Source organism: Crotalus tigris, unplaced genomic scaffold (assembly GCF_016545835.1).
Source record: "Crotalus tigris isolate CLP2741 ecotype Arizona unplaced genomic scaffold, ASM1654583v1 scf7180000017753.6788120, whole genome shotgun sequence".
Classification (NCBI taxonomy): Eukaryota; Metazoa; Chordata; class Lepidosauria; order Squamata; family Viperidae; genus Crotalus; species Crotalus tigris.
Window position 1 is genome coordinate 1 of NW_024096615.1, and position 542,416 is coordinate 542,416.

The 542,416-nt window shown below is 39.6% G+C and overlaps 8 protein-coding genes across 16 annotated transcripts; 5 read left to right on the top strand and 3 right to left on the bottom strand.

The window, feature by feature from the left end:
- The first annotated feature begins 46,352 nt into the window (after window positions 1–46,352).
- Window positions 46,353–297,648, top strand: LOC120306773 (AF4/FMR2 family member 3-like). The gene is made up of 18 exons (XM_039340579.1): window positions 46,353–46,380; window positions 95,334–95,420; window positions 130,294–130,330; window positions 156,921–156,972; window positions 192,861–192,912; window positions 223,619–223,659; window positions 244,376–244,544; window positions 247,082–248,083; window positions 253,245–253,369; window positions 258,083–258,281; window positions 259,492–259,619; window positions 273,412–273,475; window positions 276,284–276,420; window positions 280,898–280,969; window positions 287,581–287,674; window positions 288,092–288,141; window positions 288,877–289,079; window positions 295,026–297,648. Exons 2-18 carry the CDS (start codon window positions 95,337–95,339, stop codon window positions 295,148–295,150), a joined length of 2,634 nt encoding a protein of 877 aa, XP_039196513.1. The 5' UTR covers window positions 46,353–46,380; window positions 95,334–95,336; the 3' UTR covers window positions 295,151–297,648.
- Window positions 297,649–321,099: 23,451 nt separating this feature from the next.
- On the top strand, window positions 321,100–400,496 carry REV1 (REV1 DNA directed polymerase). Of its 2 annotated transcripts, XM_039340580.1 has the most exons (23): window positions 321,100–322,132; window positions 329,319–329,385; window positions 336,045–336,177; window positions 337,389–337,557; window positions 339,284–339,433; window positions 347,635–348,317; window positions 348,652–348,759; window positions 358,417–358,533; window positions 369,375–369,495; window positions 369,717–369,845; window positions 370,925–371,079; window positions 374,448–374,567; window positions 375,455–375,675; window positions 378,062–378,234; window positions 382,892–382,994; window positions 389,695–389,869; window positions 390,070–390,260; window positions 395,171–395,404; window positions 395,602–395,716; window positions 395,860–396,059; window positions 396,219–396,375; window positions 396,888–396,990; window positions 399,852–400,496. In XM_039340580.1, the coding sequence occupies exons 2-23, from the start codon at window positions 329,329–329,331 to the stop codon at window positions 399,961–399,963; spliced, it is 3,726 nt and encodes a 1,241-aa protein (XP_039196514.1). In that variant the 5' UTR covers window positions 321,100–322,132; window positions 329,319–329,328; the 3' UTR covers window positions 399,964–400,496. The 2 variants fall into 2 exon arrangements, with proteins under 2 accessions (XP_039196514.1, XP_039196515.1); XM_039340581.1 differs by lacking the exons at window positions 321,100–322,132; window positions 329,319–329,385; window positions 336,045–336,177; ... (3 more) ...; window positions 348,652–348,759; window positions 358,417–358,533 and adding an exon at window positions 367,444–367,816.
- A 1,910-nt stretch (window positions 400,497–402,406) lies between these two features.
- On the bottom strand, window positions 402,407–458,472 carry EIF5B (eukaryotic translation initiation factor 5B). Its single transcript, XM_039340583.1, has 24 exons — window positions 458,287–458,472; window positions 430,060–430,185; window positions 429,169–429,253; window positions 419,227–419,866; window positions 418,425–418,651; window positions 417,026–417,176; window positions 416,265–416,360; window positions 415,155–415,241; window positions 414,851–414,934; window positions 413,842–414,128; window positions 413,435–413,542; window positions 413,204–413,314; window positions 412,741–412,808; window positions 412,336–412,477; window positions 411,128–411,259; window positions 409,802–409,984; window positions 409,546–409,707; window positions 408,503–408,634; window positions 407,331–407,462; window positions 407,156–407,232; window positions 406,911–407,075; window positions 404,425–404,563; window positions 403,774–403,935; window positions 402,407–403,458 (listed from the first exon to the last, which is right to left on the bottom strand). Exons 1-24 carry the CDS (start codon window positions 458,319–458,321, stop codon window positions 403,351–403,353), a joined length of 3,639 nt encoding a protein of 1,212 aa, XP_039196517.1. The 5' UTR covers window positions 458,322–458,472; the 3' UTR covers window positions 402,407–403,350.
- Window positions 458,473–458,571: 99 nt separating this feature from the next.
- TXNDC9 (thioredoxin domain containing 9) lies at window positions 458,572–498,430 on the top strand. Of its 3 annotated transcripts, none has more exons than XM_039340585.1 (5): window positions 458,572–458,832; window positions 465,371–465,592; window positions 490,560–490,678; window positions 492,006–492,260; window positions 496,268–498,430. In XM_039340585.1, the coding sequence occupies exons 2-5, from the start codon at window positions 465,404–465,406 to the stop codon at window positions 496,383–496,385; spliced, it is 681 nt and encodes a 226-aa protein (XP_039196519.1). In that variant the 5' UTR covers window positions 458,572–458,832; window positions 465,371–465,403; the 3' UTR covers window positions 496,386–498,430. The 3 variants fall into 3 exon arrangements, with proteins under 3 accessions (XP_039196519.1, XP_039196520.1, XP_039196518.1); XM_039340586.1 differs by having other exon boundaries at window positions 458,580–458,729; XM_039340584.1 differs by lacking the exon at window positions 458,572–458,832 and adding an exon at window positions 459,063–459,233.
- A 2,513-nt stretch (window positions 498,431–500,943) lies between these two features.
- Window positions 500,944–510,913, top strand: LYG2 (lysozyme g2). Of its 2 annotated transcripts, none has more exons than XM_039340593.1 (5): window positions 500,944–502,408; window positions 506,002–506,091; window positions 507,603–507,799; window positions 508,130–508,268; window positions 509,149–510,913. In XM_039340593.1, the coding sequence occupies exons 1-5, from the start codon at window positions 502,333–502,335 to the stop codon at window positions 509,280–509,282; spliced, it is 636 nt and encodes a 211-aa protein (XP_039196527.1). In that variant the 5' UTR covers window positions 500,944–502,332; the 3' UTR covers window positions 509,283–510,913. The 2 variants fall into 2 exon arrangements, with proteins under 2 accessions (XP_039196527.1, XP_039196528.1); XM_039340594.1 differs by having other exon boundaries at window positions 500,945–502,408; window positions 506,038–506,091.
- On the bottom strand, window positions 508,488–518,845 carry MRPL30 (mitochondrial ribosomal protein L30). Of its 3 annotated transcripts, XM_039340596.1 has the most exons (6): window positions 518,712–518,845; window positions 518,169–518,246; window positions 517,403–517,549; window positions 514,915–514,988; window positions 514,682–514,824; window positions 508,488–508,694 (listed from the first exon to the last, which is right to left on the bottom strand). In XM_039340596.1, exons 1-5 carry the CDS (start codon window positions 518,745–518,747, stop codon window positions 514,686–514,688), a joined length of 474 nt encoding a protein of 157 aa, XP_039196530.1. In that variant the 5' UTR covers window positions 518,748–518,845; the 3' UTR covers window positions 508,488–508,694; window positions 514,682–514,685. The 3 variants fall into 3 exon arrangements, with proteins under 3 accessions (XP_039196530.1, XP_039196529.1, XP_039196531.1); XM_039340595.1 differs by lacking the exon at window positions 508,488–508,694 and having other exon boundaries at window positions 514,643–514,824; XM_039340597.1 differs by lacking the exons at window positions 508,488–508,694; window positions 518,712–518,845 and adding an exon at window positions 518,505–518,572 and having other exon boundaries at window positions 514,643–514,824.
- A 195-nt stretch (window positions 518,846–519,040) lies between these two features.
- On the top strand, window positions 519,041–531,224 carry MITD1 (microtubule interacting and trafficking domain containing 1). Of its 2 annotated transcripts, none has more exons than XM_039340591.1 (7): window positions 519,041–519,196; window positions 524,636–524,737; window positions 524,825–524,961; window positions 525,042–525,128; window positions 527,481–527,596; window positions 528,493–528,553; window positions 531,089–531,224. In XM_039340591.1, the coding sequence occupies exons 1-7, from the start codon at window positions 519,076–519,078 to the stop codon at window positions 531,116–531,118; spliced, it is 654 nt and encodes a 217-aa protein (XP_039196525.1). In that variant the 5' UTR covers window positions 519,041–519,075; the 3' UTR covers window positions 531,119–531,224. The 2 variants fall into 2 exon arrangements, with proteins under 2 accessions (XP_039196525.1, XP_039196524.1); XM_039340590.1 differs by lacking the exon at window positions 531,089–531,224 and adding an exon at window positions 528,632–530,537.
- LIPT1 (lipoyltransferase 1) lies at window positions 530,687–533,739 on the bottom strand. 2 transcript variants are annotated; one of them, XM_039340589.1, is made up of 3 exons: window positions 533,721–533,739; window positions 533,090–533,194; window positions 530,687–532,083 (listed from the first exon to the last, which is right to left on the bottom strand). In XM_039340589.1, exon 3 carries the CDS (start codon window positions 531,855–531,857, stop codon window positions 530,739–530,741), a length of 1,119 nt encoding a protein of 372 aa, XP_039196523.1. In that variant the 5' UTR covers window positions 531,858–532,083; window positions 533,090–533,194; window positions 533,721–533,739; the 3' UTR covers window positions 530,687–530,738. The 2 variants fall into 2 exon arrangements, with proteins under 2 accessions (XP_039196523.1, XP_039196522.1); XM_039340588.1 differs by lacking the exon at window positions 533,721–533,739 and adding an exon at window positions 533,308–533,654.
- Between the last annotated feature and the right edge of the window lie 8,677 nt (window positions 533,740–542,416).

Below are 542,416 nucleotides of genomic sequence, written 5' to 3' on the forward strand. Positions count from 1 at the left end.
GGTAGTGACAGATTTTATTTTTCTGGGCTCCAAGATCACCTCAGATGGGGATGCAGCCAAGAAACTAAAAGATGCTTGCTCCTGGGGAGGAAAGCTATGGCAAATCTAGACAGCATATTAAAAAGCAGAGACATCACCCTGCCAACAAAAGTGCGTATAGTCCAGGCCATGGTTTTCCCAGTTGCAATGTATGGCTGTGAAAGTTGGACCATAAGAAAGGCTGAGCGCCAAAGAAGTGAGGCCTTTGAACTATGGTGCTGGAGAAGACTCCTGCGAGTCCCTTGGACTGCAAGGCGTTCAAACCGGTCAGTCCTAGAAGAGATCAACCCCGACTGCTCTTTAGAAGGCCAGATCCTGAAGTTGAAACTCAAGTCCTTTGGCCACCTAATGAGAAGGAAGGACTCACTGGAAAAGGGCCTAATGCTGGGAAAGATTGAGGGCACTAGAAGAAGGGGACGACAGAGAATGAGATGGCTGGATGGAGTCACTGAAGCAGTAGGTGAGAACTTAAATGGACTCCAGAAGATGGTAGAGGACAGGAAGACCTGGAGGAACGTTGTCCATGGGGTTGCGATGGGTCGGACACGACTTCGCAATTAACAACAACAACAATAGCTGGATAAGGCAGTTATCTGATCCTATCATGAACAGTTGAAGTCCAAAGATGTTCTTGGAAATATGAGGGCCTGGACTAATCAGAGAGAAAGAGATTTTAAGACAGAGCCTGGACCTGAAGCATGAGAGAAAACCTAGTATTGAGAATCAGTAGTGGAATTAATTATGAGAACTGTTTGTGCATCTTCCACTCAGTCCCTTGATAAGATTCTTCATCTTCATCTTCTTGAGAATGTTGGAATGATTGCGCAATATCTGGCTTTAAGGTGTTAATAAGTTGTCTTTAAGATGGAATAGCCGAATAACATGATATTTATTAAGAAAAAATGTCACTGTTTTCCTCATCTCTTGTTGAAATACCTTTTGTCATATATAACTAAAGAATTTTTGTTTTTAGTAAATTGTATATGTTTGGTATCTGTAGTTTCTTTTATCAGAACCTGGAACAGATTTGTGTGTATAAAGCATTCATTAAGTATATAAAGGCTTGAATGTTTGAGTTTTCTGAATGATCTATGAGTCTCAGTCTGACAGAAGTTGAATAAGCCTATATATGTGCATGTGCAGGAATAATGCTATGGAAACCCATCTAGGAAAAGTTTATTTTCTGAGAAATAAGTTCCGTAAGATGTGCTTCCATGTTACTATGGGCCAAAGCTCTATCATACCAAGCAGGAATTACTTCTGTGTAGATATATGTTAGATTCATAGTTATTAATTTTTTTCTTCTCGAAGGCAAACTGACCTAGCATATATAGAAATTGACAGATGAGCCTTATGGACCATACTAGAGTTGAAATCTTTTTTTATTCCAAGCATACTGCTATTCTGGCAGCTGGGTTGGGGCCAAACATATATGCATAGTTATCATCTGTAGATAAGATGACTCTTATCATATTCACGTACCATAGTTAGTGCTACTAGAGGAGGAGGTGAAGAGATTTAGTTTTTTCCCCATTTCTATTAACCCCACTTTTCACTGATGATGTTATTAAACTATAGACAATCACAGAGTTACTCAGACCCTAAAAGTATTGTTGGCTGTTCTGACAACTATTCTGAGATAATTTTTGATTGGTAGCAGTGGCGACAGCACTTAAACTTATATACCTCTTCACAGTGCTTTACAGCCCTCTCTAAGTGGTTTACAGAGTCAGCATATTGCCCCCAACAATCTGGGTACTCATTTTACTGACCTCAGAAGGATGGAAGACTGAGTCAACCTTGAGCCGCTCAGAATCAAACTCGTGGAGTGAGCAATGAGTTAGCCTGCAGTACTGCATTCTATCTTCCAATCAAAAAAATTAAGAGAATGATGTTTCAAAAAATATATTCAGTTCAGGTTTTATTTAAGTGATAAGTGTATATATGCTTCAGACAACTGAGGAAATTGGTCTATCTCTCTGCATACCAGAACAAACTGTCACCAAGTAGACTTAAGCCTCTTCGTAGTTTTCTTGTTCATTTATATATTGTTGATCTGCTGAGGCATGTTCAGATATTCTTTGCCATGCAAATACAATTTAGGGTGGGGAGAGAGCAGTCAGTTGCTGTATTCACACTATTAGCTGCTCCCTCCTTGATAGCTGCATATTTGCTATTAATGAGAAAGATCCCCATTCACAAGATTCTTTCTCTCATCCAGAAACCTGATCCAAGTGTATAGCCATGTCTTATTAATATTTTTTTTCACATTATTAGGGAGCTCATTAGGGAGATTGTTTTAATAGCTGGATCTTCTTGTTGATAGTTTTCCTAAGTTAGTATTTATTAGCCCTTAGATTCTCCTCTGAATCTTTCTGCCTACAAAAAGAGCACAAGTGAATAGAAATAAGGCATTATTTTTGTATATTAAATATTGTGTTTTCTAATGTATATATTACCAAGTAAATTATATACGGCGAACATTTGAAATTAAATATCTTTGTATTCATTTTCATTTTTGAACCTTTATTTCAAAATAAAATATAATTATTTCCATATTGAGGAAATGTCACATGCATTGTAGGTAAACACCAAACAAATTCAAGAGCCCTAAAAATAAAAGTGAAAGGGGCAGACTAGAAATAAAATAAGGTCACGCATGTCTATATATGCTGAATGTTTCATCTCAATGATTTTATCATGAACATATTATTAGTTTTTGAAAATGATCTTAAAGCAGAATATAATGTTAGATGTAGAAATAAAAATATCCTTGCAAAAGCTCCTGTTTTTCTCAGGCATTTTGGCACTAGTTAAATAATTACTATAGATTTCAGTACATTTTAATATTGTGAAAAACATTATGTTTAAACCACTTTCTTTTCAGAAGATTTGGTTGTTAACATTTAATGCCTTGATTAATCTAACTAATCTACAAGAGTGTTTTCCTATTGTATCTTGTCATTAAGGTTGCCAATGTGATAAGGTGTAAATTGATTATAGTGTGATAACTTATAGCTTAGAAAATATGCTGAAACTACAAAGCAAGGTGAAATGCCTGTATACTCTAATAATTTATATTCTAAATATACATCCTGTACCGATTAATATTAATGCACATTGATGTCAGTATTGTTTGAAAGGTCAGAATACAGAGATTCATAAAACAACCCCCCATATATCTTTAATAAAGAGATGCAAAATGTATTAAATTTAAAACTCTAACTGTAATGTATCTTAGTAGTTTTATGTTGGACATTAGAAAGAATCATATCTGACATTGGAAAGAATCATACATGACCTAGGTCAGGGGTATGCAACCCAAAACAATCAAAGAGCCACTTGGACCCGTTTCCCACCAAAAACAAAACACCGGGAGCCGCAAAACCCTTTTGATATCTAAAATGAAGATAATGAAGATATATACTGCATATATCCTTTTTTACCTTTATTATAGGTGTGTGTGTGTGTGTGTGTGTTTGTGTGTGTGTATGTATGTGTGTGTGTATATATATATATATATATATATATATATATATATATATATATATATGTGTGTGTGTGTGTGTGTCTGTGTGTGTGTGTATAAAAGACGATCACCAGGAAATAAAAGCAATCAAGTATTTAATAACTAAAAACCGAGCTTTCAATGGCTGTATTGCTGCCATCATCGTCAGGGTGTAAAAGCCAGAGGGTGGGGAAGGCTGCTTATGAGCGCAACTGCGCCCGCATTCGGCTCATGGACCTCGTCACGGGGCCTGGTTGGTTGATCCTTGCACCACTCATATCAGACGTACTTTCAAGTTCTAAGTTCCTACAGTTGATTACTTCTCTACTAGCCCGACTCCTAGGCTGGGGAGGGGATGTTCCATATCGTCTTGCATCGAAGCAACTCGTGTGACGCTAGAACGATCATCTAATGGAGTCCCAAGCCTCGCCACCTCTTTCCCCCGTGCTTGCCGCACTATTCTCCGGGGACACACAGCTATGTCCATATCTCTACCCACATCCCCCCCCCGCAGCCCCCAAAACGTCACACATCCGCGTGTGGGGTGAGCGATGACTTGTCTGTGCCGGCTCAGCATCTGAAGATCGTTCGACTCTCCCCCCCTTGGTATGCCCCGAGGAAGCATCGAGTCCGGTCTTCACGCCTGCGCTCTCCTGCCTCCGTCGTGCTGTCATACAGGACTGCGTAACCGCACCCTCAATGGGGCGGCTGCAGTTAGTATCTGCTCCGGGAGTTCCGACCGGGCCCCGTGACGAGGTCCATGAGCCGAATGCGGGCACGGTTGCGCTCATAAGTAGCCTTCCCCACCCTCTGGCTTTTACACCCTGACGATGATGGCAGCAATACAGCCATCGAAAGCTCGGTTTTTAGTTATTAAATACTTGATTGCTTTTATTTCCTGGTGATCGTCTTTTATCTTTTAAGTATGTATACACCCAGGAAACGACATTCCTCTGTTTTTAGTTTAATTCTTAATATATATATATATATATATATATATATATATATATATATATATATATATATATATATATATATATATATATATATATATATATATATATATGATATTCATACACACACCACACAACACGACACACACACACACACACACGTAAGAAAGGATATATGCAGTGTTATCTTCATTTTAGATGTCAAAAGGGTCTCTCTCTTTCTGTCTCTCTCTCTCCCTCCCTCTCTATCTGCCCTTGGTCTGCCACTCCTCTTCCCCCACTCTCTTTCTTTCTCTCTCTCTCTTTCCTCTCTCTCTCTCTCTCCCTCCCTCCCTCCCTCTCTCTCTCTCTTTCTCTCTCTCTCTTTCTCTCCCCCCCTCTCCTATCTGCTGCTCACCTGGCAAGCTTCAAACTCTTGTCCAACAAGCTCAGGAGTAGGCAACCGCATCTCTTTTATGACTCATGGACTTCAACTCCCAGAATTCCTGAGTCAGCCTAGCTGGGCTAGCTAGCTCTCTCCTGCCCTTCCTGCTTCCTGCAGAAACGCAGCAAAGGGAGGAGCTCCGCCCAGTAAGCTTTTCAGCTTCTCAGAGAACACTGTGAGTGCACTCTTTTTTACACATACACACACACAAAAACACAAACACACACACACACACAGAGAAAGAGAGAGAGAGGGGGGGGGGCAGGGAAGCGCAATTGCCTCTCTCTGTCTCTGTCTCTCTCTGCAAAGGCAGAGGAGGCTGGGAGCCACAGGGGAAGGCCCAAAGAGCCGCATGTGGCTCCGGAGCCACAGGTTGCCAACCTGTGACCTAGGTCCTAGGCCCTAGGACAGGTCTTTGCTACAATAACAAATGCAATCATTTGTATGATTGTAGTTCTTTTGCTGGTAATCTTCTCATGTTGCTACTAATGATATCATTTTGTATAATTCTTTTTATGGTATGCAGTGTTTCATCAAGTAAATTATTTCTCATAGTAGCTGTCATTTTTTATTATATTTTACTATTTTCATTTTGTTCATATAGAGTGAATTCATGCATATTTAAATATTCAAATTAGGATATGTGTATGTGTATTTAGGAGAGGGAAGAAGGGAGATTATCTAGGTAATTATCCAGACACAGCAACTGGTGGAATTTTTATTTATTTATTTATTTATTTATTTGAATCTTGTCTATTACTGTTACAAACAGTCATGATGGCGAACATATCCAATACACCTTCCTCCTCTATTTTTCCCACAACAACCCTGTGAGGTAGATGGGCTGAGAGAAAGTGACTGATTTAAAGTCACCCACCCAGCTGGTTTATAAGCATTGAGGATTAAGTATCACACCATCTATGTTATGCTATTTTTTTTTCTTTTCAATGCACTTTTTAAATGTCTTGATTGTTTTGTGAGGGGGTTTGTGGCTTTTGGGGTATTTTTTGGGTAGGGAGTTTTGTATTTTAACTTTCTTTTGAATAAAAATAGAAAAAAAATATATGTGTGAAGCAAAACCAATTCACATTTAGATAATAAATATTTTGTCCTTGTGGAATATGCGTCTGCAACAAAATTCTAGTCTGCTCTAATGCTAGACTGCATTGTTTTCAGTATGTAAATGTGAAAAAAAAAATAGAATTGGCATCTACTGCTTGTGAGCCAAAATGTTAAATGCAATCCTGAACAGCGACAGCCAGCCTTTATCAGCTTGATAATTTTTTTCTGCCTGTTTGGTATCATGGAAATGATGAAATTGTCCTTCTCCAGTGAACATAATTATTGGGCTGCATTCAAGTTGCTGTTGGACTGAAAAGGAATAGTAGTCAAATTAAAACACAAAAGGTAAATAAGGCAGAATTATATAACAAAGAGAATATATCATGTACATTTTCACTACTAATAATTCCAGTACCTGGTGTGTCCATTTAGCTTTGTTACTAACAAGTCAGAAATCCTGAAAATACTCACAGGAATTTTTGTTGAATGTGAGGAGGTTTTTTTTCTCCTTCTGTTCAATCATGTCTTCGAGTCTGCAGGAGAAGTCACTGCAGTTTTCTTCCCAGGTTTTTCAGAAATGGTTTGCCATTGCCTCCTTTCTAGAACCGGAAGAAAATGTCTAGCTCGAGGTCACCCAGCTGGGTTTGTTCCTAAAGCAGGACTAAGATTCACAATCTCTGAGTTTCTAGCCTGAATCCTTAATCACTGCACTATACTGGCTCTCTGGTGTGCAGTGAGTAGAAATAAATTCAAACGTCACGAGTTACTTTTAAGTGGGACAAACTCACAATGGAAAATCCCTTATACAAAATATGAAATATTCCAGATTATGTCTTTTAGAGCAGTGCCTCCCAACCTTTTGAGTGCCAGTGACCGGTTCTGTGGAGAGAAGTTTTCCGTGGATTGGAGGGGGCGCAGTTTCACATACTGCCTGCATGTGCGGGTGGGACTATGTTCACTTGGGCGGCCCAGTTTCTGGCCCTGGTTTTAGAAGGTTGTGGCTGCTTTTAAAACAAAGTTATCCAGATTTTTTATTCTTGGGGATATTAATGTTACTAATTATCAGAATTTGAATTTCTGTCCCATGACTTAAGTGTCTTTTGTTTATATCTTAGGTAATGGTGCTTGCATAGCCTCTAATTTTGTGTATTTTATGTATTTTATTGTAAGCTGCTTAGAGTCACATGAAAATGAGACTGGCGGCTATATAAATAGAATAAATAAATAAATACATTATCATAATTTGTGGAGATGGTTGAGGAAGGAAAATGGATTATATGATGGATTATAGTGTTTTATCATACTTAATAATAAAACTGGCTGTGATGGATAAAGCTCTTGTGTCTAGCAGTGAGAATATTGCCATCTCTTCTTTTTAAAAGAAATAAATGCTCTATCAAAACCCCTCCCACCTGCGCAGTCCAGGGAACCAATCCAGAGGTGCGAAGGTGTTACGAGAACTCTGAGCTGAGAAGGTGATAAGAATTTGTTCTCAGGCACTACGATCTTGTTTCCCTGGAGTTGAGACAAAACAGGCTCATCCCTTCCCCCTCCCATTCCCAGGAAGATACAGCAAAGCAAAACAGGAACAAAGTAAAAATGGATACATCACAGGAAGCCCCGAGGTTACCCCTCCCACCAGAATGGTAGCACCCTGATAGGAATCTATGGGGACCTGACAATATCTTTGCTCTGATGAATTAAGCGATGTCATTGATGTTTTGTCCTAATGCCTGGAGGCTGTGGAGATCTGGACAGAGTGGCTCTAGGTTTTAAGGCCTTTTGGATCTGGAAACTTACAATCCTTGGTACTGGATGGGGTTGCATTACCCAGTCCTCCTAAACTCTTAACTCCTCCTGAGTTGTGGCAGTTGTGGCTAAGAGGGCTTTTGCACAGCCTAGCATTGTGCACCAGTTACCCTTCTTCCTGGACCATGAGGCTCTACTCGCTGTCATTCATCCTCTGGTAACTCATAGAATGGATTTCTGGAATGCGCTCTACTTGGGGCTGCCCTTGAAGTGCATCCAGAAGCTTTAGCTAGTGCGGAATAAGGTTGCACAGACAATTATGTGTGCTTCCAGGACAGCACTCATTACACTGCATTGGTTGCCAATTTGCTTGATGTAATCAAATTGCTGTGTTTGACCCTTAAAGCCCTATATATCCCAGGTTCAGCAGAAGACGTATGCTCCAAGTCCCATCTGTGAAGGAGTTCCATCTGGCTGGACTCAGGATATGTGCCTTTCCTGCTATAGCCCATGCTTTCTGAAATATTGTGCCCCATCATGCCCCAGAGGTGAGGTTATCCCTATCTCTATTAGTCTTCTGGAAAATCTGGAAAACATGGTTCTTCCCGCAACCCTGGAGATCTTGTAGGTGGCAGCAGGAATTTGATTCTCTCAACAGCCAAACAGGAACTCAGATGGAGGCTTCAGGAGCAGGAAAAATAACTTTTTATTCAGCTGAACAAAACAGTTGGGTGATTAACCTCCTGGCACACAGGCAGCAGCGTGCAAGGGAAGAGCCACACTGAGGGGGGTTTGGCTGTGTATTTGTACAAAGTTCTGTCTAATCGCAACAGCATGAAATTCAAAAGGAGACATGGAGGTGCATTGATTGGGTTCAAAAGGTAAGACAGTCATCAGTTCACCTAAGCATCATCGCTTCATTTGCGTACAGGTACATGGCTCTCTTTGTTAAAGGTAAATGGTGTTTTTCCTGTGTAAGAGTGGCTCCTAAACGCGAGATGGCACTAGCCTGAAATTAGTTTAATTTTCCCTTCATTTCCTCCCTTTTTAAATTGTCAATATGCTTACTGCTATCTGGACATTAGAGGGGCATATTCCTTTGGGACTCTGGTAAGGATCGTTACTTTTGCCAGTTTCTCTTTGGTTGGGTTGGTGGGGGAGGCTATCACAGTAATCCCTAATAAGGTGGAAGTTATAAGCTTCTGGACCAGGGGAATGAGACAGGGGATTATTAGTAATCCTCCAAAAGCTAGCAGGACAAGGAACCCAATTCTCTTCCAATTGGTGAAAACCCCTGAGAACCAACTGGTGTCCATGACTCCAGTCCAAGTCTGGATGGGGACATGGACAATTTTTCTCATTTTAGTGGTGATTTCCTCAATAGTTTTACCTTGGCCATCTATGTGTAAACAGCAGTTCGTTAAATTAAATTTTCCACAGACACCACCTTCTTTTGTGAGCAAATAGTCCAGGGCGAGCCTATTTTGATAAATGGCCGTCCAGAGTTTTGTATTTTGTTGGGCAAGAAGGTTCAAGGCAAGGGCAGTTTCATTGATTATTATCTCTAGCACAGTTTGCAAATGAATTATTCTATTAAGCATATAGATGGGGGTACAATATCCCCAAGACCCATCCTCGGCCCAAGTTGCGGGACCATATACACGAATGATTCATTCTGGAGGCCATTCATAATCTTTCCAGGTTCCTATTTTCAAAAACCGCTTTGCCCGATAACCTATCTCCTCATAGATTGGATTCCCAGGCACTCCCTCTGGGAAGAAGGGGAAGGAAGAAGCTAAGTTTTATGGTCCCTAAAAGACAGACTTGAGCTTAAATGGACTCCAGAAGATGGTAGAAGACAGGAAAGCCTGGAGGAACATTGTCCATGGGGTTGTGATGGGTCAGACACAACTTCACAACAAAAACAGGTACCCACCCAATTCTGGGGAAAGGTTGCATAGGCATATCTCCCACAAATCCAATAAAATCCATCCAGAGCAAGCTAAGTATAGGAGAGATTATATGGTTGATCCCATAGGGCTTTGAGCTGGGCATAATTTCCAAAAGGATTGGGTGGTTTGGTTATATTTTCTCCACTCCACCAGGTGGAGCTTGTACCATTGGCCACAACCATACTTTCACATGATGACATTCCTACCTATAAGGAGAAAGTCTCAGATTCCTCTCGTGAAACAGAGCTGACCTATGATGGACATTTCAGTCACCCATCGGGGAGGACGGTCAAGAGCAGTCCACGTTAAGTTCAAAGACCCAAGACTGGATATGTTGAACTCCCTGGCTTCCCATGGCCATTGTTCTCCCAAGTTGGTCCCCCCACAAACATAGTAGTTGGTAACATTTAAAGAACCAGGGATTTGTTCCACTAGATCAATAAAAAGGTTCTTGGTAATAGGGGGAATTTCAATTTTTGTTCTCCAATTCCTCGTAGAAGGAATGGAACAATCTCCTTTCTATTGGGGTCAGATTATTTCTGGTCACATTGATGGTGATGCGGGTAGTTGGGTCCCTCCCCGTACCCTCAATTCCCAATCCGTACTCTTGTGATCCTTTTTCGGGATCCACAAAATGCAAGCATATAGGGGTACAGTGGTCTTCAGAACAATTGGATTGCCCGACATCCTTGGTTAGATTGAACCAACTGTTCTGCCCTGGCCAAACTCTGGGTGGGCCCCTACCATCTGCATACCAATAGGTTTGGGAGCACGAGAGCTTCCTCTCTGTTGTTGTAAACTGAAAACATATATCTTTTGTGTGAGGTAGCTTTGTTGCCAGCTCAGGTCCCAACAGGTAGTCCAAGGACTAAACTTCATGGCATAGCAGGCATCGAAGCAGATCTCACTTTTGTGATTAACAAAGGTGCTGGTGTTTTGTCCTAATAAGAGCCCCTGCCCCTTCCCGCTTTGAAATGCTAGAACCTAGATGGTTTTCTAGTATTTTACACTAGAGGGGTCAATGCATGTGATCTTTCCCATACCATTACAAAGGGAAAATCAGTGCTATAATGGACACATGTCCCAACAGCTTATCTGAGTATGGTATATCAGGGTCCTCGTAAGTTCATTCCCTGATCTGGTAGTAATGGTACAGGCAGAACAGTCAGATGGAGGGTTAGTAGATCCCACCATTTGGAGGGCCAAAAGCATTAAGACAAACAGTATAGCCATGCCAGAAATCAGATCCGGCCTTCCCCTTTCAAGGAAGGTGTGGGGGAAATGACAACGACACAAGGCAAAAAGGCCACAAAAGGAGCAACAAAATGGGCAGTTTATCTAAACGGAGTCCAGTTCATGGTTCGTGTAGTCATCTGGGTTGTCAGAAGATGGGAACAGGTCAGCTGGTGACACCAGAACCTTGCGGAGCTTCAGCTTCAGTTCATCTAGCTGTTGGACTTGCCATTGGGTAGATGGAGATGACACCTTCTTTATTCTAGATCCGTGGACCCACGCTTTTAACTCCTCAACCTTTACTGCTGTGGGGGTACTGAGCAGCACTTGTTGAGGCTCAGACCTCTTCGGATCAACAGAGGAAGTGACAGTTCTTTAACTCAGATCCGGTCTCCATGTTCAGCAAGCGGAGGGTTGTCCAAGACAGGTGGCAGGGCAGCTTGAGCCTGTTTAGAGATAGACAAGAATACTTGCACCAGAATATACAAATATTTAGTCACATTCTTTCCCCCAACATCACAGTTCATTTGGGAGGTGGCAGCTAAGGGCCTCTCATAAGGGGAAAGATCGAGTTTCCCTGAGGGCAAAGCCCTTATGTGAGTGAGGGAAACAGGTAAAATATTTGGCCAAGGTAAGCTGGTTTCTTGACAGGGGTTTAGCCACATAGTTTTTGAGGGTTCTATTCATGCGTTCAACCTGAGCTGAGGCCTGAGGCTGATAGGCCAAGTGGAGATGCCATAGGATGTTAAGGAACTTGCTGGCATCTTGGGTGATTTGAAGTGCTGGCCATCAGATTCCAGGCCTTTAGGCACTCCGAACCTGGATATTATAATTTCAATCACTGCACTACTTCCTCGGCCTTTTGGGTAGCTTCTGGGATGGCCTCTGGCCATCCTATGAAACGATCCACAAACACGAGCAGGTTGGACTTTGCTCCGTGCTTGGGCATTTCAGTAAAATCAACCTGCCAGGCTTCTCCTGGGTGTTTGGTGGTACGAATGTGGCCCGGTGAGACAGCTTTTCCCACTCTGGGATTGTTTCTTTGGAAAACCTCACACTGCTGTACAACTTCTCTACAGGCCTGCCAGATGTCTGAGTTACGGTAGCAGCAATTTAGCTACAAGCTCAAGGTACTGAATGGGAGACTTGGTGGCTTCTTGTGACAACCTTCCAGAATAGTGTATGGGGAAATTGCACTTGGCCATTCACAACCCACCACCCATTTTCTCACGCCCCTTCCGGGATCAATCTACCCCGTTGGTCATATAAACGAGGCATGTCTTGGGCAGGATCAGTGAGAACAAGGGGCAAAACATTTCTCGCCGGGTCTTGTTCTTCTAGCAGGGCTGCTTCCTTTGCTCAATAGTCAGTAGTTTCCTCGGGCAACCTCATTGGCATCTGATTGGTGACCCTTACAATGAATTATGGCCAGTTCCTTGGGTTTCATAAAAAGTAACAAGCTCTTCCAGGAGGGGCCTCATTTTCAATGTCTTTCCGTCTGTCCCGGAAAAACCCTGGGCCTTCCTAATGCAGTGTGGGTGTGAGCAGCAAGGAAGGCATAGCAGCTGTCCATATAAATGTTAACATGGTGTCCTTTCGACAGCTGGCAGGCCTCAATGATAGCCATTAATTCGGCAGCCTGGGCCGAATAATGGGACGGAAGTCACTGCATACTCAAGGGGCCATCTTCTGTCACCACTGCCAGGCCTGTGTACCTCCTCCCATCCTTCACGAACAACAAGCCATCTATCCAGAGTTGGCCATCTGGGTGTTGTAGGGGGTCGGCTTTGAGGTCGGGTCAAATTCCCGCAACCTCCTCCAGGACTTCAAGATAATCATGTGGGTTGGGGAGGAGTAGCAGTCAGGGTTGGGGAGGAGTAGCAGTAAAGTGGCAGGGTTCAACCGTTCACAGTGATATAGTCATATGTGCTCTTGCTCCAGTATAAGGCTAACATACTAGGAAACGCAGTTTGAGGTGACCCATGGAGGGAGCTTTTGCTCTAACAAGGTTTGTATTGAGTGAAGGGTGTAAATGTCTAGGGAAGCTCCAAGGATGATCTTTTGAGCTTCCTGGATCAAAATGGCAGTGGCAGCAACAACACGCAAACACACAGGCCACCCCTTCACACATTGTCCAGTCCTTTTGAGAGATAGGCAACTGGGACTCTCTCAGGGACTAATCTTTGAAGGAGAATGCCCAGGGCACACCCTTTCTGCTCTGTTAAAAATAATTCAAACCCACGGCTTTGATCAGGTAGGGCCAAGCTGGAGCCCATGGCCAGAGATTGTTTTAGAGTCTCCCAGGCCTGTTGGTGTTCACCGGTCCAGTTCCAGGCCATATCCTTTCAGTTAGTACAAAGACTTAGCGAGGATCCAGAGCCGAGCATAGCCCATGATCCCCAGGAACGTTCTTAACTGTTTCTGGTTCTTAAGCATTTGGAGAGAGACTATAGCCTGTAGGCGACTAATGTGGAGGAGTCTTTTGCCTTCTTTGAGAATGTAGCCTAGCTATTGAACTTCCTCAGCCATTGCACCTTTTGGGGGGCACTGTGTATCTTGTCTGGGCAAGGTGGTTCAGTAACATTACTGAGATCTCAGTGTGTTCTTGGTCATGGCCTGCGATGAGATTATCCACATATTGGAGAAGGGTAGTTTGTCCAGGAGAGAAGTCACACAGGTTCTGGGCAAGGGCAACAGCAAAGGTGGTGAGACTATTGCAGTAGCTTTGGGGAAGGCGAGTCCAGGTAAGTTGGCATTTGAAGTTAGTGTCTGGGTCTTCCCATTCAAAGGCAAAATAGGGTTGGCTTTGCTTTGCCAAGGGGATGTAAAAGAAGGCATCTTTAAGGTCAATCATGGTATACCACATCTGGTCACTGGAAAGTGTGGTCAGGAGGGTGTAACGGTTGGCCACACCAGGGTGCAAGAGTTGAATCTGAGCGCTTGATTCCCAGAGATTATGCACAAATCTCCAGGAGCCATCCAGCAGGAAGCCATCCAGCTCAGGGCTGGGAAAATTGGGGTGGACCAAGGCGATTGGATGGGGCAAAGGACATTGTTCCTAAGGAACAATTCAATCTGAGGTTTGATCCCCATTCTTACCTCCCATTTCGTCGGGTATTGGCAGATGGAAACCGGCTCGGCATTGGGTAGCAATTAGGCAAGATGTGGGATGGCAAAGATGCTAAACCAGGGGTCCCCTGGTACCAACCCTTCGGGTTGATATTCAAGTAATCAGGGGACCCTTTGTTTGGCAGACCCCGTAGGAAACAGACAAAGGCATGGTTTGGGGCAATGCTCAAGCTGACCCCCTTTAGGCAGCACTCAAGGGTGGCTCCCAGCTTCCCCAGCTGTTAAAGGCTGTTTGGATGAGGATTTTGAAGTTCTGCATGGTTGGGGCCGTAAACATCTGGAGTTTCCTCCTAATGTCATGGGCACTTTGCCCAACGAAGGACATTTTTAACATTACTTTGTTGGCAGGAGCATCAGGGTCCAAATCAGTAAACCTTCTGAACCCGTCCTTAGGCAGTTGAGAAAGTCCATAGGGGACTCTTCGGGCTCCTGAATAATTTGGTGGACCTGGTAAAAATTGACAGACTTAGGGACCCCAGTCTGGAGACCATGGATGAAGGCATCCTGAACATGGCGCAGCACCTCATGCCATGGTTGGTATTCGGATCTGTCTTGTAAATGGGGACAAGAATGACATCAGGGTCGGCTGGATCTCTTTCCTGCAGGCCTCAAGTTTGCGCAGCCTTGTAATGGGTGCTGACTGCCTTCAGGACTTGGCAGCAGTCCACTCCTCCGAGGAGGGTGGAAAAGAGGGTGAACATATCTGGAACAGTGAGTCAATGGGTGGTGACAATACATTGGACTAGGTCTACATACTTTTGGGGTGCCTCCCAATAGGGCGGCAGATCTTCCTTCTAATTGAACAGGTCACTGGTGGTGAAGGGTATATGGAAGAAGGCTAGTCTGTCACCCATGGGGACCTGTTGGAGAGGTGCCAAAAGAGATGGCTCTGGTTGTGGGTCCCTCTCCCCGTAGGGCTGTCGGCCGTCCGGGTGTGGGGGGACTAATGGGGCTGTTTTGGGCTGGTCAGGGAGCAGCGTAGGTGCTGGCTCAGACCCCTGGGGGACTGGTGATAATGGCAGTGGGGTTGGTGGCACTGCTGGTGGAGGTGGGGTGGTTGAATGTGGGGGGCAGAAACTTTTCCTCTTCTTCAGATTTGTATTTCCCATGCTGCCGGGAAACCAGCGGACACACTTTCTGAAGGTTATCATTTTTCAGTCTGCAAAAGTTTTGAATATCGGGACTCTGGGCCAGGTGTAAAAAGAAGCCCGCATAAAGTTCTTCTTCTGTTTTTCCCTGGGTGGCCAGAGAGTCTGTTAATGATCTCGAGGTCAATGGTGCCCTCTTGTGGCCAAGGCTTTTGGTGGTAGCCAAGGTAATAATTTGGCCAGACTACATTCCACATATTGCATAAGGTTTTTACTGCCACTTGGGGTTTTAATGTGCTCCAGTGAATCAACATGCAAGCCAGTGAAGTGCACAGCCTTAACTTCCTGCTTCCTGTTTCATTTGCTTCAAGCAAACTATTACAGTTTCCCACGATTCTTAGGAGATTTCTTGGACCTTTCCTTCAGTTCAGGGCAGGAATAGGGCTCTCCTACTCTATCCTCCTCCTATGTGAGAATCTCAAATGAGTGTCACCAAAAAAAGAAAAAAAGTCCCCTTTTTTCCAACTTTTTTTTCCAACTTTCACTCAGGGCTAGCCTCAGTTGCCTCCAGCTGCGTTCCTCGTGAAAGAGGAGATGCAGTACTGTGTTCAGCAGGTCAGCGGTTCAAATCTCACCGGCTCAAGGTTGACTCAGCCTTCCATCCTTCCAGCGTAGGTAAAATGAGGACCCAGATTGTTGGGGACAATGTAAATATATATATATACATTGCTTACTGGTGTACACCGCTTAGAGAGTGCTTGCACTTAAAGTGGTATATAAGTCTCACAAATAAATAAATAAATAAATAAATAGATGCAGGCCGAACCCCCTTGCTTTGCTGGCAGTTTTCCGCTTCTCAGACACAGACACATGCACACGCACGACACTCCCCGACCTCCCTTTTCCCTCAGAAGTTCCAATTTTTACTTACACAGGCTGGCAGGGTTCCTATGAGGAGGAGTTGAAGCCTCCTGCAGACGTTCAGTTCCGGACTGAAGGCAGGGTCTGCCGGTCATGAACCGGGCCAAAGTCACTGGGATGAAGAGGGTTCTGGAGCACCCTTGACATCATTCCCGGTGCAGATTGGCTTCTCCCGAAAGCCATGCCGAAGGTCTCCACAATGGGGCTTGCCCATGGGGAGCCGGGGTGGCTCCTTTGAAGGGACAGACCCTTTGAGAGGCCCCATGTTGGGTGCCAGAAAATGTAAGGTTTTTAGATGGCAGCAGGAATCTGAGTCTCTCAAATAGCCAAACAGGAACTCAGATGGAAGCTTCAGGAGTGGGGAAAACAACTTTTTATTTGGCCGAACAAAACAGCTGGGTGGTTAACCTCCCAGAACACGGGCAGCAGCATGCAAGGGAAGAGCCACACCTGAGGGGAGATTGGCTACATTTTTATACAAAGTTCTGTCCAACTGCAACAGCACGAAATTCAAAAGGAGACACGGAGGTGCATTGATTGACTTCAAAAAGTAAGACAGTCATCAATTCACCTAAGCATCATTGCTTCATTTGCGTAAAGGTACATGACTCTCTTTGTTAAAGGTAAATGGTGTTTTTCCTGTGTAAGAGTGGCTCCTAAATGCGAGATGGCACTAACCTGAAATTAGTTTAATTTTCCCTTCAATCCCATGATGAGTTTTCAAAGTAGTTGACTGAAACTAAATGATAGTTGTCCTCTCACCATCTTGGGGATTCTTTCATGTTTTATTCCTTTATGTTTTTTATGTTTTATTTTTGTGTTATTGACATTTGGTATTTTTATATTGTGATGGTTGATTATTTTGCTAGTAAGCTACGCAGAATCAAATAAATTAGTATTAAAATTAGAATAACAGAGTTGGAAGGGATCTTATAGGTCATCTAGTCCAACCCCCTGCCCAAGCAGGAGATCCTACATCATTTCTGACAGTTGCTGTCTATCCCACATTTTTTTAGGTTTTTTGAAATTGTGTATATACATACACAAAAATATCTTTTCATTTTATTTATTGTGGTCTACTAATAAATAAAGTGAAAAGATATGTTTGTGTATGTATATACAAATAGTCCTTGACTTACAACCATTCATTTAGTAACCATTCAAAGTTACAATGAAACTGAAAAAAGTGACTTAGGACCATTTTTCACACTTACAACCGTTGCAGCATCCCCATGGTCACATGATCAAAATTTTGACACTTGGCAACTTTATGACGGTTGCAGTGTCTTGGGGTCATGCATTCACCCATTACGACCTTCTGACCAGCAAAGTCAAGGGGGAAGACAGATTCACTTGAACAACTGTGTTATGAAGTTAACAAATGCAGTGACTCACTTAATAACTATGGAAAGAAAGGTTGTAAAATGGAGCCAAACTGACTTAATAACTCTCTCTCTTAGCAATGGAAATTTGGGGCTCAAGTTGTGGCAGCAAGTTGAGGACTACTTGTATATTAGGGCTGCACAAAAAGGGTTTTTAGAGCTTGTATGAACATGAACATTTGTCTGCAATATTCAAAGCTATTCCAGCATTTGTTCAGGAGATATTGCAAGTGTATGCAAGTCTATATGAATAATATAAATAAAGTAAAAAATTAATATAAATGGATAATAAATATTAATGTAATGGATGAAGTAAAAATAATTTGCATTAAAATTCATTCCCTAATAATTTAGAATTAAATATAAAGTACACTCAAGTCATACAACTGTTAGATTATTCTGCCAAAATTTTGAATAGGTTAATCTTTGTAATAAATGTTTCAATTATTTCTGACCTGCCTGCAGGTATCCAATTAAATCAGACGGGTTCTCCCTGTTGGATACCAGAAGACAAAAATTGTGAGCTTTATTTCTGGAGATTTTCTGCTTAAGGAACAGACGAGGAGCCTAGCTTTGACAACTGAGAATATGCATGCAGACAAAGAGAAATATGTTCACTATTAAAAAATTATATATCAAAATATAGAAATATATATATTGTTGTCTTATGATTTCTGCATAGCATCCATAGCTATTGTATGGTTTATGAACTAATTATGACAAAAATAATAATCACAAACACCCAAAAATATTTAGTTTTTTAAGAAAACAAAGGCAGAAGATTCAGATATATGCAATAATGGACTGAGATATATTTTTAAGGGTTGTGGAATTCTATGAAGATAAATCTGTGTATGTATTTGAGCTCTGTGAAATTTTGCTTCATACATAATATATACAAACTTGTAAAAAGGAATGGATCCAGTGTGGAGCCTCCATATTCAGAGAAATTATAAAAGTTAAAGTCACAAGAGAAATCTGCTTAAGGGCACTTGGAGATTTCAGGTTGGTTAAAATGGAAGGTATCTAGCAAGATCACATTGGCCAGTAAACAATTTATATAGGTACAGGTACAGATTTGCATCTATAGAAGGTTTACTGCTAGATTTTTTTTTAATGCAAATGAAGACAGATACTTTTATCTTAGACTTAGTAAGTTCTGCATTTTTATTTCTTAGTGAGATTTTATAATATATATTTTATCTGCATTTATATTGGCACATAATTACAATTATTTTTACAGGTTTTAATTTTTTGGGATGAAATAAACAATGGCATCATTAAATAAACAAATTATTTTTGTGTGTGATTGATTATATGGCATCAAGCTAATGTCAGCTCTTAGCAACCACATGGATAGATTTTTTTTCTGGAATTATCTGCTCCCACCTTTGAGGTCATTCAACAGTGTACTTATTGCCGTTGTAGTCAAATCTATCCATCTTGCAGCTGGTTATTCTCTTTTTCTGTTCCTTTTTATCTTTCTCAGCATTGAAGATTTTCAAGAGAGCTAACATGACTAACAATCAAGAAATGCATTGCAGATTAGCATTTCTCTGAGTAGAAATTAAAGCTTTGGCCAATATACTTGGATGCCTTACACTTTATATCTACAAAAATCAAAATCATGCAATTTTTTTTCCCCTGACACTCTATGGCAGCAACAGCAGGATAGAAATAGTATTGACATTTTAGTATCTTTAGCATTGGAGAAGACTCCTTAGAATATCATGCATAGAAAAAAAATCCTTGAACAATCAACCTAGAGGTCTCACTCAAGGCACAAATGAACAGAGACAAATTACGATACTTTGAACACGTAAGGCAAAGGCTGAACTCTCTATAAACTCAGTAGTCTATAATAGTGGGAAATAAATAAATAAAAAAGATACATGTTCAGTAGCAAGATAGATGAACTCAGTTATAGCAAAGGTGCACCACTGGAAGACCTGAGGACTTGGAGAAAATCTATCCATGTGGTTGTTCAGAGTTGATATTGACCTGATGGCACATAATCAATTAATCAAATTTAAGATAACAGATATTTAGAAATGTATATTTTAAATTATAAAGTGCAGGTTGAAAGCTAGCTATAGGAAGATTTATGCTGACTAAAAGTATAACAACAATAATAATAAAGTTGGAAGGGATCTTGGAGGTCATCTAGTCCAACCCCCTGATCAGGCAGGAAATCCTATAACATTTCAGACAAATAACCTAATAAAGAAAGGGGATAGATTTATAAATGAACATATATCATAAATGAACATATATCAGATGAACAAACATAGCCAGCTATGAAAATACATTTATTTTTCACCATGTGAAGGCCCCAGGAAAAACTGAAGAATAATAGCAATAACAATAACACTTAGACTTATATACCACTTCATAGTGCTTTACAGCCCTCTCTAAAGGGTTTACAAAGTCAGCATATCGCCCCCAACAATCTGAATCCTCAGTTTACCGACCTCGGAATAATGGAAGACTGAGTCAACCTTCTCATATTTGTGGTAGCCAGTTTTAAAATGTTGAAGTCCTTCATAAATATTGAGCTACAGATTGTTTTTGAAGTCAGGATTCCCCCCCCCCCAAAAATGCTAGAAGAGCTGTCCCTTTATATAAGACTTCAAGAGATTCCACTGATAAACAAGAAAGCTATAGCACAATTTAAAAGCTATTACAGAAAAAAATAGAACATAAATTCTGTAGGCAGTAATGATTATCTTGCACATGTTTGTATCTTTGAACTCACAGTAGTTCTTTTTTTTTATAAAGAAATTTTATTGGTTTTTTCATTTTTACATAAAAGTGCTTAAGAAACAACATGGTGATTGGGCTATCAATTATCCAAGAACAAAATCATACATATATCACACAGATTAATTCCTTAAAAGTTCCCTCTCTATTTCCCACATATTATTTTACCAATTAAAATTATTACATTTATAAAAAAAGCTCAATCAATCCAATCGGTCATCAATCACATTTCAATTATAAGAATCCAAGTCCTGTTTTTAAGCTTTACTATTTTAGAAATTACCATATTCCAATTAAGCTTATATAGACATATTAACACTTCGGGCATCCCTCGTTTCTCTTTTCCCTATCATGATGGTTCTATCTAAAATAAATATATTATCCCAAAAAGCAACATCCTTACATTTTTTTAAATATAGCCTATTGCTTAAACTAATACATCATTTATTAATACTATTATTTCTCTTATCACAAATACCTCCTCTTCTCCCTCTATTACAAAATAGTTATCTTGGTTAAAATAAAGATATCAGTCCAAAGAACTACATTTCTGTCTATTTTGAATATATATTCTATCAATCAATTAAGTAAAATTTACCCCTCCAACTACTTATCATCTCTAATACCAAGTATTGTTACAAAAAATATCCTTTTACAGAATCATCTATTTCATTTGTTATTAAAGCAATCCAAGTGTCAACAACCTTCTTAACCCATTCAGTGGAATTTTAAACCACATTTTTAAACCTAACTCTAGCTTTCTTTCTATGCCAAACCGGTTTCCAAGATAAAGCCTCAGCATCATCAAACCTCAACATTTGAGTAAAGCTATTTCTCAATACATCAAAATAGTCAAAGTTCTCTTCTCTTTCTTCCAATATCGTTTGAATAGTATAGTCAATTTTATTCCTTATTAAAGTTGCTAGTTGATTGTCCACATTGTCCCAATTTTCAATAACTTGTACCTGAATGTCAAGCTCTGTTATTTTGGGGAGATCAAATAATTCAGTTAATGGTATTCTTTGATCATCAATGTTCTCCATAGGTCGTAAGTAGGATTGAGTACAATTAATTTACTCAGTAGTTTCTACTGTAAGTTCATAATTGAATTGTAAGTGCTGAATGTGCTGCAATCTGGAAGCGGAAGTCTCAGTAGTTCTAATTAATATTATTGGTAATGGTATAGCATGGTATAGATCAGTGGTTCTCAACTTTTTTAATGCTGCGACTCCCAACCGGTCATAAGTCGAGGACTACCCAACTGGTCGTAAGTCGAGGACTACCTAACCGGTGGTAAGTCAAGGACTACCCAACCGGTCGTAAGTTGAGGACTTTCCCTGCCTGGGAGCGCCGCGCATGCATGGTGCCACCCCCTGTGCCGGCCAAGGCGTAGCTGGCAAGGGGCAGCGACGGTGCAAGGCAACCACCGGCTGGGCCACCAGCTGGCCCAGCCCAAGGGAGGTAAGGCACCCGCCGGGCCCCACGCACGCCAGCAACCCTCCCTGCACTTGCCGGCCTCCCACCCCTGGCCCTGTTTTATTTACATTTTTAGTAGGGAGTTGCTCAGCAGGGAGGGGTGGAAACTTCCAGACAGCTTCGCTGCAGACAACTTGCAGCACCGTTTGCAGACTGGGACTTTTGGTGGGTTCAACAGGGCAGAGACAGCCTGGCCAATTCCTATTGGCTTTTGAAAGCCAACAGAATTAGACTCTATTCAAGAGAGTCTATTCTATTGGCTTTCAAAAGCCAATAGAATAAAAGGGAGTAGCACAGCTAAGGAAAAGGGGAAAAAATGGTGGACTGCATTGTTTGGCGACCGCCCTGAAATGGTCGTTCGACCCCAAATGGGGTCGCGACCCACAGGTTGAGAACCACTGGTATAGATTATATCCAGCACATGAGACAACTGTAATTTTGCTTCATTATTTAATTTTTTTACTAATTTAAATTTAATATATTTTTTTAAATTATTGCTTTTCTTTGATTTTGTAAACTATTGCTTTCTTCAAAGCAAAGAATCTTCTCAACTCTAAGCTCAAGAAGTTATTTATTGTAGATAATGAACTCACAGTTGAGAAAGATCCTGGCTTTGAAGAAACAACTCATTATGAGTGTTATTTTAAGTTTAAATTAACAAAAAAGTTTTTAGATAATGACAGTTACATTTGTTGGAAAGAAACAACTAATGCAGGATTTTTAGTTATGTCAATAGTGTACCACGTTTGTTAATAATCTTACACTAATGCAAAATATAAAGTCACATTTATGAACTGCCTTTGGCATCCTACATAAAATTCCAATTAAGTACAGAGAGATCGATCAACTCTTTTTATGAGCCAATACTTTTCCACAGGTCAAACTGGCTTTGCCCTGGATCCTCAATAATGCAAGATTGTTAAAAAATGGAAGATTTTGAATTTTATAGACTAATCACTTGGCGTAATCAAAATTTATTCCACTTTAAAAGAATATTACATTTCCTGTCCCTTGCTATAAAAAGGACATTAAACTTCATCACTTCTATTAAGTTTTGAAATCTTACTAAATAGGATAGGGACAGTATTTCTCTAAAATCTAAGCAAATAAAACAGTATAGATATATATTTTTCTACATGTGTGAATGCATATATACATATACATCAGCATAGATACCACAAAAAATCTTGAATATACTATTGTTGGGCTATTGTGTACAATATGGTAGAATTTCAGTAAAGTTTTATTATTAGACATTTAGCACAACTAAAGAACAAGTTTGAAAATATAACTGAAATAAATAGGTAGTTTTTTTGAAAAATTCAGGATTGTATCAAAATATCGTTCACCAATAGATTGGCATCTACCAATAGAATTCAGAAGTGATTTAGATGGAATGCATGTAAGTTTTAATTAAGTATTTTTAATTAACCTTAAATGTTTAATATGTTTATATGATTATGTTACAGTATGTATGTTCTTTTTAGAAAAAGTAAGCTTTTATTTATGTTGCCATGATGAAATCAAGTTTGTTTGATAAAAAGATTGGTGGAACTTTTTCTAAGTTTGAGAACCACAGCCTTGAACACTTTTGTTTCTTCTTATCACTCTGAGCTTCTCTGTTCAGTAATGTTTATCTTATAGCTTTGTGGAGGACAGCGACATGATCCTTAAAAAAAAGATCCTGTTGCATTAAGGAGTTGTAGGAAGGATTTTATACTAGAGGTATCCTTTTGGAATTAAATCTGAAACACTAAATATTTTTTTGTTTTCATACCATATTTTCAGGATGCTTGAGAAAGTGAGCAGCAATTCTTGGAATTAATGTTTGACTCATAGTGAGATGTGGAATAATTGACATTTTGAGAATGAATGATGAGTTTTAATACACATTACAGAATCTTTGTACTATGGCTCCTGATAGTCACCAATCTTGGTTGCCATAATTTGATTCTAACTCAAGTTACTTGTAACTGCAATAAGATTAAGAAAGAGTCTAATGTGATTATTAAAACAAGTTATCAGTATTAGCTTGACTTGGTTTAATAGGGAAGGTCTTTTCACTAATTCAGAAAAATATTTTCTGAAAGTAAAGAATCTAAGTTGTAATCTAAAGTTTACAATCTTATATTCAGGTGGCACTATCTAACAAAGGCTAAAGGAGTGCTGTGTGGATTGCTTAATTTCATAACTTTTAATAAAAGTAATATTTCTGAATAATTTTCTAGAAAAATATATCATTGAAATTATCTTGAAAATTATGAGCAGAGCATGTATAATTATAATGATACAAGTTGAGATCTGCATATAGTTTTTTTAAAGAGTTGTGATTGATAAATATAATTAGTTTCAATTAAAGGACTTTTTTTCTCAAAGTGAAAGTTTAAAACACATCCCCATCATTCAGTGAAAAACATGTTTCAGGAAAAATTACAAACATGGTAGTATAAGATTTTAGTTGTATATTTTTAAAAGAAAGACCAGTTTAAGTTTTATATCTTATATGTATACATAATACATTTCAAATATTATTTATTAATAACATACAATAGTATATTTACTCAATGCCATGAAGCTGTTTTCAACCTTGATTTATGCAATCTACTAGAAATTTGATAAAGTTGTAAAAGCAAGGGTGATTGTGAAGGAATTATGAATAACAATAGCTTGTCATCCCATCAAATTTCAGTGACAAGCTTTTTGCAAACAGATAAAAGGAACCTGGGAGGAAAGCCTGAACCTTTGCTGCTTTTGCCCTGTTTCAGAAAACATTATTTAATAAATTCTTTAGTCTTGATGATCTGTGTTTTAGTTTTTAACAAGACCAGGAGCTGACTGTGGCTCAGATCATGAGCTTCTCATTCAAAATTTAGGCTTAAATTGAAGAAAGTAGGGAAAAACACTAGGCCACTCAGGCATGAACTAAATCATATCCCTGATGAATATACAGTAGAGATGACAAATAGATTTAACAAATTAGATCTGATAAACAGAGTGCCTGAAGAACTATGGACAGAGGTTCGCAACATTGTACAAGAGGTAGCAACTAAAACCATCCCAAAGAAAAAGAAATGCAAGAAAGCAAAATGGCTGTCTGAGGAAGCTTTGCAAATAGCTGAGGAAAAAAGGAAAGCAAAAGGCAAGGGAGAAAGAGAAAGATACACCCAACTGAATGCAGAATTCCAGAGAATAGCTAGAAGAGATAAGAATGCCTTCTTAAATGAAAGTGCAAAGAAATAGAGGAGAACAATAGCATAGGGAGAACCAGAGATCTCTTCAAGAAAATTGGAGATATGAAGGGAACATTTCATGCAAAGATGGGCATGATAAAGGACCAAAATGGCAGGGACCTAACAAAGGCAGAAGAAATTAAGAAGAAGTGGCAAAATTACACAGAAGAACTATACAAGAATGAGCTTAATGTCCCTGATAACCACGATGGGGTGGTCTCTGACCTCGAGCCAGACATCCTAGAATGTGAAGTGAAATGGGCCTTAGGAAAGCTGAGCAACAACAAAGCTAGTGGAGGTGACAGTATTCTAGCTGAGCTATTCAAAATCTTAAGAGACGATGCAGTAAAAGTGCTACACTCAATTTGCCAGCAAATTTGGAAAACTCAACAGTGGCCACAGGATTGGAAAAGGTCAGTTTACATTCCAATTCCAAAGAAAGGCAATGCCAAAAAATGTTCAAAATATCACACCATTGCACTCATTTCACATGCAAGTAAAGTTATGCTTAAAACCTACAAGCTAGACTCCAGCAGTATGTGGATCAAGAACTTCCAGAAGTACAGGCAGGATTTCGAAGAGGCAGAGGAACTAGAGATCAAATTGCCAACATACACTGGATCATGGAGAAAGCTAGGGAGTTCCAGAAAAACATCTACTTCTGCCTCATTGACTATGCAAAAGCCTTTGATTGTGTGGATCACAACAAATTGTGGCAAGTTCTTAAAGAGATGGGAGTACCAGACCATCTTACTTGTCTCTTGAGAAACCTATATGCGGGTCAAGAAGCAACAGTGAGAACTGGACACAGAACCACTGATTGGTTCAAAATTGGGAAAGGAGTCCAGCAAGTCTGTATTCTGTCGCCCTGCCTATTTAACTTATATGCAGAGCACATCATAAGAAAGGCAGGGCTAGGTGAATCAAAAGTTGGAATTAAGATTGCCGGGAGAAATATCAACAACCTAAGACAGTGGTGGTGAACCTATGGCATGTGTGCCAGAGGCGGCACTCAGAGCCTTCTCTGTGGGCATGCGCACCGCCGTGCTGCCAGCAGCTTGCGCAGGTCCATTAGGCTGCCGCCGCTACCTGGAGCAGCAGCCCCACCCAGCACAAAGGAGGCAAAGCAGCCAGCTAGCAAGCTAAAGTAGAGGTGGTAGAGCACGCCTATACCCAGCAAGCCAAAGGCCACCCCAAGCAGGAAAAGCCGGATCCCCAATGGCGCCATGGCCCCCCAGTCCCAGCTAGGATTGCGTACTCCCCGCCATCTATTTGGGCCTCCTGCTCACTGCCCCACCCACCAGAGAATGAGGTGGCTGGATGGAGTCACTGAAGCAGTAGGCGTGAGCTTAAAAGGACTCCAGAAGATGGCAGAGGACAGAAGGCCTGGAGGAATGTTGTCCATAGTGTTGCGATGGTTCGGACATGACTTCGCAACTATCAACAACAGTTGGGAGAAGAGCTTAAGCAGGAAATTACCCAGGACTTTTTACATAAACACAATAGAACAAGGTTTGGCCCATCCCCTTGAATGCGTTTGAACCTTATCTAGTTTTTCCCAGGTGAAAGTTGCCAGTCTGGGGAGATTTCTGTATTATACGCAGAGAACCATAAAATGGCTAGCTTGAATCTATCAATTAGAATAGAGCTGGAAGGGACCTTGGAGGTCTTCTAATCTAACCCCCTTCTCAAGTAGGAGATCCTTTACCATTTGAGACAAGTGGCTGTCCAGTCTCTTCTTTAAAACCTCCATTAATGAAGCACCCACAAGCTTGGAAGGCAAGTGTTCTCACTATTAGGAAGTTTCTCCTTAATTCCAGGTTGCTTCTCTCCTTTATTAGTTTCCATCCATTGTTTCTTATCTTGCCTTCAGGTGCTTTGGAAAATAAGTTGACCCCCTCTTATTTGTGGCAGCCCTTCAAATACTGGAATACTACTATCATGTCACCCCTAGCCCTTCTTTTCTCTAGAATAGCCATACCAGTTCTTGCAACCATTCTTCATATATTTTAGCCTCCAAGCCTTTATCAATCCTAGTTGCTATTTTCTGCACTTTTTCCAAAGTCTCAACGGTGTGTTCTTATTAAGGTTTTATAAAGTGGTACTAATACTTCATGTGATTTGTGATTCTGTGCCTCTGTTTATATAACGAAGGATTGTATCAGCTTTTTTTTTAATACACTGGTGGATCTGGTTGTTCGCACCTGATTTAAAAGTAAATGTGAATTTAATTCAATTTATAATTCTATACATATGGTCTTGTATCACATCCATAATTTATATTTCTCTTAACATAAAGTCTTACTATTCTAGTTCTAAGTGATTTGTTAAATCAGAACTTCGAGCAGCTTGGATAGAATTTACTGTAAAATGCAAAATGTGAACCATTAATACTGAATGTTGACACATGTTCATATTATGCATTGTTTGAATTTTAACAATGGCCTGTAGTTTTCAAAATGATATAATGTATTTAGTTATTTAAGACTAATTATAGAAATACTGAAAATTTAAACCTGTAATGTTATAAAATGCTTATTTATCACATTGTTTTATTTTTTCTCTTCTTTACTTTTTCTTTTTTAAATGATTAATAAAAATATAATTAAAGAGAAATTAAAGCTATGCATAATGCATGCTATTTTTGGTCAAACTTAGATCTGTGAGCAAATGCATTAAAAATCATATAATTTTAATTCAGTTTTCAAATTCTTTTTGTATATTTTGATTTGAAGAACTTGTAACTTAGGGAAAAAAACTTTACCAAAGCATCGTAAGTCAGGTAATGGAGCTATCCATTACTAGGGATAATATTTCAATTTTGAAATTCAGGGAATTAGGTAGTTTTAAATTATATTCCTTACATTCTAACATTTATCAGAATCTATGCTGCTTTGACTGCTCCTAAAATAACAATGAAGAAAAATGGATCAACTGACACCAAGAACAGTTTATTTATCTCTTTAGTCACACTTCACTAAAAAATCAATACCTTTCTAAAATATCTGATATTCCAGTGGTTCAAATAAATAGCTGACATCCTTGAATTGAGTACAAGAGAGAGCTTAGAGAATTATCAGCGTAGATATTTAGCATTTATATTGATTTTGCGTTGAATACCTGAAATTTTTATTTGAAGCTAAAATGAATGAGATTTTTGATAAAGAAAATACTCCCTATAACTGAAGTCATATAAAAGGAAAAGAAAACTGATTCTAGAATCCTCAGATTGTATGTTTATTTTAAAATTAAAGATTGTGCACTAGAGCGTGTTTTTTATTAAGCCCTTTTATTGGAAGAGCGTGCAATATTGTGTGATTTTTTAAAAAGAGATGATGACATTCACAATGTAAAGCTTTGGTTAGCGAATAGCTCACTATAAAGGTGAAATGAACAAGACAGTGTTATTACAGAAATGCAGAACATTGAAATGGGTAATAGCCCTGGAAGTTTATCCATGTTTCTTAATTGTACATAATGGAAGCAATGGCATTATATTTATGGCAAAGCAAAATCTTGAATCCATTAATTAAATGTTTCCATAGAAAGATAGAAAATAAAAGTAAAAATACAAAGAAAAGGGCATATTATGTTTTATAGAGGAGAATCTATAGTAAAAATTCAGGAATGAAAAATGAGAAAATAGTTTCTCTTGATATAATTATGAATGCTAATTTTTTCACTCCTGATTGTGTTACATACAATTATTCACATTTGCAAGTTTGAAAATATTCAGTGCTTCTGAAACTTCGCATTCATTCTCCTGCTTATCAAAAAGTCCTTGTTCACTGTTGAGTCCTTCGCGAAATGGCAAGACACAAGAAGCAGCTGTAGTTCTCAGGAAACTTCTTTATTCATGTGTTCAGCTTACAGTTAGAAGACGCCGACAACGCCCAAAACTCCTGGCCTCTTACCATCTCCGGGTAAATCTGCAACTTTTGCATGAGCACAAATACTGGCGACAGCCTGTCTGGTCCCGGGCAGCCTGCACCTGCCGGAACCGTTTGCAATGCCCCGAGCCTGCTTGCACAGGCTCAGGACATAACACCCCTTCCCCCCGGGCTAAAACTATTCCTTATACCATAATAACACATAACTAATTTCTGTAGTGTAGTGCCATGCTCCCCAATACCAGGTATTCCTGGTCTTCCATCAGCCTCAGTGCTCTACTTTTCTACTAGCTCTGTTTGGCCAAGAGGGTTACAAAATCCTCCAAATACTTAGGAGATTTCCTTGCTCTTTGTGACCTCCTAAATTCAGGGTGCTTGCCGAGTACCCTCTGATTGAGGGGTGATGCGTGCCTGTCCCCCTTGTTTTGCCTTGGTGATTCCCAAAGACTGTGCTCCAATGCCTGGCCTGCTTGCTTGCCCACCGGGCTCGTCAGGCCAGGGCTTCTTTCACTATGTGACCTGGTTGTCCCGCCTAGCTGTAGGCTCTCTGGCCCTTCTAAGTGACTGTCACTGTTGGGCGTTTCTGTAGAACCTCCTAGGTCTGTCCAAGACCTGTCAGGAGGCTGTCTGTCCCCTGAATCCCGTTCTGTGCCCGGGCTTGTGTGGGTTTCAGTACTGTCCCAAAACTCAGTTGTCCCCTGAGTGGAGTCAGAGGTGTTGTAGTCGGGATTTGGTTCCTCGACCACCTCCCTGTGTGTTTGCCCCCTTCTAGGGACAGGGGTAGTGTCGGGCCAACTCGAAGGAGTGTGTGCCAGCTCTCTTGCGGGGAATGGTTTATTGGGATGCTCCCGGGTATTCTCCCTGACTGGAGTACTGAGTGATGCGGGTGAGAAGTGATCATGCCCCCGGGGTGACTCCCTGGCTGGAGTAGGCGTTGATGCCTGTTATCTAGTTGGGCTCCTTGAATTCCTGTTTGGAGCACTCGCGGAATCTTGAGATGGGCTGATTGTGGCTTCCCCATTGATAATGGGCATCATTCCATGCCCCTCCCTTTGCCCAAAGGGCTCCCCCTCCCCCCTGGAAAAGGCCCAGGAGTCTCAGCAGGAAGGTCCCGTCTAGGGCGAAGTTGGTCAATGTGCCGACGCAGGACACGACCGTTGTCCAGGGATACCTCGTAGGATAGAGGACCTGTGACCCTGGATATAGATGCGGGGACCCATGAATGACCAGGCCCGTAATTACGAGTCCAAACCGGGGCACCCACAAGTAGTTGCCTCGGTGCCCTGGGGTGTGAGACAGAAGGAGGCAGTCTGTCCGGATGCAACCGGTCAAGCTTGGTAGTCAGTTTGCGCCCCCAATGAAGTTCAGCTGGGCTTCTCCCTGTAGAAGTGGACGGTGTGGTGCGATAAGAAAGGAGGAAGTCAGCCAACCTGTGATGCCAGTCTCGGTAGGTGAGTTTCTTCAAGGCGTCCTTGGTGATGCGCACCATGCGTTCAGCCATACCGTTGGTGGATGGGTGGAAGGGTGCAGAGGTGGCATGACGAATCATGTTAGCCTGTAAGAAAGCTTGGAATTCGGAGGAAGTGAATTGAGGGCCGTTGTCAGACACAATGACGTCTGGGAGCCCGTGTGCAGCAAAAATCCCCCTCAGTACCTGAATAGTCTTTGCAGCGGTGGTGGATGAGACAGGTACAACCTCAAGCCATTTCTAATGGCTGTCAATGAGAACCAAGAAGAATTGACCCTGAAAGGGCCCAGCGTAGTCAATGTGCACCCTAGACCATGGAGATTGTGTTTCCTCCCATCTATGCACAGGAGCTTGGGGCATTTCAGGGCGCGAGCGTTGACCAAGGTGGCATGCATGCACCTTAGCTTCAATGTCTTTGTCTAGGCCAGGCCACCACAAGTGGCTGCGCACAAGAGCCTTCATTCGTACAATGCCAGGATGACCCTCGTGGAGGGAACCTAAGACCCTAGTCCTCATTGAGGAGGGAATGACAACTCTGCTTCCCCAAAGCAGACAACCCTGAGAGGTGGACAACTCGTTCCTTTTAGAGCAGAAACCCTGAAACTCAGGACTAGGACAGTGCTCAGGCCATCCAGACAAAACCCAAGAAAGGACACGTGAAAGTGTGTGATCTGTGCCTGATTCAGCGGCTACATCCCTGGCATTCAGGGGAGACTCGGGCAAGGCTTGGATAGAGAGAATATTGATAGCTGGCGCAGGGTCAGCTTCTATTACCGGCAGGGGTAATCTACTGAGGCCATCAGCATGGCCCATTTCCTTCCCAGGCTTGTGAAGTAGGGAAAAATCAGATGCAGACAAAAAGATAGACCACCTGAGCATCCTGGGGGAGATGATTTGGGGGGGTTGTTTACATGTGGTAAACAGTCCCAGCAAAGGCTTATGGTCAGTGAAGACCGTGAAATTCCTACCATATAAAAAATCATGGAATTTTTTAATTCCAGCAACAACAGCTAAGGCCTCCCTGTCTATTTGAGCATAGTTGCGCTCAGCTGAAGACAATGTCCTGGAGTAATATGCAACAGGAACCTGAGTTCCATCAGACCTGAGGTGGCTCAGTACAGCTCCTACCCCATAAGGGGAAGCATCACAAGCAATGCACACAGGAAGGGACTCATTGAAGTGTGCAAGTACACTGTTAGAAGTGAGCAAGGCCTTGACCTCATTGAAACTTGCCTCATGTGTTTGTGACCACTGCCACACTGCCTGTTTATCTAATAGCCTGTGAAGAGGCTCAGCTGCACTAGCCTTATGTGGGAGAAAGGAATTGTAGAAATTCAGAAGGCCCAGGAAAGCCTGTAGTTCGGCCTTAGACATTGGCCTAGGGGCTTGCATAATGGCTTTTAGTTTGGATTCAGCAGGGTGAATCCCAGCAGCATCAATTTTGAACCCCAGAAACTCTGTGGAAGGCACCCCAATTTTACATTTGTCCTTCTTGAGTTTGAGTCCCGTTTTCCTGAACCTTAACAGGACAGCCCTTAGCCTTTCAGCTAGAATGTGTGTGGAGTCTCCTGCAATTAAGACATCATCAAAATAGGGGCAAACCCCTGGTATACCCCGTAGTGTGTTTTCCATTACGCTTTGGAAAATCTCAGGAGCGACATTTACTCCAAATTGAAGTCTCTTTACCTTGAAAGCTCCTCTGTGGGTCACAATTGTCTGAGCTATAGCAGCATCATCATCAACAGGCAGCTGTTGATATGCTTGAGCTAGGTCAAGCTTTGCAAAAACACGCCCCCCCTTGAGGGAGGCCAGAATATGACTGACCACAGGAACAGGATAGGCATGTTGCTGCAATGCCTTATTCAGAGTGCATTTGTAATCAGCACAGATGCGAATGTCCCCATTTGCCTTGAGAGGCATGACAATGGGGGTCTCCCAGGGACTGGAGTCAACAGGTTCCAGAATTCCTTGTTGGATCAGTTTATCCAACTCAGTGTCAATTTTACTCTTTAAAGCAAAAGGGACCCTTCTTGCTTTAATTCTAATGGGAGTGACAGTGGGGTCTAGCTTTAAGGACACAGGAGGTCCTTTGAATGTGCCCAGCTGGGGGCTGAAAACATCTGCAAATTCTTTGCAGACTTCCTGTAGGTCGAGTGTTTGTAGGCTGTTGAGCCCTGTGATGTGTATTCCCAAGGCCTCAAACCAATCGAGTCCTATGAGACTCGTTCGTTCACCCACTCTGGAGTTTTGAAAGTCTGTTAACACAATGTCAGAAGGCCTCAGCTTGGCCTGAGTTCCACTACCGGAACAAATCTTCCTAAACGTTTGCATGGAAATGATTGAAAGGGGAGACCCCGTATCCAGTTCCATAGCTAATGGAACCCCTTGTAGCTTCACCTTAAGTGACAGCTTTTTCTTAATTGACTTGTGTGTGCCTGTCCTATAGATGCTTCTTCGCGAAGCGCAAAACCCCACCCTATTCTGGATGGGGACCCTGGTACTTTTCAGGCGCAATTCTTCCTGAGGTTGTACCTTCAGACGGCCCAGGCACACAGCTGCAATGTGTCCTTGTTTTCCACACGTCCTGCAGATAGCGGAGCGGAACTTGCAGTCGGTTCTCCTGTGGCGACCTCCACAGCCGATGCACTTGGGGAGAGCTGAAGAGTTTCCTTTTTGTTTCTCTTCCTTTGTGGGGTGAAGACGGTCGACTTCCTCGTCCGGATCCTCCTCAGAGTTTCTTTGGACTTCTTCCTGGTGCACGGATGCAGCATCTGGACTGTTCCTGATCGGCCGCATGTTCTTGATGGCGCCGCCCGCTGCTTCCTCTGCGGTGACCTCTCTCAAGGCATCTTGGAAAGACAAGTCCTCCTTAGCAAAAAGTCTCTGTTGTAACTCACGATGCCTTAGCCCGCATACGAATCTGTCCCTCAGTCGTTCTTTGGGGTCCTTGAACTTGCAATGTTTGGCGGCTTTCCTTAATGCGGCGATGTACTCCTTGGCCGATTCTCCGGGTCGTTGATCCCTCTGCTCGAAGGTGTGGCGCCACACGATGACGGACATCTTAGGCTGGAAGTGCTCCTTCAGTAGCTTTTTTAGATCTGCGTAGCTGACAGAGTCTAAAGGAACAGGTGCTGCAAGGTTCTCAGCGATTTCGAATGCGTCTTGACCGCAAACGCACAGCAGGGTGGCAGCCTTCAAACTTTCTTCCCTCACTTGGTTCACTTTGAGGTAGTTTTCCACCCTGGCTGCGTAGGACTCCCACCTCTCTGGATGTGAGACGTCGAATTCCGAAAGCCTTCCAATCTTTGCCATTTTTGTATCAGGAAGGGTCTATCAGCCAGCCTACCCCCGAATGCACGCTGGATTGGCGGGTAGCTGCCGAGTCAACGCCGTTCCTGCCGCTCAGGACTCACTCGGGTAAGCTTACACCTTTTTGTTGATGTAAGGCAATCCCACCTCGTCGCCAGTGTTGCGTCCTTCGCGAAATGGCAAGACACGAGAAGCAGTTGTAGTTCTCAGGAAACTTCTTTATTCATGTGTTCAGCTTACAGTTAGAAGACGCCGACAACGCCCAAAACTCCTGGCCTCTTATATAGGCCATCCCCGGGTAAATCTGCAACTTTTGGCGCGCCAGCACTTGCGCATGCGCACAAGTACTGGCGACAGCCTGTCTGGTCCCGGGCAGCCTGCACCTGCCGGAACTGTTTGCAATGCCCCGAGCCTGCTTGCACAGGCTCAGGACATAACATTCACCATTTTCCAAAATCACTTATCAGAAAATCCTTTTTATCATTGTAGGTAAAACACTAACTATACAGAAAAAAAATGTGTGTCGTTACTGAAATAAAAACATTTTTGCACAATTTTGGTTAATTTAATCCAGATTTGGGAAGCACTGTATTAGTCATTTTCCAGATGTTTACACCTAACTAGTGCCATTAAAGTGAAGGATTTGTGGCTCAGTATCAACAATAACTGCGGCCACCATAATCTGGTGCTAGTAGTACCTTCTTGAGCAGTGAACATGTGAACAGTGTTGATTATCTCATTCCCTCTCTAAGGAAGTCATAGCTATGATACTCTATAATCAGCTGTGGTAGAAATAGGTAAGCAATAAAAGGCAACCCAGTACCCAAAAAATAGCAAAAAGTTTATTACATATTTGCAAACACGGGTGCCCCGGAGGTGGACCCTAAAGCCTGCAAAAGGTTTTTATATTCCTTTTCCTCAGGTTCAACATTTTTCTGGTTTTCCATTGGTTGGATACCAACAAGCTCACAACCTATCTATTTAATTGTCTTCCTTAAGTTTTATCAGTTCATCTGATTTCATTCCAAAGACTTGGGAAAGGAAATAACGATTTGTATACATTTTTAGTCTTTCCTCAAAGCCTATCATATGTTATCAGTGATACCATTTTGACTACATAAAAGTCTTAACCTCAACCTCTTGAAGACATGTGGACTTCAGAACGATGCTGACTAGAGAATTCTGGAAGTTGAAGTCCAAATGGCTAAGGGTGGGAAACACTGGTGTATGGGATAGGGTTCAGTTACCAACATAAAGATGGTTTTAGCTCCCTTTTTTCCAGATGAAGATCAGAAATAGTCTGTAGCACTTTTTAAGACCAAAAAAAAAGTGTTGTAAGACTCAAGTTTTTTCATGAGCTGCATGTAGAAGGGCTTAACTGAGGGGTCCTTGATGGTCTCTGAACTTGATTGTTTTCTTGCAGATGTTTCATTACCTATACAAGTTCAGCCACATGAAATATTTGGTGCAATTATGAGCCACATTCTGAGCATCAAGCCTATGTCAAAACTTTTTTGCATGCACACCATTGAAAACTTCCTTGAACATAATTATTTCAATTGAATTGGATCAATTTACAGTACATATCATGAATTTCTACTCATGTACATTGGTATCATGTAAAGTCCCAGAATGTATGGATAACTGGAGAAACTCACTGCATTAAACTTCATTTGTTTCAGAAAGTTTGGGTGGTTTTGTCTAAACTCCATAGTAAAAATGCAAGCAGTGTTTAAAGTCCTTTTCATGTATGGCTAAATAAGCAAAATGTGAATCTTAAATTGTATTGGATTTGATGTAAATTTGTCTTTATTTTTCTTTAATTTTTTTAAAATGATATGCTAAATGACAACTACCGTACAAGCTAAATGCTTATAAATTTTCCGGTTCTCTGGAAAAAATGTTATTATACGTGTTCTTTGTGCTATTTTCATTAAACTTAAATACGAAACTTGTTTTTATTTCTGCCCAGGAGAGCTAGGTAAAATTTGAAAATAAAATTAAAAAATGATGTGCTTTAATGAATACTAAATAAATGCTTATTTACTCCAAAGTACACAAACATACAATAAGACAGTGTGATTTTTCTACCGCCATGATTTTTCTGCAAAAATCATGAAATTACTTGACATGTCAGTTAATTGTACATATTTAACTATAAAATCATTGAAATTAATTTTTGGGGGAAAGGTACAAAAGGACAATGCATGCTTTTTTTAAAAAAAACACACACTTCTGTTTACAAGAAACACAAAAGATGTACATCTATCTGGAAATTTGGGTGATTCCAATATTAATTTGTGCACTGTAGTCCTAAATGAATTTTTTATAGTGAAAGCAAAACTGAATAAGGACTAATGACAAACATTTCCAGTGTATGAACTGAATCCTTAAATTATACAAATACTATGGAGTTATTCAGCTGTGAAAGGAATGAAATAAATGTTAAAAAATGACCTAACACAATACAAAGACATATTTGAATGAATCAAACTTTGATATTTAATTTACATATGGAGGGCTTGTTAGGATGATGAATGACACTGCTGAAGAACAAAACTTATTTCTGAAACAAAAGAAAATCTCTGTAGCCTAATAACATTTTATATCAGCACTTATATTTATCAGAAGTAGATGCTATTTATTGCTATGATTATTTAAAAATCATTTTTATTGTCCTTTGTTCTTCCCTCTTCTGGGAATTTTAATTCAGAGTTTTGACACTTGCTTATTAACTTGATTGAACTATGAAATACAAAAGCATCTTCTGTATAAAGAATTCTAACCAGCGTTTGTTTATATTACTGGCAGCTGTATACAAATTAGTTCAGTTTGGATTTATTTCTCTTCAGAATAGAAAGCATCTCAGGCAGGGTTGCCTCAGCTCACATATATATTATGATGATAACATTCTAAAAAATTGCCCAAGATTCAGAGCAGGTGCATCTACAATGATTTGTCAAAATCTGCAAGATGGCTAACAAGTTGTGACTGAAGCCCTACCCTGCTCACAAAAGGGTGGCACTTAAATTGTGATGATTGCCATCTTGCAGATTTTAATAGCCTGATTCAGGATTAGAATTAAGAATTAATAAAGATTATTCTTATGCAAATTTGTCTGATAAACTCACAAGATTCATTTTTCTCGCCATCCACATGTATACATAACCCAAACTAGACTGTTGTTTCTCTGTGTCATATATGTGGGTATATGCATAATTCTGTATTTATTTATTTTTGCCATATTTATATAGTATATATCAGAGGTGATGACCCTTTGAGAGCTATATGCAACGGAATTCCATTTTAATGTATGCCGATTAGTATACATTGAAAGGGACAATAGTTATTATTCTATTCTATTCCACTTGTTATTTTACAAATATGTCAAAAATTATTTAATTGTCATATCTGCCTACACAGTTAATCAAACTAAGCAATTTCAATAACTCGATCAGTGCATTTTATGTTTACATTATATTGCTATATTTATTTCATAATGTCTCCTTTTGTTATTGGGATTTCAATTCCCACATGCTAGAACTTGCTCACAAAGCTGTTTTTTGCACAATCCATACATTGTATTTGTTATGTCTTTTCTATTATCTTCTCTGGGTGTATGTGTTTATACAGTATTAAGGTGATTATTGAGCATTTGAAGGTTAAAAACAGATGAAATACATTTATGCAATTATATTATTATTGTTGTTGTTATTATTATTATCCAACCTAGATACTTATTCACAAGTAAGTAAGGCCTATTTAATTCAATATGACTGCTCATTGGTAAATGTGCATCAATTCACACACAGACATATACAGTATGTGTGGTTATAAGCAGAGCTAATCTGGATCTGGTGTTTTTCCATATAATTTGATCTTGTATGGTTCAGGGAACATGAAATGGAAGAAGGAACTTCAATATTTTTTGCCTACAAAAAGAAGCATACTACTGGTAAACAAGAAGATGACTTGGAGTGAACTCTTGCCCCTGAAGGAACTTCCTCGTCATGATACATTACAGTGACAGTTTTTATTTCTAGGATATAGAGATCCCATAATAGGAAGGGAAAATATGTGCATCTGGCATTTCCTTTCCATGAAATGTGAAGTGTTAATACTACTTTATAACTCCTTGGTAAGGCCACACTTGGAATACTGCATCCAGTTTTGGTCACCACGATATAAAAAAGATGTTGAGACTCTAGAAAGAGTACAGAGAAGAGCAACAAAGATGATTAGGGGACTGAAGGCTAAAACATATAAAGAATGGTTGCTGGAATTGGGTATGTCTAGTCTAACAAAGAGAAGGATGAGCAGTGACATGATACCTCAGGGGTTGCCACAATGAAGGAGTCAAGCTATTCTCCAAAGCGCCTGAAGGCAGGACAAGAAACAATGGATGGAAACTAATCAAAGAGAGAAGCAACCTAGAACTAAGGAGAAATTTCCTGACAGTTAGAACAGTGGTTCTCAACCTTCCTAATTCCGTGAACCTTTAATACAGTTCCTCATGTTGTGGTGACCCCCAACCATAAAATTATTTCCGTTGCTATTTCACAACTGTAATTTTGCTACTGTTATTAATCGTAATGTAAATATCTGATATGCAGGATGTATTTTCATTGTTACAAATTGAACATAATTAAAGCATAGTGATTAATCACAAAAACAATATTTAATTATATATTGTGAAATATTTATTTCTAATTACAAATAAATGAAATTTTGTCTTGAAGCATGGGTGCTCCACCTATGGCTCTGAAGGGAGACCTGACCTTTTCTCTTCTTTAAATGAGCCCTTGAAATTGCCTGATTAGGTTAAGCATGACCTGTGAAAAATTAATATGATTGTGTATGGGGGGGGAGTGCTTATGGGGTGGGAGAAAATAAGGATTAATTGAGGTGATACTCAAGGGGAGCTATACTTGTAGACATTTGTTGTCCATGTGTGTGATGTGGCCCACACAATTTGCCTCTTCAGCCTTAGCCACTGTCCATTTTTCTACCTCCAGCTGAAATTCACTGAGTGTGTGGAAGAGGACTCCTGTCCTTCCAGGACAATTGATCCTAATGACCTTCAGAGCTTCTCTCTCTGAAGAAGGCAGAAGGAAAACCTTGGCTCTTTTATGACTCATGGACTTCAACTCCCAGAATTCCTGAGCCAGCATAGCTCAATTCTGGAGCTGTGCTTGCCAGAATCTTAGAAATTTTTGGAAGGAGGTCTTGTCCACTGAGGAAGAGGCAGCAGAAGGGAAATCCATTCCTTCCTCCCACCCCTCTGCTGGTTCCACTGAGCAATAATCAACTGCTTTTTGTGCAGCAGCCAGGAAGAATGGGGAGCATTACTGCAACAACTGCAAGAAATGGCCCTTGGAGCTTCTTGATTCCACACTAGGAGCAGATTCATCCCCCCCCCCTTCCTGGCTTTCTAGAGGCACACTAGGAAACAGAGATAAGGCAGGCAGGAGGAGAAAGGGAAACACATGCTGCAGACCAAAACATCCACCCAAAGCAGCTTTCATCTCCAAAGCCCCCCCCTTGATCTCTTCCCTTTTCACTGCCTGGACCAGTTTTCCTTCTCCCACCTGTAGTGAAATGGCGCTCCCTTCCCCTGCATCCCACAAGTAGGAAACCATCAAAGGGGGGGAGGAGGAGGGATGAGCAGCAGGAATCAAAAAGTATGTGCTGTCTTAAGGAGGGCTGCAGGGATCTCAGAGAAGGGGGGAATCAGCTGCTATGGGAAAAGAGGAAAAAACTACTATACTTTTATGCCCACCACATAAGTAGGAACAAAGTTCCCATGTTTATCATTAGTGTGATCTATCACTGGGAATTTAGGGGATCTAATGCAAACTTCCAATTGTGTGAGGATGGGCTATCTGGGAGCTCAGTTAACTCCTGTGCAGCAACTGCCATCAACTTACTTCTCAGAGTTGTAATAAGAGTAATAAAAACAGCTACGCTCTTCATTAGGTTTTGCATTATCATGGGTGGACTGTTTTTGCATGGGGATTGTGTTTTGTTTTTTTCCTAATGTAAGACACCTTCAACATCATAGGAAAGCAAGGGCATTATCTTTTAGCAATGGAGATGGCCCGAGAAGCTTTTTCAGGGAAGCGAACAAACATACCACCATCCCTCCCCCACTCCAGAGCACGAGGAGGCTGCTTCTTCCTTTTATAAATCGCCCACCTCAACGTAAAGCTTGCCGGGCTTGTTGCAAGCTCAGTCGCGTCTGCGTGCCTGATCGCGAGATCTCGAAGCTTGGTTTTCTTCCTCCACAGCAGAAGAGTCGGGGAACTTTCCTAGCCGTCCAGCTATCCATCTGCCCACGGAGGAGCAGTGACTTTGTAGGCCCGCCCATCCCCCCTTTGAGCCAAGTGTCAGTTTTATAACCTGCCATTTGCCTCAAAGCACTTCTCCGTCGCGAGGAGGCACAGGTAGCAGCCTGCTGGGCGGATGCCTTCTTCTTCTTCTTCTTCTTCTTCTTCTTCTTCTTCTTCTTCTTCTTCTTCTTCTTCTTCTTCTTCTTCTTCTTCTTCTTCTTCTTCTTCTTCTTCTTATTCTTCTTCTTCTTCTTCTTCTTCTTCTTCTTCTTCTTCTTCTTCTTCTTCTTCTTCTTCTTCTTCTTCTCCTTCTCCTTCTCCTTCTCCTCCTCCTCCTTCTCCTTCTCCTTCTCCTTCTCCTTCTCCTTCTCCTTCTCCTTCTCCTTCTCCCTGAAACGACGAGAGTAGGACGCTGCTGGCTGGGTCACCCTGCAGGGGAAAGCAGGGCTCTTTCTCTGAAAGGCGCTTTAGCCAGCTGAGGCTCCCGACGGCAACACAGCAGACAACCTCTACCCCGAAGCACGCCTGAACGCGGCTCCGCCCTCGCTGGGCCAGGCTTTGTTCTGCTCTGTTCAGGCTTTTCTCCGCCTCCTGCTCCCCTCGCCTGGAGACGGATAGAGGAGCGGTGTCTCGGTTCCTAATACCATCAGAAATATGTGTTTTCCGATGGTCTTAGGCGACCCCTGTGAAACAGTCGTTCGACCCCAAATGGGGTCACGACCCACAGGTTGAGAACCGCTGAGTTAGAACAATTGACCAGTGAAACAACCTGGCTCCAGAAGTTGTGAATGCTCCAACAATGGAAGTTTTTAAGAAGTGACTGGACAACAATTCGTCTGAAATGATATAGGGATTCCTGCCTGAGCAGGAGGTTGTTTTTGGATTCATGCCGCCTGGCTCAGCCTCTCGGCACTATGAGGAGAGTGCCTTGCTGCCTGCCGAGATCAGGCAGGCTGGGGGCTGGGGGGGCATTGTGCAGGTAATGTTGATTCTCACACTGCTCATGGTATCCCCTCCCCCAGAGCCCACTAAGCCAGATATGTGAAGTAAGTGAGGGCCATGTGCTGGCCACTTCCAGGCGATGGTGCATTTCTTCATTCCTCACAAAGGGTGACACTTCCCCAGCTGCATTTTTTGCCTGTTTTTCTCCCTCCCTCATCTCAAGTATTATCTCACCACTCTGTACTTAGGAAGGAAGGAAGGAAAGAAAGAGAGGGAGGGTCTGAGGGAACTCCTGCCTTAATCCTGCCCTCCTGCCCTTTCACCATCCCCTTGCCCCCTCCTCCTGGTCTATCCTGGGGGACTCCCATCCTATTGCTAAGGAAGCTTTGGATACAAAGCCGGGTCTCTTCCCATGGAGAGGGAATGGGCCTCCCTCTGACTTTGCCCTTGTACCCATCATGAGCAACCTGGCTAAGGAGAGCAAGCATAGCAGCAGCAGCCTTGAGGAGGAGATAAATGCAGCTGGGTGCCCCCTTGGGGAAATGGGGCTGGGCTTGGTGCCACGGGTGCTCAAGGGCCAGGCTGGGTGTTTGACCTCTGCTGCCCAGGGCTCTGGGCAGCCCGCACCACTATCCAGCCCCCCCGCATGGCCTGAGAGGAACAGTGAGGCTCCCACTCCATCCACACGCACCCAGTAGGCTGCACCCACCCGGTCCCCCAAGTGCAACCGCAGTGCTGATGCAGCCCTCAATGAAATTGAGTTTTACACCCCTGTTCTATATTCTATATTCTATTCTATTCTATTCTATTCTATTCTATTCTATTCTATTCTATTCTATTCTATTCTATTCTATTCCCCCTTTACTACCTGTGGATTTCAACCCCCAGAATTCCTAGCTGGCTCAGAAATTCTGGGGGTTGAACTCCACAGATCATAAAGGATTAGATGTATGGAGGTCCAGTGTGTTTTATTGTTTTAGAATAGCTGTTTTTTCTTTTGGATACTTTTCTTTTAGATATTTTAGTATTGATTTTATTGTATGCCACCAAGAGTCACTGTAGAGATGGCTGGCTCTACAAATTTGACAAGGTAAAATATATCACATAAATGAAAGAAACCTATCATTTTGACGTTAAGGAGTACATTTAAGATATATGTTTTTATCTACTTTTGAAATAACGTTATTATTATAAAAATAGAAAAATATGTTTTCATATAATCTAGATTTAATAATAAGTTTAAAATACAATTTAGTAGTGCATTTGTTATTGTTATATTTTCTAATATTTCACAAATATATTTTATTTTTATAATATATATATAATTTATAAATTATATATAAATAATATAAAATTTTAAAAAACTGTTATATATTAGGATAACTGTTATATCCTAATATAAAACAGTGTGGATTAAACATAATGGCAACTTTACCATAATAAATTATCAACATTTTTCTCTCCTAAATATTAGTGACTATTATCCCTATATTAATGCTACGTGTTTTTACAGCACAGCTGAGTAATAAGTTTAATTATATTGCATGAATTTTAAAATATCCTAATATAAGTGAATTTCAGCCAGTTTGCACCAGTTCGGCAGAACCGCTAGCTAATTTCTTGTTGCCAAGGCCCAGAATGGACTTCCAGAAGCATCATCCACACAGAGAATCGGTTGTTCACATATTTGAATCCCACACTGCATACAGGCCTTGTTAAGAGGAGAATGTTGGGTTGTTTATTAAGCTTGCTAGTAGAGATCTTATTTTCTTTATTTTTTAATGCATCAAGGAGGTGTTGCTGGTTTGGAGGAACAAAATTGGGGGCAACGAAAGTACTGAAGCTACATACTACATTCTGCTCTTCATGGTTTCCATTCATTTAGAATTGGGAAAGGGGCAAATATGTTATGACTCCAAAGTACATATATGAAAAAGCACAAAATAGGGGAATGGTATTTCAAAAAATAGGGGCTGTGACAGAAAATCAGACTTCCTCCTCTCTGGTATCCCTGCTTAATGGAAGGGAATTGGAGCATACAATTCTGAGCAGTTGTTCTATCCAGGCAAAGAATATGGAAGACAGATGGTGCTTTAGATCAGGGATTCCCAACCCCTGATCAATGGACCAGTATTGGGCCGCAGCATGCTAACAACCAGTCTGCACAAACAAGCAAAGCCCCATCTGTGGGATACAGGCAGCAGACAAAACCACGCACCCTCCGGTCTGTGGAAAAACCTCTCTCCACAGAACTGGTCCCTGGTGCCCAAAAGGTTGGGGACCTCTGCTTTAGGTAACCAGTTCCTATGCTGTGCAGGGCTTTCCAGGTAATAACCAGCACCTCAAATTACACTCCAAAGCAGATGGTTGTATGATTCATTTCTGCCCAGCAGATGACAGGTCACTTTAAAAAAGGTCACTGAATGAATCTCTGGATGCAGTAACTGCAAAAAAAATAATGATGTTTTCCCACTTATTACTATTATGTAATTCCTATTATGTTCTCTTACTCATGCCTGTTTGGCTTAGTCTTCATGAATTCTGTTTGCTCAGCCCCAGGCTTGATAAAGCCAAAGCTCTTCATAAAAGGACAAATTCCAGATAATAGGAATATAACAACATTTAATTTAGATCTTTTCCCCACTTGCCAAATTGTGTTAATGCATACTGTAAATTAAAACCAAAATGGAGATGGTTGGATTACACCAAATCATATGAGTTAAAAAATCCTTCATGCTGTTTTTAGCTTCATATGCAGTTGAATTGTTGCTTTCATTTAAAAGCAGGATTCTGAGTATCTCCAATACTGTTTTGGTAGACTGTGTCAGTACATGAAAGTGTTATTTAACTTTAAACATCTCCTGTTTAATATCTATGACACTAAATTACACAGTAGTCATTTAATTTCAATGACTATTATTGCAAGAAAGTCCCCAATGGATTATGGCCATCCTGTGGTAGGACACTTTTAATTCAAATGATGTTTGGCAAAGAGCATATCATGATATTTCCAATGTTATACTTGATGAAAAAAGGTAACATTTAAAAAAATTCCTTGTCTTGGAAGGCTTGATGTCATAGCGATACAGACGTGGGGAAAGTGGAGCTCCTCGCCCCACAGCTGATTTCTTTCTGCCAGGGGGCTCTAAAGGGCCAAAAGTCACCCCAGAGAAGTGGCAACAAAGGAGGGAATTGTCATCGATCATGGGCAGATGGCAGTCAGCCCGTTTGATCCAAGGAAACCCCTCCAAACCGACAGAAGAAAGACAGACTGCATTTATGCAATCTGTCCAAGAGCTACTGACAGTTGAGAAGGGTGAAGATTAGCCCTGACGAGTGGATTAGTAACATCGTGTCTTGGAACTGGGTCTTCCTCTCTACTACTTTTTAACACTATTCCCTGGAACAGATAAATTCCCCAAAGGCAAGAATTCCCCAAGTGTGACTGGAGGAAGGGGATTCCCCCTCCCCGCCCTACCAGACAAACAAAAGCGGCAGGAAGAAAACCTTAAGAGTGACAGGAACAGAGAATACAGAATGATAAACCAGAATTAATATAAAGACATTGTTTGGGTAAAGTTGAAGAATTGTGAAAACCACTAAATTGTGCTTGGAAAAATAGCAGGATAAGACTAATCTTACGAATAACTTTCAGTTTAAATCTTTATTACTTGGGAAAGCATGACATCTAGTGGTGAAACGGAGAGAAAATTTTCCAGTATGCTATGTCTGGGATAGACTTGGCATAGAGCCCAGACATAGATAATCAGCCAGCTGGATGACCTTGAAAACTTTTAGAACTTTAATAAACAGCTTTCCCATAAATTTTGCCATTTTTCTAATTCTATATTATATCCAAAAATTTTTACCCATCTTATCATTGTTTCTTTCACTTGTTCACTTTCCATTTTCAAAGTTAATAGAAAATTTCTTAATTAGTTTCTCATCAGAAGTTAACAATATCTTATCAAACATAGTTTGTTCCTTGTAAAATCCATACAGTTTAACATCTTTATCATATCTAGCTTGCATTTGTAAACGTGCCCACCCTGATAGATTGATACCCTGATTTTCCATTTCTTGTTTAGATTTTAAATTCCCTTTAGAGTTTAGAATATCTCTATATGTCCAGATTTTTTCAAAGTTCACTAAATTTGGGTGTACAAATGCTTCCATTGTTGTCAACTACCCTGGAATTTTCAAATATATTTTCCATTTTATTTTTTTCCTATGTTGTTAATAATGCATTTCTTATATAATGATTTTGGAAATATTTATGAACTTTATTTTTCCTGTACCATAAAAAAGTATGCCACCCCAGTTGTAAATCATGCCCCTCCAGATATAACAGCCTTTTATTTCTAAGAGTTATCCATTCTTTTACCCATGTTAATACAGATGCTTGATAATATAAAACCCACTCCGGTAGACCAAGTCCTCCATTTTCCTTGGCATCTTGTAACATTTTCATCTTAATTCTAGCTTTCGTTCTTTGTCAAATAAATTTCAAAATTAGTGAATTTAAGTCTTCAAATAATTTTTTTCTCAAGTTTTATAGGTATTGTTTGAATAAGAATAAGATTTTTGGTAGTATGTTCATTTTCACTGTATCAATTTTTCCTAGTATTGACAATTGCAAGTTTTCCATTTTTCCAGATCCAGTTTTATTTGATTCAATAGTTTTGTGTAATTATTTTCTTTTATCGTTGAACATTTTGCTGTTAAATGTATTCCCAGATATTTGACCTTTTTAACTATCTGCAATTCTGTTTTTTCCGACATTTGTTTTTTTATTTATCTGTAAGGTTTTTAACTATTACTTTGGTTTTTTCTCTGTTTATGTTCAGTTCTGCCATTTCTCCCTATTATTCTATCTTTTCCAATAGTTTAGGAATCATCTCCAAAGGTTCTTCTAAAATAAATACCAAATCATCAGCAAATGCTTGTAATTTATATGTTTCACCTTTTATTCTAGCCTTTTAATTTCTATATCTTGTCTAATAATTCTATTTAAAATTTCCAGAGTAAAAATAAATAACAATGGAGATAAAGGACATCCTTGCCTCGTTCCTTTTCTTATCTCAAAGTTCTCAGTATAGTTTCCATTCACAATCACTTTCGCTTTTTGTTTATTGTATATTGTTTTTATCATGTTTGTAAGATTCTGTCCAAAGTCCATTATTTCTAACTGCTGAATCATAACACATTTTTCATTAAGCACTAAGAAATTGTAATGATAGAAAATTAATAAAACACTTTTTCAAAAAAATCTTCTTTTACAATTTTTGAAAAAAGGCATATTTAATAATTATATATTCATTTTCTCAGAATAATAAATATGCTGTTCTATTTTAAAACACATACAAGAAAAATGCCATGATTTCCAGATGTAAGAAATCCACTAGCATTACATACATGTTGGCATAAGGCATGTATTCATATGTGATGGTCATTAATTCTAACTTTATATCTATTTCCTCTTTGTTTACAGGACAGTGGGGTCGGTGATGATGACTGTGTTGAAGAAATTTTACAGGTAGGCCTAAAATAAATCCTTCAGTTATTTCATAGCTTAGAATGTGTCTTTTTTTATACTAGTTAGAAAAATGGTTTAGTTTCTGTTAAATAAATCTAAATTGCATTTTAATCTAATCTTTCCTAATTTACTGTTTGAAAATTAACATGTGAAGTAAAACAGATCTCTGTTTGATTAGGTTCTCCAGTCAAGTAATTTGTACACAGATCTATATCTTCACCTAAGCTATATATGTTAATAAAATATTCAGTGAGTAAAATTAACTGAAACTGTTGTACAAAAAAAGAGTATCAGGTTTGCAAAGTGGCCCTAGCCCTGCTCTCACAGCTGTTGGGGAAACTGATTTCCTGCATTGCCATAATGCCCTGGGCCAGACTCCATACGAGACAGCTCCAGCTACCAGAGGCAAGGCGTAGCCAGAGGCATACAGGTCGCAGCACAGACACTCACATCCCTTCTCAGGTGGCTATCCCCGGCCTTGTCCAAGGGATTCCTTTTCAGAGAACCAGTTCGGGTGACCTTGACCACAGACGCCAGTCTATTCAGGTGGGGGGCACACCTCCAACTTCAATTCGCCCAGGGCCGGTGGTTCCAGTGGGACTTTAAACAAAACACCAATTGGCTAGAACTCAGGGCTATACACCTGGCACTTCGCTCCTTCCACAAAACGATTGCGGGTTTCACGTGTTGGTCCTGATGGACAATGTGGCAGCAAAGGCCCATGTAAACAGACAGGGCGGAACTCGATCTCGGGCGGTGATGTCCAAGGCTCAGTTACTGGGATCATGAGTAGAGCGGAACCTTTTGTCCCTGAAGGCGAAGCACATTTCAGGGGAGGCGAATCAGCAGGCAGATTACCTGAGTCGCTCCACTGTAAATCATTCAGAGTGGAGCCTGCATCCCCGCCTCTTCTGGGAGATCACGCATCGGTTCGGTCTACCCCTGGTCGACCTCTTCGCTTCTCCAGCGAACGCCCAACTTCCCCGGTTTCTCTCTCGGTTTCCGTCTCAAGGGGCGGAAGGGACGAATGCCCTTCACAGTCCTTGGCCGGAGGGACTACTGTATGCTTTCCCACCTTTCCCGTTGATTCTGGCCATCATCAGAAAGCTGTTGTAGGAGCAAGCGGAGCTGATATTTGTGGCCCCTCACTGGCCGAGGCAACCATGGTTCGCGGATCTCGTGAACCTCACCATAGCTCCTCTGTGGAGAATTCCTCCAGAGCGGATAATCTTGACACAAGGAGCCATATGACATCCAGACCCGCAGTGGCTCCAATTAGCCGCCTGGCATCTGAACGCCAGTTCCTGACATGGGGATCTTACTCCCCCAGGGTAATATCAATGATTCAGGCTTCGAGATGGTCGGTGACAAATAGGATTTATGATGCCACCTGGAGAAACTTCTGCCACTGATGTGACCAAAAGAATTTGCCAACTTCTTCTGTCACTGTTCCGAGGATACTAGAGTATCTTATGGACGGCATGGATATGGGCTTAGCACCCAGCACTATCTGCAGGCAAGTGGCGGCAATCTCCACGGTGTTCACCTGTTCTGATTCTGTTCCATTGTCTCATCACCCTAGAGTCCGATCCTTTATCAAGGGGTTTGCAAACAGCAAGCCTCCTATGGTCCATCATTATCCCACCTGAGAGTTACCTCAGGTTTTACGGGCTCTTATAGGATCCCCCTTCGAACCCATAAGATCTTGTGATCTTCGTTTCTTGTCTAATAAGGTGGCCTTCTTGGTTGCAATCACATCGGCAAGGCATGTGTCGGAACTGACAGCTCTTTCCGTTAGGGAAGACTTGTGTACCTTTCACCATGATGGTGGTGCTCCGATTGGACCCCTTGTTCATCCCCAAGGTAAATACACTGTTTCATCGAGCACAAGAGATCATGTTGCCGGACTTTTGTCCAAAACCCTTGCACGTCCTGGAGCGGCGGTGGCGTTCCCTGGATGTGCGCTGGGCACTACGATTTTACCTTGAGAGGACTGCTTCTTTTTGTAGGTCTGAGACTCTTTTTGTCTACTTTCGTATGTGGTCCAAAGGTCAGAAGGTTTCTTCTTCTACTATTGCCCAGTATGCATTACAGAGGCGTACCGGGTTTGTTCCTTGCCAATTCCAGGCCGTCTGACGGCTCATTCCACACGCAGTGCTTCCATGTCTGCTGCGTGGCAAACTCAAGCTTCTATAGTTGACATCTGTAGGGCAGTGACGTGGTCATCGCCTTCCCCTTTCATCTGTCATTATAAGCTCAACAACTTTGCTTCTGCAGAGGCCTCTTTCGGCCGCCAGGTCTTATAATAGGTGATCCATTCCGGCGTCGACACTTGACCGGTCTGCGTCTCACCCATGGGGTCATATGGCTTTGGTATGTCCCATGCGTGGATTCTACATTCCTTCCAAGCTGGAGAAGGGGCGTTGTCTTACCTGAACACCTTTTCTCAGCATGAGGAATGTAGAATCCACTTCCTCCCTTTAAATTTCGCAGTCAGGTCAATATCAGCAGTCTGGGAGCCAACATGTCACACAATCATTGGCTTTGCCCTTTTCGAAACTGGGGCATGGTCCGGCCCAGCAGGGGCGTGGCAACTTTGATTCTTTGGTCTGATTGGGCTAGAGGACTTCTAATACCCATGCGTGGATTCTACATTCCTCATGCTGAGAAAAGGCATTCAGGTAAGACAACGCCCCTTCTAGGCCCTGTATTAACATTGGAAATTGATATACAAACAATATGAAAAGAATGAAATGAGAAACTATGCAAAATTAAAATTAAGACATTTACTCATTTCTACTGCCTGTTCAGTCTTTAATGAGTTACATTTAATAATAAAGTTTCATTCATTGTAGTCATCTCATATAATTTATAAATAAAGAAATGATCATTTGAACTACCAAAACTTTCCCAATACTAATTTCTTTCTTATATTTTAATAATTTTAAAATTGGAGAGATTATGGAGCTTGTTATTACATACCTTCAAACTTATCTAAAGTGGCAAACTCTTGAACAGAGTAGATTATCTGTTCTTTAAATAAAGTTATTATTGAATTTCCTGTCTGCTGGAACATGTACAACTTTATTAGCAATATTAGCATGATAGTGTGTATGGACTAAGCAGAAGGTTTGTGTTCCTAAAAAAAAATATTTGACTTAAATAGCAATAGCACTTCAATTTATATACCACTCCACAGTGCTTTACAGCACTAAGAATTTGGGAAGATCTGCTAGTTTCAAACTACATTCAAATTCAAATTAGAATGAATATGTTTCACTCTCACCATGATACGTATGGCCAGTTGAACCAGAACATGTACAACATTATGCACTTAAATAGGCATTTTTCAATAAAATTAGTGCAGTTTATCTCTGCATTCATCTGCAGTTTATCCCTAAAGTAAAAATAGACTACTTATATAATGCACAATTTATGTACGCACACAGTCTGTGAAGAAGTAAACCACAGATAAAAAACATTGTATATTTTAAAAAGACACATACATTCAGAAATGTAATGGGGAAAAAATGGTAGCAAAAGGAAAAACTTATAAAAGTAGAATCTTACAGGTTTGTTCTTCATTCATGATAAATTAATTCCAATTATAGAAAACCTTTATCAGTGAAAAAAAAAGTTGAAAAAAAGTTGAATTCGCACAATTCAAAGGCAGCAATATAATTTTGCTTCCTTTATTTTATTCTATTTTGCTCTCCAAAATTTCATTGGAATAAATATTAAAATATTCTGGATATGTCACTTTTATTTCAGAAAATTATAATCTTATAAAATATAAATAAATCTATCACAAGACTGAGAAAATTACAAATATGCCACTCAAGAGAGGATGTAGTGAACTGAAGTTTTTTTGCTACTGTCTGAAATGATTAGTAAGTTCAGTTAAAAGTTGTCTGACTTTTCAAAAGAAATGCATAGGAAGTTTAGTTCTGCTTCCTAGAGCAAGTAAATAGTATTTTTAAAACATAATAAATTATATCTCAACTCAAAAATAAACACGTCTATACATAACAATGTTACAATGAAAAAGGATTCTGATATGGAACAATGAATGTAAAATTCTTAGCTGCTTTATTGCTGTTTTAGTTAATCCAGTATTTTCAGAATATATTACAATACAAATCTTTTGTGATTTTGTGTATGAATAACTTGACAGCTCTTATCTTTCATAGAAAAAGTTTTATAAACATAGGAATTGACATATGCTGTATGTCGAGTAGTACTTTAATTTTCTAAGATGTTATAGAATATTGAGCACTTAAGAAAAATTTAAGCATCTGACTTCCGGTTCCGGTTCACGGCACTCCTAGTTGCACAGGGAGACTCATCTCGTCGGCTAGCTTTCCCTCCGCTGGTTGACCCTTATATGGGTTGAAAGTTGCCCTGGAGGGTGCAACTTCCGTCGTAGAGGCTTCAGCTCGGCTGTGGAGGAGCCAGCTGTCCAGGTGATCTCTGAGGGCCGACAGAGAAGAAAACCGGCCAGTAAAATGGCCAATCACCCTGCTGCTTCAAACCGCAAGTCAAAGAACATCTAAGCTGTAAGAACCCCCCGTGGTGAATCCGGATGAGACTTTTTCTTGTCACTTTCTGTATTTTATTTTGCTTTTGGAACCTGTAAGAGCCTTGTTAGAATTATTTCCCTGGCTTGAGAAGGCAGCTTTTACGTGTTTGGGAAAGAAGGCATTTTTTTTAAAGACTATATTTTATTTTCATACTTTTTGGGATACAGAAAATTCTCTCTCCTTTTTTCTAAGAATTGTACTATCATCTGGTGTTGGAAGATTATTTCTTCTTTCAGACTATACTTTTAAAGACTGGAAAAGACCTTTTTAAAAGCGTACTGAGGACATCTAGTAGCGAAAATTTAACATTGTAATTTCTGGTTATTGTTTGAAAAGTTTTGACCTTCAAATTATTCTTGAAAAAAGATAAGCTGTTGGGAACTGTTGGGGTGGACACTGACTAATCTTTATCAAATACAGTCCCCACAAAAAAGAAAAAGAGAAAAAGATTTTTTCTACTTACTATTAAAATGGAGGAATCGCATTCACAACTAAACTATAATCTTATACTGGAAAAAATATATGAGGCCACTGCAGAAATTTGTGCCATATTGAAAGAACCTATTACAGAACTAAAATCCAGAAATTTCACGTCAAACATTCAAACGGATGCTCAGACTACATCTGACTATTTGACAAATCAAAACACACCAGAAGAGGAATTAACAGAGATAAAAGAGGAACTCATCATACCTTACAAATCTCTCATTTGTAACTTTGAGGAACAGAAGAAGCAAAGACTGAGATTTGAAACTACAAAGCAACAATATTTTAAGGAGGAGAGACACCTGACACAGAGGATGGGACTCTTATTCTTTCAAAGCTTACTGCGAGCAACAAAAATAGATCTACCGGCTGAAAGGGAAGCATCTTTATGGAAACCTATCTGGCATAGGAAAAAAGCCAAAATTAGATTGAAAAGAGAAATTTAAAATGGTATAATGGAATAAAAAACAACGCTGGATTTACGGACTGTTTTAAGGATAAAGGCTGATAGATATTTTAAACAGATTAAGAATGTACTGGATTTGTGTATTCATGTACTGAATAATAGACTCAATTTGATGAAAATCATTATGTATTGGAATTGAAAAAATGATGACTATTTAGATTGGATGGTTTCAATAATCAATGGAGTGTTTTAAATTAATAAGATGACCTTTTTGTATGACAACAAAGACGTGATAAGACAGGATAAGTAATTGGAGAAAATTTGAATTCTGTTTAATGAACTTGAATGACTTAAGGTTTAATATTATTTTGTTATTTTAAAGAGATGAATTGATTGTGGGATTTTATATGTATATGGTTAATTAATACTTTATTGCTATTAGGATATTTACTGTGTTGTGGAAGAAGTAACAAATGAGATTGGTGATAAAATGAGGGTTGTGAGAGATTAAGAATTAGAATTGATAATTTGTTGTTTTAAAGCTAAACTATGGTAATTGTAAACTGATAAAGTTATAAAACAGGTTGAGTAATTATAGAAATTTAAATTAGAAATGAAATATTTTAAATGTATTATGTTATTCGAGGGAAATAGAGAGGGGATAGCAAAATGTATTGTGCTGAGCTGTTTATATATATCTTTACTTTTGAATGTTTGACCACCCAAACACCATGGTGGGTTTTGAGTACTTTTTCTTAAGAAATTAAAAAACTAATAAAATGTGTTAAAACAAAAAATTAAGCATCTAATATCTACCTTTCATTCCCTGATTACTTTTTGGGAGGTCAGGGCTTTCATTCTGACATTTAATGAATAAAATGTTTATGCTGCAGGAAATGAAATAATTAATTGTGAAAAGACATAATTACCAATGATTGAGTAAGAGAATCGAAATATAGAATCATCCAAGAATGTATTAATAATAACATGATTTTCTCACTTGCTAAAATACTGTATTAAAACATAAATATTTATCTATGTTTTTGAAGAAAAAATCAATACATGTTACAATTAAAGGTTCTTTTTAACTAACTAAATAAAATATGAAATCATATAGAAAGTATATTTAGATGTGAACCTGAAAGTAGGCTGATTATAATTCTTATTCCTATTAAAAAGAGCTTAAATGAATGCATGGATTGGGATTTGAGTTAAGCAATTAGGCTATATCACACTTCACTTGCCTTTATGCATTTACATATTTTTATATTTTTCAATACATAACAATGTATCTCATCTTTTATTTGTCTTTGTGTAACTAGCTGCCTAGGTTATTTCATCATTCTGTCTAATAAATAAATTACTGGCAATCTAAAACAATCGTTTTAAGAAGTAGTAACATTGAAAATGTCCCTATTTCATGTTATTTCTATTATCATATACAGATTTGTTAAACTGTTAATCTGTGAGGCTTCCCAGATAAACCAGACAGAAAACACATCTAAATTAGTTAAATTTATTTTATTTTAAAGCTACATTAATAGAATCGTACAAGCCTGAAAATGAAAAACTTTCCATTGCCACTTTTAACTGCTTGTTCCATTTTAAAATCCTTTCTAAGTTTCTTTTTCTACCTATAAACCACTGTGGGCTCCTGCTAATCTTTTCTGATTGTTTCCTAGACAGCACCTTTTTCTTCCTTTCCCCAAGGTCATTCCCACAATCCATTACAAATCACAACATGGATGAAGAGAACGTCCTTTCATAATTTTTGGAAATATTTTATTTTTATTCATTGATGAAGCAATGAATAATACAGTTGATCTTCATTTAACAACTGCTATTAATGTATTTGGCCCCGCCCTTGGGCTCAGCCTAGTCATCTCCTACACTGGTTCTAGTACTTTTGCTTGATTCACAGTTATGATGTCACAGCATCCCAGTCATGTGGTCATCATTTGCAGTGTTCTTTGTGGGCTTCCTACAAGCAAAGCAAAGAGGAAATCAGCAGAAGGTTGCAAATGCCAACCAAATGATATCCTTACTTAATGTCCCATGATGATTTGCTTAATGATGACAAGTGGAAATGCCAGAATTTGTCATGTGATGTCACACTTTCCAGTCCGAATTCTGGTCATTAACTGAGAACTACTTATAGTGCTTTTGCTATCCATTAGCCTAATATTTTTTATTGTCATAAAAACATTTTATAATGGGATATGTAAAATTATTTACTTGCCATCCTTAGCCAATTACAGTTTCTCTAGGAAATTATTTAACATGTCAGTACAATGTTAGTAACAATATTAGTGCTTTTTTGCATGTATGTGTGTGTGTATGTGTGTATGTATGTACGTATGTATGTATGTATGTATGTAATGTTCTTGAATAAGAAACAAATGTTCCAATGAACCTGAGTTAAAGAATGTACTATACACTTTAATAGTGCACTCCAATTTGCAGATAGTATTTTAAAAATACCTTTTAAAAAGTCTCCAGATAAGATAGCCAAATTGAGATAGTTAATGGGATTTTGCTCTTTAACATTGAGCTGATTCACATATATTACTAAGCCAAAATATAGGGTTTTTTTTACATTTTAGATTGGTGTGGTATATTAATCTAGCAATTATTCGTAAATCATGTTTTATTGTGTTATTTAAAACTAGGGCATTATGGCTTCATCTGTAAATATGAATTAAAACAAGTAATGGTTTAGTGCTAGTCATGAAGCTATGCGTCATATAATAATTGCCTCCTGGTACTGTTTAGAACAGTTTCTTAAAATGTGGTTCTAGAATCCCTGGGGTTTTCAAAAGACCTATTAAGGGTGCCTAAAACCAAAAATGTTTTCCAGCCTATGTTGAAAAATAATACAGTATTAAAATATTAATAAATATAACCCAAACAAAATCTCTCCATAACTTTTAAAAGTGAGAAGTGTTCCTGAGAGAAAAAAGTGTAAGAGCTGTAGAGTAAGGGTCTAGACACTTGGAGATCACTTTGTATAGAACGTGCATCAACTTGGAGTCTGCAAGAAGTACACCCTTAGACAAATAAGATTTAGTTTAGATTTTTTTTTCCTGGTTTCACTGGTTCTAAATACCCAACATGATTTTAGATTTTAATGGTTGGTTTTACCTTATTTATGTTTAATATAGATAGATAGATACAGATAGACAGATTTTTATGACTGCAAGCCATCCAGGGTTACCCTGTGGTAAGATCAGTGATGGGATTCAGCCGTTTGCACCACTTCGGCAGAACCGGTAGCTATTTAAAAAAAAAAAAAAAGTCCAGAATGGACTTCTGGAAGTGGCATCCATACAGAGAACCGGTTGTTCACATATTTGAATCCAACCACTGAGTAAGATGGATGATCAATAAAATAATAAAATAAAATAAAATGATTTCTTGATCTTTTGAACATCTCCTAGACTTGATATTTTGGCTGCAGAATATCTTTTCTAACTAAACTGGCAAAAAATTCTGCTACCTTTCTGTGCTGATTCTAATTGACAGCCATTCTAGATGGCTGTAACAACACCTTGATCTGCATTGAATATAATTTACTTTTCCCTGTTATAGAAAAAAACTCTCATGACAAAATAAGATTTATTCCCAAAGAGTAGCACTTTCCACTTCTGTATATTAGTTGCTTCTTAAAATTCTTTTCCTCTTTTTTTCTTTTCAGTCATTAGTTATTCTATACATATTTATCACTGGATCAAATTATATTTACCATTTATAAAAATGTTTTAATTAAGAAGCTTAATTCTTTATAAGATTTATTGGAAAAGTGGTTGGCACTTCATTTGTTGTTGCTGCCGTTGTTTCTACAGAATTCTTATTTAATGATTAAATAAATATCAGAGTTTTGCTCTATTAGTTAAAACAAAAACAAAACACATAATTGTTTAACAATCTGTATTATAAAAAATAGAAATTTAAGTAGTCTCTATGGATTTTTGTTCTGGAGGAATGCATTATAAATGCTTTGTAAGGTGCTCTTTTCATATATGGAAGAAATTACCACTGTTGCACATCTTTTTATATCTTGTTGCTTAGCAACGTATCGTGGAGTGGGTATTACAAGATGTCTGCTTTCTCATTAGAAATGTGCATGTTGCTCTTTAATCCTGTTAAATTAGTGCTGTTTATATTTTTCTGGCTCTTTTTGTATTTATTGATTGAGGTTTCAGCTACTAAATTTAGAAGAGATCTATCAGATTTTTGTGAATTTGATCTTGTATTTGTAATTTAGCCTGTGTGTATTCAAGTTAGTCTCTTATTTGCTAGTTAATCGTTCTTGTTTTTACACAGGGATTTGAATAGTTGTGTCCACAATCATAAAGATAATTGGAACGAGTCAGGCTTATCTCAATGTGTCAAAGCTCCTACTGCTTTTGGTCCCAGGAACTTTGAGTAGAAGAAATTAGCATTCTTTTTATTTTGTGAACATTTGAAGAAGCACTAACAGTTGCACTGTACCTTCATGGATCAGGAATTATAGAAAAGTATGAGAAAAAAATACAAATAGTTGTATGCTACAGAAAAAGAGAATCTTCAAAAAGCTGAATAACCTTGATAATCTTGGATAAATTTAAGAGAACTGAGTCACTAAGCAGAGAGATCTGAATGCACAAACCTATTTTGCAATGTGCAGATTTTTTTAGAAGCATGCATGCAATAACAAAACAAAACAAAACCAAAACTTATCCTAGTATTTCTAACAATATTGTAAATGTTCAGATGGACCAATTCAGAAAAAAAAAACAAAAAGAAAAAATAATCAAATTAAATTAAGTTAAAGCAAACCAATCAAGGATCCTCAGATTGCACACCAGATCTGTCTGGGGCAGAACCACCCCAACCAGTACCGAAGATGGTAACATCCTAGATCTAGAGTGCCCCCCAAACCGAGAGCCACTCAATCTTTTTAGGGTTCAGCTAAAACCTGCTGTTCCCAAACCAGATGCACACAGCCTCCAAGCACCAGGATAGTGAGGCTTGTGGTTTAGAGATTACTGTTAGATATCCTACAGAAAAAGGAGAAAAATTAACTTTTGAATTTGGGATTTGAGGATTAAATTTGTTAAACATATAGTTATGATTTTTATAGTTAATAGGTTATATGTTAGATTAAACTTCAAGTAAGAATATATGATTTTTTAATGTTGATTATTAACATTTTAAAGGCTGTTATGTATTAATGTTATTCATCTAAACCTAGAAAGAGGCTGTATTTTATTATTTTTCTGTACTGGAAAAGGTTGGAGATCATCTTTCTTATTTGTTTTGTGTATTTTTTGTCACTTTTTAATTTCACCTTTTTATCCTCTTCCCTTTTTTCCTATTATATGAGTTGTATGTTATCCTTTTTCTAATTTAGTAAAAATATTTAAAAAGAATTGGCAGATAAATTGTGTATAGAACCACAGGAAATTTTCCTTGTGCAATTGTATCTTTCATTGAGAAATCAAATTCTGTGCTAATTAAAATACATGGTAGATATATACAAGGCAGTTCCTCAAAACATTTTTGAGAAGAAAACACTAATGTAACCTTAACACAGAATTTTATTAAAATACAATTAAGATTCAAAATTTGCATTAATATTACTGAAGTTTATGGACAGGAATACAATTTGCAAAGTTCCATTAATAGCTCTTATATTTGAGTAGAAGAGTAGAATGAGAATATATATTGTAGGCACATATGGTTGCCACCAAGACCAAATTGATGGTTGATATTATTTAATCTTTTTAATTAAAATAGGATTTCAGAAAAGGTATTTGATAATCATCACAAAAGGTTGCTTTGTTGTTGTTGTTTTTATTGTTGTTATGGTTTGTCGCACAATCAGTCAGAAGTTTAGACTGGATTTGGCATTTTTATCCACCTATCGAGTCCTTCCCAAGGACCTGTGATGGGCAAAAGTAGATGAGTTAATGGTACTGTAGCAAGATGTAAGCTATTCCAAGTAAAGTTGCTTTTTGCAATTGACTGATAGGGATTTTTTTCACTGTGAATAGTGTTCAAGTGGTGCTCCATATATTTTGGGATTGTACCCAAAGCACCTATTATAATTGGTACTATCTTTGCTTGCTTTTGCCACAGTTGTACTTCTATTTGCTGTTCTTTGTATTTTCTCCAGGTCTTTCTCTCTGTTCTGCTGTCTCCAAGTACTCTTATACAGATGTTTTTGTCTTTCCTATCAATAATTGTTAAGTCTGGGTTGTTATTTTAATCCTTGCAAGTGCTTTATTCACAGCCTTCATTATAGGTGCCAGGTCTTTTTGGAGTATTACTTTCAATACTGGAAGTCTTTATCTTTCTACTTGTAATTGTTCATTTGCCATAATTTTGTCTTTTAATTCTTCTTGCTGGGGGGAGAGGTCAGTTTATAGGTTATTTCAGTGCTGGCTTATATTGTTATTACTATTTCTTCTAAGTTATCATTTCTATTATTTATATCAGTTTTTTTCTTTAAGAGATTTGCAATCTTTTTTGACCTATAAAAAATTAAAATAATAAATAAATGGAAAATAGTGCTGGGATATAGAAGGAATATTGCCAGATACATTTTGTCCCATTTTGGATAGTTTAAAGAAAATCAAGTTGTTTTAAGCTTATTTATGAAAAAATGCATAATTTGGTAAATACTTATTATTCTGACCCAAATTTAAAAGTGTTATATTTCAAATCCAGTCAGATAGTTAACTCAAAAGAAACGATCTTATAATAAACAAATATATTTTAATGAGAAAGATTACTTGCGTTCACGTTGAGATTGGTGCTGCTGGGAATACATGTTTGTTCATCTTTTAGATCTTTCCTTTAGGTAAGAAGATATTGCTCTTTATACCATCTTTATGTTTATAGGGAGATCTTCCATGGCCCATGCTTCTTACAGACAAAGAGATTCCCATGTGGCTTGTGTCCAGGAAGTCTCCCAAAGACCTTTGGAACTCCTCCCACTGACCCATCCACATACCTAGCGTTTAACCCAATAACTGCCAGACCTTCCAACATAGAGATGGGCCATAGAGCTATATGGGCCATAGAGCTATATGGGCCAGAACACTCCCCGCTTGGAAATTTATATTTCCACTACTAAAATAGTAAAAACATAGCATCAAGGCATGCAATACTCATTGTGGTTAACTTGTGACTAAATAGGTAAAAACTTGGTATCAAACATGCATAACTATAAGGTAAACATAAAACATGCACAATTATGAAAAAGGCAAGTGTTACATCAAACAATGCATAAGACAATACATAATTTGAGGTTTAATCTTCTGGTTCAGTCTTCATCAGCGATGGACCAAATCGGTGATCAGCCTGGTACAAGTGTCTTTGAGTCACAACCTGACTCACGTGGCTTCACGATCTGGATCTCAGCTGGGCAAACTAGTTCATCAAGTGGGTGGGCCCAGTGCGCAAGTCCCTTGGGCCAATAGTTCTGGTATGCAGTCTTGTCTCCCAGTGAGACAAGGTCTTCTTCTTCCTGTGAAGGAAGCTGGAACCAAATCTGGAAGAGAAAAAACTGGAACCCAAGCTTCTCAGGAATGAGGGGAACTGGATGCACAGGATACTCAGGAACTGAAAAACCTGGAAAGACATAAACAGCTGGATCTGGAAACTCAGGAACAGCTGGGGCTGAAGAATCAAGATCAGGAACATCAGGAAACTCAGGAACAGCTGGAGCTGGAAACTCAGGATTAGGAACATCTGGAAACTCAGGAACAGCCGGAGCTGGAAACTCAGGATCAGGAACATCTGGAAACTCAGGAACAGCCGGAGCTGAAGAATCAGGAACAACAGCTGGAACTGAAGGGTCAGGAACAGCAGCTTGAGCAGAAGACTCAGGATACTCAAGAACCGAAGGGTCTGGAGCCACCGGTGGAGTACTGAAGAGGGCTGCTACTGTTGTTGTCAGGGTGAGGACTTCATGTGTGGGTGTCAGTGTATTTAATGACATGGAGTCCATGAAAGGCAGTAAGTCTTTGCAGGCTTCTACAAGGCTAATTCTTGGGGTGCTGAGACAAGTGATCAAGATGATCAAAACTATGCCTAACTTCAGTTGTCTGCGCTTAGACAGGGTTTTGAAGCGGATTGGTTGACGTTTACCGGGTGTCTGAGGTTGAAGGTTGGCACTTTGATCTGAAGCTGGAAGTGCATAACGTTTTGGTCTATGTAGCATCTGTCTATTTGGACAGGCCAAGAGCTGAAGACTTTCTAGCCAGATCAGTTCTGTTATCTGCGTGGCAAGGTTGGGCCACTTTACTTGGTTAACAAAGTTCTTATTTGTTGGCACATGTTGCCATTGTTCAGGGTTTAAGGATGATTCAATCCTTTTCTCTCTGTTGCTTACATGGATGTAGAAGTGTCCACTTTGTTTGCAGATGTAGCTTGACATCACCTTGCTGTCTGCGTAGAAGGTGGTGGACTGTAGTTCAAGGCACAACGTCTTTGCTGTCAAGTTGGTCAGCTTTACAGCCAAAGTGGTGCCATATAGCTGTAACCTTGGTACGGTGTGGCCTTGTTGCATTGTTAGTCTTGCTTTTCCAAAGAAGACAGCAAGACTGCAGCACTCCCCGCTGTAGACTCTGATGCATCTTATGATCACAAACAAGATAACGTAAGTGTGGCTCTCCCCGCTGTAGAGTGAGACGTATCTTAAGGCTGCAGACACCTTCGTAGACACATCTAAGGAAGCGTACAACTCTTTCTTCTGCACTGGGGCAGGTGAGCTGGAGACATACGTGTGCTGCACTTGCATGCTTTGGAGACATTTTGGGAGTACGCTCCATGACTCCCAGTCTTGGGGGCGTTGTTTGTCTTGTTTGTCCTTTATGGACAAAGCTAAATTGTAGTAAGTCTTGCTTGTCTGGAACACGGTTGCTTCCAAAACAGGTTTGGTTGTTACAAACGTGCGATGCTCTAGGTGCGGTTGGAGCACTGTTGCTACCAAAACAGGTTTGGTTGTCACAAGCATGCAGTGTTGTTCTAGGCGCGGTTGAAACACTGTTGCTACCAAAACAGGTTTGGTTGTCACAAGCGTGCAGTGTTGTAGGTGTGGTTTTATGGGGTTCAATGGGGTAATAACAGTGGAAAGATCTTGTGGCACTCCCCGCTGTGCAGTTGTTGCCATTGCTGGTAATTCCATCAGGTTCAATGTGGCAGCAACGGCGGGAGGATCTCGTAACCTAGGTGTCGTGACATCAACTCTGAGGTTGACCAGCGAATCAGGTCGTTGAGATTCCTCTGTTCGTCTACTCGGTCTTGGGGGGCTTGTGGCTGGCTGTGGTGCTCTCATCTGTGCATTCTGGAATGCGCTTTGGTTGTCCACATAGGCCTGTACACGGCTGTGAGAATTTTCCCTTCCTAGACTTTCCAAATTGGGCGTTGACATGGCATCTTCTAACTCTCTCTGCAGGATCGCTTCTATTGCGGCTGCCTCTTTTGCTTTCTGTTGTCGCTGGAAAATCTCAAAGTTGGCCTGAGCTTTGGCCAAGTCTTCTCTATGTAGCTTGTCGTCTACTGCTACTTGTGCAGCAACGTTAGCCATTGCGGTATTGATCCGTGCTTCCCTGAGACGGGCGGCGATGCTCTCTGCTGCTGAGGCTCGAGATGCATGGCTCTGGCGAGAAGATGCCTTTGAATGGCGTGAGGGTCCTGTGACGTGCGGTTGTTGGGACATGCTGGAATGTGTCTTGGATATGTGGCGAAAAGATGAGGCTGTTTCAGACACGTGGGATGGATCTGTGTGCGACCATTGGGATGGTGCATATGAATAGCGGGAGACTTTGGACTCGGCCCTGTCGACCAGTCTGCTTTCCTGGCGAGGCTTGGGCTGTGGGGAACCCTGTGAGCTCTCTAGAAACTTCTTGCGTTCCTTGTTTAGTACCTTGAGGTTGTGCATCTTGCTATCGATTCTTGAGTCTCTTAATTGTTCTTGAATGTCCTTGAGTTGCCGTTCAGAGTCCATCCATTGGACGTAGGCGTCTTCCTTATATCCTTCCACTGCGTGTGCCCGTTCTGGGGAGAGTTCCTCCTTCTGTCCATGGTAGAGTTGGTATAATCTCTCCCAGCTTCGTTCATGGCGTCTGTGGATGATGTGCCATTTCTCCATCAGATGTGAATGCATGGCGTCTGTGGGCTGGTTGATGTATCTCAACTAGGCTGATAGGTTGAACCCCTTCTGCTAGACCAGTAGGATGCTGAGTTATGGCTAGGATAGGTTTAGTGTCCTTCTCAGCTATTTTGAAGAGAATTTGAAGAACTTCTCTCTTTGACCACTATGGGTCGCTACTTGTAGATCAGCTTCTGAGGTGCTGTCTGTGGATGGAGATGCCACTGGGTGTGTTCTCCTGTGTTTGTGGGTACTTCAGTGCAGTTCACCCCTTCACCACTAGGGGTCACTTGCTGTGGGTCAGCTACCAGGGTGCTCTGGCTTCGAGGTTCACCCTTTGTCCACTAGAGGGGCTTCTCTGGGTGCGGTTAAAGGCTTGTGTGTAGAGCTTCCTTTAACCACTAGGGGGCGTCTGGAGAAAGGCTAGCCAAATTCTTCCTATTGCCACGTTACTGCTAATGAGCCACTGAGAGAATGTAGAGGTACAAACTCCCACCTGGTCAGTTGCAGGCTGGAACTCCAGGTCATCAGCTGTGATAATAGGCGAAGGCAATTGGCTCTTGCTTCCTGTCTCTCAAGCTGGGATAGCTTAGCCTTCAGCTTGAGTGAGTGAGTGAGTACTTTTGGTAAGTTCACTCTGTGCCCTCTAGGGGGTGTTAAAAAGCTAGCCAAATTCTTCCTATTACCACGTTACTGCTAGTGAGCCACTGAGAGAATGTAGAGGTACAAACTCCCACCTGGTCAGTTGCAGGCTGGAACTCCGGGTCATCAGCTGTGATAATAAGCAAAGAGACTTGGCTTTGATTTCTTCTGCCTAAGTTCCCTCAAGCTGGAACAGCTTAGTGCTCAGCTTGGGTGAGTGAGTGAATGCTTCTGGTAAGATCACTCTGTGCCCTCTGGGGGGTGTTGGTAGCTTGGGATAACTTTAAGTAGCTTGCACTTTAACTAACAGATTTGCTCTGTTGTGTGCTGAATTAATTGTGGCTGTTGTGACTCAGCTAGAAAAAAAATTGCATGACCACCAGGGGGTGCTTCTGCGATGATTCCTCCTTATAACATTGGCTGAAATTCCGAGCATACCTAGGGCTGTCACTATGGCAACAGATGAGTTTATTGAAAGGCAATAAACCTTGCTTTTGTCTGAACTTTAGAGGCAGTCATTAAACAGTTCTTTGTTTCAGGCTGCGTGATTCACTGGCAAAGAGGGGAGGGGGAAAAGCCCAAGCTCCTTTTGGTGTTAGAATTCAAACTTTTCATGCAAGGAACAAAGTGTAGATTTTGTTTTTCTTTCTCCCCGCTATAAACATTAATTTGAGAACAGGTCCAAAGTAATTTTGAATCAGATACAAGGCACTTTCAACTTGGAGGTTAGCTAGCAAGCGAATTAGCATAACAAAACTTTTGAATCACTCCTTGAAAGCTGTCTTTTACACAGACACGCTGGCTTTGCTTTGCAGGCTTTTACAAGCATCAAGAGAATCTTTACTTCCTTGAAGGTTAATGTAGAGAAAGGGCTAACCAATTTGATTCTCTTTCTTCAAACTGTTGCAGCTTTGAGAGAAGAATTAATCTTTGCCAATTTACTATTTGCTTTCAAAAGATAGCACAAATTATGAGAATATCTTCTTCCTATTCTGACCCAAATTTAAAAGTGTTATATTTCAAATCCAGTCAGATAGTTAACTCAAAAGAAACGATCTTATAATAAACAAATATATTTTAATGAGAAAGATTACTTGCGTTCACGTTGAGATTGGTGCTGCTGGGAATACATGTTTGTTCATCTTTTAGATCTTTCCTTTAGGTAAGAAGATATTGCTCTTTATACCATCTTTATGTTTATAGGGAGACCTTCCATGGCCCATGCTTCTTATAGACAAAGAGATTCCCATGTGGCTTGTGTCCAGGAAGTCTCCCAAAGACCTTTGGAACTCCTCCCACTGACCCATCCACATACCTAGCGTTTAACCCAATAACTGCCAGACCTTCCAACATAGAGCTGGGCCATAGAGCTATATGGGCCAGAACACTTATAATATATGAACAATTTTTGCATATCTTTTCATTGCATATACTAAACATCTTTAGTCTCTCACAGTGCTCAGAAATCTTCACATGGTGATTTAAAGTTAAGCATGTCCAACAGATCCATGAGAAAGCCATATAATTTAAATAATGAGAATTTGGGAATAAAAGGAAATCTGTAAAATTAGATCATGAAAAAAGCATGGTTCCAGATTGTGGCGATCGCGGTCGTGTTTAGAGACTTGTCTCCACACCGGCCGTGTTTTCTTCGCCAGTAGACCCCTAGTGGGTCGAAAGTTGCCCTGGAGGGGTGACCACCGAGGACGAGGCTTGCTAGTGACTGCGGGAGGGTGGCAGCGTCTCCCGCGGCCCCAGCTATCTCCTTGGGACCGACAGAGCAAAGGTCATCCAGTAAGATGGCCGATTACCCTGCTGCACCAGCCGAAAGTCACAGGAACATCTAAGCATTAAAGACCCACTGTGGATGATCTGGGTGAAACCCCTCCTGCTTCTCTCTTCACCCTATTTTTGTCTTTTTTTCCCTGTAAAAGCTTTGTTGGAATTATTTCCCTGTCTTGGAAAAGCAGCTTTTGTTTGTGTGGGAACAAAGGCGTTGAACAAAAGGATAGTGAAACACTTCAAAGAAATTTCAGGCATGGTTTAACCTAAAAAAGCCTTTATTAGTGTAGAGACGTGTCAGCACGGCATGATGGATGCCAAGATCTGAATTTCCCTTCCCTTTGCACATAACATTCCAGGCATTTCCCCTCCCCTATTTTGGGGTCATGATTCACATCTTCCAATTAACTTGGAGGGCAAAGATTCACTTCTGTTCATTTTCTCGGGCTTTCCTTACTAATCTCCTCCCTTTTTTCTATTATCTGAATTAACTCTAAAAATACCAGACAGTTCTGCATATTTTGTCAAAGCAAGAATATTCAATATTAGCAGCATTGATAGAATAAATAATTTTAATGATCACATTTTATATTTTATCTACTTTGGGGTACAGAAAAAAATCTTGTTTAGAGCTGTACTATTATTTTATATTGAAAGATTATTTCTTTTTCCACCTTTTTCTTTAAAAGACAGAAAAAAGGAAAAAATGGTGTCTGGGAACGATTTTTTGAGGACATCTAGTGGCGAAAAATTAACATTGCAACTGCTGGTTATTGTTTGGAGATGAGGTAGATTTGACCTTCAAACTACTCTTGAAGATAAAAGATAAGCTGATGCAGCTGTGGGAATTGTGGGGGTGGATATTGCTTAACTTTTATTAAATATATCCTCCACTAAAAGAAAAAAGGGACTCTCTTCAATTACTATTAAAATGGAGAAATCTCATTCTCAATTAAACTGTAAACTTATATTGGAAAAGATTTATGAGGCTCTGAAGAAATATGCACTAAAATGAAAGAGAGTGTCTCGAGCACTTTGTTCTAAGAAATAAAAAACCAATACGATTTGTTTAAAAAAAAGCAAAGGATTTCCAATGAAAGAAGATGTCATGAAGAGCAAATGTAACCTATCAGTATTTCAGAATGAAATTAGTTATTTGTGGAAATGAAATAGACCATATAAGACCTATCTTGTATACTACCACTAATTGAGTTCATTTGTTGCAGTGTCAAACAATGATTTTTGTAGTCAAGAGTCTGTAAGTCATAGCATGTTTAGTACAACTAATGTTAATTTAGTATTTATCTTTTTCAAATTGTTTCAATTTAACTCCATATCCCTAGAAAACATTCTATAGAAACCTTAGTGCTGTTGCGGCTATGATTCTAAAAGGCTTTGAAAATATCAGATAAAAGAAGATAATTCTTTGTGTGAGTGCTAACTATTATTGTTTCAGAGTCCAAAGGAAAATAGAGGGAAGAGATTATTATCATCTGAATATTTTCTTGCCTAATAACCGCCTTCTAAGAAATGGTGTCCATTACCATTTTTATGAACATTTTTCTCAATGTATACATGATTTATGATAACCTGGCATATTGCATAAAAAGTTACATTTCATTTTATGCAATTAAATAGTACTGCAGAAAAAAAGCGATTACATTTCCAAGATATAATAAAACTTGGGGATATATTTTGGCATTGTTATTTCATAGAGCAAGATGCTTTAAAAATGGATTTGATTCTCTTAATGTAGAAAACATTTTCACTCCATAGGCAGCACAAGAGGCATATTTTTGTGTATGCATGACAATTATCTCTGCTATTTTAAAAAATATTTCTGGCCTTTAGACACATAGCACGAGGACACTGGTATGTTACAGAATAAAACAATAGCTTCCAGGATTTTCTTTATTTTCAAAAATTATTTTGGGTTCCATGATGTAGACATTTTTAGAAAACAAAATCTTCTGAGTGGCAAATAAAAGATGAAGTGGACAGTAAAGAGGAAATTACATAGAGTATTCTAATAAGATTACACTCTTGAAGATTGTGTTTTGAAATTGGTCACATGCATTGTGGCAGCCATTTTTTGAATGAATCTGATAGACTTTAACAAAAAAAATCTATTTTGATGAGAGAAACTGGAAAGAGTGATTTTTACTTTCAAACAGCAGAGGTTTCAAACAAATTCTAGCAGAAAGCGAGTGTAAGGTCCTGCCTCAGCTATCCCCTCAGGAAAGCACAACTCTTGAAACAAGCATCATTTCAAAAGGGTCTTTAACTGAGAGAAAGTGATTGCAGTGAAGTAAGGCAGAATCTGAAGTTCCCGCCCAAAAGCATTAAGCTAAAGCTCCCATTTCCCCAGCCCCACCGCAGTGCCTTGTGAGAACTTCAAGCCAAAAAGTGATAACCACCCTGTTCCCTGGCACCTCATCCTTGCTAGCCAGCAGGAGTCAAAGCAGATATCCCTGAGGGCTTTCTCCCCCCTCCCTATTTCTCATGCAGATACATCAAAGTGAAAGCAGAAACAATTTAGAAACATCCTCAATCCACAATAGCTCATGCTTCCCCTCCCCTTGGAATGGCAGTGTTCCAATAGGGACCTGACAGTGAGAGAAATTTTAGAAAAAAAATTGAAGAACTAGAACCAATACATTAATCACATCAATGGTTGGTAAAGATGATAGTACTTACTGTAGTGCTCAAACTGACTTGTTTGATTAAAGAAAAGACAATATCTGTTTATTTATTTACATCTACCTGTTATAGACTTCTTGCATAAAACAGAAAAAATGAACTTAAGGTCTTTTTAATGATTAGACAGGATGCTCAGGATGAGTTTGCATCTGGCATAGTTGATTTCAAGTCATTGGGAAGTAGAAAAAATCCTGAAGCTACTTTTGATTGTGAACTTTAATTCTGTTTTTTTCCTGCATCATTGACATTCCTCTCTCTCTATGTTTTTCCTTTTCTCATGCTGGCCGAATTGATTAAAGGACTTTATTGTAATAGCAGGAGAAAATAGTTTTAAGTTTTTCATGTTAGAGTTTGGAATTCTCTGCAGATGCTTCAATAAACTGTTCAGCTGATCTCTTAATACATCAAAACACAAAATTTGTGGGATGAAACCCACAAATGGAACACACAGCTAGAGGGATTTAAATTATTTAAAAGAAACAGACCAAATAAAAGAGGAGGTGGAGTTGCTCTCTATATAAGAAATAACTACATCTCTACAGAAATAGAGCACAACAATGATGACAACTGCCCTGAAGGCATATGGGTCAATATAAAAGGGGGGGGATGACATTGCCATACATAGGTGTATACTATAAGCCACCCAACCAAACACAGGAAATAGATGAACTTTTTGCTAGTCAGCTAACTAAGGTATGTAGGAAGCACATCACAATAGTAATGGGGGACCTTAACTACCCTGACATCAACTGGGAAACAAACTCTGCACCAAGTGGAAGATCAAACAGATTCCTGACAAACTTAGCAGACAACTTTGTCTCCCCAAAAGTAGAGAAGGGAACTAGGGGATTAGCCATTTCGGACCTAATTCTCACTAACAGAGATGAAAAGATAGAAGGTGTTGAAGCCATAGGAACCTTGGGAGGAAGTGATCATGCAATACTGGAATTCAACATTATGGAAGCACAAGCAATAGAACACAGTCAAACTAGAATCTTGGACTTCAAGAGAGCTAATTTCAATAAACTTAGAGAGGGTTTGGGAAGGATTCCATGGATGAGAATCCTCCAGGGGAAAACAACTCAAGAGGCTTGAGAAATTTTGAAAAGTGAGATAATAAAGGCCCAGTCTAGCACAATACCAACAAAGAGGAAAAATAACAGCTCTCAAAAGAAACCAGCATAAAGAACTCTCTGATCAATTGAAAGATAAAAAGGACAAGTATAGAAAGTGGAACGAGGGACACATAACTAAGTCAAAATATCAGCAAACAGCCCGAGCCTGCAAAGATGAAGTGAGGAAAGCTAAGGCTCAAAATGAACTAAGGCTTGCAACCAAAGTCAAAGATAACAAAAAAAGCTTCTTTAAACATGTAAAAAACAAGAAAAAAGTTAAGGAAATGATTGGTCCATTAGTGGGAGAAAGTGGCAAGAAGGTAACAAGCAACAGGAAGAAAGCAGAACTATTTAACTTGTTTTTTGCATCTGTCTTTACACATAGGGAAAAAAACAGTCCAATCTATAAAAAAACAGATTAAAAACACAAGTTAAGATAGGCAAGAAAATGGTAAGTGAGCACCTGGCAGACATGATCTCAGAACCACTGAACTATATCTTTCAAAGATCCTAGAGCACCGGGGAACTACCAGAGACAATTATGAGAAATTAATGGATCAGATTAAAACAGACTTGGACACCTGGACAAATCTCCAGCTTTCTTTCATGGGTAGAATTGCCGTAATTAAAATGAACATATTACCTAAAATATTATTTCTATTTCAATGTATACCAATTAGATTAGAAAAAGAATTCTTTCGAAATTTCAACTAAACCATACTTAAATTCATTTGGCAAGGGAAAAAACCAAGGATTAAATTAAAATTATTACAGGATGTTAAGGAAAGGGGGGGTTTTGGCCTCCCCGATCTGGAAAAATACTGTCAATCTACAATTCTACTGTGGGTGCAGGATTGGATTTGAGTGGAAAATCGGAGATTATTAAAACTGGAAGGTTATGACATGCAGACGGGATGGCATGCCATGTTATGGGATGAGAAGCAAAAAGTTCACCAGTACTTCCGGAGGCACTACATCAGACGGGCATTAACGGATCAACGGGCATTAACGGATCAAAATTCGACAACAGAACTACAGGCAGGTCCCTAATTGGATCTCAACATTAGAAATGTACGTACACCCAAGATTTATTCAGTTGGGGAAAGTAATAACCTATAAAAACATATTAGACGAGAGAGGAGAATTAAAATCAAGGAAGAATCTCCAAGATGCAGGGATAGAATTAGAATGGTGGGCATACCTCCAACTACAAGCAAGATATAGGCAAGATAAAAAAGAGTGGGGTATAAAGATAGAACCGACAGAACTAGATAAAATTTTATTAGGTCCCGAGGATAAAATGATTAAAAATATATATCATTTTCTTTTAGATTAGACAATGTATGAAGAACAGGTTAAAGAGACCATGTTAATTTGGAGTAGGGATTTTGGTTTTAGTATCGACCTACATATTTGGCAAGAACTGTGGGAAAGGAATAGGAAACTCAGTTTAGCTACCTCATATAAGGAAAATCTTTACAAGATGTTCTATAGATGGCATTTCCCACCCATAAGGTTAGCCAAAATGGGTTCAAACATTCCACCCCTATGCTGGAAATGTAAAATAGCATTAGGTTCATACTACCATATGTGGTGGGAATGCCCAAAGATCCGTGAGTATTGGAACAGGACACGAAACTGGTTGAGGGATATATTAACACTGGACTTAGAGTTAAAACCTGAATTCTTCTTGCTGGGAATAATGACAGAAAAATATGACAAGGGAACTATCTACCTGCTACACATCCTGACTGCAGCTAGGCTTGCTTTAACGCAAAAATGGAAGAGCAAGGAAATTCCCACAGAGGAAGAGTTAATACATAAAATATGAGCATGTGCGGAAATGGACAGGCTCACAATGATATTAAAAGATAAATGTGGATCAGTTTATTATGAAACCTGGGATAAATTTTACCGCTGGAGGAATTTGAAGAAGACAGTAGGGATTAAAGATGAATGTTAAGATAGAAATATATGTTATTTTAGAACAAGTATTGTATATAAAACTTAGATGTATATGTAGAGATGAATAATTGATTGTAAAAAGTGGAATAATCTGATAAGAATGTATATACTGGAATGTGACGTCAAATCCAATGTTTGTTTGTTTTTAATTGTATTATAAATAAAATTTGTATATATAAAAAACATGTAAAAAACAAGAAAAAAGTGAAGGAAATGATTGGTCCATTAGTGGGTGAAAGTGGCAAGAAGGTGACATGAACAGGGAGAAAGCAGAACTATTTAACTTGTTTTTTGCATCTTTCTTTACGCAAAGGGAAAAAACAGACCAACCTATCAAAAATAGTGCCATAAAAAACAAAATAGAAATACAAGTTAAGATAGGCAAGAAAATGGTAAGTGAACACCTGTCCAGCCTAGACAAGTTCAAATCACCAGGACCAGAAGGATTACAACCCAAGGTTCTCAAGGAACTGGCAGATGTGATCTCAGAACCACTGAACTATATTTTTCAAAGATCCTGGAGCACTGAGAACTACCAGAGGACTGGAAAAGAGCTGATGTAGTTCCCATATTCAAAAAAGGGGGGGGAAAAGGACCCAGGAAATTACAGACCTATCAGCCTGACCTCAATACCTGGGAAAATTCTGGAAAAGATAATCAAACAACGAATCAGCGAATACCTAGAGGCAAACAAAGTCATTACTAAAAGCCAACACGGGTTTGTCAAAAACAGATCATGCCAGACAAATCTTATTGCATTCTTTGACCAGGTGACAAAATTAGTGGACCAGAGGAATGCTGTGGATATAATTTACTTGGACTTCAGTAAGGCATTTGACAAAGTATATCACAACCTACTATTTGATAAGATAGAAAAATGCGGGTTAGACAGCATCACCACCAGATGGATCCATAGCTGGCTGACGGGCCGTACTCAGCATGTGGTCCTCAATGGAACCGTATCTACATGGAGGGAAGTGTGTAGTGGGGTACCCCAGAGCTCTGTTCTGGGCCCAGTGCTCTTCAACATCTTCATCAACAATCTGGACGAGGGGATAGATGGGGAACTCATCAAATTTGCAGACGACACCAAGCTGGCAGGAATAGCCAACACTCCAGAAGACAGGCTTAGGATACAGGAGGATCTGGACAGACTTGAACACTGGGTGCTATCTAACAAAATGAAATTCAGTGGTGAAAAAAGTAAGGTTCTACATTTAAGCAAGAAAACCAAATGTACAGATATAAGTATAGGGGGTACCTTGCTCAATAGTAGTAACTATGAGAGGGATCTCGTAGTCCTAGTGGACAATCATTTAAATATGAGCCAGCAGTGTGCTGCAGCTGCCAAAAAAGCCAACACAATGCTAGGCTGCATTAACAGAGGGATAGAATCAAGATCACGTGAAGTATTAATACCACTTTACAATGCCTTGGTAAGGCCACACTTGGAATACTGCATCCAGTTTTGGTCACCACAATGTAAAAAAGATGTTGAGACTCTAGAAAGAGTACAGAGAAGAGCAACAAAGATGATTAGGGGACTGGAGGCTAAAACATATAAGGAACGGTTGCTGGAATTGGGTATGTCTAGTTTAACGAAGAGAAGGACGAGGGGGGGACATGATAGCAGTGTTCCAATATCTCAGGGGCTGCCACAAAGAAGAGGGAGTCAAGCTATTTTCCAAAGCGCCTGAAGGCAGGACAAGAAGCAATGGATGGAAACTAATCAAGGAGAGAAGCAACCTAGAACTAAGGAGAAACTTCCTGACAGTTAGAACAATTAACCAGTGGAACAACCTGCCTCCAGAAGCAGTGAATGCTCCAACACTGGAAGTTTTTAAGAAGAGACTGGACAGCCATTTGTCCAAAATGGTATAGGGTTTCCTGCCTGAGCAGGGGGTTGGACTAGATGACCTCCAAGGTCCCTTCCAACTTTATTATTATTATTATTATGGATCATCGCACAGTCAGCCAGATGTTCAGACTGGATTTGGCATTTTGTCTACCTATCGAGTCCTTACCCAGGACCTGGGATAGGCAGATGTGGATGTTTGATGGTATTACAGATATCGTCGCAGGATGGAAGCAGTTCCTAGTAAGGCCGCCTTTTGCAATTGACTAATAGCAATTTGTCAATGCCAATGGTGTTCAAGTGGTGCTCCAGTTGTTGTTGTTGTTATTAGATTATTATTATTCTCAATCATCGCACAGTCAGCCAGATGTTCAGACTGGATTTGGCATTTTGTCTACCTATCGAGTCCTTACCCAGGACCTGGGATAGGCAGATGTGGATGTTTGATGGTATTACAGGTATCGTCGCAGGATGGAAGCAGTTCCTAATAAGGCCGCCTTTTGCAATTGACTAATAGCGAATTTGTCAATGCCAATGGTGTTCAAGTGGTGCTCCAGTTGTTTTGGGATTGCACCCAAGGAGCCTATGACTATTGGTACTACCCTTGCTTGCTTTTGCCACAGTCTTTCTATTTCTATTTGTAGGTCTTTGTATTTTGTTATCTTCTCCAGTTCTTTCTCTTCTATTCTGCTGTCTCCAGGCACTGCCACGTCCACTATCCAGACTTTTTTGTCTTTCTTATCGACAATTGTTAAGTCTGGGGTGTTATGTTGCAGGTGCTTGTCTGTTTGAATTCTGAAGTCCCAGAGCAGTTTAATTTTATCATTTTCTATGACTTTCTCTATTTTATGATCCCACCAGTTTTTGCTTACAGGCAAATGATATTTTTTGCAGATCTTCCAATGCACCATTGTTGCTACTTTGTCATGCCGCTGCTTGTAATCAGTCTGTGCAATCTTCTTGCAACAGCTTACCAAGTGGTCCACTGTTTCTTCAGCTTCTTTGCATAGGCGGCACTTACTGTCTGTTGCTGTCTTCTCAATTTTGACTTTGTATGCATTTGTCCTTAAGGTTTGGTCTTGTGCAGCCAGAATTAGTCCCTCGGTCTCTTTCTTCAATTTTCCTGCTCTTAGCCATTGCCAGGTTTTATTATTATCTGCTTTCCCAGCTATTTTTTTAATGTATTGGCCATGTAGTGCTTTGTCTTCCCATGCCTCTATTCTGTTCTTCATTTGGTCTTTCTTGTAGGCCAGTTTGGTCTCTCCAGTAGTTAGTAAGCCTTCCTGATATACTAATTTCAGTGCATCTTCATCATTGTTCTTCAGATATTCTTCCAAAGCCATTTTTTCTTCTTCAACCATCTGATGTACTTGTAGCATTCCACGCCCACCTATTTGCCTTGGTAGATAAAGTCTATCAATGTCACTGCGTGGATGAAGGGCATGATTCATTGTCATTATTTTTCTGGTCTGCCTATCCATTGCTTTTAGTTCTGCTTGAGTCCAGTCCACTATTCCAGCTGTGTACCTAATGACTGGGATTGCCCAGGTGTTGATTGCCTTTATGGTATTTCCTCCATTGAGTTTGGACTTTAAGATCTTCTTCACTCTCTTGATGTATTCACCTCTAATCTTTTTCTTGACTTCAGTGTGCTTGATGTTGTCAGCTTGAAGGATACCCAAGTATTTGTAGTATCTTCCTCATCCAGACTCTTAATGTTATTTTCGTGGGGCATCTTGATTCCTTCAGTTTTCACTATTTTTCCTTGTTTGATAGTAAGTGTGGCACATTTGTCCAAGCCAAACTCCATTACAATATCTTGGCTATATATACGGACAGTGTTGAGCAGCGATTCTATTTCAGATGATGTTTTTCCATACAGCTTCAGATCATCCATGTAAAGGAGGTGGGATAGTCTGGCAGATGTTTTTGATGTTTGATAGCCATGTCCTGAGTTATTCAGTATTGTTGACAGAGGAAACAGTGCAATAACAAATAGTAATGGTGATAATGAATCTCCTTGAAATATTCCTCTCTTGATATTAACCTCTCCCAGCCTCTCACCATTGATCTGCAACTGTGTCTTCCATTGTGCCATCGATCTTTGCACAAATTTTCTGATGTTTCTACTTACTCCTGTTATTTCTAGGCACTTTATTATCCAGTCATGTGGCAGAGAGTCAAATGCCTTTTTGTAGTCAATCCATGCCACATTCAGGTTGGTCTTCCTTCTCTTGCAGTTTTCCAAGATCATTTTGTCTATTAGGAGTTGATCTTTTGTTCCTCTGCTATTGGGGCGGTTTCCTTTCTGCTCAGGTGGAAAGAGATTGTTTTCTATTATTATTATTATTATTATTATTATTATTATTATTATTATTATAATGTAATAGTTATATTAAAACATTCTATTTTCCCTGTAAGTATTTTAAATCCCTGAAAAAAAAAATGAAAACTCCCTCTAAAGACTATAACGTCTCTATGAAGTTTAAATGTAGCTATATCAAAGCTATCATAACATAAAGCTGAAAGCAAAGAATAAGGGATAAATCTGAACTGTTTACTTTAAAAGTCTTTCATAGGTGTTTTACTACTGTAATTTGTAAAGAACAGCTGTAACCAGATGGGATATGTTTGAAATATATGATATCAGTATTGGCAGTTCCATTATTTTGTAAAAGTATGCTAATCGAGTTAATTTCATGTTGTTATTGCTTTTGTATGTTACTGATCCTCAAAAAGCTTCATCTCATTGATGAATAATATTCATAGGGGAATAGAATAGGGGCTCTTTTGATGATACCTATTGTACTAGTCCATGTCATTATACATTGGCATTGTATGGTGGTATCATAGCATCTGTGACAATCAGCTTAGCTGATGCTCTCATTTTCTTTTAGATGGAGTACCATTCCTGATCTTAATTATATTTGAAATAATTCCCTGATCTAACAGACTTGTTACATAGGAAATTTCCCAAACACTCCAGGCTATACATCTGTATTTCTTTTACAAACATTTTGCAAGGAATTGGATATGTGAGGATGCATTGACATAAGGGTGGGGAGAGGAGCTGTAAATGTATGTTTGTTGCAGGTATAACATATCGGTTGGCTTAGTGGGAAAGGGAAATGGAATGGGAAATAGAACTGAGCTTCAGTTTTAGCTCAGAAAAATGTGATGGTTCTATCTATTTATGAACCATGGCATGGTTATTGGCTGGCTTCCAGGTGTATTCAAGAAGCTGTCATCTTTAAAGTCTTCATGACCTGGATATCTGCAGAACCTCCTTGTGTCTGTTTGATGAGACACATAGGTTAGTCTCTCTCCACATTCTCTCACTCTTGTATTGCAGTCTACAGGGGGTGCAGCAGATTGCAGCAGCAGTGCATGAAATTTTATGAATTTAGACATTGTATTTTGTTTTTCTTTGAGCCTTAATTGCAGAGGAGGAATTATGAATTGGATGGATGGATGGATAAATATGGCTTCTGTCCCTTTCTTGCTGCCCCATATCCAAAACTGGTAGATTTTATAAAGAAAAAGAAATATCCCTGATGTCAATATCCTTCCTCTCATTTAGTTCATCCACCATTTTTTGTAATGCCAACTCTTATGATGATATCTAGCACTGTCACATATTAGCCTACTTATCTGTCCACATCCAAATTGGGCAATATTTACTTTCCCAGTGAGGAATTTTTACCCATGGAGCTGTATTATTCTGTACCAAGTTCCTCATTTCTGCAATATCTTTAGAGCAAACATGATGGGAGCCATTGTTGCTTAATTTAATTTTCCAGTATTGCATAAAGTTATACCTAGCTAATTTAGTATGTATATATCTCCCTGTTCCTCCAGCTCTGTCATTCATTCATTTAAGAGATTGAAACTTACTGTAGGTATCAAGAGTATACCCACGATCTGTGTTCACCAAGGAGACATGCTCATGATATTCAGGTCCCATCCAGTCTGACAATTTATAGTACCTTTATTAGTTTTGAGAGGTTTTAGTGAATTAATACATTGTAATGCTTCAGTCTTTGAAAATTCTTCTCATATTCATACTATCTTGTTATTCTACTTTTGGGTTTGCCATTATTGTAGAAGTTCCAGAGGTTTTATTTAAAGAGCTCAACTATTTTATTGCTCAAGCCTACAACATAGGAATGGTCTCAAACTGGGGTTTGCATCTGGATCAGACTATATATGGTTCAACGGCATTCATAGGGGGAGTCAGACTTCACCCTGTTATACCCATGTAGGGGTTTCAGACTAATTCTCCATTTGACTCCTCTCCCTGGCTTGGTCAGTCTCTGACATATTTTATAAAAGAAGTAAGTCCATCCTATTGCAGATGCTATAACTTATGAGACACTATCCAATCACATATCTGAATTATACATTCCTCTTCCCTGCTCTTTCTATATTCATCCCATAGATGACATCCTGAGTCTTGCTTCATTATCAGTAAAAAAAAGTAAAGATTTCCCCTTTCTGGTCAGGCCCAACTCTAAGGGGTGATGCTCATCTCTGTTTCCTAGCCAAGGGAGATATTGTTGTCCAAAGATGCCTCTGTGGTTTATACAAAATTGATAATAGGGGTATATACTAGAATTGAAAAAGCTTGTTAAGGTTGGAATAAAAAATGAGTGTCTCAAATTTAGCTAAAGCCAGCAAAAAACCATCCTGAGCTCCATCTTCCACTACCCCCAGCCCTGTCTAACAGAGATCAATTGATATAATACTACAGCAAGAATAAACCAATACCTTTCAGAAGGATATGCAAACCACAATACAATGCATTCAGGAGGCAATTACATCACTTAAAGAAGATATAAAGAGAAACCATGAAGAAATAAAAGATATCTTTGATAACCTGAAAGAAGAAATGCATGACTTGAAATCTCAAATGGAAAACTTCCATTAGAATATCTCAAAAAATGAGCAAAGGATCCAGACAATTGAAGACAAATCAGCAGAAACAGATCAAAAGATGGAAGAAACAAAAGATGAAAACCAAAGACTGATGTAGACAAATAGAGAACTAGAGGATTCATTAGTGGTTCTAGAAATGGAAAAAGCATCCTATTTCTTAAGATTCCAGAATATAATGGAAGACAAGATGGAAGACCTTGCTGACCTGATGATAGAACTGCTGGCTGGTGCACTGGAAGTGGGGAAGCAGGAAATGGAAGGAGAAATAGATTAAATATTTAGAGTTAACTTAAGCTACGCAAGAAGAAACAAAGTCCCCAGAGAGATTCATGTCAGATTTGTTAAAAGAACAATAAGAGATGAAATATTGAGAAGAGTGGGAGATGATCCATTGCAATATAAGGGAAAATAAATTGTGGTGCTGAAGCAGATACCTAGGAGGATAAGGAATTCATGAAGAGAATATCAATTTTTGACCAAAGAACTAATTAAGGAAGGAGTGACCTTTAGATGGCTGATGCCGGAAGGGATACTAATCAATTGGGATACAAAAAGATACAGATTGGATTCTATTTTCAAAGCAAGGGAATTTTATGACAGATATAGAACTTTTCTTTTTTCTTTTTTTTATTGAAAGTTTTTTAAATTTTACAAAACAAATCCCCTCCCCGATCCCCCCACCCTCCCATACTCTCCCCTAACTCCCCAAACCTCCCTAACCCTCCCCCAACCTTCCCAGAGTTGATTACAGGCTTATTTAAAATGTTTCGAAAAAAAGGGAAAAAAAACTTAAAACACATATAAATCCTAAACAAATCTAAATACCTTAAGTTAAATAGATTATCTTCTCTAAAAAAAAAATAATAATTGCAATCATTAAACACATTATAATATGCTCTAAACATTTTCTAATCATAAACATTACTTTCTTTGAACATCCATACCTACAGTGTAAAATCTAATATGAGTCATAAGCAAATCTGAATACATTTAGTTAAACAAATTATACTCCCTCCAAAACACAAATTTAAACATTACTTAAAGCTTAAAACATTAGAATCCCCTTATACGCATTTAAATCTTTACCAGTAACAAATTCCTCTTAAAAATATTATTATCCATCATTCTTTATAAACTCCCTCCAAAACACAAATTTAAACATTACTTAAAACTTAAAACATTAAAGTTCCCTTATACACATTTAAATCTTTATCAATAACAAATTCCATCCACAATAAACACATTAAACATTTAAATCTTTACAAATAACAAATTCCATCCACAAAAAAAACACAGTCCTTATCAGTCTCAATTGTCTATATATAATTTTCAATCTCCATCCTTATCTCTTATCCATCAAGCTCGAGAGAAATGCTTTGAGATCTGCCCTTAAGGATTGCTCCGAAGTTCCTGAGTTTCCCACCGACTCAGAAGCCAATACATGTGAGGATTCCTTAAACTCCTTCTTCTGTTGGTCTTTTTCTTTACAGTTATATGTTGCACGAGTTAACCTCTGCCCCTTCCTCTCAGCTTGTTGAAACTCCTCAAACTGAGATTTCCCATTTTCCATTTTTTCAGACAGCAATTCCACCCTTAAAGGTTGCTCCAAAAGCTTTATAAATCTTGCTTCTCCCGCAGGTTCAGAAACCACTAGATGTGAGGCTTCCTTAACCTTCTTCTGTTGCTGCTTTTCTTTACAGTTATATGTTGCACAAGCTATCTTCTGCTCCTCAATCTGAACTTGTTGAGGCCTCTCAAGCTGAGGTTCCCCAATTTTAGGCTCTTCAGACTGTAATTCTGCATTCTTTTCTTCCAAGACTTTAAACTTAATAAATTGCGATGAACATACCCCCAGGACCAAAGTATAAAAATCTTTTGCTTGAGAAACAGTATTAAGTCTATAACATATCCCCAGGTAATTCACCACCATTCCAATCAGAACATCCCATCTGAACGAGATTCGTCTCTTTTTAAGTTCATCTGCTAAAAAAGCAAACTCCTTTCTTCTTCTTAAAATTTTAGATGGGATCTCCTTTAAAATTATAACGTCTTGTGAAGCAATTTGAAATCTCTTCTTATAAAAAGCTTGTATAATTTCATTGCATAGAGATCTTTTCCCAAAGTAAATTACCACATCTCTTGGCAGGTTCTTTTGCACTGCCACCACGGAATTAGCTCTAAATAATTTTTCAATTTCACTAAGTATTTCCTCTTTTTCTTTATTCAAAATCACAGCAAAGTCCTTTGCAACCATCTCTTTCAGATCTCCTTGCAAGGACTCTCCCAAGCCTCTAATTCTTAAGGCTTGTCTTTGTCCATATTGAAGCATAAGAATCTCATTTTCCATTTCTTTTTCCATACTTTCAATTTTTCCCTCCATTAATTCCACTTTTTCTCCTACCTCTTCCACACGGGAATTCAACTTTTCAAGAACAGAGGCAACTCCTTTTAAAGCCAAAACTATATCTTGCCTCAAAATCTTATTATTTTCCTTTAAAATCTCTTTCATTTCTGCCCTAATTTGAGATATAGCATTTCCCATCATATCTTGCAGATCCTTCACAATTGTAGGCTGGACCGAAGAGGAGGGTGAGACTATTGGTTTAGGAACTGTAGGAATCCCTGGACGCTTTGGAGCCATCTTAAAAAAAAATCTTTACTCCTTCTTGAAAATTAAAAAAAGAAAAAGAAGAAAAATGGAATTAAATAAAAAAAATAATGCCTCTAGAATCCAAAAAGACCGATCTCCATCTCATTTTCCCTTTCAACAAAAAAGGAAAAATAAAACATCCATTCCAATCATTAAAAAGAAAAAGAAAGAGAAGGGGAAAAAAACACCAAAAAGCCTGCCTTTTAAAAGTACAAAAGACAAAGCGAAAAAATCAAACATAAACAATAATACTTAAACACCAAGAAACCTGCCTTTTAAAAATACAAAAGACAAAACTAAAAAGTTAAACAACAAAAATAATAATGCTCCAATCAAAAAAAAAAAAGAAAAGAGAAAGGGAAAGAAAGACACCTACCGATCGCCATTCTAACTCCCCTCCCCCCAAAAAAACACCGGAAAGTCTGCCGATCGCCATTTTACTTTCCCTTTCAGCAAAAAGTAAAAAGTAAAAGGAGAGAATATAAACGTAAAAATACATCTTTAAACTTAAAATGCATATAAAATCAAAGAAAGCAAAAGCCAAATCCTCTAATCAACTCTGTCCGCTTCTAAAAAAAAACTCACCAGATCCCTTTAAACGCGGAGGTGGTTGCAACGGCTTGTTTTTTCCCTAGGGACAAAAGCAGCTGGGAAGCGGAGACAGTCTGAACTCCGTGGGAGCACTCTGTCACCCCCCCCAAAAAAGAATTGGGGGTACATAAGAGGCTCTACCACTATTCAGACAAGCCTCTTCCCCCCCCCCCTTTACCCGGGAGGGAGATTTTGAACCGCTGAACAGCTGATGTCCGCTGTTCATAGCGATTCATTACACTTACCCAGGAGGACGGCTACAAAGTAGCCGCCATTGCCCGCGCAGATCCACCGGAAGTCCGAACAAGATGGAAGACCTTGCTGACCTGATGATAGAACTGCTGGCTGGTGCACTGGAAGTGGGGAAGCAGGAAATGGAAGGAGAAATAGATCAAATATTTAGAGTTAACTTAAGCTACGCAAGAAGAAACAAAGTCCCCAGAGAGATTCATGTCAGATTTGTTAAAAGAACAATAAGAGATGAAATATTGAGAAGAGTGGGAGATGATCCATTGCAATATAAGGGAAAATAAATTGTGGTGCTGAAGCAGATACCTAGGAGGATAAGGAATTCATGAAGAGAATATCAATTTTTGACCAAAGAACTAATTAAGAAAGGAGTGACCTTTAGATGGCTGATGCCGGAAGGTATACTAATCAATTGGGATACAAAAAGATACAGATTGGATTCTATTTTCAAAGCAAGGGAATTTTATGACAGATATAGAACTTTTCTTTAAGAAGGAAACTCAGAACTTCAGCCAGAAGGAGAATTTAGAAAATAGGAAGAGACAGCATTAGAAGGAGCAGCCAAACAAAGAGAAGTGGAAGAAACAGAAACCATAACCCAAGAAGAAGGGGCTAAAGGGAAAAAACAGAAAAACTAGAACAACTAGGAGAAATCCTAAATATAATTGAAGAAGATGGAAAAGGACAATGGGATACTCTCAATAAATATAAACAGATTAAATTCCCCCATAAAGAGGAAAAACCTCTTTACACAATTACAAAAAAGAAAAATGGATATAGTTTGCCTACAAGAAACACATATTAAAAGACAATATTATAAATCTCTGGAGTACCCAAAAATTGGGAAACTTTATTTCTCATTAGCATAACAAAAGAAAAGAGTAGCTTTATATATCAAAGAAACAATGAATCCTAAACAAATCTACTAGGACAAAGAAGGAAGAATACTAATGGTAGAAATAACAATAAATCAAAAACAGACATTGATGGTAGCAATTTACGCACCGAATAACAAACAAGAAGAATTATACAAGAAAGATTATACAAGAAAATACTGGAAATGGAGTATCAAAATATTTGTTTAGTAGGAGATTTTAACGCAATTGTAGATGGAAAGTTAGATTATAGGAATAGTAAAATAGGGAAAAAAGGAAGAAACATTTTGCCTAAGGCTTTTTTCAGAATGGCAGAAGAAATTTGTATACAGGATATATGTAGAGAAATAAATCCTAAGAAATCCCAATATACATTTTATTCAAACAGCCACAAATCATGGTCTAGAATTGACACGATATGGATATCCCCTGAAGTAAGGAGGAATATACAAGAAATTGAGATAGAGATTTCTGGTTCCAGACACGATGCCTTCAGACGTTGCAGGGGGAAGCTTCTCCCTGCCATCTGTTTTCCCTTTGCCGGAAGACCCTGGAAAGGGTCAAAAGTCACCCTGGAGGGGCGACTACTGTTGGGGAGGATCCTTGCAAGATCGTGGAAGAGCGGCAGCCCTTTCGTTTGATCCAAGGCAGGTCCCTAGGACTGACGAAGAAAAGATCGGCCATTAACATGGCCGATCACTTAGTCGCACCAGCCAAATTTCCCAATAACAGCTAAGCAGGAGTGGAGGATTTGGGTGAGATTCTTTTTTTAGCTTTCTTTTTCCCTAATTACCCTTCCTGTGAAAGCCTTTTGAAATTCGTTTCCCCGCTCTCAATTCAGCGGTGTTTGTATACGTGGGATTTTACAGCTTGGAAAGAAAATGAAAGAACTACTAACTTCAACAACTAAATAATTGGATCTTTGTTTTGTGGATACCTTGGGGGCCAAAAACTTTTTATTATAGAGACTTAGCATTTTTTTAACTTCTTTAACTATTAACTTTGCAAAATATCAGCTTTTCTGTGTGTTTTAACTGAATAAGAGGCTATTCGGCATGTGGGAAAAGATTTTGTGGTCTGTTGGGGGCATCTTGTGGCAAGCTTTGGCATAACAACTGGAATTTCTTTTTTCAATTGTGTTTGTTGATTACTTTGATTTGTCCTTCATGCTATCAAAAAAGATAAGACATAGAAACAGCTGTGGTGACAATAATTCCTACAAATTGTGGAGGTGGACAATAGCTGAGTCTTACTAAACATAGCCTCCACTAAAGGACTATCTTTAATCACCATGGAAATGGATGAATCCTATCCACAACTGAATTACAAACTTATCCTTGAAAAAATCCGTGAAGCATCAGAGCTAATCATCTCAGGAGTGAAAGCCAAAGACATTTTTACAAAACTACAAATTGAACTTTCAGACTCAAACTGATCAACCTATAACCCAAAAAATAACAGAAGGTGAATTAACTCCAAAAGCAGAGAACTTAGACATTTTAGATAACCAAACAACAACAACACTGGATATGACTCTCTATTTTACTCAGATGAAATCGCAAGAAGAAGAAGACCAGACTACTGAACCAACTATAAGTAATCTAAACCAAACATGGAGATTTGAATCATTAGGGCAACAACTTAACAATTACAAAGGGGCCTGTTCTTTTGAAAGACTGAATACTGAACGTTCTCCCTTGATTCAAACAACAGGTGTAAGAATGAAGGAAGATACATCCGAGGTTTTAGAGGCACTGGCATGGAAACCTACTTGGCATAAAAGGAAAGCCAGAGTTAGATTTAAAATGGGATTTAGAAATCTACTTAATGGGTAAAGCAGCTTTATAGAGATAATGTTTTTTTTAATATTTAGCACTTAGATTTATAATGGGAGTTAAAATTAACTGTTAGACTATAATTTTAATTGTTATATGGAAATAGATTTGTGATAATGAAAGATATTTTGTTATTAAAGGAGGAGTTATTAGAATGAGAATCAGAATATATTTGTCTATAAAGAAGGTAAATTTTGAAATAAAATGTGTATTTTAGTTATGTTAATTATATTATAATGAAATGAGGGAAATAAAGGTTATCCGAAGTTTAAACATTGGTTATAAAAGGCTAAATTGGAATATATAAATTGGAATTAAATAAAACCTCTAAACAGGACTTGGATATATATAAATAAAATACTATTGATAAATGTACTGATTGATTGAAACTACTTAGAAACTTATTAACATGAATATGATATAATATTTGTGGGAAACAGTGAGGGAATGTTATTGATGTAACCTGAGATATATATGAATGATTTTGTTATTGACTGATTTCCCTAGCACCACGCTGCTTCCTAAGTATCTGGATGTTAAAATTTGAAAAATTAATAAAACTTGTTTTAAAAAAAGAAAGAAATTGAGATAGAAACTAATGTATGGGTGGATCATAATCTGATAAAGATGAGCTGGAGAGGAACAAAGAAAAAAGCAAGATGGACTTTAAACCAAATCTTATTGAAAGAGAAAGAATGTATACAAAAAGCCATAAAGGAAATGTAATTTTTCTTCAAAGAAAATAAAGAAGATACATCACTTCAAAATGTCTGGGATACAGCTAAAGCATATTTTAGAGGAGTAAATAAAGTTTAAATAAGAACTTATAAAACTAGAACTATAAAGAGACCTACAAAAGAAAACTCTTAAAAAACAAATGGAGATAATAAAACACAAATTAAATCTAATAGAGCTGAAGAAATACCTCAACAAATCCAAAGAGCAAAGCAAAACTTTTTTGAAAATGCCAATAAGCCAGGGAGATGGTTGGCTTATAAACTGAAGAAAGAGAGAAGAAATTGATAAATAAACTGCAAGATGTGAGAGGCGATCTACAATGTCAAAATGATGCAATAAGAAAATAATTATAGAATTTTATAAAACACTTTATAATGCAGAAGAAATTCCTCAGGAAAAAATAAGGCAATATTTAGAAAATGCTAAGTTACCAAAAATCTCAAGAGAATTTAAAAAATATGCTAAATGGGAAAATAACAGTGATGGAGTTGACAGAAGCTATAAAAAGCCAAAAAACTGATAAGACATCAGGCCCAGATGAACTACCAGCAGAATTTTACAAATGTTTACAAGATACATTAATTTTACCAATGCAAGAAGTGTGCAATGAGGTAATACTAAAAGCCAAATTATCAGATACCCAAAGAAGACACAGACTTGACCTTGATAAAGAACGACAGACAATATCTTTACCAAATGCGGATTTTAAAATCTTTGCTTCAATAATAGCAGAAAGACTAAAGAGATTCTTGATTGTATTTATACATTCAGACCAAAATGGATTTTTACCAAAGAGACAAATAAAGAACAATTTAAGAATAATTCAATTTAAGACACATTGGAATATTACAAAATTGACCCAGGGAAACAAATGGCTTTGATTTATTTTAGAAGCCCAGAAAACTTTTGACAATGTCAATTGACAATTTATAGTTCAACAACTAAACCATATGGATTTTGGAGAAAATTTTATGAATATAATTCAACAATTTATCATAGACAAACAGCTAATATAATTGTGAATGGAAATTGCATGAAGAGTTTCCATATTAAAAAAAGCACAAGACAAGGATGTCCATGTCAAGACAAGGTCTTGACAGACTTGAACATTGGGGCGCTATCTAACAAAATGAAATTCAATGATGAAAAAAGTAAGGTTCTACATTTAGGCCACGAAAAATCAAACGCACAGGTATAAAATAGGTGGTACCTTGCTCAATAGTAGCAACTGTGAGAGGGATCTTGGAGTCCTAGTGGACAATCACTTAAATATGAGCCAGCAGTGTGCTGCAGCTGCCAAAAAAGCCAACACAGTGCTAGGCTGCATTAACAGAGGGATAGAATCAAGATCATGTGAAGAGTTAATACCACTTTACAATGCCTTGGTAAGGCCACACTTGGAATACTGCATCCAGTTTTGGTCACCACGATGTAAAAAAAATGTTGAGGCTCTATAAAGAATGGTTGCTGGAATTGGGTATGTCTAGTTTAATGAAGAGAAGGACGAGGGGGGACATGATAGCAGTATTCCAATATCTCAAGGGTTGCCACAAAGAAGAGGGAGTCAAGCTATTCTCCAAAGCACCTGAAGGCAGGACAAGAAGCAACGGATGGAAACTAACCAAAGAGAGAAGCAACCAAGAACTAAGGAGAAATTTCCTGACAGTTAGAACAATTAATCAGTGGAACAACCTGCCTCCAGAAGCTGTGAATGCTCCAACACTGGAAGTTTTTAAGAGACAGCCATTTGTCTGGAATGGTATAGGGTTTCCTGCCTGAGTAGGGGTTTGGATAGATAACCTTCCCTTCCAACTTTATTATTATTATTATTATTATTATTATTATTATTATTATTATTATTATGGATCATCGCACAGTCAGCCAGATGTTCAGACTGGATTTGGCATTTTGTCTACCTATCGAGTCCTTACCCAGGACCTGGGATAGGCAGATGTGGATGTTTGATGGTATTACAGATATCGTCGCAGGATGGAAGCAGTTCCTAGTAAGGCCGCCTTTTGCAATTGACTAATAGCGAATTTGTCAGTGCCAATGGTGTTCAAGTGGTGCTCCAGTTGTTTTGGGATTGCACCCAAGGAGCCTATGACTATTGGTACTACCCTTGTTTGCTTTTGCCACAGTCTTTCTATTTCTATTTGTAGGTCTTTGTATTTTGTTATCTTCTCCAGTTCTTTCTCCTTCTATTCTGCTGTCTCCAGGCACTGCCACGTCCACTATCCAGACTTTTTTGTCTTTCTTATCAACAATTGTTAAGTCTGGGGTGTTATGTTGCAGGTGCTTGTCTGTTTGAATTCTGAAGTCCCAGAGCAGTTTAATTTTATCATTTTCTATGACTTTCTCTATTTTATGATCCCACCAGTTTTTGCTTACAGGCAAATGATATTTTTTGCAGATCTTCCAATGCACCATTGTTGCTACTTTGTCATGCCGCTGCTTGTAGTCAGTCTGTGCAATCTTCTTGCAACAGCTTACCAAGTGGTCCACTGTTTCTTCAGCTTCTTTGCATAGGCGGCACTTACTGTCTGTTGCTGTCTTCTCAATTTTGACTTTGTATGCATTTGTCCTTAAGGCTTGGTCTTGTGCAGCCAGAATTAGTCCCTCGGTCTCTTTCTTCAATTTTCCTGCTCTTAGCCATTGCCAGGTTTTATTATTATCTGCTTTCCCAGCTATTTTTTTATGTATTGGCCATGTAGTGCTTTGTCTTCCCATGCCTCTATTCTGTTCTTCATTTGGTCTTTCTTGTAGGCCAGTTTGGTCTCTCCAGTAGTCAGTAAGCCTTCCTGATATACTAATTTCAGTGCATCTTCATCATTGTTCTTCAGATATTCTTCCAAAGCCATTTTTTCTTCTTCAACCATCTGATGTACTTGTAGCATTCCACGCCCACCTATTTGCCTTGGTAGATAAAGTCTGTCAATGTCACTGCGTGGATGAAGGGCATGATTCATTGTCATTATTTTTCTGGTCTGCCTATCCATTGCTTTTAGTTCTGCTTGAGTCCAGTCCACTATTCCAGCTGTGTACCTAATGACTGGGATTGCCCAGGTGTTGATTGCCTTTATGGTATTTCCTCCATTGAGTTTGGACTTTAAGATCTTCTTCACTCTCTTGATGTATTCACCTCTAACCTTTTTCTTGACTTCAGTGTGCTTGATGTTGTCAGCTTGAAGGATACCCAAGTATTTGTAGTACTCTTCCTCATCCAGACTCTTAATGTTATTTTCGTGGGGCATCTTGATTCCTTCAGTTTTCACTATTTTTCCTTGTTTGATAGTAAGTGTGGCACATTTGTCCAAGCCAAACTCCATTACAATATCTTGGCTATATATACGGACAGTGTTGAGCAGCGATTCTATTTCAGATGATGTTTTTCCATACAGCTTCAGATCATCCATGTAAAGGAGGTGGGATAGTCTGGCAGATGTTTTTGATGTTTGATAGCCATGTCCTGAGTTATTCAGTATTGTTGACAGAGGAAACAGTGCAATGACAAATAGTAATGGTGATAATGAATCTCCTTGAAATATTCCTCTCTTGATATTAACCTCTCCCAGCTCTCACCATTGATCTGCAACTGTGTCTTCCATTGTGCCATCGATCTTTGCACAAATTTTCTGATGTTTCTACTGACTCCTGTTATTTCTAGGCACTTGATTATCCAGTCATGTGGCAGAGAGTCAAATGCCTTTTTGTAGTCAATCCATACCACATTCAGGTTGGTCTTCCTTTTCTTGCAGTTTTCCAAGATCATTTTATCTATTAGGAGTTGATCTTTTGTTCCTCTGCTATTGGGGCGGTTTCCTTTCTGCTCAGGTGGAAAGAGATTGTTTTCAACTAGATGCTGTTGTACTGCATCAGCTACCACACCAGTTAGTAATTTGAAAGTTGTTGGTAAGCAGGTAATTGGCCTGTAGTTACCTGGTGTTGCCCCTTTTGCTGGATTTTTCATTATTAGGTAGGTTTTCCCAGTTGTTAGCCACTTTTCAATTTCTCCTCCTTGTAGTATATTGTTGAACTGCTTGGCAATGAGTGGGTGTATAACAGTTAGATGTTTCAACCAAAACCCATGCAGTTCATCTTTACCTGGTGCTGACCAATTTTTGATTTTCTTTGCTCTTTTTTCTACCATTTTTGTTGTTATTACTAGTTCTTTCATTTCAACCTCTGTTTTATTTGCATCCACCTCTTTTAACCAAGCCGCATCCTTGTTGTATTTCTTTGGGTTATCCCATATCTGCTTCCAGAACTGCACTGTTTCTTCCTTGTCAGGTACTGACTGATTCCTTGCAGTTTCTCCATTGATGGATTGGTAGAAACGTTTCTGATTGGATTGAAATTGGAGGTTCTGCCTATAGTTTGCAATTCGAGCTTCATATCTACTGATTTTCCTGGCTATAGCTGTTATTTGTTGCTTTATTATTTCCAGTGCTTCCTTGATCTTCCTTGTTTCTAAGTGGTATTTCTTGATTAGGTATTCTTTGGTCTTCTTGTTCTTCAGCTTCTTTTCTTTCATCTGTTCTAGCTTGCTTGCATGTGATCTTAACTTGCTGATCTTATTTTCTAGTCTAACCTTCCATTTTTCTGGTGCACTGTTTGTTTGTTTCTCTTCTTTGTTGATTTTGCATCCCAGGTATTCTGTTATAACTGCAGCTGTGCTGTACATTAGTTGGTTTGTTTCTTGCAGTGAATTGGTGCTTATACTTGATATTGCAGTATTTGCATCTTTTAATGCTTGTGCTAGCTGTTTCTTTGGAACAAGCTTCAATGCAGGTAGCCTTATTCTGTTGTTTTTGTGCTGTTCTAGATGCTCAGTTATTCTTTGTTTCAATTCTTTTATTTCTTTAGTTAGAGGGTTTTGTTCTTCCTGAGGTAGAGGTGCCTGGTTTCCAAATGAGAACAGTTGTATATCTCTGTTAAATTCCTTCACTGCCAACTCCCCCTGGTTTGCCTCTACATTCTGAATTACTTCTGGTAAGGCTTTGATTTCTTTGCCCTGGGTAAACCTTTGCAGTTCATCCAATTCTGTTTCTGTCAATACTTTATTTCGTGTTATAAATCGGCGTTGATCTGCTAGTCTCTGTTCTGTTATTTCTGATTCTGGATGTTGTTCTTTCCAGAACTGGTGCATTCGTTTTAGATATCCTCTTCTTGTTGGACTTGATCTGTAGTAACAGATCATTATTTCTTTGTTTTCCATCACTGTGTATCTGCGACGGGTAAACACCTTTTCTTCCAGTAGTTCTGCAGCTGCTGGCCCTGGTTGCTCAGCCAACAGTCCTGAGTCCTGTAACCCATTTTTCACCAGATATCCAGGAACTCCAATATCTAATGCGGACCTTGTTAACCCGGGCGATGTCCGAGCCGGTATGGCATTCTGAAATTTACGTCTCACCATATTTTTTATGGGAGAGACACTCTTTGTCTGACTCCTATGATGAGACCTGTCCAGTATGGTTGAACCTCTGGCATAGCTCTCATCTTCCTCAGAGTACACAAGCCCCACAACCACGTCAAGGTAGTGCCTCACTGGGGTTTATTATTATTATTATTAATCATCGCACAGTCAGCCAGATGTTCAGACTGGATTTGGCATTTTGTCTACCTATCAAGTCCTTACCCAGGACCTGGGATAGGCAGATGTGGATGTTTGATGGTATTACAGATCTTGTCGCAGGATGGAAACAGTTCCCAGTAAGGCCGCCTTTTGCAATTGACTAATAGCGAATTTGTCAATGCCAATGGTGTTCAAATGGTGCTCCAGTTGTTTTGGGATTGCAGCCAAGGCACCTATTACTATTGGTACTACCCTTGCTTGATTATTATTGTTGTTGTTGTTGTTGTTGTTGTTATTTATCTTAACTTTGGTATTATTGAATAGGAATGTTAGACAGGATCCAGAAATCAAAGAAATGGAAATAAAAGATGAAAAGTACAAACTACAAGCATTTGCAGATGACCTGGTATTTATATTGGATGATTTGTTAGAGACAAGTCTTAAATTATTAGCAAAGTTTGAAGAATTTGGAGAAGTAGCAGGAGTGAAAATTAATAGAGAAAAGACTAAAGTTAAAGTTAAAAACCTCACAGATAAATTAAAAAAACCAACTATCAGTAAAAACAGATCTTCAATTAGTTAAGAAAGTTAAATACGTAGGGATATATTTAACAGCAATATGTGCAACACAAATAAAACTAGATTTGGAAAAATGGAAAAATCTATACCTATCAATCCTGGGAAGAATAGCAATGGTGAAAATGAATATTTTACCAAAAATACTCTTTTTATTTCAAACAATACCAATAAAAATTGCCAAAAAAATTTTCGATGAATTAAATACATCAATATTGAAATTTATCTGTCAAGGGGAAAAAAAAGCTAGAATCAGACTGAAAATGTTATAAGAAGCAAAAGAAAATGGAGACTTTGGCCTACCAGACTGGGTCTTGTACTATCAAGCAGCTGCACTAACATGGTTAAAAGAATGGATAACTCTTAGAAATAAAAGACTATTATACCTAGAAGAGCATGACCTACAACTTGGATGGCATGGGAAGAACAAAATTCACAAATACTTTCAAAATGTACTGCTTTTGTCATGGGAAAAGGTAAAATTAAGAACTTACATGAAAATACCAAGATGGATTTCGACAATGGAGGCGTTTGTACACCCAAATTTAATTATGAGAAACTTGTGACTTTTAAAGATATTTTGAATACTGATGGGAAACCACAAACTAAACAAGAATTGGAATGAGAAGGCATTGAGTTATCATGGTGGCTACACCTGCAAATGCAAATGAGATATGAGAAAGACGCAAAAATATATGATTTTTACAAAGACCAAACAATGTTAGACCAGATACTATTGTCATTAGATGACAAATTGATTAAGGAACTGTACTGCTTTCTGTTAAATTTAAAGATGGAAGATGAACAAGTTAAAGAAACAATGATAACTTGGGCAAAAAACTTTGGGCACAATTTAGAGCTAGAAAAATGGCAAAACCTATGGGAAAGAAACTACAAAATAATGAGGGCAGCTACTTATAAAGACAATTTATATAAAATGTTCTACTGTGTTTCCCTGAAAGGAAGTCCCTGTCTTACTTTCTTTTGGGCTCTGAAGTAAGCAATAGGTTTTACTTTCGGGGAGGGCTTATCTTTTGCCCTTACTGGTAACAACAGGCTGCGAGTGCACGGGGATGGGACAGGGCCTGTGCATGGGGTGGAGAAGCAATGCGGCAATGAGAGCGTGGTGGTGGACCAGGTAGGGTACCAGTGTGGCTGTGCTGGATGGTGGCAGAAAGGGCACCGAGCCTGGCACGGGATGAGTTGGCCCAGATCCGGAGTGCCGCCCCACTGCCAGCCTGCCAGGGCCCTTTGCCAGTGGCCGCCAGTGGAACCACCCCTTTGGCTGCTTGAGTGCCACCCTGCACGACAACTCAGTGCTGCAGTTGCCGGGCTAAGGGCTGAACTTGGTGTTCTTTGGGCCCTGGCAGGTGCTGTAGCTCTCATGCCGGCTGGGCGCTTTTGGCCTCTACTGGCTGCTCCTGCTAGATCACCTTCTGCTTGGCTGGCTGCTGCTGCTGCCACCATGAGGTGAGGCAGGTGGCAGGGGGGTGGAGTTGCTTCCCTCTGCCTGCCAGACACCTGCCTAACCTGCGCAGGGTAAGGTTACCGCACCCACCACCGCCCAGATGCCCTCGCCTCTCCCAAGCGTTTTTTTTTTAACTGTACTAACCTGCCTTTCAACTGCATTGCATTTCTCCGTTTGCTTCTCAGCCTTCGCTGCGTGTTTGTGGGACAAAAAAAAGAGTTCAGTCAGACTTTCTAATTTCTCGCAAGATCTCAAGATCTCTCACTAGCTTTCTATTAGTATTTGCATGTCTTAAAATGTCTCCATTTCTTGTCTTTACTAAACGTTCTGCAAAAATACACTAAAAGCCATTGTCATATTGGATTAGGACCAGAGAGACCCAAGTTCAACTTTAACCTGAACCTGCAACCTGGATAACTGAGCCAGTAACTCTCTATCTGTCTTGAGTTCCTAGAGGAAAAATCACAGTATACTTTCTCTGGTATTTTCTCATTTATGTATAATTTTCAGTTTTCAGTCTATTTTCCATATGAAAAACTACTACCTTGATTTTTCAAGCATTAATTTTCAGAGCTATACTCCTTACTGCATCATTCTATTTAATATTCATTGCAAATTGTTCAGATTCTAAGCATGATCTGCATAAAAGTACATAGGCATTCACGCCTCTAACATTACCACAACCATTATAAAAAAAGACTCTCACAACGTGATCTTGTCCAATAGACTATTCAGGTACTGAAGCTGCTTGAAAAATGATTGACTTATGTCTCCTGCAGAGATGATATTCTGTAATTTTTGTGGCGTCCAATAAAATAAAAGACTGCATTTTAGTGGAAAATAAAACTGTGAAAGAAGGATTCAGTATGATGTATACTGTTTTGTCATTACCTATGTACTGAGTCAGCTATCTCATATTCAATAATAATAGAAGACATTAGTGAAAAACAAATGAAAAATGGCTCAAATGACTAGCTGCTGCAAAGGATACATTTATTTATTTATTATATTTACATCCAGCCTATCTATCACTTGATAATCAGGACAGCTTATAACAGTTCAAAGAATTCAAAATGTAAACAAAAACAAAAACATACCAAAAACATATGAAAGTAATCAAAAATCAATTCAGTTCAATTAAAGAATCAAATTAATTAAATTAACAGCTGGGGAATGAAAGGATTTATAATCCTTGCAGACAGCTGTTCATTTGCATTCTTTTAGCGAGTCGTTAGTGCTACCTGAAAGCTTTTCTGTGTCTTCAGAGTAGTGCAAATGGGTGTGGAGCCTTCTTTCAATAGTTCCAAGAAGGCTCCACACCCATTTGCACTACTCAGGTCACTCTGAAGACACAGATAAGCCTCCAGGTAGTACTAACAACTCGCTAAAAGAATGCAAATGAATAACTGTCTGCAAGGAATATAAATACTTTCATTCCCCATCATCCAGTCCAAGCTGAAGAAGCTTCTTGGATGAGAAGCGAAATCTTTTCAAAGAAAAATAAGAAAGTCCAGTTGCCTCATGAAAAAGCATCTTTGGATTCCTTTTGAATACATACATCACTGTTTCTCAATCATGACTACTCTAAGATATGTGGATTTTATCCTGGCTGGGGAATACTAGGAGTTGACGTCCATACATCTTAGAGTTATCAAGAGTAAAAAAACACTGACATACACAATTAATAAGCAGCAGGCAAGCTTTGGTGGCTGTGTGGTTGTGAAGCATGCTTTTGGGAAAGGTGTAAAGCAGGGGTGTCAAACTCAATTTCATTGAGGGCCGCATCAGCATTGCGGTTGCACTTGGGGGCTGGGTGGGTGTGGCCAGGGTGGGTGCGGCCTACTGGGTGGGCTGGATGGAGTGGTGTGGCCTACTGGGTGGGCGTGGCCAGCTCTACATCATTCGCGTCAAGGGTGCCTGTGGGGGCCTGGGCAGGAGTGGGACAGATCTGAGGGTCTCTGGCAGAAGGGGGTGGGACCAGGACAAGTGCCAAGGGATGGTCCACTGGATGAGCCTCACTGTTCCTCTCAGGCCATGCGGGGGGAGCTGGATGGTGGTGCGGGCTGCCCGGAGCCCTGGGCAGCAGAGGTCAAACACCCAGCCTGACGCTCGAGCACCTGCAGCACCAAGCCCAGCCCCACTTCCCCAAGGGAGCGCCCAGCTGCACTTATCTCCTCCTCAAGGCTGCTGCTGCTGTGCTTGCTCTCCTTAGCCAGGTTGCTCATGATGGGTACGAGGGCAAAGTCAGAGGGGGACCCATTCCCTCTCCATGGGAGGAGACCCGGCTTTGTATCCAAAGCTTCCTTAGCAATAGGATGGGAGACCCCCAGGATAGGCCAAGAGGAGGGGCAAGGGGATGGTGAAAGGGCAGCAGGGCAGGATTAAGGCAGAGGTACCCTGAGACCCTCCCTCTCCTTCTTTCTTTCTTTCCTTCCTTCCTAAGTACAGAGTAGTGAGAAAATATTTGAGATGAGGGAAGGAGAAAAACAGGCAAAAAATGCAGCTGGAGAGGTGTCACCCTTTGTGAGGAATGAAGAAATGCACCATCGCCTGGAAGTGGCCAGCACATGGCCCTTACCTACTTCATATATCTGGCTTAGTGGGCTTTGGGGGAGGGGATGCCATGAGCAGCGTGAAAGTCAACATTACCTGCACAATGCCCCCCAGCCCCCAGCCTGCCCGGTCTCAGCAGGCAGTGGGGCGCTCTCCTCACAGCGCCGAGAGGCTGAGCCAGGCGGCATGAATCCAAAAACAAGCATGAGGCTGCCCAGCCCCCATCCTGCCTGGTTTCGGCAGGCAGTGGGGCACTTTCCTCACAACGCCGAGAGGTTGAGCCGGGTGGTGCGAAGCTCATCAGCTTTGTACCTTGCTGCCTGCTGAAATTGGGCAGACTGGGAGCTGGAAGGCCTCGCGCTTCTCATCAGATTCATGCCACCCAGCTCAGCCTCTCAGCGCTGTCAGGAGAGCGCCCTGCTGCCTGCCGAAACCCCTCCCCTGGAGCCCATCAAGCCGGATATGTGAAGTAGGCGAGGGGCATTTGCTGGCCACTTCCAGGTGATGGTACATTTCTTCATTCCTCACAAAGGGTGACACCCCTCCGCAGCATGCACCCAGGGGGTGGGGCGACGCGGCAGGGGCTGGTTCCTCGCTGTTTCCAGGTGGCCTTATGGAGCTAAGACTGAGTGTGTTTCAGCATAGATGGCCACAAAATTGTACATTGGCTCCCAGCCGGCCTGAGCCAGGGCCAAGGCAGAGGGGGTCATTCCCTCACTGTTTCCAGGATGGCTTTGCGGGCCACATGAAACCACTTCGCGGGCTGCATCCGGCCCCAGGCCGTGTGTTTGACATGTCTGGTGTAAAGGAATGCATGGATGATCTTGGGGAATGAGAGGAAAGAGAGGAAGGAAACAAATAGGTAAGAGAAGCAGGAGCCCTCAGTGGCTTAACAATGAGAGAAATAATCTTAGGAAGGACCTACCCTATTGGATCAAGTAGTTAAAAATATGTATTTTGAGACTTGCAAGATTCTGTTACAATGAAGTAAAATCACTTCATCTAGTTATGTTTCCTGTCTGTTTTACCTGAGAGGGCTGACAGAGGGTGAGATAATGCAAAATGGGTGGAATCATTTTTTCATGCATATTGGTGTGGTTGGGTTTTTTGTTATTTAAAAAATGAATATATTGACAACAAAACTGCCACAAAATCCTTTGTTTTAGAATTTAGATTTTCAAGTTTAAAATATCTTAATGCCTTATATTTTTGAAATTTCTCTCATTTTTTCCTAAGGAAATGACTCACACTTGGCCTCCACCAATTTCTGCTGTCCACACACCTGGCAAAGTGGAAAAAAACAGGTTTCTGTTCACAAACAAGGTAAATTGCTTTAACCCAGTTATCATTTTCCTCTATTCTGACAAGGAGCACTTTGCTGTAATTTTTGGACAGGCAGTTTTGTCAAAAGTGTTTAAATAAAAACACATTTCCTTGTTTAATGACTATATTTTGTATTTGAATGTGAATATAAACAAATGGTTTGTGAAAGCAAAGAAATAAAATATATTATCAGAGGTTTTTATGAACTTTGCCATGATATGTGTGATAGCATTGAAGAAAATTTTGCTAGGATCCATTTTTTGGTAGTAAAACTCTGCACAGTTTCTAGATAAGAAATAAATAGCAGAAAGAACAGATAGTTTGAATATATGTTGCTCATGAAACATCTGCAAACTCAGAAACCACAAGGACTCCATATTTCTGAAAATTTTTATATAAATAGGAGCTTGGTTGCTCACAATTTTATTGATGAAGTTTTCCTGGAACCAGTTTGCTTCTGCTTCTTCCAGGATATATTTTACTTTCTAGCCAGCAGCTCTGAAAATCTCTAATGTTTCTTATCCAGTCTTAGCTTCCAAGACCTGCTGGATCAATGAGATATGTTTTTATATTTAGATAGATGAAGACAGAGGTAAAAATAGGAACAAAGATAAGGAATACTTCTGTTTTTAAAAGTATGTATTACAGATATTCTTAAAATAGAGGTTTAACCTCTGTTTTTTATGTTAAAAGCACAAATTGGAGAAACTTTTCTTCAGAAAAATAATTGAAACTGCATAAAAGAATAGAGAAAATAAGTCTATGTCAAAACTATTTCTATTAGAAGAAATTGTTTGTGAAACCTCTATATATTTGTAAGAGTTGCAAATTTTACCATTTTAAAATCTGATTCCAAGCCAGGAGAAAGACGCTGAAAAATAAAATGGAGGCTAGCTGCTTAGGAAAGAAGGTCTGTTTATTGATGAGCAGAACGAACAACAGCATGTGGTTCTGGGACAGTTGACAAAATGGAGTTGAGAGTAGGTTGGTTTTTATACATTCTTTGGGGCTTTGTGTTTAAGATGCCTGTTTGTTGTGAAATGTACTTTGTCCTGTAGCTTGAGTGTGCCCTTTTAGTATTCTTATTATTGTTGCCTGACTCCCATTGTGCCTGGGAGGTCATGCCTTGTCCTTGGAGCTGGGTGTGGAATGTAGATTTTAGGAGTCTTTGTTTTTCTAATGCCATCAGTTCCAATCTTCTGTGGAAGCTGTGGCTGAAGGCATTTTGTTTATGAATACGGTGGCCCAATCTTTCTGAATGGATTACAAAATCTCCATTCCTAAAGATTAGCTTCTTCAGGTTTCTGCTTGACACTGTTTTCCTATAGCAGGAAGACTTGGGCAGTTTTCTGCCTTTAAGAAGATATCTCTCCTTTTCTCCTTTAGGGGAAATGTAATGTTCTGCTTCTTTTAATAGTCCCCAAAATATTTCATTCTCTAGGAAAGGGAGGGGAGCTTCCCACATTGGTATTCTGACTACATTCTTTCTGAAAGATTTAACTCTCATTTTGTGTTCCGTAAAGAGAGCAAAACAATATTTAAAAAATGAAATGTTGAGTTTAAATACTTTCCTGTTTTTAACTGAGATGGCTTAAAAAGAACCTTTAATGGTTTCTTTTTTTTATTTTTACAAAGTATGGTTAGCTTTTGTTTATTGAATTATTTCACTTAAGAGAACTTTACATTTTTGAGAAAAGCATAATCAAAACTTTTAATCTCCTTAATGTTTTGAAAATTTGCCCAGTGATGGGCCATAATAATTATAACTATTCAGCTTGAAGTATCTTAGAGCAGAGGCCCTCAACCTTTTGGGCACCAGGGACTGGTTCTATGGAGAGAGGTTTTTCCATGGACCAAGGGGGCGTAGTTTCTTGTGCTTCCTGTATCCAGCAAATGGACTTTGCTTGTTTGCATGGACGGGCTTCTGGTATGCTGCGGAGCGGTGCCAATCCATGGACTGGGGGCTGGGGACTCCTGTCTTAGAGGACAAGCATCCTGCAAAATGGCCAGCACCTGGTCTGCTGGTGCCCTGTCCCTTTAAGACCTCTCTCTCTAGCCAGCTCTGCAACTGGTGGCTATAATAGCTAAGTAGAGAAGCAACTGGGGCAGACAATGTTGGAGTTGTGGTGCTCATTTGGGAACTAAAACAACCTGAAACAACCTAAGGAAAATATAGTTTGTGGTTACTATTCTCCAGAAATAGAGTTCACAAAGAGAAGTAGTAGTAAAGAAACAAGTTGTAAGGGGGAAAATGGCATAGTAAACTGTGAGTACCAGTACTTTTAGTACTTGTTGGTGTGTTGCCTAAAGGCCAAGTGTGCTTGTATTGGCTCTCTGAGGTTACTAAGCTGAGTACATGTAAAATAACCTGTGACAAAGTCTTTATATGGAATTCTGTGTTTTCTCTCTAGTAAATGTTTCTCTTGACTGAAAAAAATGCTTTTAAAAATGTCTGATTTACCTTGTTTGAAGCATTTGTATTTCAGTGTTGAATTAAATACTGTATTTGGAATATTGATACGTGAAAAGCCAGATCTGTTGTTTTGCTTTACATTTATTTTCATAAACTTAATTTTTCATTTGAATGCATGAAGGATGAAAAATATTTCAAAATATTTTCCTTATCAGTGATTAAATACCACAGTAGTTGGGCCTCATATTATTCACATTGCTGTTACAGTGTTCAGGCCCAAATCTGGCAACTAGGAAATCTGATTACTCAATTTATCTGCCTCCTTGCTGTACAATATATAAACCTAAAGGAGAAATTATGTGGAAAATCTGGCACACGATCCTTCCTTCCTTCCTTCCTTCCTTCCTTCCTTCCTTCCTTCCTTCCTTCCTTCCTTCCTTCCTTCCTTCCTTCCTTCCTTATGCAAATATTGTTGAAGGCATTCAAGTGAGATTTCTTATAATTTCACTTATTAAACATGGCAAAATGGGCTGTGCTTTTCCTGAAAGAGGGTATTTTGTTGGGGAGTTTCGATAGACTTGGCTGGATTGTACTTTGGTCTCAAAGTTGGAATTTCTTCCTGTTTGCCAACTGCATAAAGTCTTCCATGTATGTAAAAGCTAGAAGGGTCTTGGATTAATTAAGTTACCAGTGAGTAAGCAAATCTTCCTTCCGATGTAAGATTTATAAAGGAGAGATTTGCCAGGGAAAGTGGTGCAATAGTCATGCTGCATGTTACATTGTGAATTGGAGATGCTGTATGTGTATCAAGAAGGAAGAGCTGATGCCATTGCAGGCACTTTAGTTGAAGAAAAGATCCTCAGAGAAAGCAGACTGAGGTCTAATAGTTAAGCAAACTCAAGGGAGTTCTGCAGAGGAGACCTGCTGATGAAAGGACTAGAGCTGCACTGGAAAGACTGGCTAAGGGAAGTATGTCCAAGTTTCTCATTCCCAGGAGGCTCAGGAAAAAGAAAAAGTATTCCTCCTTTCCAGCTTCCTTTCTGGAGAAGGAAAGTACTGCCAAACTGACTGAAGTAGTTAACATAATAAGGGACTATATTTAGAAATGTGTAAGTTAAAAGGGACCAACTGAAACTGTTAAGCAACGACAAGAAGCTCTGTACGTAAACATATTTGTTAATCTGAGATCACTGTATATTAGAACATACAGGCACTCCTCGATTTACAACCACAATTGAGCCCAAAATTTCTGTTGCTGAGACATTTGTTAAGTGAATTTTGCCCCATTTTACGACTTTTCTTGCCAAATTTGTTGAGCGAATCATTGCAAGTGTTAAGTTGGTAATACAGTTGTTGAGTGAATCTGGCTTCCCAATTGACTTTGCTTGTCAGGAAGTTGCAAAAGAGGATCATCCAACCCCAGGACATTGCAACCATCATAAATATGAGTCAATTGCCAAACATCTGAATTTTGATCACATGACCATGGAGATGCCGCAATGGTTGTGTGAAAAACAGTCAGGTCACTTTTTTCAGTGCCATTGTAACTGAATGAACTGTTGTAAGTTGAGGACTACCTAAGTACAAAATGTGTGCCAATATAAAATAATTTTAGTTTGGAGAAGACTAGCTATCATATCTGAATTAGTTCCTGTACTTTTCCATCTCCCATCAGGGGAATTCAGTGTTTGTGGGTAAAATAAGGAGGGTCTTTTAAATGAAAACTCTGTAAATAGAGGATCTGGGTTGTCTGCTATCACCGATTATTTCTACTTACTCAGGATCTGATCTGAAAGATCCTTAGTTAGACTCATAATATGAGTACTTCAGCTTTGGCTCTCTCAGGAATTGTCGAATATGTGACATGCCATACAAATATTCATTTAATTCTCTGAATATTGTTGAGCCATTATTATTATGGATTGATTTATTTTATGCAGATGTTTCCTTTTTTCACTTGTCAAATGTAATGAACTGTGCCAGTAAAGTCATCTGATAAGGATGGTCAATTCCATCGCAGTCAATGGAGAATTTAGAGTACATAGCAATAAAGAGTGGGCGTTTTACATAAGTGAACTTAAATTCTTAGTCATGGGTTTTGTATCTGTCTCACGTAAGAGTAAATATTCAGTATAATATATTTCAGTGTCTAACCCTGATGGAGGCTCAGGTTTATATTATGAAACATTTTCCTTACAGAATAGCTATTTTAGATAGTTTGAGTAGTATGCATGTTGAAGGAGTGGATGATGAAGACTTAATTCAAGGAGATGGAAATATGAGGGCAATTTGGAAATAAACCTCTGTTTGGTTATCAATGACAGACACAGATACAGAACTTTTATTATACACATCAGAAAACTACAACATTAAATTACTTATTGATATAATTACCATTCAAACTGAGGCACTTGTCATAATGTCTTACAAGGTTTGAAATTCCTTAGTAGTAGACGCTTGGTGCCAAATCTGGGCTATTGGGGGAGGGTGATCAAAAACATCCCAATGGAACTGCTTCAAAAGTTCTTGGGTGTGTCTAGCGGGGTATGGATGAGCATTATTGTGAACCAACACACTGGAAGTGGTGCCATAGAAAATCCCGCCAAATGTGAAGATGCCAAAGGAATACTGCTAGTGAAGTTCATGGAGCATGGTTTGACCATCAATTCAGAAGTCTACTGTGAAATGTTACAAAAACTCAAGACGAGCCATCCATAACAAGTGTCAGGGCATGCTGACTTCCGGTGTGGTTTTGGTTCACGATAATGCTCGCCCACACACTGCTAGATGCACCCAAGAACTTTTGAAGCAGTTCCATTGGGATGTTTTTGATCCCCTCCCCTATAGCTCAGATTTGCTCCGAGCGATTACTACTAAGGAATTTCAAACCTTGTAAGACATTATGATATGTGCTTCAATTTGAATGGTGATTATGTCAAAAAGTAATGTAATGTTGTAGTTTTTTAATGCGTATAATAAAAGTTCTGTATCTGCAATTGTCTGTCATTGATAACCAAACAGAGGTTTATTTCCAAATTGCCCTTGTATTTACTTCCAGAAAGGTGTGTCAACAGTTCACAGCAGTACAGTTATAGTATATCTGGTCTATTCACTCATGCATCCATTTATTTAATGTTTTTATTTATTTAATATCTTTCAGCTCTCTTAATGACAAGTTTATATCAAGAGTACAAAATACAAAATAAACTGTAGTCTGTTGACTGTGTGGTTTTCTTCTTAGTTGACATTATTAGTTCTCCACGATCACTAAAATTAATCTCTTCTGTATTCCAGGCATATTTTCTCACATTATGTTCCGGACTTTCTCTTAACCTATGGCCTGGGAAATATGGTCTTTGCAAGCCTTCTATTAGACATGCTTGGCTGCAATGAGAAAAACAGCGAGTTACTGATCATACCCTGCAAAAATCCTTTATTAATAATTACCAGTGTTTCAGCTTTTCTTTCTTTGAAACAAGAATCTGGCTGTTTTATCATTTAGGATATAGATGACATCAGTTTCTGTATTTAATTTTCTAGTTGACAGGTTTTCCTGTTTCTCTTTACTTTTGGGAAAAGTGAAGGCTTCATTCAACTGTCTTTTCTGAGTATCATTCTGTCCCTTTACTGGAACCTTATGATTGTCTTGGCACAATTTTTTAATCCTATAACTTTCTTAATACTCTCATGGTCTGATATTAAAACATTTTTGTATTCTTCAATATATCCAAAAACTCTGTGTCCAAAAAGCTGATTCATGTTGCTTTACATGGTATATTTTTTATCTAGACATTTCTTAGGTTTTCTTCTTGTTTGAATAAGCATATTTTCTTTGTACTATCTTTCCATAACTGTCAATTCCATTGGAAGATTTCCTTCATTCAGGACCTTAAACATCAAATTCCTTCTGCAAACCACAGGCATATTTTCTATGATACCACTAGCCAAATTATTGTGTCCTAGATGGATTGGAGTCATTCCCCTAAAATAATTATTTCTGCAGGTTGTCTTCACTTTCATAACTTGTATTTTTTGTTGTTGTTATATGGCAACATATGTGACTGTGGCATTTCAAGGTCTTAGATACTGCTTTTGGAGGACTGCACTGCTAGTCTTTATTGTCTTAATATGTCTGCTTGCAGTGGGTAAATAAGAATTCACTCATATTTTTTCTGTCAGTGATTTTAATGTGTAAGGAGGACCTCTGGGATTTCTTGATGATTACACATTTCTATGGAGTGCTCTTTATTCCAGTGTTAGATTGGAATAAATTTTGTTAGTTGTGGGTTCAAATAAATCCAGGTCTGCTCCATCATACCTGTTAATCATACAATCATACATCAAAGTAGAGGTCCCATGTTACACTGGACTTCTCTGATTTATATATTACTGAATTGGATACACACAGAGAGAAATTTCTTTATAAATAAAATGTGTAATGAACAGAGATCATAAAAAGGGCAATCAGTGCTCAGCTTCATACTAGAGTTTAGAAGTAAATCACAGCTCTTCAGATACCTACTCCACACTTAGCCTCTTTGATAGAAGGCTCTCAGATATAAGCCATCTAGATAATAATTACTGTCATGAATGAAGTTTTAAATACAACAGCTGATCACCTACTGCAGCACAAAGGTAAGAGCCTTTATGTATGTCTATAAGAAGACATAGATGGGTCTATGACAATTTGCGGCGGCCAATTTGCGATGGCCAACTTGCCATAGCCAACATGCAGCAGCCAACTTGCCACAGGACAGCTCGCTGCAGGACATGAGTTACACTAATATCAAAGAAATAGTGGAATAGAATCATTGAAGAAAGGATGCAAAAGGAGGGACAGAATGAAATGTGAATGGCAAAAATTAAAATAATTGTTATTTATTTTAAATAATTAAATAAAATTATTAAATTGTCCCGCAATGAGTTGTCCCATGGCAGTTGGCTATGGTGAGTTGTCCTGCAGCAAGTTGGCTGTGGTGAGTTGGCTGTAGTGAGTTGGCTGTGGCAAGTTGTCCAATTCTAGACATAGACCAGGGGTAGGCAACCTTGGCTCTTTTATGACTCGTGGACTTCAACTCCCAGAATTCCTGAGCCAGCCATGCTGAGGAGAAAGGGAGAGGTTTCCAAGTTGAGCCATGCTGGGAGCTGAAGTCCACGAGTCATAAAAGAGCCAAGGTTGCCTACCCCTGACATAGACAGTACCTGCTCTTCTGAGTTGACAGAAGTATGTCTGATCTGTTGACGGCCTCTGATAACTAAGATATATTTACAAAATTATTCTCTCTACCTGAGAGATACTGGTACCTACCTTGCCAATCTCAGCCCTTTCAAGCAGTATACTTATCTATAATTATAAGATTTATAATCAATTTTAGTCACACACATACACAGCTTTAATCTTTTGACAGCTCCACTTTATACAAAATTTCAACAGATTATCTCTGTTCATTTGTGATATGAAGAACTAATCACATCTAGATAATTAGCTTTTTAAATTTGTGTTTAAACATATCTTGATCTATTCTTCAAGCATGCTGAAGCACTGCCAACCTGTATTTTATTTAGTTATTAGTGTCTGCTTAAAATTTACATTATGTATATTAGTAGGCAATTAGAATACTGTGGGCTTTCCTATCTGGAGACAACTTGTTCTGATGTACAGTAAGAAGGGACATAAAAATTAAATAGCTACATGTAGAATTTATTTTCATCATATTGTATATGTTTAAAACAAAAGTTTTTAATTGTTTCCTGGATATGTGTGTATTACTGATTTCATCTCCTAGCTCAGTGTTCATCTGTTGTTCTGCTGAATTAGTTTAAAAATGTATGTAGATAGTACAGGACTCTGAACAAGTAGACTGTGTGTAAACAATATTATGGAAGAAGTAGTCTGCCAGACAAAACTGAAATTTATTTAAATGTACAGTAGATTTAAAAATGAGAAACTTTTGGAATCATCTGGAAAAAGATGACAAACTGGATGTGCAAATGAAACCTGTTTAATAACCATATACTATATACTAATGATTAATGTCTTAATAATTAAAAGGGGCACCCAAGTAACAAACCAGAAAAGTAACTTGGATAATTTTCCTACATTGGATTTATAAAAGATATTTTATAAAGGCTAAGAACAAAGGAAAAGAAATCAAGTTCTAGGACATTATTTGAAGGGATTACAGGTAATCTGTAATTCCAGCCATCACAAAACAGTGCATTCTCCTTCAACAGTCATATGATCGCAATCTGGATGCTTGGCAACCTGTTCACGCTTACAGTTGGGTTGCCATGTGGCCCACAATTATTTGATCTCCATTTGACAAAACCTTAAAGTTTTGTTTATAAATGAGAGATGAGATATGGGAAGAAGAGATCATTTCTTGTATTTTAGAAGTTGATAAGTTAGTATAATTGTTTATATTTGTGATGAAGGGGAACGTTATTTATAGATTTTTTCTTTTTTTCTCTACTATATTCTTATTTTTCTTATTTTTCTATTTTTCTTCACAATCTTTTTTTTCCTGTATGTTTTCTTTTGGTTTTTATTTTTTTAGTTTGTATTCACTTTTATCTAACTGTAATGTTTAATAAAATTATTGAACAAAAGGTTCTTAAAATTATCACTTTTACTGTGAAAGACATTTACCTTATGTAACTCTTATTAATTTTAATTGTTTTTATATTTATCTTTTTGTTTGTAAGCCACCCAGAGTTGCCTTATCAGTGAGATTGGTGGCATATAAATTTACACACACACACATACACACACACACAAACATTAATTACCAGCTATTTGTTACCTTATACTTTACTGTATAGCAGGAGTGTCAAACTGCTGGCCCGTGGGCTGGTTTCATCATACTGGAGCTGTGCCCACCCCACTGCTGTCAATGGCAAAAAAGCTCCGATATGCTGCGCGATGTCACATGACATTGCGAGTTTGACATATCTGCTGTATAGGATAATAAATATTTTTCTTACTTTGCTTTCTATTTTCAGAGATATTTAAAAACAAATCTCAGGTAATGCAAATAACTCTGTGTGTTTGTGTGTGTGCGCGCGCACGTGCACTTGTGTGTGTAAAATAAAAATATTTATTTTATTTGTTTGCTGGCCATCTCACTGCAAGGTGAGTCTGGGTGACCTATAACATCAAAATAAAACCGTAAAAACACATGCCCCTGTATAAAATGAAAATACTGATTATAACTAAAACTAAAAGATGGGGAGAAAATTAACGGAATGTACAGGGAAGGAGGTGGGATCTGCTGTTAGCTGATCAACTACCTCCAGTTTGGTACTCTCTCATTAGGGCCCCAGGCCAACTGGCAGAGCCAGGTCTTCAGGCTCTTTTGGAAGGATAGGAGAGTGGGAGCCTCAGGGGGCAAGATGTTTCAAAGATCACAGCAGAGAAGGTTCTTCTCACCCCAACCCTGCCAACCTGATTTCCTTGCCTGACAGGATCTTCAGAATGTCTTGTCAGCCAGAGAATATGCACTTTTGTGTGAGAATGGGCACTGTTTTGGTGTCTGGGAACTATATTTAATAATGAAGTGAGCAACAGGAGGATGTAAAGTAGATGAAGCTGTGCTGGTGATTTTTAATAACCTGAGATTGGAAGGAAATGAGAAAAAAAAGATTCCATCTTTGGGAAAACCAGCTCCTTAAAATTTTTGAATTTCTCGTAGAAACTTTAAATATAAGTCCTTCCCAATTTATTTTATTTTGTTTTTGACTTAATAAAATAAAGCCATTTTAAAAATCAAATGTAATAATCTTTTATATAAAAAATAACAATCAATTAGTAAAGCCAATCTAGTTTAAAGTCTTCCATACAAACAATAGGTCTTAGTAAATTCTGTTGGATGAGAAAATTTCAAAGCCATATATACCTATTATATATTTCAATCTGTGTTCTTTTAGAGGAAGACCTGGGCATTTAAGCATCTAGATAAAGATCTATGGTTAAGACTGATACAGATAAAACAGAAACCATAAAATGAGTAGAAGAGAGGGCACTAAGATATGTAGGAAATGGCTCCTAACAATTGTATTAAGCATAAAGTAATATAATTGGAAATAATCAACCATAGAAATACTTAACGTTGGTTTAAATGCCCCAGAATTAAGTGCAAAATTACACATAAGAAATCTGTCCAAAAATGTTGAGGTTTTACCAGATGCCATCTGTAAAAAACATCTAAACAGATGGGTTACTACTAACCCATGTTGAAATGACCAGAAATGAAAAAGCTAGTAATATTTCAGTGATTGCCAACTCTATAACATCAAGTGTTCACTTACAACAAAACCCCAAATTATTGTGTATTTTTGGAAAACTGATAAACCTTTTGTAAAAGGAGTTCAAATGCCTCCTTGCACATAGACTGAGTAGGTGGCCTCAGTAAGTCACCATATCAGGCTTATTTTCCTATCTGTGAAGATTAACTACAATAAACAATGACTAACTGTGATAAATTCAAAACAGAATTCTTATTGCTCTGATGGAACAGACTATAATTCTAAACAAGTTAAATCTATCTTGCTCAAGGGAAGAGGAAGTTGGTTTTAATTTATCACCTTCGTTCTGTGACTCAGCCAGCTAAAAATGACAAGTTTATTTGAAATTGATCATAATTTTGGTTATATGCCATTTAGAAAGTTGTTAATCCTTATTCACTGTTAAAACCGTAAAATTTATGTTAATTAGCTTTATTGTTGCAGTTTGTTTTGTTTGAATTATTTCAGTGGAACAAAAAATGGCTTTTGAAAATGATATTTCATAGTATTTATGTTTAGCTGAAATGCCATTTCCACATATTGAAGGCAGACACTGAAGATCAGGAAACCATAAATAATATACAATAATGCATTCTCAGAATCAACGGCATTTGTAAATACAAAATATTACAGGTTTCTTTGTACATCTTTAAAAGTTCCATTATTGCATTGAATTATTCAAAACAAATTTGAGCTGACATACTTGGAAGACTTAGCACAATGACTGCCAAGATGATGAAGTTATTTCATAAAAACATCAAAACAGTTTCCAGTAGGCTGTGTCATTAAATTGGGTGAAAATTAATTTTTGCAATTTTTTTCAGTGAGGGTTCTAAACATATGTGTTTTTACATCAAGAATTCAAATCTGCTATTAGTTTTGTAGTTTTGCAATTGCATAATGTTTAGCTTGGTAAATCCACGTCTGATCATATACCCCACAAAAGCCTCTTGTAAACCAAATACTGTTAATGTTATCTTCTCAGAATTACACCTTGTGCTGCAAAAATTAGTTTTTTTCTGCATGAGTCTTAGCTAGCTAAGCAAAAAATAATCAGAAAGCAATTATCACACATCTCTCTATTGATTGGCCATGACAGGGTCACTGTGATACTTGCATTGATTCATCAATGAACTTTTTTATTTCCACTGTAGTCAGTTTGTACATCAAAGGTGGCTCATATACACTCTCAGACTGGTCAATCGGCTCCAAGAGTGGATGCTCTGGCGTTGATTAAAGGCGTTTTTCTTTCACAAACAGAAAAATCTCCCAGCCCATCATTTGTGGGGGGAAATGCACGCACAGCAAACTGCCATGCTTCCCCCCCCACAAACCTCATAACCTTTTGATACCCTTTGTCCCAATGAAGCAGCCAAAAGGTCATCCCCTTTTGACTTAATACCTCACCTACCTAAACATATAATATGCTTAAGTTACTTCCTATCTCTTCCTGCCTTTGTCAGTTCTTTCTCCTTTTGATCTATCTGTATTTGTTTTTACCTGGTCTCTGATCAGGTAATATGTTACTAGAAAATAGTTGCTTATATGAAGGAATTTTTCCAATGAAGAAACTTTATGTCAGCATCTAATGGTTAAACATATGAATGTAAAATGTCAGCATTTAATGGTAAAAGCCTATGTATGTAAAAAGTATATAAAAACCAATAAACACACAGAGACTTTCAAGCTGTCTCAAGCTGTGACAAGCAGCTCTGCAGCAGCTTCAAATCTCTGCTGAAGACATGCCTGAGTCTTTTTCTTAGCGTCTTTACATCTGGCGTCCTGAATTGGGACACCCCCTCCCGAGAGAAAGCAGCAACCAACATACTTACAGTCGTCTGGAATAGACCCCTTGGTGTACCTTCTCGTCTTCTCGTCCTGCGAGATTTCTCAAACTGTAAGTATGGGCTGAGATATATCTTACCATCAGCAAAAGCATGTAAGATAGTTAAAGTTTCTCTTACACAAATCAGGCATGACAATGCCTGAAAAGGAGCTTAGGAAGCTAGTGAGTGAGATAGGGAAAAACTGTCCTTGGTTTTGGGGAACACTCCAACTTAAGAATTGGGAAAGAATAGGTAACACCCTTCATCAGGAAGCCCGAGCCTCAATGGATGTTTTGCATTGTTGGCATCAATGTCGCCACGCAGTGGAAAAATATAGGGCTGATGCAGTACAGTTAAGTTCTACTCCCTCTCCAGGTTTTGATCATGAAAAGGTTTCAGTTCCATCAGCTCCTATATCTTCCACGATGGATGTGACACCTTCAGAGCAAAAGAATTCTAGATCTTATGTTTCCATTTGCCATGTATTAGAAAATCAAATGGCGAAAGGAGAGGGAGATATGCAGGAAATAGCAGATATGCTCTCAGTTTGTCCTGTACATTTGACTGGGCAGGTAGATCCGAATGGAGCCCCAGTGGTTGAGTATTGACCACTTTCTTATGCAATCTTAACAGAATTGCGTAAGGGTATAAGAGATACTGGGTTAGGAAGTTCTTATGTGCAAGTTATGTTAGAAGCAACAATGAGGAATCATGTTTTGGTACAGAAGATTGGAAAACAACAGTTCGTATGTTATTAACACCAGCTCAGTATGTGGTATGGGATAGTGAGTTTAGACATCAATGTGCATTAAGAGCTGGAACTTCTGGAGGTGCTTACCTCCCAGAGCAGTTATATGGCTCTGGTGATTACACTCCAGTGGATGCACAAATTGTTTTGCCTATAGCTACTCTTCAAATATCCTCTGAATGTGCTTACAAAGCTTTTGGAAAAGTTCCTATAACTGGGAAACCATCTCAAGCATTTTCAAATATTCGTCAAAAGGCAAATGAACTATATGCAGATTTTATTAACCGTCTGCAAGATGCCTTGAGACGACAAATTGATAATCCTGATGCCCAAGCTGAATTGCTTATGAAATTGGCTAAAGAAAATGCCACCACTGAATGTAAACGGGCCATCATTGGATTGGGAGCAAAACCAGATTTAGCAGAAATGATAAAAGCATGTCAGGATATAGGGACTGCTTCTTTTCAAACTAATCTCTTAGCTGCAGCTCTTACAAAAACTCAGAAACCTCAGGGGAAATGTTATAATTGTGGTAAAATTGGACACTTTAAACAGGAATGCAGAAATCCTGGGGGAGGAATGTATGCCTCCCGACCATTTAAAAATATTACTAGGAGGCATCCAAAAACAAAATGCCCTAAGTGTAATAAGGGATTTCATTGGGCTGATGAATGCCGGTCGGGAGACTTCAAAATGGGCCGGTCTCTGGCCCCGGTCCAAACAGAGACCCTTCAGTAATTCCATCAACAATTAATAATACCTCTGCAGCCACTAGAGGGAGTGCTGGGATATATTTAGTTCCTTCACAACTTTCTGGACCTCTGTCTTCTGGATATGTTGGATTAATTTTGCCTTGATCTAGCATGGGAAAAAAGGGAATTTTTGTAATACCTGGAGTAATTGATTCTGACTATACAGGTGTCATCTTTATTCAATTATGGACTAACATGCCTCAGACTTTGCCAAGCAATACTAGTCCTGCACAATTACTCCATTTGCCCTATTTTGTCCCTGCAGGGGGGGCGTGATAGGGATCAAGGGGATGGCGGGTTTGGTTCCACGGATCCCGTTGTAATTGCATTAACCACCCCAATCACCACCCAGCGACCCCGTCAGATAGTCTTTTTTCAGGGTAAGCCTTTTGAGGGCATAATTGATACAGGGGCTGATGTTTCAGTAATTTCAGCTAAAGATTGGCCTGCATCTTTGCCCACTGACCCATGCCCTAGTGTTTGGTGTGTAGGAGGGCGACAAGGTGCACGACAAAGTACATAATTTCTTTCTGCAAGTCTTCCCAATTCTACTGTAACTGTTCAACTTTGTCCTTTCATTCTTGACATTCATGTCAACTTATGGAACGAGACTTGCTTAGTAAATGGGGGGCTACCGTCACCTTCGATGAATAAAATGTCTGCCTTACCCTTAACTTCGTTAACTACTACACCTGTTTGGGTGGAACAATGGCCTCTTCCTCTGTACAAATTACAGGCTTTAAAAATTCTTGTTCAAGAACAATTACAAACCAAACACATTGCCCCTTCCACTAGTCCAATGGTTCTCAACCTTTTTAATGCCGCGCCCCCCAACTGGTTGTAAGTTGAGGACTACCCAACCGATCGTAAGTCAAGGACTACCCAACCAGTCGTAAGTTGAGGATTACCGAACCGGTCGTAAGTTGAGGACTTTCCCTGCCCAGGAGCACCACGCATGCGTGGTGCTGCCCCCTGCACCGGCTGAGGCATAGCTGGCAAGGGGCAGCAATGGTGCAGGGCGACCACCGGCTGGGCTACCAGCTGGCCCAGCCCAAGGGAGGTAAGGCACCCGCCGGGCCCCACGCGCGCCAGCAATCCTCCCTGCGCCTGCCGGCCTCCCACCTCCCACCCCTGGCCCTCTTTTACTTACATTTTTAGTAGTTGCTCAGCAGGGAGGGGTGGAAACTTCCAGACAGCTCGCCTTCGCTGCAGACAACCTGCAGCACCGTTTGCAGACTGGGACTTTTGGCGGGCTCAGCAGGACAGAGACAGCCTGGACAATTCCTATTGGCTTTTGAAAGCCAATAGAATTAGACTCTATTCAAGACAGTCTATTATATTGGCTTTCAAAAGCCAATAGAATAAAAGGGAGTCGCACAGCTAAGGAAAAGGGGAAAAAATGACGGACTGCATTGTTTGGCAACCCCCGTGAAATGGTCGTTCAACCTCAAATGGGGTCACGACCCACAGGTTGAGAACCGCTGCACTAGTCCATGGAACACTCCAGTTTTTGTTATCAAAAAGAAAAGTGGCAAATGGAGATTCCTACACGATCTCTATGCTATGGATGCATGTATTCAGCCTATGGGAGCTCTGCAATATGGCACCCCCAATCCAAATTTAATTCCACAGGATCATCAATTGATGATCATAGATCTGAAATACTGTTTTTTCTCCATACCTCTGTGCATGGCAGACAGAGAAAAATTTGCTTTTACAGTACGAACTATAAATCACACTGAACCCACTTGCCGTTATCATTGGACTGTATTACCACAAGGAATGTTGAACAGTCCCACTTTGTGTCAATATTTTGTAAATTTTCGTAAGCGTCATCCAACAGCATTAATATATCATTATATGGATGATATTCTTATAGGAGCCCCTTCCATCCCATCTTATTGGCTTTCTGAACTTCAACAGTGGATTACAGGACACTAACAGTGGATTACAGGACATAAACTTCTCCAAAGTTATTCAAGTCCTAATATTCCACAATTTTCTTTTCCTTCTATTTCGCTGGTTAAGCTACAACAAATTTTGGGCGCTATTAATTGGGTAAGACCTTATTTTTGCTTACCTACAGGTCTGTTAAGCCCCTTATTTGAGCTACTCACCCAGGGCAAATCCCCTGCAGATGTAATCTCCATTCCTTCAGCAGTGCAAGGTGTTATTAAACAAATTAATTCAATTATAAGAACTAAATTTGTTGACCATATTCCTGTTCTAAATTCTCCACTAACCTTATTAACCTTCCTCACTGAGAAATTACCTACAGCAGTCCTTTCTACTATAAAGAACAATCAAGTTTATTGTATTGAATGGCTCTACTTACCAAACACTCCTTCCCATAATGTTTTGTCCATTTTTCTTGCTATATGAGATTTAATAGTACAAGGCCGTTTGCGGGCTCTTCAACGCACTGGCACAGACTTGGTGGACATTTTTTTTAATAAATTTTTTTTATTTTCCATTTATCCAACATAGTTATACAACAAAATTCACTTTACAAAGTAAAATAAATTCATAATCATAACCATAATCATAACCATATGTGCCGCTTGCTTGTTCCCCCCAAGCTGTATCAACCCTCCCTAATACCTTCCTTACTTCCCTCCTCTTTCTCTCCTCCCCTCACTACTCTTTTCCCCTCCCCTTCTCCTCTTACCATCCTACTTCCTCCCTTCACCTTCCTCCCCTCTCATTTCTCTCGAATGCAGGAATACAGCGTAGGGGAAACGCCCAAGCAGCACCTCTCTCATAAATTACCATATCTATATTATCCTATTCTACCTATTTACCCACCCACCCACTCACCCACCCACCCACCCACCCACCCTCAACCCCCCCTCACTTCCCAGAGCAGAGTACAGGGTTATTAATAACAAAATTAACAATATACAATAAAAAAGAAAAGAGAAAAAAATCATACTTAGCCCTTAACTCCCCTTAAATTACATCATCATAAACAAATCTCTTATACAACATTTACTATAAAATTTACTCATAAAATAAATAAATAAATATAGTCCCATACTTCTTCTGAATATAATCTTTCCATCTTCTCCATACAATAATATATCTTTCTTGTGTATGATCCTTTAAATAAGCAGAAATTTTTGCCATTTCTGCTAAATTAGAAACTTTAAATATCCATTCTTCTAAAGTAGGCAACGAATCTTTCTTCCAATATGAACCTACTAGTAATCTTGCTGCAGTTAATAAATTCAACATTAAAATAGTTTCTTTATCATCTAAGTCCACAAAAATACCCAATAAAAATAATTGAGGAGTAAACTTTATCTTCCTTTTAAAAATCTTTTGAATGTTCCACCAAATCATAATCCAAAAAGCCTTTACCTTTTTACAATTCCACCAAATGTGAAAATAAGTTGCATCCGTATTACCACATCTCCAACATTTGGGTTGTAAATTAGAATACGTACAAGATAATTTTTTAGGATCTAAATGCCACCTATAAAACATTTTATAAAAATTTTCCCTCAAATTTTGAGCTTGTGTAAATTTGAGCTTGTGTAAATCTAATCCAAATTATCTCCCATAAATCCAATGGGATCGGTTTCTGGATATTCTGAGCCCATTTAATCATACAATCTTTAATCAATTCTGTTTCCGAATCTAATTCTATTAAAACATTATAAATTCTTTTTATGTGAGCCTGATTTTGATCTTTAATCTGAATTACCAAATTTTCATCTTCTAATGTTATTCCCTCTTTCTTAACTACAGTCCACCTGTCCACTATTTGTAAATATTAAAACCATGACTGTAGAATATTTTCTTGCCTTAATACATCTAAGGATTTTTAATGCCAGTCCGAACCTGACCAAATTAATAATTCTTTATACGAGATTTTATCAAAATTCATCCCCTTAGAAGTTCCCTCAGTTGCGTGTCCAGGAATCCCCCAGTAGGTGTTTTATAATTTAACCTACAATAATACTTTTTCCAAACTCAAAGTAAAGCATTCCTCAAAATATGTGTTTTAAAAGCCCGATCAACTTTCTTGTTAAAAATTAAATATGCATGCCAACCATACATTAAATCCCACCCTTCAAGAAAAAGAATATCCTTATTTATTAAATTAAGCCAATCACTTATCCACGTTGAGGTGGCTGCATCATAATATAATTTCACATTAGGTGCTTTAAGTCCTCCTCTTTCTCGGGCATCTTGCAAAATCTTAAACTTAACCCTTGGTTTCTTCCCAGCCCAAATGAATTTATTGATACCCTTCTGCCATTCCTCCAAATTTACATCTTTTTTTAAAATAGGTATCATCTGAAACAAGAAAAGAAACTTTGGTAGAACATTCATTTTTACAACTGAAATTCTCCCCAACAATGACAATTGCAATTTTTTTCCAATCATTTAAATCCTTTTGTACTTTTGCCCATAATAATTCACAATTATTTTTATACAATTTTCCATTTGAAGCCGTTAAATATACTCCCAAATATTTAACCTTTTTCACCATCTGAAAACCTGTAGATTTAACTAAAATTTCCTTATCCTTAATTGACATATTCTTAGATAATATTTTAGTCTTGTGATTATTAACTTTAAAACCAGAAACTTTCCCATACTGTGTTATAAGTTCTAATAGACAATCAACTGCTTGAGTCGGTTGTTTCAAAATTAAAACCAAATCATCCGCAAAAGCCCGCAATTTATACTCATTCTTTTTTATCTTTATATCCTTGAGTACCGTTGATTCTCGAATCTGAATCAACAAAATCTCCATTGTTAAAACAAATAACAATGGAGATAATGGACATCCTTGTCTTGTTCCCTTTTCAATATTAAAAGTCTCAGTCTGTCCCCCATTAACAACAATTTGAGCAGATTGTTGCTGATATATAGCTTTAAGCGCATATAAAAACTTATCCCCAAAATTCATTTTCTCTACCAATGAGAATAAAAATTGTCAATCTAATTGATCAAAAGCTTTCTCAGCATCAAAAAATATAAAAGCCACAGGAATCTGATTATTCTTATCCAAATACTCAATTAAATTAATAATTTGTCTTACATTGTATTTCATATATTGCCCTGTTATAAATCCTGATTGATCACTATGAATCAAATCCTTCAAAACCTGAATTAGTCTGTTTGCCAAAATTTTAGAGAAAATCTTATAATCTACATTTAACAAAGATACTGGCCTGTAATTCTTAGGCTCTGTAGGATCTTGTCCTCCTTTGGGATCAATGATATAAACGCTCTTTTCCAGGAAGGGGGGACTTGAGCTCCCAACAAAATATTATTAAACAGCTCCTTTAATGGCTCCATTATTTCTTCAGATAAAATTTTATAATACATTGACGTCAATCCATCTGTTCCTGGAGACTTTCCCACCTTTAACTGCTTAATGGCTAAACCAATTTCCTCCACAGTAATTGAACAATTCATCACATTTTGTTGTTGCTCAGAAAGTTTAGGAAAGTGTACTGATTGTAAATATTTATCTATATCCATTCCCTTTATATTATCACTTGAGTATAATTTTGTATAAAAGTCTAAAAAACTCTTTTTAATCAAATTATGCTGAAAAACCTCAGTACCTTTATATTTTACTTTCTCTATAATCCTAGCCTTCTGTTTCTTTCGTAATTGATAAGCCAACCACCTCCCAGGCTTGTTCGCATTACAAAAAGTATTATGTCTCATATAACGCAGATTAGTAGCCACCTGATCTGCCATCAACATATTAAATTGTTCCCTAAGCATTTTTATAGAAACCTTTAACTTATTATTAGTTGGATTAAGAACAACAGCTTCTTCTTTTGATTTAATCTTTTCTTCTATTTCTCTACGTCTTTGTAACATTTTACCCTTAGAAACTTTATTTAAATGAATCAAAATTCCCCTCATGTATGCCTTACTGGCATCCCAAACCATGGGCATCGAAGTACCCTTATTCATATTTAAAACAAAAAACTCCTTCAAATACTCTTTACATTTTTGTACAGACTCTTCCCGAGTAAACAAATTCTCATTCAGTCTCCAGGATCTTCTATTCCCATCTTCCAAATATAATTCCATCCACACCGGACTATGGTCAGACAACGTCCTAGGAAAAGTTTTTACCTTCTTAACCCTAGAAAGAAAATCATTAGTAATAAAAAAAAATCAATCCTTGAAAATGACTGGTGTCTGTCCGAGTAAAAAGTAAAGTCTCTATCACTTATATTCCTTTCTCGCCAAATGTCAATAAGTTCCAACTCTTCTTTCAAATCAAAAAAAGTTTTAGGTAATTTAGTTTGAGTAAAAGTTTTAGAAGAACTCTTTTTATCTCTCATTGAATCCAAAACTCCATTCCAATCTCCCATCAAAATTACAGATTTATAATCCAAATGAGATATTTTCCCATGCAAAAGCTTGTAAAATTGCTTCTGTTGTTGATTAGGGGCATATAGTCCAACAATAAGAACTTTCTTGCCTTGTAATAATAACTCCACAAAAACGTATCTTCCTTCCGAATCAGCCTCTATTAATTTAGCTGATAAGTTTTTCTTCATATAAATTACAACACCCCCTTTTTTCCCTGGAGCTGGAGCCATGAAATGTGATCCCAAACGAAAATTTATCAAATATTTTGAATCCTTTAAAGTTATATGAGTCTCTTGCAAACGTATTAAGTCATTATTATGTTGTTTCAGATAGTAGAAAACTTTTCTCCTTTTCTGTGGTGAGTTTAGACCATTAACATTCCACGTCAGGAACTTTGCCATTTCCACTGGCCTGAAGCCTCTGAAGCATGGCCTGAAGATCAATTGTCGAAGATCTTTTAGGTCTTGCCCCTCCCACGACATTTGTATCCTTGTTGCTAAATCTAATTTTGAATTTGCATTTCAGACATGTCAAGCTTTACAAATTGCTTTGATAGACTATGTAGGGAAAATTTCCTATCATTTACCTAAAGACCCTCGCTTTACATTCTTAATGACTTCCTCTTTTCGCATTTTCTCTATGCTTTCAAATCAGCCTTTATCTGATGCTATTACTGTATTTTTTGATGGCGGCAAGACTAGAGGAGCAATCACATATTGAGATCAATCAACAGCGAAATGGCATACTCCTTACACAGCTGTGCAACCCACACTGCAACGATCGGAACTTGCAGCGGCTATTCTTGCTTTTCACACTTTTGCTCAAAAACCATTTAATCTCATTTCCGACTCTCACTATGTCTGTCAACTTATTGTTAATTTACCTGGTGCTTATCTAACATCCAGACTAGATGCTAATTTATTATCTTTGTTTTTAACTTTGAAGCATTTATTACAGGATCTTACTCATCCATATTTTGTTTCACACATTCAAAGTCATTCCTCTTTACCTGGACCTCTCTCTGAAGATAATACTCAGGCGGATGCTGCTGTTCACATCTTACCCACTTAGTTTTCTGATACCTTTTATAGTCACTCTTTTTTCCATCAAAATGCTCGTGGCCTGGCACAATCCTGCCATATTCCTCTAAGCCAAGCGAAACAAATCATTTCTGCTTGTCCTCAATGTGCAGGTCTATCTATAGGAGACACAGGTGTGAACCCATGTGGTTTAGAAGCCAGTCAATTATGGCAAGTGGATGTTACTCATGTTCCATCTCTAGCACCTTGGAAATATCTCCATTTTCAATTGACACTTTTTTCGGTGCCATTTGGGCATCTCCCCAACGGGGAGAAACCTCTAATCACGTCATTTCCCATCTTATGGCTGCTATTACAGCTTTGGGAAAACTGGCTGTTATAAAAACAGATAATGGCCCAGCTTACACTTCCACTACCTTCCTACAGTTTTGCACTACATGGAATATTCTTCTTTGTCATGGTCTTCGTTATAATTCTACTGGCCAAACTATTGTGGAACAAGCCAATCATTCAATTAAAGAATGCTTACTTAAACAATTAAAAAAGGAGGGATCAAGGGTACCTAATTTGGCATGGATAACTCGTCAAGTCAATAAAGTCTTAATAACTTTAAACCAGCTAAATATTTCTTTTCAAAACACTACTGCCTACCATCATCACTTTCAGCAAAAAAATGTGCACCCTAATCCATTGGTATATTATCGGCATTTGCCTGATAAAACCTGGTTAGGTCCAGTTCCCTTACTAACATGGGGATGAGGCTATGCTGCTGTGCTTGCTCTTACAGGCCTTCTCTGGATTCCAGCCCGGTGTGTGCGACCAGCTAAAGATGTTGTGGCATCAAATCCAGAATCCAATACCAGAAATGAAGAAGGTGACTCTTCAGACAGCACAACGTCCCTTTTGCTCTCGCCATCACAGTTGGCCAATGACCTGGGGCAATGTGAAGAACCTAACATCCAAAGCGCAGGAGGTTCTACGGCAACAGGGAAAAGAACCTACACCAGAGAATTTATGTGCTGCCATATTTGCGGTTTTGACTGCAAATTCCTTAGTCATTCTTTGCCTCTCTTTCCTTCTTAATTGCTGTGTGGAGGCTCAAGCTCTCCCACCTCATCCTTTAGAATCACGAATGAAATATAATATTTGGGTGCAATTAGCTAATGTAACACAAGTGACAGACATTTGTATTTCTGAATCATATGACATGGAAAATCTGTTCTCTACCTGTCTTATACCTGTGTATATGTCCCAGGTTCAGTTTTATGTGTTGTTTCAATCTTTCTGATCAATCTGGTGTTAATGTTTTACATAACTTGACTTCTGATTTAAAAATTGATACCTTAGGAAATTGGTGGAGTGCTTTATGGTCATGAGTTCCCATTGGCCTTCTCGGAAAGATTGTTCAATATATCATTATAATAGTTGCTATCCTTATCAGCTGTTGTTGTTTATTTCAATGTCTTTTCTCTTTACTTAATAAGATGTCTTGCAATCTTCCATACTAAACTAAGAGTCACTAACTACTCCAGCTTAGGATAATGTCCTCACTAATAAAATAGAGAAAAGTGAGATGTGGGGGGAAATGCACGCGCAGCAAACTGCCATGCTTTCCGCCCCCCCACAAACCTCTTTTGATACCCTTTGGATAATCTTTTGATACCCTTTGTCCCAATGAAGCAGCCAAAAGGTCATCCCCTTTTGACTTAATACCTCACCTACCTAAATAGATAATATGCTTAAGTTACTTCCTATCTCTTCCTGCCTTTGTCAGTTCTTTCTCCTTTTGATCTATCTGTATTTGTTTTTACCTGGCCTCTGATCAGGTAATATGTTTCTAGAAAATAGTTGCTTATATGAAGGAATTTTCCAATGAAGAAACTTTATGTCAGCATCTAATGGTTAAACTTATGAATGTAATATGTCAGCATTTAATGGTAAAAGCCTGTGTATGTAAAAAGTATATAAAAACCAATAAACACACAGAGACTCTCAAGCTGTCTCAAGCTGTGACAAGCAGCTCTGCAGCAGCTTCAAATCTCTGCTCAAGACATGCCTGAGTCTTTTTCTTAGCATCTTTACAGTCATTGTCTGACTCCTCAAGTCAATGATGTTTTGCACACCAGCTCTTCTCTCTTGAATGTCATCTGAACATAAGAGTGTCTGGATTATCTGAAAGTGTACTATTCTGAGTGCTAAATGGTTGGCAAAACAACATGTACTACAGCCTTTTTTTGCAGTCTGACTTGCTGCAGCTGGAACAACACATGACATGGGCCTTCAATCCAGGAATGTTTTACTTTGATGTGGAACCAGCAAGGGTAGTACACACCAACAATGTATTCTGCTATCATTCTTAAGTTTTGGAGAGTTTTGTCTTTAAAGCTATGTTTTCAAATTCATATTCGACAAAGCTTATTTTCAATTGTCAACCAGCATGAATGGCTTACAGGGCCAATTTCCAGAAAAGCCAGATGTGTAGGAAGTTTTCCTGTCTTTATTGCCTGTGTGATCCTATATCCATACGCTTGATCAGTAGAGAGATTCTTTACAACACTGTCACTGAGTGAAATGAGAGGCTCACTAATTGAAACTCTGATGAATGAAGGATTATTGTCAAGTTCTGCTGCAGTGTCTAGCATGTTGCCAATTTTACCTGCCCATTTGTTGTTAGACAAGGTCTTCCTATCCAATTTTGTGATTAGGTGTCAAAGGGGGTAACTCCTTCATGTGGAGTGCACACACCAACCATATCAACTTCAGGTCAAACTTGACCTCTACCAATGCATGGCACCACCTTCACAGCTAGTATTAACATTTGTAGAATCTCCTCCAGCGACCTTCAAGCTTTTGTCATTTCACTCCAGAGAAAGGCTCAAAAACAGGAAAACCTGCTCAAATGATTGCAGATAATCTGATGTATTTCATGAAAAAGAAAGGCATTGACAAAAGCTTGAAGGTCACTGGAGGAGATTCTACAAATGTTAATACTGGCTGTGAAGGTGGTGCCATGCACTTGTAAAGGTCTAGTTTGACCAGATATCTTTCACCCTGCTCACTGCACACAGAATAATGTTCTTCTTTGATGGTACTAGGGAATTACTAGTCTGAATTGTTTGCTATGATGCCTGCTAGCTTCTATCTCTAATCCACTTGCCATAGAAAAGGGGGGTAGAAACCAAACGGAGGAAAGGGAATGCCAAGAAGCTGTTCACAAACTGTGAGAGCCTGAACAATGCCATGGTCACTACTGCAGGTGCTTGATGGAGAAGTGAATTGTTCCCGTAACAAAAAGAAGTATTACTATTGGACAATGTGAACACTCAGTGGGTGGGGGCCACAATGTCAGACTATGCACAGTCTTATTGCGCTGAGGTAGCCCAGGAGTAAATACAGTAAACAGTAGTTTGTATTAAATTGTGGTTTATATTACAATATCTACAAATATACTAGAAACAAAATACATACACGTGGTGATAATTCAGCAAAGTCCAATACACAGCAATTATAGCAGGAAATGGACAAGAGAGAGAACACAGTAGCAAAAGCCTTCCCTTTTATGCTCAGTCTCTTAAAGGGATACACACGCCTGCTGAGTCATTCCTATTATTGCATGATCCACCTTACATTGCATTACGTCATTACATAAGCTGTTTAGCCTTTAAATAATTGTCCTGACACTCCTCCCATTTAAAACTAAACAGCTGTTAAACCAAATGCTTTTGCATTGATGCCTGTTGCATTTAAACACTTAGTCAACATATCGGTTTGAACAATTGAACAATTTGTCTCTGTGTACATTCCTGCCTTATAGTGTAGTTCATTATTGTGTCCTTCCATTTATCCTTTTCTTAGGTAATGCTAATATTTCTTGATAATCACAGGGTTCATACCTTACACTATATGCTCTAACCCCACTTGCTGTGAACTGATCAGGGGGTATACCTTTATTACTATGTTCAGACCTTCTTGGGATCATCTGTTCCCGTGTTTCTGTTACTTCTCTTTTTATTTCAGGTCTATCCTCATCTATCCCTGTTATTTCTGACCTGCTATCCTGTTCTTCCTTCATTGTGTTCTGTGTAACCTCTCCTTCCTGAGAACTAATGCTACTTGTTGGCATGAGCACTTCAGTATTAGCATGCACCCTATCCCAATTATTTTGTTCTGCTAAACTGGCAGACCTTGATATCACAAACTTACTTGTTCCATCTGAAAATCTATATCCCTTGGAACCTGGCTCATATCCCACAAACCTAACCTTTTTCTGTCCTTTCCATAACTGGTGCCTTTGCGAATGTGCACCTAGGAATGTGCACCTAGGCCAAATGTCCTTAGGTGAGCTAATGAAGGTTTCCTTCCATACAACATGTAATATGGAGTTTCATTGATAGCAACACTCCATATCCTGTTCACTAAATAATTGACTGTTTTTATGGCTTCTCCCCAGTACGTGTTATTCATTCCTGCATCTGCCAAGAGTGAGTCCTTCATGGTCTGCATTATACCATTTCTCCTTTCAGCTACTCCATTTTCTGCTGGAATGTAAGGGTTTGTATGGCTATGCTTTATACCTACACTTATCAGCCACCTTTGGAAATTATCAGACATGAACTCTGATCCCCTGTCTGTTTGTAGCTGGCATACCTTATGGCCATACCTTTTCTCTATAAAGTTCACCCATTGCTTAAACTGTTGTAGAACTTCTGTTTTGCAATGTAATAAATAGCAGAATCCAAACCTGGTATAGTCATCTACTAAGATTAATACATACCTAGCTCTTCTAAGAGAGGGCACCATAGGACCAATTAAATCAGTGTGCACTAATTGCAAGTTAAATTATGGTCTAACTCTGGTATATATAACACATTAGCCAAAGTTTCCCCAATACCAGGTACATATATTTTACCTGTTTAACTAAGCAAGCTTTCACGTGGGAAACCTAGAGCAGATTTTGCTTCTTAAGTTCCAAGATGGTGTCTCCAATAAACTTTTACTTTTTAGAACTCAATTGCCTTGAGAAATTCTTTTTTTGGATTTGCTAGTCGGATTTTTGACAATAACTTTAGTTGCATCTATACACCTGTTAAAGAAGATGCATTCTTTTTTAAAAAAATATTTTATTAAGTTTATGTAAAAAAGGAAAAAATAGGAACAATACAGGTATGGGGGGGAAGGGGATGGGGGATTTAGGATGGAATAAGGATAGGTACATTAATCACATACTTTAACAAACAAGCTACCATCCGGATCATAATAATGAATATCATACTCAGCCATTTTAAGATAAGATTAACTATAACCATATTACTAACAATTAATAAACAAATAAATTCATCTATGTAAATAAACATGAATAATAAAATCTCAACTAATCATAATTATCAACATTAATGGTTAAAAATTACTAAATCACTAAAAATAAAGATGTTATCAACCTATAAATTATAACTCAGTTAAAACTCGATCATCTATTCTGAAATATTAAGTCCTTTTCAGATTCTAACGCTTCTCTAACCATTGATAAAATTTTTCCCACCTTTTAAAATAAATGACTCATCTTTTTCTTTCATCTCCAATGTTAATCTATCCATTTCTGCGCACTCTAACATTTTAGTAATTATAGCCTGGTCAGATGGTAGATTCTCATTTTTCCAAAATTGGGCAAATACTATCCTTGCAGCTGTTAAAATATGTAGTTTCAAGTAGTCATTCTCTTTACCATAATTAGGTCTTAATATTCCTAGCAAAAACAATTCCGGTTTAAATTCTATCTGTATTTTCAAAGAAGATGCACTCTATTTCGCCTTTCTTACAAAGCTCATCAAATTGTTGATCTAAGGACTTCATAATTTTTTCCTGGGCTCTCTTGACTTTATTGGGTCAACTGCAAGTCTCTTGTCTTCTTTGGTGATCAAGCCAGCATCTATAAAGGCAGCTGTGGTAATGGCAACAGTGGCATGTAGACCAACACCGTATCTTATGCTCTGCATAGCAACATTTGTTATTTCTAATCTATTGTATTCTGTCTTTTCTTTTGAAGTAGAGGGCACGTGTGTTTAGTCTAAGGCAGCAGTTCTCAACCTTTGTGTGACGGCGACCCTGTCACACAGATGCGCCGTGCATGCGCGGTGCAGCACGGCACGCATGCGTGGCACATGCGCGGCGGTGCCCCCTGAGGGGGAAAAATGGCAGATCGCGTTGTTTGGCGACCCCCGTAAAATGGTCGTTCGACCCCAAATGGGGTCGTGACCCATAGGTTGAGAACCGCTGGTCTAAGGCCTCTTCATAACTTCCATCACATTCCTCTTCATCATCAGTCGTCTGTCCTTCATTTTTATCATAAGAGATAATTGCTTCATTTGCCAGTATCAAAATGTCTGGAATACTTCTCTGCTTATATTTAGTGAGCCTTTGTCTCTCATCATCTTGCCACTTTTGCCTTTTGACTAGTTGTTTCTGCTCCGGCAGATCTGGCAAACCAATCTGGTGTTATCCAAAAGAACCAATCTTGTCGCTGACCTTTAACAAAAGCAAATTCCTTCAGTGGTATCTTGGTCTCCATAGGGCAGGTACAGTTAATGTGAGCTTCTTTTTTGCAGCCAGCAGAGCAGCCAAATGCAGCACACAGAACAATTTAACACTTGCAGTTGAGAATGTCAAACAGTTTGTCAAGTTTCACAGTGACATCTTTGACATCTAGCTTTCCTCTACCAAGAGATATATATTTTGGCTTGATCCCAGCTCTCTTGGATCTTGTTCAAGATTGTCACTCATGAATTTACAACAGTGATCACAAAAGAGTTGTTCGCTCATTCCCACTTTTCAAGCACTTTTGGATATATGTCTCTTGCAAGACTGGCTTCTGGATAGTTTCTAGCATCATCATACTTTGTTCTCTTAACAGTAGGCCATATCTGAGAATGTCTCGCAGTGTTGGGAGTTCAGTTGGGCAACAAGTTTCTGCCAGTCCCAATTAGGTTGCTCATAGAACAATTAACCAGTGGAACAACCTGCCTCCAGAAGCGATGAATGCTCCAACACTGGAAGTTTTTAAGAAGAGACTGGACAGCCATTTGTCCGAAATGGTATAGGGTTTCCTGCCTGAGCAGGAGGTTGGACTAGATGACCTCCAAAGTCCTTCCAACTTTTTTATTATTACTATTATTATTATTATTATTATTATTATTATTATTATTATTGTGAATGTTCTCAGTCTTGTTTTTTTAGAATTACAGATCAGTTATCACACTCACAGGAAATGAGGCCAGCAGTATTAACACTCTCAGACAAAATAAGTTATTTATCAAGTGCATCTAAATTATATTAAAGTAACCAAAATATTTTACAATCCCCGTGGCACGTCACAACCTTTGAGCACCCCTAATGTTTGAAAACTGAAAGTTGAAAAATTTGACACACCCTAGTGTGGCATAATTTCTATTTTTTTTTCTTCCCAAGTTTTTTTTATTAATTTTCCAATATTACATTTACATACTTGAAAAGTACGTAGCGGCTGAGCACAGTAATTCCATTACATTTGAATATGATCAGTACAAATCTCAAAAGTATTACAACTAATTCCCTCTTTTTCCCCCATAATATCTACTGTCTCATATTCGGACCAATACAGTTCTTATTCTATCAGTCAAACAAAAAATACCTTTCTAGTATTCATCAATAATCTTCAGTCTAGGTAATATATCAAAAACAAACGGCACAACTTATCGTTAATGGAGGTTTGTCAGAGGTTTTTACAATAGAGAAAGGTACTAGACAGGGCTGCCCATTATCACCGTTGCTGTTTGTCTTAACACTGGAAATACTGTTGATCAAAATTCGAGAGTCGCAGGAAATTAAAGGAATAGAAGTTAATAAAAAAGAGTATAAGTTAAGAGCTTTTGCGGATGACTTGGTCATCACTTTGTCGCAACCTACTTATTCTGTAGTAAAATTATTACAGCTGATTCATAATTATGGTTTGGTTTCGGGTTTTAAGATTAATGTTAATAAGACAAAAATTTTACCTAAAAATATGACTAGTCGGGAGAAGCAGACTTTGGTTAACTTGACGGGTTTTGAAATTGTTAATAAGGTAAAATATTTGGGGGTGATGCTATCTGTTTCTAATGCAAAATTATTTAAAAATAATTATGAAAGGTTGTGGGTTAGGGTACAGAGAGACTTGAAGAATTGGGAAAAGTTGCAATTATCCCTCATGGGAAGAATTGCAGTGATAAAAATGAATATTCTACCCAAGTTTCTCTTTTTGTTCCAAATGATACCGATTTTGAAGAATGAGATCAATTTAACTGAGTGGCAGAAAGGCCTTAATAAATTTATTTGGGCAGGGAAAAAGCCAAGGGTTAAATTTAAAATTATGCAAGATTTCCGTGAGAGGGGAGGACTCAAGGTGCCGAATTTGAAATTATATTATGATGCGGTGGTTTTAACATTAGTTAGTGACTGGGTAAATTTGACAAATTCTGATATACTTCACTTAGAGGGATGGAATTTACTTTTTGGGTGGCATGCCTATTTAATATTTAATAAAAAAATGGATTGGGCTTTTAAATCTCATATCTTAAGAATTTCTTTACTTAGGGTTTGGAGAAAATATTACAAAAGTGATTTTAAAGTACCATTATGGGCCGTACCTTGGCATGCAATAGAAGGAATAAAAAGAGGGGTTAAAATGGATATGGTGTCCTATAGACAGTTACTTAAATGGGATGGACAAAACTGGCAGTTAAAATTACGGGAAGAGTTAGCACAAGAAAATATTATTTATTCTTGGTTCCAATATAGGCAATTATTAGATAGATGGAAGATGGACTGTAAGGTGGGTTTTTACAGAAAAGATGAAAATCTTATTAAGCAAGTGAAGGATCAAAGACAAACCCACATTAAGAGGATCTATGGGGTTTTAGTTGAATTGGATTCAGAAACGGAACTAATTAAAGATTGTATGATTAGATGGGCGCAGAATTTTGGTGAGCCAGTTCCATTGGACACCTGGGAAATTATTTGGGTGAGAAATGTCAAATTTACACAAGCACAGAACTTAAGGGAGAATTTTTATAAAATGTTTTATAGATGGCACCTTGATCCACAAAAAATGTCTTTTATGTACCCTGACTTACAACCTAAATGTTGGAGATGTGGTTGTATGGATGCTACTTATTATCATATTTGGTGGTCGTGCAGAGAGATAAAAGCATTCTGGATTAAGATATGGTGGAATATCCAGAGAATTTTTAAAAGGAGGGTAAAATTTACTCCACAATTATTTTTGTTAGGTATAGTTACTGATTGTGACACAAAGGAGGTTATATTGATGTTAAACTTGATAACAGCTGCGAGGCTGTTAGTAGGACAATATTGGAAGAAGGAATCTTTGCCTACATTGCAGGAATGGTTTCTTAAAGTGTCTCATTTGGCGGAAATGGCAAAGATTTCGGCTTTCTTAAAGGGACAAACGCAAGAGAAATTTCTTGCTGTTTGGGATAAATGGATAAAATTCATACAATTTAAATTTGATATAAAAAAATATTATATAGTTTTTTCATAATTTTTAACTTTATATATATATATATATATTCTATTTTATATTCTTTTTTTATAATTTTTTTTAACTTTTTCTTTAATTAAGCCTATATTCTGCTCTGGGAGGTCCTGGGGGGGGAAGGGGGGGGTTGGGTAGGGGTGGGGGAAGGGGGGTTTTGTTGGGTAATGTTTGTTTTTTATTTGTATATGTTGTTTTTTGTTTTTGTATTGTTTCTTATTTTTTGTAAAATTTATAAAACTCTTTAATAAAAAAAAATAATCTTCAGTCTATACATATTTTAATTGAGTTGACATTCCATCTTTTAGACAATAACCTAGTAAGTTTTTCTTAACTTTAATTTCCCATTGATATTTAAATTTAACGTTTAATCTTTATCATTTCCAAATTTTAAATGACCCTAATTTCTAAGTCTCCTATCTTATATTTGGGGCTAATAATTTTTTTTCTTTTCTTCCTTCTACTTCCTTCCTTTCTTCCTTTCAAAAGAAAAAAGAAAAAACCAAAGCAAAACAACAAAAATAAACCATCAGCATTTGTACCATAAACCAATATACAAATTTAATTATTAATATTTACACTTCTAAGTTTTACTTAATCTTTGTCTCAACTCATAACGATATTTTAAATTCAAATCTTGAATTTAATTACCTGATAGTTAATTTTCCCTTAATATTTTAATTTAACGTTTAATATTTTTCTTCCAAATTTTTAATTAAGCACAATTCCTTTATCACAATTCCTTATACAATCTAATATTTAAAATACGCACCTTATATATAAATTCTACCATCTATCTTAACAAACTAATAAAACAATATAATATTCTTATTTTAATATTTATATTTCTAGATTTTATATAACCAAAATTTTCTGTATCTCAAATCATTACAATATTTTGTGTTCAGAATACATATTCTATCCATTTGGATATATTCTGTTTTAGATCTCATGTGTAAATCAAAACTCCATCCTTTTCAGTCTTATTCTAGCTTTTTTTTCTTTGCCAAATCATCTTTCATATCTTTGCTTTTAAATCATCAAAAATATTTCTTTGTATTGTTGTGGCTATTGTTTGATGTTGGTAAAAGCATCCAGTTGATGTTTTCTTAAGAGGATTAGTTGATTTAGCAGGTCATCTCTTTGTTTTTCCAATTCGATCCAGTTGTCTCGAAGTATTTAACTTCTCTTTCATCTGTTTTTCTTTTTTATCTTCAAATTCTTTCTGGTTTATAAGAAAAGTCCTTTCCTTGTTCTCTATTATCAGTTTCTTTTTTGTGTTTTCCATTGTCTGTATTTGTTGAGTATCTAAGTCATCTGTCATAGCATTTGGTTGTTTCACTTTCTCTATAGAATTCTGTATAGATGATTCTTTGGTTGAAGTCATAGTTGAGTTTGCATATCCAGACTTATACAGAGAGTTTGGATAATTGCTTTTAACATACAAATAATTTGTTCCTGTTCTTCCTCTACAGGAGAAATCTATTCCTGTTCTTCTTTCATTGTAGTATATTAAACTAAAAAAAAACTTACAGTCAGGAAGTCCACCAAGAGAGGAGCTGAGCTGAGTTTCTTGCAGTTAGTGCTTCAAGGTTACTTTATATTTTATCTATTTTCAAAGCTGTCAACAAGTCTCTCTTAAAGAATAGCAGGTTACAGTCTCAAATTTAGCCACCAGATGTCATCTCAGAGTTAGTTGGATCTTTTCAGTTTCCCCCCTCCATTTTAAGGGGGGAAACCCCCAAATCTTCAATAATAGTTAGAGTAAAAATCAGAGAAAAAATAGTAAAAAGTTACAAGTCTTATAATCCACCAATTTTAGGAAATAGAATTCCAATTAGGATCCCAGTATTTTTCCAACGTTTTAAACTCTTGAGTGGTTGATCGCTGCTGTTTCAGGAGGGAGAGCTAAAATTCCCCTTCCCTCACCATGGGGGGGGGAAAGTATTTTAGCAGCTTATGCAGGTAATTAAGTAATTAGGATATAAGAGAGGCAGATCTCACCCAGTCTCTTCCACACTGCTTTAAAGTTGCTAGATGGTAAATGCAACTTTGGCTGTTAGCAGCCTAGGGATGAGCCATATTTCTATGGATGGTCCTTTCGTCCGCCGGTTTGGAGGGATTGCCAGCTCTAATGGGAGAGTTGCTGCTCTCCCGTGATCCAGCGAAAGCTCCTCCTTGCTGGTCGCCTCTTTGAGGTGACTTTCGGGGGAGAGAGAGCAAAACTCCCATCTGTCCATGGCGGCCACGTGACAAACCGGAAGCCTAGTGTGGCATAATTTCTAATCATTGTTGCTAAATATTCAGGATTTGCATGTTATGCCTGCTCTGGATAGAACAGATTCTATCTGTTAGCATTCAGGCTCTGGCAGTGCTGTATTTGAGCTAGTATTGCTGGTGTGCTGAAATAAAACTGGCAATGGCTCTAAAACTATGCTGCTGGACCCCAAATCCTGCTAGGCTAGTTCTACCAGCCTTTGTTCTCCGGCACCATCATCCTGCCTTGCCTCATGCACAGGTGCTGCACTAGCATGTGATCACCAGGTAGGAATCTGGGGGAACATTAATGCTGCTATTTATCAATGACAATTGGTTCCAAGAGGGTACAGTGTGAGATGACTGGTGAGAGACTGCAATTATGCTGATACAATATTATACTTGTTTATACTAGGAATATATTTTACCTTTAATAGCCATCATTTTAGTTTAATTTTAATTATAAAAAATTAAAACATTAATTTTAAATGTTACTTTAATTTAATTTAATTTTAATAATTGTTGCATTTCATTTTTGCATATATATGTTTGTGATCTGTCATTTAATGCATTTTATGTGGCTTCTATATCCATTGATGAGATAATTTGTTTTAAAGGTTCTTCTAGGGGATCAACCCAGGAAATGAATAAGGAAGGAATAAATTCTGTGTTTTCTATTGTGGAGATTGCGTTGTAGGTCAGACCTATGGATCAATTACTAAGGCAGAAATTTGCAAAGAGTAGCATAAGGCAGAGATTCCCAAACTTGCTTCATGGTGCCCCATGCATTTCCCAAACCATGTGAACTCACTCACAGCTTAATTTATTAAGTTACAAAATAGCCTGAAGAGTTTATGTGAGTTGCTCAGTGTTCAGTTAAAGCTACTGTTGTCATGATCCAAGCTAAATGCTATTGTGCAGTCAGCAGTCACTTGCCTGTACAATTGTGACTAATTTAGCATTCCCATAATTCTGCTACATGATATTCAGGGAACTGGGTTCTTTCCACAGATGGTGCTCAGTTAGAACAATTTCATCTAGTATATAGTAATCCACCATGGTCAGGGGTAGGCAACCTTGGCTCTTTTATGGCTCGTAGACTTCAATTCCCAGAATTCCTGAGCGAGCATGGCTCAACTTAGACACCTCTCCCTGGCTCAGGAATTCCGGGAGTTGAAATTCATGAGTCATAAAAGAGGCAAGGTTGCCTACCCCTGACTATGGTTATAATTACTACTTGTATAACCTTGTATACTCTTACATATTTCTGGGAAAATACAATATACTCTGTATGTTATCATTTGGAGAAGAAATAAAGTGGCAGCTGGAGTGCTTGATTGTTTTGGAAGTTTTTTGGAGTTTTCCTCTTAGATGAGGACCTCTCTCACATATCAATTGTCTTCAGCAATGGATCAGAGGAGGAAAACCCTGATGTGTTTCTAGCATGGATGAAATTCTGCCTAAGAATATTCAAAGAGATTATCAAGATGTACATAGTCTCTTTGTTGCTAGAGATAAAAAAGAGTGGTCCAAATGCTCTGTACAGTAGAATTACTCTTTCTGTCACGTGTGTCAAACTATTGTTACTGTACCATTCCATGTTTTTAATTACCAATTCCATGTCTTTGTTCTTTAGGACTCCCAGCATGTTTCTACAAGACACAGCAATCAAAGTAAGAATAATTTTCACTTCACAGTTGCATTTGATGGAAATCATGATAGTTGAATATACTATAATATAAATTGGCAAGGGAGAAAACTGTTTGATATATTTTGAATGTGGCCATTACTGTTTTTTTTAACTGGAAATCCTTTTGATCCAACCTCTGCCAACTTTTAAATTGTCGTTCTGGTCTCTAAAAATTAAATTGGATATATGTATCTTAACTTGAGATAAATGCTCTGGCTTTTATGAGATATTTGAAGATTATTTTCTGAAACAATCGCAATACATCCTCTATATTCATTATATCTTCTATTCTCCTGCAGTGACATCTCCAAAATTCCTGTTATGCTTTACTCTACAGGGCACAGGGAAAGGCCTTGAAGGACAGGAGGGAGAACAGGTACTAAGGCAGTGGTCAGATAAGAGAGGCTTGAGCTAATCCAAAAAAATAACTTGAGAGACACTTCTCAGAGAAGCCCCTTCCTAATTTGCATGTATATAAAGGAGGGGAAACACACTCAGATTTGCAAAATTCTATTATTATAGCTATTATAATAAAAATAATTCTGACCTGGGCTTCTGGTTTTGCGCAGTAGTGTAGCAGCCGAGGGATTGCAGGGCTCTGCACCTTACGGTTGATTTCTGCCTGCCAGGGGACCCTAACTGGGCCTGAAGTCGCCCCATAGAGGCAACAAAGAAGGAACGAAGTCCCGCTGATTGTGGAGAGACGGCAGTCAATCCAACCGGTTTGGGAAAAGCCCTCCAAAAGCCAGCAGATGAAAGGCTAGCTTAACTTCAGAATCTAGCCTAAGCTACAAGCAGCCAAAGCCCAAAAGCACTACTTTAAGCTGACTGTAAACAATGTGTTTGGAACTGGGTAAGAACAGTGATTTTCTCTCTTCTACTTGAAAATTGATTTCCTGGAAGGGGGACCCCAAGAAGCAAAAAGCCTCTGAAAGTGAGAAAGGGAGAGGTTTAAATTTTTCAGGGGAAACAGAAATGTACTGAAATGAAATGAATATAAGACTTAATATGGATAAGTTTGAAATCGGTGGAATTTGTTAAGATTTTCCTTTTAAATCATGAAAATAGAAGTAAACAATTGTCTATTACTGACTGGTGCTGACATCTAGTGGTGGATGAAAATATACAACAACAGTTGCTTTATTACAGGGACTGGCAAAGCCCAGGAAAAGATAATTTGGTTTTGGTGATCTTCAGTGTCTTAATAACAGAGAATAGCTGTGATAAAAAAGAAGAAAACATTTTGGGCTGTCTACAAAGTGAGAATTATAAACTCTAAAAAAAAGAATTGACCTTTCTGAATTACAAATATCAACTCAACTGTGACTCTACAGCTGTTTGCAGAGAAAGGAAAACCCTGATTTTTAGCTATCATGGAAAACCAGAGATCTGCAGAAAAAATATACCAAGAAAAAACAAATGCTTTCCAGAAGGAGATCTATGCTATGTTGCAACTAATCCAAACAACAATGATCTCAAACAACAAGTAAATTAAAAATAACTTTGAAAATATAAATGAACACATCTCCAATTTAACTTTACAACACAAAAATTCTCAGAAAATAAAAACAGAGAGTGAGCAGAAAAAACAGACAACTGAATACGAGACAGAAGAAAGAGATTTCAAGATGGAACTTAACAATAGAAGAAAGTATGACTTAACTCAGATGGAAAAAACTGTATAGGAAATACTGGTAATGGATAACCAGTATGGTAACCTATACCTTAAGATTACAAAATAAGTTTGAGGAAAAAAGAAAAAAGATTTGACAAAATGCATTCTGCCAGGAGAACTATGAGAACTTGAGAGACAAAAAATGATAAATATAATCAAGAAAGAAAGAAAAGAAAAGATTCTCAATGAATACGAAGGGACGAAATCTTCCTATAAAAGCATCTTACCTGTTTGCCTTTTGTACCTGCAACAACAATTTTAAGATTATGGAAAGATTTTTTGATTCAGCGAAGCATATTGATCAGGAAAGATGTTTGGCAAAAAAAAAGAAGAGGCTAAAGTGAAAATTAAAAAATTAGATGATGGGATTTACCAGAGGGAATATTTAAAAATTAAACATCTGTTTGAATATGGTTAAAAACTAGAAAGATTTTGAATATAAATGAAGATTAGTTTAAGAGGGATGAACCCCCCAAGTAACATAGTCTTTTTTCTTACTTTTTTCCTTTGTGTTTTGTTTTTGATATGAGAAAAAGAAAAATGTTGGGATGGTTTATATAAAAGAAATGTTTTATCTGTTTTTTCCCCTTTTTTAAAGACATGAGAAATGTAAAATTATTGGGATGGCTTGTATGAGAAAAAAGACTTAAATACTTAAGTGTAACTAATTTCAAGAAAATCTTAACCAGTAAGAATGCTTTGAATATTGTGGGGAGGAAATTTAAATAAGAATTCTGTAAACAGGATCTATGATGCGGCATGAGAAAAATGTCTATATTTAATTAAAATAATAAGAACTGTGTTAATTTAAAGTTGGCAAAAGATAATTTTATTAGAAGAAGAGAAAATCAAGCAAAGCCATTATATGGACTATAGAATTATAGAAATTAATTAAATACTAACCCAGACAACACGCTGTTTACCAAATATTAAGGTGATTATGTTAAAAATCAATAAAACATATTTAAATAATAATAATTCTGACCCATATGGTATTAGCTTCTTAGTCTAATCTGCCTTGCTGTGCTGACATTCACCATTATGGGAATAAAAGATGTTAATAATATTATATTTCTTTAATCAATGTAGCTTCCTAACATAGAGAACTCGATCCTAAGATAATTTAATTTGAACAAGTTTACTGAAGCTTCCATCCCTGTCCTGGAGGTACTTAATGCTCTCCCCGCACACAGCTTGTCCAGATAATCATGGATCTTCTGGAGAATAGGAATATGGAAGGTTTATTGTATATGAACTATCCTGAGATCCAATTTGTATAATCTTCTATACTCCAAGCAATAGCTTTTTTCATATTGTTTAGGATAGCTTTGACTTTTATAGAAGTTTTATGGAGGCACAAGAGAGGAAGAAACAGATACAGTTTGTTCTGTGGGGTTAACTTACATTGGAATCCAACTTATTGTGTTGACATGAATGCACAAGGTTTATAAATTCTGTCTTTCTCATTTTCTCATAGGCATATCCATATAAACAACAGTAATTTAGGTCCATGTAGATGTTGTAAAACTATAGGGCCTCTCTGTTGCAAAGAATTCTTTTGTGAGACGGGCTCTGCTGAGCAAGCTAAGCATACATAAACATGTTAAGAGCCATTCTTTTTACTGTGGGTTAGCATATTTCTTTAAAATGGTTAGGGAAACAAAAACACTTGATAAAATGTAATGTGGTGCAGATCAGTTTAATTGCCAGTAAGCATTTAATATTGTTATGAAGAACACAAAGGAGAGAGAGGGAGGGAGGGAGAGAGAGACACACACACACAGAGAATAAGGAGGGACATAGTTACTCTGAATAGGGGAATTAAGCTTTTTGTGAATGATTTATGTTGAGTCCTTGGCGGGAAGCAGACACGAGAAGCAGTTGAAGTTCTCAGTTTTCTTTATTCTGTGTTCAGCTTACAAGTAGATGGCTTCAGCAGCTCCCAAAACCTCCCAGCTTCTTATATAGACATTTCCCGGGTAAATGCGATACTTTTCCCGCGCCAGCACCCGCGCATGCGCACGGCGCTGGCGACAGCCTGTCTGGTCCCGGGCAGCTTTGCACCTGCCCGGGACTGCCTGCAAACGCCCGAGCCGTTTGCAAGGCTCGGGACATAACACCCCTTTCCCCCGGGCTAAAACTACTACCAACATATAATCATTTATTTTATGCAGTGTTCTGCTTCTCAGTGCTCCTATCGTTACCTGGCTTTTGTTTAGCCAGCAATGTTATGTAATCCTCTAAGTATTTAGGAGACTTCTTTGCTCTCTGTGACCTTCTCAGCTCTGGGTTACTAGCATGAGTTCCCTGACTGGAGGGAGATGTGAGCCTGTTCTCCTTATTTTGCCTTGGTGCCTTCCAAGGACTGTGCCCTGCTGCCTGGCCTGCTTGCTCGCCCACCGGGCTCGTCAGGCCAGGGCTTCTGTCACTTTGTGACCTGGTTGACCTGCCTAGCTGTAGACCCTCGGGCCCCTTGAAGTGATAGCCACTGCTGGGCGTCACTGTTGAACCTCCTAGGTCCATCCAAGACCTGTCAGGAGGCTGTCCATTCCCTGAACCCCGTTCTGTGTCCGGGCTTGTGTGGGTTTCTGTACTTTCCCAAAACTCAGTTACTCCCTGATTTGGGCTAGAGGTGTTGTAGTCGGGACTTGGTTCCTCGACCACCTCCCTGTATGTTTGACCCCCTGTAGAATTTGGGGTAAGGTCAGGCCAACCTTGGGGATTGTGTGCCAGCTTTCTTGCGGGGAATGATTTGTTGGGATGCCCCCGGGTATCCTCCGTGACTGGAGTGCTGTGTGATGTGTGTGGAAAGTGAGTATGCCCCCGGGGTGACTCCCTGGCTGGAGTAGGCGTGGATGCCTGGTAATTAGGTAGGCTCATAGAATTCTTGTTCGGAGCTCTCGCAGAACCCTGGGATGGGCCGTTTGTGGCTCCATCAGTGGAGATGGGCAGCAGCTCGTGCCCTTCCCTTTGCTCCAAAGGGTCCCTCTCCCCCCCCTGGAAAAGACCCAGGAGTCTCATCTGAAAAGTCCCGCCGAGGGCGGAGTTGGTCGATGTGCCGACGCAGGACACGACCGTTGTCCAGGGCTACCTCGTAGGAGAGAGGACCTGTGACCCTGGAAATAGAAGCGGAGACCCATGTATGACCAGGCCCGTAATTGCGAGCCCAAACCGGGGCACCCACAAGTAGTTGTCTAGGTGCCCTAGGATGTGAGGTAGTATGAAGGCAGTCCAGGCCCGTAATTGCGAGCCCAAACCGGGGCACCCACAAGTAGTTGTCTAGGTGCCCTAGGATGTGAGGTAGATGAAGGCAGTCTGTCCGGATGCAACCGGTCAAGTTTAGTAGTAAGTTGACGCCCCCAATGAAGTTCAGCTGGGCTTCTCCCTGTAGAAGTGGACGGTGTGGTGCGATAAGAAAGGAGAAAGTCAGCCAACCTGTGATGCCAGTCCTCATAGGTGAGTCTTTTCAATGCGTCCTTTGTGATGCGCACCATATGTTCAGCCATACCGTTGGTGGACGGATGGAAGGGTGCAGACGTGGCATGACGAATCATGTTTGCCTGTAAGAAAGCTTGGAATTCGGAGGAAGTGAATTGAGGGCCGTTGTCGGACACAATGACATCTGGCAGCCCGTGTGCAGCAAAAATCCCCCTCAGTACCTGAATAGTCTTTGCAGTGGTGGTGGATGAGACAGGTACAACCTCAAGCCATTTCGAATGGCTGTCAACAAGGACCAAGAAGAACTGGCCCTGAAAGGGCCCAGCGTAGTCAATGTGCACCCTAGACCATGGGGACTGTGTTTCCTCCCATCTATGCACGGAGCTTGGGGCATCTCTGGGCGAGATCGTTGGCACAGGTGGCATGCGTGTACCTTAGCCTCAATATCTTTATCTAAACAGGCCACCACAAGTGGCTGCGTGCAAGAGCCTTCATACGAACAATGCCAGGATGACCCTCGTGGAGGGATTCTAAGACCCTAGTCCTCATTGAGGTGGGAATGACAACTCTGTTTCCCCAAAGCAGACAACCCTGAGAAAGGGACAGTTCGTTCCTTTTGGACCAGAAACTCTGAAACTCAGGACTAGGGCAGTGCTCAGGCCAACCAGACAAAACCCAGGAACGGACACGTGAAAGTGTGTGATCTGTACCTGTTTCAGCGGCAACATCCCTGGCACTAAGAGGGAGCTCAGGCAAGGCTTGGATTGATAGAATGTTGACAGCTGGCGCAGGGTCAGCTTCTACTACTGGCAGAGGCAATCTACTGAGGCCATCAGCATGGCCATTTCTTTTCCAGGCTTGTGGAGTAAGGAAAAATCATATGCAGACAAAAAATAGACCACCTAAGCATTCTAGGGGAAATGATTTGGGGAGTCTGCTTACGTGTGGTAAACAGTCCCAGCAGAGGCTTATGGTCAGTGAAGACCGTGAAGTGCCTGCCATATAGAAAGTCATGGAATTTTTTAATTCCAGCAACAACAGCCAGAGCCTCCCTGTCTATCTGAGCGTAGTTGAGCTCAGCAGAAGACAATGTTCTGGAGTAATATGCAACAGGAACCTGAGTTCCATCAGACCTGAGGTGGCTCAGGACAGCTCCAACCCCGTAAGGGGACGCATCAAAAGCGATGCACACAGGAAGGGACTCGTTGAAATGTGCAAGTACACTGTTAGAAGTGAGCAAAGCCTTGACTTTGTTAAAACAACCCTCATGCGTTTGTGACCACTGCCACACTGCTTGCTTGTCTAGTAGCCTGTGAAGAGGCTCAGCTACACTCGCTTTTTGTGGAAGAAAAGAATTGTAGAAATTCAGGAGGCCCAGGAAGGCCTGAAGTTCGGCCTTGGACTTTGGCCTAGGTGCTTCTAAAATAGCAGTCAGTTTGGATTCAGCAGGGTGAATCCCAGCAGCATCAATTTTGAACCCCAGAAATTCAGTAGAAGGCACCCCAATCATGCATTTGTCTTTTGTGAGCTTGAGGCCTGATTTCCTGAATCTTAACAGAACAGCTCTTAGCCTTTCAGCTAGAATGTGTGTGGAGTCTCCTGCAATTAAGGCATCATCAAAGTAGGGGCAAACCCCCGGTATGCCCCGCAGTGTGTTTTCCAGTGTGTTTTCCATTATGCTTTGGAAAATCCCAGGAGCGACATTCACTCCAAACTGTAGCCTTTTTACCTTAAAGGCTCCCCTGTGGGTCACAATAGTCTGAGCTATAGCAGCATCATCATCAACAGGCAGCTGTTGATATGCTTGAGCTAGGTCAAGCTTTGCAAAAACACGCCCCCCCTTGAGAGAGGCCAGGATGTGACTGACAACAGGAACAGGATAGGCATGTTGCTGCAATGCCTTATTCAGTGTGCATTTGTAGTCAGCACAAATGCGAATGTCCCCATTTGCCTTTAGAGGCGTGACACTGGGGGTCTCCCAAGGACTGGAATCAACAGGTTCTAGGATTCCCTGTTGGATTAGTTTGTCTAACTCAGTGTCAATTTTACTCTTTAAAGCAAAAGGGACCCTTCTTGCTTTAATTCTAATGGGAGTGACAGTGGGGTCTAGCTTTAAGGACACAGGGGGTCCTTTGAATGTGCCCAGCTGGGGGCTGAAAACATCTGCAAATTCTTTGCAGACTTCCTGTAGGTCGAGTGTTTGTAAGCTGTTGAGTCCTGTGACGTGTATCCCCAGGGCCTCAAACCAATCGAGTCCTATGAGACTCGTTCGTTCACCCCCTACTACTAATAAGTCTAGTGGACCTTCAAAACTCTTGTATTGCACGTTAAGGGTGGCCTCCCCCTTAACACACACTCTTGAATTTTGAAAATCTGTTAACACAATGTCAGAAGGCCTTAACTGGCCTGAGTTCCACTACCGGAACAAATCTTCCTAAATGTATGCAAGGAGATAATTGAAAAGGCAGACCCTGTGTCTAGTTCCATAGATAATGGAACCCCTTGTAGCTTCACCTTGACAGCTTTTTCTTAATGGGCTGGTGTGTGCCTGTCCTAAGGATGCTTCTTCGCGAAGCGCAAAACCCTACCCTATTCTGGCTGGGGAATCTGGTACCTTTCAGGCGCAGTTCTTCCTGAGGTTGTACCTTTCATCGGTCCAGACACACAGCTGCAATGTGTCCTTATTTGCCGCATGCCCGGCAGGTAGCGGAGCGGAACTTGCAGTCGGTTCTCCTGTGGCGACCTCCACAGCCGATGCACTTGAGCGGAGCTGAAGAGCTTCCCTTCTGTTTTTCTTCCGTCGTGGGGTGGAGACGGTCGACTTCCTCGTCCGGATCCTCCTCGGAGTTTCTTTGGACGTCTTCCTGGTGCACGGATGCAACCTCTGGACTGTTTCTGATCGGCCGCATGTTCTTGACAGCGCCGCCTGCTGCTTCTTCTGCGGTGACTTCCCTTAAGGCATCTTTGTAGGACAATTCTTCTTTAGCGAAAAGTCTCTGTTGTAGATCTCGATGCCTTAACCCGCACACGAATCGGTCCCTCAGTCGTTCTTCGAGGTCTTTGAACTCACAGTGCTTGGCGGCCTTCCGTAATGCAGCGATGAATTCTTTGGCCGACTCACCGGGCCGTTGATCCCTCTGCTCGAAGGTGTGGCGCCATGCAATGACGGACATCTTGGGGTGGAAGTGCTCCTTCAGTAGCTTCTTCAGATCTGCGTAGCTTACAGACTCGACTGGAACAGGTGCTGCAAGATTTTCTGCGATGTCGAAGGCGTCTTGGCCGCAAACACAAAGCAGGGTGGCAGCCTTCAAGCTCTCTTCCCTCACTTGGTTTGCCTTGAAGTAGTTCTCCACCCTGGCTACGTATGACTCCCACCGCTCTGGATGTGAGACGTCGAATTCCAAAAGCCTTCCGATTTTCGCCATCTTCAGATCTTCAGGAGACGGGTTTATCAGCCAGCCTACCCCCGAATGCGCACCGGATTGGTGGGCAGCTGCCGAGTCGACGCCGTTCCTTTCCGCCGCTCAGGACTCCTTGGGTAAGCTTACACTTCGTCCTTTCCAGGTAGTGCAAGGCATCCCACCTTCGTCGCCAGTGTTGAGTCCTTGGCGGGAAGCAGACACGAGAAGCAGTTGAAGTTCTCAGTTTCCTTTATTCAGCGTTCAGCTTACAAGTAGATGGCTTCAGCAGCTCCCAAAACCTCCCAGCTTCTTATATAGACGCTTCCCGGGTAAATGTGATACTTTTCCCGCACCAGCACCTGCGCATGCGCACGGCGCTGGCGACAGCCTGTCTGGTCCCGGGCAGCTTTGCACCTGCCCGGGACTGCCTGCAAACGCCCGAGCCGTTTGCAAGGCTCGGGACATAACAATTTACATGCAAAGAGATTTGTACCTGACTAATAATTTCCATTGATGATAAAGAAAAAAAAAACCATAGGATTCTGAGAAATGGCAATAGGGTGTTGCTACAGAGACTTTGTATTTTTCCCCTTCTCTTTTCAACCTATTATTACTCACAACCTCTAACAGATTTTAAATTGTGGTTCTGGTCTCCAAATTGCTTCACTTATCAACTTCCCAGAATTTATGAAATACTGTTTGAAATGATTCTCCTCCTTGTATATGAGGTCAAAGGTATTTCTGACACAGCAAGTTATGCACAAGGCCATTTAGCAAGTAACTTGAGCATGGATTACCTATTCTTGATTTTGGGATAATTTCTTTCATTTATACAGCATTTCAAGTATCAGGTGGCTGCTCAGTTCTGCACAGAAACATGGTGGAGAAATTCAGTATTGAATTACCTTGGAATGTGAGCTTTCTTTGATGAAAACTAAACAAATAATATAAAGAAAGAGAAAAATCTTCCTTTAGTTTGCAACAAATTAGGGGAAGAAATGAATAAGCACAACCTGGGCTACACTTAAACATAATGATAATTTTAGCTTTGCAAAAGTGAGCAACCTTTGGATTTCTACAGTCTCATGTTCTGACTAAAACAGTTGTGAAAAACATTGCAAAAACTTGTTTCAATTTTCAATTGACCAAACTTATTACAATATCTGAACCTTAAATTGCAAATATGATTTTAACAACTCATTATTCAAATAAGCTAGAACATACATTATTATTTCACAATCTATAGTTAACTTTTTGGTTCAGATGTAGATGTTTAGTTTAAAGAAATCAGCTAATGATTCTTATTTCTGTTCAACCATCCCAATGTAACAGAACCCCAGAAAAAGGATGCTAGTTTTCAAAACACAATACAGGTAGTCCTCAACTTAAGACCATAATTGAGCTCAAAACATAAGTTGCTAAATGAGAAATTTGTTAAGTGAGTTTTGCCCCATTTTATACCTTTTCTTGCCACATTTGTTCAGTGAATCACTGCAGTTGATAAATTAGTAACATGGTTGTTTAAGTAAATCTGGTTTTTCCATTGACTTTACTTGTCACAAGTTTGTAAAAGGTGATCACATGACCCCGGGACCCTGTAACCATCATAAATATGCAGTTAGGCATTGTGGCATAACAGGCACAGGAAGAGAGGGGCTCCATCTTCTGCATTCAATTTTGTCCAGCTATGGACCCTTAAAAGGGTCGAAAGTCGCCCTGGAGAGGTGACAAAGAAGGAGGGGACCCTCGTTGATCATGAAGGGGCAGCCAAACTGGTGGGGGAAAGACTGGCTACACTTCTGTGGCCAGTCAGAAGCTGCTGACAACTGAAGAAAATAAGCATTAAGAAGCAACTTTTGAGCAACGTGGATGACACTGGGTGAGACTATATCCTCTCTTTAGATTTTAAGATTTTTTTACTGGAAAAAACCGCCTAAAGCAAAGAATCCTCCCCGATGAGAGAGGATAGGGGAAATTCCACCCCATTCTCTCAGGAAAAGAAAAGCGGCAAACTAATTGCTTGGGGGGAAACAGAGAAAATTACAAGATTAATTTGGAAACAATACAGATATATCAGGGGTGTCAAACTCGCGACATCATGTGATGTCGCACAACGTATTGGGCCAGTTTTGCCATTGCCAGCAATGGGATGGGCATGGCTTCCACATGATGCGTCCGGCCCGTGGGCCGGCAGTTTGACACCCCTGACATATATAGCTTTGAAATTTGGGGACTAAAAGTATTTTTGAGACTTTTTTAGAAAAAAAAACTTGAAAAAGTTTGTAATATAAGTTTGGATTTAAAAAGCTGGAAGATGGCGTTAATGACATCTAGTGGAGAACTATGACACTACAATTTATTATTGAAGAAACTTGGCTTGAAGCCCAGACTTACATAAGACTTTAGTTTTCCTTAGAAACTTTTACTTTTTTTTTTGTAAAAAAATTTTATTTTCAATTTTACATTACATCATAAAAAATACTTCAGATAAAGAGTAAAATAAATTTATACACATAACTTTCGGTATTGCTCACCCATTTCCCCCCAAACCACATCTACCCTCTAACCTCTTCTCTCACTTCCCTCTTTCCCTCTTCTTCTTCACTCTCCCCCTCTCCTCCTTCTCCTCAACCTTCCTACTTACTTCTCCCCTTCCTCCTATCTTCTCATTCCGGATGTAGTCCAGGAGAAATGCCTGAGCAATTCCTCTCTCCAAAATAAAACATAATATTATAAACAATGAAACTATTTCTACTTATCTGAGCTATTTAACCTTCAACCCACCCCCCCACCCCCCTCCCCCACCCCGACTTCCCAGAGCCTAGTACAGGGTTATACAAACATATTAAACATAATCTATTTAAGTTTACTAATTATACAATAACCAAAATCATATTAACCCTTAACTCTGTTCAAACTTTAACATCATAATTTTATAAACAAATCTATTACTCATAAAATAAATGAAAATTGTAGTTCCATATTTCTTCTGAACATATTCTATCCATCTTCTCCATACAATAATATATCTCTCTTGTGAATGGTCCTTTAAGTAAGCAGAAATTTTAGCCATTTCTGCTAAATTAGAAATCTTAAATACCCACTCTTCTAAAGAAGGCAGAGAATCCTTCTTCCAATATTGACCCACCAATAATCTCGCTGCTGTTATTAAATTCAACATTAAAATAGTTTCTTTAGCATCAAAATCCACAAAAATACCCAAAAGAAATAACTGGGGAGTAAACTTAATCTTCCTTTTAAAAACCTTTTGAATGTTCCACCAAATCATAATCCAAAAAGCTTTAATATTTTTGCAAGTCCACCAAACATGAAAATAAGTTGCATCCAAGCAACCACATCTCCAACATTTAGGTTGCAGGTTCGGGTACATACAAAACAACTTTTTAGGATCCAGATGCCATCTATAAAACATTTTATAAAAATTTTCCCTCAAGTTTTGAGCCTGCGTAAATTTAACATTTCTAATCCAAATTACCTCCCATAAATCCAATGCAATCGGTTCCTGAATATTCTGAGCCCATTTAATCATACAATCTTTTACTAACTCTGCATTTCAGATGGCAACTAATTTGAGGTATATGAAACACAATACATTTTGTAATGCAAATAAACCTGGTAGATGGTTGGCTTATCAATTACGTAAGAAACAGAAATTGAGGACTATAGATAAAATAATTTATAAAGGTAAAGAAGTGTATCAACAAAAATTGATTAAAAAGTCCTTTTTAGATTTTTATTCAAAATTATATGCTAGTGAAACTATACAAATTTCAGACATAGAAAAATATTTACAGGAAGCACATTTTCCTAGACTTACGAGTGACCAATGTGACGGGATTAATGGTTTAATTACTTCTGAAGAGATTATTTCTGCAATTAAACAATTGAAGGTTGGCAAGACTCCAGGTACTGATGGACTAACAGCAATTTATTATAAGATGTTATCTGAAGAAATGATAGAACCAGTAAAGGAACTTTTTAATGACATTTTGTCAGGAGCAGAGCTACCTGCATCTTGGAAAAGGGCCTTCATATCATTGATTCCAAAGGAAGACCAGGATCTGTCCCAATCTAGAAATTATAGGCCTATATCTCTTTTGAATACAGATTATAAGATTTTTGCAAAGATACTGGCAAATAGATTAATGCAGGTTTTGAAACAATTGATTCATACCGACCAATCTGGATTTATAATGGGAATATATATGAAAAATAATGTAAGACAAATTGTTAATTTAATAGAGTATTTGGATAAGAACAACCAAATCCCTGCTGCTTTAATATTTATAGATGCTGAGAAAGCTTTTGATCAATTGGATTGGAAATTTTTATTGAAAGTCATAGAGGAAATGAACTTTGGAGATAAATTTTTGTGTGCTCTCAAGGCCATATATCAGCAACAATCGGCACAAATTATAATTAATGGGGGATTAACAGATGTATTTAAAATAGAAAAAGGTACGAGACAGTGTTGTCCCTTATCCCCCTTGCTATTTGTATTAACAATGGAGATTTTACTTATTAAAATTCGAGATTCATCTAGATTAAAAGGAATAAAAATAAGTAAGATTGATTATAGGCTGAGAGCTTTTGCTGATGATTTGGTTGTGACATTATCCTATCCAACAGATTCGGTCAGAGATTTGGTTGAAATTTTAGCACAGTATGGACTGGTCTCTGGTTTTAAGGTGAACAAGAATAAAACTAAAATATTATTGAAAAATATGTTTACGAAGGGAAAAGATATTATAGTTGAGGCAACAGGTTATGAAGTAGTTAATAAGGTTAAGTATTTGGGAATATATATTACAACATCTAATGGAAAATTGTATAAGAATAATTGTGATCGCTTATGGGTAAAAGTACAAAAAGATTTAAATGATTGGCAAAAATTACAACTGTCGTTACTGGGGAGAATCTCAGTAGTAAAGATGAATGTTCTACCAAAGTTTCTTTTTTTGTTTCAGATGATACCCATTTTTAAAAAGGATGCTAATTTGGATGAGTGGCAGAAGGGTATCAATAAATTTATTTGGGGTGGGAAGAAATTAAGGGTAAAGTTTAAGATTTTACAAGATGCTTGAGAAAGAGGTGGACTTAAAGCACCTAATTTGAAATTATATTATGATGCGGCCACTTTAACTTTAGTAAGTGACTGGCTTAATTTAACAAATAAAAATATTCTTGCTCTTGAAGGTTGGGATTTATTATATGGTTGGCATGCATATTTAATTTTTGATAAGAAAGTAGATTAGGTTTTTAAGTCACATATTTTAAGAAATGCTTTACTTCAAGTTTGGAAGAAGTATTATTGTAAGCTAAATTATAAAATACCTATTTGGGGGATTCCTGGACAAGCAATTCAGGGGGTTTCTAATGGGGTGAATTTTGATAATATTTCTTATAAAAAGTTACTTATTTGGTTGGGTACTGATTGGCAACTAAAGTCTTCAGATGTGTTAAGGCAAGAAAATATTTTACAATGATGGTTTCAATATTTGCAAATAGTGGAGAGGTGGACCTTAGATAAGAAAGTGGGAATTACATTAGCAGATGAAAATTTGGTAATTCAGATTAAAGATCAGAAATGTGCTCATATTAAAAGAATTTACAATGAATTAATAAAATTGGATTTGGAAACAGAGTTAGGAAACTTTTACTTTTGAATATTGTAGCTGGGAAAAAGAAAAAAACTCTTGCGCTGCTTATCTGTGTTGGGGATCCTATTGGACTATAAAGACTACATACAAAAACAAAATGAGTGTTTCATACTTAGCTTCAAATGGTAAAAAAATCATCTTTAACACCTGAATCCAAAGCTCCCAGCTTGATATATCAAAAAGAAAATGTTAATGAATCTCAGAAAGAAATTCTTTCCAGGTTGAAGTCAATCCAACAGACAATTGTTTTATTTCATGATGAGACTAAAAATAATGCAAATGAGATAAAAGAACAATTTTCTAATCTAAATTTAAAATCCAGACAATGACTACAAAGAAAGAACTAGTAACCTAGAAAACAGAAGGAAAATTAGAAGAAATGGATCTAAAGAGGAGGACCTAAAGGAAGGAATTACAGACAGATACAGACAAATGAAAAATTAGAAGATGCAGTGGTAACACCGGAAATAGAAAAGATATCTTACTTGTCAAGATCTCAGAACACATTCGAGAATAAGGCTGATCAAACAGATAGTAAAACTGTTAGGAGAAATGCTGAATATTGAAAAACAAGAAATGAAAAAAACTGAAGGAGAAAGATGGAGGCTGTTTAATGAATATAAATGGGTTGAACGTTCTTCCAAAAATATTTCAATTAAATTATTTTCCTCATTTCAAGCAATATATACAAAAACAGAGAAAGAATTACTTGATGATTCAAATGTACTGACTTGGAAAGTTATTTGGCAAAGGAAGAAAACTAGAGCAAGACTGAAGAAAATAGAGATGTTGACCTATTATATGGGATATTATACTATTAAACAGATGTTTGAATATGGTTAAGAAAATAGATAACTGTTATAAATAAAAGTATTATAATTAGAAGGATAGGATTTGTAACTAGAATATTATATTTTGTTATGAGATAGTGTAGCGAAGCTGTCTGAGAGTGTTTGCAGGAGCTTGGTTGGGAAGGGAGAGATTGGGACAGCTGCTGCTGGCTTTGGGTGTGGCCGGCATGGCTGGAGGAGAAGATAGAAAAGAGAACGAGAGGAGAGACGGAGGGGCCGGTTGCCATTCGTCAGGTGAAGGTAAAGGGACTGGAAGTTTTATTTGTTTTCTTCATAATGAGGATATTTTAAACAGAGGCTAGAGGGGGAGAGAGAGTGGAGTTTTTTTGCTTCCTTCGTGAGGAGGATATCTCAAACGGAGGCAAAAGAGAGATTGTGTGGAGAGGAGTTGGCAGAGACTCCTAGCCTCAGATTTTAACAATAAAGATAAAGGAGGGGAGAGGGTTTTGACGCTGAAACCTGACTGAAGGAGAAGTAAGAGAAAGAGAGGAGAGACTGGGGGTGGCTATTGCTGCTGTGGAGCCTGGAAACAATTTGGACTGTGACTATCACTGCTACTACAGGTTTTAAGACATTGTGGGGGAGTTGCCCGGGGGGGGGATGAGCTACTGCTACAGCACATCGACTGTTGTTGTTTCTACTACTGTCTGGAGCTGGGGGTTTTTCTCTATCCCACTTGACTCTGGATGATCACTGAGGAATCTTTTATTCCTGCTGCTATACCGGCCTTGGGCTGTTGGATATCATCATAACATTGACTATGGTTATTTTCGTTCCTGGAAGCCCCTCCTTGACGACAAGAGCCTGCTACCTACTAATTCTGCATGAGCTCTGGCTGGAAGATACATCTTATTAACCCGTAGAGAACACTACGGCAGGGCTTGACAAAGGGGGATGGGGCTGGGAGGGCCTGGGTTTTTGCAGCCTCTGAGGAGGTAACGCTACACGTGGGGGCTCGTCCGGGATTTCCTGCCTGGCCCCTCCCCTTAGTAAGGAAGGGTTAGTATTGTGTAGGGATATGAGCCAGGAGAGCAATATGGACTCTAATATGGCCACCAGGTGGTGTGAGGAGCAGAATAGTGAAGTGAAGACAAGTGTAGTAATGAAGGTCCCTGGTAATGTTTGGTCAGAGGAGCGAATTTTACAGACATTAAGGGGCTTTGTTCCAGACCAAAGGGTATATGTGATAGATATGAAGGTAAATGAGGATTCCCCCCATTTTTATGTACTGCTGGAATGGAAACAGAGTGTCCCAGAGTGTTTTCAGGCTCAAAGTCTGCAATTAACAGAAGATACCGGGTGATTTTTCCCATTGTATGAGGCATATTTTTGATCAAACCACTAGGCCAGAAGAAAGAGAAGTGTGTTTCCCTATCTAAGGGGGTAGCAGGAGTAGGGGCTACCCAAGTGCGGGGGAAATTTGGTTTCTGTCCAAAATCCGACTGGGGATTGCTGTACATGGGCCGGATATAGGAAATTACATACTTTTTCGGGGACGCAATCAGTACCAGAAGGAGAAGAGGAATACGAAGCCTGGATGGAGCAGGCAATACAAGCAGTTGAGGAGTGGGATATACTGGATACCCAGAAAAGACAGCGGGTTAGAGAGAGCTTAAAGGGCCCTGCTGCAGAGGCCATTAGAAGTTTAACATTGGGTCAGAGACAGTTTACTGTGCGTGACTACCTCTCTTTGTTGCATGATGAGTTTGGGTCAGTTGAGACGGTATCTAGTTTACTGTTCCAGTTGGAACATATGTATCAGAAGAGGGGTGAGAAGCTGTCTGAATATATAAGGCACCTGAATAGATTATTATATCAGGTAGTGGAGAAGGGGGGATTGGACCCGGCTGGGTGGAACAGACCAGGATAGAACAACTCTCCCGGGTTGCATTGGCTTTGGACCCTGTCTAGAGCCAAATAAAGGTTGAAGCTAGAGGGAATGTCTGGGGATATCACGAGCTTATAAGGAGGGTACGGGCAACTGAGGCTGTGGAGGAGGCTAAGGGGGTGACAGCTGAATTGCCGGTAGGACAGCCCTTAGGCCCAGGAGTGAGAGAGGTAAGGGAGGAGAATGACTGGATAACCACGATGCAAACCCAGATACAGGAGTTAACCAAGATGATAGCTTCTTGGTCAACAGTGGGTGGCCCACCCTTGCATGGAGGTCGGGTTGGAATAACCGATGGGATGATGGGCCCACCCGCCTGGGATAATAATCCAATGAGATCAGTGATCTGTTATAATTGTGGGGACATGGGGCATTATAAGCGCATATGTCCAAAATCGTATAGAAGATCAAGGAACTCAGTGCGTTTGGGAAATTGTCAAGGGCCCCGGGTGAAGGAGCTAGCTGGGCACCCGATATCAGTCAGCCCCGGTGAGAGAGGGTTTTCTTGGGAATCCTCAGCAGAAATGAGAGTAATGGGGGTATCCTCTCCGATAAGAAACCCCCATCCCCTTGAACTGGTAGAAGCTAAAGCCATGGCTCCTCAGCAGTTGGTGGGCCCCAGTTGGTGCCGGTGCAGGTGGAGGGTATTTATACTAAGGCGGTTTTGGATTCAGGTGCGCAGGTGACGTTATTATGTAGGGATTTTTATGATAAGTATTTGACGCATATACCCATACAGGAGTTGGGTGATTTGAAGATCTGTGGTATTGGTACTGAAAAATTCCCCTATGATGGATGTTTACCTATACAGCTGATGTTTGGACCCTCTGTTGCTGGGCATACAGAGACCTTGGATACCTTGGCTATCGTATGTGCTCACCCCCCGGGAGTTAGCCAGGGTTCATTGATTGTGGGGACTAATACTAATTTAGTTAGGCGGTTACTTAACCCAGTCATTCCATTAGGGAATGGCCTGATAGTGGGGAATGTTCATCTTGTCTGCAGACAGTATGTCAGGGTTTGGTGGGGGAGCAGCAGGCCCCTGCAGAAGGAGTGGGGCGGTTATGGAAATTGGATAAGAGAAAGAGGGTAATACAACCTGGGGAAGTGGTGTGCCTGAGGGCTTCTGTTAAGTTAGATTGGGAGCAGCCTGGGTCGTATCTCATTCTTGAGTCTGGCCCGAGGGGACAGAATGGCGGAGTGGAATTGATTCCAGAGGTAATCTCCACGCAGGTATTGAAGCAGGAAAAGGGGCGGATCTCAGTTGGAGTTCGGAATATCACAGGCCTCCCGATGCGGCTGAAGGATCGGATGTTGTTGGGGCAGGTGAGCCCAGCTACTCCAATTGAGTCTCTAGATGGTAAGGTAGAGATGGAAGGAGAGGTTTCGATGGATCAGTTTTATCCTAGGAATACCTAACTTCCTCCTGAGTGGCGAGAGAGAGCGAGGGATCAGCTTTGGAGGTGGAGGCATTTATTCTCGCGAGATGATTTTGATGTAGGCTGTGATAGGAGTGCCAAACATGAAATCCGACTGAGGGAGGATAAACCCTTTAGGGAAAGGTCCCGGCGGATCCCTTTGAATGACTTAGATGATGTTCAGGAGCACCTAGCAGAGTTAAAAAGGACTGGGGTCATTAGGGAGTCTCGAAGTCCTTATGCTTCCCCTATAGTAGTGTCCGAAAGAAGAACGGGACCCTAAGGATGTGTATAGATTATCGTACCCTTAACCGGAGGATCATCCCTGACCAGTATACAACTCCTCGGATAGAGGATGCTTTGCAGTGTTTGTCAGGGGCAAAGTGGTTCAGTGTGTTAGATTTAAAAAGTGGTTACCATCAGATCCCCATGCATCCAGAGGATAGGGAGAAAACTGCGTTCATCTGCCCATTGGGATTTTATGAATTCATTTGAATGCCACAAGGGTTGTCAGGGGCTCCAGTAACTTTTCAAAGGCTTATGGAACGGACAGTGGGGGACATGAACTTGATAGAGGTGTTTGTGTATTTAGATGACATCATTGTCTTTGGGGAGACACTTGAGCAGCATGAGGAGCATTTAGAGAAGGTATTGACAAGGCTCCAGGAGGAAATTATCGTTAGAAAAATGTCAAGTTTATCAGCCATCTTTCACCTATTTAGGGCATGTCGTTTTGGCCAAGGGAGTGGCAATGGACCCCGCTAAACTTGAGGCCATGATTTCTTGGTCTAGGCCCCATAGTGTCGCTGAATTGCGGTCATTTCTGGGGTTTTGTTCATACTATCGGAGATTTGTGGAAGGGTTTGCTAAGATAGCTTGCCCGCTTAATGAGTTGTTAAAAAATGAGGAGGTAGATAACACAGTGGGTCATTCTAATCAAATCCATAACACTAGGGGGCCCAGGAAGTCACGAGAATCTATTCAGGCAGAATGGACTGAGCATTGTGAACAGGCTTTTGACCAGATGAAGAAAAGGCTTATGAACACCCCAGTCTTGGCTTATGCCGACCCCAATCGGCCGTATGAATTACATGTAGATGCCAGTCGGGATGGCCTTGGGGGGGTGTTATATCAGGAGCATGATCAATGTTTAAAGCCCATTGCATATATCAGTAGGGGTTTAACCCCCGGGGAAAAGAATTATCCCACCCATAAGCTGGAGTTTTTGGCACTCAAGTGGGCCATACGTTGAGGGATTATTTGTATGGGGCTGAGTTTGAAGTTAAAATGGACAATAATCTATGTATTTACTCACCACTGCTAAACTTGATGCCAGGGGGCATCGATGGCTGGCTGCCCTATCTGGGTTTAGGTTTGGTTTAAAATATCGTCCAGGTGTGGGGAACATCGATGCAGACACTTTGTCAAGGAGGCCCCAGGGTCCAGGAGTAGGCACTAGGGAGTGGGTACAATTGCCCCCTGATGGTATCCAAGCACTGTATCGAGGGGTTGAGCATCCAGCTAGGGGAGCAATTGGGGCTGAATCAGTGGGGGTTACCATCGCAGGTGTCCCCAAATTATACTGCAATCCTATTCAGATCAGAGGGGAGAGTAGGTTTGCCCTGACTAAGAAAGATCTGTGGAGGGACCAGGTGGAAGATCCCCTCTGTGTTTTGGTCGGAAGAGCTCTAAGAGGTAGTCAGCGGGAGGCTCTACTCACTGATGTATCCAGAGGAGCACAAGGTCCCACAAGGAGTGGGACCGCCTACAGTTTCGAGATGAAGTAATCTATCGAAGGGGCTTCTCGGATGGGCTTGAAGAAAAGTGGCAACTCTTGCTCCCAGAGAAACATAGAGGAGCAGTACTGATGGCGATCCACGACGAGGATGGGCACTTGGGGCCAGAAAAGACTTTTAATTTAGTAGTGGATCGGTTCTACTGGCCCGGCATGAAGAAGGAAGTCAGGGATTATTGTAGATCTTGTCTGCGTTGTATTCAGAAAAAAACTTTGCCATCTAGAACTGCGCCAATGGGCCATTTACAGAGTCATGGCCCCTTGGACTTGGTCTGCATTGATTTCCTTTCCTTAGAACCGGATGCCAGTGGACAAGGAAATGTGTTGGTCATGATGATCACTTTACTCGCTATGCCCAGGCCTTCCCAACGAAAGATCAGCACGCTGTTACAGTGGCCAAAGTATTAGTGGAGAAATTCTTTGTACACTATGGGCTACATCAGCGCACACATTCTGACCAGGGGAGGGATTTTGAAAGTAGGCTGGTCAAGCAACTGCTGGGCTTGTTGGGTATTCGGAAGTCCCGCACCACCCCGTACCACCCGCAAGGTGATTCGCAGCCTGAGAGATTTAACCGCACTTGCTTGGATATGTTGGGAACCCTCACCGAAGTGCAGAAACAGCATCGAACCCAACATATCTCCACCGTCGTGCACGCCTATAACAGCACAAGAAGTGACATTACCGGGTATTCCCCATAATGGCTAATGTTTGGCAGGGAAGTTCGCCTGCCGGTGGACCTGGCTTTTGGTACCTCAATGGACGAGATCTCTTTTAAGTTTCACCGTATTTATGTGGATAGGTTGAGGAGGAGCTTAAAGGGGGCTTATGAAAAAGCTGCAGAGGCGACAGGAGTCTGGGAGCGGCGTAACAAGAGGAATTATGATCTTAGAGTAAGGGTCCAAGATTTACAGTTTGGGGATCGAGTGCTGTTAAGAAATTTGGGCCCCACTGGGAGGCACAAATTGGCTGATCAGTGGGGCTCCCAATTGTATGTGGTTACTGAGAAACTGCCGGGGTTGCCAGTATACCGAATACGACGGGAGGGGAGCACAGGACCTTCAAAAGCATGGCACCGGAACCATCTATTGCCCTTACACAAGGCAGTATGAGCTACCCAGCCAGTTCCCGTAGATGAGCCCTGTGTAGTGGGAAGGGGAGTGGGAACCAGGGCGAAACTCGCCTCGTCTCTAGAGAAGGAAGTAGAAGATTCTGAAGAAGAGGGGGGTATGGATTGGTTATGGTTATCAGGGGACATGGGGAGTGTGTCCCAGGCTGCGGGTGGTGAGGTGGAGTTAGAACAGCCAGGGTCCGATGGCTTGGAATTCGCGCCTAGAATTTGCGAACAGGAGGGGACTCCCCAGAGAGTTGAGGTTAGAGATCAGTCTGGGGAATGGCCAGAACAGGATGGAGCATTGCCCCCAGATATTGTAGAGCCAGGGGAATGGTTGGAGGTGGATCCAGCTACTCAACGGGGTTGGCAATCGCCAGTGTCAGAGGCAGAGTTGCCAGTCCCGGGTACCCCGGGGATGGGGGGTCACCAGAGGACGGCACCCATGATATTGTTGAACCTAAGGTGCAGAGACCGAGGCGGGTGATACGCCCGGTGAAGAGGTTGACATATGATGCACGACTCCTGATAATATAGACGCTGAGTAGGAAAGCTACCTATTCTTTCGGGGACCAAAGAAATTGTTAGGTGGGGGAGTGTGTAGCAAAGCTGTCTGAGAGTGTTTGCAGAAGCTTGGTTGGGAAGGGCGAGATTGGGACAGCTGCTGCTGGCTTTGGGTGTGGCCGGTGTGGCTGGAGGAGAAGATAGAAAAAAGGAGAGGAGAGACGGAGGGGCCGGTTGCAGTTCGTCAAGTGAAGGTAAAGGGACTGGAAGTTTTATTTGTTTTCTTCATAATGAGGATATTTTAAACAGAGGCTAGAGGGGGAGAGAGAGTGGAGTTTTTTTGCTTCCTTCATGAGGAGGATATCTCAAACGGAGGCAAAAGAGAGATTGTGTGGAGAGGAGTTGGCAGAGACTCCTAGCCTCAGATTTTAACAATAAAGATAAAGGAGGGGGGAGGGTTTTGATGCTGAAACCTGACTGAAGGAGAAGTAACAGAAAGAGAGGAGAGACTGGGGGTGGCTATTGCTGCTATGGAGCCTGGAAACAATTTAGACTGTGACTATCACTGCTACTACAGGTTTTAAGACATTGTGGGGGAGTTGCCTGGGGGGGGGAATGGGCTACTGCTACAGCACATTGACTGTTGTTGTTTCTACTACCGTCTGGAGCCCGGGTTTTCCCTCCATCCCACTTGACTCTGAACGATCACTGAGGAATCTTTTATTCCTGCTGCTATACCGGCCTTGGGCTGTTGGATATCATCATAGCACTGACTATCGTGACTGGTTATTTTCGTTCCTGGAAGCCCCTCCTTGATGACAAGAGCCTGCTACCTACTAATTCTGCATGAGCTCCGGCTGGAAGAGACATCTTATCAACCCCTAGAGAACACTACGGCAGGGCTTGACAAAGGGGGCTGGGGCTGGGAGGGCCTGGGTTTTTGCAGCTTCTGAGGAGGTAATGCTACAATAGGAAATATGAAAATTTTGAAAGGGTTTGAATAAGGGAAGCTTTTGGTTACCCAAATATAATTTATTATGAGAAAATTATAAACGATAGAGATTCTTTGAACATTGAGGGAAAATTAAAATTTTTAAAAAGTGGGAAAAACAGCATATTGATTGAACAAATGGATTTTAAGTGCAAATGCAATTGAGATATGTTTTGGCTGGAAAAGATATTATAAACTGACACTATCGATATTATGTACAATACTAAAAAATGTGATGAAGATGTCTGTATTTAATTGTATATGTATTAACAATAACAAGAATTGTATTTGACCAGTGTGGAAAAATGCATACCACTGGAAGAAGAGAGGACCAAGGAAGCACTGGATGGTGTAGTATTGGAACTAGATTGAGAAAGTTAATATGTACCACTGAATTACCAATGGACCCAGACAAAATGTTGTTTATTAAGTACTTATGATTGTAAAATTAGAAAATTAATAAAACATTTTAAAAATATGAATCAGTTGTCAAGCATTCGAATGTATGTCACATGACCATGGGGATGCTGCAACGGTCAGAAGTGTGAAAAATGGCCATAAGTCATTTTTCCCCATTCTGTTGTAACTTCAAATGGTCACTTAATGAACTGTTGTAAATCGAGGGCTATCTGTGCTAATATAGCATACTATTCTTTATCAGAAAAATGCTGTCCAACCCCCTATGCATAAACAGACAATTAACAAGAAGATCAAATAACTTCCAAAAAAGCTTAGAGATAAATGGGATGCCAAAGTATATGTATTTACTATGTTTTCCCGAAAATAACACCCACTCCAAAAATAAGCCGTAGCCTGATTTTTTTGGGTGGGCCTAATATAAGCCCTACCCCAAAAATAAGCCCAGGGGGTGGGCATAGCCAGCACAAGTGACGGCAAGCGCATGGGGACGGATGGTGTCCTGCGGCAGCAGTAGCCCGCCAGCCCTTTGGAAACAGCGCAGGTAAATACAGTGCAAAGGCGGGGGGAGGCAGGCAAATTGCTCCATTTCCAAGTGCCCCATTTCCCAGCAGTCAAAGGTTCCAGTCTCCTTCTGGGTGAAAAGAGTTTGGACACCTATGGGATGCTGGGGCAGCTCCACCCCCTCCCTACCTTGCCTCACCTGTGGTGGTGGGATGGCACAGTAGGCTATGTGACTTGCCATGAGCGACTGTGAGCAGCCACAGAAGTGGTCCAGCGGCCATGCAGGGTTCTGCTAGATGGGGCTATTGATGCCGCCACTGCAAGGCGAGGCAGGTATTGGGGAAAAAATAAGACATCCCCTGAAAGTAAGACCTACTGCCTCTTTTGGAGGCAAAAAAAAAAAAATAGACTGCGTCTTATTTTCGGTAATTGTCAAATTTTCTATCATTCAGCCTTCTCTCTCTCCCTTCTACCTACTCCATCTTTCTATTTCAATAATACTAGTTAATAAGACAATGAAAATCTAACTTTCTTGATTGTGAGCACCTCTTATGAACTGGGCACCAGAAGAAGAAAGGGAACATGCTAACTACATCTCAGTAACATTTAATGCAATGTGGTTTAGAACATGGGTAGACAACCTTTGTAAGCTAGGTACTCATTTGAAATTTTGCAAGCTTGTGTTGGATGCACTTATACAATTGCTTTCTATTCACAAAGTGGCTTTTCCCAATGGGCAGAGCAATTGCAAAACATCAATTTACCTAAGAGCAAAGTAGCCCTCCAGGATGATCTCTGTCGTTCCACTGGGACCTTTGTAGTACCCAAAGGCATTGTTTATTCTAGATATATGGATACGAGAAGGGAGTGTGCTTCCTTTTTAGTTCTTTTTTAAAAATATTTTTAAGTTGATGGACCAGACAGTCTGCACCAGGGAGGTATCTAGAGACACTTTGTTGCTTCTGCCTGGTTTGGCAGGAATCAGTTAGGTGTAGTAAAGATGCATATTCCCTATGTATTTCTCAGAATAAACATTGAGATTTCACGCTTTTTTAAGATCCTAGCACTGGGTGCAGGTAAATATTTCAGGAGCCAGTAATTTTATAATGCAAGGCATTTCATAAAAAATGAGAAATTTAAGATTGAATCTCATTTAAGAATTATTTCTCCAGTAGGATAAATGCAACTGCCTGTCTCCTGAAATTATACCATTCACTCTGTTCTCTGTACCCTCTGCAATTATGAATGCTATAGCAGAACTAGCTCTGGAAATAATTTTTCCTCTTTAGGGGAAGCATAGACTAGCAGGAATTTGTTCTGCACTGTTTGGTTCATTTTATAGATGGTTCATTTTATGGAAAACCACTTAACACTCTGGTTTGCTGTGTGACTTTTCTGTTTATTTGTTGAATTTCAAATAGATAAGTAATTATACATTTACAGAGAAATGTATATGTGGGGCACCCTGTACTTTAAAAAAAATTCCCAGCATATATTAAAATGTTTCAAACAATCGTTTTCCTAGGCATTTCAAAATGTGTAGTCACACCAGATTTCAACTTTCTCAGGGATAGTCTCAGCTGAAGAAGTCTAAATATTTTGTAAAAATATGTTTTAAATTATATGGCTGCCTATATTGTATAAGTGAGGCATAGATGGCTAACAAATACATGCATAATAGAAACACAGGATTAAAATTTGAACATACCATTCTTATATACTGGTAGTGAAATTTTATCTAACCCTATTAGACAAAAGATCCCATTTATTTTAATGAGACTCCCGGATAACTGCAAGTCATTTGAGAGAGATTGGAACTTTTGATTATACATGTCTCTTCTGGACCTTATTACCATCTACATTCCTTTTGATGATACCTTTCTGAAATGACTTCACACGATATGAATTGGGGCAAATCCATGACTTCACAGGACATTTCAAACTTACAGAACAATCCTGGTTTGATCAACCACATTGCATGCATTTCTCCCAATATGATTACTTTGACATTATTGTACTTATTGTGCTTAGAATATTTTGCTAAGAAGGTTTTTTATGTGATGAACCGAAGAGTATAAATGGATTGTCTTTATGGTATTTAAGAAAGAAAGCAAGAAAAGCAATGATTCCAATTTGTTTATTGTAGTTCTACATAATATGTAGTTCTACACATTTAATGACCTAAAAGACATCCCACTGTCATATCAGGCCATGTGGAACTATCTTCCCTATTGTTACTTCACTTTTTTGCAAAAATATTTTGAGAAATCATATTTAACTTTTGCCTGGAAACTGCATGTCTAATACTTCAAAGAATTTAAGGTTGACCTTAGTGTAAAATAATAGTTTGTTGTTAAGGTGCCACAATACTTTATTGTCTTACATAATTTACCCCCCAAACTAATACTTTTGAGGGCAGACTTGTCCTTTGACAAGTTTTTTTTTGGGGGGGGGGTGACTGGAGCTTCATGTAATTTACAGACGTAGGAGCGTTTAGAAGGAAATCATACTGATCCATTCACTCTAGTAATGAAAAGATGGAGAGATAACTATCTAGTAAAACAAAACTGTTCTCTAACAACTGGTACTTTGGAGAATATGCTGCCTCCATGTACTATATTTTAAAAAGAATATGCAGTAAAGCAGCATCTTGGGTACAATGCAAGTAGAGAAATGTATTTTATAATGTTAGTGCCGCAGTTACATAACTTATGATCCTTAGCTTATTAAAATTCATGTTTATTGCTGACTTAAATATATGGAGATTTTTTTATAAAAAAAACTTCTATTCATTTTCAACTGTGCTTCTTATCACAACTATACCATAACTCTAACCCTAACCCTAACATTTATAATTATGGCTCATTTGTTAATATTCCTATTCTTTCATTTTTCCAAGGAAAAGATGATGCTGAGCCAAAGAATCCTGAAGACTGTACATTGCATACATTGTAAGTCAACCTAATATTTATGGATTGTTAAATGGTAATAATTTTCCTTGAGGTCCCTGAAGGTGTGTTTGTCAAAAAGGTCAAGGTGGGGGCTGCAACTGTGTAATTGAAGACCTGTTCCTTATTTACATGCACCACTGCCATCTTGCTTTTTGGACCCTCCCTCCAAGGATGCTTCTGTTTACCATACAAATCTCTTTTGGATTTAAGGTATTACTGCACTTTTGGTACTTTAGAATACTATTTCAGTGGAAGTTAAAGCAATTGGCTAATAGCGCAAAAATCCTTGATTTCTAAAGAGACTGTAGTAATGCCAATATATACATTTTTGAATCAGCACTTTATAAAAGATTTAAACATTTTTTTTAATATGACAACAGGAGTTTTTCTCTCTGGCTAAAACATATGGCATATGTTGCTTATGATATATTATTGTAATTTTCAGTGGCTGCAGATTACAGCTTCATCTTTTAGTTGCTGAAATACAGCTGAAAGAATTAATGATTTCCACAATTTGTTGAGGATTCTGAATTAAGAAAATCAGTAGTACAATAGATTACAAAATATGATTTATTCTAATGAAACAATGGTAGGTTTTAGTGGTAGTCTGCCATGTCAAAAAAATTTCTATGTGCTACCTACCATTTTTATTATGACCAGGAACAGTTAGGTCTAATAATGTTTATTTGGCACTAGATGTTCTTAACAACAATTTAGAATAAAATAATATCTCAAATCTAAAGTGATGTTTGATATTGCTATGTAGGTCCATTTCCTGTAAAAATGATTAGCAAAAATAATTAAGAATCTGATTGGCAATTAATAATTGTCATGTATATTTTAGCTTATACACAGCTAAAGAGAGAGAATATCTATGTTATGACAGCAATTTGTTGAGAAGTAGTATATATTTAATATATTTATTAGAGGAGCATGGTGGCTCACGTGGTTAGAATGCTGGATTGAAGGTTAGCAAGCCCACATTTCAGACCGCAATATTGCCATGGGGTGGGATGAGCTCCAGCCCTTCATTCCAATTCTTGCCAGAAACGTGAAAGGATCCCCCAAGTGGGGGACCCTAGCAACAGTGATGTCACCAGCTAATCCTTTCCACCTGGAAGTACCTCAGTATTCCTGACACAAATGCAATGCAAATATATTTATTAATATAAATGGGAATTTGAGTCAAGGAAGCATTATATATTTAATATTAGGTATAGAACAGGGGTGTCAAACTGCCGGCCCGCGGGCTGGTTTCATCATACCCGAGCTGCGCCCACCCCATTGCCGGCACTGGCGAAAAAGCTCTGATACGTTGCGCGACGTCATGTGACGTCGGAAGTTTGACATGTCTGGTATAGAATATATCTTTCAGAAAATAACACACTTGAATTATAATGAATTAATCTGTAAGGTATTATTTTACTGGTACCTGACATCTGGCAATTATAATAGTATTTATACAAACCTTTCTTTGGTGAACCTTTGTTTTTCCTAAATGATTATGCAGATATATAAGGTCACATGATCATTCTAGCAAGTGCTACAAAGCAGAATCAGTTTTGAGAACAGACTTATATTGTTGTGAGAATGTTGGACATGGTTTCTAAAAACAATCTCTCTAAATTGCAGCATTGAGATGAATTACTACACTGTGATATAAACAGCAATTCCTTATCAGATGCAAACAAGAAAATACTTTCAATAATTTCACAATAATTTCATATCAAATGTTTTGGTGAAGCAGGAGCAATGAGTAGAGGCTATTTATTTTATTTGGTTAATTGAAAAAGTGTCTCTGCATATAACATCACCAAACAAGCAATATTAAAATCTTCAATATCAAAGAACTACTGTTTTAAAAAATATATAATAGCCAGATTCTGCTTAGGTTTCCAATTAAATATGATTTCTGACTGTTTATTAAAGAGAGCACTTGAATATCAAACCATCTTCCTGATAATTTTCAATTCTTGGTAAATGTCACCAAAGCTGTGTTGAAGAAGGAAGAATGGAAATAACACAAAGAGGCCCAGGCATAGCTATTCTAAACTCCTAAGATTTGGATAACACTCAGCCCACAGCTAAAGCTCTCTTAAACTACATGAACTGCAGTGGCCAAAAGCTATTATTAATACAGCAGCCTGCAGATACTTAACATTGCGATGTAACGATGCTAAGAAAAAAACTCAGGCATGTCTTGAGCAGAGGTTTTGAAGCTGCATGACACAGCTTCACACAGCTTCTCCAACTCTGAGTTTATTGTTTTTATATACTTTTTACATACATAGGCTTTACCATTAACTGCTGACATTTTACATTTAGAAGTTTAACCTTTAGTTGTTGACATAAAGTAATTGAAAAATTCCTTCATATAAGCAATTATTTTCTAGTAACACATTACCTGTTGAGAGCAGGTAAAACAAATACAGGTAAATTAGAAAAGGAGAAAGAACTGATAAAGACAAGAAGAGATAAAGACAGGAAGAGATAAGGGGAAACTTATTATTTAGGTAGGTAAGATATTAAGTCAAAAGGGGGTGATCTTTTGGCTGCTTCCTTGGGACAAAGGGTATCAAAAGGTTATGAGGTTTGTGGGGGGCAATGCATGGCAGTTTGCTGCACGTGCAAATTCCTCCACATTGCGACAACTCTTTTTCTTAATGCCTAAACTGTCAGGGTAAATGTAAACTATTTAAGGGCTTCTGGAGAGGTTGTCTCCTTGAGATTTAACTTGTTCTTCCCGACTCCTTCAAATAATGACAGTTTAAAAGAAGGAAGAATGTTCTTTCTTTTTTGTGTGGTAGGATTTTTTCTCTTTTTTTAAAGTATAACTGTTTTTGCTTCAGTCCTAAGCATAAATCATGAATTCAAATTCACTTCCATGTTATGTTCTGGACACCTCCATGTCATGTTCTTAGCAAGAACACCCACTAAATATTTTTAATATCATTTCTCTCCAGCTCACAGAGAGACAGCCACAGAGTGAAAGTAGTAAAGGCTGCTCAGGGATAAAGATGACAGGGTGTGGCCAAATCAGCAAATTAACACCTCTATATGTATATTCCCAATTGGTTACCAGTGTCATCTCCAGTGAAAAGGATGGCAAAATAACAGATTTTATATATTTTAAAGCAACTACTGTTGCATAGTGTTAAAATAAGAAGAAATCGGGACAACTTTCCAGGGCAGCTAATGATGAGGGGAGCCAGAATGGTGCACTGGTTAAGAAAGCAGGCTAGAAACACGGAGATTCTGAGTTCTAGTCCCACCTTAGGCCAGCTGGGTGACTTTATACCAGTCACACTCTCTCAGCCCTAGGAAGGAGACCTGTTGCCAATAAAATTGCAGGGACTTGTCCAAGCAGTTGGTGGAGATCAAGATTAACTTGAAAGCATGCACACACGTATGCAGCTAATAATGGCTTAATCTAATCCATAGACTGGGGATAAGAAGAAGATAGTGTTGTGAGGACATGGCAGAAGAAAGATGCGGTGGGACTAGTTTCTCTGATGATTAGTGGCAAGTGGGGAAAGACCCATTCTTGGCTTCTGCCTCTAGTCCAGGCATGTCAAACTGCCAAAAATATTCCTTTTTCCCTTCCCTATCTTTTCTGCTATTTACTTTGATATTTTCAATGTACTGTATACTATAAACTAATAAAAAACTTCACAAAAAAGTGCAGCTATTTACATAGGCTAACAAGAGATAACAAGAGACTTTCTATGCATGTTATTGATTTATTTTTATCGTATCTTTTTTCTAAAGTTCAATGAAATGAAGGAAAATTTATAAAACTGTAAATCTAATGACCTATAACTTTTAACAATTCAAATCACCTGATTTGATCTTTAACAAGTACATTTCCCCAACATAAATTTTAAAATGAAAATTGCCCTAATGCAAGCTCTCTTTTTAAATATAATTACCACTATTTTCAGACATTTTTTTGTTGTTGTGAACTGATTTAGAACCAGATTCTGGTTCAGTACAGGCCTTCTGGCCTGACCTTCTGACCTTGACAGAAATCTAAAAAAACCAAAAACATTACCTAACCAAAAAGAGATGAATTATCTTTGTAAGTCCAGAGCAATGAGATAATATTGAGAAACACCTCAGGCATACATCTGTCCATTTCACTGAAGTAGAAGAATGGGAAAACATACCACATATTGATATTTGAAAGACTGTTATAACCAATCTAAATAAAAGTAGTTCTAGCCTTCCTGGTGTTGATTTCCTATCTGACATCATGCATGTTTTATTATATATATATTGTTATATTGAGTATGATTTAATACAGTTGTAAGCTGTCATGAGTCCATATAAAGAAATATAATCTGACAGGAATTTACCACAGTTGTTTATTTTTAAGGTAAAATACAACTTTGTGCACAAGATTTTTTATAAAAGTTATTAATAAACTCATATTATGATTTTTTTAAAATGTTCTAGCTTTTTTAGAGCATCAAAAAGTAGAAACAATAAAATCTGAAAGAATTAAGTGTTAACTTACCCTGTGTTTATGTGAGTAAACATTACAATGAAGCTTGTACAGTCCCGTACTGTATGTTTGGCTCAAGGATAAATTTCAAGGCTCTTGTTCTAAGAAGCAGTAACTTCATTTTAAAAACTGGATTCATTTTTGGCAGGTTTTCCAGAATCCCACGGGAAAGTATTACAATAAATCAGTAATTCACTATAAAGATATTTTAATATGCTATAAAGTTATTTAAATCCCTATTCCCCCAAGCTAGATGTTTTAGAAAAGGAAATGAAAGTTTTCTTCATATAATATGTAAAAAATCCAGTATCTCTCATCTAATGGGCTCTCATATTTAGGTGAAAATTATATCTCTACTTAACTTTAGATGTTGACAAGGTATTACTACACTTTTTTCCACGTTGTCTTAATAAAAACAATAAGTGCTGGATCAAAAAAGATCAATGGAGTGATTTTATATATAAAACCCCAATTTAAACCTAGGCTACTTTTATCAGATGAATATGGTAGATTTGTAATAGTGGAAATTGAATTTAATGAAATAAAATCAATAGTGATTGGTCTATATGTGCCAAATGAGGGAAAAAGCAATTTTTCTGAGTATCTTATGGACCAACTCCTGCCTTTTTCATATGAAAATTGGCTTATGATGGGGGATTGGAATGGAGTGACTTCACCACTTTGGGATAGAACGTCCACTAAGGGGATCAAACCATCCCAGGATAAATTACCAAAGTCATTTTTTGAAATGATGGACTATTTAACGTTAATAGACACATGGAGGCACAAAAATGGCTCTGCAAGAGAATATACTTTTTTTTCAGAAAGGCACAAATCTTTTTCAAAAATTGACATGATATAGACCTCTAAAAACTTAGCAAATAGAATTTTGAAAGTTGACATTCTACCTAAATCCTTTTTTGACCATGACCCGGTTGTTTTGGTTCTTAGAAAAAAGAGTTTGAGTTCTAGACGAAGATTAAATGAATTTATTTTGCAAAAGGAGACTACTGTAAAGGACTGTAAAAAGAAATTACATGAATATGTTGATGATAATCTAGGCAAAGGGACAGACCTAACAACTATCTGGGAGGCCAATAAGATAGTTATGAGGGGTTATTTTATACAATACAATCGGTTAGAGAAGAAAAAAACTCTGGAAAAGACCCAAAACATATTCGATGCAATTAGACTAAAAGAAATTGAATTGCAAAAGTCACCTATGGACCCCAAAATTTTACATCAAATTAACATTACGGCAACAACTGTCTATGTTAACAATCCAAGAAACAGAAACAAAATTGAGAAATTAAGAAAATTCTTAAAGTGAATATAGAAAGAAAACCAGGGACTTTTCTTTTGGGGCTAATGGGCAAACACCTGGAAAAAAATATGGAACCTTGATGATATACTGACAGCAGCAAGAGTATTCTACGCTCAGAGATGGAAGACTATTTTGATTCCCACAACAGAGGAAGGGTTGCAAAAACTGATGGAGCTAGCAGAGATGGCTAAATTGACTGTACTGCTTAAAGAAAAGAATACAAATACTTTTATTGCTATGTGGAAACCACTTCTGGACTTTGTGCTTGAGGTGGGGAAAAATGAAACTTTGATTTTGGGCTTTACCGATTAGATAGATTTGATGTTATTAAAATGTCTAGTTTATATTATTTTGTAAAAGTAAAAAGTTGAGTTCTGATGTTGATATTCTATTTTACTGCACCAAACTGCCAAATGCGACCCCCAACCGGTCATAAGTCAAGGACTACTCAACCGGTCGTAAGTCGAGGACGACTCAACTGGTGCAGCACCGTTTGCAGAATGGGACTTTTGGCGGGCTCAGCAGGGCAGAGACAGCCTGGACAATTCCTATTAGCTTTTGAAAGCCAATAGAATTAGACTCTATTCAAGAGAGTCTATTCTATTGGCTTTCAAAAGCCAATAGAATAAAAGGGAGTAGCACAGGTAAGGAAAAGGAGAAAAAAATTGCAAACTGCGTTGTTTGGCGACCCCCGTGAAATGGTCGTTCGACCCCAAATGGGGTCCCGACCCACAGGTTGAGAACCACTGGTCTAAAACAATTCAATGTTGAATAGTTTCTTGAAGTCTATTATATTCAAGGTAATCCTGATATTCAAAGGGAGACTATTCCAAAATATTGCAGTTGTTACAGAAAAAAAAGTCTTCGTATTCACACACACACACCCACACACAGACACCCTCATGAAAATGTGGGATCTTTTGTAACTGATGAATATAGGATGAGGGCAAAATCTATGTTGTTTAGGGAAGCAATTCTTTTATTTTTGAACTAATTAATTAAAATAATAATTCTTTATATTACCAGTAGAATTTCAGCAATCACTGAGAATGCTTCATAAGATAGAACTGAAACCTTTTTTCATTTTTATTTCATGTACTATATACCTGTTATTTGTAAAACATTTTGATTCCTTTTTGTTGTTTTCATCTTTTTTAGATCTGCTGGTTTGTGGAAGGCATACATCAAACTGCTTTACTTTGTAATAGGACTGTAAAAAAGATTGCAGTTTGTAATTTTTAATCAAAATTGAATACACAATCATATTGTTCTGCCTTTCTATCTATCTCCAAATATTCTTCAAATGAAATTAGTTTAAAAGATGAGCAAGAAACTTTTTGTAACATGCTTCTCCTTTTATAGCCGTTGTTGCTGCTCTTTAATTTCAGACTGTTGTAAATTAAAAGGTTTGGAAGAATAAAAATGCATGGAACAGAAGGCACAAGGAGATGATTTTTTGTTGGCGTTTGTCCAGTTCAAATAAAATGGCACATGGCAAGCAAAACATAATCAAACAAATATTAAGGCTGAGGTCATAATTTAGAAAAAAATCTGTTTCGCAGACTATTTAGATTGAATGAGATCCAGGATTTTTCAGTTGTATGTTTAGTTTAATGTAGATCTTATTAACAGTTTATGTTCAAGCTTGTTTAGCCATGAAGTATTTTAGAATATATTGAAGTTTTCTCCTTTTACAATTATTGTTCTGATTGATCTACTTTTTTGTAAACTCTACTTTTAAGTTGTTTTCTATAAATCAGATCATGGGAGTTTAAATATATTTTTATAAATATATTTAATTAATTTTGTAATTTTTATAAATGTGTCTAGATGGAAGGTTAGAATTTATGTGCTCTGATGTCTATTTCATTCAAGATAGGAAAGTAGGTGCAAAGCAATGTTTTGTAGGATTGAATCCACCTTGTGAGAGTTTTCTTACTAAATAATTGCCAGAATTTTAGACAGTTTCCTTTTGTTAAAAATTAATTGCATCATATATTAAATATGCAATAAATATGAAGTCTGACATACATTGAAGAGAATAGTTGAAGGATTGATAATGTAACTTATTTCAAGACTAATATATAATGGAACTGCAAACTAAACATCTTTTCTTCATATGCTAAGCAGTTTAAAATGCGGCTCTTTTTCAGTCAATGGTGTATTAACAAAATATTGTAATAGATACTTTTTTTACTGTTTTTATTTATACCCTATCTCAGTGATGGCGAACATTTTAGAGATCAAGTGCCCAAACTGCAACCCAAAACCCATTTATGTATCGTTGGGTGCTGGGTGGGCGTGGCCCATTGGGTGGGTATGGCTGCGGTGGTCACAGCAGACTAGGTGGGCATGGCTACCTCAATGTTGTTCGTTGGGAGGGATGCCTGTGGGGGTTAGGCAGGGTTGGGGGAGATCCAGGGGGTCTCTGGTGGGTGGGACGGTGGGCAGGAGGCTCGACCTGTGGGGTGAGGTGAGCTGAGGCAGGGTGGCAGGGCAGGGGTGCCATTGCTGCAGGGCAAGGCGAGGTGAGGCAGAGGCCAGGGCGACTGCTGCCTGATACCTTCAGCTCCCCGCACTCAGCGAGCACATCGGGGCCAACTGTGTCCATCAGTAGCCACAGCCTGCCGGCCTCTTGGTTTCGGTGTGACATGGCTGTTTGCCACCTCAGGCATCACACACAATGCGGCTGCCATGAGGCCCAGCTTGTTCCATGGCCTCATGGCAGCCGCATTGGGGAGGAGGTTGCAAACAGCCAGTTTCGACGTGATGCAACTGTTTGCCGTCTCGCGTATTACACCCAATGCTGCTGCAATGCGGCTCAGCCAAAAGCCAGCGTGAAACAAGTGAGACAGGTTTCCCCCCCCACCCGCCACGCAGATCACCCTGCCACCTTTTCCCCCCCAGACGCCGTGTGGATCACCCTGCGGTTGTTGCAGTTTCCCCCCACCCGCTGCACAGATCACCCTGCCGCCACCTTTCCTCCCACCCACAGCACGGATCACTCTGTCGTTGCTGCCATTTCTCCACCACCCACCATACAGATCGCCCTGCTGCCGCTGCCGTTTCTCCCCACCCCCCACACAGATCGCCCTGCCACTGCCACATGGGAAAGGCCTTTTCCAAGCCTCTGGAGCTTGCATCCATGGCCACGGGGCAATTTTGCGGCGCCTCAGTGGCCCGATCCAACCTCCAGAAGCCTGGAAAAGGCCTCTGCCACCCTGATCGGGGGGGTGAAATTGCTCTGCAGGCATACCTGGACTCACACTGGCAGCTGCCTCCACCATCCAGCCTGGATCCACCCAGCTCTTGCAGCTGCTCCCTGACTTCCAGTGCAGAGAGAAAGAGAGCGAAAGTGAAGGCGTATGTGGAGAGGCGGAGGGGTGCAGCCTGGCCCTGCCTCCCTCTGGGGCAATGGCGCACGTGCCCACAGGGACGGTTCACTGTGCCGCCTGTGGCATGTGTGCCATAGGTTCGCCACCATGAGCCTATCTTATCCACAATAAAGCTACAGAAGCAGCTAACACCTAGGTTCCCAAATGACTTGCTCCAAGTAAGATTAGTTTCTGAATAGACATGCATAGGAAAAAGAAAAGAAGAAAAAGATTACTCTTAAATGAAATACTCTTTTTCCATTAGTTAAATTTTAATTGCTACATTGTCATTTGAAATGTTTTAGCACATTAATTCTTCATTAGTCAGCTTGATTAATAATAACACTGCTGAATACGATCATCAGATAGATCTTCAGAATAAATCTGAAAACAGTTTCAGATTGTTGTTGTTGTTGTTAATTGTGAAGTTATGTCCGACCCATCGCAACCCCATGGACAACGTTCCTCCAGGTCTTCCTGTCCTCTACCATTTTCTGGAGTCCATTTAAGTTCACGCCTACTGCTTCAGTGACTCCATCCAGCCACCTCATTCTCTGTCGTCCCCTTCTTCTATTGCCCTCAATCTTTCCCAGCATTAGGCCCTTCTCCAGTGAGTCCTTCCTTCTCATTAGGTGGCCAAAGTATTTGAGTTTCAACTTCAGGATCTGGTCTTCTAAAGAGCAGTCGGGGTTGATCTCTTCTAGGACTGACCGGTTTGAATGCCTTGCAGCCCAAGGGACTCGCAGGAGTCTTCTCCAGCACCATAGTTCAAAGGCCTCAGTTTCAGATGGGACTGCTCAAAGAAATTATCATTTCATTGTGCTATATTACAACCAAGAACAAGAATAGATAAATGTGTCAATGTAACTATTACAAAAATATTTTAATGAAAAATGAAAGAACAAAATTCTTATCTAGTTTGAGGGTCAAATTTCATAAGTATATATATATATATCTGTAATTCCACTTTAATGATGTATCATTTATTAATTATTAATAGTAGTATATAGAAAGTCATATTTTTAAACACAAAGACTATGTAATGCTTAGGATATTTGGTAACCTCACTGTAACTATGACATAATGTGGTTTAAAACAACAACAAAAACCTTGCAAATTGAGGAAATATCAAACCAAGAAAGGAGCTTTTGAAGAAAGCTACCCATATAATTACTGTATTCAAACTAAGGACAAGGAATGTTTACCTTCCTTCTGTTGCTCTTGTTACATATATTGAACTCTGACACACCTAAAAATTTCTTCCATATTCCTTGAGAGCAGGTGATAACAGTAGCTAGGAGATCCTTTGCATAGATCCTTCTTGTGTGCCAATTGCATACCTGGATTGTGAGGCTTTGCTTGGAGTTCCTCATTCTTTGTCACTTCCTAATTTGATTTCCACAATGTGCTCTACATGGAGCTGCGCTGAAAGACCATCTGAAAACTACAACTAGTCCATAATGCAATGACATGCACACTTTTGGGTACACCTCAGTTTGTCCATATTACACCATGAGGTGCTCAGGTTTCCAGCTTCTTTCCAGGTGAAATTAAAGGTACAGGTTATCAATTTTGAAGTTCTGAATAGCATGGGCCAGCCTATCTAAGGATATTTACCTGCTGCATCAGGCTGCATAGTACAGGTATGCTCTAGGTCTCTTCTCTTAAACATTGTCATTTATCGGGATGATGAAGTGTGTAGTGGGGTGCCCCAGGGCTCTGTTCTGGGCCCAGTACTCTTCAACATCTTCATCAACGATTTGGATGAAGGGATAGATGGGGAACTCATCAAATTTGCAGACGACACCAAGCTGGCAGGAATAGCCAACACTCCAGACGACAGGCTTAAGATACAGAAGGATCTGGACAGACTTGAACACTGGGCACTAACTAACAAAATGAAATTCAATGGTGAAAAAAGCAAGGTTATACATTTAGGCAAGAAAAACCAAAAGCACAAGTACAGCATAGGTGGCACCATGCTCAATAGTAGTAACTGTGAGAGGGACCTCGGAGTCCTAGTAGACAATCACTTAAATATGAGCCAGCAGTGTGCTGCAGCTGCCAAAAAGGCCAACACAGTGCTAGGCTGCATTAACATAGGGATAGAATCAAGATCACGTGAAGTATTAATACCACTCTTCAATGCCTTGGTAAGGCCACACTTGGAATACTGCATCCAGTTTTGGTCACCATGATGCAAAAAAGATGTTGAGACTCTAGAAAGAGTACAGAGAAGAGCAACAAAGATGATTATGGGACTGGAGGCTAAAACATATAAGGAACGGTTGCTAGAATTGGGTATGTCTAGTTTAACGAAGAGAAGGACAAGGGGGGACATGATAGCAGTATTCCAATATCTCAGGGGCTGCCCCAAAGAAGAGGGAATTAAGCTATTTTTCCAAAGCACCTGAAGGCAGGACAAGAAGCAACGGGTGGAAACTAATCAAGGAGAGAAGCAACCTAGAACTAAGGAGAAACTTCCTGACAGTGAGAACAATTAATCAGTGGACCAGCTTGCCTCCAGAAGCAGTAAATGCTCCAACACTGGAAGTTTTTAAGAAGAGACTGGACAGCCATTTGTCCGAAATGGTGTAGGGTTTCCTGCCCGAGCAGGGGGTTGGACTAGATGACCTCCAAGGTCCCTTCCAACTTTACTAATATGAACATATGAACATATGAACCTGTAGAACAACCTCCCACTAGAAAGGCCGCAGGCTTCTGTCCTTCCAGATGGCCTTATAAAATTGGCTTTTTTCCCAGCTGTTGGACTAGGTTGAGGTTGGAGCCCAATGGGTGTGGGTTTTATGTATTGAAAAATGCTAGTTTAGAACAGTGTTTCTTAATTTTTTTTCTGTCAGGACCACTTCCCAATTTTAAACATTATGGTATACTCCCAAAAAGCTTATGTTTGTATGTTTAACATTTATTGACATTCACCATATTAAAATTGATACATTTGCCACAACTATCTCTTCTCGTGATTGGTTTGATGGGTTTTAATATTGTATTATTTTTCAACATAGACTGCCAAATAATTTTGATTTGAGGAGCCCTGAGAGGGTTTTATGGGATATCCAGAATACTAGGACCACACTTTATGAAACACTGGTTTAGAACACTCAGTTGTTCATCTGTTCAGATGTTGGTTTCATTCATTCATTCATTCAGTCAGTCAGTCATTGCTGTGAGCCTCATAGAGTTATATTTCCTAATATGGGTAGCTGTATAAATCTAATAAAAAATATTGAAATGGAAGAGAAAGTTTCACCCTGTTATAAAACAAAAGTACTAAATGGATTTCTTCCACAAGATAACAAATCATTGAACAGAGATAAAATAGAATATACATCAGCCTCTTTAGGATGGTGTTAAGCCTTAATTAAAACTGTCCTCTACTCACACACCCATTACTTTTTATAAATGTTTTATTAATTTTCTATTTTCACATTCAAGTGCCCAATAGACAATGTGATGACTAAGTCCATTAGTGATTCCGTGGTACACGTAAGCTTCTTCAAACTAAGTCCAATATTATACCCTCCAGCACATCCACTCTTCTGATAATAACCCTTTTTCCACACTAAGCAAATACAATTCTTATTGTTGTTAGTAAATATACAATTGCATATCAATATTTGTTACATTTTTCTAATAGTGTCAATAATATCAGTTTAGAATATCTTTTCTAACCAAAGCATATCTTAATTGCATTTGCACTCAATTTCCATTTATTTAATCCATATCATATTTTTGTTTTTTTGAAATTTTAATTTCCCATCCATATTCAAAGTATCCCAATCATTTATAATTTCAGAACAAGTTATATTTGGGTAACCAAAGCTTCCCTTATTAAAAGTTCTTAGCATATTCTTATTTCCCTTTTCATACCAAGATATGATATTCTGATTACAAATCCTATCTAGTTATAATAATACTTCTATTTCTAATAATCTATTTTTAACCATATTCAAACATCTAATTAGTAATCTAGCACCGAGGTCCCCAACCTTTTTGGACACCAGGGACCGGTTATGTGGAGAAAGGTTTTTCCATGGACCAGAGGGGGCGTGGTTTTTTGTGCTGCCTGCATCCTGTGGATGGGGCTTTCCTTGTTTGTGCGGACTGATTGCTGGCATGCCATGGCCTGATACTGGTCCATGGCCCGGGGATTGGGGACCCCTGATCTAGCATCCCCTCTAATAGGTCAAAGCTTCTGTTTCCTTCAATCTTACTCTAGCTTTCTTCCTTTGCCAACTAACTTTCCAAGTCAGTGCATTTGGATCATCAAATAATTCTTCCTCTATGGCCACTGATAAATTCAACATACAGAAAGGCACAAGACAAGGATGTCCTCTCTCGCCATTGTTATTCATATATACATTAGAAATTCTTGCTAGAAGAATAATTTTTGCACAGTACTGGAAGAATGAAGGATTGCCATCAGAAGAAGAAATAATCACGAAAATATTGGAATGTGCAGAGATGGACAGACTAACTATGAGGCTGAAAAACAAAGAAGATACGGACTATTATAAAATTTGGAATTTATTTTATTCTTGGTTAGAGAAAAAAATGAAGGATTAGGAAGTGAACATGTATTAGCTTAGCAAATACCAGACAACTTGTTGATTGGAAAAATTAACATATGTTGATGGAAAAAAAATTAATAAAAAAGATTTGTTAAAAAAAGAAATTCTTGCTAGAGTAGTAAGGCAAGAAGAGCAGATTAAAGGACTTAAGATTAAGAAAGAAATATACAAACTTCAAGCTTATGCAGACAACTTAGCATTTATATTAGAAGACCCAGAACAATCAGGGCAGAAACTATGCGAAATATTGGAAGAGTATGGGGACCTGCCAGGTTTGAAAATAAATGGAAACAAAACAAAGATTATTACAAAAAACATGACTAACATAGAAAAAGAAAACCTCGAGGCAAAATTAGGTATACAAGTAGTTTCCAAATTAAAATATCTAGGGATAATTATTTCAGCACGCTGCTCATCAATTAAAGAAGACAATTATGGCAAATTGGTAAAGAATATAAAAGTAGATTTAGACTGCTGGAAAAATTTACATTTCTCATTACTCGGGAGAATTGCAGCAGTGAAAATGAACATCCTACCTAAAATGATATTCCTGTTTCAGAACATTCCAATTCAATTAGACAAGAAATTTTCAAGGAGTTGAATGAATTAACCTTAGAATTTGTGTGGTCCGGTAAAAAGGTAAGAATAAAATTAAAGGCATTATAGGATGCCAAAGAGAGGGGAGGTTTAGATTTCCCAGATTGGGAGCTATATTACCAAGCAGCGGTCCTGACATGGATTAAAGACTGGATAACCTTAGAAAATAAAAGATGTTTACATTTAGAGGGTTATGATCTTCAGCAGGGTTGGCATGCTCACATATGGACGGGGCAAAGCAGAAACCACCAGTATTTTTTAAGACATGAGGTTCGGCAAGAATTAATAAAAAGCTGAAATATAGTCAAAAGTCAATATTACACAAAGATTCCGGCTTGGCTATCGCCATTGGAGGCAGTCACATATCCCAATCCGTATAGGAAAGACAAGGCTATTATATATAAAGACATCTTGACAGAAGAAGGTTATTTAAAACAAAAGCAAAAGCTAAGACAACAAGGAATAGACATGGTGGTCTTATCTCCAGATACAAGCAAGATACATGAAGGATAAGCAAGAATGGGGTATTAACAGACAAGATAAAGAATATTTATAAATACCTGTTGGAATATAAACTATATGAGGAGCAGGTTAAAAAAACAATGGTGACATGGGCAATAGATCTAGGACAGTGGTTCTCAACCTTTCTAATGCCGCGACCCCATAATACAGTTCCCCATGTTGTGGTGACCCCCAACCACTTATACATCACTGGGTGCCAGGGGCGTGGCCAAAGAAAAGGGGGAAAAATGGCGGACAGCCTTGTTTGGCGACCCCCGTGAAATGGTCGTTCGACCCCAAATGGGGTCCCGACCCACAGATTGAGAACCACTGATCTAGGATATAATATAAATATGGATCAATGGCAGCAAGTATGGGAGCGAAATAACACAATCACATTGGCGACATCATATAAAGAAAACCTGTATAAGATGGTTTACAGATGGCATCTCCCTCCGGCCAGATTAGCCAAAATGTATAACGGATACTCACCTATGTGCTGGAAGTGTAAAAAAGAAAAGGGCACCTTTTTTCATGTATGGTGGACTTGTAGAGAAGCACAGGTGAATTGGCGTATGGTCTGGGAATGGGCAATAGAAATGACTAGGCAAAACATTTAATACAAACCTGAGACATTACTATTAGGAATACTAGAGCAAAATGTAAATAAAGAAGACACATATCTAATTATTCACGTGGTTACGGCAGCAAGGATACTATTTGCTCAAAAGTGGAAAGCAATGGAAGTACCGAGTGGGGAAGTACTAATAAAGAAAATTATGTATTGCGCAAAACTAGACACGATAACTAAAAGACTAAAAAATCAGGAAGAAACAGAATTTTATCGAATATGGAATAAATTTTATAGATGGAGGGAAAAAAATGGAGGCCACAGCAAAGAGATAAGTTAAGATAGAGACCAGAAATGTACAGTTGTATATAGATATATTATATGTAATTAATGTACAATATGGACTGAGATGTCAGTCAAAGATGATTTACCATGTTCAATGTTTTTAATCCTTTTTTTCCTTTGTACTCAATAAAAACTTAAAAAAAATTCTTCCTCTATTTTTGTATATATTATTTGAAACAAGAGAAACAATTCAATTAAAGTATTTTTGGAAGAACTAGCCCGTTGATATTCATTAAACAGCCTCCCTCCTTCTCCAGTTCCCCACAATTCTGTTAATGGCTTTATCTTCCATTCCATCAGCTCTTCTTCCTTATCCTCCAGTATGTTCTGAAACCTTGGTTTGTAAAATGTCTTTTCCGTTTCCAATATTATCATTATGTCTTCTAAAGTTTTCATTTATCTGAGTCTGGTCATTAGCTTCTTCCTTTGTATCCTCAATATTTGTGTCAGCATTCTCTAATTTTCCTCCTATTTTCTGGGTTGCTGGTTCCTTCTCTGTAGTTGTTTTCTGAGTTTGTAGATTTAAATTAAAAAATTGTTCTTTTATTTCCTTTGTGTTATTTTTAACTTGATCACAAGCTAAAGCAATTGTTTCTGGTATTAATTTCAACATGGAGAGAATTTCTTTCTGTGTTTCATCAGTATTTTCTTGGTGATATGGCAAACTGAGGCTACTGGAGACATATGTTAAGGATGGTTTTTTACTATTTAAAGCTAAGTATGGAACTTCCATTTTATTTTTTTGTAAGTAGCCTTTATAAATTTATCCAAATCTCCTCTAAGCAGATATAAGTAAAATTCAAATTTTCTGTCCAATGAGAAATATATCCTTTTTGTCCAGGGAGAAAAAAGAACCATTAAAAGTTGTTTAACAGTCAAGATTTATAATCCAAAGTGTTCCATACATTTCTTCTACAGGAAAATAGTTCCACAGTACAGTTCTGAAAGTCAGTATTTGTGATCATAATTCAGACAGGCCAATTTTAGGGTAATATTACCGTCTCTGCCACACAGATAAGCAGCCCCCAAGTCTGTTTCTTTTTTCTCAGCTGCAATTCTCAATAGTAAAATCTTCCAAGGCCAGCCAAAGTCTTATTTAATTCTGGGCTTCAAGCCAGGTTTCTTTTAGGCATAAATAAGTTGTAGTGCAGCAATTCACCACTAGATGTCATCAATGCCATTTTTCATTTTTTAAATCCAAAACTTATATTGTAAACTTTTCAAGTCTTTTTTTTAAATCTTAAAAACACTTTTAGTCCCCAAATTTCCAAGACATATGTATATATTATTTCCAAATTAGTCTTATTAGTCTCCATTTTCCCCAAGTAATTAATTTGCCGCTTTTCTTTTCTGAGGGAATGGGGCAGAAATTCCCTTTCCCTCTCTCATCGGGGAGAGTGCTTTGGGCAGATTTTTAGGAAGAGGTCTTAAAATCATAAAGAGAGGATCAGGTCTCACCCAGTTTCATCTACGTTGCTGTAAGATTGCTTGATAGTGCTTGTTGTATTCTGTTGTCAGCAGTTTTGGACTGGCTACACGAATGTAGTCAGTGTTTCTCCCGCCAGTTTGGAGGGCTTCCTTGGATCAAACAGGAGGGCTGCTACCCCCCCCCTGATCAACAAGGGTCCCCTCCTTACTTGCCGCCTCTATGGGGCGACTTTCGACCCTTTCAAGGGTCCCCCAGCAGGGTGAAATCAAACATGAAAGACAGAACCCTGTCTTCTTGCTCCTGCATTAATGTGACGTCAAAACTGGAAACCTACCCATTAGTGATCATGTGCTTAAATTATGTTAACTTTCTTTAAAAAAAACAAACCCAAGGCTATATATTTTAACTTTATTCAAAATATATAGTTAAAATATATTTAAGGAAGCTCAATTGGAAGATGCTATGCTAATGATATACTCTAGTAGCAAAAAATGCAAAGGACCTTTATACTCTTGTAATAAAGCCAAGGAATACAGTGAAAAATATGGACTAAAATAAAAGACAAAGAAGACCAAACTAAGAGCAATTGGTACAATAACCAGCCTTAGAACTGACAAGGAAGATGTTGAAATGGTGGATAGTACTGCTTTTTAGCATCAGTTATCAACAGAAATATGCTGCAAACTAGCACTTGGTAGAGATGCTAGAAGGCCATGGAAAAGATATTCAGGTACCAGAATAGTGCAGTACAATGGTATTTTCTGTGATGCTTTATGGAGGTGAAAGTGGAACTTTGAAGAAGTAGAGTAGAAAGAATCTTGAAGGTGTTGGAGAAAATTTCTGAGAATACTATGGATAGCCAAAAAAGCAAACAAATGCATCATCAAATAAATCAACCAGAATTTTCACCTGAAGCACAAATGACCAAGCTCAAATTATCATACTTGGGACACATAATGTGAAGACACAGCTTTCTGGCAGAGGCTCTAATGCTGGGAAGGATGGAAAGAATGAGAAAAAAAGAAAATGACAACCGGTAACCAGATGGATGAGTTGCAGTGGCAATGGGTACACTGTTGGAAACCCAGATTAGAGACAAATTGTCATGGAAAAATGTTTGTTAAGAATTTACACCAACTTGTTGACGCACAACTAATTTGTCTATTATGCCTCAGATGCTACTCTCCTTTTTCATCCACGATTGTTCATCTCATTCTGCCTTAGTCTTCTTTCTGTTACTGCATTAAGAATTACATATTTATTTAGACTTATAAAGAGCTAGCTATTTCCTCTTTCACTTTTTGTTGCCTTTTTAACTTATATTCACTTACACTATAGGTAATGTTAATACTGTTTCTGTTAATATGCTGTACTTTTTTTACGTGCAATCAAATAAACTTGCAAACTGGCTGTTTCTTTGACCATACTGAGCTTTTTTGGGTAACAACCTTGATAATGAACCTCACTATTCCAAAGAAACTATTTATAGAAGAAAAAAAGCTTATTCAAAAGCAATCTTAGTTTCTCCTTTGTACAGTATATAGGTGTCATGGTTCTGATAGATGAGACCAATAGAAATAAGAACTTTGAGGCAGTTTCTTTCCTCAAAGAACAATTTTAATAGCTACATAATATCAGCATGAACAAAGGTGAAACCAAGACGGAAAGTTACCCCCTCTAAAAGGTTACAAAATAAAAGTTGAACTCCACACCCCTTTATTGTGTCATAAATCACAATCCCCAATTACCACCTTTGGCGGGCTTCCTAACGGTAGCTCCAGCCCCCCAAACATTTAGACTGCCTGACCTTGGTTCCCAAAAGAAAGTTTTTGTTTTGACTAAACTAAAAGAAGGCATCTCCCCCCTCCCTTTGCTGTGGCAACCAAAAAGCGAAGAAACATGGCTGAATTCAGAATATCTGAAGGTTTGACAATAGGCAATTATGTTACAGTAGAGCAGTCAACTGATATGAGTATTTTGCAGAATCTATTTCTTGATCTAAATATCATTTAATTAGTTTGTTCATTATAGTCTCTACATAATAACTATACAATTAGTTCTGAAATGAGGTAATTAATTTTTGTTTGTAGAAAAAAGCAAGAGGCTTAAATAGTTTGTTCATAATAGCCCCAGGGTTGATATATATATAGTACCTAAATGAACTTAGCAGATGGTAGCACCTAGCCAAGTAGCTGTTTTGGAAAAAGCCAAGCAGTATTGGATCAGATTTGAAATATGGCAAATCACCAGCAAATGCCAAGACTTTAGACAAATTGGGAGGTTAAAAGAAACTCTAGAAAGAATAAAATAGCAAGCCACTTCCATATTTTTGCAAAGAAAACAATATGAAAATATCCATGTCACCAGACACAAAGACCAACTCACATATAAATGAATGGTCTAATAAAACTGAATTAAATTTGTGTACTTGATTAAAATTTTAGTCGGGATTTGCAGCATAGTTTGAAATTGATTAAATGCACTATCCAAATGTGAATGGGGAAAATAAATTCTGCATTATAATAAGGGAAGATAAACAATTGTATACTGATAGTCTTTTAGCCATGGTTAAAAAATTAGAAACATTGCGTTTTCAAAGGCGTTGTTAGCAAAAAAAAAAAAAAAAAAAACCCAAAGATTCTTTCCAGTATTTGGATGTGTTTAGTATCTTCAGTTTTTTCTGCTACAAAAGTATCTCAAGAGTTGGATAGAAAAGATTTTGTGGTAGAGAATTTACCAGCAAGTTTACTTAAAGCAGTCCAACTATGCAATCCTTTGCACCATTATTCAGAAACAGGACTTATTCCCAGGAAATTAAATATAAGATTGTAGTTAAAAATAGTTGAGGACTTCCAAAAGCTTTGGGTTGGGCTTATTTTCATCCCATGGAAACTCTTCTTTAGAAACTTGAAAGAAGCCTTTTAATTAAATAAGACAATAAATACTTAACGTTGGCAGCCTGCATGGCAGCCCAACTCCCCTTTTGGGAAGGGGGAAACACTCCAGCCACCAACTAAATCTCCAAAACAGTCTGAATATATAGCCACAGCAAAGACAATCTCCTATACTGTATAGCCATCAGGGGTTTTCCAAAACAAAACTTAATTAAATTGCATTCCCCAGCCCCAAAGAGTTCCTCATGCCTAATCTACACTATTGATATTTAACAGCATGGATAATTATCACTAGAGTCATAAAAATTGACAACTCTGTAATAATACTTTGAAGTTTTGGATATTGCATTTTTCAGAGTAACTGTCTCAGATGCAGACAGGATCAAAATGGTGAGTGTGCCTAGGCCATCAAAGCCCACTATTTGTGTGCATATGTGTATCTGTGCACACGCATATACAGTATACACACACAAATACAGATGGGGGAGAGGAATGTGTTATTGGAAAGGAGAGGAAACATTAAACATTTATAGATAGTCACCAACAGTTAGATATGATGCAAACATTTCTTCTTTCATAAACTGATGTAAGATCTGTAGTGTGATAAGAAATTTTGATCTCTAACTCTGTTCTTAGATAGTATACTGGATTCATTGGTATGAGCACTAGGCAAGTCCATTAGAATCTTAACATTTTTTTTCTCCTGCCATCATCATGAGTTTAGACCAGATCACCTTAATTGGTATAGTTAAATTAAAAAGCATGTTAGCACAATTATTCTATTTCCCTGAAATCACCTAATATGACACAAAAGAAAAAATATATATAACATTCTTGTTGTCACCTGCAGCTGCAAATTAAAATCATCAAAGCATGTCATAGTAATCTACTGTATAGTATAAATGGAATAATGAATGGCATTTCCCTTTTATAGGCCTTTGAATGATAGACTTGCAATTGCATATGGTCAGCTACCAACTTTAAACAGCTACTGTCCAACAACAACAGGACACACTATAGTGGCACAGATTCAGAAACTAAAAACTCTCTTAATACAACTGCCAGCCCTGATCCCATAGTTATTCTGATAACAACATTTAGACCAGTGTTTTTCAACCTTGGCTATTTTAAGATGTATGGACTTCAATTCCCACAATTCTCCAGCGAGCTTGGTGGTTGAAGTCCACAGATCTTAAAGTAGCCAAGGCTGAGAATCACTGACGTAGATTATCAAAGGATGATACATTTTCTTATTCAGTAAAATCACACTTCACTTATTGGTAGACAAAGTAGCTTAGAAATGCAACATTCCAAAATATTCTGTCACTTGCTTCAAAGTGGCCATTGTTAAGAAATTTAATTTGAGTCACTGACCATCCCTCTGCCAATCACTATGTGTATACGTGTGAGTATATTAACATATTTTCTTAGGGTTATATTCTATTCTAATGAACCTGCAAATTCTTAAAGAGCTTCAGAATTTTTTGTTGATTTGAATTATATCGAGCCTATCTGAAGTTTTTTCAATAGACTTTACTTTTGTTACTAAGAATCAACTCATTTCTTCTGTTTTTAGAAGATTGCACAGTTAGATTTTATTCCCTCTTTTGTTGTTTGACTTTTCATTAACCTGAATTTGACTGGCACACTTTTTCTTGTGAGTCCATCATTGGTACAATTCCAATCAGCCATACACATATTGAGATGCTTTTAAGTCAAGGATAGGTTTTTGTGCTGGAATACATTTGGAATTTTGAGAACATAATGTGAGCATGCCTATATAATGGTACCATACTAATCTTATCTATTAATTGACAACCATGCTGGGCATTTAGCATTAGCGTTAGATCAGTAATGGTGAACCTTTTAGAGACCGAGTGCCCAAACTGCAACCTAAAACCCACTTATGTATCACCAGGTGCTGGCTGGGCATGGCCAACTGGGTGGGCAAGGCCAGGATGGGCGTGGCCACCTCAATGTTGCTCCTGGGGAGGGATGCCTGTGTGAGCTGGGCAGGGTTGGGGGAAATCCAGGGTGCCTCTGGCAGGTGGGGCAGTGGGCAGGAGGCTTGTCCTGCAGAGTAAGGGGAGGGGAGGGAGGGGGCAGGGCAGGGGTTAAGGTTCGTTGCTTTCCCCCCAGGATGGAGCACTCCGCCGCTGCTCACACCCAGTGGCGAAGGTGGAGTTTGGGAGGCAGCAGCAGGGCGTAGCCCAGGTGTGGCCCAGCTGCAGCAGCAAAGTTCGTCCTCCCCACTCAAGTGGCCACCAGCGGCTCCTTGACTCCATCTGAGTTGAAGAAAGCGAAGGCGCAGCAGCGGGATTGCTCTCAATAAGGTGGGTGCACACGAGCGAGCAATGCACTCGGCTCTTATTGTTTGAGAGCAATCCCGCTGCTGTGCCTCTGCTTTCAACTCGGATGGAGCCGAGGTACCCAAGCCGCTGCATCGCCTGCCTCCCCCTCCTCCCATGCCTTGAGCCAGTGCCACCAGCAGCTTGCTCAGGTCCATTAGGCTGCCACCGCCAAGGAGAAGAGTGGTGAGGTTTTATGCCAGTTGGCCGGCCAGGCAAGAAATAGGTTAGGGGATGGTGTCTGGCTGACTGGGGAGAGGGAGTCATGGCTGCTTGGGGGGGATCTGTCAAGCCTCAGGACAGTGGCATTGGCAGCTCTCCCCACTCGGCCCATTTCCATTACTGGTAGCAGCTCCCTCAGCGAGTGCCCCATGGCCCTCACTGTCAAGCCTCCATTGCACAAGCTTCCTGGAGCTGAGTAGAAGTGCAGTTACTGTGCCAACAGGCGGGTCTGGTGGGTGGCGTTGCCTTCCACTTTTCCTGCTGTGGCATTGCCTGTTGGTATTGCCCTCCTGAGAGGAGGGTGCGGTGATTGGTTGGCAGTCATGCCACAAATGGGGATTGATCATCCCCCAAACCCCACCACTGTCAAAGGAGGAGGAGGAATGGGGAAAAGAAAGAGGGAAATTGGCCGCACCAGCCAGGCATTGAAACCCCACCGAAAAAAGTGGAGTCTGTTTGCAAGCCTGCCTAGCCCACATCAGCCTTGCTCTCCATAACACGCTGCAGCTGATCCGAGGCATGGAGAGCATGGCTGATGGGTGAGCGCATAGCAGATGTGCACACAAACTCCACTGTTTTCGGTGGTGCTTCTGATCAGCTGCAGCAACCCCTAACCCCATCGCTGTCAAAGGAAAAAAGTGGAATCTATGTGCGCTCTTGCCTTGCCCATATAAGTTAGGCTCTCCATGGCATGCTGCAGCTGATCAGAAGTGCTTTTTTCAGCAGGGCTTCAATCCCCAATTTGTGGCATGGCCGCCAACCAATCACCACGCCCTCCTCTCAGGAGAGCAACAGCAGCCAATGCCGCAGCAGAAAAAGCGGAAGGCAGCGCCGCCCACTAGATCTGCCTGGCAGCTCAGTAACTGCGCTTCTCAGCTCCAGGAAGCTTGTGCAATGAAAACTTGTTAGTGAGGGCCGTGGGGTGCTTGCTGAGAGAGCTACTACCGATAATGGAGCTGGGGAAATGGGCTGGGTGGGGGGAGCTGCCAATGCCACTGCCCTGAGGCTTGGCAGATCCCTCTCCCAAGCAGCCATGATTCCCCCTCCCCAACCAGCCAGCCACCATCCCCTGACTTACTCTTTGCCTGGCCAGCAGGCTGGCACAAAACTCACCACTCTTCTCCTTAGCGGCAGCAGCCTAATGGACCTGAGCAAGCTGCTGGTGGCGCCGGCCTAAGGCAGGGGGAGGGGGAGGATTTTCTCTGCAAGACTCTTTAACTTGTTAAAAGTTTACTTGATGCAGAATGCATATCCTTCCCTTTCTGCTTCAAGTTAAACAGTCTGGTAGCAAAAATCCAATAGCAGGGGGAAAATCCCAGTTTCATGCATGGGGAATCTGCACCGCTTGCCTCCCCTTTCCCCCCCCCCATGCCTCAGGTCAGCAGCACAAGCAACTCACCCAGGTCCATTACGCTGCCACCGCCACCCAAACACCTGGCCCGCCCAGCACAAAGGCAAAACGGCTGTCTAGCAAGCCCCGCGTAGAGGTAGTGAAACATGCCCATGCCCAGCAAGCCAAAGGCCACCCTGAGCGGGGAAAGCCAGATCCCCATTGGCGCCATGGCTGCCCAGTCCTAGCCAGGATTGCGTGCCTTCCCCCCATCTCTGCTGGGTCTGGGTGGCCATGACGCCAATGGGGATCTGACTTTCCCCGCTCGGGGTGGGCTTTTGCCTACTGGGTGTGGGTGTGCACCTCTAAGTGGGGCTTGCTAGCTGGCTGCTTCACCTCCTTTGTGCTGGACGGAGCTGCGGCTCTAGGCAGTGGCGGCCTAATGGACCAGCATAAGCTGCTGGCAGCAGCAGTTACGCACATGCCCACAGAAATAGCTCTGCATGCCGCCTGTGGCATGCATGCCATAGGTTCGCCATCATGGCCTTAGATCCTCCTATGTTATGTAGCATATTGGGCAGCAAGGGATCTCCAGTATTTTTGGTTTGGGGAGAGTATATCAGGGTCTTCTCATGTGATGTTTAAAGTCTTTAAGTCATTTATGAACATTCTTCACCATCTATTTCAAGGACGTTCTCTTGATCATTCAGCATTGGGGTAGATCCATCTCATTGCCATCTTGGGAATTCAATTATTCTCCATATGAAGTATTTAACCTGCAAGTTGGAGTCTTCTGCATGCAACTATGTTATGTAATTTGCAGGAAAAATACTTTTGGAGCACTTCTTTGTTAATAACATGATCAAAATAGTGAATGTTTAGGATTTGAGGAAGGCATCTTTGTTGAAAGAAACTCCTTTGTTTTGGGGCTTGGCCAGTTACAAATTACCCATTCAATCAAAGGCATACTAAAGCTTTTCCAGAATGCTCTTATTATCCTGAAAGGGATTGTGTGCAACCAAAAACTATTACTGTAAGTAGGTATAATGCTAGAGATTTGTACTTTAGTTTGTAACAAGTCAGGGAACCTTTTATAATAATTAAAATAGTATTTAGAAAGTCAAGTTGGCCAAAGATTAGGTGGCCTCCAATACAGATGGTCCTCAACTTGCGATCACAATTAAGCCTAAGTGAGATATTTGAGTTTTGCCCCAGTTTTACAACTTCTTGCCACAGTTGTTAAGTGAATTACTGCAGTTCTTAAATTAGTAACACAGCTGTTAAGTGAATCTGGTTTCCCCATTGAATTTGCTTGTGAGAAGGTTGCAAAAGGGGATCACACGGGTCTGGGACACTGCAACCGTCATAAATATGTTCCAGTTACCAAGCATCTGAATTTTAATCATGTGACATTGGGGATGCTGCAGTGGTCACAAGTGTGAGAAATGATCGTAAGTCACTTTTTTCAGTGATGTCACTTTGAATGGTCACTAAATGAACTGTTGTAAGTTGAGGACTACCTGTAGAGGAATCTAAGGGAACTGGTTGTCATAGGTACCAACTTCTCTATTCCTACTCTAAGGTCATATGTAATGTCAATTTTATCAAAGATTAATTTTCATTCTGAATTATCTAGCACTTTCTTCAGTTTTATCTGTGTTCATAAAAGCTATGATTGATTCAAGCAATCATGAAATTTCAGTTATTTATTATATTATAAAAGTTATTTATTATAAACAGTCATACATTTAATCATAAATATTACACTCTCAATTTTTAGCTACTTGGCTAAAGGGCATTTTCTCCAACCTGGTTCTTTCCAGAAGTATTCAATTGAAACTTCTATGTTCCATAACCAGCATGGTTATTTAGAAAAAAGGCAACTTGATATACTGTAAAGACTTTGGAGTAAAGAAGAAACTTATATGAAATAAAAAAAAGTCCACCTTGAACACTATAAATCAGGGCTTTTCAACTTTTTCACCCATTATACCACTTTTAGGATATGGCAATATTCAAGTACCACCAGTTGCCTAGCAAGGTGTCAAAAACTTGATGACCAAAAAAAGAGGAAAAAAGTGATAAAGCACAGGCAGTCCTTGACTTACAACAGTTCGCTTAGTGACTGTTCGAAGTTACAGTGGCACTGAAATAGTGACTTATGACCATTTTTCACACTTATCATTGTTGCAGCATCCCCAGTGTCTTATGATTTACATTCAGATGCTTGGCAACTAATTCATATTTATGACGGTCACAGTGTCCCAGGGTCATGTGAAGTGACCAAAATCTGCTGCAACCACCCAGCAGATGGGGGAGGGGAAATAAAAACCAAACAGCCCCCCTGCCAATTATCAACAGAAATGCTCACAACAATGAAAACCTCGGACAGGAGGAAGAGCACAGGCAGGCGGGCATCTTGCTCAGCTGGTGGCTTGGGGGGGGGAAGGGGGCAGCTTCAACCCCCCCAAATGCTGCCCTCTCATGAAAGTAGGATGAAAACTCCGAAAATTGACTAGGAAAAAAGGTTAAAACAGAAGAGTGTCTCTTCTGAACAAGAAAAAAAAAGATCACATCTGCATCCAGCTCTTGGGGCTAGAGTGGGGCATTTTTATTTTTTGCCTCATTTTGCTCTTTTTAAAAGACTGCCCCCCAACACTAGAAGTCCCCCAACACCAGAAGCGCCATCACCTTTCGCCTGCTGCGCTCCCCACAGACCCAAATCCCTTCTTTCCCTTCCTTTGAAACAAACAAACCCCCCCCCAATCCTCCCATTCCTCCCTTCTGAATTAAAAAAAGTTTTTTCTTTTGTAGTCTTTACATATTTAAACTGCTAGAAGGAAATGGGGAAGCAAGCCATCAGGAGACACTCTTCTGTTTTAACCTTTTTCCCTTGTCGTTTTTTGGAATTTTCATCCTGCTTTTGTGAGAGGGCAGCATTTGAGGGGGGGTGAAGCTGTCCCCTTTCTCCCCCCCAAGCCACAGCTGAGCAAGACATCTGCCTGCCCACCTGCCTGCGGTCTTCCTCTTATCCGAGGTTTTCATTGTTGTGAGCATTTCTGCTGAGGATTGGTGAGAGGCCCTCCAAAATAGTGATATTCATTTTGCATTTTAGAAAAAATACAGGATTTAAGATACTGGATCTGCAATGATGCAAATTTGCTTCTTCAAATAACTTTCATATTGTCATTCATTCCATATTAGATAAGTCTGCTTGCCTTCACAAAAAAATTTATATTTGGTGTGTTCAATTTTGTGTAGATCATGTATTTCAATATTTCATCCTACTTGCTTAAAAATAACACCCTGTAGGATTTATCTCCATTTTACCTAGATGGGATTAAAGCTGGATAAATGAAAAATTGCCTTCATAGCTAAAGAAGAATATCCAAGTATTCATAAAAAAGTGATATCAAGTAGTGAGAAAGCATCACTCTAGGAAAAAAATGTCACAGAAAGCCCCGACCTAAGGACAGGATATCTGTGCAAGCAAAGCAAGCTCTTTAAAATGGAATTTCTGGAGTAAAACTAGTAACAGAACAGGGGAAAAAAGAAGTTTGGAATGATTCATCTCTGAGTATATCATGAAAAGAGAAACATAGTTATATGGAAAACATAGTTTCTTTGTGTAGCTCTACGAGAATAATTACATTCTGTATCATTGAAGGTCATGTCTTTTTAGAGCACTGGTTCTCAACCTTTTTAATGCCGCAACCCCCAACCGGTCGTAAGTTGAGGACTATTCAACCGGTCGTAAGTCAAGGACTACTGAACTGGTGCAGCACCGTTTGCAGAATGGGACTTTTGGCGGGCTCAGCAGGGCAGAGACAGCCTGGACAATTCCTATTGGCTTTTGAAAGCCAATAGAATTAGACTCTATTCAAGAGAGTCTATTCTATTGGCTTTCAAAAGCCAATAGAATAAAAGGGAGTAGCACAGCTAAGGAAAAGGGGGGAAAAAATGGTGGACTGCGTTGTTTGGCGACCCCTGTGAAATGGTCATTCAACCCCAAATGGGGTCCCGACCCACAGGTTGAGAACCACTGTTTTAGAGAGTTTTTAAACAACCCTAGAGACAAATCATTACCTCAGAGCAGGGTTTTTCAACCTTTTCACCCATTGTACCACTTTTAGAATATGGCAACATCCGAGTATCACCAGTCGCCTAGCAAGGTGTCAAAAACTTGATGACCCCCTCCAAAAGGAAAAAAGTGATAAAGTACAGGTAGTTCTTGACTTACAACAGTTTGCTTAGTGACTGTTTGAAGTTACAATGGCACTGAAAAAAGTGCCCCCTAAGCCACAGCCAAGCAATACACCTGCCTACCCACCGGCGCACTTCTTCCTATCCGAGGTTTTCATTGTTGTGAGCATTTCTGTTGAGGATTGGTGAGAGGGGATTGGTTTTTATTCCCCCCCATCTGGGTGGTTGCAGCAGGTTTTGGTCACTTCACATGACCATGGGACACTTTGACCGTCATAAATATGATCAGTTGCCAAGCATCTGAATGTAAATCACAAGACCCTGGGGATGCTGCAACATTCCAGTTGATCGGCACTTCTTCTGGGCTCAGCAGACGCGCCAGGATCAGTGCCGCTTTCTAGGTGATAGGCATTTCTGGGCTCAGCGGAAGAGTTAGGATCAGTGCCGCTTTCCAGGTGGTCAGCACTTCTTCTGGGGTCAGCGGAAGAGCCAGGATCAGTGCCGCTTTGATTGGCACTTCTTCTGGGCTCAGCAGAAGCACCAGGATCAATGCCGCTTTCCAGGTGATCAGCGCTTCTTCTGGGCTCAGCAGAAGCACCAGGATCACCGCAGAGTTCCAGCTGGAGCCTGGCACTTCCACTGAACCTGAAAGCCTCGAAGAAGCGCCAATCAGCTGGAAAGCAACACTGATCCTGGCGGTTCTGCTGAGCCCTGGTAACCCTGTAGCTCCAGCCATCTCTCTCTCAGGCTTGTGCGGTGCTGCCACCAGTTCAGCTCATTCCCCTCCCCCACTACCACTTTTCTAGGATGATCGCATACCACCTGCCAGGTGCCAATGTATCACAGGTGATACACGTATCACCAGTTGAAAAGCCCTGCTATAAATGATTAACAAAATTTTAGATAACTGTTTTCATTTCTGTTAATGTTGCCATATTCAAGATATTATCAAGCCCTTACAATATTTAAGAATATTTATTTTACTCTTTGAATTGGAAGAAGATGAGAATAGCTTTAAAACTGTAGGAAGAAACATCATACCCTTTACTGAACTGCTGACATGACTGTATGCAAAGGATCTGCAAGGTCTAGTAATAAAAGTCTGGGAGTACTGTGAAAAATGGGACTAAAATTAAATATAAAAAGATCAACCTAATGACAGCAGGTGCAACAGCCAGGCTTAGAATTGACAGTGAAGATATTGAAGTGATAGATAGACTCTGCCTTTAGGGGTCAAACATCAACAATAAAGGAATCAGCAATCAAGAAATATTCTGCAAACAAACACTTGGTAGAGTAGCCACAAAGACCTTGTAGGATATGTCTGTATAGAGTTCTAACTCAAGGCACAATTGACTTTGTTCATATTATCATATATTATAAGTACAAATTATGTGAAGACCTTGCTCCAGTGGTGGGATCCAGCCAGTTCACACCAGTTCAATAGAACCAGTAGCTAATTTCTTTTGAGTTCAGTGAACCGGTTGATGGGTGGCAGAAATGCCCCCCTCCTACCTCTGCTTGGAGCCATGTGACAACTTCTTTCCAGCTCCGATGCGGTCCTCCGTCACTTCCTCTGCCGCCATGTGCAGTCCCATAAACAAAAGAAGTTTGTGGGACTAAAAAAAAAATCAATCAATCAATTTCAACTTCTCACAAAAAAAAAAAGATCTTCCAAAGTTGGAATTGATTGATTGAACTTTTTTTTTAGTCCCACAAACTTATTTTGTTTGTGGGACTACACATGGCAGCAGAGGAAGTGATGGAGGAGCTGGAAAGAAGGTTAGAAAAGAAATGGTTTGGGAAGCGAGGGCATCCGGGCGGTGGGGGCGGTAGTGGGGGCAGCAACCTCTCCAGCTCTGTAGTGGCAGAGAAATGCTTTCCAGCTCCGGTGCTCCACCTGCCGCTTTAGTGGCTGCGTGGGCAATGCTGTGAAGAGGGCTCAGAAGGGGAGTGAAAGGGAAGAGGGTGGGTGGGAGGTGAGGGGGGAATCTGCCGAAGCCGTTCAGAGGAGAAGATGAAAATTAGCCCCCATCTTGCCCATTGCCAACAGTTCAGAGAAGCCGCCTCTGAGCTGGATGGCCAGCTGACAGCTGAGAAGGTGCTACAGTGGGTCGTGCGCAGGAAAAGGAGAGCATTCGTGCCCGGAAGGGCAGGGACCGGGGGGAAGGAAAACCAGCCGTGCCGGGATGCATCCAACCACATGGGACCTCGGCGAGGTAGTGAGCAGCTGGTTAAAGAGGGGGACAGTTGTGGTTCTGCCTGCTTTATTACGCAACAGATTATTAATAGGCAGCCTGCTCCATTCAAATAAAAAATAGGTTTTTTAATGAAATGGAGCTGGCTACCTGTTAATAGCCTGCCCCATAATAAAGCAGAGAGGTCCCTCTCTTCAGCCACCCGCCCGCTAACTTTGGTTCCATAGAAAGAAGGCAGGTATTAAATGGCAACTTATTTTTTCTCCAACTGTCTGTGTCTGGTGTTAGAACTAATAGCTTTCAGGGAGACTGTGTGGTTGAGAAAGATACCACTTGTAATCAAAAACATAAGTGGTGTGGTCCTGCATCATGGTGAACTGGCTACAGAGCCCCATGCACTGCAGGCGGAGACAGCCCCAGGATGGCCAGAAGAGAGCCCTCACACAGCCCAGGCCCCATCTGGGGGTGGCGGTGGCTGCTGCTGTTCCTGCTGTTCTGAGCCTCTCAACTGGCCAGCCATGCAGGGAAGCAGGAGGAGGTGGAGGGACGGCTGGGGGTCTAGAGCCGCCTTGGCTGCCCACTGGCTGCAGCCAGCTCCGCTTCACCCACTCAATGAGGCAGCAGATCTCACACACCAGCTGACTATCCTTAAGGGGCAGCGGTGCCTGGGCAACACATGGGGCTAAGCAGGAGGAGTAGGTGGCAGTGGTGATCCCTGCATCGCCAGGCCTGGCTGGCAGCAGCTCCGGAAATGAATCTGTGCCGCCCATCCTCGCGCTGATGGGGTGGTGGCGGGGAATTGCAGATGTTGCGCTGCAGAAGGGAGATAGTGGCAAGGGGCTGGGGACACATGCAGGATGTGGAGTGGCAGCAGTGAGGTGGGCACATGTTTCCAGAGCTGCTGCCTACTGGGCCTGGCAATGTAAGGATCACCACCACTGCTTCCTGCCCAGCCCTTGTGTTGCCCAGACACCGTTCCCCCACAAGGCCTCAGCCATTGCATGAGATCCGCTGCCTCATCAGGCTGATGAGGCAGGGCCATCTGCATCTAGCAGGTAGCTGAAGCAGCTCCAGACCTCCAACCGCCCTCCCTCCTCCTGCTTCCCTGCATGGCCGGCCACTCAAGGGGCTCGGGATAGGGCCCAGGCCAGTTGAGGGCTCCCTTCTGGCCATCCCGGGGCCATCTCCGCCTGTGCCGATGGGGCTGCAATGTGGAAGGGAGAGGATGGCGGCTCTGATCTCCCCTACCAGCTGCCCCCCAGTGCCCTGCCCAGCACCCCTTCTACACAATCCTATGTGATCGTGATGTGGATGAGAGGCTCAGCCAGTGAGGAAGTGTTTCTTTCCTCCACAGAGACATCCCGGCCCTCCTGCCCCTAGCCAGACCCCTCACCTTCCCCCATCTGGAACTTGCTTGTCCCCCCACCCTCCTGCACCCACCTCTGTCTAAAACTCCTGCAGCCCCCCAACTGTACCCTCCTGTCCCCCGCTGGGATCTCCTGCCCCCACCCCAGCTAACTCCCAAGAAGCCCACCCTGACCAAGGCAGAGGGAAGGTGAGACAGAGAAAAGGTTGTTAAATTATTTGAATCTTACCACTGCCTTGCTCTCTGGAAAAATCTCTAATGTTGTTGAGAAAGACAGAAGGTAATCAGAAGAGGACAATCAGCAGCAAGATGGGTGGATTCAGTTGTAGTGTCAATGGGTGGACTATTGAAAGATCTGAAGAATTAGGTTAAGGAAAGATAGCAGGATCCTATCTGGGTCGGTCACCGGGACCAGAAGTTTTGTCTTCTGAGCTTTCAGATTCATGCTAGGGCCCTTTCCTCAGGGAACTTCCCTCTCGCCTAGAAACTGGTGATAGGTTCCCTGAAGATGGGGGCTCCAGCACAAGTCCAAAGCTCGGAAGACAAAACCTCTGGTCCTTGGGGGATTCCTGACCCGCGATAGAGGGGATATCTAAGGGTGTGAATTTTGATAGGATTTCTTATAAAGAATTACTTAGACTGCTAGGCAGCGATTGGCAATTAAAATCTTTAGTTGAGTTAAGGCAAGAAAATATTGTACAGTCTTGGTTCCAGTATAATCAATTAGTTGCTAGGTGGAGTATATAGATCAAAAGGTTGATATTACCTTAATGGATGAGATTTTGGTAGTACAGATTAAAGATCAAAATCGAGCGCATATAAAGAGAATTTATAATGTTTTAATAGAATTGGATTAAAGATTGTATGATAAAATGGGCTCAAAATATTCAGGAACCGATTCCGTTGGATACATGGGAGATAATTTGGGTTAGAAATGTAAAATTTACACAGGCTCAAAATTTAAGGGAAAATTTTTATAAAATGTTTTATAGGTGGCATTTGGACCCTAAAAAGCTGCCTTGTATGTATCCTAATCTACAGCCTAAATGTTGGAGATGTGGTGGTTTAGATGCAACTTATTTCCATATTTGGTGGACTTGTAGAAATATAAAAGCTTTTTGGATTATGATTTGGTGGAACATTCAAAAGATTTTTAAAAGAAAGATAAAGTTTACTCCTCAATTATTTTTGTTGGGTGTTATTGTAGATCTTGATGTTAAAGAAACTAACCTGATGTTGAATTTAATAACAGCGGCAAGGTTATTGGTAGGTCAATATTGGAAGAAAGATTCTTTGCCCACTATAGAAGAATGGACGCTTAAGGTTTCTAATCTAGCAGAAATGGCAAAAATTTCTGCTTATTTGAAGGATCATACACAAGAAAGGTATATTTCAGTATGGAGAAGATGGATAGATTATATTCAAAATAAATATGGGACTAAAAAGTTCCATTTATTTTATGAGTAAATTTTAGAGTATTTTTATTAACAGTATATTATAGTGAAATTATTATTAGTTTTATTATTGTTTTTAGTATTAGTATAGATTAATAACTTGGATATTGTTTAATAATATGGAATTGTCTATATTATTATGTTTATTTTACTTGTCTATATTTATGTTAAAGGGGAATTAAAGTATACTATGAATTTGGTTATTTTATAGTTGGTTAATGTTATTTAGAGTTTGATTGTTATATTTGTAATAACCCTGTATTCAGCTCTGGGAAGTGGGGGAGGGGGAGGGGGGTTGGGGGGGTTGGGGTGTAATTCTTTATAAAACTTTTTAATAATAAAAAAAATCTCTGGTCCTGTGACCGACCCATATTGCAACATTATCCTGGGACACGAATATTCACCTTCTTTCATAGGGAAAGATTGCCATGGAGAAAAAATCTGTGTGGTCCCTAAGTGACTTGATGGCATATAATTGTAAATCATCTCACAAAGCAGACTAGAATAATTCATGTGTATGTAGAAATGGAATGTTTTGACTGCATAGTTAAAAAAAAATGTTGCAGGTTATTTTTTCCTAATATTATTTTGCTGAAACAATATCTATTTAGTGAACATTTCTTACTCTTTTGATTTCCTACTTAATTTTGACAATTTAAGTTTTTTAAAATTTATAAAAATAAGCAATGTGATTTCAGAACATTAGCTTTCTAGTCTATACAACTAATTTGGCGATAGAGATATCATGGGGAACTGTTTAAAATAACAGTTCTGTTGATATAGTGTTGACAGATTTTTATAAATGAAATGCATGCTTTGAATATATATATTCATTAAGCAAAGTTGACCATCTGTTACATGATGGGGAACAAAAAATAGCAATAAATTTCACTTCATTAACACAGACTGAAACATGTGTCTACCCATTATTCATGAAGAATTTATGTTTTACAGTTTAGATATCTTCTCTTAATATGATAAAAATGCAATTTGGTTTTAATAGTCTCAAAGATCAATCTTAATGTGTATGGGTTTTTCTTTTGATGGAGCTTCCATTAGATCAGTGTTTCTCAACCCTGACAATTTTAAGGCATGTGGACTTCAACTTTGCTGGCTGTGGAATTCTGGGAGTTGAAGTCCACATGCCTTAAAATTGTCAAGGTTGAAAAAAACTGCATTAGATGATTCCTTCAACATTAAAACTCTGGAAATTTCCCTATCAATATATATTGATGGTAACTGATTTAAATGAAAATTGAAGTAACATGCAAAAAAGATTAAATATCATGAACTTTTTGATCCAATGTAGAGATGTTTTAATCTTTTTTAATTAGCTTTAGCTTTTTTCTGTAGATCCAGTGTAATATCTATTCACAAGAGACTGCATCCCATTCTATAAATAGAATAAACCTATTTCTTTTTTGTAGAATAAATTTTGAAGCATGCATGAAATGATGTAAGACACATAAATATATTGGCTAAAAAAGTAAATTATTATGTTCGTATTAAGAACTTTTGAAACAAGCATTTCAGATCCAGTTCATGCTGGTCTAAATAAAATTAGTATTATTTAAGAGGCAGAATTCACAATGTCATGTACTACTATTAATAATTCATATTCCACTGATGATATTGATATTATCACTTAATTGCTTGCAAACAATGTAAGCTACCTGTATTGGCACGATTGCATTATAATACTGTTTTTTTGGCCAATAATATCACCACTCAGAACCATTTTGAGTAATGAAGCCTACAGGGAAATTTTAGATTTAGAAAATGCCATTGAATAGTAGCTGCTAAAATCAGGCATAGAAAAAAAAAAGACCTTTATGGTCTGCATTATTTTCCAGGTTAACCCAACATTGACAGGCTTCCATGCGCTGCTATGAGAAATAAAAAGTAATGCTGCTTATGTTGCCTTTGTTTTAATAGATAAATTGTTTAAAACAATAACATCTTTCTTCAAATTTGCAGTCATGCTACTTTAATGAGTAAAGGGCAGGTGCTGTGCTCTCATGAAAGCAAATGTCCATAGACATTTAGCTATGCAGTTTGGGATGAACACCCTTTGAATGGTGCGGGAGTATGAATGGATTTCTTGAAAACATTGCAGACTACAGGAACCATTTGCACTTCAGTTTGAGATGCAGACAACACAGACTCATCCCCAACAGCCCACGCCTTGTTTCAACAGTGAAGAGACACAGGGCAGAAGACATCCTGCAGCCAAGAAGGCTCCACACACATTTGCACTACTCAGGTGACCCTGAGAACACAGGTAAACCTCCAAATGTCCTTAATGACTCACTAAAAGGACCAGCTGTCTGCAAGGAATATAAATGCTTCTATTCCCTACCATCCGGTCAGAGCTAAAGAAGCTTCTTGGATGAGAAGTGAAACATCTTCAAAGAAAAACAAGAAAGTCCATTTGCCTCCTGAAAAAGCCTCTCATGAAAGCACTTCTTCCAAATAAAACATGCACAGCCTTAATGGGAAATAGAGTCCTGGACCAGCTGAAGTTTTGCCCTGAACCAACTGAAGCTTAGTTAGAACTCACAATGAAAGAATATCTATGGTTTAAATGACATCTGAAGTGCTATTTTGGATTCCAATGTAGATTTGTTGTTTTCTAGAATGCTAGAAGATGACCTAAAATTAAGCAGTGATGAAGAGGAGAATGACCAGGTAAGAAATTTGAAATCTGTTCATTTTTTTAACCTGTTAATTCATTAAATTTATATGCTGACTTTTCTCAAAAAGCTGAAGACAATGTTCCTATCTTAAACATACAGCTTAATATATAATTATAATTGTATACATTATTAACTACAGTGACTAAATTCAAACAACATACTAAGTCACATTCAGACAAACCACATTATAATTTAATGCTATATATGAACTCAGCTATAAGGAATTATAGGTAGTCCTCAACTTACAACCGTTCATTTAGTGATCACTCAAAGTTACAATTGCACTGAAAAAAGTGATTTAGGACTGTTTTTCTCACTACTGTAGCAGCATCCCCAGGGTCATGTGATCAAAATGTAGATGCTTGGCAACTGATTCATATTTATGAAGGTTGTTGTGTCCTGTGGTCATGTGGTCACCTTTTCCAATTTTCTGACAAACAAGGTCAATAGGGAAGCCAGATTCACTTAACAACCATGTTACTAATTTAACATCTGCAGTGATTCACTTAACAACTGTGGCAAAAAAGGTCATAAAATGGGGCAAACTCAATTAACAACTGTCTCGCTTAGCAACATAAATTTTGGCTCAATTGTGCTTGTAAGTCAAGGACTATCTTTAATCATAATAGAGGAAAACAAAATTGGACTGTCAGTTTGTAGTAATTATATCACCATACAAGTTTGCAGTTCCTTTGATTACATAACTGTATTTTCCCTTAATATCATTCATCCAGTTAATATTACTTTAATTTTATAAGCAATGATCAGAATATCTAATGTTTGAAAAGATATATTCATATTTTACAAGCATGAATTTGTTGGAAGAATTTTCTTTTCCCTAAGCTGAAGCAAGATTTGCCACTGAGGCTTTGTGGCAGTGAAAATTTATAACCCACAGAGCTAATCAATCTGCATTCAGTAAGCTTAAGCAAATTAAATAGAACCCTTGTGCTTGTCTGGAATATGTAACTAAAGTTCATTTGGTCTGTTTGCTTCTCCAGCTCCTAAGATTCATAAAAGGCAATATCCTAGTATAAACCTCAGGCTTGTATCAAAGAAATGTTAAAATAATATAAATACAAACTAAAAAAGGAACTACAAAATAATCTTTGAGACCTGCCTCTGAATTGGAACTCTGAATCTGTAGGGGGGAAAAACCACTGGATGCTTTAGATCAGTGGTTCTCAACCTTTTTAATGCCGCGACCCCAACTGGTCGTAAGTCAAGGACTACCCAACCGGTCGTAAGTCAAGGACTTTCCCTGCCTGGGAGCGCCACACATGCGTGATGCCGCCCCCTGCGCCGGCCGAGGCGTAGCTGGCAAGCGGCAGAGACGGAGCAGGCCAACCACTGGCTGGGCCACCAGCTGGCCCAGCCCAAGGGAGGTAAGGCACCCACCGGGCCCCACGCGTGCCAGCAAACCTCCCTGCGCCTGCCGGCCTCCCACCTCCCACCCCTGGCACTCTTTTACTTACATTTTTAGTAGTTGCTCAGCAGGGAGGGGTGGAAACTTCCAGATAGCTCACCTTTGCTGCAGACAACTTGCAGCACCATTTGCAGAGTGGGACTTTTGACGGGCTCAGCAGGGCAGAGACAGCCTGGACAATTCCTATTGGCTTTTGAAAGCCAATAGAATTAAACTCTATTCAAGAGAGTCTATTCTATTGGCTTTCAAAAACAATAGTATAAAAGGGAGTAGCACAGCTAAGGAAAAGGGGGGGGGAAATGGCGGACTGCATTGTTTGGCGACCCCCGTGAAATGGGGTCGCGACCCACAGGTTGAGAACCGCTGCTTTAGATAATAACACAGGGAAGGGGCAGCAAGTTCTTTAACAATGTTACAATATATACTTCTAGTTTGTAAAATTGCTAATTATGCTATGTATTGTGTATCTGATTGAAATATTGCACATCATTTTAGATATTGAAATATGAATAAAAAATATACACAAATACTGCAGGTAGTCCTCATTTAGTTAGCAGCCACAATTGGGACCAATAACTCAGTCTTTAAATGAAGCAATTGTTAAGTGAAACTATAATTTAACATTGCAAGCCACCCAGAGTTACCCTGTGGTAAGTTGGGTGACTACGTAGGTAGGTAGGTAGGTAGGTAGGTAGGTAGGTAGGTAGGTAGGTAGATAGATAGATAGATAGATAGATAGATAGATAGATAGATAGATAGATAGATAGATAGATAGATAGATAGATGTTATATCTTACTTTAGCTTTCTTTTCCTTTAGAGTTCTACAAAGGCTGTAAATGTAAGGACTGGTCTAAAGTTATTTTTTCATCACTGTTATAACTGCAAATGATCACTAAACAGAATTCTTTATATATATAAAGAATTCTGTTTATATATATATAAAGATTTTATTGGTTTTTTTATCAACATATGTTAATTTTTCCAATCAACAAGTTGTCTGGAGTTTGCTATGCTAATACATGTTCAATTACTAATCCTTCATTCTTTCCTCTAGCCAAGAATAAAATAGGTTCCAAATTTGATAGTAGTCTGTATCTTCTTTAACTTTCAACCTCATAGTTAATCTGTCCATCTCTGCACATTCCAATATTTTCCTGATTATTTCTTCTTCTGATGGCAATCCTTCATTCTTCCAGTATTGTGCAAAAATTATTCTCCAGCATGTAGAGGAATGTAGACTCCACGCATGGGTTGATTTAGTCTTCTAGCCCAATCAGACCAAACAATCAAAGTTGCCACGCCTCTGCAGGGTCTGACCATGCCCCAGTTTTCGTTTGGTCTCAGCCCTGAAGACACATGAGAATTTGGCTCCTAATTTAGATTCAAAAAGGTAGTTATTGCCATTCGTGGTTTCTCTATCCTTTTTTTCCCTCTTGGGGGGGGGGATTGGTTCAGCTCTGAGCTCAGTGCTGCACCATTTCTTCTCTCTTAATCAATTCCCTTCTCCGTGAGTTTTCAGAGGCAGACAGCTGATTGTAGATTGCTGCCTCCTCATTACAATCCACCTCCCCCACCCCCTCCCAAGATCTTCGCTGTGAATGCGAAGCTAAACTACTAATTTTCAGATGAAAACTGAAATCACCTTCTTAGGTTAGTTACCAATTCAAACAACCTGCGGGCGCCATTTTGAGCCTCTAGAAGGCTTGATCCTCACACTACTCAAGTACTTCCTTGTTACTGTTGATTGTCAGCTGTAAATTACCCCCCCCCCAAAAAAAACAGCAGGTGAACTGTTTAACTAAAAGAGCTGATTACCAGATTACTTGCAGGAGAGGATTTTTTCTCTCAGCTTGTTTCATCTCTCATCAGATTGTCCCGGCCGCCATTTTGGGCTCCGCCCGATCACACACATTAAATTGACTGCTTTGTCCTAATTACAGCCTTTTCAGTCACGAAGTAACTTACTTATTTGGTGATTCTCACTAAGTGGGGGGGGGAATAGGAGTTCTAATTACATTCCTTTAGATCTTCATTCAGCTGCTTAATAGGCACCATCTCAGGTTGCCTAGTGGACATAGGGAAAATACCTTGAGTCTCTCACTCCATTTTATCTGGTAATATTCCAGACTGTGACTTACCAGTACCTTTTAAATATCCAGTGCCAACAGATTGGATGGCTGCTTGCCTTGCCTGTTTTCCGCTGTCTGCATAGTGGTCGGCACTTACTGTCCTAGCCGTCACTAAGTGAGACACGAGGGTTAAAAAAAAATTAAAATAAAACAGAATTAAATTAAACAAGATATATACCTATATTCATATATAGACTTATCTTTAATTGATACCTTTTCGGCCAAATTGTCTCTATTACAGTGGGCCTGAAAAATTGAATGGGGAGGACAGCCCCTGAGCGTAGTGCGGCTTATATCGCGTAGTGACTCCGTGCTTAATGGTGGGCCGGACCTCACAGACCCTCGTGCAGGCCTGTACCACCGAGGTGGACCGTGGCCTTCCTTTCTCCTGCAGACCAAGGGCCGATCCAGGGATCTCCTGGTGAAAACCTGCCCTTTCTTCTCCTGCAGAACAGGACTGATCCAGGGATCTCCTGGTGACAACCTGTCTTTTCTTCTACTGCAGTACAGGCCAGATCCAGGGATCTCCTGGTGAACACCTGTTGTTTATTTCCTATTGTTTATTTCAATATGGCAGATAACACCGTTTCACAGGCTTCCACCTCCAGTGGAAATATAAAACACAAGCCATCCAGTCTGGATACACCTGCAAAAGCCAAGGCCAAGGTCAAACGGACCTCTAAGGCCGATGACAAGCAAGCAGATAGCAGACATGGGGTGCTGGAGCGACAATTCTCCAAAGCCCAGCGGCAGACAGGAGAGACGCAGCTTATCCCCTCACCTCCTCTTGCATCCACATCAGGGGAGCATCGACCTTCCCCTCTTACACAGGCTTGGTCTCCCGAGCAGACCCTGGACCAGGGTTCCTTGCTGGGATATGAACGGGACCATCTGTCCCTCTTTGACCGAGAATTGAGATTACAGGTCCAAGATTCAATTTCAGCTGCTGAGCCAGGACCTTCCTCAGTGTCTTGTGGGTCTCAGGGGGAGGTTACTACAGTCGTCCCTCCCCCAATCCCTTCAGCATCTTTCACGCCGATGGCGGCGGGTCTTCGGGGCCCCGAACATCCTTCATTTACTGTCCAGCTCCAAGCCATGATCTCACAGGCGGTGGTTCAGGCAATGGCGGCTTCAGGGAGGGCCATTCCGGTCCAAGGACCATCAACCCCCCCTACGCCCACGGAAACTAGGTATCCCAGGGAGTATGTGATTTCAGATCACGGTTCTCCACCTCAATCTGAAGGGAGCGAGATATCAGATTTTTCTGCTCAGATTCCGGAAGAAGGCATGTGGTCAGACGGGGAAGACATTCAGGTGGAGGCCACTCCTATGGTAGGGGTGTTTAATCCAAATTCCTTCTATCCTCTTTTACAAAAGGCCTATGTCACCGGAAAAATTGAACCCGTGAAACCACAGACGACCGATCAGGACTCTGGACAGAGTTCTGACCCACTGTTTCTGGAACCAGTCAAGAAGAACCTACAGATACCTTGCCCCCCTATGTTTCTCAAATCCATTCAGGATCAGTGGGATCTCCTGGAAGTTTCTCTGCTCTTGGGGGATTAGATCGTAAGCTCTTAGATACGGTCCCTTCCCTCAATGATGTCCTCGAAGTTCCGAGTGTAGACGAGGCTCTCGCCCCCATACTGTCAGACACCAAAATCCCAGGAGATATGTTGGAGGCCCTTAAGGCTGAGGACAAGAAGTCTGAGATTTCCCTCAAAAGGACCCATCAGGCATCGGCTTGGGCTATAAGAGCCTCAATATCTAACTCCTTTTTCGCTAGAATTGCATTAATCTGGCTCAGGGAATTACAGGCCAGATTATCCCCAGACGAGGTAAGGGTTCACCAGGATGTCACTAAACTAAGGGCCGCACTGGAATACATGGTGGATGTGTCTCTGCAGTCGGCCAAATATTCGGCTTGGGCCATAGCTTCCAACGTGGCCGCACGCCGGTTGTTCTGGCTAAAAAATTGGAAGGCCGATACCAGGCACAAATGGAGAGTAGCTGCAGCACCATATCATAAGGGTCGCCTTTTTGGAGAGGCTCTCACTCCTTACCTGACTGAAAACAAAGAAAAGTTGAAAGTACTAGCTCATGTTGTCAAAAAAACGGGCAGACGTTTTTCTCCATACAACCGGCGTCCGTTGTTCAAGTCTGGCTCAGACCGAACTACATGGAGCGGGTATCGGCCCTTTCAAGCAGGGCCGGACCGCTCATCGGACCGGTCCGGCTACAGAGACAAGCCAAAGCTACAATTCCAGGCTAAGAGGCCCCTTCGTGGCAGAGGAGCTCGTCCTTTCCAAAAGTCAAAGTGACTTGAGGCGGATTCCTCCCATTGGCGGAAGACTGGCACTATATTTCTACAAATGGGAAAGTACCACCACGGACAATTGGGTTCTAACCACTATCAGAGACGGACTGTCTCTGGAGTTCCTCACACTCCCACCTCGGCGCTTCATCTCCTGCCCCCTATCCAGAAATCCCGTGAAACAAGGTCTCATGGAGGAGGCCATTTGTCATCTGTTAAGCATAGAGGCAATAGAGCGGGTACCCCCAGATCAATGGGGACTGGGTTTCTACTCCATCCTTTTCGTGGTACCAAAACCCTCAGGAGGATGGAGGGCGATCCTAGACCTCAAGGCTCTAAATCGGTACCTAATTTACCAAAAATTCAAGATGCAAACTCTTCATTCTATTCTGGGCAGTATTCAACCGGGGGATTTTCTTACATCCATAGATCTGACAGAAGCTTACCTGCACGTTCCCATACATCCAAATCACAGGCGTTTCCTCAGATTCAGGTATTCCAACCATCACTATCAGTACAGGGCCCTGCCATTCGGCCTATCATCAGCTCCAAGGGTTTTCACCAAAATCCTGGCGGTTCTCGCCGCACAGCTCAGGTTGGTACCAGTCCGCGTTCATATCCTAATCCAGTCGTCCTCGGCACTGAACGCCCATTCAGACGTGGCACTGACGATCAAGACACTCCAGGATCATGGATTTATGATCAACTTCCCAAAGAGCCATCTGATCCCAACAAACCGTTTGCTCCACCTAGGCGCAATAATAGACACCAGCCAGTGCCGAGTTTTCCTGTCTCAGGAGCGTCAGCTCAGCATACGTACGATGGTCACCAGGGTGCGCAAGGAGAAACGTGTAACCCTGCTCCTGCTGTCACAGCTGTTAGGGAAACTGATCTCATGTATTGCCATAGTGCCTTGGGCCAGGCTTCATACGAGACAACTACAGTGGTTTCTACTCCCTTACCAGAAACGGGGTGTAGCATGTTTTCCACAGAGGGTGCGAGTCCCACCACAGACACTCACGTCCCTCATCTGGTGGTTGTCCCCAGCACTGTCCAAAGGATCCCTGTTCAGAGAACCAACTCGGGTAACCTTGACCACAGATGCCAGTCTGTTTGGATGGGGGGCACATCTGCAATCTCAATTCGCCCAGGGACGGTGGTCTCAACAGGATCTCAAGAAAAATATCAATTGGTTAGAGCTCAGAGCCATACACCTAGCACTTTGCCATTTCCACAAGGAGTTGGTGGGCCACCACGTGCTGGTTCTGACAGACAACGTGGCGGCAAAGGCCCATGTCAACAGGTAGGGCGGCACTCGATCACGGATTCTAATGTCCGAGGCCCAGTGTCTGGGGTCATGGACGGAACAGAATCTGTTGTCCCTAAAGGTAGAACACATTTCAGGGGTGGAAAATGACCAGGCAGATTTTCTGAGTCAATCTACGATAGATCATTCAGAGTGGCGTCTACATCCCCATCTCTTTCGGGAGATAACTCACCGTTTCGGTCGGCCCAAAGTCGACTTGTTTGCATCCCCAAAGAACACCCAGCTTCCCCGGTTTCTATCTCGGTACCCATCCCAGGGTTCGGAAGGAGCAGATGCCCTCCGCAGCCCTTGGCTGGCGGGTCTTCTATATGCATTTCCACCCCTTCCCTTGATCCCGGCTGTCATCAGGAAGCTGTTACAGGAACAGGCGGAGCTAATCCTTGTGGCCCCGTATTGGCCGAGGCGTCCATGGTTCGCGGATCTCGTGAACCTCGCCGTAGCCCCCCCTTGGCAAATCCCTCCAGAGAGGATAATTCTAACACAGGGGGCCATATGCCATCCGAACCCACAGTGGCTACAACTAGCCGTCTGGCATCTGAGCGCCAGTTCCTGATGTGCGGATCTTACTCTTCAAGGGTGATAGCTATGATCCAAGCTTCCAGACGGCCGGCGACGAACCGAATCTATGATGCCACTTGGAAGAACTTCTGTGACTGGTGTACCTGTAAGGGTTTGTCTATCTCTTCTGTCACTATTCCAGTGATTCTTGAATACCTCATGGATGGAGTGGATAAAGGTTTAGCACCCAACACCTTGTATAGACAGGTGGCCGCTCTTTCCACGGTGTTCACCTGTGCCAACGCCACTCCATTGTCCCATCATCCCAGGGTCCGATCCTTTATGAAAGGAGTCTCCAACACCAGACCTCCGGTAGTACACAGGTATCCATCTTGGGAACTACCTCGTGTTCTGCAGGCACTCACTAGGTCTCCCTTTGAACCTATAAGGTCTTGTCCTCTTCACATTTTGTCCCACAAGGTGGCTTTCCTAGTAGCCATCACGTCGGCGAGACGCGTGTCAGAGCTGGCTGCTCTTTCAGTTAGGGAAGACCTGTGTACCTTCTATCAGGACAGAGTGGTGCTGAGGTTAGATCCCTCATTCATTCCCAAGGTGAATACCCTGTTTCACCGGGCTCAGGACATTGTACTACCAAACTTTTGTCCCAATCCTTCTCACACACTAGAAAAGCAGTGGCATTGCCTAGATGTACGTAGGGCATTACGTCATTACATTAAGAGGACAGCTTCCTTTCGCAAATCGGAGGCATTGTTTGTCTCTTTCCACTCAACTTCCAAGGGACAGAAGGTTTCCTCCTCTACTATAGCCAGGTGGATCAAGGCCTGTATCGCTCAATCTTACCAGGCTTCCTCTTTACCTGTCCCAAGCCGCCTGACAGCGCACTCTACTCGTAGCGCTTCCACATCGGCGGCGTGGCAGACTCAGGCGTCCATAGAGGACATCTGTAAGGCGGCTACGTGGTCGTCCCCTTCACCATTCATTCACCACTACAAACTCGACAAGTTTGCTTCCGCGGAGGCTGCGTTTGGCCGTCGGGTTTTACAACAAGTGGTCCATTTCAGCACCGACACTTAACCAACCTGCTTCCCACCCGTGGGATCATAGGGGCTTTGGTATGTCCCATGCGTGGAGTCTACATTCCTCTACATGCTGGAGAAGGGGCGTTGTCTTACCTGAACACCTTTTCTCAGCATGAGGAATGTAGACTCCACCCCCTCCCTGATTATTACTAGCAGCTAGGTTAGTGTCAGCAGTTCGGAGCCATCTCGTCACACAATCATTCGCTTCGCCCTTTCGAAAACTGGGGCATGGTCAGACCCTGCAGAGGCGTGGCAACTTTGATTGTTTGGTCTGATTGGGCTAGAAGACTAAATCAACCCATGCGTGGAGTCTACATTCCTCATGCTGAGAAAAGGCGTTCAGGTAAGACAACGCCCCTTCTCGCTGCTGTAGTGATGTGTAAGATTAAATATAATTTCTGCTTATTAGTCTTTTCAGGCATAATACCTAGTAAAAACAGTTCAGGTTTAAAGTCCACTTGTTCACCCAATATTTTTTCTAACCACATATGTATCTTTTTCCAATAGGCCTTTGCCTTACTACATGTCCAGCAAATGTGATAATACGTGCCTATGTTATGTTTACATTTCCAACATCTATCTGACATATTTTTGAACATTTTTGCTAATCTTGCTGGCGGCAGATGCCATCTATAAAACATTTTATACAGATTTTCTTTGTATAAAGTTGACATTGTTAATTTGTAGTTTCTCTCCCATAGCATTTGCCATTTTTCTAATTCTATATTATAGCCAAAATGTTTTGCCCATCTTGTCATTGTTTCTTTCACTTGTTCACTTTCCATATCCAAAATTAACAAAAAGTTATACATTTTCTTAATTAATTTCTCATCTGAGGTTAACGAAATCTTATCAAACACAGTTTGATCCTTATAAAATCCATACATTTTTACATCTTTTTCATATCTACTTTGTATCTGTAAATGTGCCCACCCGGACAAGTTAATTCCCTGATTTTCCAGTTCTTGTTTAGATTTTAATTTCCCATCAATATCTAGAATATCTTTATATGTCCATATTTTTTCAAAGTCTACCAAGTTCAGATGTATAAATGCCTCCATCGTTGATAACCACCCTGGAATTTTAAAATATATTTTAGCTTTAATTTTTTCCCATACTGTTGACAAGGCATTTCTTATAAAATGATTTTGAAAGTACTTAATGGACTCTGTTTTTCCCGTACCATAAGAAAGCGTGCCACCCCAATTGTAAATCATGTCCCTCTAGATACTAACCTTTTATTTCAAGTGTTATCCCATGTTAACACAGATGCTTGGTAATACAACGTCCATTTCAGCAACCAAAAACCTCCATTTTCCTTAGCATCTTGTAATGTTTTCATCTTAATTCTAGCTTTTTTCCCCTGCCAAATAAAGTTCAAAACCAATGAATTTAAATTTTGAAAGAATTTTCTCTCAAGTTTTATTGGAATCATTTGAAATAAAAATAAAATCTTCGGCAACACATTCAACACAAAGATTTTTCCATCTTTCCAAGTCTAGCTTTATTTGCTTCAATAATTTTGTATAATTGTCTTCTTTTATTGACGAACACTTAGCTGAAAGATGAATACCTAAATATTTAACTTTTTTCACTATTTGTACCTCTGTTTTCTCTAGTATTTGCCTTTTTTGTTTATCTGTGAGGTTCTTAACTATTACTTTACTTTTTCTTTATTTATTTTTAGTCCTGCCATTTCTCCATATTCTTCTATCTTTCCCCATAGTTTAGGAATCATCTCTAAAGGTTCTTCCAAGATAAACACTAAATCATCAGCAAATGCTTGTAACTTATATGTTTCATCTTTTATTTTCAATCCTTTAATTTCTGTGTCCTGTCTTATCCTTCTATTTAGTACTTCCAAAATAAAGATAAATAATAATGGAGATAGTGGACATCCTTGTCTCATACCTTTTCTTATCTCAAAGCTCTCAGTATAATCTCCATTCACTATCACTTTTGCTGTCTGGTTGCTATTTATTGTTTTTATCATATTTATAAAATTCTTTCCAAAATCCATTATTTGTAATTGCTGAACCATAAATTGCCAGAAAACATTATCAAACACCTTTTGGGCGTCTAAAAGCACTAATGCTAATTGTTTCCCTGGATTAAATTCATAGTATTCTAATACATCCATTATCACCCTTAAATTGTTTTTAATTTGTATCTTCGGTAAAAAGTCTTTTTGATCTGGATGTATAAATTCAACTAAGTATTTTTTTAATCTCTCTGCCATTATTGAAGTAAAAATTTTGTAATCCACATTGAGTAATGAAATCGGTCTATAGTTCTTAATATATGTCAAGTCTGAATCTTCTTTTGGTATCAAAGTAATATTTGCTTCTATCCATGTATTTGGAAGTTTAGCCTCTAACAATAGTCCATTACAAACATCTTTCAGTGGTTCGCTTAATGTATCTTGTAGATTTTTATAAAGTTCCGCCGGTAGCCCATCTGGGCTTGGTGTTTTCCCTTTTTTTGTTGACTAAACAGAATTCTTTATTGGCAAAGTGTGGTTAGACACACAAGGAATTTGTCTCCAGTGATAAGCTCTCAGTGTACATACAAGCAACAGGTGATAAATCATGATCAGAATCAACATAAAAATGCATTCATCATAATCATAAGATATAACACTTAATGATAGTCATAGGATATTAAATCAGCAAACAATATAAATCACACTAGGATACTAAATAAAACAATATAAATCATAAGATACAAGCAACCAAGTTATAGTCATAAGAAGATAAGGAGATAGATAATAGGAAAGATGAGGTGAACAACAATAATAATAAAGCCTTACTAAATAGTTTGACAGTTTTGTAGGAATTAGTTGTTAAGCAGAGTGATGGCATGGGGGAAAAACTGTCCTTATGTCTAGTTGTTCTGGCGTGCAATGCTTATAGTGTCGCCTTGAGGGAAGAAGTTGAAACAGTTAATGTCCAGGATGTAGGGGTCTGTAGATATTTTCACAGCCCTCTTTTTGGCTTGTGCATTATATAGGTCCTCAATAGAAAGCAGGCTGGTAGCAATTGTTTTTTCTCCAGTTCTAACTATCCGTTGAAATCTGTACTCATCTTGTTTGATTGCAGTGACAAACTAGATGTTTGTAGAGATGCAAATGACAGAGGCAATTGCTAAATGACGACTACCTGTAAGGTCATATTAGAATATATATGAGCAATTATGGAGGAGAGGAGAAACAAATATCATTATGTGCATCATCACAACAGTATGCACTGTAAATGTCATTTGTGCTATAAAGTTATGATGCAGAGACCATTATTATGACATGATTGTGGCTTGTTCAAAATGCCTATGAGAATATAGCTCCCATAATCTCTCAACCAGCATATTGACTTGTTGATGGTAGGAATTACTGACCAGTGTTTGGAAAGAAATAAACTGGGAAGAGTTTGTTTTTTAAAAAATGATTAAATAATTGCTTCCTATGCAATCTGTAAGAGAACGATAGGCAGAGCTGGGATGGTGGTGGTGGTGGTGGTGAAAAGAAGGATCAGCCTAGAATCATCACCCAGCCACAAATGAACTTAGCTGCCATTGATCCTTATCTAACACTAACCACTTGCTAACCTGTGAGAAGATTCTTGTGCATAGGCTTTTAACAATAAATCAGTTAAACTGAACCTTCATGTGTGGACCTGGTCTTTCATGTCTGACACATTCATCTGTTCTCATCTCACCATTAAAAAAAATGTAGGACAAATCAGCTAAACACTGAAAACAGTAGTTTAGTAAATATGAGAGAAACCAGGGAGCCATCTGAAAGAGCTCTATATATGTTTTACTAAGAACAAACAAGTTGTGTATAACTAATCAGGCATGCATTATAAATTAAATGTTATCAAGGTCTAAAAAGAAGTAGAGATGGCAAATTACAGCTGTTACCAAAGATGTAATTCCTAAATGCTATTAATATTGCACTGTCATTTACAAGATAAAATAAGCCACTTTTCTTGTGTAATTTCATGTGGCATAAAACTGATAATAGCAACAGTTTCCCATAGAGGACAGTGAAGATGTCAATGATAGAAAAGTATGTGAAAATCAGACAGTCAGGCAAGAAGAAAGTACCATAGGTAGAAGCAGGAGGAAATTATGGCTACAAACATAACATTAAATTCTTGTGATATAAAAGTAGAATTATTTAGACAAATGGTAAGTTATGTTCCTTCAGAACATCTGGATGATGTGTCATACATATTTCTTTCTACAATTGAGAGACAGGTTGAGAGTTCCAAGACATATGGAGAAGTTCAAAGTTGCTTCATTTTGATCAAGAGGTATTTAGAATCAGTAAAAGGAATCTGTCACCCACCCATCCATCCATATCTTTCTGTCTTTAGTATCTTCTCTACCAATTCTAAGGCTGCTTGTTGTACCTGCCATCATTAGTTTGGTCTCTTTATATTTTAGTCCTATTTTTTCACTCCTCCACTTTTATCTACAGTTTGCAGATTTTTTTGCATTTTTGACTATCAGATTTGCATCAGCAGTTTAGTGCAGGCAATTGATTTTTTCCTCCAATAATAATAATAATAATAATAATAATAATAATAATAATAATAATAATAATAATAATAATAATAATAATAATAATCTATTTGTTATTGCACTGTTTCCTCTGTCAACAATACTGAATAACTCAGGACATGGCTATCAAACATCAAAAACATCTGCCAGACTATCCCACCTCCTTTACATGGATGATCTGAAGCTGTATGATAAAACATCATCTGAAATAGAATCTCTGCTCAACACTGTCCGTATATATAGCCAAGATATTGTAATGGAGTTTGGCTTGGACAAATGTGCCACACTTACTATCAAACAAGGAAAAATAGTGAAAACTGAAGGAATCAAGATGCCCCACGAAAATAACATTAAGAGTCTGGATGAGGAAGAATACTACAAATACTTGGGTATCCTTCAAGCTGACAACATCAAGCACACTGAAGTCAAGAAAAAGATTAGAGGTGAATACATCAAGAGAGTGAAGAAGATCTTAAAGTCCAAACTCAATGGAGGAAATACCATAAAGGCAATCAACACCTGGGCAATCCCAGTCATTAGGTACACAGCTGGAATAGTGGACTGGACTCAAGCAGAACTAAAAGCAATGGATAGGCAGACCAGAAAAATAATGACAATGAATCATGCCCTTCATCCACGCAGTGACATTGATAGACTTTATCTACCAAGGCAAATAGGTGGGCGTGGAATGCTACAAGTACATCAGATGGTTGAAGAAAAAAAATGGCTTTGGAAGAATATCTGAAGAACAATGATGAAGATGCACTGAAATTAGTATATCAGGAAGGCTTACTAACTACTGGAGAGACCAAACTGGCCTACAAGAAAGACCAAATGAAGAACAGAATAGAGGCATGGGAAGACAAAGCACTACAAGGCCAATACATGAAAAAAATAGCTGGGAAAGCAGATAATAATAAAACCTGGCAATGGCTAAGAGCAGGAAAATTGAAGAAAGAGATCGAGGAACTAATTCTGGCTGCACAAGACCAAGCCTTAAGGACAAATGCATACAAAGTCAAAATTGAGAAGACAGCAACAGACAGTAAGTGCCGCCTATGCAAAGAAGCTGAAGAAACAGTGGACCACTTGGTAAGCTGTTGCAAGAAGATTGCACAGACTGATTACAAGCAGCGGCATGACAAAGTAGCAACAATGGTGCATTGGAAGATCTGCAAAAAATATCATTTGCCTGTAAGCAAAAACTGGTGGGATCATAAAATAGAGAAAGTCATAGAAAATGATAAAATTAAACTGCTCTGGGACTTCAGAATTCAAACAGACAAGCACCTGCAACATAACACCCCAGACTTAACAATTGTCGATAAGAAAGACAAAAAAGTCTGGATAGTGGACGTGGCAGTGCCTGGAGACAGCAGAATAGAAGAGAAAGAACTGGAGAAGATAACAAAATACAAAGACCTACAAATAGAAATAGAAAGACTGTGGCAAAAGCAAGCAAGGGTAGTACCAATAGTCATAGGCTCCTTGGGTGCAATCCCAAAACAACTGGAGCACCACTTGAACACCATTGGCATTGACAAATTCGCTATTAGTCAATTGCAAAAGGCGGCCTTACTAGGAACTGCTTCCATCCTGCGACGATATCTGTAATACCATCAAACATCCACATCTGCCTATCCCAGGTCCTGGGTAAGGACTCGATAGGTAGACAAAATGCCAAATCCAGTCTGAACATCTGGCTGACTGTGCGATGATCCATAATAATAATAATAATAATAATAATAATAATAATAATAATAATAATAATAATAATAATAATAATAATAATAAAGTTGGAAGGGATCTTGGAGGTTATCTAGTCCAAACCCCTACTCAGGCAGGAAACCCTATACCATTCCAGACAAATGGCTGTCTCTTAAAAACATAGTAATTCAATGTCAAATCACACTTTAAACATACTTTAAGTCATATTTCCAGGTTTTATAAATATATAAGAAACATTGGTTTTAAACCCCAATTATGCCTTCTTTGAAAAGATGTTGAGAAATCTAGCAAGCCATATAAGAGTGGCCCTAAGGGCATATTATGTGATAAACTCCCAAGGTGATACATTTAAACTCTCAACATTGCAAGCCAGACTAGCTGTGACAGCTTTCATTAATAGAGTCTTAGTGTAGTACATCTAAAATTGGCTAACAAGAAGATGAGGTTTAATGATCACATTTAATGATCTCAGCAGCCACTGCCCTTTGCAGCAGATGCTCATTACTTTTAAAAGCTTTCGTCTGTGGCTATTGCTTCATGGCTGTGCCCCAAAGAAATAGTGCAGATACAAGCTCTGTAGCACTGTGTGTATAACACAAAAAGGCTTGATTTGAATGTACATAATTGAGAGAAGGTCAAGTGCATATCCTGCAGTAACAGACATTGAGCATTCTCTGCTTATCATAAATTATGCCAAATAAGCACTTGTGTAGTAAGAAGAGGATGCCAAGGTAAAGACAAGAGAAGAGGACAATGTGTAAATTTCACAAGCTTGTGAATCTCTCTAGGTACCATACTGAAATAAATAGCTCTTGTTAGTAAGTTTATTCTGTTAGGGCTCCTGAGGCAAGTGGCAGGTAGAAAAGAGAAAACAAAGCAGTGGTGCAAGGAAAGGTCTTCTGTTCTTCCATGACTGGATAACCAATCTGCACAGACTATTCTCCTTCTAATTCCTCCTCTTTCTTTCTTTTTTTTTTTGAAACAAATTTTATTAGTTTTTTAATTCTTAGAACAAAGTGCTCGACACTGGGGTAATCAAAGTGCTGGGGTAATCAAACATCCAGAAATAAAACCATATATGAATTGCTCAAATCAATACATCAAATATTCCCTCTCTATTTCCCTCAAATAGCTTAATATATTTAAGATAGTCCATTTCTCATTTAAATTTCTATTAATCCTAAACCTGTTTTAGAGCTTTATGAATTTACAATTACCATAATCAAATTTAACTTTAAATAAACACATTATCAATTCAGGTATCTCTTCCAGGTATATTCTAGTTCCTTAATTTTATCATAAGTCTTGTTTATTTCTTCTCCCACTAATATCTCCTAATTAAAATAAAATATTAGTCTATCCTATACATATGTCAATATCACAATAATCCAAATCTATGCCCCAACCACTGGTGCTGAAGAGGATGAAATTGACCGGTTCTATGAAGCCCTACAGCACCTTATAGAATTAACACCCAAAAATGATGTCCTTATCATCATGGGGGATTGGAATGCTAAGGTAGGAAGCCAAAAGATAACCGGAATAACAGGCAAGTTTGGCCTTGGAGAACAAAATGAAGCAGGGCACAGGCTAATAGAATTTTGTCAAGAGAATACGATGGTCATAACAAACACTCTTTTCCAACAACCCAAGAGATGGCTCTACACATGGACATCACCAGACGGTCAACACAGAAATCAGATTGACTATGTGCTCTGCAGCCAAAGATGGAGAAGCTCTATACAGTCAGTAAAAACAAGACCAGGAGCTGACTGTGGCTCAGATCATGAGCTTCTCGTTGCAAAATTTAGGCTTAAATTGAAAAAAGTAGGGAAAAGCACTAGGCCACTCAGGTATGAACTAAATCATATTCCTGATGAATATACAGTAGAGGTGACAAATAGATTTAAGGAATTAGATCTGATAGACAGAGTGCCTGAAGAACTATGGATGGAAGTTCGCAACATTGTACAAGAGGTAGCAACTAAAACCATCCCAAAGAAAAAGAAATGCAAGAAAGCAAAATGGCTGTCTGAGGAAGCTTTGCAAATAGCTGAGGAAAGAAGGGAAGCGAAAGGCAAGGGAGAAAGAGAAAGATACACCCAATTGAATGCAGAATTCCAGAGAGTAGCTAGAAGAGATAAGAATGCCTTCTTAAATGAACAGTGCAAAGAAATAGAAGAAAACAACAGAATAGGGAGGACCAGAGATCTCTTCAAGAAAATTGGAGATATGAAGGGAACGTTTCATGCAAAGATGGGCATGATAAAGGACCAAAATGGCAGGGACCTAACAGAGGCAGAAGAGATTAAGAAGAGATGGCAAAACTACACAGAAGAACTATACAAGAATGAGCTTAACGTCCCAGATAACCACAATGAGATGGTCACTGACCTCGAACCAGACATCCTAGAATGTGAAGTGAAATGGGCCTTAGAAAATCTGAGCAACAACAAAGCTAGTGGAGGTGACAGTATTCCAGCTGAGCTATTCAAAATCTTAAAAGACGATGCAGTAAAAGTGCTACACTCAATTTGCCAGCAAATTTGGAAAACTCAACAGTGGCCACAGGATTGGAAAAGGTCAGTTTACATTCCAATTCCAAAGAAAGGCAATGCCAAAGAATGTTCAAACTATCGCACCATTGCACTCATTTCACATGCTAGTAAAGTTATGCTTAAAATCCTACAAGCTAGACTCCAGCAGTATGTGGATCGAGAACTACCAGAAGTACAGGCAGGATTTCGAAGAGGCAGAGGAACTAGAGATCAAATTGCCAACATACGCTGGATCATGGAGAAAGCTAGGGAGTTCCAGAAAAACATCTACTTCTGCTTCATTGACTATGCAAAAGCCTTTGATTGTGTGGATCACAACAAATTGTGGCAAGTTCTTAAAGAGATGGGAGTACCAGACCATCTTATTTGTCTCTTGAGAAACCTATATGCGGGTCAAGAAGCAACAGTGAGAACTGGACACGGAACCACTGATTGGTTCAAAATTGGAAAAGGAGTCCGGCAAGGCTGTATACTGTCGCCCTGCCTATTTAACTTATATGCAGAGCACATCATGAGAAAGGCAGGGCTAGATGAATCAAAAGTTGGAATTAAGATTGCCGGGAGAAATATCAACAACCTAAGATATGCAGATGATACCACGCTAATGGCAGAAAGTGAAGAGGAACTAAAGAGCCTCTTGATGCAGGTGAAGAAGGAGAGTGCAAAAGTTGGCTTGAAACTCAACATTAAGAAAACCAAAATCATGGCATCCGGCCCTCTCAATTCCTGGCAAATAGATGGGGAAGAAATGGAGGTAGTGACAGATTTTATTTTTCTGGGCTCCAAGATCACCTCAGATGGGGACTGCAGCCAAGAAATTAAAAGACGCTTGCTCCTGGGGAGGAAAGCTATGGCAAATCTAGACAGCATTCTAAAAAGCAGAGACATCACCCTGCCAACAAAAGTGCGTATAGTCCAGGCCATGGTTTTCCCAGTTGCAATGTATGGCTGTGAAAGTTGGACCATAAGAAAGGCTGAGCGCCAAAGAATTGAGGCCTTTGAACTATGGTGCTGGAGAAGACTCCTGCGAGTCCCTTGGACTGCAAGGCGTTCAAACCGGTCAGTCCTAGAAGAGATCAACCCCGACTGCTCTTTAGAAGGCCAGATCCTGAAGTTGAAACTCAAATACTTTGGCCACCTAATGAGAAGGAAGGACTCACTGGAGAAGGGCCTAATGCTGGGAAAGATTGAGGGCAATAGAAGAAGGGGACGACAGAGAATGAGATGGCTGGATGGAGTCACTGAAGCAGTAGGTGTGAACTTAAATGGACTCCAGAAGATGGTAGAGGACAGGAAGACCTGGAGAAACATTGTCCATGGGGTCGCGATGGGTTGGACACGACTTCGCAATTAACAACAACAACAATTCCAATTTACCCTTTAACATCCATAGTATTTAAGTTTCGAGTAACCCAAATTTCCTTTATTTCACTACATAAAAGTTATAATAGCTAAGATACACATATTATTTACTTAAATATATTCTTAATTTATTTCATAAACATTTTCTATTTCTCATCCTAGTACATCCCCACTTACTAATAGAGTGTCCTTTATTATCTCAAGTCCATCATCTGTATTATCTGGGCTAAACAATAATTCGAAGCTATTTCCAATAGTTAATTTTCATTTCCCTTATGAATTTCAATCCTAAATATTAAGCCAATTAATCCCTTATTTTTTTATCATTTTCCAACAATATTTAAATCTATAATCGCATTTCCCTTCATCTCAAAATTTTCCTTTAGCCCATTAGTTGAGACATTAGGAACTTGTCATAAATCAGAAGACTCCATTTTTTAAATCTAACTCTAGCTTTCTTTTTATGCCAAACGGACTTCTATACCAATGCCTTTAAATCATCAGATTGATCTCCCTTCATTCTTGCACATGTTATTTGAATCAAAGGAGACCATCTGGTTATTAATTTTCCAGAGGAACTGGCCCATGTATAATCGTTAAATTGTTGCCCTGGTGATGCAGGTTTCTATATTTGCTCTAGTGCATTTATCTTCAATTCGGTCTGGTCTTCTTCCTCAGGTTTCTTCTGGTTTAAGTAAAAAAGTCATGTCCAATTTTTATGGTTGTTGTTTGGTTGTCTAGGTTTTCAGTGTGCTGTATTTGTTGATCTTTAACACCCTCTAGCTTGGTATTACTTTCTTCCGCTTCTGTTGCTTTTGGGGTTGTAGGTTCTTTAGTTGCAATCAGGGTTTGGTTGTCAAAATTTTCAGTACGTTGTACTTATTGTTCTTTAAAGTCCTTTGTTTTGGTATTAATTTTTTCCACTTCTGTTGTTTTTTGAATTGTAAGTTCTTTAGTCTTTTGTAGGTTTAAGCTGGCGCCTTTGTCTTTCAGTCTAGATTTAATTATCTCAGTGGCTTTAAGAATTTTTTCAAGTATAAGTTTGTAATTAGCCAAAATTTGTTGCTGGTTGTCCTCCATTTCTGAGATAATTATGAATGGTCCTTTAGTGGAGGCTATTTTTTAAACAAGAGTCAGTACCTCCACAGTTCCTGAAAGCCAATTTCACCATCCAGCTGTTCTCTCAGCTTTTTATCTCTCTTAGATAATACCAAGGACAGGTCTGGGCTGTAAAAGGAGGTCTCTTGGTCAAGAATATTCACTTGCTGTACCAAGCTTCGCCACAAGATGCCCCCACAGCATTTATAGTCTTTTTCAGGATGGGCTGGGTTTTTATCCTTTCATCTTTTTTACAAGTAGATAAGGTAACAGATCGCCATGAAAGTAGGAACTTTTTGGATCCCCAAATATCAAAAAGACGCAAATCCAAATAATTAGTTGTTCTTTTCAAGGCTTTATTTTCCCAAGTAGTAAGACGCCGCCATTTTAGAGGGTGGGAGGAAGACGTTCCCTTCTCCCTCTCCACGCAGGGGGAAGAAATTTCAAGAAGCTTTTTACAGGAAAATACTTGGGATATAAAGAAGGTAAGATCTCACCCAATTCCTCCGTGATGTTTTCGAAGTTCTTGATAGTAATTTTGGCCTTGGCTGATAACAGCTTAGTGATGGGCCATATTAATGGCCGATCTTTTCCCCATCAGTTCAAAGAGCTGCTCTGGATCAAACAGAAGGGCTGCCGCCCTTCCGCAATCAATTGCAGGTCCTCTTCACACTTGTCGCCCCTCCAGGGCAACTTCTTTTTTTTTTTTTTTTTTATCTTGAAAATTTTTATTTTTTTAAAAACATACAATCATTTATAAAAATACAATAAAATTTTAAAATAGAGAACCCCCCCCTTACCCTCCCTCCCACCCCCACCCCCCTCCCTTCACTTCCCAGAGCAGAATACAGGGTTAAGAAAAAAAAAGAAAAAGAAAATTATAATAATTAAAAAAAAAGAAAAAAAAAGAGAAAGAAAAAAAATATCATAATTAACCTTTAACTCCATAACTTATAAAACAATTCTCTATAATATTTGATATTCATTCATAAAATAAATAAAACTTTTTAATTCCATATTTTTTCTGAATATAATCTATCCACCTTCCCCATACAGTAATATATCTTTCTTGTGTATGATCCTTTAAATAAGCAGAAATTTTTGCCATTTCTGCAAAACTAGATACTTTAAATATCCATTCTTCTAAAGTAGGCAAAGAATCTTTCTTCCAATATAGACCTACTAGTAACCTTGCTGCAGTTAATAAATTCAACATCAAAGTAGTTTCTTTTTCATTTAAGTCAACAAAAATACCAAGTAAAAATAGTTGAGGAGTAAACTTTATCTTCTTTCTAAAAATCTTTTGAATGTTCCACCAAATCATAATCCAAAAAGCCTTTACTTTTTTACAATTCCACCAAATATGAAAGTATGTCGCATCATTATTGCCACATCTCCAACATTTGGGCTGTATGTTGGAATACATACAAGATAATTTTTTAGGATCTAAATGCCATCTATAAAACATTTTATAAAAATTTTCTCTCAAATTTTGAGCTTGTGTAAATTTAACATTTCTTATCCAAATTATCTCCCATAAATCCAATGAGATCGGCTCCTGTATATTCTGAGCCCATTTAATCATACAATCTTTAACCAATTCTGTTTCCGAATCTAACTCTAATAAAACATTATATATTCTTTTTATATGAGCCGGACCTTGGTTTTTAATCTGAATAACCAATTGTCTATCTTCTAGTGTTATTCCCTCTTTCTTGTCTACAGTCCATCTATCCATTATTTGTAAATATTGAAACCATGACTGTAGAATATTTTGCTGCCTTAATACATCTAGGGATTTCAAATGCCAATTCGAACCAGAACAAATTAACAATTCTTTATATGAAATTTTATCAAAATTTGTCCCCTTAGAGGTTCCCTCAATTGCATGTCTGGGAATCCCCCAGATAGGTATTTTATAATTTAATCTATAATAATATTTCTTCCAAACACGAAGTAAGGCATTCCTCAAAATATGTGATTTAAAAGTCCGATCAACTTTCTTATTAAAAATTAAATATGCATGCCAACCATATATTAAATCCCAACCTTCCAAAAAAAGAATATCCATATTTGTTAAATTAAGCCAATCACTTAACCAAGTTAGGGCGGCTGCATCATAATATAATTTCAAATTAGGTGCCTTAAGTCCCCCTCTTTCTCGAGCATCCTGTAATATCTTAAATTTAACCCTTGGTTTCTTCCCGGCCCATATAAAATTATTGATACCCTTTTGCCATTCCTCCAAATTTGCCTCTTTTTTAAGAATAGGTATCATCTGAAACAAAAAAAGAAACTTTGGTAGAACATTCATTTTTACAGCTGAAATTCTCCCCAACAATGACAATTGCAATTTTTTCCAATCTATTAAATCCTTTTGGACTTTTGCCCATAGTGGTTCATAATTGTTCTTGTACAATTTTCCATTTGAAGCAGTTAGATATACTCCCAAGTATTTAACCTTTTTTACCATCTGAAAACCTGTGGCTTTAATCAAACTTTCCCTTTCTTTAACTGACATATTCTTAGATAATATCTTAGTCTTATAATTATTAACTTTAAAACCAGAAACATTCCCATACTGTGTTATAAGTTCTAATAAACCATCAATCGCCTGATTCGGCTGTTCCAAAATTAAAACCAAATCATCCGCAAATGCCCGCAATTTATACTCATTCTTCCTTATCTTTACACCCTTAACTAACTTCGATTCCCGAATCTGAATCAATAAAATTTCCAATGTTAAAACAAATAACAATGGGGATAATGGACATCCTTGTCTTGTCCCTTTTTGAATATTGAAATTCTCAGTCAATCCCCCATTTACAACAATTTGTGCAGATTGCTGCTGATATATAGCTTTAAGTGCATGTAAAAAATTATCCCCAAAATTCATTTTCTCTACCAAAGAAAATAAAAATTGCCAGTCCAATTGATCAAAAGCTTTTTCAGCGTCCAAAAAGATAAAAGCCACAGGAATCTGATTATTCTTATCCAAGTACTCAATTAAGTTAATAATTTGTCTAACATTATGTTTCATATATCTCCCTGTTATAAATCCTGCTTGATCACTATGAATCAAGTCTTTCATAACCTGCATTAATCTATTTGCCAAAATTTTTGTAAAGATCTTATAATCAACATTCAATAATGAAATTGGCCTATAATTCTTAGGCTCTGTAAGATCCTGATCTTCCTTCGGAATCAGTGATATAAAAGCTCTTTTCCAAGAAGGAGGAACTTGCATACCCAACAAAATACTATTAAAGAGTTCCTTTAGTGGCTCTATCATTTCTTCAGATAAAATCTTATAATACCTAGAAGTCAGTCCATCTGTTCCAGGAGACTTTCCAACCTTTAACTGCTTAATAGCTAAACCAATTTCCTCCACAGTAATTAAACTATTCATCCCATTTTGTTGTTCCTCTGAAAGTCTAGGAAAATGTACTGATTGTAAATATTTATCTATATCCAAACCCCTTATATTATCACTTGAATATAATTTTGTGTAAAAGTCCAAAAAGCTTTTTTTAATCAAATCTTGCTGAAAAACCTCAGTACCTTTATATTTTACTTTCTCTATAATTCTAGCTTTCTGTTTCTTTCGTAACTGATAAGCCAACCACCTCCCAGGCTTATTCGCATTGCAAAAAGTATTATGTCTCATATACGACAGATTGGTAGCCACCTGATCTGCCATCAACATGTTAAATTGTTCCTTAAGCATCTTTATAGATACCTTTAAATTATTATCAGTAGGGTTAAGAACCAACTCTTGTTCTTTTGATTTGATCTCTTCTTCTATTTCTCTACGTCTTTGTGACCCTTTTTCCCTAAAAACTTTATTCAATTGAATCAAAATTCCCCTCATATATGCTTTACTAGCGTCCCACACCATAGACATCGATGTTCCCTTATTCATATTTATAGTAAAAAAGTCCTTTAAATGTTCTTTACACTTTTGTACGAACTCCTCCCGATTAAATAAGTTCTCATTCAATCTCCAGGATCTTCTATTCCCGTCTTCCGAATATAACTCCATCCACACCAGACTATGATCTGACAATGTTCTAGGAAAAATTTTCACCTTCCTCACTCTAGGGAGGAAGTCACTAGTAATCAAAAAAAAATCAATCCTTGAAAATGACTGGTGTCTATCAGAATAAAAGGTAAAGTCTCTATCACTTGTATTCCTTTCTCGCCAAATATCAATAAGCTCCAATTCTTCCTTCAAATCAAAGAAAGTCATAGGTAATTTAGTTTGAATAAAAGTTTTAGAGGAACTTCTTTTGTCTATAGTTGGGTCTAAAACCCCATTCCAGTCACCCATCAAAATTACTGATTTATAATCCAACTGAGATATCTTGCCATGTAGCAACTTATAAAATTGTTTCTGTTGTTGATTGGGAGCATATAGTCCCACAATAAGAACCTTTCGGCCTTGTAATAATAATTCCACGAAAAGATATCTTCCTTCAGAATCAGCCTCAATTAGTTTAGCTGAAAAAGTTTTCTTCACATAAATTACCACTCCCCCTTTTTTCCCAGGGGCTGGAGCAGTAAAATATGTGCCCAGACGGGAATTCATCAAAAATTTAAAATCCTTTAAAGTTATATGAGTCTCCTGCAAACATATCAAATCATTATTATGTTGTTTCAAATAATGGAAAATCTTTCTTCGTTTCTGGGGCACGTTTAAGCCATTAACATTCCAGGTCAGGAACCTGACCATCTCCACCGGCCTGGAGCCTCTGGAGCATGGCCTGCAGATCTGCTGTCGAAGATCTTTTTGGTCTTGCCCCTCCCACAGGCTCTGTAACAACCAAACTTTCACCACTCTTCTGCAACTGCTCTTTTTCTTTACGTTTATGGGCAGCTCGTGTCATCCTTTGCTCTTTTATGTCAGAATTCGGTGCAGCTTGTTCCATAACCATCATTGATGAGGCTCCTGCCATAAGAGACTCTTCCGTCATCCTTATTTGTGGAGGTGGTGACAATCTTGCTTTTAAGATAGACTGATAAAAATCTCTTGCTTTGGAAACAGTAGTTAATCTGTGACGTATCCCTTCATAATTTACTATTATTCCTCTTGGAATCTCCCATCTGAACTGAATTTGACGATGTTTCAACTCATCAGACAAGAAAGTAAAATCTTTTCTGGCTCTTAAAATTTTTGGAGGTATCTCTTTTAAAATTATCACGTCTTGATCAGCAATTTGAAACTTTTGTTTGTAAAAAGCCTGTATAATTTCATTACGGATAGATCTTCTAGAAAAATAAATAACCACATCTCTTGGTAGATTTCTCTGTCTAGCAACCCGTGAATTAACTCTAAAAAATTTTTCTATCTCATTCTCAATTATTTCAGGCCGCCAACCAATATTAGGAGCAATATCTTTCACAATAAGCATCTTTAAGTCTTCCTGAGGGTTCTCCCTCAGGCCTCTGATACGCAATGCGTGTTCCATCTCCCTATATTGTGAAATGATTTGTTCATCCTGTGTAATTTCTATCTTGTTCTCTACCTCCTGCATTCTAAATTCCATCCTTGATGCATTTTCAGTAATCTTTTCCATCTGGTCATCAATCCTTTCTATGTGCAGGGCTAGGCCCTGAAAGGCCAGAAGGATATGGTCTCTTACTTGTTTATTCTTTTTCTCCAATAATTCTTCTGTATTAGCCCTCTCTGCAATTATAAGATCTTTTACCTCCTCCTTAATATCCAAGGCATGCTGTTTTAAAGCATCTTGTAAATCATTAAGAGAAATTGCAGGAGGAGGAGGAGAAGGTGGAGGTGATTTTGGTTTCTGAGATGCAGGCTGAGGCATTGGAGAAGAAATAGGAACCTTAGGGGCGGGAGGCAGACGTTTTGAAGCCATTTTCTTAAGTTCCAAGAAGAAAGATTCTTATTGAAAAAAAAAAGGGCACAGTTCTTTTAAGTGTTCTTAAAAAAAAGAGAAAAAAAAATAGAGAAAAAAAGAGGAAAGAATAAAAGCCAAATTCTTACTTCTGTATTTAAAGAGTTAATCTGTATCCAGGTTTTACTCTGTAATGCAAATCAGGCAAGAAAGACGATCGCCATTTTAGTTTTCACTTTCCCTTTCTTCTAAAGGGAAAGTGAACAAAAGAAAAGGAAGAGGAAACTTGCTAAAGTTAAAGGCACCATCAAACTTAAGCACAGTCTCTCCTGGTCTGCTCCGTCTGCTTTCAAATACTCACAAGCAGCTGGAAAAAAAAAGCAGATATGGAAGCGGCAACTTGCTTCATCCCAAAAACTTCGGAATGAAGTCTCCCTGGAACGCGGAGTTGCTCAGGCTCCGAGGGAGCTCTACCCTCCGATCCCCAAAATAACAGGAATCCAGGGGAGCTCTTACCTCTACCTGAGAGCTCTCCTCCTCCCTTTTTCCCAGGGAGGAGATTCAAGCCGCGGGACAGCTGATTGTCAAAGTCCCGTGGCTTTTACACGCACCAGGAACGGGCGGCTTTGTAAAACGCCGCCATTCGTCATCCGCTGGAACCACCGGAAGTCCCTCCAGGGCAACTTCTGACCCTTTTCAGGGTCCCCTGGTGGGAGAAAACCAGATGGTGGAGAGAGCACATGTCTGCCAGTGCTGTGAGCACAAACTGGAACCCCGGTATACCGGTTTCTTACCACCGCCTGGCTTGTTCCGTGGCCTCATGGCAGTGGCATTGGGCAGGAGGCGGCAAATGGCCGTGACGCAGCTGTTTGCTGCCTTGCATATTGCGCCCAATGTGGCTTGGTTGAAAGTGGCCGTGGAACAAGTGGGGTAGGTTTCCCCCTCACCTGCCCATTCAGCTACAGCTTTGGTGGCTCTATAGGCAGAGCTGCGAAGTTCTCTTCTCTGATAGAGAAGAGAACTTTGCAGCTCTGCCTACAGAGCCACCAAAGCAGCAGGTGGAACACCAGAGGCTCAGAGAGAGAGGGTGCTGAAGTGGGCGGTTGGGCCATTGGCAAGAGCAACACATCCGAGTGGAAGGCAGCCTCGGAACAAGTGGGGCAGGTAAGAAAAGAAATCCTCATTTCCCCCCCCCCCAGAAATTGCCTTTCTTTCCTTACCTGATTTCCAGCCCCGTGCTGTTTCTCTTTGCAATCCGCCGCTGCCGCCTGCAAGGAAACAAGGTTTTTTTGGGGAAAAAGTCAATCAATCAATTCCAACTTCACAGTCTTTCACGAGAAGTTGGAATTGATTGATTGACTTTTTTTCCCAAAAAAACCCCTTCCTTTGTTTCCTTGCACGCAGCAGTGGCGGATTGTGAAGGAGAAACAGCATGGGGCTGGAAGTCAGGTAAGGAAAGAATAGCAATTTCTGGGGGAAGCGAGAATTTATTTCCTTACCTGCCCCACTTGTTCCGACGCGTTGCTCTTGCCAATGTCCTGATCGCCACTTCAGTGCCCTCCCTCCCTGAGCCTCCGGTACTCCACCTGCTGCTTTGGTCGGCCTGCTGGCCCCTACCTCAACACCCTGCCCACCGCTGCCCAGCATGGCCACCCCGGAGTTGCAGGGGCTGGCCTGGCATGGGAAGGGCACATGCCACCCCCTCCCGCCACCATGCAGGGTAAGGTTGCCACATCCACCCCGCCCAGATGCCCTCACCTCCCCCAAGCGTGATTTTACTAACCTGCCCTTCAGCTGCATTTCGCTTCTCGGCCTTCACTGTGTGTTTGTGGGACTATCTGTAAAAAAAAAAGTTCCATCAGGCTTTCTAACTTCTTGAGATCTCGTGAGTAGTTAGAAAGTCTGATGGAACTTTTTTTTTTTTACCGATAGCCCCACAAATATGTGGCGAAGGCTGAGAAGTGAACCGAGAAACAGAATGCAGCTGAAAGGCAGGTTAGTAAAAAACACTTGGGGACGTGGGGACGGGCACGGTAACCTTACCCTCCACGGGTATTGATGCAGGTTGCTCATGGACAGGACTGAAGGCCTAAGACTTGGACGATGGCGCACGTGCCCACAAAGAGGGGTCTGTGTGCCGCCTGTGGAGATAGGAGGTATGCTTCTATAGTATACTTCCCTTTCAAATATATCACTTTCTTGAATTTTTTCCATCATAGAATTTGAATTTCTGCTATCCAGCCTGAATGTGAGGAAACTGTTGCACTTTATATCCTCAAGCTCTATACATTGTGTATATGAATTATGTTACACATAATGAATGTTAGATGAAGAATATGAAGAAGCTCATCCCTGAAACTCTCAAAGACACTATAAGCCACTACTGCACAGAATGCACATAAAATAGGATGGGACTAGGCACCCTTGACGTATAGCTATGCTGGCCACATGATCATGGAAATTATCTTCGGACAATGCTGGCTTCCTTGGCCAAGAAATGGAAATGAGACCATGCCCTAGAGTCAGACATGACTGACAAGGTAACCTTTATCTTTATGTACCATACCAGGTTCCTTGGATACAATAAAATATAATAAAAATATCAAAGATCAACTACACCAATATGTTACAAAGTGTTGACAGTAAGGCAAAGTACAGTAACATGATATGATAGAATGTAGTCCAGATTCCCATGAAGGAAAGAGTAAAAGACAGAAAAATTTAGACAGTTTGTGGGAGAGGAAGAGAGTTAAGTCAGCTCCTTTCTAAGAATTCTCAGAATATATATTTAATGGTGCAATGGTCTGCTTTGGTTTGGCAAGATTTCTCTCTATAGGTGAGAAACAATAAAGGAAACTGCTTAGAAGAACTTCAGCATGTCTTACTTGATTTTTGGAGCCTGATAATTAATGACTTTTTGAAAGTATACTTTTTAATAAAAACTCTTTATCATAAACTGAAATGGTACATTCCAGAATGGATGAAGCCCAAAATAGACTCAGTATTATAGCCAATAAAATTGCCATTAGGGCAGGGAGTTTCAAATGTTATATAACATCACTACCTAAAATGGTAAGTTTGCATAAGACCCATCCAAACCTACTTAATAACATTAATGATTTCATTGCAGTTAGTGTTCTCCTTCTGTCCTGGCCACTTTTTATAGAGACACGATTGAGAGCATTTTAACAAACTGCATCACTGTCTGGTTTGGTGGCAGTAGTGCCTCAGATAGAAGGTCCATACAGAGAATGGTAAGGACAGCCAAGAAGATCATAGGAAGCTCACTTCCTGGTATTCAGGATGCAGCTTATAAGTGCTATGTGCTTAGAGCTCAAAGCATTGTTAGAGACCCCACACACCCACTTTATGGGAGGAGGTTTTGAAGTATTTCTAGCAGGACTACCCGATTCTGTAATAGCTTTGTTCCCTGTGGTAAACTTGCAAGATTCACTTTTCTCACCATACACATACATACATAACTCGAACTAGACTGTTGTTTCTCTGTGTCATATAATATATGTAGGTATATGCATAATTCTGCATTTATTTATTTATTTTTGTCATATTTATGTACTGTATATCAGAGGTGGTGACCCTTTGAGAGCTGTATGCAATGAAATTTCATTTTAATGTATGCTGATTAGTGTACATTCAAAGTGACAATAAAGTTATTATATTCATAATTACATTTTCATCTGCATGAATAATCTGGAATTCTGAAAAGCTTACAGTGAGTTGTGATACTGGTCCCACTTCATTTACATGTCTGATTAAGTTTAATAAGAAATTGTGACACCTTACACCCGATTGTTTTCCTTCCTGGGATCCTGACCCATAGATTGAAAACTCCTACTTTATAGATATCTGCAAGTAATAAAGTGATATAATGGTATGTTGGAATAATATTGAGGGACAAGGTAAAGAGATATTGCCTAGGGAATTATCAGACAAGAGAGGGAGGAGCCTGCAGTTGCTTAACAGAGAAAGCAACTTAAGAAGGACCCATCCTAATTGATCAGGCTGTAAAAAGAGATGTGGGAGATTTGTACTTTCAGACTTGCAAGATTCTGTTAATGTAGGCTTACAATAAATAGAATTAGCTCATCAGGTCATGCTTCCTGTCTGGCGTATCATACAAGTGAAGCTAGAGAATAGGTGCACAAAAAATCAGCAATGAAATGGAAAGTCAGTTATCATCTGATTAAACCTGAATCTTCTGTTATTTTTTGAGAAGTTTCTTACCTCCTGCAAGAGACTTCCATGCTAACGTATTTCCTACATTAGCCAATAAGGTACCATATAGCCATAAGGTACTTATCAATGTTCATTCACTTATTTGCAGCCCTGTTAAAATTTGCCAAGTTAAAATTGGCAATGAATCACAACTGTGCCTTAGGATACTTGTTGCCATCATTGAACAGTTTGCTAAGTGAACAATTGATAAAATAATGGTGCAAAGGAAAGAAAATATTTTCTCATTTTTAAAAAAAAAAACTTCCAAATAGGATTTTTCAGATTGTGTAAGTTTTTTAACATTTCAGTGGTGTTAATCTAACAAACTGCTTTTACATGGTGTACAATAGCTGGAAAATAGCCAGAAGGCTATAGTGTTACTTGTAAATCCTATAAAATTTGTATATGTGGCAAGAATGTGGCTGACACATTTTTTATGTATTGATTGAGCTCATATTTTAAAAGTTATTGTATAAAATAAACATCTCTGCCCTTCTTTCCAGCAGGCAGCACAGCAATCTGCTCTCCGGGTTCTATCTGACAGGTACATTTTGTTGTTTTTATGAATTATAAATTGCTCTGTGAAATGCTGAATCCTATTTATTGTGGTATATAACTCATAATTGGATTTGTCCCTGAAGTATCTCTGAACTAGGGTATTAAACATTTTGCATGTTTGGATTTGTCATGCATATATAGAATTTATTGTAGAAAAAAGGTAAGTCATAGTCGTCCTGCATTTCATACAAAAAAACTCTGTACATGAATCAAGTAGTAAATGCATCAGTTTAGCAATTGCTTGGCGTATATCTGGGCTCATTTCACAGCATTAAGGATGAAATTTATTTCTGAATTGCCTTTTTTCATTTTATTTGGAGTTTTTTTAATGATGGAAATCATCCATATATTGTTCTGTCTGTAAGACAGTATATTCTCTTCCAAATGGTTTGAGACTTATTCTGTATTTTTTATGACTGTTCTTTGGAACAACATTATTGATGCTAAATGATTGTTCTAATTTTGGCCAATCCTTTTCTCAGATCAAATTTCTATTCATATCTCTGAGATACTGCATTATTTCTCTCTATATGGCATTCAGACACATGGTTGTTTGTCAATAGATGGTTTTACCTTACATAACTCCCAGTGGGATTTTAGAGAAGTCCTTTTTGTAACAGTTTCAATACTGTTTTAGATTTAGGAAATAGGAAGTTATTATTGCTGGAAGTATATTTGATTGCACCTTTGCTTAAAAAAATCAAAAGAGCAACAACAAAAAATCACTAGATTTATATTGGTCCACAAATAAGGCACTGTGTCATGAATCAAAGGAAATTTCCCTTTGTCTTGGCAGGATTATCAATTCTTCTGCCCACACTCATTTGCCTCCCTGAAAATAAGAAATAGTACACTTTCTAAGGCAGCAAAACAGAGTTTGTTACCACTTAGAATGAATTATACCTTATTCATGGGCAAATAACATTTCTTTGTGGACTAAGACTAAAATTATGAAAACAATCTCTGCAAACAAATGCTTACTGATGTGTTTATTTGTTGGCAAGGGGAAGGATAAAAAAAACTTGTTTTTACAAATTAATCAAAAGTTGAATGGTTTGAATTGTTTGAAGAGGGGGATTGGTCCTGGGAAACAGATGTTTGCAAGGTTATATGATAAATATAGAATTTCTAGAACAGGAAGAAAAATTGCCACCATATTCTAGTTTTGAATGCATAGAAGGTTCTTTTCTCTTTGTCGGGACTCCAATCCAATCTACTAGCATAAACGAGATCCTACAATCTAGAATTGCCTGCTGCAGTTTGGTGCTCTGTCAGATGCACTGATCTACACATTCCATCATTCCAGTCAGCATGATCAGGGATTGTGAAGTGGCTTAGTTAAGCTGGAAGAAAGTTGGCTGCCTACTCTATGTACTGCCAATCAACATTTAAACGGAAGGTGGGAAACTTAAAACTTCAGATATAACTTCTAGTATGTCCAATATTTGCTATGCTGAATAAGGTTCCTTGGAGTTGAAGATTAGTAGATCCATTCATACTTCCGTTTACCAGTAAACTTACTTCTAAAGGTCATCTATTTTGTTTCTATGAATATGATGCATATTCTTTTCTTGAAGGATCAAATAACATTTTTCTTATTTGCAGAATAATCTACCTATCTTTCATTTTCTCCTTCTGTTTCCTCATCCCAGTTTAAATTCTATATCAATCAAGCCATTTCATGCATCAGGAGAAGTAAGATACACCATGAAAGCTTATATATTTTAAATAAAGTGTATTAATAAAAAAAATGCTACCAGGTTCCTGATTTCTTGGTACCTTAGAATCTATACCCTTCTATGTCAACAAAAGTTGATTTTGAAGAGACAAGCCAAATATCTGTAGGTGGGAAAAGCCTAGAATTTATAGACTCAGATTTTTTTCCTATTTTTGATTTTATCCAAAAGAAAGTTAAAATGCAAAGCTCCAAAAACAAAAAAACAAAACACAAAACAATCAAGACATAAAAACTGCATTGAAAACAAAAAGGGCAGCATATATACATATGTTATTCCCTCTAACTGAATACTGGTTAATATATTACCACAATATTGATTTCCACCTTTGCAAAGTGGGCCCTCCAAAAATTTTAAACTAGTAAATCTATTTGCAGATTATTGACCTGTCTTCTATATGATATATTAATGACAAAATAGTTAGCAGGAAGAATAACAATAATAAAAAAGACAAGGTTAAGGTTTCAAAACCCTCTGTAATGATTCACTTCAGCTGTTCTCCCCAAAATTCGAACTCTTGAGGCAATCACTGCTTCAAACAGGATTCTTTTATTTGGAGATCAGTAACAGTTGGGGATCAAGGCGAGGTCTGAGGTAAAAGTTTGTTAACACCATATAACACATTATATACAGTTAACACCATATATAACACCCAAGCCACACGGGATTTGAATTGTATCCAATCAGGTGGCATATCGGGGTAAGTAAAATAGGGAGCTGTTTGAGACCTGACATCCAGCCCTCCTTCAAAAAGGAGGGAGATCCACCTAGAGAAGAGAAAAAGGGAAAAAAGAGAAGAAAGGGGGGAGAACAACAACAATGTTATTTAGGTTTATCCGGAAACAGTGTATGAAAACGTTTAAGCAATTGAGGAGCTCGAACATGTCCTTTGTAGACCCATTCCCTCTGGGAACTTGGGAGGTCTTTCCAAGACACGAGATACTGAGTTTTCCCATGGTGGATTCTAGAGTCCAAGATGTCATGGATCTCAAAATGTTGTTTTCCTTTAATCAAGATAGAGGTAGGAAGAGGGGGAGCAGGTGGCCTGAGGTCGGAGGTAATTTCGGGTTTCAGCAAACTACAATGGAAAACTGGGTGGATTTTCTGTAGATTCTTTGGTAGGTCTAATTCAATAGTTACAGGGTTTATAATTTGTTTAATTGGGAAAGGACCCACAAATTTTACGCCCAATTTCTTTGAGGGTTGTAGCGATTGCAAATATTTATGGACGTTCCGCAATGTTGAACGGTTTTTGTTCATTTCTTTTCTTATCGGCCTGGGTTTTGTAAGCTTCCCTAGCCTCATCTAGAGCCTTCCTGACTACTGGCCAAGTATTCTGTAGCTGCTTAATCCATTCCTGTAGCAAAGGGATTTCGGGCTCTTTAAGAGGAAGTTTTGGCATGGCTACAAAAGTCTGCCCATTGGCGACTTGAAATGGGGTAAATCCAGTGCTAGAATGTACAGCATTATTATAAGCCACTTCGGCAAATGGCAATGAGTCTGACCAATCATTCTGCTGGTAGTTAATAAAACATCTCAGGTACTGTTCCAGAACAGAGTTTAATCGTTCTGTCCCTCCGTTAGTTTGAGGGTGGTGAGAAGATGAGAGGCCTTGGCTAGAGCCCATTAAATTCAGAAATGCTCTCCAGAATTTAGAAGTAAACTGGATCCCTCTATCAGAAATTATCCTTTGGGGGGGCACCATAGAACCGAAAGGTATTTTGTACAAAAGGTTTTGCCGTGTGAATTTTTGAGCATGGGATGAAATTTACCTGTCTGGAAAACAGATCTGTAACCACCTAAATAACTGTATTACCAGCACTTCTGGGTAGGTCCACAATGAAGTCCATGGAAATCTCTCTTCATGGTGCTGAAGGGCTTGCTACCGGCTGAAGTAGTCAGGGGCTCTTCCCTTGACACCATTTCGCTGCTGCACACGTGGGGCAGCTGGCTACATAACTCTCAATATCCTTTTTGAGTGCTGGCCACCAAAATTGTCTCTTAACCAAGCGTAATGTTTTCACAAACCCGAAGTGGCTGGTGATTTTGGAATCATGTCCAGCCTGTATCACCTTAATTCTCATTTCAGCCAGGACATAGATTTTCTCTCCCACCCATGCTAGTCCATTTTTTATGTTACATACATTTTTATGGCTGCGATGCCACTTGTCAGTTTCTAGTGCTGACTTGAATTCATGCAAAAGAGTTTTGTTCACTGGAACTTTCAACTTTGATTGGGCCCTGGTGGTAACAGGAGCCGCTAATTGGTGGGGGTATAAGAAGGGTTTAGCGATCTCAGCTTTCTTGCTGTTATATTGAGGTAACCTAGAAAGAGCGTCAGCTAAAAAAAATTTCCCTCCAGGGAAGTAGTGGATAGTGAAATTAAAATGGTGAAAATATTGAGACCATCTTGCCTGCTTGAGTGAAAGTTTCCTAGGAGTTTTCATTGCTTCTAGATTCTTATGATCCATCCATACTTGGAATAGTATTTTATTCCCATCATGAAAATGTCTCCAAGTTAGCAATGCTGCGTAGATTTCCGTACTGCGCACCATACTGCGTAGATTTCCTTCTCCCAGGATGCCCACTTTTGCTCCAAAAGTTTTCTGGAGGTGTAAGCACATGGTTATAACTGCCCCCCTTTGTTCCTCTGTAGTAATACAGAACCCACGACTACGCCACTAGCATCTGCTTGTATTATAAAAGGTTGCTCTGGGTCTGGGTGCTTCAACATTGGTTCCATAGAGAAAAGGGGTTTTAGTTTTTCAAATGCCGCTTGGCATTCCCCCGTCCAACTGATAGGTTTGCTAGGTTTTGGCTTATCTCCCCCTTTAGTTTTTAATAAATTTGTAATAGGAAGAGCGATTTGTGCGAAAGAGGGAATAAACTGCCTGTAGAAGTTCGCAAACCCCAGAAAACTTTGAATTTGTTTTTGAGTTTTAGGAGAAGCCCAGTCTAATACAGCTCTTACCTTTTCTGGGTCCAACTCTATTCCCTGGTGTGAAATGTGATACTCCAAATAGTCAATGCGACTTTTGTGAAATTCGCATTTTGATAATTTAGCATACAGTTTAGCAGAGCGCAGTTTCTCTGATACAGCCCTGACTAGTTTAGTGTGTTCATCTTGGGATTCCGTATATATGAGGATATCATCTAGATAAGCTTGGACTCCCTTATAGAGGTGTTCACGTAAGACCTCCTTAATTAGCTGCATAAAAACTGTAGGTGCACTTTGTAATCCAAATGGGAGGACTCTAAACTGGAAGCATCCCAGGGGGCAGTTAAACACGGTCTTCCACTTGTCTCCTTCACTAATTCTTATGCGGTAGTATGCCTCCCTTAAACCAAGCTTTGAGAAAATTCTGCTCTTCGACAGGTGTGCTAGCATGTCCTTCATCAATGGTAATAGATATACATTTCCCACACAGACTGCATTGAGGCTCCTATAATCTACGCAGAGATGAAGAGAGCCATCTTTTTTTTCTTGGAATAATATAGGGGCTGCAACTCGAGGTTTGGTAAGTTCAATGAACCCCCGCTCTAAATTCTTATCTATAAAGTTTTTTAGTTTGTCCAGTTCCCTAGGGGTCAAGGAATACATTTTTGGCTTTGGTAACTTTGCCCCCGGGATGATTTCAATCGTGCAGTCTGTGGGTCGATGAGGGGGAAGTTTGTCCACCCTCCACTTACTAAATGCCTCAGCCAAATCTTTGTACTCCATTGGCAGGCTTTGCCCCTCTAGCTCAATAAGGGCAGCGGTAAACTCCCGTTTCATTTCACCCCCCTTTTCAAGATCGTTACAGGGGTTTAGAGTCTCCTTTTTCTGGAACCTGAGTTTCCCCTCCCTCCAGTCCACCATGGTGTTCCAATTTCTTAACCATCTTAGCCCCAAGATTAGTGGCCATTCCATTCCAGGGGCCACAATGTGGCTTCCTAGGTTGATGTGTAAGGGACTAGTGGCAAAGCTGGCAGGCATCCCCCTTGCGACCGAACCATCCAATTGGTGAAATGTGATCGGAGTCTTTAGTTTCCTAAGGGGTACTCTTAACTAGTTCTGGGCTAATCATGCACCAAGTGCAGCCTGAGTCTAGTAAGGCAGCTAGTTTCATGGTCCTTCCCATATCCTAGATAGACAGTTCTATGGACACCATTATTGGATCAATTGGCCAACTCACCAATGGGTCATCCTCTTCCTCATTTTCCTCAGTTCTGGGATCCTCCAAATGCGGGGCCCTAGCTCGACCTTCTCGGTTACAGCCCTAAGGGACCTCGGTAGCTTCAGCGGCCCTCGTGGCAGTCTCTTTAGGGTGTGGCAGGATTCGCAAGGGTCTACCAGACGACAGACGATCTCCCCTCCTTGTAGGTATCTTTGCCCAATACTCTGTAGCCCAATGCCCTTCTTGCCCACATTTAAAACAGGCAGCGCTGCGGGGTGAGGTAGGTGGTGCTCATGTGGGTTCCCTTCAGTTTTCTGAGTGTGGGGTGAAATTTAACTTCACCGGGTGGTGTAAGTGCGTATGTTGATCAATTTCTACCTCTTCCGCCAGCAGTCACCAGTCATATATCCGTCCTGGGGCCCCACGGGCTACACAGGCATTGTAGGGGTCCTCATTAAGTCCATCTTGGAAGCAGCTTATCAGGATGTTCTCTGGCCAATGGAGGTGGCTAGTTAACTCCCTAAACTCCTCCGTATACTCTGCTACTGGTCATCTGCCCTACTTTATTGTTTTTATATGCTCCTGGGCTTTTTTATCAACTAGTCGGTCTTCAAAGCATCTGTGGAGTGCAGTCATAAACTGATTAAAATTCTGCAGTTCAGATGCATTAGAATTATAGAGGTTGACCATCTAGTCAGCGGCTGACCCTTCCAAGGCTAACGTGACCACCTGGACTTTCTCCACATCGGTAGGTAACATTCTCCCATAAATCTGCATATACATGAACACCTATGCAAGGAGGAAACCCAGCTGTTTTGGGTCCCCGTCAAATTTTGCCCCAGTTGGGACTGGTTTTGCTTCTGCTGGCTGAAGCGGTCACCCTCTAGTTGCCTGAGTTTGACACCCCGAGTACTGGGCTGTGGTCTGGGCTGTCATGGCCCCTCCTTCTCTGGCTGCCAATTCCTCAACCTGCAACTCTTTTTCCCCCGATCCTGCCTCAGATTTCTGACCCTCCAGGAATAATCTGAATTCATCTAAGGCTCTCCTGACATATTCCATTACTGCCTCCATAATTTCTGATTTTGGTTCCTCCTTCCCCCCTTTTCTTACTTGGGGGGCAGGGCTGGACCCCTTCTTCTTTCTCCTACCCGCTCATTTCAGGGTAACTTTGGAGTCTCTCTCCTCCCAATCTTTGGATTTACCAACTCCAAGGGACATCTGGCCTGGTCAGATGGCCCAGCTGCTTCCATCTCCCTGGAGAGGCCTTCTTCAATCTTCAGTTGTTGGAGGTCTCCGGGTCATTGCTCTGATGGGAACTCCTCCATATATGCAATAGTTGCAGATCTCTCAGTAGCGCAGTTGTGTCTCTGGGTTGAGCATCGTGCAGACTTCGCCTTCTGTAATGATCCACCTCAGCTGTTCTCCCAAGAATTCGAACTCTTGAGGCAATTCAAACAGGATTCTTTTATTTGGAAATCAGTAACAGTGGGGGATCAAGGCGAGGTTTGAGGTAAAAGTTTGTTAACACCATATAGTCATCCAAGTTGTAAAACTCCTTCCACCAAAGCCGCGCAGGGATTTGAATTGTATCTAATCAGCTGGCATCTCAGGGTAATCAGCCATTGCTCTTCATGCGTGACTTCCTGACTTTGCTGGCATCCAGCTTATCGTGATTGTCTTCAAAGAGCTATCATACCCCTCCCCATGGCAATCAGGAAAAGGAAACAGAACTGGCGAACAAATACAAACATGCAAGTAACACTGGGCTCCCCCCTCTCCCAACAGAATGGCAGGTCCCAAAGATGAAAGGACAGAAGGAAGGTAAATAAAATAGGGAACTGTTTGAGACTTGACACCCTCTGTTAACAAACTGTTATAATCCATTCGTAGAAAATTTGCCACAGGGTTTTATCTATCCCAAAAATTAAGATTAATTCATCCTGAATCAAATATCTACGTTTGTTTCTAAATGCCATCACTTATGGATTATTGTTCAATTAAATATAATTGTCTCATAGTGGGTCTATCTTACCAACAAAGTCGATATAGAAGTGATTTCCAGTTAGATGTAATAAATCCATTCTCTAACTTCTCTCAGTCCTCGTAGGAAAGAAAAATTTGTCACTTCCCCATTCAGTCAGTCTTCTAGTATTGTAAAGAAATACAGGTTTGAACTTCAAAGAAATGCATAAAATTGGCTCACTTAGTTCTCCAGCTGTGGAGTTCATATCTGTTTGCTCTTCAATTTTCATATCAGAGTCCTTTTGCGAATCTAACTCCTCCAAAACTACATTCCTCTGCATATTTTCCATGGCCATTATTATCTCATCAAACTTTTTTTTAAAAAAAATTCAGCTAAAAGTTGCATGCTACCAAGAAGTCTTTTCTTAGATTTCAGCCATCATTGCTTGTTTGTAATCTGATACATTGCCACTATTTGAAATTTGATCAGGGAGCAAAAAACGCTGAAGCAGCAAGAAATGGGAAAGATTATTTTCTGCATATTCTGATCCAATATTAAAAGAAAAATTCAAAAGAAATAAATTCCAAATATTTTGCAGATACAAAAAATTACTAAAATTCTATAGTGAGAGTCCAATAATGTTGTAAACCAAATTTAATCACTGTACCATTCAAAAACACACCATGTTTTCTTTAGAAGTCTATTCAAAACAACAACATAAATTGAAGGGAAAGAAAATGAACAAAACAGCTAGAGTCCAGCAAGGGGTTGAAATAAATCAGCATTCAAACAGCTGGTCAATTTTTAAAGACAAAAAGTAAAGTAAAACAAAATTCAAAAAGTGAAAGTTAAAATCCAGGCTTGCTTAGAAAACAAACTGCTGACAGGAAGATGGATTTGTCAAATAATTTTCTGACCACTCCCAGAGGGACTTGGAATCTTCAAGCCTCCTCTTCCTGGGTGGGTCCATGGCAGTCCAAAAGCCGTCTTTGGTTATTCCTAAGTGCTACCATACAAATCCAGGGAGCAGCATGCCAGAGAATCAGCTTTGGCAGCAAAAACAGCAGATTGTCAGCAAGAAAGAAAAAAGCTACTTACCTTCAGCAACCATCTTGGGGAAGAGTCCATATATATAAGTAGACCTTGATTTACGACCACAATTAAGCTCAAAATTTATGTTGCTAAGTGAGAAATTTGTTAAGTGAGTTTTGCCCCATTTTATGGCTTTTCTTGCCACATTTGTTAAGTGAATCACTGCAGTTGTTAAATTAGTAACACCGTTGTTAAGTGAATCTGGTTTTTCCATTCCCTTTGCCTGTCAGAAGGTTGCAAAAACTGATTACATGACCCCAGGACACTGAAATCATCATAACCAGTTGTCAAGCGTCTCAAGGTAAATCACATGACCATGGGGATGTTGCAATGATCATAAGTGTGAAAAATGGTCATAGGTCACTTTTTTCAGTGCCATTGTAACTTCAAATGGTCACTAAATGAACTGTTGTAAGTTGAGGATTACTCCCATTTTTATACTCTGCAGCATGCCAAACTTTGTTTAGTGGGCTTCTTTGGTAACATGTTTAGCCAACACATACCTCAGAGTCTACTGCCAAATAAGTCAATTCTGAATGGGTTGAGAGATATGAATTTAGATGTGTTGAAGTGAAGTCTGACAATTTTGATGGTTTAAAGCAGGGGTCTTCAAACCTGGCCTCTTTAAGACTTGTGGACTTCAACTCCCAGAATGGGAGGTTGAGGAATTCTGGGAGTTTAAATCCACAAGTCTTAAAGTTTCCAATTTGGAGACCCCTGCTTTAAAGAAAGGTGTTTAATCTATGTTAATGCTCTTCACAAAGTATCTCTTCCAAATGGATTTGCCTGTTGTTTATATGGATACTCTTTCGATATGCAATGTCATAACTAGTGTCCTCCCACTTTTTTAAAAGACAGAAACAGTAGTTTCCTAGTAGGAATGTTGCCGTACAATTAATCAGAAAATATTATTTCAACAAATCTTTAACAATTTTTAAAAACCCTCAAAACTCCATATAGTTTTGAAAAAGCTGGTCAGATTTGCTGTGAAACGATAATTTGAGATATAAATCGGAAATGTGGATAAATGTACTACACAAGTAGGTTTATAAAAACATCTCACTGTGGAATCTAGAAGCTTTAAATGATTATGTAATACAATAAACTGTATATAATAACTTTGTGGTACTTAGAAATGTAAAATATTCTACCTTTTCAATAATCATTTTAACAAAAGCTTTTTGTAAATATTAACATCCTGCTAATGACTACATATATTTAGTTAATCTTTCCATTGAGTCATCCTTTCAGAGATATTTCCTTACCAGATTCCTTATGGCACGGGTATGAAACTTGATCGTGTCACATGACATATCATGATTTTGTTGCCTTTGTGGAGCTGGGGTGGACATGGCCTGGGCGTGACCCGAGGCCACCAGTTTGACACCCTGCCATAGGGTCTTCAGCAATGGTAGAATATACTGCTTTCTAATATATTGCTTTGAAAATAGCCCATGATGAACTATATAACACAGTCAAACATCAGCAGAGGAACTATTTTATGACATTTTGTTTTATGTCACAAACTGTTTTATGCTAATTTTATGTCATAAAATATTTTATAAAATTTGTCAAATTTTAATTCCCCAGGATTCATGGGAAATAAGTTTTAAAGGCAATGAGAATACTATTGAAAGACCACGTTACGGACAGATTATTCTAGAAAAATATCTATGTGCTAGCTAAGAGTCAGCAATAACTTGATGGCATATTAATCAATCACTCATTGCAGAGGAACAGTTACTACCTCGTAAATATCTAAGATCGGAAGAAGTAATTACCATTATGCCCACAGGTGTCAGTGCACTTCTGGACATTTGCCTTAATGCTTACCAGCTTTCTTGCTCCATTGAATTTTAATTTTGTAAATACCTTTTTAATTAAAAATATTAAATAGAAAGTTGGCATGCTGATATCATTGTGTGAACAGGAAATATTTGGGGTAGCTACAGCACAGCCTGCTTCATGGATTACTGCCTTGTCATGGCGAAAGGGCTTGCGTAACTCAATGAAGCTATGAGCTATGCCGTGCAGGGCCACCCAAGATGGACAGGTTATAGCAGAGAGTTCTGACAAAATGTGATCCACTGTAGAAGGAAATGGCAAACCACTCCAGTATCTTTGCCATGAAAACCCCATGGACAGTACCAAAAGGCAAAAAGATATGATGCTGGAAGATTAGCCCCTCAGGTCGGAAGGTGTCCAATATGCTACTGGGGAAGAGCAGAGGGTTAGTACTAGTAGCACCAGAAAGAGTGAAGCGACTAGGTCAAAGCCGAAAGGACGCTCAGCTATGGATGCATCTGGTGGTGAAAGGAAAGTCCAATGCTGTAAAGATCTTTTCTCCATAGGAACCTGGAATGTAAGATCCATGAATCAAGGCAAACTGGATGTGGTCAAACAAGAGATGACAAGACTGAACATCGACATCTTAGGAATCAGCAAACTGAAATGGACAGGAATGGGTGAATTTAATTCAGAGGACCATCTGGTATACTACTGCGGACAAGAACCCCTCAGAAGAAATGGAGTAGCTTTCATAGTCAATAAAAGAGTAGGAAAAGCAATACTGGGATACAATCCCCAAAATGACAGAATAATCTCATTGCGAATCCAAGGCAAACCATTCAATATCACAGTAGTCCAAGTCTACCACTGGTGCTGAAGAGGATGAAATTGACCAGTTCTACGAAGCCCTACAGCACCTTATAGAATCAACACCAAAAAATGATGTCCTTATCATCATGGGGGATTGGAATGCTAAAGTACAACAATATCATATCTGCCCTCATTTATCTGAATTTCTAGTTCACCCTGTTTATTGCTCATACTCTGTGCATTGGTGTATCATTAATCATAAGATCCAAACAGCAAGTGATTATCATAAAATACCAATAGGAGAAGGTAGTAGGAAAGATGAGAAGATGAGAAAAGATGAAAAATGAGAAAATGAGAAAGATGAGAATACGAGAAGGATATCTTTAGGCCTAAGACAGTGCTGTAGGAATTGAATATTCAGCAGAGTGATGGCACCGGGGGGGGGGGGGACTATCTTTGTGTCTAGTTGTTTTGGCATGCAATCCCCTATAGCAATGTCCTGAGGGGAAAAGTTGAAACAGTTTATGTCCAGGACTTGAGCAGTCTGTAGATATTTTCTCAGCCCTCTTTTTGGTTTGTGCAGTATACAGATCCTCAGTGGGAAGCAGGCTGGTTACAATTGTTTTTTCTGCAATCCTAACTATCCGTTGAAATCTGTACCTATCCTGTTTAGTTGCTAGCCAAAACAAACAGTTATTGAGGTACAAATGACAGACTCAATAATTCCTCTGTAGAACTGTATCAGCAGATCCTTGGGCACTCAGAGCTTTCTGAATAAATACACTGAAAGGTGAAGCAAACCTACTTGCTTATGTATATAAATGGAAATTTAAATGAATTAGTGTTTAATACATTTACAGGAATTTATGTAAATATGTTAACCGGAGCTTAATGTAAATCACATTTAGTAATCTTCCCAAAATAACAATAATAGTTTTTACATTCCATTAGAGATGGAAGATATGATTCACTTTTAAAATAAAAAATGAAAAATGTAAAGATTAAAGTAAAAAATGAAGCAACTGAAGTAGTAAAGTTATTAGACTGAGTGGATTGTAATTCTTAGCAGTATCTTGTAATAGGCAGACAAATTTGTCTTCTGACATGTTTTATATTGTTACCTTTGGCTATAATTTATTCTTTTAAAGAAAACCTGCACATTCATATTTTTGGTGGCTTTGATTCCAACTAATCACAACATTAATCACTACTAGAACAACTCAATAGTCATAGCAATCCATTTAAAGCTTTATCAGCACGATCACAATTTGTTAGCTTCATGTGGGTTTGGGGGGATTTATTTTTTTTTTTTTTTTGTACTATGCACTGTGCAAGATATAGATGAAATATCACAAAGAGCTCAGTCTTTTAAAAGAGAAAAAGTCATACTGTGATTGTGTTTGCTTATGGCCCCAAAATAAAGTGCTTACTCAGGAAACATCATTTTTAGAAGAGGCTTCAAGAGAATGCAAATTATTTCAGATGTCTATAGTTTCCCTAGAGACAGTCAAGGATTGATTAGTTTGACCCCATGTGACCCCACAATGATTGAGCCTCACAAAAAATGTATGCAGATCCAGGTTTTCTAAGCCAAGTAATTATATAGTTAATTTCAAAGAAACCCATTAATCCTATATCACAAGTTGCTTGCAATCTGCTAATTGTATAGCAAACAAGACCTTTAATAAAAATAGGATGAATGCAACATTTTTTTTTCTCCTTTGGATCTAAAACACACCTGAAACCTGTGACTTCAGCTTCCCATGCTCAACCTTAATAATAATAAATGTGCAGAATAAAACAGTGACTATCTCAAATATGTAAGAGATAATTTCAGCAAATGCAATTTATCAAACAGAGATAAGCACTCATATTAGCTAAATCCGTGAGCTTAACAAAACAAAACAAAAAAAATCATGTGGCTATTTGACCTATGTCTCTAGCAGATTATTTCCTTAGATCAGGAATGTCAAACTGCTGGCCCATGGGCCGGATGCGTCACACAGAAGCCACACCCACCCCATTGCTGGCAATGGCAAAACAGTCACATGACATCACAAGTTTGACATGTCTCCCTTAGATGGTACTAGTAGTCCTTAACTTAACAGCCATTCCTTTAGTGACTGTTGGAAGTTACAACAGCACTGAAAAAAGTGACTTATGATCAGTTTTCACACTTATGACCAATGCAGTATGATCATCTGATTAAAATGCAGGCACTTGGCAACTGGCATGTATTTATGACAGTTGCACTGTCCCATGATCATGTGATAACCATTTGTAACCTTCCCAGATGAAACAAAGTCATTGGGGGAAGCCAGATCCATTTAAGGACTGAATGATTCACTTAACAACTGCAGTGATTCACTTAACAACTGTGGCAAAAAAGTGCAAATGGGGTGCAACTTACTTAGCAACAGTCTTGTCCAGTAACAAAAAGTTTGGCTCAGTTGTGGTCATACCTATATTGACATTTCCAGACAAACAAACTAAGCTTATTAGGCACCTCAGTAGTATTATAATGTAATAGATGACTCTTCCAAAACTTGCTGGGAAGAAGGCACAACAAAAATGGTTGGTTGCTTCATTTTTGTAAAATCCAGCTGTAAGTCTAATCTTTTTTCATCCTTTGTGATATATACAGATCCTTAGTTAAGAGCAGTGTTCTTCCCAGTTTATTGACTGCAATTTGTTTCTAAGCCCAGTTCAAAGGGTTGGTGTTTCCACTGAAAGCTTGAAATAGAATAGAATTCTTTATTGGCCAAGTGTGATTGGACACACCTAAGGAATTTGTCTCTGGTGCATAAGCTCTCAGTGTACATACAAGCAACATGATAATCATAATCATAATAATAACATACAATCATCATCAGTTTGGGAAACTAAGAAACCTTAAGTGCTGCTGCCATCATATAAAGTTGCTATTATGCTCCCTTGCTAAACTTCATTGCATGCTGGAACAAACTAGAAACATTTTTACCTGTGCCAGAGTTTTCCGGCAGGGGTAAACAGAAGCTGTAGGTGGGTTTTTATTACTGGGCAATCAGTCAGAAAGAAAGGATTTAAATACACTAACAATTAAATAAAAGATTCAAACACTCAGTCACAATATTGATTGCCTCCTTCTCGTACCCTTTAAGACAGGGGTGTCAAACTGCCGGCCCATGGACCAGATGCATCATGCTGAAACCGCACCCATCCCATTGCCAGCAATGGGGAAAAAAAGTCACAATACATCGCAACACATCATGTGATATTGCAAGTTTGATACCCCTGCTTTAAGAGGAAATAGGTACTGTAGTGTAACATGTAGTTTGACCCTTTAAAAATTAAAAACTCTTAAGATCAAACCTAGCACCAACCAGCTGTCTCTTATTATATGTGAACATCTAATTTCAAGGAGACTAAGAAGCAAATAGAGTTCAAAGTTAATTCTATAACGGGTTAACTCATATGGACCAGGGAATCTAACTGCTCAACCACAGCTGATGCAAGGTCATTGGCAAACACACGGAGACCCTGAGGGTTACTTTATTTTTCTTGTGAGCAGGTCAAATAAAACACTGCTGATATTCCATTTATCTGTTGTGACAAGCAAACACTTGGCAACAAGTTCAAGCATATCCTGGAATCTGGCATCAGTCTCCTAGCACAGCTGTCAGCCTGCTGACTAATCACTTCTTCCTGAAGTTAATGCAACTCTGGTTTTTAACACTCTTTCATCTCACATACCCAGGCACTTGGTCCTTGGAGAGAGCTATTTGTTTTGGTAATGCAGTAATTAATTATAACTTTTTTTACAAGTTTGACAGCAGGCTACTTGCATGAGTTCTTTTTCTGTAATATTTACAGTGTGGTGGTTTGTGTTTTTTTTGTAGCTGGGAGTTAATTTCCTTGACTAATTCAGGTTATCTCCTAAGGAAGATCTGGAAAATATTCACTCTGATTTCATTATTAAGGGAGGGTTACACTTTTTTTATTTTTAGCACCATGTTTAGGGATTTTGTTTATTGTTTTAGATAATATCACCTTTGAACACCACACATTCTATAGCACACACCTGGTTGTACAAGGACAGCTGATTTTCCTTCGGTGTGCCCTCCTGGGTGGCACATGCTTCCAGTCAGCATAACTCTGAATTGAGCATCCCAAGGACAAAGTCAAGATACAGGTGTAGTCAGGGAGCTGAGCTTATTCTTAGCAGTCAGGGCTTCTTTTTTTGGGTTCAGCAAAAATGGAGAACTTTTTCTCATAAAATCTTCATATATCCTTAAAATGTCCTTTCTTGGTTCCTGTGACTTTTCTCTGGTGACAATATAGTTACAGAATCCTTTTTCCCACTGCTTAATAGCCACTCTGATGATGGCCATACATTAATCTTTAACTTTAAGCATTTCCATAGTATTACATGTTGGAAAGTCCCTGGTGTTTTATTTTTTACATTTTTATTTGCCAGCTAATCAAAGGTTTCATAGGGCATTAAATTCATGAATTAGTATAAAAAACTAAAACAGTCTTCAGAATTTTCATGATTTCAGTAGATGAATTGTATCATCAGTAAGGTAGAAAATAGAGTTGCTTAATCTTTCATTTCAAAAGATGCTCAGCAAAATTAACAAGGAACAGTACTATTTAACTCTCAGGTTTAGATAGGACTGTCAGGTTCCCTAAAGATGAGAATTTCCTTATCTTTAATGACAATTTTGACATGGGTAGGTTTTCATACCATTGTGATTGAAAAGTTTTCTACTGAAACCATTGCTTCAAGCTCTTACAACCTCTAGCTATTAAAATTCAAGAGCATTCTTCTGAAAGGAACCTGACAAGCTATATTGTTCAGGGTGCTCCCAAGCAAAATAGTAATCTTATTTTCAGCTAAAGCAACTGGAAATTAAAGCAGTTGTTCTTAAATTAAGCTGCACTGCTGCCAGAATCACACGGACCTACCATAAGAGAACAATTCATTCTTGCTTTGGCATTTCCTGTGAAGAAGAAAAAGATACTACGGTACTACTGGTATATCTACTGCCTTGAGAAAATGCTGGCTGCTGATAAATTTAAGAACAGAATTACAACTGCATTTTATTTTACTGGAGTTCTAGGCTTAAGTTTGTAAAATGTTCTGGGTGGAGATTGATCTTATCTCTGACAGATAAAACAAAGATGATATGGAGAAAAATGCAGATTTGCCACTACCACAGTGTCAAAAAGTACAGTGAGGCAAAAATACAAGGCCAATTAGAGAAACCTTACTTACAGAATTTATTAACAGGATTGGACCACTGAGTTCAGGGATTGAAGTGAGGTCAACCACAACTTGATAACAGCCTTTGTTTTTCAAGAGGAAAAGCTAGTAGAAATTTTATACTTCAGAGGAACTGAAAATAATTGTGGCAGCAATGTGTAAAAATAAAACAAGCAATAATAAATTGAAACACAGTTTGGTGGGAAAAAATAACAATTGTACATCCATCTGGAAGCAAGAAAAAAACACATAATGATTGTTTAAGTAATTGGATGGTTTAAACAAAAAAAAAAGTATGCTGGTGACCTTCAGTTCTATTTCAGTGCAGGTAATGCCACTGGGATTTGGACAAAAAATAAAATATGTTTAGTTAAATTGATTGATTGATTGATTATGTACCTTCAGGTTAGTGTTGACTCTTGGTGATTATATAGATAGATTTTCTCTACAAACTGTGTATATATCTGAACTGGTGCTAGAATGCAGTAATGATTAAAACAACTGAATTAGAATTCCACTATGATGGAGATTCTATGGATTACTGATTCCTGGTTACTGCCCATCTCATGGTTCAAGATGACTTTTAACTTGTTTGTAATTGTCTTGGAGGTAAGAGCTGAACTGACTATGTTTCAGATTATACCAGACTACTCATGATAGTAAAATAAAAAGAAATGATTTTGAAGAACTACTTAAAGATTACTGTAAACTGGTTGAATGGTCAACTAAGTGGCAAATGTGGCTTTGCTAAAATAAGTGTCAAGTGAATCTCTTGAATAGCCCAGAAAATAGGCTCAAGATCCAGACTTGAAACACTGGGCCCTATCTAACAAAATGAAATTCAATAGTGAGAAAAGTAAACAAGAAAAACTAAATTTAAGGGTACAGAATAGGCTCAATAGCAGTAACTGTGAGAGGGATCTTGGATCACTTAAATATCAGCCAGCAGTGTGCTGCAGCTGCCAAAAAAGTCGCCACGATATAAAAAAGATGTTGAGATTGTAGAAAGAGAAGGCTAAAATATATGAAAAACGGTTGCAGGAATTGGGTATGTCTAGTCTAGTGAAAAGAAAGGACTAGGGGTAGCATGATAGAAGTGTTCCAATATCTAAGAGGCTGCTACAAAAAAGAGGGGGTCAACCTGCCTCTAAAGCACCTGAAGGCAGGACAAGAAGCAATGGATGGAAACTAATCAAGGAGAGAACCAACCTAGAACTAAGGGGAAATTTTCTGACAGTGAGAACAATTAACCATTGGAACAGCTTGCCTCCAATCTCACTGGAGAATTTAAAGAAGAGATTGGACAACCAATGAAATGGTATAGGATCTCCTGCTTGAGCAGGAGTTGGACTAGAACATGAGTGTCAAACTCGCCAGAGCTTGGGTGGGCATGGCCTCTGTATGACACTGGCAATTTGACACCCTGGACTAGAAGCTCTCCAAAGTCGCTTCCAACTCTGTTATTCTGTTATTCTGGTGTATTCTGTGAAAACTTCACATATATTTCACACTAGGGATCATTAGGAAAAGAACAAGATAGGGCAGACAGAAAATCTTTCAAGATTTTCATCTAGGTCTTGTTGACATCAACCTTCTAATCCAAAGAAAATAAAGTAGCATACAACTTAGTAACAGTGGCACATGCAAATCAATTCCAGCATGAAAGAGTTTTATGTTTATATAGACCATCAATGTCTCCATTTAGAATTTGGACTTCAGTTATATGGAGTTTTTCATACAGTACATATATGTTTTTATTATGGTCATTGATCAGAATACAACAATCAGCAGCAGATGGAACAAAATAGAAAACTTCCTGAGTTCTTCCTTAATGCAATCAACCATTTCTGTAACGAAATGTGGCCACATTCATAGAAATAGAAACTTCTTGGTCAGATAATAATAATAGTACATGGAATAAAGCAATGCTTTCTGGCTACCTTATAAATTGGTGAGTGATAAAATGGGTACCTGCACAGTATAGTAGGGCATGGACAGTGGTTTTGGTAGACTTACCAGAGGCACAACATTTGTTCTCATGGAAACGGTTTGTTTCTGCCCTCAAGAACCACCATATTCCGTGTGTTTTAGATATCTTTCTGGCCTGAGGAAAGGGACATGAACACTCAGGAAAACATTCCTGACTATTGATCCAGTTGAGCTTCTAGATCTCAGGTATAACGAGTGCTCGATCACAGCACATTGTTAAAGTGCCTCGCTGGAAAAACCATAGTACTAAATAGTTTTTGCAGAATTATCTCATTTCATATTGATTCATAATTGTCTGCAAGGAGAAAAGAACCCCCGACCTTCTGAAAAGAACAGTATGTTATAACACAAATCCATGCACCAGTTTCAGTGTTAGTCAACCCTGCCTTTTTCCCAATACTACATTAAAAAACCTAGAGCCATTTTAAACAGAGCCATAGCATCCTATCTGGTGATAAGTGGACCAAGAATATTTTACAAATCATTGAGGGCATTTATCCTAGATTAACGGTGCACTAGGTTTCTTCAACTCCCCGTGTCTATCAACCTGATTATAAGGTTTCCATTTTTGCTAACTCTTTCCAGTATTCTGGATCAGTCTTTCTCAATCTTGTGAATTTTAAGATGTCTGGACCTCAACTCTGGGAAATGCTGATAGAAAGGGGATATGCTGATATTTTACTTAACACTTTATTGTTGCTGGGAGTTCATTTTTTCACAGGATTGGGCCCTTTTCAATGGGACCATAAGGTCCCAGCTGAGCATCAAAAAAATTACATGGTGTTATTGCCCAATAAAACTTTATTGCAATTGGGATATTCTGTTATGGGGAAGGACTGTATACTGTAGCCACCACTATTTTGCATGCATTGTAAATGACGTCATTAATGAGCATTTAGTGGAATGATGAAAGACCATGCCCAAATATTTAAACCCTTTTATTTGTTTTACAATCTGGCTATTTAATTAGCAGTTGTATATTCCAGGTCAGTTTTCCTGAAGTTCTAAATTGGATTCTATTATTTTGAGGGGGAGACATTTTACAGGGCCTCCTGGGAACTATGCACCAGGCAGAAAGACAGAGAGTAATGTTTTATTTAAACTTAGTTCATTGTGTCCCATATTCTGGTTTTGATCAGTTGCTGAATTTGGAGAACGAGATACAACCCAATCGGTATCAGGACTTTTTATAATTTCACCCAGCACATAGCAAGAGCCTACTACCAAAACCATGAGTTTGCTCCAACAATAAGACATTTCATTTTCAGGTTTTGCATAGTTTGTGTTTTAATTTAAGCAAAGGTTCCACAGCTAATTTCTCTTTAGTATTAGTTCTTCTCCGTGGCATAATTTGCCAACATTTATCATAGAACAATTTGTACAAGAAATATTATGAATTCAAAATAAATGAGCCCTCTTCAAGGTAAACAATATTATAATGAAGTCAGTAAATGTTATATGTTGTGGTAAATAATTATACCTTTTCTTTCTTTTTACATATATAGTTGTGATAATTATATAAAAAGGACCATGGAATTGGGGCTTGCAACAATATTTTACAGGGTAAAATTTCAATGCTTTTGTTCATAAATCCAGGCAACCATTTTATTTAAGCAGAGCTTTCCATACACACCTATCACAAGTTTTCTCCTTCAGTTTTCCAACTGGCATACCTTGAATATTGAGCAGCTTCAGTGAGTTTATTTTGAAGTTTGGGGTGGAATGGGAGGAAACCTGTTACATTCCATAAATATGCCTCTATTTCTCACTTATTTTCCTATGAAATTTGAAGTTTTTCCTCCCAAACTAAAGTCCACACTTGAGTTTATTAATAAAAAAAAGGATTTTTAAAAAACAAAATGTTTAATTTGTATTTTATACTGTTCTCTCTCTCTCCCTCCCATCTCTGAATATGGGTTCAGCAGCAGCCCTGCTAACCAGCAGTCCAGTTATAGAATTTTGGGTGTCTCTAACAAGGGTTCAAGCAGCAGTTCAAGTGAATCGGAGAGCAGTTCCGAATCTGATTCAGAGACTGAAAGCAGTTCCACAGAAAGCAACTGCAACAAGCAATCACATTATTCCAGCCCAGAGGTAATGAGTTAAAATCTAATCTTAATTTCTAAACCAGTGAAACTTTTATACCAATAATATGTCTGGGACAAGAGAGCTTTAATATGATATGTTTATAAATATGAAAATGCTGTTAGATGCAGCACAGGATGACATTTTATGCAAGAAAAAAAGATTTATATTGAAATTAGTCTTTCCAGTCCCCGTAAGGCTTTTTAAAAAAGCAAAAAAACTATTGTGCAAAGCTTGATATAAATGAGAACTTTTTAAGTTCATTAAAACGTTGATAGATTTCTGACATTGATGCCCAGCTAAGATAGATGAGAAGGCACACGCACACACGCACACACACAGTTTATGTGTATATGTGTATACATATGCATATACACATACACATATACATATACAATGGGCTGGACACATAGCAAGAAGAACTGATGGCAGGTGGACCAAGGTAGTCATAGAATGGATCCCACTTGATAAAAAGCATCCACGAAAGAGACTTAAAACAAGATGGATCAATGACATCAGCAAGTATTGTAGGCCCAACTGGCAAAGTAAAGCTCAGGACCGTATCAGTTGGAAATAGGGGAAGAGGTCTTCATCGTGCAGGGGATAGACAATGGCTAAAACGATGATGCATATACATATACATCATCATCATCATTGTCATTATCATTTTAGCCATTGTCTATGCATATGCATATACCTATACCTATACATAAAATGTGTGTGTGTGTGTGTGTGTGTGTGTGTGTGTGTGTGTGTATATATATAAGTGTCTATGTATGAAGATGCAGGCATTGCAAAGCATTGCATTGCAAAGAGACTTATGGACATTCCAGTGCCTCAAATAAAACTAATTATAGTTCCCTCCTTTAATCAACAGACAGGAGGAGGTAGAAGTATTGAATAATACCTTTCACTAGTATTGGGAAATCATTGGATAATTCCTCTCCTACCTACAGAAGATTTAAACAACAATCTGAATCATTTCATTGCAGCTATGTATTTTGCTGTGTAGATGTTATTTATTCATCCATATTATTTAGAAAACACTCTTCAAATATATATTCCTGAGCATTAAATTTAAGTTTTCAAAAATATTTTAACATAGTTAATATTTTAACTCTTAGAGTAGAATCCAGATTTAGTCAAAATAAAAATAGGCCCATAATCATCCTTGGTTCAACCTGAATAGTTTTTGTTTTATGTGAACTGCTTATTGTTACTTTACTTGTTATTTATTTCTGTAACCTAACTTTAAATCAGAAGGCAGCTGTAAAAGGCATAATAAGATGTTTAAAATCTTCAAGTATGTCATAAAAATGCATTGCAAGTGTGTCCATAATCCATTTCTAGCAACATTTCAATACTTTAATCTGTTGCTATTCCGTTGCCATATTGCAGGTGCACTACAGCTTATCCCAATAATGGCAAACCTTTTAGAGACCAAGTGCCCAAACTGCAATCCAAAGCCCACTTATGTATCATTGGGTGCTGGGTGGGCGTGGCCCATTGGCTGGGTGTGGCCAATTGGGTGGGCATGGCTGCGGTGGTAGCGGCAGACTGGGTGGGACTAAAAAGTTCAATCAATCAATTCCAACTTTGCAAAATCTTTTTTTTCCCCGTGAGAAGTTGAAATTGATTGATTGAACCTTTTTTTTTTTTTGCACACGGCAAAAAGGTTTTATAAAGCCTAGCTGAAGGCCTAGGACTGAGGCAACGGCGCGTGAGCCCACAGAGAGGGCTCTGCATGCCACCTGTGGCACACGTGCCATAGGTTCACCACCACGGGCTTATCCTGTTTAATTTTTTAAGCACTGGGAACTATGGAAATCAGGCTCCCTGCTGGCAGTGTCAGAGTCTGCAGTTACATTGTGCCTGTCTAGATCTAGATTAGAAGGACTGCATCAGGCCAGTCACACACAATGCATCCAAGAATGAAAAGGCCAATGGGCAGCCCAGTACAACTATGTCATCCCCATTAGTGGAAGGCAGAGATAATCTTTGCTTTGGGCTTCCAGCAATTCATGTAATGTTCATGTAGACAGGAAAAGTGTAAGCAATTATAAATGAAGGGAAGTATCTAATCCTTGCAGAACTGAAGGTACTGACTGACAGAGAGATAATATGTAAATTCAGCTATATAGAAAATCTAATGTTTTGTATTCTTGGAAAGTTTAATTGTTTTTTATCCGATAATAATGACATTTTCAAAATGGCAAAGTTTTTACATGCTGGCCATATACTGAATCTATAGTTCTGCAGTATAAGGAGCTTCCTAAAACTTTGATGAGTAGAATTTCATAATATATTGAGACCCAGTTTGGGATAGTGGTTAAGGCATGAAGCTAGAACTTGGGAGACTGTAAGTTCTAGTTCTGCCTTAGGCACAAAGCCAGCTGGGTGACAATGGGCCCTAGAAAGAAGGCAATGGCAAAGCATTCTGAAATATTGCCAAGAAAACTATAGGGACTTGTACAGGCAGTCACCAGGAGTCTGATTTGAAGGCACCCAAAAAGAGTGTAACATGTGTTTTAAACTTTATTTTCTAGCCTGAACAGCCATCTCCTAACAAGTGGCAGTTGGATAAATGGTTAAATAAGGTTAATCCTCATAAAGCTTCTGCTTTGAACCAAAATGGATTGGAGGTCTTTCAGTATTACAGCAAACTAAAAGAAGAAAGGCAAGACAGTGAAAATGTACCTCCTGTTGACCAAGCCAGTCTCCAGGAAAAAGATATTAAGAATCTTAGTAAAGAGGAACTGAGATCTAGGACAGCTAACTTAGCCCCAGGGCAGAGAGGAGGAAAGCAAAAACCACTTCCTTCTGCTGCTACAAAGTCAGTATCTAAAAAACAACCAAGGAGGACAGAGAGTAGCCTGGCTGGTGATAACTTAAACAACCATGCAGCTGACAATCTTGATTTGAACCAAATTCATTTGGCAAATAATAACATTTGTAATCAGCCCAAGTCTAGGCCTTGTAGCAGCAACATTGAACAACAAAAAGAACCACAGTCTGTTACTGCTTCTGAAAAGAGACGCACAAGAGGCTCGGGGAAAACAGCGCCCAAGTCCAAGGAATTTATTGAGACAGAATCTTCATCTTCAACTTCATCTGACACAGATTCCCAGTCTGAACAAGAGGAGTGTCCTTCACCCAAACTGCAGACTGCGGCTTCAGCATCAGCTGGAAGTGAACAGAAACAAAAGAATTCTAGCAATAATGGTTACAAAACAAACAATAATTGTGGTGCCTTTGGTTCCATCAACACCAGAACTAGCAATGATATAGCAAAAGAGCTGGAAGAACAATTCTACACACTGGTTCCTTTTGGTAGAAATGAGCTTTTGTCTCCTCTAAAAGATACTGATGATGTCAAAGCACTTTGGGTCAAAATTGATTTGACTCTGCTCTCCAGAATCCCTCAGCAATTACTTGAGGAGCCACTGATCATGAATACAGGAGTTAAAGAAGCTGTACGAATGCAACATAACATTGCTGCTGACCTGCCAGCGGAAAAAGTGGTTCCTAAATCCAGAAGAAAACGAAAGGTAGGCTTTATATGTTGGTCTTGAAAAGGAATCCATAATAGCATCTACTGGATATATATGTATGTATGTTAGGTATTTTGGTGCAAAGATACACAAACCTTTTCTTGTATTATCTCAATTCATGGAAATTGGGAGGGGTTCAAAATCTGCAAGATGGAAGTGCAGCATCCCAACCGAAGCCCTGCCTCTTTTGTATCTATGTGCAAATGACACAATGCATATACAAAAGGGGTAGGCTTTGATTGTGACACCATGCTTGCCTTCTCAAATTTTTGGCATTCCTGCAGATGCCACTACCTCAACTGAATCCAGAGTTAAAGAGAATGGAGCCAGACCAGGCATGGTTTGAAATTTGGGTTAAGTCTGCATAATCTTAAATGTGCATTTATCAGTCCTTGTAGCTTTCTGTACTGTTAAGGTTTACAATTCCTAAAAGCCAAAAGATCAACTACAGACACTTGACCATCTGAGAAAAAGATGTGATGCTTGACATAAAATCTGTAATTTTTCTGCTTACAATATCGCTGTTGTCTTATTTCTTTGAGATAGAGTTCTTCCCTCACAAATGGTTTTTAAGACTGACAATATAACATGCGACCAGTTTGAAAAACATAAGTGATTTCTTGATTGTAATCACTGGGAACATGATTATATTTTTATTTACCCTAGCATTACTGGTTTTTGAACTTATGTATTTTTATTTATGTAATAAATTTCTGTACCATGTTCTATGATATCACATCTCAGAATTGCTTACTGTAAAAATATTAAACTACAAGGATACAGCAGTAAATTAAAATAAGATAAAACATATTTATTAAAGGGGAGAAAAGTAAAGGAATTAAAATAAAAATTCTTACATATCATTCAAAGGATGTTTGAGATTAAGAGAGGAAAGATTGTAGGGACTGAAAGGACTTCAGTAAATGATAAGCATTTCATGGATTTTGGAGGGCAGGGTATTTTTCTGCATCATCTGCGTTTAGACAGAGATGCTAATATCTTTTCAGGTAAATAACATTATTTTACCACTGTTCCTTTACCATCCGTTCTCATTTTGGGGAGGAATAATGGTGTTCGTGTATCAAAAGTAGAAGAGGATAATTCCAGCTATTCATAGATCCTGACTGATTTAAACCAGTGATAGGAATTCACTTGGTCCAATTCTGAACTCTCTTTACATATTATTGTCCATTGTTGTATAATTATTCCAGCGCCACTCGTCTTCTCTCCACATGGAGAAATAAAAAGATTTCTATTTACACGGAGCCCTGGTAGGTCATACAGGAAGGGAAAATGACAAAATAAGTGTCCTTTTTTATATACACCATATAAGCAAGCATGTACAAACAGGGAGAACCCTACCTCACACTGTCACAACATCCATCATTAAACAAAATCATTGGAGGATCCAGTCTGGGTCAGTCGCCGGGACCAGAGATTTTGTCTTTTGAACTTTCAGACTCGTACTGGAGCCTCCATCCTCAGGGATCTTCTCTCTAACCTAAAGAGAGACTAGAGGGAAGCTCCCCGAAGATGGACTCCAGCATGAGTCCAAAAGCTCGGAAGACAAACCTCTGGTCCTGGCAACTGACCCAGATTGGATCCTGCAACATTAACCTGGGATACGTATATTCACCTTCATTCGTGAAACTCATTGGATTCTATGAACACCTCTGAATCTCAGACACACATAATTTGAAAACTAAATTTCTTAACTCCTATACAGATGTGTGTGCAAAGAAATATCTTTGTATTTATGTGTGGATATTAAAACAATAGGACAGAACAGCTTACAGAAGCTATACAGAATAATAGAGTTGGAAGGGACCTTGGAGGACATCTAGTCCAGTGCCCTGCTCAAGCAGGAGACCCTATACCGTTTCTTGCAACCATTCTTCATATGTTTTAGCCTCCAGTCCCCTAATCATCTTTGTAGCTCTTCTTTGCACTCTTTCTGAAGTCTCAATATTTTTTTTATAGTGTAGTGACCAAAACTGGATGCAGTATACTAGGTGTGGTCTTACTAAGGCTTTATAGAGTGGTATTGGTACGTGATCTTGATTCAGTCACTCTGTTGATGCAACTTAGAACTGCATTGGCTTTTTTGGCTGCCATCACACACTGTTGGCTCATATTTAATTGATTGTCTACTAGGACTCTAAGATCTCGCTCACCGTTGCTGCTATTAAGCCAAGTTTCACCTAATCTATATGTGTACTTTTGGTTTTTCTTGCCTAAGTGTAAGACTACTTTTCTCTACATTGAATTTCATTTTGGTAGCTAGGGCCCAGTGTTCATGTCTGTCGAGATTCATCTGGATCTTGAGCCTATCATCTAGGCAGTGGTGGCGAACCTATGGCACGCGTGCCAGAGGCGATTGCTATTGGAGAGCAGGTCACTGCTGGTCATCTCCTTGGCCCCCTTGCAGATGTTGCCCTTGGCCCGCGTGTGGAGTTTGTTTCCCTCGGATACAAATTCAAATACAAATTCTACAAGGTTTCTAAAATTTTATACCAAAATACCATGCATATGAGGTGTTGTTTTCCATTAGTATGAAAATCAGGATGAAAACAGAGAGACTAAGAAGATTCACACTGAGCAAGAATGTTTCTTGACACACCTTGGCCCCCCTCGGGCTGCATCAGCATTGTGGTGCCCTCAGGGAGTGTGGCCCATTGGGTGGGCATGGCCGCGGTGGTCACGGCAGACTGGGTGGGCATGGCTGGGGTGGGTGTGGCCACCTCAAAGTTCCTTGTGGGGGGGACACCTGTGGAGGCTGGGCATGGTTAAGGGAGATCCAGGAGGTCTCTGGCAGGTGGGGTGGTAGGCAGGAGGCTTGTCCTGCTGGGTGAGACAGGGGGCAGGGTGGGGATGCTATTGCCGCAGAGCAAGGAAAGGTGAGGCAGGAGCTGGTGTGGCTGCAGCCTGACACATCGGCTCCTGCACACAGAGGCCAGCGAGTGCATGGGGGCTAATGGTGTCCATCAGCAGGCACAGCCTGTCGGCTCCTCGACCGGCACACTCTGGTGGTCTACAGCCCACTTCCAATACCGGGCCAGCCCTCCAGCAGCAGGCAGGAAGGGGGGAGGCACGTGATGCAGACCACCAGACATGCCTACTCCATCCCACCTGTTTTTGCTTGCGATTGGAGAGTAGGTCACTGCTGGTCATCTCCTTGGCCCCCTTGCAGATGTTGCCCTTGTCCTGCATGTGGAGCCTGTTCCCCTCGTGCATTTGATGCACCCTGGCCCCACCTCAGGCTGCTATGCCAGCAGCTTGCGCAGGTTCATTAGGCCGCCACCACCACCCGGAGCAGCAGCCCTACCCAGCACAAAGGAGGCAAAGCAGCCAGCTAGCAAGCTCGAGTAGAGGTGATAGAGCACACCAACACCCAGCAAGCCAAAGGCCACCCTGAACGGGTAAGGCCAGATTCCCATCAGTGCCATGCCCCCCCCAATCCCATCTAGGATTGTGTACCTCCCCCCATCTCTGCTGGGTGGCTGGCTGCCCAGACTCAGCAGAGATGGGGGGCACGCAATTTTAGCTGGGACTGGGGGCCATGGTGCCAATGGGAATCTGACTTTCCCCGCTTGGGGTGGCTTTTGGCTTGCTGGGCGTGGGTGTGCTCTACCACTTCTACTCGAGCTTGCTAGCCGGCCGCTTCACCTCCTTTATGCTAGGTGAGGCTGCTGCTCCGGGCAGCAGTGGCGGCCTAATGGACCTGTGCGAGCTGCTGGCAGCGGCGGCATGCTTGCCTCTGGCATGGGTGCCATAGGTTCGCCGCCACTGTCATAGAGTGTTGTAAATTAGAAGACATAATAGGAGCTAAGGCTGGTGAGAAACAGTGACTCGTCTAAAGTTTGTTAAATTGACCCAGTATTTTAAGAGAAAATATCTTAGTGAAGTGAGGATCCCAGCTTTGCTCTGCTAATTAAATTTCATTCAGGCAAATAAGAATTTCATCTGCATGATTAATAGCTTGAAAATAAAAATGTTAAGAACTGCAGACATAGCCAGACAAACACAGTAAAGTACTGTCCTGTGCTCCATGAAAAGTAGCAGGTTTTGACAGATGGCTAAGCCCTTAAATCTAGCCATCTATCACAAGTCACTTCTTCTCCAAGCCCCTGTGCACCTCATGTTCAGGAGAGCAATTGGTGATAATTTTTCCTTCCTGCAGGTGACACTTGCTAGTGGGAGAAATGAAGCTAAAGAAATCTATCCATCACTATCCTTAACTTGTCCTACGTTAAAACTGTAAGGATAGCATCATTTGTCAGCCTTGATACTAAAGCAGAAGAGGGCTTGGCAATAGTTTTTATGTTGGCATCCTTTTCTGCTGGCTTAAGGACCAGTGCATGGCTGTCTGGCTGTGTCATTTGATAGCAGCTGTTGCTCCTATGCTTTCTGCACCCAGCTGCAGACAACAGCAGCTAATGGTAGGGCATATTAATGTGAATAATGACACCAGTTATTTCTTTGTTCCCAGGTGGAAAAAGTGAGATGATACACTGGGATATGTAGGCAAGTCTCTCCTTGCTGGAAGCATGGACCAGGGATAGAATTGCAATAATATGTTTATAAGCTTGTGTACATGATAGTTCACTAAGATCACAAAGTTTGAATGGACCTTACCTAGAATCTTAATGGAGTGAAAAAAAACAATCTTCTACAATCCACTTTCACTAAGGCCTCACTGCTTTGGAATAGACCACAAGTGGCTTGTTAAACCAAGAGGGAAAATACAAGTTCCTTTTCTTTGTAGTTTTCTTCATTATCTGGACTGGGACCTCTATCTTGAAAGCCCCATAACCATGTGCCATTTGCCTCTAGGGCAAAGGGGTTATCAGAAAGTCAAGAGAGCAGTCCAACTATGCAATTGAAATCTTACTGCTTTTTTATGTGCAATGCATGTAAACTGCCATCTTGACTGTTTTTAATCTTCCTCTACAGGTGCCCCTGTTAGCTTCAACTATTGAGCTAAAAGATTTGGTATACATCAGAAAATTAGTTAATTAGTTAACATAAGTTAACACAATTAACATAAAATAATAGTTAATTTCAGTGTTAATTACCAAACTTGTAAAATACAAATTCTACAAGGTTTCTATAATTTTATACCAAAATACCATGCATATGAGGTGTTGTTTTCCATTAGTATGAAAATCAGGATGAAAACAGAGAGACTAAGAAGATTCACACTGAGCAAGAATGTTTCTCCAATTTACTTCCTTCAGCCCAAGTTATTTCTTCACCAAACCATTTCAAAATCATTAAAAAAAGGTATGTATTATCTGGCTATCTGATATTTGATGTAAAATTGTTATTTAAAATCAAACAAATAAAAAACTGTTTGTCAGAATAAGTTTGTGGTCACCTGCTGCTAACTTAGTTATAATAACTCAGTTTGATCATCATACTTATTTTTCATCACTCTTATTATTCATCACTCTTGTTATCCATGGTTTTGGTCCAACTAAACAATGTCAACAATGACATAACGGGTATCAAGGCCTGAAAAAAACATTTTTATGTATTCACAGAAACTCATCTGCCAGTTTGTATATTTATAAAATACGCCAAAACATACCTGGAATCATTGATTAAGTGAAACTTTGTGCTAGAAATACCACAATCTGGTCAACATTTTCAAACTGTGAATAACCAGAATATGCATAATGATATTGATGTAACTGAGTAACAATTGTGCTAAATTGGTTAATTAAAATTGCCATTTTGACATGAATTTTAGGATGGAACAGAGCTTGATTGGGAAAATAACAATATAAATTTAATAAATTAAAAATAATAAAAATTTTCCTTATCTTATGAAATGACTTATATTTCCAAGATAATCTCATTTCTCATCCTCTTTGATTTGTTAAAATGAAACTATAATGTATTGGTATTTTTGAACTAGAATGGTGGCTCTTTCCTTTTAATAAAATTAATTTTCACCAACAAAGGTGGCAAAAAGAAACCACGCTTTTGAAGTATTTTTAAGGACTTCCTGTATTTCAAAATGACACTTCATGAAGTAGGTTGATAGTTTCTTTTTGATTTCCTCAGTAGCTATGGTCCTGCTAACATTCCATCACATCAGTGTATTTGTTTATTTAAAAGACTTATATGGGCCACCCATTTTATATGCCATAATCTTGGGCAGCTCAGAAAATAACAATAAAAACATAAAAACCATAAAACTGTAACAAAAGGTCCCCAAAAGTAAACACTCCACCATCCACTTTGATTCCACTGCACCCCAACCTCACCCTACTCAAAACTTGACCTAGCTCTTTAAGGCTTCTCAAAGGCTAGGAACATGGAGGCCTGCCAGATCATAAGGGGAACATTACTCCATGAGGGAGAAACAGCTATACAGAATATTTCTGGGTGCTATTAAATGACAACATTTAAGGGAATGACCTGAAGTACACCCACCCTATCTGACTGGGTAGAATAGTGGACTCTTTCAGTTTACTAAGTATTAGGTTAGTTCCTAATTTTAGTTAGATTGAAGTTCTATGCAACCATTCATCCTAAAACCTTAGAAGAATCAGAATAAATTAAACTCATGACCTGCATGAAGAATGTCTTGTCTTCATGAATTAAAATTATTAATTAATACTGTAGATGACATGTAAGACCTTGAGGAGCTAGTGTCTGCCAGAGTGTCCAGAATGGAGTGATGAACTGATTTGATTTAATGCAGTTTCCTATCTTACTGTTAATTTAAACTAAGATTTTAATGATGGTGTTGATTTACCAGAATCCATTGCAGAGTGTCTGATTTCAGTCTTTCCTTATGTATCTTTTCCCATGGACTACAGTCCAAACCAGAGACCAACAAAGCCCACTCCTATTGGTAATGACACTACATGACAGCATCTAGGAACCTCTATGTATTGCAGCTTAAATTAAGGGAGGTCACAAAATAACATGGCCGTGAGATAAAGTAATTGTGTTTAGTATTACATGTGAAATCACAGCCATCAGGGAATAGCTAGCTCAGCTGTGTTTCTGCATAGCCTCAGTCCTAATTGCACTAGCTAACTCAATTGATGGACTAGCAAGAGATCCCAGTTAAAAAATGTAATTTGAGTGGCTTACAAATAAAATGTAATAGTGACAGAAATATTTTCTTGGGAAATGTAAAGTATGCTTAATGGATATTATGACAATGAAGGCGATGTACTGTAGTCTAAAGTTTGCTGTCTGCAAAATTGTCTGAAACAATTATAAAAAATCATAAAGAAAAGCCATAACCAACATTAAAAATAAGTATAAGTGAATTATTTAGCCACTATCTTGGACTATTATTTGCTTTTTACATAAATTATTTGTCATTACTTTATACATACTGATCTTGCTCTTCCCTTTCAGTCTAAACAACATTAAGCAAAGCACAAAAAAGGAATTAAAAAAATAGCCAAAGAAATAAATAACACAAATTAAAGAAAAGGCAATATAACTGAATTTAGTTTACATCAACCTTATTCCCTAGACTTCTCTATACTTTTTTGTCCTTGCAATCCCACCCTTCTTTCTACTGTATCTGTACACCACTTTATATATTGAATTTTGTTCTTTAAACCTAATAACATTGTTTTTTTTATTGAAAATTTTTATAAATTTTACAAAAAAACAGAAAAAAAATACAACGATTCAAAAACAAAAAACAACATATACAAAAAACTAAACATAACATCCCCTTCCCCATCCCCCCCAAAACACCCCCCTTCCCCCCCCTGAGCTTCCCAGAGCAGAATATAGGCTTAATTAAAAAGGAATTAAAAAAAATTATATATAAAAAAGAAAAAAAAATTAAGACTGAAATATATATATATATAAATAAAAATTATGAAAAAGCAATATGATATTTTTTTATATCCAATTTAAATTGTATAAATTCTATCCATTTATCCCAAACAGCAAGAAATTTCTCTTGCGTTTGTTCCTTTAAAAAAGCCGAAATCTTTGCCATTTCCGCCAGATAAGACACTTTGAAAAACCATTCCTGCAGTGTAGGCAAGGATTCCTTCTTCCAATATTGTCCTACTAACAGCCTTGCGGCTGTAATCAAATTTAACATCAATATAACCTCCTTTGTATCACAATCAGTAACTATACCCAACAAAAATAACTGCGGAGTAAATTTTACCCTCCTTCTGAAAATTCTCTGAATATTCCACCATATCTTAATCCAAAATGCTTTTATCTCTCTGCACGACCACCAAATGTGGTAATAGGTGGCATCCAAGCAACCACATCTCCAACATTTAGGCTGTAAGTCCGGGTACATGAAAGACATTTTTTGTGGGTCAAGGTGCCATCTATAAAACATTTTATAAAAATTCTCCCTTAAATTCTGTGCCTGTGTAAATTTGACATTTCTTACCCAAATGGTTTCCCATGTATCCAATGGGACTGGTTCACCAAAGTTTTGGGCCCATCTAATCATACAATCTTTAATTAATTCCGTTTCTGAGTCCAATTCGACTAGCACCCCATAAATTCTCTTAATATGGGCTTGTCTTTGATCCTTCACTTGCTTAATAAGATTTTCATCTTCTCTAAGAAAGCCCACCTTACAATCCACCTTCCATCTATCTGCTAATTGCCTATATTGAAACCAAGAATAAATAATATTTTCTTGTGCTAGCTCCTCCCGTAATTTTAATTGCCAATTTTGTCCATCCCATCTGAGTAGCTGTCTATAAGACACCATGTCCATTTTAACACCTCTTTTTATTCCCTCTATCGCATGCCAGGGTATAGCCCATAATGGTACTTTAAAATCACTTTTATAATATTTTCTCCAAATCCTAAGTAAAGAAATTCTTATAATGTGAGATTTAAAAGCCCAATCCACTTTTTTTATTGAATATTAAATAGGCATGCCACCCATAAAGTAAGTCCCATCCCTCTAGATGGAGTATCTCAAGATTTGTCAAATTTACCCAGTCACTAATTAGTGTTAAAACCACCGCATCATAATATAATTTCAAATTCGGTACCTTGAGTCCACCTCTCTCACGGAAGTCTTGCATCCTAATAACATTGTTTTAAGATATCATCTGTGCAAGAGCCAGATACAAGCAGATAATTTGTAACAGGAATGTATTGAGAAGATTATTTGGGCTCAGGGGCTGCAGATTGCCCTAAAATGGTCCTAATACTTAGAACTAGGACTATCAGATCTGGACTAGAAGAATTCACATATAGCAAAGAAATATAAAAAAATCTCTTTGGTTCTATCCCATGGGCATCCAGATTTTTGCAGTTCAGATTTGGCATTAGAAGATTTGGTTTATTTTTTTTGTTGTCTATGTTAAGTAGGTTATTATATATTTCTGTCTCCTCGGGTTCTGTATTAATAGCAATAGCATAGCACTTAGACTTATATACCGCTTCATAATGCTTTACAGCCCTTCTAAGCAGTTTACAGAGTCAGCATATTGTCCCCAACAATCTAGGTCCTCATTTTACCAACCTCAAGGATAAAATACTGAGTCAACCTTGAGCCAGTGAAAATCGAACTGCAGACAGTCAACAAAATTAGCTTGCAATACTGCATTCTAACCACTATGCCATCACAGCTCTTCAAGTTATTGTTATTTAAGTGCTGAGTTTACCAAATGCAGAGAAATTCTGTAAACATATATTTTCTGTTTAGTCCATGTGATTTTATAAAATGTCACTTGTAACTGTAAAACAGTGCTCCACGACTTAAATTTATTTTTAAAAGCCACATCTTATTTTCCAACCAATCTTTAAAGCAAGTCTTCATTTCTATATAAGTATTTTTATTATACATTAACCATATATTTGAAGATTGTACTTTTGGTACTCATGCTAAAACCTGTTTCCAGAAAAAAAATAATTAACCAAGTTCATCATGAAATTATTCTAAAGCTGATAATGATCATAATATAAAAATATATGTTCCTCATTTTGAGGGTTTTGACTGTCCATTACTATAATTTCCATTTGTAGTTTGGCAACATCAATAAATAAAAATGAGAAAGTGCTTCAGTCATCTAGTTCTCCCTTCTCTGATGCATCAAAGTATAATTTCTGTAATGATGATTTAACTTCTAGCAAGACAAATGGTAGCAACCCTTCGTCTTCCACAAGCTCAAGAAGAAAACACAAGAATGAGATTAGATCATATCTACATCCTGGAGATTTCAGTGTAAGTTCTGATCACAGTGTATTTAAAGTAACATGTTTAAAAATCCATTTTGTTCATTTATAGCCCTATCCATTTAGATCAGGGATGGGGAACTATGGCTAGCTCAGGAATTCTGGGAGTGAAATCCAGAGGTCATTCCCCCACCCCTGATTTAGATTGTAAAGTCTTTCTTGGCATCCCACCCCCTTTAGAATTTGAGTATCAGGTGAGAAAACTTTTGATTCTACTGACATCCCAACTATCTGAACTGGAGAAGAGTTCATTGAAAACTGATTTTGTGAAAATTTGTCTGAGGCAATGTAATATGTATTTCCTTGCTATCACTTTCTCTGTCTTTTGATAAACATTCTCTTCTAATATTAGATTTATACTTCTACTGTACATTTAAAAAACCCTTTATTTGTAAAGTATCTTCAGAGGTATTTAGTTTAATACTGTTTTCCTAATTTAGAACTTGGAGGGCTGATTAAATATGGAAAAATACACAGTATATTGAACTTGCCCTATTTTAAATAATGATAGGACTGATCTTGTCACTTGGTTACAAGGATTGTTTATAGATATATGTCCATGAACTCTTCCTAAACTGATACCCTCTAACTGGTGGAACTCAGCTCCCTTCATCTACAATGAAGTTTAGAAAATAGAAGAATGGTAGTTCAACCCTTGTAGAGAATATACAAATGGGGGTATGTTTACATTGAAGTCTCATTTTGTAAAGCCACACATATTTCACTGATTAATCCTATTCTTCTCTGAGTTCAATAAAACTTAAACTTCTTTGTAATCTTGCATAGAATTGTATCCCAAAATTCATAAGATTATGCTCAGATTGTCATCTTATGCATGTATTATCTAGAAGAAAATTTTACTGAATTCAGGTACACTTTTTTTGATAGATGTATGTAGCATAGGATTTCACTGAAAGTATTCTCTGAGTAAGAAACAGATATATATAGGAGAAAGATCTGCAAATAGATTTGGTTCTTTATTTTCTCAACATACAATTGGAAGATTTATGAATAAATAAAAATATCCATACTGAAATGCTGTGAGTTTTTGTTGTTGTTCTGAACTGTAATTGTTTGCATTTATAAAAAAATACTGCCCTGGCAATGTAATGTAATAATACTTCTAAACTTGTTTACAGTTAGTTTTGATGGCTGGATTCATGATTAGTTCCTGATTATTAATTTTACTGTTTGTTCAGAAAGCCATCTATATCAATTCAGAAAATACTCTGTTCTGCAACAAGACACAGTGCCAAAAAGAACCATGGTCATCTATATTGACTGTGCCCAAAACCTGTAGGAAATCAAAACTCATAGTTAATGATGGGTAAGTCAATTGTTTCTTCTGCAGAAATGTTTCCTTCCTTCCTTCCTTCCTTCCTTCCTTCCTTCTTTTTCTTTCTTTCTCTGCTTCCAGCCTAAAATAAAATGCTCAAGGCAGTGCACATAAAAATGGATATACGTGAACTTCAAATGTACCAATAGAATTGTCTTCCATGCTTGTCAGAAATGCTGTGTGTCTCTGTGTGTCTGTCTGTGTGTGTACATTTATTTACAGATTTAACATTGTTTTAATGACATCATCAGTTCTAGAATCATTATAACCATTGCAAATAATTATTTTAAAAACAGTATTGGAGAAAAATATTTAAATGGCATTTAAACATTTTTTGCAGTTGAGTAAACAGGTCAAACAATTTACAAGTGCATCTTTGTCTCTATAAGAAATCTTTGCTACAGTTAAATTACTGAGATTAGGTTTGGTTTTCCTATAAGGTATTTTATTTTATTCTCTTTTTTTTGCTCCCACATTGTTGGAAGTCTATAAAGATGGTCTATAGAGGAAATTTTCCCCCTTCCCTTAGCAATTCTTTTGTAACTATAATTTTAGAAATCAGGTAAATGTTTCATGTGGAGTCAGTAAATACAATACAGGGCCTCACTGTGCAAAAGCTATCTTTCTTAGAGAGGGAATACAACTACAGGAACAGGAAATGCATCACAGGAACAGTAGTGATAAATCATAGAATAGCAATATGACACAAGAAACAAATATAATAGAGATGAATGATAGGGCTGCATATAAGGTAAACATAACACCCATAAAATCTTCCCCTTTTCATGTTAAGCAAACAACATTATGAAATTTTGGATGAGACCCAGTCACAACACTTCCTATAGGCTGAGTTTGTTGAGTGGTTGCGAATGTCTGCCACTATGGGTGAAGACTGGCCCTCTTTGTACTAAGAATTTCTCCAACCTCGCTGAGGTTGCTGGGCTCTTCTCACCACTTACTGGGATATTCTGCCTTTGATTGCTGTCAAGTATACTGGCTCACTCAGGACTGTTTTTTTTTTTTTTTTGTAAAAGTTTCTATTAGTTTTTTTTCCATACATTCAGTAATAATTTTTCAGACAACGTGCTGTTTGAGTTTACATTCACTAATACATATTTAATCTAATCCTAATCTTTTATTCTTTCCTCTAGCCATTGATAAAATAAGTCCCAAGTTTGATAATATTCCGTTTCTTCTTTTTCTTTCAGTCTCATAGTCAGTCTGTCCATCTCTGCACATTCTAGTATTTTTTTGATTATTTCTTCATCTGATGGTATTCCTTCATTTTTCCAGTATTGCGCAAATATAATTCTTGCCACTGTTATGACATGCAAAATCAAATATAAGCTTTGTTTATTAGTCTTTTCTGGCATTATACCTAATAAAAAAAGTTCAGGGTTAAAATCTACATGTTTTCCCAACATTTTTTCTAGCCAGGTATGTATCTTTTTCCAATAACTCTTTACTTTGTCACATGTCCACCAAACATGATAATACGTGCCTGACTTATATTTACATTTCCAGCATCTATCTGACATGTTTTTAAACATTTTTGCTAATCTTGTTGGTGGCAAGTGCCATCTATAGAACATTTTATATAAGTTTTCTTTGTAAGAAATTGACATTGTCAGTTTGTAATTTCTTTCCCATAAATTTTGCCATTTTTCTAATTCTATGTTATATCCAAATTTTTTTGCCCATCTTATCATTGTTTCTTTAACTTGTTCACTTTCCGTTTTCAAAGTTAATAGAAAATTATACATTTTCTTAATTAGTTTCTCATCAGAAGTTAACAGTGTCTTATCAAACAGTTTGTTCCTTGTAAAATCCATACAGTTTAACATCTTTATCATATCTAACTTGCATTTGTAAATGTGCCCACCTAGATAGATTGATACCCTGATTTTCCATTTCTTGTTTAGATTTTAAATTGAAGGAAACTCTGTTTAGAATATCTCTATATGTCCAGATTTTTTCAAAGTTCACTAAATTTGGGTGTACAAATGCTTCCATTGTTGACAACCACCCTGGAATTTTCAAATATATTTTACATTTTATTTTTTTCCATGTTGTTAATAATGCATTTCTTATATAATGATTTTGGAAATATTTATGAACTTTATTTTTCCCGTACCATAAAACAGCGTGCCACCCCAGTTGTAAATCATGCCCCTCCAGATATAACAGCCTTTTATTTCTAAGAGTTATCCATTCTTTTACTCATGTTAATACAGATGCTTGATAATATAAAACCGACTCCAGTAGACCAAGTCCTCCATTTTCCTTGGTATCTTGTGACATTTTCATCTTAATTCTAGCTTTCTTTCCTTGCCAAATAAATTTCAAAATTAGTGAATTTAAGTCTTCAAATAATTTTTTCTCAAATTTTATAGGTATTGTTTGAAATAAGAATAAGATTTTTGGTAGTATGTTCATTTTCACTGTAGCAATTCTTCCTAGTATTGACAATTGCAAGCTTTTCCATTTTTCCAGATCCAGTTTTATTTGATTCAATAGTTTTGTGTAATTATCTTCTTTTATCATTGAACATCTTGCTGTTAAATTTATTCCCAGATATTTGACCTTTTTAACTATCTGCAATTCTGTTTTTTTCAACATTTGTTTTTTTTTGTTTATCTGTAAGGTTTTTAACTATTACTTTGTTTTTTTCTGTTTATTTTCAGTCCTGCCATTTCTCCCCATTGTTCTATCTTTTCCAATAGTTTAGGAATAATCTCCAAAGGTTCTTCTAAAATAAATACCAAATCATCAGCAAATGCTTGTAATTTATATGTTTCACCTTTTATTTCTAGCCCTTTAATTTCTATATCTTGTCTAATATCTTTATTTAAAACTTCCAGAGTAAAAATAAATAACAATGGAGATAATGGGCATCCTTGCCTAGTACTTTTTCTTATCTCAAAGTTCTCAGTATAGTTTCCATTCACAATCACTTTCGCTGTTTGTCTATTGCCTATTGTAGGGCTTTTCAACCTTTTCACCTATTGTACCACTCTTAGGATATGGCAACATCCGAGTACCACCAGTCACCTAGCAAGGTATCAAACACTTGATGACCCCCCCAAAAAAGGAAAAAAGTGATAAAGTACAGGTAGTCCTCGACTTACAACAGTTCGCTTAGTGACTCTTTGAAGTTACAATGGCACTGAAAAAAGTGCCCCCCAAGCCACAGCTGAGCAAGACACCTGCATGCCCACCCGGCGGCACTCTTCCTCCTGTCTGAGGTTTTCATTGTTGTGAGCATTTCTGTTGAGGATTGGCAGGGGGGGGTGGGGGGGTATTTGGTTTTTATTCCCCCCATCTGCTGGGTGATTGCAGCAGGTTTTGGCCACTTCACATGACTCTGGGACACTGTGACCATCATAAATATGAATCAGTTGCCAAGCATCTGAATGTAAATCACAAGACCCTGGAGATGCTGCAACATTCCAGCTGATTGGCGCTTCTTCTCGGCTCAGCAAAAGCACCAGGATCAGTGCCACTTTCCAGCTGATTGGTGCTTCTTCTGAGCTCAGCAGAAGCACCAGGATCAGTGCCACTTTCCAGCTGATTGGTGCTTCTTCAGGGCTCAGCAGAAGCATCAGGATCAGCGCCAAGCTCCAGCTGGAGCCTGGCGCTGATCCTGGCACTTCCGCTGAGCCCTGACAGCCTCGAAGAAGCGGCGATCATCTCGAAAGCGATACTAATCCTGGCGCTTCCGCTGAGTCCTGACAGCCCTGCAGCTCCAGCCATCTCTCGCTCAGGCTTGTGCGATGCTGCCACAGGTTCAGCTCATTCCCCTCTCCTGCTGCCACTTTTCTAGGATGGTTGCGTACCACCTGCCAGGTGCCAATGTACCACAGGTGGTACCCGTACTACTGGTTGATAAGCCCTGGTCTATTGTTTTTATCATGTTTGTAAAGTTCTGTCCAAAGTCCATTATTTGTAATTGCTGAATCATAAATTACCAGGAAACATTATCAAATGCCTTTTGGGCATCTAGAAATATTAGTGCCAGTTGTTTCCCTGGGTGTAATTCATAATAGTCTAATACATCATATCACTCTTAAATTGTTTTTAATTTGTCTCTTTGGCAAAAAACCATTTTGGTCTGAATGTATGAATTCAGTTAAGTATCTTTTCACACTCTCTGCCATTATTGAAGTAAAAATTTTATAATCCACATTTAGTAACGATATCGGTCTATAATTTTTTATCTGTGTCAAATCTGAGTATTCTTTTGGTATTAAGGTAATATTTGCTTCTATCCATGTATTTGGGAGTTTAGCCTCCAATAAAAGTTCATTGCAAACGTCTTTCAGTGGTTCATTTAGTATATCTTGTAAAGCTTTATATAACTCCGCCGGTAGTCCATCTGGCCCTGGCGTTTTCTTGTTTTTTTGTCTTCTTATGACCTCTGTTATTTCTATCATTGTTATTTTTTCCTCTAGCATAATCTTACAGGTTTCTGAAATTTTTGGAAGGTTATTTTCTTCCAAATATTGGATCATTCTTTCTCTTGAAATTTCTTCTATGTCTTACATTTTCTTGTAATATTCTTTAATTATCTTTTTTATTTCTTCATTTTTAAATTGTAGGCAACCTTTTTCATTTACTAAATTATTTATCATTTTCTTTATACAAAGGGAAAAAATAGTCCAACCTATCAAAAACAGTACCATAAAAAATAGATTAGAAACACAAGTTAAGATAGGCAAAAAAATGGTAAGTGAGCACCTATCCAGCCTAGACGTGTTCAAATCACTAGGACCAGATGGATTACACCCCAACTTTCTCAAGGAACTGGCAGATGTGATCTCAGAACCACTGAACTATATTTTTCAAAGATCCTGGAACATTGGGGAACTACCAGAGGACTGGAAAAGAGCTGATGTAGTTCCCATCTTCAAAAAAGGAAAAAAATGGATCCAGAAAATTACAGACCTATCAGCCTGACCTCAATACCTGGGAAGATTCTGGAAAAGATATCAGCGAACACCTAGAGGCAAACAAAGTCATAACTAAAAGCCAACATGGGTTTGTTAAAAACAGATCATGCCGGACAAATCTTATTGCATTCTTTGACCAAGTGACAAAATTAGTGGACCAGAGGAATGCTGTGGATATAATTTACTTGGACTTCAGTAAGGCATTTGATAAAGTAGATCACAACCTACTACTTGATAAGATAGAAAAATGTGGGTTAGACAGCATCGCCACCAGATGGATTCGTAGCTGGCTGACCGGCCGTACTCAGCATGTGGTCCTCAATGGAACCGCATGTACATGGAGGGAAGTGTGTAGTGGGGTACCCCAGAGCTCTGTTCTGGGCCCAGTGCTCTTCAACATCTTCATCAACAATTTGGACAAGGGGATAGATGGGGAACTCATCAAATTTGCAGATGACAAGCTGGCAGGAATAGCCAACACTCCAGAAGATATGCTTAAAATACAGGAGGATCTGAACAAACTGGAACACTGGGCACTACCTAACAAAATAAAATTCAACGGTGAAAAAAAGTAAAATTCTACATTTAGGCAAGAAAAAACAAATGTACAGATATAGTATAGGTGGTACCTTGCTCAATAGTAGCAACTGTGAGAGGGATCTTGGAGTCCTAGTGGACAATCACTTAGATATGAGCCAGCAGTGTGCTGCAGCTGCCAAAAAAACCAACACAGTGTTAGGCTGAATTAACAGAGGGATAGAATCAAGATCACGTGAAGTATTAATACCACTTTACAATGCCTTGGTAAGGCCACACTTGGAATACTGCATCCAGTTTTGGTCACCACGATGTAAAAAAGATGTTGAAACTCTAGAAAGAGTACAGAGAAGAGCAACAAAGATGATTAGAGGCCTGGAGGCTAAAACATACAAGGAATGGTTGCTGGAATTGGGTATGTCTAGTTTAATGAAGAGAAGGACGAGGGGGAACATGATAGCAGTTTTCCAATATCTCAGGGGCTGCCACAAAGAAGAGGGAGTCAAGCTATTCTCCAAAGCACCTGAAGGTAGGACAAGAAGCACGGATGGAAACTAATCAAGGAGAGAAGCAACCTAGAACAGTGGTTCTCAACCTTTTTAATGCCACCACCCCATAATACAGTTCCCCATGTTGTGGTGACCCCCAACCACTTATACATCACCGGGTGCCAGGGGCGTGGCCAAAGGGGGAAAAAATGGCGGACAGCCTTGTTTGGCGACCCTCGTGAAATGGTCGTTCAACCCCAAATGGGGTCCTGACCCACAGGTTGAGAACCACTGACCTAGAACTAAGGAGAAACTTCCTGACAGTTAGAACAATTAACCAGTGGAACAACTTGCCTCCAGAAGCGATGAATGCTCCAACCCTGGAAGTTTTTGAGACTGGACAGCCATATGTCTGAAATGGTATAGGGTTTCCTGCCTGAGCAGAGGGTTGGACTAGATGACCTCCAAGGTCCCTTCCAACTTTATTATTATTATTATCATCATCATCATCATCATCCTTATCCTTATTATTAAGTTTATAAGCTAACCATCTACCTGGTTTATTTGCATTTTCCCCCCAAAAATTGTTTTGCTCTTTTTATTTGTTGTGCCAACAGATTTAGTTTGTGTTTAATTGTTTCCATTTCTCTTTTTAGAATCTTCTTTTGCGGATTCATTTGCAGTTCTGATTCTAGTTTTCCAAATTTTTCTTTTAATAGTACATACTGCTGTCTTTTCAGTTGGTTTGTTTGTTTTGCCATGTATGTTATAGCTATACCTCTAAAGTATGCTTTGGCTGTGTTCCATACATTTTGTAATGTTGTATCTTCTTTTTTGTTTTCTTTGAAGAAAAACTCCATTTCTTTTTTTTTTGGTAGTTCTATAAATTCTCTTTCTTTTAATATAGATTGGTTCAAAGTCCATCTTAATTTTTTTTGTATTCCACTCAACATCACTTTTAAAGGGTTATGGTCTGCCATGTACCTGGTTCTATCTCAATTTCCTGCATATTTATCCTCAGTTCAGATGTTATCCAGATCATATCGATTCTGGACCAGGATTTTTGACTGTTTGAATAAAATGTATATTATAATTTTCCTGGATTAATTTGCTTCCAAACATCATGTACTCCAATTTCTTCTATCATATTAAAAAAGGTCTTAGGTAATCTTCTTCTGCCAGTTTTTCCTGTTTTACTACTTTTATAGTCTAATGTCCCCCCACTATTGCGTTAAAGTCTCCTACTAAACAAATATTTTGGTACTCCATTTCTATTATTTTTCTATGGAGATTTTGATAGAATTCTTCCTGGTTATTATTTGGTGCGTAGATTACTACTAACAATGTTTGGTTTTGATGTAAATATATTTCTACCATCACAATTCTTCCATCTTCATCTGAGTAAATCATTTTAGAATCTATTGCCTCTTTAATATATACAGCAACACCTCTTTTTTCTGTTGCGCTGATGCATGATAAAATTTCCCAATTTTGGGGTATTCCAACAGTTTATAATGTTGTTTTTTTATATGTGTCTCTTGCAAACAAATTATATCTATATTTAATTTCTGTAGTTTTCTAAAAAAATTGTTTCTTTTTGATGGGGAGTTTAGTCCATTTATATTCACTGAAAAAAATCCATTTTCTTTCTCCATTTCAGTTACTTATATTTAGGTCTAGTCGATCTTGTGATCCTCTGTTCTCTGGCAATTCCTTCACTCTCTTGATCAGATTTCTCTTTCTGTTTTCCTGTTTGTATCATTGCTTCTTCATTTGCTTCTTCTATTTGTTTCTGATCTTTTCTCTCCTCTTGTCAATGTTGCACTCCTTTATTTAAGAATGCTTGGTTTCTTTCATCAAAGTCTTCTACTTTCCAAACTGAATCCAATCGGTATCTTGTATTATTCCAGTTGATTAAAATCTCTTCTGGCATCAACCATCTGAAATTTATGCCTTTTGCAATCAGTTAAGAAACAATATTGTCTTCAAGTTTCTCTTACTCTGTTGGGTATCTGCTTTAAAATCACAATTTCTTTATTTTTGTATTGTAATGGCTCATCTCTAACTTTTCTCAGTATTTCATCTCTTGTTGTTTTCGTTATAAATCTCACATGCATTTCTCTGGGTAGTTTGTATTTCCTTACGTAGCTTGAATTCGTTCGAAATATTTCATCTATCTCCATTTGCATCTCTGTCTGCTTTCAAAGCCTCTGCCCTGAGATCAATAATCACAACTGCTTTATTTTCTTCTCTGTCTTCAGGAATATTTTGAAATCTTAAGTAGTGTTCTGCTTTCTCTATTTCTAAGATCGCCACTGCTCCTTCTAGATTTTGGTTTGCTTGTTCTAATTTTTCATTTTCTTGCATTAGTATTTCCATTTTTTTTGTCAATATCATCTGATTTATTTTCCATTTTCTGAATTCTTTGTTCATTTTTGACAATCATTTGATGGTGGACTTCAAATTGTGTCTTTATGTCCAATATTTGTTCATTTAATTTATCAAAGTTACTTTTTGTCTCTTCATGATTTTTTTGCATTGATTCTTGAATCAATTTTAATGTAGTTTGCATTTCATTTTGAGCAGTTCTTATTTTCCCATGCTACAACATTGTTTCAATAGATCCCTGGGTTAGTGGGCTAGGTGTTCCAACAGAAGTTGCAGAGGAAGTCTTTTTCAAGAGTCTGGTGAGGTTTGATGTACTCATTTTTCCAGCCAACTATCTTAAGCTAAAATCCAAACCGTAAAATGAGCCAATTACTTTAGGCTAAATCCAATATCTCAAGGAGAGAGAAAAAAATAAAACAAGCAAAAAGAAAAAAAGGGGGAAAAGCCAACTATCTTAGGCTAAAGTCCAACCAAAACAAATGAGCCAACTACTTTAGGCCAAATCCAAATCCTCCAGTCAAGCCTGTCTCCAAGAAATTCCTGTTTTGGTTATATCCAGTGTCAACAAATATGATTGCAGAAAGTCTTTTCACTTGTAAACTCACACAAAGACATTTTGTTTACACCAGGTGTTGCTTCAAGGTCAAACACTTTCAGATTCTTTTATTATTTAGTGTTATTGTATCTTCTTTCACCACTAGATATCCTCGTACACTGTTTTGTCAATATCCGGTTTTAAAAGATTATTACAAAGTTTTTCTTTTAAAGTTCTTTATGGTTATTTACCCTTGGAATTATACCTAAAAAAATTGTTCCCACATCTTGTAGGTTAAGTAGTCTTTCTTTAAGTCAGTCTAAGTTCAGTTTTTAAGAGTTTTTTTAATATTCCTTAAAACCCTTCCCCCTTCTGTAGTTGCTCACCACCTTTAACTCTCTTCTCCCCTAGTCCTTCTGGGTTGTTTACTTTATAGCTCTTCCCAATCAGGAGATCAATATTTTTAAGTCCAAAAGGAAAGGAAAAAAGAGCAGGCTCACCCAGTTTCAGCATGCTGGCTCCTCACCGTGGCTCCTCACTTTTCTTCTGGCTGGCAACGACTTGGGCTGCCTGGGCTTACCAGGCAGCCTTTCCTCTGTCCTTTTAGAGGATTTCTTCAGTCCGTCTGGACTGACCGCCATCTGGTCTGGACTCCTGAAGCATCCCTCCTTCTTCGTTGCCCCTCCAGAGCAACTTTCTGGCCCCTTGGGATCACCGGGCAGAATGAAATCGGGCTAAGAAGCCGGAGCCCCAGCTTCTTCCACCCATCTCATCGAACGCCAAACCAGACATCCAGCTCGCTCAGGACTGTTATTAGCATTGGTCTGTGACATCAGTGTATTTCCTATTGCCAGTGGATAAGTGTGGCCCAGTAATACCAGGTGTGTCGAGCTTGACCACTGGATATAGAGAGTCAGGCTGCTCAGCCACACGCAGATCCATACAATTGTGATGATAGAGAGTTCCATCAATGTCCACTAGATAGGAGCGTGGTGCCACTTGTTGTAAACAGATACCCATTTTCCAATGACCTGTTCAATCTCCAGGCAGCGGTTTCATACGGACTCATTCCCCAATATTCAATTCTGGCAAATCTTTGGCTGATTTGTCATATTCTGCCTTGAATACTTGTCTCTTAAGCCATAACTTTTCTGGGACACCTTGTATCACAGAGGGCTCAAGCAGCTTATTTAAGGAGGTTTTTAGTCTCCTTGATATCAGTCTCTGTGCTGGACTACTGTCCATGCCCTCAGTTGGAGTATTTCTCCAATGTAGAATGGCCTTCCATGTATCTTTACCATCACTTTGCGCTTTCTTGCATAAATTCTTAACAATCTTCACAGCTGATTCAGCTTTGCCATTAGCTTGTGGATGACGTGGTGAGGAAGTCACATGCTCAAACTCCCACATAATGGCAAATATCCTAAATTGCAGGTTTGCAAACTGAGGGCCGTTATCAGAGATCACTTTATCTGGTTAGCCATGATGTGCAAACTGAGCCTTGCATCTCTTAATGGTAGTTTCAGTGGACAAGTCAGGAAGAAGTTCAATTTCCCAAAAGTCTGAATAATGATCAACTAGTATCAGGTACTCTTTTCCTGGATAATTGAACAAATCTATACTGATGATCTGCCAAGGACGTGAGGGGTGAATCTCAAAATTGTGTAACTCAGCCGGAATGGTGAACTGCATCAAACCCAGACGCTCACATGTTGATCCAGACAATAGTGGTTTCTGATCGGCTTCTACAATCTCAAATTCAAGTTTGTGATATCCCACGTATGCTGCATTCTGTTTGGAAAAGTCCCAATAATTCCATTACTTCTCTTGAATATAACTTCAGTTTGGTGCTATAGGCTGAAGAGGTATCTCAGGTGCCAGTTTCATATTGTCCTTTAAACTCATTACATCACATGTTGCACCTGAGTCCAGCTGGCAGGGTTGGAATATATTGTTTAATCTGAGATTTACAAACCATTTTTTGCCTTTAGAGTTTACCGCACCAATGCATTCTTTTGTGTAAACCACATTGGTGGTAAACAAGTGTGCATCCTCAGGATCTGATATTTGCTCAGTTGTGTGCAGCTTCCTCGCTTTCATTTTACTTGAAAGACACACTCGTGTAAAATGATTTGGTCCCCACATGCTCTGCAGGTTTTCCATATGCAGGGCACTGCTCTTTCTCTCGTACATGCACACTGCCACAGTACTTGCATGATATTAGGTTGCTCCCAGGTGAATTGTGTAGACGAATTTTGTGCTGGCGCTTGTGCTGGTGGTTCTTCATGCTTAGCTGTTGTTTGTAGGCTGCATTGACACTGCCAGTCTGTTTATCCTCCTCCAAGGCTCTCAGCCATTTGTCTGCAAGTTCTATGGTACGACATATCTCAATTGCAGCTTGTAAGCTTAAATCATGTTCCCTCAAAAGGCGGTGGTGTGTGTGGTGTGTGTTTTCAATAGTGATACCCAGAACTATTTTTTCACAAATAGGTTTGTCTCTCAGAGAGCCATAATCACAGCTTGCAGCTTTTTCTCTTAGCCATGTGACAAAACTGTCTATTGCTTCATCTTCTTCTTGCTTACAGCTGCCAAATATATATCTCTCATATATGACATTTTTAGAAGGTCTGAAAAATTTTTGTAAACATGGAGGCATTCACTACCCATCAGCCATCTCAGTGTGGCTGCCTGCACTGCTGCTGGTTTGTCATCTAAGCCTGTGGCTAGGGAATAATCCTCAAACTCTTGGCCCAGTTACTGCTGCAATCTCCACTCACTCTCATTGCCTCAGGCAGTGGAATGCTGTTAGTAGCTGTCATGATGCTGGTTTCCTGACTTCAAATGCTCAGCTTCCAGGAAAGGGTCGCAAGTACTAACTGGCATGCATCAAATGTGTGGAGACAGCGCAGATTCAGATGCTTCTGACACCATGTTTCATGTGGAGTCAGTAAATACAAGGCCTCACTGTACAAAAGCCATCATTCTTAGAGAGAGAGAATACAACTACAGGAACAGGAAATGCATGACAGGAACAATAGAGATGAATGATAGAGTAGCAATATGAAACAGAAACAAATACAATAGAGATGAATGATACAGCTGCATATAAGCTAAACATAACACCCATAACTAAATGTCTTGTACAATGTATCTTTAAATTTTAAATATGAATGCTAAGACTTTGTGAATTGCTTTGGCTCAAGGACAACAACCTTTGTTCATTCAATCTGGTTTCATTAAAGGACATCAAGCATCAAATTCTAAATTATTAGCAAATTATTATTGATACACAAATACATTAGATTCAGCATGGGTTGTCTTGGACATCAAGAAAATCTATGGCATTGTACAGATTATATTTTTAAAGTATATTTTGGTTAAACTTGATTATTTCCTTAAATATAATCGATTAGCATTCAACCCACCAGCAGAGCTTACCTCCATCTGAATTATATTTTTATCCTTTAGGATGTTATGTGGATCTTATTAAAAATGTCTACTTTCTCCTTTTACTTAAGTTGATGTTGTAATTACTGCTTTGCTTTAGTAGATAATGTAAGAATTTTCCATATAGCAGACTGGCTGAACATAATAATATGTTGATTATATTTATGCTTTATTGATCGTTTATTTTATATTTCATTCGTAAAAGTTAACTACCTTTATTCTGAATAACTGTGGGTTGTAATGTTTGCCAGCATTCTTTATCAAAACATAATGCAATTGTTTTGCTCACTGTCCTAATGTCCTGGCCCAGTACTTGAGAAAAAAAGAGGTTTCCAGAATCTTACTAATAGCTACCAGAATTGGGACATCTGGATCTTGGTGGATTTACTATTCCACAAGGCAGTACAGTGACAAAGAAGCATGCTTTCTGAGTCCCATTAGATCAGGGGTCCCAAGCCCTCATTGGTGGACCAGCATGCCAGCAACCAGGCCGCTCAAACAAGCAAAGCCCCATCTGCGAGATGCAGACAGCACATAAAACCATGCCCCCTCCGGTCCGCGTAAAAACCTTTCTCCATGAATCAGCCCAAAAAGTTTGGAGCTGCTGCATTAGATAACATGTTTAAAAGAAGAAACTTGAGGCATAATTGTAGAAAAGGGAGCCCTCAGATAACCCAGCCCTATACTATGAAGACATGTATTGTGTAGATGACAATACATTGAATGTAGAATGCTTACTGAGAGCCTGGTGCAATTCATTTGGTAAAGTTACAATAGCTATACCAAGATGCAACCATAACTACAATTCTGCTGCATTCTGCACCACTTCTGTTTTTTAGTGGTCTTCAAGCCTGTGTAGAGTACAGCAATAGCACTTAGACTTATATACTGCTTCATAGTGCTTTACAGCCCTCTTTAAGCAGTTTACAGAGTCAGCATGTTGCCCCAACAATCTGGGTCCTCATTTTACTGGAAGGGTGGAAGGCTGAGTCAACCTTTCAACCTTGAGACGGTGAGAATCTGGCAACTGCAGTCAACAGAAGTAGCCTGCAGTACTGCATTCTAATCACTGTGCCACCACAGCTCATTTTGTAATAATCCAGGAAAATATTTTCAGATATTTAACTGCAAATGTTAAATTTCAATGTAGCAATGCTATCAATTAGGCTTTTCACTTTTAAAAACTTTAGAATACATTTCCCATTTAAATTCAAAAAACTTTTACCAGAAAAGAAATATTTTGCATCTTAATTATATGTTGTCTATGGTGTTTCTATATAGTTTGATTGATACATTATGTTTGCCTAATTTTTTTACTGTTATTTGGAATCCATGAAATATTGAGCACATATTTGTTTTGGAATTACCATTAAATAAAATGTTTTAATATACAAGGAATATATATCAGACTTAATTCTTATTCTTTCCTTTCATTCTAGACTGCACAATTTAGATTATTTTATGCAGGAAGCTAAAAGAAAAAAGCATAAAGCGGATGCAATGGTAAGAATGCTTGAATTTCTGGTACATTATTCCAATTTATCTGTATAATAAAACTTTCTTAGGAAAACTTTACTAATAGTAATTTTTAAATCCTTCTAACATGTACATTTCTCTTACCAGCACAGATTTAAATATAATCATATAAACAATTATCCAAGATCAATTAACAGATACATTTTAGATAAATTAAAATTTGAGATAGTCCAATTCTTTTTAAAAAATATTATATGGGTGTAACACTGCATTAGTATAGCAAACCCCATTATCAAATATATAATGGATCATTTGTAGATTAAAATACTACAGGCCAGACCAGAGCTAACATTCTCAGAAAGCAGTTTGATCCAACACTGATTTCTTTGAACAAGAAGAGGATAGAACACTATTTGCAAACCCTCAGTTTGTTCTATAAGCCAGAGTTCCCCAACTTTTCTGGCTTTGTGGTCCGGTCGGGGAGAGGGACAGGGGAAGGGGGAGAGGCGCAGCTCCTTTTGAGAGAATGATGGACATATGCGGCTGCTGCTTGCACAAAAGGAATATGCAGTCGTGCATTTGCCTGCTGCTCACACAAGTGAAGATGCGCGCATATGCGCGTGCACTCACTTGTCACTTCCATGGCCAAGTTCTGAACAGTCAAGGCCCAATAGTGGTTGGTGGTTGGGGGCCCTGCCATAAGCAATTGTGTATTCCTTTTCCTCCCCTTGAAAGTTTGCAAAAATATCTTGCTTTTGGGAAAACTTGCAAGAGCAAGGGGAATTTGCAATAATCACTCCCCTTTCATTCATGAAACCTCTGCTAAACTCCCTAGCCATTTTTGAACACAACAACAGCATTGGGTACCCCCAATGGGTATAGTCAGCAAGCTTCTCCTGATATCAGTGGGCCTTGATTTAATAATGCTAAATATGTATTCAGTACAATGTACATGGGAGAATTTCTTCCAGCTCTAGAGCAGGGCTTTTCAACCAGTGGTACGGGTACCACCTGTGGTACATTGGCACCTGGCAGGTGGTACGTGACCATCCCAGAAAAGTGGTAGTGGGGGAGGGGAATAAGCTGAACCGGTGGCAGTACCGCACAAGCCTGAGCGAGAGATGGCTGGAGCTGCAGAGCTGTCAGGGCTCAGCGGAAGTGCCAGGATCAGTGCTACTTTCCAGCTGATCGGCGCTTCTTCGGGGCCGTCGGCTCAGTGGAAGCACCAGGATAAGTGCCAGGCTCCAGCTGGAGCTCTGCGCTGATCCTGGTACTTCTGTTGAGCCCTGAAGAAGCACCAATCAGCTGGAAAGCAGCACTGATCCTGGCACTTCTGCTGAGCCGAGAAGAAGCACCGATCAGCTGGAATGTTGCAGCGTCTCCAGGGTCTTGTAATTTACATTCAGATGCTTGGCAACTGATTCATATTTATGATAGTCACAGTGTCCCAGGGTCATGTGAAGTGACCAAAACCTGCTGCAACCACCCAGCAGATGGGGGGAATAAAAACCAAACATCCCCCACTCCACCCCCGCTGCCAATCCTCAATAGAAATGCTCACAATAATGGAAACCTCGGACAGGAGGAAGAGCGTGGCCAGGCAGGCAGGCAGGTGTCTTGCTTGGCTGTGGCTTGGGGGGCACTTTTTTCAGTGCCATTGTAACTTCGAACAGTCACTAAGCGAACTGTTGTAAGTCGAGAACTACCTGTACTTTATCATTTTTTTTCCTTTTTTTTTTTTTTTTTTTTTGGTCATCAGGTTTTTGACACCTTGCTAGGCGACTGGTGGTACTCGGGCATTGCCATATCTTAAAAGTGGTACAATAGGTGAAAAGGTTGAAAAGCCCTGCTCTAGAGGAAGGAGACAATGGCAAACCACTTTTGGAAAAAAAAACATGCCAAGAACATTGCAGAAATTTGTTCACACAGTTGCCAGGAGTCAAAACACAGGCTGCTTGTGCATGAGTTCTCTCTCTCTCTCTCTCTCTCTCTCTCTCTCTCTCTCTCTCTCTCTCTTACACACACACACACAGAATAAAATGATTACTGATTAAATTAGAGATTTACTCTGAATTTTGTGCTCAAACCATATATACAAGCTCATATTTTTATAGTCCTATTTCTCTTTGCATTTATTTATTTTGACCATTCATTTGTAAATGCTACATATCAGCTTAGCTGCATTGGTGTATACTTCATATTTCAGCATATCAAGGCCTGAATTTGGTTTGCTTTTTTCATGATGTGCCTTACTGAACTAAAGATAAAGATACCTTCAAATGAAGCACTTCTCCTGCAAACATCATCCATGCAGTTTTCTTGGTAGCATTACAGAATTGTAATGCTTTCATCCAGGGTATTTGAAATCCCAGTCTATCCAAGAGCTCTTGAATTTGCAAATGGTCTCACAGCTGACTGCTTAACCATTAAATTTAGTTAGGGACTGCCATCTCCTGAATCTTGATATGTTATAAAATTAGTAATTGACTAGATATTCCTATCTTCTCTACTGAGAAACTTACCAACTTCAGATCTAGAGTTTTAAATTCTAGTTGAAAGCCTAAAATACTCTCTTGTTCTGAAGCTGAAATAGTAGTTTCTTGGTTCAAACTAAATTAGGTTAAGTAGACACTTTGTGACTTAGCAAGAACCTTGAGGGAAAAATCTTATACAAATCTTAAAATAATCCAAACTAAATAAAATAGCCTTTTTTATTTGCTAACATAAATAGTCTGCCTCTTTGTATAGAAGACATTAGTAAGAAGTCATTACTACTCAAGGATAGATACAAATACATTATTTTGTCATGTTTTTCCTGCTGGTTTTATCTTGAAGGTGGAAAAATTTGGCAAGGCACTGAATTATGCTGAAGCTGCATTATCATTTATTGAGTGTGGAAATGCCATGGAACAAGGACCCATGGAATCAAAGTCCCCGTACACAATGTATGCAGAAACTGTGGAGCTCATCAGGTGCGCCTCTGACAATACTCCAAAAATTGGCTGACTCTCGTGCTTATGCAGTATATAGGTAGTCGTCGACTTTTGATCAGTCTCTTAACAACTATCCAAAGTTATGACAGACAAACAAAAACTACTTAAAACCCATTTTTGAACTTTAAATGGCTGCACCCCGTCCCACAGTCGTTGTATTTTAGACGCTTGGCAACCAGATCATCTTTACAGTCATTTGCAGCATCCTCCTATTTGTACGAATTTCAGCAAATGAAGTCACCCATGGTGGTTTCATTTATCCCCCCGAAATACAACCAGAGACTTCCTTTATTTCTTCTTAACAATTTTCCTGCAACGTTGTGAGGAATTGGTCCTTATTGTAAATAATGAGATAACTTGTAGCTTACCTGTTTATTACTGTACAATGTTATTTAATATTTATCAACCCTTACATTTTTCTGGGAGGGAAGACTAGTGATCTTTAAAAAACAGTATAGACCAGGGTTGTTGAACTCAATTTCATTGAAGGCCACATCAGCATTGCAGTTGCCCTCAGGGGGGTGGGTGGGTGTGGCCAGGGTGAGTGTGGCCTACTGGGTGGGTGTGGATAGAGTGGGTGTGGCCTACTGGGTGGGTGTGGCGAGCTCTACACCTTTCGTGTGAAGGGCACCTGTGGAGGCCTGGGAAGGAGTGGGACAGATCTGAGGGTCTCTGGCAGAAGGGGCTGGGACCAGGGCAAGTGCCAAGGCATGGTCCACTAAAGGAGCCTCACTGTTCCTCTCAGGCCATGCAAGGGGATGGCTTATGGAGCTAAGACTGAATGTGTTTCAGCATAGATGGCCACCACAAAATTGTACATTGGCTCCGCAGGGCCAAGGCATAGGGGGCCATTCCCTTACTGTTTCCAGGATGGCTTCGCAGGCCGCATCTGGCCCTTGGGTCTTGTGTTTGACATGTCTGGTATAGACAGAATTAAGGGAGGCTTCCTTACCTCCATTGGAGGTGGGCATTGGAAGAATATCTGAAGTATAGTGAAGAAGGTGCAATGAAGCTAGTATACCAGGAAATCCTATTGAGTACTGGAGAGACCAAACCAGGGCTTTTTTTGTCATACAATGAACCGGAACAGAGTTCTAGCACCTTTTTTTTTTTGATGGATTTTTTCAGAGTTGCATTCTTTTCCTATTGTTTCCCTTCCTATCCTCATTTATTTTTGAAAATCCCCCATTGGCGGTACAGTGTGAGTGGGGTCCCCTGCAGCTCTGTCTGCCTCCTCTAGGAGGAGCCATGAGGCACTGGAGCACCACACAGCCAGAGCGTGGCTTGATTGGTTGGGTCGGACCATATGGTGTGGAAGCTGATGGTAGTGGTGGGAGACACATAAACATGGAGGCCATCTTTCACAAGAGGGTGAATGAACCTTTTGCCTTCCCTTACAGAAGGTGAGGTGTGAGGGTAAAAAGAGGCGAAGGGAGAGGAAAGAAAGGCGGTTGGCGTGGAAGCTTGCCTGACAGTGAAACTTTACTCTTTCGGTTCCTTGGGTAGTTCAAAGGCTGGGATGTCTACGAAAATCTCTTTTTAGTCTTTTATACTTTATATTCAAACTGCAGAGGGGAAGAATAAGAATAAAGCCAATGTCTTGTGATTTGGAGGTATTATTATTATTAATAATATATATTAATTATGTATTGGTCAGATGTAAAGGTAGACCTACAGCATGTAATCAGATTTATTTATTAAATTGGATTTAACTTAAAGGTAAATTAAAAGTAATCTGTTCACTGACAAAGTTTCAACTTTAATTTGTTTCAAGTCAATATCCATATTAAACTCCAAATGTAAATTTTTCCACCTTGTTTAACAGCTTCTTAAAAATAATTCAATCTTTTACAAGCAACCAAATTTTGTTTTATTGAGCCAATTTCATTCCACATAGAAAGCTGACATTTCCACTCATTAAATTAAATGGGTATGTCAGTGGTAAATGTCCCAAAAGATTAATAAAATGCCTTCTTGTAATTTAAAGCCACACAGTACATGGTAACATTAATAGTATTAACTTACCTTGAACAAAATCCTAGTCTTTTAGATACACTAAAAATTGAAGGGTTTTTTTTTCAACTACAAAGGTAAACCTTGTAGGGTAGGCAAGATGGATTGTATAATGTATGTGAGTCCCGGCACCTTTTTTTTTTTTTTTTTTTACAAAAAAAGCACTGGACCAAACTAATCTACAATAAAGACCAAATGAAGAACAGAAAAGTGGCATGGGAAAACAAAGCATTATTTGCCCAGTGCATTACAAAAAATAGCAGGGAAAGGAGATGATAACAAGACCTGGCAATGAAAGTTGAAGAAGGACTAATTCTGACAACACAAGACCAAGCTTTAAGAACAAATGCATTGAGCCAGAATTGAGAAGACAGCAAGAGATAGCAAAGAAACCTCTGCAAAGAAGCTGAAGAAACATTGAACAACTTGATTAGCTGCTGCAAGAAGATATCACAGTTTGACTACAAAAAATGACATGACAAAATAGCAACAAAAAGTCCATTGGAAGATCTGCAAGAAATACCATTTGCCTGAAAGCAAGTATTGGTGGGACCATAAAATAGAGAAAGTAATAGAAAATGAAGATGCTAAAGTGCTCTGGGACTTCAGAATTCAAATAGACAGGCATCTGCCCCATAACACGCCAGAGTTAAAATTTGTTGATAAGACAAAAAAAGTCTAGCTAGTGGATGTGATAGTACCTGGAGATAACAGAACAGAAGAGAAAAAGCTGAACAAGATAATAAAATACAAAGACCTGCAAATATAAATAGAGCGACTATGGCAAAAGAAGACAAAGGTACGGCCAATAATTGTAGGTTCCTTGAGTGCAAATCCACAACAATTGGAGCACCTCTTGAATGCCATTGGCATTGTCAAAATCACCATCAGTCAGTTGCCAAAGGCAGCTTTGCTCAGAATAGCTTACATCCCTATGACGATACCTTTATCATCAAGGATCCACATCTGCATATCTTCGATCCTTGTGAAGGACTCATTAGGTCAGACATGTCAAACACAAGGCCCGGGGGCCAGATGCAGCCGCAAAGTGGTTTCATGTGGCCCGCGAATTCATCCTGGAAACAGTGAGGGAATGGCCCCCTCTGCCCAGGCCGGCCGGGAGCCAATGTACAATTTTTGGTGGCCATATATGCTGAAACGGATTCAGTCTTAGCTCCATAAGCCCCCCCCCCCCCGCATAGCCTGAGAGGAACAGTGAGGCTCCTCCAGTGGACCATGCCTTGGTACTTGCCCTGGTCCCACCCCCTTCTGCCAGAGACCCTCAGATCTATCCCACTCCTGCCCAGGCCCCCACAGGCACCCTTGACGCGAACGATGTAGAGTTGGCCACACCCACCCAATAGGCCACACCCACTCCATCCACACCCACCCAGTAGGCCACACCCACCCAGCCCCCTGAGGGCAACCGCAATGCTGATGCGACCCTCAATGAAATTGAGTCTGACATCCCTGCGTTAGGTGGACAAAAATGCAAAATCCAGTCTGAATATCTGGCTGACTATGCAATCAACCATATTATTGAAGAAGAAAATCAAGAGTGCCAAGAACAAAGCAACCAATTTCAAGGGTAGGGGTTTCCATCTTATATTAGATCCCTCCTAAGGGTGATTTAATTATTTAACCGGGTTATTTTTTTCTTCACCTTGAGTCACTATAGTGGCCATGTAAATAGTTTACATAAATAAATATCACTAGAAAATCTAACAAAAATATGAAAACAGAAAAAAACAAACATCTGCAAAAATTGATCTTTAGAAGTGTTGTCCATTTGTTTGTTTATGTATTTAAAAATATAAAAGGAGAAACCACAAAAATGTTCATCAGAAAAATATTTCACATTTGGATTAAACTCACAAGGATACATATTTATAGTATGTTTGCAAAGCAAGGAGGGATATAAATGAGATGGAACATTGTAGTAAAAAAAGGTTAAATGCAGAAGAGGGGACTTTGAACCTCATGAACTTTTAGAACCTTTGAAGTGAATGAAAGAATGAGACCATCTAGTATAGTGTCATGCAAAATACTGTAAATGATGATCATTATAAAGCATTTTAATTAATCAGTAGTAAGTCACTTTGAGAATTGGAGCTAACTGAAAGAAATGATCAAATGTGATGACATTAATGGGAAAAAACCAGGAAGATAAGAAGTTAATAGTCAAGGAAAAGAAGAATAAACAGTGCTAGGGGTTATTCATCTAAGCTTCATAAGGGAAAAGACTTTGCTATGGTTTGTTAAAGCTGGCAGGTAGACAGACCCAGTATTTTTAAAGTGTTCCCACTGAAAGGAACAAGAGGGGGAGATGATAACTTTAGGTAAACTAAAGTCCCACTGAGCTATAAAATGTTTCATATTTATTTGTTTGTTTGTTTGCTTGCTTGCTTGTTTGCTTTCCTGACTTTGTTCTCCATCTTTGCAGATATGCTGTGAGACTAAAAACCCACTCAGGTTCCAGTATGACATCAGAAGAAAAACAATTAACAGCATTATGGTGAGTAAATTAAAATGTATTCAAAATTTTTTCATTTATTCAATCCTTAAAATGGAACGTTATAATAATTAAGCAATACCAGATTTCACAATGCCTTTTGTCTGTTATATAAGATTACAACCATCACCTTTAAATTGAGCCCAGAAACATTGCTATTTCATGCAACATGCAGATTATTATAATATTAATATCCGTCTAGTATTTTTATAGAATATTTAAGACATCTATAGTTTTAAGCAATTCATGTGGCTGGTATTAATATATTGGTTATGTTTTAGACTAGCTGAGCATTTTTATAGACAGTCCCATGTCTGTATTACAGAAGTTTTGTCTTAGTGTAAAATTGAGATTGGTTTTTATAAATAGGAGTGAAATTGGTTTGACATCCTTAACTAGTCAGTAATCTTAAAAAAAAATTTTTTTACAAGCTACAATAGAATCTTTTATTTGGCACAGAAAGGTCTTTCAGTTTATCCCTGCTTATCTCATTTGAAATCTTAAAGATCAATAAATACTTTCTTTTTCTTTGCTATAATATCTCTCATGTTTCTAAGGAGCAACATTTGTAAAATCATGTCATTCAGCTTTAAACTCCTATTTTCCCATAAATTAAAAAAAATTCTCAGTGTTAATTCTCTAAATAACTGTTAATTGCCCATTGTGGATTCTGAGTGGCATACTTCCTAAGTTACCAGCATACAGCTATTCTGAAAATCTGACAAGGGAACAATATAACATACAAATCAAAAGAAGGAGGTCCTAGTTGGGAATTGACAGAGGACACAACTTTTAATAAGGAAAAAAAAACAAAAGTGTAAGGCCAGTGGACAAGAGTTAGAAAAAAAACACCTTTAAATATAAATAGTCCTCGATTTACGACCACAATTGAACCCAAAATTTCTGTTGCTAAGCAAAACAGTTGTTAAGTGAGTTTTGCCCCATTTTATGATCTTTTGCCACAGTTGTTAAGTGAATCATTGCAGTTGTTAAGTTAATGACATGGTTGTTAAGTGAATCTGGGTTCTCCATTGATTTTGCTTGTTAGTAGGTTGCAAAAGGTGAAAACAAGACTCTGAGACAGGCAACCATCATAAGTATAAGTCAGTTACCAAGCATCTGAATTTTGATTATGTGACCAAGGGGATGCTGCAATGGTCATAAGTGTGAAAAATGGTCATAAGTCACTTTCTTCAGTGCTGTTGTAACTTTGAATGGTCCCTAAATGAATTGTTGTAAGTCAGGAACTACCTGTACCTCAAAGAAGAAACAAGCCATAAGCCTTCAGGAGAAGAAAAAAGGAAGCAATAGATCAAAGGGAAATAGATCCTGGGGACAGAAGGAATACAGCTGGGCCGTATAAGAAGAATAAGAATGAGAGCCAGTTTGGTCTAATGGTCAAGGCACCAGGCTAGGCATGAAAGCTGACTAGATGACTTTGGGCCAGTCACTTTCTCTTAGCCCACCTCACCTTACAGGGTTGTTGTTCTGGGGGAAATAGGAGAAGGAACGAGTATTGTGTGTGTTCCTCACTTGAGTTGTTTATAAAAATAATAAAGGTGGGATATAAAAAATAAAGTAAATAAATAAAAATAAGAGAAGATTTGATGGCTTACTACTATAGTATGTGGAATTAAATCCTTCCTATCCATTGAAACAGACTAAAAAAAACCCCCTACATTCTGCAAACAAATGGCTGACTATACAAATGATATCAGATACTGTATTTTGTTTCAGGATCTAAATTACCTGGCTAAAGAATTATTCAATTAAGAAAGCTTTAATCTTAATCTAGTGGAGCTGAAAATCTATATGTAAAAGTCTCAGACAAAAACTTGTGTGCTGCAGAAATGGAAATATTCTAATGAAATCACTGTCTGAAAAATCATAAAGAATATTGGCTCATAAAATTATATTTTATTTATTTTACTACATGTGTGTGCTGTCCCACATTGCTGGGTAGCTTATAACAATAAAACATATCATAAAAGCATCATAAACTTAAAATAATAGAAAATATTTTACCAAGACACAAATAACCACAAAAAAGCATAACTACCAAAGGCCATATTTCTTATTCCAATTAGTGTGTCTTCCAAAGGCCAAACAAAAGATTCTCTTGATGTGAATAAAATCAAGAAGGATTCCATTCTGACTCTAGGGGAAGGAAAATTCTCCAAAGCCAGGAGAAAAGCCTGGTTCTGCACTTCTGTTCCCCAGACTAAAAGAAAGGATCCGAAGCTTACCTTCCCAAGTAGACTCATAGAATGGGAAAGTCTACTTAGAGAAGATGGTCCCTCAAAAATCAAAGATTCAGCCAATAAAGAGATTTTTATGTGATTACAAGCTCTTTGAATTGTCCTGGAAAACTACTGGTAGCCTGGGCAGCTCTTACAGAATCATGTGACTTTGTTAAACTGGGACCAACCTATTAACAGATGGGATGCTGAAGTATAGACCAACTTCAGCTTTGAGTAGTCTTTAGAGGCAGTCCCAATAGACAACGTTATAGTAACCCAACTGTAATGTGTATAATTAAGGTGATGACAACATGAATAATTGTCTCTGGAGCATTCTCTTTCAAAAAATAGCTGCATCTGGTACATCACTATAGCAGTTAAGGAGAATTCGCAGATCTTCGAACAGCTTCTTGGAGGATTCCAAATAGAATCTGTGCATCCATAGTATGGAAGCAGAAAGTGTCTATTGAAAGTCCTTCCTGCTAAGATGACCAATAGAGGGACATGGAAGCAGGCATTCTCTGTAGAAATACCCCTCTTTTGAAACAACTTGCCCCCAGAAACAAAAGCAGTATCTTCCATTACAATTTTTCAGAAGTTTCTTAAAAACTGGTTGTTCTGTAACCAGAGGAATAGGATAGAAGATTGATATCTGAGTAACTTGTGGCCTCATTTTATGTATTATTTTTATCTATTGTGTCATGTTGCTTTATTTTAACATAATCTGTATTTTATCATCACCTCTATACCACTTAGAATCTATCATTAGTTAAGTAGTGAAGAAGTTCCATAAACAAGTAACTATAGTCAAATGCACTCAGAAAATCTGTGAATAAACATGGCAATACTGTAGGAAGCTTCAAGATTAAAAGAGGAAAAATGAAGCACTATTTTTGTTCACATCTACTACCAATTAGTACAAGATGCGGATAAAGCTTTGAAAAAGCGAATTGCCGATATTTCAGAGCAGCACTGAGTAATTCCTCCAACATCTCTTGGGAAAAACATTGGATCAGTGTAGACATTCCAGGAAATTCCAAACTTATCTTACTGACACCTTTTTCTTTCAGAGAGTAGAAGACAACGCCAGAGACTTGGCTGTACAATACTTGACTTGATATTAAGGGAAATTAGTTAAAGAAGTAGAAATAGAAGGAATATGGGGGGAAAGTGCCCCAACCTTATGAGGTTTAAAGATTGGATTTTAAGGAATACTAAAATTGAAGATAGTCAAAGAACAATCTTGAACTTCAAAAAAGTAATTTTAATAAATTCAGAGCAAAGAAGGATTCTTTAGTAAAAAAAATGCTAATTGCAAAAGGTTCTTCTAGAAAAGTTCCATAAAAGGATGTTCAGGGTACTTGGAGAACAATTCCAAAAAAGAAGTAACATGAAGGACAGCAGAAGAAGTTAGCAAAGGTACCTAAAATATTTAAGGAAAATCAGAAAACAAAGTACCCATAACAAATACACAAATAACTAAGTCACAGCAGAAGAATACTACTGGGAGCTTGATCATATTGCTGCTGTCAGGAGAATTAAAACCTAGGAATAGCTGAGATTGGCAAAAAATGCGAAGGGTTGGAGAGGTTCTATCTGTTCAAAATAAAAGGGAGAGAAAAGAAACAGTACACTTAATTGCTGACCAGAAATTGTCACAATTAGAATTAAATAGAGGATTGATGCCTCAGACTGATAGATGCATTAATTGAATGGATGGGCAGATACATACCTACAAACACAGAATCAGTTTAAGTCGTAGAATTAAATGAATTGTATTCTAGGTAGTCAAGGAAGTAGCTGATTATCTGAACAATCCTTTTTACATTAACTTGGACAAATCCTGGAGAACTGATGAACTGTTACACCAGCGGCCTCCAATCTTGGCGGCTTGCACACAGCTCAACTTGCATAAGTGGCGGGTCAGCACATGAGCGCGAGTACCTGCCGGCTCTCACACAAGTTGAGCTGCGCTCACATGCGCACATTCAGGCCAGCCACTCTCATGGCCTAATTCTGAATAGGCCACAGTAACCAAATTTTGATCACGTGACCCTAGGGATGTTACAGTGGCCATAAGTGAGTCATAAATCTCTTATTTCAACATCATCATAACTTCAAACAGTCATTAAATAAATAATTTAAATCAAGGTCTACCTGTAGTACCACATAACCATTCAAAAACCAGCTTTTCCTATGTTGTTTTTAAAATTAAACTTTAGCAAGCTTCAACGTGACCTCATGAATACATCCAAACAGGTTTTTTTTTGACAATGGTTTGCCAATGTCTTCTTCTGGAATTTTTCTTGTCTACACTACAGTCATCCAATTGCTAATCCAGCTTAAATGTTTGAGCTCAACCAATTTCAGCTATATGCTGCCAAGTAGCTATGCCTTGCCAGATCTTTAGAAAATGGAAAGAGTTAGCTTTCTACCTCTGAAAGGAAAAATATATCGATACCTATTTTATGAGTGATATAATTAATCATATTTTAGATTTGAGAGAATTTTGTTGTGTGTTGTCTCTTGTTTCTTTTTAACAAGTTTTTCCCCTGACATACCTTGTGACTGATTGTTATCAGAAGCATTGCAGAGCAGTTCAAGCTAAAATCTCTGAAGAGCAAACTAGTCATAGGTGTTCTATTCGGCAAAAATGATAATGTAGCTTTTGTACTGTCACTGTAATATTAGACACACGTAAGGCACATGGTTTGCATCACAATGTGGTGAACATTTCATGATTCCACTCTTCCCCTGTGGATGTTCATATATGCCAATACTATTCCTCATCTGTGAACAAGAAAAACAAGCATTGCAAGCAGTACAGAATGCCATCTGTTCATGTATTAATGTCTGTAAGGCAATGCTCATATTGCCTTACTGCACTGGGTCGTGTTAATAATACATCCTGACTTATGTTTCTAGTTCTTCTGCATGAAAAACTGTAGACGACCAAATAGGCATCAAGAACCTTTCTTTAGGAGGAAGATGTTACTGAAAATCAATGAATAAATCACCTTTATCAAGCCACAGAGATTTTATAAACTGTCCCTCCCCCCTCTCTCTCTCCCTCCCTCCCTCCCTCTCCCCCCCCCTCTGTATATGTTGTTTTGATTCTTATCTAAATCTTTTTGAGCTTAACACACTAGTGATGGTATCTCTCCCAATGCTATATGCAGAAATAGTTGCACTAAAGCTTGACAGGGTTCAGGACTCTTAAGATTCTGATAAATTGTCAGCCTCTAATTTTGCAGTTTATTTTATAGTAACACAAATTACATATATGCTTTAAAAATAAGCTTTCAAATCAATATTTTGAGTAGTGTAATGTGAGTATTATATTTTCAGTTATCCTGCCACAGTAGAACTTAAAAAATGGTTCTAAAACTTCTGTTTACTTTGTAGCATCTCTTTTGTGAGAAGGGAGGACTAACAATAATTGTAACAATTAGCAATAGCACATCTAGTTTGTGGAATTTAATCCAAAGGCATTAGACTCCCTCTAAACAGCATTGATTAGTTATCATAATACCTTTCTTGCTGCAGAACAGATAAGTTGCTCTCATCTACATTTTCACTATACCTGGGAAGGTTATAGAGTGAGTTATGACCTGAGATCTTTAATTCCATTATAACACCATGCAAAGCAAATTGGGCATAATTCTCATTTGGAGCTTTGTTACTACAAAATTGTTCTATTCCTTTTTCATCTCCTAGCAGAGACTACCCTCTATTGGAATGAAAAGGAAAATCAAGTCTACTATATTATTCAATTTATCTAAGATTATGATAGCTACTATAGATATTAAACATACATTTTCAAATTTTACAATTTTAACCTTTCTTTGTTCTTGTTACCATTTATTTAAGCCACATAGCAATAAACACAACTTCTGATTTACCCTTTCCTTTCTTCTAAGCTAAGAAATGTTTCCACTTTTTGTTAACTTTTTTTTAAGAGCAATAATCTTTTTATTTGCAAACAATAATGCTGAAAAAAATACTTGCCTTTGTTATTCCAGGATCTTTCTGTAAATAAACACATTTCAGTTAAGCCTTAGTAAAGGCTTGAGAGGGTTAGTGTTATTAATATATAATCTGTACCTATGACTGTATCTATTTTTAAGTATATAATCTCATTAAATTTTATAAAATTGCAATCCGAAACATTTGTGATTTTTAGTGGTGGAAAGCTATACTATTACTATAACAAAACAAAATGACTGCATACATTAAGAGCAATGCTTGCTGTACTTTATCTCCTTTCCAGTTTTAACATGTAAATTTAAACAGTCTCAGAAAGATATTTGTATTTTATTTTGATTATTAAAATGGAAGACTCTTTTAGAAGTGTTTTCTGTCCTTTCCTTGTAGTTACCGCTGTTTGGCACTTTTGTACTGGAAAATGTTTCGACTCAAAAGAGACCATGCTGTAAAATATTCAAAAGCTCTCATTGAGTATTTCAAGGTATGTTCCTATTCTGACCACCCCCAGCCATGAAAGCTTACAGAATGACTTTGCACCAGTCCATCACTTTCAATCCAGCCTACCTCTCCTTAGTTGTGTTTGTAGTGGAGGAAATTGAAAACAGGGATGCTATGCTGCCATCTTGAGTCTTGGAGGAAAGGCAGGATGTAAATATAAGAGATAAACAAATTGCTATGTATTGTTTTACTGTTACATTTTCTTTCAATATTTTTTGTTTTATCATTTGTTTGGTATTGTAACTAGAAATTGCACTGAGTACTAAATAAATATTTTTATCCATATCATAATTTAAGATGTGCATTCTGCATATGGATTTTAAAGCTTTTGCTCTGTTTCTCTCCATATTCTGCACTAGATGCTTATTTCAATTTTTTGTATTTTTTTTTATGTCTCCAGAATTCATCTAAAGTTGTTCAGGCACCATCTACCTGGAATATTAATGCAAAGTAAGTTTACTATTTTGTGTCCTAATATGCTCCTTGCCTTCCAGACCAAAGCATTTCAGATGGATGCACTTTGTTGGGGAAGCTATGTAATACTAAATGATCATTCAGCCATTAATGCTCACAGCAGTTCCATTTCTGGGCATTTTAAGATAATGTTTCATTGTTGCTGCTAATCTTTGTTTATGGTAACTCGTTGTCAATAAAAAAAGAAGCACTTTGCAGCTTATTTTGCTAAAAAAAATAAAGGTAATTTGAATGAAATGTGAAGATTACTTCACGCATTTCTAAGCACGAAGCCTTGGTCTGCTATGGAAGGCTTCCTCAATCTGGAGTCCTCCAGTTGTGTTGCGCTACAACTCCCATCATCCCCAGGCAATCCTTAATTTGACAGGCTGGAAAGTATGATCCAATTTTGAAAATATCTACCATATTCATATTTTATATATGTAATAAATATGCAAATTTAATTTACCAGTTGTCTAAGCAAAATAAAATGTTAAAAGACTGATGTCTGCAACCTGAAAGCTGTCTTTCTGGTAGCCTCAATTCATCTGTCCTCCTTTATATCCTGAAACAACATTAACTACATGTTGAAAAGTACAGGGGGAGAGCCAAATTTATCTTAAAGCAGTTCATAGGCTAAACATGTGTAAAATTCTAAACTGGATGCATTCTTAACATAACTTTTTTTACTGCTATTGTGTATTAGTAATATTGTTGAATTGACTGTTCCAGGTGTACAGGAACTCCTCCCATATCACCCAGTCTGTCTCCGCTGAGCTCAGTTGGGAGCACCGGAGCTCCTTCCCCTTCCTCCATCATCAGCATTCCTCAGCGAATACACCAGATGGCAGCCAACCATGTTAGTATCACTAACAGCATCTTACACAGTTACGACTACTGGGAGATGGCTGACAATGTTGCCAAGGAAAACCAAGGTTTGTGATAAGAAACAGTTTGTTGAAAAGCTAAAATGTTATTTTAACCAGAGTTTAAGTCTGGCAATCTGAAATCCCACCTTTGCTGATAAAGCAGACTTAGGTCCCCACCTAATCCTGATATGGCTTCTTATCTTGGAGGTTCCTCCCAAAGCTTCAGAGCTAACCTCTAATATTGTAACATAAGCAAGAAAGGAATCCCTTTGCAGCACAAATCTTAAATTTCCCAGGACTACAGCAGAAGTGGGCAGTCCATGAGTTACATTTTGTTTCAGCACATGAATATTGTCTGGCATCTTCTATATCTCAAAGTGAACGTTTCACTCCCATATGCTTCTAGAAGCCTATACAAGTCCTAGAGTGCTGCATTGTCCTTGAGAAAGTAAGTCTAGTGTTATGTCCTGGGCAGCAGGCACAGGCTTCAGCGATTGGCCCAGGCAGACCAGCCTTTGCAAATGATTGGCCAGCAAGGTATTGTGCTGCCTGAGACAAGAAAGGCTGCTTCCAGCCTTTGCAATGATTGGCCAGCAAGATATTGTGCAGGGGGGCTATAAAAAGGGGCCACACCATTTTAAAATCTGTTCTGTTGGTGTTGCAATAAAGGAGACTGTTGGAACTCGTTGCTTTGTCTCAATGCCTCTTTTCCTGAACAGAATATTGGCGATGAAGGTGGGATGCCTGCAAGGCAAACAGATTAAGCTGACTCACCACAGGGGGGCTTGCAGCTTGGAGAAGTATGGCTCCTGGAGATTGACTTAGCCTGCCAGCACTGAGACGCTGGAGGTGAGCTCAGAAAAGGGGGGCCCTTCTCAATTCTTGCAGCAAGAGGCGTGGACGAAGTTCCTGGGCTGAAATGATGGCAAAGATAGGCCGGCTTTCAGAATTTGATACAGCTCACCCAGAATGCTGGAGCTCATATGTGGCCCGGGTGGAGAAGTACCTCCGGGTGAATCAAATTTGTGAAGATGACTTCAAAGCTGCCACGCTGCTGTGTGGGAGGGGGCAAGACACCTTCGAGATTGCGGAGAATCTGGTCACCCCAGCACCACTGGAATCAATCACCTACACAGAATTGAAGAGGATGCTTCGAGAACATTTTGAACCCAAGCTCTCAGTGATTGTCTGGTGACACGCGTTCCAGCAGAGGGACCAGAGGCCTGGTGAGTCTGCAGCAGAGTTTGTTGCGGCCTTGCGACAAGCAGCTAGGCCCTGCGAATTCAAAGACTTGGAAGAGAGACTGAGGGATTGGCTGGTCTGTGGCCTGCGAAGCCAGGAGTTGCAGCAGAAGCTCTTCATGAAGGAAGGCCTCACGTTCCAAGATGCCCTGAGGGAAGTTTCAGCCGAAGAAGCAGCAGGTGGAGCTGTGAAGGCTTTGCGGCTCTCCAAGCTCCCGCAAGTTCCAGCCACCATCCATCAAGAGGTTGCTCACGAAGAATCCGAACAGGATCCAGAATTGGAAGTGGACCGGCTGCATCAGACTCCAGGGAGAAGGCCTCATGGAGGGCAGGCCCAGCCAGCATCATCCCCTCGGTGCATCGGGTGTGGAGGCCGCCATCGCCACACAGACTGCTGTTTCCACTCTGCCATCTGCAGGGCCTGTGGGAGGCAAGGCCACATTGCCTCCATCTGTTTGGGTCGCCAGAAGGAACGTTACCCAGAAGAATTGCCTCAGAAAGGTACCAGGGTCCCCAGCCAGAACAGGGTGGGCTTCTGCGCGTCATGTAGGAGCGTTTTTGGAACGGGGGTCCACAGGCTACTTAGGAAGAAGCTTAGGAAGAAGCTTCACATCAACGTGAAGTTGCAAGGGGTCCCCTTGTCGAGCTGGACACTGGGTCTGCTCTATCGATCATCTCCTTAGACACCTTTAACAAGGTCTGCAGCAGAAGCGGCCTACAGGTGAAACTCAGGCGGTCAAACCTCATCCTCACAGATTTCCAAAATTCCAGAGTCAACATGAGGGTGGAGGCCACTCTCAAGGTGCAGCGTAGGAATTTTGAGGGGCTACTGGATGTAGTTGTGGTTGGGGGAGACCATACGAGTCTCATTGGACTCGACTGGTTTGAGGCCCTGGGAATTCAGGTGACTGGAATACACAGTGTGCAAACAACAGGCCTGGCTGGGGTCTGCAAGGAGTTTGCAGATGTGTTTAGTCCAGAACTTGGCTCCTACAAAGGCCCTCCTATTTCTCTGAGGCTAGACCCAGCCATAGCCCCCATTAGAATCAAGCCACGCAGGGTGCCCTTTGCCTTAAAGGGAAAAATAGATGCAGAGCTGGATAAACTAATTCAGCAGGGTATCTTAGAGCCTGTGGACAGTAGTCCATGGGAAACGCCCATAGTTACGCCACTGAAGGCCAATGGTGAAGTCCGAATCTGTGCGGACTACAAGTGCACGCTTAACAAAGCGCTGCAGCAGCATTCATACCCAGTACCAGTGGTCAGTCACATTCTAGCCTCCCTCAAGGGGGGGCAGATCTTTGCTAAGCTTGATCTGGCTCAGGCCTATCAACAATTGCCAGTTGATGAGGAAACGGCTAAGGCCGAAACTATAGTGACTCACAGGGAGGCATTCAGGGTAAAAAGATTGCAATTTGGGGTAAACGTGGCCCGTGGCATCCTCCAGAGTATAATGGAGCGAACACTCCGAAATATCCCTGGCGTTTGCCCGTACTTTGACAATGTCCTCATCGCTGGGGACTCAGCTGACAATTTAGCCAAAAGGCTGAGAGCCGTTTTGCTACGTTTCCGCCAAGCGGGGCTGAAGCTTAAGCAAGACAAGTACAAGATCGGTGTTACCTCCATGGAGTTTCTAGGATTCCGCATTGATGCTCAGGGCATCCACCCTGCAGAATCCAAACTGCAAACAACTCAGCAGGCCCCAAGTCTCAAATCCAAGGGCGAACTTCAGGCCTTTCTGGGACTGCTAAATTTTTACCACTCATTCCTTCCTCACAAGGCTGCAGTGGCTGAGCCATTACACCGGCTCTTGGACAAACAGTCCCCGTGGCAGTGGACACAAGCACATGAAAAGAGCTTCAAAGAGGTCAAGGCCTTGCTCTCTTCAAATGCGGTCCTCGCGCACTTCAATGAGAACTTACCAGTGTGCATCGCCTGTGATGCGTACCCTCATGGGACTGGGGCTGTGTTAAGTCACTTGAAGGCTGATGGAACGCAAGTCCCAATAGCATACTACTCGAGAACCCTATCATCAGCTGAACGCAATTATGCACAGATAGATAGGGAAGCCTTAGCCATAGTGGCTGGCATAAAGAAGTTCCATGACTTCGTATATGGCCACCACTTCACGGTCTTTACAGACCATAAGCCACTGTTGGGGTTGTTCACAATGAACAAACAAACCCCACACATAATATCCCCCCGAATACTGAGGTGGTCTATCTTCCTGTCTGCATATGACCATACACTGGTTCACAAGCCAGGCAAAGAAATGGGTCATGCAGATGGTCTCAGCAGGTTGCCATTACAGCAGATAGAGGCAGATCCAGCACCTGCCAATCGCATCCTGTCTATTCAGGACTTGCCTGAATCTCCCCTCTGTGCTAGGGATGTGGCAGCAGAAACAGCCACTGATCACACGCTAACATGCGTGCTGACTTGGGCGTTGTCTGGATGGCCTGACACATGTCCAGGCTCAGAATTCCAGAGCTTCTGGTAGAGGAAGCATGAGATTTCCACCTTCAAGGGGTGTGTCCTATAGGGTAGCCTATAGGGTAGTAATCCCAACCTCATTGAGGACTAGAGTCCTGCAGTCTCTGCATGAGGGACATCCGGGAATAGTCCGGATGAAGGCGTTAGCGCGCAGCCATCTTTGGTGGCCTGAGCTCGACAAAGATGTCGAGGCCCAGGTCCACAGGTGCACTGTCTGTCAACAGTCAAGGCCAGAGATGCCCCAGGCCCCAGTTCATAGGTGGGAAGAGACTCATACCCCATGGTCGAGGGTTCATATCGACTACGCTGGGCCCTTTCAGGGGCAATTCTTCTTAATTCTCGTGGACAGCCATTCCAAGTGGCTAGAGGTCATGCCTGTCTCCTCCACTACCACTGCTAGGACCATCCAGGTGCTGAGAGGGATCTTTGCCGCACATGGACTTCCCGATGACCTTGTCTCCGACAACGGGCCCCAATTCACGTCGTTTGAGTTCAAGGAGTTCCTCCAGGCCAACATGATCCGGCATGCCACATCGGCACCATTCCATCCAGCTTCCAACAGCCAGGCTGAATGCATGGTGCGCACAACCAAGGATGCCTTAAAGAGGATCACTCACGGGACCTGGCATCACAGGCTAGCGAACTTTCTTCTGTGCCACTGCACCACACCTTGCACAGCTACTGGAAAGAGCCCAGCTGAACCGCTGGGGTCACCGCCTCATCACGAAACTGGACAGATTGCACCCAGACCGGGTGGCTTCACAGGTGTCACAGCCTTGGGCACCTAGGAGACTACAAGTGGGAGATCCGGTCTGGGCAAGGAACTATGGACCAGGACATATCTGGGTCACAGCAGTGGTATGCAAGGTCTCTGGGCCGCTGTCATACGAAGTGGCCTTGGACGATGGTCGTGTGATCCAACGTCACATTGACCAACTGCACTGGAGGCTTCCCAGCAACTCTTCCGCTCCTAGCTCTGCTCTTGGGGGGGGGAGGAGGACCACAATTACGATTGTGGACCATGGTCTCTCCAACATCCCCAGGCTTCAGCTATTGCTCCAAACAGGGAGTCCGCAGAAAGGGGGTTCGCCATGGAGGCAGCTCCGGCCTCCGGCATTCAGGCCACTCCAGCTGCTGGTCTAGGGTTCAAGGGACAGTGCTCCCAAGAGAAGTCCAGTGGGGACTTGGGGAATTCCATCCCACCACTGGAATTGGGAAATTCTACCCCCCCCCCAAGGAACCCTGGCTTGGATTTAGCAGATCCAGCCAGTCAGCAGCTGGATGGGTCCCCTGGGCCTTTGGGGCAACAAAGTCCTGGTCTGCCTAGCCTGGCAGGCGAGCTGGCAGGCCAGGCACACACACCAGCCATGAGAAGATCAGGGCGGGCCAGAGGTCCTCCCAAATACTTACAAGACTATGTACGGTCCTTGTCAGTTCATGGGCAGGCTTGGTAGTCTGGGTTAAGTAATGCAGCCAAGGGGAGTGGGAAGCATGGCGATAGCAAGACTGTAGTGTTGTGTATATATAGATGCAATGTACGCAATGTAATGGAGTGTTGGAGTATTTAAAATAATAAGTGTGCCTTATTATTTTAGCCAAGGGGGGAGGGGTGTTATGTCCTGGGCCGGCAGGCACAGGCTGCAGCGATTGGCCCAGGCAGACCATGTGGATGCCCAGAGACAAGAAAGGCTGCTTCCAGCCTTTGCAATGATTGGCCAGCAAGGTATTGTGCTGCCTGGGACAAGAAAGGCTGCTTCTAGCCTTTGCAATGATTGGCCAGCAAGGTATTGTGAGGAGGGCTATAAAAGGGGGCCACACCATTTTAAAATCTGTTCTGTTGGTGTTGTAATAAAGGAGACTGTTGGAACTCGTTGCTTTGTCTCAGTGCCTCTTTTCCTGAACAGAACATCTAGCATTTGCACCAACTGGCCTCCTAGATCACATCCTTTCTGCACTCTTAATATTGGCTGAAACTGAGCATGCTGGTGTATAGAAGCAAAACCTAGAAAGGGACATTGATGGACAAGAAGGAGGGACCAAAATGAGAGGGTAGAGAAATGTTTCCCGTTGTTGGTTTATAGTTAAGCAAAATCATGACAATAGCTTTGCTATTTCTCAGTAAAAGTGTTCAGTGTGTGCCTTGATTAAACCTTTGAGTATCAGTTAATGTTTGATTACAGTACTTTCATAAAATACTATCTGCTTGATATTTCCAAATCAATGAAATGCTGTTGCACAGCAAGGATTAATGAGTCTCATTTATTGTTTTCTTTCCTAGATTTCTTTAATGATTTGGATACACTGATGGGAGCTATCACATTGCACAGCTCTATGGAGCATCTGGTTCAATATACACAGCAAGGCCTGGACTGGATAAGGTGTAGTGCTCAGTTATCCCCATGATGATTCTCCTCACCTGGATACTAAACTCACAGTATGGATAATTCAGTTATTCTAGACACTGTGCTACAGAAATGTTCAACTGCAGCATTGCTTCAAACACAATGTGAATATTGTGTTAACATTGGACAATATTGTTTCAGAAAGCAAGGTCTGTGTATATTATGCAAATTTGTCTTTTCTGAGCCATTGTTCTTTTAATTATCTCTAAATATCACTTCCTTAGGAAGAAAATTAAGCATAGCTACATTAGAAAAACTTTCTCAAATACAGATACACACTCCTCCAATATTTAGAAAGCCAAACCTTAATTTTATGGATTGATTTATTCAAATGAAATGTAGTACCTGTTGCTAGTAATCTCATAGAGCAATTTTTCTCAGTATCAATAGATCTCTATGTCACGTTTATAAAGAGGGGCTTAATGAATGATTAAGGACAGCCTCCATGACAAATTCTGGGTAGAATAAAACATTCTGTATTTTACATTTTAAAAGGAACTAGTGGCCATTGACTTTGCCAGGCAATACTTTGGATACCAGTTTGCTTGCAGACTGACTCACCTTCTTCCCATCATCTTATTAAATAGTAGGCTTGAAATTGGGAGCATTAGCAATTTTGGCGCTCCAGCATAAATTGCCTTCAAATATGCATTTTTCTACAGATTTGTGGGACATATGATATCAGAAAAATGATGCAACATTGAAATTATAAGTATGTCTGTTACTTGCAACTCTGAAACAATTATCCTTGTGAGTGAAACAGTATGTAAAGCATCTCCAGATTAAAATTCTGTAGCACCATTACGAGCTTGATCAAACTATAAGTTGCCCCCTGTCCATCCTCATGATGGATCCAAGTGCACAGAGAAGGACTGCAACCTTTTGTGCTCTTAAACAGCAGCAATGTTCAGTATTTATTCTTGAAAACTTGTTTTTTATAAACCCAGATTATACTTTTGCAAATAGTTTATTAAGCACAAACGTATTTTTAAAGAGTAGAAAAAGGAAGAGTGATTGTATGCATCAGAACAAAACTTTGTGAAAGTGTTAATTTGTATGTAGAATAGCATTTCAAAGCCAGCTATAGCTGATTCTGCCCAAATCCAAAGCAAAAGAGCATTTTATTATACCGTTTAAAATAACAGCTTATTTGTAATATGTTTCCCTTTTACTGTATCTAGCAATTACATTCAGTTCTTCTATTTTGCAGAAAACTGCTTTATTATCATGCTCTTCGACACATCAGAGGGCTCTATTAAGACTGATTCATCTGCGGCACCTGATGGATCCACTTGGATTCCAGAAAGTGCTTGGAGAAATCTCTGAATCTTTGGTGGACAGGTCATCCAAGGCTTTGGTCCCTTCCTGGAATGAGGGAACTTCACTGGCCTTAGATAAGGATTGCACCAAAAAGCCACTTGATACACACTGATCTTAGTGAGCTCTTTGGTTTTCATTTTCAGATGCTCTGAAAAATGAAGCATTAAAAGAGACACCTAAAGCCTACTTGAGAAAGACAGAGAATAGATCCAATCAAACACTTTTACAAGCCTATATTAGAACTTAGGTTGTGGCACTAAGGGTGGCAAAATGTAATTATTTTCTGCACTTATTGCATTTACAGAATGCAATCTAGTGGTCTTTTGTAAAATGATTACAGAGTTTTCTATAAAGTGAAAGAAAAGCATTCTGAAGATGCATATTTCTGGGACTGTCCTTCTCCTTTTGTTTTCTAGTAAGTAACCAATAAAATTTGACAAAGTTAGCACACACTATGTTGTAGCTGTGAAATTTTGTCACCTTGCCATAGGTACAACTTATTTATAGCTGTGCTAGTCCAGTACAATGGCATTCCTACTAAAGTTTGAATAGCTTTGACCCCATTGGGCTTCTATAATCAATGAAAAATTGGCTTTTCAGAATTCACTAGTAGTCTTTCCTGATTGTTTAGTCATTTAGAATTGGTTATTTTCCATAACATATGATCAGGCAGCATTATGATCTGTTTTGTTACTTCTATTGCTTTTTTATGGTTCTTTCAACCTTAATATTATAAATCCATCTTTGGAGATTAAGGTGATCAAGAGTACATATTTCAGGATCCTCTGTTAAAAGAGGCTTATAGCAGATTCTTATGCTAGGTTCCTAAAATACCAAGTTCTGGAATAATTGAGTAAATTATGTGCTGATTATTGAAAAGTATAGAAAGAATTGACATTAATTTATATAAGTAGTTAAGTATCATATAAATTATAAATAAGTTATGTCAAAAAAGGATAAACGCAAGACTATAATTAGGCAAATAAAATAAGGCTTTAAAATGATAGAAAATTATTGCACATTATATACCCATTCTTGATTTAAGAACAAATATAGGAGAAGATGTAGATCTGCAAATAAAAAATAATTTATAGAACTGCTTCCTTAATAGCAGACATGTCAAACACAAGGCCCGGGGGCCAGATGCGGCCCACAAAATAGTTTCATGCGGCCCGCGAAGCCATCCTGGAAACAGTGAGGGAACGGCCCCTGCTGCCTTGGCCCTGGCCCAGGCCGGCCGGGAGCCAATGTACAATTTTGTGGTGGCCATCTATGCTGAAACGAATTCAGTCTTAGCTCCACAAGGCTGTCCAGAAACAGCGAGGAACCAGCCCCTGCTGTGTTGGCGCCGCCCCCTGGGTGTATGCTGGGGAGGTGTCACCCTTTGTGAGGAATGAAGAAATGGACCATGCCTTGGCACTTGCCCCGGTCCCACCCCCTTCTGCCAGAGACGCTCAGATCTGTCCCACTCCTACCCAGGCCCCCACAGGCACCCTTGACACGAATGATGTAGAGCTGGCCATGCCCACCTAGTAGGCCACATCCATTCCAACCACACCCATCCAGTAGGTCGCACCCACCCTGGCCACACCCACCTGGCCCCCCAAGGGCAACCGCAATGCTGATGCGGCCCTCAATGAGATTGAGTTTGACACCCCTGTTCAATAGAATCATCAGTAACAAGGATTGAAAAGGACCTTAGAAGTCATCTAGTACAATCTTCTATCCAATGTAGGAATATATTATTATAGCATCCCAAGCCAATAATCTTCCAGCTTCCAATTAAACATTGCCAGCACATTTACCTGGGATGGTAAAGGAAAAGTGTGGATAATTGATGTAGCCATACCAGGGGACAGTAGATTAGAACACAGAAAGAACTGAAGAAGATCACAAAATAGCAAGATATGAAAATCTTGCTATTTTGTGATCTTCAGTTCTTTGTGTTCTAATTTACTATCTCCTGGTATGACTACATCAATTATCCACACTTTTCCTTGAAATATTATGGCATAAATTGGCTCTGATAGTCCAAGTGGTAATCAGCACAATGGATGTGATACCAAAATATCACGTAGAAAGTCTGCACTGACAAAATTTCCCTGTATCATTGCACAAGGCCACACTGCTTGGATCCACACTGATACTATGCCGATAAATTATACCGTTCTATATTCTTGGGATAAACTCAATGTGTATAAAGACTAACACCAGCTAAAAATTAGCGGTTGTGGTATCACATTGCTGTGCATATAATAATCAAATAACATCTGCCTATCCCAGGTCCTTGAGAAGAACTTGATAGGTGAATAAAAATGCCAAATTCAGTCTAAGCATATGCTTAGTATGTGCAAGAAACCAACAATTTAATAACTCATATAAGTAATGTCTAAGTAAAATTGGTGAACAATAATTTTCTGAAGGCCTTTCTAAAGAGTTTGATCTTTAAAAATTCCAGAAGATTGTCACCGAAGAGATTGAGCTAATTTTTGATGCACTGTTCCATGTGCCATGATAAAGAAGCAATACTTTCTGGCCTCAGCCCCCATCACCTCAAGGAGATTAAGGTATTATCAGTAAAGAATCCTAGAATGGCCTGCTCAGATGAATCAAATTCAACTGGTTTAGTTTATTTAAAAGTATGGTTATAGACCAAACACACAAAATGTTAAAAAGAAAAAAACATGTTCATTAAAAGCCAGTTTGTGCCTCAACTAAGCACATCTGGAAGAACAATCAAGTCCAGAAATGTCTAATTGTCATTATGATAGTACAAAACGTAGCTACAATTCCGGAAATTCCCAATTCAGTTGTTTAGTAGGTAATGCATAATTGCCATATGAGAATGGATAGTTTGTAATGAGAGAGGAGGTAAGCACCACCTCTAGGATTGTAGACAGAGCAGTTCAGAAATACGTGCACTACTGTTTCAGTTGCAGAGCCTGAGTATATACACAAATGCTATTGAATTAATATTGTTGAAGCTACCACTGAGGTAGAGCACCCAGACTTATCAGTGTGAAGGCCCTCCTATGAGCCAAGACTAGTATATATGTAGTCTGCTGCAAACTATTCATCATCTCAATAACTTTGATAAGATTCCTATGGATCTTAGTCTATTTTTAGCACCACTCTTTCTCTTAATTAGAAACCAGTTATGGTTCTTTTGGTGCCAGCATGGTTATAAAAAACAGAAAAAGCAATAGAATGTCAGTTTTCTTCTAAGGCTTTTGCTCCACTCTGTTCACATCCAAGTAGCTTAAGTACAATCCTTCTGTATGGCATTACATTGGCATGTTTTTATTGTTTACATTGAACAACGTAATAAACTAAAATATGTTGTACAGTAATTTATGCTGTAAACTATATATGTGTGTATGTACATTGAAATCATTTTCCTCCCAATCTGCAAAGGTGCTCCAGAAAGTAACAGCAATATTTCTTATATGATGTGGACCGTTTTTTGCGTTATTTTCCATAGATATATATACAGAAAGCAGAAATATATATATATTTATAAATAATTATGTATACCTAAAATAGAGTAGCAATGTCAATATTCATCCACAGACTGCATTGTCAATTATGAAAGAACATACTAATTCACTGACATAACACAAACTCAAAAATGTGTACTCTAGGACTGTATTCAAACAAGCAAATTGGTTTAATCACGGTATATTTTTTATCATTTAGAAAGTTTTGTGAATTCAGTTATATTGATTAGTTTATGGCTCAGTGTGCTCTATAAACCAGGACGTAGGTTTATTTAATGACCAGGTTAAGTGTATTGTGTGATCATAGCTGATATTTCTACAACAATTCTCCCAAGCAATATAACCAAGACTGCAATAATATCTGCAAATGCTATCAGCACTATCAGCAAATGCTTCTTTACTGATCTGAATGAAGCCAGATGTTTTATCTTAATGGCTTATTTCACATATTACTTGTACTGGTACTGTATTTCCTTTGAACTACATTGGTGTGGAAATGTTCTAGGTTCTTGAAATTCTGCATGAGCCAACCATATATCTGACAGAGCAAATAGTTTATACACAGATATTGGAGCTTGGTGTTCTCCCCAAACTGGATGAAAATTATATAATGTTCACATCATTTAAGTATTTTTCTGCTTTCTGTATCAAACTAGCTTCATTGTTGAACTGTTATAAGAAAAATGTGAGAGATACGTTTAAATTCGGTTCCATGGCTAAAAGTTTTCATGCACATTGCAGTGATGAAATTATTGACAAATAGTTTTGATGCTTGTAACTTTTGGTCTTTCCACCATTCAAAATTCATGTAGCACAGTTGCTGGAATGGTGAAAAAAAATCCTACTGTAATGTAACAATATGGGCCTTAAGGATTTGTGTGTTTTTTTAAAGAGAAAGCACTTTTATATTTAAAAGTTAATATTAATTCATCAATAAGATTACTTTTTTAATGTGAAAATAAACCATTAACTCAAGACATGTAACAATATTGTTTCCTCTGGGTTTTTGTTTTGTTTTGTTTTTTGAAAGCATACTTTGAAATTCGGGATATAGGCTTGTTTCACATCCCTGATACATACCTGAGCTTTGTTTTCCTGGCCCACATCTGAGTGAATGATCCTATGAAGGAGCCAAGTCTTTGAGACGATATGGTGCCTCAGTGCTTCAGCCAACAGATTTGGAGGGGCGCTTCTTGCAGAATAGTTCAGACCACTCTATCAAAAATGGTTTTGAACTTTATCAATTACCTGGAATCTGGACTTGTGGAGATTTTAGTCACAGATTGAAAGTTACTGTACAAATCCCAGGTTTACTTTGGAAAAGAAACTATAACCTTAAGGTAATAATTTGTCAAGACAACACATCAGCAGAAGTCAGAAAAATCAAGATTATGGGTAAAAAAATCCTACATTCAAAGCATCTCTCTCTCTCTCTCTCTCTCTCTCACACACACACACACACACACACACACATGCATTACGAAGAGTTGAGACTTTGATCACACAACTTTTTTCCTGCTAATTAGAAGTTTATTACTCCCTGCCTTGGATGTGTCTGTATCCTCTCTAATGAAGGAGAGACACTGCAAGGCTATTCATGTTCCAGAATTACCAGAAATGCTAAGTTTTTTCCTGGCAACCAGACAGTTCCAGAACAAGCATGCAGTGTAATTTAATGCTCAATCTGTACTATGTTAAAAGTGACTGGTCAACAATGTTAAAGTCAAGAGACTTCCAAACAGTGGTCAAGTGTCAAATTTCTTCTCATTCCTTTGCAGATATTACTCCCCAGATATTTCATGGTTGCTCTCCAGAAAATGCTTGCTAATCCAAGATCAAATAAAGGACAGAGTTCAATGGTAGAGTCTTGGCTGGGCCTGCTGAAGATTCCAGCTTAATTTCCTATCTTCCCCATCTCAAGTAGAACAGTAAAACTCCATTCTGAATCTTTTGAAGGCATCTGCCAAGGATTTTAGGTGGTGCTGAGGTAGATAGGCTGTAGACTACCATGACAGCATCTTATATTCCTACTCTAGAATATGGGACTCTCTGCTCAAGGATGTGCCAAATTTATGCCAAAGGAAAAAATCTGAATCACACATAGAAGAAAAATGGACAATGTTATTGTTTTTAATGGCCATGTGTCAAATTTTAATTGGCCAGTCTTTTTCCTTCTCATTATTAGCAAGACATTATTTTAGAAATATAAAATTGCTATAACTGTTTCTAGGCTATATCAGAGTCCATGAATCTTTGATTTGACACTATTAATAATAAGTATTTCCATGTTTTGTGTTATTCTGATTTAAGCTTTCATTTTTGTAATAGTAACAGTAATAGGGTTTATATAACCGTCTTGAAATATTTAATGGACTTTACATTAATGTGAGAGAGCAGAATTATTATCTTCACATCAGCAACAGGATCAGAAGAGGTCATGGAACATGTGAGTGAAAGACTTATTTAATGCCATATCCATTATACAGCTAATATGCATTGACTTCATTTCTATTTTTTCTCAGAACTGGGTGGATATGCAAATGGCTGTGTTCTATATTTACACTTAGGCATGATATGTGTTCCTTTAGCTTAGCAAGATGCCTACCCTGGCTATTATTTATTTATAAATTATGTTAATGGTTAAGGTTAGGGTGTGAGGTATAAACTGTGTAATGGTTAGTTTAGTCCACACAGAACAGTGTCTGGAAGGGGCAAGGGGTTGAAAGCAAGAAGAGACGACTTTTATAAGGTCGTACTATATGGAATGCCACAGGGGTTGGTGGTCTCTCCTATTTAACATCTATATGAGATCACTAATGAATTCATTCATCATTATGAAGTGTGGTATTATCAGTATGCTGATGATACCTATTGTACGTCTCCAGTCTTGGTGAATTAAACAGTGCTATGGATGTCTTATCCAGTGTCTGGTACAATGAGGGTCTGAATGGAAACAACAGGCTTCAACTGAACCCTGACAAAACCAGGTAATTCTGGACGTTGGAGCCCTCCAGTTCTAGGATTATACCCCCTTGCTTGCTAAATGGGATTGCACTACCCTAAAGAGACCTTGTGTGCAACCTGGAGGTCTCCCTGGATTCAAGACTCCTGCTTGAAGAGCAGGTAGCAGTCCTGGCTAGGAGGGCCTTTGCACAAGTTTGTATTGTGTGCCAGTTGTGCCCATTCCTAGACTGAGGGGCTCTTGTCTACTCACTGTCACTCATACTTTGACTATCTTCTGATTGGACTACTGCAATACATTTTAGATGAGGCTACTCTTGAAAAGTAGCTTGTACAAAATGAAATGCATGAGCTGTTTGCAAGGAGCATTGATTATCAGTTTGTTTCTGGTCCAATTCAAGCTGCTGGGGTTGACCTTTGAAGCTTTTCATGGCATAGAACTGGGTTATCTGCCTCTCCCTGATTTCATCTTCCCATCCCATTAGATCTAGCAGAGAGACATGTTAGGGGTACCATCAGCTAGGGAACTACATTTGACAAGTCCTAAGCAACAGATAATTTCTGCTGTTGCACATGCACTGTGCAATCTTCTCCTCCCCCCCCCCCCAAGATAAAGTCAGCCTCATGTCTTCTGAGCTTCGGAAGGTTCCTTAAGACCTGGTCATGCCTGCAGGCCTGGGGCCCCTAGGGAATGGATGAACATGTGAGGTAACAACACTTCACCTTCCATTTCTTTGTTCTTGCTCTGTTTTTATAGTTTGTATTAATGTTTTAATTAATTAATAATGGTAATGGCTTTTAGGTATTTATTGACTGTTTAGTTTTGTTGTATGCCATCCAGAGTCACTTGCCTTGTGAGATGGTTGGTCATATAAATGGGACAAATAAATAAAATATATAAATACAGTTTGTTAAATATAGTTTATACTTGTATTTTAATCTCCAGATATACCCACATCTAAATTGAGTCTCTGGAATAGACAGTGACCAGAAATGACTTGCAAGAAATATTACTTATAAAGGAATACTATACAACAGCATATGGAAGCAGTCTAAGATGCATGCAACAGGCTAGGCTATGTGAACTGCAATGCAGCACTGTCTTGTATGAGAAAGAAGAGCTGACTGGCTTTAGTATTATACAGCTGGAGAAATATGATATTTTCCCCATTTTATTCAGTTGTCCTGGCAGAGTTATCTGGTTATAACAAGCTTATACTGCCTTACATTGTCTCCCAAATGCTTTTCCTTAGTTCAAACTTATTAAAGTTGTTGCTGGTATTGCTGTTGTTAAGCTCATTTTCAAAGAGATCCAAAAAATATATCAGTTCATAAATCACAAATGAAGGTATTTTCATGTGGATGGCTCTTAGTGCCATCAATGCTATCAATCAAAAAGCATGCTGCAGAATTTCTGCTTTCCTTTTGGCAACGGATTTTTTTAATTATGGGAGGCATGGAAATTAGAAGTAGAATAGCAGCAGAGAAAGAAAAATGACAGAATAATAGGTGAAAGCAATGCTATCTGGACCACACCCAGCCTTTATGTATTGTACAATGAAGTAACACAGTTGTACAATAAAAGCCCCAGCAGCCTAAATCACATTTCTGCTGCAGCATTTTCAGCATCTTCAAAGAGATTTAACAGAGATTTGGATAAGTCTTTGTTCCTGAACTAGGATCTAGATTTGTAGAAATGTTTATACCAATATGAAGGACTGGACTTTACTTTGCCTGCTTCTCATTTTAATTAAATAATATTTTAAAAATATGTCAAAAGAGAAACTGGTGACAGGGACCATTCTACCTATAAATAGGTTTGAAGCTTTGCAACACAAGAGCTTAAAATAGCTAAAACTGTTCAAATCTGGAGAAATACCTGGATGTTACAGGTCCTATAACTGTCATATCTCTATAAGGAGCATCTCACGTCAAGGAAGATTCAAAACTCTAACTTGGAATAATTCCAATCTACAACTATATGCACCATCATCTTGATGCAGATCAGATGAGGCCTCCAGAGTTGTTGCCAGAGGATAATGTTTAAAGACAAAAATGTTTTCTTTGTGTAGTCCTATGAATTTTTAAATACAAAAGGAATAACTGTATCTGTTCTATTCAGTTAAATTCTATCTAGCCCCATTCAAATAGCCAAAGGGCAAGTGTGATCCTTAGCTTATAAAACATCCTGCCTTAATTCATCCATTAAATTGTCTTGTAGAGATCAAAAATCATGTAAGATACCTTTTTGTACCTTGACAATCTAATCTTGTTAATTTTAGCATAGCACACTGGAGTACATTTGTTTTGCATACCATTGGAAAAAAATATCAAGTAACAAAGGATGGGAAAGACTGAAACTCAGGAGACCCACTGCTTCTCAAAATGCACATAACAGCGTTTAGATAAACATCATCATTTGGTATAATTTAGATGGCTCACTTTGTTGGTATATTCCAGTGATGGCGAACCTTTTAGAGACTGAGTGCCCAAACTGCAACCCAAAACCCACTTACGTATTGTCGAGTGCCAGGTGGGTGTGGCCCATTGGGTGGGGTGACCCATTGGGTGGGTGTGGCCAATTGGGTGGGCATGGCTGCGGTGGTAACGGCAAACTGGGTGGGACTAAAAAGTTCAATCAATTCTGTTATGTCCCGAGCCTTGCAAACGGCTCGGGGCGTTTGCAGGCGGTCCCAGGCAGGTGCAAAGCTGCCCGGGACCAGACAGGCTGTCGCCAGCGCTGTGCGCATGCGCGGGTGCTGGCGCGGGAAAAGTATCGCATTGACCTGGGAAATGTCTATATAAGAAGCTGGGAGGTTTTGGGAGCTGCTGAAGCCATCTACTTGTGAGCTGAACACAGAATAAAGAAAACTGAGAACTACAACTGCTTCTCGTGTCTGCTTTTCACCAAGGACTCAACACTGGCGACGAAGGTGGGATGCCTTACATCACCTGGAAAGGAAGAAGTGTAAGCTTACCCAAGTGAGTCCTGAGCAGCGGAACGGCGTTGACTCGGCAGCTACTCGCCAATCCAGTGCGCATTCGGGGGTAGGCTGGCTGATAGACCCGTCTCCTGAAGATGGCAAAGGTTGGAAGGCTTTCGGAGTTCGACGTCTCACATCCAGAGCGGTGGGAGTCCTACGTAGCCAGGGTGGAGAACTACTTCAAGGCAAACCAAGTGAGAGAAGAGAGCTTGAAGGCTGCCACCCTGCTTTGTGTTTGCGGTCAAGACGCCTTCGAAATCGCAGAAAACCTTGCAGCACCTGTTCCAGTAGAGTCTGTTAGCTACGCAGATCTAAAGAAGCTACTGAAGGAGCACTTCCAGCCTAAGATGTCCGTCATCGCATGGCGCCATACCTTCGAGCAGAGGGATCAACGATCCGGAGAGTCGGCCAAAGAATACATCGCCGCATTGAGGAAGGCCGCCAAGCACTGCGAGTTCAAGGACCTCGAAGAACGACTGAGGGACCGATTCGTGTGCGGCTTAAGGCATCGAGATCTACAACAGAGGCTTTTCGCCAAAGAAGAACTGTCCTTCCAAGATGCCTTAAGAGAGGTCACCGCAGAAGAAGCAGCAGGCGGCGCCGTCAAGAACATGCGGCCGATCAGAAACAGTCCAGAAATTGCATCCGTGCACCAGGAAGACGTCCAAGGAAACTCCGAGGAGGACCCGGACGAGGAAGTCGACCGTCTCCACCCCACGAAGGAAGGAAAGCAGAAGGGAAGCTCTTCAGCTCCACTCAAGTGCATCGGCTGTGGAGGTCGCCACAGGAGAACCGATTGCAAGTTCCGCTCCGCTACCTGCCGGGCATGCGGCAAACAAGGACACATTGCAGCTGTGTGTCTGGGCCGACGAAAGGTACAACCTCAGGAAGAACTGCGCCTGAAAGGTACCGGGGTCCCCAGCCAGAATAGGGTAGGGTTTTGCGCTTCGCGAAGAAGCATCTTCAGGACAGGCACACACAAGCCCATTAAGAAAAAGCTGTCACTCAAGGTGAAGCTACAAGGGGTTCCATTAACTATGGAACTAGACACAGGGTCTGCCCTTTCAATCATCTCCTTGCATACATTTAGGAAGATTTGTTCCGGTAGTGGAACTCAGGCCAAGTTAAGGCCTTCTGACATTGTGTTAACAGATTTTCAAAATTCAAGAGTGTGTGTTAAGGGGGAGGCCACCCTTAACGTGCAATACAAGAATTTTGAAGGTCCACTAGACTTATTAGTAGTAGGGGGTGAACGAACGAGTCTCATAGGACTCGATTGGTTTGAGGCCCTGGGGATACACGTCACAGGACTCAACAGCTTACAAACACTCGACCTACAGGAAGTCTGCAAAGAATTTGCAGATGTTTTCAGCCCCCAGCTGGGCACATTCAAAGGACCCCTGTGTCCTTAAAGCTAGACCCCACTGTCACTCCCATTAGAATTAAAGCAAGAAGGGTCCCTTTTGCTTTAAAGAGTAAAATTGACACTGAGTTAGACAAACTGATTCAACAGGGAATCCTAGAACCTGTTGATTCCAGTCCTTGGGAGACCCCCATTGTCACGCCTCTAAAGGCAAATGGGGACATTCGCATTTGTGCTGATACAAATGCACTCTTAATAAGGCATTGCAGCAACATGCCTATCCTGTTCCTGTGGTCAGTCATATTCTGGCCTCCCTCAAGGGGGGGCGCGTTTTTGCAAAGCTTGACCTAGCTCAAGCGTATCAACAGCTGCCTGTTGATGATGATGCTGCTATAGCTCAGACTATTGTGACCCACAGGGGAGCCTTTAAGGTAAAAAGGCTACAGTTTGGAGTGAATGTCGCTCCTGGGATTTTCCAAAGCGTAATGGAAAACACACTACGGGGCATACCGGGGGTTTGCCCCTACTTTGATGATGTCTTAATTGCAGGAGACTCCACACACATTCTAGCTGAAAGGCTAAGGGCTGTTCTGTTAAGATTCAGGAAAACAGGCCTCAAACTCAAAAAAGACAAATGCAAGATTGGGGTGCCTTCTACTGAATTTCTGGGGTTCAAAATTGACGCTGCTGGAATTCACCCTGCTGAATCCAAACTAACTGCTATTTTAGAAGCACCTAGGCCAAAGTCTAAGGCCGAACTTCAGGCCTTCCTGGGCCTCCTGAATTTCTACAATTGCTTCCTTCCACATAAAGCCAGTGTGCTGAGCCTCTTCACAGGCTACTAGACAAGCAAAGCAGTGTTGGCACTGGTCACAAACACATGAGGCTTGTTTTAACAAAGTCAAGGCCTTGCTCACTTCTAACAGTGTACTTGCACATTTCAACGAGTCCCTTCCTGTGTGCATCGCTTGTGATGCGTCCCCTTACGGGGTAGGAGCTGTCCTGAGTCACCTCAGGTCTGATGGAACTCAGGTTCCTGTTGCATATTACTCCAGAACATTGTCTTCTGCTGAGCGCAACTACGCTCAGATAGACAGGGAGGCTCTGGCTGTTGTTGCTGGAATTAAAAAATTCCATGATTTTCTATATGGCAGGCATTTCACGGTCTTCACTGACCATAAGCCTCTGCTGGGACTGTTTACCACACGTAAGCAGACTCCCCAGATCATTTCCCCCAGAATGCTTAGGTGGTCTATTTTTTTGTCTGCATATGATTTTTCCTTACTCCACAAGCCTGGGAAAGAAATGGGCCATGCTGATGGCCTCAGTAGATTGCCTCTGCCAGTAGTAGAAGCTGACCCTGCGCCAGCTGTCAACATTCTATCAATCCAAGCCTTGCCCGAGCTCCCTCTTAGTGCCAGGGATGTTGCCGCTGAAACAGGTACAGATCACACACTTTCACATGTCCGTTCCTGGGTTTTGTCTGGTTGGCCTGAGCACTGCCCTAGTCCTGAGTTTCAGAGTTTCTGGTCCAAAAGGAACGAGCTGTCCCTTTCTCAGGGTTGTCTGCTTTGGGGAAACAGAGTTGTCATTCCCACCTCAATGAGGACTAGGGTCTTAGAATCCCTCCACGAGGGTCATCCTGGCATTGTTCGTATGAAGGCTCTTGCGCGCAGCCACTTGTGGTGGCCTGGTTTAGATAAAGATATTGAGGCTACGGTGCATGCATGCCACCTGTGCCAACGATCTCGCCCAGAGATGCCCCAAGCTCCTGTGCATAGATGGGAGGAAACACAGTCCCCATGGTCTAGGGTGCACATTGACTACGCTGGGCCCTTTCAGGGCCAGTTCTTCTTGGTCCTTGTTGACAGCCATTCAAAATGGCTTGAGGTTGTGCCTGTCTCATCCACCACCACTGCAAAGACTATTCAGGTACTGAGGGGGATTTTTGCTGCACACGGGCTGCCAGATGTCATTGTGTCCGACAACGGCCCTCAATTCACTTCCTCCGAATTCCAAGCTTTCTTACAGGCTAACATGATTCGTCATGCCACGTCTGCACCCTTCCACCCGTCCACCAACGGTATGGCTGAACGTATGGTGCGCATCACGAAGGACGCATTGAAAAGACTCACCTACGGGGACTGGCATCACAGGTTGGCTGACTTTCTCCTTTCTTATCGCACCACACCGTCCACTTCTACAGGGAGAAGCCCAGCTGAACTTCGTTGGGGGCGTCAACTTACTACTAAACTTGACCGGTTGCATCCGGACAGACTGCCTTCATCTACCTCACATCCTAGGGCACCTAGACAACTACTTGTGGGTGCCCCGGTTTGGGCTCGCAATTACGGGCCTGGTCATACATGGGTCCCCGCTTCTATTTCCAGGTCACAGGTCCTCTCTCCTACGAGGTAGCCCTGGACAACGGTCGTGTCCTGCGTCGGCACATCGACCAACTTCGCCCTAGGCGGGACCTTTCAGATGAGACTCCTGGGTCTTTTCCAGGGGGGGAGGGGGGCCCTTTGGAGCAAAGGGAAGGGCACGAGTTGCTGCCCATCTCCACTGATGGAGCCACTGACGGCCCATTTCAAGCTTCCGCAAGTGCTCCGAAAAGGAATTCATGGAACTTAACCACACAACAGGCACTCACGCCTACTCCAGCCAGGGAGTCACCCCGGGGGCATACTCACTTTCCACACACATCACACAAAACTCCAGTCACGGAGGATACCCGGGAGCATCCCAACAAATCATTCCCCGCAAGAGAGCTGGCACACAATCCCCAGAGTTGGCCTGACCTTACCCCTAATCCTACAGGGGGTCAAACTTACAGGGAGGTGGTCGAGGAACCAAGTCCCGACCGCAACACCTCTAGCCCAAATCAGGGAGTAACTGAGTTTTGGGAAGGTACAGAGACCCACACGAGCCCGGACACAGAACGGGGCTTAGGGATTGGACAGCCTCCTGACAGGTCTTGGACGGACCTAGGAGGTTCTATAGAGATGCCCAGCAGTGGCTATCACTTCAAGGGGCCCGAGGGCCTACAGCTAGGCAGGTCAACCAGGTCACAAAGTGACAGAAGCCCTGGCCTGACGAGCCCGGTGGGCGAGCAAGCAGGCCAGGCATTGGGGCAAAGTCCTTGGAAGGCACCAAGGCATGATAAGGGGAACAGGCTCTTGTCACCCCTCAGTCAGGGAACACCTGTCAGAAACCCAGAGCTGAGAAGGTCACAGAGAGCAAGGAAGTCTCCTAAATACTTAGAGGATTACATAACATTGCTGGCTAAACAAAAGCCAGGTAACGGTAGGAGCACTGAGAAGCAGAACACTGTATAAAATAATGATTATATGTTGGTAGTAGTTTTAGCCCGGGGGAAAGGGGTGTTATGTCCCGAGCCTTGCAAACGGCTCGGGGCGTTTGCAGGCGGTCCCGGGCAGGTGCAAAGCTGCCCGGGACCAGACAGGCTGTCACCAGCGCCGTGCGCATGCGCGGGTGCTGGCACGGGAAAAGTATCGCATTGACCCGGGAAATGTCTATATAAGAAGCTGGGAGGTTTTGGGAGCTGCTGAAGCCATCTACTTGTGAGCTGAACACAGAATAAAGAAAACTGAGAACTACAACTGCTTCTCGTGCCTGCTTTTCGCCAAGGACTCAACAAATTCCAACTTTGCAAGATCTTTTTTTCCCCACGAGAAGTTGAAATTGATTGATTGATTGAACCTTTTTTTTTTTGCACATGGCGGCGGAGGCCTAAAGTGAAAAGGTTGAAAAGGTTTTATTGCCGTCGCCCCAGTCCTAGGCTGAAGGCCTAGGACTGGGGCGACAGCATGCGTGCCCACAGAGAGGGCTCTGAATGCTGCCTCTGGCACCCGTGCCATAGGTTCGCCACCACTGGTATATTCTAAACAAATTACAACATCAACACTGAAAAACAAGTTGCAATAAAATATATGATATATAGCTGTACATAATTTTGTATTTTGGTTGGACATCAGGACAGATTTCAGACAGATTTTGATTGGACTCAGGAAAAATATTGTAGTAGTATGAGTGTTTAACACTGAAATTAATTTTGGGGGGGAGGTGTTGCACTTTACATGAATATTACATAGCCATCTCCTGGGGATGCTGTAGTAGTGGATTCCTGCACTGGGTGGTAGGAATGATCTTCAAGATATTAATAAAGGAGAATATTTGTAGCTCAGGGTTGATATGAGGGGTCTTTAGTGCTCTCTGAGCTTGCTTGTTTTTTTGCAGATGTTTCATGACTAGCACTGATGGTGTTACCTAATTTGGGTAATGAAACATCTGCAAGAAATCAAGCAAGCTCAGAGAGCCCCAAGGACCCCTATGATCTTCAAGGTCCTTGGAGGTAATCTCCAAGGTTCTTTCCAACATCTCCTGTGGTGGTCTCCCATGAAGAATGAGACACGCACGCAGGTATCTCGGGATGAGAGCCCAGAGCTGACTCCAACACCCTCTTTTATTGTTACTATAGTTTTTACATCACACGGCATAATCAAAAGGCGTATATAGGGGTGGTTACAATGTATCACATAACACACTTTCCAGATGCAAGGCTGTGCAGGTGGACGATGATTCATCCATCCTGTTCCCCGTGTTCTTATCAGAGCCTGTCCAAATGGCTGATGGATGTGTTCCGTGGCTAGAACGGTCTGCTTTGGTATGTGAAGGACTTTGTGGGAGCAAGTCTATAGGCATATCTATGTAATTATTCCCACATCTCTTCCTTTTCTGTTTTTTCAATGTTGCTCTCTTCCAGTTCCAGAAGGGATCTTGATTCACTGGTTAAGGCGTCCTTCCTAGTGGAGGGCGTAACATTTTTGCACATTTGCAGGAGGGAGGAGCAATACAATTAATATCAAAATGGTTACTATAATAGAAATCAAAGATCGTAGCCAGGATCCATCCGGTAGCCAGGACCAAAGGGCACCCCATATGTCCACGGTGTCTGATCCATCGCTGCGTAAGGGATTGTTTTGGATCATAGATTCCATTTTTCTTACTGTAGCAGAAATATTAGGTTGAAAATCATGTATATACAACAATGAGAATGAATTAAAGCACATACACCGCCTTTTGCTGCTAAAATAATATCTAAAGCATACCGATTTTGCAAAACTACTTCCCTTATTTCCCCCATTTCTTGATTAATCATTTTAATGCTGTTAATTGTTTCATTAAACATATGAACAGTCCAATTGTTAAGCAAATGAAGGTCCCTATAGTTCATGGCAACTCCTAGATTGGGCAATATTCCTCTGCTGATTTGAGTCTCTAAACTACCACCCAATGTTAGGGGTGGATCCGAGGAATCAGTATCACGTTTGTTCCACAGGCGTCCATCAGGGAGATGAGGCAAGGCATATACAGCAGGGGTCAAAAGGCCCAGTGTACAGGTGCCTTTCCAATCCTTAGGCACCTGGCGATAGGCTCTACGGCCACATAGTAGCCACATATCGGGTAACTCATAATAACCCTGGCGAGACTCATTAGCAAATGTTATTATGGATTCCATGTCAAGGCAAGCCATGTAGGTACTGACGTTTGTCCATTGATTGCTTCGATAAGTGTTGTTTATCTTAGTAAGGTTGCTTTTGATGGATTTGCATTTCTTTGCTGAATTCCATATAATAACTTGTTGACAATTACTATAATTTCCCAAATAAGTGGCAGTACTGAATAGTCCTGTGCTATAAAAACAAAATCTGGCAGGTTCCATTATACGAGCGCCCACAGCATATGTCAAAGTCTCTGTAGTTACGTTCCACAGCTGCTTCCATCCTGTTTCATTGAACAGGATGGCATGAAAAATAAGGCCACCACGACTGTCACCAGGAATTTGCATGCAAATCCAACAGTTCGTGACATTAAGTGTAAGAGCAGTGCGCCTGGCATCCCGTACAAAAGCATTAAAAGCCCACAGTCCCTGATCCTCATATGCCTGGCTGAGGTGGTGTACGTTGAGCCATAAAAGGACGAACACAACGAGCTGGAGTCCAAATGATCGCGCCATGGTCGTCTATTGCAGCGTAGCCTCGACCCCAGGTAATGAGGGAGGCAGGCCCTTTCCAGGTGGGATCAGGCAAACGTCGATAGTATACCTGGGGGCGTGAAGAATCTGTGGGAGAAGCAGAAAAATGCCTGCTTGTGGCGGTTGAGCCAGGGGTGCCAGAAACATTTAAAAAGTTTAAGGTAAAAAGTACAAGATTAAGAGTGTTTTGTATCCCAGGCAAGCCGGGGGTATTTTCCCCTTTCTTTTTTGCATGCATGTCTAGAGCCCTTTTTACGGTCTGATTGGCTCATTCCTCGATCGCTTGACCAGTGGAGTTATATGGAATGCCAAATTTATGAACAATAGACCAGCGAGAGCAAAACTGCGCAAAGGAGGTGCTGGTATAAGCAGGACCATTGTCTGTTTTTATTTCTTTGGGGTTGCCCAGGGTAGAAAAAGTACGAATACAATGATTAATAACATGTTTAGCAGACTCACCCCTTTGAGGGGTGGCCATAATAAACTCTGAATAGGTGTCAATGGAAACATGCAAATATTTCCAGGGGGCAAATGGCAAATATTGTGTAACATCCATTTGCCAAAGTTGACAGCTCTGCGTCCCTCTTGGGTTGACCCCTTGAGGAACAGAGTGTGCTTGGAGGCTGCAGGTGGGACATTGTTGTATGATAGCTGCAGCCTCCGTAGCCGTTAAAGAAAATTGTTTCATTAAAGCCTTCTTATTTTGATAAAAGTACGAATGGCTGTCCCATGGGGTTATGGGAGATAAAACAAGGACAGAAACGTCCTGGTGAGTCGAGGCGGCCGAAGTGGCAGCATCCGCCTTGGCATTGCCTTCGGAGATAATACCGGGGAAAGGTTGGTGACTTCTAATATGAGCAGGAAAAAAACAAATAGAGCGGGAATAGAGAAGGGATTGGAGAAGGGATTGCAGTGTGAGAAATAAACTAAGGAGAGAGTCATCCAATGAGGGTGACACATATGAGTCAGATAGAGAGGTGAGAAATTTATATACATAAAGACTATCTAAAATAAGATTAAAAGGTTCAGAAGAAAAAGTTTGTAAAGCTAAGATTGTAGCGGCAAGTTCAGCACGCTGAGCAGAAGTTTGAGGAGGAGTAATTTTTGTGTGCCATTGTTCACCCTCCTTCCATACACATGAACCATAAGTCTTGCTGCCATCTACATAGAGTGTGACAGCGTTAGGAATGGGAAAAGAGGAAATAGGGGAATGCAAAGAAATTGAGACATTATTAAGGAGTTGGAAGCGAGGGTCAGAGGGAATATGACAGGAAACAGATCCTGCCCAGTCAGCAAGAGAAAGTTGCAATACATCTGAAGAGGCAAATAAAGGTTCCCATATAGTAAGAGACATGGGACATATAAAAAAACAATATCAAATCCAATTAAACATTTTGCTCGAAAACGGCCCTTCGTAATTAAAAGAGCAAACATACATGGCAGTGGATTGATAGATTTGCGAGGGGTATTGGGGAGGTGAATCCATTCAACAATGGAGACCCTCCCCTTTTGATGTTGGAGAAGGGCAGCTGTAGGAATAGAGGGAGTATTAAATATAGCCAAAGACAGAGGCTCATTGGGAATGGCTCGGTCTACCCAGTGGGTGGAGAGGGCACTATTAATTAAGGCAAAAACATGTTTTTGAGTGGGGTTAAGAACAACAACAGAGGAGGGGGAAGTGTGGCCACGCAGAGCCAAAAACAAGGGTGCCAATTGGGCAGTGGTGAGTGCAAGAAATGGGCGCACAAAATTTATGGTGCCCAAGATTTGTTGTAAAGCAACTAAAGTGAGAGGAGAAGGAAGGTGGATGGCAGGGAGTACTGGAACAGAATGAGAGGCTAGGACTTTGTGTCCCAGATATAAAAAGGGAGAATGGGTCTGAACTTTTTCCAGGGTGACAATAAAGCCATAAGAAGCTAAAAGCTGAATGAGTTGGGGAAGGACAGTTTGTACTGTGCCAGGAGGACCCGGTGCGGCTAAGAGAATGTCATCCATATAGTGATAAAGCAAAAAGTTAGGATAGGATTTGCGAAATGGCAACAAGGCAGCGTCCACAAAAGCTTGACATATAGTGGGGCTGTTAAGCATGCCTTGGGGAAGAACAGTCCATTGATAGCGAGGAGTAGGTCGGGACATGTTAGTTTGAGGCAAAGAAAAGGAAAAAAGTTGTTTGTCATCAAGGTGTAAAGGAATGGTAAAAAAACAGTCTTTTAAATCAATAACTGCCAAATCATAGTCTTTGGGGATCATATTTGGGTTGGGCATTCCGCACTGTAGTGGACCCATGGGTTTAATTATTATGTTGATAAGGCGGAGATCATGAATAATTCTCCAGTTGCCTGATTTCTTCTTGACTACAAATACTGGGGTGTTATAAGGACTGGTGGTTGGTTCCAAACGGCCAGATTGTATTTGCTGATATACCAGTTTCTGCAATGCTTCCTGTTTTTCTAAAGTGAGTGGCCATTGGTCTACCCACACGGGGGTGTCAGAAAGGAGCGTAAGCTTCATGGGTGAAGGAGGCATTATTAGTCTTCCAGAATTAACTTCGCATCAAATTGAGAGAGTAAGTCTCTGCCCCATAAATTTGTGTGAAGAGGGAGGACGACAGGTTTAAATTCAGCAGAAATGCCTTTTGTGATTCGTTGTGCAGTAAGCCAATTTTTACTGGAGCTTGTTTGTTGAAGTCCTCCCACTCCCCTGACTGCCGGTGAGGATTCGAGGGGCCAGTTAGAGGGCCATTCAGCTGTTCTTATGACTGAGACATCCGCACCAGAGTCTACAAGACCAGAGAAGAGAATGCCATTGATTAAAAAAGGCATCACCAGTTTTTGGGGAGTAATTTGCTTTGTTAGTGCCAATAAATCAGAGGAGGAATTCCCAGAGTGAGGTGCATAGGCAGCCTCTGGAAGGGATGGCGCTGCACGGGGTAATAGAACCAAGCGTGCCACCGTATCCCCCTGGTTCATTGGGACAGGGAGATTGGTATAAAATTGGACTTTTAGGGTGTCTCTATACGTGGGATCTATCATACCTGGAAGCACAAACACTCCTTGTTCCCGGGCAACAGGTGTGGGGAGGATCATTCCCTCCGTTTCCGGAGGCAAGGGTCCAGAATAAAGGGTTTCAGCAACCGTGAGTAGGTTAGGAAAAGTAACAGAAAGATCAGAAGCCAATTTTAAATCAATGTCAGAAAAATATTGCGAAGCAGAAGAAGGAGTAGAGTCTGAAAAGGGTGCAGCCTTTGGAGAGGGGTTAGCTGCAGACCGCTCTGTTAGTTTCCCCGATTGGACTGAGAGGAACGATACTGATTGGCCCAATGAAAACCCTTTTTACATTTTGGGCACACAGTTTTGGGCTTGGCTCCGGGGATGGCAGCGGTCGAGCCGCGCCGCCTCCTGGGGCTCTGCATTGCTTTTTTAAAATGACCAGGTTTTCCACAATTGAAGCAAGTGCCTTGGGGTTGATTCCCCTTTTGGATTGCGGCTGCAAGAGTGTCCATTTGAAAAGCATTGGTTCCCACAATGCGGCAGGCTTTAAGAAAGTCCACAAGAGTTGCCGTGGGACTGGAAATAAGTGGTTTAAGAATGGACTGGCAGTCCGCATTTGCATGTTCATAAGCCAATTTTATGAGGATTTCATTTGCCGCATCTCTGTTTGAAATTTGACGCTCAATGGCAACTTGCAGGCGATTCACAAAGTCTGCATAGAATTCAGTCGCAGTTTGGCGAATGGCAGAAAAAGACTGAATCGGGGTGCCAGACTCATCAACGCGAGCCATGGCAGAAAGAACACAAGAATTAATGATCGGAAATGCAAAGGGGGTGAAAGTTTGAGCCTGAGCATTAAGGGTAGCAAAATTGCCTTCTCCGAAGAGTTGTTCCGCTGTCCATTGTGAATCTGGGTGATTAGCTCTGTTTTGTGCCTCTCTCTTATATTCAGATTCAAAAACTACATATTGCGTTCCGTTAAGAAGCATGCGGAACAAATCTTTCCAATCTTGAGGCAACATTCGATATGTGCTAGCAACTGAGTGTATCAGTCCTCTAGTATAGGGACTGGTTATGCCATAATCTTTTGTAGCCTTTTTCAATTCTCGGATCATAGCCAGGGGAAGTGCTTCCCAATCAACCACTATGCCCGCTGCGGTCTGTTGGTAAGTAACAGGGAACAACTCTGTCTCGGATAGTTCAGAAACGCTTAAATCACCATTGTTTAAAGCCTTTTGAAAAGCACCACGGATGATTCCGGGCCGGGAGAGAGGCGGCAACGTGGCAGGAACAGGAGAGGCTGTAGAATTTGCAGTGGCAGAGGGAGGGTTAAAACCTGCTCCAGGGGGCAAGGGAGTGGCCAACATAACAGACGGATTTTTATACGGTGGAGGATCTAATAAAGGCTGATGAGGCGAGTCAGCATAGGTTTGAATCAGAGTATAGGCAATTTTCCAAAGGCACAAAATCTCTGGTGGGTCTCTTGGAGACTGATGGAGGACGGCGCCAATTTTCCTCCATGTATTTACTTTTAAAGATCCAGACTCCGGATAGGATGAGCAATTAGCCCATACGTAAGCAAGCAATTTAACAGCCTCAGATTTAGAAAGGTGACGGGTTACTTTCTGTTCCTGATCAGTAAGATATTTTTTCCTGCCAAGTAGTCTCAACTCTTCCACATGATGCTTTTGAGCGTGAGACATTCCACCTCCCATACTTACGAAGAGGAGTCAGTTGCCAGCAACTTCGTCGGGTGCACCAAGCCTATTCCAGGCGATAAGTAAAGGGTCGGCAGGGACGTATCCCTTAGTGGATCACGTCGGGGTCACCAGTTGTGGTGGTCTCCCATGAAGAATGAGACACGCACGCAGGTATCTCGGGATGAGAGCCCAGAGCTGACTCCAACACCCTCTTTTATTGTTACTATAGTTTTTACATCACACGGCATAATCAAAAGGCGTATATAGGGGTGGTTACAATGTATCACATAACACACTTTCCAGATGCAAGGCTGTGCAGGTGGACGATGATTCATCCATCCTGTTCCCCGTGTTCTTATCAGAGCCTGTCCAAATGGCTGATGGATGTGTTCCGTGGCTAGAACGGTCTGCTTTGGTATGTGAAGGACTTTGTGGGAGCAAGTCTATAGGCATATCTATGTAATTATTCCCACAATCTCCATTCTATGATTTGAATGATTGACGAGTAATAGTGTGTTACATTCTGCATTCTAATCATAGAATATTCCATTCTTCTCCCAAAATTATTCCAGTCTTGCCATCCCATCTCCAACACAAAACTGAAAGAGGGCTGAAAACTCTTTTCCAATCTAATGAAGCATAGTTACTCCAAGCTGCATCACCCTCTATCCTGTCATCATAAGCATTCTACAAATAATGAGGAAGATGAGAGGGGGAACAGGCTCAGCACCAGATCCCAGCATGACATCCCTGAGGAAAAACTCCAAGAGGTTCAGATGAAACAGGCTGGATTATATCCCTGGGAATATGCTATACATTATTTACAGTACAAGATTTAGATACCTTACAAGATTTAGAATATAGTACAATACATGATTTGAGTATACACTGATAGCCAATCTGAGTATCTGTGAAATAGAAGCAGAGTATTATATTCAAATCTGTTGGAAGTAGTCCCATGGATTTACAAACGATTGTGGAGAGGAAAGAGCCCCTCCCTTGGGGATTCTTCCAGCCAGGACACAACGATCAATGCTTTGGAGAATAAATTGAATTGAAGCAGAGCTGCTGGAAAAAAGTCTTTTAATGGCAAGAAACTAAGATGAGTGACATTCAGCAAAGTTTTTTGGCTAGCTAGAAAGAGTGGTCTCTAAATGTGTGTCTTCACTTTAGCTGACTGTGTTCAGCAGGACAGCGGTTCAAATCTCACCGGCTCAAGGTTGACTCAGCCTTCCATCCTTCCGGGGTAGGTAAAATGAGGACCCAGATTGTTGGGGGCAATGTAAATATATATATACATTGCTTACTGGTGTACACCGCTTAGAGAGTGCTTGCACTTAAAGCGGTATATAAGTCTCATAAATAAATTCCTGATTCATGGAGCAGTGTCTATTGATGGGCTAGTTTCTTTATCCAATCTTGTTTAGAAAAAAGGTTAAAAGTTAATCCCTGTGTCAGAAAAGAATCTGATGTTTCATTAATTTTATGTATTTTTTTTGTTTGTTTCTGTTCTAATCCTGTCAGTCTTAATTAGGTCCTGCATTCTTGTGGTTAAGCTTATCTTCAGTGTTTGTTCAAGTTGATACTTTGTAGCTGTTTGTTTGCACTTGGGTTAGTCTGAGGCTGTGGGTTCTAAAAATGAGCTAGACAGAGAGTTTGTTTTAATTTAGAAAGGGCTGGTGATTTATTTACTTCTTTTTCTGGGGAGGGCTTATTTCTACTTTGGAAAGATTTAAACTGTTGTGATTAAATTTTCTTCCTTCCTCCAGATTTCTTCTTCCACCTGAGGAAAGGGGGGGGGTCTTCCTTCACCATCCATGACAGTATAACAAACCTCTTCTGTACTGCTGCCAAGAAATCTGCATGGATGTGTCCAATAGAGATCATTGTGAACTGAAGGATTTTTTTACAAGTCCTATAAGGAAGATATATATATGCACCCAAGTATGCAGAATCTCTCCCATATTACTTCTCATGCATTTTCTTACATTTAATATTGCACTCAAATAAATAATAATATAAAGTCTCAGTGGCATTTGACATGAACATTAGAACGTGAATTTGTTGAAAAACCTTTAAATTAAATTACAAGAAGGAGAAGCAACTCAGAAAAAACATTGAAAAAGGTAATTATACAATTAATAGTTCATTATAGTCTCCAAATCTCTTATGGATTGGTGAACCATTTTGAAATTCAATATCCTCTGTTCACGGACTTGTAATTTCCTTAACTTCAAGACCAGAAAAGAACAATATAATGTTTGGAATGTGGCTCAAGATCCCAAAATAAACAAACTCACTTGGAATTCCAGCAAAAAAGTTTTATTCAAAAAGAAGCGTTTGCAAAGGCTTGGTGAGCTGAAACACAGACAGGAGTTCAACCACATCTCCAAGAGCTGTTTGACACCTTTTTATATCCTACCCCCTAAAATCACTGCCCTCCTCATGCCCTTTGTACTTATCTCATCTAGCACCATCTACTTTTCTATCAACAAAGCTCAGCTCCTATTGTTATTTCTGCATTTCCTCTGCTTGCAGTTTAGATTAGCTAGCAACTTCTGCTTTTCTTATTTGTATATAGTTTACTTGTCTGACTTTACGATTTTCAGGTGGCTTCTTCTATCAACCTTTAGATTCATTAGAAATGTCTGATTAATAATCTACTCCTTTCAATAGGATAAGGGACAGTGAATGTTAGCATGGGGAATAAAGGGGAAAAATGTTGTAAAAGAATATGAATTTTGTATCAAAACAGATATGAGTGAAACATCATAAATTTGTTTCACTATTTCCTGCAATCAATTGAACTATCTGTAAAAGAAAAAGGAAGCAAACACTGTTTGCTGTATTTCTGATAGGAATAGAAACTTCGTTGTATTATTTTTACACAAATCAATCAACTGAAAGCATAGAAATCAAACACAGCAATAGCAATAGTGCTTTACGAAGTCAGCATATTGCCCCCAACAATCTGGGTCATTTTATTGACTTTAGAAGGATGGAAGGCTGAGTCAATCTTGAGATGCATTGGTGGCAGGGAATCTTCCTGTGTACTGTGCATATTCTTTAAAAACGCATTAATAGTAACGTTTGTTGCTTCGTAGATTGATTAAAGGGAAACATGCATAAAAATCCAGTTTCTTTGCATTTAATTGTGTGGACTGATACAGACACACGAGACCGATCCGTGTATTTGTTTGATTAGTAGTAGTAGCTAGTTAGGCCAGGCGCGCGTAGGAAATAAACCCGGCGAAGCTCGCTCGTGATTGCAAGAAACCCTTGCAAGCGCCGCCTCCGTTTTGCTGCAGAAAATCACGCAAGCGTCCCGACCGAAGCCAAGGCAGGACATGAATGAGCCAGCAGGCTATTCTGAGCTACAGTTCGGCGGAGACATGCTACGGCTGCGCGTATCTGGATCCATCTCGTCTATATATAGCACTCCCCTCCGTGTACTAGTAGGGCTATCCCTCTCCGCTTCCCTTTCTATTTGTGAGCTTGGAAGGAGAGCTTCAGCGCTGGAGCCTAGACGCTTCCACTCCCCTCCTTTACGGGGCGCTGAAACTTGGCCCTTCTAGCCTATGGAGAGCGCACAGCCCTCAGCGCGAGAGAAAGAGGCGGGAAGAGGTCAGGGAAAGAGGGCGAGAAGCCGAAAGAAAAAGGAGGGGGGATATTTCCCCCTTCCCCAGACGTCACATGATGCTCGGAGACCGCTTTTTCTTCAGAAGCTCTCGCCCGCGGCGGAGAGGAATTCTGTATCTGCTCACGGTCGCGCGAGTCCTCAGTGCCTCTCGCCACCAGAGGGCGCCGCCTCAGGGCAAGAACGACCTGCTGGCGCGAACGAGCGAGCATCGTCGATCGTAGGAAAAGGAGGGAGAGGCGGGCAGGAGCTGTTGATTACGCGACACTTTCTGCGCGCCGTGCGTGACGCGGCGTTCTGAGGGAAAGGGGAGGCCGGAGGAAGAGGCGGGGGAAGGGGTAATCAGAAGCGGCGAAAGCAGGCGAGGAGAAGAAGCGCGAGCGGCGAACGGCGAACGCGGAGGGGACGCGATGTGAAATCCTGCGAGGCCCGGGAGGGCTAGACGGCGATCCCGCCTGCATCCGTGACGAGAGGTGAGGGAGCGGCGTTGACTCCTTTCAACTCCCCTTCCGCGGTTGAGCGGATGAACTCCAGCCAGTCGCTCTCCGACTAGTCTCGGGGAGGCCCGCGGCAATTCCGGTCTGAAGCTGCTCTCCCTGTTTGGCGTGGCGGCTACTGCCACAGTTTCTGCCCGGGCAGCGGCTTACATAACCAACTGCGCCCGGGTCAAGCAGTTGTTACTCGCGGCCGCCGGCGACAGGTTGCGCTGCGCTTTGTATCGTTAACCACATGGGCCTCTACTGTGCCCTGGCCGCTTCAGACACAACACGACCGCTCCCGCAGTGAGATACGAACCCAGTTGCTCGAGGCAGCCGCTGCAGAAGCCACTGCGGACCGTGCGGGGGGGGGGAGGGGGTCTCCTCCCCACACCAGAGGTGCTGTCATTAGCTTTGGGTGATAATGTGTGCAAAGCATCCGTTGTGGGACCCGTGGCGCTGTCTGTAGCTTTCCATCACTGCAGCTGTCTGCGTTTTGTTACTATTATTCATCCTCATTATGAATTATAGGCGCTGAGCGGAGATGGGCACTTCGGTTTGGTTGCCGGGCGCCAAGAAAGGAAGTGAAGCTGTAAGGTTTTTAATGAGGCTGAGGGAAATTTGTATTGGCTAGACAGAAGGTTTTGTAAGACAGCCGCAAAAATAAGCACCACGCTCAGAATAAAAAGACTGGATGGAATTGACAGCACTTTAGACTAAATGATGTAAGTTAAGTAACAGGATTTTAAGTGCTTTAAAAAATTCTTGTAAAAATGGTCAGCCAGATAAAGTGAATTCTTTAAAGGTTGCATTAGCAGATTCTTCAGGTAGGATGTCATTTGTAATATATAACAACTATCCAGTTGGCACATAGGAAACCCTTAATACTTTCAGTAAGGAAAAATTGTTTCCATTAATTATGTATGTCAAAGATTAAGAACAAAAAGGTAAAACCAATTTCTTAGAACATCGCTTTATTCTGTGGCTTTGTAATGATTTTGTTAAACTCATGATAATTAACAGGACTAGTATTTGGAGAATTTACATATTATCCATATTTTTTTTTCTTTATTCTGTAATCTGTACTAATTTAATGAACAATTTGGAACTTTTATCAATGGGGGCACGTCAGCATTAAGAGAATTTCTTAAAGAAAACTTTAAACAATTCGAAATAATTGCAGAAGATTTTTAGATACAGGTAGTCCTCTACTTATGACCACAATTGAGCCTAGAATATATGTTTCTAAGTGAGAAATTTGTTAAGTGAGTTTTGACCCATTTTACAACTTTTCTTGCCACATTTGTTAAGTGAATCACTTAAATTAGTAACATTAGAAGTTCAGATATCAAAATGAAAGAATATTGATGTACATAACTGTTACATTTTTCTTTTTTCTAAAAAAGCAATCATGAAAAAAATCTGCGAAAAAGTATTGAAATAATACAGGAGAGTATTTATTTGAAAACCATAGTTACCCGATTTAAAAAAGCTAAGAGAAAACACTAATGTAGAAGTGTTCCAGTCAAAAGCTAGATCTTTAAAGGTGTTCAAGGATAGGACAATAGTTTTTTTCTTTATAAAAGCATTATGAACATTTATAGTTGTTCTAAAAATGCATAAAATCATATCTATATGAGATAGATGATGGACATGAGATGTAGTGAAATGAAGAAAATTTTATTTTTAATGTTTTGAGATACATGTAACTTTTAATAGTTCTATATTTGAAAATGGATTTTATTGTGAAATACTACCTGTAGATAGTAAATGCTTGTGATAATTTATGATCATTATTTGTTTTACCATATTTGTAACCTGTTTGAATTCTAGCAGTCTGTGTCAAAATACAACAGAGAAAATAAATTTAATATAATTTAAAAATGCAAGTAAGCTTGACAAGCAACCTTAAATTAAACTATGTGGAAAATGTTTACTAGAACAAATTGCTTTTGCTTGTTTATAAAATATCAACAGGGCAAGGGCCATGCATACCTCTGAGAAAATTGGGAAAGAGATTCTATAAAGTGGGAACTGTTACTGAAGTGACCTGTCTTTTAGGCCATATCCTGTGTACATATCTAATTATATTTTTTAAACATTTAAAGTCTCCGTATCACCAAAAACACACCTTTCATTTCTAAAATTAAGTTCATATTATCCGTTCTTTATTATTGAATTATTGAGTTCAAAAATGGTGAATTCTTCCACTGTGAGGAAATTTTCAACCTAAATAACAGACTAAACAGTTTAAAGTTTATTCTTTATTCACATATCAAATTCATTGTGTGAACGTTCTCTTGACTTATTTCATTTCCTAATGTTATAAACATGAAATGATGTACAACTTATAAACTATGCCAGGATCCTTCAAGGAGATATAAAATAGACATTTAATAAAGCAATATTTGTTTTAAATTTGGTGAAACAAAACTACATAGAAAACTTTTAAGTAATGCTTTAAAGTTTTGACATACAGTCAGGTCCAGAAATATTGGGACATCGACACAATTCGAACATCTTTGGCTCTATACACCACCACCATGGAGTTGGAATGAAACAAACACAATGTGCTTTAACTGCAGATTGTCAGCTTTAATTTGAGGGTATGTACATCCAACTCAGATGAATGGGGTAGGACTTACAGCAGTTTGCATATGTGCCTCCCACTTGTTAAGGGACCAAATGTAAGGGGACAGAATAATAATCATAAATCAAACTTTCCCTTCTTTAATACTTGTTGCAAATCCTTTGCAGTCAATCATAGCCTGAAGTCTGGAACGCATAGACATCACCAGACGCTGGGTTTCATCCCTGGTGATGCTCTGCCAGGCCTCTACTGCAACTGTCTTCAGTTCCTGCTTGTTCTTGGGGCATTTTCCCTTCAGTTTTGTCTTCAGCAAATGAAATGCATGCTCAATGAGATTCAGGTCAGGTGATTGACTTAGCCATTGCATAACATTCCACTTCTGTCCCTTCACAAACTCTTTGGTTGCTTTTGCAGTATGCTTTGGGTCATTGTCCATCTGCCCTGTGAAGCGCCGTCCAATGAGTTCTGCAGCATTTGGCTGAATGTGAGCAGATAATATTGCCTGAAACACTTCAGAATTCATCCTGCTGCCTTTTGTCAGCAGTCACATCATCAATAAATACAAGAGAACCAGTTCCATTGGCAGCCATATATGCCCACGCCATGACACTACCACCACCATGCTTCACTGATGAGGTGGTATGCTTAGGATCATGAGCAGTTCCTTTCCTTCTCCATACTCTTCTCTTCCCATCACTCTGGTACAAGTTGATCTTGGTCTCATCTGTCCATAGGATCTTGTTCCAGAACTGTGAAGGCTTTGTTAGATGTTGTTTGGCAAACTCTAATCTGGCCTTCCTGTTTTTGAGGCTCACCAATGGTTTATATCTTGTGGTGAACCCTCTGTATTCACTCTGGTGAAGTCTTCTCTTGATTGTTGACTTTGACACACATACACCTACCTCTTGGAGAGTGTTCTTGATCTGGCCAACTGTTGTGAAGGGTGTTTTCTTCACCAGGGAAAGAATTCTTCGGTCATCCCCCACAGTTGTTTTCCGTGGTCTCCCGGGTCTTTTGGTGTTGTTGAGCTCACCAGTGCGTTCTTCTTTTTGAGAATGTTCCAAACAGTTGTTTTGACCACGCCTAATGTTCTTGCTATCTCTCTGATGGGTTTGTTTTGTTTCTTCAGCCTAATGATGGCTTGCTTCACTGATAGTGACAGCTCTTTGGATCTCATCTTGACAGTTGACAGCAACAGATTCCAAATGCAAATAGCACACTTGAAATGAACTCTGGGCCTTTTATCTGCACACTGTAATTGGGGTAATGAGGGAATATCACACACCTGACCATGGAACAGCTGAGAAGCCAATTGTCCCATTACCTTTGATCCCTTAACAAGTGGGAGGCACATATGCAAACTGCTGTAAGTCCTACCCCGTTCACCTGAGTTGGATGTACATACCCTCAAATTAAAGCTGACAGTCTGCAGTTAAAGCACATTGTGTTTGTTTCGTTCCAACTCCATTGTGGTGGTGTATAGAGCCAAAGATGTTCAAATTGTGTCGATGTCCCAATATTTCTGGACCTGATTGTAATAGATTTCGTAATGTCATAATTTTCACTATTTTAATTGAAAAAAATAGTTCTTGTAATTTCAAATTACAGAATGAGAAAACAGATTTTTAACATTGATCAAAGTATATTTATTTTTATAAATAATTCAAAGTAGTGAACATACCTAAAATTTCCTCTAATTTCTCCACAACAACAAACCTGTAAGGTGGGTTGGGCTGAGAGAGGGTGACTGGCCCAGAATCACTCAATCAGCTTTCATACCTAAGGTGGGATTAGAACTCACAGGCTTCTGGTTTGTAGTCTGGTGCCTTAACCACTGGACCAAACTGGATATAGGCAGGTTCTTTAAAATTAAATATTGTAGAGTTTTGCTTATTGCTACTCTATATGTGTTGATTTATGTATAAGGCTTTGTATCCTTAAAAGGTATATTCACTTTCAGTGTGTTTTGCAAAACAGTAGAGCTGTACAAAGCCTTAAGAAGTCCTTTAGAACAGGGGTCCCCAACCCCTGATCCATGGACTGGTAACGGTCCACGGCATGCCAGCAATTGGTCCGCACAAACAAGTGAAGCCCAATCCGTGGGATGCAGGCAGCACACAAAACCACGCACTCTCGGTCCATGGAAAATCCTTTCTCCACGGAATCGGTCCCTGGGGCCCAAAAGGTTGGCGACCTCTGTTTTAGAATGCATAGGAAATGTTTACAATGATTAAAGCAGCTGCATCATTTTCCAGGTTTGTATAGTACAGCTGCTCTTGGCTACCTCTACATACATATTTATGCAGAGCCTAGCAAAGACTATACCACTTTAATTATTTAAAAATTAGCACTTCATATTCACTCTTCCACATTCTGAAGTACTGCTTTTGAAGGATTTGCATGGATTTAATGTGTAGTTAAAAAGGGTTAGAGTTAGGTTAGCAAGTGTTTCAGAGAATGCAGTACCCTGTGCTAATAGTTCATTGTGGTTGAGCATATACAAGCTAATAAAAGAATATATGGGAAACTTTAAAAAACAAATATTTAATGAGTTTAAAATTTTATTTTGTTATTTTTTATTTTAATAAAATTAATTTGTTTTGATTTAAGGAAGAAAGAATAGAATATTTGGGAGCAGATACTTTGGGCAATTTAAGATTTGTATAGATAATGCTGTCTGAAACATTCTGAACTTCCTCCCAGCCAGTTGAAGGCAAAAACTAGAAACTATCCTGTCTAATTGTTGCCTGATCTGACTTACCCCTCCCCTCTTTCCCAAGAAAAAAGTTCAGAAGCATCAGTGAGACTGAAAGGGAACTAAAATTATAGATGGATGCAATTATGTATCTCTTCCAGTACTTGTCAGCAATCAACATCATAATGTATAGGGACACTAATTTAACTATAGAGAGTCCATCTGTTGCAGTAAATGTCTGAACTTTGGTAAACATTGTTGATGTTTATATGGGAAATCAATCATAAACCCAAGTTAAAAATATTTGTTGGTTAATTATCTTAGATACCTCAGGTTTTTCTCCACAAGAAATTAAGAAAATCTGAGGTAGGCTAGAATGAAAAAGTACTAATTTCAGATCCTTAAACAAATAGTTTATAGAATTATGCATACTTTGGATGTTAAATTATTAATGGTTTCCATTTGTAAACATTTTTGATAAGTATCTTTAATTGTTCTGGATGTTTTAAAGTTCAGGATAGCAACATGACAGTAATGAGAGGGAAATTCTTCCATGTTCTTAATTTATGTTTATGCTACCTGTACGGTACGACTTCATAAGGGAATAAAACAGGCAAGTTCTGGCAGTACTGGTATAATTATTTTCTTCTTCAATTCCTCCAGAGACAATGATAATTAATCCATTTTCCAACTTTGTATTGAAAGTCATGGACTTTAATTTATAATGAATTTTGCCTTGTTTATGTCTTCAGAGTGTTCTATCATAGCAATCACAAGTGAAACAGTATAGTTAAGCTTCCTGGTAGATACCATGTATATGCTTGTGCAGTTGGATATCTTTAAGTCCTTTTGAGAATATAATCGATATGTATTCTGAAATAAAGATGTGTCCTTTATTGAAATAGACCAGTGGTGGCGAACCTATGGCATGCATGCCAGAGGCGGCACTCAGAGCCCTCTCTGTGGGCATATGCACCATCGGCCCAGCCCCGCCTCCCCCACGGCCTCCTCCTCACCAGCAGCCCCCCTGGAGGAGAGTCGTCCCTGAGCATGGCCCATGTGGAGCAGTGCAGCCAAGGACATGGCAGCCAGGCAGCAGGGATATGACTCCACCCTTGCACCCTGTTGTGCGTAGTTGATGCTGCGGAGTGTAGGTGGAAGGCGTGGCTGCCATAGCGCTGCTGGGCCACCTGGGTGATCTGCAGACCGTAGAGGCGGTGGGTGGCTCTGCGGGTAGAGGCGGAGCAGGAGTGGAGCAGGCAGGAGTCGAGGGTAGAGCGGGGGTGGCAGGGAGGGGCCAGTTTTTGGGCACTCGGTCTCTAAAAGATTCGCCATCACTGAAATAGACCATTGACTTTGTTATGTAATTGCTGATTGTAGTTCATAAGCTCCCATCTGCAGATGGAAGTTTGAGGATATTGGTGAAGGCATCCAGCTTGCTGTCTCTGGCTCTTATCCATGCAATATTTATTTGAAATAATAGCATTGTTATCTTAAGTTAATGCTCACACAAATATGATACAAGCTTTGAAAAGGATAGGATTCTGTGCTGTTTCTGAGTATACCTCCTTTTTTTCCTGATATTAATTGTTCAATTGTGGGCTTAGCTCTAAGTATTACAATATTGGGTGTTATTTTAATACAATTAAGCATCAAACTATACCAGCATATAGCATTAAGGTGTACCTTTAATTAACTATGAAATGAGGAAATATTCAGTCAAATGTTTTTAAAGAATTTGCAAACTATAAATTAGTATCTTGTAGAAACAATGTATTCAAATGCTTTCTAGAATAGTTAATTGTAATTTATTTTCTATGAATTATTTCTGGCTGTGTAATATCAAGTGTCCTAGTAGCAATGCCAAAATAAATGCCCCTTTTCCCCTCCACAAATAGAAGGTTCACTATGAAGCAAGGTGGATGGAGAAAACGAGCCAGTGATAAAGATGGCTGGGGGAAATGGGTAAGTATATGCAGTAAAGCTTTTAACTAAATAAATAAACATAATTTGAGAGAGAATTAAATATTTTGTACTACTTTAATTATTTCATTAATAAAACATATTCACCATTGCCATGCCAAAGAAGTAATGGTAAATACTTCAACTTCAGATAGGACTGAAAATCATTCTTTCTGATATTTAGCAGTAACTTAAGGTTGACACGTAAGATTTATAAAATGTACAGTGCATATAAAAATTAAACATGTAACACTTCCCATTTGAAAAATGAAATTGATACTATGTATATAGGTCAGAGGCTGGAATCTCTCATTACTCAGCAGTAATATGTGATCTTTTTCATTTTGTTAGTATGTTTTGTTAGTACTGTATGTTCTCCAGCACTGGAGATGGATAATCCACGCAGTGGGTTGAGACTGTATTCCTGGCCAATCAGATCAGTCAGCCAAAGTTGCCACGCCCCGTCTTGGACCATGATCCTTTAGTCTTGACTGATCTGGCCATGCGAGACATCTACAACTTTTGGCTCCTGGGCAGGTATAGTTCCTTTCCATTAGGGGGGATTTTTTCTAGTAGCTGAAATTGCTTAGTTTAAAAGTTAATTAGAGATAATTTAATTCAATTTAATTGACCACTCAAAAATTTCCTTGCTAAATTGTAAAACTCAGGAAGTCAGATTCCTACAGGGGAAACCACCCCCACTTAAAAGGGGGAAATCCCTAACTCCCCTCCCTAACCAACCCCAGCCACCTTCCAGCAGCCGGCAGCCGCCTTAAACAAACGGGGAGGCTCGGGCAACCCCTCGCGTTTAAAACAAACAAACAAACAAAAAAAAAAAGACAGAAAGGCAAGCAGTTAGCAAGGGAAGCGGAGGACAAAGGGGACGCATGCTGGGAGGGAGATTGATTAAGGGAAACAGCTGGCGTGCGAAGGAGCAGTCTTTTCACTCCAGGCTGCTCAGGATTTTTTAAACGAGGCGCCATTGTCTGCACAGCTGGAAGCACGCGCAGCTCTTTGTTACAACCGCACGTGGCATAGGCAGCCTTGTTAACACATGCGCAGTAGTTTCCTGGCAGCGGCGGCCATATTTTTTGTCCAAACAGGGGAGTTAAAGTTCCTTAAGAAAGCTAGGTTCAGCCGCTGGAGTGAATTAATAGGCAAGCAGTACTGGGGTACTAAAGCATCTATTATTCATTCAGAGACATTCAAATCAGACACATAGCTACTGGTTCCAGGACTTGGTGTCTTCTACCTAAAGTAAATAAGAACCTTTCATAACTAACTGTGTTTAGTTGCCTTTGGCTCCTTCCAGACTTCGGGTCCCCCATTAGTGGCCCGTACGCCTCTGGATTTAGTGGTGGGTTCCAGGCATCCCCAGTCGCGTGCCTGTCCTTACCCACCATAGTCAAGCCGGGTTCCAGGCATTCCCATTAGCGTGCCTGTTCTTATCCGTGCACAGTGACTAACTCTGACAATTTTGCAGAGTCTGCTCCTGAGTTCCAGACGCCCCCAGTAGTGCGCCTGTCCTTACTCAAAGTTGGAGCTCTCCTACTACCTGGGTCCCCCCTATCGCGGCCCAGCGTTAGTGGAGAATGGAGGAAGCAATCATTCCCTCCACTGGAGCCCCGCCTTCATCCTCTGGAGCACCTGCTTCAGAGGATTCGGAATCCTCTGCAGCCCCTAGAAAGGCTGCAAGGAAGTCATCAAAGAAGGCTGACAAACAGGCAATCAGAAGACACCAAGCCCTAGAAAAAGAGTTCGACAGAGCCCAGAAAAGGGCCAGAATTGAAAATAGGCAGAATGGGGGAATAGGTCCTGACCTACCGCTGGGTCTCCCTTCATCCCCACGGGCCATTTGGTCATTAGGGAACTCATCACAGTCCCAAACAGAGGGTGGGATAGGCGAATTCTCATCGCTCTCCCGATCCCCCTCCCCACGGAGGTTACAGGAAACCCCGAGGACCATGCTAACCACAGCACCTGCAGGGTCGCAGGCAATGGTCACTCCTCCTGCATTGACAGGGGATCTGCTAGCTACCCTAATAGCACAGGCAGTGGACCGTGCATTTGAGGCCAGGGCTCAAACTTCAAAAGCCAAGCCTCTAGGACTTAGAACGAGGCATCGGGAGGAAACGGAGGACCATCAGGACCTCTCCTCCATCTCAGACTCGTCGGTCTCTGAGGAAGCTTACCTGGACCAGCCAGGTACGTCACAAGGGATTCAAATGTCTGAGGAGGAGGAGGACACCTCACCTCAAGGGCCGTCCTTCAGCGGCCTGTTTAACCCTTCTCTTTTTGTTACTATTCTGCGCAAGGCTGAGGCCACAGCCCATCTGGGGCATGGGACACCAGCGGAGCCTGTCACAGTTGACACGGAGGCTGAGCCGACGTTCGCCGAAAAGGTAACCACTCAACACCGCATACCATGCCCGACCATGTTCCTAAACACAATAAGGAAACAGTGGGCAGCGCCAACCTCCCTACCGCTTCCTAGCAATGCGGAGAGGAAGCTATTTAACGTAGCAAGGGAGCTAGAGGGAACATTGGAGGTACCGGTGGTGGACGAACCCATAGGTCCCCTGATATCGGACACGGCCATATCAGGAGATTTTGCTGAGGCTCTTAAAGCCGAGGACCGAAAGAGTGAGTCCAACTACAGGAGAACGCACCAGGCAATAGCTTGGGCTACCAGGGCGTCTACCTCTGCGTCCTTTTTCTCCAGAGCCACACTTTGTTGGCTCCGTGAGTTACAGGGCCGGGTTCCCATGGAGGATATACGCACTCACCAGGAACTCAGCAAAATGGTAGCGGCCACGGAATATGCGTCGGACGCAACACTTTTAGCGACCAAGTTTTCAGCCAAGGCAATGGCGGCAAACAACACGAGCAGGCGCATCCTCTGGCTAAAGAACTGGCAGGCGGATACCAAATCCAAGTGGAAATTGGCTTCGGCTCCGTACCAAGGGGCAAAGCTGTTTGGTGAGGCACTAACGCCATACCTGACAGAGAACAAGGACAAGCGCAAGGTCCTTAAACACATGCTTAAAAGGCAGGACAAGAGACCCGGCTCCTGGGGAAGGAAACAATCCTTTCGTACGGAAGCCAGGGTCAACTACTTTCAAAATTCCCAACCCTTCCAAGCTAGACAGGATAGGGAAAGACAGGGGGACAGACAGAACACAAGACATAGGCAAACACAGGGAAGACGGCCCTTTCGGGGGAACAACCGCCCCTTCCGCCGTACCAGATGACTCCCGCCCAGACCTTCCCATAGGGGGCAGACTAGCAGGGTTTGCTCCCCAGTGGGAAGAGACCACCACGGACGTATGGGTCAGGAACACCATACGTCATGGTCTATCTCTAGAATTTCTCTCAAAGCCCCCGAACCGCTTCCGCCCGTGCCCCTGTCCCACAAACCCAACAAAGAGAAGGCTCATGAACGAGGCCGTTCAGCACCTTCTAAACATACGGGCCGTAGAGCCGGTGCCTATGAACCAGAGAGACCAGGGGTTTTATTCTATCCTCTTCGTGGTCCCAAAACCCTCGGGGGGTTGGAGAGCCGTTTTGGATTTGAAAAGGCTAAATTTCTACATAAAATACCGCAAATTCAAAATGCAGACACTACGCTCCATCCTTGGAAGCGTAAGGAAAGGGGATTTTCTGGCATCGATCGACCTCACGGAGGCATACTTGCACATCCCTATCTCTCTGGCTCACCGCCGCTTTCTACGGTTTGCCTACAGGGGGCACCATTTTCAATACAGGGCACTTCCATTCGGCCTGTCATCAGCGCCCAGGGTGTTCACCAAGATTCTGGCGGTTCTGGCAGCACAACTAAGAAACGTACCAGTCAGAGTCCAGTGCTACCTGGACGATATTCTAATCCAGTCATCGTCCGCCCAGCAGTCTCGGGCGGACCTAAAGTTAGTGATAAAAATGCTGCAGGACCACGGCTTCTCGGTGAACTTTCCAAAGAGCCATCTAACCCCAACTACGAGAATACTCCACCTGGGAGCGGTCATAGACACAAAGGAATGCAAGGTGTACCTATCACAGGAACGCCTCAGCAGCATAAAGAAAGCCGTAAAACAGGTAAGCCGCGGTCAGTCAGTGACGCTGGTCTGCCTCTCCCAGCTGCTAGGGAAGATGATATCGACCATAGCAATAGTTCCTTGGGCAAGGCTGCACTCAAGAGAACTGCAATGGTTCATGCTCCCGTTTCAGAGACAACAAATCAGTGCATCCCGGAAGAGGGTAGGCATACCTCCGAGAGTACGACACTCCCTCAGGTGGTGGCTATCTCCAGCTCTCCTCAGGGGGTCCCCCTTCAGGGAACCAGACAGAGTAGTAGTCACAACAGATGCGAGCTTATTCGGCTGGGGAGGCCACTTGGGGACCAAGTGGACACAGGGCCGCTGGTCAGCGGTGGATCTCCGACACAACATAAACTGGCTCGAGCTGCGGGCTATTCACCTAGCGTTAAGGCATTTTCACAGCAGCATAAAAGGCAGGCACGTACTGGTCCTGACGGACAACGTGACAGCCAAGGCCCACATAAACCGTCAGGGGGGCACACACTCTCGCTCGCTCTCGGCCGAGGCCCTCCTACTGGGGGCCTGGGCGGAACAAAATCTGGCCTCCATAAAGGCCGACCACATATCGGGGGAGGCAAACATCCAAGCAGATCTGTTGAGCAGATCAACAATAGATCACTCGGAGTGGCAACTACACCCGAGGATCTTCAGGGAGGTCTGTCACCGCTTCGGGCTTCCCCAGGTGGACCTTTTTGCCTCTCCTTCCAATGCCCACCTAACTCGCTTCTTCTCCCGATTCCCATCCAAGGGAGCAGAGCAGACGGACGCGTTACGGAGCCCATGGCCAAGGGGGCTCCTGTACGCGTTTCCACCCTTACCTCTCCTTCCGGCGGTAGTACGCAAGATTCTGCGGGAAAGGGCCGAGGTAATCCTTGTGGCCCCTTATTGGCCAAGGAGACCTTGGTTCGCAGACTTGAGGAGTCTCTCCCGCACGAATCCATGGCGGATTCCTCCGGAGAGGATCTCCCTCAAGCAGGGGGAGATCTCCCACCCAGAGCCACAATGGCTACAACTAGCCGTCTGGCTCTTGAACGGTCAATTTTAGCCAAGGGGGCTTGCTCACAGGGTGTAATTAGGGTCATACAGGCATCAAGGCGCCCCTCCACGAACCGAATCTACGAGGCCACGTGGAGAAGCTTCCAATCATGGTGCTCTAAACAGGAATTGTTACTCGAAGGGATCACAATTCCCAAGATCCTAGAATTTTTACTAGATGGCCTAGAGAGGGACCTCTCGCCAAACACACTGCGCAGGCAAATCGCCGCCCTCTCAACTATACTTTCTGCCAGCCCCGGTGAATCCTTGGGCAAGCATCCCTTAATACGATCCTTCCTCAAGGGGGCTGCAAACATCAGACCGCCAACCGTGCACAGGTATCCATCGTGGGAACTACCACGAGTACTACAAGCTCTTACCAGAGCGCCCTTCGAACCACTCAAAACATGTGACATTCGCTATCTGACCCATAAGGTAGCATTCTTGGTAGCCATCACGTCAGCTCGGCGGATATCCGAGTTAGCTTCTCTCTCAATGAGGAAGGACCTGTGCCATTTTCACAGGGACAAGGTAGTCCTAAGAATAGACCCTTCATTCATTCCAAAGGTCAACTCCCTTTTTCACAGATCACAGGAAATAGTCCTACCAGACTTCTGTCCAAACCCAGCTCATCCCCTGGAACAACAATGGCACACCTTGGACGTACGCAGGGCACTAAGACATTACATTTCACGCACAGCGGAATTCCGACGCTCGGAAGCGCTTTTCATATCCTTCCACCCTGCTACTAGGGGCCGGAAGGTCTCGTCCTCTACCATCGGTAGGTGGATTAGGGCATGCATCACGGGGGCATACCAGGCGGAGTCCTTGCAAGTCCCCAAGCATATCACAGCCCATTCCACAAGGAGTGCTGCCACCTCAGCAGCATGGGCCATGCAGGCTTCTATTGAAGAGGTATGCAGGGCAGCCACTTGGGCCTCGCCCTCTCCATTCATTCGTCATTACAAAATCGACAGGTACTCCTCTGCAGAGGCCTCCTTCGGTAGGAGGGTTCTCCAGCAGGTGCTAGACCAAAGTTGCACACGGGACCAGTCTATTCCCCAACCCAAGGGACAATAGGCTTTGGTATGTCCCACTGCGTGGATTATCCATCTCCAGTGCTGGAGAAGGGGCGTTGACTTACCTGAACGCCTTTTCTCAGCACGGAGATGGATAATCCACACCCACCCTTATAGACTAGAATAATAGGGTATATTTAGTGGAGCCAAAACATCTTACTGTCAGTCAATGGCTGCGCTCGAGTCAAGACTAAAGGATCATGGTCCAAGACGGGGCGTGGCAACTTTGGCTGACTGATCTGATTGGCCAGGAATACAGTCTCAACCCACTGCGTGGATTATCCATCTCCGTGCTGAGAAAAGGCGTTCAGGTAAGTCAACGCCCCTTTTCTAAAGCGTAAGTTATGAATTAGCATTATGAGTAGTTCACATTTATTAAAATGTTTTTCGTATAATTGTAGAATCAATCAAGTTGATAATCAACCTCTAAAAATCCATGTTATTTCCATTCAAGGGAGGATATATGTCTGCTAAAGTCCAGAAATTGGAGAATCAGTTTCATTCAGAGGCAGCTCTGCAACATCAGAAAGATGAAAATTCATCCAGCATTTTCAGTGGAGTTGCCATCTTTGTCAATGGCTTCACAGGTGATGTTTTTATTTTTATGAACTGTTCAAAATGTCCTCTAGGAATATAGTTAGGGTTAAGAAAAAATTAACGAAAATACTAATATGTGGGCAAATGGCAAAGTTGTAAGTTTATTCTGTTCCTAACTAGAATCTTCTATAACTTTGCTAAAAGAAGAGCCAGTTTTTGCTTGCCTAAATTCCCTGAATGAAATGTTTCAGAATGCAGTGTTTATTGTACTACTATTTATTTTGATATAGATCACTTTAACTTAGTTTTTTTAAAAAAAAACTGTGTATATAATTCCAAAATGCAGACTGCAGATTTATACATTTCTTTTCTGTTTTTTATCTGAATTATGAAATGAAGAGCAGGACTGATGGGTTTCTACTTAAAAGATACTTCTTTTGCTATTTATGTATTGTAGTCTTGATAGTTGAGTGGACACTATCACTACACTGTGGAATGGCCAAAGATATGTTTTGAAAAATTAGATGTAGCCCCAACAGTAATAGTTCATTGTTGCTATAGCACTTGTGGGACTCCCAGTAAAAAAATACTTTACTTAAGCTTTCAAAAACAAAATGCTTTGTGAGAGGATAGAAATGGCTTTCAAGCTGTCATAATATAAAAAAGAAAAAATAGAATACTGTATATTGTTCCACAATACAGCATTCTCTTTTAAGTCTTCATCAAATATGCTAATAGCAAATATTTCTAACAATATTTCAGAGCATGGCTACTCTGAGTGTTACTGAAGCAATGGATGAAAGAAATGAGTCAACATCGTTGTCTGAATTTCAAGTACAAAAATTGCAAGGAAGACAGAATAAAATCCAGTATCCTGAACAAAGGGTTAGCAAGTCTATTGGAACTCTGAACAGGAATCCTCCAGATTATAGCATTTTAGTGTAGATATTTTATTGAATAAGGAATAACAAAGAAATATTAAAACAAATATTAAAAGTAACCTAATTGAAAAACAGTTGACAACTTTCCAAAATTGATATTTTACTGAGGGGTGTAGAATTGTGAAATCTACATCTATATGGACATTTTGACATAAATATTTATCAATAAACCACAGTATATGCTATACTGTATGTGCTTTACTTTATCATCAACATTTTATTTAGTTGAACAACTACTCTTAATTCCAAAGCATAATGCTAGGTTTTTCATTTCATGATTTCTTTTAATACTTTTATGTTATCTTGTATCTTTATCACAGATCCTTCTGCTGATGAATTGAGGCGGCTAATGATGTTGCATGGAGGACAATATCATGTATACTATTCTAGATCCAAAACAACGCACATTATTGCTACAAATCTTCCAAATGCCAAAATAAAGGAACTGAAGGGAGAAAAAATAGTTCGACCAGATTGGATAATAGATAGGTAAATATTAGAGAATTGTGAGCAGACTGATAATCCTGTTTGAATATTCTGAATATGAGGTCCATAATTTCATTTAAAAATACCACAGACATTCTGAAAAACTGATCTTATTTTAAAAATTCTATTACATGTTTTCTGTTTTTATAATTGAATGGATTTTATTCTCATTAATGATAACATTAGTGGCGCTGTGATAGCACTAATCAGATCTAGTGGAAATTTTAAAACATTAAAAGTACAGATAATTAAATAGAAAGCTTTACATAATATACATATTGTATTTAAGTATAAAAATAATTTCCTTATTTTTGCTTTAACTTATATGCATTAAACTTTATTAGATTATTTTATAATTATTAAACATAACGAATTCTGCTGCAGTAATTTGAATTGTACTGTACTTATTGAAAAAATAATCTGTACTTGAGACTATCCCCAACGTAGCAGATAAGATTGCACAATTCCCATAGAAACCTAATCACAAACACTACAAGTTTTTTTTTTAATTGGGTAATGTGATCCTACTGTCGTTTTCTTAATTGCAAATAAATTGGTTTTTGAGTCTTTGCCAAATTTCTTATTAGTGTAAATGCAAGCTAAATGAAAAGTACATCAAAAAGAATTATATTACTATAATATTCCAGTTCATTTTCCCAGATCGATCTGATTATTCTCTTTTTCTGTATAACAGAATATTTGCTGCATTTATCACAGTGTAACACTTGAGAATGTTCTGGGATTATAAATACAAATATGTGTAATAACTTGTATTTGATTCACTAAACATTAACAACATAAATAAAACATTTTAAATAATTAACAGTCTATACTTCTCTATATGATTTTCATGTTGATCTAGCAAGATGTCATAAAAAGTGAATAAATTGAAAAATCATAACAGGCCAAGGTAGAAAAATCTTATGTGTTATTATTTTTCTTATTTTAAAAAAATTGAAACCTTTTTAGATACTTAGTCTCTTCTAATCCAGTGCCTTCATCAGTTGGAGAGAAAGTCTGTGGTAGAGCACCTCTCTTTCCACTTTCACTCTTCAACCTGTGGTAGACCATAAGACTAAGGAATAGGAACACAACAGAAGAAGTAAGCACTTCTCTTGTAACTTCTGTCCTCATGTGGCTGGCATCACATAAGGATTTAAATGGCAGAAATCTTAAATCAGGTTACTTGTCTTTTCTATTTTTTTAATTAAAACATTCAAATTTAGGCATCCTTTTACTCAGAAACAATTTGATTTGTAGAGTTGCCTTGAAGATTTTTTAGTTACGTTTGTGCCTCCTTTTTTCTTTTAACTCATATGTCCAAAGGAATTGCTAAATTAGCATCTCCAGTGTGCACCCAGAGGAATGTAAATTTTTGTTTCTCAAAAGTATAATCACACATATGAAACATTTTGACATGTTTTCAAAAGCTATTTCAATAAAGTGATTAAGAGAATGCCTCCTATTCAGATGAAGTGTGCTTACGTTTTGGGTATTTCTGAAAGGAATGATGTGAGTAATTAGAAATATGTAATGCCACTTAAAGCCACTTAAAATCTGTCTAAAAATGTTCTTGAAAGTAAGAATAATTGAATTTAGATTATAGTATATCCTTTACATACGCACACCTGTTAATAAGGCTTTCAGAACAGAGAAATATTCCACTGTATATAAAGAGTATTTTTTCATGAAGTTTTTGAGCAATTAAAATTCTGACATTCTGTTACAGCATAAAGGCTGGACAACTCCTTTCATATATTCCTTATCAGCTTTACACAAAACAGACAAGTATTCAGAAAGGCCTCTGGTTTAATACTATATGCAAGCCTGAAGATTCAGTTCCAGGTCCTAGCAATATCTCTGTGGGACTCAACAGGGTGTAAGTAATTATTTTCATTTTGTAATTGAAATTAAATTTAAGACTGAGAAATGTTGATGAGTTTATGTTGATACTGTATATTAAATTATTTTAAGATCTCAAAGTATACCTTACATTATAGTTTGAAGTAGAATGGAATTAAGTGTGAAACCCATGTAGTTGTAATGGTTAAAGTGTTGCTGTAGTAGAGAGACCTAGATTCAAGTCTACCCTCAGCTGTGGAAGTTCACAGGAGGCTATAGGTGAGCCATTTTTTTTCAGCTCAACTCATATTCTAGGGTTCTTCTGGTGGGGAAAAAATGGAAGGAGTGCTGTATATGCTGCTTTTATCTCTGATCAAAAAGCCAGATATCAATCTAATAAATAAGACAAAAATAATTACTTTTTTGGTTTTCAAAATCAAGCTTCTTTCAAATGCAGTCATATTAAAGATATTTTTAGATAAGTATACTGTATACATAACAGTGTGATATTAAAACCTAATCTGATACACATAGTTGTTTGCACTAGTATAGATTTATTGCAGTGCTCTTGCATGCTCCATGTGCCTTGGTGTATAGTCAGCTGGCGAATGAAAACATCTTCAGACAACTCTCGCTCCCTCGGCTAAAAAATAGAAATGAGCATCACCTCCTAGAGTTAGAAATGACTGGACAGGAGAAACCTTTACCTTTGCCTTTTTACTTCATGCCTTGATTTCTGAAAACAATTGAGAGCTGTTCAATCATTGTCCATGCCCCAGTCATGATGTCTGTTGCTAATTTCTCTGCTATTTAGAAGCTATTTGTTATTTATTAAACCTATTCCCCATCTTAGTCAAAAGACTTCCAAGTTATACATTATTGTAACAATTAAAACATCCATTTATAAAAACACATAAATGGCAAGGAAGATAGATAGCAATAGTACTTAGACTTATATACCGCTTCACAGTGCTTTATAGCTCTAAGCATTTTACAGAGTCAGCATGTTGCCCCCAACAATCTGGGTCCTCATTTTACCGACCTCAGAAGGATGGAAGGATGAGTCAAACTTGAGCCAGTGAGGATCAAACTGCTGGCAGTTGACAGAATTAGCCTGCAATTCTGTATTCTAACCACCGCACCACCACGGCTCACTCTATCTATTTATCGGTAGGTAGATAAGTAGACAGACAGAAAGACAAACAGACAGACAGATAATACAAGCTGTGAAATAATTCAGTTTTCATGAATTTCCTGAAAGACAACAGGGAGGGAACAAGACTGATCTCCAAAGGAAGGCCATTCCAAAGTAGTGGTGCTGCCAAAGAAAAACAGTGCTATCTAGCCTAAGCTAGTAGAACTGGGAGACCACTAGGAACTTTTTATAAGATATGAGTTGGGCCAATTTTGATTAGAGAAGGCAATCCTGTAAGTACAGATGTCAGATGATGAATGGCTTTACTATATAATTCAATATCAGTAACTTAAACTGTATCTGGAAACCTATTGTAACCACTATAAGGTCTGCAAAATCAGCCCCGTACTGGTTATGTTCTCTTTGCTAGTAGTTGGCAAACATACAGGTTATCACATTCTGGACTAATTGCAGTTTGTAAGACTGTAAGAGTACCCATATGTAAAACATATTGTAGAAGTATAGACAGGTGGTGATGATCTGATTTAATTTATTAAATTTATGCTGTGAGTATTAAAGCCAGGTCCACTCATACTAGATGCACCAGTGTTTTATTATGTGCAACCCATTTCTAGCATAATAACACCAATTAAATACATTAGCATGGGTTTGTTCCTTATCTGCAGTTTTGAATTTTAAAATGTGTATTTTATTTTATATACTATGAGTTGTAGTATTAGTGAGAAAAATTGTTTTAAAGTATATTATTTTTCCATTTAAGACATCCAAGATAGTTAACATATGCTTCAAAATAAAAACTCAGTGTTAAAAACAAACCTTTAGGCCAGTAATGTTCAACACAACCTATATACAGGGTTGCTCTTGCGGGAAAAATAAGAGGAGTGTGAGATATTCTGCAGCCTTAAGTTGACAAATTTATTTAAAAAGCAGGCAATAAATCTAATAATAATTAGATGTCAGGACTGAATTTCTGTATCTCTTTGCTGCTTCTATACGGCTAGCTGCTATAGGAAACCATCTAAACAAATACTTCTGCTCAGTTTTCTCAGAAGTAGATGTCAGTAACAAAAACAGGTTGGATCATACTAGTCTTAGAGTTCAGGTTCTCTTTCCAGGGCGTTTAGAGGTGGAGGTGGCATGTCTGACAAAAATTAAAAAGTTAAGTAAGGTTAAAAAATAAGAATACATAATAAATTAAAAAGAAAACAATAAAAGGCATTCTTGATGGATCTCTAGGTCTTTTTTTATAGTTAGATTTCTACATTTGTATGTTTTTTGTGGTTCAGATTTTAAGAGCTGAAATCTAGTAACACCTAGATCAGTGGTTCTCAACCTTTTTAATGCCGCGACCCCCAACCGGTCGTAAGTTGAGGACTACTCAACCGGTCGTAAGTCGAGGACAACTCAACTGGTGCAGCACCGTTTGCAGAATGGGACTTTTGGCGGGCTCAGCAGGGCAGAGACAGCCTGGACAATTCCTATTGGCTTTTGAAAGCCAATAGAATTAGACTCTATCCAAGCCAATAGAATAAAAGGGAGTAGCACAGCTAAGGAAAAGTGGAAAAAAATGGTGGACTGCGTTGTTTGGTGACCCCCGTGAAATGGTCGTTCGACCCCAAATGGGGTCCCGACCCACAGGTTGAGAACCACTGACCTAGATAATATTTATTGCTCACAGGTTCTCACATCATACTAAGATATGGGGGAGAGGAGTTCATTTTATTGAATATGTTTAGTAGCAGCATTTTGTGTTACATGCTATAGCAAAACCAAATCACATAATTTTCAGGGACAGGAAAGGATTATTGGATACTTATTGTGGTAGTTATAGTGGTTTTACAGTTATTCTTCTATAGGATTGTATATTTGCTTAAATACTGTGTGTGAGTTCTGAATATGTGTATACATGTATATGGAATAGAAACATTCACTAAATAATAATAGGGTATGTTTGATTTGGGCTTAATGCATAATTTAAGACATTTTAGTTTGTAAGCTATTATGGCTTATTGTTGTATGGTATTGGGCATTCAAGGGGACAAGTGGATAACGATGAAACCAGATCTTAGGATACAAATTCATAAGGGTAGGATATGCATTATAATGTCATAATGCAGATATCATCATTTTGGTTTGCCACAGCCATTCTGATGGGTTTGATGAATTATTATTATTGATCATTGCACAGTCAGCTAGATGGGGTTTGGCATTTTTGTCTGCCTGTCGAGTCTTTACAAAGGACCTGGGATAGGCAGATCTGGATGTTTAATGATGTCACAGATATCGTTGCAGGATGAAAGCTGTTCCCAGTAAAACTGCCCTTTGCAATTGACTGGTGGCGAATTTGTCAGTGGCAATGGTGTTCAAGTGATGCTCTAGTTGTTTTGAGACTGCACCCAAGGCGCCTATTATTATTGGTACTATCTTGCATGCCTTTGCCAAAGTCATTGTATTTCTATTTGTAGGTCTTTGTATTTTGTTATCTTCCCCAGTTCTTTCTCTTCTGTTTTGTTGTCTTCAGGCACTGCCACATCCACTGTCCAGACTTTGTTGTGTTTCTTATTGACAATTGTTAAGTCTGGAGTGTTATATGGCAAGTGCTTGTCGGTTTGATTTCTAAAGTCCCAGAGTAATTTAACCTATTCATTTTCTATGACTTTCTTTATTTTATGCTCCCACCAATTCTTGCTTGCAGGCAAATGATATTTCTTGCAGATCTTCCAATGCACCATTATTACTACTTTGTCATGCCACTATCTGTAGTCAGTCTGTGCAATCTTCTTGCAACAGCTTACCAGGTGATCCACTGTTTCTTCAGCTTCTTGCATAGACAGCACTTACTGTCTGTTGCTGTCTTCTCAATTTTGGCTTTGTATGCATTTGTCCTTAAGGCTTGGTCTTGTGAAGCCAGAATTAGTCCCTCTGTCTGTTTCTTCAACTTTCCTGCTCTTAGCCATTGTCAGGTCTTGTTATTAAATGCTTTTCCTGTTATTTTTTTAATGTGCTGGCCATGTAGCTCTTTGTTTTCCCATGCCCCCATTCTTTTCTTCATTTGGTGTTTCTTGTAGGCCAGTTTGTTCTTTCCAGTTGTCATTAAGGCTGCCTGGTATACTAACTTCAGTGCATCTTTTTCACCGACCTTCAAATGTTCTTCCAAAGCCATTTTTTCTTCTTCAATCATCTGATGTACTTGCAACATTCCATGCCCACCTATTTGCCTTGGTAAGTAGAGTCTGTCAGTGTCACTGAATGGATGAAGGGCATCACTCGTCATTATTTTTCTAATCTTCCTATCCATTGCTTTTAGTTCTGCTTGAGTCCAGTCCACTGTTTCAGCTATTTATTTAATGACTGTAATTGCCCAGATGTTGATAGCCTTGATGGTATTTCCTCCATTGAGTTTGGACTTTAAGATCTTCTTTGCTCTCTTGATGTATTCACCTCTAATCTTTTCTCAACTTCGGTGTGCTTGATGTTGTCAGCTTGAAGGATACCCAGGTATTTTTAATAAGCATTTTCATCCAGATTCTTAATGTTATTTTTGTGGGGCATCTTGATTTCTTCAGTTTTCATTGTTTTTCCTTGTTTGATAGTGATTGTGGCATATTTGTCCAATCCAGACTCCATTGCAATATCTCATTTATATATACAGACAGTGTTGAGCAGTGATTCTATTTCAGATGGAGTTTTTCCATACAGCTTGAGATTGTCCATATAAAGGAGGTGGGATAGTATGGCAGATATTTTTGATGTTTGGTAGCCAGAGTCTGAGTTATTCAGTATTGTTGACAGAGGAAACAGTGCAGTGACAATGATTTGTCTTCAATTTGTGCATCACCATGTATTGCAATATCATTTTTTCTTTTCCATAATAGTGATGTTAGACGTGTTGTGGGCCAGGTGGCTGTCTGTTTCAATTCAAAAGCTCCACAAGATCTTGACCTGTTCATTTTCAAGAACTATGTCAATTTGGTGTTCCCAGTAATTTTTGCTGCATTCAAACCCAAACTTCTGGCAAAGCTTCCAATGTATGATTTTGGCAACTCGATCATGATGTTGTAGATAATCAGTTTGTGAGATTTTGTTGCACCCACTGATAAGGTGATCCATTGTTTCATCTTTCTTGTTGCATAAGTGACATTTGCTGTTGTTACCGACATGTTGAATTTTTGCTTTCATGGAATTGGTCTGCAGGGCTTGTTCTTGGGCAGCCAAAATGAAGCCTTCAGTTTCTTTCTTTAGCACCCCGATCAAAACCATATTAGACTTGTGTCTGCCTTTCCTTCAATGTCTTTCAGATATTGACTGCGCATAATCTTCAGTTCAATTCACAGTCTGGGACTGGTAAAACCTTAACAGTTCAAGTCCTAACCAAGGACCTAAGGGCTGTTAAGGTAATGTATTATCATTATTATATTCATTTACCCCCTATTATAGCTAAAACAAACCATGACTGAACAGTGTTGATATAGGACAGGTATTGAAAGAGATAAATTATTTTTGTATCTAATTTTCTTTTGCTTTCATGTGTCATACTTCTAAACCATGTATACTGCCTACAGTTGATGCTCATTAAGGAAAAAATATGAAAGACATATTTACATGAAAATGCACATTAATATTACCTTGTTTCCAGCTACCTTGTTTTTCCAAAATGCGTAGTACAATATAATGTATGATTTAATAAGATTACCTGTGGTGGCTGTTCCAGCTATGTACTGTATTGCATTAAGTAAAACTGAACTGAACAAAAACACACTTCAAAAATCCTCAGAAAATCATTTGTTACTCTAAAGTGTTTCAGGCTTATGATACTTTCTTAGGAAGAGCTTTATGAAATGTAAAGTTGTTTTTGTCATTGACTCAAGTGGTGCAGAACATTTGGATAAAAACCTCAAATATACAAAGAACAAATACAAAAAATATAGAACTCTATATTAAGAAATAAATAATATAAAAATAAAACCTTGGGCAAGGAGAGATAAATAAGGCAACCTCAACAATTGATCCATCTAAGCAAATCTCTAGTTCCCTTGGAACTGCAGATCTGATAACATAACCAGGTCTTGAGGGCCAAAAGAAATGTAATTTAATTTAATTTGGGGGGAAGAATGTTCCATAAGGTAAGTGCCATGGCAAAGAAGACACATCTCCTAGGATCCACTAAATGTAGCTCTAGCTGATGGTACTCGCAGCATGTCTTGTCTAATAGGACAAGCTGAAATAATTGGGGAGAGGAGGTCCCTCAGATAGCCTTGTCCTATGCCATGAAGGGATTAAAGGTTAAAACCAGTACTTTGAATTAGATCCAAAAACAAATTGGCAACCAATGCAACTTGCAGAGCAGAAGAGTAACCTGCATTGCAGGCTATATGAGGTGATTAGGGCATGAGTAATTAAGCAGGGTCTGCCAGTCATGGATGAGCCTATTGTGCACAAGATAGAGCTGTCAAAAGCCCTCCTAGCCATGACTGACAGCTGCTCATTGCCCAGACCTCCACAGCCTCCAGAGCATCACTTAATTCACCAAGGATAGAGTTATATAATTTGGTATTTCTTTCAGAGATAAAGGAACTGTCCTCTACCCCAAGAAGAATTCATCATCACTAGAACCCATTCATACAACTACCCCAAGTGCTTTCATAGGCCAGGCGGTGCATGGAATTAAAGATGACTAGGGTCATAATCCTAAGGACCTGTCCACTTCCTCAGGTCCAACAGATTCAAACCATTACCAGATAACTGGGTAAGACTCTTTCCCAAGCATCTCTTCTAGACCTGTGACAAGGTCAGAGTCCAACTGGGAATTAATTTGAGCAACTTTATCCATAAATGTGCAAATTCCTGCACACAACCTGCAAGAGATTAGAGTTAACCCCTTACAAGGAACCGTATCATCTGAAACAGAGCTGCAGGGAAGCAATCTGCAGATGCAATAAGGATGGAGAAGTGTTGCTGCTTTGCTCTCCTTACTACCACAATGCAGACCTTAATAGCAGCTCTCACATAAGTTTGGTTGAGCCTGTCCTTTATTTCCTTTACTTATGTCAGAATACTGGGAAAGATCTCTAATTTTACATTGCAGTTTAGAGAATACATCAAATAATAAAACTTAATGTCATGGTTCTGATAGATAGAACCGAATAAATCAGAACTCCGAGGCTTGAAACTTCCTCAAAGAACATGATTATTGGATACAAAATATTGGCATGGTCAAAAGTGAAACTAAATCAGAAACTCCCTCCAAAGAATTACACTATTACAAAGTAAAAGTCCCTCCCCCCCCCCAGTGCTATGCCATAACTACACTACCCAATAGAGCAGTTTGGAGGGCTTTCTAACAAAGCGCCCAACCCTCTTCTCCCAAGCGAGAGAATGACCTTAATTCCCACGGAACACAATATTGTTTAGACCAGGGGTAGGCAACCTTGGCTCTTTTATGACTCGTGGACTTCAACTCCCAGAATTCCTGAGCTAGCCATGCTGGCTCAGGAATTCTGGGAATTGAAGTCCACGAGTCATAAAAGAGCCAAGGTTGCCTACCCCTGGTTTAGACTAACAGAGATTCTCCATCCCCCCTCCCTTTTGTATGGCAACCTAGAACGACCAAGATAGCTGCAGCCAGGTTCGTTGTAGAGTTAACACTTAGACTTTCTTGCTTTAATCTGTTCAGAGAATAGAATAGTATCTGTCAAATGTTCTATTTAGCAATAGAATGGCTACTTAGATCTGAATGTATCAAGTATAGGTATACCGTTGAATTTTTATGTCAATCTGAACTCTTGGAATCAAAGTATAGGCTTGAAAGATTTTTAATGTCAGTGCTGCTAACATTTATGTAAAATTCAATTTCTGATTAGGTAATGAAACAAAATATGTACAGCATAATGTATATATATTGAAAGTGTGACAAATGTATAACAAAATTAAAATATTTGGAAAATGCCTCTTAAGTGTAGAAAATATTACACAAGTCATAGTAAGTTCCGTTATTAGTCTTCATGTAAAAGGATTACAACAAAAAGAGGAAATAGTTTAACCTTTGTCTTATGTATTTGTTTTATCAATTTTCTTGATTTTAGAAATAGTCTTGTAAAGAAGCATGAAGTAGAGAATGAAATGAAAACAAATGGAGTGAGTAAATCAAAGAAAGAAGCTGAAACTACAAGGTTCCTGGAGCAAGCTCTTTCCAGAAGCAAACAGAATGGAATACATCAGAAAGACAACTTTTCCATTTTTAATGGACATAGTCATAGTTCCAACAGTGCCTTAAAGATGCAGGATGGTTTGCTACACTTAGACAAAAGTGTTATAAGCAGACTGTCTCCTCTGCATGAAGAACTAAAAGAAAGCACTGATTTTAGAGACTGTTCTACGCAGCATTTGCAACAAAGCAACAGAAACACTGAACTTTTAAGAAATGTGCACAGGACTATGAGTCATTCATCTTTTTCATCTTTGCACAGTAATATTAAAATAAATGGTGCTCATCACTATACTGTTCAGGGGCCTTCAAGCACAAAAAACACTACTTCAGTACCTGATCCTAATAAGGAAGATTATTCACCTTTGTGCAAATCTTCTAATGGCAATTTCATTTCAGATTTTTATTCTCATTCAAGATTGCATCATATATCTACCTGGAAATGTGAATTTACAGAGTTTATCAACACATTACAGAAACAAAATAATGCTAGCTTCCCAGGAAGAGAAAAGTTGAAAAAAAATAAAGCAGGACAATCTACAATAAATAAAGCTGACTTAGGTAAAAATATTTTAAAATTATATTTAAAAAGTTGTCACATATTTATTTTTCAGTGAAATGGTGGATATACATTTCTCCTGACATGGTTGTTTTGGTCAGAATATAAGTATTTGGGAATTGGAGTTGTATAGCATAAAAAAGTAACTAAAGATAAGGTGGGAGATGTTAGGCAATTTGAAATTTTCTGTAGTTCGATGTTTCTTTTATATTTTACTAAAAGGTAATTAATGAAGAATCGAGAGATAAATTTTAAGGTTAAATTTTTAGTTTTATTAGAAACAATGGATAGTTATTTAGCCAGGATTAAATTGTCTGTTTACTGTTCTTTTCCTAGATAGTACATTCTTTTTGAATTCAGCCAAACATCAATGTTGCATAATGCATGTGGATATGGACTGCTTCTTTGTATCAGTTGGTATCCGAGATAAACCAGATCTAAAAGGTTTGTATTAATATCTAAACCAAATGTTTATTTTTAAAAATACTTAATTATTCATTTAAATAAATATTCATTTTTTAAAAAATGATTGTTCACAGTCTATTGTTACATAAATACTTAATAATAATCAGAATAGAGCTGGAAGGGACCTTGGAGGTCTTCTAGTCCAACCCCCTGCTCAAGCAAGAGACCCTATACCATTTCAGACAGGTGGCTTAATTCCAGGTTGCTTCTCTCCTTGATAGTTTTCTATCCATTGTTTCTAGTCTTGCTTTCTGGTGCTTTGGAAAATAAGTTGACCCTCTCTTCTTTGCGGCAGCCCCTCAAATACTGGAATACTACTATCATGTCACCCTAGTCCTTCTTTTCTCTAGACTAGCCATACCCAATTCCTGCAACCGTTCTTCATATGTTTTTGTCTCCAGACCTTTAATCAGCTTAGGTGCTCTTCTTTGCACAAGATTTGGCCCCCGGGGCTGACCAAGAAATGGCAAGGGACTGGCCCCTGCTGCCCCAGCCCTGGCCCATCCCAACACGGTTGGGTGCCCCCCTGGCACACACACATGAAATGGTGAGCGCTCAGGGGCCGGTGATGCACAGCAAGAGCTGCAGCTCATTTGCCTCACCCCACCCCGCCCCTCCCAGCCTAACCCCATGATGCCCAGCTACGCCCCACTTTGCCGGGCCTCTCCTAGTCCGGCTCTGCTTTGCCAGGCTGCGCCTTTCCTCACTCGGCCCATGGCGTTCTGTAAGCCTAGTGCCCAAGACATGCCTGTGATAGCGTGTGGTGGCACAAGCTGAGCGTTGGCCACCTCCCGGTCACCCTCTCCGCCACATGGTAGGACCGGAGAGGGGAATGCAGCACCAATGCCAGATGCAGAGCCATAGCCTGGAACTACCAGTAGCTGGCAACATGTGAGCCTCTGTGGCAGCTGGAGAGAAAGGGTGAGAAGGAGGAGAAAGCAGGAAGGGTTTCTGTGTGTGTGTGTTTGTGTGTGTGTATGTATGTATGTGAGAGAGAGAGAGCCAGGAGGGAAAGGGAAGAGGAGGAGGAGGAAGCCGAAGTGTTACAAAAAAGGGGAGCTTCCCCCTTTCTCCTCCCCCCCTTTTTTTTAACCGTCTCCCACTCCGTTCAGGTGCAGCTGGAGGAAAAGAGCAAGAAGGGGGGGAAAGCAGAGAGGTTTTTTTTTGTGTGTTGTGTGTGTGTGTGTGAGAGAGAGAGAGAGAGAGAGAGTGCACCAGCAGGGAAGCGAAAGGAACAGGGAGCATTGCAAACAGAGTAAGCAAACTTACAAAAGGGGATCTCTCTGTCTCTGTCTCTCTCTCAAACACACACACACACACACACACATGCTGTGCCAGGGAGGTAGTATGCAGGCAGGTGAGAGAGCAAACTCACAGATTGGCTTCGTGGTCTATTTTTGCCGCTTCCCCTGCCTAAAATCCAGCCAATAATTGAACTCTTTGGATTGAATGGGAAGTTAAGAGGAATTGGTGTGAGTTGAAATTAAAAGGCTGAGATGTGGAAAGTGTATCTTGCTTTTACTTCCTCTCATCTGCTCTTTTATAATTTGATCCAGCCGTACCCAAACTAATGTCTTTTGGGTGTCATGGACCACAGTTCCCATCATCCTGTGGCTATGCTGGCTAGAAATGGAATGCCTTATTTTCTCTGCAGTATATGCCTAGGAGGCAGTAGGTCTGTGGGACTTAGATGTTTTTAAACATTTGTTTCTTCTGCCTAGTTTATTAAATCAACATCTAATTCAAAATTAAATGTTTCAGAGAAATGCAGGGTGGTTTACAAGAAAACTCTCAAAGACAGCTATTGTAAAGCATCACCAGCACTACTTAAAACAATATTAAAAGTGTGCATTTTAAGAAAGAAAAATAATAGTAATTTACTTAGTGCTGTTTGACCATAAAATGTATTGTTTGTCTACATATGCCTGGCTGAACAGTGTGTTTGGAGTTGCCTCTAAATGGGTGAGGGATGCACTGTTCATATTTTCCTTGAGAGAAAGTTCTATAATTGGGGTACTGTCTCTGAGAAGGCTCTGCTCGTGGCCACTGTTCTATAAACCAAACCAGGGGGACCATCTAGTCTAAATGGATGGTAAACAAAGATGATTAGGGGGCTGAAGGTTAAAACATAACAAATGTTTGTGGGAATTGGGTATGTCTAGCTTAGTGAAAAGGACTAGGGGTGGGGACATGATACCAGTGTTCCAATATTTGACGGGGTACCACATAGAAGAAGGGGTCAACCTATTTTCCAAAGTATCAGAAGGCAATAATAGATGGAAACTAATCAAGAAGAAAACCAGCCTAGAACTAAGGACTTGTGAAAACAACTAACCAGTGAAAAGACTTGCCTTCAGAAGTTGTGGATGCTCCATCACTGGAGCTTTTTAAGAAGAGATCGGATATTCCATTGTCTGGAATGGTATAAGTCCCCTGCTTGAGCAGAGGGTTGGACTAGAAGACCTCAAAGGTCTCTTCCAATTCTGTTAATCTTTGAGAGAAGCGCTGCCCACTTCTCCCCCTTCCCTTATCCCTTCCTGGGCAGAGAGAGGGAGGGAGGGAGGGAAGGAAAGAGGGGAGGGAAACAGGAAGAAAGAAAGAGAAGGAAGGAAGTAGATGGGAATGAAAAGGAGGGAGGCAGAGAAGGAAGGAAGGAAGGAAGGAGGGAGGGAGGGAGGGAGGGAAATTGGAATGAGAGGGAGGGAGGGCCTGAGGGAAGTCCTACTTTAGGACTTGGCCACCAGCAGCCCTGTTGCCCTTTCGCCATCCCCTGGTGGTCTCCCATCCTATTGGTGAGGATGCTTTGATTACAAAGCCAGGTCTCCTTGCATGGAGAGGGAGTGGGCCTCCCTCTGACCCACACACTTTGCCCTCTTGCACCCACCATGAGCAACCTGGCCAAGGAGAGCGAGCACAGCAGCAGCCACCTCAAGGAGGAGGTAAGCGCAGCTGGGTGCCGCCTCGGGGAAGTGCAGCTGGGCTAGGCAGAGCTGTGGGGTCCCAGTGCCATGGGAGCTCAAGGGCCAGGCTGGGCACTTGACCTCCTCTGCCCAGGGCTCCAGGCAATCCATGTCAACATCCAGGGCCCCCCTGCATGGCCTGAGAGGGACAGTGGCTCCTCCAGTGGACCATGCCCCGGCGCACGACCTGGTCCCACCCCCCCTCCACTGTAGACCCTCAGATCCTCCCCAGTCCTGCCCAGGCCCGCACAGGTGCCCCTGATGCGAGTGATGTTGAGCTGGCCACGCCCACCCCAGCCACGCCCACCCAGTAGATTGCACCCACTCCAGCCATACCCACCCAGCCCCCCAATGGCAACCACAATGCTAATGCGGCCCTCAATTAAGTTTGACACCCCTGATCTAGCCAATCAGTTACATTTGCATTGTTTTGGGAACAGTCTCTCCGCCTTGGACTTTCCCAACCAATGGCCTTGGAATGCTGGATCTGTCTCAGGTTTCAGGTCGGCACACTTGCATTCCTTTTCCCTTCCCGATAGTCTCCTTGCATTCTATTGCCTTCCCTCCCCCCTCAGATTGCTGCTGTCTGGTTGAGAGTGGGATTTGCATAGCGAGCCAACCATGACACGTGGAATTTTTCTTAGGCTTTCTCTGAGTTTGTTAAAATCAGCTCTTTTAAAGTTTAAGACACTGGTTGAATTATATTCTATTGCTTGTGTTTGCATTATATTGAATTCCAATATGACATGGTCACTCTCGCCCAAGGTTCCGGCAACTTCAACTCCTTCTATCATTTCTTCTCTATTAGTAGGTCCAGTATAGCTTTTCCTCTAGTTCCCTCCTCTGCCTTTTGGAAGACAAAATAGTCAGTTAAGCTGGTTAGAAATATGTTCGATCTTCCACTTGCTGTAGAGTTTGCCTTACAGTTGATATCAGGGTAAATCCTCCTATTACTATTGTGGTATGTTTCCTACATATATTTGTTAATTGATTAGCAAAGCGTTCATCTATTTCTTCTGCTTGGTTGGGTGGCCTGTAGTATACGCTTAGAGTAATATCATTCTTTTTCCTTTTATATTGACCCGTATGGATTCTAGAAGATTTTCATCCTTGATTTTGTGTATTTCTGTAGAGATGTAGTGATCTTTTATATATAATGCAACTCCACCTCCTCTTTTGTTAGTTCTGTTTCTTTTGAATAGTTTGTATCACTCCCTTAGTACATTCCAGTCTCGACTTTCATCCCACCAAGTTTCAGTAATGGCAACTATATCGTATCTGCCTTTATGTACTAATAATATTTCACGTTCACCCGATTTGTTTCCTAAACTTTGAGAGTTCTGTATAGGCATTTGAGTCCTTCATGAGTCTTGGATATTTTATATTTCCTACTTTGTAACTCACTACTTTGTTATGTTTTTTCTTTTTTTATTTCTTCTTTCTCTTTACTCCTTATCTCTTTATGTGATTGGTTATCTAGTGGTTTTTGCTAGGAATTAGGTTTTAAAGATCGTGAAGATTGTCCCCTCCCCCTAACAGAAAGAGGGGACCAATCATGTCAATAATTTATTGACATGAAACATTTTATTAAAAAACAAAAATAGAAAAAGTATAAAAGTATAAAAGTATAAATACAGTCAAAGCCATATCATTTCAGTTTTTTTCTTTTTAATACATTTAAAGACATTTCTAAAATTCTATTTTCACTTTGTCATTATGAGGTATTGAATATAGATTAATGAGAAAAAAAGAATTTCAACAACTATAGAATCAGACTGCAGCATAACAAAATTGACAAAAGTGAAGGGGTTCTGAACACTTTCTGCACTGTAACTTTTAATAAAATTATTGGAAAAGAGAAATGGACTTTTCTAAGTATTTGTCAAATAAATTGTTTCGATTCACTAGGAGTTGGACTCTGGCTGGGCAGGCCCTTTGGAATTGATTTTGTTTTGTTATATGGGAAGAGTGGCAGTTGTTGGTTCAGAGGAAGATGGCAGGGTCTTTGGAGTTTTATCACCTGTGCTTTAGATCCATGCCCATTCTGATTGGTCAAGGCCTCCCAGGAGTGCATGTGGTTGGATCCAAGCTGTGGTGTATGCAGGAAGGGACAGTCCAATCTGCTTTGAAAGAAGTGCTGGTCTACAGTATGCTCTCCTCAAGTTGAACCCAACAGTTCTTGACAACAGGAAGCAAAGCGAGGCTGCCGGGCTGGTGTGCTAGTGAGGCTATGTAAACTCCCAAACAAACCACCACTTCCGAGCATTTTTCTTGCCAACGTAAGGTCCCTTGCCAACAAAATGGATGAGTTGAGGCTGTGAATTACAATAAACAAGTTTATCAAGGACTGCTGTGTTTTACTGATCACAGAGACCTGGCTTCACTCATCTATACCAGATACAGCTGTCAAGCTAGTGGGCTGCACAGTGCACCACCAGGGTAAGAGCAGGGATTCTGGTAAAAGCGAAGGAGGAGGTTTATGCATGTATGTCAACAACAGTTGGTGTACCAACACAAAGACTGTAGACAGTCACTGCTCTATGGACCTGAAGTATATGACTGTGAGACACAGATCCATATACCTTCAGCTGGAGTTTACCGTATTCATAATTACTGCTGTTTATATTCCACCTGATGCTAATGCTAACTTGGCTTTGGGATTTTTGTATAATCTCTTAGTAACCAGAAGAATAAGTATCCTGATGCTATGTACATTATAGTGGGGGACTTCAACCATGCTGATTTAAAAGCAGTGCTCCCCAAATTCCATCAGCATGTTAAGTGTGCCACTAGGGAAGCAAATACATTGGACAAGGCCTATTCCAATGTTAAACTTGGCTATAGGGTTATACAACTGCCACACATCAGCCAGTCAGATCATATATCTATGCTTTTATTAGCAACATATACTCCTCTTAGGAAACGGGCTGTGAAATCCTGGCCTGATGGTGTCTCTCAACAGCTGCAGGACTGTTTTGAGAGGACAAACTGGGACATCTTGGACCACCCAGACTTGGAGGAGTTCACTGCAGCTATTCTGGACTATATTTAATACTGTATAGACACTGTTACTGTGGACAAACAAATCCGGATTTATCCCAACTGGAAGTCTTGGATGACTAAGGAAGTCCAGCGTCTCCTGCATGACAGAAACCATGCCTTTAGGTCGGGTGATTGGGAAAAATATAGTGCTGCCAGAGCTAGTCTGAAGAGAGGCATTCAGCAGGCAAGGCAGATTATAAGAGGAAGACTGAAGATTATTTTCATAGCATTGATGCAAGGCAGATGTGGCAGGGGATTCAATAAATCATCAACTATAGACCCAATAACATCACTCCTGTTCACAGGGATGCTTCATTGGCAGAAAAGCTGAATCATTTCTTTGCCCACTTCGAAATGAAGCCATCAGAGGCAGCTGTGCTACAGCCACTAGTCCACCGCAGCCCTCCCCTCACCATGAAGGAGCATGAGGTGAGGAGTACCTTGAGAGCTGTGAACTCAAGGAAGGCTGCTGGACCTGATGGCATTCTGGCTGGGTACTTAAAAACTGCGCACACCAGTTGGCTGGGGTCTTTAAAAAAGATTTTTAATTGGATAGAATTTTTAATTCTATCCCAGTCCACTATTCCATCCTGTCCAAAGGCCTCCATCATTGTTCCATTACCAAAGAAGTACTTTATTAACAGTCTTAGTAATTATAGACCAGTTGCACTCACCCCTGTTATCATGAAGTGTTTTGAAAAAACATTTCTCAAGTACATTATATCCTGCCTCCCATACACACTGGACAGTCATCAGTTTTTAGACAGAGCAAAAAGATCCACAGAGGACGCCATAGCCATCACTCTATACTGCTCTAACTTTGGAGCAGCTGGGGACCAATGGAAGGATGCTCTTTGTGGATTTTATCTCTGCATTTAACACAATTCTTCCATACACACTGGTGTCTAAACTTGTCAGTTTTGGACTTAGACATTCAATCTGCTTTACGATTATGAACATCCTGTCCGACCACTCTCAGAGGGTTAGATTAGAAAACTATATCTCTTCATCCCTTATTCAGGGCTGTGTTTGAGCCACCTACTTTACACCCTCTAAACTTATGACTGCACCTTCACTCATCCCCAGCAACATTATTGTTAAATTTGCGGATGATACAACAGTGGTGGGGCTTATCTCCAAGGGGGATGAATCTGCCTACCAGGATGAGGTGGAGCAGTTGTTCTTGTGGTGCAGAGACAATAATTTGGTTCTCAACACAACCGAGACCAAGGAGCTTATAGTAGATTCCAGGAAGAATAGATCAGACATCCAGCCCCTGATCATCAGCGGAGACTGTGGAGCAGGTGGCACTCTTTAGGTTTCTGGGTGTTACCATAAAGGAGGACCTGATCTTACCTGGAGTGCTCATGTTAAGGCCCAGCAGAGATTATATTTCTTGAGACTTCTCAGGAAACAACTGAATAAAAAACTGCTGGTGACCTTCTACCGTTGTTCCATAGAGAGCATTCTAACCTATTGCATTTGTGTGTATTTTGCTTGTTGCATAGTAGCAGAAAGGAAAGTGCTCCAGAGGGTCATTACCATCGCCCAGAGGATTATTGGCTGCCCTCCCCCCTGGACGAACTGTACAGTTCCCGTTGTCTTAGGAAAGCTCAAAACATTCTTAAAGACATCTCATCCCAGACATTTTTTTTTTTGAACTATTACCATCTGGCAGACGGTACAGGATAATAAAAAAAGACAAATAGGCTGAAAAATAGTTTTTATCCCAGAGCTGTAACCATATTAAATACCACAGTATAGTGCAACATTGAAGTGCAATATTAGGGGCAGTGCAATGGTGAATAGAATATGAAGGAATACACATATGAATATATATGTGTATATAATGTATGTTCTTATTTGTGGTTTTTACTTGTGTGTGGTGTGCACTGTGGACATCACTTGATTTCGTTGTGAGTTACACAATGACAATAAAGATATTCCTGTTCTAGTCTAATCTAGTCTAGTCTAGTCTAGTCTGTTCTACCTCCAACTTGACTAAATGGCTCAGAACATCAAAAGATCCTAGAAGAAACAGATTATTTGGATACTTTCCATTTAGGTTTCAGACCAGGTTATAGTACCAAACCAACATTGATCATGCTTGTGGATGACCCTGAAGTTTCAGGATGGAGGTGGTTCATTCTTGCCCTCCTGGATCAATTCAAGTTAGTTTAAGTAGAAGAGGAGAGGTCTAGCCCTGGACTTCTATTATGTGGGGTACTTCAGGACTTGATACTCTTCCCACTCTATTTAACCAACCTTGTTACAAATCCCTACTGCAGAAAGTACAAATGATTTTGTTGAGTCTCTTAACCAGTGACTGGAGACACATCTCTATATTTGCAATTCAAGCCCATCAAGTCTTTTGTTGCTGTGGGTTTTTGGGTCTCTGAGTCTGGAACCATTTCATTTGCAATCTGAAATGAAGTTGAATTCCCCAAAACAGAGCTGGTATGTGGTTTGGGGATTTTGGACTCATGATTACTGCTTGAGGAGCAATGGCAGCTGTGGCTAAGAGGACCCTTGCAGAAATCCATTGTGTGAGTCAGTTACTCTTGTTCATGGATCAGGAGATTTTGATCACTGTCATTCACATCTTAGTAATTTCCTGGTTGGATTAATACAACATCCTGTACATAGAGCTGCTCTTAAAGAAGCATTAGGAACCTTTAACTAGTCCAGAGTTCAATGGCACACACAATACTGAAAGCATCTAGATCAGGGGTTCTCAACCTTGGCAACTTTAAGACTTGTGGACTTCAACTTGCTGGCTGAGGAATTCTGGGAATTGAAGTTCACAAGTCTTAAAGTTGCCAAGGTTGAGAATCCCTGATCTAGATTTACCCATGCCACAGTTTTGCTGCATAAGCTGCACTAGCTTACAGTAACAATTCAGTCATCACATTTAAAACTACACAGGTGCAAGGATAGGTTACTTATGAAACCACTTGGCTTCAAATAGTTTCTACCCATTTCACCAGATTTGACATGGTGAATATGTTCCAGTCTGTTCTATGAAACAATGTCGCCTTCAGGACCCAGCAGATATGTCTTCTCTACTGCTACCCCTGCCATATAGAACAATCTCTACAAAGAGATTGTGAACCTGCCAGCTTTCTTGAATGCTATAAAAATCCGACTTTTCCCTCAGGAATAAGCACAGATGATTAGTAGATTTATGTGTTTTGGGGACTTGTGAATTGGACCTTGTATCCTATTACCGTAAATGCCGACGTACAAGGCGACCCGGCGTATAAGACGACCCCCGTCTTTATAGCCGGGCCGCATTCCTAGAACGTCGTCTTATACGCCGGAAACTACCAGTATTTCCGGCGTATAAGACGACTCGGCGTATAAGACGACCCCCGTCTTTGGCGCCGATTTCAGCGCTCGTGTAAGTTGCCTTATACGCCGGCATTTACGGTACATTTTTTCAGTGTATGTTGCTGTTTTTATAATAATTTTTGTATTTTGTTGGCAAGCTCACAGGTTTGTCAGCCATATATATTTTCTAAATAATACTAAAATAAATAATTGAGATCTATAAAACAGAAACAAACTGAATATTTTCAGTTTTGTAAAAATGGATGCAGTGTGATTTGTCTTACATTTTAATTGTAATTTGCAGGAAAACCAGTGGCTGTTACAAGTAACCGAGGATCAGGAAAAGCATTGTTACGTCCTGGTGCAAATCCACACCTGGAAAGGCAATATTATCTGAATAAATTGTTGAAAGGCAGAACAGGTACAAATCTGTAGTTTTTGAAATTATAAAATTAATACTGTTGAATTTATGATTTTGTCATTTTACTACCCAAGTTACTTCTATAATATTATAATATGCTTTTAAATAAATGTGTTGTATTTTTTAAACTGTATGAAAATTTACCATCCATTTTGAGAAAAATACAGGGGTAGAACTATTTTTAATTATTCTACTATCAATGAGAATGCTTCCTTTAGAAAGAAAAAAAATTCATAGTGGGAACTTTGAGTGGCATAGCCATGCGTTATACCAAGGGTGTCAAACTGCCGGCCCATGGGCCGGATGCATCATGCCCACACCTCACCCACCCCATTGCCGGCAATGGAAAAAAATGGCGATACGTCATGTGATGTTGCGAGTTTGACACCCCTGCTTTAGACAAACATCACAATCCATGAAGGATAACTCTGGATGCTTCCTGATAGATTGTTGTGCCATCCATGCTATTTATTTAAAAGATTTATACAGCTGCTTAACATGCATGATCGTGACTCAGAACTGTGCGCATTAATAAAATCAAAGGAAAAAACAAATTACAATTAAAACCAAAAATATCAAGAAACCAAAGCAAAAGAAATTGATATACTAATAGCACAAGTTCCATCTCCCAAAGTTCAACATCCAAAGAAAACAAGTTTTAAAGCCTTCCTGAAGATTGACTGGGTTGGGCCAACTGAACTTCAGATGACTGGAGAGGTGGTTTAAAGAGCAAGCACCGCAACAGAAAAGGCACTCCTAGCTTTCATCAGATAACATTGCTTCAAGGAAGGGACCTAGAGTGTGCCCATTTTGTTAAACATGTAGGATTGACAGAAATAATCTTAGGTGGTCCTGCAAACCACCCAGACTTGTACCCTGTAGGGCTTTATAGGTGATTACTAGCACCCTGAATTCCATCTAGATCAGGGCTTTTCAACCTTTTCATCCATTGTACCACTTTTAGGATATGGCAATATCCAAGTACCACCAGTCGCCTAGCAAGGTGTCAAAAACTATTCGAAGTTACAATGACACTGAAAAAAATGCCAAGCAAGACATTTGCCTGCCCACCCGGTGGCGCTCTTCCTCCTGTTTGAGGTTTTCATTGTTGTGAGCATTTCTGTTGAGGATTGGCAGCAGGGGTGGGATGGGGGGTGTTTGGTTTTTATTCTCCCCCCCTCTGCTGGATAGTTGCAACAGGTTTTGGTCACTTCACATGACCCTGGGACACTGTGACGTCATAAATATGAATCAGTTGCCAAGCATCTGAATGTAAATCACAAGACCCTGGATATGCTGCAACATTCCAGCTGATCGGTGCTTCTTCTGGGCTCAGCAGAAGCGCCAGGATCAATGCCGAGCTCCAGCTGGAGCCTGGCTCTGATCCTGGCGCTTCCACTGAGCCCTGACAGTCCTGCAGCTCCAGCCATCTCTCACTCAGGCTTGTGCGGTGCTGCCACCGGTTCAACTCATTCCCCTCCCCCACTACCACTTTTCTAGGATGGTCGCATATCACCTGCCAGGTGCCAATGTACCACAGGTGGTACCCGTACCACTAGTTGAAAAGCCTTGATCTAGATGGCTAAAGGGAGATAGTGTAGCTTGAAAGTAGTAGAATTTCCACATTTATAACTATCTACATCACTGCATTCTGATCCCGTGCAGCTTCTGGATGAATGTATACATTGTATGTATTCATCTGCAATGAGTACATGACAGTAATCTGGCCAGAGATAGCTAAGGCATGAGGTTCAAGGCTTTTCCCCCTCTTGTACCAAGCTATAGAAAGCAATAAAACCACAACATCACAGAATGATTTATTTATGAACACAGCTGCCAAAAGATGGCACTAATTTAAATGAATTCAACTGTGGATTCAACTATTTTTCTGAAGAAAGTATATATTAATTAGGATTATCCTACATAGCTAGGTTCGGTATATCTGAGTGCCAGGTGTTAAGAATAAACATTTCAGAGGGGCTGTTTTTATACTTTGTAATTAACTTTTTAGCAATCTTGTTAAAACTGACTGCTGGGCTAGATGATCTGATCTAGCATGGCCATTTGCCTTTTAATGTTTTTCTATCAATAAATCTTATACAACTTTATTCTTTGTATAATTTTTTTAAAATAAGAAATCTCTAACAGTAAAAATCAAGCTTCATCTAAGGCAGAGATTTTCCATACAGAAGCAAGATTATAGCAAATTATATGAAAACAGTTTTATTTGATATTATCTAATCCCCAAACTGTATGAATTATTGCAAGATATTTACTTGAGATTTTCAAGGCAAGAGTAGAAAGTGTTATTTAAACAAAAGCTGCAATCAGTGGGTTTTTGTTTTTTGTTTTGGCTGTTAGGGATCCAGCTAAGAGATGGTAGTATTATACAGGCAGGATCACGTCACATGTCAAAGATATTCCAGTGTTTGCTTTGTTTTGTTTTTTCTGCATTTGGAACTTTTGGGGGTACTCTTTGTTTTGTTTACATTGAATGTGCCTTGTTCAAAATTAAAAATGATAGAAAACTGTGCAGCCAGATTTCAGCTGTCATATTCAAGGTGGTAACCATTTATATTTTAAGGGTTGCATTTTGAGCAATAAAATAAACATTTCATAGCTTTTTCCAGCCAGTTCTGTTGAAAATATAAATAATCCTTGGGTTACAATGGAAGTTGGGACTGGGATTTCTTATCACTAAGTGAGGTTGTCATAATGCATGACATCTTGTGACTTCACTGCTTAATGACTGAAATTCGGGCAGTCCCGGTTATGCGGATCATTAAGTAGGCCAGCAGGTAAGATCTATGGGCCAACAGGACAGATACTGCAGGTGGGTACTAGGAATTGTTGGGCTTGCAGCAGCACAAGAATGAAGCAGCACTCCTCAGTGAGGGTAGTCTTCAACAGTTTCAGTCTGCTACCACTGCTTCAGCCAGAGTGCCATAGCAAGCTCAGTGCAGCAGCAAGCCTCAGCAGTGCCAGCTGGTCTCAAGCCCCAGCACTGACCTCTAATCCCAGCAGTACTGGTCACCTCAAGCCCCAGCAGTGCCACCATGTCTCAGCCCCAGCACTGAGGCAAATCTCAGCAGTGCCAGCTATCCATAAGACCCTCACTGCAGCAAACCTGCATAGCCTCAAGCTCACACTTCCTAGCACCTGTATCATTCATGTGGTATCAGCCATGAGTCCAGGAATGGATGGAGATAGGGCTGCTGTTATTGGGAGTTTCTATTAGCTCTGAAAGATGCTGCAGCAGACATACTGGATTTGAGGCCTTGTTTGTGAGTTTGGGCCACAAAGTTTAGCCAAGACCACTTCTTGCTTCTCTCCCTCCCTTTGATGTAACAATATTCTTACTTGAACTTCTTGATTCTGTGACTGAAATGGCAATGAATTCCCTAAATTGATAGTCCTGGGGACATCATTCTGTATTCGTATCCCAGAGTCAAAAAATGATTGTTGTTGTTATGGGACATTGGAATATGATCAAGTGTTGATGGAAGTTACATCAGTCTCTTGCTATGGACAGATTACTTCCTGGGGTCCTGAAGTTCTCTGTACCTGCCCATTGCAAGGAAGAAGGGCTAATTTGATCATTTCACCCCAGGAGATGGATAGACCCAGTGGGGTTTTAGAGGGAACTCAGTGATATTAGCTCTAATACAGTACATGATTTTCTACAGGCCTTAGTCATGCCTGAAGTGAACGTTCAATAAGACTCTTGGAATAGGTTTTCCACGTGGACTCTGATTGTGGGCGTGTAGCATTTCAGTTACTGAGGAGGGATTCAGGAGATTAAATAAAACAAGAGATATTTAGAGTGCTGTAGAAAAAGTCAGAGAACAAACCTGATCCAAGTACAGATGAGAGCAACTTTATTAGGTCTTGCCTTGTAAGAGCAGTGAAAGAAGCTTACTTTTCCTTATTGTATCTGCCAATAGCTCGGTTTCAGGTGACTAGGTCCTTTCTTGGTGGAGGGGAGAGCTCATGCAAGGCCTCTCTAAAGACTGTTTTGGTGTCTGTTGGATAAAGTTGCTCAGGTTTGCTGAGTTGGGCAGTTCCTATGGAAGTGGATGTTGGATGCCTTTGCTCAATTAATTGGGAAGAGTTTCAGTTGGTTGGCTCTGAAGAAGTAGACAGGATTTTTGTTGCCTTGAGTTCTATCGTTTGTGTTCTGAGCCCATGGGCCTTGTGTCTGGTTAATTTATCTTGTAAGGTGGCAAGTGGTTGGATTCATGCAGTGTTTAATGCGTCTTTGTGGAGGGTTAAAGGTGTACCTCAGTTTATGACCAGTTGCTTAGTGATCGTTCAAAATTACAACAGAACCCCCCAAAGGTACACCCACTTCTGAAGTTCTGACAGCCATCCTGCTGCTGCCTCTTTGGTCATATGTGTTGTGAGTCCTCACCTGCCAGCAAATCTGGCAGCCCAGTCAGATGAATCAGATGAGGGGGAAGGGTTGCCTGGGGTCACATCAGAGTCTGTGGAAGGCTATGAGAAGCATGAAGACTGAGAGCTAGATGTGACACTGGGCTCATCTACTCACGCTCAGGCAGAGACAGCTGGGTTGGGGGCCTGAACTGAGCGAAGAGGAAGAGCAGCTGGAGCCTGTTTCAGATGCACGGATGCACAGGGAGGAAAGGCCTGCAGGACAGCAGAGAGCAATGGGGCAGCTCTCCAGGAAAAATAAAAGACTCTAAGAAGCCACGCCCTGGCTGGACGATAAAGAGGAGAGGCGTGGGAGAGGCTGGTTGCCAAAGGCAACCATTCATGCTGCGATTTCGTGCTTCTGTTGTTGGATTTCTTGCCTTAGGATTCTTGGATATTTAACCAGGTTTGTCAGCTTTCTCTGTGTTTGAGTGACTTAAACCTTGAGCGTTCCAGCTGAGAACTCAGAGACTGAATCTTGTTAGTTTCAACAGCTAAAGTACTGGTTGGAGTTTTGTTTGATAAAAGCTGTGTAAAAATAAAAGGGGTTTATCTTATCAAGTCCTTCTTTGTTCCATGCAAAGTGGTTTTTCCTCATGAGTAAGCGGCTCAGCAGTATTTGTGTACGCTGGGACAGAACAATATGATCACACGTCAGGCACTTAGTAACTGACCCAAATTTATGGCCATGTGCAATATTCTGCAATCATGTGACTGCATTTATGACATGGCCTACTGCAAGCATAAAGGTTACTTTATGACTGCAGTAGTTGCATAACAACCACTGCAAAAGTTCATATAAAAGATCAGGTCACCTGCTTTACTGCATCGTGTCTTACAACTACAATAAATAGGCTCATTTCTGACATTGAGTCAAGAACTATCAGTAATTCTTGCCTTGAAGAAGGCAGTAAGTTCTCTGACTGTCATCAAGGACAACCTTTATCAAGTCTCCAACCTTCCCTTTTTAAGGATGGTTATTTTGAGAATGGTGGGTGCTCCCCTTAAAATGGTATTGGAGGAAGCAGTTACCTCAACCATTTTTAGTTGGGTTTCCGGCTGGGTTATGAGACAGCATTGTTTTCACTTATGGATGATAGTTTGAGGACTCAGGATGGGGATGCTGCATCTATTCTGGCCTTCTTGGATCACTTGGAAGCTTTCAGTAATATTGACTATTGTGTTCTGAACAAACTTAGTGGGTTGGGACTGCAAACACTCTTTTACAATGATTTTTCTCCTTTGTGATCAGTTTCAGTCAGTGTCGATGAAGTGGGAAAGGTACAAGTCAGTCCTTGTCAGGCTCAATATTCTCATCCCTCCTGTTTAATATCTACTTGAAGCTAGATCCCTCCTATTTAACATCTACATAAAACTCAGTTGTGCATCTCCACCTCAGTCCAAACAAATTATTCAGGTGCCTACTCAGTGCCTTAAGGCTAGGAAAGTCTGGGTGTAAAGGAGTCAACTATGATTCAACACTAGCAAGGTAGGGTTGCTCTGGGTTTTCCCCTGGAACTGGAGAATTGCAATATTTAACTCTTGATGGAGTAGCCTTCCCCCGGGAAGAGTTGGTGTGAAATTTAAGGGTTGTCTTGGACTGATGGCTCCTGTTCAAAAATGAAGTGTCAGCTGTGGCTAGGATGGTTTTGTGTATATTCATCTTGTCTGCCAGTTGTACTCATTGGTGGACTGGGAGGCTCTGCACATGGTCACTTAATGCCTTAGTCAGTTACCAATTGGATTACTGCAATGCTCTCTACATTTAGCTGCCTTTGAAGACCATTCAAAACTTTCAACTGGTTGAGAATGAAATGGCTAACAGAGTTCAGGGCATCGTGCAGTTTGTCCATATTACACTGGTGATTTGCAAACTGCTGTAACTCCCCATTTTCTTCCAGGTGTAATTCAAGCTATTGGTTATCACCTTTGAAGACTTATAAAGTATGGGCCCAGTTTACTTACAGGACTGTCAACAAATTCCTGTCATCAAATATAGGGTGAGCACCCTCTCTGTTACATGATGTCATCTGGCAGGAGCTTGGAGGCTGGACTTCTCTGTAGCAACTGCTGCCCTATGAAACAGCCTCCCTGACATCTAGAACAGAGCTTTTCAACCTTTTCACCCATTGTACCATTTTTAGGATATGGCAACATCCGAGTACCACCAGTCACCTAGCAAGGTGTCAAAAACTTGATGACCCCCCCCCCCAAAAAGGAAAAAAGTGATAAAGTACAGGTAGTCTTTGACTTACAACAGTTCGCTTAGTGACTGTTCAAAGTTACAATGGCACTGAAAAAAGTGCCCCCCAAGCCACAGCCGAGCAAGACACCTGCCTCCCCGCTCTTCCTCCTGTCCGAGGTTTTCATTGTTGTAAGCATTTCTGTTTGGCAGGGGGTGTGGGGTGGGGGGTGTTTGGTTTTTATTCCCCCTGTCTGCTGGGCGGTTGCAGCAGGTTTTGGTCACTTCACATGACCCTGGGATATTGTGACCATCATAAATATGAATCAGTTGCCAAGCATCCGAATGTAAATTACAAGACCCTGGAGATGCTGCAACATTCCAGCTGACTGGCGCTTCTTCTGGGCTCAGCAGAAGCGCCAGGATCAGTGCTGAGCTCTGGCTGGAGCCTGGCACTGATCCTGGCACTTCCGCTGAGCCTTGATAGCCCTGCAGCTCCAGCCATCTCTTGCTCAGGCAGGTGCTGCCACTGGTTCAGCTCATTCCCCTCCCCCGCTACCACTTTTCTAGGATGGTTGTGTACCACCTGCCAGGTGCCAATGTACCACAGGTGGTACCCGTACCACTGGTTGAAAAGCCCTGATCTAGAAGTCCCCTATTGTCTTAGACTTCTGGAATGCTGAAGACCATTAAGACCTGGCTCTTCACCCAGGCATTGGGCTAGGATGGGAACTGAGTCCAGTTCATAAATATTTGGGGTAAGAGTGTTATGGTGACTTAGTTGTGCATGATGCTTTTAATTTTGTTATTTTTTGTTACTTTTATATGTTGTGAGCTGCCCAGAGTTATTCTATATCTTGAGCTAGTGTCTGGCATAATTACAATCTATCATATGTTGTGCCACAAAACCCAACTCTACCTGCATTTACATTTTTGTTCACCTTACTGAATAAATTCTATCATAGAAGATGTAAAATCTTAATAATGTAGGATCAGAAATAATTCAATTCTGAGTTAACAGGCTCAATGTTATAAAATTGAACAAGATGCCCTGTATAACAATGTTGTCCAAAAATTCTTTTATACCAAAGGATTTCCATGGTGATATATGCTGTTTTATAAACTTATATAAGGCTTGCATTTCCAAGAATACAAAAAATTAAGATTATAATGGAGAATATTTATAACTTATTCTCATATATTTTTTGTTTTCTAGGCAAATACAATCACATGTTTTTTTTAAAAAAAATCTTTTTCAGGTAGATAATTCAATTTTTTAATTGCATTTTTTTCACAATACCTAAATTTTTTGCAGTCTGTATTTATTTGAAGGTTTTTAACAGTAAAGAAATATAACTATTAGCTTCCTAGCTATTAGAGAAAAGTGAGAAATACTAGAATTTATTCCCGTGTGGAATACTTGATTGGCAATATTGGTTATATAGGCTGGTAGGCACTGAAAAAAAAATAAAAGCTTTGGATGTGTTTAGCATATTGATGAATTCCACTCTAATAAATCATCTACACAGAGTTCATTTATGTGTAAATTTGAATGAAATCTAACCCTTAATTTATTACACATGACTTATCATGTTCTGATACAGAACAAACATCATTTATCAGTACCTCATATTTCCATACTTTTGTTCTGGTGATCTTCTCTACAGTCTACTAGATAAAGTTGTTTTAAAGGTCAGTAAATTTCTTAGTGTAACTTGATTCAGGTATCTGCAACATCACCCCCATCTTTTACAACTGCTTATTCACTGAGGATTGTCCTTGCTGTTATTGCCTCCTTTTGGACAAATTGATTTTCATAAAAAGATCCAGGATTCAATCTTTAATATTTTTATACATCAATTGTATTATTCTACATTTGATGGCATTCTTCTCTGTACTTCTATCTTGGAGAATATATCTTTAAGGGCAGGTACAATAATTACAGTCTGTTGACAAAAATCTAACACAAAGACAAAAGGAATTAAACATACATAAAGAATGAGTTATTGCCTTATCCACATCTGCCAGCATTCTCAGGCCCAATATCTTCAATTCTCATTCTAGAGAGCAACATTTTTTTTTAATCACACTTTAGATACAGATTTATTCTCAGCGATTTCTTTTTCACAGACTTGGTCCTGACCTCTGATTTCTCCATCCGTTGCTCCACATTCACCATGTGCCTGTCTAGTTTCCCAACTTTTGATGAGAGGTTCTCTACCTTGCCTTCCAGTGAGAAAAATGTGTCTTCCATTGCCCCTGAATTACATGAAGTGACTTCATCAGCTTAAGGGGGGATCTGCTGTGCTGCACTGGAGGAGCCCATCGAAGTCATGAAGATAGACAAGATGATGACATCATCTAATGCCAGGGCAGAGAAACAGATGGACTAAGGACATTGTTCTTGTTGTTCAGGGCATAACTTGCTCTAATTTGCACTTGCAGATATGTTGGACAACTTGAATGACACTGCCATCCGAATGATAGTGATGAACTATCAAAGATAGCAGCTTGTCCGTGTTCTGTCTCCCACTTTTCTCATCCACTACATTCTTTATCTTGAGTATCGTTTGTGAAAATAAGCGCACCATAAATTTCACATTCAAGTCATTCTGTAACTTGTTAGCAACTTTCAGAAGTACTGAAGAGGAGAAAACATAACTGTTCATGGTGTGTGTTTATATGTAAATTAATCCAAATTACTATATTTTTTGTTCTAAAAAAATATTAGAATGCTAGTATAGGACTTCCTTTGTACTTTACATGAGGCAAGAAGGGGGGAAGAATGTTTGCATCCGTTACATTTTTCTAGCAAGAAGTAATTATAAGTGTGCATGCTTCTCACAATATTTACCTAATATTTACCTTTATAAGAATAGAAACTTCCCTTGCTTTTGCATACTGTAGCTCTGGACTCTTCCATTTTATTCATACTTGGTATGCAGTTCATTGCAAGAGCCAATTTTCTCCATAATTCTGCCTAATTTGGGCAGAATATAACAGCAAAAAGGATGTTTAATGGCTTTATGAAATATCTGTGAGAAATAATGACTATAAATAATACTATTAAAGGAAAACATTAAAACATTCTGACTTACTAGTATGCTTAAGTGGATGTGAATTACCTATGAAACTGCCATGTTTTTGTGATTCTATTTTAATAACATACTAGACGTATTTCTATTTTCATTAAAAACTTAAAAAAAACTCTTTGGATTAATATATGTATCATTTTAAAGAATATTTTTTAATTCAAAAGGGAAAAGAGTTCTTCTCATTTCAGGAAGAAAGTTTGTTATATCAAACTCTACAATATTTGTTATAATGATACAATCCTTTACATACCTGTTTAGAAATAGTTAAATGTTGTGAAACTTACACCAAATTTGTAAAATACTGCAGATTAATTCATATAACCAGATTTAAAATGTGTAGATTTATAAACACTTCCTTCTTAACAATAACTAAGATAGTAACAATTTGAGCCCTGCCACAGAAAAACAATTGTGGGAAATTAAAGAGGAAGCATGGTTAGAATGCAGTATTGCAGGCTAATTCTGCTGACTGCCAGCAGGTCAATTCTCACAGGCTCAACGTTGACTCAGCCTTCCATCCTTCTGAGGTCGGTAAAATGAGGACCCAGGTTGTTGGGGGCAACATGCTGACTTTGTAAACTGCTGAGAGAGAGCTGTAAAGCACTGTGAAGCGGTATATAAGTCTAATTGTATTGCTATTACTGGCCACAGAGTTAATTGACAGAATTTTGCTTGGGTGGAGTCAGCAGCAGCATGCAAAGGATTCCATATGCCTGGAATTCTCATAAGTAATAAATACATTTGTCTAATAGTATTTGCAAAGGCATTTGCTTTAAAGCATATCTTTTGAATTTCCTACAGTGAGACATACTAAGCTGTGCAAATACAGTACATTAAATATGAAGACTGGTATCAAAAACTATCCAACTGATCTGCATTCTGCAATGTGTATTTTATTAGGTATTGGTTTGTTGTATAGCCTGTAAATTTATTTGATTTGTTAATGGGAAGGGAGGGAGGGAGGGAGGAAGGAAAGAAGGAAGGAAGGAGTAGTTTTAAAGTACATTAAGATTATATCTTGTTGCATATTTCTACATATGCAAAATAGTTTTCTTAATTAACTTTTTATAATTACTGTAAATCAAATTCAATTTTAAAACAAATAATGACTTAATAACATTATTTTCAAATAGAAATTGATGATGCTGACTCAACAGATGATGATAATCAAGATTCTGCTGAATTGAATAAAAGTGATTTTGATATTTCCGTGTCATCAATGGCAGAAATTGCATCTTGCAGTTATGAAGCCAGGTAAGAGAAAATTATTTCTTGTCAGTTGGAGGTTGCAGAATACAGTCTTTCTCTTTAAATAGATAAAGCACATTTGTTTAGTTTGCTGTTTATTAAAGCATTTTTTAAATATTCCGACACATTTGTAGGAAGACCTGAGCTTTTGTTGTGCAAGAATCATAATTATTTCATTTTCATTAATTGATGATTTTTGAACCCCTACGCAATTATTTTTTATTTAGGCAAGCTGGTATAAAGAATGGAATGTTTTTTGGGCAAGCAAAACAGTTGTGCCCAAATCTTCAAGCTGTTCCCTATGACTTTCATGCATACAAAGAAGTTGCACAAACTATGTATGAAACATTGGCAAGGTAAATGTTTCATATTATACAAGTTGTTAAAATATTTATTTTAGACAAAGAATAACTCCCCAAAAACTTCTATTATGGAATTCTACTGATTGTTTTGTAATGAAATTTGATAAAATATTATGTGCTATCTATTTTATTATTGTACTTATGAATTTATTAAGCATCTCTTCAGCAATATACAAATATTCCATATTTTTCTACTATTGTTTTTTTTCTATAGCCTTGTTCCACAAAGGCCACTCAAGCATTTCTGAATAACAGCTATTCCAAGATCAGATTACTTTTTAATCTCAACGAAATAGAAATTATATTATAAATAATATTATTTTTAATCACAAATCAAATTAACATAGTTATTTTAAGACAGCTTAGTTAAAGCCCAGCTCCATTATTCTACTTTCCAACCTGGGATTTTACTGATGTCTGATTAAATATAATCAGATGTAAATATGTGAAATTTACATAAATAAAAAATAGTTGAAACAATTATACTGCTCAGGTTCAGGCTTTATATTTCACTTATAAAATGAAGTATGTAATATGGCTACTGCCACTTCACAGTTCAGCATCTCATATAGCTGGATGGGCAGCAAATAAATTTAATAAGTAGGTATCTATATTTTAAAATCTTTCCAGCTTATATAGTTTTAATAGATCATCTGCTTTAAAATATTTAAAAACTCGACAACTCAAAGGAGTTGTCAATAGCTAATTAATTTGAAAAACAAGATAGTCCTTGCTCTCTTGCTTCCAATACAAATAACACCAAAAAAGGGGGAATGGAAAAGGAGGAACAAAAAACTCAGGTACTACTTGGAAAGTAGCCTGGGGAATTGAGAGAGAAAACAGTTGCATAAAACTAATGTTAGAAAAGAAGATAATATTAGGCATATATTTTTCTGGTACACATTATCTTGTGTCTAAAATATCTAAAAGTATTAATTTTTTTCAAAAATTGGAAAACTATATGTTGGAATTTGACTGTAAAATCAATATTTAATATTAGTAAATATGCATAAATTTGAATAACTTAATTTTGTTCCTATTATTTCTGTTTAATTCTTTGACTTTGTTGATAGCTATACTCATAACATTGAAGCTGTCAGTTGTGATGAAGCACTAGTAGATACCACTGAAATCCTTGCAGAGACTGGGTTGACATCAGAGGAGCTAGCAAATGTTATTCGTGCAGAAATTAAAAACAAGACCAAATGTCCTGCTTCAATTGGAATAGGTTAGTATAATGCTTAGAAATATTTATTTATAAGTAAAATAGATTATTAAGTAAAAGCAATGTTTTATTTCCATAAAGTGTATCCATTAATCACAGTATTAAAATAATTTTATGATTAGATATTAGAAATATGTCTAGTTAATTTTTCTTGTTTTCTCTTTTCTTCATTTATATAAGATAATAAATAGAAGCAAATATATACTGCCTTAGAGGCTTTTATATATTACCAACTGCCTTCTTTCTTAGTATTTTTCACATATAAAGGGACACAGTGGAAATACTTGTAATATTTGTGGCATCTGACATTCATATATTTAGCTTAACAAGATTGTATATTTGTATGCCCATGAGTAATGTCAGTTAAAATGTACATGTGATCTTTAATCACATTCAGTTAAGCACATCATATTCCAAACAGCAGAGTTCCATTTCCTAATCCTTGCAAAGCATTTTGGGATCAGCCATGGAATTATCTTCACTTCTGACTTTTATACCCATGTTTTCCCAAAAGTAAGACCAGGTCTTCTTCTTCTTCTTCTTCTTATTATTATTTGGACCAAAAGACCCATTAGGGCTTATTTTCGGGGGATGATTTATTTTGCAGCCGCCCGCCCACTCCATCCCACCATCTGCTTGCTTGCGGTTGCAATGGCTTACAGAGCTTCCCAGGGCAGATGCTTGAGAGGCGAGGGCAGTGGCAGCGGAACATGCTTTCAGGCAAGAACAGTGTGGATAGGTAGGGGAAGCCGAATGACCAGGTAGGGTAAGCCATCCCTGCTGCCTCCCTCCACCTGCCACACCCTTTCCTTTTGCAAGCAGATGAAGCTTCCAGTCTCCCATCAGTTCTCCAGGTGAAAAGTATTTGGGCACCTATGGGGCACTTGGAAACGGAACAAATCACCATAGGCGTGCCCCACAGGCATCCAAACACTTTTCGCCTGGACAGAAAAATGTCAGAGACTGGAAACTTCATCTGCTTGCAAATGATGCGCTTGGGAACGGAACAAATCACTCTGTTTCCAAACTCCCCTTAGGTGCCCAAACACTCCTTCTTCTGTGCAGCAATCACTGATCCACACTCTCTTGCCACCTTGCATCACCCTGGAGAGGAAGGCCAAGCTCCCCTTCCCCGATGGTTCTGCAAAGCCCTTGAGGTTTTGCATGGAGGAGTGGATCCGCTTCCTGCAGGGCCAGCCTATGCTGGCACATGCCAAGGGGGCTGGACTCCCACATATCGGTACAATGAGTTTCTTACAAAAATCATAGCTACCGTATCCTCAGCTGGTCAGGAGGAAAACGTGTCTGCTCTGGATTTGAAGGCAGAAAAGCGAAGGGGGGGGGGCAATTTCAAAGGCCCTGGAGAAAAAGAGCAAAGCTCTTCTGTTTGCTGTCCAAAGCGGGTGCCGAGACAATCCACTCCTCCATGCAAAACCTTAAAAGCTTTGCAGAACCATCGGGGAAGGGGACCCTAGCCTTCCTCATCCAGCTCCAGCTGGCATAGTTTTCCAAGAGCTCAGCATCCTTCCATACGAAGGAGGAACACAACGCCAGGAGGAGAAGCGGCAGAAAACAGGGCTGCCATTTCCAGAACGGAGAAAGGAGATGCGGGGCGATGCAGGGCAGCAAGAAAGTGTGGGCCAGCAATCGCTGTGTGAAGGAAGGAAGGAAGGAAGGAAGGAAGGAAGGAAGGAAGGAAGGAAGGAAGGAAGGAAGGCTGACTTAAGGACATCGGGAGAGGTGAAGGAAGCTACTGTAAGCTGCCTTTCTTCCTTTCTCCCTTTCCTGGCTGGGAAGGAGGTAGCCCACAGTCTCCTGCTTCGTGCCAGCAGGTGCGACCTGGTTACAGAGGCTACTTCAGGGCCACTTGAGAAGTTTTGTTCCTGTTCCTTGGTTTCATCCACCACCCTGCAGCAATTTTCCGCCTCTGCCTCTCCCTCAGGCGGCTTACTCCACCCCCACCCCCCATTACTTTTAGCATTCAGGGAAGCCCGTGCCTTTACGTGTCCTTAAGTCGCTCTTTGGGCTCTATCCTAACCTTCGGAGACCATTTGCTGTAAAAACTTAGGTCAGCCCCACAGCAAAAGCCACCCCCAAGTTCTCCATTCTCTCCAGTGCTGGCGATGGAGGGCTGGCGGAGGGATACCAGGGTCACAGCACAAGCCGTGGGAGAGTTGGTGGAGAAGAAGGAGGCTGCTGGCCAGCAGGTGATCTGCAGGGTGAAGCAGGGGGACGGGACTAAAGAAAGCCCCTCCAGCAACAGATGTAGCTGTTGCGCAGCGGTGGTGGAGCCTTTTGCTGTCACTCCCCCCAGCTGGATAAGGGGAGGTCGTCGAGCGGGGAATGGCCTGGCTACAGAGCCCTGGGGTGCATGGGGCAGCTCCACCCCACCACTTGCCTCACTTCACCTTGCGGCGGCATCGGTGCAATGTGCTTTCTCCTGTCCCATTGTGGCAGCGAGCAACCAGATGGTGAGACGGAATGGGCGGACTCTTAATGAGGACTTATTTTGGAGGTAGGGCTTATATTAGGTGCATATACAAAAATCAGGCTACAGCTTATTTTTGGGATAAGTCTTATTTTGGGGAAAACACAGTACTAAGCAGAAAAGGTTTAGGGACTATCAAGAGCAAATTAATGCTCAGTCTAGCCAACAACGAGTAAGTCATCATTTAGTCAGTGCCTTGCAGCAACTACAACAAAAATACTCTTGCCATGTTCCCAACTGAAAGGAAATAAACTGTGACACCCTGGCCCACATGTTTTCAGATAAATACTCCTGTGTGTTTATCAGGCCATTTGTCTTGCAAAAAAATCCAAAATGTTGATCTGAGGAGAAAGTTCCAGTTGTTATGGTTCCATCATTCCAACACTTAGGTAGGTCAAGATTAGTACAAGTTCAATAATGAGATATTCAGTTTAATGCAAATTGTAAATGAATACCAGTTTGTGTTTAATACAAGCCTAAATTCAATTAATATGAGGCTACCTAAAATATGGATAAATCACTCTAAACTTCCAGCATATATATGAAGATTTCAAAAAAGAGAAAACAGTTCAGTCTATGCTGCTAAAATATTTTGAGAGGTAATAAAAATGTTTTTCAGTGTAAGACTGTTGGAATGATTATCATTAGGAATGATTGTTGGAACTGAAATAACATTCTATATAAGATGATAATAATCATGGTGGACCTGAACTATAATTCTACTTATGCTGATGAATAAAGCTGTCTTTCTTAATCTCCCTGTGGCTTATGACTGGGAGTTACATTATAAAGTATCCTTCCTTTCTTCTTGTGTAATAGAGGAAAAATATTAAATCTTCCAAATGGTGAAATACTGCTTAAAAGCAATATTGAACTTTTATAGGTTCAAATATTTTACTGGCCAGACTGGCAACTCGCCAAGCAAAACCTGATGGGCAGTATCATTTAAAGCCTGAAGAAGTAGATGACTTTATCAGGAGCCAGCTAATTATACATCTTCCAGGTAGTTTTTTTTCTACTATATTCCTTCTTAGTTTTCTTCAGAAGTATTTATCACAGTTACTTTAGCTCTACTTTACAAAGTAATGGGTTATTAACAAATCAGAAGTGCTATTTTCTTTATAGTGAAGATAAAGCAACATACTGTATATAGATAACATTATCCAAATTTTGAATAGCATTCGCCTCTCACTCAAAAGGTTGAGAGTTCAAATCTAGATAGCAGCAAATGTTTCTCTCCTAGGGCGCAAAGAAAAAATATCTGCTGCGAACTCCACATAGGCGTCAGGAAGGGCATCCAGCCAGTAAACACTCAGCTCCATCAGTTGCCCTCACTCTACCTTGAATTAAGGAATTACAGAATTGTAAAAAGAGATGGTTTTTTTATTCAAACTTTGAATAGCAATCTGATAAATTGCATGGCATAAATTCTGCATCCTGAGATTATGTTAATCCTCTGTATTTTTAATAAATATTCAAAACATCAAAATAATAGTTTTCTGCCAAAAGAAGTTGACAAAAATACACATTTAATTGATTATTTGCCATCAAGTCATATTTAACTCCTACCAACCACATGTATAGATTTTTCTCTGACAATCTATCCCTAACCTTTTCTTTTAAATCACCCAAGATCGCATGCATTGCTACTTTCCTGCAGATGATCCTCTTTTTCCTTTCTCCTTTCTCAGCATTAGATATTTTTGCAGTATTGGTTCTCTGCATAACATGTCCAAAATAGGATAATTTGAGCCTGGCATATGGCCAGTTATAAAAGTGATTTAGTTAATAGTTTATTCCTATTGTGAAGTGTAACAATGATTGTTAAATAAATTAATTTCTCTGGTGTAGAGTTCTAATACAAAGATATATTTTTATTTTGGGGTTCAGGAGTTGGAAGAACAATGGAATCTAAGCTATCATCTATGGGGCTAAAAACTTGTGGAGATTTACAGTGTATCACAATGTCAAAGCTTCAGAAAGAGTTTGGACCAAAAACTGGACAAATGCTGTATAGATTCTGCCGTGGTTTGGATGATAGGCCAATTCAGAGAGAGAAAACAAGAAAATCTGTTTCAGCTGAGATCAATTATGGTATAAGATTTTCGCAGGTAAAAAAATTAAATCAAATTTAAGTGAAATGTTTCCAAATGGTCCATAAGCTCACGTGTTACTGGGCTATAATTTCTTTGTTCTAATTCCTTATTAATACTAAAATGTGCTTTTATATGAATGAGTGATAATATAGATGAACTTTAGGTAAATGTGGCCTTCCAAATACTATAGAATTTGCTAAGCATTCATTAGAAGCTTTTTTAATTAGAAGTCAGTAGAACAGTTCCTATGCATGTCTACCCATTAGAATAGCATAGCGTAGCATAGCATAGCAATAGGAAGAATAGAATGGAATGGAATGGAAGAATAGAATAGAATAGAATAGAATAGAATAGAATAGAATAGAATTAGAATTAGAACACACAAGGAATTTGTCTCCGCTGCATAACCTCCCAGAGTTCATACAAACAACAAAGTAATAGAATCATAACAGAAGGTAATAGGAAAGATGAAAAGGATAATAGTAATATAGCCTACTACATGGGTAAATATCCTTAGACATAAGACAGTGCTATGAGAATTAGCTGTTCAGCAGAGTGATGGCATGAAGGGGAAAAACTCTCTCTAGTTGTTTTGGCATGCAATGTCTTGTAGCAGCATCCCAAGGGGAAAAGTTGAAACAGTTTATGTCCAGGATGTGAGGGGTCTGTACATATTTCTTCAGCCTTCTTTCTGGTTCATGCAATATGCAGGTCCGTAATGGAAGGCAGGCTGGTTGCAGTTTTTTTTCTGCAGTCCTAACTATTGAAGTCTGTACTTGTCCTGTTTGGTTGCTGTAGCAAATCAGACAGTTAAAAATACTTAAACTAGTTAAAACCAGACATTAAAACCACTGAATGATCGTTGAAGGATTTACACTCAGATATGTGAATATATAGCAATGGTGGTGAACCTATGGAACGGGTGCCAGAGGCAGCCCTCAGAGCCCTCTCTGTGGGCACGCGTGCCATTGCCCCAGTCCTAGGCCTTCAGCTGGGTTTTATAAAACCTTTTCACTTTAGGCCTCCGCTGCCGTGTACAAAAAAAAAAAGGTTCAATCAGTCAATTTCAACTTCTTGCGGGAAAAAAAAAGATCTTGCATAGTTGGAATTGATTGATTAAACTTTTAAGTCCCACCCAGTCTGCTGTTACCACTGTAGCCATGCCTACCCAATAGGCTACACCCACCCAATGGGCCACACCCACCCGGCATCCAATGATGCATAAGTGGGTTTTGGGTTGCAGTTTGGGCACTCAGTCTCTAAAAAGTTCACCATCACTGATATATAGGATTGTGGCCTAATAATTGAAAGTCTTCTGAGAAAAACGGCAACAATTATTGGCCCTCTTTGTAATTTCTTACCATGGAAGAATGCACTTATAGCCTATGTTCTCATGATTTATATGTTTACTCTGTAGTGTTCAAATCTTCAAGATAAAAAGCATGAAAATTAATTGCCAATACAATAATTAAACTAACTCAAGATTAGCTTTGTAAATGTATATATGACTCACAGATTATGTGGAATAATGTCAATATATTATTTATATTTAAAATAAAAATAATTTTGTAATGTGAAGAATATGAAAACAAAACTTGATCAAATATACAGTGGCACCATTTTCCAGTAATTCAAAATGTATTATTTGTTTCCGATTCAAAAACTATTTGTAGACATTTCTACCATGCAGCATTATTTCTTTTAGAATGTATAGACCATGAGAGCTAGTGCTGTGTGATAAGAATATGGTAGATCCTATAAATATTTCATATCCTGTATCAGTCTCATAGTCAAAAATATATGTCGACATTTTAATTTAAAAAAAATGCCCTGCATCCTGTTTATGTTCATTTATTTTATATAAAGATGCTGGAAGTGATATATACAAAGTATATTGAAAACTTAAAACGAGTAATGTAAATGCTAAATATATATTTATGAGCTATGGCTAATAGCTATTATGGTTATTCAGTTCAGTAGAAATCTGTAGAACAGGTTTATAAAATGTTTCGTTTCCCAAATAAATAGTTAATTTCATTTTATTGGAACATGACATGAAATTTCCCACTGTACTAAAAGCTCTGTTTTGAGTAAAAAAGTGGGTTGTTTTGAACATTTTGGAACCATTCTGAGCTCAAAGTAGCATTACAGCTGTGTTTTCAAGATTGAAATGCTTTGAAATTGCTCAAAACAGTTTGCTTTGAGTTCCGAAAAGGGGTTTCATATTTAGGAGGGAACATTCTGTGAAATTTCACACTTGCATTTTCTTTCATACCTATTGTCAGTTGTTAAATGGCATTTAATGTTTATTTTGCTGGCATCCAGTAGTACAGTAATGAAGATCAGTTTTGATTTGATTACATCTTTTAACCTATGTAAAATCCATTTTCCCTATTTCAAGGCAAAAGAAGCAGAAGCTTTCCTTCTGAGTCTTTCAGAAGAGATCCAGCGAAGGTTGGAAGCAGCTGGTATGAAAGGAAGACGACTAACTCTCACAGTCATGATCAGGAAAGCTGGAGCCCCAGTAGAACCTGCAAAATTTGGAGGGCATGGAATTTGTGACAGTGTTGCCAGGTAAATAGTTTGGTACATACATTTGCATGCTAATAATAAACACAATATCTCTGTTTTTCTCTGGCTTTGAGTCAGCTTTGCCTTTGCCTTTTTCCTAAGACTGAGAGAGAATGATTGTCCCAAGATCATTCTGTACATTTGATATTTAAGGCATAACTAGAACTCTCTAGTCTATTGCCTTTAATCATTGTACACTGGCTTTTAATTCATTAGACTTCCTTTTTTAAAAAAAAGATTTCTTTTTAAGTCTTTTAATACCTCCTTGTAACATTGCATTTTTATATTCTGATTTTAATGCATTATAAGCTATCCTGGGAAAACTCTGTTTTCAAGGGTGGCATAAGTTTGTTTCTATACTCTTTCACATTTCCATACATCTTATAAAACATTACTGTTAAAATACAAATAGTTCTTGACTTATGACCACAATTGAGCCCAAACTTTTTGTTGCTAAGTGAGACATTTATTAAGTGAGTTTTGCCCCATTTTACAACCTTTCTTGCCACAGTGGTTAAGTGAATCCCTGCAGTTGTAACACAGTTGTTAAGTGAATCTGGCTTCCCCATTGACTTTGCTTGTCAGAAGGTTCCAAAAGGGGATCACATAACCCCAGGACAACGCAATGCTCATAAATATAAGTTAGTTGCCAAGTGCCCAAATGTAAATCATGTGACCCTGGGGAATGCTGCTATAGTGGTAAATGTGAAAAATGATTATAAGTCACTATTTTCACTGCTGTTGTAACTGAATGATCACTAAATGAACTGTTGTAAGTCGAAGACTACCTGTACTGCAATAAGTATTTAAGGAAAATATTTATATTGTTTTGGTGCTATTTTTCTATTGTTAAAAATTAGTAGTAAAATATCTGTTGTTTTTAGAATGGTAAAGTAGTAGACTTATGTCAACACAATTTATTCATAACATTAATTGGACCTCACTATGTGTGATAACTTACTGGGGACTTAATAAAGCTACTAGTTTGATTCTTGTCTGCCAGAATATAGGGACAAGCTAGAGAAAATACACCATTGTTATCTGACAAAATGTGCAGGGAGCAAATAAGAACAAAGGCTGAACTTAATTGCAGAAATTAAACAAGTAAGCCAATTATAGATTTTGAAATGCAATATTTGGATTTTTTTTAGCTCCCACCTAAATTAAAATGATAATAGCTGTATTCCCATAGAATAGTATGCCTGTATTATCAGTAGTGGGCTAATAAACAGAGCCCATTCCCTCAATAGTAGCTTTTTCTGCTGACAAATAATTTTTATAGGTGGTCCTATTAATCTAGCAAGTTTTTTACACTTAAGGTCTTGGTTTTCTGCCTTCTTTAAAAACTAGATTCATAAACTAAAAGTTTATAGTCCTAGCTTGTAAAAGAAATAACATGACAGCATTGATCAGCAATGCTAATCATTGAAAGCAACATGTTAATCGAATCATTTTTATCATATGCATGCTCATATTAGAAAAGGATAGAAAGAATCGAGTATCAGGAAATAAGTAGCTAAGTGCATTGTAATGATATTCACTCATGGTAAAATCAAGATTTCCTAGATATTTTAAGATATTTTTTAAATCTCCTTTTTAGTATTAATTAAGAGTTTATTTTGAGTTGATCACATAATGATCAAAATGGTATGGCACAAAATAGGGTTAAGAAACCTGGAGGGAGAAAGAGGGGAACATTCAATATATTACTTGCATAATGGTTACTTTTTCTAAGGAAAAGCCGCTTTGTGGCAGTGTTCAGCAAGTAATCAGTTATGTATAAAGTGGTTTTCCTTGCCTGCTCCATTTTTACAAGCAAAAGAATAAATAAGGCAAATAGTGCGTATACCTTACAAAAGTTTACTAAATTTAAGTAGGGGATTTTTGGCACATGATGAGATAGATAGAAAGATGATAGATGAGAGAGAGAGAGATGATATAGATAGATGGATGGATGGATGGACGGACGGACGGACGGACGGACAGACAGACAGATAGATAGATAGATAGATAGATAGATAGATAGATAGATAGATAGATAGATAGAAACAGATACAGACAGATAGATGATTGATAGATTACATTCTATATATATTAAGATTGAAATCACTGGATCCAGCACTCATGCTTGATTTTCTCTTCTACAAAATTATCTACTGGCATTGCTTTATATACAGTGGGGCAAAAAAGTATTTAATCAGCCACCAATTGTGCAAGTTCTCCCACTTAAAAAGATGAGAGAGGCCTGTAATTGTCATCATAGGTAGACCTCAACTATGAGAGACAAAATGAGAAAACAAATCCAGACAATCACATTGTCTGATCTGGAAAGAATTTATTTGCAAATTATGGTAGAAAATAAGTATTTGGTCACCTACAAACAAGCAAGATTTCTGACTCTCACAGACCTGTAACTTCTTCTTTAAGAGGCTCCTCTGTCCTCCACTCATTACCTATATTAATGGCACCTATTTGAACTTGTTATCAGTATATAAGACACCTGTCCACAACCTCAAACAGTCACACTCCGAACTCCACTATGGTGAAGACCAAAGAGCTATCGAAGGACACCAGAAACAAAATTGACCTGCACCAGGCTGGGAAGACTGAATCTGCAGTAGGCAAAAAGCTTGGTGTGAAGAAATCAACTGTGGGAGCAATAGTTAGAAAATGGAAGACATACAAGACCACTGATAATTTCCCTCAATCTGGGGCTCCATGCAAGATCTCACCCCTGGGGTCAACATGATCACAAGAACGGTGAGCAAAAATCCCAGAACCACACGGGGGGACCTAGTGAATGACCTGCAGAGAGCTGGGACCAACGTAACAAAGGCAACCATCAGTAACACACTACGCGGCCAGGGACTCAGATCCTGCAGTGCCAGACGTGTCCCCCTGCTTAAGCCAGTACATGTCCGGGCCCATCTGAAGTTTGCTAGAGAGCATTTGGATGATCCAGAAGAGGATTGGGAGAATGTCATATGGTTAGATGAAACCAAAGTAGAACTGTTTGGTAGAAACACAACTCATCATGTTTGGAGGAGAAAGAATGCTGAGTTGCATCCAAAAAACACCATACCTACTGTGAAGCATGGGGGTGGCAACTTCATGCTTTGGGGCTGTTTCTCTGCAAAGGGACCAGGACGACTGATCCGTGTACAGGAATGAATGAATGGGGCCATGTATTGTGAGATTTTGAGTGCAAACCTCCTTCCATCAGCAAGGGCATTGAAGATGAAACGGGCTGGGTCTTTCAGCATGACAATGATCCCAAACACATCGCCCGGGCAACGAAGGAGTGGCTTCGTAAGAAGCATTTCAAGGTCCTGGAGTGGCCTAGCCAGTCTCCAGATCTCAACCCCATAGAAAACCTTTGGAGGGAGTTGAAAGTCCATGTTGCCCAGCAACAGCCCCAAAACATCACTGCTCTAGAGGAGATCTGCATGGAGGAATGGGCCAACATACCAGCAACAGTGTGTGCCAACCTTGTGAAGACTTACAGAAAATGTTTGGCCTCTGTCATTGCCAACAAAGGATATATAACAAAGTATTGAGATGAACTTTTGATATTGACCACATACTTATTTTCCACCATAATTTGCAAATAAATTCTTTCCAAATCAGACAATGTGATTGTCTGGATTTGTTTGCTCATTTTGTCTCTCATAGTTGAGGTCTACCTATGATGACAATTACAGGCCTCTCTCATCTTTTTAAGTGGGAGAACTTGCACAATTGGTGGCTGACTAAATACTTTTTTGCCCCACTGTATATATTGTTGTTAATTGCGAAGTCGTGTCCGACCCATCGCGACCCCATGGACAACGCTCCTCCAGGTCTTCCTATCCTCTACCGTCTTCTGGAGTCCATTTAAGTTCACACCTACTGCTTCAGTGACTCCATCCAGCCATCTCATTCTCTGTTGTCCCTTTCTTCTATTGCCCTCAATATTTCCCAGCATTAGGTTCTCCAGTGAGTCCTTCCTTCTCATTAGGTGGCCAAAGTACTTGAGTTTCAACTTCAGGATCTGGCCTTCTAAAGAGCAGTCGGGGTTGATCTCTTCTAGGACTGACCGGTTTGAACGCCTTGCAGTCCAAGGGACTCGCAGGAGTCTTCTCCAGCACCATAGTTCAAAGGCCTCAGTTCTTTGGTGCTCAGCCTTTCTTATGGTCCAACTTTCACAGCCATACATTGCAACTGGGAAAACCATGGCCTGGACTATACGCACTTTTGTTGGCAGGGTGATGTCTCTGCTTTTTTAGTATGCTGTCTAGATTTGCCATAGCCTTCCTCCCCAGGAGCAAGCATCTTTTAATTTCTTGGCTGCAGTCCCCATCTGAGGTGATCTATAAATATTGAATGTAACTCCATATGTTCATATCTAGTTTGTATAACTGATTGGAATTTGTAAAACAATTGAAATTAAGATCAGAATAACATGTCTAGAAGCCTATCTAGTTCTTTTTTCTATATTGACAACACAGTTTTCTACCACAATCATGGAAACAAGATATGACAGCAATAGTACTTGGCAATTTTGGAAACAATGAGTATATTCAAATATGTGCTTCTTCTGATCCTAGTGATGACATGTACTCAATCTAATTAGTAGCCATTGTAAGGCTGTTGATGCATTTTAAAATGTATGTATTTGTAGGACTGTGACTCTCAACCATGCAACAGATAATGCCAGAGTGATTGGGAAAGAAATAATAAATATGTTTCACACAATGAAGTTGAATATTTCTGATATGAGAGGGGTAAGTTTTTAAATCTCTGCAACTTCAGCACTCATGCTTGATTTTCTCTTTTACAAAATTATTTACTTGTATTGCTTTATTGTTCTAAATAGGAGTGGATATGTGATAAATATTTATTTTTTCCGGACTTCCGGTGGTTAAAGCGGTGGAGATGGCGGCTACTTTGTAGCCGTCCTCCTGAGGAGGTGTCAGATCCGCGGAGCACAGCGTTTACCAGCTGGCCCGCGGCTCGCAATCCCCTTCCCGGGCGAAGGGAAGGGGTAGAGATCGCATGAATAGAGGTAGAACCTCTTAACTCTCCCTGGATTTTTATTTTTAGGGGGGTAGAAAGAGGGTTCCCTCGGAGTTCATTGCCTTCTCCGCCTCTCAGCTGTCTTTGTTTCTTCGGAAACAAAGCGAGACGCCGCTACCATCTCCGTACTTAAAGAAACCGTGAGTAATCTTAAACCGGACAGAACTGTTTAAAGGATTTTATTTATAGTTTAGCTTTATTTTATCTTTTTTTAGTTTATTTAGTTTATTTAGTATGTGCTGATTTTTCTTTATTTTTTTGAGCTTTCTCTTTTTTTTTCGGGCGGAAAAGTGAGAGTGAAAGTAAAATGGCGTTTTGAAAGTTTTTTCCTTTAAAAGACGGATCGGCTGAATTGTTGTTTAATACTGCTTTTTTTTTACTTTTTTACTTTTTTATTCTTGGGGACTTTTAGATTGATCTTATTTTATTCTATTTTATCTTATTTTTAATTTTTTTTTTGGATTACTTATTTTTATCGGTATTTTTAAGAAGAAAGGAAGATAAATTAAAATGGCTTCAAAACGACAACCAGCTACTGCAGCTTCTAAAGTAACTTCTTCTCCTGCTACTTCTACTGTGCAACAACAACTTAAAATAATACCCTCAGTGCAGCAACCTAAATCCACTCCACCTTCACCTCCCCCATCTGGCACATCAGCACAAGACATTAAAGAAATAATGGTAAGTGCTGTCTCACAGTTTAGGGAGGAAATGAAACAACTTTTGGACCAGAATAAATCTGAAACTAAGGAGGAAATGAAGAAAGAGATGAAGGAGCTTTTAGAACAGAATAATGCTATTTTGAGGGATGATATACTTCTAGCTCTATCTGGAATGGCCTCAGTGGTTGTGAAGCTGGACTCCAGAGTAGAGGAAATTGAAGAAACAGTTGAACTTTTGGATTATAAATTTCAAGATATGGAGAAAAAAGTGGAGACTTCACAAGATGATATTCTTATGTTCCAGTATAGACAGATGGAATATGCTTTGAGAATAAGGGGTCTGAAAGAAGATAAAACTCAAGATTTGATGGAAATGGTGATTAATGACTTGGCTGTTATTTTGAATATTGATAAAGAAGAGTTACGTGGGGATGTGGAAAGAATTTATAGAGTTAATTCTTGGATTGCAAAACAGAGGAATTTGCCTAGAGATGTGGTGATATATTTTGCTAAGAAGTCTTTGCGAAATCAGATTCTACAAACTTTTTATAATAAAAGATTTCAGATTGCTGCCCAAGATATTATTATTTTAAAGGAAATTCCACCTAAAATTTTAAGAAGCAGAAAAGATTTTGCTTTTTTAGTAAATGAACTTAAAGCAAGACAAATGCCATTTAGATGGGAGATTCCGATGGGCATTGTTTTGAGCCATGCGGGGACACGTTATAGACTTAATACAGTTGCTAAAGCTAAGGAATTTTATAAAACGGTCCTGGGAGCAGGCTCTCCTTTGCCCATGATGCATAAAGTCTTGAGTGACAAAGAGATGGAACAGAAATCTGAAGGTACAGGGATGATGACTGCTGGACAGGTGGTATGGATGTCTCAACCAGAGGTTAAAGAACAGAGAATGACCCGTGCAGCACATAAACGTAAAGAAAAAGAACAACAGAAAAAAGAAAAAGAAAAAGAAATTGAAGAATCTACTCAGCAAATTGCTTCAGTGCCGGTGGGAGGAGCAAGACCCAAAAGCTCTGCTACATATTCATCAGCAGCAGAATTTGAGCGGATCTTCTCCAGGCTGAAGGCCAAGGGAGATGGCAAAGCTCCTGTCCTGGAATGTTAATGGATTAAACATTCCTCAAAAGAGAAAAAAAATTTACCACTATTTGAAACAACATAACAATGATATTATTTGCTTGCAAGAAACTCATATTACAGCTAAAGATCAAAAATATTTAAATAATCCTCGCTTGGGATCTCATTTTGTATCTCCCGCCCCTGGGAAGAAAGGGGGTGTGGTAATCTATGTTAAACAGAATTTATCTGCTACCTTGTTAGAATCAGATCCTTACGGAAGATATGTTATGCTTGAACTTGGTTTATATGGCAAGAAAATTCTTATTGTGGGGTTGTATGCACCAAACCAGCAACAGGAGCAATTTTATAGGTTACTACATCAGAAAATAACTTTGTTGGACTATAGATCTGTGATTTTAATGGGAGACTGGAATGGTGTCTTAGATATACAAATGGACAAAAAAGGCTCTTCTACCTTTTTTAAACAGGCTAAATTACCTAAAGCCTTTTTTGATATGAAAGAAGATTGGGAATTGAGAGACTATTGGCGTGAACGTAATCAAGAAGAAAAGGATTTTACGTTTTTCTCAGATAGACACCAATCTTTCTCAAGAATTGATTTCTTTTTGATCACAACAGATTTATACAACAGGGTGAAGAATGTAAAAATTTTTCCTAGGACATTGTCTGATCATAGTCCAGTTTGGATGGAACTGTTTGTAGAGAAGGAAGATAGGAGATCCTGGAGGGTGAATGAGAATTTATTTAAACAAGAAAAAAATGTTCATAAATTAAAGGAATGTTTAAAGGAATATTTTACTTTAAATATGAACAAGGGAACATCAATGTCAATGGTCTGGGATGCAAGTAAAGCTTTCATGCGTGGTATTTTGATAAAAATGAATAATTTGCATAGACAGAAACAGACTCAGAAACGGAAAGACTTGGAAGAGGAGATTAAATTAAAAGAGAAACTTTTAATTTCAAATCCCTTAGATGAAAAGGTTAAAGGAGCTTTAAAATTGTTAAAAACACAATTTAACATGCTGATGGCTGATCAAGCTGCAACTAATTTGCTATTTATGAAACAAAATACATTTTGTAATGCTAATAAACCAGGGAGATGGTTGGCTTATCAGTTAAGAAAAAAACAGAAACAGAGGAATATAGATAAAATAAATTATAATGGTAAATTGGTTTATCAGAAAGAATTGATTAAGAAATCTTTTTTAGAATACTATCAAAAATTATATAAGGGTACTAATATTCAAATTATAGATATAAATAATTATTTAGGCAAAGTTAACTTTCCTAAATTAACAGAAGATCAGGAAAAAAAGATTAACGGTTTAATTACTAAGGAAGAAATTGTTACAGCTATTAAACAATTGAAATTGGGCAAAGCGCCGGGTACGGATGGGTTGACATCTATTTATTATAAAGCTTTAGTAGAAGAGATGATTCAACCGTTGTGTGAACTGTTTAATAATTTATTACAGGGGTTAGAGATCCCTCCATCCTGGCGTAATGCATTTATATCATTGATTCCAAAAGATAGTCAAGATCTTACTTTGCCTAAAAATTATAGGCCTATATCTCTTTTAAATGTGGATTATAAAATTTTTGCAAAATTTTTAGCTAACAGGCTTATGGGGATCTTGCAGCAGTTTATACATAGGGATCAATCGGGTTTTATAACTGGAAGGTATATGAAGAATAACGTTAGACAAATTATTAATTTATTAGAGTATTTAGAAAAGAATAACCAAGTCTCTGCAGGCCTGATATTTTTGGATGCTGAAAAAGCCTTTGATCAAGTGAATTGGCAGTTTATGCTGTGTTTAATCAAGGAGATGAATTTTGGACAAAATATATTACAAGTATTATCCAATATATATCAAAAACAGACTGCTCAAATTATTGTAAATGGGGGTTTGTCAGAGGCTTTTGTAATAGAAAAAGGAACAAGACAGGGATGCCCGTTGTCTCCGTTATTGTTTGTTTTAACACTGGAAATTTTGTTGATTAAAATTCGGGAGTCTCAAGAAATAAAAGGAATAGAAATTAATAAAAAAGAATATAAATTAAGAGCCTTTGCAGATGACTTGGTTGTTACTTTGTCTCAACCTGTTTCTTCGGTGGTGAAATTATTACAATTGATTCAACAATATGGACGTGTTTCTGGCTTTAAAATTAATAATAATAAGACCAAAATATTAGCTAAAAATATGACTAATGGTGATAAACAGGCTCTAGTTAACTTAACAGACTTTGAAATTGTTGATAAGGTAAAATATTTGGGGGTTACATTATCTGCTTCTAATGTAAAATTGTATAAAAATAATTATGAAAAGCTGTGGATGGAGGTACAGAAGGATTTAAAAAACTGGAATAATTTACAGTTATCCCTTATGGGCAGAATTGCAGTTATTAAAATGAATGTCCTGCCAAAGTTTATTTTTTTGTTTCAAATGTTACCTATCTTAAAGAACGAACGTAATTTAGATGAATGGCAAAAAGGTATTAATAAATTTGTTTGGGCAGGGAAAAAACCAAGGGTGAAACTTAAAATAATGCAAGATTTTCGTGAGAGAGGTGGACTCAAGGTACCAAATATGAAATTGTATTATGATGCTGTAGTATTGACATTGATTAGCGACTGGGTGAATTTAACAAATACAGAAATACTTCATTTGGAAGGCTGGGACCTACTTTTTGGATGGCATGCCTATTTAATATTTAATAAAAAAGTGGATTGGGTTTTTAAGTCTCATATTATAAGAAACTCTTTGCTTAAGAGTGTGGAGAAAGTATTATAAAAGTGACTTCAAAATACCATTATGGGCTATACCTCGGCATGCCATAGAAGGTATAAGGAAAGGGGTAAATATGGACAAGGTCTCTTACGTACAGTTACTAAGATGGGATGGCCAAGACTGGCAGTTAAAATCTTTGGAAGAATTAACACATGAAAACTTAACTTATTCATGGTTCCAATATAGACAAATAGTGGATAGATGGAAGATGGATTGTAAAATGGGCTGGCTTAGAGAAGATGAAATTTTTTTAAAACAAGTAAGAGATCAAAGGCCAACCCATATTAAGAGAGTTTATGGGGTTTTAGTGGAATTAGATTCAGAACTTGAACTAGTTAAAGATTGTATGATTAAATGGGCACAGAATATTGGTGAAACGATTTCAATGGATACTTGGGAACTTATTTGGATAAGAAATGTTAAATTCACACAAGCGCAAAATTTAAGAGAGAATTTTTATAAGATGTTTTATAGATGGCACCTTGACCCAAAGAAAATGTCCATTATGTACCCTAATCTACAGCCGAAATGCTGGAGATGTGGATATTTGGATGCTACCTATTACCATATTTGGTGGACGTGTAAGCATATAAAAGCTTTTTGGATTAAGATATGGTGGAATATTCAAAGAATTTTTAAAAGGAGGGTAAAATTTACTCCGCAATTATTTTTACTAGGTATTGTTATTGACTGTGATGCTAAGGAGGTTATATTGATGTTAAATTTGATTACAGCCGCTAGGTTGTTAATAGGACAATATTGGAAGAAGGAATCTTTGCCTACTTTACAAGAATGGTTTCATAAAGTTTCGTATTTGGCAGAAATGGCAAAGATTTCGGCTTTCTTAAAGGAGCAATCTCAAGAAAAATTTTTTGCGGTATGGGAAAAATGGATAAATTTTATACAACATAATTTGGATATGGAAAAATATTATTTAGCCTTTTTATAATTTGTAATGATTGTTTTTTCTTTCTTTCTTTCTTCTTTTTCTTTTTTATATATATACATTTTTTACGTATTATTATTCATATATTTTTTTTTTATATATATGCTTTATTCTTCGTCTACTTTCTTCTTTCTTCTTTCTCTCTCTCTCTTCTTTTTTTATTTTTTTTTCCTTTTTAGTATATATTATTCATTTTAAAGTTTATGTTATGTATATTATTATTATATATATTATTACTGTGATTTTTATTTGTTAATATTTGTTAAATAATCCTATATTCAGTTCTGGGAAGTCGGGGGGGGGGTGGTTGGGGAGGGGGGGTGGATTCTTATTTGTAAAACTTTTGAAAAATTTCAATAAAAAAAAAAAAAAATATTTATTTTTTCCAATGTGATAAATCCTATTACACGTGAAATATTGCAGTTTTACATTTGGACTAACTGGCCAGTCATTATTTAAAATGGTAAACACCAGTCTGAGAAATAAGAATATGAAAAGGAGCATTGGCTAGAGTTAGGGAACTTTGGAAACTCTTGCATTAAACAGATTGTAAGATCTTTAATCATTCTTAGTTAATCAGCTAACTGGTTCAAGAATGTTTCATCCAATAATTATAGATTCTTATTACTGAACAAATCTTGTACATTTAATTTCACTATGACCTCTCCTTTTATTATTCTCATAAACATCCATACAGCGGGCTTTTTTTTCACTCACAGTGGGGTGGGTATGTCCATGTGTGTGTGTTTGAAAGGTATAGATTTATGAAAAGGTATAGATTTATGAAAAGATATTCCAAAAATAATTTATTAATGTTAAATATCTTTAGAAGACAATAGTTTTTGCTGCAGCAGACTATAAAGAAGCTATCCCCCCAAATTTACCCTGGTATCTTGTTTCCTAGGTTGGAATTCAAGTGCATCAGCTAGTTCCAGTTAATAAAGCAATTTCCATATCTTCCTCTAACACTTCGTTGCCTTCTGGGTTCTTGCCTGGTGGAGCTGATTCAATTATTGATTTTTTGCAAGTTCCAAAAGTTGTGAAGAAGTCCAAGAATAAAGAAGAAGAACACAAGGAAGGTTGGAAGATAAATAACATTTTGCTTGTAGTTTTTTTTTAAAGATAGCTTTTAAAATAAATTGTTATTCTTAGAAAACAGAGTTCCTATGTTACATTAATAGTTTTACCTTTTGCTGGAAAAGTTAGTTGAGTTACTATACATTTGTGGTTTTAGCTTGGTATTCTGAAGTGATTGAAAATGTTACCTTTTCATTGATAGTGTTTTTGGCTGCTGTGGATGTTGAAATATCTTCTACATCAAAAGCATGCACAGAGTTACCATCACAAGCAACTAAACTCCATCACATTACCAGCAAATCTGAGCCTAATACCAGTTTGAATGGCTTATATCCACCAATCAGTATAAAATCTAGGCTTAATTTAAGTATTGAAGTGCCATCAGCTTCCCAGGTAAAATTTCCTTTTATGTGGATAATATAAAATTAATTTTATGCCCCTTTCTTAATAAAGGATGCATAATGAATAGTTTGTGGCTGTTTATACTTAATGCTTAGTACTCCAGTGCATGTGTTTTTCCTGGGTTTGGTTTGAAAAATAATTTGTTTAATTGAATGGAAGAGAAAATGGTCTGAACTCCCTGCATGTCATGGCGGCATCTGAGTTACCCAAGCTTCATGAGCCTGACATTAGCACTGGGGGGGGGGGGAGGAAGATTGGAAGGTAAGTACCGGGGAGGGATGGCAGCCTTGCTGAGCCTTATGAAAAGACAGCCAAGGTCAACTAACGATATGCAGAGCTGGGAACTGAAGCACCTGATTGGATATTTGCAGATGGGGGGGGGCAGGGAGAGGGAACTTTACTTTTGTGTTGTTTGCATGGGAAAACCTCAGATTCAGCTTATGCTATTTCTGTATCCATTTCAACTTCAGTAAAGTATGCTCTTGGCAAAACAAATGGCCAAGAATTTTTCTTTGCTAGATAACTGTGTGGGACCGTTGACATTGGACAATAAGGAAAGAGCATTGCCACTCTCTTCCATCTGTTAGTCTATTGACTGAATTATTTCAGTCAATTATTAGCCATTTCTCTTTATATTTCATTTTTTTTAATTTTTATTTTTCCTTTTTCTCTTTACAAACAACAAAATACAAAGTACATTTTTTCTTTTTTCTTAACAATACTGTGTCCTATATCTCTTACATTTATTTACATTACTTCTCATACTTTTTTATTCCTCAATTCTAACCAATTGTAATACATGTCCCATATCTCATAAAATTCTGTAACTTCTTTGTCCTTTATTTCTAAGGTAAGTTTGTTCATCTCAGCACAATCTAATATCTTGTGTATAATTATTGCATTTGGTATGTTTTCCCTTTTCCAGCATTGTGCATATGCAATGCATGCTGCAGTTATTATATGTATAATGATTATTGAAATTTTTTTTCCATTTTTGAATTGATTATGCCTAAAAGAAATATTTCGGGTTTAAGTTCAATTAGTTGTTTTGTTATTTCCTATATCCATCTCCTTATCTGCTCCCAGTAGATCTTTGCTTTGGGGCATTGCCACCACATATGGTAAAATGTTCCTTCCAGATACATATTTTTATATATCTTGGCCAATCTCACCGGTGCTAAATGCCATCTGTAGAACATTTTATATTGGTTTTCTTTGTATGCAGTTGACAGCGTTAGTTTGTAATTTCTGTTCCATATTCTTTCCTATTCATCTAATTCTATATTTCTACCTATATTTCGTGCCCATGCTATTTATTTCTTCTTCCAATTCAACTTCTAATAAGAGTTTATAGGTTTTTGTTAAAAATTTTCCTCCCTTGTTTGTCAGTATTTTGTCCAATTGCTGTGGTATCAGACTTATTCCATACTCTTCCATGACTTTGCTATATTTTGCTTGTATCTGTATATATGGCCACCAATCAATAGTTATTTCCTGTTCTTTTACAGTAATTCATCTCTTGATCTTAGTTTCCATTGGTTATCTAATAATTCTTTATACCTTATCATCTTTGTTTTATCCAGTGTGTTTGGATGAATCATTGCCTCCATTGGTGAGATCCAAATTGGAATTTTCGTATAATATATTTTTTTAACTTTTTCCCATGTCCAAATTAATGCATCCCTTATCTGATGCCGGTAAAAGTATGTGTGGGATTTCTTATCTTTTCCCCATAAAAACGCATGCCATTCAGCCTGTACATCATGACCTTCAATTGTTAAAACCCTTTTGTTTTCTAAGTTTATCCAATCGCTGATCCAAAGCAACCCTGCTGCTTGGTAATAGATTTCTCATTTTGGGAGCTCAAGGCCACCTCTACTTCTACTGTCCTGTAACGCTTTAACATTTATTCATGCTTTTTTACCTAACTGTATAAATTTATTAATAATTTTGTTTAATTTGTCAAAAAAAAATTCCCCAATTTTATTGGAACTGTTTGAAATAGATATAACAATTTTGGTAGAATATTCATTTTAATCACCAAAATCCTTCCTAACAATGTTAATTATAATTTCTCCCAAATCTCTAAATCTTTTTTTATTTGTAGTATCAATTTTTATAATTATCTTCTTTTATTGAAGAACACCTTATGGTGAGCTAAATTCCTAAATATTTAATCTTTTTTACAACCTCAAATTTTCTTCTAATCCCCTTTTTTGTTTTTCAGTTGAATTTTTTACTAGTATTTTAGTCTTTGTTTATTTTTAGTCCCACCACCATTCCATATTTTTCTATTTCATTCATTAGAATATTACCTCTTTCTAATGGTTCCTCTATAAAAAACACCAAATCATCTGCAAATGCAAACGTATTCTTCTGTTTTAACCTTTAGTCCTTTTATCTCTTTGTTGTTTCTAATTTGAGTTAATAGCACTTCTAACGTTTTGTAATATATTTTATTGATTTTTTAAAAACATAAATCACTTAATTGTTGAACTGTGTTGTCTGGATTTACATTTATAAAGCAATCACTAACAATTGATTTCCATAATCCACATAATAGTTTTAGTTGATTTCCTCTTTTCCCACAAAATCCTCTTTTGCAAAACATTGAGTTAATACAATTCTTGTTTTGATAGATAACAATTAAATATATATATTTCCCCAATATTCCTAAAAATAATAATCTCATCAATATAATATTTCTTTTCTATCCGATCATTCTGGTTGCCTTATCATAGATCCTGTTACAGTCCTTATTTTAATTTTTTCTCCCACCAAATTTTAGATATTCTTACTGGTTAAGATTTTCTCAAAAATTAATTACATTTAAAAATTTGACTCTGTTTTTTTCTATATGAACCATCTCACACTTTTACATTTCCTAAGGGATAGATAAAACAGTGAAAAAAAAGAAAGAGCATGAGTAAAGAAACAAAAAATAACACCTTACTTAAAATATATATCCCTCCTAAGCTAATATATATTTGTTTCAAGATTTCTTATTCTTTATTAACCATAATTAAAAATGTTTAATCTTTAAATATTCCAATTAATAAATCTAATCATCTAATTCTTCAACTCTTATTCAAAACATTTTTAATCTATTACAATTTTCTTAAATTCAATCACATTTAAATATCTAAAACATTTCCTTTATCTAAGTCATTGCAACTTTTTTATATTACTCATATCAAGAAAGAGAATAAAAAAGTTGAAAAAAGCATATTATATTATTTAGGGAATTCATCCCTCTTAGAATGACATATATATTCCAAATCTTTTCTATTTCTTTAACCATATTCAAACAAATGTTTCTTTTTTAAGTGTTCTCTCTGGTAAGTCCCATCATCTATTTTCTGGGTTTCTACTGTATCTTTTTCCTTTGCCCAACATCTTTCATAATCAATGTATTTTGCTGAATCAAAAGGTTTTTCCATATGTTCGTAAATGTTATTCTAGAATATAAAAAGTAAATCAGGTGAAGTGTCTTTGTACAGGGCTTCTGCCTTTCCATGTTTGTTGAAGATCTTTTTCTTTCTCTCCGCTTCTCTTATCATTTCCTTTCTCTCCGATGTTCCTGACATCTCTACAGTCCATTTTATCCAATCTGTTTTTTTGTCCTCAGATTTATTTTGTAGTCTTATGGGATAAGTTTTTTCCAATTCTTGTAAAAAAAAATTTCCACTAGAATTAAATCATGTTTCTTTGTTTTGTTAAGTTCCATCTTTAAGTCTCTATTCTCAATTCTATATCCATTTATCTGTTTTATCTTCTCCTTCTCTGTTGTTGTTTTCTGGGAATTTTTTTGCTGTAGAGTTAATTTGGAAATAGATTGATTTATATTTTCAAAGTTATTTTGGATTTCTTTATGGTTTAAAGTCATTGTTGTTTGAAATAGTTGCAGTATATTATATATCTCCTCCTATGAAGTATTTATGTTTTCTTGGTATGTTCTTTCTACATGTCTCTGATCCATGATGGCCAAGAATTTGAGTTTTTCTCTTCCTTTCTTTTCTCTGTAAATATCTTTAGAGTCCCAATTAAATAGATATTTGTAATTCAAATAGTTCAAAAAAGGTTTTTTTTTCCTGAAATTTATAATACTCTTTGTCTGCAGCCTAGATTATTGTTTTTTTTTTTAAATCACAGCTGTTCTTTGTTGTTAAAGCTTTGAAGGTCACAGACACAGATTAGCTGTTCCCAGGTTTTGCCAAGTCTTATAGTCATAGCTGTCATAGTCTTCATCCTTCACTAGGTGTCAGCAACATTTCACTTCCATGTATTTTGATCCTCTATAAAAAGATTAATTCGCCGCTTCCATTAGTATAAGGGTGGGGCAGAAATCCCCCTTCTTTCCTTTTGGAGGTATTTTGCTTCTTGGGAATCTTTTCCAGGAAATTACATATAAAGTAGAAAAGAGAAGATCGGATTCCTCACGCTACTAGTAGCTTGGACTGGTCAATGCAAAACAGCCAGCCTTTCTCCTGTCGGGTTAGAAGGCAACACTGTTCCAGAATCGCTGGAGCACCCTTCTTTCTTTGCCACCTCTCCGGGCCCCCTGGCAGGGCGAAACTAGCCATGGGGGTGTGGAGAATCTGCAAGCTCGCGACTGGTCGCTACGGTGCAAAACCAGAAGTTAAGACTTAAGGATTTAGTTTAACTTGTCCTGAGCGTCTAGGATGCATTCACTTATGTTAGATGCTACTATTACATGTAGACATAGGTGCAAGAGAAGAACAGCTTCTTCCTTTTATACTCTAAAACATATTGTACTTGTTTATTTACCAAGCAAAGAGTAAAATATAGTGTTTCTGAGAAGAGTTCTGGGTTTAAGTTACATCAGATTTTCATTTCCACTTTCTTAAAGAAAACCACTATTAACATTTTTTTCTTCATAGCTTGATCAGTCTGTTTTGGAAGCATTGCCTTCTGATCTTCGAGAACAAATAGAACATGCATATTCTCTTCAACTAATAGATGCACATGATAATAGCAAGAAGGAACCAATAAATGGATACAATACTAGCTTTCCATCCCAGCCTGCTGGAACCGTTCTATTACAGATGCCAGATGAGAAAGAATCAAGCAGTAATGCTGGGATTAATATAATAGCACTCCCAGCATTTTCACAGGTAAATAATAATATGTATTAGTAGATTTAATGTGGTAGGCATTTTCTATAGAAGTTCTGTTAAATTTCTAGTTAGAAACACCATTAATATAAATATTTCTTACACTAAAGCCAAAACTCAGAAGTTTACACATTATAGTAATGTTTCAGTGATTTCATATCAGTGATATACTCACAAGAGGATGCTTTATTACTTAGGTGGATCCTGATGTTTTTGCTGCCCTTCCTTCAGAATTGCAGGAGGAACTTAAACAAGCATATGACCAAAGGCAAAATCATGTAGAGAACATATTACAGCAAACAAGTGCCACTGGTGAGTCTTTGAATGCAGTCCTGTCAAATAATTGCGTGTAATCTTTTTTATTGCAGCAAATTTGTGTTACAATGGCTATGTCATGGTTATTTCTTTAATCATAAAATACTATGCAATTCTCAGTCTTATTTCTTTCTTCTTAGCATCAAAGAATCCGGTTACAAAAAGTAAGAAAAGAACTAGAAAGAAAATCCAGGTCAGCCCAGTAAAAAAGAACCTTAGTCCTTTCAAAAACAAGTGTTTGGGTAACCCTGCAAAAAATATGGTTGTTTCTGTTGGAAGTCCTCAGAAATTAATAGATAACTTCTTGAAACAGGAAAAAGCAATCAGTGACAATCCTCAGGTAACTTTATAAGATAATGCAGCATTTCAGTATGTTTAAACTCATTCTGATTTAAACTAATAAATTTCTTATTTTTCTGGGGTTCTTGTGCTTGGGCTTATTAAATGTTTCCTATTGAGAAGACAAGAAATTTTTATTTTTATATATCTTTCTGGATAGATGGAAGAAATACAAGCTATTACAAATCCTTCCAGTCCATCTATTTCACAGCCATTATCGTCTACCACAATTTGGCCTCAAGCACCTAATCTAGCAGGAGCTATTGAGTTTAACGATGTAAAGGCCTTGCTTAAGGAATGGATTACAACTATATCAGGTAAACTCTAGGTGTATTACTTTTTAATGAAAGAGTTGGTGTATCTTGTAAGTAAACTTAATTGAAACAAAGCTACATTTCATGTTTGTACTGGATGTCATCAAATATTTGCATTCTATAACCCTGGTATCATTATTTTTGAATAGAAGAGGAGATTCAATATTTAAAATAGTTTAATTGATTCTTAATGTTATTTACTATACTTTTTAAGAGCTACTGTGGGTTTCCACTATTGCCTGCATTCTGTAGTCTTCAAAGGATATTTCTCTTAAAATGCCAGAGAAGTGTCTCTTCCAGTATACATATTTCAAATTAGACAATGTTCAAAATCACACAAGATTTTGTATACATAATAAAACACAAGCAGCTTACTTTACTCACTTGAAAGAGGCAGATTTTTTGTTTTAAAAGGAATGTCAATTTACATCAGCATCAAAACATCCTTTAATTTAAAGCTGCTTAATTTCTGTTGCTTCTAAGAGACATCCTATAAATTATGTATAATTTTGCAGATCCCATGGAGGAAGACATTTTGCAAGTTGTGAAGTATTGTACTGATCTGATAGAAGAAAAGGATTTAGAAAAGCTGGATCTAGTTATAAAGTACATGAAAAGGTAATTAGAGGCTAACGTATTTTTGATATATAGAAATAAAAAATCCAGATATTGAAAATAAGTTATAAAACTTTTAAGAATTTCAGGTAATGATTCTTTATACTTGCATATCTTGCATTTGTCATGTTATTTTCCACACAATTGAATATCTGGGACTTGTTCATTTGTGGTACTACATCCATTATTTATTGTGGATTGATTTCTCTGCATTATACTGGTGGGTTTGCCCTTGCAATGTTCTGGAAGATTTCTGAGAGGAAGCCTGTATGGCAGTCCTGCCTCTCTTCTGCCTGCTTTGTGTTGTTGTTGTTAATTGCGAAGTTATTTTCCACCATAATTTGCAAATAAATTCTTTCCAAATCAGACAATGTGATTGTCTGGATTTGTTTGCTCATTTTGTCTCTCATAGTTGAGGTCTACCTATGATGACAATTACAGGCCTCTCTCATCTTTTTAAGTGGGAGAACTTGCACAATTGGTGGCTGACTAAATACTTTTTTGCCCCACTGTATATATTGTTGTTAATTGCGAAGTCGTGTCCGACCCATCGCGACCCCATGGACAACGCTCCTCCAGGTCTTCCTATCCTCTACCGTCTTCTGGAGTCCATTTAAGTTCACACCTACTGCTTCAGTGACTCCATCCAGCCATCTCATTCTCTGTTGTCCCTTTCTTCTATTGCCCTCAATATTTCCCAGCATTAGGTCCTTCTCCAGTGAGTCCTTCCTTCTCATTAGGTGGCCAAAGTATTTGAGTTTCAACTTCAGGATCTGGCCTTCTAAAGAGCAGTCGGGGTTGATCTCTTCTAGGACTGACCGGTTTGAACACCTTGCAGTCCAAGGGACTCGCAAGAGTCTTCTCCAGCACCATAGTTCAAAGGCCTCAATTCTTTGGCGCTCAGCCTTTCTTATGGTCCAAATTTCACAGCCATACATGCAACTGGGAAAGCCATGGCCTGGACTATACGCACTTTTGTTGGCAGGGTGATGTCTCTGCTTTTTAGTATGCTGTCTAGATTTGCCATAGCTTTCCTCCCCAGGAGCAAGCGTCTTTTAATTTCTTGGCTGCAGTCCCCATCTGAGGTTATCTTGGAGCCCAGAAAAATAAAATCTGTCACTACCTCCATTTCTTCCCCATCTATTTGCCAGGAACTGAGAGGGCCGGATGCCATGATTTTGGTTTTCTTAATGTTGAGTTTCAAGCCAACTTTTGCACTCTCCTTCTTCACCCGCATCAAGAGGCTCTTTAGTTCCTTTTCACTTTCTGCCTGCTTTGTGTTAACTTGCCTCAAATCTCCTGCATTGCAATATTATTCCAGATTTATTAGGATATTAGATCACCAACTTTATTAGGAGTGTTCTCTATGATTTTGTATTCTGAATATAGACACATGAAGAATATGGGGAGTTTTCCTTTTTTCCCCATTTTTTTCTATTAAAATGTTTTTTTTTTCCTTTTGTTCCCAGCTTTTTTACCATATGGCCAAGGCCCACTGTTTCTCTGAAATTTCACATATGCTGCGGCTTCTGTCCACAAACCCTTTCTGTTTAGCAGGATATTGTGTGGATTCCTATCCATTGCCCAAAGTATTAGAATAAAATTTAAGCACTGTGAAACTACTTCTGTTTGGCAAAAAAAAAATAATCCTGTTTTATTATTTTATTCAAGAAATTGTTCACTTAAGCAATTAAACTTGTTAAACAATTAGAGGTTTCTTTGCCATCTTTATGGAAGTTTATTTACTTCCCCTTTCTCCCTTTCATGCCTATTGATGGTTCGTCTGTCCCATTCCCTTCTTCCATAACCAATATTTCCACCCCCACGATAGGATTAAATGGCTTGAAAGAAAATTGAATTACAACATCAGTAGGAAGTATTAGGAGCTTCTATCTATTCATCTCTTACATCTGTTGTAATCTTCCTCTTGGCTTTGGTTTGTCAAACAAGTATTCAGCCATCAAGAATCAATCCTGGTTTATCTGATTAGTACTGTGGTGAAGTTGCACTTAATATGATCACCTTTTCCTAAGAGCTTTAAATTCTACCTTTCCCAGGCAACTTTATTATCATTTTTCTACTCCAGTTCTTTTAGATGTTTGGAATCTTCCTTATGTGATTGCAAGTGAAATGCAGCTTATCTGTTTACAGTAACAAAGCTGCAACTTTGTGAACCACATTTTGATATAAAATCAGCACAATGCACAGGCTACAAACAAAACAACTGTTTGTTTCTCTATAACTAGTTGAATGGCTCCAGGATTTCACATAACCCACCTGCCATAATTTCTTGCATGTGCTCCTTCTGCTAAGCTGCCCTAATTGTTAAGGAATTGAGGAGATAGCAGGCCTGAATAAACCTCTACAAATGGATAAGATTTCAGACAAGAGGTTAGCTAGAACGTGTTCTGAAATGTTCTACAAATGTGCAAACCCATCAGTTTGTATGCTCAGAATAATCCTAGTTATAGATAAGGAGTTGGAGTTGTTCTATTCTTTGAATTGTTCTCATTAAATACCAGTTATACTGTTCCTTATAAAAGTTCTGTAAATTTGTAAACTGACAAATATTTTGACTACATTTCATAGTTTAAATCTCATGATTTAATACCTAATTACAGAATGCATAATTTTGTATGTTTGTCTTGGCCACTTTATATTTATTTTTAAAATCATCTTGCATAGACATTTTAGCTAAGTGTATATGTTTGCATGTATTTTTCCATCAACAATATTTTAAGTATTTTCACACAAGAAAGCAACAGGACCAGGGCTGTTCCAGCTCAAATCTTGCTCTGTAATCTGTGAAAAAGTGTGATGATGATTTTTCCTTTCTATTCTATCACTTTTTTTTATCTCCACAGGCTAATGCAGCAGTCTGTAGAATCAGTATGGAACATGGCATTTGATTTCATTCTTGACAATGTTCAAGTTGTTCTGCAACAAACTTATGGAAGCACATTAAAAATTATCTGATCTTGTAGAAAAGGATATGGCAAGAGCCTGGAGCTCTCTGATAGCTGTACCATAAGTGCTTGTGAGGTATTTGCAAAGTGCATGACATTAAGCTAAGTTTTTATAAGTTGATTTTTTTTTAAAGGAGAAGGTGTTTTGTACATTTTCTTTCAGCAAAGTGCCAAAATTTGTCAGTATTGCATGTAAATAATTGTGTTTAAATTCTTTTATTATAGTATAGAATCAATTTACAAAATGTTTGTTTATAAAAGTTTTATGGATTTTTACAGTGAAGTGTTTACAATTGTTTAATAAAGAATTGTATGTAATTTGTACATATCTTGTTTCACTAGTTTAATTTTCTTTCCTAAATGCTATAAATTTGAACAATTAATATTAGTTTTCATATTTTCATTGGCTAAACATTTATTTTCATGCTCAGTTATTTCACAGTGGCAGAAGGCTCTCTGAAAAGTGCTTATCTAGTAATTTGGACTTTTTAAAAAAAGAAAATCATTATTATTGGAGTATAAACATGAACAACAAAATCCTGGCATTGCACTTCTGTCTCATAATTGGCTAAATCTGATAATATTAATGCAGCTGGTCTGTTCCTACTATTTTTCTTTAATATCAAACACATGTAAGAGACATGTTTCTATTCACAAAATATTTAATTTTCATTACTAATAACAGTTTTCCTTCTATTTAAAGAGATTGTGTTATAGCGGTTTACTGAAATCTTTAAAAATTTAAAGGAAAGAAGAACGTCATTGGATTAGGTCAAGTGGCTGATCTTACACTTTAGCAAATGGACTTCTTTTTGCATCCACACTACTAGTAGCTGGCTGACAAAACATTCTCAACAAGTAGTCCTCAATGGTACTACATCAATATGGAGAGAAGTAAGCAATGGGGTACCACAGGGTTCCATCTTAGGCCCAGTACTCTTCAATATCTTCATTAATGACTTAGATGAGAAAATAGAAAGGAAACTCATCAAATTTGCAGATGACACTAAACTGGTAGGAATAGCCAACACTCCAGAAGACAAGCTCAGGATCCAAAAAGATCTTGACAAATTTGAACAATGGGCCCTATCCAACAAAAAGAGTTTTAATGTGGAGAAAAGCAAAGTTTTACATTTAGGCAGGAAAAATCAAAGGTTTAAGTACAGATTAGGTGAGACCTGGCTCAAAAACAGTAACTGTGAGAGGGACCTTGGAGTCCTAATGAACGATCACTTGACTATGAGTCAGCAGTGTGCAGCAGCCGCCAAAAAAGCTAACACACTCCTGGATAGTATAAACAGAGGCATAGAATCAAGTTCACGCAAAGTGTTAGTACCTCTTTATAAAACCCTAGTGAGACCATACCTGGAATACTCAACCAATTTTGGTCACTATATTACAAAAAAGATACTGAGACTTTGGAAAAAGTGCAGAGAAGAGCAACTAACACGATCAGGGGCCTAGAGACTAAAACATATGAAGAATGGCTGCAGGACCTGGGTTTAGCTAGTCTAAAGAAAAGAAGAAATAGGGTGACATGATAGTATTCCAGTATTTGAGGAGCTGCCACAAAGAAGAGTGGGTCAAATTATTCTTCGAAGCACCAGAGGGCAGGATGAGAAGCAATGGTTGGAAACTGATCAAAGAGAGAAGCAACTTAGAATTAAGGAGAAACTTCCTAACACTGAGGACAATTAACCAGTGGAACAGCTTGCCTTCAGAAACTGGGTGCTCCATCACTGGAGGTTTTTAAGAAGAGACTAGACAGCCACTTGTCTGAGATGGTATAGGTTCTCCTGCTTGAGAAGGGGGCGGAACTAGAAGACCTCCAAGGTCCCTTTCAGATTCTATTCTATTCTATTCTATTCTATTCTATTCTATTCTATTCTATTCTATTCTAGTATGAAGAGATTTCTTCTTATCCTCATATCCTCCAGGTAATTCTAGCAACATATCAACTGACCTTCACAACAGTCTCATTAGAACCTAAGAGAATTCTCTTATCACATTTAATTTCAGAATTTGAGATATACTAATCTTGACTAATGAGGCTATATGAAAAGTGGTTTCATATCAAAATAAATAGAAAACAGTGAGGATTGAAGATTTACTTATGTTTAACTTATCTGGTAAAAATATTATCTTTAGAATAGACTTAAGTTACAGCATATCTTGAAGTTTTTGTAGACCTTACCTAGGTTAATCAGCTTCTTTCAACTTGTAGAATTTTAAATTATTACATTTACAATTTTAACTTTACTGCTGTATCCTGATAATTATAGTTGCAATGAGAATCATTTTCTGGCTGGCTAATGCCATTCTGCAAACATCCTGCCATTCTGGTTAAGATTAAGGCCATTCTGCAAACATCAGGCAAAAAACTAAGAGTAGGATTGTTGATAATCTGCCTTCCATGTAACCCTAGCAGTAAATACCATGATGCTATTAGTATATAAGATCATCATTCAAAGATGTTTAATTTTAGCCCACCTTCCTAAATGTGGGTTTGTACAATTATACAGTACAATTATACCACCTCATTTACATATTAATAGGATTACTACACATAATAATACTTCAACTACACTGACCAGATCAAACTGCTCAACTGTGCTCTTCTAAGCATTTGGCAAAGAGATTTATTCCATCTTTCTAACCAACAAACTTACACAAGAGGACTATTGAAGTGTTCAGACCAGACACACATAACTAAATTTTGAAAGATATATTTGCATGCTGCACTGCCTTTATTAGGAATTAAATTATCAGAGTAATGTTCATTTCTTTTATTTGCAGTTCAGCATTAATGATTAATTTGCCAAATTTCATAAACTGTACAAGCAATAAAAGGCAGCCAACTATGCTTTACATCATTGTTTCACATCAATCAAATACAGATAGCCAATTACCTAATTTTTCTATAATAAATTTCTATAGGCACAAAGCAGAAGTGATGAAAAAAAATCGGGGAAAGAGGGTATGCATAAATAAAGATTTCTTACATCAAAAAGTCCAAAAAATCACAAAGTCTGTAAGAGTTTGATTAGGCAAATACTGTGGTACTGATCTTACTAGTATAAAAGTGAAAGCTAAGTTACTTAATAAAAAAAATATTTTCTTTTAATTTGGGGATGTGAACTGGAAAGGGCAAACTTTAAAAGTAGCCAGTACAAAGTGAAGGGCATTGGGAAAGATGCACAGGCACATTGGAACCACAGGGACATAAACTGACCACTGTCAAACCAGTGTAAGTTATTTGGTTTCTCATGGAAAACATTTTATCCACATTTTCCCCAGATGTTTGTTAAATCCAACAGCATATTTATTATAAGCTGCTGTTGTTCTTATAATAGGAACTGTGGGCTTTTGCTAATCATTGCTCAAAGTTTGACAGAACCTAGATGATTTCAAATACTTTCTTGAGCTCCACAATAAGTTGCCAGTCAGACTTCTGCATTTCATCTCTGAACCAGTCTTTCAGGGCATCAATGGACTGACGACTAATCTGTAGGTAGAAAAACAAAATGTTTACCATGACATCCCTACTCGTAAGATTGTTATATATAGCACAAACCTACATTTCATAAATTTCAGAAACAAAAATAACATTTTTTGAAAAGTTGCACCTTAAGCGCTGTAATGATGTTTTCAACCATTTTTAATTTTAACCTCTATAAGCAAAGAATGATTTTGTATCAAAATTTCTGTAATAGCCTCTCTTCTCCACCCCCATGCTGACACAGTCTAATCTATCCCATTTCAAAAAAAGGCCTTTTGTCCTTACATTCAAGCATGACACTCCAAATTAAAAAATGTTTACCTTGCTGACAAGTATATCAGTTGCTTCAAAATGTCGACCATACATTTTTGGAGCCTCACCAGGAATTGGTTCTATTTTTACACAGACTTCTTGACCTTTTTTTGCAACATCTACTTGTTTATGATTTATTTCAATACTTGTAATTATTCCAATATCAATGAACTGTAATAAAAAAATACTTTTATTAGCATTCAATTTGCAGAATAGTCAAAATATAACTAGATTTTTAATAATAACGTCCCCATATAAAATCTGAAGAAGAGTATGGCAGTCTTTTGTTAACTGTTAGGTGGTACTGTACCTATATGACAGAGTATACAATGAAAGTTTGGGACTGAAGTCCAATTATCTCTAAACACCTGAGAAAACCTTGGGAAAGCAGCTTTGCAGGCTATTTATTTCAAAAGATGTTCTGTCAAATTTAAGAGTTCAAGCTGCATAGAAAAATAGTTCCATAGATAAAATCAATATTCCACAGAAGTCATGATAAAGGACATTTCATCAAAGAATCCAAGTTTCTACACAGTTGATTTTTTTAAATATAAAAACACCTATTATCAAAATATATTAAAATCAACTATTTTTAAATTATTATCCAAATAACCCTTCTTTTAAAAAGATAGAATATCTTTAAAGATACAAAATACTCACATTTTTACTAGGTACACAAATTGGAGTTCCTTGTTTTACCTGACCTGCGTCCACAAGGACTCCCATTACTATGGGATCACGAGAATTAAAAATAAATTGAGGAAGTATTTTCATCTTACAAGGGAATACTGCTATATGCCTGGGGGGAAGGGGGAGAGAAAGATGGCAGAGAACTGTTAAAATGTGGTCTGAAAATAAAGCTGCATGCACAAAAATCTATTTTGATTCACAAGTACTACTTCTGAGAAATCTAGACTGAAAATAATTTAAATCCATAATGCCATATCTACTTCAGCAAATCCTAAATCACATAAAACTCCTGTAAATATTTAATAAACTGTAAATATTTAATAAAAAATAAACTGACTGTAATGCTACAATGTGCATGTAATTATTTGGCAAGCTTTCCTCAGTAATCAAAAAGCACTCTTATCCAGATTTTATAAGACATCTCCATGTGATATAGACTAGAATTCTGAAACATTTAGCAGTCTATTAACTGTAATTTGTTTGGTCATGACTTGCCTATTTTTATTAAGTAGTAAAGAAAATTATTAAATCATAAAAATGATACAATATATCACGAGAGAGAGAGAGCGCTGCTGCTTCCTGCAGGAGAGAAGGGAAGCGCAAATGTCTTTCTCTCTTTCTGCAAATGGCGGAGGAGGCTGGGAGCCGCAGGAGAAGGGTGAAAGAGCCACATGCGGCTCCAGAGTGATCCAGGTAATCCTAGCAACTCCATCACTAAGTGAAGCAGTTGCTAAGAGAGAAATCATGTGGCCACAATTGTGCTTTCCTTTTTCCCACTTCCTTGCCCTTTGGAATGTTCATGCTGAGATAATTAGCAAGAAGGGAATTAATGTTTGTATTTACTTACATTCATTGGAGAGGAAGGGATTATTACCTGTATTTATACAGGTAGTCTTTGACTAACAACCACAAATGAGCACAAAATTTCTGTTGCTAAGTAAGACAGTTGTTAATTGATTTTTGCCCTATTTTACAACCTTTCTCACCAGTTAACAACCAGTCACTGCAGTTGTTAATTTAGTTATTCCCCACTGATTTTGCTTGTCAGATTGCATAAGGTGATCATATGACCCATTCAACTATCATAAATGAGAGTCAGTTGCCAAGCATCTGAATTTTGATCATGTAGCCATGGAGATGCTGCAATGGTCATAAGTGTGAAAAATTGTCATAGGTCACTTTTTTCTGTGCTGTTGTAACTGCAGGCGATCACTAATAAACTGCTGTAGGTTAAAGACTACTTGTAAGCCATATGAGAAATACATATAGAAAGCAATGTGCTGGTGCTGGCAGCTGTAAGTACACTATGCAAATGGCCCATTGTTTTCCCCACTGCATGTCTGTTTACTTTCTTATAATCTAATTCATTCCCTCCAATATGTGGGAGAATGGAGGAACATCAAGTCAGACACAAAACAATACATACCAATTGTAAGGCAATTACATGACTGAAGGATGCTACGGTCATAAATATGGGTATTGCTCATAAGCTTACTTTTTCAACATTGTCTTAACCTTGAAAGGTCACTGAACAAAACAATCAGTAAGTAAGGACTACCTGTATAACTCTCCCAAATTATTTCTACCTATTCTACCAGATCCTGCAGGAGGGATATGTTCTGGGTCCTGCTGGGTAAAAAGGGCACAGAAAGTTCTGCTGCAGTGCCCATCCTTTAGAACTTCATTAGAACAGAGACTATCTGTGACCATGCTGAATTTTTGTAAATCTCTTGAAATCTCAATTTGGGGCCTGGGGCACCAAGTATTTGTGAGAATCTGTCTCTTGGCTTTATTGATGAGTATTTTCTGAATGCTTGCCTGTTATGTGTTTTTATTTGTATATTATGTGTATTTTAACGACTGCTTCATTCAACAACCAAGATTCTGGTCCAAATTGTAGTATTTAAGTGAGGATGTCCTATATCCATGGTGGCGAACCTATGGCATGGTGCCACAGGTGGCACGCAGAGCCCTCTATATGGACACACGCACCGTCGCCCCAGTCCTAGGCCTTCAGCTGGGTTTTATAAAACCTTTTCGCTTTAGTCCTCCGCTGTTGTGTGGGAAAAAAAGGTTCAATCAATCAATCCATTTCAGCTTCTTGCGGGGGAAAAAAAAGATCTTGCAAAGTTGGAATTGATTGAACTTTTTAGTGCCATCCAGTCTGCCGTTACCACCGCAGCCACACCCACCCAATGGGCCACACCCACCCAATGAGCCACGCCCACCCGGCACCCGATGATACATAAATGGATTTTGGGTTTCAGTTTGGGCACACAGTCTCTAAAAGGTTCGCAATTACTGTCCTATATGTTTTTACACTAACACTTTTCAGTTGAAATGAGAATGAAACACTGAACTGATATAAGACTGGTCTTAAAAAAATAATTTCACAATTCACACACATGCACACACAATATTTATATCTATATTTCAGTATGAGAATTTCTACTTACTTGAACTCTTCTTGTTTCTGTTTTTTGTAGTCTTGCCTATATTTTGTGAAAGCATCAAATAAATGATATATAATTTCTGCACTAAAGATTCTAACCCCTAAACTATCAGCCATTTCCTGGGCGTCTCGTTCAATCCTCACATCAAATGCCAAGATCACTGAGTACCTTGAAAATAATAATGATAATATTAGGTAGTTATATATCACACCTATTTAGAAATGTAACAAACATTTTGAAATACTTACTGTGGATCATGCTCCAGCATGACTGATGCCTTCATAACATCCTTTTTATGCACAGGTCCTATATTAATACCAGCATACTGTCAGGAGAGAAGGAAAAAACAGCTTGTCTTAATATAAATTCTGCAAGTATTACATAACAAAATAATGACAATAAAATAGAATCTTGAGTACTTACTGGCACTTCTGAAGTTTTCAGAAATTCAAGTAATGCTTCTAAAGATCCCAAGGTAGATGCCTGGACATAGACACCTTTTTCTTCTAACTTTATGGCATTCAGTGTCTGCTTCAGTTCATGTATTAATTCATCCTTAAAATAAAAAATGAAGCATTTTAGAAAACCTGCTTTTGCTTGCCCAAAACCGGAAGTAGCATTATATACACGCACAATACATATATCAGAGGTAGAGCTTCATATTTAGGAACATGCCACTGGAAGCTCAAACTACGGTTTAGATTGCCATAGCATACAGCTCTACCACACAAGAGAGCAAAAACTGCTTGTGGCCAACCAATGTCCCATTTGTAGCCTGATAGTGATCCGTTTGTGGAAGGTTGGTGAATTTTAAAGAAAAAATAGTAACTGTTTTAAGCCTTCCAGGAGCTAATTTTACTGATTAAAATTCCCAAACTCTTTTTATTTCAGCATAAAACTTTTTAAAATGAAGAACGTTACATTTCAGTTTGGCTGATTTCTATCTTCTCAAAACACAAGGTTAATTCACAAATATTTAAATTAGTATTAGATTTTATCCCATCTTTTTTTTTAAAAAATAATAATAATAAATCACAAGTAAATCTCTTATTTCTCCAGGGCACAAGGAAAAGTTCAGTTCTGTGGTAATTAGTGCTAAAAGATTCCCCCCTCCCCAAATTCCCCATTAAATGTTCCAGGCTCTAAAATGTCAGCAATTATTTTAATTCAATCCTAATTTTACAGATTTCTAGATGGTACAGAATTGTCCAATTTTCTTTCAGCTAACATTTAATTGAAACCTATTAGCTTATTCAGATGGCACAGCTATATACCTATAAGGTCTTTCTTCAATTTACTTCTCAATGATTTGCTATATGAGAACAATCATTGATTTTAATTACATTTCAAATTTAAAAATTTAAAAAGCCAACAGCTGAGAAATGTTACTTTGCTTCAGTTTCTTTATATTTTGGAACATAGGGAGAAAGTTTTCAACCTGGGAATAAAAATATATTCTGAAAAGTTCCTCATTGTTGGAATTTCAAACAACGTATTCCTAATTGTTCTATTTCAGCACAATTGAGTCATTCATACTGGGATTTTCTGGCTGCTGAAACTCAATTAAGATTTTGTGGGGATCATCTATGCCTTACTTTAAGAACTGGAATTTCATCTTCTTTATAGGCTACAAGCAAGGGCAACCCAGCCAGTGTTTTCTCCAGGTCCTTGCCAAGAATTTTTACTCCTTGTGCAGCAATAACTTCTTTGTGTTTTTCATATTGATTCTACACAAACAGAAAGATGAATTGAAAGCACATAATTATTTTTCTAGTTCTCCAATTTATTATCTTTGTTTTAATTATATTAAGAACTGTCAAGCACCATCAAGAACCCCAATCATTTAACTCTATTCAGTCGTTTGACAAGATGACAGATATACTATATTTATTTAATGTGAATCCTACAATTAAATGAAATTGGAAGTAATTAATATGACAGAGTTGCTCAATGGCATTATCAGAAATGACAATTTCCATAAGGCACTTCTTGAACAAAAATAGCCATTAAATGTTGTGGGTTTTAGACTGAATACTTTCAGAAGCAGTGCTCTTATATCCAAATTCTAAGATAATACAATATAAAGGCTCTTAAGTTAGATTCTACTACATATTAGCATATTAAGTTATAATGTTGCTCTATCAGGACATAATAGAAGCATTAATTCACCTATAGAAAAAAGTTCTTAAATTGATTAAATGTTATGACAATAAATATCGTTCAATTAAACATTAACTTTAGAATATCCCTGCGAGTAGATCTTTAAATTATAGCAAAACAGAAGCAGAAAAAAATGAGAAATAAATGACATACAACAGCTTCAACATTTCATAATATCAGACAATATGACAAAAACTACTTGGAATCTCCATTTGCTGACAATATCCTTTAAAAATCTGAATCTGTTATTTTTTGCTAATAGAAATTCAATGGTAAAGAGCATAGGTAGGATTAAATACTTTCACCCAGTATGATTGGACACAAAAACATTTCCCTACCACTGCTCCCTTTCACAAATAGCACATTTCTTGCAAAAGGACATTAGTGCAAAAATAAGATTAATTATCTGGGGGAAAGGAAGGGTATTTACACATCATTAATTAATTTCAGGAATATTTTTCATATGCTGCTTCCTTACCTTTACTCGTAATTCTTTCATGGGCGGTGGGAGCAAAAGGCCTCTTATTTGTGTTACTATGGGACCTTCTACTCCAGGGACAATAATGGTATCACCTTCCTTCAGCCTTCCATTAATCAAAATGACATCTATTGTCGTACCCATTCCCGGAAGTGCTTTGACCTAAAAGACACAGGATTATATGTCTTAAATGATCTGCCATAATCCAGTTTGTTATCTAAGCAGCATATCAAAAGATTTGCTAGGTAAACATTACCTCCATAACCTGTGCTCTCAGCTCTTCACAGTGTGCCAGTCTCTTATTTAACATGGTTTGTGTCAATTCAACAAGAAGAGCAATTAAACTTCCCATACCATCTCCTGTATGAGCAGAGGTAGGAATCAGAGAAACAAATGTGCGGGGATCCTTATTTTCATAGTACAAGGCAGCATTCAAGCCCTAAAACAAGAAGCAGAGCATCACTAAAGCAAAAGACTGGGGAGAGCAGGGGAAGGAGTGACTTTATTCTGCCTAGTCAAAACAGAAACTAAACAGGATGGAAAAACGGAATGCATTATCTAATATCCAATGCTCTCATATTCAAGTTATTCATCAGAAAAACAGTCTTCTATTTCAGTGCTAAAAATGTCTGATGATTCTTGACTCATTCTGCAAAAGATCTCATAGTGGGGCAGACTATAGAAGACCCAGATGATCTTGCAGATTAAGCCTAAACCTTGTAAGACTTTCACAGCAAAGTAGCACCTTGAATTTGATTAAGACAATTACTGTTAATCAGTACAGATATTTCATACAGAGATCATGTGACACTTTAAGAAGTGCTGCTTCTTAGGGTGATTTATACTGTCATACTGTATTCCAGACCTGCTCTAATTTCTGTATCATCTTCAAGGTTTGCCCCTTGAGAAGTTGTTGTCCAAGTTACCAAGGCATATGACATCAATATTAATAAGACTGCAGGAAAATTATAATCAGAGTACTGATTACAATAAGTATCAAATCTATATAAGATTTTTCCCAACAGCTTGATACAATTAAATAACAGACAAGATGCAACTTTAAATTTAAACCTAAAATAAATGTAGATCTTATATAAACAATACTTTTCACAGTACAACAATATCTCCCTTTTGTTCTCCTCAGAAATATTACAGTCAATAGTACAAAAGTTTTGACAAATCTAGTATTACTTCACCATGTCTCTTCCCAGCAGAGATCATTCACTGGACAAGTAAGGATGTCTCCCTATCAAATTCAGGTCTGAAAGCTGGATTGGAAAGGATCTTGATAATTGAGCCCCAGTGCCACTGTCTGCATCAACTTTGTTAAATCATTATGAGGTACCAATCTATAATTGTAAAATGGTTGTCTAAGCCTGACTTCTTGGATACAGCCAACCAAAACTGGACAGTTCCTATGTATACCATATCTGTTCTCAATTTTCTTCTATCAAACATTTGATTGTAAATTTGTTTGATCATGGATGGTTAATATGCTTGGGCTAGTTTTATCTACAGGAATTACAAGGCGCAAAGCATACTCAAGATGATTAACAATTTTTTTAACCAAATTGATACTCACCTGCTGGGCAAATTCTACTATGACAGCCTTAGCACGCTCCTCAAATTCATCCTTGGTATTTTTTTTCTGTTTCTTCAAAGTGACAGCTACATCTGTATCTGGACTCTTTTTCCAGTCATACAATCTATCAATCTGAAGACAGAATTCCCCATTATTTAATATTGTATCATTCAGGCAGAACTATGTAGTAAATACTCTTTGTATGTAGGGAAATAAGCAAGCAAATAAACTATATAGTAATCAACATGTTCGTATTTTGGATCTTCATTTAAACACATTCTCTTACATCGCATAGTCCCCTATTTGTTCACTGAAATAAGTTGATTTTTCCAAACAACTGAATGCTAATGTGGAACAACTAAATGCTAAAGTCCTTCTTGCAGGAGAAATTTGAAGACTGTTTTTACACCAGAGCTTCAAATACAGCTATTGGCCCCTTGTACAAATGGTCCTTAAGAACCAATCATTTAAACATTTAATTTTACTGAATTAAATATTTACTTCTACATAAATTGCCATTGTTTTCATTCTCAAACATACAGGACTAGAAGTCCTGAAATGATGTGGGTATAAAGGGAGAGTACAAAGGCATTCTTAAGCTTATATTCATTTTAGTACAATCCAGTATTAATCTTTCATATGCAGATAGCTACAGTATAAATTCAGTTGTGTCTGCTCTTTCAAAAGGGACAAAATATTTATAGGTATGTACACTTAATTTATTAAATGCTAATAAATTATTTTATTTTCAGATAAATATAAGTATAGTAAAGCCTTGATTTGATTAAGCTTCTATGCATGAGGGAACAGTACAACCTGGACTGACCACCTCCTAATCTTATATTTCAACGAGTGCAGCTATTTTGATATGTAAAGAATTGATTATGGTTGTGTGAAGCACAACAAAGGAGATAATTGCTACCATATTCTGCTTATAAACTTCTCAAGAAAATCTAGCTATGCTGGGGCAAGAAAAAAACATTGTGCTACATAGGCATTTAAATACAAAAGGACTTTTCTTAAAAAAAATCATAAGAAAACAGCTGGTTTCCTACACTGTGCTAAATTATGCTTTAACAGCTATTAAAAGGCCACACATCCATAATCATTGTTTTACGTATTACAAAATAGCTTAGTGCATGCAACATACAAAGCCAAAATAAACTACATCATAGAATACAAACCCATTCAACGAAAAGTGACTTTACCTTGTTAAGGGCAACTACAAAGGGACATTTTTTGGATTTCAGCAAGTTTATAGATTCAATTGTCTGAGGTTCCAAACCATGCATGATGTCTACTACAAGAATTGCAATATCACATAGTGAGCTTCCACGATTTCTAAGATTGCTGCAATTCAAAAGAATATTGTCAACATATATATAACAGAAAAAACCATGACCTGTGGTTTACCAAAGAATAAATAATGTTTATTCTTAAAACAAATTATATTAAGTAGAAAGATTAGGATATTGATTAGTCTACATGTAATACAGATATGAGACAGCACACCACTTAAAATATATGATTAATTTCTGCTTCTGCAACTGTTTTTAACATTATTATCTATTACAAAATGTAACCCCAAAATGATATAAATAATCAACTGTTACCTAAAAGACTCGTGTCCTGGAGTATCAATGATAAGCATTCCTGGAATCTTGACTGTCTCTCTGTCAAACTATTATCGCAAAGTATTAATTAACTGATATTTAGGCAAACCAATTTTTTATAACAGTTTCATACTAGACCACATTTATTACAAATGTTCAATCCCAATCCCATTTGAAGGTACATTAATATTTTAACTATTAATATACAGGTTAACAATTGAGTAACTTTTAATTATTAGATTATGATAATTGAGATAATTTTAAGATCATAAGTTAAGGTGCTTTTATTACTAGGTGCAGCAACCAAATTATTGTGAGCTCCATCTTTGTTGACATTTGCAAAATTACAAATGAATAATACAATAGACATAAAAACCTCCATAAGGTAAGTAATTCAATTCTATGTATTAAGTTAATAGTATTATGTGAAAGGCACCTAAGGGGCTGAAAGGCTCCTACTTACAGTTTTCACCATCTTTGCTTGTTCATTAATGGCTTCAAGAGGAACATTAGTTGCCCCAATCTGCTGAGTGATGCCACCTGCCTCACTGTCTTGCACATGAGTATGACGAAGCTGTATGAAATATACCAGAATTATTATTATTATATCATATTAAACAGTTCCCAACTACTACAAATGTTCAGTTTAAGTAAAAGCCAACAGTTTGCAAGCTAGTGCTATATCTGGACTTACCTTATCGAGGATTTTTGTTTTTCCTGTATCTACATGTCCCAGCACACAGATAACAGGTGCTCGTAGTTTCTCAATGTTTACATTTTTATTATTTTCAATTCGACGTTTCTAAAATTAAAAACTGAGTAAGTTTCACCCATTAATAAAGAACAAAGTGAAATGCAAATAAGTCAGATTTGAGGATTCAAATATTTTCAAGACCAATGCAATATCCCCAATGTTTTTTAGCTTTCTTTTTAAAACAAACCTCAAGAGTTATATGCTAGTTGACATCATAAACAGATGTTTATATTTAGTTACATACTAAAATTCTGTATCAAAAGGCAATAATTCTGGCTGAAATGCAGAGCCTTCTCCAGTTCGTGGGGAAAAGGGAAAAAATGCTGTTTGAGAAAATGTTTATCTACCTCAATTCGATGTTTAGCTTTGTCATATGAACGTTCTTCTTTAGTGCGATCATCATCTGATTCATATTCTGAATCTGAACTTATTTCTTTATTTAGCTTTTTTTCTACAGATAGTTTTGCAGCAACTTGTGGGTCTGATTCCTTTTCATCTGAAGTTTTATCTTCTTCGCTTCCTTCACTTTCTCCTTCTTCAGATTCTTCACTTTCTTCCATATCCTCATCTTCATCTTCATCCTCATCCTCATCTTCATTTTGTTCTTTGACTTCAATATGGACAGTTTTTCTCTCTGATGAAGAAATACTTAATAAATTACTTAATATGACCTAGAACTAAGGAAAAATTTCCTGACAGAACAATTAATCAGTGGAACAACCTGCCTCCAGAAGTTATGAATGCTCCAATGCTGGAAGTTTTTAAGAAGAGAGTGGACAACCATTTGTCTGAAATGGCATAGGGTTTCCTGACTGAGCAGGGGGTTGGACTAGAAGATCTCCAAGTTCCCTTCCAATTCTGTTATTCTGATTCTAATTTGGCTCACCCAACTCTGCCTTGCCCAGATATTTATAGATAATGTTGCATATCACTGAGAATTCTTTTGAGGTTTGCAACATATAAAATACTTAACAAATAGATACACTGCAGACTCATTTTCCCTGACCTGCCACATACAGAAAGGAGCAACAATGCATCAAAAAGTCAAGAGACTGTTTATTCTTTTCTGGATTATGTTTCCACTACAGAAGATCTTGTTGATAACAGAAATGTGGCCCTTCTCTCAATGTTATCACTAGACCACCCAGTTGGACAGCTAGATAATTTTTACAAATTACTAAAGTGCTAAATATTAACAGAAAAACAAGCAACACATAAACAGTTTGAAATACCATTTTAATCATGTTTACACTGCTTGCTTACTTTCCCTTGCTAGAAAAACAAACCAAGTTTTTAATGAAAACAAACACATTCTCACATGCCTTGTAATATTCCGTTCCTTTTTCAAAAGTTTACCTTTTTCTCTTTCTTCATCACTGGCCATAGCTTCCCAGTCATCTAATCCTGCATCTTCAGGTTCTTCCTCTTTTTCTTCTGAAACTAAACAATGATAGATTTTCTATGCAACAAAGTTTGCTTCATAGCTTACTGGGCATTAAACTAATTTCTTACTGGCTGAATGTAAACATTTGAACATTTTTCATAAAGATGATAAAGTAGCCTCACACACAGATTAATTTAAGGAAATTAAATGAGGGTACCAAAAAGAGCTGATTATGATATAGATAATGAAAGACTGAATGCCCAATTTAGAACTGACCTGGTTCAGCTTGAAGATTGATCTCCTCTTTTTCTGGTACAACTGTTTCTGCAGTTTCTTCCACTGGGGATGCCAATTCTGTAATTTCTAAAAACGCAATTTAAAATTATTAGTTATGACTATTTTAAATTCATGTCATTGTTCAAGAACAAAGCTCCTACAGCCATACTTACATTACATTCTTCAATTAGCCTAAAAAACAATATTTATGCTTCTAGGCTATCCAATAACCACAGCCTCTAAGGGAAGTCCATTTGACAGAGGACTTGTTATTTAATGCAGACTTCCCTACACTGTAGGCACAGTAAATTATAATGCATGTGGTCTCTGCAGTAATGATATATTCATTTGATTAATTAATTTATGCATTAATGGCTGGTGCAGGATGTAAGAATGAAAATAAATTTAAAATACCTGTAGATACGTAAAAGTTTTAATAACCCAAATAACATAGAAATAGCATCCTAATTATTAAGAATATACATCGTGTCAATTCGCTATAAATCAGAAACATTATTCTACACAAAATTGATCCATCTTTTTTAAAAGGCAGATAACTTTTCCATGCTTTTGTTGCATGGCTAAATTATATTCATTATCCTGTGAAATTCCAATTTATTTTGATACAAGCACATAGTAAACAAAAAACTTTTAACTCTTACTGATCATGACATATATTTTACTTTTCAATTTATCTAATATGAAAGCAGAGAAGGAATGAACCATCACTTTGTACAAACCTATCTGGAATATCTCAGATTCTTGCATTAATATTTTTTAATATTTTAAAAATCAGTCAAGAATTTATAGAATCATAGAATGATAGGAGTGGGGTAGGTGGAAAAGACCTTAGCGATTTTCTGGTTCAATCCCCCACCTGGTGCAGGAATTCACCAGCAGGACCTCTCTGGTATTTAAGAACTTTGTGCAAAAGAGATTCTCCCAATGGACCTGTCACTGGGCGGCACAGCCCACTAAAGACTATCCTTTGCTCTATAGAGATGTATCAAAGGAGATACTTGGAAGCACAGAAAATAGTGACTGAAATGATTTAATCTTTTCTTCTTCATTTTTTCTGTCTTTACAGTTATTCATAAACAAAATTACCACCTTCTTTGTTTTCTTGCTGCTGTTGCTTTTTTTTCTTTTTGTCTTCATATATGGGTCTTTTTTTTGGTACTGAATCTTTGGATGGCACCTCCACACCTGTACATTAAACAAAAAAATTGAGACTGAATTTTGAAATTAACAAGAGAGGATAAAATTTGAGGACAAACATCTTGACCCAAATACAGTATGACTAGACTGAGACTTAGGACTTTTATTATGGATCAGTTAATCTGCTAATGTTTTGATTTTACACTAGTATTTCTATTATTGAATAATAAATATTATTAGTATTTACAGCCTACATTCAGTGGAAAAATACAGAAAGCAGCAGTTAATAACAATAATTTCTAATCTGTATGTTAAAATAAAATAGAGCTGAAAAAAAGATGACCTGAATGGCAACAAAGAACTACACATAAAAGTGCAGAGTTCATTTGTACTTTGGCTTACTAAAATAAAATAAGATTGTTTAAACATGATAGCAGACACTCATTTACAATTGTACAACTTGATCTTAAGCAGATTTTGTCAGTAATAAATTTTCACTTAATTCATTGGAGGCCATTCTGAATTAAGAGTATAGAATTGCAGTATTTTGAGTTAATACTTTACAGAATACAAATAAGAATTGCAAGAATTACAGCATTTCCATTAAAATGACCCTGTGCTATCCCTAACAACCTTATTCTAATGAAACATGTATAATATTTTACCCTGAACAGGATGAAAATTAGAAAATTAATATAAAGAGCAATCCTTACCCTGTGCTTGTAGCAACTTAAGAGTGACCTCTGCCCTGGCTTTGGATTCTCTTTGAGATTTGGTTAGAAGCTTTCCTTCCTTCTTCAAACGTTCTTTCCTCTCCTTTTCTTTTTGTTTTTTCCTTTCCTTTTTCTCTTGTTCCAAGCGTTCCTACAAAAATCAAGTTTTAGCCACTTTATGACTTCCAGTCAGTGGTGAGATTCAGCCAGTTCGCACCACTTCGGCAGAACCGGTAGCTAATTTTTTGTTGCCAAAGCCAAGAATGGACTTCCGGAAGCAGCATCCTGTGATGACCCAGGGCCCCGAACGAAGGCAAAGCACTTAGCTGGTCAGAATAATTGTCTCTGTAAGCACTGCCAACGTTCACCCAACAGCCCCCACATATGCTGGCACAAGTTCAATAAAACAGTCAATGGAGCTAAACAGTTCTTTAAAGTAAAACAGATAACAAAGTATGATCTTTTCCACGCCCAGCTTGCCTATAACCTGCAAACTGCAAAACTGAGAACAGCAAGAACTCAGCAGAAAACAAAACTTGATCCAAAATACAAAGAGTCCAGGTACAAGAGCTCGCATCACAAGAGTTCACGTTTGTTCCCGGCAAATGCCCCACCCCACACCTACTCCCCATGTGTGCCTTGTGGAGTGGGGCATGACGCTCTCCTCCCGAGCAAGTGAGCCTGCCTCCGTTGTTCCCTCCTCCTCTCTGCTCTCCTTGCTCTGGGATCTGGCGGGGAGGGGCCTTGCTCCTTGCCTGAGCTCTGCCTTCCCTGTTCCAAACTTGAAGGGCCCTGGCCTACTTCAGCCTGTTCCTCCCCACAGTCCTCTGAAGCCACAAACACCCCCTCCTGGGCCTCAACAGGGAACTCCATGTCAACCTCAGAGTCAGGCTCGGACTGAGGCATGACACATCCACACAAAGAACCGGTTGTTCACATATTTGAATCCCACCACTGCTTCCAGTGCACATGGTTGGAACTTGGCATGATAAGGTTGCAATGCTGCACACTTTCAGTGGGGAGTCTCATTTAGATTTCACTCTAAGTAAATGAATACAGTATTGCATTACAAATATACTAATATGTAATTCAGTAACAAATAAAAATCAGGATTAATTATACCAGTAGCTTAATTGATTTTCAATACAGAAAAAAAAATTACGTGGCAAAGAATTCTGAGCAGTGGTGGGATTCAGCCGGTTCGCCCCTCTTCGGCAGAACTGGTAGTTAATTTTTTGTTGCCCAGGCCCAGAATGAACTTCCGGTAGTGGCATCCACACAGGGAACTGGTTGTTCACATATTTGAATCCCACCACTGATTCTGAGTATCTTTGCCTTTCAAAGCCAAAAAATGTAGAAACAAACCCGTCTTCTCAATCTATAGGAAAATATGTAATACCTCTTCTTTACGTTTGGCTTCTAGCTCTTCAAGTTGTCTGATACGCTCCTCCTCTTCCCTCTTTGCCCTTTCCTCCTCTTCTTTCAGTTTAGCCAAGGCTTCTTGCATTGCTTTAACTGTGGCTTTACTGGGACCTTTTTTTTTCTCTTTCTCCTTTTCATCTTTCTCTCCTTTCTTTTTCTTTTTATCTTTATCCTTTTTCTTTTTCTCACCTTCATTATCATTAACTAAAAAAGGAAAGTTAATTGCTGAAGCACAAGACATAATTCTGTATAAGAACTTAAAAAGTAACAAAAGTTAGGCACGCTTAAATACTTGGTATTTAATAAATTGAATTGAATAAACTATCAACATGAATGATAACTAGGCAGCGTTCAATTAATTTTAACTACAGAATAGGTTTAAAGAAAAATATAACTGGTGAGTCAAGAATGAGTCCAAACTATAATTAGTGCCATTCATTAGGTTACACACTGAAACCTGCAAAATTCTAATAGCCAAAAAATACCTATAAATCATCTTCTTCCTCAATATGTTTTTCACAAGTAAACCCAATTTCTCAATGTACATATAAAATCAGAGTGGTATCATTTGCTGATAGACAAATGTGAAAAGATTTGAGGATAGTTCTATAAAGACCGATGAATGATATACATTAACATTTCTTGGCACATTACAAGACTAGAGAAAAACACTTTAATAGTCTGCTCTGGGACACTTTTTTCACTCATTTTTTTGAGAAACCAAGTATAAAATTTAAAAAAAAAATCTGCTTCTCACATATTTCCCAAATGTTACTAACCTTCTGCTACTTCTGGAGTCTCTCCCTTTTCCACAGTGGCAGATGTTGACAGCTGATCTGATGCAGTTCCTTTGTCAGTCCTCTTCAGCTTTACCTGTTCTTTATTAGCTTCCAAGTCTTCTTTTTCCTTCTGTTTTCTTAGTCTGGCCTTCTCCTCTTCCCGTTTTTTCTTTTCTCGTTCTTTTTTTTCTGCCTTCTTCTGAGCCACAGTTTTGATTTTAAATGAAGAGTTATCCATGTCATCTCCACTTTCAGTCTCAGCCACTAGTTTTGCCTTCTGATTTTTCTTCTGCCCCTTTTTTGCCTGTGAGCCTTCATCCAATTCATCTTCACTCTCACCAGAGGACACATATTGGGCCTGCTCTCTGCTCTTCTTCACAATGCCAGCTTCATCTTCTTCAGAAAATTCGTACTTATTACCTGATTTCTGAACTTTTCCTTTCTTTTTTTTCAAATCAAAATCATCATCCTCACTCCCAGAGAGTAGTTCTTTCTTGGGTTTGAGGGACTTTTTAGATTTTTTTCCTTTGTCCTCCATTTCTTCACTGCCATCTTCCTCCTCTAAGCTAGCCATTTTATTTTTGCCCTTCTTCTTTTTATCTTGTTTTGACAGGCTAAATTCTTCATTTTCATTCTCTACCTAATAATTTTTTTAAAATAAATCACAAATTGAAAATAACAATAGAAACCTGTACATTTGGTTTGCAATCAGTACACTCTATGACTATTGACCATAAATAAACAAAAACACCTCTCAGAAATATATCTCCCACTTATTTGATTGGGAATGGTGGGAAAATAAATCTGAACAAATTCTTCAGATGGTACATACAATAAAATCTTGTTCAAAAAGTGTAAAGGGGCGTTGTCTTACCTGAACGCCTTTTCTCAGTATGATGATATAGAATCCACCGGTGGATAATCTCAGCCTTCCTGCTCAGATGAGACTAAGTCAGAACTTTAGCCACGCCTCCCTCTGGGTGTGTCTTCCCAGTTACTGATGAGGCGAAGTATCCATGACGAAGTCTGGCGCAATGGCTCCAATAATTGAGGCACTTGTCTAGACTACCCTAACGGGAGGGTGTGGATTCTACATCATCATGCTGAGAAAAGGCATTCAGGTAAGACAACGCCCCTTCTCCAGCTTGATGAATGTAGAATCCACCGGTGGGACATACCAAAGCCGTTCATGTCCCTACGGGGAGGGAAAAGTCTAGGCTTGTGTCCCCTGAGAAGAAAGTACTTGCTGTAGAACCCGTCTACCAAACGCAGCGTCCGCCGCTGCAAACCTATCAATCTTGTAATGCTTGACAAATGAGGAGGGGGAGGACCACGTCGCTGCCCTACAAATCTCAACCGAAGCCTCGGTGGACCAGGCCACTGACGCAGCTGCGCTGCATGTCGAGTGAGCCATGATGTGTGTAGGAACTGGAAGTGATTGAGAAAGATAGGCCCGAGCAATGCATGCTCTGATCTACCTACCAATGATCGAAGAGGAGACTTTCTGACCCATGGCAGAGGGCTGAAAGGACACGAACAAGGCCTCTGACTTGCGAAAGGCCGAGGTCCGCTTGACATAGTGGCGCAGAGCCCTGCGCACATCCAACTTATGCCACGGTCTTTCCAGACGATGTGAAGGATTAGGACAGAAGTTTGGAAGAACCAGATCCTGGGACCTATGAAACCATGTATTAACCTTTGGAATGAAGGAAGTGTCCAATCTAAGGACCACCCTATCCTCAAAAAAAGTACACAAATCACTCCTGACTAAGAGTGCGGCCAATTCTGAAATCCGCCTGGCCGAAGTGATAGCTACTAAGAATGCCACTTTCAAAGAAAGAAAATGAAGAGAACAAGACCTGATAGATTCGAATGGAGGAGAGGTTAAGGCCTGCAACACCCTAGGCAAGTCCCAAGATGGATAGCGATGCACTGCAGGTGGTCTAGCATTAACCGCCCTTTTCAGAAAAGCACTGACTGCCGGGTGCTGTGATAAAGGAACCAAGTTGTCACAGGTAAGCACCATTGACAAGGCCGCAACCTGACTGCGGATGGTGCTAGGTGATAAACCCCTATTCAAACCTTCCAGCAGATAATCCAATATGTTAGGAATGGTGACCAAAAGCGACCTGAACTGTTGCTTAGTGCACCACATGCAGAAGTTCCTCCACGTGGCTTCATAAATCCTATTAGTCGAGGGGCGCCTTGATGCTTGAATCATCGAAATCATCCCGGATGAATAGGATTGCCTAGCTAAACTCTCCCGCTCAAGTGCCAGACGGCCAACTGGAGCCACTGTGGATCTGGATGTTGAAGATTCCCTTGGCTGAGAGCCACTTGGTCCAGGGGAATCCTCCACGGTGGCAAGAGCGATAGATCCACAAGGTCGGCAAATCACGGACGCTTTGGCCAATGTGGAGCAATTAAGAGTATCTCCGCCTGTTCCTGAATCAGTTTGCGGATGGTTGCCTGTAACAATGGGAGGGGAGGAAAGGCATAAAGCAAGCCCCCCGGCCACTTGCACCAGAGGGTGTCCATTCCCTCCGCCCCCCGTGTCGGAAACCTGGTGAAGAACCTGGGGAGTTGGGTGTTCATCGGGGAGGCAAAGAGATCCAGATGTGGATGACCAAACCTGCTCGAGATTTCCCTGAAGAGTGCCGGGTCCAGGCGCCACTCCGAGTGGTCTACTGTGACCCTGCTCAAGGAATCTGCTTGTCGATTTGCATCCCCCAATATGTGTTCCGCCCTGATGAACCCAGAGTGGACTCCGCCCAGACCTAGATTCAAGGCCTCCTGCATGAGTGACCAGGACTGGGTCCCTCCCTGTTTGTTGATGTGAGCCTTGGCTGCAATGTTGTCTGTCAGAATCAAGACGTGCTTTCCCAACACTAAGGAGGAAAACCGGCAGAATGCTAAGTGTATGGCTCTGAGTTCGAGCCAATTTATGTTGTGATCTAGATCCGACCGGGACCACTGTCCCTGAGCCAGATGAGTCTGAAGATGGGCACCCCAACCGAACAGACTGGCGTCTGTAGTCAAGATGAGCCTGAGAGGTTCCTTGAAAATGGTCCCCTTGGTCATGGCGGATGAAGCCCACCATAGAAGAGATAACAGAGTGTGGTGAGGAACCCTGACCTTTCTGGTGGAAGCACTGAGGTTCCGCTTCTGGAAGGGAAGGAGGAACCATTGAAGGCTTCTGGAATGAAGTCTGGCCACGGGACGATCCCCATGCAAGAAACCATCTGTCCCAAGAGTTGAGACAGCTGGACCAGAGGCACTGCTTTCTCTCTGCGAACCTGGTGTACAATGCTGACCCGATGCTCCTGTGAAAGATAAACTTTACAAAGATCTGAATCTATTATCGCCCCTAAATGAAGGAGGCACTTTGTGGGGATCGTGTGGCTCTTTTTGAAGTTCGCGGGAACCTGTGAACCTGAACTGTATGTATCGTGATTTCCAGGTCTAACTAAGCTGACTGGAAGGAGCTGGACTGCATTAGGATATCGTCCAGATAGCATTGCACGCGCACTGGCATCATCCTGAGGTGGGCCGCCAATACTGCCAAATTTTTTGTGAAAACCCTTGGGGCTAAAGAGAGACCAAAAGGAAGGGCCCTGTATTGGTAATGCCAGTGCGCATAACAAAACCGCAGGAACTTGCGGTGTTCTGGAAGTATCGGGATGCGTAAGTATGCCTCTGTCAGGTCTATGGAGGAGAGAAAGTCTCCTTTTCTGATGCTGGCCAAGATGGACTTTAGGGTCTGCATCTTGAACCTTCTGTAGGTCAGAAAGTAATTCAGACCCTTTAAGTCCAGTATCGCCCTCCATCCTCCGGAGGCTTTGGGGACCACGAACAGAATGGAGTAAAAAACCCCTCCTATCTGATCCTGTCGTACCAGTTCTATGGCCTTGATTTCTAACAAATGGGAGATGGCCGTGGCTACTAGCTCTGCCTTGGTTGTGTTTCGCGATACTGGGCACTGTATGAAACAATCTAGGGGAGGTGAGTAAAACTCTAGAGACCGTATTTGATGGTCTCTCTGACCCAAGAGTCGGTGGTGGTGACCTCCCAAACGTTGCTGAACAGAGCCAGGCGACCCCCTATGGGGGAGTCCTCCTTGGCGTCACTTGGACCGCCTGTAACGAAGGCTCCCCGAGCCCCGGAAGGGACGTTTGGCCTGGAATTGGCCCTTGGCTCCAATGTCCTGGCGGTCCTGTTGACGAACCTGTCTGAGGGGAAAGGATCGCAAGCCTCTGGACCAAACCCAGGACTATCCGGCCTGAAAGAGCTGCCTCAACTCCCAGGGACCACTGGGACGGAAAGCCTGCCTGCGAAACTCTTGCTGGGGCCGCCTATCCGACCTTTTGGAGGGGTGTGCCAGGATCTTACACTTGTCCTTGCCCTCAATTATGTGTGATTCGAGGACTGAACCAAATAAGAGTGTACCACTGTACTTGGCCATCGACAGATGCCACTTGGACTTTAAGTCAGTCCGCCACTGTTTTAGCCACAACAGTCTACGAGAGGCAACTGTGCCTGCAATAGATCAAGCGGAATACCTGGCGTCTGCCATGTACTCTGAAGCTTCCACTAGCTTCCCTAGTGTCTGATGTGTCCGAACCTGGTCAGGGGGAACGAGAGCCTGGACTTCGCAAAGCACATGATTGATGCCCTTGCGAAAAAAGATGAAGTCCCAGCCTTGATCGCCCATGCCGATGACTGGTGAGCTCAGCGAAGAGAGAACTCGAATTTCTTGTCCTTCACCTTCAGAGCCTCAGCTATATCCCCTGGAATTACAGATGTAGAAAACAAAGAGGTTAGAGGAGTGTCCACGGAAGGCACCTCTAGGAGAGAAGCGAACGAAGAAGAAACATTAAACCATTTCTTCTCTGTACTGTTGGGAGAAGGTAAGGTAACCAGAGATGACCACTGTTTCTCCACCGTAGTACGAAAGACCTGCGGGCAAGGAATCTGCTTCTCCTCCACAACCTGCTCTGCAAACAAGGGGTTAGACTCTTGGCTAGTGGAGGTGGAGGGTTTCTCTTCCTGTACGGAAGTGAGGTTGGCAGTGGTACAGGCCTTCATAAGAAGAGATCTGAAAAGAGAAGGGTCAAAAAGACCTGAAGTTGACACCTGTTCAGGTGCTGCCTCCTCATCCTCTGACATGGGCGTGTCGGCTATCTCCAGGTCCACTGACCCCTCCTCGCCTAGCTGGGAGGAAGTCTCAGAGATGCCAGAACCAGGAACTGTGGCACGTCCCACTTGAGAAGGAGGGATGGACGGAGGCAATTGTGGTTGCAAGGGTCCCTGTTGACTCCTAGAGGATGACATAAATTGCATAAATGCATGGTGCATGAATGCCTGAAATTGTCTTTCTGACCACATATCTCGTTGTTCCATAGAACTAACCCCAACCTCCGTTGGGACATACATGGCCTCAGGACCCTGCTGTATAGAGGAATATGAGGAGCAAGGGGACCAACCTGTTCAGTTTCCCCCTGAGGAGACCATGCCCGAAGGGCATCATGGGAAGGCGCAAATGGAGGCTCAAATGGAAAAGTGTCCAATGGAACGGGGGGAACCACTTCAGCTTCACTGGACACGAGCCTTTGGGCTTTGGAGAATTCCCTCTCCAGTGCCTGATGTCTCATCGAGGCCTCTCGCTCGGCTGCCTTGGAGGACTCTTTGGTGGATAAGTGTTTTGTCTTGGCTTTTTGCTTTCCCCACACATCCAAATCAGTTGATCTGTGCTTTGTTTGTGCGGGGGGAATACCAGAGCCTTGAGATGCCTGGGGTGAGGAACTGTCTGCCATTGCAGTCTAGATAATCCGGGTAGGAGATATCCAGAAGTGGGGGGAACCCAAACACGCAGATCAAGTTGTCAGAGATGGAAAACTGATCCTCACTCTAAACAACAGCAATGGCAAAGGACAGCCAGACAGTTCCCTAGAACTGCCTGTCTAGGCCTTGTGGCAAAGTGCCACAGACTAATTGGAACAGGTGGTTCTGAAATAAAATTCCCCTTCGCTCCACTCACACAGATATTAAGGATAAGTAACCTGGACCTCAATGAGTAGTTAGAACAATAATACGAGTACAATGAGGCAATCACTATTGAATCTCCTAATAACACGCCAAGTTATTCTGAAAAGATATTGAAATGTTTGCCCCCGGTACAAGCCTGACAAAGCAGGCCAAGGCAATAATAAAGCAGGCCCCAACAGGGCTCAGAGGAACACAAGGTCCCTACAAAATGGCGTCCGCACCTGATGACCCTCTCAAAATGGTGGCTGCGTCCTGAGCACGCAGTCAAAATGGCGTCCGCGCCCTTTCAGTGCCTCTTAAAAATGGCGATCACCCCGAAAAAAGGGGAAGAGAAGGTAACAAAGCCCCCTGCTAGGGAAAAGCTTTAAGAATCCGCCAAGTTAAGCAAAGCCCTCTTCCCCCCGTTCGCAAAAAAGCACTTGCTGTTGGTCGTGCAGCCTCCGCTGCGATCCGAACTCCTAGCTGCAGAGAGAAGCCTCGTGGCTTAGACGAAGATCGGCAAAAGGGAAGCCTCCGGTCTGTCTGAGCTCCGAAAAAACTCCGTTCACCACTAGCCAGCTGGCTGGCTGATCCGCGCTCCTGCTGATCCGCTTGATCGGGGCTGAAGCCCCCACCAGAGATTGTCCTGAAGACTTCGCACAGGAGCCTGTTAGGCTCGAAGCCAAAAGGTCTGATTAATTTTCAACACCAAATTTAGCTAAATTTGAGTCCCAATTTAAATAAGGAAGAAAATACTTCAATTTAGAAACTTTAAAAAGAATTAAATTCAATTAGAAATCAATTAACCTAGTCTAACTAAGGAGTCAAAAAAATTGCGCCCTACTGACCTGAGACTAAGTCAATAACTGGGAAGACACACCCAGAGGGAGGCGTGGCTAAAGTTCTGACTTAGTCTCATTTGAGCAGGAAGGCTGAGATTACCCAACGGTGGATTCTACATTCATCATGCTGGAGAAGAAGTTGTACAATAAATTGTGCTTTTTGCTGAAGATTTTGCATATGTAAGTTTTTCTGCATGTGGCAAGGGAACCATCAAGCACAGCACTACATATGTGAACTTTTTTCCGTCTGGACTGTATTCAATTGCTCCTGAAAGCACATTTCTTTGGAATATAATTTGATAAGTCTTAAATTAATAAGACTATTAGACTGCTCTTCCTTTTCCTGGTACTGTTGTCTTGTACAATGTGATAAAAATTCTGTTTCAATAATACACCTGATTTAAGTTCATATTGTGAGAAGGGAAGGAATATAGTTGCAGAGAGAGGGGAAGAAGAAGAGGGGGCTAAATTGAACCCAAGACCATCATCAGCAAAACCAGGCAGTGGGCTAGGAGGGGTGGGGCAGAACAACCTTAGCAGTGATCCGCAAAGGTAATGAGGGCAAGCAGGCACACACTTTGTAGAGCCAGACCCAAGATCAGCAAACACAATAGGGCTTAGGAGTGGTATAAGGAAGGTATCTGTAGAAAGGATATGGGGAGAGATCAGCAAAGCATGAATTAAGTCCATGAATTAAATAGGGGCGGGAAGAACAGTTACAGATGGCAAGCAGCATTAAAGACAGGATGGCCTCTGGACAGGATGGAACACATCAGGCAGGAAGACACTTGAAACAGTTGCCTTATGAAGGAAGCAGGGAGTACACAAAGTACATGGCTGGAAAGACATAAGTAAGAATGTGACAGTGTTGGCCTCTAGGCCAATAGCAGCAGGATCTGGAAATAGTCTCAGGAATCTTTGGACAGGATGGTGGGCAGCTGGGCAGCAATAGTCTGAGGCAAGAATTATAGAAGAGGGCACTGACATCTGAAGCTTGTAAAAACCCTTACATTTGCAACTCTTCTAACAAAGCTGGACTGTTGTCAGAACTTGGACCAAACTGACTGGTTACCCAGCAGCTAAGCTGTTGTCTTCCCCTTTCTCTGACTGTCAGATTTCTCCTAGTAATCATCTGGAAGACAACAGTTACCTGGATAGGCGGGTTGGCAGAAAATAGCAATTGCCTGACAAGGTGAATGGCAGCATAGAGCTCTGTTTTGCAATATCACTCTATGGCATCTTCCTGCTATACCACTTTCCACCCTTCTCACAGATTTCATTAATTGAGTTCTGTCACCACTGCTAGCCTTGGGAACAACTCTGCAGAGCACCCATTTGTCTCCTATCAGTCCCACAATTTGTGCAACCCCAAGCCCCCTCAGAAAACAGTTGCCCAGTCAACAGTGCACCTTTCTTGACAGGAGCCTTCTTCCTGGTCCTTTTTTTGCTTGGCCTATCTCCCCTGGCTCAAGCCCCTCAAACCAACAACCTGTTCTTCAGGGCATTTCTTTGCTCCTTCCAGCAGCTATAGCCCATCTCTGGGGGTCTTTCAGGGGAGTCAGTAGGACATGGATGAGGATCTGGGTAGGGGTTTTTTTTCCCCAGCCCTGCATTCCTGAGGCATGATTGGGTACAACTGATAAGCATGAGTGTAGACAAGAGCTACCATAAAAAAATTAAATGGCAAGACAGGGGATGAAGCTGAGCTCCCTCCCTCAGGGTACCATATTTGCACCAGCCAGGCAATGCATACCCAGACCTACTTCTCAGGAACAGAACACCTAAAGTACCATACAGGACTACTGTGCTCCCTGGCAAGCTGGGACTGGTACCAAATTCTGACAGGGCTCTAATTTTACAGGCATAAAGGGGATAAAGAATTTTACAGGCATAAAGGGGATAAAGAATGGAATAAGGATGCCATTTAATCTTGCCATACTCAGTAATCTTAAGAAAGGTTTCATTAGCACCTTCATTCATCATTTATTCACTGGAAATCAGGGCAACAAAGTTTCAGAGCTTTCTGGGAAGCAAAGTAAATGCAGATGAATTATTATGCTTCAAAGATCGATAGCCAAATACCCCATTTCCTAATATTGTTAGACTAAAATATAATTTTGGTTACTCTATAAATATATCAGACTTTATACCAAAGTTGATTTTGGTATGTAAAGGAAATTGAGATTTAGGTTGTATTTTGATACTTTTGTGCATCTGGTTATATGGACTGTAAGCAAACTTTCTCATTGGTGAATATAAATATCTCTGCTTTGGATATAAATGAAATATACGGACATTCCTTAAGCATTAAGACTAATTGGACTGAGATAAAATATAAGTTAATCTTGGACTTATATTTAAAACATCTTACTCTTATTCAGTCATATTACTTGCATCACTTCTATAAGGTATTATTTCACTGTGTATACTGCATTACCTTTTGGGTTTAATTTCCTATATTATCATATGATTTTCTTCTCTACTTAAAATGGGATAATTCAATGTAGAAATCCATTTTGTGTATACAGGATATGTCAGAGAAAGTTTAAAGGATGGATACAATCACCTAATTTCTCATGATGCAGTTTAGACATGGGAACATGAAGCTATGGTTTTTTTCTACCACTGCCACATTTTAATTCCATGGGATTGTCAGCATTATTTTAGATTGACCACTATTGGTTAAGGATGTATATATTCTTTTTGGCTATATTTCTAATACGTGCAATGTATAAAAAAATCAAAAAGTGGATTATTTATGTGTGGGAAAGAATTATGCAATACTGAAAGCACAATTTACAAATAACTTCAAACAAGAATGCTAATATCTGTGAACTATCAACAGCTTTTTTTTTTTTTTAACAATGGAAGTGTTAAAAAAAAGCCTTTTGAGTAATCTGGTCAAATATTTTGGAGATGTTCTGCTCGCAAGATAACTTTCCAAACCACTTTCCAGGCAAGTGGATAAATTTCAGTGTTAAATTATTATACATAGTGTGTTTCCAGATGAATTAATCTGATAGAAAAGACATACAGTATTTTAAAGCTTTGAGCACCAGTTTTGCAGTATTTTTACCTTTGCTACAACTGGTTCTTTTTCAACTCTCCCACCTTGTGTTTCTAGAGACAGCTCTTCCAACTCTTTCAAGATATCATCTTCACTGCAATAAGAATGACATTATTTAGATCCTGTTTATACACTAAGAAAACAGAAGTCAATCATTGGATAAGTCTGATAACAGAATAAGAGAATAAAAGAGTAGAAAGGGACCTTGGTGATCCTTTAGTCCAACCCCCTACTCAAGCAAATGACCCATTTCAGATACATAGTATTTAAAGTAGGGTTGTTTAGCAGTCTAAATCATGACATTCCTTCTCTTTCATCTTCTTGAAACTGCCCAAAACATTGTAAAGGAAAGAGAGATACAGGAGAGGGTGAATTCTACAGTATATACTCTGCCATATTTTATTTTTCAAGCTAAAAAGTATCATATAAACACATAACAAGTTAAAGTATCTATGAGATTGGCAGTCTCATGTTCCTTCATCTGGAAAACTACTTAAGAAGAAATTTAGAGCAGTGCACTAGTTCTCATATAATAGTTGGACAGTGAAACTAAAGGGAAAATGATAGTTTGATGGGCAATAGCACACAGATGAATAGGGACGACAAGACATTTTGTACTGACTGAACAACTCAGTAGGATGCTACCAAAACATTTCTGCAAAATGTTGCCATTGCTGAAAGTGCTAGTGAAACTACAGAGATGAAAAACTAAATTTGGTGTCTGTCATCTTTATCACAATTCCCTTTGTTATCATTAAATGCACTTGCACAAGCTATGACTCCAAATATAGCGTTTTAGCTCCCATCTCCATAACATACTACAAGGATATTCACAAAGTTTGCTTCCATGCATCTAACCTAAATTATATCAGAACTATGAAAGATAAGTTTTGTACTTACTCATAATCCTGTTTTTTCTTTTCTTTTTTTTTCTTGCCTTTAGATTTTTGAGGCTCTTGTTCCTTGGCAGCACCTGCACCCTCTATTTCAGCAGCAAGGGCATCAAGATCAATATCATCCTTGGCACTAGAACAGCCCCGCAAAAAAAGAAAAAAATTCAAAGTCTAACGAAATGTGAAATGTATCAGATACAGAAGTTCAAATTTGTACTTTCTAATACTAGCATTTTAAAGAAAACTTGGGCTTCAGTCTGAGAAAGTCTTGTTTTAATAATTATTTCAGCATTTTACTTCTATTCAAGAGGCCCAAATCTAGCAGACTTTGGCTGGATACATGTATTGTCATTATGTTGATTATTTAATGCAACTCCTATTTTCTCTGCTATTTTTCCTCTACTTGACTTCTTGAAGAAATCACAGCTTCCATGTACTACTTAGTACAATATGTTTCAGGATTGCAATTTCACCTGTGAGTCACCGTTTATATTTGTTCAAGCAAAGAAAAATATAGCTAAGAAGTTTTCAGCTTAATTATTATTATGGATCGTTGCACAGTCAGCCAGATGTTCAGACTGGATTTGGCATTTTGTCTACCTATCGAGTCCTTACCCAGGACCTGGGATAGGCAGATGTGGATGTTTGATGGTATTACAGGTATCGTCGCAGGATGGAAGCAGTTCCTAGTAAGGCCGCCTTTTGCAATTGATTAATAGCGAATTTGTCAATGCCAATGGTCTTCAAGTGGTGCTCCAGTTGTTTTGGGATTGCACCCAAGGAGCCTATCACTATTGGTACTACCCTTGCTTGCTTTTGCCACAGTATTATTATTATTATTATTACTATTATTTTATTTTTTCCTGGATATCTGGTGAAAAATGGGTTAAAGGACTCAGGACTGCTGGCTGAGCAACCAGGGCCAGCAGCTGCAGAACTACTGGAAGAAAAGTGTTTACCTGTCGCAAATACGCAGTGACTGAAAACAAAGAAATAATGATCTGTTACTACAGATCAAGTCCAAGAAGAAGAGGATATCTAAAACGAATGCACCAGTTCTGGAAAGAACAACATCCAGAATCAAAAATAACAGAACAGAGACTAGCATATCAACACTGATTTATAATACGAAATAAAGTATTCACAGAAATAGAACTGGACAAACTGCAAAGGTTTACCCATGGCAAAGAAATCAAAGCCTTGCCAGAACTCATTCAGAATGTAGAGGCAAACCAGGGGGAGTTGGCAGTGAAGGAATGCAGCAGAAATATACAACTGTTCTCATTTGGAAACCAGGCACCTGTTCCTCAAGAAGAACAAAACCTTCTAACTCAGCGGTTCTCAACCTATGGGTCGCAACCCCTTTGGAGGTTGAACGACCCTTTCACAGGGGTTGCCTAAGACCATCGGAAAACACATATTTCCGATGGTCTTAGGAACTTGTCTCGCTTTCAACTCGACCTAAAATTCTTCATTCAGGCAGACTTCCAGAATTGGGCCAACAGGATGCAGGTAACCCCTCCCACCTGTCCTGCCGCCTCCCACGGCACCGCGCTGCTCCGCGTCCCACGCCTCAAGCCTCTGTGGCACAGAACCGCTGGCTTGATCCCCAATGGCCGCTGACGCGCTCCCCGCTGCCAGTGACTATGCAAGCCCTGGCAATTGCTCCAGCCGAAGAAGTGGGTGGCTGGGAGGCCACCGCGGCGCTGATCTTCTGTGCCCGTCAGCTGGCGACCCCCTGAATGTGCGCTTGTCAGCTGGGAGGTCTGGCGACGGAGCTGGCTAGCGTGGAGGACGATGGGGAGGTGGTGGCTTGGCGGGCGGGTTCCCGCCTGCCCGCGAATGTCGGGCCCATGGGGCTCGACACAGAGTCGACGGTCCAACATAACTTCCCTCCTCAGATGAGAAAGAAGGAATCTCTTCCACTCATGTCCCTTCTCTCCCCTCAAGCAACAACAGGAGGTTGCAGACAACTAAGTCAGCCGGTGCAGGAAGCCCTGGAATGGCCAATCCAGGGCGACTGGTTGTAGTGCTGGATGTTTTTTGCTCCTTCTAGAAGCCGGTGGCAAGAGAAAGAATTCGTTCAAACTTCAAGCTAGCTACTGGACACCTATTCGCACTTTTTTTTTTTTTTGAGTACTTGTCTGCCAACCCACTCCATCTGTAAAAGAAAAAGTCTTCCACCCAAGCATAACTTTTAAGGATTTAAAGGATCTTTGAGAGGAAGAGAGGGAGAGAGAAATAGAGAGAGGGAGAGAAAGAGAGAAAGAGAAAGAGAGAGAGGGAGAGGGAGAGAGAGAAAGAGTGACAGAGAGAGAGAGACAGAGAGAAAGAGAAAGAGGGAGAAAGGGAGAGAGAGGGGGAGAAAAAGGGAGAAAGAGAGGGGGAGAGAAAGAGAGGGAGAAAGAAAGGAAGAGGGAGGGAGAGAGGGAGAGAGAAGGAGGGGGAGAGAGGGAGAGAGAAAGAGAGGGAGAGCAAAATTACAGTTATGAAGTAGCAACGAAAATAATTTTATGGTTGGGGGTCACCACAAATGAGGAACTGTATTAAAGGGTCATGGCATTAGGACGGTTGAGAATCACTGCTCTAACTAAAGAAATAAAAGAATTGAAACAAAGAATAACTGAGCATCTAGAACAGCACAAAAACAACAGAATAAGACTGCCTGCATTGAAGCTTGTTCCAAAGAAACAGCTAGAACAAGCATTAAAAAATGCAAATACTGCAATATCAAGTATAAGCACCAATTCACTGCAAGAAACAAACCAACTAATGTACAGCACAGCTGCAGTTATAACTGAATACGTGGGATGCAAAATCAACAAAGAAGAAAAACAAACAAACAGTGCACCACAAAAATGGAAGGTTAGACTAGAAAATAAGATCAGCAAGTTAAGATCACACGCAAGCAAGCTGGAATAGATGAAAGAAAAGAAGCTGAAGAACAAGAAGATCAAAGAACACCTAATCAAGAAATACCACTTAGAAACAAGGAAGATCAAGGAAGCACTGGAAATAATAAAGCAACAAATAACAGCTATAGCCAGGAAAATCAGTAGATATGAAGCTCGAATTGCAAACTATAGGCAGAACCTCCAATTTCAATCCAACCAGAAATGTTTCTATCAATCCATCAATGGAGAAACTGCAATGAATCAGTCAGTACCTGACAAGGAAGAAACAGTGCAGTTCTGGAAGCAGATATGGGATAACCCAAAGAAATACAACAAGGATACGGCTTGGTTAAAAGAAGTGGATGCAAATAAAACAGAAGTTGAAATGAAAGAACTAGTAATAACAACAAAAATGGTAGAGAAAAGAGCAAGGAAGATAAAAAATTGGTCAACACCAGATGAAGATGAACTGCACGGGTTTTGGTTAAAACATCTAACTGTTATATACCCATTCATTGCCAAGCAGTTCAACAATATACTACAAGGAGGAGAAATTGAAAAGTGGCTAACAACTGGGAAAAGCTACAATGAAAAATCCAGCAAAAGGGGACTACAGGCCAATTACTTGCTTACCAACAACTTTCAAATTGCTAACTGGTGTGGTAGCTGATGCAGTACAACAGCATCTACTTGCAAACAATCTCTTTCCACCTGAGCAGAAAGGAAACCACCCCAATAGCAGAGGAACAAAAGATCAACTCCTAATAGACAAAATGATCTTGGAAAACTGCAAGAAAAGGAAGAGCAACCATTTGATTCTCTGTCAGATGACTGGATAATTAAGTGCCTAGAAATAACAGGAGTCAGTAGAAACATCCAATTTGTGCAAAGATCGATGGCACAATGGAAGACACAGTTGCAGATCAATGGTGAGAGGCTGGGAGAGATTAACACCAAGAGAGGAATATTTCAAGGAGATTCATTATCACCATTACTATTTGTTATTGCACTGTTTCCTCTGTCAACAATACTGAAAACTCAGGACATGGCTATCAAAAACATCTGCCAGACTAACCCACCTCTTTTACATGGATGATCTGAAGCTGTATGGAAAAACATCATCTGAAATAGAATCGCTGCTCAACACTGTCTGTATATATAGCCAAGATATTGCAATGGAGTTTGGCTTGGACAAATGTGCCACACTTACTATCAAACGAGGAAAAATAGTGAAAACTGAAGGAATCAAGATGCCCCACAAAAATAACATTAAGAGTCTGGATGAGGAAGATTACTACAAATACTTGGGTATCTTCAAGCTGACAACATCAAGCACACTGAAGTGAAGAAAAAGATTAGAGGTGAATACATCAAGAGAGTGAACAAGATCTTAAAGTCCAAACTCAATGGAGAAAAGACCATGAAGGCAATCAACACCTGGGAAATTCCAGTCATTAGATACACAGCTGGAATAGTGGACTGGACTCAAGCAGAACTAAAAGCAATGGATAGGAAGATCAGAAAAATAATGACACTGAATCATGCCCTTCATACACACAGTGACACTGACAGACTCTACCTACAAAGGCAAATAGGTGGGCATGGAATGCTGCAAGTACATCAGATGGTTGAAGAAGAAAAAATGGCTTTGGAAGAATATCTGAAGGACAGTGATGAAGATGCACTGATATTAGTATATCAGGAAGGCTTACTGACTATTGGAGAGACCAAACTGGCCTACAAGAAAGACCAAATGAAGAACAGAATAGAGGCATGGGAAGACAAAGCACTACATGGCCAATACATTAAAAAAAATAGCTGGGAAAGCAGATAATAACAAGACCTGGCAATGGCTAAGAGCAGGAAAATTGAAGAAAGAGACCGAGGGACTAATTCTGGCTGCACAAGACCAAGCCTTAAGAACAAATGCATACAAAGTCAAAATTGAGAAGACAGCAACAGACAGTAAGTGCCGCCTATGCAAAGAAGCTGAAGAAACAGTGGACCACCTGGTAAGCTGCTACAAGATCGCACAGACTGACTACAAGCACGGCATGACAAAGTAGCAACAATGGTGCATTGGAGTATCTGCAAGAAATATCATTTGCCTGTAAGCAAGAACTGGTGGGATCATAAAACAGAGAAAGTCATAGAAAATGATAAAATTAAACTGCGGCGACTGACTATCCAGGGGAGTTTAAAACGCTGAAAGAATAACTTGATTCTAACTGGATTTCTATCTTTCTAAAATTTGAGGACTAAAAGATTTTTTTATTCTTATTGAAGATTTGGGTTTTTACTTACAAAAAAGAAGTAAAATTGGAAAAATGATTATAAAAATTTTGGACTTGAAAAAAAAATCTTAAATGGTATGGGCGACATCTTGTAACTAAACCTGATTTTACAACTTGTTATTGTCTAAAAAAGACTTGGCTTGAAGCCCAGACTATAGATAAGGCTTTTGCAACCTTGGCAGATATCAGCTGTGAGAATAACAGCTGTGTTCTATACTCAGTGACAAAATTATTTTCATTCTCTGATTGTGAAGCTTTTAATTTGACACACCACTAAAAGAACATGGATGAAGATCAGATTCTCTCTATGTTGAAAGCAATTTATGAAACTATTCTTACAGCTTCTGATGAAATAAGAAGCTACAGAAAAGAACAAGATGTAAGCCTAGATATACGAATCCAAACTTTGATTACAACTAAAGAATCAACTATACAGAATATAATAGAAGAAGTGGAACAATCAAATACTATGATAGAAGATTCAACTGATCAACAAACACAGTTAATGGAAAACCCAGAAAAAGGACTGACAACATTGAAAATGGAAAAGACTTTCTATATAAACCAGAAGAAACCTGGGGATCAAGAAGAACAGACCGAAGGGAAGACAAACATTTCTGGAAAACTATGTTGAGATGGAAAAATAGAGGGACAATTTGTTAGGCCTTCTAAAAAAATGGCAACTGGATGGTCTCTTTTATCTCAAACAACATACAGTATATAATAATAGAGAGAGATCTATTTGATGACTTAAAAGCACAGATATGCAAGGCGAGTTGGCAAAAAATGAAAGCTAGAATAAGGCTGAAGAAAATTGGGGTTTTGACTTATTAGTGAGGATTAAAATAGAATATATTCAAATAGACAAGATGTGTACTCTGAATACTAGATTTTGTTATGAACTGAGAAAACTTTGATCATTTAAAACTCAGAAGTATAAATATTAAAAGTGAAATTTGAATATTGATTTGTTTATAAAAGCTGAATGTAAAAGTAATTAAGATATACACAAGCTAAAAATCTATTGATAAATGTAATAAACATGTTTTTACTTAGCTGATATAATAAGAACTATACTACCTTAAATATGAGATAGTAGACATTAAGAGAAAAAGAGAGGAAGTATTTGATGTTGAAACAAGAGAAATTTTGGTTACTAAATTTAAGACATTTGGAAATTAATAGACAATAAGAATGTAAGATGGTGAGAAATAGAATATATTCAAATAGATAAGACGTGTATCCTGAATATTAGACTTTGTGATGAATTGTGATAAAGGGAACTTTGGTTAATTAAAACTTGGAATTATAAATATTAAATGTTAAATTTAAATATTAATGGAAAACTAAAAATGGGGAAAAACTAATTAGGACATTGATTGTCTATAAAGACTGAATGTTAAAATAACCATGATATGTATAAACTAAAACTTATTGATAAATCTAAGAATGTTATTTTTATTTAATTGATATAATAAGAATTGTATTAGTTAAAAGTGAGACAGTAAATACTAAGGAGAAAAGAGGAAATATTTAATGTGGTAGAATGAGACTTGTACTAAAGATACTTGTATGTCATTGAATTATCTATTAACTCAGCCGCCACGTTACTTTTTAAATACTTAAATGTAAAATTAGAAAATCAATAAAACATTAAAAAAGAGAGAGAATAGCTTGACTCCCTCTTCTTTGTGGCAGCCCCTGAGATATTGGAACACTGCTTATCATGTCACCCCTCGTCCTTCTCTTCATTAAGCTAGACTAGACATACCCAATTCCAGCAACCGTTCTTTATATGTTTTAGCCTCCAGTCCCTTGATCATCTTTGTCGCACTTCTCTGTACTCTTTCTAGAGTCTCAACGTTTTTTTCACATCGTGGTGACCAAAACTGGATGCAGTATTCCAAGTGTGGCCTTACCAAGGCATTGTAAAGTGGTATTAACATTAATGTGATCTAGATTCTACCCCTATGTTAATGCAGCCTAGCACTATGTTGGCTTTTTTGGCAGCTGCAGCACATTGCTGGCTCATATTTAAGTGATTGTCTTAAATAGGACTCCAAGATCCCTGAGCAAGGTACAACCTATACCCATGGTAGCGAATCTATGGCATGCGTGCCAAACTGGGCATGCAGAGCCCTTTCTGTCAGCATGCGCGCCAGAGGGATACTCCCCTCCCCCTCTCCTCATGAGCCTGACTAGTGGGAATTGCAGAGGACAGGGAAACTGAATCTAGCAGCACTCTTGTGGGAACAGCTGCAACAGCTGGGCAAGGAGAGGGGAACCTATAAAAGGAACAGGTTTTGGCAGGAGTGCAGCGAGAGAGAGCGAGAGAGCAAGCAGATGACCTTTGGAAGCGATGGTGGATGTGAGTTTGGAGAAGATAAGTAGGACACAGTGTCCGTTTGCGCTTTGCAGAAGGAGTCGGGCAGCCGCAGCTCTCGCTCCCCTCCGGCCTCCATCCACCTGAGGCCCAAGCTTGGTGCACCCGGCTGGCCAGCGACGGGCTGGAGAGCGCGGACGGCGGCAGCTGCTTTGGGACAAGTGGTAGGCGGGGTGGATGCTCCTGATGTCCACAGGGGAAGAAGCGGCAAGGAGGCTGTGCACCCAGCCCATGCACGCGAAGCAGCCCTACACGCATCACTGTGTGCAAGCGCGCCCCTGCCCTGCCAGGTAAGCAGTACTGCGGCATCTGCGGCATAAGACAGCAGGCAGGCAACGAAGGGCACGAGGAGCCCCGATCCCAGCATAGCCCCTCCCCACTCTCCTCCTCCTCCCCTCGGAAGAGCTGCAGAGCTCACAAGTTGCAGTCTGGGCGCTCAGTCTCTAAAAGGTTTGCCATCACTGACCTATACTATACCTGTGCATTTGGTTTTTCTTGCCTAAATGTAGAACCTTACTTTTTTCACCATTGAATTTCATTTTGTTAGATAGCACCCAATGTTCAAGCCTGTCAAGCTCCTTCTGTATCTTAAGCCTATCTTCTGAAGTGTTGGCTATTCCTGCCAGCTTTGTGTCATCTGCAAATTTGATGAGTTCCCCATCTGTCCCCTCATCCAAATCGTTGATGAAGATGTTGAAGAGCACTGGGCCCAGAACAGAGCCCTGGGGCATCCGACTACACTCTTTCCTTCATGTACCCACAGTTCCATTGAGGACTACACGCTGAGTACAGCCAGCCAGCCAGCTACGAATCCATCTGGTAGTGATGCTGTCTAATCCACATTTTTCTATCTTATCAAGTAGTATGATTGGATATTATATTATCTGCAGCTTAAAATAAAGGCTCCTTTGAGCTCCTGGCAAATATGTGGACAATCTTTATACTTTTCTTGGCAACAGTGTAGTCCTTTTTCAGAGTGCTTTTTTTGCTTTTCCAGCCCAAGGCGTTCTGGTAGTCAAGTACTAAACAAGACCAAACTGCTTAGCTTCTCAAGATCAGCCAAGGTCACTTAGTTGTTGTCTTTAGTTTTTGCAATGTATAAAATCACATCAACTTCTACTCTTTCTCCACTAATATATAGTTAAAAATTATCACAAAATACCGTAAATGCCGGCGTATAAGACGACTTCCGCGAGCGCTGAAATCGGCGCCAAAGACGGGGGTCGTCTTATACGCCGAGTCATCTTATATGCCAGAAATACTGGTAGTTTCCGGCGTATAAGACGACGTTCTAGGAATGCGGCCCGGCTATAAAGATGGGGGTCGTCTTATATGCCGGGTCACCTAATACGCCGGCATATACGGTACATCTAGCAAGCATCTTCTGTAATAGGCATTTGCATTAGAAAAACCTCAGAATGTGTATCGTTTAGCTTTCTCAGATAAATATGACATAAAGATGTTTGAAATAATTCCAATGTAAGCCCTTATACTTAAGAAAGTTCAACAATATAAAAGAAAAGGAGGTGGGATAGGGATGGAATGAGACAATAATGGAAGAAAATTCTAAACTAGGAAGTTTGCTCTAAGATAATAAATCATTCTACCTGGAATTCCTTGTCTGTTTTTGAAACACAGGACATGTTCTTCAAAAAACAACAACCCTAAATGCTTCAAAATCAAAGTTAGAAAGAATCCATTTGAAAAAACTGTAGCATATACATCCAATAAAATAGGAGATAAAAGAGCAACATATTTTTATATCTATTTCATCATAATCAAAGCCAGGCATCTCTCCTAACATGATGGCGCCACCTTTAGAGCAATGTTTGAGGGTGACCCAGAGAACCTGATCTTCCTCAATCAGGGCATGTGGCCCTTTGAGCCTTCCCCTGTAGCTCCCAGCCTCCTCTGCCTTTTGCAGAGAGAGACAGAGAGAAGCACTTGTGCTTCCCTGTTTCTCTCTCTGTCTCTCTGTCTCTCTCTCTCTCTCTGTGTGTGTGTGTGTGTGTGTGTGTGTGTGTGTGTGTAAAAGAGAGTGGACTCACGGTGTTCTCTGACAAGCTGAAAAGCTTTTTGGGCAGGGCTCCTCCCTTTGCTGCATCTCTACAGGAAGCAGGAAGGGCAGGAAAGAGCTAGCTAGGCCAGCTATGCTGATTAAGGAATTCTGGGAGCTGAAGTCCATGAGTCATAAAAGAGCCGAGGTTGCCTACCCCTGAGCTTGTTGGAGAACAGCTTGAAACCAGCTTGCAGGTGAGCAGAAGATTGGAGAGGGGGGGGAAAGAAAGGGGGGGGAAAGGACTGGCAGACCAAGGGCAGAAAGAGAGGGAGGGAGGGAGAGAGAGAGAGAGGGAGGGAAGGAGAGATCCTTTTGATATCTAAAATGAAGATAACACTGCATGTATCCTTTTTTACCTTTATGATAAATATATATATATATATATATATATGTATATGTATATGTATACGTATATGTATATATGTATGTATGTGTTGTTGTGTTGTGTCTGTTATATTATATAATAATTATACTATATTATACTATACTATACTATACTATATTATATTATATTAATTTTGGATTGCTAACAAAGTGTTAAGGGAGAATGGAATAGCTATTTCGAGCTAATTAGCTCTCATCAGCCAGACATACCCGTCTGAGATTCGAACTTGGGCTGCTTGCACGTTAGGCAGCTGTGTTGACCTCTAGGCCTCCCCTAGAGGTCAACACAGCTGCCTAAAGTGCAAGCAGCCCAGGTTCAAATCTCAGAAGGGTATGTCTGGCTGATGAGAGCTAATTGGCTCGAAATAGCTATTCCATTCTCCCTTCTTTGTTAGCAATCCAAAAATATAAAATATATATAAACAATATTGCAGTAGTGACTGCTGCCTGCGGATGGCTCTAGATTGAGCTGATACAGGCAAAAGATTTCTTTCTCCCATTATTTGGGCCGATAGGGTGTATCAAAAAACACTCAAGGTAATACAACGGGGCAAAAAAGTATTTAGTCAGCCACCAATTGTGCAAGTTCTCCCACTTAAAAAGATGAGAGAGGCCTGTAATTGTCATCATAGGTAGACCTCAACTATGAGAGACAAAATGAGAAAACAAATCCAGACAATCACATTGTTTGATTTGAAAGAATTTATTTGCAAATTATGGTGGACAATAAGTATATGGTCAATATCAAAGCTTCATCTCAATATTTTGTTATATATCCTTTGTTGGCAATGACAGAGGTCAAACGTTTTCTGTAAGTCTTCACAAGGTTAGCACACACTGTTGCTGGTATGTTGGCCCATTCCTCCATGCAGATCTCCTCTAGAGCAGTGATGTTTTGGGCCTGTCGCTGGGCAACATGGACTTTCAACTCCCTCCAAAAGTTTTCTATGGGGTTGAGATCTGGAGATTGGCTAGGCCACTCCAGGACCTTGAAACTCTTACGAAGCCACTCCTTTGTTGCCCGGGCAGTGTGTTTGGGATCATTGTCATGCTGAAAGACCCAGCCACATTTCATCTTCAATGCCCTTGCTGATGGAAGGAGGTTTGCACTCAAAATCTCACGATACATGGCCCCATTCATTCTTTCCTGTACACGGATCAGTCAACCTGGTCCCTTTGCAGAGAAACAGCCCCAAAGCATGATGTTGCCACCCCCATGCTTCACAGTAGGTATGGTGTTCTTTGGATGCAACTCAGCATTCTCTCTCCTCCAAACACGATGAGTTGTGTTTCTACCAAAGAGTTCTACTTTGGTTTCATCTGACCATAGGGCATTCTCCCAATCCTCTTCTGGATCATCCAAATGCTCTCTAGCAAACTTCAGACGGGCCCGGACATGTACTGGCTTAAGCAGGGGGACACGTCTGGCACTGCAGGATCTGAGTCCCTGGCGGCGTAGTGTGTTACTGATGGTTGCCTTTGTTACGTTGGTCCCAGCTCTCTGCAGGTCAGTCACTAGGTCCCCCCGTGTGGTTCTGGGATTTTTGCTCACCGTTCTTGTGATCATGTTGACCCCACGGGGTGAGATCTTGCGTGGAGCCCCAGATCAAGGGAGATTATCAGTGGTCTTGTATGTATTCCATTTTCTAATTATTGCTCCCACAGTTGATTTCTTCACACCAAGCTGCTTGCCTATTGCAGCACCTGGTGCAGGTCTACAATTTTGTTTCTGGTGTCCTTCGACAGCTCTTTGATCTTCACCATAGTGGAGTTTGGAGTATGACTGCCTTCTATAGTGATAACAAGTTCAAACAGGTGCCATTAATACACGTAATGAGTGGAGGACAGAGGAGCCTCTTAAAGAAGAAGTTACAAGTCTGTGAGAGCCAGAAATCTTGCTTGTTTGTAGGTGACCACATACTTATTTTCCACCATAATTTGCAAATAAATTCTTTCAAAATCAAACAATGTGATTGTCTGGATTTGTTTTCTCATTTTGTCTCTCATAGTTGAGGTCTACTTATGATGACAATTACAGGCCTCTCTCATCTTTTTAAGTGGGAGAATTTGCACAATTGGTGGCTGACTAAATACTTTTTTGCCCCACTGTATATATATACATATATACATACATACATACATACACACAGTACATACACACACAAACACATATTACATACATACATACATAAGGTAAAAAAGGATATATACAGTGTTATCTTCATTTTAGATATCAAAAGGGTTTTGCGGCTCCCAGTGTTTTCTTTTCGATGGGAAATGGTCCAAGTGGCTCTTTTTGGGTTGCCTACCCCTGGTCTAGGCCACCTACCAAGTTAGCAAATATAGCTATTCTGCCTCAACCAGGCAAGCCACTCATCCTCAGCAAATACCGGGATCTAGCGGAGGTGTTTAGTGAGAAAGAATGCAACATCCTGCCACCCCATTGGTCCAATGACTGCACCACTGAACTGTTACCGGGAGTTAACTTCCACGGCCGAGGATGTACGCCATGACCCCCCTGGAGATGGATGAACTGCAGCAGTATGTCAAACAGAACCTAGCAAGAGGATTCACCAAATCTCAGGTGGGAGCTCCAGTGTTATTTAAAGAGAAAAAAGACGGGTCACTTCGTCTCTACATAGACTATAAAGGGTTAAACGCTATGAGCATAGAGAACAAGTACCCCCTCCCCCTCCTGAAGTACCTACTAACCCATCTGGCGAAGGGGAGCGTCTTCACTAAATTGGGCCTAAGAGAGGCATATTACTGAGTAAGAATAAAAGAAGGAGATGGATGGAAAACTGCTTTTAACTGTCCCATGGGGAACTATCAATTCAAAGTCATGCCATTTGGACTATAGGGGGCTCCAGCTGTCTTCATACAACTGATCACCAGGTACTACATGATCATTTATACGAAGGAGTTTTAGTGTATCTTGATAATATCCTGATATACAGCATGAATATGGTTGACCACGTGAAACAAGTGCAAAAAGTGTTAAAGAAATTGTTGAATGCCAAACTATATGTTAAACCAGGGGTCTGCAACCTTAAACACTCAAACAGCCACTTGGACCCATTTCCCAGAGAAAAGAAAACACTGGGAGCCGCAAAACTTGCGCACACGGGGGAGCTTGATTGAAGAGTTTAATTAACAATAGAGGCTGCTGTACATGAGTTCTCTCTCTCTCTCTCTCTCTTTCCTCTCCCTCTTTCTCTTTCCTCTCTCTCTCCCTTTCTCTCTTTCCTCTCCCTTTTTCTCTCCCTCTTTCTTTCCTCTTTCCTCTCCCTCTTTCCTCTCCCTCTCTTTCCTTCCCTCCCCCCTTTCTTTCCTCTTTCCTCTACCTCCCCCCTCTCTCTTTCTCTTTCCTCTCCCTCTCCCTCTCCCTCTTTCCCCTCTTTCTCTCTCCCTCCCTCTCTCTTTCCTCTCCCTCTTTCTTTCCTCTCCCTCTCTCTTTCCTCTCTCCCTCTCATGTTCTTTCCTCTCCCTCTCTTTCTTTCCTCTCCCCGTCTTTCTTTCTCTTTCCTCTCTCTTTATTTCTCTTTCCTCTCCCTCTCTCTATTTTTCTCTCTCCCTCTTTCCTCCATTTCTCTCCCTTCCTTTCCTCTCCCTTTCTCTTTCTCTTTTTTCCTCTCCTCCCCTCTTTCTCTCTTCCTTTCCTCTCCCTCTCCCTTTCTCTTTTTCCTCTCCTCCTTCCCTCTTTCTCTTTCCTCTCTTTCCTCTCCCTCTTTCCTCTCTCCTTCCTCTCTTTCCTCTCCCTCTCTTTTTCTCTCTTTCCTCTCTCCCTCTCTCCTTCTCTCTCTCTCTCCCTCCCTCCCTTTTTTCTTTCTCTTCGAGAATTCTAATAAATCACTCTCTTCTGAATAGATCTCTGCCCTCCTGATCTTCATAGCAGAGAAACCCACTTAGAGAAAAGATAGACACCCATCAGTTAGCCATTTTTGAGAGCAGCCACAACACGTCCCTACCTCCAAATCTCAAAAGAGCCTGCCAGGCTAAATAAAACTGGCAGTCCTTCTAGCTGTGTTTCTCAACCTCTGCAACTTTCAGAGGAGGGATGGTGGGCTTCAACTCACAGAATTCTGAAAGTTGCAGAGGTTGAGAAACCCAGCCTTACCAAAACAGATTTTTGCACTATTGAAAACACCAACTGCTAAATTGAAAGCCCAAATCCAGATGGATTTAATTAAAGAAGCGACCGCACCAATTCTGCTTAACTTGAACTGGGAAGCAACTTAAGAAACAGCAAGAGGGGGGAACACACACACACACTTGCACCAACCCAGCTCCCTCCGTCAAAATAGGATGCGTCTATTTCCAGCCTCCCGTCCACACGGCAGCCCAAGCCAGCTCCATACCCAAGGCAGAGGAAGAGGCTAACCATGAGGATGATTCTGCTGGTGGCTGAGATGACGCAGTGGCCACAGAGGCAATGCAGAGCATGAAGCGGGAAGGGAGCCACCAGCAGACCTGGGGAAGCAACTCTGGGGCATTGAAGGAGTGGTAAGGGGGAAAGAGCCGTCTGTCCAGCCCGAATATGCTCAGTCACACCCTGGAAACCTTCCAGGTTCAGAGCCGCTGCTGCCACGTGGTGCAAGGCTGAACATCAGCGCTCGGTCACCCTGGCAAATTCCTTCAATATTTCTCTCTCTCTCTCTCTCTCTCTCTCTCTCTCCGGGGCAGGGGTTGACCCTTCAGCTCTGACCAGTGAGCGGCATAGCCAGCCCCCCTTTGAAGACCCCCAAAGCTGCTCAGCTGGGCTCCCTTCGGAGCAAAAACCTGGAACTGAGCAGAATCAGAAAGAGACACCCCTGGGTCTTACAGAAGACCCAGTCCAGACCCAATTCCCTGCCCTGCCCATCTGGGGACCCCAACGCAGCCCCTCTGCAAACCAGCCTCCAGGATAGTCGGGGGAAGCCCAGCATCGAGCTGTGAGGGGAGCCGGGGTTCCAGGAACCCCTGCCCTAAGGAGAGGAACCCCCCGGCCAACAGGCGGCCCTTCTTCCCTCCAGCTCTGGGGCTCCTACAGCGCCTGGCTTCGTCTCCCCCCCCCAGCCCTGAGCCAGTCTCCCCAGGAAGCCACAGGACCCCGGAGGTGTGGGAATGGGCTGGGGACGGGTCCTCCCACTTCAATTGGTCCCCCCCCTTTTCAGAAGCAGCCTCCGGGGAGGAAAGGAAGGATGGAGCAAGCTTCCCCCGCGGGGGATCCAGCACTTGTTGCTTACCTCCCTTTCCCAGGCGGGGGTCACCCAGCAGATCCACCGGGCTGGTGAGAGGTCCCTTGAGAGACAAGCTACCACTGCCTCCCCTCCCATCTCTCGGTGGGCTTCAGGAGACACACAGGACTTTGGGGGGGCGTTCCTGTTCAAAGCAAGCCGTGTGCCTTCAGGATTTGGGCAACAGAGCAACACTGACCCTAAACGGGGCAGACCCCTTTCCTGGGGCCGCGGCTTGCAGGACTGGCCTGCTCAGCAGAGGCTCTGGCGGGCCACTCCCAGGGCTACCCCATGCGGCTCCCTGGCCACATGCACCTCGGACGGGGTCAGCCCAGGAAAGGGACTTCCTGGCTGCACTTCTCCCAGGGGGGTGGGGCACCCAGGCGCAGAACCAATCAGGAGCCCCACGAGGGGTCAAGTCTATAAGAGAAAGAGAAAGAGAAGGGAAGTGCAAGTGCCCCTCTCTCTCTGTCTCTCTCTCTCTGTCTCTGCAAATGGTGGAGGAGGCTGGGAGCCGCAGAAGGCTCAAAGAGCTGCATGCCGCTCCAGAGCCACAGGTTGCCAACCTGTGTGTTAAATTATCAAAGTGTGAATTCCATCAGACCCGACTGGATTACCTAGGCTACAGAATTTCCAGTGAGGGCATTGAAATGGACCCTGCTAAAATGAGAGCCATAATCAAATGGCAACTACCAAAGACTCGCAAACAGCTTCACAGCTTTCTGGGGTTCACCAACTTTTACTGACAATTCATCCCCTCATTTGCCGAAAGTGCTTTACCCCTCACGGACTTGTTGAAAACAGGCAAAGATGGGGAAGTCACCAAGGGGCCAACCGCTAACATGGACTATGAACTGTCAAACTGCTTTTGAGAATTTGAAAAGACTATTTGCGGTTGAGCCAGTCCTAAAACATCCGGGGAAACCCTTTGTGATTCAAGCTGATGCCAGTGATGTGGCCGTCGGAACTGTACTATTGTAAAAGAATCATGAGGGGGTCCTACAGCCCTGTGCCTACACCTCGAAAAAGTTCACCGACTGTGAGAGAAGGTGGGCAGTGGGAGAGAAGGAAGCCTTCGCAATTCATTGGGCTGTATTAAACTGGCGACACTACCTAGAAGGGAGAAAGGTGCCTTTCGAGGTATGGACTGATCACAAAAAAACCTAGAGGCACTGAAAACTCCCCACAAGCTGTCCCCGAAGCAAGTACGGGGGTGCAATACTTTAACCGATTTAACTTCACCCTGAAGTACATACCGGGGGGGGGGGACTTTTAAGCTGACGTTTTAGCTAGATGACTGCAATGTAAGAACCAGCATGAAGAGGTTAATGAATCAATTATATCTACATTGCAAGCTGCTTCTCAACTACTGCCACAAGAGCTCCATCTTCAAAAGTCCCAAATCCCGATGACCCTGGGACAAAGAAATTAAAACAGGAACTCCTCAACGATTGATGGTTCAAGGACAATCAAACCCCCTTGATGTGCAGGGATGGATTGGCTTACAAAGGAGGGAAGTTGTATTTGCCCGAAACCCTCCATCTCAATGCTCTCCAGCACGGTCACGATGTGAAACAAGCTGAACACTTTGGCTTTTTAAAAATGCTGCATCTGGTTCGTCAACAATTTTGGTGGCCGGGTTTTGAAGCGGGATGTGGAAAACCATGTCAAGAGCTTTGCTGTATGTGCCACCATGAAAAGAATTCTGAGAAAAACCCCTGGACTATTACAACCGGTTGTGGACCCTTCCCAGCCATGGGAAGAAATTGCTATGGATTTTATAGTGTAATTACCTGAAAGTAGGGGGAATACGGTGATTTGGACTATGATAGATCTATTTTCAAAGCAGACTCATTTCATTTCCTGCAAAGGACTCCCTTTAGCCCAGAGACTAACCAAGATGTTTCTGAAGAACATTTACAGGCTGCATGGCATGCCAAAGTGGATAATCTCAGACCGGAGGTGCAGTTTACAGCCAAGTTCTGGAGGGGTTTCCTCAAGTTAATTGGCTCATCGCAAAGACTATCGTCAGCTTTTCACCTATCTACAAATGGGGAAGCTGAAAAAGCAACTCAATGATGGAGCAGTATCTGAGATGTTATGTGGATTATCAGCAAATGAACTGGGTTGACCTCCTCTCTTTTGCAGAGATGGCTTACAATAACTCTGTTCACAGCAGCATCGGCTTTACGCCTTTTAAAGTAGCCACAGGAAGAGAGTTCAACCCAATACCCGAATATCCTCAGGGACCTTCTACTTCCCAAATGCTTGAACAGTGGGTGAGGGGATGGGAGGAGGTTTGGGACAAAACGAAAATCACTCTGAAAAAGGCTTCTGAGATATATAAAAAATAAGCAGATAAAAAAGGGCTCCCCAAAAATCATTCCAGGTTTGGGGAAAAGTTTACTTATCACCAAATATTTATGACTAAAGTTGCCCAACAGGAAATTGGTACCAAAATACCTAGGTTCCTTCCCCATTGTAAGAATCATTAATCCAGTCACAGTGGCGCTAAAGCTTCCCAGACTCTTAGGGAAAATCCACCGTGTTCCATTGTAGCCTACTGAAACCTTTCCGAGGTTCTACCTTATGACTTCCCCCTAAGAAGGCACCTGGTCCTCTCATGATAGCTGGACAGACTCATTATGAAGTGAAGCATATTCTTGATTCTAGACTTTTTAAGGGAAAGTTACAGTATTTAGTACAGTAGAAAGGATATCCATTGTCTGAAGCCACATGGGTGAAATCAAGTGATGTGAAAGCCAATAGGCTTATTAGTAAATTCTAAGAGAAGCACCCTAATAAACCCAGGGGCAATCCCTAACCTATGCTTTTATTTGAATTGCAGGATTTGTCCTTTTTGTAAGGGGGCCCGGATATCAACGCTGTTAACATTGAATGTTCCCGCTCTGACGACTGATGAAAATGCAGCCATTTTCTCTTCTTCTTTAATATGCTTTTCCTGTTATTTAGAAATCAGGTGTAGAAGGGGGGGTTGGAATGAAAACGCAACTACTCACAACAATAACGCTATTTGTGGGAACCCAAGGACAAGCTGATAACGTTTTGGCGTGTTGAGCTAGGGAGAAAGCCCGCGTTTTAAGCTAATTGGAGAATGTGACTTATGACAACATATTGGGGGTGGGAATTGCACTTTGTTACTTTGTATCTGGGGGGGAAGGGAATTTAGTTTTGGGTTCAACTATGTAGTGCAGATATTTTGTTTCCCAAACAAAATGTGCTTTAAGGAAGAATTCTGCCTCGAGGCGGGGCCAGCTGCCAGGAAGAACAGGTGTGTTGGATGATTCTCTGAAGCATCTAACCCCGTTCCCAACTGTTTGACAGATCCTTTGGGGTCCCTAGTTCCCTGGAGGGGGACTGGGAACAACAAGGCGCCCTGGGGAGTGGATTCAGGCGGCAGCCAGGAGCCACGAACCCAGGAGAAGCTTTGACAAGTCAAGCAGAGAAGGGGAAACGGCCGACAATGGCGGCAGTGAAGAAATGACACCAGTCAGCTGGCCGAAGCTTAGCGGTGGAAAAGCTGGACGGTGACATGACAGTTCCAGTCAAATTCATCTGAGCAGAGATTCTGGCTAGAAGGGATCTGGTGTGAGATCGTACTGGAGGATTTCGCTTGAAACTTACTGACTTTAGTAGCCTACAAGAGGGGAGGAGGGATTTCCCTCGCTCCTGGAAAAGCGGCGAAAAGGAAGGTTTGGCTAAAAAGGCTTGCCTGCTTACTTGCTACGTTGGCTGGATTTGTGGAGAAGAGAAAGGGGGCATCCTCCTTCTTCCCTTACTCCAGAGACTGAAATTTAGCCCTGGAAGGCTAGCTACTCTAAGGCACAAGGGAGATCGCTTGGAAGAAAAAAAACGGAGGTAGACATTTTGGAATGAATAGACAAATTTAATACCAGAGACAATATTAGAGTGACACCTGCTGGTTAAATCGAAAATTGCTGTAAGAGTGGGAAGGGAAAAACTACTAGGGAAAGAGACTGTGTAGCAAATTTGCCCTTGCCTTGTAATGTTAAGAACTTCTTGATTCTTAGTAACAACTTTGATACTCTGGAAAACATTTTAACAATTGTAAATAAGTGGGGAGGTTGGTTTGGAAAATTGAAAAAAATGTCTAGTACTCCAAATCTTACAAGGGCTGGAATAGGGAGAAAGCAGACACTTCAAACTACATTGCTGGAACCAGGTTCTGTTAGGCAAAGATCACTAGAAGAAATGGCTCAAAAAGATAGGGCAAACCCACTTAAAGACTTGCAACAAATGCTGCAATCAATGCAAGAGTTAATGTGTAAAAACCATGAAGATCTGAAAAAAGAAATAGGTGAAATAAGGAATGATACAGGTGAACTTAAAGATAAAATTAAATCTATGGATGGGAAATTTGAATCCTTCCACCACCAACTTATGAAAAATGAACAAAAACTAGTAGAAATGGAGGAAAGGATGGATAAAGAAGAGCAGAGAGTGGATGAAATGAATGAAAGGCTAGTTCAAGCCAATAAAGAATTAGAAACCACAGTTATTTCTTTGGAACTTGAGAAGGCTGCTCATTATCTACGGTTTCAAAATGTAGGAGAGATGAAAGGTGAAGACCTCCCAGTAATAATGTCAGATATTCTAGCAGGAGCGTTGGGGTCTACAAGAGAGGAGATGGCCAATGAGATAGATGAAACCTATAGAATACACACAAATTACGCAAGACGACACAATCTTCCCAGAGAAGTGCACATTAGGTTTATTAAGAAATCAGTTAGGGATGAAATTCTTTTCAGATTCAGAGATGATACACTGGAATATCGAGGTAAACAGCTGATTGTACTTAAACAAGTGCCCAAAAGAGTGAGAGACCTGCGAAGGCCTTACCAATACATAACTTCCAAACTGATAAGGAAAAATATCAATTTTAGATGGCTAACTCCGGAAGGAATTCTGGTAACATGGCAGGAGAAAAAGTTTCGCCTAGACTCAATAGAAAAAGCAGAGGAATTCTACAGGGAAAACTTTGGTAGTAAGGAAGATTTAGTTGAAAGAGAAGCAAGAGAGGAAGGAGAGACACTGGTGCAAGCCATTGAAGCTAGAGTTGAGCTTCGAGAGGACACCGATGAAGGGAAAAATGAAGAAAAGCAGGAGGAGAGTAGGTTTAAGGAAATTAAAGAGGCTAGACCGATAAGATCAACAGTGGAAAGAGGGAAGGATTTACAAACTCAAGAGTCTAGACCAGCAATAGTAACTAGATCTAAACATAGATAAGGAGGGGAAGAAATGTGTTGAATCTATATCTATCAACGTTAATGGCCTCAACTCTCCAACAAAAAGGAAGAAGTTTTTCAATAGGCTCAATAAGATGAATTTAGATATAATAATGTTACAAGAAGTCCACATTAAAAAACAACATCAATATTTATTAAATTGTCCCAAACTGGGGAATATGTTCGCAGCACTTTCGCAATATAAGAAAGGAGGTGTGGTAGTATATATTAAACAAGAAATTGTGGCTAAGCAAATTTATAAGGACGAAGATGGCAGAATTCTAATTGTGGAAGTAATTTTGAATAAAACCAAAATTCTTTTGGTTGGAATTTATGCCCCGAATGAGGGGCAAAAACGTTTCTATAAAAAACTCTACAACATTATTAGCCAATTGGAACATGATAGCATTTGTATAATGGGTGACTATAATGCAATTGTGGATAATAATCTAGATTATAAATGTGGTAAGAATAGAAAAAGAATTAGAGGAACAATATCTGATATTTTCTTTAAAATGGTAGATGAGTTCAATATACAGGATATTTGGAGAGAAAGGAATCCTGGGAAAAAACAGTTTACTTTTTATTCTGGACGTCATCAATCTTGGTCCAGAATTGATATGGTGTGGATGTCAGCTGACTTAAATTTAGAAGTAGAGGAGATTATGATTGATACAAATACCTGGGCTGATCACAATCCGATTAGAATTAAATGGAAGGGGCAAAAAAACACGAGGAGATGGACTTTAAAAAGGGCAATCTTAAATCATAAAGAATTCAAATCAAAATTAGAAGAACAATTGGATCTGTTTTTTAAGTCAAACAAGAAGGAGGATACAAACTGCCAAAATTTATGGGATACAACCAAAGCCTACATGAGAGGCGTTGTAATTTCTTATATGGCTAGGCAACACAAAATCAAAACACAACGCCAAAGACAACTGGAAGAAGAACTACGTAAAGTTGAGGATAACCTGCAAAATGAACCACAAAGATGTGATTTGAAACAACAGATTGATTTAATTAAACATAAGATGGATATTATTACGAAGGAAGATCTAGGACAGCAGATAAAACGTACTAAACAAAATTTCTTTGAAAATGCCAATAAACCAGGGAGATGGTTGGCTTATAAAATCAAAAAACACAATAATAAGCAGAGAGTTACCAACCTTTATAACGCCAAAGGTGATATGGTGTGCCAGAACGAAGGAAAAAAGCTAGTGGCATATGAGTTTTACAAGAATTTATATAAGGACGACGAAAAGAGAAATAACCATGACATAGTACAGTATTTACAACTAGTCGATTTACCCAAGGTGCCAGAAGAATTTAAAACTCTCCTAAATAAAGAGATAACACATTTAGAGCTCTCGGTCGCAATTAAGAAACAGAAGAATAATAAAACACCTGGGCCAGATGGTATACCTGCAGAAATGTATAAAATTGCACAAGAATCTTTAAGCCCAATGCTGTTGGACTTATTTAACGAGGTTTTAACCCAAGCTAAAATACCAGCTTCATGGGAAGAAGCCTTCCTCACGTTGATTCCTAAAGAAAACACCAACCTGACACAAATTAAGAACTATAGACCCATTTCTCTTTTGAATTCAGATTACAAAATTTTCATGGCAATAATGGCACAAAGATTGGAAAGGTTCTTAGTGGATTTTATACATATTGATCAAAACGGCTTTCTATCTAAAAGATATATAAGAAACAATATTAGGACTGTTTTGGACATATTGGAATATTATGAAGTACATAATGAAAAGCAAATGTGTTTAATTTTTCTTGATGCCCAAAAAGCATTCGACAATGTAAAATGGGATTTTATGTTTAATCAATTATTGTATATGGACTTTGGGGAAAATTTCTTAAATATGTTTAAATCAGTTTACTCTAAGCAGGTGGCCAAAGTAATAATCAATGGAGAACTGACTGAGAGTTTCCAAATGCATAAAGGCACAAGGCAAGGCTGCCCACTATCACCATTGTTATTTATATTATCTCTTGAGGTATTAACTAGAGCAATCCGGCAACATGAACAGATCCAAGGTCTAGAAATCAAGAAAGAGACATTTAAAATACAAGCCTTTGCAGATGATTTAGTTTTTATTATTGAAGAACCACTACAATCAGGGATTAGACTGATGGAAACATTGAATAGATACGGGGAAATAGCAGGTTTAAAAATAAATAAAGAAAAAACTAAAATGCTTGTCAAAAATATGACTAAAATACAGAAAAATGAATTGGTTGACAGAATTGGTGTTCAAATTACAAATAAAATTAGATATTTAGGGATACAACTGACTGCCAAATGCGCTACGCTTAAAAGGGATAACTATGATAAGTTAATAGAACAGATTCAAAAAGACTTTGATATTTGGACTAACCTACAGCTCTCTTTTATGGGCAGAATTGCGGTGATTAAAATGAATGTGTTGCCCAAAATCTTATCTTTGTTCCAATGTATACCTATAAAATTAGACAAGAAATTTTTTCAAAATTTGAACAAAATGATGTGTAAATTCATCTGGCAAGGAAAAAGAGCAAGGATTAAATTAAAATTACTACAGGACTCAAAGGAAAGGGGGGGATTTGGTCTTCCAGACTTGGAGAAATATTACCAGGCCGCAGCATTAGTATGGGTAAGAGATTGGATATTACTAAAAAATAGGAGACTATTGTGTCTGGAGGGCCATGACCTACAAATAGGATGGCATGCCATATTATGGGATCATAAATATAAAGTACATAAATATTTTCGAAGTCACTATATTAGGCAAGCTCTTATTGATGTATGGACAAAAATTTGGCAACCAAATTATACCCAAATACCTAGTTGGATCTCACCGTTAGAAATATATGTACACCCAAAATTTACTCAATTAGACAAGATCATAACATATAAAAATATCTTAGATGAAAGAGGGGAATTGAAATCCAGGAAAACCATCCACGATGAAGGGATAGAATTAGAATGGTGGGCATACCTGCAACTGCAGGCAAGATATCGGAAAGACAAAAAAGAGTTAGGCATTAAATTAGAACCAATAGAATTGGATAAAATAATTTTGGGGTCGGAGGATAAAATGATTAAAAAATTATACTACTATTTGCAAGATCAGGCAACGTACGAGGAACAAGTAAAAGTGACTATGTTGAATTGGAGTAAGGATTTTGGTCTTAATTTTGATCTGCATATATGGCAAGAACTATGGGCAAGAAACAAGAAGCTTACTTTGGCCACCTCTTACAAAGAGAACCTTTACAAAATGTTTTATAGATGGCATCTCCCACCCACAAGATTGTCTAAAATGTATACCAATGTCTCCCCTAAATGTTGGAAATGTAATTTGAAAAGTGGAACTTACTATCATATGTGGTGGGAATGTACGCGAGCTTGTGATTTTTGGAATAGGATTAAAATATGGTTGGAAGAAATATTAGAGCAAGCGGTAGAACCAAAACCAGAACTCTTTCTATTAGGTTTAACTACGCAAAAACATGACAAAGGCGTATTTTATTTAATGCTACACATTTTAACAGCCTCCAGGCTGGTGTTTGCTCAAAATTGGAGGAACAAGGAAACCCCAACGGAAGAAGAGATCCTGCATAAAGTTCTAATATGTGCTGAGATGGACAGGCTTACAATGATTATGAAAGACAAAACGGAACACGAATACTTCGAAATCTGGGGCAAATTTTACCGCTGGTATGAATTAAGAACTGCTCGGACTTCAAACTAATGGTAGAATTAAAAGATATACATAACTGTACATATAATTGTATATATAATTGTATTGTATAAAAGATGAGGTTTATATAGAGGTTAAGAACAATGTATAAATTTTTTGTACTATGATAGGAACTGATAGAAAAATTCACTCTGGAATGTCATGTTTGTCCATTGTTGTTTTAATTGTATTATGAATAAAAATTTGAAGAAAAAAAAAAGGAAGAATTCTGCCTCGAAGTTCTTTTGATGGGCTTCATCTGTTGCAGTGGTTCTCAACCTGTGGGTTGGGACCCCATTTGGGGTCAAACGACCATTTCATGGGGGTCTCCAAACAACGCAGTCCGCCATTTTTTTCCCTTTTCCTTAGCTGTGCTACTCCCTTTTATTCTATTGGCTTTTGAAAGCCAATAGAATAGACTCTCTTGAATAGAGTCTAATTCTATTGGCTTTCAAAAGCCAATAGGAATTGTCCAGGCTGTCTCTGCCCTGCTGAGCCCGCCAAAAGTCCCATTCTGCAAACGGTGCTGCACCAGTTGAATAGTCCTCGACTTACGACCGGTTGAGTAGTCCTCAACTTACGACCAGTTGGGGGTCATGGCATTAAAAAGATTGAGAACCACTGATCTATCGGAACCATGACACACTGCTTGAATTTACAATCATGTATAAAGATGAATAAAAGTATAAAAATAATATTGCTAGAAACAATTTTTGTTTATTCTGTACTGGTAGTGCTCAACTTACAACCATAATTGAGCACAACATTCCAGTTACTGAGACAGATGTTAAATGAATTTTGCCCCATTTCACAACCTTTCTTGCCACAGTTGTTAAGTGAATCACTATAGTTGTTAATAACAAGGTTGTTAAGTGAATCTGGATTCCCCATTGACTTTGCTTATCAGAAGTTTACAAAAAATGGTCACGATCCAGGACCCTGCAACCGTCATCAATATGAATTAATTGCCAAACATCTGAATTTTGATCTCATGACCAAAGGGATGCAGGCAACAGTCATAAGTGTAAAGAATGGTCTTAAGTCACATAAGTCACTTTTTTCAGTATTGCTGTAACTTTGAATGGTCATTAAATGAACTGTTGTAAGCCTATGGCTATCTGTACAGTGTATACAATTTTTACCCTGACATTTCTTTAGTAGTTTCTGTAGTTTAGAAAATCTGATCAAAATCACAACACTTCTTGCATTAAAAATTACTACATATATAAATCCCTTTCTCCCAATCTTTCTATAAAAGATACTTATATTTAGGGAGAATATGTTATCTCCTAAGAAAAATTAAACCAATTTCAATATCCATATTTTTCAACAGTTCATTGAAGATTCCAGTTCTTTAACATTGTATCTTACAAATGAGAGTATTATTAGATAACATTAATATTAAAATGTGAACAAGAAAAAGAGACATATGCCATATGGATTTCATTAAAAACTCAAGCCAGGAAAAATATTTAAAAACTGATATTAAAAATAAAATCTATAAACTCCATTTTTAAATATAGGCAGATTTAAATTAAAAGGGAGGAAAAAAGAGGGAAGAGGGAAGAGCGAACAAAAGACTATAGCCAAAAAGCAGCCATATTTTGCTGTAGTGAAGGACATAAATATGAATATATATAAGAGTTAAAGATAATTGTCTATGGAGATTTTCAGTCATCCAGGTCATAGTTATCCCAAAGATGTTTTTTTCATGAGGCAACTGGACTTTCTTGCTTTTTTTTTTGAAGACGTTTCGCTTCTCATCCAAAAAGCAAGAAAGTCCAGTTGCCTCATGAAAAAAGCATCTTTGGGATAGTTAAAAATAATGCACAATAACATTTCAAAAAAATCAACTTTTAATAGGAATTTAGAGGCGAAATATATTTTAGACTCCCCACGATTATGAAATGATTTTCAGTGTCAGTTGATCATTTTAGATTTTTCTCAAGAACTAGTTCAAGTTCAAGTTAGTATTTCTCTGTGCCGGTGAACCTCTATGGTATAATCTGAGAAAACCATCATGATTCTTTTTGTCTTCTCAGCCTATTGTGTACATCTGCCTTCAAGTCAATGTTGACTCCTGGCAAGTGCCTGGATAAGTCCCTATAGTTTTCTTGGCAAGATTTTGGAAGTGGTTTGCCATTGCCTGCTTCCTAGGCTAAAAGAGAGTGACTGGCCCAAAGTCACCCAGACTGACCCAAAGTCCCTGGTGCCTAAGGCAGAATTAGAAGTCATAGTTCTCATAGTTTCTTAACCATTATACCAAATTGGATCTCACCTCAGTCTTACTTGAGCAATTTAAATATTTTATAAAAATTCATTCCGCACAGGAAATCTGAAGCTGAGTAGTTATAACAAAAAAATAAACTGGAATGTAATGAGCCCTCAAATTGATATATTTCATGCAAAGCTGACACTGTCTGATTAGGGCTTCCATAAAGTTCTTGTCAAATGAGCTAGCAACAGATACCAGGGCCATTATTTTGCACTGTTGAATCTCAATAGCATTTAGTAAATTAATTAGAGATATAATGGTTAACTTTATAACATTTTCCAGTAAGCTATTCTGTTCTCTGTCATATCTAAGCTAATGCTTACAGTATTAATAGCCTTTACATCCTCTTTAATCTCCAGGAGAATGGTATCACATCTTTCTCAAAAGTCTTGCTGAATTTTCTTTGATACCATAAAGACAAGTAACAAACCAGTGCTCTCTAGTAATTGTATATTTCTGGTTCTGACAGTAACAAAGTAGCAATTAAATACATACAAAGATGAAAAAAACTATATGGGTGACCATCTCTCTCCTCCCTATTTTCTTCTTAGGATTAAAATGACTGAGTCAAATCACTTTACTCATCAGTTTTTGAAAAACACAGGTCTTTGTCCTATTATATCCTGTTCTTATATTTTCCTATGTATTACCTTCTTCTGTTTCAAGTATGATGCTTGCATATGTAACCATAGTAGGCTATTTCATCAGCATTTAGATCATGTTTTAAGAGTTTACAATAACCAACTGATTCTTCCCATATTATCTTAGGGAGCTAGTAGGATTCAATATTTAATTTCAAGACTAGGAAAATTTATGGCTAGTAGTTAATACCACTAATAATCATACAGAAATAATCATACAGAATTTACTGGTGCTCTAAATGTTGAAGGTTCTAACAACTACAAGAAACTAGGCAAGTATGAAACTCTGATGAGAAATGCAGTAAGTCAGGGGTCAATAGTACAGATAGGTGAGGCAGAAAGCCCCTTCTTTTACAAAAACCTGCAAGAGCAAAACCCTTAATTGTTGGTACCACTGTACTCTTTTTGAAACGAAGGCCATTTGGGCCAGAAAGCTTTCCCTAAGATAGCCAACTTAAGAAAATTCAGTTTCATCAAGAGTAAATGGTGATTATCTTCAACAAGTAGTATTACAAGGAATTGTCTTGATCTCGTTTAACCTGTTTATCAGTAAGTTTCTCACATCGGATTTGAGCTAAAGGCCAAACATATATATCTGGAAGCCCAGGCCTTCAGTTCTCCCAAATTTGACACGGCCTTTAAATAACTCTAACTCTCCTAACTGGAAAAGCGACTGCACCTAGAAGTCACACGAGGGAGTTGAGCAGAAAAACTTAAACACACCTAAAATAAATGCGAAGGAAATATGACTAACAGCGCCTATTAATGAATAGGCAAACAAGTACTGAATGAGTCCTCAAATGTAAGCAGTCCAGCCATGAAAGTCCCACAAAGGTCGATATACATTGTCCCCCGTCCCAATCTTTCACACTTCAGGATAAGAAAAGAGGCACGCGAACCTCTGGCCTGAACTGTCGCGGCCTTCGAGTGAAAGAACTGCCTCACATTCCTTGACTCCCTCCGCGCAGCCTGTCTCAGTGTGGTGGAAGGGGAAGAAACGCAGGGCTACCACTGGGCCGGCAGCGACCGATTATTCCCGCTTCCCTCCCACCCAGGCCACGTCCAGGGCTCTGGGTACCTGTCCTCGCTCTTGTTTTTCTGTTTTTTGCCCATGGTTCCAACCGTCTCTTCGGGGCTGGCTCTCTCGCTCGTTCTCCTTGCGCAAGGCCCAGCCAGCCGCCTCCACACGCGAGAGGGCACATACGGTGAGAGGCCAACGCGAACTCTCCACTCGGCAGCAGCCGATGCGCGCAGGCGCCTCACCTCTGGCCCCCGGCACGCAGCAGGCGGGGAATCGGCGCGCAGAAAAAAGCAGGTCGCCTCGCCAGGAGCTTCCGGCTGGCGACCGCCTCCTCTGGACGGAGGACGAACAGCAGCCAACCGCGTGAGTTGGGCCCGCATACAAGAGGCGCTTGAACGACCGGGGAGAGGCACCGAGAGCGTTCAGCGCCTCGCCCCTCAGCAGCGGAAAGGCCCCGTTAATGCGCCACCCATCGCTGAGGGCCCTTCCGAAGGCTGAAGGTGGGATCTGAGTGTTATCGAGATGGGGGCACCCAGGCGTTGGGTGTTGCAAGGTCTCGTGTGGTTTATTACAAGCTAACGGAATTAGCGCGACTCAGGACTGGTATGTGCTGTGTGAAGCATTGCTTTTTGTTAAGAATCCCCCTCACTCAACAAAGTCTTTTCTTATTAATCGTTAATTAACGTGAACGTACAGCCGCGAACCAACCACCTCTCGCTCTCACATTTATTCTGAAAAAGGTATGCGCACGACGCAAGTGCAAAAAGTTCGCCACTCCTTGACAGGTAACTGCTGCGTCAACAATAAACGTCTTCAGGACGCGTCGATGAGGTTAAAGGCGCATGCGCGGGACGCATTGCCCAGGTTCACTTACTGGGTAAAAACGCGTGGGGTGTCGGGGTCCTTTGGGGGCTCCTTTGTGAAGCCAGTTGGGTGACGAGAGGCTCAGGGAGACATTTTTGTGGTTCTTCTACGTTCCTTTGTGGCTTTTCGATTTCTAACTAGTAAGTATCGAGCCGAATCGTTACTGTTTGGTTGCCTGTGTCTCGAAACAGTACAAATAAACGGTGTTTATATCATATTTCTTTTAGAAAGACTTGCTGATGATGATGTAGACCAGTAGTTCTTAACCTGGGCGATATTGCCCCCCAGGGGGCGATTTCATTTTTCAGGGGGGCGATGGAACGAAAAGGGGGCAATATGGGGGCGATGGAGCGAGAAGTTTTGGGGACACTCTTGAGACTTTTTCGTACAGTGAATCGCTGTATATCTGTAGTACAAAAACATCAGATCGCTCGCTATTAGTGGATTGAATTGTGTTTTCAAATGTTCCTCCAGCTAGCTTCAGTACAGAACCTCGTACATATGTGAATATGCATCGCTTATCTTCATGCGCGTTGCACAGCAGCCTCTACCCATACAGTGGTGCGCCATTGGCCAGAATGGGCAGTGATGGAGGGGGGAGCGCTTCTTTCGAAACATCGCATGCTGAGTGGCTGTCCCCTGTGATGTCAGCTGTAATGTTGATGTCACAGTTTGAGTTTTCAGCTTTGTTTTCCAATTTTTGTTGTGCTCTGTGTGTCTCTTTGTATTGTACTTTTTTAGCGTGCACTCCAGTTTGATATTATATTTTCTTTGTGTCTTTTTAATCCTTTTTACAGTGTGCGTGACTATATATACTTTCCTCAAATCTTAATTTAGTTTCAGAGTTTTCTTCTTGAAATTCTTAGTTCCTGCATTGCAGTTTGTTCTTATGCCCTTTTTATATTTCTTTTTGCATCTTAAATTTCACTTGTAATTCAATCATTAAATGTTACTGTTTTTCTTTTCGGGCATTTCGCTTTCTTGCAGTTGAATTTTGTTTTCAGTGGTCATTACATTTAAGTGTCTTGAATAAATACGATAATAATTAAATACATGTATCACAAAGTTTGGGAATAAAGTGCCGGGTGGCACCAAAATTTTTCACATAGTTGAGATATGGGAAAAAGACTGGAAATAAACTATTTGCATTGATATGTCCTGATGACAATTTTAAAGAAAACAAAAAAAAGTGTTTGCATAAATTGAAGAATTATTTCCTATGTTGTCATTAAGAGGTTATGTTGGGGGAGGGGGGCGATGACAACTTCCTCATTGGCTGAAGGGGGCGATTCATTCAAAAAGGTTAAGAACCACTGATGTAGACGAGGAGTGGGCTGGATGCATCTCTGTTGGTTTTAGACTTAGGTGTCAGCTCTGGATGGATAAGTATATTTTTCTTACCCTCTCTATCAGAAATTGCCTTTTCACATCCGGCCTCTCCTGCAATTATTCTTCGTGTTGGGAAAATAAAAGCAGATGTTAGTGATGAGAACTCTGTACATTAACATTAAAACCGTTGCAGAAGTTAAATAAAAGGTGATCTCAGCAGCATGTTTTGATTTTACAACATCTGATATTTCAGATCTTAACTGAAATCATATTTCCAGAATATGAAGTATGATGTCATCAATACTTAACCTTTAAAGTAGAGTATAATTAACTTGGCTCTTGCTCCATTATTTATTGATCTTAATTAAATATATTTTACAGAATTTAATGGGGTTCACAAAACACCTATCCTGACTATTTTTCCATGTATGAAAAAAAATACTAAGTTAGGAAGATCACTCAAAATTTTTATGTTGTTAAATTGTAGATGGGACACTGAGCGCAAAGCAGAATAGGTGGATGTTTTCCCCTCTATTTTTTCATTGTTAAAAGTGGGTTATGAAAATTATAGTTAATAAGTATCAATTCAACAGATGTACTTGTCTTATGAAGACTACCTTTTCCAAGATTGTGCCTACTATGAGATATATTTATAATTTAATGTATGATTAAAATAGCTTATATTTCTGAAAAAAGATTTATAATATGCTGCTTTGCTGAATTTCTTTTCTAGAGTAAAAGACATACATTTAGGAATTGCTATTTTCTTGTAGTATACATGAGATTTATCCTGAATCCAAACATGAATATTTTGGATGCAATAAAGCATCTTTGTGTGCATTCAGTAATAATAGTAAAGTTGGAAGGGACCTTGGAGGTCATATAGTCCAACCCCCTGCTCAGGCAGGAAACCATACACTATTTCGGACAAATGGCTGTCCAGTCTCTTCTTAAAAACTTCCAGTGTTGGAGCATTTACTGTTTCTGGAGGCAGGCTGTTCCACTGATTAATTGTTCTCACTGTCAGGAAGTTTCTCCTTAGTTCTAGGTTGCTTCTCTCTTTGATTAGTTTCCATCCATTGCTTCTTGTCCTGCCTTCAGGTGCCTTGGAAAATAGCTTTACACCCTCTTCTTTGTGGCAGCCCTGAGATATTGGAACACTGCTATCATGTCCCCCTCGTCCTTCTCTTCATTAAACTAGACATACCCAATTCTAGCAACCGTTCCTTATATGTTTTAGCCTCCAGCCCCCTAATCATCTTTGTTGCTCTTCTCTGTATTCTTTCTAGAGTCTCAACATCTTTTTTACATCGTGGTGACCAAAACTGAATGCAGTATTCCAAGTGTGGCCTTACCAAGGCATTGAAGAGTGGTATTAATACTTCACGTGATCTTGATTCTGTCCCTCTGTTAATGCAGCCTAGCACTGTGTTGGCCTTTTTGGCAGCTGAAGCACACTGCTGGCTCATATTTAAGTGATTGTCTACTAGGACTCCGAGGTCCCTCTCACAGTTACTACTATTGAGCATGGTGCCACCTATGCTGTACTTGTGCATTTGGTTTTCTTGCCTAAATGTAGAACCTTGCTTTTTTCACCATTGAATTTCATTTTGTTAGTTAGTGCCCAGTGTTCAAATCTGTCCAGATCCTTCTGTATCTTAAGCCTGTCTTCTGGAGTGTTGGCTATTCCTGCCAGCTTGGTGTCGTCTGCAAATTTGGTGAGTTCCCCATCTATCCCTTCATCCAAATCGGTGATGAAGATGTTGAAGAGTACTGGGCCCAGAACAGAGCCCTGGGGCACCCCACTACACACTTCCCTCCATATAGATGCAGTTCCATTGAGGACCACTCGCTGAGTACGGCCGTTCAGCCAGCTACGGATCCATCTGGTGGTGGTTCTGTCTACCCCACATTTTTCTATCTTGTCAAGTAGTAGGTTGTGATCTACTTTATCAAATGCCTTACTGAAGTCCAAGTAAATTATGTCCACAGCATTCCTCTGATCCACTATTTTTGTCACTTGGTCAAAGAATGCAATAAGATTTGTCTGGCATGATCTATTTTTGACAAACCCATGTTGGCTTTTAGTAATGACTTTGTTTGCCTCTAGGTGTTCATTGATTCGTTGTTTGATTATCTTTTCCAGGATCTTCCCAGGTATTGAGGTCAGGCTGATAGGTCTGTAATTTCCTAGATCCATTTTTTTTTTCCTTTTTTGAGGATGGGAACTACATCACCTCTTTTCCAGTCCTCTGGTAGTTCCCCTGTGTTCCAGGATCTTTGAAAAATATAGTTCAGTGATTCCGATATCACATCTGCCAGTTCCTTGAGAACCTTGGGGTGTAATCCATCTGGTCTTGGCGATTTGAACTCATCTAGGCTGGACAGGTGCTCGCTTACCATTTTCTTGCCAATCTTAACGTGTTTCTATTTTGTTTTTTATGGCACTATTTTTAATAGGTTGGTCTGTTTTTTCCCTTTGTGTAAAGACAGATGCAAAAAACGAGTTAAATAGTTCTGCTTTCTCCCTGTTGCTTGTCACCTTCTTGCCACTTCCACCCACTAACGGACCAATCATTTCCTTCACTTTTTTCTTGTTTTTTACATGTTGAAAGAAGCTTTTTTTGTTATTTTTGACTTTGGTAGCAAGCCTTAGTTCATTTTGAGCCTTGGCTTTCTTCACTTCATCTTTGCAGGCTCGGGCTATTTGCTGATATTCTGACTTAGTTATGTTCCCCTCTTTCCACTTTCTATACTTGTCCTTTTTATCTTTCCATTTGTCAGAGAGTTCTTTATGCAGCCATGCTGGTTTCTTTTGAGAGCTGTTGTTTTTCCTCTTTGTTGGTATTGTGCTAGACTGTGCTTTTATTATTTCATTTTTCAAAATTTCCCAAGCTTCTTGAGTTGTTTTCCCCTTGAGGATTCTCATCCATGGAATCCTTCCCAAGCCCTCTCTAAGTTTATTGAAATTAGCTCTCTTGAAGTCCAAGACTCTAATTTGACTGTGTTCTATTGCTTGTGCTTCTATAATGTTGAATTCTAATATTTCATGATCACTTCCTCCCAGGATTCCTATGGCTTCAACACCTTCTATCATTTCATCTCTGTTAGTGAGAATTAGATCCAAAATGGCTAATCCCCTAGTTCCCTTCTCTACTTTTTGGGAGACAAAGTTGTCTGCTAGGTTTGCCAGGAACCTGTTTGATCTTCCACTTGTTGCGGAGTTTGTCTCCCAGTTGATGTCAGGGTAGTTGACTTAGAACACGTTGCTTAGTGACCGTTTGAATTTACATTGGCACTGAAAAAAGTGACTTAGGACCATTTTTCACATTTATGACCTTTGCAGCATCCCCATGGTCACGTGATTTACATTCAGCCACTTGGCAACTGGTTCATATTTATGACAGTTACAGAGTCCCAAGGTCATGTGATCCCCTTTTGTGACCTGACAAGCAAAGTCAATGGAGAAACTAAATTCACTTAACAACTATGTTATTAATTTAACCTGCAGTGATTTGTTTAACAAATGTGGTCATAAAATGGAGCAAAACTCACTTAACAAATTTTTCACTTAGCAACATAAATTTTGTAAGTTGCGGACTGCCTGTATTGTTTTGATGTAGACTTTTGTCTAATTTAGCAACACTAATACTGTATATTGTATTAGTATCACAATTCATTATTATAAGATAAAATTGAGAAGCAATCATTTTGCCATTCTTATCAAGGTGTTAGCTTGGGGATCTTTATATATTTGATAACTTACCTCCAAACAGATTATTTTGCTGAGGTGTTATGTTAATGCCACATGAAATCTTTCATTCTGATACTGTTTTCTTGTCTATATCCTATATGATTCTTTTTCTTTTCAAGAGAGCATTATTCTGTATTTTAGGGTTTTTTCAAGAATATTTACTGAAAAAGTGTACTAGTTAACGTTTTCATTAGACAATTCAATGCTATTTAATATATTTCAAGTCCTGTTACTATATGCTTATGTCTAAACTGGAATCCAGGTTAGTCATTGTTAAAGGTAGAATTAGATTCCATCAGAAAGCAATTTCTATTTATCAACAATGGCAAAGTGGGCATTGATCTCAAAAAGCTTACTTCCATGGTCCAGATAGTATCCTTGCCTTTCTGAAATTTTGCTCTTCCACATCAGTGATCTGATAATGGAAAAACAGACTGATTTCCTTTCTCCCAGCCCAAGGTTACTCTTCTTTTTCTTTGAAGAGAGAGACTTGCCTTTTATTTGTGCTTAGAGAGAATAAAAATGAAGTCATAATTTCCCACTCTATGTGTTTTCAGAATTATATATTCAGAATAAATTCATTCTGAACCCAATTCTGTAATTAGAATACAGTATTAATGATTGATAATTTGTCAGAGCAGATTCTGAAATTATTCTAACACTGATTTGATCCAGATCGACTTGAAATTTTGTACTATATGTTTTCCTATCTACTTAACAGTTTCAAGGGAATGTTGCCCATTATAAAGTAGAAATGGACCTCCATAACACTGCAAAGTATGAGAATTCTATAACAGAAATTTACTACAGAATTTTTCATCCCAAGAGTACCAAATTAGAATTCTAGTTCGGTAATCCTCACTTAAGAGAAGATATATTTAAAATGCTGACTAATAATAAAAATGGTTCAGATATCAATGTCTGTTCCTGTATGACAATTCCTTTTCCCCGTACAAGACCTAAACCAAATAATCAGAACAAAATGTATGTTGTCAACAATCCTTCTGTCAAGTGACCACTATTTAACTAAAGTGAAAGAGTTAACTGCAGTCAGTTAACAGATTTTTATCTCTGTGATGAATCTGCTTTTAAATTCCATTGATATTTCTACAACACCACATATACAATTGTTATTGTAATAATTATCTTTTCTGTTCTGTTTGGTTCTAACTTAAAATCTGCTTCATTTTTCAGGTTTAATGTGTCTGCTGCTAATTTGAAAAGAAAATGGATGCAGATACTTCCGTTGACGTATTTTCTAAAGCCCTGGAAGCTCAGATGCTTCAGACAGCTAAGATTGTAGAAGAACAGCTTGATGCTGAAATGCAAAAAATGGATCAAATGGATGAAGATGAACTGGAACTTCTCAAACAAAAAAGGCTTGAAGCACTCAAGAAAGATCAGCAACAAAAACAGGTAACTGACAAATATAAGGACCCAAATCCCTTCTCCTGTATTGCATTCAGAATCTTGAAGTATCTCTACAAACTAGGCCACTCTTATTCCACTAACAAGTAAAGAGATGAAGTTAACAAAATGTTAGCTTGCTTCCAGTTACAGGGATTTGAAATGAAGTGAAATTAAAATAGTAAATTCCATTAAAATTTGAGGGCTTTAGTCAACCTTCATATGTTTATTATTACAGCCTTACAATCAACCTTTGCAAATTTAATCTAAAGTATTTTAACAGATTTAGTAAAATAGACAAATATGAATTGCCTCAGGATACAGTCCTATGCACATTGGGAGAAACCCCTATTGACTTAGTACAACTTAGACCAGGGCCTTTCAACCTTTTCACAGATTGTACCACTTTTAGGACATGACAATATTTGACTACCACCAGTGCTTAGCAAGGTGCAAAAAGGGGGAGGGAATTTTGGGTTTTACTGATTAGATTCATTTGTTGTTATAGACATGGCTAGTTTATAATATTTGTTGTTAATTGCAAAGTCATGTCCGACCCATCGCGACCCCATGGACAATGTTCCTCCAGGTCTTCCTGTCCTCTACTGTCTTTTTTTTTTTTTTAATTGAAAATTTTTACAGTTTTACAATAAAATAATCCCCCTCTCCCACCCCCCCTCCCACCCATCATCCTCCCCCCTTCTTCCCAGAGCTGAATACAGGGTTAATAAAAACTAAAAAAAAAAAAAACCTTACAACTTAAATAAACATCAAACAATTATAAATACATTCAAAAAAACAACAAAATTTTAAATACTTTAACTCCAATATATAAAAACAAAACAAAACAATAGTTCTAATCGTTACCTTAAACATAAATTATTCAAAAGCTAGACAATACTTTTTAATCTCATATTTGTGCTGTATAAAATTCACCCATCTTTTCCACACCCAAAAATATTTCTCTTGTGATTGATCTTTCAAATAAGCCGAAATTTTTGCCATTTCAGATAAATAAGAAACTTTAAGAAACCATTCCTCTAAAGTAGGCAAAGAGTCCTTCTTCCAGTATTGCCCTATCAACAGCCTTGCCGCTGTAATTAAATTCAACATTAAAATAATTTCTTTATCATCACAATCAACAATAACGCCTAACAAAAACAATTGTGGTGTAAATTTTATCCTTCTATTAAAATTTTTTTGAATATTCCACCAAATCTTAATCCAAAAAGCCTTTATATTTTTACATGACCACCAAATATGATAATACGTTGCATCCAAACAACCCCATCTCCAACATTTAGGCTGCAAATTTGGATACATACGAGACATCTTCTGTGGATCAAGGTGCCACCTATAAAACATTTTGTAAAAAATTTTTCGTAAATTTTGAGCTTGTGTAAATTTAACATTCCTCACCCAAATTATCTTCCATGTATATAATAAGATCGGCTCTTCAAAATTTTGAGCCCATTTAACCATACAATCTTTAACTAATTCTGTTTCTGAATCCAATTCCACTAGAACACCATAAATTCTTTTTATATGAGTTCAACTTTGGTCTTTAATTTGTTTCAACAAAATCACATCCTCCCTAATCAAACCCACTTTTTGATCTATCTCCACCTTTCTAATAATTGTCTATACTGAAACCAAGAATAATTAATATTTTCTTGTAATAATTAATCCATAGATTTTAGTTGCCAATTTTTCCCATCCCAATTAAGTAATAGTTTATAAGAAATGCTATCCATCTTCACTTCTCTTCTTATTCCTTCTATCGCATGCCCTGGGATTGCCCACAATGGAATTCTGGACTCTATTCTATAATATTTCTTCCAAACTCGCAATAAAGAAGTTCTTAAAATATGAGACTTAAAAACCCTATCCACCTTTTTATTATATATTAAATATGCATGCCATCCATATAATAAATCCCATCCCTCCAAAAGGAGTATATTTACATTTGTTAAATTAATCCAGTCACTAATCAATGTTAAAACCACCGCATCATAATACAGTTTCAAATTCGGTACCTTGAGTCCGCCTCTCTCTCGAACATCTTGTATAATTTTAAGCTTTACTCTTGGTTTTTTCCCCGCCCAAATAAATTTATTAATACCTTTCTGCCATTCTTCTAAATTTGCCTCCATCTTTAAAATAGGTATCATTTGAAACAAAAAAGAAACTTTGGTAGAACATTCATTTTGACCGCAGCAATTCTCCCCAACAAAGATAGTTGCATTTTTTTCCAATCATTCAAATCTTTCTGTATTTTAAACCACAATTTTTCATAATTAATTTTATACAATTTTGCATTAAAAGCAGATAAAAATACCCCCAAATATTTAACCTTTTTTACAACTTCAAAACCTGTCAACCTAACCAAAGTATCCTTATCCAAATTAGTCATATTTTTTGGTAATATTTTAGTTTTATTATTATTAACTTTAAAACCGGAGACTTGCCCGAATTGATTTATCAATTGTAACAACTCCACTACAGAATGAGTTGGTTGAACCAAAGTGACAACCAAATCATCTGCAAAAGCCCTTAATTTGTAATCATTTTTTATTCATCTCTATTCCCTTTATTTTGGGTGATTCACGAATTTTTATCAACAAAATTTCCAACGTTAAAACAAACAACAAAGGAGACAGTGGACAACCCTGTCTAGTCCCCTTTTCAATTTGAAATACCTCAGATAAACCTCCATTAACTATAAGTTGTGCTGATTGTCTTTGATAAATACCTCGAAAAGCCTGTAAAATTTTATCTGCAAAATTCATTTCTTCAACCAATCTTAACATAAATTGCCAATTTAATTGATCAAAGGCTTTCTCAGCGTCTAAAAAAATCAATCTGCAGAAATCTGATTATTTTTATTCAAGTATTCTATTAAATTAATAATTTGTCTAACATTATTCTTCATATATCTTCCAGTTATAAAACCTGTTTGATCCATATGTATCACTTGATTCAATACGATCATAAGTCTGTTAGCTAAAATTTTTGAAAAAATTTTGTAATCTACATTCAAAAGAGATATAGGTCTATAATTTTTTGGCAAAGTAAGATCTTGATCCTCTTTTGGAATCAAGGATATAAAAGCCCTACCCCAAGACGGGGGAGTCTCTAACCCTTGTAATATATTATTAAAAAGTTCCTTTAGAGCAGCGGTTCTCAACCTATGGGTCGCGACCCCATTTGGGGTCGATCGACCATTTCTCGGAGGTCGCCAAACAAGGCGATCCGCCATTTTTCCCCTCGGGGGGCGGTGCCGCGCATGGGGTGGCGCTGTGCATGCGTGCGGCGGCGCGCTGCGCATGGGGGGGCGCCGCGCATGCGCGGCACGTTTGTGTGACGGGGGTCGCCGTCACACAAACGTTGAGAAGCACTGCTTTAGAGGTTCTATCATCTCATCAATCAAAACTTTATAATAAATTGATGTCAATCCATCAGTGCCAGGTGCTTTGCCTGCTTTTAGTGGCTTAATTGCTGTAATAATTTCCTCTGAAGTAATAAATCCATTAATATCTTGTCTCTGATCATCTGTTAACTTAGGAAAATGAGCATCTTGTAAGTATTTGTCTATATCTGAGCTCTGTACCTTCTTACCCATGTATAGTTTTGTATAATAATCTAAAAAAGATTTTTTAATCAGTTCTTTCTGAAAAAGCACTTTACCATTGTAATTTATTTTACCGTATTTTCCGGCGTATAAGACGACTGGGCGTATAAGACGACCCCCAACTTTTCCAGTTAAAATATAGAGTTTGGGCTATACTCACCGTATAAGACTACCCCTCTTCCAACGCACACCAAATAAAAATTTAAAAACATCAGATTTGATTTCAATATGGTAATTTTAATTCAAATGCTTATGACATGCAGGTACTTAGCAGAAAAACTGTCATTTATAAACATAAGGCTGTCATCAAACATATAAACATAAAACAGTGCAAGTGGATTAAACTTTTCCTAATTCACTCTAAAGCTGAAAGGAAGGATAAGACAATAAAACCATGGGAGCTGCCATGCTGTTTGTTTTCTAAGCTGTCAACCAAACTGAACTGATGATGATAGGAGGAAGATAAAAAACAATAGAAAGAGCAAGTGCCGGGCAAGTCCCTGGCAAGTCAGCAACGCCCATCATAACTGCAAGCTATTTTTACAGGTTTTGCTTGTGTGACAGTTTCCCTTTAAAAGCCTTCAAAATCATCCTGTTCATCATCTGATATCATAAAAATATCAATGACATCTTGTGGTACATTTGTAAGGCAGTCATCATATGGATCGAATTCCGTATCAGATGGTGTGGTCTCAGCTTCAGCTTCCTCTTCATCTTGCCACAAGTAGTCATCCTCCATACCATCTAATGAATTTGATATGCCACACTTCTTGAAAGACTTGATTACTGTTTCTGCATCAATATCATTCCAGGCTTTTATGACAAACTTGCACAAAACATCCAACTGTGGAGCACGCATGTTTCCTCCTTTTGTGAATGACTTTTCGCCGCTAACCATCCATTCATTCCACTGTTCTCGAATGCGATCTTTAAATGGCTTGTTTAGGCACACATCCAGTGGCTGTACCAACGATGTCAATCCTGCAGGAATAACTGCCGCATCTGTGTTTATTCTTGCAAGCCTTTGCTTGGTGCTGGGAGTTAAATGAGCCCTGAACATATCCCACACCAGTAGACTACGTTTTTGAAGAAGTCCACCTGGTCGCCTGCTCCATACATTATCAAGCCATAGCTTTACCCCTTCTTCATCCATCCAGCCTTTTTCATTCACATGTACAAAACAACCAACAGGGAACTTGAGTTTCGGCATTGTTTTTCTTTTAAAAATAATCATTGGTCTCAGTTTGGCACCATCAGCTGTGCATCCTAATACCACTGTAAAACTGGACTTCTCATGTCCTGTTGTTTTAATTAAAATTGTTTTTTCACCTTTTTGATGGACAGTTTTATTTCCAACCATATCAAAATTCATTGGAGTTTCATCCATATTTCCAATACTACTTAACGCATAGCCATGTTTAATGCGCTGTTGTATTACGTATCGATGGAAACTAATTACTTTGCTATCAAGATCTGCAGGTAATTTGTGTGCCATTTTTGTCTTTTGCCTCAGTACCATATTATGTCTTTTCAAGAATCTAGTACACCAAGATACTGTGGCCTTAAATCTGTTGCTGTGATCTGGGTTAGATTTGGCCCACTGAAGTGCAGACAAACATATTTTATTTCGTGTCACTACATAACCATTTTGGCGATGCTCATTCACCATGTCTGCTACATGTTTTTCAAGTTCTGGCCAATGTGGGGTGCCTCTTCTTAATGCACACTTACCCCTTGCCATACTCTTTAACGCTTTCTCATTTGCTTTCCAGTCCCAAACCATCTTTTCTGTTACTCCATATTGTCTTGCAGCAGCGCAGTTATTATGTTCCATGGCAAAGTTTACAACTTTTAAGTTTGAAACTGGCTTCATATTTCCTTCTTCTTGCTGGTGGAGCCATGATCGCATCTTGACTGTTGGACATTTGTATACAGTACTGTATGTACTGGTGTTCTACTGTATGAACTGGTACAAATACTGGTGCTATACTGTACCGGTACGTACCCAGTATACAACAACCAGCCAATCATGGCAAGCGATATACCTTATCACTGGCAAGCGATGTACCTTACCGGTGATTGGCTTGTTGTTGTATACAAAGCCTGGTTGGATTGGGTGGGTCAGCTCTCCCTGCCTGCCCAGCCCTCCCTGTCGTCTTATATGCCCTAGGGAAAAAAATGGACAAGCTAATACACCCTTTCGCTGAAGAAGGGGAGAGGGAGGGAGGAAAGGGAGCGAAGTTTTCTGAGTTCTCATTGGCCACCTGTAAGCCCAAATGAGTACAGTATTCTCTCCTCCGCAGGCACCCTTTTATGCCAGTGCTGAGTGTGTGCGTGCGCGTGGCATGCATGCGACTCCCCCGGGGCTGCGCACCGGGATCTCCGGAGACTGGATCTCCTCCTCTTGGTATTCCATCCCATGAATTCTAGCCGGTTTCAGGCTAGTATTTACTGCCTCCTTTCCCTCCTCCCTCTCCCTCCAATCCTTCCCTCCCACCCCGATTTCCAGCTCGGAAAATGCAATCCTTCCCAGCTCAGAAAGCAGCGAGGAGAAGCGTGCGCACACACACACAACACACACACACACACACACACACATGCACACACGCCTCCTTTCTCCCTCCAATCCTTCCTTCCCACCCTGATTTCCAGCTCGGAAAATGCAATCCTTCCCAGCTCAGAAAGCAGTGAGGAGAAGCGTGCGCACACACACACATGCACACACGCCTCCTTTCTCCCTCCAATCCTTCCTTCCCACCCCGATTTCCAGCTCGGAAAATGCAATCCTTCCCAGCTCAGAAAGCAGCGAGGAGAAGCGTGAGCACACACACACACACACAACACACACACACACAACACACACACACACATGCACACACGCCTCCTTTCTCCCTCCAATCCTTCCTTCCCACCGATTTCCAGCTCGGAAAATGCAATCCTTCCCAGCTCAGAAAGCAGCGAGGAGAAGCGTGAGCACACACACACATGCACACACGCCTCCTTTCTCCCTCCAATCCTTCCTTCCCACCCCGATTTCCAGCTCGGAAAATGCAATCCTTCCCAGCTCAGAAAGCAGCGAGGAGAAGCGTGCGTGCACACACACACACACACACAACACACACACACAACACACACATGCACACACGCCTCCTTTCTCTCTCCAATCCTTCCTTCCCACCCGATTTCCAGCTCGGAAAATGCAATCCTTCCCAGCTCAGAAAGCAGCGAGAAGCGTGCGCACACACACACAACACACACGGGGACGGATTGCTGAAACAAACAGCTTAGAGTTTAATTGCTCTCCCCACTGCCACTCTACCAATCAAGGACTCTTTTTGAGTGAGGGGGGGAGAGAAAACTTGATGAGTAATATACCAAACCACATGTGTAAAGGAATAAAATAGAATACCCGTATTTTCCGGCGTATAAGACGAATCGGCATATAAGACGACCCCCAACTTTTAAGAAGGTTTTTGTGGCCTAGAAAGTCGTCTTATACGCCGGAAAATACGGTATCTATAATTCTCGACTTCTGTTTCTTCCTTAATTGATAAGCCAGCCACCTCCCTGGTTTATTAGCATTGCAGAATGCATTATGTTTCATATAAAGTAAATTAGTTGCAGCCTGATCAGCCATTAGCATATTGAACTGTGTTTTAAGCAAATCTATAGATGTCTTTACATTCTTATCTAAAGGATTCAAAATTAGAGCTTTTTCTTTTAGTTTAATCTCCTCTTCCAATTCCTTACGCTTTTGCATCCGTTTTTGCCTATAAACCTTATTCATTTGAATCAAAACTCCACGCATATAAGCCTTGCTGGCATCCCAAACGATTGCCATTGAAGTTCCCTTATACATATTTAAAATAAAATATTCCTTTAAATACTCTTTAAGTTTCTGAACATTCATCTCTTGTCTAAATAAATTTTCATTCAACCTCCAAGATCTTCTCTCCTCTTTTTCCACGGCCAGCTCCATCCATACCGGACTATGATCTGTCAATGTCCTCAGGAAAATCTTTACATTTTTTACCCTAAAATATAAATCCGTTGTAATAAAAAAAAAGTCAATTCTTGAAAACGATTGGTGTCTATCAGAAAAAAAGGTAAAGTCTCTCTCTTCCATATTACGTTCCCGCCAAAAATCTCTCAATTCCCAATCCTCTTTCAGATCAAAAAAAGTGTTAGGTAATTTAGCTTGTTTAAAAGAAGTAGAAGATCCTTTCTTATCTCTTTGTGTATCCAACACTCCATTCCAATCCCCCATCAATATAACAGATCTATAGTCCAATGAGATCAATTTTTGATGTAAAAACCTATAAAATTGTTCTTTTTGTTGGTTAGGAGCATACAAACCCACTATAAATATTTTCTTACCATACATTCCCACTTCAATCATAACATATCTCCCTTGGGGATCAGAGTCTATTAATAAAGCTGATAAATTTTGCTTAACATAAATGACCACACCCCCTTTTTTCCCAGAAGCAAAGGATACAAAATGAGAACCCAATCGAGCATTAAACAAATATTTTTGGTCTTTAGAGATGATATGGGTTTCCTGCAAACAAACAATATCATTATTATGTTGCTTTAAATAATGAAATATTTTTTTCCTTTTCTGTGGAGAATTAAGGCCATTAACATTCCAGGTCAGGAGCTTTGCCATCTCCTTCATCCATTAGCCTAGAGAAGACTGCTTGGAGATCAACCATCGAAGACTGGACCAACAAAGATCTCTTAGGTCTTGCTCCTCCCACAGGCTCTGAAACGAATTCTTGTGGAATTTCTTTACTTTCCTTCTTCTGTTGCTCCTTTTCTTTGCGTTTATGTGCTGCTCGAGTCATTCTCTGTTCCTTCATCTCAGATTGCTGTAACCATTCAGCCTGAATTTTTCCAGCTTTCATTGATACAGCTTCTTCAGCCAATTGCTCTCCCTCCTTCCCTTCCAAAGCTTTAAACATTATAGGTGGTGATGAGCGCGCTCCCAGGACCGAAATATAAAACTCTCTTGCTTTAGAAACAGTATTAAGTCTGTAACGTGTCCCCGCGTGACTCACCACAATTCCAATCGGAATATCCCATCTAAATGGCATCTGCCTCTTTTTAAGTTCATCTGATAGGAAAGCAAATTCCTTTCTTCTTCTTAAAATTTTAGATGGAATCTCCTTTAAAATTATCACATCCTGTGCAGCAATCTGAAATCTCTTATTGTAAAAAGCTTGTATAATTTCATTGCGCAGAGATCTTTTTCCAAAATAAATCACCACATCTCTTGGCAAATTTCTCTGCTTTGCAACCCAAGAATTGACTCTGAATATTTTTTCAATTTCTCCTAGTATTTCCTCTTTTTCTCTATTCAGAATCACTGCAATATCATTTGCCACCATCTCTCTCACATCCTGTTGCATATTTTCCCTCAAACCTCTGATTCTTAAGGCAAACTCCATCTCTCTGTACTGAGACATAACAATCTCATCTTGTGAAGTTTCCACCGTTTTTTCCACCCTTCAAATCTTTCCTCCAATAAATCCACTTTGTCTGCTACTTCTTCAACATGAGAATCCAACTTTTCAACAAGAGAAGCAAGTCCTTTTAAAGCCAATACTATATCTTGCCTCAAAATGTTATTTCTCTCTACTAAAAGCTCCTTCACTTCTCTAATTTGGCATACAACATTTCCCATAACATCTTGGGGATCTTTTACTGTAAGTGGTGGTACAGGCGGAGAAAGTGGTGGTGATCTAGATTTAGCTTGTTGCACTGGTAATATTGCCGGAGAAGAAGCCACCTTAGGCACTGCAGAAATCACTTGATGCTTTGAAGCCATTTTAAAAAGTTTTCCTCCTTCCTCTTGAGAAAGAAAAAATCCAAAATAACCCCCCCAAAAAAATAACAAAATAACCAAAAAAAAGAGGGGGAAATACCTCACCCGAAGTCCCCTTTAAAAGAAAAAAAAAGAAATCCAAAATCATTGTAACAAGAAAAAAGAATAAAAAAGTAATAAAATATCAAAAGCCCGTTCAACTTCCTCACATACACTCAGAAAAAAAAAATCTCTCAACGCTATTTTACTTTCCCTTTCAGCAAAGAGAAAAGAAAAGGAAAAAAAAGATAAAAAATAGTCCTTTAGAGTTAAAGTCCAAATAAAACCCCAAAAATCCACTGATCAGCTCTGTCTGCTTTTTAAACAACTCACGAGATTACTTTGATCGCGGAGGTGGGAACGGCGTCTTGCTTTGTCCTGAACAACAAGGGACAAAGGCATCTGAGAAGCGGAGAGACCTGAACTCCGTGGGAGCACTCCTTACACCCCCCCCAAAAAACCTTGGGGGTTTCAGAGGCTCTACCACTATTCAGGGTAAAAAACTCCCCCCTTTCCTTTAGCCCAGGAAAGAGGTTTTAAAGCGCGGAACAGCTGTTGTTGGCTGTTCTCGGCGGTTTTAACGCTGTCTCAGACGGATGGCAAAAAAATAGCCGCCATCGGCAACGCTGCACCACCGGAAGCTTCCTCTACCGTCTTCTAGAATCCATTTAAGTTCACACCTACTGCTTCAGCGACTCCATCCAGCCACTGTCAAGCCCTCCCGGGCTCGACACACAAGCAAGGGGGGGAACCAACCTACTGGCCAAGAGGGAAGAACATATAACGGGCAGTGTCTCCGCAAGCAACCATGGTTAAAAGGTCTAACAATGATGCGGAGCCCAGCGGTCATGCGGAGCAAAAGCTGACATGCGCAGAAAGACTGTCGCACATGCGCAGATCCATCCCAAAACCCGCTTAGCAGCTGAGTAGCAGTGGAATTACAGTCAGCTGATGGAAGGCGAGCCGCGGATCGCAATAATCACACAGGGTATCCGGCAGAAGCCTGTCTCGCAGAATGATGTAAATGCTGATTGGAGGCCAGGAGGGTGGGAACGGGGTTAGTGCAGGTGTAGGGTATGAGCACGGGTGGGGTGTGGTGAAGGTGTGGTCCGTAGTAACCTAGGGCGGGGTGCAAGTGTAAATGTACTTAAATAACGCTGGGAGGCAGTTGCTCCCAGCGCAAACTTTGTATAACACAGAGCTAGTGCTAAGCTTGTCTGTGTTACCGTCACTGCATTCTCTAAAGTAAACCTGAGCTGTTTCAACACAAGAATCTCATCAGCGTGTTCTTCGTGCAAAACCGGTAGGGAGGCTGACAGGAAAGTTTGCGCTCGGCCTTTTCCATATATTCAACTGTTTCCTTTCGTGTTCCCTTTTCCCTTTCCGTGGGTTGTGTGAACTTTTCCGGGGTGAAAGGGAATACTCGTGAATCCTGCAATTGTCCCAGGTTGACTTCCTTGGCAGGGTGCTGGCAATAAATTTGCAAGAAGATGGCAGAAGGGGTTGATTGGGGTCCTCCACCCATGAATGTAACCTTTGACGGAAACCCCGATCGATTGGCCTTTTTTTTGAGTCAGGCAATTGGGCATATGGATAGGTACGGCCACCTTTACCCGTCTCAATGGGCCATGGTAGGGGCAATAACAGCAGCCTTACAGGGAGAAGCTTTAGAGTGGGTAGCCGACCTACATACTGACCATACTGATTGGAGGCCAGGAGGGTGGGAACGGGGTTAGTGCAGGTGTAGGGTATGAGCACGGGTGTGGTGAAGGTGTGGTCCGTAGTAACCTAGGGCGGGGTGCAAGTGTAAATGTACTTAAATAACGCTGGGAGGCAGTTGCTCCCAGCGCAAACTTTGTATAACACAGAGCTAGTGCTAAGCTAGTCTGTGTTACCGTCACTGCATTCTCTAAAGTAAACCGGAGCTGTTTCAACACAAGAATCTCGTCAGCGTGTTCTTCGTGCGAAACCGGTAGGGAGGCTGACAGGAAAGTTTGCGCTCGGCCTTTTCCATATATTCAATTGTTTCCTTTCGTGTTCCCTTTTCCCTTTCCGTGGGTTGTGTGAACTTTTCCGGGGTGAAAGGGAATACTCGTGAATCCTGCAATTGTCCCAGATTGACTTCCTTGGCAGGGTGCTGGCAATAAATTTGCAAGAAGATGGCAGAAGGGGTTGATTGGGGTCCTCCACCCATGTGCAATAAATTTTTGAGAAGATGGCAGAAGGGGTTGATTGGGGTCCCCGAATGTAACCTTTGATCGATTGGCCTTTTTTTTGAGTCAGGCAATTGGGCATATGGATAGTACGGCCACCTTTACCCGTCTCAATGGGCCATGGTAGGGGCAATAACAGCAGCCTTACAGGGAGAAGCTTTAGAGTGGGTAGCCGACCTACATACTGACCATACTGATTGGAGGCCAGGAGGGTGGGAACGGGGTTAGTGCAGGTGTAGGGTATGAGCACGGGTGTGGTGAAGGTGTGGTCCGTAGTAACCTAGGGCGGGGTGCAAGTGTAAATGTACTTAAATAACGCTGGGAGGCAGTTGCTCCCAGCGCAAACTTTGTATAACACAGAGCTAGTGCTAAGCTAGTCTGTGTTACCGTCACTGCATTCTCTAAAGTAAACCGGAGCTGTTTCAACACAAGAATCTCGTCAGCGTGTTCTTCGTGCGAAACCGGTAGGGAGGCTGACAGGAAAGTTTGCGCTCGGCCTTTTCCATATATTCAATTGTTTCCTTTCGTGTTCCCTTTTCCCTTTCTGTGGGTTGTGTGAACTTTTCCGGGGTGAAAGGGAATACTCGTGAATCCTGCAATTGTCCCAGATTGACTTCCTTGGCAGGGTGCTGGCAATAAATTTGCAAGAAGATGGCAGAAGGGGTTGATTGGGGTCCTCCACCCATGAATGTAACCTTTGACGGAAACCCCGATCGATTGGCCTTTTTTTTGAGTCAGGCAATTGGGCATATGGATAAGTACGGCCACCTTTACCCGTCTCAATGGGCCATGGTAGGGGCAATAACAGCAGCCTTACAGGGAGAAGCTTTAGAGTGGGTAGCCGACCTACATACTGACCATGCCCGGTAATTAGCCAATGTGGGTGCGTTTCTAGAAGCTCTTCGGAATCTGTTTGAGGATCTATCCAGGATCCGGAGGGCGGAAGGAGAGGTCCTCAGGATCAAGCACTGGGGCCGGCCAGTGGTAGAATATGTTAGGGAGTTTCGCAGAGTAGCGGGTAAATTACGGAATTGGCCTGAAAGACTATTAATACATCACTTCCAGGCAGGTCTAGACAGGGAGTTAAGGCAAGCATGTGTGTTCCGGGGCATTCCTGGAAGATTGCAAGAGTGGTTTAGAGTAGTTACGGACTTAGATACGGGGTTGCAAGAATTCCGGTCTAAGAATGATAACCCAGTGGGGTTTCGTAGACCACTAGGGCAGGCTCGGCCAATGGGGCCAGTATCCGGAACACCTGATAATTCAGCTCGGGCAACGTTCCGTTGTTTCCGGTGCAATTTACCGGGCCATCGTGCCGCAGAATGCAAAGAACCATTCCCTATAGGAGGAATAGAAGGACCGGGGAAGAAATTGCCTGGAAAGGTCCCTGAAAGATCGAGGGCAGTACAACAACGTGTCGATAACCCAAAACCACGAAGGGAGAGAGTAGAGATCGATGAAGGAATTGGTGGAATGGAAACCCCACTAACCATGTATCAGGAGGATGTAAAGACACCAGAAGATCCGATGGTAAGCGAACCCATACGCCCGTTCACTCTCCCTATTACAATTATCAGTACACATTCAGGGAAAAGGGCCCAATGTCAGGCATTACTTGATACTGGGTGTACGAGGTGTCTCATTAGTGAACGGTTAGTACGTAATATGGATATTAGAGTAAGGGCATTACAGACACCAGTACGGTTCGAACAAGTAGATGGGTCCTTATTGGGGGGTTCACCTGCTACTTTCATCACTGAACCTGTACGATTGGAGTTAGGAGAACATTGGGAGCTGATAAGATTTATTGTAGTCCCATTTATGACAGAAAATATTGGGCTTGGCTTGGTTAGACAAGTGGGGACCGACTATTTGGTGGAAAGGAGGATGTCGTAGGGTACGCATTGGGATTGGCCCTAACCCACCTCAACATGAACAGGTACACAGAGGGAAGGAGATGACTAGAATCCAAGTTCCTAGTAATGAGGAAAAAATCAAAATTCCATTGGAATATATGGACTTGGCAGAAGTCTTCAGTGAACAGGAATGTGACGTACTGCCGCCACACCGTTCGACTGATTGCTCCATAGATATAGAAAAAGGGGCTACCCTCCCGAAGCCGCGCATGTACGCCATGACTCAAAGTGAAATGGCAGAATTAAGAACATATATTAACAAGAATTTAGCAAGGGGTTTTATCCAGCCTGCTAGATCGCGGGTGGCAGCCCCTGTGTTATTTAAAGAAAAGAAAGATGGGGGGTTACGATTGTGTGTAGACTTCAGGGGTTTAAATGCAGTTTGTGTAGAGAATTTCTACCCTTTTCCACTTATGAAAGAACTATTAGCTCATTTGATAAAAGGTAAAATTTTTACCAAGTTGGATTTACGAGAAGCCTATTATAGAGTACGTATAAAGGAAGGGGATGAGTGGAAGACAGCATTCAATAGTCCGTTAGGGAGCTACCAATATAAAGTAATGCCGTTTGGCTTGAAAGGAGCCCCTGCTGTCTTTATGCAGTTAATAAATGAGGTGCTTCATGAGTATCTATACCAAGGGGTTTTGGTATATCTGGGTGATATTCTTATATATTCAGATAATAAGAAAGACCATGTGGAATTAGTGCGCAAAGTACTACGGAAACTCCTTGATGCACGATTATATGTCAAACTGTCGAAGTGTGCATTTCACCAGGATAAGTTAGATTATTTGGGATATAGAATATCAGGGGGAGGAATAGAAATGGATCCAGCCAAAGTCCAAAGTGTATTAGACTGGCAACCGCCACAAACGCGTCGCCAATTACAAAGTTTCTTGGGCTTCGCTAATTTTTACAGGCAATTCATTCCATCATTTGCCCAGGTAGCATTGCCATTAACAAATCTGTTATGTACCAAAGCTATGGAGGTTAATCCTCGGCCTAATCAGCCCTTAACCTGGTCACTGGAGTGCCAACGTGCTTTTGAAACATTAAAAACCTTGTTTTCTAGAGAACCGCTTTTACAACACCCCAATCTAGAGGAGCCATTTGTGGTACAAACTGACGCCAGTGATGTGGCGGTAGGAGCAGTATTATTACAGAAAAATGAACAAGACAAATTACAACCTTGTGCATTTACTTCCCGTAAATTGAGTGCAACTGAGCGCAGGTGGGCGGTGTGGGAGAAGGAAGCCTATGCGGTGAGGTGGGCGTTAAGTACTAGGCGTCACTTCCTTGAAGTGGCTAAAGGGGGGTTCGAAGTGTGGACTGACCACAAAAATCTAGAAGCATTACAATCGCCTAGGCGATTAGCCCCGAAACATGTAAGGTGGGCTTTGTATTTCCAAAGATTCAAGTTCAAACTGAAGTACGTTCCAGGAAGAAAAAATTTCCTTGCAGATGCGTTATCAAGGAAACCGCAGTACCATAGCAAACGGGAGGAAGTGATTCAAGCCCTCATAACCCCGATTGGCCAACATAGGGATAAAATCGCGGTGATACGGTCAGTGGAAGACCTGGTACTAACTCTTCAAAGTGAGCTTAGAAGTGACCCATGGATAATAAATAATCCACAGACTCTCACTATGAGAGATGGACTGGCTTGGAAAGGGGGAAAATTATATGTTCCGCAATCATTACGACTTAAAGTACTGAACCGAGGTCATGATGTGAAACCAGCTGGACATTTCGGATTCCTGAAAACCTTACATCTAATAAAACGACAATTTTGGTGGCCAGGGATGAAAAAAGATATAGAAAAATATGTCCAAGAATGTTCCATGTGTGCGGTGTCAAACCACGAGTGGGGAAACCGGCAGGTCTATTACAACAAGTCTCTGACCCTTACCGTCCCTGGGAAGAGATAGGCATGGATTTTATAGTAGATTTACCAACCAGCCACGGAAGCACGGTTATCTGGACAGTGATAGACTTGTTCTCAAAGCAGGCACATTTTATCCCATGTAAAGGGTTACCGTCCGCAAAACGCCTAGCAAAGCTTTTTGTGACCCATATCTATCGGTTGCATGGGGTGCCGCGATGGATCATTTCGGACCGAGGGGTACAATTCACCTCTCAGTTTTGGAGGAACTTTATTAAATCAATTGGATCTTCCCAAGGATTGAGTACTGCATTCCATCCCAGTACAAACGGAGGAGCTGAGCGGGCTAATGCCATGATTGAACGGTACGTCAGGTGTTACGTGAACTATCAGCAAACAAATTGGGCTCAACTTCTACCGTTTGCAGAGGTAGCGTATAATAATACCATCCATAATAGTACAGGATTTGCTCCATTTAAGGTAGTTAATGGAATGGATTTCGTCCCTATCCCCGAACTACCTCGAGGAAATACGGGACCACAACAACAAGTGAATGGGAAGAACAAATCAATAACGTGTGGATAACCGTGAAGAAAGCCCTACAAAAAGCAGAGTTAGTAACGAAAAAGCAGGCGGATAAAAAAAGGAGACCACAGAAGCCCTTCCAAGTTGGTGAAGAGGTGTATTTGTCCACCAAATACTTAAACCTACGCAGACCATGCAAAAAACTAGGACCAAAATATATCGGACCTTTTAAGATAGAACGTATAGTCAACCCCATAACAGTAAAATTAAGGTTAGCGCGCAGCCTTGGTAGAGTGTACCCAGTTTTCCACAGTGGATTACTGAAACCAGTAACCAAACCATCATTTAGACAAGTACCCCAACAGCCAGGACAAGTGGGAGGAAGCCATTATGAAATTGAAAAATTATTAGATTCAAGATATAGAAGGGGCCGACTACAATATCTAGTACTGTGGAAGGGATATCCAATGTCAGAGGCATCATGGGTGAGGGAAACCGATATGGAAGCCCCTCGGTTGATACGCAAATATCATCGGAAATATCCTAAAAGACCTGGGGGGATGGGATATGTGCCTGTTACTCCCCTACCAAACTAACTTGTGTTTTACCTATTACAGGACGATACCTGGTAGGGGGGTCGCATGTCAAGCCCTCCCGGGCTCGACACACAAGCAAGGGGGGGAACCAACCTACTGGCCAAGAGGGAAGAACATATAACGGGCAGTGTCTCCGCAAGCAACCATGGTTAAAAGGTCTAACAATGATGCGGAGCCCAGCGGTCATGCGGAGCAAAAGCTGACATGCGCAGAAAGACTGTCGCACATGCGCAGATCCATCCCAAAACCCGCTTAGCAGCTGAGTAGCGGTGGAATTACAGTCAGCTGATGGAAGGCGAGCCGCGGATCGCAATAATCACACAGGGTGTCCGGCAGAAGCCTGTCTCGCAGAATGATGTAAATGCTGATAGGAGGCCAGGAGGGTGGGAACGGGGTTAGTGCAGGTGTAGGGTATGAGCACGGGTGTGGTGAAGGTGTGGTCCGTAGTAACCTAGGGCGGGGTGCAAGTGTAAATGTACTTAAATAACGCTGGGAGGCAGTTGCTCCCAGCGCAAACTTTGTATAACACAGAGCTAGTGCTAAGCTTGTCTGTGTTACCGTCACTGCATTCTCTAAAGTAAAACGGAGCTGTTTCAACACAAGAATCTTGTCAGCGTGTTCTTCGTGCGAAACCGGTAGGGAGGCTGACAGCCACCTCATTCTCTGTCGTCCCCTTCTTCTATTGCCCTCAATCTTTCCCAGCATTAGGCCCTTCTCCAGTGAGTCCTTCCTTCTCATTAGGTGGCCAAAGTATTTGAGTTTCAACTTCAGGATCTGGCCTTCTAAAGAGCAGTCGGGGTTGATCTCTTCTAGGACAGACCGGTTTGAATGCCTTGCAGTCCAAGGGACTCACAAGAGTCTTCTCCAACACCATAGTTCAAAGGCCTCAATTCTTTGTCGCTCAGCCTTTCTTACGGTCCAACTTTCACATCCATACATTGCAACTGGGAAAACCATGGCCTTGACTATACACACTTTTGTTGGCAGGGTGATGTCTCTGCTTTTTAGTATGCTGTCTAGATTTGCCATAGCTTTCCTCCCCAGGAGCAAGCATCTTTTAATTTCTTGGCTGCAGTCCCCATCTGAGGTGATCCTGGAGCCCAGGAAAAAAAAATCTGTCACTACCTCCATTTCTTCCCCATCTATTTGCCAGGAATTGAGAGGGCTGGATGCCATGATTTTGGTTTTCTTAATGTTGAGTTTCAAGCCAACTTTTGCACTCTTCTTCTTCACCCGCATCAAGAGGCTCTTTAGTTCCTCTTCACTTTCTGCCATTAGAGTGGTATCATTTGCATATCTTAGGTTGTTGATATTGATATTTCTCAATCTTAATTCCAACTTTTGATTCATCTAGCCCTGTCTTTCTCATGATGGGCTCTGCATATAAGTTAAATAGGCAGGGCGACAGTATACAGCCTTGTCGGACTTGTTTCCCAATTTTGAACCAATCAGTGGGTCCGTTTCCAGTTCTCACTGTTGCTTCTTGACCCGCATATACGTTTCTCAAGAGACAAATAAGATGGTCTGGTACTCCCATCTCTTTAAGAACTTGCCAAAATTTGTTGTGATCCACACAATCAAAGGCTTTAGCATAGTCAATGAAGCAGAAATAGATGTTTTTCTGGAACTCCCTAGCTTTCTCCATGATCCAGCGTACGTTGGCAATTTGATCTCTAGTTCCTCTGCCTCTTCAAAATCCTGCCTGTACTTCTGGTAGTTCTCGATCCACATACTGCTGGAGTCTAGCTTGCAGGATTTTAAGCATAACTTTACTAGCATGTGAAATGAGTGCAATGGTGAGGTAGTTTGAACATTCTTTGGCATTGCCTTTCTTTGGAATTGGAATTTAAACTGACCTTTTCCAATCCTGTGGCCACTGTTGAGTTTTCCAAATTTGCTCGTCATCCCTTCCGTAAGTCAAAATGACTCGGAGCGGACCCCCTCCTATTGGTGGCAGACTGACATATTACTTCCACAAATGGGAAGACACCACCAAGGACACCTGGGTTCTCACCACCATCAGAGACAGTCTGTCTCTGGAGTTCTTGACCTCCCCTCCTCGGCGTTTCATCGCCTGCCCGCTATCACGAAATCCCATAAAGCAAGGTCTCATGAAGGAGGCCATTCAGCATCTGCTAAACATAGAGACCATAGAGCAGGTACCACCAGATCAATGGGGACAGGGGTTCTACTCCATCCTCTTCGTGGTTCCCAAAGCCTCGGAGGGTTGGAGGGCAATACTCGATCTCAAGACCCTAAATTCATACCTAGTGTATCACAAGTTCAAAATGCAAAACCTTCATTCCATTTTGGGTAGTATTCGTCAGGGGGATTTCCTGACGTCAATAGACCTTACAGAAGCATACATTCACATCCCCATACATCTGTATCACAGATGGTTTCTCAGATTCAGGTATTCCAACCATCATTACCAGTACAAGGCCTTACCATTTGGCCTTTCATCAGCCCCCAGGGTCTTCACCAAAATCCTGGCGGTTCTTGCCGCACAGCTCAGGTTGGTGCCGGTCCACGTTCAGTGCTACTTGGACAATATTCTAATCCAGTCGTCATCGATACTGAACACTCGTTCGGACTTGGCACTGACAATCAGGATGCTTCAAGATCCACGGCTTTCTGATCAACTTTCAAAAAAGTCACTTGACTCCAACCAACCGAGTGTTACACTTGGGCTCAATAATAGATACCAACCTGTGCCAAGTTTTCTTATTGCAAGAGCGTCAGATCAGCATTTGTACACTAATCCTCAAAGTGCGCAGAAAAAAAATGGGTAACCCTACTTCTGCTCTCACAATTGTTGGGTAAGCTGATTTCCTGCATTGCCATAGTACCATGGGCCAGGCTCCACACGAGACAGTGGTTTTTGCTTCTCTACCAGAGGCGGGGCGTAGACTCCTTTCCCCAGTGGGTATGGGTCCCTGCACTAACGCTCACATCTCTTCTCTGGTGGCTATCTCCAGCTTTGTCCAAGGGCTCTCCTTTCAGAGAACCAGTTTGGGTGATCTTGACCATGGATGCCAGCCTATTCATATGGGGGGCACACCTCCAACTTCAGTTTACCCAGGGGCGGTGGTCCCAATGGGATTTCAAACAGAGTATCAATTAGTTAGAACTCAGAGCCACCTGCCACTTCGTCATTTCCACTAAAAGGTTGCAGGCTGCCACATGCTGGTCCTGACGGACAATGTGGCGGCAAAGGCCCATGTAAACAGGCAGGGTGGAACCCAATCTCGGGCTCTGATGTCTGAGGCCTGGCTACTGGGGTCATGGGCGAAGAAAAATTTTCTGTCCCTAAGGGCGGAGCACATATCAGGGGTGCCACTGTTCCGAGAATTCTTGAATACCTTATGGATGGAGTGGATATGGGCTTGGCGCCCAACACTATCCGTAGGCAGGTGGCCGTGCTTTCCACGGTATTCACCTGTGCTAACTCCACGCCGTTGTCTCATCACCCAAGGGTTCAATCCTTTATCAAAGGAGTCACCAATAGCAGACCCTCTGTAGTACATCGGTACCCCTCTTGGGAGCTGCCCCGAGTTCTACAGGCTCTTACGGGACCTCCCTTTGAACCTCTCAGATCTTGCTCTCTTCGTTATTTGTCCCATAAGGTGGCCTTCCTGGTGGCCATCACATCGGCAAGGTGGGTTTCTGAACTGGCTGCTCTTTCTGTTAGGGAAGACCCGTGTGCCTTCCACCAGGACAGAGTGGTACTGCGATTGGATCCCCTGTTCATCCCCAAGGTGAATGCACTGTTTCACCGGGCCCAGGAAATCGTTCTGCCGAACTTCTGTCCCAATCCTTCCCACGCACGGGAATGGCAGTGGCATTCCCTGGACGTGCGCAGGGCACTGCGTCATTACCTTAAGAGGACTGCCCCTTTTCATAAATCGGAGGCACTCTCTGTCTCCTTCCATGCAGGTTCCAAAGGGCAGAAGGTCTCCTCTTCTACTATTGCCCAGTGGATTAAGGCCTGTATTGTTGAATCTTACCAGGCCTATTCTTTACCAGTTCAAAGCCGCTTAATGGCACACTCTACGCGTAGCGCTTCCACATCAACAGCATGGCAAACTCAGACTTCCATAGCTGATATCTGTAGGGCGGCGACGTGGTCATCCCCTTCACCTTTCATATGTCATTACAAGCTCGACAAGTTTGCTTCTGCAGAGGCCGCATTCAGCCGCCAGGTCTTACAGCAGGTGGTCCATTTCAACATCGACACTTCACCGGCCTGCATCCCACCCATGGGCTCATAGGAACTTTGGTATGTCCCATTCATGGATTCTACATTCCTCTATATGCTGGAGAAGGGGCGTTGTCTTACCTGAATGCCTTTTCTCAGCGTGAGGAATGTAGAATCCACCCCCTCCCTGTTCACTTTAGCAGTCAGGTCAGTGTCAGCAATTCAGGAGCCATCACGTTACACAATCATTGGCTTCGCCCTTTTTTGAAACTGGGGCATGGTCAGACCCTGCAGGGGCGTGGCAACTTTGATTGATTGGTCTAAATGGGCTAGAGGACTTCTAAAACCCATTCGTGGATTCTACATTCCTCATGCTGAGAAAAGACGTTCAGGTAAGACAACGCCCCATCTGAGCCACAGTCAGTTCCTAGTCTTGTTTTTACTGACTGTATAGAGCTTCTCCATCTTTCGCTGCAGAGTACATAGTCAATCTGATTTCTGTGTTGACCGTCTGGTGATGTCCATGTGTAGAGCCATCTCTTGGGTTGTTGGAAAAGAGTGTTTGTTATGACCATCATATTTTCTTGACAAAATTCTATCAGCCTGTGCCCGGCATCATTTTGTACTCCAAGGCCAAACTTACCTATTATTCCGGTTATCTTTTGGCTTCCTACTTTAGCATTCCAGTCCCCCATGACGATAAGGACATCATTTTTTGGTGTTAATTCTATAAGGTGCTGTAGGGCTTCATAGAACCGGTCAATTTCATCCTCTTCAGCACCAGTGGTTGGGGCATAGATTTGGACTACTGTGATATTAAATGGTTTGCCTTGGATTCGAATTGAGATCATTCTGTCATTTTGGGGATTGTATCCCAGTATTACTTTTCCTACTCTTTTATTGACTATGAAGGCTACTCCATTTCTTCTGAGGGATTCTTGCCCGTAGTAGTATACCTGATGGTCACCTGAGTTAAATTCACCCATTCCTGTCCATTTTAGTTCGCTGATTTCTAAGATATCAATGTTCAGTCTTGTCATCTCTTTTTTGACTACGTCTAGCTTGCCTTGATTCATGGATCTTACATTCCAGGTTCCTATGGAGCAGCAGTTCTCAACCTGTGGGTCGGGACCCCATTTGGGGTCGAACGACCGTTTCACGGGGGTCGCCAAACAACGCAGTCTGCCATTTTTTCCCCCCTTTTCCTTAGCTGTGCTACTCCCTTTTATTCTATTGGCTTTCGAAAGCCAATAGAATAGACTCTCTTGAATAGAGTCTAATTCCATTGGCTTTCAAAAGCCAATAGGAATTGTCCAGGCTGTCTCTGCCCTGCTGAGCCCGCCAAAAGTCCCATTCTGCAAACGGTGCTGAACCCATTGAGTAGTCCTCGACTTACGACCGGTTGAGTAGTCCTCGACTTACAACCGGTTGGGGGTCACGGCATTAAAAAGGTTGAGAACCACTGCTATGGAGAAAAGATTTTTACAGCATTGGACTTTCCTTTCACCACCAGATAGATCCACAGCTGAGCGGCCTTTCAGCTTTTGCCCAGTCGCTTCATTCTTTCTGGTGCTACTAGTATTAGCCCTCTGCTCTTCCCCAGTAGCATATTGGACACCTTCCAACCTGAGGGGCTCATCTTCCAGCGTCATATTTTTTTGCCTTTTAGTACTGTCCATGGGGTTTTAATGGCAAAGATACTGGAATGGTTTGCCATTTCCTTCTCCAGTGGATCACATTTTGTCAGAACTCTCTACTATGACTTGTCTGTCTTGGGTGGCCCTGCACGGCATAGCTTATAGCTTCAATGAGTTACGCAAGCCCCTTAGCCACGACAAGGCAGTAATTCATAAAGGGGTTTATAATATTATGCAAAAGTAAAGTTGAGGTTCAGTGTTAATGCTTCCTTCTACTGCAACAGAGGAAGTATGTTCTTTTTCCCTTCTCCCCTCACTTCCCCCCCCTTTTTCCTCCCCACTGTGTCCTACTATTTGCTTTTGTATTTTTGTATTTTATTCTATAATCTAATAAAATATTACAAACTGTAGAAAAAAAGAACCAGTTTTAATTTCTTCTGTCACTGTTCCTTTGCTGAATCACTTTCCTTTTGCACTGACAAATGTATGATGAATTCAAACTTGGTACTTTTATGACTTGTGGACTTCAACTCCCAGAATTCCTCAGCCCTCATGGCTGGTTGAGGAATTCTGGGAGTTGAAGTCCACAGGTCTTAAAGTTGCTAAATTTGTAGATTCCTGATCTAGCTGGTTGGCCCTTCTGAGCTTTTCCAATCCCTTCCCTGTACCCTTAAAAGACACAGGAATCAAGTGCAAAGCTAGAAAATAAAGAAACACAAATTCCCGTTTTTTTTTTCTCTTTAAGCTGCCTCAGGCGTGTCACATGTCACAATGTTGCAATCCTTGACTGAAAGGCTCGGGCAATTGCAAAAAGCTTCAGCTTTAAATTAAGCCTGTTTACCTTCAAAGACAACTTTCTAAAAGCCACAGACAGATTCAGTTAAAGGGGGTAAAACTAATTATTTATTTATTTATTTATGAGACTTATATACCGCTTTAAGTGCAAGCACTCTCTAAGTGGTGTACACCAGTAAGCAATGTATATATATATATTTACATTGCCCCCAACAATCTGGGTCCTCATTTTACCTACCTCGGAAGGATGGAAGGCTGAGTCAACCTTGAGCCGGTGAGATTTGAACCGCTGACCTGCTGAACATAGTCAGCTAAAGTGGCCTGCAGTACTGCACTCTAACTGCTGCGCCACCTCGGCTCATATAATTACATTTGTTTAAAGGGATTAAACCTTTCCTGGTGTCTTTTTTCCCCTTCTCCCACCCAAACCACATTCTTTTATAGTCTCTCCTCTCCCCCCCCCTTTTTTTTCTTCAGTTCACCTCCAGCTCCAAGCTGCTTTTGGAAGCGCCAGTCAGCTGGAGCCCTGCCAGCTCCTGGGGCTTCTGCCAAGCCCAGACAGTCCTGCAGCTGCAGCTGCCTCTCCCTCAGGCTTGGCTCACTTTGGCTCATTCCCCTCCCCTGCTACACTTGGCTAGCAATCAGGTACCAGCTGCCATGTGGCAAAGTACCACAAGTGGTACGCGTACCACTGGTTGAAAAGCCCTGACTTAGACTATCTGATTCCCTGTAGTTAGGCATTGGACTAGCTGCTATAACATTCTAGCTTCTTGAATTCTTTTGACATTGGCTGACAGATTCTTCAAGTGTTGAACAATTCCTGCCAAAGCCAAAATTGTCCTTTCATTATTTTCCATATAGTGGATGAAAAACAATATAATAATATCTTCTTGTGCCCAGTCTATACATATCTTAAGACTTCCTGAGTCATTACAATTATCAAAATCAATAAGTGTTGTGATATAAAAAAACTCAGGAATATACACAAGTGTAGTTGAAAATCTTTATGAAAGGTTAGATTGAGTTTTTTCTGCTAAAAAATTCATGAACAGTTTTTGGGAGCCAAATGGTTACCCTTGAGCTTGAGTAGTATGCACGAGGCCACAGTTTTAAAAATAAAGATGAAGTGAAAAAGTGAATTTGATATAATTTATACTTGCAATGTAACTCAAATACAAACTAAGTAATTGCAGTTCCTATATCACTAAAATGGCTTCAAGAATTTTAGAGTGGAAGTGATATTTGGAATACAGATATTTGTGACTAATTAAATTACTGTACGAATACACAATGGTTGCAGACCTATATAATTCCTGAATATAATTGGCGGATAAGTTGGAACAAATATGCGCATGATTCCACTGGGAATTTACTTCATATTAAGAGTATTAACCATTAAAACATTGTTTTTTGGAATGCACACTTTCTGTTCTAGTCCTTTTAGTTTTGGAAATGATTTATAATAAATGTTGAAGTGCTTTTTATTTAAATATATGATTCATTTTGGAACTAACATTTACCAACTTCAAAGCAAATCAGAAATGCTAAAATTACCACCAATGCAACTTTGAAGTTGGGATTTGGATTCATCAGGTGGTTAGACATAGTAGAACTTGTCCTCACAGAATAATTGTAGAAATATAATCTTATGTGCAACATTTCAAGGAATGATTTCTTTCATGGCATCAAGTATAAAACTTTGTATTCTTATTAATAGGAATGGCTTTCAAAAGGACATGGAGAATATCGAGAAATCCCCAGTGAACGAGAATTTTTTCAAGAAGTAAAAGGGAGCAAAAATGTGGTCTGTCATTTTTATAAAGATTCAACCTTCAGGTAATCTTTGCTAAAATCATTTGTTGAAGAGATCTCAGAAAATTTGGAAACTCTTTTCCTAGTACTGACTGAGTTTAGTGTATCTTTTTAGCAATTTAACTTCTTAAAGTGAATCAATGTTCATCTTATAACATAGGCATGGAAAGAACCATTATTCCTCAATAAAAACATAAATCAGAGTCGGCTGAACTGTAACTGTCTGTTGTTATTGTTCAAGTTAGATATGATTAACACTTTAGTGGTTATTCAGAAATAAATCTCATTGTTAAGTTGAAATTCCTTTCTAGTTAATGCATAGAATTGCCATATTTTTAAATTTAGGAGCCCTTTATAAAACTAGCTATAAGTTTCTAATCATAATTGTAACTGCATTCACAATATAGTATTTTGTTTAGCTGTTGTTTCTTGAATAACTATAATATATTGATTCTCCATATCATGCCAAACCATAATCAAGGAAGTTGATAATAGTTTGTTGAAGATAAGAAACAGTTCGGTGATTCTAAGGACAATTATCTGAAAGATTTATCTCAAAGTTCTGATGGCAATGATCTAAGATAACTTTCAGATCCAGTTGTTGCATTTTTCACAGTATCAGCTCCCAAAGGCAAAATTAAGGGAAGTTGTAAAATAAATTTTGGGTATGTGGTTGATATCTACCTGCTGATTTTAATATTTAATTATATCTGTATAAGGAACATTTTCCTGAAGGTAAGAGGTCTTAAGTAGCAGAATACTGTACCTAAAACAATAATGGACCTTGTTTCACTCCTTTTCAAACAGACAGAATGACAACTTTCAGGGATGGTTTAATAGATTCCTTTGCTGAAAAAGGGGGTTGGATTAGATTACTAACGAGTCCATTTTAACTTTGATTTTATGAATTACCATTGGTGGTAATAGGATGACAAACTGTTAAGGATGGTTTAATAGATTCCTTTACTGAAAAGGGGGTTGGATTAGATTACATATAAGACCATTTTAACTTTGTTTCTATGACTATATTACCATTGGCATGGGAAAATGACTAAAATAGCACTTGTGGTGTTTTTAGGTGGTGCAAAGCATTTGAAGGGGTCTTCCTGAAGTGCCCGTCTTGAAAATGTTAAAACAACCATATTCACTTGGTTCATTCAAAGGGCTTTGTGCATTTATATGCATATATGTGGAGAAAACATTTCAGCTGTTGCTGCTAGTGAAGCAACTAGGTATGCAGAAACATGAAAACACACTTCAAATGTTTTGCACAGCTTTACTTGAGCTAGAAAACAAAAAGTGACTTCAGATTTCACTATTTAATGTGTTAAATGTTTTTATTTTTCCTCAGATGCTTAATATTAGATAAGCACTTAACAATACTTGCAAAAAAGCATATTGAGACTAAGTTTATCAAGTTAAATGCTGAAAAATCACCATTTCTTTGTGAGAGACTTCACATCAAGATAATTCCCACATTAGCACTAATAAAAGATGGAAAAACTCAAGATTATGTGGTTGGATTTACTGATCTTGGCAACACAGATGAGTTCACCACAGAGACTTTAGAATGGAGATTGGGTTACTCAGATATCATCAACTACAGGTAAATAAAATGAATCTTACAACAGTAGCTGATACACTGTTATATAATACTCTTAATATAAAAATTATCTTCCTGACAAAGTAGTGAAATTGATATTAAATTAAATCATCATTTTTGAGGCTAATGGTTTCTGCTTTCCTGATTTATGTTTTTTTTACTAATGTATTACAAATATTTTGTACCTTTTATAAAATACATAACGTTTTATATATTTTTATGTATGTGTAGTTCATATGTATATATCCAATACAAGATATAACAGAATATAGAGACCCTATACTATAGGCCAGCATTCAGATCTACATTCACTGAAGACTACAAGGGAGAAGACCCTGCATGCATAGATGTGCCAGATAGCTTCCATTAGAGGAAATGGTCCCTAAGGAACCCTGGAGCCAAGATATATAAGTCAAAACCAATTATTTGAACTGCACTTGGCAGCCTATTGATAACCAATGCAGCAACTGGAAATTATGTGTAATATTTTCATAGCAGCCATTCATAATCTGGATGTAGCTTTCGAATGGTTTCCAAAGGCAGCCAAGCAGTTTCTGGACAAAGCATCCTAGTTCAAATACGACCACAACTGATTCACTAGCCTTAGGTAGGTAAGGCTAGTTCAGGTTCCCATCTGTTATTCCACTAGCAACTATCAAAATAACCCAAAATTTCAGACCAACTCCTTTTAGGAAGAGAGTCCTAAACTATTTGTCCAGAAGTAATACTGGGACTATCTCAAATCACAATCATTCTGAACAAAAAGCAACTCTTTCTTGGACTAAATATGATTTTTTTTCCAAATGCCAGAGGTTTCCAGACACTGGGCTAGGATTTCCATTGCATCTTTACTTCAGTCTGAAATAGCAGTACAGATTTGAGTATTATCAATATATACTTCATGCATGACCAGCAGATGACTTCTGGTGGCTTCCTATTCAAAAGTAGCATGGAAAAGTTACAGTGAGGGGAAAAAAATATTTGATCCCCTGCTGATTTTGTATGTTTGTCCACTGACAAAGAAACTATCAGTCTATAATTTTAATGGTAGGTTTATTTTAACAGTGAGAGACAGAATAACAAAAAAAATCGAGAAAAATGCACTTCAAAAAAGTTATAAATTGATTTTCATTTTAATGAGTGAAATAAGTATTTGATCCCCTATCAATCAGCAAGATTTCTGGCTCCTGGGTATCTTTTATACAGGTAACGAGCTGAGATTAGGAACACTCTCTTAAAGGGAGTGCTTCTAATCTCAGCTTGTTACCTGTATAAAAGACACCTGTCCACAGAAGCAATCAGATTCCAAACTTTCCACCATGGCCAAGACCAAAGAGCTGTCCAAGGATGTCAGGCAAGATTGTAAAGGAGAACCTCCTTTACCTCAGCCAGGCATTGAAAATGAGTCATGGATGGGTATCTCAGCATGGCAATGACCCAAAACACATAGCCAAGGCAACAAAGGAGTGGCTCAAGAAAAAGCACATTAAGGTCCTGGAGTGGCCTAGCCAGTCTCCAGACCTTAATCTGATAGAAAATCTGTGGAGGGAGCTGAAGGTTCGAACTGCCAAACCTCAGCCTCAAAACCTTAATGACTTGGAGAGGATCTGCAAAGAAGATGTGTGCAAACTTGGTGGCCAACTACAAGAAACGTCTGACCTCTGTGATTGCCAACAAGGGTTTTGCCACCAAGTACTAAGCCATGTTTTGTGAAGGAGTCAAATACTTATTTCACTCATTAAAATGCAAATCAATTTATTACTTTTTGGAAATGCGTTTTTCTGGATTTTTTTTGTTGTTATTCTGTCTCTCACTGTTAAAATAAACCTACCATTAAAAATCATTTCTTTGTCAGTGGGCAAACGTACAAAATCAGCAGGGGATCAAATAATTTTTTCCCTCACTGTAGTCAAATGTTTCACTACCCATTCCTATAAAATGGTTCCTCCAGCCCCCAGTCCTTTTAGGCAATCCAGTAGGGAACCAAGGGCATGGTATAAAAAACTACGCAAGCTCCAATAAGACAAAGAAGGGCACCCCCGCACACACACCTTCAGGAACCCAGTGCAAATCCTCTAGAGCCATCAGAGGATTGGAACACTATTTCTGCTCCATATATAGGTCTGACTCAAAGTTATTCAAATAATCCTTTTCTAGTCCAAGCACCAGCAGAGCAGCACATCTAATCACAGCAAACATTCCATGCACAGTCATTGCCACCATCATCCCAGCCACAACACTTCAGCTGTTGATGGACCTGAAATTTAGGAAGGCAAATTTCTCACAAAGCTATTGCTTCATCACTGCCAAATCAGGTTTCGTAATACATGCCCATTTATCCATCACCATGTGATGTCTAAATGAGATTTTATTCAAGACAAAACTAACATTTGTCAAAAGCAGCCTGTATCCAAGGCCATCAATTTTTACTAGAGATTCATAAATACAGAAACCTAAACTAAATGTCCAGTCACTTGAATATTCTGCTATCTTTCTTGCTCTCTTTCATTTTCTGGAAAGAATCTTGAGTTTGAATGTCACTAGGTTAGCCACCAATCAAGTTCCTTTTTCAGTTTCAGTCTTCTTTCTATTCAGGTTTTTTTTCTCTGTTCAGTGTCCTGTTCTTTTGCCTGCTATCTCCATTTTTCAACCATCAATCCAACCACATTCAACTTTTCCTCATCCACCTTGATTTTCAAATCAATCTCAGTTGTCAAACATTCTAATTACTATTACAAATTTCTAATATCCTTCCCTAATCTACTACAAGATAACAGTGATAACAGTTCCCAAACAAAAATGTAACTAATTTCTAGGTGCCATCTTATAAGAAAAATGCAAGGGATAAGTATACTTTTGCTAATTAAATTTTGGAGTTTATTACCACAAGATATAAAGAACCATGATGATGCAATGATTAGAATGCAGTTTTTCAGGCTAACTCTGCCAACAGCCAGCAGTACAATCCTGACCGGCTCAAGATTGACTCAGCTTTCCATCCTTCCAAAGTCAGTAAAATGAGGACTCAGATTGTTGGGGGCAATATGTTGACTCTGTAAACCTCTTAGAGAGGGCTGCAAAGCACTATGAAGCGGTATATAAATCTAAGCGCTATTGCTACTATTGCAATGCAGGTAATCCTCAACTTACAACAGTTCATTTAATGACCATTCAAAATTACAATGAAACTGAAAACAGTGACTTACGATCGTTTTCCACAGTTACGACCTTTGCAGCATCCCTATAATCATATGATTAAAATTCAGATGCTTGGCAACTGGTTCATATTTATGACTGTTGTTGCATCCCAAGGTCATGTCCCAAGGTCACCTTTTGCTACCTTCTGATAAACAAAGTCAATGGGGAAGCCAGACTCACTTAACAACCGGGTTACTAACTTATCAGTGATTCACTTAACAAATGAAGCAAGAAAGGTCATAAAACAGGGTAAAACTCATTTAACAAATGTCTCACTTAACGGAAATCTTGAGTTAATTATGGTCCTAAGTCAAGGACTACCTGTATATTGTTGATTATCAGTTTGGCTGGTTTCAAAAAGGAGTTGGATCAATACATTGAAGTCATGGGGATCAAGTGTTGTTAACCTTGATAGCAGTGTGACTATCTCTTCACATTACCACTTAGGGCTGTAAAGCATTGTGAAGCAGTATATAAATCTGAGTGCTTTTGCTACTGCTAAGTGCTATCTCTGAAAGCCATCTGTTGAAACTGATGGGCTTCCTTGGGCAGCTGGTTGGCCACTGTGTGGACCAATTGATTGTGAACTAGGTGAGCTAGGCAACCAATCCAGCAGGACATTGCTTGTGTTTTTAATCACATAATTGTTAAAAATGTTTACTATAATCCTAAGAGGTTCATGAAGCAAAATAATGCATCCTTTTTTTGACATAATGACAAAGGGGCAGGGAGAGTTGGCTTCAGACAATTGTATTTCCAATTTGTGTTTTGCTCAATGTTTACATTATTAGTAATTTCTTTTTTTTTTTTAGTGGCAACTTAATGGAGCCGCCTTTCCAAAGCCAAAAGAAGTTTGGAACCTCTTTCACAAAATTGGATAAGAAAACAATCAGAGGAAAGAAATATGATTCAGATTCTGATGATGATTAGAATTCATGATACAAATATTTGTAAACCATTTTTCTTTTATGTTTGATACATTTTTAGGAATGTTTTATACAGCTTTTTGCTTTCAGAACATTTGCACATCACACTCATTTTCTAACAGTTTTATAGAGCTCATGAAAGGAAATCTTCCTCTTAGAAAATAATTTCTTCATAAAGAAATTTGAACCCTTTTGAACTATGTAATATGAGAGGTGACTTTCAATATTTTATTAATTTAACAATAGCTCTCTAACTTGCATCTTAAAATTTATACCATTTATCATTAAGGTATTAATGAAGGACTTCTGTCAAGAATTGTTATTTAAACTATTCTTGAAGTAGTGCATTAATAAAAGTCATTCTAATAATACCATGAGTGTGACTTTGCGTACTCTTAACTTCATTGCACTTCATATTATAAAATTCCTGTAGTTTTTCTTTAAGTCTGCCAGCTGTGTACACCGCATGTTAGAGCTGAATTAGCAATAAATATTACATGACAAATATACTGAACTAAAATTCTAAAATTGAAGGACAGCTTATATTTTTTTAAAACAAACCACAGGAAAAATTGAGATTTTTAAACTGATACGAATACAATTTAATACAATGTCTTGCACTGTTCTTCTTCACTAATATATACATTTCCTGGTGCATCTTTTTGAAAAATTAACAATTCTGTAGGTAAATATTAATAGCCTGGTAGGTAAAAGAATATTTTCCTATATATCACATGTAGATGTCCTCCACCTGCAAATTATTACATTTTATCTTGTCTTAGGAAAAAAATAAATCTCACAGGAACTTAAAATGTACAGACTAAAGCAAGTATGGGAACTTTCCATTCAATCAAATAACAGTCACTGCTGGGCACAAGATTACTGCAACTATCTTTTCAAGAGGAAAGAAAATGAGATTTAAGTTTCTTTATATTTTCTTCTATGAAAGATAAAGACATTTTGTAGGTGAGGGGCAAATGGAGGTAATATACATCCCACAAGTAAAATCATGCCAGAGTTTTGGAATCACATTTAAGCTTTAGTTTGCTTTCTTCAAATGTTGGATGGAAACCTTGAATTTCTCAAATCACAGAAATAAAGCATAAGTTCATGAGACTAGCCACAGGGCAGGGATACAAGGCAGTGGGAGAGAAATAACTAAAACATGGCTTTCAGCTAGGAAGACAGGTTTCAATGTGAGTCACTTGGATGGGTATAGTTTATAATAAGGGCATCTGACTCTCATTTTATAACATAGTTTCCATAATAGTTATAAAACTTAACTGGCTTAAAAGATTGATATTACTCCTTAATGATGTCGGTTTTATAGTGTTCAATTACATTACATTAAAATAGTACTCCAAGTACTATAATCCTAAAATATTTTATGTCTCCTTAGAGATTACTTCATTTTTCTCAATTTGCTCTTTTTATATTTATGGATGAGGCTTATTACAACAAAGAAGTAAAAGAGGCATGGCTTGGAATATTAACCTGGTAGATTAAATACATCTATTGCCATTTGCCATTTGGAGAAGGAATGATCTGGTCCTGTCCAGGGACAGTGCTTGCTTCTCTGGAGATGTGGCTTCTACAGTAGTCAATATAGCACAATCTAATAATTGACATGTCTTCCACATTTTGCTTTTTGCTAATCTTTTAACTTGCAAGTATCTCATCTGTAAAAATGCCCCTTCTACAATACCCATAGTTAAGAACATTGCAGTTAGATTTCATCTATAGTCTTAAGTACCCTGTACACTGTTTCTGATACCATTGCATGATTATTTATCTAGAATTAAGAAGAAAGCTCCTGGATATTAGGCAATAGTGCTTCCCTGCATTTTAAAATTTGTTTCAATAGATTATTGATTCAAGAAAAGTAAAATCTCTTTCTTTGATATGATACTCTGGCTTTTCTGAGTGCACATAAAAGCCAACTCATCACCAAATCAAATGAATTTTCAAGGAGGTAATAGGAAGGAGCTATCTTGAGAAATACTACAAACCTTTGTACAGAATTTCTGGCTCTTGTTGCACCCATTTTTTTAAAAAAAAATATTTTGCCTGTAATTCAAAATTTACAGTCATTAAGATGATGGCCTGTGGGATTAATTGCACAAATGCCCATGGGCATCTCCCACAAGGGCCTGAGATAACAAACGGACCGCTCTAGACACAGGATGCATTCATCAACCATTTGGACAGACTCTGATAAGAACACCTGCTGTAGCCTTGCATCTGGAAAGTGTCTGTTATTTGATATATTGTAACCACCCCTATATACGTCTTTTGCTTACACTGTGTGATGTAAAAACTTTAGTAACAATAAAATAGGGTGCTGGAGTCAGCTCTGGGCTCCCATCCCGAGATACCTGCTGCGTGCGTGTCTCATTCTCCATGGGAGACCACCTCAATGGCCTGTAATTCAAAATTAATGATATACTTTAAAACCATTTTTGTTTCATAACCATATTTGGATATGTTTACTGTCATCCAACTTCTTTGTGTTTAATTATTTGATAATTCATTGAAAGGGTTTAAATAAAAATAAGACTTTCTATATCAAATAATTGTACATGCACCTATATTGGCTTTTTATATTATTTCCATTTAAAGTGCAGTTCTTTTTCCTATAATTTTTCAAGCAACAATATTATTTCCACAAAAGGAGGGAGGGTATGGGAAACTAAGAGACCCTTCTTAGTTTTCCAAAGAGTAAAAGGAAAGAAAGGGAGAAATACTTTTAGTTTTACAAGATTTTGTTAATGCTACCTCAAAAGGCTAACACAGCCCTTCCGATGCTGAGAAATGACTGGTGTTAATTGCCAGCTGATGATTTTTAGTAGGAGAAGAAATAAACCAGAATAATCCACCAATTGCCCTCCTTAACTGTCCTGCATTAAAACTACCAGCAAAGCACTACTCCCTGGTAGAGTAGAACAATGCCATAAATTTCATCCCATTAAAATAACAACAACCCATCAGCCATTTTGCTGCCAGTCTCTATATGCAGGCTTTCCAGGAAAAGGAAGGAGAGCTAGACCAGGCCTGTCTATGTAATTTCCTGGTAACAAACTGCTTAACGGACATAGCCCTCACATGAAACAGCAGGGAATCTTACTTTGATCATCTACTCAGGCAGAAATTGTTATGGAGCTGACTTCACTCAAGCTAGGGGTAACGAGTGAAATTTTACCCAGGTAGTCCTTGACTTAAAACTTTTTTTATTAGTTTTATTCGTTTATAATATAAAATGTGAAAATACAAAAGCAAATAGGGGACAACAGTAGAAAAAGGGAAAACAAAAAAGGTGTGAAGAAAGGGAGGGGAAGAAACAAAAGGCATTGACTTCTGACTCTGTTGCAGTAAAATCAGACATTAAAATCAAACAACTTTTTACATTTCTATAGTAATATGCACTAGCCATTTCTGTATTGGCAAATCAGTCTAATAATCGGTAAAACCCAAAATCATAATATCATTTTTTTCCACCTCAAGCACAAAGTCCAGAAGCGGTTTCCAAGTAGAAACAAAAGTACTTATGTTCTTTTCTTTATCAGCACAAGTCAATTAGCCATTTCTGCTAATTCCATCAGCTTTAACCATTTGTCCATGGTAGAAATCAAGGCATCCTTCCACTTTTGTGCATAGAGCAATCTTGCTGCCGTCACCATATATAAAAACAGGTCCAATTTTTTTTCCAGTTCTCTTTCCATTAGGCCCAGAAGGAAAGTTTCTGGTTTGATCTTTATGTTCACTTCAAGAATTTTCTGCATTAATATATGAATCCTACTCCAATATTTCTTTGCCTTATCACATCTCCACCATAAATGATAAAAAGTCCCTTCTTTACATTTACAACATTCATTTGAAATACCTTTATACATTGTATATAACTTATCTGATGTTAAATATCAGCAATACATCATTTTGTAAAAGCTTTCTTTTAGGTTATAATTTAATGTGAATTTTAAGCCTTTTATCCAAATATTCTCCCATTGTTCAAATATCACATTATACCCAAATTCCTTGCCCACTGGATCATACAGTGTTTTATATGTTCACTTTCCAAATTCAATTTTAATAACATTGTATAGATCTTGGCAATTATATGATCATCATTACCACATAGTAGGATTTCCAATTCATTTTTTAGCTAGCTCAAAACCATAGTCTTTTTTGTCTAGTTTAAATCTTTCCTTTAATCTGTGGGAAGAATCCAGAGAAAGAAATATTTTGGGAAATATTAAAAAGACAGAATATATTTCCCCAAAGGATTTTAAAGGCAGAAACCAACCCTCCACCCCAAGTCTCTCTGCCCCAAACAAACTAGGTCTATAGAAATGCAGATGTGATAATCTTGTCAGAAAGATTGGAGTCAGGAAGCTTGGATTAGAAAGAAAGATCCCAAGAATCAACAATCCCTCACACCAAAAAATCCACAGCCCCAGGGAAGCAAGATATGACCTTTGGGACATAATAGGATTAACCCACTACCATCAGAATACCAGAAAAGCACATTCAGACTCAGGTCAAAGTTCATACCACAGGAAAACTCCAAACAAAAGCTCAAGAAGGTATAAAAACCCACCACTCCCTACTACAGTGGTGACGAACCTATGGCACGTGTGCCACAGGCGGCACGCAGAGCCGTCCCTGGGGGCACACATACCATTTCTGGGCTCTTCCCCCTCCCCATCCATGCATGTGCAGTCCGGGAACAGCTGTAAGAGCTGGGCAGCGTGAGGGAACATATAAAAGGAACAGTTTTGGTGGGAGAGTGAGTGAAATCAGAGCCACCATTTCCCTTCCGCAGTGCAGCCCCATTGGCGTGAGTGGAGATGGCCCCAGGACAGCCAGAAAGGAGCCCTCACCTGGTGCGTGTCCTATCTACAGGGTGGCTCTGATGGGGGCGGTGGCTGCTGCTCTGAGCCCCTTGACTGGCCAACCACACACAGAAACAGGAGGCGGTGGCGTGATCCCTGCATCGCCAAGCCTGGCCGGCCGCTGATCTGAAAGCAAAACTGCCGACCATCTTGCACTGGTGGGGGCACTGGCGGGGGAAGGTGAGCTGTGGCAAACACCCTCCCCGCCTGGAGGCGTACACGGGACAATGTGTGGCAGCAGCAGCAAAGGGTGCCCGCATGCCAGATCCTGCCTTCCGCCGCCGCCGCCAGCACGAAGATGGTCAGCAGAGCTTCACTTCCAGATCCACTGCCTGACACTATCAGCCCCCACATACAGAAGCCAGCAAGCACATGGGGGCTGGCTGTCCTGCATAATGGTGGACTGGCCACCGAGCCCCATCGACACAGGTGGAAATCACTCTGGGATAGCCAGAAGAAAGCCTTTGCCTGGTCTGGGTGCATCATTAAACCTCCAGTCACCAACAACTTAACAAATTCAAATTCCACATAGACTATAAATAGTGCAAGGTGATCCATATTTCTGAACCCTTGCTCTGAGGAAGCCTTGCCAGAAGGATGCTTGCAAAACATAGATAATAAGTTTTACTTTTGTTATAGATTCAACAAGAAACCATTTCAGGTGCCTTTGAAATGGCCAAATCATAGGGCTCATACTGAGCCATTAAAACACAGTTAAATTGAAAATTATGTCACTATGCATTAGGATAGTTTGAAGTCTGGAGAAATCCATAAAACAATCATTATATAATAAATGGTTTAAAGACATAAGCCTGACTTTCAGACAAACTTTCCAATAAAATACTATCTATTTTCAGAGTAATTTTCAAAATAATTATATATTCATGAGTCCCATTAACAAAAAATCTATGCAACTAAAAATGTACAATGAACATGATTGATGTTATTCCAAGAAATCCAATCAGGTATGTGACAATCCCCTTTGATTTGGTACTTTCCTGACATATAATTATGTTATTTCCCAAGTATTGCAACTAACATCCTGTTTAATCAGCTAATAGGATGTTGAAACCACATGCCCTTTTCATTGTTCAACACAGAATCGAAAGTGACTATAGAGATCAGAGAATCATGGAAGGTATTTATTTTATTTGTTATAAAATATGTAACTATTGGTAGGCAGTGGTCAGGGTGAGGGTTACAAAAGAGCTAGTCATTTATGTGCTAAATGTTGTGGTTTAATTTTGCCAAAAGTATTTATAAAGTTGTGTGCCTTAATAGCTAATTTTGGGCCTAGTAGAGCATTAGTGCTTTTGCTTCCTTCTTTTAAGGTTCCCCCCCCCCCTTCTTCTTAATTTAGACTGAGTGCAGTGTTATGATTCCTAGCAATCCAAGCAACTGGGAGCAGTAGCATAACGTGAATCTCCCTTACTGGGTTGGAAAATGGTTCAGTTCATGGAAAAGGATATTTTTTACAGTTTTCAGTACTCTACATGCTCTCCCTGTCAAGAAGGTGAAATTAAGTCATGCTGAATCCCATCAGGCTTCAATCTGCAGGATCCAACCTTATCTCCATGTTTTCTGATAATTCCCCAAATTAGTAGAAAAACTATACTGGCTATGAAGCTGGCCTAATTAATGTCCATTCCACTGAATTAATGGGCTAGACAGAACAAGTAAAATGAAGATATACCTATTTTAATTTTCCTTTCTAAACATAAAGTACAATTATTTATATGTATAATATGGGCTATTTTGCTAATCTGCTTAGTGACGGAGATAGCATTATAGAAATACATCTTTTCAGAAGCATTCTTCTAAATGACTGGTGTATGCTTATAGTTGAAACGAGAGAACCTGTGATGCTTTGGATTATTGTTTCAGAATTATTTCTTTACCAGAAGTCTCAGTGTTTTCCACAATGGCAGAGCTTCTAATGTATTTGAAAAGCTTTTAGAAATTCAGGGAGATATTCTGAGATGTTTCTCCTTTGATAGTAATCCATGTTGAACTGTATAGTCAAAGTTAGGTCATACATCCTGTAAGTTAGCCCATTTGAAATACCTTGATTCAAAAAAATTGTTTTATGCTGCCTCATTTCATCCAGTTAAAGGTTACAGACACAAGAGTTATAATAGAATATATACTTATTTAGATCAGTGGTTCTTGACCTGGGCGATATCGCCCCCCAGGGGGCAATTTCATTTTTCAGGGGGGCGATGGAATGAAAAGGGGTGACGTGGGGGCGAAGGAACGAAAAGGGGGCGATATGGGGGTGATGGAGCAAGAAGTTTTGGGGACATTTTTGAGCCTGCCCCTGCGGCTCCAAGCCTCCTCCGCCATTTGGAGAGAGATAGAGAGAGGCACTTGTACTTCTCTCTCTCTCTCTCTCTCTCTCTCTCTCTCTCTCTCTCTCTGATGTGGATTTGCCCCCTCACAGGGCTCCTGGTTGGCCCTGAGCCCGAGTGCCCCGCCTCCTGGGACAAGCGCAGCCAGGAAGTCCATTTCCCTGGCTGGCCCCGTACCAGGTGCACGTGGCCAGGGAACCACGCAGGGGATCCCAGGATCCCCGCTGGGAGCAGCCCACCAGAGCCTCAGCCTAGCGGGCCAGCTTTCCTGCAAGCCGCGGCCCTGAGGGAGAGCTGCCCCTGCAATCCCCAGCCATGGGACTGTTGGCCTAGCTGGCTGGGAAGGTGCGCCAGAGTCCTGGCTGCTTTGAGAGGTGAGTAGAAGCTGGGAGGGAGAGAAAGGGAGGGGGAGGCATTTTCCAACCAGACCCACGGGAGCGCCTCCTGGGGTCCGGCACTGGCTTCCTTGCCCTCCTCCTCCTCCCCTTCTTCCTCCTGTTGCCCCCCAGGCGGCAGTCCTGGCTGGGGTGGTGGCTGGCGGGGGCATCACTCCCTGGGCGATGCTGGTGGGTCGTGGATGGCCGGGAGCATTGTGCGTTGTGGAGCAGCTCCAGCTCCTCCAGCAGCTGATGGGGGTGTTCTGCAGATGTCCTGCGAGTTAAGCCCGGGGACACTGGTGGCACGAGGGGAGGCTTGGTGATGCAGCCAACGGGCAGGGCATTCTGCAGATGCCCTGTGGCCCCCACTTGAGCTCAGGGACGCCAGCGGCACGTGGGATGGCCTGCCAACATGACTGTGAGCCTGGGCATCCCTGCAGGCCTGGCGGGCAGCGAAGCTGGGTGCCTCCAGCAGCGACGGGGTCTTCTGCTGCCTCCTGCCCCCCCCTCCCCGCCCCTTTGGTGCCCTCTGCCTTCCATTTTCTCTCTCTCTCTCTCTCTTTCTCCTCACCTGGAGAAAAAAGGGGGAGGGAGGGAGAGGAAAGAGAGAAAGAGAGAGGGAGAGGGGAAAGAGAAAAAGAGAAAGAGAGGAAAGAGAGAGAGGAAGCGCAAGTGCCTCTCTCTCCCCCCCTCTCCTCACCTGGAGAAAGAAGGGGGGAGGGAGAGGAAAGAGAGAAAGAGAGAGGGAGAGGGGAAAGAGAAAAAGAGAGGAAAGAGAGAGGAAGTGCAAGTGCTTCTCTCTCCCCCCTCTCTCCTCACCTGGAGAAAAAAGGGGGAGGGAGGGAGAGGAAAGAGAGAGGGAGAGAGGAAAGAGAAAAAGAGAAAGAGAAAGCGCAAGTGCCTCTCTCTCCCCCCCCCTCTCTCACACACACACACTGAGTGGGGGAAGAGGACTGGCAGACCAAGGGCAGAAAGAGGGAGGGAGGGAGGGAGAGACCCTTTTGACATCTAAAATGAAGATAACACTGAAGATATATATATATATATATATATATATATATATTAAAGGTAAAAAAGGATATATGCAGTGTTATCTTCATTTTAGATGTCAAAAGGGTTTTGCGGCTCCCAGTGTTTTGTTTTCGGTGGGAAACGGGTCCAAGTGGCTCTTTGAGTTTTTTGGGTTGCTTACCCCTGCTCTACCCATACAGTGGCTCACCATTGGCCAGAATGGGCAGTGATGGAGGGGGGAGTGCTTCTTTCGAAACATCGCATGCTATTTTGTGTGCCTCTTTGTATTGTACTTTTTTAGCATGCACTCCAGTTCGATATTATATTTTCTTTGTGACTTTTTAATCCTTTTTACAGTGTGCGTGACTATATATACTTTCCTCGAATCTTAATTTAGTTTCAGAGTTTTCGTCTTGAAATTCTTAATTCCTGCATTGCGGTTTGTTCTTATGCCCTTTTTATATTTCTTTTTGCATCTTAAATTTCACTTGTAATTCAATCATTAAATGTTACTGTTTTTCTTTTCGGGCATTTCACTTTCTTGCAGTTGAATTTTGTTTTCAATGGTCATTACATTTAAGTGTCTTGAATAAATAAGATAATAATGAAATACATGCATCACGAAGTTTGGGAATAAAGTGACGGGTGGCACCAAAATTTTTCACACAGTTGAGATATGGCAAAAAGACTGGAAATAAATTATTTGCATCATATATCCTGATGACAATTTTAAAGAAAACAAAAAAAGTGTTTGCATAAATTGAAGAATTATTTCCTATGTTGTGATTGAGAGGTTATGTTGGGGGAGGGGGGCGATGACAACTTCCTCATTGGCTCAAGGGGGCAATTCGTTCAAAAAGGTTAAGAACCACTGATTTAGATCAGGACATTATGATGATTATTGCCAGCTTCAGATAACGCAAAACAGAATTTCTTTGCAATAGATTGCCTAAGACATTTTGTGACCAGACAGTAATTTAATGCCTCTATAACAGCTCATTCTTCTTATTACGGTAACATAATGGATGTAGATACCACTGGAGCTTCTCTTGAAACTGGAAAACAAGAAGGCTTGGATTTTGGGGGTAAGATTAACTATCATCTATGTTGGAATATATGTATAATGTTAACATTGATGTGATATAAATGTTTATTCTCTTTTCTGTTCAATGTGTAACTGTGCTTAAGTCTGTATGTTCCTTTTCTTCTTCTTTGGAAAAAAAAAGATGTTCATTGCAACTATTCAAATTGCTTAAACACAGTGATTAGATTTGCTTTATACAATATATATAATTGCACAATTATATCCCTACAGCAATAGAACTATATTCTTAAACAAGTAAGGGTTTCTGTCTCCTCTTAAGAATGGGAATTGAGAGGCCTTTTCTTTGGCATTTACTATTACGTCTTCACTGTGCTTCATTCTGTAGTCTTTGCTATGATTCCTGAATATTACTTCTGCTTGCTTGCTTTTATCCTGTTTTTATTCTTTTCTTTAACATCTTTCCCACACCCCTGCTTTTGCCATAAGAGCCACTCACTTATTGGCTGCTGTCCTTTCTGTAAATATATTATTTTGGTTCCTATGTCCTACTTCCTGGTTTTTTTTTTACTTACACAATAAATTTAATACATACTTGAATGCTCTTTTTGTGTCTGTGTACCTTCAAGTCAATTTTTTTACTCACTAATCCCTACAGTTTTCTTGGCAAGACTTTGGAAGTGGTTTGTCTTGCCTTCTTTCCAGTAGTGAGATTCAAATTCCTGAATAATCAGTTCTGTGCGTGGATACTGCTTCCGGAAGTCTGTTCTGGGTCTGGGCCTCCGAGGCCCAGAAGGGACTTCTGGAAGTGGTGTCCATGCACTTCCAGTGAGCCATTCTGGACCTGGGAGGCCTCCCCATCTCAGAACGGACTTCTGGAAATGGGCGAAAAAGGGCTAGGGCTTTAGCCGGTTCTCCAAAGTCAACAAAAAAGTAGCTACCAGTTCAGCAGAACTGGTGCGAACCAGCTGAATCCCACCGCTGCTTCTTTCTAAGGCTAAGAGAGAGTCGCTCAAGATCACCCAGCAGACTTGATGTCTAAGGCAGGACTAGAATTTATGGTCTTCCGTTTTCTAGCCTAACCATTACACTAAATTGGCCATGATGTCCTTGATGTATAGGCTTGGTTGTTTCATTACCCAACTAGATAACACTATCAGTTCTAGATTTTATTTGATGCTTATCTAGGTAGCAGCATTTACTTTAATTTCAAAAACAGCTTCTAATGTAGTTAATTCAGATGCTAGAATGGAATATTGCTGGAAATGTGGATTCGATTGAGAAAGTGAATTTTTTTTTTTTTTAAGAAAGCAATGGCTATGTCCATGAAGCACTTTAGTTTTCCAGAAACAAAAAATTTTAACAAAGTTAGTGATAAACTCATCAATAGTAGCCATCAGTGACACATTGACCATTATAATGGAGATGGGTTTCCTATTTGATCAAATCCTTAAACATAACAGCAAAAAGATAGCTGTTCTGTTTAGTTTAATTCCAACTGTTATTTTTAATCAGAAGCACATTTCTCATGTATGTTTGTGTTCTCTCTGCAAGGGGTTGAAGCTTCAAAAATAATTGCAAGGAGAGATCTAAACAATTTAGAGAAATATAAAATGAAGATTAAGCGTGTCAGTGAAAAAACAAATATTGATGCTGCTGTGATTGCTGCTATTATGTCTCGAGAATCACATGCTGGAACTATCCTAGAAGATGGTTGGGGTGACCATGGAAATGGATTTGGATTAATGCAGGTAAAGACTTTTGTTATAAATTAAGAAACCCACAGTACCCCATGTTCAACAACTCTAAGCAAAGCGATTTTGGAGTAATTATAAGGTGATTATAATTGTCCCCAAGCAAAATATAGCCTTGTATAATGGAAGGTTTTTCCATTTCTCACTACATACACTCTCTGCCCCCCCCTCTTTATAGTATCTTTCCCGTATTCTGACTGTACATCGCTTTTGGTAACTGATCTGTATTTTTTAATTATTAGCTTGTAAAGTAATTAAACTATCCTGGCATAATATAATCATAGCAATAATTATTACAGAATAATCAAAAGCAATATCATTTTTCAGGTGGATAGAAGATATCATAAACTAGTTGGCACCTGGGACAGTGAGGAACACATTAATCAGGCTACTCTCATTCTCTGTAGCATGATAGACGAGATTAAAAAAAAAATTCCATTATGGACAAACGAACAGCAGCTCAAAGGTATAAAATATCATTTTACTAAAATCTACATAGAATCTGTTTTATGTCCAGATCCTTCATATCATTTTTCCATGTGACTCATTATTTATACCATATGATAATGGTTCTCTAGTTTGGAGAAGAAAATGGAAAATCTCAGCCAAAGATGAGATCTTTAGAAGGGAAATATTTGCTCTAGCATTCATTTATGATATAATAGTTTTTGTTTCCAACCAATCCTTTTTTATTATTTTATTATTGCCCAACAAGTTGGAGTTTCCCAGCAGTCATTTGTAGGGCAGATTAATTGCCAAACATCTGAAGTTTCATCACAGGACTATAGAAGTACTGCAGCAACTATAACTCTTGAGTACAGGTCATATGTCCTTCATTTAGTATCATTGTAATTTTGAACGGTCCCTGAATAAGTCATAAGTCAAGGACTACCTGTATAAAAGCAGAATTTTATAAATGTTATGTTTCATGATACGTTAATTGCAAAAGATATTATTTCCTATCTTCTAGTATATTTAAATAAAACCTCTGCTTAACTTTCTGATAAGAATAGAAATTATGCATTGTTAGAAGCATCCTTTAAAAAAACTTTAAAGGGGTAATCTTATGAGTATATAAATTGAAAAAGCCCTTCAAATGCATGTTTGTAGACTATCGCAGGCAAAATTATTCCAAAACTTTTACTTACTTCTACTAAGTAGAAAGAAAAAAATCTTCTGTCCTTAATACTGTGGTTTATCTCTAATCAGCTATTTAACTTATTTTGTATCAGGAGTATGGTTAATCCAATCTAGATTCAATTTACAATTTGTCTTAGTACTTGAAGAATGCCTGCATTATGTTCTTAATGTAACTTTTATTTGTCCATTCACTTTTTAAATGATAGGTGGAATTTCAGCATACAATGCAGGACTTAAAAATGTCCAAAGCTATGAGCGAATGGACATAGGCACTACAAAGAATGACTATGCCAATGACGTTGTTGCAAGAGCCAAGTTTTACAAAACAAATGGATATTAAAAATCTAGAACAAAGATGCTGACATTTCATCCTTATCCCAATTTTTATGTAAAATTAGCAATATCTATTTGCTAAATTCTACAAAAATAAAGTTGTGCCAACTTCTGCGGAAAATAAAGCAATATTGCTATTTTATGGTTGCAATCACATTTCATACAAACAGGTTTTTATTCCCATTATGAGACTTTCTTTTTTCCCACTCTTTGTTCCACCACACTATTATATCCTTTTAACTTTAGTCTATGGAGGAAAACCAACAGGACTCATCTACACTACAGCATTTAGTGTAAGTAAGGTGATTCATCCTTAGTGGTGAACTGGGGAAAGATGTGAAAATATTTTCAATCACCCAGTTAGAACAGCATAAAACTGCACAATGAATGTATAAAAGAATGTGACAACCAATGGAATAAGCCAAAGGCTCCAAAGAAAAACACTTATGTCATCTGGGGAGGCCTACTTGTGCATAGGATTTTATATTCTCACAGGCTCTAAGCCAAGCTGGGAAAACTGAAAGGCCTAGTTTTGAAGGATTGGGCATTAACCGAAATCCAGGGGAATACTGCTTTTTGTAGACAGTCAAAATGGACTTCTCCATAGAGTCACTATTAGCTATAAGCTAGCTGCAACTTGTCTAATGTTGCTCCCCCTTTTGGAGTCCAACTAAATTACATGTACAAAGTGGCCTGAATTCCGTGAACTCATAACATTACACTGGGAATATAATGAAAGTTCCTGAAATTAAGTTAGCATCACAAACATACTATAAGCTTGTTGAAGAGAATTGCTCAGATCATCTTGGGTTGAAAAAAAAAATCAGGCAGAAATCCAAAGCAAATGTTTTAGTAATGGGTAATTTCCATTATCTACATAGACTGGGTAAATGTATATTCAACACATAACAGTTTTCCCTGATGTGATCAATCAATCATTATTGATTGATTCATAGAAGTAACACATGAGGGGACAAAAAAATTAATTCAAAGTAGTACATTAGATCTAGTAAGAGACTTAAAATTTGACTAATGAATTAGAAATATGCTACATTATTTCTGGACTACTTCGTTATGTATGTACTGTGAAACAAGTGCAGATCTGAAAATATGTGCAATCAGCTTCTAAATAGATCTTCATTCATGCTTTAATTTTAACACTTTAAAAGCTGTTAAGTATGGATTTCCTGGCAGAGAAACAGTATATAAAGTGTCCAGGAAGCAATCATATTCATATTTCCCATAAAACAAAAAAGTCTATGAAATTATATTAATTTAAAAAAAGGTAATATGAATGTCAGGAGAATCAGATCTCTTTAAACATATGAGGATTTTCCAAACAAAACAGTTCAGCTGAAATGCTGACGAACCAGAAATGACATAAGTAAAATTTGGTACATGCCAGGATACAAGATCACCATTCATATACAGTATTTAAGATGACTTCTTTCTGAAAATGGAAAAGTTCCCCAAATGAAAGGGGGAAAACAATATAAATACTTGCAAGTGAATTTCTCACATAAAACAAGATATAGAAATACATCTGCCTGAACTCCAGTAGGAGCAAATCTGGCTGCAGGCTGCCTCCTGAGAGTCAGTTACAAAAGGAAGATCCTCAAACAATCAAAATAGAAATACTAAAAAAAAAATAGAGGTAAGATTACTGCAAAGAACTCGTTATTTTTGAAAAAAATATATGAAAATGATGGACCAATCATGTGGCCTATTTACAATTAACTGACTATTGACTGTATCTGCCTGATGATGACAATCAATTTATTGAGAAATGTTGCATTTTTGTGTTATTCACAATTACATAAATCAACTTTTATATGACTAACAATGGCCAGTGAAACATTCAAATTAGTTTAATCAATAGTAGTAAGAAAATAGGGGAACTCAGGCACCACATAGGTTATGTAGAAAGTAAACACAGGGTTAGTCATAAAGGACTCAAATGTCTATACACCAACGTACAGAGCATGAGCAACAAAGAGGGTGAATTAGAAATTCAGATAAATGAGGGCAGATAGGATATTGTTACCATTACGGAAACTTGGTGGGATGAAACCCATAAATGGAACACACAGCTAGAGGAATTTAAATTATTTAAAAGAAACAGACCAAATAAAAGAGGAGGTGCAGTTGCTCTCTATGTAAGAAATAACTACATTTCTACAGAAATAGAGCACAACAATGATGAAAACTGTCTTGAATGCATTTGGGTCAATATAAAAGGGGGAAAATGATACTGCCATAGGTGTATACTACAGGCCACCCAACCAAACAGAGGTAATAGATGAACTTTTTGCTAGTCAGCTAACTAAGGTGTGTAGGAAGCACATCACAATAGTAATGGGAGACTTTAATTACCCTGACATCAACTGGGAGACAAACTCTGCACCAAGTGGAAGATCAAACAGATTCCTGACAAATCTAGCAGACAACTTTGTCTTTCAAAAAGTAGAGAAGGGAACTAGGGGATCAGTCATATTGGATTTAATTCTCATTAACAGAGATGAAATGATAGAAGATATTGAAATCACAGGAATCTCATGGGGGGAGTGACCATGCAATATTGGAATTCAACATTATGCAAGCACAAGCAATAGAATACAGTCAAACTAGAGTCTTGGACTTTAAGAGAGCTAATTTGAATAAACTTAGAGAGCTTGGGAAGGATTCAATGGATGAGAATCCTCAAGGGGAAAACAACTCAAGAAGCTTGGGAAATTTTGAAAAGTGAGATAATAAAAGCCTAGTCTAGCACAATACCAATGAAGAAGAAAAGTAACAACTCTCAAAAGAAACCAGCATGGCTGCATAAAGAACTCTCTGATAAATTGAAAGACAAAAAGGACAAATATAAAAAGTGGAAAGAGGGGCACATAACTAAGGCAGAATATCAGCAAATAACCTGAGCCTGCAAAGATGGAGGGAGGAAAGCTAAGCTCAAAAAGAACTAAGGCTTGAGACAAAAGTAAAAAATAACAAAAAAGCTTCTTTCAACATGTAAAAACAAGAAAAAAGTTAAGGAAATGATTGGTCCACTAGTGGGAGAAAGTGGCAAGAAGGTGACAAGCAACAGAGAGAAAGCAGAACTACTCAATTCAGTTTTTACATTCGTATTTACACAAAGGGAAAAAACAGTCCAACCTATCAAAAACAGTACCGTAAAAAACAGATTAGATATACAAGGCAAAAAAATGGTAAGTGAGCATCTGTCCACCTTATATGAGTTCATATCACCAGGACCAGACAAACTACATACACCCCAAGGTTCTGAAGGAACTGGCAGATGTGATCTCAGAACCGCTGAACTATATCTTTCAAAGATCCTGAAGCACTGGGGAACTATCAGAAGACTGGAAAAGGGCTGATGTAGTTCCCATCTTCAAAAAAGGAAAAAAAATGGATTCAGGAAACTACAGACCTATCAGCCTGACCTCAATACCTGGGAAGATCTTGGAAAAGATAATCAAGCAACGAATCAGCGAACACTTAGAGGCAAACAAAGTCATTACCAAAAGCCAACATGGGTTTGTCAAACACGGATCATGCCAGACAAATCTTATTGCATCCTTTGACCAAGTGACAAAATTAGTGGATCAGAGGAATGCTGTGGACATAATTTACTTGGACTTCAGATGGATTCGTAGCTGGCTGATTGGCCATACTCAGCGTATGGTCCTCAATGGAACTGCATCTACATGGAGGGAAGTGTGTAGTGGGGTACCCCAGGGCTCTGTTCTGGGCTCAGTGCTCTTCAACATCTTTATCAACAATTTGGATGAGTGGATAGATGGGGAACTCATAAAATTTGCAGACAACACTAAGCTGGCAGGAATAGCCAACGATCAGAAGATAGGCTTAAGATATAGAAGCATCTTGACAGACTTGAACATTGGGCGCTATCTAATAAAATGAAATTCAATGGTGAAAAAAGTAAGGTTCTACATTTAGGTAAGAAAAATCAAATGCACAGGTATAGACCAGTGATGGCGAACCTTTTAGAGACCGAGTGCCCCAAAACCGCCCCCGCTCGCTCCTTCCCGCCCACTCTGCAAGTGGTCCTGCTGCCCGCAGGACCACTTACCGCCTGCCCGCAGGGCCACTTACCACCTCCACGACCCGCCGCAGATCGCCCAGGTGGCCCAGAGCATCATGGCAGCCATGCCCTCCCCCCATACACTGCAGCATCATCTGTGTGCAATGGAGTCGGAGGGTGGAGTCTTGTCCCTGCTGCCCGGCTCCATGTGCTTGGCTGCGCTGCTCTGTGTGGGCCGCACTCGTGGGCGACTCTCCTGCAGGGAGGCTGCTGGTGAGCAGGGGGGAGGGGGGGCTGGGGCAACAGCACATGTGCCCACAGAAAGGGCTCCGAGTGCTGCCTCTGGCACGCATGCCATAGGTTCGCCACCACTGGTATAGGTGGTACCATGCTCAATAGGAGCAACTGGGAGAGGGCTCTTGGAGTCCTCGTGAACAATCATTTAAATATGAGCCAGCAGTGTGCTGCAGCTGCCAAAAAAGCCAACATACTGCTAGGCTACCTTAACAGAGGGATAGAATCAAGATCACGTGAAGTATTAATACCACTTTACAATGCCTTGGTAAGGCTACACTTGGAATACTGCATCCAGTTTTGGTCACCACGATGTAAAAAAGATGTTGAGACTCTAGAAAGAGTACAGAGAAGAGTAACAAAGATGGTTAGGGACTGGAAGCTAAAACATATAAGGAACGGCTGCTAGAATTGGGTATGTCTAATTTAATGAAGAGAAGGACGAGGGGGACATGATAGCAGTGTTCCAATATCTCAGGGGCTGCCACAAAGAAGAGGGAGTCAAGCTATTTTCCAAAGCACCTGAAAGCAGGACAAGAAGCTACAGATGGAAACTAATCAAGGAGAAAAGCAACCTAGAACTAAGGAGAAACTTCCTGACAGTTAGAATAATTAACCAGTGGAATAACCTGCCTCCAGAAGCTGTGAATGCTCCAACATTGGAAGTTTTTAAGAAGAGACTGGACAGCCATTTGTCTGAAGTGGTGAGTAGGGGTTGGACTGGATGACCTATTATTATAGTCACAGAAATTCAATTTTTATTATTAGTTGCAGCCTTCTGTAAACTGTGTAGAAACCAAAATATATCTCAAACGCTGTTGAAGTGTATTTGCTATTATTTATACTGTCACATTTACAACAGCCAAACAGTTTAAGTAGAAATTATGCCCAAATATCAGATAAATGTTTTTATCTTCTTAGTAATAATGCTATCTAATTTTATGAGAAGGCAGTTAAGTCTAGAGAAATTGTTCTAAATGAACATACAATTATGCCCCCAAATGGCAATTACAGTAATGCAATTCTCAACTTAATATAACATTTATTATAGAAAGTATTAATACATTATTATGAAGAATCAGATGTGTTCTTTTCCACTTCTTTTAGGTGGCGACAAACTATCAGTTCACCTGTGACCTTGTTAAGATAGGTATCAGGTATTTCATCTTCAGTTGGAATTCCATAAGGCAGTTTTAATGGTTTTATTCTATAGTCAAAAAGAGAAGGGGATAACAACCTATTAGTGTTTTTATATGAAAGCAATTTCAAAATATTGCTGATGAGAAGAATTACTAACCTTATTAGATGTTTAATGACTTTCAGTTTTGCATTCACGGAAGGGATGTTTTTAAGCACCACTGGATCAAATCTCTGTAAGTGATACAAAGCTCATCAGACATGCATCACAGAAGTGAATTTGTGAGAACAGCTATTGTAATAGTTTGAATAAATTTTAATAAATATTAAATCACTGCAGAAACTAATATTAAGCAACATTAAAACAATATTGATTTTGCTAGTTTAGTATTAAAGGTAGTTTTCCTTTAGTGGCCACCATTGGAATCAACAACTAAGTCAAGTGGTTGCTAACCAAAACTGTTACTGTGATTATGATCTTACTTCAGCTTTCCTTTGTTTTACAGACCTGTAATGGTTGTAAACACAAGGACTAGTTATAAAGTTACTTTTTCATCACCAACATAATTTGAATAATCATTATTACACAAGTCAGTCATTAAACAAGAACTGCCTGTAAAGCTAACATTTGTTTTAGCATTTAAGGACTTAACTATAAATATAATTGCTTAAAGATGCAGACTCCTTAAGCATTCTTGATTTCTGTACTAATTCAGCAGTGAAGAAGAACATGTGAGGAGGCGAATTGTTAAGAGGTCTGATATTAGCTGCTGTGTCAGGTCTCACCATCCTATCTGCCATTGTGCAACCCCAGGTGACTGCTCCGAATCTCATATAGTCCTCAGAAGCAAAATACTGTCCTGACTCTTACAATCCATTTCTTAACTGTTTTATATGCTAGAGAAGTGTATCTCAATTATAGTACACATCCCACTGAAGAGAAGGCTAAGCAAGAACTTAATTTTTTCTTTAATGATGAACATAAGATAATACCTAAAAAATGAATGCCCCCACAGATTTAGTCTTATTTATTATTAAATCTGTATATCACATAATGCTTTGATTATGATATGACCAAACTCCTAAAGACAAGAGGAATGAAAACCTATGTTATGCCTGTCATTTGTAATCATTGTGACACAAGTATAAAGCTTCTTCTCAGAAATCACCTGTTTAGAACACTTTTTGTTCACTCTCTTCCCCCATCTGTTATAATCCTTCAAAAACAAAACCACTTCAATTCTACTTAGTTTCATGTTACACTTAATTCAGTAACCAGGCAGCAACTTCTTTTTTAAACTTGTGAAGACTGACTTCATAGCATAGTTTAAGAAAATACATTTCCGACATGCCATTACTGCATTTTAAAATGGTAAGACCCTGAAGATATTGACAGTTCTAACACTGAGATCAAAATGCTTCCATGAAAGCAAAAGTAAAGATCTGAAGTGATTGTGCAAGGACACCTTAAAACCTGAAATAGAAGGAAGCATCAAAAACCCCTTTTTTGCTCCTAAATTAAGAGCAATACCCTTGATGTTCTTTTCTTTTATTATTTCTATGAATAGCTATTTCTTATTGCAGCCAGATCCAAGCTGCAAAATTCAGACTACTGGATGGACTACAAAATTAATTTGTCCTCTGATGGCATCTGATCCTTGTATACCATACCTGGTAGCCCTAGAGATACCAATGGTACTGCATTCTATGTTCAACATGTTTCATTCTGAGAAATGACACTTAGAGAGAAGCACTTGTCCCTAGAGATTGTGTAGGATACCTTTATTTTCTGCTGTGAAAGAGAGGAATGTAGGCAGAAATCCTCACACCAACCATCTGGCAAGGACAGAATGTTGTGATTGGCAGGATATAATCAACCCCAATTAATAATGCTATTTGCAGATGGATTTAATTTTAGTATAATTTACTGTTCTTTCCAAACTGCTACCTGGGGTGAAAATCACTCAGCCTGATAACAAAATTTGCCTTGAACACCTCAAAATAATAATTTACTTAGAAGTACCCAATGTTGAGCACAGTGGATGCTAACATATAATCAGGGCCTGAAAGCTTTGCAATTTGGTTAATATTTGGAGGGGAAACTATAAGGATTGTATAGCGCTGATGGTACCTAGTTTGGTAATGAAACATCTGCAGGAAAACAACCAAGCTCAGAGTGCACCAAGGACTCCATAGTTCAATTCTGAACAACAAATATTATCTTCTATCAAAACTACAAGAAGTTAGGACTTTAGGCTACACTGCAAAGTAAAAAAAATCAGAAGAATTAGAATCAGATTATTTCCAAGCTGTTGCCAAGTAAACACTGTGGCTATTTGGAGTCAATAGTCAATTGCAAATCAAGATTCTCTTTTCCTTTTGATACTTACCTTTTGCCTTACAATGAAAATGAACTCAAATGTTTAATCAGTGTTATAACCTGTTGTGATGTGGAGCTGTTCCAGCTATAAATTATTTTAGTATGTGGCCAAATATCTCAAAATCCAATCATAGACAACTATTTTGTCCAAATTATTAACTCTACAAGCACAATTTCTGAATAAACAATTCATACAACAGAAATTTATAAAGGAGTATTAGAGCTGGGGGGAAAAAAAATCTCTGAACACCACAAATTAGTTACATACTTTTGTTAATCCAAGCTCTTCAAGCAATTCTTTCTCCCAATAAGGACGCCTTCTTCCACTTCTGATCCTGGTGATAAAATGTAGTTTATGAGGCTCTTCCGGATTACCACCATATTTTTCATGATCACCAGGTCGTGGTTGAAATACCTAAAAAAGATTAAACTCTCATTAACCAATACAATAAGTAAAATTAGTTATTAATGAGTTCTGGGGCTTATCTTCATATTTCTCTAATCATGACACGAAGATGCCCAAATAATCATTTTTAACAGTTTACCATTTAGCTATTTCCCTCATTTCATTCCAAATATCAAAGAGGCAGTTTAAAGTTGTCTTTAGCTTTCTATATTTAAAGTAGGAGTTTCATTCCTCTTCTATCACAATTTATTATTTACTGGCAAGTAATTGGGTTACATGTGATTGAAGAGACTACAGCAAGAGTGAGTAATAGAGTCATTTTTTTGAATACTCTATCAGTTACCTCTGCAGAAGAGAAAGCTACAAAGAGGAGGTATTAATTAGCAAGAAATTAGGTGAAATAAAATAATGGCTAAATATAGATTCTACAGCCCTTTAAGGTACATCAGAAACAAAGGCAAGTTAAACTCAGACCTTTATAATTCAATTTTAAAAGTACAAAGGTGAATTCACATTATTTTCACAAGAGATTTTATGTAGTAAAGAATATATTTTGACTGTTTTCATTTGTAATTCCATTTTAATTTGTAATTGTAATGTTTAATTATTATTTTAACTCAAGGCTTACTGATTCTGGAATTCGAGACCTTGTAAATTTCTGCCTAATCCATATTCTCCAAGGGATTGGTTCGCTTTTTGTCAGATTCTGCAATATAAGAAACAAAGGAGAGAACAATGTAATACTTCAGAGCTTAATACATAAGAGTCAAATATATCAAGGTTTCAAATAAATCAATGACAAAATGCATGTGCACATATATTAACTCTTAAGAAGCTATCATTTTATATTTCCGGAAAAACAAAATCATCAGAGGTTCACAGGAAGCACATGATATACCAGCCTGAAATTTAAATCAGCTAATTGGAAAGTATAAATAGTTTACAAAGTAAAAAGTACACGAACGCTTGCTAATAACCAAGGCATCAATTTTCTCCAGAATTGGGGTCTCTTAATTAAAAACACATTTAAGAATTAAGGTATGCTTTATTCAGCTCCAGCAAGATCGTCCAGCAACATAAAAGGATTTCTGCAACTTGATGCAATCCTCTTCCTGATAAAACAACTATGTGAAATTTACAGAAATCCTTTAATCATTTCCAGACTTCTCACCTGCCAAGCGGATACATAACACTTCCACGCTGCCATCTTATGCAGCCGATTCACGTTCTCGCGAAAAGAGACGTGCAAAGTCTCCTCCTCCGCAACCACGAGAAGAGAAGAAGCTTTAGGCCTTTCTAAGCATTTACTTTCCAGTTCTTAGAAAGCACGTGAGCAGAAAAGGGCCGGGCAACTCCGCCTGGTTTCTATTTTGCTTTATGGATTAGATGGACGTCTTCGCTTTTGCAGATTTTCCGAGTTGTGGTCGGGCTATTGCATTTGGGGCAGCGGCGACAGCAGCGGCGGCAGAGGAGGAGGAGATCCAGGTCCTCCGCAAAGTCTCGTGACTCGTGCCGGGCATCGCTGGCTGATTGATATGGAGGATTCGGCGGTGGCCGTGCTGAAGCGGGCGCTGGACCTGGATTCGGCTTCGCGTTTTCAGGAGTCGCTGATTTGCTACCAGGAAGGGATCGATCTCCTCCTTAGTGTGCTAAAAGGTGAGAGTTTTGTCTTACCACCCCAGAACAAGGAGTACGGTGTCACATTTCCGACTCAGTAAGTCGAAAAAAGAATTTTGTTTGCCTTGAGCATGCCCAGAGATGGGTTGCATATGAACGCGGTAATCCTAATTATAAGGGATCTTTATCACTGAAGGGAGAAGATCTGCATTTGATCTGTTCCCCTTGTCTAGTATTTAAAAAAATTGCAGGATTTAATCCAAAAAGTGTACTTTCACCACTTGTAGAACTGGGCTTCATTAAATATTTTTGCCCTCTATTTGTTTAGGAACCTCTAATTCGGTAGATGGTCCACTCCCTGCACCCTGTTTAAGTCATTCTGATTGTAAATTTGTAATATGCTTATGCTGGGATTGATCCCTTTCCTGATTCTGGTTTCACTAGAAATAATATTCTCTTCAATGTGTTATCATTTTAACATCTCCCCAGTCACAGATATCTGCTTCCATAGTTGTAAATTTTGTAAAATATAATGGGAAATAACTGTAGCATAATCATTAATTCAAATAAATTCAGATGGTGTAATTTTTGGATTACTGCCTTGTCATGGCGAAGGGGCTTGCATAACTCAATGAAGCTATGAGCTATGCTGTGCAGGGCCACCCCAAGACGGACAGGTCATAGCAGAGAGTTCTGACAAAATGTGATCCATTGGAGAAGGAAATGGCAAACCACTCCAGTATCTTTGCCATGAAAACCCCATGGACAGTACTAAAAGGCAAAAAGATATGACGCTGGAAGATGAGCCCCTCAGGTCGGAAGATGTCCAATATGCTACTGGGGAAGAGCAGAGGGCTAATACTAGTAGCGCCAGAAAGAATGAAGCAACTGGGCCAAAGCCGAAAGGCCGCTCAGCTGTGGATAGATCTGGTGGTGAAAGGAAAGTCCGATGCTGTAAAGATTTTTTCTCCATAGGAACCTGGAATGTAAGATCCATGAATCAAGGCAAGCTAGACCTAGTCAAACAAGAGATGACAAGACTGAACATTGACATCTTAGAAATCAGCGAACTAAAATGGACAGGAATGGGTGAATTTAACTCAGATGACCATCAGGTATACTACTGCGGGCAAGAATCCCTCAGAAGAAATGGAGTAGCCTTCATAATCAATAAAAGATAGGAAAAACAATACTGGGATACAATCCCCAAAATGACAGAATGATCTCAGTTCGAATCCAAGGCAAACCATTCAGTATCACAGTAGTCCAAATCTATGCCCCAACCACTGGTGAAATTGGATGAAATTGACCAGTTCTATGAAGCCCTACAACACCTTATAGAATTAACACCAAAAAATGATGTCCTTATCATCATGGGGGATTGGAATGCTAAAGTAGGAAGCCAAAAGATAACCGAAATAACAGGCAAGTTTGGCCTTGGAGTACAAAATGAAGCAGGGCACAGGCTGATAGAATTTTGTCAAGAGAATACGATGATCATAACAAACACTTTTTTCCAACAACCCAAGAGACAGTTCTACACATGGACATCACCAGACGATCAACACAGAAATCAGATTGACTATGTGCTCTGCAGCCAAAGATGGAGAAGCTCTATACCAGTGGTTCTCAACCTGTGGGTCGGGACCCCATTTGGGGTCGAATGACCATTTCACGGGGGTCGCCAAACAATGCAGTCCGCCATTTTTTCTCCCTTTTCCTTAGCTGTGCTACTCCCTTTTATTCTATTGGCTTTTGAAAGCCAATAGAATAGACTCTCTTGAATAGAGTCTAATTCTATTGGCTTTCAAAAGCCAATAGGAATTGTCCAGGCTGTCTCTGCCCTGCTGAGTCCGCCAAAAGTCCCGTTCTGCAAATGGTGCTGCACCAGTTGAGTAGTCCTCGACTTACAACCGGTTGAGTAGTCCTCGACTTATGACCGGTTGGAGGTTGCGGCGTTAAAAAGGTTGAGAACCACTGCTCTATACAGTCAGTAAAAACAAGACCAGGAGCTGACTGTGGCTTAGATCATGAGCTTCTCGTTGCAAAATTTAGGCTTAAATTGAAGAAAGTAGGGAAAAGCAATAGGCCACTCAGGTATGAACTAAATCATATTCCTGAATATACAGTAGAGGTGACAAATAGATTTAAGGGATTAGATCTGATAGACAGAGTGCCTGAAGAACTATGGACGGAGGTTCGCAACATTGTACAAAAGGTAGCAACTAAAACCATCCCAAAGAAAAAGAAATGCAAGAAAGCAAAATGGCTGTCTGAGGAAGCTTTGCAAATAGCTGAGGAACGAACGGAAGCAAAAGGCAAAGGAGAAAGAAAAAGATACACCCAATTGAATGCAGAATTTCAGAGAATAGCTAGAAGAGATAAGAATACCTTCTTAAATGAACAGTGCAAAGAAATAGAAGAAAGCAACAGAATAGGGAGGACCAGAGATCTCTTCAAGAAAATTGGAGATATGAAGGGAATGTTTCATGCAAAGATGGGCATAATAAAGGACCAAAATGGCAGGGACCTAACAGAGGCAGAAGATATTAAGAAGAGGTGGCAAAACTACATAGAAGAACTATACAAGAACGAGCTTAACGTCCCAGATAACGACGATGGGCTGGTCACTGATCTCGAGACAGACATCCTAGAATGTGAAGTGAAATGGGCCTTAGGAAATCTGAGCAACAACAAAGCTAGTGGAGGTGACAGTATTCCAGCTGAGCTATTCAAAATCTTAAAAGACAATGCAGTAAAAGTGCTACACTCAATTTGCCAGCAAATTTGGAAAACTCAACAGTGGCCACAGGATTGGAAAAGATCAGTTTACATTCCAATTCCAAAGAAAGGCAATGCCAAAGAATGTTCAAACTATCGCACCATTCCACTCATTTCACATGCTAGTAAAGTTATGCTTAAAATCCTACAAGCTAGACTCCAGCAGTATGTGGATCGAGAACCACCAGAAGGACAGGCAGGATTTCGAAGAGGCAGAGGAACTAGAGATCAAATTGCCAATATACGCTGGATCATGGAGAAAGCTAGGGAGTTCCAGAAAAACATCTATTTCTGCTTCATTGACTATGCTAAAGCTTTTGATTGTGTGGATCACAACAAATTGTGGCAAGTTCTTAAAGAGATGGGAGTACCAGACCATCTTATTTGTCTCTTGAGAAACCTATGTGCAGGTCAAGAAGCAACAGTGAGAACTGGACACAGACCCACTGATTGGTTCAAAATTGGGAAAGGAGTCAGGCAAGGCTGTATACTGTCGCCCTGCCTATTTAACTTATTTGCAGAGCACATCATGAGAAAGGCAGGGCTAGATGAATCAAAAGTTGGAATTAAGATTGCCGGAAGAAATATCAACAACTTAAGATATGCAGATGATACCACTCTAATGGCAGAAAGTGAAGAGGAACTAAAGAGCCTCTTGATGCGGGTGAAGAAGGAGAGTGCAAAAGTTGACTTGAAACTCAACATTAAGAAAACCAAAATCATGGCATCCAGCCCTCTCAATTCCTGGCAAATAGATGGGGAAGAAATGGTGGTAGTGACAGATTTTTTTTTCCTGGGCTCCAAGATCACCTCAGATGGGGACTGCAGCCAAGAAATTAAAAGACGCTTGCTCCTGGGGAGGAAAGCTATGGCAAATCTAGACAGCATACTAAAAAACAGAGACATCACCCTGCCAACAAAAGTGTGTATAGTCAAGGCCATGGTTTTCCCAGTTGCAATGTATGGATGTGAAAGATGGACCATAAGAAAGGCTGAGTGACAAAGAATTGAGGCCTTTGAACTATAGTGCTGGAGAAGACTCCTGCGAGTCCCTTGGACTGCAAAGCGTTCAAACCGGTCAGTCCTAGAAGAGATCAACCCCGACTGCTCTTTAGAAGGCCAGATCCTGAAGTTGAAACTCAAATACTTTGGCCATCTAATGAGAAGGAAGGACTCACTGGAGAAGGGCCTAATGCTGGGAAAGATTGAGGGCAGTAGCAGAACGGGATGACAGAGAATGAGGTGGCTGGATGGAGTCACTGAAGCAGTAGGCGTGAACTTAAATGGACTCCAGAAGACGGTAGAGGACAGGAAGACCTGGAGGAACATTGTCCATGGGGTCGCGATGGATCGGACACGACTTCGCAATTAACAACAACAATTTTTAAGCAGAAAAATAATGCTCCGTGAGTCCCCATTCTGGTTCTAATGAATTTTAATGGCTACCTGAAAGCATTGGGAAAAGTTTCAAACTAAATGCAAGTTAAGGAAAAGTTTCAGAGATGGAAGGCTTTTCTACAAAGTACTTCTAGATTCTGATTTCAGACTATTATTTCATCTTGGAAAATTTGCATTAAGTTTCCATTGAATCCTACAGCCTTCCCAATGCAGTCTTTAAATGAAGTATAGGGTGCTCCAGGGGAAGCCTAGTGCGGGACCTGTCCTGGGTCTCCCAAAGCCTCCCCTACTCCCTGAGGTATCCCATGCTTCACTTTCTAACCTTCAGAGTCCCTGCAGGCCTTGAGCCTGCTTCCTATACCACTGGGGCCCACACTCTCCTTACTCAGTGTCAGCCATCACACACTTACCTTTCAAAGAGGTTCAGAGCTCAGGTTAGGGAAGTAAAATAAGCTGCTCCATTGCTGGGCTGTGTGTGGTGCAATTCCAGAAGCAGCTGCCATTTTCTGAGTGGCTGCAATTCAATACAGCCACTTGGAAAATAGAGGCTGCTTCCGCAATCATACTGCATGGCCCAGCAATGGAATGGCATGCTGTCCTTTCCTAACCTGAGCTGTGCGGTGTTCCACAACACTGTGGGACACTGGAGTTTGAGTTAGGGAAGAAAAGCAAGGTGCTTTGTTGATGGGCTGTGCAGTGCAACTCCAAGCAGCCATAATTAAATGCCGAAAACATAAATCCCTCTGAAGAAAAAGGCTTCTATTATACATTTTTAGAAAGTATACTAATCACAATATTTTCTTAAGATCTCAGAACACATTCAGATTCCTTACTTGTGCCCATTCATTTAACCATTGTTAAATGGTCATATGTGACGACCGCTGTAAAGTTTAAGTGGCCTTGGAAACAGTGACTTACGACCTGTACTTGCACTTGTGGTGACCATCACATCACACCCACAGTCACATAATTGCAAAATAAGGCACTTGGTTACAGCTTGCATTTACAGCCAATTGCAGCTTCTTGTAACTTCTTATTGTAATTTGCAACTTTTTTTGCCAATAGACTTGCCCATTGAGGAAGCTGGATTCGCTTGATGACCCCTGTAAATATTTGTTGTAGAATCATGTCCCACTCACCGTATAACTACAATGATTTACCTTGGAAATTCTGGCCCTTATTGTGGTCGTAAGTTAAGGACTACCTGTTCTTTCAACTGTCCAGAAGAAGGGGAGTGGGCAGTATAGGTATAGGTATTCTTTTTCCATTTTTCATTTCTTTCATGTCTTCTGTTTGCAGCTACAAAAGATGAGAATAAAAAGGCTTACTACAGAAACAAAATATCAAGTTACATGAACAGAGCGGAAAAAATTAAAAAATATGTTATGAAGGAAAAAGAAGGTATGAAGTTATAATGGAAGGTCTTTTTAATTCAGCCATAACTGTAATGAAGTGGGATGCTTAGTGAAAGTTTGCTCTTGTGCTTAGATGGGAAATGCCACAAACAAATAAAAATTGAAGAGAATAGCAAAGGATTCAGCTATGAAAAATTGTTCCAAGAGTATCTAAATGAAACTGTTACAGAGGTTTGGGTTGAGGATCCTTACATTCGCCAAGCCCATCAGGTGAGATAGCACTGCTGCAATTAATCAAGATATTTTGCCCTTTTCCATCTGAAAAATTAATCTTATTTAATTTTCTATAGTTGTACAACTTCTTAAGATTCTGTGAAATGCTTGCTAAAGGACCATGCAGAATGAAAACTATACACCTTCTTACCTCTCATGAAGAAGTAAGTATTTATGACTGTAATCATATTACAAAATTTAGTAAGAATTATTTCTTATATTTAGGATTGCATGAATGTCCTTTTACTCAGCTGAATGGAAGTATTATTGTGATCACCATGATTAGAATGCAGAAAAGAATTTTCATTCTGTAAATAATATTTTATTTCTATCACATTTTGGGTCAGAAAAGCAATTGATGGAAAAATCAATTTGTGGATGAAAAAGACTGCTATCACTTGCATTAAAATGAAATACTTTATATTAATGGGAATTTTGCTTTGGGTAAGAATAATGTAAAAAAAGCTAAATGTAGGTATGTTTTACAGTAAGATAATATCAATTTTAAGTTGATAATTAGAAAAAAATGGAAGATATTGAATCAAATTATTGTTTTTGGCTCAGTATTTTATATGTTTATTGTAATAGTTCCTCAAAGTTTCTTTTCAATATTTACAGGAATGTCAAAAAAGTTTTATTACGTATCTTTTGCATCTAAGTTTATCCCCTACTGCTGAGATACAGTTTTACTACCATTTCTAATATTATATTTTGTATTAGTGCTTTACAAATTATTTACTCTGAAAATCTGTATTGTATAGTAGTAGATATCAGAATCACAGAGGGGAAATCTTCCTCTGGCTTTCCCACTAGTCTCTGAGGCCTATTGTTTCTATGTTTTTATATTTGGCTTCTGTGTTCTGGAATCAGGGTTTTCTTTGTTGTTGTTGTTAATTGCGAAGTCATGTCCGACCCATCGCGACCCCATGGACAATGTTCCTCCAGGTCTTCCTGTCCTCTACCGTCTTCTGGAGTCCATTTAAGTTCACGCCTACTGCTTCAGTGACTCCATCCAGCCACCTCATTCTCTGTCGTCCCATTCTTCTACTGCCCTCAATCTTTCCCAGCATTAGGCCCTTCTCCAGTGAGTCCTTCTCATTAGGTGGCCAAAGTATTTGAGTTTCAACTTCAGGATCTGGCCTTCTAAAGAGCAGTCGGGGTTGATCTCTTCTAGGATTGACCGGTTTGAACGCTTTGCAGTCCAAGGGACTCGCAGGAGTCTTCTCCAGCACCATAGTTCAAAGGCCTCAATTCTTTGTCGCTCAGCCTTTCTTATGGTCCACCTTTCACAGCCACACATTGCAACTGGGAAAACCATGGCCTTGACTATATGCACTTTTGTTGGCAGGATGATGTCTCTGCTTTTTAGTATGCTGTCTAGATTTGCCATAGCTTTCCTCCCCAGGAGCAAGCGTCTTTTAATTTCTTGGCTGCAGTCCCCATCTGAGGTGATCTTGGAGCCAGGAAAATAAAATCTGTCACTACCTCCATTTCTTCCCCATCTATTTGCCAGGAATTGAGGGGGCCAGATGCCATGATTTTGGTTTTCTTAATGTTGAGTTTCAAGCCAACTTTTGCACTCTCCTTCTTCACCCGCATCAAGAGGCTGTTTAGTTCCTCTTCACTTTCTGCCATTAGAGTGGTATCATCTGCATATCTTAGGTTGTTGATATTTCTCCCGGCAATCTTAATTCCAACTTTTGATTCATCTAGCCCTGCCTTTCTCATGATGTGCTCTGCATATAAGTTAAATAGGCAGGGCGACAGTATCCAGCCTTGCCGGACTCCTTTTCCAATTTTGAACCAATCAGTGGTTCCGTGTCCAGTTCTCACTGTTGCTTCTTGACCGCATATAGGTTTCTCAAGAGACAAATGAGATGGTCTGGTACTCCCATCTCCTTAAGAACTTGCCACAATTTGTTGTGATCCACACAATCAAAGGCTTTAGCATTGTCAATGAAGCAGAAGTAGATGTTTTTCTGGAACTCCCTAGCTTTCTCCATGATCCAGCATATGTTGGCAATTTGATCTCTAGTTCCTCTGCCTCTTCGAAATCCTGCCTGTACTTCTGGTAGTTCTCGATCCACATACTGCTGGAGTCTAGCTTGTAGGCTTTTAAGCATAACTTTACTAGCATGTGAAATGAGTGCAATGGTGCGATAGTTTGAACATTCTTTGGCATTGCCTTTCTTTGGAATTGGAATGTAAACTGATCTTTTCCAATCCTGTGGCCACTGTTGAGTTTTCCAAATTTGCTGGCAAATTGAGTGTAGCACTTTTACTGCATTGTCTTTTAAGATTTTGAATCTTAAGGGTTTTTTTTACAAGTTATCATTTACACAGAAAAATAATAATTCATACAGGTTTCTCTTCATTAAATAATTTGTAGGTTGGGGTTGAAAACAATGTTAAGATGGCCTAATTAAAAATTAAAAATAGTAATGTTTTTTAGAGAATTCTGAATTAACAAGGTTTCAATTGTCTATTCAAGTTTAAATTATAAAATATCTTAACAGGGTCATGGAAAGAGTCAACAGATGAGTTCCTTAGAAGAAATACAACAGTCTCTAAGGGATTTTGGCATTACACTGGATATATCATACTCTTCTTCAATACATGATCGAGAGATTAGGTTGGTGTTATGTAAAATTACTGTATAGTAAAAAATATAAATATTGTACTAAATTTTGATTAATATTGTGCTTTCTAAAATATGGATAGATAGTAGATGTCTATAGGCCTCAGGGTATTCAGAAACATTTCCACCATTTCTTATTAATTGAAAGAATCTAAGCAAAACATAATGAGCTTAAAAACAAAGCATAAGTCCTTAACTTCAGCTTCATTTACAATAATGCCCCAATCCATTTTGAAATACTGGGGCATCCTGGTTAGCTGGGAGTTGACAGGTAAAAACTGCAGAAGTTTGTTTTCTTGCACATAATAGGATTTCAGCTACAAAAACAATACTGTATCTTTTTGCTACCATCTATTGACTATTAGAGTGTTGCAGTCCTCATCTTTTGACCCTAACTATGTATTTTGTAAATGTAGATGCCTTCTATGTGCAGTAATTCTGTGAGAGCATCCATAACACGCTCACAAAATTCCAAAAGACTTTACAGACTTAAAATATTTGCTGTTCTTTATTAACAAATTTGTGTTTGTGTGTGTAATACATTACTGTATTAAAGATTTTCAGATCTATTAAAACAGAAAGACAGATTGAAAATGATAGTTATAAGGATGCTGTTTTAATAGCATTTGGCAATCAATTTTCATGGGAAAAATATTTTTCTATCTCAATATACATTTATATGCCTGTGAGAAAAATAGCTGTGCCTAGGATAGGCCAGATTTCCAAACTGAAATCTAATGTTATGTCTATTAATTTTAAAAGGCAATTAAAATATCTTTTAAATACACATATTTTTCCTAAACTATCAAATATAATTATCTGCAAACATACTCTTGCCATGCTTATATTTTTGAATATTATGCTTCTATATTCTTGTATTTAAAACACAGATTCAACAATGGATGGATGTTTAAAATCGGAAGAGGCCTTGATTATTTTAAAAAACCACAGGTAAGGGATTTTGTTTTTATTTTCTTTTTTTTACAGAGTTCCTGAATTTTTTGCTAAGAAAAAAAAATCTTTTTACAGGGTCGTTTTTTCCTTGGATATTGTGACTTTGATTTGAGACCTTGTCATGAAACTACTGTGGACATCTTTCACAATAAGTACACAAAGAAAGCATGATTCCTTCTGAAACCACTCATTTTCTAGATAAAAATCCTTGTAAGATATATATTTAATGTGCTTTTTTATAAAATAAATTTTTGTTTAAGTAAAAAGATACGTTTATCTCAATATATCCTTAAAAGAGGCTTCAATAGTTAAATTTTGTTTAAAGGAAAACAATATTTTTATTTCAACTGACCTCAGGTTAAAAAATACTGAAAGAATTAATAAATTAAAACAACACTACTGAATATATTTCAAAATTGCAATGACTGGAATCATTGAATAAATAGCCGAAATGAACTTAGAAATAGATACAGGTTCATTCAAGTTACGACAGCACTGAACAAATGGTTTCCTCATAGTTTAGTTGTTGCAGTGTCCCCACAATCATGAATGCCATTTGGGCACTTGATCTCCACAGTCATGAATGCCATTTGGGCACTTGATGCCCCGCTCAAGATTATGTTGTCTCAGGGAGCTGTGGTCATGTGATTGTGATTTCCAATGTTCCCTGCCAATTTTCCACAAACAAAGTCAGAGGGAAAGCTGGCTTGAAGTTGTGATTCACGTGAGCTGTTTGTTTAATGATCCTCATTTAATGGCAGCCCTGCAAAACTGCTGTCCCACTTTATGACTGCATCACTTAGCAATAGCAATTCCAGTCAGTTGCTATCATAAGCCAAGGACTTTTTCTACTTTTGAATTTAGCAGTCTAAAAACAGAACTAGCTACAATCTCTTGAAGTTATATCAAACTATTATATATAGCGAAAAAAAGGTACCTGCCAGATACTTTGAACATTAGGGTGCTGAATGGAGAGGATTTTGGACAGTTACACAGCAGTCACTTAACATATGGCGTGCTGATGTACTTTCAACAATAGAGTCCACCTGCTTTTGGGGGGGGGGGCAAGCTACAAAAACCATGCCACTACCATACACATATCTATCCAGTCAGCATGGATGAAAATTACACCATGGCCCGTCAGCTGAGCCATGTATTCCTCTGAACTTTCAAAATATTGTACATGCTTGCAATTTACAGCTCATATTCCACCTATGGGTTTTTTTTAAAGAACCTTTCTAGTCTTGATGTACCATTCCTAAGACCTGCTTTGAAACATGCCAATTCTTGTAATTAGTTTTTTCTCTCTCTTCAGAATCTACCCCAGTTTTTACTCCAATAAAATTATTATACAATACTGATAACTCTGGAATCAAATAAATGATCAAATCTAAACATCTGATCCAGTATGTCAGGGAAATTTGCATTTCTTGAAATCTTTTTTAATAATATTGTATATTTAAATTTGTAATTTGTATACCTTTTAGTTTTTTTAATTTTTATGTCAATAAATTTGGATTAATCAAAAGAATATAAAACTTTTGAAATAAAGGCTTGTTTTTTTAAAAAATGTACTTTTCACCCCAATACAGATCTTCTGTTCTTACTAGAATGGTGAAGTAAGAACTGGTGAAAAGTAATTTAAAGGAAAAGAAGCCAAATAACCTTTCATAAGGTTGCTAATATGTTATTAGATTTATTTGCCACCTATTTCACCTTGAGGCAACTCTTATCCAGCACAAAAGACATCTTTTAAATTTTGTTGATTATAAGAGGAGTAATGTTTCAACATCAGCTCAAATGTGGCATAAGTTGGGTGTTTGGACCAGTAATATATTGAATTTGAAAACGATTATTAGTTATAGCTTTCCATCCACATTTCCCCCATCCAACAGTGTATTATTATTATCATAATTGCATTCTTGGTTGCAACTCTATTGTAAGTTACTTCAAGTTCCATTAAACTCTGGAGTTCACATTTGAGAAGACTGCAGTATCAATTAACTATCTCCCTTTAAAAAAAGGAACTTTATATTCAAGTGTTATTTTTGTTCAGTAATTATGTAACTATGTAAGGTTAAATCTGTGTACATTCACTGACCTCTTCTAAAATCATACATGACAATCTTGTATTAACAAACTACTAACTTTATATCCAAGAATCCAGTTCATCACATAAAAGTTACATTAATGTTACAATCTTCTCACATAAGATATGCAATTTGCTGTGTAATGTAGAATCTGCCCAAGTTCTCAGCAAAGCAGTTGCCATGGCAATGCTTTCATTTGGGTAAAACCTGTTGCCAATCAGGCTGTTCCCGAGTTCCACACACACATCCAGTGGCAGCCAGTTCTGAGGTACATCTATTTGGCAAGCTTCAATGTTACCATTCTTTATATCCATATTTATCTGAATTTCAACATTGGATTCCTCATGTCCTATATTAAAGGATGTGCTGATTTTGAACTTTGGTGTTTTTCCATATAGCCAATTCCAGGCTTTTAATTCTATGGCTTTATTGTTAATTCCAGGGAATTCTGTTTCATCGGCTGGATTTATGACATGGATATGGTTTTCAGCATGATGATGTGAAGCATATTCGCCAGCAATGGCTTCCATAAGCATTTCACAAGTTAATGTGGGATCTTCTTCACAGAGATTTCTCACTAATGCAGGCACACTTGGTGTGGCGTTACTTTGGATTCCACTGTTAGGAGTCTTTAACACAGATGTTAGAACTAATTTATCAGTATTGCACAGTAAAGTGCAGTGGTGATAAGCAGCTGTTCTTCCTAATTTTGCAGCAGTTCCTGAAATTTTAAAGATTTTATTTAACAAGAGATCATATCTCTCAGTAGCCTGAACATCTAGCTGGGGTCTCAGGGACTTCAAAGCTTTGACAACTAGTTTTAAATTTTCAATTCTTTCATATTTTTTTCTGTCGGTGAAGAAGGTCAGATTAATGTTGCCTGTGTCATGGTAAACTGCACCTCCTCCACTTCTTCTTCGAGCAAGTCTTATCCCCTTCTGCTTCATGACTCCAAGGTTACATTCTTGCCAGGGATTCTGATGCCGACCGATCACTACAGCAGAAGAATTTCTCCAGAGGAGGAGAACATGTCTCTTTTCTAAATCCATGTTATCATGGATCCAATCCTCTAATGCTAAATTCTGGTAAACATCCTGAGACACGGACTGTAGGATAAGCCCTCTTTCCTTTGTACTTTTGAAGCCAGCAGCTGGAACTTTGAGGACATAATATAATGGGAAGCATTTCTTCCATGGGAACTGGAATATCATGTTTTGAGGAAATAAAATAATCAAGCATCAAAAGCAATGGAAGCTTTGGCGCTGTTCAGAATCTTTCAAACCATTGGGTTCAGTGTGATGAGCTCATTTCTTTTCAGAAGCAGTGAAAGCAGTTTTAGATTATTTTAATAAAATATTGCTCCTTTTTGGTAGGTAGATGCAACCTTTAAACCAGTGAATTTCCAAGATACTTCTTGTTCAATCTATTGCCGATAATCTATTGGGGAAAAAATATTTATTTATTGAAGTTATATGTGACATGTCTCAGCAGTACATACACAAATACCTTCCACATCCTCTGTAGGATTAAAATATTAAAACATCTACAACAGGATGAAGAACAAAAATAAACTAAATCATAACACAAATGGCTAATATCTGGTATAACAATAAAAAAAATAGGAAAAGTAAAACAGTAAATGACACAATAGATAAGCATAATTGAAACAGTCTAAAAAGCTCAGATTTTAGTTTATTGTTTTATTTATATTTTTATGGCCACGCATCTTAAAGGACAACTCTGAAAGACTCAAATTCATGAAAATAAAGACTAAAATCTGATGCCTCATTTATCCTCCAATAAACCTTAAGAGCTTTCTGAAACTCACCCCAGGTGGGGGCTAACCTGATCTCCATAGGAAGATCATTCCCCAACACTGGCATTACCGCTAAGAAGCAGTGCCTTCCAGCTTCAGTTCTCGCCTTTCAAAACAGACCCCAAGGAGTTTCTCTTTAATATATCAGGGCTCATACAGGCTGAAAAAGGCAATCCTGATGTGTATAAGTTAAAGTACTAATGCAGCCACTATAGGGATGATACAACAAGCTATGAGTCTATTTCCTGAGGTTACGTCGAGATATGCTGCAACCTAATGAATTATTAAGGACAACCCAAATAGAAAATGTTCCTTCTCTCCCACGCTCCATTTTTTTTTTCAAATCCCATAATCCAGTCTGCATGAAGACTCGGCATAGATAATGGGCGCTGTAGTAAAATACATCTGAGGGACAGTTACGGGGGGGGGGAGAAAGGCTGCTTCTAAGAAGCCGAAAGGCAGGAAGAAGATGATCGCAACAGTATTTTGCTGTTTTTACTTGGCGAACAGTCTAAATAAGCTTTTTTTCCCATATAGAGGACTGCTGCGCAAGGGCACGACAGAGTGCAGTTTAGGGAGCAGAAAAGCAGGGCTGTAGACCTACGAAACTATAAAGGATATACTTACATGCTGCAAAGTTCGTCAGACATTCCCATTGTTTTTCGGAGAGCAGAAAGGCAAACATCCCATTCTTGTTTGGCGGAAGGAAGAACGAATCCTGAAAAGGGATTCCTGCGGAGAGAAGAATTACTGATTTAGAGCTAACTTTTTTTCTTTTGCTTGAAACAACAGCTTTTTAAAGATCTCGAAGGAAAAAACGGAGGACATCATACAATGATTCCTACCCTTTGCAAACTGAAAGGGGGGTTAGATTGACGGGCTACGTAGTAATTTACAAAGCTATAGCAGATTTCTGTCGTTTCTATTGTTAATCCACTGTTCCGGGATATTAAAGGAACTCGGAAGTCGATGAGTAGTGTTACTCTTGTATTTTTCTCAATGTGCTTTAAAAAGCACTTCCGTGTTTGAAGTTGCTTTATCAGGGGACTTCCGCCGGGGGATAAAATTAGAAAGTCCGTTGATTTTCTCTTTCTCTGTCTCTATCCTAAGATGGTTTGAACTGGGGTTGTAATTGCAGAAACTTGCTTTCTCTTTTTAAATTGATTACAAACACATACATTACAAAAAAAAGTTTTATAAGTTTAAAAGTAATTTCTCATTTTAATTCTATTATAAAACCACGTGTAGTAGGATTTACTTAAATATGTAGATATCTCTTCCTTCTTTAATCATGTCCGATTCTCGGAGGCTGCCTGGACAAGCTCTTGTAGTTTTCTTGGCAAAGTTCCCCCCCCCCCCAGAAAATGTTTGCCACTGCCTCTTTCCTAGGACTGAGAGAAAGTGACCAGCCCAAGATTTATGCCTAAGGCGGGACTAGATTTTAGTCTCCCGGTTTCTAGCTTGATGACTTAACCACTACATCGAATTAGCTCTCTCTAATTCTAATAAGATAACCTTTATTGTCATTTTTATACTGTGGGCACAAGGGCACACATCAAAAATGAAATTTAGTTGCCCACTCTCAAAAGTGAAACATGTACATGACACACATCTAAACATAGTGTGAACAACATATGTATAGACCCACATCCTACATATAAGTAGCAATAAATATTAAATATTGTCCATCTTGAATATATAATGGAAGGAGGAAGCTTGAGAGTTCGCAAGGTTAATGCTGTATGGAATGAAACTATGGCTGAAGCTGGATGTTCTGCTTTGGATACCACGAAGCCTCCTCCCAGAAGGTAACAAGGAAAACAGGTCATGAAGAGGATGCATAGTGTCCCAGATAATCTTGCTCAAGCAGCGCTTCTTTGCTATGTCCTGGATGGGAGGGAGGGAACTGCCAATGATCTTTTCAGCCATTCTCACCACTCTCTGCATCGCCTTCCTGTCTGAAGCAGTGATGCCTCCAAGCCAGACTGTGGTACTGTATGACAGGATGCTCTCGTGTAGAAAGTGGTCAGGACAGGGGAAGGAAGATGTGCTTTTCTCATGCGGCACAGAAAATGCAGGCACTGCTGTGCCCGCTTCACCAGTTTCTCACTGTTGAGCGACCAAGTCAGCCTACTCGTTAGCTGTACACCTAGGAATTTGATGCTGGTAACCATCTCCACAGGTGAATCATTTATGCACAGAGAAGTGTGGCTGTACCTGCCTTTTCTGAAATCAACAATTATCTCTTTGGTTTTTCCGGTATTTAAAACTAGGCTGTTTTCCTTACACCAGTTCAACAACCCTTCAACCTCCTTGCGGTAAGCTTCCACCTTGTCATCCTGAATAAGGCCCACTACTGTTGTATCATCTGCAAACTTCACATTATGGTTGGTGGCAAACCTAGCACAACAATCATGGGTCAACAGGGTGAACAGCAGCGGACTTAAGACACAGCCCTGAGGAGAACCTGTGCTGAAGAAAATAGTATTAGAGGTATTTGTTCCAACTCGCACATATTGGGGCCTGTTGGTAAGAAAATCAAGAATCCAGTTGCACAAAGGAGTGTTTAAGCCTAAAAGGCCCAGTTTGTCTACTAGATGCTGGGGAATTATTGTGTTAAACAAACAACAAACACACATGAGTATTTATTTCCTCTAAGTGCTTCAGGCTCAGATGGAGAACGGAAAAAATAGCATCATCCGTAGAGCGATTTGATCGGTACGCAAACTGAAGCGGGTCAAAAGCTGGTGGGAGGCTAGATACAAGTGTCCTTTATCAGCTTCTCAAAGCATTTCACGATGGTGGATGTCAGTGCAACCGGACTGTAATCATTGAGGCCTATAATTGTGGACTTTTTTGGCACTGGCAAGATGATGGGGCACTGCTTTCCTAGCAGGAGTGCTATTTGATGCCTCAAATCTACCCAAAAATGCATTGTTTGTTTAGGAAGTCTGTGTCATCCTTGCATCTCGATGGAGCCACCTTGTAATCCATAATGGCCTGGATCCCTTGCCACATTCGCCTGGTGTTTGTTGGGTCCTGAAAAAAATTCTGAATTTTCTGGCAATGGGCTTGCTTTTCACCTTTTATGGCACTTTTCAGATTTGCTCTGGCTGTTCTAAGTGCCAGCATGTCACCAGATTTAAAAGCCACATTCCGTGCTTTCAGCATCTTGCAGACCTCATAAGTCAGCCACAGTTTTTCATTTGCCCTCACAACAATGCTTTTCAAGACACAGACATCTTCTATGCACTTTTGGATATATGTAGACAGCATGGTGGCATACTCCTCAATATTTGTATCTTGGTTATCAGTAGCTGCTTCCTTAAACATGCCCCAATCTGTGCACTCAAAGCAGTCTTGTAGTGCTTCTGTAGCTCTCTCTGTCCAAACCCTCACCTGCTTTACTGTAGGTTTCACTCTAATAAAGGTTTATATGCTGGAATAAACAGCACTGAGAGATGGTCAGAGGAGCCCAGGTGAGGGCGGGGGATAGCTTTGAAAGCTTTCTTGATGTTGGAATAAGCAAGATCCAGTGTATTGTCCCCTCTGGTTGCAAAGTCCACATATTGATGGAAATGTGGCAGGGTAGCTTTCAAATTCACTTGGTTAAAGTCACCCACTGCAATAAATGCACCCTCTGAGTGAGTAGTTTGTAAGCCACTGATGGTATGACCTCTGTTTGCATCAGGGGGGATATACACAGCTGTGATAATGGTAACAGAGAATTGTCTAGGCATATAGAAAGGTCTGCATTTGATGGTCAGAAGCTCTACATCTGGGGAGCACAGACTTGAAACCACCCTGGCATTATTACACCATCTGTCATTTATATTAAAACAGACACCTCCTCCCCGGGATTTGCCACTAAGAGTAAAACTCCTGTCCAGCTGAAACATTGAAAATCCCATCAAGCTAACAGCTCTATCTGGGACAGAGGGCTTTAACCAAGTCTCTGTTGCAATAATGACAAAGCAATTTCTCACCTCCCGATTTGTTGTTAAATCCAGCCTCAAGTAAATACATGCTTTTATTGTATGGCTAAATGTATTTTAAATATAAGCTCTGTTCTCCATCCATCCTGGTAAAATTGCTTAAAGTTACAGTCCCATTGGCATCAATAGGATTTGGAAATGCAGAATAACAGACTTGGAAGGGACTTTGGAGGTCTTCTAGTATCTAGTTCAACTTCCTGCTCAAACAAGAAACCTATACCATTTCAGATAGAGGCTTGTCCAATCTCTTCTTTAAAATCTCCAGTGTTGAAGCACCCATAACTTCTGTAGGCAAGTCATTTCACTGATTAATTGTTCTGTCTGATCAATATATTTGTAGCAATGAAATAAAGTACAGGACAGTATTACATGTCTTGTTCACCATTTTACGGTGAATATACCCATGGAAACATAAAAGCCAAATGACCTTGCAGATTTCAAGAAAGGCAGATAGAGTACATGAGGTTGGTTAGCTAACATAAATATATATAATGGAGATATAAAAATATTATGAGATTTACTTTTCTTGTATTGACATGCTAAAGGGAAATTGTTTAGTGTTGCTTTCTTGCTTTTTGTAATCAGCTTTTGCACCAGAAAAATCTCACGCAAGCTTGGAAAACATGTACATGGATGGGATATACTGGAGGGAATAAGGGAGTGTACAGGAATGATTGATGTCTTTCTTATAATATAATGTCTCTGTTGTCTGATTTTCATTGGCTAACAAAGTTTATAAAGCAATGCTACCAACTTTCTAAGGTGTGGCACTTCTGGACGTGACTCTGTCAGCGTTCCAGATTGTTGGCCACCCAGCTGCTTAATTTGATCAAATAAAGTGCTACTTGATCAAGAATTTTCCGCTTGGGTTATCTGATTAGATTGATATGGTATCTCAAATTCATGTAAGGGACTGGGACCTTACACATAAAAGCCAAATGACCCTGCAGATTTCAAGAAAGGCGGATAGAGTACATGAGTTTGGTTAGCTAACATAAATATGTATAATGGAGATATAAAAATATTATAAGATTTACTTTTCTTGTATTGACATGCTAGAATGGAACATGTTAAAGCTAATAAGTGTCCAGAACTCCATTCTGGGGAACCTGGACAGTGAACAAGGAACTACTAAAAGAACTTAAGAGAGCTGGCATCAAAATATTTTCTATTATGTTTTATTTTTACATTTAAAGCTTTTAATATAAACATTTTAATTATATATCTCGGTACTAGGATTGCAGTAGGATATAAATGAAATAAATACAAATAGAGTCAAAACTATTTGACATAGTCTACTGATGAGAGTTGGACACCCCCTCCCCAGCCCAACCAAGAAATAATCTAGGAATACCCCAACTAAACTGGGTCAACAGCAGCCTGAGGCTAAATGGCAAACACTTGACACACACAATGAGGAACCAGCTAGCAACAATCAGGACACAACAATAAAGTAATTAACACCTTTCAGGCAGGATTAGCAAAGAAATTTAACCAACAATAGTCACTGACCAACAAATCAGAAAAGGCAGATTCAAACTCACCAATTAGAAATGATAAGTTTGTTACCAATCAGAAATGACAAGTTTGGAAACCACAAAAGGGTATAAAAACCCCTGTTTAAAGATCACTCTGTCTAGCTAGCCGGGGACCCGAGCTGAATTGTCACTCAACGCTGATCCTCGAAATTAAACCTCTTTCCGGTAGCTGGCTTCACGATCTATTTCTTCTGCGCCGTCAAGGGGAATCCCGGCTGGAAGGACCGAACGGGGGAGTTCCTCCCAACAATCTGGCGACCACGAAGGGACTTCCAGCTCACCCAGCCACCGGACCGGGCCCGGAAGAGTCATCACCCAGCCGGCAGCGGACACTTTGATCCGTGGGGAAGCCTCCTCGGACCCTGCCCGGTCGGCATCGGGTAGTACAGGGAGTTTTTGAGTCTTATGCTCGAACAGCTACCAGGAAAGAGGGTAAGTGCCACCAAATTTAAATCTATTAGGTTAAAGGGTCTGGGGGAACGAAAGGAAGTATGTATGAGTGTGTGTGTGAGGCATCCTCCTCTTAGAACCAGCTGAAGCTCACTCCCTCCGTGTGCCCTCTAGCCGCACCCCGGCCTGCTGCTAGCTCCACTGGAGCCGTGACCGGCAGGATTCGGGACAGCAAGGGGGGGGCACTGGAGCGTGAGACCTTCTGGTAAGAGAGGAGGACCGAGCGGGCAGAGAAAGAGAGAGAAAACTCTATTCTGGGCAAGTTAGGACCCCTTCCATTAGAAAAAAATTTAAGCAGTAGCCCTAAAAAGGGAGCGACCACCTACCTCTGAGAGCAGGTGGAGGTGCCCACGGACACTGGAGGTCCAGGTGTCCGTAAACGGTGGGGTAAAGCCGGCCGGTGGAAGAGTAGCCCGTACCTTCTGAGGGAAACTAGAAGGTCTCTGCAGACCCCTTTTTGGTCTGAAAACGTGGAGGATCCCTCGGAGGAGCCCACGAACTCTGAGAGGGATCCAGAGAAGCTCCGTGAGTCCCCTTTTTTTCCGGACTCACAAAATCGTGGTGGTAGGAAGAAGTCTCACAAGGAGGCTTCCGACGTGTAGTGCCCTTTAGCGGTCAGGAAATCCCGTTATAGAAACATGGGAGGTTCCAATTCAAGGGCAGACGTAGGTTTCCCGGTTGAAAGCTTGCTCGGGGCCTGGGACAGGAATCAGCTTCCTGTCCAGGCCGGGATGAAGAAGAAACGATTAAAGGAATTATGTAAGAAATGGGCTTTGCTTAAAGATGAAAATGGAAGACAAATTTGGCCCGATGGTGGTACTCTAGAAATCAAAACACTGAAAGCACTTAGGTCAAGGATAGAACCAACCCAACTACCCTACTGGTATTGCTGGGCTGAACTATCCAGACAGAGAAACCCGGTTCAAGTCGCCTTGAACCCCCAGTCTCCCTTAGATCACCCTGAACCAACCTTCATGGCCCCCTTGTTGAACAGGCCCATACCCGGGTGACCGAGGGGCCAGACAGGACACATTTTAACCCACACCCCTTTCTCCCCATCCGATTTGGTTGTTTGGAAAAAGGATACTGCCACCTTTCGTGCGGATCCCCAGGCCGTTATAGAAACCATAAAGTCTATTGTAGACACTCACAATCCGTCTTGGGCAGACATGACTCAACTACTGCACGTGTTTCTGACCAAAGACGAATTAATGAAACTTTTTGAAAAAACGGAAGAGATCGCCAGGCGTCCCGTAATATCTGCGCCTGGGCAAGTAGCCCCTGCCAAGGTCGCCTGGCCACTCAATCGCCCAGACTGGGACTATAATAATCAGAACCACTGGGATGAGTATACCAGGGCAAAAACCAATCTATTGGAAGCCCTCCAGGAGATAGGGAAAAAGCCCCTCAATTGGGCTGAATTCCAAAAGACAAAGCAAAGGGACAAGGAGACCCCGGATGCCTTCTGGGTCCGCCTCTTAGAGGCTGGAACCACGTTCGCACATCTAGACATAAGCTGCCTGAAGGATAAGAACATTCTGGCAGCCGCCTTCGTTAACCAATCTGCGAGCGATATCCGGGGGCACTTCCACAAGATAGTTTCAACTGGTCCACGTTAGATATCTCAGAGTTGCGCAGGATCGCAAACTTTGTATTTGACCAGAGGGAGAGGTTAGCAGAAGAAGAGAGAGAAAGGAAGGAAGCAGAACGAGAAAGGGAGAAAGAGAAAAGACGCAGAATGGAAAGAAAGGAGGACTTGCAAGCTTTTGCCATGATAAATAGGGATTATGGGAGAAGATACCGAAGACCTCCCACAAAGGGAGCAATATGCCGGCGATGCGAGGTCGAGGGAAAGTCCTTCTGCCGGCATTGTTTCCGCTGTGGAGGGGAGGGGCATACCAGGAGACTCTGTGGGGAGGGTCAAAATGGGGAAACCTGGAATCAAGGTCACCCACCAAGACCCCCCTTCCCAAGGGAAGCCCCTCATCGTCGCAGTGAGAGAAGGGAACAAAGTACACCCCGATGGGAACAACTAGAACGCGATCTAGCCTGACTAGAAACTGATTATAAGGCCACATTTCAGGGGCTAGCTATTCCCTTAAAGGGCGGCCCCGATGGAGAGCCCCTGTTGACAATCACTGTAGGGGGGAAGACATATGAATGCCTCATTGATACCGGAGCAACTTCCTCCCTTCTCACAACGGCACCCTTTAAGGATTCAATAGTGCCTGGGGCCAAAGACAATGTAATGGGGGTTGGAGGAAAACTTATCCCAGTCGAATTTACAGATAACTTGAAGGTAGAAGTTGGCCCCTTCTCCTTAGAACACCCGTTTACTGTTTGTCCTCAATCCCCCTTATCCCTCCTAGGTAGGGATTTGCTTTGCAAACTTGGAGCAACTATTAAATGTACTGCAGAAGGGCTCCATTTAGACATCCCAGTCAAACGGGCACATTTTTTCATGGTTTGTTCAACTGGCAAGGAGATCCAGCTGCCTATGGATCTCCGAAGCTTGCCAGCCTCTCTGTGAGGTTGGGACCCTACCGAAGTGGGGCTGCTAAAAGCAGCTACCCCGGTTACGATCCAAGTTAAGCCAGGACCACTACCATGTATTCCCCAGTACAAGATACAACCGGAAGCGATAGAACCAATTCAAAAACTGATAACAGCATACCTAGAGCAGGGGGTGCTGCGTAAATGCATTTCCCCTTGCAACACCCCAATCTTTCCGGTTCGAAAGCCAAAGGTAGACAGTGAAGGGAACCCCATTTACCGCTTTGTACATGATATGAGAGCCGTGAACAATCATGTAATACCCAGAGCACCGGTAGTACCAAACCCAGCTAGCATAATTACAGAAGTACCAGCGTCAGCCACCTATTTCACAATAATTGATCTCTGTGCAGCCTTTTTCAGCATCCCTGTGGACCCTGCATCGCAATACCTCTTTGCCTTCACATGGGATAAGCAACAATACGCCTGGACTCGATTGCCGCAGGGCTATACGGAGTCTCCCACTTTGTTCTCACAGATTTTAAGGGAAGACCTAGCTTCCATCCTTCTACCATGCAAATCTACACTTATCCAATACGTGGATGACCTACTGGTAGCTTCCGAAGCTGAGGAGAGCTGTAGGGCAGATACCTACCACCTACTGAAATGTCTGGGGGAAAAGGGGCATAAAGCGTCCCCTTTTAAATTACAGTACTTGAAAAGGGAAGTGTCCTATTTAGGGTATATTATTGCCCCTGGGGTCCGAAAGTTAGCACCCGAAAGAGTCGAGACCATCCTAGGAATGAAGCACCCACAAACAAAACGCCAGGTGCGTGCCCTGTTAGGGGTCTTAGGATTCTGCCAACCCTGGATACCAGCTTTTGGGGAATTAGCAAAACCTTTAGTCCAACTAACAAAAAAGGACCAACCTGATCCTATTGCATGGACAAAGGAATTGGCAAACACCCTAGAGAAAATAAAGCAGACCCTAGCCTCAGCCCCAGCTCTGGGTCTCCCTAACTATACGAAACCCTTTTTCCTTTTTATTCACGAATGCAAAGGCATAGGTTCAGGGGTGTTGGCACAGAAGTTCGGTCCAAACCTTAGACCAGTAGCCTATTATTCAGTCCAGCTAGATCCAGTAGCCAGGGGAGCCGTTCCATGCCTGAGATCCGTGGCCGCCACGGTAGAGCTAGTTAAGCGATCAAAGGACCTGGTTTTGGGATACCCCCTCACACTAAGGGTTCCCCATGACGTGTTTGCAATACTCTTAAAATCTCAAACTCAGGCATTTACCCAACAACGCCTGGCCCGATACGAAGCAGAACTATTCACGTCAGAAAATATTTCCTTTGAACGCTGTAACACGCTTAACCCGGCCACACTATTGCCAATTAACCTGACAGATAAAGCGTTACATGACTGCTTACACCTAGTCCAGGACGCCGAACTACCACGTCCTGATTTAACGGATAACC

Excerpts from the sequence above, each read along its gene's own strand:
- LOC120306773 (XM_039340579.1), top strand. The coding sequence starts at position 95,337 with ATGACTCACACTTGGCCTCCACCAATTTCTGCTGTCCACACACCTGGC. Across the intron at positions 130,331-156,920 it reads TACAAGACACAGCAATCAAA|GAAAAGATGATGCTGAGCCA; the intron begins GTAAGAATAATT and ends CATTTTTCCAAG. Across the intron at positions 258,282-259,491 it reads TACATCCTGGAGATTTCAGT|AAAGCCATCTATATCAATTC; the intron begins GTAAGTTCTGAT and ends CTGTTTGTTCAG.
- REV1 (XM_039340580.1), top strand. The coding sequence starts at position 329,329 with ATGAAGCAAGGTGGATGGAGAAAACGAGCCAGTGATAAAGATGGCTGG. Across the intron at positions 336,178-337,388 it reads CTTTGTCAATGGCTTCACAG|ATCCTTCTGCTGATGAATTG; the intron begins GTGATGTTTTTA and ends TCTTTATCACAG. Across the intron at positions 378,235-382,891 it reads ATTTGTGACAGTGTTGCCAG|GACTGTGACTCTCAACCATG; the intron begins GTAAATAGTTTG and ends ATGTATTTGTAG.
- EIF5B (XM_039340583.1), bottom strand. The coding sequence starts at position 458,321 with ATGGGCAAAAAACAGAAAAACAAGAGCGAGGACAG. Across the intron at positions 413,315-413,434 it reads AAACAAAAATCCTCGATAAG|CTTCGTCATACTCATGTGCA; the intron begins GTAAGTCCAGAT and ends TATTTCATACAG. Across the intron at positions 409,708-409,801 it reads TGAGAGCACAGGTTATGGAG|GTCAAAGCACTTCCGGGAAT; the intron begins GTAATGTTTACC and ends TGTGTCTTTTAG.
- TXNDC9 (XM_039340585.1), top strand. The coding sequence starts at position 465,404 with ATGGATGCAGATACTTCCGTTGACGTATTTTCTAAAGCCCTGGAAGCT. Across the intron at positions 465,593-490,559 it reads AAGATCAGCAACAAAAACAG|GAATGGCTTTCAAAAGGACA; the intron begins GTAACTGACAAA and ends TCTTATTAATAG. Across the intron at positions 492,261-496,267 it reads TCAGATATCATCAACTACAG|TGGCAACTTAATGGAGCCGC; the intron begins GTAAATAAAATG and ends TTTTTTTTTTAG.
- LYG2 (XM_039340593.1), top strand. The coding sequence starts at position 502,333 with ATGTTGAAACCACATGCCCTTTTCATTGTTCAACACAGAATCGAAAGT. Across the intron at positions 502,409-506,001 it reads AGATCAGAGAATCATGGAAG|CTCATTCTTCTTATTACGGT; the intron begins GTATTTATTTTA and ends CCTCTATAACAG. Across the intron at positions 507,800-508,129 it reads ATGGATTTGGATTAATGCAG|GTGGATAGAAGATATCATAA; the intron begins GTAAAGACTTTT and ends ATCATTTTTCAG.
- MRPL30 (XM_039340596.1), bottom strand. The coding sequence starts at position 518,747 with ATGGCAGCGTGGAAGTGTTATGTATCCGCTTGGCAG. Across the intron at positions 517,550-518,168 it reads GGTCTCGAATTCCAGAATCA|GTATTTCAACCACGACCTGG; the intron begins GTAAGCCTTGAG and ends AATCTTTTTTAG. Across the intron at positions 514,989-517,402 it reads AAGAGCTTGGATTAACAAAA|AGATTTGATCCAGTGGTGCT; the intron begins GTATGTAACTAA and ends TATCACTTACAG.
- MITD1 (XM_039340590.1), top strand. The coding sequence starts at position 519,076 with ATGGAGGATTCGGCGGTGGCCGTGCTGAAGCGGGCGCTGGACCTGGAT. Across the intron at positions 519,197-524,635 it reads CCTCCTTAGTGTGCTAAAAG|CTACAAAAGATGAGAATAAA; the intron begins GTGAGAGTTTTG and ends TTCTGTTTGCAG. Across the intron at positions 528,554-528,631 it reads ATTATTTTAAAAAACCACAG|GGTCGTTTTTTCCTTGGATA; the intron begins GTAAGGGATTTT and ends ATCTTTTTACAG.
- LIPT1 (XM_039340589.1), bottom strand. The coding sequence starts at position 531,857 with ATGATATTCCAGTTCCCATGGAAGAAATGCTTCCCATTATATTATGTC.